The sequence below is a fragment of the Manacus vitellinus genome, unplaced genomic scaffold, assembly GCF_001715985.3.
Source record: "Manacus vitellinus isolate BGI_N305 unplaced genomic scaffold, ASM171598v3 scaffold_5_pilon, whole genome shotgun sequence".
Taxonomy (NCBI): Eukaryota; Metazoa; Chordata; class Aves; order Passeriformes; family Pipridae; genus Manacus; species Manacus vitellinus.
Window position 1 is genome coordinate 28,014,209 of NW_021940682.1, and position 423,402 is coordinate 28,437,610.

At 37.2% G+C, this 423,402-nt stretch overlaps 2 protein-coding genes across 3 annotated transcripts in view; one reads left to right on the plus strand and one right to left on the minus strand.

The window, feature by feature from the left end:
• PAWR (pro-apoptotic WT1 regulator) overlaps window positions 1-44,165 on the plus strand; it is an 85,456-nt gene extending 41,291 nt beyond the window's left edge. Inside the window, exons 2-6 of the mRNA XM_029963504.1 lie at window positions 10,156-10,284; window positions 29,540-29,574; window positions 37,793-37,940; window positions 39,332-39,436; window positions 43,933-44,165. Coding sequence (XP_029819364.1) covers window positions 10,156-10,284; window positions 29,540-29,574; window positions 37,793-37,940; window positions 39,332-39,436; window positions 43,933-44,019 — 504 coding nt within the window. The 3' untranslated portion in view covers window positions 44,020-44,165. The remainder of the gene's footprint in view (window positions 1-10,155; window positions 10,285-29,539; window positions 29,575-37,792; window positions 37,941-39,331; window positions 39,437-43,932) is intronic.
• Window positions 44,166-72,829: 28,664 nt separating this feature from the next.
• On the minus strand, window positions 72,830-343,030 carry SYT1 (synaptotagmin 1). 2 transcript variants are annotated; one of them, XM_008925494.3, is made up of 10 exons: window positions 342,949-343,030; window positions 295,978-296,039; window positions 200,473-200,661; window positions 166,638-166,822; window positions 154,011-154,133; window positions 150,586-150,753; window positions 146,621-146,788; window positions 124,956-125,073; window positions 80,147-80,280; window positions 72,830-75,935 (listed from the first exon to the last, which is right to left on the minus strand). In XM_008925494.3, the coding sequence occupies exons 3-10, from the start codon at window positions 200,642-200,644 to the stop codon at window positions 75,729-75,731; spliced, it is 1,275 nt and encodes a 424-aa protein (XP_008923742.1). In that variant the 5' UTR covers window positions 200,645-200,661; window positions 295,978-296,039; window positions 342,949-343,030; the 3' UTR covers window positions 72,830-75,728. The 2 variants fall into 2 exon arrangements, with proteins under 2 accessions (XP_008923742.1, XP_008923743.1); XM_008925495.3 differs by having other exon boundaries at window positions 154,011-154,124; window positions 342,949-343,029.
• Window positions 343,031-423,402: the final 80,372 nt, after the last annotated feature.

The window sequence follows — 423,402 nt, forward strand, 5'->3', positions numbered from 1 at the left end:
AATTCCTCCCATTACGATACAATACTACATTTCCTCACACCTGGATTGATTTGGTTTTGTGTCTGTGCATGTTCTGTGTTCTGAGGTCACCATATTCAAATGCTAGTTTTGTAGTAAGTTACTTGAACTTGCTGGTACTGTTTTATGGACTTAAAGTGTGCTCATGAAATACTCCTTAGCAGCAAAGTCTTGTCTGTCTGCATGTTCCCATCCTGAAGTCCTAGTTTTTCTTACCTACTGGAAGTGGAGTATGTCCAGCTCTGTCTTAGACCTGGTAATCAAAATGTCAAAGTTTTTGGATGCGTGCTGTGGGGGAAGTTAGGCAGCTCGCTCCAACAGTGACAGAAAGACCACAGAAAGGTACAATGTGTAGTTTTACTTCTCAGACCGATTGAAACAGATGTCCCCTTTGCTTCCTTGCTTATTTTTGCTGCTGTAGTCTCTGTTTACTTGAGTAGCTCTCTCTCACCAGGCATCAGCTACATGTTCTTTCTGTGAGCTTTCCCACAGCTCTGTCTCCCACGCTTTCTCCTTCTCACTCCTAAGTCAATACTAGAGTTCCCTCAGTTCCTCACTGAGCCGAACACCTGCTGAGCTGGCTCAAGTCTGTGTACAGTGCTGACTGCTCAGGTATAAGGGTAACTGCCTGTTTTGTCTAGCCCTTGAATTACTGTGGCAGCTAATCTGCACATTTCACTTTTAGGAAACTTGAATTAACCCTCTCACACTTATGCAACTTTCATATTTTAAAGATACTAATATATTATTAAGTATTTATTACTGTCTGAAACACAACACTCATCCCCCCCATCACTAGTGACTTTAGAAAGATATGGATACAAAAGAGCTGTGATTTCTGAGCAGTTTCCATAAGAAGCAGGGGTACAAGTGATGGTGACGGAAGACTTTGATGCTGTTAATATGTGAGATTGCACTATGGGAATCTAGACTGGGTTTCCATCAGGAGCCTTGGACATTGATATATTTATCAAAATAAAATTGTTGGAAAAGCTCCTGAGGAAGAGGACTTCCCTCCAAATACAGCACTAAAGAGTGATTTCAGAAGTCTAGGTTGGGAAACAGCTTCTCAGAATTGTCACTAGGATTAATTTGTAGTTACAAAATGTTTTCCCAAGAAATAGTTACAATATTGACTGCTGCAACAACTTTAAACTTTTTTGATCTTACCTCGTTGTTGCTGTCCTATCAGGCTTTAGTACCACATCTGTGCTTTGCCTGCCTGCACAGCTTTGATCAATGCTGTCTATTCCTGAGATCAGTGCTGAGCACTTCAAAAGTGCTTATTTATTGCCTTGGAAGTCAAATTCAACTTTTTTTTTTTAATCCAAATATGAGTCTATCCTGTTTAAAGTGCTTTTTCAGTACTGCTTCTCCCTTTCTGACCCTCAGCGGAAGGTAGTCTATGTCTGTCTGGTTAGAACACTTACTAATGTTAGAAATCTAATGAAGCATCTGTGGAGCCGAAAATCTGGTTGATATTTTTATCAGCTTTTCTATGGATTCAGAAGATCCCACTCCGAAATGAGAAGTGTTGTACAACTCTCAAGAAAGTATTGTGCCAAAGATTTCTTTTTCCCTTGGAATTGGTTCTGAGTATATTGTCTTGGCTTGTCTGTGCTTGGTTGTCATCAACCTCTTTGGCTTTGTTTAGTTTGACCAGTCCCACACCCACTGTGTGTAAACAGTGAATGAGATTCAATGAGTAGAAGAAAAATGACAATTAGCCTATTAAGCAAGAGAGCAGAAACCTATGAAGGCACTGCATTTTAAAAGAAATTAAATTCGACTTGATATTCAGACAATATAAATGGCTACAAACTGCATGCTTCAGAGGATAGGACAGTTGAAATACAGTTCCACTAATTAACCTGTTTGATCTCCTTTTAGAACATTCTTCAAGTACTGATCTCATCTTTATTTCCTTTTAGAAGCACCACAGATGTACTAGGGAAGAAAACATATATTAAATGGTCACATTAAAAGAGATAATTCTGTTTTGAAAATAGTGTGCTAATCTCCAAGATTTGTTTCTCTCCCTGTTTTCTGGCTTTAAAGAGAAGGGTGCTTAGTTTGTATGTCTATTTCTGCATGACAATACATCTTTTTCTCTTTGGGAATATTGTTTGTATTTGTTAATTTTGGCAGAAATACATGGCAGTGAAAGTCAAAATAATGGTGGCTATTAGCTCCCAGGATGAAGATATCGACTGGGAAAAGTTTCGAGTGTATCCTTGATGATAAGGAAGTCAGGACGCAGCCCTAATGGAGAAAACAAAGGCAGGCTGTAAAGTTGGTAGGCCTGGGATGTGGGAACTGCAATAAGGCCTTGAACTTTGCCAGATTTATTGCCCATAGATCCTAGCCAATGAAAACACTGTTGCTTGCTTACCTAAAATAAGGATACTGCTTGCTGCTAACAAGGGGTATAATAAAGCAGATGAGAAAATAAAGAAAGACATCTTTCCTGCACATAACTGACTCCTTGTATCTTTATCGGCCGTCACGACTCTACACTGACAGATGGAGACATTTTAACTCCATTGTCTAACTGTTGTTTGAGTGGCTTTTGTTCAGCCATTGTTTACGTGCCCTCTAATACCAGTATGTCCCAGAATCTTACCTAACACAGGAGCAAGTTCAATAGGAAAACAGTGTAGGTGGGCATTAAGTGTATAAACTATCGCTTGTTTTACGCTAAACAAACCATCGCTTGTTTTCTATACACGAATGCTCTTCTCTTGCAGTCTGTGGTGGTTGTTTCCTAATGTCTGTGGCATGATGCAAACTGAGAAATATTTCTTCTGTGAACAGTGCAAATATCTTCAACAATTCTCTCTTTTTCCTCCTGGCTGAAACAGGCAAACTTGGTTTTACCAGCTTTCTTCTGCTTGACCACTGTTTTGCAATATTTGTTTCAGATAGGATGCATCATTTCAGAATGTTGATTTGGAGGCTGTAGAGACTGACTCCACTTTTGTATGTATGCGTGATGTTTGGGAACATTTCTGTTACTTTTAGATTCAGGTGTTAAACGCTATTAGTGATTTCTGTGTACAGAATATAGCCTTTATTAACTCTATACCAGAAGTAAACCATTAGCAGAGGAGGGAAAAGACATGTTGTTACTAGCAAAATAGAAGTAAGAAGAGCAGTATGCAAAATTTGAATGAGGATGGGGATGGGGTGTCTAATTTCTAATACATAGAGATGTGCTGTATCAGGGCCCTATAATTCTGGAAGTCAAGTGGCCTGGAACTGCCTGTGGGTCATACTCAGCATAAAGAGGATTTGGCTGCTTTTATCTTGGCCCCTTTATTTGATGTTGATTTATATTTTCTTTTTAAGAGCAAGGAATTGGGACTTCCTTTGAATGAATCATTGTTACATTCATGTAAGAATTTCCCCATGGAACAGGTATCAGCAGTGTGATGTCTTTGTAAAGGATCTTCAGTCAGTTGTGCTGTTTGGTACTTCTGTTCTTAGATGGTGATCAGTAAGAAACTTTAAAATGCTAACCTTGAGTTTGGTATTGAATAGTTTGGTGCTTAATTCTGATAGCTTGCCAATCCATATATTTTAATCCACCTTTCTCTTTCTGAAAAGGTTATTAATAATGCTAGATAGCTTGTGTTTTGCAAGCTTCTTGTATCCCTGGAATTTTATTCTGTGACGTTAATATTGTGTAGTAAGTAGTTAAATTAAGCATTTCCACCAATCATTCTTGACAAGCCTTGTGATAAAGGATTTTTTGGTGATTAACGTAAGTTAAACATTTGACTTTTGAACTCATTCTTATGGTATGTTTGAAGAGAGTGGTGACCAAACAGTTTATTTTGCTGAAAAACAAACTGCAAACACTGCTGCTTTTTGTTATTATAATGAGGGATAATTGACATTCTGGTGTTGATCTAGTTGATGTTTTACTTAAAGCTTTAAAAGAATTTGAAATACTTTGTTATTTTGCTCTAATACAGACAAATATGTTGGGTTTTTTTCCAAAAGCATTTCTAAGAGGATTTTAAGACGGCAAATTGCATTTACTCTGGAATATAATTGAATGTACAAAGTAGGTACTTGTAAATTCTCATTATGGGTGAGAAAAGGGTAGAGTTCAAACAAAATATACATATGACTTATAATCAGGAATGCTGTGAATTTCGTAGAGCAAGAGATGTGCACTTCACTGATCTCTAAGTGATGCTCGTCTTTTTGGGTTGCTTTGTGGGAGTACTGGTCAAGGATGGGCACATCCTATGGCTGCAGTCAGCTGTGTGCTGGCCCACCTGCTGGTCACTGACCCATTACTGTCTTCTGGTCTCTTTTGATCTTGGATACCAAAGATTCCTGCCTTTCCTCTTCTGGGTTAAAAATCCATGCTTGTGATCATACTAATTGTTGATATTGGACTGCTCCATTTAGATACATAGACTTTTAGAAGTGCACAAAGATCATGCAGATAAGATGTTGGAGTTCAGTATCCTTTTTTGGGCACTCTTAATGTGAGAATTGAAGTCAAGTGTTCTTAAATAAAATACTTTACTGGGTAATCCATAAAACTGTTTGTAGGTTTTAGATAGTTCCTAGGAATAGCATTAGCTCTTTTCACCTTTATTAGGATGTTTTTCATCTTGTGAAGGAAAGCACCAAGGCAAGTTAAATGTGATGAAAGGCTTACTTAGTGAAAAAGATGCAAATTTTCCAATTATACTGTTGTTCTAATAAAAGGTTTTATTACTCTAAATCTGTTTTAATTAAATATCTAGGGTGCTATCTGGACATTGTAATAGAAGTGTGTTAAAGTATGATTAAAATCAATATTCCCAAGGGGGAAAGGTTATATAATCCCAAATCACTGAAGTTTGGGATTTTTGGTTGGTTTTGCTGGGTATTTTTGGAAGTGATGACAGAAGGGTTTGATATGGTGCAAAGAGGTAGGAAGATCATATTTAGGCGATAAGAGAGCTGTGCATGATAAAGTGAGGAAGCATTTGGTTTTCAGTGTTGCAGTAAGAAGAGTGATGATAGAGAAATGTGTAAAATAGTTGTCTTTTATTTGCTGTTAATTTTCTAGGCTTTTCTGAGTGATCAGCCAAGGGAAAGATATTGTTGAATCCCAAAATCTATATTGCCATAGTTAATTGCCTAGGTACATTTTTTTCAGAGTTAAAAGCAATTCTTGTCTTGTATTTCTACTGTGGAAGCTTTTAGGAAATGTTTACATTTAATAGAAACGTTTGCAGTTTTACAGCATCTTGAGATGAAGTTGTGATACTGCACTTTGAACTTTTTCTAAACATGGGAAGTGTCTTGTAAAATTGATTTTTTTTTTCCCCTTAATTTTTCAGAGTAATTTTGTGGAAGTGAGAAGAAGCCTTGATTTTGTTTCATCTCCTAGATTATTAACATGGTTAAGTTAAAAAAAAAAAAGTCAAGATAACTGACGGTGCTTGTGATGTACAGTTTCCGTTTATTGCCCAATGTGAAGTTGAGCACAGGGTTTTGCTGAGAGTGTGTATCTGCTTGCACATCTTGCTGTACTGGTTAAATATGTTCTTATCTCAAGTGCTCATCATTTTCAAAAAGCTGACTTAGCACAACCATTCCTGGAGTTCTGCAAAATAAAGAGTTTGAATGGGCTCGTCTCTGGTCCAGGCATAATCAATTGAGCTAATTAAAACTGCTGAAACAAACCTGATTGACTTTTCATGAAACAAACTGGGAAGCTCTTAGTTATGTGCTCGGCCAGCAGAACTGCAAGGCAGAAGCAGGTTGTGCAGGAAGGGGGGGTTGGAATAGTGACATTTTGACTCAGCACCATTTCTTGTGGTGAGAGCAGCTTGTGTGTGCTCAGGAACTGACCGTCTGCACGTAGGAATACCCTGTATTTTCAGGGAGAAGACAGTCCCTCCCCAGTTTTTGCTTGTTCTTAGCAATGCACAAATGTTTATAGAAAGCAAACCAGTGAATCATTAGAAGTGTTCTTCATACAATGTCTCCTTTAACTGCAGGCTGGTGGTGTGCTGGAATGTGGATATCTTTGTGGCTGTTTCTTTCATCAGTCTGATTCTTTTGAAATCATTTTATTCTGTATTTTCCGTACTAGAGGTTTACAGAAAAATGTTTATACTACAGCTTCAAACATATACTGAAACACTAGAAAACCTAAAGAATTTTTGTGGATTCCTTATATTGAGATCAGATGTGGGAATGTCATATTGAATATCTGCTGCACAAAACTCAGATGATTTTAATGGAAAATAAGGATCTGAAATGGTATGTGCCTAGCAGCAAAATAAAGAGGCAAGGAAGGGGAACGGACAGAGAGAATTATGTAATGGCTCAGAATTACACCTTGGTGGTTGTAAGTCCATTTCTCTGCTGTGCTGACAGAGAAAGTAATAGCTGCATTTGTGTCTTTTTCAATAATGTGAAAGTAGTTTCTAAAGGGAAGTGTAGTATGTGAGAGAGCCTGCAACGTAAGCAACACATTAATCCATCTGATTGAAATGTCCTATGGGCTGAGGCAGTTTCAGCTGCAGGGCAGTTTGAAAAAAAAAATACAGCAGTTTTTGAAGTGTGTGACAAAACTTTGGACATTTTTAATTTTTTCAATAATAATGTGTCAACTGAAACTTGGGCTTATTGATTTTTATTACTCTAAAAGTTAGCTTAGAATGTAAATGGCAATAATACTGATGATCAATAACTGAAGATGAAGTGCATAAACAGGATATTTTCAATAGGAAAGCTTATTTGATCATGAGTCAAATGGATTTCCTTGTTAAGGTTAATTGTTATTGAAGCAAAACTTAATAACTTCAGTAAAAAGCAGTAAAGTGTTTATATTATGTGGTTGTTATCATGTTCACTTGTGCTCTGCCTGCATTTCATAGACATGGTTTAAATTGTGTGGGTATATGCATATCTGCATGTTTGGGAGGGGAATGTAACCTTTGTGTTAGGGAAATCACGGTAGGTCTTTGACTTGTAATCTGCTTTAGGGCAGGAAGGCTTTGGCAACCCCAAGCAAAATGTGCCACATTGGCTGCAAATGATGAGAATCAACCTGTACCTTGACTCTTCCACCTCATCTGTTACAAGTAATATAAACCTGCTGCTTCTGTGTTTCTTGCCACTCACACTTGTGCTGGCCTTGACTGGTGGAGGTGCCTGCTCCGGTGAAGGGAACTAGAGTCGGGAGCAAGCCCCAGTAACGTTTAAAACAGAGGTTTATAGGCTCCGAATTAGATTTATATAAACTGTAACTGTTCTATGCTTAGGAAGAAGACCTTTAACTATGGAAGTACAAATTATTTGGGGGGATTGAATACTGGCACTGATCAGCAGACTTTGGGCTCTTGGACCTTCCTGAGAAGAAGGGAAAGGATGGCAATGGACATTGCTGGCAAATCCTAGCTGAAAGTGTTTAGTTTAAAATTTTGGGCTAGAACTTTTATATCAGATGACGACATTTTGTTCCTGTCCAACATTGCTAAGAGAACATTTAGTGACAGGTGATCTTATTTTAAAACAGAACATTTTTCATCACAGATGCAATTGTATTCAGAGAAAAATATTTCTGTGGAATTCTGCTGGTCTCTGGAGAGCTTATGAGAAGCATGTATCTGAAGAAGGAGAGAATTTGTGAAGAAAGGAGCACTTAATCACTACTAAGACTTTATTTTTTTACCTAGAGTATTGATATTTTAACTTCATTCTTCTTAAAGGATGTCGTTCCTTGAAAATGCAAAGATTTTTTGAGGTGTGTGAAGATTACTAGTGTTTTCTGTCTTGAGTTGGATTTATCCTATGTTTTTTAGAGGCTGCTCTTCCAAACTCATTTCAAAGGATCTCTTTCCTTTGAGTTTATCTGGGGTCTCTGTTCTCTGACATGAACAACTTGGAGACTGGAAAAAGAATATGAAAGTTTTCCTGTTTCTCATCATCATGGCTGGGCGTCACGAACGAAGATTTGGGGAGGACTCTACCCACGTTTGTTACAAGTGCACTGGTGACTAAAAAGGCCAATATGAGAAAGACACGTCCGGTTGCAAAAGGCACAGCAGAAGGACTCCCTAGGTGGTCTATTCTGCAAGGCACGAATCTTTCTGCATTTCCTGTTTTCTAACACAGTGTCATTCTTCATCTGCATGACATTAGTCATAATTTATATGATATCTTCTAGTATCATATAAATGATATGAGCCTTATAGTTCTTTCTGAACAAGAAAGAACTTCTTTTTGGCTTCGTAAGAGCTGAAGATCACTCCATTTCTTGTTGAGGTAGGGGATCATTATTTCTTATTGTGTCACTTTATACTGGATTAGTAAGATAATGGGATAAATTAGGATACAGACTTAAGTTTATGTTACCAAAATTTTTAAGCTTTACAGTTTATAAAAGGTAGAGGATGTTGATTTAAAGATCATTTCCTAGAATGTACCATGACAGTGTTTTTAAATGCTCTGTTAAAAATGGATCCAGGAGAACTAAATTAAATATTTATAATTATTTTATTAGAAAAGACTTATTAAAAGATTATCATAGCTGAATCATTATACCTTCAAAAATCTTTTAAGTGTGTCTTTTCTTAGTGATAGAAGTAGACAGGTCTGCATCAGTTGCATTGACAGGTTAGTTAGAAGTAGACTGGTGAAATTGCATTAGTATTGCTGTCATGAGCACTCTGTAGAGAGTTTAAATGGCTTTTATTCAGGTTCACTTTTGTTCACTTTATTATGTTCACTTTCTGAAACATATACCTTTCTGGTTGGTCAGTTTTCCAGCACTTGTATCACCATAGTGTTTGCTTTGGAGGAGCTGAAATTAGTTTTTGATATACTAGCACTCTTTTCAGCTAGTAAATAAAACTGGTTTTACTTTTCAAGTTACTGTATTCCAGCATTCTCATTATATGCTTTTGACTAGTTTTGTGCCCTTTGGGTGAGTTGATGCCAGAGACTGTCAGTATGTAAACCTCAGAATAGTGATTTTGTTTTTTGTGCATTAGAAATGTCAACTGAAATAATTTAAAATTCATAATTCATCTTTGTTCTCTGGTAGTCCTGTTCTCTTTTTCTTAAGGTGTTTTACATTAATCTAGAAGCATTTTCTGATGTCTTAGGCTGGTTAGTTCCTTGTGTTTCTGTAACAATATTTCACACATCTCTTGTTTTAATGTAGAGTGTCGGCAAACAGCTTCTGATGTCATGGTCAGACTTTTTTTGGTTTTTTTAATTAGCTTTGTCTGCTTCAAGTTGGTCTCTTAAACATAAGATAGTGGGAGTGTTTTGTTCCGTAAATTTGCATATGTTAAATTAATAGGCTGATCTAGACATAGTTGATTTAGTCCAAACCTAACTGAGTCCTTACATTTCTGCCATGGCCTTAATATCACTTTGAGCTAGACAGAGGCAGTTATACCAATTACTTCTTTTTTTAATTTATTTACCTACTTACTTTTCCTGTCTCTTGCCTGTCAGCAGTCAGTGCTTTAGAAACTTAATGATTTCAAACCAAGTATTTCAGCAAATCAAATATGAAACATTTGTGTTCAAGAGTCAAAATGTTATATAGGTGTTAATTGTTAGTAATTAATGACTAATTAAATAATAAAAATGATTTTCAATGGTAAATTTTCAAAGACAAAACTAAAAACGAGGGCAAAATTACGATTGGTGATTGAGATTCAATTTCAGCAGATGCTGCTGTGTCAAAAAAGATTAGCGGTTGAGTGAAGAATACGATTAATTCTTGTTTTTTCCTTGTCTGTACTGCCTCAAAACCTCTTACTTGTAAAGGTAATACTATTGTATGTGACAGACAGGATTGTAGAATCATTTAAAGGAAGGAACCTTAGGTGTAGCCCAAGCTCCTACTCACAGAAGGATTAGCACTGAACTCACACAGCATTGTCTGAAGCTCTTGTCAAGTTGGATCTTGTTTTGATTATTTCTTAGTTTTGTGATGAAGAAAAAGCAGTTGGAAAGAAGAGCGGTTAAACAATTAAACTTCTCTGAAATATGAAATTAATCTTTGAAAATATTCACTGATGCATGAATTTTTGTGAAATATGGGAAGTATGCGAAGCAACATAGGAAGACTTTTTGATAAGTGAATGTTTTTCATTTTAGAGCCTTGATGAGTACGAAGATGACGAAGCAGGGCAGAAGGAACGAAAGAAGGAGGATGCTATTACCCAACAGAATACGATACAAAATGAGAGTTCCATTGGAGATACCTCTAGCTCATACTTACTCCAGGTGAGATCTTAACACTTGTTCATTTTGATATTTTTCTCAGTTTTAAAACTCATACCGCCTTCTTTTTTGTACTTCTTAACAGTAGATTATACCCAACATGAAAAAAGGTTAGGAGTTGACACATTACTAAAAATGGAGCATTGGGTTCCATTCCTCAAACTCAGTACTGCTGAGACCCAGTTCTGACAACAGAATCCTATTCTTCTGTAGGGACATTGAAGGTAATGGTGTTGATGTTCACTGTAGAACTTACTATGTAATGAGAGGAAGAAAAACAGGGAGATTCAAGTGAAAAATACTGACAGGTTTAGAATATTCAATTAGTTGGAGGTAGACTTTTAAATCAGGACAGACTTTCCTAATTTATTTTGCCAATTAATAAACTTTTAATTATAGATTCTGGGATTTAAGCAACACAGAACCTCCTAGGGAAAACACCTTGCCTCTGCGAAACCTTTTCTCCCTTTTTTTTACTCTCCAGTCCCCTGATCAGACTCATTCTTGCAGCCCCCCTCCTCCGACATCAAAACATTGCCAACTGTGCCCAGTACACCCCTCCATACTATGCTACCTGTGGCAAATATTCTGTCTCTTCCGCATAGTGCCCTAAGTCTCTTAAGCGAGTCTTTTTTTACTCATCTTCTGATACCTAACAGCATGTCCAAACCCAGCTGTACAAACTGAGGCCATCCAGCTCTGCCCTGTGACTCCAACAGAGTCAATAGCACGTGCACAGGGAATAAAATACACAGACAGACCAAGCACATGGTTTCACACCACCCATAACTGGAGGGGGCATTGCTGGATTTGCTGGATCTGGATGAACCTTCTTTCTAAAATTTTGCCCAGTCTTTTGTATGCTCATGAGTGCTTTTAACATTTAGAATAGCCTAAGAAAAGAAGTCTACAGCTTAATTGCCTGCAATGTGGAGATCAGTCTCCTTTTGTTTAAGTTAAATCTGTCATTTGCACTCTTTTTCCTTGTGATTTCAGCAAGTTGTCCCAGTGAAAGATACAGGGAACAACTACTCCCTCTTTATATGACTGAGTGCTGCAGAGAGAGTGCGGCTCCTCTCAGCTGCTGGTTCCTTAGGCTGAAGAATTCTGTTTATTTAGTTGTTCCGTGTACAGGAGATACTCAGTAATGTTCTATACTTTCCCGGTTTGACTATATTTTGTTTGGTACCTGGAAACAGAACCGATGAAGTGTTCAGTACAGCATGCAGTTGTAGAGTGGTTTAGTGTTGGGTTTGGTTTTGTTCTGTTTCTTTTCTGATAATTTCTGATATCTGCCTGTTTGTCTCCTGGGTACTGCATTTACTGCTTATGTTATGTATGCCTAATCTAACTTAACATTTTGGAGTTATCTGTGAGTGATAATAACAAGCTTAGAGGCTGATGCATATGTAAATTCAGAAACATATTTGCCTTTTGTCTCACTTGTGTACACTATGCTTATGTACACTAAATTTAATCTCCTGTTTCACCTCAGTGCCACTCCCAGTAAAGAAATCCTGCATGTTTTCACAGTTGACCCATATCTTTTCTGTTCAGAATAGCATCTCTGGACAGCTCCTCCCTAAATATATTGAAAAGCAGGTCCCAGCAGGGGTTCCTATGACACTCTTGTGGGTGCTCCATCCACTGTGAAAGCTGACCATCAGAGTCCACCATTATTTTCTGTCTTTTCTCCAGTGATTTATTCACAAAAGGACATTAGCTCTTATTCCAACTGTAGTTTAAGTTCTTTAAGAGGCTTTGGGGAATGTTTCTGAAGTGCACTAGGCTGTCAGTTGAATTTCTCTCCTTGACACTTTTTTATAACTTAAAAAAGCTGTATTAGCTTTGTGAAGTATAACTATTCTACAAATGCTCTGGTGACTCTTCTACATGATATTGTATTTATTCACTCATTCCATACTTGTTCTAGGCTTCCTAGCACCACTTTATCCAGTATAAGTATCAAGTTTACTCATCTGTAGTTGTCTGATCTGTTTTAGAATCTTCTTAAAGATGGCGATTATGTTACCCATTGGTACTAGGACAGTTTTAAATGAGGTTATATATGATCTCTAGTAGTTTAGCTGTTACATTTTTCAGTAACATCAGTTTCTTCAAAGCTAAAGGAGTAAATTAATGCCTCATTCTGGCAAGTAACTTTTAAAAAATTTATTTTATTAATTGGTTTTCATGTTCTACACATGCTTCTGTTGGAAGTAGACCCTTTGAGTCCTCCATGAGGGAGTGCTCTGATGTGAGACTCTTACCATGCTTTTTCAGTGAAGACCAACAAAAATATTTCTGCAGAGAAACTGTCTCCTTTGAGTATGCCTCACAGAACTGGATCTGTTTGTCTTTGTAGATTTGTCAGGATTCCTCATTCTGAAATGTTTTTGTGCTTTTTCCAAGTTGTTTGTTAGACTCTGTCTTACAGTGTTCACCCTGTTTTCACTTCTTCAGCAAATATTCCAGAAGTTGTCATTTTTAGTTTCCCCTAGTGGTATTATTACGTAATGCTTTGGCTATAGTCCCATGCCCCTTTCTTTTCATCCATATTTTCTGTTCTTCTTGACCAGCAATCTCAGTTTTTATTTACCAAACTGTCTGTATTAATTGTATCCTACATGTTTCCAAGTTTGTCACCTCTGTATTCCAACAGGCACTACTTTATTGACAGAGCACAGCAGGAGTGTCCTGTCACAGACAATACATAAGAGACTCAGGCCTCAAATCTGGCAAAGACCCAGGGTGGCACATGTACAGAACAGATGGAACCTTAGAAAGTTGTAGCTGCTAAGACTTAATCAGTTTATTACTGTCTCTGTCAATTTGCTTTTTATTATAAGACTTAGAAGTTGCCCAGTTTGAAGAGAATTTGACAGCAGTGTTATTTCAACTTTGATGGCTTAGCTGCCTTTTGATTCTACTGTGCTAGTTAAGAATAATACTGTTTTTAAAAGTAGAGTTTCTGTTATAGATGTACGAATTTGAGTTGCCATTGACCAGTATGCATTTTATGTGTGTGTACTAAGCAGAATAAATACATTTATGTAGTTACAGACATTTCACTGATTTATTCATTCTTATTATCATTTCAGGAAATTTGTAAATCTATAATTCCTGTGACTGTAGTAAACAAGACAGTATTGATTTCATGTTTGATGGGCAAATATGTTGCTGAATAACATTTTATTTCCAATCCCTAATCTGATTTTTCATTTCTGTTTTAACATCATCATAAGTTGCTGTTCTCCTCTTTGTGGGCAAAACACACATTTTTTTAAAAACTCTGGCTGAACTTGAAGTTCTTGATCCAAAGCACAAAGATACCAGATTTGTTTAAGAATAGATGTAAAAATATAGCAGACTTCGGAGTGTTTTCCGTGAAGCAGACTTGTTTGACTGAAATTGTCTTCAGAATTGTTTTATATTGGAAATATGAAAGACGTAGGTCTGGCAATGTTATAAGCATTGAAAAACAATTCCAATCAGAACTGTTAAGTTTAGCAAAAGATAGTGTGGAAAGCCACACCTCATGAGGTGAATCAACATTAAATCCACTCCCAGATGTAAGTACTGTATCTGGCTCTGACTTTCTTGCTTGATCTTCCTCCTATTTTTAGTGCTGCAATTCAGTTGTTTTCATCTTGTGAGTTACAGTGCTGTGGACTACTCCACCGGGATTGCAGACTGAGTGTGATAAGTCATATGTAAGGAAACTTCAGTAGTGAATAGGTTAGGTGGCTGGTGAAGTCATCTGAACTGGGTTTATTAACATGACCCTTTAGTTATACCTTGTGCATTTAGTCATAAGTCATCTCTTGAAATTGAAGGAAAACCATATCTGTCATTTTTTTATCCTTTTGTTCTAAAAAAGCTTAATGTTTTACCAGAACATTGCAGACACTGTCTGAAAGGAATGCAGTCCAAAGATACTTCCATAGAAGTGCAGTTCTGATTGCTTCAATGCCATTCCTTTTCTTAAGTGAGACCTAACACATTGAAATTTTTGGAAGCAGTGTTATATGTCAGTGTTATGAAGCTGTAAATGTTTAATAGAGTCTTATGAAGCTATGCTGAAAGCAGTAAATAAAGTTAGGCAATGAAATTCCCTAGTGACTTCTTAGCTGTGTGGCAGACTGCGAGAAATGCAGGGATCTGAACTGTTGCGTGCATCTCTGTTAGGAAACACAGCTGAAAAACTGCTTGACACAAGCTTCTCCAGAGTTTTATACTTGAATATCATGCACTGCAGTTTTTGCCTGTCTAGTTTGCCTTTTTTGGCTTTTCACTTTATGTAGCAGTGTTATATCATACAACATCATTTTACAATTACTCTCATTATCCAAAGTATGTGATAATAATATTCGTATCCATTCATACCTGACCACAGTGTTTTAAAGGTATCTGGCATCTAGGTTTCAGGTAGTTCTTGCAAAGAAGAACTGTGTGCATGCATTCAAGAGTAATTATTCATCTTTTATAAGTATATTGCCATGATGTTGCTTTATGTTAATTTCTGCCTGTAGAGAAGATGCAGTTGTGCTACATACAAGGCACGCCCGAATGTGTTAAACATGTGCTTTCTTTTCTGCGCTACATTTCTTTAGATGTTAGTCCAGGAATTATTGTACATAGTAACATGATTATAATATTGGTATTGTTTTAAAAAGTGAATAAGAATGTGATTAAAATATAGAAATATGTAAATTAGAAGGAGGTGTGTTTGCGTGTGTGAAGTCCTAAATAATTCTGCCAAATCAGGTTGTGGGACTCTAAAATTTGACTTAACTACCAGATAATATTCATCTTGGGTTTTCTGTTTGCAGATTTGGAATGTGATGCAATTCACAGAGATGATGCGAAAGCAGTCACTAGTATCCACAAAGCACTTAAGTAATAATAGTGAGTGCAATAGAAGGACTCATGAGGAAATCTTATTGTATGTCTAAAAATGTTCCCATAAAAATGCATTAAAAAGTATTCAAGTTCAGTGTTAAGTATTAAAAGATTGCTATTTTTTAATAAATATATTTACACCTTAAGTCAGTCTTGTGTTTTAAAGGTTTTAATGGTTTTAAAGGAAGTGACACTAGTTCCAGGGGATTTGCTGCCCTGCACAGTTCATGAAATGAACCAGGGCTTCAGATAAACATCTGCCGTGGTTGCTGTGGCTTGGGAGACCCAGATCATTTCTGTGGTATGTGTAAGGGAAACAGCAACACAGGAATTCCATCTTTTCGTGATCATATATGATCAGGCAATCGCTCAAGTAATTTCTAGTAATATGGGCCTGTATTCAGAACAGTTTGAGTATGTTAATAGCAGTAATTAAGGCACTGGTTGCCACTTTGTGAAGAACAAGCAAATGCAAAATACTGAATGTTACTCACGGAGTACTGTTCCTTGTGTTCCACCTAAGAGATCTTGTGGAAAAATACATTTTGAGGTGATGTCAGGAAGGGCAGTATCATGAGTTTTAATGCAAGTTGCATAAGCCAACAACATTCTGTTCTGAATTGGTTGACTTTGAAGTCTTAATTTTCCTTAAATGCTTTTTGTATATATTATTGAAGATTGGGAAAAAAACTCACTCCATGTAGTAACTTTTTAATTAATCTGCAAGGTAAGTTGAGTTCTGTTGCATGGTGGTCTTGTCTGGTATAACTGGGGGCTTTAAGTGGAGGGAATTATGTGTTTTGAAAAATCGAGGTTGCTAGTTTTTAGCTACATGGTATGTATGTATGTGTGTTTTTAATCGAAGGTAAGTTTTAAAACAGTGGAGTCTGGATTTCTCATCAGAATGGGCTATGTAATGAGACAATGTAGCAGCATAGGTTTCTCTGCCAAAATCATCCTCCTCTTCTCTTATGTGAGCAAATTTAGTAAATGTATGCCCATGGTGTAGTGCTGCTGATCCGTGCATTTTCAGTGGGTTTTACTTTCCCAAAGGATCTGCACATGCTCAGCAAATCCAATTCATCTATATTGTGTGTGCACTATCCAACACTGCTGCTTTTGGAAAGTGCTTACAAGTGAAATCTCAGTCCCTTTGCCCCTAAGAAATCAGGAAGCTGAGGGCTAGCAGTTACCAATGTGAGAGCAAAGGGAAGGCAGGGGGCTGCAAATTGCCTACAAGCCACATACGGTTGCTTGGCCAGCGATGTGTAGCCTTGAGGATGCGGCTTCAGTGTCCCTACTTTGCTTTGCCTGACTTCTGCTCTTGGAGGAAAATACTGATACATGATTATCAAGATCTGTCTTCATAACAATTGATCAAAAAAAAAATCGTTCCATTTGTTTGTGGAAGACATTATTTGTGTTCAGTGCTTGATCATTGTCAGCATAAATTTTCAAGCAAACTTTTCTTTTCTTAGAAAGAAATGCAAAATTACTAGCATTTTTAACTTTTGTATTCAGTAAAGTTTAATTTAGTGGACAAGTGGTTTAAGCTTAAAATTTTGTTTCAAGAATGCATTTACTTCCAGTAAATATAGTTGTGTATTCATGAAGTCTCTTAAAATTGAATATTTGGTTTTGTGTGCCTATTCATGTGCACAACTATTCATCACAGGACCTGCATGAAAACTAAAACTGAATCAAGCCTCTCTCTGTGAAGGCAAGGCAATGTAAAGGCGTCTTGTTCCTATTTTAAATTCACAGTTGTGCCTAGGAACTGCAGGGTTTTCAGCACAGCCTGCTCTTCAGGTACTTTCTAAATCCTTGTGCAGAGCAAGTGTGAAGCAAAGAGTGGAAGTTATGATTTCTTCCTTGTAGTTTCTCTCAAGTTTGGTTGTGATCCTTCAACTAAGATTTAATTTCTAGGGGGCTTTGTTTACTTTTATTATAATTTTTTCTTGTCTAGATATCTTGCTGCTATCCACTCAGCCTGTATGAACGTAAGTTTGTTTTCTTGTTACCTTGTTTGTTTCTTTCACTGTGGAGTTCATGAACCTGTGCTCCAGAATTGCATAAGCTGGTGCATTAGCTGTTGTTACACTGGTTTGGAGCCTTTATACAGCTGTAAGGAATAGGAAGCAGTTTCCCAAATTCCGAGCTAATGTTTTGAGCAGTCTAAAGGAGCCTCATGTTAAGAAATTTATTTTATTTCCCACATGTTTTCTGTTTTTGGACTGGCATCACTTAACTCAGCTGGGTTACAGTGGGTATCTCCTCTCAGTCTTAAATTTATCTGTGTGTGGAAAAAGCAATCCTGGAAGGAGAATGGTACGCTATAGTTGAGATTTCTTTGAGAGGAAGAGTAGTTGTGCCTAGGGCACGTACAAATGTATTGAAAAAGGAAGGTCTTCCTGACATATGTACTTGAACAAATAGATGATCCAGCCTGACTGATACCAAAAGCTTCTGCAAGGTATGGTAGTACTGCTGAGTCCTGCACTTTTCTGGTATTCTACTGCTTTCATGCCAGGAACAAGTCTGAAGCCTGTATAAAAGTTATGAGTACCTGCTCGATGTGTACGGAGAGGGAGGACACTTCAACGTGGACCAAGGGGATTCCTGCTGCTGAGTGTCATTGTGCAAGGTGGAGAGGGGAGGCAACTTACTCAGTAATGTATACAGCTCTGCACAAATACATGTAGTGATTTTATAACATGGATCATACATTCATATTATTAATACCAAGTTAGAGAATGTCATAGCAGTAGTTGCTCAGATGTGCTTGTGCATTTGGAAGCTGCATACTCCAGTTCCATAATGGTATGAGGATGGCAGGGGTGGGGGAATCTGTCTCTACATCCTTGTAGTCTGGTGTAATTATTCTGATAGCTCAGGAGGGAGGAGGAATCTGTAATTCAGAGTTGTTTGGTGGAGACAGTCTGACTATGTTTATACTGTTAAAAAGTGCAAGACCTGGGTGTGAGCTCAACTGCTGCACTGCTGATAGAGCCTGTGGTTTAATTATTAGCAACGTTTTTTGGCATGCTTTTGTTCATGCTACCTAGTGCTCTCCTATATCGTACCCTGGGGACTGTCTGAGGAATAGTGTGCTAGGAACCAGTCCTCACATGTAGTATGAACATCACAACACCAGTTTTGGCTGCCTGGTTAGTGCTACAAGGACATTATTAGGCTTTGCTAGCTCAAAAACAACCGCATACCCTCAATTAGCACACCGGGGCGTGCAACGCAAACCTAGGTTTCACGCTTTGAAAACACTGCTTTGGTTCAGCCTTTGTGTTATTTCAGATACTTCTGACTGAGGGGAACCTACAGATTATTATTTCTTAGGTACGCCACATGGGACATGGATGAGACCCATCATCAAGGGCTTTGGAGTATGGATGTGGCGACTCTGTGTCACTTGGCTTCGGAGCCATGGGGTAGCCTATGACTTCTCTGCCTCCATTTACTGTTTTGTTAGTAGGAGCTGTCAAGTCCATTTTGCTGGTAAACTCACTGTCAAGAATCTCTCTTTTCTTTTCTGAGAACCAGCACCTAGTAGCCGTAGGCAGGATGGTTGGTTGTTTTAAACTGGTTCCACTGAAGAAGCTGGTTTTAATCACTGGTTGTGTTTCCAGTACATGGCGTGCAAAGCACTGTATCGACAAGTCAACAAGCAGGTTGGCACTCTAAAATGAGATTGAAAAAGTTATAATGCTCTATAAAATGTTAGACAAATGTCATTTAAAAGAATTTTGGGAAATTGTATTTGGCTTGTATGCCTGGAAACAGAGTAGTGTTTTGTGAAGAAGCTATGCATATAGCTCCATGCAGGATTTTATATTTACAGTGTAAATTACTTCTGCAAATTCTATTGTGTTTTCACTGTCATCATCTCTGCTGTGGGTTTCATATTGGGACTTAACTCTTCTGTGACTTGAGATCCTAGAATCATAGAATCATTTAGGTTGGAAAAGACCCTTAAGAACTGACACAACTCAATTTCTCTGAGCCATAAAGGTTTAGGTCCACCTGATTTCTCTCTTCTTTTAAAATACCTTCGTTTCAGCATCAAGTGGTGTGTTTTAGATCCTGTGCTGTTTGCTTATGTATTGGAGGTGTCCCATAGGTTTCTGGTAACATATTGATTCTCTATTTTTTTATGACCGACTGACATATTGGGACCTTTGTACTAGAATTTCCAAGTTGTGTTTCTTTGTGAGTTTTAGGAAGCCTACATTTTCGGTTTATGAAGGTCATATGTTGGTTATAATCATTGTCTTTCTGATAATTTTTCCAGCTCTGCTTTTTCTGTGAGTCATCTAAGTCAGGTTTTGTCAGCCTGATCTAATCAGTTCCTTCACAGCTTTTGTTCTGAGTGCCTAATTGTTTGTCCTGAACTGTTTTTCTGACTCTTTGGTATTAAATATTGCTTGGATATAGAAATGGAAAATAACAAGTAAAGGAAAAGCTCTGTTCATATATTTTAGTGAATGTTTTTGTTTTCCTTATTTTTGGGAGTTGCTTTCTTCTGGATGATGCTTGACTTGCCTGGGAGTTGCTTGTGCTACCTGCAGGTGTTTCTTTAATTATTTTCTCTCACCTTATGTCCTTAATAGATTTCTTCATAGGTAGGAATTGAGGATACTTACCTTCCTCTTAGAAGTCTGATTTGATTCCCTAGGTGTTCCTGCAGTGTTTCTCAGTGGCCTCCTGGCTCTATCTAAACAGGCAGATGAATCGTAACTCCCTTGGCTTCGCAGGAATGATATGTATCACTTGCACCCAGGCATTTTAGCACTTCTGTTAGTTCTTGTTTGAAGTCCTATTAATTACATATGAATTGAAGGTAATAGATGAGGCTGTAAAAAATAAGGTTCACTTAAATAAGTGGACTGAATCAAGGACACTGAACTTTTTCCTGACTGAAATACATTTATCCAATCTGGTTTTCTTTAATTTTTTTTGTTGTTTCCTCTCCCCCCTCCCCCTTTGGGATTTAGCTCACTATGCAGGCTGATAACTATCTGGAAATAATATTTTCACCATTTCTTTTATTTTCTCCCATGTTCTTGTTTCCTTTTTTTTCATCTGTAAGTAATAATGTGGTTTATATTTCTTTACAAGTTATAGGTAATAATTTTGAAATCTCTGGGACATTTTAAACATACTATAGTCTTACTTAAATCGTATGTCTATCAATCAAAATAACATGCTACAATTTAACAGGAGAAGATATTATATAAAAATACTTATACGAAAGTACGTAAGTCTGTAATACATGTAATGTAAATATAATGTCCCTTCCAGCCTTATAATAGTTCTGTGATTCTGTGTTATTGACATCTATTTTAAAGCTGATTAAAAGATACTGGTAAACTATAAAAACTAATAAACTTTAAAGTCTTCCATTTGTTTGTGTCAACATATAGATAGGTCTGTAAACCATATTGACCAAGAAGTAACCCAAAATGTAAGACATATTAGATTTAGCTCATAGTAGTTTTTAGGCAAAGAACCACCATGAACTTACGTAGTCTGATTTTTTTCTTTATAGAAAACATTCATACCTTTGCAACTATGGAATTATGTAAGAGCAGATAAAAACCCTTATGTTAAGATTTTTAAATTATACTGCCATTATATTAAATAAGTCTGACCTTAATTTGTACCACAGTTTAATAATTGATGTACCAATATATTTGACATTTTTCTTCACAACATGACAGGTAATAAATAGTTGGTATAGCTGGATTTCATCCTGTGAAGTAATTAGAGACAGATAATGTGTGCACTACAGAATACTTTTGGAAACATGGTGCAAATATATTTCAGGAGGTCAGGATAGAATGTAAACTTTGCATCAGACTTGATGTTGCTGCCCATGCCGCAGCCTGGCTGGCTCTTCTCTGTGGCACTCAAGTGCCTTCACACTGTGCTTCCTGCCCGGCTGGGCTCAGATGGGGTGTGCCAGTGCCTGCTTGGTGTGGTGCCCAGGCAGGCTCTGAGTAAGAACATTTAAATCATTCTGCAGCAACTGGATGAGGTTGTTGCTGAGCCAGACCTTATAGGTACCCTTGGATCCAGGCGGATTTTGGGAAGAGGCATTCTTTACATGGTTGTCTTCATTGCTCTGATTTCTAGAAAAGCAAAACCAACCTATGAGGAGACTGTGCACGTTGGATTTGCAGTGCTTCATTGAGGCTCTGCTCTGTCAGATAAAGAGAACTGCAGTGTTTTCACCTAGGATGTCATTCATCCACAGTCCAGAAGCACACACAAATCCCAGAGAATTACATGTTTTTAGCTTTCCTGTTTGAAAAAAGAAATTAACTTTTCTTCCCAAACGGCTGCATAGTCATGAGCTAGAAGAGACTGACTGGAACCTGTTTGAGATGCATGGATTTCGTATGGGCTGCAGTGGAAGGGCCTGGGAAATAGGGAACTGGTCACTTGTGGCACTGTCCTAATTTATTTTTAAGTTACTCTATGTGTGGAGGGAGAGATTTCTCCTCTTTAAAAACGGCTCTTTCATTTGGTGTCTCTTTTGTTGTCTCTGTCGTGTCGGATGCTCTAACAGATTAATTTAGTTACTGAGTTTATATTTTTTGCTGACAACTTCCTTTCTAAAGAAACCTTCATCCTTGTATAGATTGTAATGCCATTGCCCTTACATTGTTACAAATGCCTACCTGATTCAATCACCCCGTATTTCAGAAATATGGGAACAGAAGTTATATTAACCTTAAATTTCCTTGTTTTAGTATGGGTAAAGAAACCGTATCTTCCTTTTTTCCAGTAGCTCTTTTTTTTTAGGTCTTGCTTGTGTACACTTTCACATGAAAGATGTTGTTCTGTATCGCTGATCTGAAATTACGTATCTGAGTTCCAGAATGTGAAAGTAGTTCTGGCGATTGAATTTTAATATCCAGAATACAGGAATGCCTCTTCCCTGCTTAAAGTTCTCTTCTGTTACGTCTTACTTGTTATGGCATATTTAAAAAAGATCCGGTGGATGTAAATTAAACAAGGCTCTTTTAATATGTGGTTGTTCCAGCTTGCCAAGAGTACAAGTCAAAGGAAGATCAAAATATGAAAAATGTTGCAAAGCTATTTAAAAGCTTCTGTTTTTGTTTAATCTTACCAGGTTCCTGTTTCAGTTTATTTTGTAACTGATTAATAGGTGGTGATAACTTCATGCTTTCTTAACAGTTTTAGAAATAAAAGCTCATTTTTAGAATGTCTGCTTATAAAAGAGATTTATTGGGTGAGTAAAGAGTGTTTAAGGTCATCCCTAGGAAATCCGCACCAGGAAAAAACCAAAATATAATGAACCTTTGAAATAGATGTAAAACCTTGGCAGCTAGGAGAATAAGAGGAGGGGAAGGAGCCTGGGGTGGTTTTGTATGTACAAGTATTCTATTCAAGAAGAGATCTAGAAAGTGCATAGCTACAAGAGGTGCAAGTAGTTGAGTGACAGAATTGCTGCTTGAAACTTATTGAAAGCACTTTTGAGGGCTTCTGGAAAGAATGGTTTCTGTGGAAATAACAAGTGGAGATTTTTTTTCCCCTCCCCTGTGGTGAAAGCATTTTTGTTCAAAGTTGAATTTGTGTTACATTCCATGAAAAACATCTCTAGAAATTTTCAAAGGGACAACACTAAATTGGGAGGACCTATCAACTCCCTCAAGGGCAGAGAGGCCCTGCAGAGACACCTCGACCAAATTAGAGCACTGGGCAATCACCAACCATGTGAAGTTCAACAAGGGAAAGTGCCGGATTTTTCTCCTGGGATGGGGCAACCCTGCATGTTCATACAGACTGGAGAATGAATGCCATGGTAGGGGACCTGGGAGTCTTGGCTAACAGCAAGTTGAATCTGAGTCAGCAGTACCCTGGCAGCCAGGAGGACCAACCGTGTCCTGGGGGGCATCAGGCAAAGCATCGCCAGCGGTCAAGGGAGGGGATTGTCCCACTCTGCTCTGCATTGGGGTGGCCTCACCTTGAATATTGTGGCAGTTTTGGGCACCACAATATAAGAAAGATATTAAGCTATTGGAGAGTGTCCAAAGGAGGGCAATGAAGATGGTGAAGGGCCTTGAAGGGAAACCGTATGAGGAGTGGCTGAGGTCACTTGGTCTGTTCAACCTGGAGGAGAGAAGACTAAAGGGAGACCTAATGACAGTCTACAGCATCCTCACTGGGGGAAATGGAGGGACAGGTACTGATCTCTTCATTCTTGTGACCAGTGACATGACCTGAGGAGACAGCATGAAGCTGAGTCAGGGGAGGTTTAGGTCTCATATTAGGAGAACATTTTTCACCCAGAGGGTGGTTGGGCACTGGAACAGGCTCCCCAGGGCAGTGGTCCCAGCACCAAGCCTGATAGAATTCAAGAAGCATTTCGACAACACTCTCAGGCACATGATGTGATTCTTGGGGTGTCCTGTGCAGGGCCAGGATCCTCTTGGGTCCCTTCCAACTCAGCATATTCTGTGATTCAGGAATGGAAGATAAACTGACTCCCAAGAGACATTTGCTTTTGGGGAATTTTGATGAGAAATTTTTGATGGGGAATTTTGGGGAATCTCTGCTGATTTTCACACCTACAGTTAGTTCAGTTGTTAAGCGTTCAGATGTTATCTCACTTTTATATCTGAATGAAATTTTGTCTGCGTTGCAGAAGATGTGCAATTGCCATTTCCAAACAAATCTCAAAACAAAGGTGCACTGAATGTGAGAAGTAGCTGTAGTTAATCAAGATGTGACTTATGAAGGAATTGGAATTAACTTGATTTGCTAGATGGGAATAGAATCTACATGTTCCTTGATATGTAAAAAGGCAAGAAACCCTAGTAACCAGACCTCCTTCCTCCATGTAGTGAAGTTGTATTTGCTCACATTTTGAAGAACATATAGGAAACTTTGTAGGAAGCCTATATTTGAGTTACATGTGAAAAAAAATTGTTTTGATGGCCTAATTTCAGTAAAAATTTAACCTTGCATGTTGCAGGAATATCATTATGTAGTCATAATTTGCACTGATGTATGGTCAAATTGCAAAACAGTGCACGTATTCTACATGTCAGTATATGTACCAGTGTGCCGTACCAGCCTTTAATCCAAGGTGTTTACTTTAATTGTTTACAAAACTTTCTAAGTGTTTCAGGGGATTCCACTGAACCATTTTCATAGTCCAACTGACTCCAGAGCTTGTAGTTGTTTAAAAACAATGTTTGTTAGTGCGTTTTAACTAGCAAATTAGTAATGGTAGGGTGGTTTAACATCTGAAAATCTTTGTCAGACACTTGTAAACACAGACAACTATTTATTTAAAGCCCAATGACCAGCTTGTTTATTTAATTTCTCTGTTAACCAGATGAAATACCAAGATGAGCCAGGGCCAAAGAGGGGAATTAGCCAAGTTCTTTGCATCCTAGTTTGACATAAATTTAATTGGCGGTAAACGGTTGCATTAGTTGAAATGGTCTCATCTGTATTTCCTGCCCTTACACATTCTCTTGTGCAACAGGTACGTGTGTCTTTGTGTTGGTCTTTTCAGTGAATCACATGAAGGAGCTCATGCAGAATGAGACAAATCTTTGCTTTTTCCTTGGTTATTTTCACACAGATCACACCTGTGTTAATACTGGTCCGCACAATCACTTTTGTACACTAGACAGAAAGGTAGCATGACCGTTTTTCTGGCACACTGCTGATGTATGTCAGTCTGCAGTGGTTTTTAACATAAAAATTAGATGACTAGCAAAATATATACTGTTAAAAGGTAATGCAAGCTGCCTGAGATATGTGCAAGAAGTAAAAATAGTTTTAAAGCTGTGTTCAGAATACTGCATTGAAATGAGTGTTTGGTTTCAACCTTAGACGAAGAACTAATGTTAGTAGATGTCTTTGGCAGCAATATTTTTTCACCAGTATGAAAGGAACCATTAGCATAATTGTTGTGGATTACTTCTTATTGATTGATTTTTCATTCAGGATTTCCACAGACAGTAAAAAGAATTCTGTTTTACAGGGAAGTCAAATAAACTGATCTCGTCATTTCTCATGACAAATCATTCATTTCTGTAGTAATGACTAGGTATTTTAAACATGGGTTAAAAGACAAAGTTAAAAAATACTAAAGAATATAAACAAGATTTGTAAATTAATATTTATATACAAGACTAATCATCTGCTTTTAGATTAATTCATTGCGGAACAAGGATGTCCTTCCTTTCTCCTTCCCATTCTTCACTTTTTGCCAACCTTCACTTCTGCAAAAGTGGTGATGAAGGCAAGAGCTTAAATTATAGATGTTTGCCTCATTTTAAGATCTTTTGCGTAGTTTGAAAGCTTAGATTATTTTTGATTAATAGACACATAATGCTGTTTACAGTGTAACTACATATATTCGTGTTACCAGCAGCTTTCAGACAAAGAAGGCACACAAAGTAAATTTCATAAGGTGAGAACAGAGATAAATAACATATTTTCCTCGTGCTTACATCATCACCTGAAAGAATGATTAGTTTGCATTTACGATTTCAAAGTGATAAAAGTAATAATTTACCAAATCTGCAGTATTAATTTGTTGGTCAGAAGAGTTTATTTTTTATACATTGGATGTGCATTGTTAACTGTTGCTGTAGTTAGTTTTAGATACAAAAATAAAACCCATTAATACTTGCTGTAGAAACATCTGTTACAAAGGGCTAGTTAATTGGTTAAAGGTTTGAGGTTTTTTGTTTTAACAGCTGTAATTTGTAGCAAATGAGTGTATTTGCCATGCACTTTGTCTCTAAGCATTTGTTTGCTTTACCAGCTTTTTCTGAAGAACTGGCTTTTTTGAATAGTACTGCCAAACTTTTAAGTGTCCCATTGAGTTAAATGTACAAGTCTATGTGTATAAATTTCTTTACAGCTTATATTTGCAAATTTGTATGAAAAAGTCTTAGCAAATTTGGGGTTAGATGGTGCATTCGTTGCATCCCTTTAGCGTCTAGAGTACAAAGCAAGCATCCGAGATCCAAAGATTTCTTCGTACAAGGGCATGTGTGCTTCATTGGACTCCAATGTCACATGCAATTTCTGCCTTTCACTGTAAACAGAGGCTTATGTTCACTAAGAAGCATAGCCATAATGTCTGTGGCTTCAGCATTTTCTTGGAAAAGTTGTGAAAAAAATAAGAACCAAGGAAGCTTAGAGCCCAGAGTTCCTACTTTATTGTTTCTGCAGACAGGCAAAATTTTGACCCAGTAATCTATGTAACTCCCTCCATCCAAGCTTAGAAAGGGAATTGAACCATTTGTCTATGGCTAATGGGACAACCGAGATGTTTCTGAGACCATCATCACCAAGACCTGTGTCTGATATTACTGATGTGGCTTTTCAGTTTCATATACAGTGAATATATTAGATTAATGTATTAGATGGAACAATTTGAATCTCTTCACATACATCAGTCAAATCACCTTGACAGTCATTGCTGACTGTCATAAAGCTAAAAATCATTAACGCTGTAAGGGATCTTGGGAAGTCTCTAGTCCAAGCCCTGCATACAAAACAGGATCAATTATAGGGAATGGGTTTTTATATTATATAATGTAGATGGGTTTTTATATTATCTCCAAGGATAGAAATGTCTTGATATCTTACCCAATGAGGTGTTTATACAAATTGGCAAGATACCTCTTGAGCATTCTCTTCTCCAGGCTGGACATTTCCAGCACTTTCAGCTTTTCCGCGTGTGTCAGATGCTCCAAACCTTTAATCGTGTGTGTGACCCTTTGCTGGAGTCTCTCCAGTATATCTTTCTCATACTGAGAAGCCCAGAACTGGCCAAAGCACACCAGCTATGGTCTCACTTGGGCAGAGAAGAGGGTAATGATAGAATATCCTGAGTTGGAAGGGATCCACAAGAATCATCAAGTCCAAATTCTGTTCCTGCACAGGACACCCCAAGGATCACAGCATGAGCCTGAGAGCATCGTCCAAACACCTGTTGAACTCTGTCAGGCTTGGTGTTATGACTGCTGCTCTGGGGAGCCTCTTCCAGTACCCAGCCATCCTCTGGGTGAAAACCTCTTTCTAATATCCAACCTAAACCTCCCCTGACACAACTCCAGGCCATTCCCTTGGGTCCTGTCACTGGTCACCACAGAGAAGAGATCAGTGTTTATCCCTCTTCTTCCCCTCATGGGGATGTTTAAGACTGCAGAGAGGTCTCCCGTCAGTCTCCTGCAGGCTGAACAAGCCAAGTGACCTCACTTGCTCCTCGTGTGGCTTCCCTGTAGACCCTTCCGTATCTTCGTTGCTCTCCTTTGGATGCTGTTCCTCAACATGCTGGCAGTGCATCCTGAGGGTGCCATTGGCCTTCTTTCCTGCAAGGACACAGTGATGGCTTGTGTTCAACTTGATGTCCACCAGGATCTTTTTCTGCACAGCAGCTTTCCAACCAGTCCACAGCAGGTACTCATGCTTGGGATTATTCCTCCCCAGCCCCTGGACTTCGCATTTTTGGTTTTTTTGAACTTCATAGAATCTCTGTAAGGCCATTGTCTAGCCTATCAGTGTCTCTCTCCGTGGTGACAGAGCCACCTGACATATTGTCAACCTCTCATCCAAGTTCTTTGTAGTGTGCAAACTTGCTGGGAATGTACTTTGTCCCATCATTCAGGTCATTAATGAAGTTGTTAAACAGTATTGGCCCCTTCAAAGACTGTCATCCAGCTGGAATTAATGCTGCTGTATATAATACTTTAGGCCCAGTAGTCAAGTCACTTTTCATTGCATCTCACAGTCTACTTACCTGGTCCTTATTCCAGCAGTTTGCCTATACGTATGTTATGTGGGAAGGTGTTGAAAGTTTTGCTAAAATCAAGATAAACATTATGTGCTTTTCTTTCATTCACTAAGCCGTCTCGTCATAGAAGGCTGTTAAGTCAGTCAAGCATGATTTCCCTCCATATATCCATGCTGATTTCACCTTCTTGTCCTTGAGGATTTGATCCATTACCTACTCAGGGACTGAGCTAAGGCCTGTGCTGTAGTTCCCTGGATGATCCTTCTTGAAGAAAGGAGCGACATTTACTTCCTTCCAGTCCTCAGAAACCTCTACCTGATGCCATGACCTTTCAAAGATAACATACCCTTAATAAACTTGAAAAATAGTGGTAGACCATTTCAATTTATATATCCTTGCCCTTTTAAAGGTGAATTTAGGTTGCTGTTTTACAACTGTGAATTGCTACTTTTCAGATGCTGTCAACAATGATAAAATGGTTATCAGTGTTAAAATAGCAATTTTGCTCCACTTTGTGGGTTTCTTTAAATAGTTCCCCTGACTTCCCTTTGTTGAATTTTGTTCTTCTGTTTATATTAGGGAATGTGTAACATATATGGCAGAAGTTGAAAATGCTATATAAAATAAAATGCACTTTCAGGTCAAGTTTTTTTTCAGTAATACAAATATTTTTGTCAATTTCATTTTCTGTAGTAAAATAATAAACGTTCTTTGTATCCTAATTTTTAACTTGTTTATTTACTTACAGACTCACTGATGTGCTGATCAATGAAGGCAGTGTAATGTCTTCTAGAATTTTCAGAATGGATGGAATTTCTCTTGCATCCGGTTTTGAGAACTCATTTATTTCTTTGCCTGCAGTTAGTATCCTAGATAGACAGAATTTCATATTTTGCCTTTATTTTTTTCTGGTAAAGGCAGTTGTTCAGTTCATTAACTCCTTAAATATTCTTTCCAGACTTTTTACGTATTATTTGCTGGAGGGCGTTTGGTTTATGAGTAATAAAATAATTGGTTCCTCTTCTTCTTACAACATCCTAAAATATATTTGTGGACTCTACTCTGTCAAATCTGAGCAGTTGAAACATGTTTAAATTTTTCCACTTGCCAGCTTCAGTTTTTGTTCCCATCCAGAAAGACAGCAGTGGTGCTGAGAAATTGGAACAATTTTGCTCTCTTAGACAAGTAGATGAAGAGCTATCAAAGTGCACAAGTGTTTCCATACTGTTAGTGGTAGTGAAGGCATGCTGGTGGCAGGTTGTGTGCCGTTGTGCCTGCTGGGGGATGGAGTAAATGTATCCAGTTTTCAGGTGTAACTAACCAGAGGCAGACATTTAAGGCTTCTGAGGTGGTGTTCAGAAGCAGTAACATGGTGACAATAATCCTGGTATTGTCTACGCTTTGACAGCAAAATAGTGCAAAACTGAGTTGTACGGCAGCATGGGACTGCTCTTAACTGTAGATTTAGTTTTCTACAGAGTGGTAAAGTATTTTGGCGGTATAATATAAGAAAAATATTAATTAGTTTTTCCTTTTTGTTTCTTTTAGGACTCCTCCAGGATGGTTTCAAGCAGGTATAAAAGGTATGAGATCATTGTACACAGTAAATTTCTTTACATGTATAGTTCTGCCAGAAATAAAGCTGATTAAATGGATATTTGTAGTAGAGATCATCGTACTGCTACTGTAGATACATAGCTTGATTTTGGGGTAAGGACCTGAAAGGTGCAGCAAACTTAACCAAACCCCTCTATTATGCTACTATTTTCAAATAAATTCAGCTAGTATTCTGCTGGGACCTACTAGTGCAGAATACTTTCCCAAGCAAATGTCTAACTTGGCACATTGCCTAGGGGCCAGTATTTTCACAGTTAGTTCATGAACCACTCTATTCTGAAGTTTAATAAAAGAAAATAATGTTGTTGTTCTCCACGGTTATACTGAAAGAAATTTCTATGGTTTTGTCATACTACTGTCCATACAACTGTCTCAGTTGTAGCAGATGCTGCCCACATGTAGCATGTCCTGTTTGTTATTTGTTTGTGTTTGAGTCAAGAAAGTAATGACTCTGGTCATTACTCCAGTTCTTTAGCCAGAAAAATATTTCAGAAGCCTTTGATGCACCTGACCAGTGTGTGAAGTATTTTCCCATGTGGAGTTAATACCAACACAGCTATCACAACTATTAGGAAAATGTTATGGTAACATGGGGTCTAAAACACGTCAACTGAAGCAAGACATTTTTGTAAACATATTTTTATTTGATACATGGATGCATTCTCTTTTAGATATCTATCTATCTATCTATCTATCTATCTTTTAGATGTGTATATATATATCTATCTATCTCATGGCTGTAGAAGAAAGTGCAAAGAGCACCTACCAATTATCTAGTCATCACTGGTGTATTTTCCACCCTCAAACTTGTTCACCTATAGAATCGTAGAAGGGGTTGGGTTGGAATGGACCTTGAAGAACATATAGTCCAGCCTCCCTGCCATGGGCAGGAATACTTTCCACTAAATTAGATTGCTCACAGCCCCATCCATCATGGCCTTGAACAATTAGAGGGAGGGAGCATCCACAGCTTCTCTGGGTAACCTGTTCTCTAGTCTTACTTCTCTCACTGTAAAAAATAATTACCAATCCTGTTATGCTTTAACTTTCCTAGCATGGTGCTACTGTTTTTTATATTTATATTACTGGGTTCTTATAAACTTAGTTGAGTGATGCTTTTTATTGTTGTAGGGTTTTTTTTTTAAATCACTTTGTCACTGCAGAATGGGTGGACTTATTGTCACAACCTTAATAACTGTATAATTTCATGATTCATTTCTTATTAATCAAGCACGTTTTAGTTCAGTCTTCACTTCCTTTTTGGTTCCCATGCAGACTTTTATTGCTTCTTGTATCTGCTGAATACTTAGTGATGTGTGTCATACTTTTGTGGCTTTTCATAAACCTTATCTCTGTTCACATGCTCTCTATACTGACTCACTTGCAAAAATTTGGTTGTGCGTGGGGGAGTAATAAATAGAAGTTTGCACAACCACATTCATAGCTTATTTGAAAATAAACTAATTCATCTGATTGGCATTGCAAAAATAGGAAGCACCAATGCTAGAAGATGCTAAATAAGACTTGGTTGTGTAGTATTCCCTCAGTCAGCTTTAGTTATATGTGGGATGTAAGGTCACTGTCAACTTTCCCCATCAGGACTGGCGTCACATTCAGGAGGAATCTGACTTGCTGCAAGCTGCTGTTCAATATTTTATGTATGTTGCCATCTATCTTACTCGTTGCACAGTCTCGAAACTTCATGTTGAAAGCAAAGGATTATTTTCTACTGTCAGCACAGTGCCTAGTGCTCACAAATACTCAGTGGGTTTTATTCTAATTGTACTTCCTGAGGCATACAATGCCCGCTGTGATTAGAGTCTATAGTATCTATTTAATTTTCCTCTATATTTGAAAATATTTACCTCCCCTGAAGTAATTTTCACTTAAGGGTACTTAAAGTGTGTTTCCCAGTGGCTTCACTTTCTGGTGTGAATGCTAAAGGAGTCAGGACCAGAGTCGTTCTGGGCTTGTTTGCCACTTCCAACATCTGCAGTAAGTGAAGGTCTTACAGAAAGCAACCTTCTCTCCAGTAATTCTTATCCAAATCACTCAGACCCCACTGAAGTCCCAAATACAGTTAGAAGTCCTTTGGAAACAGAAAATGCTGTTCTGTGATTACACCTACAACTGGACTATTGGTGTGTGAAGACTGAATGGAGATCAGAAGCTGCTTCAAGGCTCAAATGAGCTTAATGTACTTTTAACAGTTTTGGGTGTACTTCCTTAGGTTTTCAAAGCAAACTGTGAGAGCAAAGCACGTTCTCACATAGGGACAACCCTTTCAGATCCCATTTGAAACTGTTACTTGCATTACTCTGACAGCAGGTGGTCAGTACTTTGTGGGAGAGTTTGTTGGTAGACTTTATAGACATCTGATAGCAAGAATAGAAATATGTTTTCCTAAAATTTTGTGTTCTGTTGTAGACTCTCTTTCCCGTTGAAAGAATGAAATATTTGTCAGAAATTTTCAGGTTGTTTTTTTCCATCTTTACTACTCCTGCTTCTTCATTTTTTGCCTTCTCCCTCTTCCCCTATTGTTCCTCATCAAACATGACATTTCTTCATCTCAGCATTTTTCTTCACTTTACTGGTTTCTATTTTCTAGGCTAGTTACATACCCTTTCCCTTCTCTCCCCCTTTCTCTTACAACCTTATATTTAATCACTGAGGTCCTAGTCTTCTGTTTGTTATTTTTCTAATTACTTGGGGTTTTTTTTTCTGTTTCTTCTCTGTCCTCTTCTGACTTCCAGTCCTGGGTTACTGATACCATTCCTGGCTTCCAGTGCCTTTCTTTTGCCTTTCCATATAGCTGTTCTCATTTTTTACAGTTGGGCTTGATGATCCTAGAGGTTTTTTTTCAACCTCAACAGTTCTATGATTGTGTCTACATTGAGATACCCAACCTCCTGTACCTAACAACAGAAGAGAGACTTAAGAGCAGAGAAGTTTCTGTGATGTGTGTTCTCATAGAATCATTGTTTTCTCAATATGTCGTAGGACTCAAGGAATTGCACAGATTTTACACTACCTATTTAATCAGACACACTAGCTACTTTGCCTTATATGGATGCAACAATCCATGGTTGAACATTTATATGACATTGCTGGGAAACCCTTTTCACTGAGTGTCCATTGACTGGAAGAGGTGTTTACATATGAATTCTGCTGGCTGCTGTGTGTTATTCTTCTGTTCTGGCTGACGTGGACAAACTGAACTTGTCTCCTCATGCACTTTAAAAGTTTGTGATGAGGATCTTACTCTATAATTGTAGTCTGTCTTTTGAATTTACTTCAGAAATTTTCACACACCCTAAAAGTTTGTGGAGGGGTTCCTTTGTAGTTGCATGATTAACCATGTAAAATATTTTCAAAAGAAAGTGATGGTTTTGTTGTGATCTGGAGTGATACTGTGAGATCTATTAAAAGGATGACCAGAATCTGCAAGGTTATGCTGACACGAAGGCCACAGGATGTGCATGAGAGTATTTGGGACCTGTGATGAGCTGTGTGTCCTAACTGTGAGCTTCATGTGTTAAAATGTATAGTTATACTTCAGTTGTAATGGCCCATATCAACTTCCTTTTCTTTAATTTTTCTCTAAGCTTTTCTTAGTGAGATGTGCATCATTTTGGCCATTCCAAACTACTGTTCCTGAAACTGGGTCTACCAGTTTTTGCCTTGCTTTGTGAGTTATTTTAAAGCACCAAGCACATTGCCATTAGTAAGAATGGTTTTCTGATTTAGATCTGATGCTGTCAGTATAGTTGGTGTTATCACTGATTTCTCAAACAGGAGAATGACAAAATGTATTCTGTTTATTGAAATATTTGAGTGTAATCTACTTGTAAACATGAATTGTGTTTCTGTTGCATTCTGTGAACCAAAAAGCTTGTTTACAAGTAGCAGTAAATCAAGATATGTATGTGGACAGAGGAATATTTTTATAAGGACTGAGAATTTGTTTTAGCAGCTTACTTTTAAGATTGTCTACTAGCTTTTGAACCAGTTTAGTTTCTTTTTAAAAAATTGTAAAAAAACCCTTGCAGATCAGGATTTAAAATAACTTAGAAGATTTTTGCATGGTTCATGGATCAGACAGATCAGCTGGATCAGTTTACAGAAAGAGATTAAAATCTCTTAGTGGTTCAGGGATGTATTCCCTCTGTAAGTTTGTTTATTAGCAGAAATGAATACAATATAGTATGCTTTTATGGCTTCCAGTCAAAATGTCAGAGAGGATTTTTTCCCCTTCTTCTTAGACAGTACAGCATGTTAACCTGGATCCGTAGAACTAGAACCATTTAACACTAATTTCAGAAGATACATTGTATTCAAGTTTAGCATTCATGCAAGAGTTGAAAAATAAATGGGGAAGTAGAGACCATAAGAAGAGAAGAACTCAGTGCTTTAGAGCATTAATCGAAGCGGCTCTGAAGGAAATATTTGAGCACTGCTGAAATTATCTCGCTCAGTGTTTTTTAGGTAACTATAAGACTTAAACTATAACAATTTACATTCCATCACACTAACCTTGGTCTCACTAACTCAGAAAAAACACAGCTGCAAAATACTGTTTCATAAAGCTGTGCCCAGACTTGCCTGCTTCCTGTGTTTGGGAATTTTGCTGTGGAAGCATTGTCTCATCTAGCTTGTTACATTAGAATCACTACTGTGCAGATATGAACAGTGTATTTTAGACAGGGGTCACTCAAGATGCTTTTCTTGACTTTTCTAACCCCTCTTGAATCAATGCTAAAGACTTAGGTTTTATTTCTGCAGAAGATTTTCATGGTCTAAGTTGTACTAGCTGAACTTCTCACTGCCTGTTGTGCCAGTGCTCATGCAGCTGGACAAGGTACCAATGTGGCTGAAAGTTGATGGCTTCCTTTTACTTGTCTGTTGGATTGCTGCATCAGTTCCTTGAGTGGTTTCACACTCACCTGAAGGCCAGAGTAAGGGAAAAATGGAACAGACTAGGAACATGCAGCTTTAGAGAAGACAAGACTTCTTTTCCTTAGCTCAACTCTGAAAGCCACAAATTTGGCTTAAGCAGTAACAAAAGTCCAAGATGGCCTATTTAGAAAAAATTGTCCTTTGCTGTTTCTTCCGAAGAATCTGTTAGCAACTGACTTGATTGCAGAGAAATAAGTAATTAGGCGTTTTCAAATCAAGTATAGTTACAAGATTCTGGCAATAAAAATAAACCTGTAGTAATTGAACATGTTGTGGTTGAAATACAGTTTTGACAGGGTGATTTTAATTGGATGAAATGGTAAATTGGACAGTGCTTTAGGAAGACATTGAGAGAATCAAAGAGGCATTGGAAGGAGCAAGATTTATTTCATCGTTTTGTAATAATGCTTTAAAACCTGCCTCTGTGAATAACTGATTTTACTGTAAAGGAAATAACTAGAAACATTTTCTAAAACAGAATTTCTGTTTCTCTGTAAGAGTAGTCAAACTGCAATGAGAGTTGATTTTGCTATATGGTTTTTATTTTAAGTACAACCAGGAGAAACCCTTTAGAAATATATTTATATATCTGTATCTAATCTACAGGTATAATTCCATAGACTCATCTTTGGTGGTGGTGGTTAACAGGTATTTTCTCTTAGTAGAGAGACACCAAGTTCAGTGATACTGTTATTCTAGTCAGCAGTGCCCTGGCAGCCAGGAGGGCCAACCGTGTCCTGGGGGGCATCAGGCAAAGCATCACCAGCCAGTCAAGGAGGGGGATTGTCCTACTCTGCTCTGACCTAGTGTGGCCTCACCTTTGAATGTTGTGGCAGTTTGGGGTGCCAGAATATAAAACAGACATTAAACTATAAGACAGTGTCCAAAGGAGGGCAATGAGGATGGTGAAGGGCCTTGAGGGGAAACCGTATGAGGAGTGGCTGAGGTCACTTGGTCTGTTCAACCTGGAGAAGAGGAGACTGAGGGGAGATCTCATTGCGGTCTTCAACATCCCCACGAGGGGAAGAGCAGGGACAGGCACTGATCTCTTCTCTATGGTGACCAGTGACAGGACCCAAGGGAATGGCCTGAAGCTGAGTCAGGGGAGGTTTAGATTGGATATTAGAAAGAGGTTTTTCACCCCAAGGGTGTTTGGGCACTGGAACAGGTTCCCCAGGGCAGTGGTCACAGCACCAAGCGTGACAGAGTTCAAGAAGCATTTTGACAACACTCTAAGGCACATGGTGTGATCCTTGGGGTGTCCTATCCAGGGCCAGAAGTTGGAGTCAGTGGTCCTGATGGGTCTCTTCCAACGCAGCATATTCTATGATTTTATGACTGTTTCACATTTAATGCTCATAAAGTGACATATCTGAAGACTAAAATTCCATTCTTTTTGAAAGATATGCCTGTTGTGTCCTGGATGGTACATTTTTTCCATTACTGTGTACTAGACATTGGTTATAACAGCACAAATAATGAAATTTTTATCTGTCACATTCCATATATTAGATTATGGGCTGATGCCTCCTTAAATGTTTTTTTAAATCCCATTTCCTAGAATTCTTCCTGATATGTCATTTGTACATGTTAATAGTGAAAAAGAATGTGTTCAGTAGGGTCTGCTGCCCAGTGGAATAGGCGAGGAAATTTCTGGGTGTGAATTTCAGGGAAAATACTGAAAAATTAAGGCATTTTCTGTATTAATGAAACCCTTCCTGTCTAGTTATTCTTTCTTCTCATCTTCATGTAGGAGCTTCTGCCAATATCACTTGCTAGAGCTGAGTTGAGGTACTCCAATATGTTGACAATAGGGTCAATTTTTGAGTGATGAAAAATTGAGCCTTTTTTTTGTGTGGTCTATCCTTTAGACATTAGCAGAATACAACTACACATCTTCTAGAAAGCTAAATAATCTAGAATTTATAGAGTTAAGCTAAAATATTTCTCTTATGTTGTGTTGTAACATGCATATCCGGTCCTAGAAACGTTTTTTGAAAAATCTCCTGAATGAAGAATAAACAGTGCTAAATATGGTAATAACATTAAGCTACAAAATTCCTTACAATTGTGTCAGTGTGCCTTGGAAACTTCACACGTACTAGAGCAAAAGAATATTTATATCCATGAAAAGACATACCTTTGCCAGATACTCTTGCTTTTGATTTGCACTATATCCATCTAAATCTGCATGTGGTCAGCAGGGGTTTTCTAAAGTTATGAAATGCAAAACTGTTAAATGAACGCATTAATCATATACTCTTCTCTGTTTTAAAGGAAATGTTATAGGGATGCTTGTAGTTCTTTTCATTCTTTTCCTAAGTGCTCTTGAAAACCATTGTATACATACTTCAGCTGTGTGATTTTGCAGAATCACAGGCTGAGTGAAGTTGGAAGGGACCTCTGAGGGGAATCTTGTCCATGTCCAGTCTCTGCTCAAGCAGGGACACCTAGAGCTGGTTTTTGAGGACAATCTCTATGTGACTTTTGAGTTCCCTGGTGAAGATAGAAGAGGGGATTGTTTGGTTTTGGTTTTGGTTTTTTTTTTTTTTTTTGGTCTTTGGCAGTTTGGCTGTTTATTTTCAAAGTCTAAGAAGTATAGTTTTAGTGAATTGGAGAGGGAAAGATCAGTATCTCTACCTGTTCCCAGGGCACTCTGTTCTGTTATTCTTCATTTTTCATTAGGTTCTGCGTTGAAGGTAAGTAATATTACTATTAGGAAGAAAATAGCTATGGGAAGAGCACTGTTAGTTTTGTGAGTGAAAATGGTTGACTTCTTATACATATTTTTAAATTAGCACTGGTTTTGTATGTAGCAACCATAGTGGAGTACAGGCCAAATCCATAGTTCCTGAAAAGTCAGTTGATATTCTTCTTGCGTTTTGGACATGTACTTGTTTTTCATCCTTTATGGATGCTTGGTTTAAAACTTTACTCCTTGAAATAAAATTATTTAGCTTGGTTTTTAATGTGCTCAGTTCATGAAATTTTAAAAGTAAGATAGGATAAGCATAAGTATTTGTTTAAAGTCGATTACCCATGTGGATGAGAGTTGCATTATCCAGGTATTTGAATCTTTGAGGCAGCAAATTTAGTGAGTTCTCAGCCACACGTTTTCTGCAGTTTATTAGACTGACCTGTTGAGCGCTTTGGAAAGCGGTTTTGTTACTGCTATCATTTCCATTTAGTTAATTGTATAAATAAGTGTCTGCTCTTTGACTTTCATAGCACAGCTAATGCACCAGAAGATGACGCTCCAAATAGATATTCCCGAACAGAGAGGACAAGTTACAGCAGATACAGCAGGGATGCAAATTCTTCTGGCAGTTCTCTACCGAGTAACACTTTGGAAAAGAGGATTGAGGAACTTGAAAGGGTAAGTCCAACTAACCTCTCCATGGCATATGTCTGAAATAAAGTACTTTCAAAAGTCTGTGGGGAAATTTACAAGTAAAATACATAGATAAATGCTATGAATGCTTGAAGTAGCATTGATAAATGCTAAATGCTTGAAGTACAGATAGTTATGTCTATAAAAATGTATAAAGAGTCAGACTGACTGAGAAGAATGTGAACTTTCAAATCATGGATGTTTAGTTTTCATTTGGTATGTGAGTGAGAAGTAGTTGAGGTAAAGATAACAGAGCCAGCAGTGCTCTGCGTATTTCTCTTTCGTACCTCATGACACACCGACAAAGAACAAATATCTTGGGGGAGGGAAGAAGGGGCTCACTGGCTGTTCAGAAAATTAGCAAACCTGTTTCTGATCTACTTATGGTTTTGGATTTTTTTAATGTATCAAAATATTATAAAATTTATTGCTATCCAGTTGTTAAAGTTTTAAACATTTAAAATACATATTTAAAGCAGTTTCCATTATTTCAGATTAACTTCATACAAACAGTTTTGGGAAAATGTAATAATGTTAAAGCTGAGTTTTTCATGTAAGCCAGTATTTTGCTAAACAATGTCATCTGTGTAATTTATTACTAATTATTTTCTGTCTTCCTCTGAAGTAGTTTTTTTGTGGGTATCTTGCCAAATATTCTTGAATTGTATGGATCAAAGTTACTAAGTAAGCACAATTTGAATAGGTGTTGGAACGGGTGAAAATAAACTGTATTTTGTAGAAATTACTGGTTTTTTAAGACTTGAGGAACCTGGATTTGAGTGAAGTACACCATAACCCTCCCTTCTAAATCAGCTTCTTTCTGAAATACTTAAATTGCCATTAACATGAAAAATAGAGGAAGATTTGAGGGCTGTCTTTCAGTATCCTGAATCCTGACTTACTGAATTCCTAATGAACGTTTTCATTTTTTCTCACATTCAGGCCCATAGATCTAACATTTAGTCTTCCTTCCTTGCTAATGGTAGTTAAAAAAAAACAAACAAAAAACCAAAAAACAACCATAAGTAAGACTAAGCCTCCCAGTATAAGAAATTTGGAAGCTCATACTTCACATTTACTTCTTCTATTCTGGGCCCCTATCCAATTTTGGGTTCATGCTTAAGTTAAATATTAATTAAAACATTATCATTTGAATCAGATATCACACAGATTTGCTGTGGGTAAAATATTATCTTGAACGTTTCTTTAGCTACTTAAAATGTAAAAGGACTTGAAGATGTGGGTTTGACTTGCTGTAGGAAAGGAATTATAACTAAGTGTGTGTGGGTTCTTCTTTCTTTGTTTTAAATGGTATTAAACTTTAAACTGTCTCTTAAAAATAACATTTCCAACTTCATTGAATATTCTGGTTTTAGGAACTTGCAAAGGAAAGACAGGAAAATGCAAGATTAATGAAGATGACGCAGGACAAAGAGGAACTAATTGGAAAGCTGAAGGAAGAAATTGATTTATTAAACAGAGTAAGCAAATACTTTCTTATGAGGTTCTTTAGAAAGAGGGGATAAAAGTCTCTGCATTCTCTGTTCTGTTCTTCAGGCACCTGCATCCACTGAGTGGAGTGTGAGGGGTCTTTTGTATTGCATAGATCTCAAGAGGCATGTCATAAGTTATATTTTTTTCCAGGTAACTTGTGTTTGTCATGATTAACTTCTCTGAGTTCTGCGTTATTGGAGTGCCTGATTTTGTTGTTGCTCTACGTGTTCATAGAGCAAGGTTATAAAAGCAAAAGCACTTGACTGTCTCGTCTTTTCAGATTCAGTATGTAGAACACCAAGAAACAATTAAGTTGGGGTTTTGACAATTTTCTCAATAACTTGTTATGCAGGACTTTTTCAAAGTAATTAGAAATTTAATTTCATTTTAGTCAGCTTTTAATTACTAATAGTAATTTAGATTCTCTTAAAAAAGACTTGGGAGCAAGTTTTTTATATTCTGACACATATTCTCATACTCTTTATAGTTGATCCCATGTAAAAGCAGAACAAGTCAGAAGGCAGGACACCTGAGGTAGCATCACTCAGGCAAGGTATGAAGGCAGGAAAAGAAGGGGTTAGAAGAGTGAGCCGTGCTTGGAAATGGAACAGGATGAGAAATTTAAAAGTTAATAGAAAAAAGTTACCCCAATTTTAAGGGCAAACAGAATTTCTTTTGTGGAGTGGATTAGTGACCTCATCTTGCATTTCCTGGCTGAGGTGTGGAGCCTGGATGTACGAGGGATATATGCGTCTTCTAGTCCAGTGCAGATATGGCTTTGGTCAATGCAGCAGTGAAGGGAGGCAATAACTCTGCATGGACAATGTCAGAATTGCATTTTGCATCTCTTCATCTATGGCAAAGAAGGACAGCATTCACAAGTTTGCAAACTAATCTAAGAATGAAAGGAGATTATTCTGAAACATATATTTTGATTTTTTTATGAAGAAAGTTGCAGGTTAGTCTGTAGGATAAATGAGCTATTGCCTGTTTTGAAGAGACTTCTATTTTAAGTGAGGCATTGGTCTTCATGCTGTTTTTTCATTCTGCAAAGAATCTGTCACATCTAAGATTATGACATTATTACAGTCAAGGCAGGTGTTCATTCCTTCTACATAATGGATGGCAAAACTATTTAATATGGTTAGTCATGTCCTACTTCCTGCCTCAAAGGTCAGAAAGAATAAATCAAAATAACCTAAATCACTGAAATCTTGTGGTTTAGGACTATGACAGAGGTTTGCTGTTCCAGAAACAATGTTATTTTTTTCTGCTATATTTGAAGTATGTCCTAAATTAAATCCATGAAGTGTCTAGCTAGAAACCATCTTTGAACATTTGTAGTAAAGTCAGGCAGTGTCTGTGCCTTGCCTGTGTTAAGGACAGTGATAATTTCTGCTTGTTACATAAAAGTAAACATTAAACAGAATATAGTCCTTTCAAAAACCACTGTATTATACCATGACTAAAACTGTACCTTTCCATGAGATCTACAAAGCCATCTCATTGATGCTTTCTTGGTAGATACTTTTAAACGCAGAAGAGGATGGAATTTTTTTTTCTCCCCGAGATCAGCATTCTTCATAGCTTTAACACTGTCTGTTTGCTTCATTGAGTGCAAGTTATTTATGTCCATGTCTCTTGGGCTTTTCTTAATGATCAAAAAGCTACCTTTTGACTTTGTGACCAGCATAATTTGTCTTTTCTAAAAAGTTTGAACCCGTGTCTCAAGTGATGCTTCCATGAAAACAGATTCAGCTTTACTTTCTTGTTTATTAACTCTTGGATTTATGTTTTCTTCTATATTGGCTGTCCATGTGGATTTAGAAAGAGAAAAGCTGTAGAAATACTACATCATTCTGATGATAGAAAGTTATGGAAGTTAATAGGACAGTTATATTTGCTTCAGGTTTATTACCATAACTGAGAACACAAGAGCCAGTACTTGGACATCCATATGTTCTTTGTGGAGTGTAGGTCTGTAGACCTAGCACTAGGTTTGGATGCTTTGCATGGAAGAACAGTTGTGATCTTCAGCCTTCTGTTCAGATAGAAGGATGTTCTGAGGACTAAACTTACCTTAGGGAGCTTATGCAGAGATCTTTTTAAAACATTTTGCTCGTAGGCAACCTAAATAGAGGTGTCTAAATTTGAACATCTACATGTTCATGGTATTTCTCCAGCTTTTCTGCTCATCAAAATATATGGTTATTGCATGTTGAGATGCATGGGTATGGAAAGAATTTCATGTCAAAGACTCTAAATAACTTCTTAAAAAGCCATTTTACTGCATAGCTTTCTGACTGCTCAGTCCATATTAAAGAAATGCTCTTTCTACAAGTTTCAGTCAGTTGATGACCATGGATGAATCCTTGATTGTCTAAGACCTTGTGTTGCAACTGAAAAACTGTTTTTCCAAGAATCCTGAGCTGCATTTATATTGAGGAACAGAAAAGGCCATAAATGGCATTCCCTCATTCCATTCCATTAGACATTAGACATTAAAAGTATGTCTGCCATGTTCTTTGTAAGAAAGGGGTAATTGCTTCATTAAAACTTTAAATGTCTGAAGGGAAAGGCATCTCAAACTATTTAAATATTTGTAGGCAAAGTTCAACTGTTGACTAGTTTACACTTAGTCATCTCTGACCTCAGTAAGATGTCATTGTAGTTAAAAGTGCGTTTGGAGAGGGCCTGTCAATGAGGATTTACAGTGCAGTTAGTGTCAGTTGTATAGTTATTGGTTCTTTTGGTATGTGAAGTCCAAACTTTCCTGCTATTGCATCTTTTTTTGCTAATAAGCATAAATTAGTGGTGTGATTTTGAATAAGAAACTTTAAACTTCAAAGTGGCAAAATCCCCTACATCTCTCAGCCCATTGTTTCTGTAGATATTTAAACTGCAACAGTTATTTTTCCTGGCTCATATTCAAGAGTCTCTTACTTGTAGTAATCTTTGGAATGTTATTTTTGCAGCATAAGCATTTCACAAACTTGTAATATTTTTTTTTTTGAGTTAGTTGCGGTATTTTAAACAGAGGGTCTTTAGGTAAGCTTTAATTGAGGTATCCAATGGCTGGGTTAACAAGTTCAAATAAAGTATTCTGTATATTAAACTAAAAAACCAAACCGAAACAAAACACACATTTTATTGAAAATATAAAGTGTGTTTCTTTATATTAAACTGTATTTATAGCATCAAAACTTTGCATATTTTGTTGTTTAAGCCACTTGTATCTGTTATGTTGGAGTGGTCAAATGCTTTTCCTGGAAGTCATTCCTACTGTGACGCAGCATTACTTCTGTGAAGCAAAGAGGAATTTCTGCTAGTGATTTCTTGATTCTGCATTAGAAAAACAGTAAAGTCATTGCAGAGGTATTGTGGTATGGATTTTGGCTTCACAAACTGAAGAGGCTTTTAAAAATGATTATACCAATTAAACACATCATCTCTAGCGTACACTTCTGGAGTGACCTCACTAAAAAGAAATAAGAAACTGGGCTTCATATGTCAAATGCTACTTAACAACTTAAAGACATGAGAAAGAAAATCTTTTACTACTTAAAGGAACAGGAGAGTTTTGCAGACTTGAATCAAGAGACATTAAGATTTCCAATGAGAATTCTGGTTCTTTTTCCTTTGCCTATCATTAATTTTTCTCCTTAGAGTGCTGTTCTTGATACCACTTTTCTGTTTTTCTTTCTTTGTTTTGTTCATGTTGTGTTTCTTCCATGTGTTTTTTTTATAGAGTAAAACTACTTTTGCTCAAGTAATACTTGCATTAAGCAGCCATTTTCACTGGTTTTCAGTTTAAAGGCTTGAAAAGACTTGGTAGGAAGTGAAGAAGTAAAATGGGAACTGGATAAAAATGGTAATTTGTGGAAAAGAGGCAAACATTTGGGGTGAAAGTAATCTGTTTAGAGCGCTCATTATTATTGTGTGTGCTGTTGGGTCTTTCAGCAGTTTAGACAGAAGTTACAGAATCCATTTTAATTTTTTTCACAGAAAACAAAAAATGGACAGGCAGATCTGTTTCTGAAAATATTGTTAGTTAATTTAAAACACAAAGCAGATCTTGCAGTAATAACCAGTGATGTGTATATGTGAGTGGGATAATTGCAGACAAGCACAGTCTGGGAGAGCAGAGGCAATATCTGAGTAATGCTCTCTCTGTATATGCCAGAAAAATAATCACACCCATCCTATTTTGGTTTCTTTATTCATTATTTCCTGCTGTAACTTTAGTCTGAATGTATTTCTATTTAAAGGTGCTTGTATGTGGGAATATAATATTAATATTTGTAATTACAGTAACACTTGGAAACTGGCCGGTTTTAACAGTTGTAAGGGTACCTACTGTGACACTAATTCTTCCCTACCCCATCTTCTTCATGTCAGAGCTAGGATGCTAAATTCCTACTGCTACTAATTGAGAGTTTGTTTATGTTCTGGGAAATGTTTATTCTTCTTTTTTTTTGCACAGGACCTAGATGATATAGAAGATGAAAATGAACAGTTGAAACAAGAAAATAAAACCCTCTTAAAAGTTGTTGGACAGCTGACAAGGTAGAAGATTCAGACCTCAATGAGGAAAGATTTAAAAACTACTGAGTGAACATTAAGGTCAATGTAGTAATACTTCCTGTGTGTTGCAGTATGTTATAACTGTTTGTATATTTATTGTTAGGAAACCAGATGAATGTTTATTTTCATAGTACTTGTTCAATGAAATGACATAAAATTTGGGGTATATTTTTAGCTTTCTTTTCACATAAGCATAATTAAACTTTTTGATGTATTTCAAAATATTAAGTTCAAAAATATTTGGGTTTTGTATCTTCAGATTACATCTGCATAAATTGCAATAATTTAAGATTCATAGCACCAAGATCACTTTCAATCCATGTGGGTGTATATTTTTTAAATGAATGGAAGCAATACATATAAACTTTGTTTACAGAGATCCAAAATATATATTTTGGGAAAAGCTTCCTTTTTTGTTTAAACAACTGTAAAGTGGATGCCTTATTACTGATGTATAACATTTTGCAGTTTGATGACTTGCTCTAGAACTCTTGTATGTTCAAGTTTTTTTTACTGTATCTGAAAGATTGACAGTAGTAGAGAGTAGCAATTTTTTTTCTGTGTTTAACAGTATTCTGTCAGGAGGGGAAGGTTTTATTGAAAAAAAAAAAAGCAAACACAGAACACCAAAAAGCCAAATAAATCACCTCTGGTATCAGCATTAATAAGTTCTTAGAATCATATTGAAGTTGTGCACTGCAGTTTATTTTATAGCTTTTGCTTTAGCAATGAAATGCAAGTTTGCAGTCAGACAGTTTGTTTGCTGTGTTGAGAATTTAGACAAAGCCTGGAGCTTTCATTTTAGCAGGCACTTTTGCAATACTCTCCTGCTTAAAGCTGACATCTTAAAATTTGTAGTGATCATAACCAATATGAGTTTTTTGATTTTTTTTTTTAAGCTGAGTGAAAATTTTTGTACATAACAAAAGTAGAGGGGCATACTAGTGATTCATGCCTTTCTGAAACATCAAATGGTATAAAGACCCCCTTTTTATCCTTGATTTTAAATGAACAAGGTGTTTAAAAAGTACCTGGTTAGATGTTACAATCCGGTTATGACTGTACTTATTCTTCTATAACATGATAACAGACAAAATTTTCATTAGACTTTAACCACAGACCTCAATTAACAACTCTCTTCTTAAAATTTTTGTTAGACTGAAATTTTTTTTGTACTTTGTCATCTTAATACAGCGTATTTTTCATTCTGGATCAGATTAAATGTACATGTCCTTCGAGTCAGGACACTAGAAATAAAAATATTTCAGAGTCCAGTCTTTTTCTTACAGTACTGAAGTTTGGTGTCAGAAAGTTGCATGAATATAGTTTTTGTCACCTTAAAACTTAAAGGCAATGTTAAAATATAACAATATAGCAATATTGTTATATTTTTATATATATAATATATATAACAATCACCTTTTCAGATTTGCCAGTTGTTTTCATATTGTGTATTTAATGACTGTTTCTTAAATTTAAAATCCAGCTATTACACCTTGGATTGTTTTGGATATAGGATAGGTTATTTTGCATTTGTGCATTCTGATGAGAAAGAACTTTTCAAAGCTTTAAAATATTTTTCAAGACACGTATAGTCCAGGATGCCTCGATGTTTTCCTTCACAATAGATGAGATCCCATGGGACATCATTTGAAACCTTTACTCAGGCAGTTAAATGGTGTGAGGGTTTGTATAGGCCCTAGAATATACACTAATGAGTATTGTTTGTAATATTACTGAAACAGTAAGAAGTCCCTCAATTTAAGTTTCATGACATTGAAAATTTCAAGTAATAAAAAAGTCAGTTGAGATGTATGCCTTTTGAATAAATATGAAACTTTCTCTGGAAGAACATCTGATTTCCTTCTCTGTTTACTAGGTAGGAAATACACACACTGATGTACAGCATAGGGTGTCAAACATATTGAAGCAACATTTAGGTTTTACTGCAGAACACACAGATAGCAATATGAAGTTGTAAATGAGATATTTCCTGAACTGTGTTTCATATACATTTTAAAGCAAAGAAAAATAACAACAAAACATAAACAAGAGTTACTTGTCTTCATATTATCTTGGTTTGCATGTGTGTTGACTAAAAATTAGCAACAGTAATGCCAAAATTAGAATTATTTATTTTACGTTGCACATACAACTGACAGAAGTATTTGGCAGAAATGCTTCTGATACCCTGCCTTGAAGAGACACTAGCAAGAGAAGTCTGCAAATATTTGAAACCAGTATAATTCTCTGGCAGGACATGTGAACAAAACCATTGTGAACTCACACATCAAGTGCCTCGGGACCTTATTATTGCTGTGTGTTATTATACAAGTCTAAAACTCTTCATTGTTTTAAAAGTTCCCACAAATTGCATTGTGAAGCATAACACTTCTGCTGACAGTTTGGAAGATTTAGAGGGCTTTTTTTGGAAGAAAGTGTGTCAATAACAATTCATTATCACTCTTGTGAGAAATTTAGTAGATTCTAGGAAAAACTATGTATTATATAGAATGTTAGTGATTGTCTAGTTGCTACTTGCCATTGTCCTTTTATTTCAGTAGGGTACCTTTAGAGTCAAGCTCAAACATAGGATATGTTTTTATCCCAGGTGATTTAAAGGTGTTAAGTTAGTACCTTACTAGCAATTCACTAACCCATGGCCAGTCCAACATCTCCATTGTTCTCAATTCTGTGATTTAAAAGCAGAGAGACTGATGGAAGTGGGAACCCGTGTCTCTTGGGAAGGTTATATGATTCCTGAATGACTCTGGTATTAACATACCTAGGCCAAGTTAATTTACTAGGGGTCTTCTTTTGGTGGGTGAGGGGAGGAGGATGTTACTATGCAATGTTAAGTGAATGGGTAAGTCCTCTGGAGATTTCTGAACTTTCATGCCTTAAAATTCATGCCAAACTGCTTAGGTCAACCATGTGTGTTTCTGGGTAACCAGAGTCATCTAGGAAATCTAAACAGGAAAGTACTCTCATTGACTAAAGCAAATAAGAGAAAATTATTTTCATGATACTTTACTATGAACATCACATAATTCCTATTTTGATAATGCACAATGGTGGTTCTGTTATGGTCATATACTGTAGTACAGAAAAACAGAACTACATGCAGCACTGAAGGTTAAAATTGTCCAGAAATATTTTTATCATTGATAATGTGCACTAATGGTTGAGGGATTTATTCCCTAAAACAGCATTTCAACCATATTTAGAAACTGGTGAATTTTATAATGAAATTAAAATGTCTCTCTCTTCATTTTTCAAATAATATCAAGTGTTTCTTGATATGTATATTAACTGAAAGTTAATATACAGTCTATATTTACAATTGAGTGTTTTTTCTGTCTTTAAAGCAAAACTTTGCATGGTTAATTGCCAGATTTGCATTGACACAATTGGAGATTAATTCTGTTGTATATTGGCTCTGACTTTAAACAGTAGAATGAGAAAAGAGGATAACAAGAAATAAATCAGTGACTTCCAAAGTGGGAAGTACAACCTAATTAAGGAATTTTTTTTTTATTATCCAGCTGTACTGAGAATTAGCTGTGGAAAAATTTGTGACTGGCATAAGCACTACAAAAGATATAGCAGGTTTTGTATGTCAAAAACAACTGATAAACCTACATCAAAACTCTTCAACTTGTATCATATCATTACACCTTGGAAACCTGCAGCCTTAAAGGACACCAAAAGTAGTATTGGAGATCAAATTACTTATTAACATTTTACTAGGAGAGCAGAGTTACATGCCTCCAGACATTTTATGGTTTTCTGTATGTTCTGTATGGCTATTTTCAGCTTGAATTGCAACAAATCAATATTAGTAGCCAAAATAAAGGTAATTAATTACTGGAAAACAAATACCCAATTAATAAATAAGGATACCATTACTGAGTGTTAGTATTTCTCGGACTGCAGACCTCTTATGAAGATGTCGGTTGAGTCTCTTCATGTGCGTCAGTATTAACAATCATAAACATCTGATGTTTTTAATAAGAAACAACTGTTTTAGTTGGAGAAATTGCCACTGCAATCCATGACTTCGTTTTTAAGTACTTGTAGCTGCTGAGACTAGGGAGGTGAGGATTATACTTAAAAATTTTGTTTAAAGGGAAACAAATTAGTTCTGGATCCTGTAATTTAACTTGACCTAGAAGTTCACTACGGATCTGTTCCATGACAGTCTGTCTGGCGTAAGTACCTGTAAGAGGTATTGACACCAGCAATTTTAGAAGCATTTCTACTTCTGTTATTAAGCATTTCTTTAGGACTACTTAAATATATCCAGGAAAAAATGAGCATTGGTGTGTATATAACTGATGATCTTCCAAGTATGTTGACTTATTGCAGCAAATCTCTGTCAACTGTTTCTCCTTGAACTGTAGCAGATGTTTATTACCTTGTTAATTTAATCTTTTTGCTTTTATTTCTGTATTTCTAATGTAACTGTTCTTGTTCAGGGCTAGTTGTGATTTTTTCTATTCTGGAAGACTTGTGATAGTTGAGTTTTCCTCTGATAATAGTCTCGCAGTGCGGAGTAATTTAAAAAAAAATCTTCGTTTTGTGCATTTAGAAAGTTTAAGCATAATTAAACTATAAATAACTGAATATCCATTTAAGTTTTGAGCATTGACTAGCTGTGGTGATACTTGTGGTATCAAATTAAAAATGATGTTGAGATTCTTAGTACTGCAGGTAAAAGATACATGTTTAATAATAAAGCGTGTGTGCCTTTTTCCAAATAAAACAAAATCCTTTTTAATCCAGTCTGACTACTTATTGTCTTTCAAGGAGAATTAATACTGTCTGTCTAAAATTCTGACTGGATTTGTCACCCATACTGGGAAGCTCCCAACCTGAACTGCTAGAATTAGTTTACGTTCACATTTGAGTTTTCAAGTGCGAATGTGTTTGCAGACACATGAGAGTAATCTGTATATTTGCACTGTACTAATTGTCTGCTTCAGGAATGTAGTGAGTATCCTTCCATCTGTTAGATGGAAATGATCCTTTCCCCTACTTCGTAGTAGAAGTATAACCCTTCCCAGGAAAAGGAAGGATGCTACAGTGCAATTTCTGCACAAATGAAGTGAATTGATTTAACTTGATTTAACTTCTGAAAGTTCTGTATAAATACATGTTCTCTTCTCCTGCACAAGCAGAATCATTAAAGACAACATCCTTTTCATTCGTATCTGCAGACTGCACATAAAGAGGACAAGTGAATAATCGGTAAACATCAGAGATAACTACTATATATATCACAGTTCATCCTGAAGTTTATAATGTTGTTGTTTTAGAACAACTTGAAACATGAATACCACAAGCAACCATGCGTTCAACACCATGGTTACTTTATGGATAAGACATTATGAGCATTTTCACTTAGTAAATTTAAAATATTAGGTGAATTTCATTTAAATTCAGTTGACTTCCTTTATGAAATCACAGTGGCTTTTAGATTTCGCTTTAAAATACAAAAGTATGTCCTTTCTCAGTTTTTGGCTTTGGCATTTTAGATTTCTCAGTCTTGCTGGGAAATTTTAGCTCCAAGTGCACGTGTCTGTTCTGTGCTCTTCCTTTAGTCATTGGATTTGCCATACAGTAGCTACCTGATCTTAGCACTTGCTATGTTTTCCTGTGGATGTTCTAATTTTTCTCTTGCAACTCATCTCTTTCTTTTTTTGTGATTTTGGTGTCTTCTTCTTTCCCTTATTCTTCTAGAAACCTAAAGTGGTATCTGTAAAGTGTAACAATGTCCATAAATCTACTTGCTAGATACTTCTCCTTTCTTAAACAGACCCCAAATATTTATGTGAAAAAATTTTCTCATGCGGTGAAGAATTACACTGAGAAACATTCTGCTGCTGGAAGTTGCTTTGGGACACCAAGAGCTTACCAGGGGTTTGAGAGGGATTGAATATTGACAGGATATTGAGACAATCCGATGCACTTGTTGTACCATAAAAAACTCTGTTAGTCTCCAACTGTTAAAAGTGAAACCTTGTAGGAATATCACGTGTAAGAGTAATGCTGATGTATGGAAAGCATTCGGACAGGAGCCAGCAACAGGATACACATCCTTCTGATGTGTATCTAATAGTCCCAAAATAGCACAATTCTCTATGGAGGTCTAGTAGATTTGCACCTAAATCTCCAGGTTTATAGCTGGGAGCTTCCTGTCTGGCAGCTGGCACCCCTTCACTTGTGCAAACTGATGCCTACATTTCTCTTGGCATTCCTTGAGCAGGAAGGTCTAATTCAATAGCCATAGTCTCATACTGGTATCTCAGGAGGGATTTCTGTTTAAGCAAAATTGACCTGCAATTTCTGGATCCACGCAAGACATTTGAAGTAGTATTGTGCATTTGACATATTTTATAATTGATTAGGAAATGGGTGACATCTTTTATACCGCATAAAAAGAGAATGTTTTATTTTCTTAAGCAATGTCAAGTCCCCCAGGCCTTTTCTTAAAGTGAAAGTTGCTGCCTCCAGAAGACTTTTTTCAACACCTTTAAATTGGTTTCATTTTATAGTCTGACAAGGGTCCTCACCTCAGCAAACCCAAAACGTCCAGGCCGTCTTTTTACAAGCACTGGAAGTTAAAATGTCTTTGGAAGAGTTCTAGGAGCAGATTGGAACGTTAAGCACTTAAAAAGAAGACTGTAAGTCCTTGTTTTCTTTTGGACTTTGAGAAGCCTGGTCTAGTGGAAGGCATCCCTTTGCATGACAAGGGAGAGTGGAACTAGATAACCTTTAAGGTTCCTTCTAACTCAAACCATTCTGTTATTCTTCATTGAAGAAAATCTGGCTAAAAAGACAACACCCAGGAGTGTTTCGGAGTGACTGCCTTGGTAGTCATTGATGGGCTTCTTAGGGAACACAATTGTCACTGCAGGCTGAAGTACTGCAAGTATAGCCAAGAATAGCAGCAAAGTTGTAGAAATGTCTTACTTGCATTTTCTAGTAGTTTGGGCCAAATGGTGTAAAACATGGTTAGTAATTAGTGATGGGATTATAGTGGATGTTGCTAATGAAGGAGTAGGAAAAGTTTTACTTTTTTTATCTGTGTTTTAGACTTCTGTTAAGAAGTGATTATAATTGTTGAGAGGTTGAACAGTGAACTTTGGCAATAATTGTGTGTAAGTTTTAGAAAGAAACTTTGAGGTAAGAAGTGCCATCTTTGGTATCTTTGATGCCTTTGAGTCTTCGGTATTGTTTTGTGGTAAAGCTCTGTTACAGATAACAAAAGATAAAAGCCTTATCTGTACTGCAGAGATAATCCAAGTCTACAGTGATTTTTAATCAATATACTATAAATGTTAAAGAATATTAAATAACATAGGAATCAAACTTTGTTTTCAGATCTAGAATTTCTTTAATAAGGGAGGCAATGAAAACGTATACATATTTTCTGGTAAACAGAAATGCTGTTGAAAATGAAGAGGTTTTATGATTGATTGTCTCATTTTGACCTCTTTAGGTGTTACGGCTAATAAAACCCGTGCTTTCTGAAATAGCAAAAGGACGCACTTAAAATGTGGCAGCAGCAAAAATGAGAACTTAATCTCCTCTTCGTATTTTAGAATGGGAACTCAAGCAATTTTTATAGGTTTACCTGAAGATATTTAGGTATTACAGGCTCATTCAACAAGCTATTGCATAATCTCATACAACAAAGTAAATTAACTATTGCCCTTCTTTTGTATCAAAGTATTTTCTAAGAACCCTATAGCAAAGTTTAAAAGTAAAGCAATGTTTTTCTCTTACACCAGATTATATTTTAGAAATCTGGAACTTGATAATTGGCATCTTGACACTTTCTCCATTAGTATTTATCTCTGGAAATCAAATTTTGTAGACCGATAGTCTGTGGAATGAAATCTTTGTTTTTCTCTCAGAATTATTATTCTCTGCTTTTGCCTGAAGGCTCGTTATAACAATGATGTATTTTAGAAAGTTTAAAATTTTGATTGCAACAGTGTATGTGTGTTTACAGCCAGCTACCAAATATATTTAATGGGTGGGGATAATAAAACTACTGAAGCTTTGCAAGTTGAAACTCTCTAGAAATAACTCTCATATTTTTCTCTGAAGCAATTATAGAGGAAATGCTAATTGTTCCCAGATGAATCTCTCAGGATTTAGCTGCTTCTGCTCACTATGGTTTGTAATAAAATATCACTTAAACTCCCCTGTAATTGTGTTGCTTTGGATTTGTATGATAAGCAATGTTGAAAAATGACCAGTCACTTTCAATTTTCACTCTCAAGATTCTAGGATTCATAAAGATGCTTTAAAGCAGAGAGAAAATAAGGAGAAAACATTGAGACTGTGCAGTACTGAATACTAGGGAGAGGAAATTGGTGTGTAAAGATGAAGAAAATCTAGGTTTTCTCCAGCATTTTTTTCACATAGTTTTCAACAAGGAAAGGATGACAAACTGGGTATTTTATAAGGATCTGAAAGTGATTCCAGTTATCATTGCAGTGTTTTTAGGAGAAAAACATAATCTCCAGCTTTTCATTTGCTCACCTTTGCACAAATACTTAAAAAGGAGATGAATATGACTTTCTAGCCTTGAAAAAAATGCAAATAACTATCTAAACCCAGACTTTTGATCATATCTTTCCTAGACTATGCTAGGCTGTAGATGAGTGGGCAGAAATGTTGGACATTGCTTTTCAAATATTTCATAATTTGTAAACTGTTCCTGCCAATAACTTATTCCAGCGGTAGAAGAAAGTAGATTGCTCTTTGGGGTTTGTAGTAAGAAGTGGAAATGTTCACTGATTCAAAGGGAGCAGTGACTGGCAGGTGTTCACAGGGCTGCCTCTGTAACACCGAGCAACACACCCTTCTGAAGCTTGTTAAGGGATCCACCTTTAAGGTGGTAAATTGACCCCAGATGAGTGGTCAAAGTATTCAAAGTAGAAACTAACTCCTGCATCCAAAAGTATATTATTGAAATGGATGAATAAAGCTGGATGTCTTTGGTCTGTCTATTTTATAGGTAAGCAAAGGTGTTTTACTTTGGTGCGTCTAATGTATAGGTAAATAAAGACTCTAGCTTTTCAATTCTGTCATTTAACTATCTTTTTTTTCTTCAACACAACTGAATTATTGTTTGTGATACTTTAAACAAAGACAAGTATATCTCATTTGTCTACTTGAGGATTCTACAGTAGAAGACTGCAATTGTCCTTTTTCTTGGTTTAATTTTCTTCTGTTATCTTTTGCCTTATTGATACCTCTTGAGATTTTCAGCTGAAATGTAGTTCAGTTTACATTCTAAATCTAAGGAAGGTTATCCTAGCAGATTACTATTTACCTCTGCAGTTGGAGTGTTCTATGTATTTTATTCATTTTTTAATACCGTGGAGGCAAACCCACTTAACTGAAGGGTTCAGGAAATGACTGTAATGATGGTGCCAATACCCATTATTTAACAATGGGTTAATACTCTTTTTCTGGCACTGTGCTGCAGTCAGAGCTGTGTGATTACGGAAAGTAAACAACTGAAGTACCTATGCAAGGAGCAAGAGGTATAGGTAAGCACTTTCTGTTTGGTTTTTTCCTCTCTCAGGCCATGCTGTCCACTAAGCTGCTGCAGCTAGGCAGCTGAACCAGCATATTTCAGGGTAGTATCATTAACTGAGTGCTGATATGAAAACCCACTGGACAGAATGAATCAGCTTCCATTTATTTGCAAATTGGCAAAATGTCATGTTCTTCTTCTGCTCTTCCTCTATGAAACTTATACCTGTCTTTCTCACTGCTCTTTTGCAAATAATGGTGTGTTCTGATATTCAGAAATAGGAAGGTTTTAAAGCAAGTCACCGATGGATTTGTCAGCCGCCTTCTTCGGCAGCAAGACAGTGAAACACAGGATGCAGTTTACTAGGCATTGGGAGAATTTTCCTCCTTGTAATCTGGCAAAGTGCCATATCTTCTCACCAAAGAGATTGAAACAAAACGTATTTTTTTCTCATCATTATGCAAGAATTAGTAACCTGTTTTGGGATCTTGGCAAGTGTTTCTGTGGATTTTAATGGACTTCAGTAATCTCTTAAGTAAAGAAATAATTAAATCACTTTGAATAAAACATCCAAATCTGAAATCATAGGAGGAACTTTTCCCCCCAGCGTTATGTTACATTATTTAGTTTGTTATGCATTCTTGGCACTTGTAAGAAGAGATGACATGGCATAATAAAGAATATTTCTTTTGGTACTTAAGAAATGAGATCTCTATAGAATACTGTCCCTATGAGCATAGAATTTAACTAAATATTTGGCCTTTTTCCAAAATAGAAAAGGGAAACACTTTTATTTAGCACAAGTTCTGAAAGAGTTGTGTTCTGCCTGGTGGGTTGCAAAGACTGAACACGTGTGATGCTACACTTCTTACTAACACAGCTCTAGGATCCGAGGCCCAGATGGAAAGCTGCAAGGCCAAGGAAGGCAAGGCTCTGCTTCAAATTTGGTGTCATGGGGGAAATGGCTGACTCTGTTAGTCTTTTCTCCTTCCTCCAACTACGTGTTTTATGAAGCTTGACTTCACTGGAGGTTTGCTGCAGTATTTTTTGTTTGTGCGTCACAGCGAGAATTTAGGGTGTGTCAGAATGCAAGCAAAGGTCAGGCTGGATGGCAGGTGGTGCTGGTAAGTATGCCTGCAAGGCGTATGTTTGTGTGAGATCATGATATGTGGCTTGGGAGGGGAAAAGACAATGTTCTTTTGTTGATATGTTGACATGAAATAGTTACCACAGTAGCTAGGCTGTGCTGAACCTGTGGAAAATGGTATTATTCAAAGGTAAGTCCTCATGCATATTGATTCTGTTTTACCTTTTTGGTTTTTTTAGTGCAATAGAGAACAATAACTATGGGGTGCAGAGGAAGTAGAAAGGGACAGAAGAGAGGTCAGAGTGTAAAAGAGCAGGACACTGCAAAAAGGCTTTAAAACAAAATGGGCACAGTAAGTCAAATGCGAGAGGAAGGTGGCTGGAATCCTCTTGCCAGCAGACAGCCTGTCCCAGCACTCAGCAAAATAATAGCAGTCAACCAGAAAGGCATCCAGTCAACTCGGAAAGGCATCCAGACTGTGGGCTGTGAAAGGTGAGAGCTGTGAGGTTCTTCCTTTTTAGGCAGATAAGTTTTAAAAGCTACTGCTTTTGTCAGTTTTCAGCTGATAAAAAAATATATATACTGTTATTAAGCCTATATGATCTTTGGGAAACATCACAGGAAAAGGCTTAAAACTTGCTATGTATTTTCAGATACATTTTGAAGGTGTATTTGACATATATAGTTTTTACAGCTGTCTCAGTGATATGCAAGAAAAAGAAAGTATGCGTAGGCAATGAAGGTGGCTCAGAAGAAGCAGTAGCAACTTCAGAGCAAGAGCTGTCTGCGTGTCTGTGTGCATTGTGTGCTCTGAAAGGCCTTTTCTTGAGTAGCCATGTGGGTGAGTCTCTGATACTTAAGAGACAGCAAGGTTGGTTCAGTGAAGCGTCAAAAATTCTGGGAGTTTGCAAACTCTGCAAGAACCAGACAGAATTTAGAAGTTCATGAAGAGATACCAGAGTGGCTGTGATGGGACTTCCTTCATGAGGAAAGGAGGAATTTGGCAACGAGCAGCAGTAGTAAGGACAGAGCACTGTGAACCCTACATACCAGTGTCGCTGGCAGTAATAACCTGTTCCTTTGAATCATAGCAAAATAAGAAACTAATGAATGGCACAGAATGATCTTAGCATGGAGTGGTTTCTGTGCTCAGTGTAAAAAAACAAACAAACAAACAAAACCTGAACACCTGGGCAATATCCTTTGAAAAGATCCTTTAAAAGGAAAGAGAAATGCCATTGTGACACTCATAGCACCAGGTGTGTTTGAAGGAAGTGGAGCTTACCTTTCTCATCTCTGGTCTGATGAAGGATTTTATTTAATAGAGACTTTTTTTTCATATAAAGGGGATAGACCTGCTAGTGTAAGTTTTTCCACAAGAACTCCTCAACTCAGGAATTTTCTGTGGTTTTTAACTCATGTTTAGTATTCAAGAGAACTAATGTTTTAGCTATCTAGATATGACAAACACTTCTCATTCCTTCCCCTTTCAATTAGTGTAAGATGGTAGAGAAAGGATTTGAACTAGTTCTTAGAAGGGGAGAGGTGGATTTGGTGGTCATTACTAAGATTGTAGTTTAATGGGATTTGGTATTATTGGAGAGCTGGATATTTTGGAAAACATGCCCATACTTTGGATGGCCATTCTGGAACCTGTTTTTAATATATTCAAAAATTAGGAATTAAAACCAGATGCAGCACAAGATTAATTAGTCTTTATGTACTTTCTCTTGTCATCATGTAGTCTTCCTATGAGAGCTGTATGCCAGAAAGCCAGGAAGAGGGCAGTCTCACCACAAGCAATTTCATTTTACAAGAACAAAACCTAATTCCCAAGTTTCTTCACAGATACAATCATGTTAAATAGAGGATCTTTTCAGGATTGCATAACTCATTCTGCAACAATTACTGAAAAACATGGAAAAGCAACAGTAGGAAAGCATTTGTGTTTCTAACTTGTCTCTCTGTAAGGTTTCATTTCCTTTTCTGTTAATCTAATACAGATACAACTATACAATTAATTTTTCTCTTCAGTACAGCTTTTTCTCATTTTCTCATTTGTTGTTTCTCTTCCTGAGTGGAATGAGTGGAGTCGACAGAGCTAGCCAGATTTCTGTAGATCAAGGGCATGTGATTTGTGGCCCATAGTTGGGAAACCACTAGTATTAAGTTGTTCATGAAATATTTTTCAGCAGCATGATGACTATAGAAGGATGTCAGCCTTCAGGAGGGACTAGGCTGGATGCAGTGCTAAGGAGCAGGGGAGAGAAGTCCTATAGCTCGCTTGACTACAGGCTGCTTAAATCTCTCAAACTCTAGTTGAAACATTGATCTCCCTGGACATTTAATTATAGATGCTTTCTGATAACTCTTTGCCCTGTTCTCTAACTTACTGTGACAAAAACAGGATCTCTGTCCAGTTTATTGTTAGATTATATACCTGCTGGAACAGGTGATATGAACTTCATTTTGAACCAACATTTCTGTTTTCAGTAGCCTGGTAACTTGTTAGATTGAGATATTTAGATCTCTCAGTCAAGATGTTTCAGTCAGCTGTTTTCTTAGAGGCAACTGCTCCTTGCAGACCTTGCCTGTACCTTCTTTAAGGTGCAGGATGGGGCTGGGGCTGCTAGGACTCTCTGAGCCTCGCTGAAGGCAGAAATAGTGCTGGGCAGCACATAATGATAAATTCATGGAAAGGCTAGGATCAAAGAATTGTAGTGTGGGAAGCAGCCAGCTGGGGAATGAAATCAGAAGCCAGTTCAGCAATCCACTTTTTCAAAAGAAAGCAAATGAGCCAGCTGAGAGCTTTCTGAGGGAGCCAAAGCAGAGGCCAAGAAAAGGAAAGGGAGGAAAAGTCGCTGGCAAACTGCTTCCTGCACGTAAGGTCCCAAGCTTTCTTCCCGCTGAGGCTGAAGGGGACACACCTAAATGGAGTTGGTGGTGTGAAAAGCCCTGTCCCTACATGAGGAAAAAGGGATCTAATAGAATACCCTTGTCACTGCTCGTGGTACAAGGTGAGATAACGGGAGCTGTGTAGTGAATGTAAAGGGCCTCTGTACATTGATAAGGGTAAGAGACTAAGGCACCTGATGAGGTCCAAGTGTCCAGCTCTATTTGTAGTGGAAGTTTTCCTTTTGTGTTCTCATTCTGAAAGGGAAAAGAAAGAGTTATTTGGCTGGAGGCCAGGCCATTTCACAAGGCCCGAAGAGACCAAAACATCTTGAATGAAAACTTGTATGTGTTGGCACTAGGTGTTGGAAAGTTACTTGCACACACATTACATATATTGCAGTGTCTCTTGGAATTGCTGTTCAAGATAATTTGTTGTATCTCTCATCTTTATTTTTGCAGTCATAACAGCTACTCTAATTTTTACATCATATATATAGAGCATCTAGAGCAATGTCAAAAGAAAAGATACCAAAACAATAACAATGACCAAAAATTACCCAAACCTAAAGAAGTTAGCAGACTGCTTTTTAATTGAGGAACTTGCAAGTTTTTCTGAGAAGGAAGAGGTGGGACTCGCCTTGTTTTGCCCAGATGATGACTCACATGCCAGTTCAAAGGGGAATAAAAATTAATTGTCTGTCTTTCCTCCTATACAGAACATTTTAATGTAACTTGATTTCACAGAATATATTTTATAAAATAGAAGTTGGACAGTTCTTCCGAGTCCTTAGAGGCAGAGTCCTGAAGATGTGCAAGGACACCGTGCTGCTCTCCCAGCCTCCGAATTCCTTAGGAGCCAGAGTTCAGTTGAAGTCACGTCTCTTGACCAATCTGTTTACTGTCTCCCATTTTCAGCATTCTTCTCTTGACCTTCAGTGGTAGTTTGTGAACTCCATTACAAATTCCAGTGCTGCAGGTCAGTAGGTGGCGTAAAGGTTTTAAGTAATTCCAGGCTGGTTTGTTGTGGGAGCAGATAGGGGTGTGTGATTGAATCATACTCAAGTTAGGTGTGGTTTATCTTGATTTTACTCAATTGAAGTAAAACAAATGATGGGGAAATATCCTAATATAATTGTAATTGTGAGGTATGGACAGTCAGTGCCAAAATTATGGTTACAGGAAGCTAAAACATTAATGAAATTGGTGTTGTAGCTGGATCAGTTTTCAACCTTTAAGTGAACAGTGATTTCCAAGATAGTTAGCATACATTTGTAAATAATTTTCATAACTCAGTGGTAAACAGTACCTGTGGCTTATTTCTAAGGCTGTGAACATTTTAAAGACAATCCCTTTTTACTGCACACTTTGTGTTTTTAATGCTGCAGGTAGAGGTCTTCAGATCTACATTCATAAAGAACAGTTGAACCAAAAATCAATTCCACCCCATCCTGCCTTTTGCTGAAGACTGAGACAGCAAAACTTTTCTGTGCTGAGGAACTGAAAAAGGGCAGTGGCTCTTCATTTGAAATCCAGACTGTTCTGTTTCTTGATTCTGTGTGAACTTGAACCATTTGTGGATTGCCAGCTAGAAGGCAAGAGGGTCCTTCCCATCACATGTTCTCAAATCTGTAGGGGAGTAAACCTGTTTCTGCAGCGCCAATTATGATGTAAAATTAAATAAAAAGTGTGACTTGCCATCTGGTATTTGAAAATGGACAGATTATATTTCTTCAGAATGTCTTCACACGACTGGCTGCTGCCTGCCTAGTGCTAGCCACTGGGCAGAAAAGAATCCACACCAGTGTGTTGTTATTGCTCCATTTATGATCCTAGTTCTCAGTAAAGATTATGGATGGGTATAAGAAAATAGAAGTCATAAAAATCTACTAGAGTTATAACGTATTGTAGCAAGAACAAAAGGCAAAGAGTAGATAAGCACTATAATCATAAATTTTAGGTCTACAATATACTGAACTTGGTTCTCTTCTTAGTAATCAATATTTTTTCTTGAGCACCTTGAATGGAATCTGCTGACGTAAAAGCTGCAACAGAAACAGAGTTTGCTCCATGTTTCTTGCATTCTAATGTATTGCATTAAAACCTTTTCAGTCGTTATGGAGTTTGTAATATCTAGTACACGAGTTTTAGCTTCAGGACATTGTTGTAGCACATACCAAAAAGATGCCATGCTTCATCCCAGAGTTGTGGGTGGGTTTGTGTGTGCGTGCCTGGGTATACACAGGCCTGTGTGCAGGTAAGTTGGTTTGAATCTACATTCAGGTCTCAGTGGAGTTGCTCTTCTGAAGTATTAAAAGAACTAGTAAGAGTAAATGAGAAACTTATTTTTACTTTTAATTTTGAGATACAATAACATCAGAAATTTTGGGTTCTACTTCTCCCAAATTTGCATTTCCCCTAAATATGAAGTAATGACACAGTAGTAGCAATGACATCTGTACCTGGCCAGTGCTTTTCAGATGAGTGTTATTTCTGTGGATTTGGCTTCCTCAGACATCTCCCCTGCTGGCCCCCACCCTGCTCATGGTCCATGCCTGACATCTTGTGGTTGCATTTCTGTACTGCACAGTAGCCTGTACGGCAATTATTGAGGAACATTATAGGGCCCCAGAGCTTAACCCCCCCCCCATAACTACTTCTGTGAAATTGTCATACTAAGGTTTTTTTCATAACCATCAGAATCACTGTCATTGCGTTCTGCTTCATCCCCTTATTTATGTGTGCAAAGTCTCACACAAATTCTGTATTTGCAGTTATTCCTCGAGGTTTCCTATGCAGAATTCTTGAGATTGATGACATTAAAAGAAAGGGGGGGAAGGGGCATATTTTTAAAAATAAGTATGAAATAGATAAGATGCTGTATTGTGAAATCCAGTGAACTTCTAAAATGCATTCAGCATCTAACTTGCAGCTTTGGGACTTCTGTCATGTAACAGCAGAGCCTCATAACAGCACAAGCTTTAGACTCTCAAAGATTTAATTTCCTTAAGTAAAGCTTAAAGCTTTTTTGATGCTAGACCACTGCATCTGATATTTCGCAGGAATTTACTGGGCTTCTATGCATATATGCACAAAGTAGTGGGAAGATAGGTATGTGTTTAATTTAAAAGAAGCTGATGGTTTTGTTTATAGAAATTACATTCTAGTCCTTCATCTCCATTCCTCTCTGCATTCCTTTCATTCAGGAACTCAGACTGTTTACATGGTCCGCTTCCCTGGCATTATGCTAAACCCTGGAAAGAAAGATGATTTCTCTAGAGAGGTCTGCATGGGAAACCCCCCTCCCAGATGAATAGTCTGTGTGGAGAGCTGGTGGGAATTTAAAACTTGAGACTGCCAGCATTAACGTGGGGTGTTTGGAAGCAGTCCTGAAAGAAGGGTTGTTGCTCAGGCTCCAGATAACTGTTTACTTCTTAATGTGGTTGAGGATATGGTGTCCTTGGGCCTGGGACACACCATAGCCACTCACTAGCTGTATTCATTCCTTGAATTTCTTTAAAGTAAACAAAATATTTTAGAACACTTTCTCCTCCCAACTCAGACTTTTTGAGCAGGCAGTCCCAACCAGTAAGTAAGTAAGTGAGGTATTCAACCTCATGTTCTTCCTTTGAGCCACCATTAATTTTTGATTGTTCTCCCTGCATGTGTTAGCCCAAGCAGAGGGAGCTGCCTGTTGCACTGCTGCAAAGTGTCCTTCCCTTGATGTTATGTGTAGAGTAGTCTTCAGAGCTCCATACATGAAGTTGAAGTGCCCTTTTCAGTACTTTCCATGTCATATAAAAAAATCTTGTTACTTTCCTCCCTTACTGTTTGCCTTCTTGAAAGTCCTCAAATGCCTTGTGAAGACTGTTCAGAACAAGCCTATCTTCTGCTCCTCACAGAAACCTGAGGCTTTCTTCTCAGACAAGGTCTTCCCTGCGATGAAATTAATTACTGAGGCAACAGAGTCATGGGTGAGCATTAAGAATAATTTTGGCTGCTTTCACTTTTTTTGTGCTGGGTCTGGTTTGAGTACAACCTGAAAAGCATTAAAAGCATTGGCCCTAAAATCCAAAGCTAATACTCTCACCTACTAAAAGGATAATCCATCTCCTCTCTCTTTGTGTTATTCTGATGTGGTTTTGATCAGATTAATGTGACCAGTACTTAGTGAGACTTTACAGCTCTTTCCACAGTCTGACATCACATGAACCTGAAATTGAGAGCATGCTGTGCTGAAGTGCAGAACACGGCAGCAGTGAGAGGGGTTCCTAAACCCATTCGCAGTCACTTCCCAGCTAAGTGCCAAAGTAATGCTTTGTCCTGTGCAGGGCCAACTTGTTGGAGGGCAGGTCTGAATGATTTGGGAGAGATTAATTTCAAAACTGGCATTAAACTGAGGTGCCCACTTAAAATTTGTCTCTTATGCCTGAAGTCCAGTGTAGTCACTGGAGCTCATTTAGAGAGTGGTGCTGCTCCCTAATGCACACACCTTGTGCATGGAATTGTCGTTTCATTGACCAAAATTCTACTTGGAATTAAGCAGCAGCTACATTTGCAGATATGTGGATATCTATAGTCAGATGTCTTAAGCCAAATCCCCATCTTCATTACAAAGTGATCTTCATTTTGCAGCATCCAGAAGTACCAGCATTTTCTAAAGAAATTCCGTTCCAAATCGCCTTCCTTGAAAATCATTTTAGTTCTGTGCAGTCAGTAGGTAGCCCTGTCGGAAATCCAGCCCCCTTCCATTGTATGAAAAACAAATTTAAAAAAGAATTTGTAAATGTAATTGAAATATTTTTAATAATTATTTAGTACCTTTGAAACATTCATAACTGTAGCTTCTGGACACTCAAAGCCATGTCAGTTCAGCTCCAAAGTGAACTGTAGGACTGGAGAATTTCCTGAGAGTTGTAGTACATTAATTTCTCTCAAAATACTTAACATCATCATGAACAGGTTGAAAAATTTTCCACCTTCTTTAGGAAAAATGAATCCGTGGTCAGGTAGTTTCCATGGCTGCGTATGTAGATATACAGGAAATACATTTCCCTTCAGTTTTTTGCATGCTGTATTTTACAGTTGTTTTTTGTATGTTTACTATTAGGTAGGAGGAAGTAATACAGTAAGATGTTGATTTGAGTGACTTTTGAACTGAATGAGAAATGCTATTAGTCCTCACTAATTGTTATTGGCTGATCCTGAACACCCATGTGTTTTATACACCTGCTAGGTTCAAAAAGTCTGCACCATTCTGCAGTTAACACAACTGGGTTGTTCTCTGCTTTCCTCATCTTCCACAAAGTGGAGCTACAGCTGCACTAAGAGAAGGGAATGTGGAAAAACAATTTAAGCATCAGGAAATAATATTGTGCAGTGAAAAAAAGTTGAAGCATGACAGCTGAAAGTGAAGGAGAGATAATTCATCAGTCTAGGTTTGTAGTGCTCTAGATCCAGAAATCATAAAGGCTTTTCATCTTAATCCATCTTGAGTGAGCAATGAAGTGCCCGTACAGCTTGCACATGGCATACCCTTTCTTTGCTTTGGCACAAACCTTACTGGGGAGTGGTAGGATGTGTTTCTTGTGGAAAACAATGGTTAATTTTCAAAACTTTCATTTCATTTGCAGGTAGAAAGGTGTGGTGGCACGTACTGCAACACTGAGTAGTGGTGACTAGTTTCTACTGTAACTACCCTCAAGATACTGTGCAAGCAGCCGTGTGAAATCTCTGAGAACTCCTCAGTGATGCTTTACAGCTGAGTGAGAGTGTCCAGATATTCCTGAGGTTTGAGCTGTGTCAGGACCAAAACTCTAATCACTGCTGCAGCCTTGTGTGGCCCTGATGACCTGAGGTCAGATAAATGGCATTTGGTTTCTGCCTACAGAAGAAGTGTAATAATGCTTACCAACTCATTACTGAAATAACGCTTTAGATGTGATGGGCAAGGTTTATACAGCAAATTGAAAATGAGTTCCTAATTAGGGAATTAATGGCATTGTTAATATACAACTCCGTTACATAGTATCTACAAAACTCTCTTCCTCAACTTTTCAAAGAGTGAAAGATTTTAGTTTCCTGATTGCATACATGGGATCAGAGGGAGCAGACATGCAAAGTAAAATACATAAGATTCCTTGAAAAAAAGCCAGTCAGAAGTAAAACCTGATCATCACAATGTAGCATTCTGCCAGTCAGGCCATCAAGTACGTAATTATCTCCCAGGCACACAAGAACTTCAATTAACCAGGATGGTAAACCTGACCAAAACCCAGCTGCAGCTGTAACTGGAATCAGAGAAGGTTTGGGAAATGCAGCCACGGACTGTAAAGCAAAAGAGACAATATGGGCACATCCAAATGTGGGGCACAGGCAAAGGCAGTGTTTCCCCCACTTTTTATTGGCAGAAATAAGACAGAAGATGGGTTGGCTATCTTGGTATGAACTGATGCTCATTGATTTGAAGGGAAGAAGCTTGGGGGGTGAAAGATGGTGGGTGGTGTGATCATGAGACCGATGGGACTAATCACAGAATCCTAGAATAGATTGGGTTGGAAGAGAGCTTTAAAAGTCATCTAACCTAACTGCCCCACAATGACCAGGAACATCTTCAACTAGATCAAGTTGCTTAGAGCTCCATCCAACCTGACCCTGAATGTTCACAGGGATGGGATATCTACCATCTCCCTGAACAACCAGTTCCAGTTTTTCACCACCCTCATAGTAAAAAATTTCTTCCTTATGTCTAGTCTGAATCTGCCTTCTTTAAGTGTAAAACCACTGCCCTGTCCTATCACAACAGGCCCTGCTAAGAAGTCTGTCCTCATCTTTCTTACAACCCCCTTAAATGTTGAAAAGTCGCAACTAGGTCACCCTGTAGTGTTCTCTTTTCCAGGCAGAACAATCCCAATTTTCTCAGCCTTTCCTCATAGAAGAGGTGCTGCATCCCTCTAATCATCTTCATGGCCATCCCCTAGACTCACTCCAACAGGTTGATGTCCTTTCTGTGCTGAGGACCTCAGAGCTGGATGCAGTACTGCAAGGGGGGTCTCTCACAACAGTAAAGTGGAGGAGCAGAATCCTCTCCCTTGACCTGCTGGCCATGCTGCTTGCAATGCAGCCCATGATGTGTTTGGCTTTCTGGGCTGTGAGCACACATTGCCAGCTAATGTCCAGCCTCTCATCCACCAGTATCCACCAGTATCCACCTTCTCAGCAGCGCTGCTGTCATCCCTCAGCCTGTATTAATACTTGGAGTTGGTTACCCCAATCCAGGTGCAGGACCTTTTACTTGGCCTTGTTGAACCTCATGAGGTGCCCATGGGCCCACTCTTCAAGCTTGTCCAGATCCCTCTGGATAGCATCCCATCCCTTGGTTGTGTCAAGTGCATTGCTCAGCGTGTTGTCATCTGAACACTTGCTGAAGGTGCACTAAATCCCACTGTCTGTCTGATATTAACCAGTACTTGTCCCAGTATGGAACCCTGAGAGACACCATTCGTCACTGATCTCCTGCTGGAGCACTACCCTCTGGATGCAACCATCCAACCAGTTCCTCATCCTCCTACCAGACCATCTGTCAAATCTGTATCTCTTCAATGTAGAGAGAAGGATGCTGGACATCTCTACACTACAAATACCCTGGCTTCTTGCTGTTACGTTTACCAGTAAACTTCTGATCTCACTCTCTGGTATGCCTTTTAGCCCAAGTAGGGAGGAATGGGATGCAAAGGGGGCTGGTGCAAAATCCAGTTCTGCACCAGCTGAAGTCAGCTGCTCCTCATCAGGACCTTCCTGGTTTCGTTCTGCACTTCTGGTGAAGAGGAAGACCTGACCTTATGTCTTTGCTAAGCACTGGACTTTTTAAACATGGGAAATCTTCTTGCCTGTATCTGCAAACTGAGAAGATAGCTCACTGCTCCTTACAAAGTCCTTGGTTTCTGATATTACACCTTGAGCTAAGTCTGGACAGTATTCTCCAGGCACTTTCTGGGAGCCATGTGTTAGGAATCAGTTATTTCATGGTATTATCCAGATCAGTAATTTCCAGTGCAGGGATTTCCCCCCCCCCCTTGATGAGTAGCCTGTGGCTGTGTTACCAGACGTGTTGAATCATATTGCACGACAAGGAAGAGACTGTGTTTCTACTAATAAGACCAAATTCACTCTATGGATAACTGTTTTAGATAATTAACAGGATCAAATGTTTTCATTATGTTCCAAATACTTCAGATGAAAAGGATATAATTCTTACAGGATTTTAAAAATTATCTAGTTCTACAAAACACGTCACAGTAAGTGGCTGTTCTATATGGGAAACATATTGTTAATGAGATGATCAGGAAATGACATTAATCTTTTCTTTTTAAAAAAAAAAATTAAGGAAGAGTACAGCAATCTCTAAGGATATGCAAATCCAGACACTTTTGAGTAAGATGATTTGGTTGATGATAATATGATTGTTTATCAAATTACATCAATGGTAATTTCAGATTTGCAATGTTAAAAGCTATGGATCTTGAAGCCCTTTGCTGTGGCTTTGGAATTTAAATAGCTGGTATTTGCAATGCAGTAGTGCCCAGATGCCCAAATTGTGAACCAGAAGTCTGTGTGCTACAAACCGTAGGAAAAGCGAACATAGCAACAACGTGAATGTAAATGAAGTAGGAATGTGGTATATATGCCATGTAATATACTCATCAAGGAATAGTGTGTTACTACTTGCATGTGGAGACCTGCCCTATTTGAGATGCTGAGGAATACAGTGCCAGTGCATACTTGTGTTTAACAGCCGCTAGTCAAGCAACATGCTCTGTAATCGTGTGGGGATGTGAAATATTTTGTCGTGAAGAAGCTCCTCATCTATCCTTGAACATATCAAGAGTCCGAGAGGATTTATAGAGCTGTCACCTGGGAGATAATGAATGCACACACATACAAAAGAGTGAAGATGCTATAAAACCCTTAGCCTGGCTGGCAGGAAAATGAAGGACTTTCTCAATAGTGCTTTTAACTATTGATCTTTTCAATGTATTTTAAAACCTAGATTCACTTCCATGAAGCTCACTTCCATGTCACCTGTATTGACATTGTTTAATGTTTGCTGTCTACTCTGCATCATGTAAATTTTTCTTTAAGATAGGTGAGAGTGGATACAGGATAGTGGCCTGACCAAGTTTGCTCCTCATGAGATGCCTTAAAAAGAGAATGTAAGTCAAACCAGCCTAAGTCAGGTCAAGAGCAGAGACAATCCTCTTAGCATGTGATTAGAGAAGTATTTGTGCTGCCAACCTCAAAAAAGGCTGGGAGGAGACTGGTGAGGCTCATGTGCAGTCCATATTGATTGTTCAGCTGCCATAATGCAGTGGGCTTGCATTATGGTGCTGGGCAGGGAGAGTATTCTCTCTCTCAGGAGGTTTGATGAAGACACTTGAGATGATGAAAATCATGGTGGGAACTGATTTAGAATTTCTGATGAAGGGGGAAAAAATAGCCCTTGGTTTTCCTAGTCCATCACATTTCTTCTCCATTAAACGTGCTACTACACTTCTTTCAAGTGCTGGTGGTGTGACTCATCCTTGCTAATAAGTTATAGAATAAGATCATGAAAGAAGTATACTTTACAAGGAACATGTACAGAGTGGTATTATGCTGTGGGAACTGATTAAACACTGTAGCATCTTCGTAGTTTATGTTCTGAAACAAGTATTAACTGCTTGCAAAGGCTTCTGCAACTTGGTGTTTTTCCCTGAACCCATGTTCCTAAGAGATTATTAGGCACCAATTGTTGTAGAGTGGTTGAATAAAACTTTACAAAGTTGGCTAGGCAGAAGTGGAGCAAGGGAAGCATGAGAAGAATCAACAAGGGAACAGCTGGTACTTAGCTGTATTAGGGAACACAGTAAATATGAACAATAGCAAATATGGGATCAGAAGAGACCTTTAGGCTCTATTGACAGAACAGTGACATGGGGAAAGACAAAAACAGGTAATGACCATGAGCTGGGGCTATATGGCAAGAGATAGAGATTTGGTCCTCTGGTCTGCAAGCAACTTCTTTTTCTTCATGCATTTTTGCCACTTTGTTCCTCTCTGTTATCTGTTCTTCAAAAAATGTCAGTTGAAGTTTGCTTGCTTTTCTTGCTTGCTGTTGTTGCATTACTAATTACTGCAGATTTAATTATGGTCATGGTGCTCAAACCTTTCAGGCAGCTATTTGTGTTAAATCCAAGGAACAAGAGCATTAACCAGTTCTCCTCATCACTGGGTTGGAGTGGGAGAAGTGATTTTTTGTGTTGGGAAAAAGGCTCTTTTTGGAAGCATGCAGCAAAGCAACAATAATTACCTGAACCTTCTCAGATTTTTATTCTGGAGACTTGGAAGGCTCAAACACAAGGTAGGACTCATCTTTGCTCTGGTACAAATCTCTAGGTGCATACTTTTTCTGTAGTATATTAGAAGTCTGTATAGCTGAGATACATATTTACTTTACCCTACATTTTTCTTGTTACTGTTCATTTATATAGTCTCCATAAATGTCTTTGTTTCCCTCAAGATTGGCTTTTCTTAGATTTACTTTTCAGAACTTCCTGCTAAGGACTCCCTTAAATGCTTTTTATATACCCTGTGTTTCAACTACAAAGACTTACCTGATTCAGCTGCTATGGAAGCTTTTTACTCTATACCAGACCACATGACAACTCTTAATGGGGCAGTATTTTTCAACTTTTCCAATATGTATTTTCCAAGGTTTAGTTTCATCTTTGAAAAGTACTTTGAGACATTTGCATGGAAGGTGTTATGCCTCAGTGGCAGCAGGAACTGTAATGGACAAATGCCCATACTGAAGTCAGGAAACATCCTGGCATCTGTACATGTGCTGCACTGAGACACAGAGCATGTTCTCTGGATGTGTGAAGTGTGTCTACAAATAAACATATTCTAAATAACATATATGAAGTGTATATATATATATATATATATATATATGAGGATTGTAATTTGAACATCCTTTGTGTACTACCAGTTCATCATAAGCTTTCATTATGTCCTTAGAGACTACTGAGAAGACAAATCTATTTTTCTGTAAGCAATTCTTGTACAAAAAAGAGGTTCTGCCTTCATTTCCCATAGCGGCTTGACTAGCTCTCTTACCTTGTCTTCTCATTTGAGATGACATTTTTTGTACTGCTGTTCACAGATCTCTTCACAATATTTGGTATCATTTGAATTGAAGTGCCTATCTGGGTACTGGATTCTCAATTTATGAAATTAAAGATGGCCTCATAATTTAGATCTGTTCCAACTAAAACAATTTTACGGCCCAGGTAAATTTTGTCACCTCATTCATCTGTTTTCTAGATCATTAATAAATGTTCATCTGCAACAATGAACATCTTTAGCACCTCACCCTTAATAATACACTGTGTTGAAATTTGACCATTTAATCTTCATTTAATCTATGAAAAGGGTTCTTTAAGTCACTCTGATTACTAAATTTCCTTGATAGGCTTCCATCAGAGCTTTTTTCTATTAATCAGTGTCAGATCATGGTGTATTGGCTGGAGAGGAGTGAGTGAAACTGAGGTTTGATAAAGCCGGGAGTTAAAGCCAATTAAACAATTCAGCCACTTACTTTCTTTGGTGAGTTGGCTTTAAAATTCTTAAAACTGAGTTAAACAATAGAAACAACCTTGTATTTGAAAGAAGAAAATATATGTCTGAATGTCACAGACTTATCTTAAAAAAAAAGGTTTAATAATATTGCCAGTTTCATGAAGGAAAAAACCATCTTGAGCAGGATGCAAGTTACTGAGCTTCAGTCTGTCTTTCACCAGGACAAGTGGATGAGAATGTTTCTGACTAAGCGCAAAATAATTGACTTCAGCATTCCATTTTGGGTTCCAACCTGTCAGGCTTTCAGTCAGGATGTTCAGCCAGGAATCCTCATCCTTGTGATGAATGGTCCAAGGGAGAAGATAAATATAACCTAAGCTCTTCAATGACAGATCCATGTTAGGGTTTTGGAACAATTTCTTGATGCCAGTGGGCACTGATCCTTCTTAGGAGAAATCTTCTAGGCTAAGGTACGTGTTTGTGAACACAATAGATAAAAGAACTGTCCCTGGGCTCAGGGAGAATGCAAGCAAAATTAGGTCTGTGCAGGACTGTGGGATAATCTTGATTAGTGGAGCAGAGAATATTTTGCCACTTTTGTGCATTGGTCTTTTGTTTATGAGGAAAACTGATGTCAGCTCCATTTGGTGTATAACATCAGTGCATTATCGCCCACGGTGTGCTCTCCTTGTTGTAAGTAATAAGACAGAGTACGAAGATATGAAATGGTTGACTGAAATTAAATGTGAGCTGTCAAACTGATGAGATTGATTCTGTCAGAAGATGAAACTCTTTGTTTGGTATGGTTGGGGATTTTTTTGTCTAAATGGCTGTTCAAAATCTCAGCATGTTATCACACAGTGCATGCATAGACCAAAAATACTGTACTAGCTGTACCCTCCACTTTTAGCCCAGAAGCCTTGAAGAACTGTCTTCACTTCCCCAAGCTATTTGGCCTCTATAGGCTCCATTAAGGACATCTGTATCATCCCCTGCTTTGTAGAACTTTCTTTTTTATTTTGAATACAGCATAATCTTGATGTAGATCTCGTTGTGTGGCCTTTTTGTCTTAAAATGTTGCTGGAGGTATCAGTCACAAAGTACCACATAAAGTGTTCTCTGTACCAGTTTGTCACATGCTTTTGGAACTACTTTTTGATGCAGTATTAAAAGTATTCTCTGTATTGAATATAAAGATTTAATATGTATAAGGTAAATGTCATGAAGGCTGCATAAAACCTTTTGTGGTATGTCAAGAAAAATCCTTTTCCATGCTTTAATGCCTGGATGAACAGCAGCACTTGAGCTGACACTGAAACTAGGGGCTGGACATGAATTTGGTGGGTTTATGTTCTGAAAACAAGTCAGTATGCGTACAACAAACTGAACTGGCAGCCTGGAGTGAAAATGTTAAAGCGTAAATAAATAAATAAGGGAACTGACTGTTAGAGTAATCAAAAATATAATGTTTTAATTCTTGCTTTGCATAACTAACAGGCAATTAACTTTCATTGACTCATGATGTGAAAAGTGATGGAGAGACAGATACTTTGCTTGGGTAACAGTCTGACAGTTGGGAAGAATGTTTTTTTTGACAACTGATTAGGGGTTAAATGAGCTGAATAAAATTGGTAATTTTTGCTGCTTTCCCCACTTAGCAACAGCTATTATATGCACCATTTTTAGCATTTTTCCTTACATTAGTTGTAATGACTGACTTCAACTGATTACTCTGTTGAAAGAACTGTTTTTGATTGACAAAGGTGTCTCTTTGGTATTCTCAAGATCTGCAAAAAATGTTGGTGCATACAGAACCTGTCTCAATGTATTTTTATTGATTGTCTTTGATAGATTTGTGTCTGCTCTTAAGCAAATTGCTCCTCTTATGGAAGTGTGTGCTTGGTCTGATCATGCAACAGCTTAGATGGTGAAGAAGGGAGCAGAAGCATCTCATACCTCCATAATATGGTACCTGCCTGTATCTATGGGGAATTACTGTGCACCACAGGAGTGTTACCTCAGCTCCTGCAGAGCAAGCAGGCATCACGGTGAGACCCTGGATTCTTATATTAATTATTGGCTTGGACCAACTCAAGTGCGTGGTGGGGGGGGAAGGGACAGGTCAAATTTCACGAAGGTGAGGTGGTGCCCTGCCCTACTCCATCCCCTTGGAGCCTCCTTAGGCAGCCCTGGCACAGCCATCAGTCACTGGACACTGGGAGCACTGCCCACACCCCACCCCTTGGAGCCCCAACCCAGCCCCAGATCAGCTGGAACACCGAGGTACCACCTGGGGGGGCAGTGGCCACAGGGGGCCGGAGCAGATAAAAACAGCACCGTGTGGCCATTCTGTGGCTCTGCCATCTCCTGGACTCCTGGTAGCTGGATCTATGCTGGATCTGGGATGGTAGCTATAATTATCTCCTTTTCTCTCTCTCTCTTTACTTCTTCTCCTAATCTCCTCTCTTAATATTCTGAGTAACTTAAAGCTGGATGGGTTGGATTTTGCCAAGTTGTATGTGTTAGCATGTGCTAAGTCAATACTTTGTGGAATGCTTTATTTTGGTTGAATGTTGCCCTTTAAACTTTTGCCAAGTTCTCTTATTTTCCAAAGTTTGCCATAAAAGTGTCTTATTTGACCTCCTGAGAAACGTGTGCAGTGTCTTCTCCTGTGTACTCTTTCATGGTATTAAAGGTACTGAAGGCTCTTTTACTAGATCTGGTGAGTGGACTTTTGGAGCCTTGTGCATTTTAAAAGTAAAACCTCTTCGATGAGCTTGTAGCTCAAACCTGGGGTCTTACAATCAACCCCTAGCAGTTCTGTAAAGCCACAGAACATCAGGCATTCATGATTTTGGAGGAGTAACTGCTCTTCACATCACCAGGCCCACTGTGGGCAGAGACATCTTCCACTAGATCAGGTTGCCCAGAGCCCATCCAACCTGGCCTTGAACACTTTCAGGGATGAGGCATCCACGACTTCTCTGGGCAACCTGTTCCAGTGCCTCACCACCCTCACAGTAAAGAATTTCTTCCTAATATCTAATCTAAACCTACCCTCCTTCAGTGTAAATACAATGCCCCCTTGTCCTATCACTACATGCTGTTGTAGGAAGTCCCTCTCTATTCACTTCCTCCAATACCTTCTCCCCACTGCCCCTCCTCCCCAGTTAAAGGTTTTATTTAATGATCTTTAGTCTGTAAGAGGCTTGATTTTATGGTCAGCTTAGAAGTAGTGCTTGGATGTAGGTTAAAATATACCATCTCTCTCCAAATGAAAACTTCAACCACGGCTCTAACACAACTGTCTGGAAGAAAAGTGATGTGTAGGTAACTAGGCAGTTTTTGTTGTGGTATAGAAACTAGTCCACGTTTGGATAGAGAGTACTGGGTTTGGAGGCAAATAATCAGGCTCTTGGGTAAACAAGGTAATAGTCCTTCATCTGCAATAGAGGTGAAGAATTCATCTACTGGAGTGCTGCTGGCTGTGACCATCTTACTGATGAAAGCAGCTTTTCACAGCCCCTCAAAAAGTGCTGTGCTATTTCACTTGCAATACTTCAAAGTGTATGATATTATGTGAAAGTCCTGGAGTGAAATGTCTTCAAAGTTTTAGATCAAAAGAGAAATGCCAGAACATCAACAGGAAATAAAACATTTTTATTGAATATCTGTGTAATATGTATGTTATTTTAACGACAATTGGAAAACTCTACTGTGGGAAGTCACTACACAAAGTGAAACAAAATATAAACCACCTCATCAAAAATGAAGGTAAAATACGGCTAAAGTTGTCAGCTCGCGGGCCACGAGCGATATGGCAGGATAAAACACCCCAAACATTTCTACAAGATACAGAGAAAACCCACACAGAGAAACACTCAAGCAGGCAGTAAATATACACAAAGGCAACTAGGATCTTTCTACAGCATCAGATTCTAATACTTCACACAGCTTTGTCAGAAAGGTACATGTGGCTTCTTTGAGGATGAAAATGTCATCTTGGTCACATGGCAGGTTCAGTCTCTGAGAATCATTGTACCTTACAAACCAGTTCTAGGGTGACGTTCAGTCTGGCAGTGTAGGAAGAGAAAGCATTAAGAATACCTTAACACAATGAGTCAGTCCTGGCATGTTGAACTTGCAGCTATCCTGAATGAACAACTGAAAGCTGGAGACCATGAAGCTCGCAGGCTGGAAAGCTGACTGTCTACTTCTTCTCTTTGGTGGGGTTTGGTCCTTAAGGATAAGATTTTAAAATATTCCAGCTTGATGCTTTGCATGTATGTGCCTGTTTCTATCAGAAAATGTCTCGCTTGTGTTTTTTCTGTGTTTCATGTAAAAAAAGAAAGAAAATGCATCTTGCTATTCTCACTTTTGGAGGTGGGGAGAGATCCAGGCTTTTATTCTCTTCCCACATCTTTGCTGTTGCTGCTTTTACCCTCAAAGTACTGAAAAACAGTGGTGCTTGGCCATCGCTGCACTGACCCCTCAGGCTGTCACACCTCTCCCAGAAGCAGAGCCTTGAGGGAGGCTGTGAATTTAGTTTTCAGTGCACAGTTCTCTGATTACATTCATCTTTGTTATTTCAGTAGTTTCTGTTAGATGCAGCAGATTGATAAGAACATTAATGGTTAATCCTCCTGCCTCCCTCCAAAAGCAATAGCATTTCCACATTTCTGGGGTAGTTTGCATTGCTGAAAATAATGAACTCTTCAAAGAATTATAAATATATTCACAGCTTGGAAAGATAAGCGAGGGGCCTCAAAGGACGGTACATGAGATAGAAGTGATGTCCTAAATGACTTGATGAGATGGTACAAGCAGAGATGACATGCTGGGTAGCTATAAGATGACTGTCTACATAAAACAGCAGGGGTTGAGGGCAGTTGAAATGTAGAGTATTGCACAGGGCTTGACAAAATGCTGCGTGGTCAACCCATTCACTATAGCATCCTTGTCCCCCGCATAGCTCTCCAGTTCTAAATTGGTCCATAATAACTAGAACTGCTTGTGCTACGCGTTCCTTCGGCAGTGCAGTAGAAGGGAATGGCAGTATTATTACAATATCACTACGGAATAAATTGATTGCTATCCACTGAGAAAACTACATTTCTAAGCACACACGGCAGTCACAGTGATACACAGAGCAGTCTTTCAAGACTCTTATGGAATGACTAATAGCTTCATAATAGTGCCATTTACTACATAATAACATTTAAAACATTTAAAAACTCCTCCTGAAACGAGCATCTAGTATACAGAAGAGGTTACTTCAGTTTTCTAGAACTTGTTCTTTGTTTTCACTTTTTTTTTAAAGGACAAATTAAAACTTAAGTATAAATAGTATATAAAAGGTCACTAGCTGTTCTCTTTTGGCTTACTTTGAAGTGCATTTAGAACTATGGCTAAATTTTGTCATCTTCTGATGGGATTACAATACTGTCTGTTTACCATGAAACTATTTTGTATAATAAACTCACACGACTGTGTCTAAAAAATATTCTGCATTCCTTCTAATCTGAGTTAGTATAATAAAATATTTTGTTACAAATTCTAATGTGCAAACTCATTATAATGTGAAATCGTGGATGGAATTCACAGTATGCAAATTTTGTATAAAGGTGATAATGGAGAGCTACTCTTCTTTTCATGGCAGAATTTTGCTACTGCTGCATCTCCCTCCTCCCCCTCCCTGCACAACCTCTGCAATTGTCTTTATATGTTAGATGAAATTGTTGCCTCCGATGGAACTGCTTCCTCAACTTTCTATCTAAAGCCATTGCAGTCTGTGTTTGCTTTGGAATATATACAAAAAAATTGTATCCTGGCTTCTGGCTACATCTCCTTGAGGTCAGCCACGGAACTGCTCAGATCATGCTAAGTTGCCTGTGAAAGATGTCTACCCAGTTGGATTTGCCCCTCCAAGATTCACTGTGGATGTGAAGTGTGTTATTAGGATGGTCCAGTTGAAAGCTCAGATTTAAGTTGTCCTTTAAGATGTCAGTGTAACACTACTAGTGCCTTACAAGTTGGATTTTTTTTTTTCTGGAATGCAGACGATACAATAGTTACCCTATAATATATTATCAGCTCTCCTATATCTCAGTCAATTTACATAATTTAAAATAGAACATCTTATTAAAAACATCTAGATATACACAGATTAGGAAACGCTTACAACATACAAATACACAAACTAGAAATAAATTCTCAGCATACTGGTGTATATATACAACTGTGTCATACAATAAATAATTTCTGTCATGCTCTATCTACACATCATATTGCTTAAAAGAAGAGTAGATCGGGGGACAGTGGTGAAATGAAGCGCCTTTAAAAGGCTCTCTACTTTTAAATTTGTGCAAATTAAAATGGGAATTTAAAAGTACAACTGATCTGTGTCAGGAACACATGGCTGAAATTAAAGGACCCATATTACTGAGGTATTTACAGATACTGGCTAAAGAGCACTATGTGGGCAAATGCAGAAAGGCTTCTTCTTCTTTTTCTTCTTCATAATTTAATTTAATTTAATTTACTTCTTGACTGCCAGCATGGCATCTACCTCCTCCTCGGGCTGTAAGGTGTGCCACTGTGCGATGGGCCGCCGGGGGTTGGCCAACATGTCTGACCAATGCCGCAGCTCCGCTCCAGTGCTGTTGTAGCCCACAAAGACTTTTCCGATGGCATCGTTCTTGCCAATCTTGTCATAGTCCAAAACAGTCACAACAATTTGCACTTTCTACAATGAGACAGAGAAAGAGCAGTGAGCATGACCTTAAAGGGAAGGTGGGCGGGCATGAATGTGGGAAGAGACAACTGCAGTGGAGAAGCCATGAAGGGGGTGTGTGACAGCCTGAGCAGATTCCCCTAGTGAGAAGCAAATTCAAACTTTTGTCTTTGTAAGCCTTTCAAATCAAATTAACTTTACAACCTCCCTGTTAACTTGTAATTCGCCCCCTTCATATGGACGTTGGGGTTGATTGTTTTTCCTTTAACAGATTAACAACTTACAGGTAAGGTAATTCAAAAGTTGTGCAATTTAACACATCATTATTGTTTAATATAATACTTACAGAGAAGTAAATAAGTTAACAGCTAAAGCTCAGAAATGGCTCTACCCCAAATTAATGTTTGCAATGTTGTGCTCCATTTTGTTAGTTGCCTTTCTGCTTCTAAACAACTCTTACCCATCCATCCAGCATGCTAGTCAGGTATTTGCAGATAAATTCAGAAGACAGCCCTTATGCTTACTAAACACATAGACACACACGCACGCACACACCCCCCTTTGTGTGTGTGTGCATGTGCACACGTGTAAGTATGTGTGTATACCATGTATATTCTGTGTATTTATAAAGAAGTCTAGAAAACAGGCTGCATGCTCATGAAAGTTGGAAAAGATGTAAAAACTCCACTGTCTTGGGGCTCTGACACAGTGACAGTGCCTATGACTGAGCTGATGTTGGGAGTGTTACTTCTGCAGGAATGGTGACCTCTGGCAAAGAGAGTTAAACTAGTCACACAAAGTTTGTGCGAGCCCATCTGTCACAGCTCACAGACAATTTTCCATTCATTTAGACTGGGGCACAATGGGAGATGTTCAAGCCAAGCTTTGGGTATGCATTTGTGTGCAAATGCAAACATTCCTCTCCTTCAGGTCTTTAATATTTGTCAAAAGAGCATATACAGCTATTCCTTCAGTGGAGTGGTGTTCTTCCCCAACAGCACCTATGTTCATAGCCTTGGGCTGATTTTACTAAATTGTGAACACTTCTCCTTACAGAGCTTTATTTTTAAAGATGAACATACAGTTCTTTTCCTGATTTCTTATCAGGAGCTTCCTGTGTGAGCTTCCTGAATAAGAGCAAGAAAAGCCCTGAAAAACATTTCTTCTAGAAAAATCTTTTATTCTCAAGAATCAGTTTTTTAAACTTAAGGCTTTAAATATATCTACAATCTGGACTTCTTACTAGAATGATTAATTTCAGTGCTTGTAAAAGGATTATCTTTTAAAAGTAGCAAGAGCAGGCTCATGAGGTTTATATTACAAAGTCCATTCCCTTACAGGATTGTACAAATCACTGAGCCAGAGAAAGAGATGAGTCCAACAGGCACTAAAGTATTTATATAGTTGCTGGTGACAAAAATGTACATCAAACTCAAGACTCTCTCTCCCCAGAGCACTCAGGATAAAAGGCAATATCCTGAAGCATGTATTTCTAGATTCCAAAATTATGTTTCAGTGTTGCTGTTTGCAATACACGCTCCCCAAATGAACACTTATGTTTTAGATGCATGGTACAATCACAGATATAAAACGTAAGCATGAGACTATTTATTTACAGTACAAAAAAATGCTTGCCTGCTGTGCCTAGAGGCTTGAGGGCTAGTTACTGTTGGATTTTTTAGTGTTAATTGTAAGACAAAAATGAGCACTGTAAATGAAAGCCCCTTTTCCTTGCTCTGTAAAATGTAAGAACAGCTAGCTCAGATGATTAACTCCGAGATGATTCTCACCTCGTGGTGTCTGGCCTAAACCTACAGAGAAATGTGAGCATCTCTTTGCCTTTGTACCATATATTAAAGGAGCAGCTGTACTGCAAAACCCAAAAGGCGCTGGTAACCTCAGAAAAGCACCACCTCTCCTAATAAACACTTGGATTAGCAGTTTCCCAGTGTGATTAAGCCCTTTGGACTGAAAGGGCCTGGAGACATTGCTGCCTACAGAGGCAGTCTGTTTTGCTGTGGCAAAACACATGCCTGATCTGCCTGTAGCAACAGGATTTGACTTCCCAGTAGTGTTCTCCCATTACCCTTAAAGACATCATTACCCTTAAAGACATCACTTTCTTTCCCTTAAGAGCCAGAATCCATAGTCACTATTATATTGTTGAAAATGTTAATGTTTGGCTCATTTAAAATTATATATATGTACTGCTACTGAGCTGCTTTCTCTTCATAACCTCCCTTCCCTTTGTTCTCCAACAATCAAGAAATTTGTATAAGTTTGCTTAATGACTTTTATTTGAATTTCCTGAAAGTCCCAGTAATCCTTACCATATTAAGTCTAAATATAATTTAAAAAGTGTTTTTCTAATGATGAAATCACTTCAGTATCCATAATGAAATAACTTCTAAATACAGTCTTTTATAACTAACTCCAAAATACATTGGCATATGACCAAAGTCTATAATTGCAGATTTAAAATTGGGGCTATATACTCAAGTAGGAGCTATAAAGTAGTTCTAATAAAATTATATATATATAAAAAAAGACAAAAATTTAAACATCTAAACCACAATACTTTTTAAAGGACCTATATCCACCTTACAAAAATGACTTAGGATTAGAAGGCAAAATGGTCAAGTACCTACAGAATGCCTCTAACCATGCCAAAGCTCTTATCTGGTTATTTGGAGTTGCCCATTCCAGTTCCTCAATCCTGTCCCTATTTAGAAATCAAAATATTCGTTGCCTAAATTGCTAAAGAGACTTGATTTGATTCCTCTTTTTTTTTGCCTCTGGGTCTCTGACGCTTGTTATGAGGTCTTTCACAAGGACATAGACCAGCTTTCATTAAAATCAAGGGAAATTAGGCCCCACTGGGTTTCTCACTTTTTGATTCCTAGAGTCCATAGACACCTGTATATGCTGAAGGGCATGAAGAAACTGTAAACGGACTAGTCATGTATCCAAGTCACTGTTCCTACTGCCTCACCTTGTCTAATTTTATTATGTTTGTCAGTACCAAGTCAATAAAATGCAAGCACACAGTTTTACTTGAAATATAGGCCTTGGCTCCCAGGCTTCTCTCCAGTACAGTTACTATCAAAATGCAAGATACAGAGTGTGAAAACCCATACCATGCTCTCATCTAATCCAGAGGGGGCTCCCAATTTTGTCCAAGCCATTTAAACCCATTTAAACTTTTGGCACCTGACTCATACCTAACCCTCTCTTACAAGCCACAAAAGGATGTATTACCAGACTATTTTAATTATGGTCATTCAAACTAGGAGACCCCTGAAAGGACATTTTCCCCACTCAGCTCCACCCAGAAAAGCTGTTGTATTGCTTAACATTTCCATGGCTCTGGGGCTCCATGGGTGGGTGGCAAGCCACCATGAAGTTCTTTTCTCACATGCCTCCTGAGATGGTTAAGAAGAGCTTCTCTCTTGTGATAAAAGATCAGTTAACATCAAAAGAAGTTAAACCTCCCTTCTGAGAGATTACTTGCCTCCCAGTAGCCGCAAGGCAGGTCACAGTCCCTGAAAAGATTTACACAATGCCTTGTCCTGGTATTTCCCATGGCTAATGTAGGTGACTTCCAGCTCACTGTGCTGATTTCCGAGACCCTTAAGTCTGGGCTCTGGACAACTGCTGGAGCTCTCCTGAAGTGCCAAGAGAGCAGTACTGACCCCTGAGATTCTCAAATGCCTTTTTCCAAGGGACGTAGGAATCACTGAAAAAGTTGTCCTAGTGTAGTGAATGACTGAAAAAAAAGTTGTGGATGAATTAGGTTTTTTACTTTTTACTGCAGTGCTTTCAAAGAACAGGGCCAATAAATGAGTAAGGAACACGATTTAACAGATGATGCCAATTTATTATTTCCAATAATTTGGGGAAAAAATGCTATATATGCCTTTTCTTTTATCCCTATACCGTTTTGCTGGCACATTCCTTCACTATCTCCCTGTGGATTTTTTTTTCCAAAATCCATTTCTGTTGACAGAAAATGTCAGTTATCCATTTCTCACTAATGAATCAAAACTTCATAAGTACTTTGCATTTTATCATTTCCCTCTTGAAGCAGTCACACTCAGCACAGGACTGGCACCTAGGTGCTAATGAAGGCATGCACACATGATAATTAACAAGATTCCTGCTAAATATTTATAAGGGCTGAGAAATGGAATGGAGAGGGAAGACAAAACACTGTTTGACATTACCTGAATTTGCTCGAAGGGTACTTCAAAGCTGAAAGACTCATTGTAGTAGGGATTCAGAGTGTTCTTTTTAATTGTAGTCTTTTTCTTCTTCAGCCTCTTACCGTTCTGCATCAGATGGATCTTCACATAGGGATCTAAGCATTCAAGAGAAGAAGTAGAGCTAAGAAGGATAGTTCTGTGTCTTTTCTACAAATTTTAATCGCACACAAGTAAAAGTAGATTAAAAAAAAAGAAAACCCTTACAGCTTGTATTTAAACAAAGTCTTCATTTCTACTATAGAAAAAGTCCTGTATGATTGTGATACATTCCTGACAGAAAAAGGTACAAAATATTTATTGCATTATCTCCTTAACATGGCAAAGGAGAGGTAAATTCCATCTAACTTTGTTCCATACCTCATTAACCATCATGGAAATGTTTTTACTTTAACATTATTTATGTACTGCAAGCATTTCTTAGCAATGGGTTGTGGGGTGGTTTTCCCAAGACTGGTGAGTGCTGCCAAATGCACATACAATGGGTACAGGGCTGGGGTGTCTGGATGCTCTGCAACCTCCTGGCAGCTATTCCCATTGTTCCTTGGGCAGGTGCTGCACCATGGTTTTCCCATCCTGTGACCTCCCGGTGGTGAGCTGTGACACAGCACAGGGTCCATGGGTCTGGGCATGGCCAGACTGCTGTGCAGGAAAGGTCTCTGCCCCTTAAATACCAGCTCTCTACCTTAGTGCTGCATGCAGCCAGAGTAAGGCGGAGGCCATGGTATCAGTATAATTTACAAATGTGGTTTGCCACTCGCTATTGAATTCCTATTGTTATTTTGAACAACTTCTGGTGGCGAAGTAACAAGAATTCATTTGGTACCTAGTCAGGTATTTCTTGTGCAAGCAAAACTTTCACGGTGGTGTTAATTAGCAGTACCTTCACTGAGCTCAGTTATTTTTCTGTTTAGGAGTACTACAAAGCACCATTTGAAACATCTCAAGCTCATCCTTTTTAACAACTTGTATGGTACTGTCAGAAAAATTTGGGTAGGCATCTCTTTGGCTTTAGACAGCTGAACTGTGCTGCAGATCAAGGCAAGCCTTCCCTCAAGTGAGATGGTAAAGGCTGTGTTAAGTGCCTGCCAGCTACAAGTCACCTGCAGCATAAAGAGCCTGAATGCAAACTGTCAAAGGAGAGGGCTTCTCCTTTCCCTCCTGAGAAAAGGCTAGGGCTACAGAAGAAGGACAAATGAACACTGTACTTATACTATGAGCAAACCATGCTTTGTGACTCTGAAATTTTGTGCAATGAAATTAATGTTTAGAAGAGTAATTGCACTCTTCTACAGTCAAAATATGCCTTTCCATGGAAGACCCAGATGTTTGGGATAGTTAAGTTACTGGAATGACTTCATCCTCTGAAAGGAGTATAATTTTGGTACTGGACTCTTCAGTGAAGGTAGCAGACAAAGGTAAAATAAGATCCAATGGCTGTGAAAAGAAACTAGACAAATTCTAACTTAGAAATAGGCATATATTTTAGCAGTAAGATTGAAACAGCTGGAATAGCTTCTCAGTGTCTGTGGTGAACTCTCTGTAACAGAGGGTTAAGACTCCTTCCCCCTCAAAAGACTCAAGTTCAAACAGAAATTAAATCTGGGTAGGTTTATGCTTGAGGCAAGACAGGGGATTGTAAGGGTTCCGTATGGCTGCACAATGAATTAAGGAGTATCATGTGAAGAGCAAAATGCTAGCAAAAAGCCAACAGAGGTCTACTTTTTTTTAATACTGAGTTCAACATCACTACACACACGGTTTTGAAGATCGAAAAACGGGCAAATCTGGACTCCTTCAACATTACTTGATACTTGAGAAAAACTTATTACTTTTGCTGAGGCTCCATGCAGAATGCAAAATTGTGTTAACGTGAAAATGATGGTTTAGGTGTAGGTAATACATATTAAGAAAGTTCAGTAGTCAAGGAGTAAGTGGTAGAATGTTAAGATATGAAAATGAGATAAGATGCTGTCAAAATATAATTTAAGTAACTAGAATGAGCTGGAAGGCTAAACACTACAGTAAGACATTATTATGAAGGGGATTAGAATGGAATAATTCTATTAAAATAAATATTGGCAATATAAGCCAATCCTTTACTGATCTGTGCCTGTGCACAGACAATATACACAGATTTGATGATTATTCATATGTCCATTAGGAACTGTACAATAATGATATATAAAGTGATGCAGAAATATTCCTATCTTGATAAAAAAATCCATATTTTGGAGAAAAATATTCTTAACCTAGAAATCAGTATATGTGAGTGCTTGTACATCTACGTGTATGTTTACTTTAAATGATATGCTTCTATTGACTTTCTACAGTTTCTGTCTTCATGCTGGTATTAGAGCAAAACCTGACCCCAGAGAACTCATGGCCATGGGACAAGACCCAGAAGATAGGTTTCTGTGGTTTCTTTTTCATGTCCTGATCAGTTTCTTCTGTTTGTCACTCTGGGGATTTGAGTTAGGCTCAGTCAAATGCCAGTTGTTTAGTAGGAAAGACTCAAATGGTACCACCGTAGTGCAGAACTGTAAGTGGCAGAGGTACCAAATGGAGCACAGAAGGGGGGCATATGATAAAATATTCTAATATTTTTTCATCTGAGTGTAAAATTGTCATGCTAATCCAAATAAGAATTGGATGTCACTTAACTGAAACCATGTTTCTTCTTTTCTTGTTTCAGAAGAAAGTATTAAATAAGTTTACTCATCACAAACTTTTAAAATCATAAGAGGGTGTCCAGCTCAAGTAAATAGATGGGCTATTAGAGATTTTGGTTGAGTTTATCCTCAGACTGTATATCCACGTCCCATTTTTTTGAAGTGTCCTAGTCTTGGCTAATTCTCCCCTCTCCTCATTCTCTGTGTTCCACATGTAAGCCCCTCTACCACTGCATTATCTTCAGTTACAGTCTCCCATATTCCATGGCATTAACTCCCTCAACTCCCCAGTAATCTATGTGCTTGCACTCCATACAGAAAACCTAATACCTAAGCACAGACTTTCTTGTGACTACATGAATAAATCTCTGAATAATTCTCTTCCACCAAATAACAGAAGCAGAACTGCTTGGAGTCAATTATTGGAAGAAGGGATGCTAATCAAAAGAAAGCAGAACCTTTGGGAAGTGTCAGTCTACAGTGATTTTTGTGAGATGAGGTTTAGTGCAAATGGAAACATCTCTCCTCTCTACCTGCAACATAACCTCTGTGCTGACGCCATTACTCATGCTGAGTGATACTTTAATATGTAAATAGTGTCACTGAATAACTGAGACTAGTAAGGATGACAGAACTGATAGTACAGCCCTGCAATGAAAAATTGTCTGTTAAGTGCCTAGCCTGGGCATAAAGGGCAGAACTCTTCTGACCACGTAGAAATGTCTACATCTGATGCCAATGAAAATAAATAAGCATCTCTTTATGTACTCTGGATTGTTATCTTATTCCAGAGTAAATATCTATCTTTACTCAAATAAATTGTACCCCAAAATACTAATTTCTCTCCATGAGAGAACATCACTGGTTTTTCAAACAGTTTTATTCTTTTCAAGTAAACAGGGATTTAGAACCACATTACATCCACAAGTATCTGTGGTTGGACCTCACCCATCTATCTGAAAGAAAGGATGTTGCATCCAGATGTCCCTGTGCCAAAGGGGACAGAATAGCTGTGTGTCTTTTGCTTAATAATTCACTTTAACGAGTGTGTGGGATTAAATAAAATTGTGCTATTTATTCCCTCATTAACGGTCTACCCATGAATGCTAAAAAGATGTAAAATTCGTAACTAATTGTGCATTGTAGACTTTACAGTAATGTCTCAATGGAGGCTAGCTGAACAGCTATTAAAGCACTGGGGAACCAGTTGACACATTTTGTTTTCCTGAAATTTGTAATCAGATGCCAATACATTATTTAAAAGGTAATTGAAATGGTATGTTGTATCAAGACTTCTGGAGTCATTTGGACCATGGGGCATATATATATATATACACACAGTTGAAACCCTCTTATAATAATGACTAATTGCAGACACAGTGTAAATGAGATGGACTTCACTGTTAGAGATTTTACAAAAGCAAACTTTACGGTGAGAAAAAAATACTACAACTCAAGAAAAGAAAATTGTGGCAAATGACAATATGTGAGGAAAAGGTGGAACTTAAGAATAATTGATTCTCAGTGGGTTTTAAGACAAAAAATTTGGTATAGGGATCAGTAATCAATGAAAAATCATTTTTTACATAGGTAGGAGAGAATTCAGCACAAAAATTTCCATTTATATGGATCTTCAGCAAAAAAGCACCAGCAACATACTTGGTTTGGGATGGTTTTAATACAACGGTTTATTCTGAATGGAAACAGAAGGACAGTGTCCATCTTTTTTTAAATAATTTTAAGGCTTCTATAATCTAATCAAAATATGAAAAGAAAGCACCTAGAAGTTGATAATTTTGAAAAATGATATAGGAATAACACTGGAATTGATTTGGTGTGCAAATACAGTCCCGAGACTGTGTGTGTGTGGAGCTTAATGGTTTAAAGAAAAAAATGCCATGCAGCTCTGTGCAGTGGGATCATAGAAAACCCTCTACAAGCTTTGAGTAAGCCCAACATGATTACCAGGAAAAAAAACTGAGCCAGAACAAACTAGTCATAGATACAGCTGAATAGTTTCATATGACAAAACACTGTAATGAGATGTTCTCAACTAAAATGTAGAAACAGAGAAGAAATATGATGCCAGAATTGCCTCCAGCTGTATTTTTGTCTTCAAAATGTTCGAGATAACTGGGTGCTCATTAGCATGGTTTTTTTCCTCCGTCAGAAGAAAATTTAGGCCCAACCCATGCCAAAGCACACATCACTGACATTTAGAGCAAAGGTGTCAGTGGACAGTAGAGTTTCCATTCCAGGAAGCAGAATGAATTCCCAAAGAGCTTGGAAATTGATCCAAGAAGTAAAGAAAATCAGGTTTGGAAATGCAGCTTTACAAATAGCTGTGAAAATGCAGTTAGGACAGGCGTGACTTGCAGGATGGATCATTAGTTCCATGCTAAAGAGCCATAATCAGCTGAGGAAAGACCAAGCCAAGGCCTTAGACCAGAGCTGGAGCAGGGCTGGATTCAATACTGCACCCTTCACCTATTCCTATTTGGTACAAATAGGCTTCAGATAAAGCCTTCTTGGTGAGCAGCAGGGAGAACAGCCATTTAATACAGCAAAAGATTTAATTTTCTATAGAGACTGTGCCCGGGATGAAGGCTGACAGCATCAGCAATATCTGCATGCTTCTGCCTTTGTAACAGCAGCATATGCCAGAGCTGTGCTATGGAAAGCAGCAGGCCTCTAAGAGCAAAGCAAAACAGGAAGCAGTTTCCTGGGAGTTCCCATAGATTTGCTGATTTTTCCCAGGAATCATGGGACATGCTTCCTCTGTGGGCATATAAACCCTTCCTCCTGAGAGAGAGGGATGATTCACACGATGCCTGTGGCATCCAGGCCATGGATAATTTCCCCTGACTTTTTTTTTTTTTTTTATTCATGCTTGGATGAGAGGGGTTAATTAAAGTCTCTGAAATAATGAGTTTAGAGTGATATTGTGCCTGGATTGTCTGAACTAGTATTTTTCAGATGAATGGAAAGCTTCGAACAGGAAGAAAAGCCAGAGGGGGAAAGAAACAATCTGGGGAAGAAACAATATATGGTACAATGACTAAGAAGTAGTACAGGTGCTATGGTACCTTCTAGCCTGCATAGAAGTTGTAGTTTATATTCATTGACACTAGCTCTTAGGCCTTCTACCTTCCTCCACAAATGAGCAAATTAAAGTTGGGACATTATTTTTATGGAGCAGCTGATGTCTCAAGGGAAATACTGGAAAACACTCTCATTAGAAACAATTCTTGTGGCATAAAATGTATGGTTTGTGAGGTTTTTTTCTTAACAGATTTCCTTAAAAACAGGACTGTTGTGATTATTTTTTTTTAAAGCTTACTTGCTACATAATGTCTACTTCTCAGCTAATGTTGGTATTTAGCTTCTCTCATCATAGTTTCCATAACCCCACCAGGCTGCAGATTACTTTATGCTATGGGCCAAGTCTTTAGATGGAGCCAGTATTTGATCAATACAAGGGAGAGGTAGGTAGCAAGAAGTATTTGCTGTAGGTTTCTGTGCAGAATCTATGCCAGTCCTGACTCCAGCAAAACACATTTTAAAATCACTTTCACTACGGGGCTGAGGATTGAGTGGTGTGCCTGGGAGATTCTCCCAACACCACCCAGTAGGGTACTGGCCATGAATGGAGTCGATAAACTGCAAGCAGTCCAAATGGGCTGTCCCAATGGCCATGATAGCTGTGAACAGTTTAGCTTAAAAAGACTCATACCACACTTGCTAATGCCTGTCTGTGCCCCATGGATGGACTGCTCCAGATGCAGTGCACACACATAAAGCACACTCCCATCAGGCCCTTTTATGCTCATATTATATGTCATAGTGTAACAAGTTAGATGACTTTGGATTATTTATTTCCATCAGCATCTTCAAAAGAAGATGCTGTAAGACTGGGTAATTTATAAAGGAAAATATTTGTGATTTCACATTCAATAACATTAGACATATTCTCATAGGAATAATGGAGTTTAGGAATCCTTTTATGATGGGGAATGCCTATAATGGAAAGAGTTAAATGGAGAGTGTGGCAAAGTAGTCTCAAAGTAACAACTCTGCACTGGTGTACAGTTAGATGACTGTCAAGTTGCTATTGAAATGCTGAATTCAGAGAACCAGGGAGCTTTGGGAAGAAGGAGGTGCTATAAAACAGACAGACAGCTGATGATTCCCTCACTCAGAAATCCCAAACTGAGGTTGCTGAACACGTAGAGCTGACAGTGGAAACAGAAACATTCACAGTGGCCTAAGGGCTATTCAGCCAGCTCTCAAGTTTGAAATTCCACCCACAGTGCTTCCAACTGGAACATAACAAATGTTATAGTGCCAGATGGGGAAAGTAGCAGAAAATTGGGAAAAAAAAAAGGAAGCCAAAACTCTTATTTAAAAACAGCACAAATTAGTGCTTATGAGCTTATGATTACGTTTACTGCCAGAGCAAGGGCAGCTGATCTGTCTCTTGCATCCAAAGGGTTCATTTCAGCACAGCTACACACAGGCAATACAAATAGTTTTATAAGGCGCAACAAATGGGGTTGCACCCACAGGAAACTGCACCTTGAGTTTTGGCTGTGGGTAAACACAGAAAACTCTTGGAAAAGCAAAGCAACTCAACCAAGCACCTCGTGTGATTACACTGAAACTACATGCATCAAAGCAGTAAACCTTGTTCCCTTGCATTTATTTGCACCAAACAGGAAGAAACTGACTGCTCACGAAGCTTGAATGTAGTTAGGAGGGGGGAGAGACAGCATGACATTTTAAAACTTTAACATACTGGAGAAGGACACCTGCAATCTTAGATAATGAATAAAGAAATAAAAAAAGCATATTGTAATGTAATGCTTGTATAAAAATAGAAATAATACAATAGCAACTAAGATGAAGGAGGCATTTATATCAAATGGTGGGGAGGTATTAATTTGGGCTGCTGATATAGGCAGACTCTCCAGTATAGGAATCCAGACTGAAATCAAAGCAAACTGGCAATACCTCAGGCAGCAAATTCCAGCAGACTGCTGAGTTAGAATTTAGGTAATGCCTTTTGATGATATAGAGTTAAAAAAAAAAAGAAATTTTTATTTATTAAATTGGTGGCACTGAAAATACCAGAAGATAATACATAGAGGCTTAGAGAGATTCAAAAGACTGTCCTCAAGTGAACTTGGGAGGAGGGAAGGGGGAATACATATGGACTGCAGAATAACAACAGGCAGGAGAATGAAGAGAGAAGCAGAAGCACAGAATACAGAACACCCCAAACAACCCAAGGTTAAAGAGCAGACCTTGTGGGATGTTTTAGCAGAAGACAACAGCAGCTGGGTACATAATGATGTACTGCACTGGACTGTTAGTAAGTATCTTGAAGTCCCCCAGTCCTGAGCTGGTTTGGGGGCAGAACTGCCCTGCGTCACTGAGGCACATGCTGCCAAGTGGAGGCTGCAATCCAAAAATCAGGCTGAAAAAGTGAGCACATGGGGAGCATCAGATGACAAAGGCTGGGGTTTGGAAGGGCAGACACCTGGGTGGAGAGCTGCCTCAATACACCTGAGTAAAGTATGATGTAGAGGAATTACACTTAATGTTTTCGTCTCCACTGTTTCCCTACAGCTATGCCAGCTTAGGTTTTTTTTTGTTTATCTATTTTCTTTTAGAAAATTAAGCAGTTAAACACAGGTTTTTGCCTTCCACCCCTCTTTTGCTGATAGCCAAGAGGTTAAACTGCTTATTGCTGATTTAGGAAATGTTCTCCAGAGCTCTCTGTTGGCTGATGGAATCCAAATCTACATTTCCCACCTCTTGAGAGAGCAAGACGAGGTTATAAGATAGGTGAAATGGGTTCTCAGTCTGCTCTGCTGAGAATAACGTATTTTTTGTGCTCCTTTCAGCTACCCAGTGGAGTGAAGGCTGGTGCCAGGCCCAGGTTCATTAAGTGCCCTCATTCACCTTGCCTGTGTGAGCAGCATCTTTGACCCTCTGCTCCTGAGGATATTTACTGCATATAACTATTTGTCTACATCCTGGATGATGGTGGAAAGGCATCAACTTTAGGAATCCCAGTAGGTGATGCTGCTAAGTGGTGATGTGAACATCAAGATTTTAGGGGACATGAATGAAAGAAACTCAGGGGGATTTAAAAGGTTTGGTTAGTCAAGAATTTCTATTTGTATGACAATATTTTTCTGTGCTTCCAGGCTTATATAGCTAGGAATGAAAATTACTGTGCCAGACAGAGACAAGGGTAAGGAAAGACGCCCAAAAATAACTGGAAGAAAGCAAAAAACCAAACCAAAACAGGGATTTCTTTCATGTCATGAAAGGCTGTGCCAATCGAAAGAACTGACTGAAAGGAAGTAATGCCAGTCAGAAAGAAGCGTAGATGACACCTATTCAAGAAGAGTATTTTGCCATGGCTGAGCACTGAGACACCTTTACTTAGGACAAATGTTATGGAGAATTAGTGCCGTAGGGAGTAACCTTCCATGTTCATTTCTTTCCTCTGAACACAACTGACACATTTTTTCCCTTTCATAAAGTTCTGACTGGTAACAAACATACTCCTCTTTTGGTTACTTCCCTGATCCCGAAAACCCACCCACCACAAAGGTCCCAAACCCCAAATCCAGCATCTGTGAGGCAAAACAAGTCCTAATCTCAAACTGCATTGAGGACAGAGAGGCGTTCCAGTATTACTGGGTAATAAAGAAAACCACATGGGAGTGAGTGGCAGTTTTCACTCAAAGGAATTACTCAAACTTGAAACACAGAGAAAGTCTATTAAGCTGGTCTAACTAGTGTATTAGCAATTGACTCTAGCAAGAACATACATTTTGTGCTACTGACTCTTCATGTCAACATTGCCACAGTAAGATTTTATAGCTTGACTGCACGTCAGCATGGCACTGTTGTGATTGTCTCTACATGGACAAAAGCGAATACACCCAGTTTAAGGGTAATCCGTATATTCTTCCACAGAGGCTTAGAAGGAACACACTCAAAAATGAGCAAACTGAGTTATAAGGGCTGCATCAGATCAAAATCACCAAACTATCATATTTTTTACACATGAGATTTTGCTTCAAATGCAGCGAACTCAGTCATGACCTTGTATCCCATACCCTCACATCCAACATAATGTTAGGTGAGCTGGGAGGAGAAGCAGAGGATAGCAAAAAAAGAAAAGCAAAGCATGCAGGGTGTTTTATCTACATATGATAGAAAGGGTAGGAAACACCCAATTACCTTAGCTCATAGAAATGAGTCACCAGAAAAATGCAAACCAATATACCACAAAGTAATTCTGTTGTTTTTAATAAAAACCTAGTGCTTCTACTTTATAAACTGTTCTTCTCATTCAGGTAAGTTTTCAGTCTCAGACAACCTAAAGGAGACATGTTTTTTTAATTCAGACTATTTAACTAGAAATAGCACTGAGAACTAATACTGTAGGAATGCTACAGTATAGAAGGAATAGAAAAAATAGTCTTACAACATCAGTGACTACCAGTAAAGCAGCCTGATCTGAACTCTTCACTGCTGAGAAACCAATGCTAGTTATGCTTTATCAAGGTTGATATTTATTTTAAGAACATATCAAGACTTTCAAACTACATTTCATTTATCAGTAGCTGCATGTATAAAGGGAGTCCATCAGCATCCAGTTCTCAGTTTCAATTTGAAATAATACTCAGCACTTTTTCTACCTGAGAAGTTTATATAAATCTTAGTTCTCATTCTGTTTTCATTATTTTCATCTAATGTTAGATTTAAGCTTTAAGGAAAAAATGTAAATGGAAGGAGGAAGATACATGTCTGTAGTCTTGCTTTTAGCCTACAAAAACATGCATTCAGAATTAGAGAAAATACTTAACAGCTCTCTTTCTCTCCCTTTCTCCTGCCTTCCAATTCATCTAATGTCTGTTAAGCAGGATTTTGGAAAGTAGTTTGGGAATTCATATAGGCTATTTGTGGCACCTAATTTTAGTACAACTTGGAGGACCAAACTCTTTACTGTCTCAACACACACCCCACCAATCCCATATATGAAACCTAAAGCAACCCATGATACAGTTGTTTTTTTTGTGCCTGTTTAACCACAGAGACCACATTAAACTTTTCCCTATTCCCTGCTCAGAGCCAAGGCTAAGGACAAGCCTGGCTGATGTGCTTCCTGATGGTGAGAAGATTCTTGAAACACTGCAAGACAAGAACTGCATCTGCTCAAGGAGTGGAAGGGGCCATTCCAGACGGCCCAATTTTGTTAGGAAGACTGGTTTTGGTTTGGATTAAATTTAACCACAGTAAGAAAAAGAAGATCAAAAGTAGATTTTATTGGGATGGACATCATCTTCATCTCAATCTTGGAATGAGAAGTTACAAAGTAGGCTAAATTTACCAGCAGTTTCAACTAAGTTCGGCTATGTTACATCTGTTTTTCAAAAATGACAGCTGAGTGAAAACCTATTTTTTACTTTCACCAAAAACCCCAAGGTTTTAAAAGCCTGAAGGTCAGATTTTTAACTCGGGTACTTGCAGAGGAAGGGCTGGGAGGCTGAATGCCTGCTCGCATTCCTGTTGATTACACATAATGAGAAGCAGTGACCTGAAACTTAAGGCAAATTTTTACTTAGACAAGAGTAACATTGAGATTATGCCCACTGGAGAGTCATGGAAGTACTGAAGTCCTTGGGAGATCAAATGATTGACCTTGTTTTTTTACTCCAGACAAGTTACAAAAAACAAGACTAGGAGTTATTTAAGAGCTAAGATTCAAGGAAAAGAACAAGCATTCAAGGCCAACAGCATCTGCATTAAGAACGCTCTGCTGCAGAGAACATTAGTCCTGCTCTAAAACAAGAGGACAGATAATTTGAAAAATGGTGCCATTAGGTGAAAGATGGAAGTATTCCTGTTTACACAACCAACAGCTCATGCCTCAAGGTAGCCAAATTGTTCTTCAAATTGCCCCAGTCAGTTAATGGCACAAATGGACATTTGACTGACAGATTCAACACTGACTGTACACCACTTTAAGTTAAAAGGCAGTCAAACATGACACAACCTGTCAGAAATCCAAAGGTACATGATAGTTTTCAGCTTGGATACCTGCTACAAATTTATACAGCGGATAGCCAATTTGGTACAAAAGTGGTGAAGCAATCTGATCTTGTGCTTCACTGACAAACCAGATCGAATCTGGGCAGCTCAGCATATTTCTGCGTGCTACTCTATTGAAACAAGATCTTCATTGTAGTTTAGTCAAGGGATCATGATCTGTAATAAAATCAAACAACCCAGGAATCCATAAAGCACATATGAATTTCTGAAACCCTCTGGCTCTTCAGAACTGAAAGGAGGAATATTTGAAAAGACAAGCCAGAGTGTGGTTATCAGATGAGGAGAGAAGAAAGAGGATGACAAAGGAGTGAAACTGATAAGTGTTTTTATTTGGAATCAATAGATTGAAACCACAGTAAAGGAAAGGTGGATGACACTGCTTCCAAACCAAGGTAGTATTTGTTGTGTATAACAGAGAATATAAATATTTTCAGTGAAACTAAGCTCACAGAACAATACTCTTTCAAGCAATGTTCACCAAAATTAGAAAAGATTTTCAAAGGTATTAAGTATCTGGAGTTAGAGATGGGTTAATTTCCCTAACATCTGTTAAAAAGCACTGGCATGAAGGTGAAGTAAACAATTTCCCTGGAGTCCCATGCTTCAGCTTTCCTCTGGAAACTCCTATTGAACATTTTTCTGCATTAGTCAGTACCTAGGTGACAACAGACCTTTTTTTTTTTCTTTGTCTGTAAACAATCAAAGTCAAGACAATCACTCAGCAGTAAGAAAGAATTTAAATTCTGTTTACTGTACAAGTCAGCAATGGCAATCAGCAAGCAATGATATTAAATTTGTGGGTTTCAGAAAGACAAAATATTCCCCTGTTAAAAATGAAGATCACAAATGTTAAAAAGAATGTGGTAAAGAGAACTGAGGTTTCAAGTAAAAAAAAGAAAGACTTAGCAAACAATAAACTTGCTGTTCTGATACCCTCAGGAGAGAAAAAGAGAGAGGGAGAGTCTCTGGGTAGCTTGCCATTAGCACAGAGGAAAACAATTGCAGGGCTTAGGGAGGATTTAGCTTTAACAAATGCTTATCACAAAGTCATGTCACTGCACACTATTGTTCTGTATTTGGAATGAAATTAATTTCCAACTCCACATTAACCTTTTAGAAACCCTGTTTGGTAGAGGAATTTAATCCTTTGGATTTTCATATGTCACCAAGCAAAGGCCATTTCAAGATTTGGTGAGTTTGATAAGACCTAAAGAAGATTTTATTAAAAGGAAAAAAAAGAATAAAATAAAAATCAGTTTACTGACAGCAGATATTTAAGAACACTAAAAAGTTGAGTGTTGAATCAAATAGGTAAGAAAAACAAAATAAAAGTGGAAATACTAAGTTTTTTTCAATTCCCATATTGTTCCTCTGTTCTATAATTAATCCACTGATACTGCGACAGCATGCTCTCAAGCCATACACTAATATAAAAACATTTATTGTGATGACGTAGATATTTTCTGAACTTTATGAAAAACAGGCCTTCTGATGTGACCCAGAAAGACCAGTGAGCTGGATAATGGGAAACAATTCATAGCCTTCCCATAAAGTAAGAGAAAAGCGGTGATTTAGATAGTAGTGAAAGCAGGAATTTCAGCACATGGGGGGAAGCCCATTTTCTGGTCCTTATTAGTCTTAATTCTACAACTGTCTTTGTTGGCCTCTGCAGGACTCTTTCCCTGCTGCATTCCAGGAGCTGAGAGGAGCCCTCTGGAAGGCAGACAAAATCTGCTGTCGCTACCATATTAGGAATCAAACCGAAAAGCAAAAGCCCCTGGCTGAGCTGAGATAAATCAACAGGGAACGCGTTTGCCTTCCAGCCAAATGACTAAAGCTAAGAGATTGAGGAAACAAATAATACTTAAATAACAAATCCTTAGCAATAGGAATGACTGCTTCTTTTTTACTTTTATCATGCTTTTTACTGAAGTGTAGCTCAAAAGCAGATTGGCAGATATGAGCACACCCTGTTCCTTACATATCTTTATTGCTGCGAGTGAAATAATCCCAAGATACACATCAATAATCAGCTTCAAATGTTTTTAACACATTCTTTTTGCCTGGAAAGGCATCATTATACTGCAGTGGAGCCAGTTTAAATTACTCTCTATTGACATAAATTTCAGTTTACAGTCACTCTGGTCCTTTCACCAAGATTTCCCCTAATCATAGATGTAGTTGCTCTTTCACTAGTGATCAGCCTTGTAGACCATAGAAAATCTCACCTGAAATATGTTCACTAATGATTCAGCTCTTTGTGGAGGCAGAACACAGGACTTGCTATTATACGTCCGTATATGTGCACAAATGTGGATAGAGCCTTCCCAAATCTTCGTTCACGAAGCCTAGCCATGATGGTGATAATGATGTGCACAGATCTATTATGAGCAGTCCTTATTAGAGAGGGTCTATAAGGTAACTAATCTATTATGGCATTGGCAGAAGCATTCAATTCCATGTAGATGTGATTAAAATCTATAGATTTTGTATCTTCCACGTGTGAATGAGGGCCAGATCTGCAAGATATGCTGATCCAAACTCAGTATAATGAACTGTCCTGTGAAAGATCTCTGGCTCTACTCCGTGCACTGCAGAAGCTGTGAGATGATGGTTGCTCACAAGATGCAGACACTCCAGATGCCATCCCAAAAGAGAGGAAGGACTGCCGGTGGACTCACACACCAGCCCCACATATCTGGCGATGTGCCATATCCCCTCCTGCTCCTCAGTAGTCACAGCACAACTATCCCACTTCCTCTCACTTGTTGCACAAGTACACACCCCACTGCATGGTAGCATGCTTAACAAAAGCATGGTATAGGTAAGGTTTGGGTTTCTATTCTCAAATTCAGAGAAGTTTTGGGTTTACTATGTTATTTCACAGAAAGAAAACAGTCTGGAAAGTAAGAAAAAATGATGAGATGGATATATTGTTAAGCCATTGTTAACTGGTGTTAAGCAACACCAGTATTTCAGCCTTAGTAACCTTGCATGTCACTTCTGATTGTTGTCTTTGTTTGCAATGGGTAGGGAACTGTCATATATACACATTTTTCTAATTCTCAGCCATCAGGCTCCCAAGTTATCCCTTGTCTCACACAACCAAAATGAATGGGGTGGTCTCCCCACAGAATTTAGTGCAAAGTATTGTAAAAATAGTTGCAGAAATAATTTTTTGCCCATGAAAATATTACCACCTCTTCTGAGAGGAGAGGTGGTTTGTGGAAGGTGGTAGTCTAACAATAAAAAAAGAAGATTGCATGTATGTCTTGTATTTGTTCAGGGGAAGAAAATCAGTAAGATTCTGTCAACCAGCATGTTGTCTCGGAATGAAAATAAGCAACAGCTGAGGGAATGCAGAAATAGGATGGTAGTCATGGCTTTCTACAGCTTTTGAGACGAGAATAAAGCTGCAGATTCCTAATTATATAGTGCTCACCCTCTAGCATATTGATTTCATTTTTATATTTTCTCCTTTCTTGATAAGGCGTTGTTGCATGCTGTTGTCAGCTCCAACCGCGTTGCTTTTCTGAAAGCCTGTCTTAACTATTCGAATCCACAAACTATATGAACATTAGCAAATAAAATACAGCTGAGGCTGTACCAAGATACCCTTATCCACCCTTCAAAAGCAAAGGAAGGTAAAGCAGAAGCTCACAGGTCATGACACCAACCAGTGGTGGAAGACCAGAAACATTCATAGGGCATCACACCTTCAAGTACTTATCACCAGTGGGAGCCTGGAAACTGGACTCTACTCTGGGTGTGGGTGAGCCTTCTGGCTGTAGCTAAATTCAGACTGATTCACTTTGAAAGGCAATGAGGATGCCCAGAGGAACTGGGTAACTCAGCCTACAACCACCTTTCTGCTAATTTGAGTTAATTTTTGTTTTTTTTTAAGCTGGAATCAACAAGGAGGTTGTATCCCATTTTCTCAGTTATGTTCGTGGCTGATTAGAAATGCTGGTGTACTGGATGGAAATTTAAGGGGAATAGAGCATAGTGGGGTTTGAAGCCCTGTTTGCTTCCATTTCAGGTTATAGGACTTGTATCTATACTATCGACTGAAAAGAGACCAGCAGAGCAGATTATTTAACGAGGACCCAACTTTGCATTAAGTCCACTAGATTTTCCTTTGCAAGACAGTTACTACATATTTTGTCATAGATATTGCTCACCTTCACTGGATAAGCATTGTTAAATTAAGAATTGGTGTCTAAGGAGTAACACAATAGTTACAGAAAAAATTGCAGATTGCAAGAAGAACAGTAAAAAATGTGAAAAATAGATTTTTCATACTGCTACAATTTTCTGTCAATTAACTTTTCCTTGAATCAGGTAGAATATAAACTCTGAGTCACACATTTGGTATCTCAATTAGATTTTCACAAAAGAAAGGCTTAGAGTGCCTTTAAAGCTTTAAAGTGAGCTCTGTTATATAAATTTGCCTACAACATGTTATGCAGTGCACTGCAGCATTTCAGACTTATTTTTCATACCATCCCTCTCACTCTAACCATAGCAAATTCCAGACATGGATCTAAGCAAAACCCACAGAAGCTTTTCAAAGGCTCTGTATTTTCCAGCTTCTCCTGGAATTATCAGCGCCTTTGTTTCATAAACTTTTGAACTTGCCATAAACATGTCTCAGTATGTTAAAGTATTGTCCTTCACCCAACCCCTAACTGTGAAAATACAGTAGACTACAAAAAGAATTGACACTTATTAAAAAAAAAAACAAACCCATATACTCCAACTTTATATGTTTTACTTTTTGTAAGTAAAGAGGTGACTTTGCCGACCATTTCTAAAGGATTAAAAAGCCTGCTGTGCCATCTCATATATCTTCATTCAGTTTCTCATGCAGCCAGAGAACACAAAGGCTGAGAGAAAACCTTTCATCATTTGCAGTTATCGACTAGGCCAGAATACTGTATTAGGAACCTCAGAAACTTTTAGCTAAAACTTCTTTGCTTTGAAAAATGGCTAATCTCCTAAGTGAAGGAAAGCAGTCTAACCTCAAAAAGGTTGTTATTATTATCCAGAAACATAACACATTTTAGGGAAAAATTGATGGGGGCACTTTAAATGACAACCTATTTTCTACTGAACTGCTACAACAGACCAAAAGTTTTTGGATTTCTAAATCACTTTATACACCAGCATAAAAGTTGCTTTAGGAGAGTTTTAGCTGCCCTCAGGTCTTCTTTAAAAAGAAAATTATATCAGAAGGCAAGGGCAATTTAAAAAAATTGTTGCTTCAGTGAGAGCAAAAGTTAGTATTTTGTCCTGAGGCTCTTTATCCAAGATGCAGTTGATCTTAATGTTACAGACTTCCAGCAAAATGTAGGCAGAATCCTTTTCTTCTGACAACCTCTTGCTCATGCACCATGGCATGAGCAAACTAGAAGATCAGAGAAAAAGGCTGATATTAAACACAAGAGTATTGCCCCAAATTAGGTGCCAAGTACTCAGCAAAGTAATCATATGAAATTTTATACTTTTAGCTTCGGAGCTTTTATATATACGCATATATATATATATATAAATGTATTTCTAAAATCTTTCTACTTGCTTATGATTCCTGGGATTAGGTTTGGTTTTGCACCCATCTTCCCTTTTAGTATGGATCAGAATTTTGACCTTGTTCTAAGGCATACTGATTAGGTATAGCCCACTGAAGAATTCTGATATTTGAAGTCAAGCCAGCAACCAGCTCCTGTAGGTACTGTATCAATTGAGAAGTGAGACTGAAAAATCACCTGTATGCAAACCTCTGCCAACTCTTGTGATTTTATCACAATCCCTGAGATATTGAGTATATTTCTTGAAGCCTTAGTTTCTCCGCATTATGCTATCATCAGAGATTTGCAGCTTGTATTTCGAATAAAAAAATAACTTCTCTAACCCTCATGGCTAGAAATAAAAGTCTGAAAGCATAGAATCCAAAGCTTCAAATCAAGAGTATTATTACTTCAAGTATATTTAATTCTAACTCAAGAGCAAAAATTTGGGAACCTGGGTTTAGCAACATCACTACTCTCCTCTCTTTACCAATGGTATGCTTTAAAACAGAGTTGCTGGTGACTCTTTTCTTTATGTATTATTTCCCATTTCAACCAGTCACCTTGCAGTGATTAAAAGCATCATCGAGAAGGTCTTTTACTTGCAGTTTTGCAAGGATAGGATAGTGGCATCACTAACATACTGAACTGAGTAAAACATCAAAACAGAAATGGAAACCCAACCAGAACTGTACCAGTTGACTGACTATCAGATCAGTGTGAACTCATTTACACAGGTATAGTCACCATTTTGGTAAATATTTTTCTAGGTACTGCAATCTGTGTTACACCGTTTTTACTGTTGGGAGAAGATTTATCACTAAATTTTCTGTAGCCCTCTTCCTGATTTAAGTGTGATAGAAAGCTCTTTTCTCCATTATTATTTAGGTTTCCTCCTGGGGAGAAAATAAAGCAATTTAGAAGACTAATCAGATGAAAGAAGAGTTTTGAAGTGCTCGACACAAAAATCCCTCTCTGTAGTTTCCACAGGAAAATAGCTGTGCCACATAATTCTTTTACAGTGCTTGTTTATTTTGCTTTGGTTTTGTTGAAAATCAAACTTTGGGCTCAGGCAAGTGTGAAAGAAGGGTGGAAAGCAAGAGGAACAGATACCAGACAGCACTGACTCATAGAGAATGATTCCTCAGACAGCTGGTCTCACACCATCATGAGGTGAGCAGCACCTGGGTTATGCTCTTCTTTTGGATCACTCAGAACGAATCTGTCCTTCTCTGCTGTTTAAAAAGGGAGTAGGGAAGGAGCAGGGGAAAGGCTCTGTCTATAGTTTAATTATTATCCCAAAGATTCCTGACTAGTCTATACCCCTCATCCAGATGTGCAGCACCTGTGGGACCTCTGTATTTTATCATACTCAACTACAAACACCAGGTTTCTTACCCTGGTTTGTTAACATGGATTAAAGACTTGGATCCCCTTAACATTTCTTCTGCGTTCTCTTTATGTCCTAAATACTGAAGGTAACTATCTCATGTCCGTTTATATTGTGCTCTATAAAATTGGATCAATCTCTTTAAGAGAGACTTTGAGGGAGCAGTAAATACCCAGATCATCATTTTATTGCCTTGATTCATAGCACAGGACATTTGAATTCCATGGATGGTTGCCCATGGCTGCAACTTGAATGAAGAAATTTCCTTCCAGATTTCAGTGGACAAGCTCCCTTGTTTTTTACTTCTCACTGAATATTAATTGTACATATAAAAGAAAAGGGGGAACACTGATCAGTCAGTCTGTTCTTTAGCATACATGTACTCTTTTACACCAAATGATTACTTCATCAAGATAGTATCTTCTGGACAAGCTGAAGATGATCTTTTAGAAAGACAACAAACCAGATTTACAGACTTCAGCCTGCTCTATTAGCTCATATGCTCTGTCTTTGTTTTCATATTAAGTCTTGTGGGATGACTCTCTTATTACTTACATTATCAACCATCCTCACTGCTACGAGGGACTCTGATAGAATTTAAAGAAATCCAGCAAACTCAAAAACTTCTTAATAGTGATGAGCGTCTCTGAAAATAATGCAGTCTTTCTTCACGTAATGATTCTGGAAGTTTCAGCTTATGTGGCAGCATTCACTAATGACAGTTTTTGCCATTCAATGTAAAGAACTGAAAATAGCACAGTAATACAGCTATTGCGGAACACAAAAATTTGATTTAGTAATTGGGAAAAATTTTATAGTTGAGCTACATTACATGAAGTAATACTTCACACAAGTGTTCACAGCTATTACAAGCTACTCATGTCACCACAGATTCAGTTTGGTACAATGACAATACAGAATATACTCAGCTTTGTATAAAGAAGGTAACCTTTCTTACCTGTTGATTGCAGTAACTTTTTCAAAATAATAATCAGGAGAAGCACTGCAAAGATTCTCTCTATGTGTTACTCTGTAGGTTTTCCAAAGGATTAGATGAAAACATAATTTAAGTCCTAGCAGAATTAATCAAATGCAATTAGAAGAACAGCAACCCATTCCTATCCAGGCCCAGGGTCAATAAAACCAGTTGATTGGTTTCAAATGTGATGTTTCTTAAGAATTGCAAGAGGCCAGCCACCTAGTCTTTGCATCATATTTCTGTTTCATAATTTAAAGAGACTGTGGAGTTGGGTGCCACAACTTGTTTGGCCTTTTCTTAGCATAAAAAAAAAAAACATCCAAAACCCCTCACCAAACCAAACTAGAGTGAGAAACAGAAAGGTGAGTAAGGACCATTGAACCTAATGGCTAAGAAGTTTACCTGAAAGGAGGGTGAAAGGGGTTGAAATTCCTCTTCCAACCAATATTTTGTTATGGTTATGCTCTAGTAGCTAATAACCTAGTGTAGAGAGGACTCCCCTGGGAAGGAAGAGATGCGGTTCCCTGCTCCAAATGGAGTTTACCCTCTTGAAACACAAAATTTGAAAATCCTTCTGTCTGTGCTTATTCTCAGGAGTAGAAACCTTAGGAGTGTGAAGTTTTGAGGAAGTCAAAGAGTTCTGAGGAACTCAGAGGAGCCTAAAATTAGCCCTTTTTCTAAACTGTTATCTTGATTCTTAAACACTTCTGTAAACATTATTTTCATGCCATTCTCTCCTATAACAGAAATAAAAATTTCTTTTCCACAGTCAGTGTTAGACAGTCCTCCTTTGGCATGATAAAATAACTCTTATGTTTTGCACAAACAAGGCATCCCAGATTGGATTTACTGCCAATTAAAAATGTTGCATACAAAACTTAGATAAACTGAGAAGTACGTATTGTCTGAATCTGTCGCAGGCTGTGTTGCGGCAGAACAGGCACACAGGCAGTGCGCACGAGGTGAGTCAGTGGGACTTTTGTTTGAGTAACAGCTCTGTGTGACACACATAAAGCAAAGGCAGGCACAGTTATAACGTTTATGGTCATGGAAACACAATTCCCCAGCTAGTGCTCAAGAGACAAAGACCGCTGATCAGTGAAAATTATGTGGCACTCTCTTGCAAAAGAAGAATAAGGACCACGCTGTGTTACATATTTAGATGCTAGCCAGCACCCTACTAGGTCCTGATCCCAGGCTCAGTCCCCATGCCACAAAAAACTAATTGTGCTGCCCAAAGCTGTCTTTGAAGCAAACCCGGTGAGAAAATGGTGAGAAACTGATTCTAACAAGGCAAAGACAAGGAGGCACTTCAGACAGCATCAGATAATTTAAAGCTGTGCACAGCTCCCCACTAGAATAAATGGGCACATCATCGTCATCGCTGGTGAAATTTTATCTGTTCAGATAAGTAGAGAATTAGGCCAATAATTGCCTACCAGACTAAATTATGTAACTACTTATCTGTAAAGGTTACTTTTGTTATCTTTATAATGGAATTATCTCCATAAAACCAGTTATTTAGCCACTTAGTTATAAAATCATGTAGGAACACCTATTTCTCTCATCAGTTTAAGATTGTCTTTTGTTATTATTAATTCCAATCGTGTTCTATAGTGATAATGAATCACAACAGGGGCACTGCTTCAGATATTGTAGCAGAGTATATCCACCAGACCAGAACGACTACCTGCTGCATTAGGATAATTCTGATACTCTTAGTCTTTTTTCCTACTTTTTTTTTTTGTTCCCTGTTTATTTTATCTGCTCTCAGCTTCCTAATCTAAGAAAAAACAATGATAATATTTTCCTCTTTGATAAAAGCCCTGGTGATATCTCAATTTATTTTTGAATCAGTCTACTTGTTTCAATTCAGATCAATAATCACGTTCACTAGACATGCCAAGAGTAGCAAGTAGAAAGGCATACTTGCTTAAATTTAAAAGTCAACCCTAAACATACTACCCAACATCTAAAATATTAGGAACACTCCTTGAACAAGTGATATGACATACTTGGTTGTTCAAAATAATGGAATTACTTTTGTTTTAGACCTGGTCACACTGCTTTGCATTTGGCTAAATTATTTACATCTGTGCTGAATTTATATAGAGCCATGCATTTACAGTCTGGTAGCACTCTTTCACACACAGCTATATGATGAACAAGTCTTCCGTTGAACTAGAAAATCAGGTTCATGTTCATCCCTAGACCAATTCCCTAATAATGATTTTTCCATCTTGCAATCTGAAGTTCAATTTAAGGACTGAGGAGAGATGAAAACTGTATTTTTCCTCATGAGAATTTGTCTCGTTCAGATCTAAGCAACAAAATACATGTTATGAATGTACTGTCTTAATTTATTTGTGAGTAACTTTTTACTTATTCCTTCTTCCTCTCTTGAGGAAGTTAGTCCGTGTCCCCTTCCAGCATCTAAAATCCCTACCTTATCTTGCACCAGGTAAGTCCTTTACTGTTGAGATTGTAACCTCTTTTTTGCAATCTACTTCTTATGCATATTAAGCATGACAGATGCTGCATACGCTTTTCAGACCCTTACAGCATCAGCTTCAAGTCCGTAAGAAGGCTGCTTAGGTCTAAAGTCAGCAGTGCTTTCTAAAACTATAGAACCTATGGATACATATCTCCTTCAATATGTAAAATATACTGCAAATGCTACTCTATCCATTGAAAAAGGATACTGTTTCAATGTACCTGTTGAATACTGTTGCAGGCATTTAAAAAAAATTATGGCACCGTTTTTGTAAAGGAATCTGCTAATATATTACTGACTGGATTTTATACTGATGTAATTTTCTTGGCATGTCATCTGCCAGAATCAATGATCATACAATCATGATCATAAAATGTTAAATTAATAAAATATGTTCTTTGAACATGGTTTCATTTCTCTTTGAGTACTTAAGTAAGTACTTAAGAATGCTAAAACTGAATTTTATCAAAATATCCAGAAGAGCCCTTGTCTTCAGCAGAAACAAAAAAACATATTAGTGGTTGTTTCCTATACTTCCACAATACACTTGTTACAGCAAAATGAGCATTTTTATAGCCATTTAAAGTGCTTAAGTGTGACAGAGTATGGTAGTATTTTTGGAACGGTTAAAATACTCCTTAGTTCATGAGCACTCTCAGCACCAGAGCATATTAGTCCAAAGACTGTTGTTATCTCAGTTGTTCTGGTGCTCTATGACCCTGCTCCTAGCTTCAGCTATCTGCCATACATAAGCTCAGGTTGTTGCCTTGCATTTTCTAACATATTTTGCCCTCCCAGGCAGGCAGTCTAGGATCTGCTTCGCACAACAAGCAGAGCAGCCTGAACTAAAAGAATCTTCTGCTATTTCCTAATCTCATTTCTCTTAGTTACACAGTAATATGCAATTTTTATTCTCTGTACTCGGAGGTTAAGTAAAGATTGTAATTCTTAACGAGGAAGTCTTTCTGTTCTGTTGGAAATCTTACCCATTTATAGAAATAATGAGAAGAGTCCATTTTAGCTGTTGGCCATTTTTTTGATACATTTTAGACCTAAAGACCTGTGAATTTTACCTTTTTCTGTTTTGCTGTTGTTTGTTTGTTTCTTTATTTTTCATTTCAAATCACAGGCATCAAGCTCTCAAGTTTTCCTTATACTGGAAAAAATGTTTTTCCCTAACTTTCAGGATTGTTCTTTTGTAGCATATGATTATCTGGAACAATGGTCTGTTCATACTGATGTTCAGATATTTGCTTGGAGGCTCATTTTGAGGCTGATACAATTTCAGAAAGAGATTGCATATACTTTAGCACTGGACAAAAGCAAACACAAAAACTCATACCGCCTTTTTTATCTGATTGATATCTGTACTTGTACAGGAATATTTACATGACATAGAAGCCAGAATTTACTCACAGCTGGAGGCTAGTATTTACAACACTGCTAGTTTACCATCATAAACTGTCTCTTTACACAGACTAACTGAGTTGGAGCCTGATCCATGACAAAGACTACTGTGCACAAATAAACAATAACATGATTGCTGTATGAAGAATCATAGGCTAAACTGTTAGGATAATGTCAACTACTACTGCATTGCAGAATTTGGTTTTTTTGTATAAAGAAGACAAGATGTTTTTATTTTGCACTTGAATAAAAGCATTCATTAGCAGCTCTCAGTTATGCTTAGTTTAATCCAAGTTGGGCATTCAATATCCATATTCCAGTCTGTCCATGAATCACTGTTTGAGGCTAAGAATCAGTTGGAAAAGGAGAACAGCCAAACAGTATTTCAGAATTTTGGTATTAAACACCCTTTATCCAAATAAAATTATAAAAATATTGTCTGCATAAGCCAGGAGAATGTCCTGTAAGTGTACCAGATAAAGTGACACACTTCTTTCACATATACCATAAAAACAGAACAAACGTGATAGACTGTTTTTTACTGTTCCAATTCTGTGATGGTATTGTAAATATGGTATATTAAACTAGCATGATAAAAGGTGGACATAGAGTTCTTCAAAATAAAGGTATTTTTATGTAAAAAAATTGTTTTACTTCATTCACAAGGTAATTCATAAAGTGATAAAAGAAGGATTCAGCCAAAATAATTGAATTGCATATAAACTGGCATCATTACTGGAGAAGCCATAAAAATGAGAAAAGGAGGAAAACATGGAAAAAGCATTACAAAAATGGTTTGCACGAATTTCCATAAAGCATGCACCTTGCCAAAATAGATGGGAAAGCATTTTCTGTTCCTGGTAATAGGCAGCAGTTTTCTTACTATGCTTAAAAATACCTGGAAATCAGCCACAGTGCAAGCTTCTACCAGATGCAAGTTACTGTTGCTCAGAGAAGTGCAAGTTTCCACTATAAACTTAATAATATCCTGAGTCATGAAGCAGTTTAATTTTCCCTACCTCCACTCCAATCCTGCTGTTGATCACACAAGAGACAACCATGTGGAACTATTTTTTAATGTTGGATAACAGTACTGTATGATACCAAGTACAGGGGTAGAGATGTGATTTTTGGTACTGTCTGCCTCCAACTCAAAAGCCCCAAGCAACCACAAACACGTAACATAATTTGGATTTCTGAACGTTACTATAAAGCATGATATATAAATCTCATATAAACCTTATTTTGCTCTGGTAATATAGTCACAGTCTTGGTTTTTTAATCCCAAGTCAGAAATTTCCAGTTGTTCAGTTTAAATACCATCAGTACTTCATAAACTAGAAGATTGTCACTTAGCAAAAAACTCGGCATCCATGTTTAATAATTTGATGTATACATATACCGATACCATACCATACCATGCAAATGTCTTGTAGGACTAGTCATATATGATGCAGAATGCTAATTTAATATTGTGCAGAGGGTACGTTTATTATTTTTTCCAGAATGTCTCGGTTATAAGAACTACGAATTATTCTGATTTAGGAGCAGCGTGGGAGTGAGGGAGGATGACACCTGTTCAGTTCCACTCCTGCAGGAGCATTACTCCCACACAAGGGATTTGCATTGTAATAGAAAAGCAGTATTTTCAGGGTTTTATTTACTACAGAAATAGCTGTATACTATAGATTATTGACCAAAGCACTGAGCATAATAAACTGGAACCCACATCTCTGCTCATGCTTTCATTTGTCATAGCTATCAATCTTTTATGTTCACTTCCATATTGCTACAACAGGTATGCTACTATATACATATTCCAAAAAGTCTTACACATTGCATGATTAGTCATATAAATCATGAAACACTAGCTTCACAATACTGTACCTATTACCTTTGTGATGTATGTAATCTCAGGTACCCATGGCAGACCAAAACACTGTCCTGGCAGTGCAAATTTCCTTAGATATAGCTGGTGTGATTCAGTGACATTTAGCCAACTGAAAAGTTTTTGAGAAATATTTTCTAATCATTTGACAAAGTGCATGTTTGGCTGATGCCCTTCACCACTACTGGATGATTCATAGCCGCCTACCTCTGAGAAGCATTCACAGAAATTGCTGTTGCTTTTCTGTATCAAAGAGAAAGGGCTGAAACTGATTTCTCTGGAAAATGCAAACCAAATGCACACAATTTGAAAAAGTAGATGGCACTACCTACTCCTAAAAGGATATAGTTATTTTAAACCTACGCTTACCCTAACGCAAAGCACTCCCTCCTCCAAATACATGGCCATCTTGCATACTCAGATCAATAGCAGCTTCAACACTTCCAGCTCAACCAGCCAAGTCTTTAGTCAGGACTGTGGCTTTGCAGAATAAAAATCAACCTGAAAGCTAGGAAGCCATTCTGCACTTTGGGGAGTGTGTGAATTGAACTCTCTAGGAAATCCACAGTTCAGCAGCTTGGACTGTAAGGTCTTCTCCACATCTCCTCTGGGAGGGAAGGGAGCGTGGCAAGGGCTGCAGGAAGAGCATGCTGTCCTTCTTGCTATTCACTTTCCTGCAGGCTTACAGAGCTCCTCTTATTGCCAGACAACAAGCACATTCATTGTATGACTGCAACATTTTCTGTCCACTGCATGTGAACAGACAGGCAGGGGACAACAGCTCTTTGGTTGTGTGGTGAGCATATTGTCAGTTCCGTGATGGGAGAAAGGTTGGAGAATTTAAGCCCTGGTGTGCTCCCATATCAGGTGAATAGTTCCTCACTGCTGCTCTAAATTATAGACTTCAAGCTTTTTGGGAGAGCTGTGAACATGCGAAAGCTGCAATGCAGTTATTTTTCAGTTTCCCATCTATTTTTGCATTTCACTTTTTAAATTATCTTGTTACATAAAGTGAGTTTATCCCCACCCACTATTCAGCATCCTTAATTTCATATCTGTTCCCCCCCCCTCCCTTATTACTAAATCTTCTCCCAACATAATTCTGTCTTTTTTTAAACTTTGAGATATTTTATTTAGGGGGTCTTCAAATACATCATTAATCTCGTGACTGATCTCAGTTCTCTCTAAAGTTTTCTTATATTATTAATTTTACTCAGCTTAAATATTTTCTCTGATTTTAAAGAGTTAACAACTAACACCTCATACTGCTGTACAAAGTATTCTCTTCCACACATGCACATCAGTTGACTCCATGTTCTGCATAACTAATAATACATATCTAAAAATATACGGATTTGAGATTAATCTGATATATTTCTGTAATAGAATCAATCTATTCGCCTTTAAATATGTTTGTATGTGGTTATGGCATTTGGGTACCTCCTATGACTAAAATCTAACACTAAATTAATGATAGCCATAGAGAATTGTCAGGCCCCAATTACTTGTATGCTGCTGCTGTCACTAAACTGAGTAAATAGTCTGTGTTGCAATACAGAGAATGGAGACAATGTATTGTACTGCAGAGCCCAGTCCTGTGCATTAGCATAGCAGCCAAGAGTATGAAGAGTTTATACTGTGCTAACTTAAAAGAATAGGCTGCATTCCCATGTAATACACAACTAATAATTACATTGAAAAGGCTGCAATTAAAGCACTATCTGAAAGCTTTCCAGACCTATGGAATCCCAAAGAAGGAATGGTCAATGTCAAGTAAAAATAAAATTAAAAAGAATTTGATGAAAACCTTAATTAAAAGTGTGTCAGAACAAATACATCTCACTTTATGTCCTGAAGGCTATTAAATTTCAATATGACAAAGTGCCACTGGGTGTGAACTTCAGAGATTCAGTGCTGCTACAGACTCAGTGCTGGTTTCCCCAAAGCCCTTTTTGGACCTGTAAACTTCCCGTTTTGCATCTGATTGCAGACAACCTCTGGGATGTGGCAGTGAAGAGACTGGTATTACTGGTTCCCAGCCCCTGACATGCAGAATTTGTTACCAGTACTATTTGCAGGAGCTGTGTGGGAGCTTCTGGGCAGCTGGCAAACAGCAATACTATTCCAGCCTTTGGTCTTCTCTGCACTGAGATTCAACATGCACACGAGTGACCAACCAGAGCTGGCTAACCACTGAAATGGACCCTGGTTCTGCTCCTGTTTGGCAGGACAGCAATATTAAATTGAACCAGCAGCAACCAGGACAAGTCCAAATTGTCTTGAGAAGAGTAGGCACTAACTCTCTCCTCCCAAAAGGAAAATAGAATAAATGCCTGAAAATTTCCCTAAAAACTTCCCCTACCAATAAGCTTCTTACCTCATCCTACTCTCAGATGGGACATGCTTTTTCAGACCTATGTTTTGACCACTGAGGAGGAAAACAGGGGGATCATAGACCCTAAGTGGAAAATATATGCTGCAAAAATCTCAAGCACTGTTTGCCAGAAAGTACAAAAAAGCCCAATCCAACCAACCAAGATGTCAAAGAAAAGTAGAGCAGATAGGTTTTATTCAGTTGTTGTTTAAAATTAATAGACTAACACAATTGAAAATCACTGTCATTTTCATACCTTGGTTTTTTTTTGCAAACATAAGGTGTATCTTGAAATTTTTCTGATAACAAAATGTTGAATAATTCATTTCCCTATTATAAAAATCTACCAGAACTGGAATCTCCAAACCAGTGGCAAAACCCACAGAGAAGAAACTCAAAAAGCCGTTACAGCACTATATAATTACTTGATGATTTTACCACTGTGTGTGTCAGCAGGAGCAAGAAAGAGACTGCTCTTCACAGAGACAATTCTATCACAACAAGGCTTACAAAGATATTAATGTAAAAGTTTCTCATTGTCTGAAAATCCTTTGCCATGGCAACTTAAAATCAGCTGCTTCCAAGTGATTTTAGAGCTTAACTACCCCTCCTAACCCTTGAGCTTCAGACCCAGTATTTCAACCACAACTAATAAATCTTCCAAAGAGGTGTATACATTATCTCTACCAAGACCTGCATGATGAGCAGGTCCATTTACCCTACAGGGACAAGTAATCATTTTGGGTCTCATGTGTGGCAGAAATTATTGTATTAGGAATCCTGTACTCAAGTCACTCAAACTCTGCACATGCACTCCCAGAATGGCTGGGGTGCTGAGATGTTTTTTGCATTACAATGAAGCTGTGTTTCATCAAACTGTATTTTTGTGCTACTTTGCACTTGCTGACAGTATTGATTCTCTTATCATCTTCAAGGATATCTGATAAGAATGATCTGATTCAATAGAAGCTTAAGACAGTTTCAGCTACAGATGTACCAAAATTTGCTTTGAAATCCACAGACACTCCTCTGTTCAGCTGGTGAGACTGATTACGAAGATAAGCTGAAAAAAACCTGCTACAAATTCAAACGGGAGAATTGTGTACCTCAATTTCTGTGAACATAAAAACCTGAAGAGTACATTTTCAGCTGTGAGTTTTAAACTGTTGGCTAATGTTTTTCAGGCTTGCATCATACCACTAGCAGTGACTGTAAACAAGTTAACCCCTCTGAGAAAATACTTGACTCCACACATTTGATAAGGAGTGCTTACCATTTCCTGTTCATCCACTATATTCCTGATTCATGCTCAGGTGACAGCGCAGAAGAAAGAATATTTAAAGTTCTGCTATATGGCTTTTGTGAGAACATGTTTAAGGGCATGAGCATGATCAAACTGACTGGAGATCTTAATTAAGTACAGCCATGATATAAATAATATACAATAGTTTCAGGGAAGAAAGGGATCTGAGCACAGATGAAAGAAGGAGGGAAAAATAAGGAAATTCAAGACTTACTGTTGTTATTCCTGCTACAGGAGCACTCAAGAAGCTCCTTCTAGTTGAACATTGGCTCTATATGATAAGGGGCAGTCCTGTCACACACTGGAGATGATATGAGTGCAAACAAAGGCACAAAGAAATACTCTCCAAGGTCAGACTTAGCCAAATACCTTTACATACAGCCAAAACCCAAGTTATTAGTATATCTGGGAAGAGTTAACTTTAAGGCTCAAAGTAGCATTTAGGTGCATACAGAACAACATTGGCACATCTTGGGTACTGCAATGAGTAACTGTAAAAAGAGCTTACACATACACGTGAGAGGACATAGCCATCAGTGTTTTCTGGAGAAATATCTTTTTCTAAGTGTCCAACAACACACCACTGCATCTCCCACAGAATACGTTCATTTAGTCAGCCAATGTGTAAACATTAAGGGATATGGAAAAGTGCACACTTTAGATCCCCCTGGGATGAACTCTGGTTGGCTTAGCTCATCCTTAGCACAGAGAAACTGAGCGGTTGTGACAGAGCTTTGCACAGAGCACAGCCTTTGCAACCTCGTTAAAAAAAGCTGGCTGTCCCTGGAAACAGAGAAGGTGGTTCTGAGGACTAGGTTTTCATGAGCAGAACATGCACCAGGAAAGCAGGAACCCCAGTCCTGTTTCTATTCAATACGAGGTAATTTAATCCTCCACCTTCTCCAAGCATTTCCTGTCTTACCAGGGTATAGTCTTAGCTGGTGACTAGGAAATTAAACCCTCTTCTCAAATCTAGACACAAGGAAAGGAGAAGGCAGCTGGGACAAGGACACTTGGTAGGAAATGTCTTGACTTTGCAAAGCACTGGTTAGGACACTTAAGTGGATGAGGACAGATGAAGGTCTTTATGAGATTTTACTTCCCTGGGATCATGCAAGCATTTTATGTTAGAAAGTTATGAGTTAAAGCCCACCTACAATATATACACTAAAGTGGGAACCAGAAAGTAAGATTTCTCCAAAGGTTCAGAGCAGAAGCTCAGAAGCTAAATTAGTCAAATTCCCAAGTCACTATATTCCCACTGCCTTGTGCAACTGCATTTGCAGAGCCATTTGGAATACTAACATTTAGAGACTCCCTGAAAAATGCTAGAGGTACCGCTCAGACAAATACAGTTGAATTTTTTCTCTTTTGGTTTTGTTATGGTGCCTTAGAAAGTAAAGTGTACTTATCAGTCTAAACTCTCCTTAAAACATTTTTAACATATGGTTCATTGACATCCTGGAGTCAGCTCCTGGACAAAAGAGCTCAAGGGAATGCACATTTTTCTTCTGAGTGCTCCCTTTAAAATTTGGCTATTCAGGTCACCTGATAGCCTAAATTCACATGCCCACTGTCATCTTCCTGTTGACTGCACGTCTAAGAGACCCGGGTAAGCATTAGCTTAAGACCTAAAGTATCTATTAAGCTTACAGTATTAGAAAATATTTTTTGAATTTAAGTCCCTTAATTCACTGAAAAAAACATTAACAGCTTCTCTGTGCTGCCCGAGCTGTGTACAAGAGTTTTGATATAATTGAGACAACAACCTTCTGCTTTTCACTTTATCAGGGTTTGGTTCTGAATTGCTGATTCAGTGAAAATTTGGTCTCTCTGACTGATAGAACCAGGAAAAGTTGATAAAAGTACAGTTTAAAATGTATTGAAAAGCCTAAGTATGGATGGGATTTTCAGAAGTACATAGCTAAGCGTCTTTCAGAGAACTACTGAAAATCCCGTCTGACTTCTAATTCTGTTTCTCAAGACAGATAAACAACTTCTAAAATGCTAGCCAAATTTCTACACTCCTGATTGTAAAAATCACAGTCAAATTCACTATTTTACTTCGTAATTTTCTTCCACATTTAAGTGCAAAATTGTTTGTATATGGTTATTCATTCTATTAAAAATCATCACCCTAATAAGAATGCCACTTTTTGGGTATGTGAGAGGACAAATAAAGATGTACCAATGGTCTGTTTATGCTTGGAAGAGAAAAATATCCAGAGCTCCTGTCACCCACTGGAGTTTAAATTCATGAATTGTCCTTATTTGAAATAAAAATGATAGCAAAGTTCCTGCTCATTTTAGTAAGGCTTGTCTTACCCTTCATTGCCTTTATTATTACATTATCTATTGAGCTTCATGGCTATAACAGAACTGGAGGTCTGATGTCAGCATATGCTGTCAAATCTGTTTATGTAAAATTTGAAAATATGCAGTTGAACCACTTTTAATGCTTCGGCTTACCAGGACTTTGGAGCTGAAAAGGCAAGATGTACGTGGATTTAGTGTGGTTACTGAAAATCTAGTGCTGTTCTACAGTGGTTTGTGTTCTATGTGACATTATCAAAACTGTGATATGACCGTGTTAGCTTGCCCAGTCTTCAGTAATGCATAGATGGCAACTCTCTGCATCTTTTATGACCCAAAATTTTTGCCTTTCTGGCAGCTCGCATGCAATTTCTCTCAAAAACTTTTCACTGTAGTTATTCAGGGTTTTTCCCAACTTGCCAAGAATCTTTATCATCCTAACCTGATTAAGTCATTAAGTGATATAATGTTTTTTATATGCCTTATTTCTTCCATTCCGATTAGTTTGTGAGACACTAATTGCTGCATTTTTTCTCTTTACAATGGCTTTCAGATCATTTAGGAATATGTGCTATTCAGACTAGTTTATTACTCCCATAAAAAATTCACATAGAAGTTGTTGACAAGACATAAAACCAACAGACAGTGATAGTTGTTGTTTCCTAGGGGCAAAAAGGTGGCATTCATTTATGCACAAGCAGACCAAACATCTAGCAGTAGACAAAGCCTTTACTAATTCTGTGGCCATGTAGATGCTTAAACAAAACAGCATTAGAACATCCAAAATCTGAGTTCTATCACCCTTTACATAATAAAACAGACACTTCACCTAACAGAAATCAGTTGGACAATCTGAAAATAAACCTTATTGGTATGTTGTGAAATGGCAAAATCTGTGCGTTACAGCTGATTTTCAGTTCTCCAGATATGTGTGCAATCTGAGAGACAAGGAGGAAAATAAGCAGTCAGTATATGTGGAAAGATAAAACTAGCAGATGGAGAAGCTGGCTTTTATGCTTCTGAGAATAAATAAAAATCAACAGAGAAAAACAAAGGTAAAAATAAAAAACTGAGCATGAACGTTTTGCATCTGACCAGAACACCATCTTTCAATGAAACAACACTGGAATTAATACAGAACAGTATCGTACCATATGGATGCTTGGATCTTTGCCAGAAAAATTGCACCATCTGTCCGTTTACCAAAAAATGGACTGAAATGCTATGAGTTTCAGCAATGTCATCATTCTTTTCAATGTGCCAGACATGATCTTGACTAGTGAAATACACTTGTCAGCCCAGTAAGACCAGCAATGGTCCCAAAATAGTGCTTGTAACCAAGTCTGACCCAAAGATACTGTAATTAATTACATGTCACACTTCAGAAACCCAGGTCAGTAACATAAAATTTGATCACTATTAATGAGGAATTGTCATGTATCGTATTCAGAAGCAACTTAGAGCTCTTCTCTCTGGTTACAATATAACTTTATTAATATTTTAGACAAGAAGTCCAAGCTCCTCCACCTTCATCATCAAGCTGAGCACAAGAACACTGTTTTGTCTATAGATGGCAGTGCTATCAATTTACTTAACACTCTGTTATCAAACACAACATAAACAGCCATAAACCACATACAGAACATGCACTTATACAATGCATCTATCTCGTTTAGTATGCCTGATTGCTATAAGTCAAATGAACAAAAAAAATCACAACATTCCCACAGGGTTCTTCACTTTTGAAGCCTACTTCATGGAAATTTAACTCAATTTCAGGAATATAATTGAATTAACAGTCTGTTGTCTCAGACAGGATGTCCCTGGCTTCATAATATGCAGGCTGGACAGATGCCAAAGCAGATTTGATTGTAACTCAAAGTATTGGTGAAAAATGACTGGGCTGTTCTGAAAGCAAGATGCATGTGCTGGATGGGTCAGGCACTAACTGGTTGATGCCTGTCTTCCCTTCCATTTAACCTATCAGGATTCAAATACGCTGGAATTGTAAACAAAGAGAAAATACAGCAAACAGCAAGTAAACGAGAAAAGCCAAAGTGCTTATCCTCTGAATGCTCTGCATAAAGCAAACCTGTATACAAAGGCACAGCAACAGAATGCTTGGGGGACCATGCTCTTTGTTAAAGAAAGATGCCAGCAGCCAACAGAGACAAAACTTCATTTCTAAAATCAGGGTATAGCTTAGGTTATTCAGACTCAGGAGAGGAAGTAATGGAATGATTTGGATTATTGGAATTATTGGAGTAGCTATCTAGATTAAAAAAAAAATTAATTTCCTTTATCCAGAGATCAGAAAGAAAGAAAAAAACCAGCACGTAGCAAGAAAATGAGAACAGATTTAAATACAAATCATCAAAGCATGTTTGTCACGCTTTTTTTTTGCTTGAGTTCCCAAGGAAGCACAGTGTAGGTTACTCTTCTGTCTTCTTTGTGTGCAAGTACCAGCCTGGTGACTGACTAGCCCCTTTCCATGCCTTTTTAGTATATTGGCCAGAATCACAGGCATCTTAAGGACATTAAATTCCTAAAAGTTTTGTGAAAGTAGGCAGCCAGATGGAATACAGGAATACTACTAAGTATCCCTATATAAGCTGAAAGCTCCAACATGGTCTCACCTCTTATTACACACCAGAATATACATTTGTGAAAGAAATACTATGGATGTTCAAACCGTGGAAAAAAGCTTCAAATGAAGCATGTATTTTATTAGATATAAATAGTCACACTCCAAAATTTAAGGGAAATCATGCCTTATAATCCACTGCTCACAAAACTGTATTTTAAATTACCAGAGGACTACTGTTGGCCTTGGGTTTTTGCCAGCTCTTAATGCAATGGAACATTTAATCAGTGCAAAACCTACCTCAAGGCTGAAAAGCGATCAAGTCATATTCTCTGCTACCTCATGGAACCTGAAGATGAAGACCATAATACCTAGACTCCATAGCAATTGGTATTTTATAATATCACTGACATATTTATTACACAAAGGAAAGTATGCACTGGTTTATGTGAAAGATGTGATTGTATGAATAATTTAATTTATAAGCAAACGATTGTCTGTGCTTTGTTGTGGATTCTCTCACACTACTCTATATTGTTGTGAGAAGAACTCAAACCTTGATCAAAGACATCAAAACAATCAATGTTCAGATTAGACAAAAGCAACATCTATCTCATACTTGAGTCTATTTCTTGACTAATTCATGTCAAAGAACTCAATCAGTAGGAATCACTCACTTGCTTTCCCACAGGGACTACCAGACAGAAAAACTGAGCAGAGCAGCAGATGTAAAGATTATTTTTGTCAAGTGCTAGTTTCCTGACCAGAATCCAGACAGTAACTTCCTGAAGTAGATGTTCCTTAGCAATGGGGTGCTACATATAGTCTCCAGGAATGACTGAGCCAGTCCCTGACTTCCACCCTCCAGGAACCAGTTTGGTCCAATACCCTTTAAGCTTGCTTAGCCCCAGTCAAAGTGACTTTGAATAACAACAGCAGAAATCTGCCCCAGAAACATCTTTGCTCGCACAGCTTTCCAGATCCAGATCCCAAATACTTTATTTCTAAAGTAACATGCACTTGTTTTAAATTAAACATTTCCCCCCCTTCTACTTTTTATCCATGAGGGAGCAGCCTGAATTAACTTAGCTTCCAACCAGCTGAAACAATTTGCAGCAGAAGACTTGCTTATGCTGTCATATCCTTACATAAGCATTTCTTCACATCCCACATAGTCAGGGCTCCTGAACTTAAAAAACCTGTTATGTTGCATGCTCTCATAATCACTACTTTTAGCACCCCTCAAATGTTGACAAGCATGTGATGGTTTGCTGACGGGAATCAACCGATACAGCCGAGTATTTCAACTCAGCTTCCTGGAACTTACTGCAGGAATGCATTCCCTCACAACAGTGTTGTGATGAGACTGGCCCTGGAGCCAGCTGTACTGCAAAGATTTCTGGAGAGGCTCAAAGAGAATTTAAGATGCTTTTTTCTCACTAGGGTTCAATCAGGACATTATCATATTCTCTCCACTGCAAAGGTGGATTTAACCTGCAGACCTGTATATGTAAAGTGTTCTGTGATACCACTGGGAATCTGAAGAAAAAGAGATCCTAAGAATTGGCCTTGATAGCTGAGATTAAACAGAACCCGTTACTTCTCTGACCTGAAACAGTTCATACAAAGATGCTGCTGAGCTGCAGAGATTATATTTGGATCCTGAAATCCTCATGTGACACTACTTACTGGACAGGAATTAAAATTTGTATTTGCCTACTATTAGATAATGCATAGCTTTTATTAGATCATGCATAGCTCTATAATGTCTATCTCTATCATTAATTGATTTTTGACAAACTGAAATCTGACAGAGATTATATTGTGACATAGTTCACAAAACCAGATCCTAGAAATCCTCCTTTCTGCCTTCAAAAAAAGAGGTAGAAAACAATGGAGCTTTGCAGTGGGTGGAATTCTTTATGACAGATTTCTTTTTAGGCCTGTTTGGTAAGAAAATCTCTAAATGTTACCCATTTCACATTGGTCAATTGCATTACATAACATTTGATCTTTGTAGTCAAATAAAGAAGTTTATGTCTGTCATTGCACAGACTAGACAGATGCTATGTGATCTGAGCTTTATTAGTGGCTTTCCCTAACTAGAGTTTTACTGTTCAGTAATTATTTCATTAATATCTAATGTGATGGGATGCAGCAAGAAGCCCCTGCACAGAAATTACTTTGATTTAAACAGAGTAAAAAATGTTGCTATTTGTAAACTCGAAGACAGCTCAGCAGAAATGAATTCATGTGGGGAATGAGCAATAGCATATTCATCAAGAAGACAGAAAAAAGACAGTTTAATAAACACAAGAGGACTAGAGTTACTGCACTAACAATTATAAACCATTAGGAGTTGTTCCCTCCATACTACCAGTTTTACTATTGTCTTATGTTGGTGATAGATGTATCAGTTGAGAGGAACACAGCTGGCTCCATCTTATCAACAAGACTGGTATAATGGAGGAAAAAAACACACAGTTTTTAGTTTAAAATCAATCATATTGTTAAAGGAATTAAAAAAAATTACCAGATTCATCTTTAGCTTTCTAAAACAACTGTTTAGCACTTTAGCTATCTTAAAGAAATTAGATATCTAAATAAAGGTGTTCCTTGTGTAGATCCTTCACTCATACCCATACTTATCTTCCCCTTCAACACATCTGAAAGTTTTACAGAAGTGACACAAACACGTTAGTGATGATAAAGAAGACCCTTATTAAGGCAGGACTGTGTTGACTTTCACAGCTAATAAATAGAAGCACAAAAATGATAGCCAGGAAGGAAACAGAGATAATTCTCACCTCTACCACACATGAATTTCTTTACAGAGGAAAAGTGGCATTTCTGGGCTTTGCTTTTCTACCCTGTTGGTAGCTAATCTCCAACTAATCAACCTTGCCCCCTGTCCCATTACTGACTCAAACAGAACAAGGTGGGACTAAGGTAGCGTGGCCTGTGCTGAAAGGGAAAGAACAGGGTTCAAATGCTGGCTTTTCTATCTCATCAATAGCATCATGGAAGTAAAGTGAAAGTGAGGGATAAAATATTTGGAAAGAGAATCCCACTGAGATTCATATCACTCTACTAAGACAAACAAAAGGCACAATGAGAAAAACTGAATGTTGGCATCTCACAACTGAATGTTGGAATCTCAGTCAGCAACAAGATTATATTTCTCTTCTGTTACCTCAAGGCGGGTAATGGGACTTTTATGGGGAAATGCATCAACAGAAGAGAGGGCAGGACTTGAGTTTCACCTTTAGTTAGAATGGTTTTGGAAAATAAATTTTGGAATTGGCAAGGGGAAAACTTCCTTTTCATTTTTACTGAATAGCATCTTGCAGCTGCCAGTGGAAAGCTTCACTTGCCAAATGTGTGAACAGATTTGAACAACTGTCACCCATAAAGAATATATGTAAAGTAATGATACCAAGAAAGAACTAGAAACAACTGTTTTCTTATCTGTCTCCTTACGCTGAAGTATGTGCTTTTTTTGTTGTCACAGACATTTTCAGCACAGTGTACTAGAGGAAATGTGCAGTTCCCTTCTTAGCATACAACCCTTGTTCCTTTTAGGAATAATTCAGGATCAAGAGTCTAATTTCTGAAATGTTTCTTTCCACTGAGACGTGCACAAAAGGAGTTACACATTGGAAACAGAGTCAGAAGGTCTATAACAAGTAACCACATAAAGATTTAGCCAAAACTAATTATCTTTCTACCCAGATGGGATTAAGCAAACAAAAGATGCATGTGGGATTTAAAGTAATGTAAAAACTTGATTTTAAAATTGTTTCTATTTCTTCAGACAGTTCCACGAATTTCATCAAACCTCAACTGCACTAACAGTGTAATAAAATGCTCATCATGCTGTCTTAAAAACTGCATGATTTTACAGTCGTGAAAAGGAAATAGCCTCATTTATACTTTCCTTACTTTCTGTGCACATTTAAGCACTTATCTAAACTGTATTTATAGAGATGAAAAAAGTACATTTTCTTTTTGAATTCACTTTTTTTTTTCTTCAAGGTCATTAAAAAAATGATATAGGCTGCAATTTTCAGAGAGTAAAAAAATAAATTAAACTTACTTGTAAGAGAACTGACTAATTTCCCTAAGGACTCCAGACTATCTACAGTATTTCTACATCCATTTTACAGCCACTAACATTGCTATGGAATTCTTGAGGAACTTGAAAACCTAAAGCATTAATTACTTATAAGAAAATGAGATGGTTAACACATACATTTTCACATTTGCTTTGGGACTGCATGATCTAATAAAAACTTACTATAATTTAATCAGGGAGAAACATACATAAAAACACATGCAAAATTCATTATTTAGATGTGGCTATTCAAATAAAAGGATAAGAATTCTTTCTGCTCTTTGTTTTGGGAAAGGGAAGGTGGGGAGATATCAATAGAAATGACAGAAAATGGTGACTTGGCAGGCAGAGTCCAACCAGCTGGGTGCTGACCACCTGGACCTTTGGTCAGTGTCTACCATTAAGGAGATGTACACATGAAATAACCTTTCCTTTCTCAAATCAAGAAGCTGTTCATATAGCTCTTGAGCCAAGGTACTTTTTCAGCACAGTGATTGTCCTAAGGTTTCTCAGAGCAATGCCTACAGGTTTTGTACAACTTAACTGGCAATCAGCAGGCATGGTCTCTTTTTCCTCATTTTAAGCACAGGAGAACAAAACCAGCAATTTGACTCTCTTTCCTTGTACGAATCACCAAATTTGATGGTTCATCTAATACAAAACATTGTTGTGTGCAATAGCCTGTAGTATATGATTCAGTGGAAATTGTGTACTCACTACAAAATGGACAATTACCTGACAATTTCCTCATAAGTCTTTCCAAAATGTCCTGGAATATGAGAGTCTGTGTATCCTTTAACATGGCTTCTACGATGAATACACTGTTGTCTGGAATATATTCCGTAATACCTTATTTATCTATTGAAAGAGGACCATTTCAGACGACCCCCCACTTACTGCCCAGTCTTAAGGAAATGTCACCAATAAGGATGTTCTTTCAGGCAGGAGAGAAAGATTTTTAAGTGATGGAGATTTAGTGACTGATGCCCTCACCACTGTAGGAGCCCGCAGTGAATTTACTGCAATGGTGTGAGACCACTTTGCAAGCATTAGAGAGATGTATTGCTGCAGCCACCTACTGTTGGAAGTTCTGCCAGTGCAGAAGTAAAGAGATTGAGATATTACATGATGTAGAAATTCTCACAATAAGTAGAGATTTTAAAATATTTCTTGGTACTGATTTCTGTTGGATTCCTTAGGATTAGGCTAATTGCAAATGCAGCTATTGTGGAGGTGGTGTTTGTTTGGATTTTTTTACTTTTGTCTTTTAATATGGCTGTTTTCTTTTCCCTTAATACTCACTGAGTTATGCTTACAATATGGCTTACAGCAAGACCATGGCACTAACGGTGTATTTCTCTTCCCGTAATATTGCATTTGTGTTAGCCAGTTTTTAAGGTTTCTTATGTTTTAATGAAGTTATTAAAGTGAATGCTCTGACTGCATAATTCATGAGCATTCACTCTGTCTTCAAAGAGCTGGTCTCTAAATAATTTTTATTTTTTCAATTCTTTTCTAAGACATCCAACCAAGCCTTTTGAATTTGAATGCAATATTTAAAATTGTAGAAAACTAGCTGTATTTCTGCTAGAGTACCATTTGGTCCCCAGAGATGGTTCTGAGTTACAGTATTTGCTCAGCAGATACAAAGAGGTGCTGTGTGTTTTCTATTTATAACTCATAAATATTGAGATTAGCTTTCACACATAATGGGCCTGATTATGGCTGCTTTCTCTCCACAACTGTATCTGCAGCTTTCTGTAAAAGGAAAAGCACATGGATCCAATGACAATCCTCTTCTTGCAGTTCTTCCTAAGCATTAATTTGAAATAAATAGTACAATTTAGGGTCTGCTGTAATATCTGTTACCTGGCAACAGTTCCTAAGGCAATACCTTAGCCTATGCCAGCTAGGGCATCTCCTCCCCATTGAAACTCTAGGTCTGATTGGGAGGAGTGATGAGAGGCAGCAGTGGGGAGGAAATAAGAGGGAGGTATATTGCTTGCTTCTAGGAGACATTCCTGGTAAACAGATTCACTGAAAGTAAAGCATACTAAAACAATACAAAGAGAGCAAATTACCTTTCAAATATTTTTAAAAGAATAAGCCATACTGAAATTAATCCTGAAAAGACGATGTGTTAAGGCTTACACTTATTGTCAGCTACTAAAAGATGACTTGATACAAACCAGGTTTTCACCAGAAATACACAGAGCCACTGAAGTTCTTAAAAAAAACAAACCAAAACCAAAAAAGGCACTTAAGCTGAATGGCCTGAGTGGCTAAACACCCATAATAACAGTCTGTTCAAGAGCCAGCCTCAGCCTCTTCTGAAGGTTCAGAGGGAAAATGCTTTTCAATTTATTCAGGTAGTTTATTTCAAAGATTGGTTTAATCAAAGCAGGGAAAGTTGATGGAAGTTGAAATGAAAGTTTTTCTTTATGTTAGGAACAAAACTGAATGGCTATGACTAAACACATGGAAACCTACAGAACTGCCTGCACAAATGTATACATATATATTTGGAATTTTCCTGTGTAATAAAAAGAAGCACCATATTTATCACACAGGCCACATTTAGGTAACAGTGAGATGTGCTGAGGGTTGAACAATCAATTTTTCTTTGAAAAATAAGTTAATACAAAATAGGATTAAAATGAATTTAGATAGAAGTTTTATATTCATTTAAATCTGTATCTGAAATCAGTATCACTTTGATTTAAATTTATATCTCATAGGGGAGCTGCAGATAGGTTGTGCTGTCTTTCTGGAGCAGAAGGGATTGTAAACCTGAATAAAGCACATAACTAACAGACAACCTTTGCACACTGAACTGTATTGGTAAGCTGCATTGTGCCCTCATTAAGGAATTAGCTGGATTATGTCTCTATGGCCTGTTTGGAGAGATTAAACTGCAAACTGGTTTTGAAATATTCCAATTCTGCAAATGAAATAAATGAAATAAAAAACAAAATAAAACTAAGAGAGTAACTTAGGAGTCTAAGCTCCCTGTAAGACCTAAATTTCTAGGTCTAGTAGACATTTTGGGTGAACAATGCTTATAAAGCCACCCAAGATCACCAAATTCAGATAAATAAAAATAATCTCTTTATAGCTTAAATTCCTACCTATCACCTGCCAGATGTCAGATTCATTAAAAATGCATTCAAATATAATTCAAATAATTAAAATGCCATTCTAGAATGTGCAAAATTGCTTCCCAGAGGCCCATGCTCACCAGAAGTAATAATTTTCACTTGTCATGGTGACTTGATGAGCTCAGGCTAAATAGTTCCAGTGTTTGAGCCAAGGCTTGCTCTAGTCACAGCCTGATGTTGCAATTAAGTTTAAGACCTGGGAGTATTTTGCTCAGATGGGTGGTATGGTTTTGTTACAAGAAGTGTAATGAATTTGATGATTAGTTTGTTGTCTTTTATTGTCTGTTTCCACAGCAATTTATGCTTGGCTTTTGACTGATAATAAAAATTATGGAAAAGTTTGAAATGATGGTGATAAAAGTTTTTATAGAGGTGTCTTTTTTTTTTTCCCCAGCTCCAGTAACCATTAAATATCATATAGATGCTGACTAGGAAGAAACCCTGTAGAAATGCTAGGAAAGGTACTCTGATCTTTCTCTTGCTCTGGATAATGTAATGCTTTTGTAATGGGGCTCTCTATCTGTACAACATAAACATATATGTTAAAAAAATCAAGCATGTATTTAAACCCGATTGACCACAATTACAGACATAATAAATTTCTAAATAGAGGTTCAGACGACTATGGAGCCTCAGTGACTGGTTCTTTCTGTTGGGACTAAAGATAACATAAATGCTAAAACTTCCCACATCATTGAGGTGCAAAGGTATAGCAGATATTTACTAGCAACAGTAATTTTCAAGATGCAGAGAGAAGCAGCCAGAAGAAAACCACAAAGTTGTCCACCACTGTGCTGTGAATGCTTGGCAGCAGTATGTCAGACCTCCTGCAGGAGCCTGGGCTTTGTTCCTTCTCTCTGTGAGGCAGGGAAACTCCCCAGAGAGGCATAAAGGCTGGGAGCAAGAGAAAGCAGAGCCCTTACCTGCCTTCTGCTTTTCCAGCATCTTCTCAAAAGTAGGAGAAAATAATAAAAACACATATTCCAAACTCAAAAAGATATTTTTTGCCTATTTTTGACAAACTTCTAAGATTTTTTTCCCCCATCTCTGTCAACTACATGATTTCCACCTCTTGCTAATGGCTTTCCCTTGGTGACAGTTAAGTGCTGTGGAATATATAGGTAACATTCAGTTTGAGATAACATTTGATTGTTAACATTTTCCCACCTCCACCGCCGTGCAAAACTTTCAGTTTTGCAAAATGAAAAGCCATTTTATTATCTAGAGAAAATAACAAAACTAGTGGGAAAGCATTTGCTAATTGAGATGAAATCCTGTCACCTTCATTACTACTTAGAAAGTACGTTCAGTGTGAATAATGGCAACAGAATCTCAGCTTGATTTCCAAAGTTGTTTCTGCATAATTTATTCAAAAGATAAATTCCCTAATGAAATATACTGGATCTACTTTAAACCAACATCATTTTGTCTATAATTACTGCCTCAGGAATACTGCACTAACTGCCATTTATCACTGTCAGTGACTTCTGAATTCCTGCTACAACCAAGGTATCCCATTGGGTTTGTTTGTCTCCAAGAGAACACAATGTTTCTAGTTTGGCATGGCCCTAAAAAGGAGAAAAAAACCTGTCACTCCCTAGAAATATATTTAAATGTCCTCTCTGTGCATTCAGTAAAATGTATATAATGCATTGTATTGGAAATAACTATGAGGAAATGAATGGGGTTGAACCACGTAGAGAAGAGTAAGCCCCATTCATTTCCTCATAGTTATTTTCAACACAATGCATTATATTTTTTATCTGAAGTTTGTAGAAACTCTTCAGTTCATCAGTGCTTCCCCAGCCCCTCTCTTTGGTTTCTTGAAAGCTGAGTACCCATTATCTATCACATTTCTTGCAAAGTTTGGAAAAGAATATAGATGCTCTGGTTCTCAGAGCTATACTTCAGTCAAAACCCCCCACACTTCGTCATTATGAGACTCTAATCTTTCATTAGGAAACCATTAGGAAGTAAATGTGCTTAAGAACATTAATTTGCAATTTGTTCAGAATGAGTGTTAAGGAAACTATTAGTGGTGAGTCCTAATCCAGTGTCCATTTTGGACAAGAGCTAGACTTTACTGAGGTAATGACTACAACAGCATTTGGATGTCTTTTACTTTACATCTGTTGCTCTGCAGTGGATGAATTTAGAAACAAATAACACAAGAAGATAACTGGTTACTGATAAAACACTTTGTTTTCCCTCACTTTGTGAAGGTCCTCCAGTTATGGGTCATCAAAAATGGCAAATAAAACCTTCAGGCTTGCTTTTAGTAAGTTCCCATTTCTCCATTTATTTTGCATATAACTCTTACCTTGGTCTAAGATTATAAGAAAAAAAAAAGCAAACCACTTTTTTTCTTGTCACTTGATAAATCGAAATCAGCAATTACATCATCTGTGTACTAGTGGCAGCTGTAAAAATTTTCAGTTCTAGAACTGTACTGGAAATAGCATCATTCTCAATAGTGGGCAGAAACTGTTTCTTCTAAACAGAGGGTACACAAAGTAAGATTTTCTGGGAAAGACCTCACATTATAAAGCATTTTGTTATTGAATTCGGTCTCAATTAATTGGCAATTTAGACAGTAATTTGTGTCCAAATTCCAGATGTACCAGAGAAGAGAAACCTGCACGGAGGTCCACCAGGTCCCTGGGACACAGCCCTGATGCCACCTGTGCTGACTGCACCCTGTTCCTTATAGATGGCAAACATCCTGTCGCTCACGGTGTGTACAGCCTTACCACACGGAAAGAATACGAGGACTATTTGTAGGTACTGAGCGTGTTGGATATTTCAGCCTCACTGACTACCCCATGCAAGACTGTCATTTTGATTTCTGATGTGCATGCAGATACAGTGCACTCCTAACTCAGTGCATGGAAACAATTGCAACAGAGCCCTTCAAATGTAGAAACAATTTTCCTAGCACCTAAAACAGCAGTCAGCATGGTGACCTGTGGTGAGTTCCTCCATTATGTATTATCAGTAACATTGCAGGGAAATGCTCACATTTTGTGAGATTAAACAGACAATAGGAATTGTAGTCAGACTTTTTTCTCTTGCCTGAATAGTCCATATTTATCTCCAAGCAACGGGAGAGAAGAAAAGTACAGAGAGCTTGCACTGTCATCTGATCATTTAACTCTTCAGACCTTGTCTTGGAATGGAATGCAATGTATTCTGATATTCTTTTTCTTTTTAAGCTAGAATGAGTTCTGATATACTCAACCATGCCCTAACTTTCAAGGAAACACAAACCACATTTTTCAGACAGAGAAAAAGAGTCCTTACCTTCTTAACCAATAGATAGATCTCCAATAGAAAATTAGTTCATTTTCTGCCTTTACAAGCCTGCAGAATCTACAAGCGGATTTTCACACACATACCTGATAGTCCACCGACATCCATCTTCTTCAGGTTCTTTGCCTCCAGAATGACAACAGTCAGTTTGCCAGCAGTAGGCACATAACGGAGGGAGAAGCAGATATCACCCAGCTTTTCTTGCTGTGAAAGCAAACAAGACACGATGTAATATTTTATTCATTTTTTGTACCTTTTAAAAATGCAATTTCGAAAGCCCCATAGAGAATTAACAGGATTACATCTCCAACTCATACTGTTAAAGAAAACAATCAAATGAACAATATTGAGATGTCTACCACAGATTGTCCAGATTAAATCCTTGATAACCTCAAGTCTGTTGTAGCAACTATTCTTGTATGGAAACAAAGGAAGTTAGGTGCTGGCTGCAAAGTAAGTAATACTGCTCAGCATTTCACCTCTGACAATCAGGGTTTCACAAATACTGTTGTTCTTTAAATCAAGTTTTGTTTTCCCCAGGTTGTTTTTCAATGGAAATCAACTAACACAACTACTAGGCTGTTTCCCATGAAACAGTAACATGGGTCTCTCATCCCACTTTGTCAAAAAAGCAAAAAATATGAAAAACCACAAAGCACAAAATATTCAGTATAAAAAAATACTTGTCTCCTATCTGCTATAAAAGAAAAAAAGGCAGATATAGACAACAAAAGGACACAGTACATCCCTCCTTTCATAAGGAATGGCTGGAAGGATTTGGTTTTGCTTTGCAGCCTATCCTCTGGGATCCTGCCAAATCCAGCCTTTTACTATTTTATGTATTTTCATTGCTTAGTACCTTCCTAGCAGTCCTGGCAAAGAGAGAAAGGTTGAAGTATATTCAGAATTACAGGAACTTTGTTTCAAAAGGAAGAATAAGAGATATGAACTTGCAGATACGAGAAAGGGGGGGGGGGGGGAGGGAGGAGAGGAGGGGAATTCTGCTTAGAAATTATCACTACCATGATCCAAGATGCTTTCCTCCTTCCCTTCAAGCCCAACTGTATCTCTACGAGGCTAACAAGGCTGCTTTTGAGACAAGAAGGATTAGATTACACTGAACAGTCCAGTAAAGAATTTCAGACAGCAATGTTTCTCTTTCAAAGGCAGTAGTTCTTATGGCATGTCTACTTTCACAATTTATTCTGACATTGGAGTATAAAATACATTTCTGTGACTACATCTCTTTGGTTCCAGTATTTCCTTAGAATAAATTTGAAGGTTGTTTGTTGAAATTTCAGGGGGTGTATTAAAGCTTTTTGTTTAGACACCAGGTAATTTTTTGCAGGAATTACGCACCATTTCCCTGTACGACAAATGCAAGAATAATATGGCAATTTACCTGGTTCAAAGAGCCAAGGGGAAAGAGGCAAAGTCAGAACCTTACCTAAAAAGCTGGAGGACACTACGGAAAGCAAATGGCTCACAATGGATGTAGTGGGTATTTCCTAGGGAATAGCCAGTCCGTGTGCAAAGAACTTTACTTAAAAAAAGTGACAGACTCTTAACTGATTATTACAAGTTGGAACCGAAACTCAGGGATTGCAATAGATAGTTCCCTGCCAGACATCAGCTCAGTGATCACCAGGGGTGAGGAAACATACAGAAAAAACATAGTTATGTGTAGTTAAAAAATGCTCAGACAGGACACAACAAAATGGCTCATGATGTTAAACATGTCTATTGTATAAAAACGCTGTCAGAATGGATGTGTGCCAGTATTTTGAAAACTTACAGTGCCCTTCCCACCTCAAAAAGGATACATTAGAATTGGGAAAGATTACAAAAAAACCCAGCAGGAATGATCAAAGATATGACACAGTTTCTGCAAAAGGAATAGGTAAGTAGATTAGGACTCTTTAGGTTGTAAAGTGGGTAGCTGGGGAGCACTATTTAGCCCAGAAGGGCTGGAATGACATTACTGCCTTGCTCAAAAGAACTGATACAAATATCATAAAATTTACATTTTTAGCTCATATCTAGAATAACCTGTCTTTCACAACATGGACTGCGCTGCTACGAAATAATTTAGTATTCCTCCCTGACTTCATATACTGTTATAAATCCCAGCACAGATTCAGATTATGAAAATACAGACTTCAGCTATGCAATCTGCATAGCTCATGCCTGGCTTGAACTCACCCTGCAGTGGCACGGTGACAGCAAAACACACTCCTGTTCACCTGACATTTGGTGAAGTTGATTTATCACTTGCAGGTTGCTCAGAATGGAAGAAATCAATTGCTTATTGATCTGTGTTATCATGATCACAGCTCACCAGCTGCCCTGTGTTTTCTGTGGTCGCTGCTTTATTACATGGTAGTCTTGGTTTAAATTCACCTGGTTGATTCATGGGGCTCTGAGTGAGACTGAAACACAGTATATATGAAAGTCATTTTAGTCGCCCCATCTTGGAGACCTTTGTACTCTCATACCACCCAATATTCAAGGGTTCTGTCCTTACTGGTAGATTCTCTAGGTGGAGCTTTAGTTGTATCAGCATGGGAACTTGTATTCCCTTTTAAATCGATACCATGCTTCTAATTGTTCCTTTGAGTGGATATTTTAAAATTTTTCTTTTTGGTTTTTGTTTGTTTGATTGTGTTTAGTAGCATAAAATGATGTTAGGATTATTTTTTCTGATGTGAGGGCTTCAGCAGAGGCTGGAGAAGGTACTTTACACACAGTTATTGCCACGGAGACCATCACCTCTCACCAGCCTTTCTCCATCTGTAATCATGTTATGCTTCTCTGCAAATACTGCAATTGTCTACACAGAAGAGTAATTTTAAGAGAGAGTTTAATGCCTTTTTAGTATCTTCTAATGGAATTTTAGCTGCAGGAAGCGCAGAGAAAAAGCCAGCCTCATGTAAACAGCCAGTTTTCCATAGATCACCAGCAAACCATGGGAAATGGCAGCAGATGATAGCCTCATTCCAGTGAATAATCTGAAGACAAAGCACAGGCACCTAATTAAGTGCCTCCAGAATCAATTCTAGTACCTTTCTTGTTGGTATTAAAATCTGTATTAACTGAAGTTCTCAATACTTCTTTTACTTGTAACCTTTTCTCTTTGCATGACTGCCACATTTATTTTTTTTTATTTTTTTTAATTTAAAAAGTATTTGTCAGGCGAAATACTGCAAGTGGCAGCACTGCAATGAAGCAACAAATAGCAATCACTAGAGGTGTGGTTTGCAGGAGATAATTACAAACCCCTGCAGGGCTACACGCTACAGATGAGTGCTGCTGGTATGGTGATTATCCCATGGAGGTGCCTTATTGTTATTATTAATTTCTTTCAGCCCTATATATAAATAATTTATATTAGTAAATTACTTTGATCTCTGATGGAAACTGTAAGTTAATGTTAGAAACTTCCAACTGGGAGGTTCATAGACATTAACCTATTCATGTATAATGCCTAAACACCAATCAAAAGATTCTCTCCAGCTAAGCACTTCATAACTTCATTACATTTAAAGAGGATCCAATGGAGCAGAACATAAATGACACAGACAGTGCTGTTAACACTTCTTCAGCTTAGGAAAGGCTATTTGAAGTCCTGTTGAGAACCTGGACTTTTTAGAGATGATTCTTAAGTGGTTCCTACCTGCTCAGTGTTTCTTCTATTTGTCAGCAGTCATTTTTGCCTTGACAGTATACTCTCCTAATGAGCTACAGAGAAAAATGCTGTTATGTAGATTACTCTCGTTTGTACTGCAGAATGTCTAACAGAGATATCTATCTTATTAATATAAACATTCTCCACATTTTTGTGGAAGATATTATGAGAAAGTTGATGCTTGCAGCTCTCTTGGTAAAACAATACCAAAAAACCAAGCCACAGCACCATATGCTTTTCCTAATTGGATCTATGACTCCAAAACAATCAGTATAGGAAGGACACAAACAGAGTGAAGGGGATTTCCAACTTTAGTACCTGATTTTGATTGTGAATATTTGCATAAGCCTGAGAGAAAAACAATATGATGTGGTTTATGGACAAAGACTCAAAATAATACCATTTTACGCTAATAAATATTTACAATGGAAGCTGATAATGTTCACTGTATAGTTTTCACAGCAACTAAAATGCTTTAAAACCCTGTAGAGAAAACAGGGACAGCATAAAGGTGGGTTATAAGTTAAATTCAGGAAGCCCACGTAAACTGTAATGACAGAATCTCTAATCCCAGTTCCCACACTGACGGGCTTCAGACAGTTTTGAGGCCATCGCATTCTGTCTACACAGGGAGATCTCAAATCCAATAAATTCCTTTTCTTGGCATGTAAGGTATGAACACACTAAGCCTCAAAAAGGGCCAAAATAATACTAATTACAGAATCACATGGATGCAGTAATTGTGACATAAAATTGTGACATAGACTGGTCACAACTTCAATTAAGCCATGATAGCAAGTGGGCAGAATTAGAAACTCATACACATAGCTGGGATCTACAATTAGGAAAGTATTGCTCCCCCGTACCCCATAGAATAAATAGGGGACACACTGGGAAAAGGAAATACTGATTTGTTGGGCTCCCTTTTTTTTTTCTTTAAAACTGATATTTTATTTATACCACAGCTGTTCAACAGTACCAGCTTCAAAGGTATTGCATTTTTGATACATACATGGTTAAAGAAGAAAGCAGAAAATTTCAAACTTGCAATAGGTATAATCAGTAAAGAAAGAATCTTTTTCTTCTATGCTGGCAAATCAGGGCACAGATGAGCCCACAATATGAAGATGATTCTGCCACAATTAGGCAAAGGAGTGGGAAGGGACTAAGAGGCTCTTAAAACTCAGTTTGCAGAAGCAGGCTAGAAATAGCAGGGAAAGATAAGGAAGAACTGGAAAGAGAAAAAAGCTGAAGCTAACATGTCAGCCCATTATTACAGCACTTTTGGAGACTATCACATGAATACGTATACACGCCAAGTATCACTGTACCCCAAAGTCTTGGCACTACTTTTGGGATAAAGTATTGACACCAAAGAGGAGAGGCAGAGACCTCCTGACCTTTTCAGTCAAAAGGCTGATTGCAGAAGTAGCTATTTCAGACTCACAAAATGTTATCTAGAAGTCCAGTCAATATAAACTTAAGGCCTTTAACAACTAAACCATTAATCTGACAATCCTTTGCTGTCTAAAATGAATACAGAAGCCATATTGGCGGTAAATAGGTGCTAAAAGCCTCTGGAGAGAAGGTAGAACCATCTTTCTGATTGTACCTACTGCACTTTTGAAGAAAATATTTTAAAACCATATGAAAATGTGAACAATCAAGTGTCCTACTGCATGGTTCCTTATTCAAGGATCAGTCTTTATTTTGGGAATAATCCATTTGTCTTACAAAACAGAAGTACGGAATGTCTGTGATCAAAAGTCTCTCCTGTTTGCTTTTACTTTTTCTTTCAGTAGTGTCTTCACAGATGATACCCTCTTCAAATATACAAAATTGGCCATAAAAGGAAGCTCCTGATAATGTAAACTGTTCGGTTGCAAGCCATGTAACAAGTAAATTAAGCAGCAAAGTGAAATAGGTTACAGTAGGAGACCTTGGAAGAAACAGAGAGTTCTTGAGGCAGGGTCTAGGGAGCTCATTTTGGATCCTGTAAAAAAGGGACTAACAGGGAAAACAGACTAAAGAAGAGATGTAAAGGAGACTGACACTAGTGGAACAGAGAACAGAAATAGAAGCAAAAGTCCATGAGGCAAGTTTTAAAGGGAGAAGTTCTAGGGCAGACAGGGAATAAATAATCTTTTGAATGAAATGAATTTCTTAAAGGCATTGGGAGGTGATATCTGTAGACATACAGTCATGCTTTAAAGTAGGAGTGAGGAAGAGCCCAAAAAAATGGTTTAATTGCATATTTCTTTTGACAGATTTCCCTACTACAGTCCTACTCTCTGACTCTTTTGTGATACAACTGTATGCTAGCACTACTGTTTACCCTTTCTTATAGGGAACACACCTAGCAAGATCTTTCTTTGGAACAACAACAACAAAAAAATCTACTTTTTTTTCTTCTCCCCCAGTCCTCCTCCAAACAGCACAACTTGACACAGAAATTCATGATAAATCTCTGTCCTTTTATTGCAATATATATATATAAGTAATAGATTGCATTTCTTTAAACTGCCATAACTATATAATATTCTCCAACAAAATGGTAAATTGGACTTGAAAGCAAGTGGGCAATAATCTGAACCAGCCAATGTTATTAAAAAAATTAACGAGCTAGATTTTGTCAGCTTCCTCCTTTTAGTCCTCTCATAACATTTTTACCTGTTTAGAGAAAGCACTTCAATTACTGCTTTCTACAAAGCAGAGGAAATGAAAAGAGAAAACACTGTTATTAGTAGTAGAAAATGACACTTCACGGTCATCAGTTTAAAAGCATTACAATCAGCTGCTTCTTGAAAAATGAGAAATGCTGTGGCCAAAGGCAGTTGAAATCAAAGATTAGCAGAAACACACTCTTTGATTTCCAGACAAAAGACCATGCTACCAAACATATCAAGTTCTTAAGTAAACAAGAAGAAAATTAATTTCTTAAATAAATGAGAAAGGGAGGAATGAATTAAAATAACCATACATGGCTGAACATCACAGTCTGGTTTCCTGTAACTCTTTGCCTACTCCCAAATGCTTGCAGCTGGCTGCTCTGCTTTAGTGATTGCATCTCCCTCTATATTGCCACTTGGCTTCTCCTGAGCTCCTGTCTGATCATATTTCTAAATGTCACTCACATCTACACAGGCCAGTGCACAAAACAAAATTAATTTAACTGAATGGCACATTAATATTATTACTTTTGACAGCATGGAAAACTTATTAAATACAGGATGTCATAAGGCTAGTCTTCTAGTGAGTAGTCTAAGTACAACATTGAAAGGAAATGTAATACATCTGAAAGATTTTTTTTTTGGCTTATCAGACATTGTGAGAAGTCAAATCATGACGTTTTTCCATAATTATTAGAATATTATATATACACTGCTGTCACTCTACAGAAAGTTGCTGTCCTCCTGCGATAGGGTATAGGAAGCCACAATACAGTACCCTTGTTTGACTTGAAAACACCTCCGGTAGTAAGTATGAGCATCTTAATGCTCAGTTAATGTAGTATCTACTATCAAGAGTGTTTTAGTTTCCAGAAGTGATTGAACTCAGAGCTTTAGATTATGGATTGGAATTACAGCATACAGGATCAGTACACAGCAGAGAACTGTAATTAAGAATCAAATCAATTAGCAATTTCTTACTTTTAAGATGTAGGGCTGGATGTGATACTGTGCTAAAAAACTGGCATGAACAGAGTCCTTGCTACGATGACCATAAATTATTGACTAATGAAATACAGAACAAACAGATTTAAACAAGTAGGCGGGAATGATCGGTATGATGGAACAAGTAATCACCTATGGCTGCTGGTAAATACTGCTGAAATTCAACAGCCCCAAGGAAAGACCAGTGCCTCCATTACTGAAGCCATACAATATATTTCTATTTGTTCTGCAAGAACTACAAAGAATTCAGTGGAATTTATGGATTATCTTCACAGCCAGCCATCTTCTTCCCTTTCCTGAAACTGTAACAAACTACTAAGACATAAAGACCTTGCACCTCATACTAATTCCAGCTGTATTATAAATAAATGGTTCTTTTTTGCAGTGTTCCTACAGCTTGGTTCACTCAGCTCCTGTTGATTTATGTCCTGTTTTTTCTCATCTCCTGCTTGCTGTAACTCCAGTTCAGCTTTCAAGTTCTTCCATAATAACCCCTAGTAGTACCTTCAGCTTCCTTCCATGACCTCAATCGCAAATCCACAAAATACATCAGCCTCCTGCAAAATCTCCTAAAATTGCACACCAGCCAAGAGGCAGTATGTAAAGTCATTGTTTTAAAACTGGAAACTTTCAACCTAGTTAGAGGCAGGCCAAACAGACCATGTGATGACCTGCCATGTGCTCAAGGGTTTCCCTGAACAAGGCAAGAATCTGAGTATCTATCCTCTTTAAGGCATTGCATTCCTTTACATTTACAGGAACCTTCTTATCATGCTCTCCAGCTTCCAGGGTAGCATGCAACACAATTTTGTGCCAAAAAAAGCCTGTGCCTTTATTTTCACACAAAAACAACTCAGCCACACAGACAAACAAGGATCTTCACTGTACAGCAGCCACAGCATTGACCCGAAAGGGCTGCAAACCAGGGGACTGCACAGCAAGAAGGAACTGTGTTTGCTAATGGGAAAACAACACACTAAAACAGCTGGTCTAAGTTAACAGCTGATAGGTGAAAACTTATAATAAGACAGTTCTCTGCCTGTAATTTATCAAGGTGAAGAAGATTTTCCTTCATGTATAATTTCACTCAAGTCAATGTCATCTTTTTTTTTTTTTTTTCCATTCATTGCTTCTGTGCTACAAGCACAGGCAGGATTTAAAGTCCTTTTATGTATCATTGATTTTCATTGCTCATGTTGTCCTATTCTACTAATTTTTGTACTGGAGATTTTTCCAGAGCATCAAAACTGCCTAAAAATATGAGATGGGGTAAATGATATGCAGCTGGAAAAGAGGCAAGCTGAAAACCTCAGAAAAGCTCAGAGAAAATCCTGTTCTAGTGCTCCCTAGTTTGAGGGAAATCAGAAATATGTAAAATACTCTCTCAGATAATTTCAGCATTTTTGTCTTGGGTTGAGATCAAGAAACTAATATATTCCTCCTTGTACAATGCCTTGTGTTATATGTCTTAAGTTCAGCACATTAAATATTTGTGCTCAGTTCAAGAATGAGGTCCTTTGAACTAGTGCTATATATTCAAATCTATTGACTCACCAGGCTCATATCCACTTCTTAAACTAAGCATTCACATTTTTCTGAAACTACTGAAATATATTCAAGTTTTTGGGTAAATACATAGTGGCAAACCCCTCTTTAATTACTCCACTTCTTCTGACTATTTCACTTCGACAAACTTTCTTAGCACATTCTTTAGGAGGACAAGGCAGCTCATCAAAGGTCATCATAGCAATCAGTACCACACAATTTCATTAATCTCTTCAGTAAAAAGAGGTCACTGCAGTCATCTATAAAATCTAGGAAAGAAGACTGCACTTATCATAAAATCTCTGGCTCAACGATGTTCATTTTTAATAAATCTTAGACCACAAGGGAAATTTCAGAAGACTGAAACAGTGGTAAAGTTATGCCTCTCTGACTCAGAAAAAGGCCAAATGGGATGAAGGTGGTATCTATCAGCCATTTGCCTTTTATCAAACCCAGACGAAAATAAAGAAGAACTCATAAAAGTTTGTATTAATGCTGATTTAAAGGATATAAAATATAATGAATGTGAAGTCACATTGTTTTATGGAAAAAAGGTCTTTTCAACTAAAACCAGATTCATCTTTGATAACACTGTAAATTTAGTTGATGAAGGGAACATGCACATTTTTTTCCTTTTTTCTCTTCAAGGTCTACTGCTGTTTTTATAGATGGGGAAGAATTTTTGCTGATAAAGTAAGCAGGTGATATAAGTACTGTCATAACAGTAAATAATAATGCAACAGGTTGGTCAGAGAGAAAGTGCTTAATCACTTAGCTGTAACCAGTCACACGGAGGACATTTTCATACAGCCAAAAGCAAAAATTCTACATTCTAAAATAAAGAACCCAAGACTCTTTCTAAGTATCTCCTGAATCAGGAAATGTATCTTACAAGATGATGTCTCCTGCTGAGGTTATAGGGTAATAAGCTACAGATCACAAACTGCTAGTGTAATCCTGTGCAAAACATTCAATAGTAGACATGATCAGAAGCAGATGGTGACTTTGCCTGCCTGGCAAAGAAATAAAGTATATTGCACACAGTTCTTGCGTACTTTTTTTTTTTTTAAGATGCAGAAAACTACAAAGAAGTTAAAAAGTCACAACTCTTATTGGAAAAAAGTAGAAAAAGCCTGAGCAAAAAACATAAAAGATTAATTTCTGCAGCTTTCTGAAAAGAGGATTGGAGGTGACTTGATTACAATGCGTAAGTACCATAGAGAAGAGGAAGCATCATGTATTAAATGGCTTCAACCTACTAAAGAAGGGTGCAACAAGAATCAACGACTTGGAGTAGAATCCAGTAACATCCAATAACAAATAAAGTACACATTTTTAAAAAAGTTGGAGTACTTGCTGAAGCTATAAGGGACATGTTATTTTCTTCATCTATTTATGTCTTAAAATTAGAAACTTTCAAACTCTTTGGGTTTGAAGACCTTCTAAGAGTTTTCCAGTGCTGGTGCAAAGCTGCCTGTAAACAAACATGGGTCTCCTATCAGCAACCTTCTCTTTGTACCCTTTGCCAGTAAGGTCTCACTCAGAATTTTTGAATTCTTTTGGAAGTCAGCATGCCATGAGGAGATCTGAGCTTTCAGAATTTGCAGTCTATGGCCAGGCAGTCAGGACAAAATGCCAAGGGCTAAGAATCAGACACTTTCTAGATTTTTGCTCCAAAGCCAAGCAAGGTCTAACTTTCAAGCTTGTAAGGGGGTTTCCTTGTGCCCACTTCCTCCCAACTTGGCACTGGGAGAACATTACTATCTCCAGGATGCTGCCTGTTTCCTAGACTGAGCTTGATTATAGGAAATTCTTTAAAATGTTCCTTAAAGATCTAGCAGTCCTTCAGATTTAGGGAAGACAACATCACCTAATTTAGACAAATGCCTGATTTGATAAGAAATAGCACTATTTCTAAGCAAAAGGTTTTTTTGAAATGGGACTTTTTTTTCAGAAATGAAATTTAATGTTAGCTAGTCTAGGCTCAGTGCAAATAAAACAGATCATATTTAAAGATATGTCATCCTCAGTGACTCATAAAAGCTCATATAGTGGTGCCTTTTGGCAACAAACCCAAGGAATCAATGAACAGGTGGGCTAAAAAGTCTAAGGAGCATGTCCCAATGTTTATACACAAGATAGTCACAGCTTTACATGCAGTGATTATGCTTGAAGGGCTGACTAACAGCTATTTTTCATGACCGGGAACATATAAACAGAAAGAGCTTTAAATTCTTATATAATGTGACTGGTATTGGTGCTTGCAGGAACTTATGCCAATTCTGGAACTCTACAGCTGAAATCCAAGCAGGAAACCAATACTCTCAAGTCATTCTGGAACATATGATTGCTGCAGAAAATCTAGTAGATATTAATTAAAATCTGTTCTCATTTACAATTGTAATGTATCAGAAGATACTAATTTTTGGATTTTATGCTTTTAATAATAAAAGCTGCAACTTTCAATACACTATAAATGTGTATATTTTCCTTCAGGCTGATGAATTAAACTAAAAGCAGAGAGTTCTTCATTAAGAAATCAACTAATGGTTTAGTATCACTAACAGTCATTCTGGAGAAATAATCATGTCTTTTAAGAAATTTTAAATGATTTAATAATTTAAAGCTTATATAGAAAATTATGATTTTATATCTACAGAAACATTTGCTATATCAAATTGTAATGACACAAATTGGTTCTCATTGTAAAAAAAAAAGAGGATGAGAAAACATGCACAAATTCAGATGTCTCATGAAGTTACAAGTACAATTGTACTATGACAAGAAAGAAATCACAGGTTACAGATATGTGCTGTGGAAGAACTGCAGATCTTAGTTTGTGTCACAGACTTGTAATAGCTGTATCTATTTTCTGTACAACAAGTATAAGCAAAAAAAAATCAGAGTAATCAAAATTAATACAAATGACCCACATATCATTGAAAACTTGCCTGCTCTAAAACATCACAGAAAATTAATGTTAGGCCTGACTGATTAAGTGAAAGTCCAAATGAGTAAAAACATTTTCAGCATAATCCACTGCTATCTAATTCTAGCCTGGGCATTTATAGACAGGAGATGTCAGCTACAGACCTTGGGGCACTCCCACAAAAATGAGCTGCTGCCAGTTTTGAAGCCCAGGCTCTACTCATCAACAAGAGATCCTCTGGTTAATTTTTGCAGTTAATGAAGAAGATATGGAAAAACAAAGCTAAAATAACTCGATTCCAGACAACCAGAAGTAATTTCAGTAGCACCCAATATTAAGCACCTAATGGGAAGATCAGATGCTGTCTGCCCATTGCCAGCCATACCACTGTGAAGTGGCAGTGGCATGTTCTATGCTGGTGGTATCAACAGCAAGTTATAAACCCCACGTGATGGTAATTGTACAGGGAATTGCTTCAGTTAGAATTTTATGACAAGGTCTTTAGCTAAGAGAAAGAGATTTGAACTCAAGGTCAACCACAAGTGGAGAAAGGCACAGTGAAGGGTTCCCAGATTTAGTTGCCTTTATCAGTGTCAGTGGAAATTGCAATACCTGCTAATTCTGTTCTGTCGTAGGCAAATGCATGCAGCCAATCAAGCAGCAATAACATACCACTTTCAACTCCCTCACTGCTAGTTAGGAAACTCCCATCTCTGGCATTATTTCTGTAATTGTAATCGTAGACATAATGCTCAAGGAAAAAGCCGTGGCCTCCATCTCTGTGGATTCAGTTTCAGGTACATCTTTTCATCTTGCTTTTGGCCAGCAAGAAGCACATACAGAATTTACCTGGGTCCAAAAGGAGATTGGAAATGGATTTCATCTACGCACTGATGATTGTAGCTCAAAGTGAGTTGTGTTCTGCTCTAATGACACCGTAGTAATTCTGTTGCAGTGACCATACTCAAGCCTTCCACAGAAAAAAATCATACTCTGGAAAGTCTGCTAGTGGAAGGGACCAAACAACTACAGTACTCCTCCATTCATCTAGTGAGTAAGCTAGCCAGGCAACCAGGTGAAACAAAAAGCCCCAGTGAATGCAACTTAAGATTGCTCACGAAACTTTCATCACCAAAGATGCATCCTAAAAGAAAGATGTATTTCTGCTTTACGCTCAGGTCTACATCTCATAAGCACAGATACACCAAAAGTGAGAGAATATATGCTCAGAAGTGAGGAGTGGAGTGATTCACAAAAGTTTCATCTCTGGTCAACATAAATGCTAAAAAGCAACTGCAACTTTTAACTGGAGGCTACAAAATGCAAGTTAATTATTCACTGAATCACTCAGGTGTATAAAATGATGGTAGAAGTTAAAAAAAAAAAGAAAACTGAAAAGAATAAGAAACTGAGAGAAGAATTAGCATTTTATGAATTTCTCCCTAAATGTGGCCAGAAATATGGAAGTCTGGGGAGGTGTATGTGGGGGGCTAAGGGCAGACAGGGGGAAATGGAGGGGGAGAGAGAGAGGAGAAATGGTTTGATCTTTCAACAATGGTATCGTTCTTGGAGTAAAATTCCTTGCTATTGGAATTTTAGATGACAGAGAGGTTAAAAACTTTGAACTGTAGAGCACCAATATTATAAATCATGCTCAGATAAGGTACAGAAAAGTATTTTTGTCAAACTTGTTAATCTCTTAAATATTATGTATGATGTAGAGTTACTGATGAGCATGCAAGAATAATAATATTTGCCATGATCTGTGAGATAGAAAATGAAAGACTGGCCATACTCCTTCAAAAAGAACTGTATGCAAGTGGTAGATTGCAAGATATTAAAACTGGAAATGTCAGTTCTCCATTAATCTACAAGGGGAGAATGAATCAAATGCAGCAATGGAGATGTTCTATGGAAATGATTTTTTTTTTCAGCAACTGATTATTTTGTATAACAGCATCCTGCCCAGAAAGAATTAGACATGAACAAATGAAAAAGACTATGCTATTCCAAAGGTTTTTAGAATCTAATTTAAATCATCAAGTTCTGAGTGTTTCTCTAGTTATGATGGTAACTATCACAAAGTAAGCTGCAGAAGGCCATGGAAAAGAAAGAGTAGAGAAGTACAGGGTTGACTGCACTAAAACCACCCAGCTGCATCAACACACTAACAACACATCTGCCACTGTAAGAGATTTCTTTGGCCTTTGGTTTCTAGAAGGCTGAGCTATATGATACAATTGAACAGGTAACCGTAGGACTGAGGTATTGCTGTCTGTCATCCATTTAGCCTAGAAATAAGACCTGGTAATACTTCCTAAATTCATGTACTCTACCTCTTAAAACATGAGCATAAACTAAATAAAAGCCCAACACCACTGAACTTAAAATACAGTATTATGTTCTGGATTCTAACTGATTAGGGCATTTGGTGCTAATTCCTGTCACAGGTATAATGCAAAGTGCTTCAAATACCAGTTAAGCTCATTGTTGAACTAAATGGAAACACAACAGGCTCTGAAAGGAGGTTAAATGGTTACTATGGTAATCTCTGACATGGTCTAAATCAGTGTTTAAAAGCTGACAGAGGAAAAAAAATGAAGAAAATGGCTAACAGCTTTCTTTCCTGGACCACTATTCCTAAATCTTTGACTTTTTCCTCTTCAAAAATACATTTTTCTCTGATGCTTCTGGAAGCAAAATCTTTTAGTTCTACATGAAGTGGACTCAACAAAATGAGCAGATTATAGTGTCATATTACTCCTCAATCTTCTAATGAATGTGCTGTCATTGTCTTTTTGAGACTTGCTTTTCCCTCATGATTTCTATTAAAGTCTTGGTCTCTTTCTGAAGGTCCTTCTAATGACACTTATGATGGAGTATTTTGATAGTGTTGTTTTGCAGCTTCCCTTAGCTCTTGATCTTGGTTTGTAACAGCAATCAGAGAACCATTTTTGTCACTGTTGGTTTGGAAATGTAAGAGAGAAAGGGAAGTAAATTATTATCCCAGACTACTGCAAAGCTTCTGCCTAGAACCTAGTGAGGCAATTTCTGCCTCTGCATTATGCATTCACTTGATGCCGGTAGTCAGAAAAATAAGTAAGTACATGAAAGTCGAGCTGGAGACCAATGCTGGAAAATGTCAGATATAGCATGTTCTGTGACCCTTTCATTGGTTGATTCTGCAGGTCCATTTGCCATCGCTCCCAGATTACAGACCTTTATACCTGGGAGTACTCCACAATTACTTTTGGATTTCCTGGAATTCCTACTGCAGTTTCCATCCAAAACATCTCTTCATACTCTAGCTTCAGTACTTTCCACTTGGAATATACTTCAACCCATGCAAATGACTGATACATCAGCTATCTGAATAAAAATTCTGTTTAAGTCTTTCTAAAAAGAACTCAAAGATGATTTTGATCCCGCTCAGTATCTTTCTCAAAACCCTGTAAAAACACTTTTCAGAACACTGCTTTCCAACTGCCATTGTATGAAGCAGTGTTTTAGAACTTTAAAAGATCCTATACTTGAGCAATAGACTCCCAAACATTAAGAAGCAGAGGCTGGGAATTGTCCACTGTTCCTTCCTTTGGCCTTGTAATTTTCTACGAAGTTTTTAGGAATATACCTGGTCTAAAATGAATGAATGAATGAATAAATAAATAAAATAATTATGATAATTATAAATAATAAAATTAACTAGTATTTGTTTAATAGACATATTATTAAATTTTGTATATTTATTATTAATTTGTGTGTGTTTGTGTATTATTAAAATCTTGTGTATTTTGTATATGTGTATTATTATTTTGTGTGTTATATTATTTTCTATAATGTGTATATATTACAGATATATGTAATATATGATGCATAACACATAAAATATATGTATTTATGTACTATATTAGATGCTCAGCACTAAGTGTAGGATCTATTTTGTTTGCACAGTTTTAACCTCAAGATGCCTTTCTGCACTTGGAAGGAAAATGGTAATCATTACGTTTTTGACAAATAAGCAATAGAAGATTTTCTGATCTCAGAATGAATACTGTCCAGAAATAAAAAGGGCCCAGAAGAGCCTGAATTTAACACTATCACTGAACTTCTCCTTCTTTCTACTGTTCTGTGTATTTGAATTTAATACCTGTAAAGCCAGACAGCCCGAGATGAATCAAGACAAGTTCCTTTTTGATTTCAAGTATGCCAATTACATTCTTTTTATTATAACACAAGAATGCCTCTGACCTCCTATGGTGTCTCTTCTAGACAGGGAGTTAAGAAAGAGAATACTCAATAAAGGTATATAGTGGGATTGTCAGCAGTTTGAGTATATAAGGCAAGAAAAGAAATGCATAATTTTAATAGCCTGAAACAGTATTCTAACTGCTCTACTCAAATAATATTGTTTTCCCTTTAAAATCACAACATTTTAACATCTTCAATTTCAAGATGAAAACCAACTAACTAACTGCAAAAGAATTTTAAACCAGGCTTGCTTATTCTCAAACTTGAGAACCTGTTTTGTCCCCTGTCTTACTATGAAAATCAGCTCATTGGCAGGACAGATCCTGTACTTACAGGGTTGAACAGGCATTCAACACTGTGAGTTTACTCTATGGAACTTTCCACAAAACCTGAAAATTAAAACCCCCTTAGATTTTTAATTTTTAATTGGGTGTGATAAGAACTGAACTTGAGGAAATGCGAACACTATGAAGAAAACATCATGATCCAATAGGCAGCTAAATAAAGGAGACCTCACATTTTAAAATTTGTCTGACACTCTGACAGCATCTCCCTAGGGATAATGATACTTTCGTTTGCAAAGCACTGTGCTATCTGCAAAGCTGTAAAAGAACTAAGTGTTATTATCAGAGATGGGAGAGGCCTATTAGATCATCTGTCCATCTATCATACAACCATAACAGAAAGTAACAGTGAATTGCTGCTGTACTTTGACAGTGACTTTTGTAAAAAATGTCCTTTAACTCTTAACTCTCTGCAAGTTTCAGTGCTAGAGTCAATAAGCTTGGTGGCTCACTAACTTCTATGAAGTATATGAAGGTATTAAATATACCCGTTTCAGGCCCACTTTCCACCTCATTCCTTTAACTTTTATTTTTTCATGAGGAAGGAAAGAACAATCCTCAGGTATTGCCCACATGAAGCTTCACAGAACTGGTCTTCCACTCTCCAGCTGCAGAATGCTTGCATCTCACCCATTTCCAAGGCAGTAGTGTAGCATTTCTCCTGCTTGGGATTGTGCATCATGTAGGAGAGTGAAGCTGGTGTTTTCCAGCAGACTTCCAACTCAGAAGTCATGCATAAAATATACCCATCACAATGCACTGTGACATGAGCATGCATCCATCATGTAACCTATCCATGGTGAATGCCTGATCAGATAATGCATAGAGTCTCATGTGAAGGTGTTATGATCAGGTTCTTAAAATTATTAGAGATGCCTCTGCCTGAATTAAGGTGCAAATGAGACCATATGCCAAAGTCAATAGTTTTTATTTAACAATAAATACGACGTAGAGAGACATAGAAAGAAATAGGAAAAAGAGAGAAATGGGCAGAGAAGGGGAGTGACAGAGACAGATTAAATAGAAAAAAAAATCACCATTCTGTGGATTCTGACAGCATCTCAAGTTCCTGCCACAGTCCTAATTAGTAGGCACATTTGAGGTGGACTTCAGTGAGCAGTTGCTTCTTTGCACAGTTTGCTGCATTGGACAAAAGTCTTTCAAAGATTTTAACAATATTTAAGCCATTAACCAATATCGGTCTTTCATAGATGGCAGTCATAAAAGGTTTGCAGAATTCTTGGTGGCCGATATTGTCAGGTCAAGGATCCTTCTCCTTATGCTTCTCCACTGCTTCCAAGGCAAAGAATTGTTTCTGCTTCTCCTTATATTCCGTAAAATTTCTTGGTATGTTTGCTACAACAGGTTTTCAATTTAAGTGCCAATATAAGAAAATGTCTGGAGGGAAATCAGCTGAAGTATTCAGAAGATGACTCTCAGTATGATTCACACCACTGTGAGCAAAGAAGAGGTCTGTCTCGCCTTCTGTACTGCAGTGATAACAGATATTGGATGCAGTGTGTACTCAGATAAAGTTAATGGCAGTGACATCTGGTACATGACAGAGACGAGCAAACTCCTGTGATCTGCTTTTTAACACTCTGTGCCCAAACCATTATATGTCAGACTTGGTAAAAGTGAATAACCTTTCAGTATTTACCACTTGTCCCTCCATGCTCTCAGTCAAATGAGACTGAAGGACTACTGGTTGAGCCAACTCCATATATTCACAAGGAGACCACAGGTAAAAGCAGACAAGAAAAGAAAGATTCAAGGTATGAAGCTCATTAGTAGTGGTCTCTGCAATATTTAGCAATCGTTGCACAGACTTTTACATTCCCAAAGCCCTCTCCCAGTCGTAACAAAAGCTCACACAAAGGCTTGTACCTTCAAAGTGCTTCACCAACATAAATATATTAATAAGACCTTTCCCAGAAGAGAAGGCAGTGTCAGAGAAATGCCATTCAAATGGCTGGGCTGTGAGAGGTAGCGCTTCAAATTAGTTCATTAAACCTTCATCCTCTGCCATCAATTTCAAGCCCATTTAGAAAAAATGACAGAAAGTACAGTGGAGCTCTATGAGCAAAAGAAAGAGTAACTGCTCATAAAATTATTTTGCCCCCTATGATTGAAATGTTAATTAAATTGTAATTCTATGATGTGCATCAACTGAATTTGACATAAAGGAAACTAAAAAAAAAGATTTTTATACTCTGTTTGACTGAGGCCACCTAGATGGTTCTTTTAACGTGACTGGTGACAATTGCCACTGATGTGCTCTAGTAAACATCTTGTTTAGGTGCCAAAATTAAAACATTAAGGATAGTCTGACATCTGATACTTTATTTCAAAAATATTTAGAATTTGGATTAGCACTAGGTTTCTAAGAACTGCCAAACTTACCTAACCTCTGCAAAGGCAAAAAAGGAAATAAAACCTATCTTTCTTCAAATATTGCAGGCCACATACAGAAGTGCTTTTCAAGAACAAATTCATTACACAATTATACCATGTAGAATAGTCTGCAAAAGACTTTTTGGTAGCAATAAAATTACATTTGTCATAAATTTTTGCATGAAATCCAGTTGCTTAGGTTTTAATTTGCTTTTTTAGTAAGCTAGGCCACCATATCATGTTCATGATCACTACCAAGAGACAAGAATGTGTCTGTTGCTACATATCTGACATAGGTAAATCATATTAACCTTCATATGTGCAGTGATGTATTTACTAATACTGAAACCAAGGTACTTCTTGATCACAGCTATATCTGCTGTGAATTCTGCAACATCTGCTGTGTCAGCTGATAACCCCTTTATGGAGATACGATTTCTGTCCCCTATTTATTATCCCTTAAAATATACTAGAATTTGCTTAGCATCTATGCTGTAGAGCAGGGACTGGAACATCAAAGATGGTGAGGTAATTGAGTCAAATATGGAATATGAATGACATTTTGTGTGAACATAACTCTCAAACCATTGACAAATGCAACTCTCTTGGTTCTTGGTAGAGATTTCTTTTCCAAATTGGGCTAAGCAATTCTTTGAATCAGGCTCAACATACATATGACAGAAGTAGAGGTCCCATAATGGAGCAGAAATAAGTGAAGACCTTGTGGATTAAATATACTTGGCTGGTGAGTAACTGGCTTCTGTGGGGTCACTTTTTATTTGTACAGTGAGTTAATGAGCTGGTGCAGAAAAGCTACACATAGTATATAGAAAACTAAGATTAAAAAGTCTCCATACAACCTAAGTTATGATATTTTTCCATATTGATTGGATACCTTGTATGCTTATGAACACTGAGATGTAAGAATAAAACAGAAGTTCTCCTGTAGTATGAAATAATATTTAGGATGTTGGTGTAAGCACAGTTTTTCATGATGTTTCATAAGATCATATTACCTAGCTCCTTACAAATAAAATAGCCATGCTTGGTAGCAACTTCAAAAAGGCCCTATCCAAAAGGTATAAAAATTACAATGGCTTTCCTGCATACATTGTACCCGACATATGAAGGAAGGTGAGAGCAACCTAGATTTCGTCTCTACTGCAAACTATTCAAAGCTCTTGTAATACTCTTCTAATATCCAAATACTTCCAGAATTATTAATTTTAATTACCTTCTTTCTTAATAAAAGATGTTTTCCAAATCAGAAAGCATTTATGTAAGTAGCTCACACTGCTCAATATCTGCTTCAAGTAACATTTTCACCACATTGCATTAGCAGAGTATGAACTTTCTGAAGCTGTCGTAGAAAAGTGACTGAGATTTAACTGTGGGTGTTAGCTAGAAAACTTAAGAGGCAATGTTCTATGCCACAAGACAGGTGAAATCCCACACTAATCTATAACATGTTATCTGTCAGCTGCATATGGGGATATAATTGTTTATTTTCTTAAAACTTGAAGTTATACTACAAGGGTAAAGTTTCAATTCCTCTTTGTGTAGTATTTGGCTTATTATATGTGTTTTGATACAGAAAAACACGAAACACTTTGAAATCATACATAATATTGCAATAGAAGACCAATTTGCTGCTTAATAAAATTTCATATTTCCAGCTTTCAGGTGGGCAGAGGCTTTAAAGGAACAGGGCCCTCGAACTACAAACTTCCTTTTTCTCTTTTTTTTTTCATTTTCATATTTGGCTCTAAGAGTGAAAGAAAAATGTCCCATATAGCAAGGGTACCTGTAAGTGCTGTCATTATGAAAAAATGCCGTCACTATGAAAAAATGTCATACAGAAAAGTCTCAATGTAGCAGTGCCTTTCAAATCAATAAGCAGTTGAAAAAAGCCATCTCAAAATACAGTCTTGAAAAACAAACACTCAAAAAGGCAACACTGAAATCTACCATTTTTGGAAATCTGAGAAGCCTGCATGGTTGTATTTTTAGGAGCTTTTAATCTAAATCCAATATTCAGGTTTTTTCACTTGTAAGAAGGAAAGATTTCATTCAGATTGTCCCTTTAATTACAGAAATTAGGGTTTGAATCCAAAGCAGCTTATTATCTAAATTAGACGATGAGAAACTCAGACTCACGATTCCCTCTCCTTAAACAAGAGCACTGAAGCACACCATGCACTCTGACTATTATGAGTAGGCGAAGTACTATCTATCGATCAAAAGGAAAAATAACGTAAAAATGAATACAAAATGGTCTTATAATAAGCAGAAAGTTGGATGTATTAGTATGAACAATCTCCTAGAATGCACAATTTGGTGATAAAATATTTCCAAGAAGTGTCTTGTGTACATGTAGCACTATATCTCCTAAATAACGAATCCATAGGATGTTGACATAGAGACAAAAATAAAAAAGATGATAAATATTTAAGTGAGATGCCATTCCAAGGTTTTTGTAAAATTCATTACTCTAATCAATGGATATTTTTGCATATCAGCTCAATAAAACTATAAGATATTTCAATGAAAACCGACCATTATCATCATGCACAATAACATGTCTTGAGATGCAAACACTGAGAACCACAATTAAATCTAAATGCACAGCACTCTTACAAAGCAAATACAAATTCTACATACCCAAACTGCACCAATTCAAGAAGAAGTAAAATTCATGAAAACTTTTTTAATATGTTGCACAAAGTATCATTGATCGGATTAGCAAAGGAGAATGTCCCACTCAATGAGTACTGGAAAAGATGCTTATCAAAAATGTATCAGGTGAAGCAAGTCTGAGAAATGCTGATAACAGATGGGAGCTGTCTCGGCAAAAAACAAATGTTGCTAGTTTGTCTGTTTCTCTAGCTGAGGATAAAAGTGTCCTGGGGGAAAAAAGTCCGATTTTTCTTACCTCTTCTTTCTCTGCACTTTGCAAGTCCCTCCACTCCTCAGTGACATGACCGAAGTCCACTGTGTTCATTGCAACTTTATATTCCCCAATGATATCGTGTTTGGAGAAACGATCAAAGTCATAAACTGCCATCACTAAAGTTTTTCCACCCAGCTCAGAGTATGGCACCTGCAAAGATGAGAAAATGACAAACTCCACATCTGAGACAATAAAGATTGGTCCACTACAATGCAAATCTATTTCTTTGGTTTGTCAGCTGTCATCTCAGGTAAATTGAACTGCAGAGAAAATTATGAGGTGTATTTGTTTCAGAGTCACCAGACGCGGTATTTCTTGAGACAAGGCTCTGGCACTCGATAGAACAATGTGGCAGCTCACTCATCACTCCTGGGTTTTTCTCATTCTACTTCAAATCATTTTGTGGGTGATGAAACTGAAACAAGAAGCTCAATTATTTGCACTGAAGAGACGTGAACTTTTGACACAATGGTGTCTTTTCCTCAATAATTCACCCATCATCACTCAGAGATGGGTAGCTCCCAGATTGATGTAAAAAACAGAACTGGTTTACTGTATCTGACACAAAGTAATTAGACGCTAAACAGTTATCTTACAGTACCACTACCTATTACTTACCAAGGCATATTTTTCATTATTACACCTTTCACATGGTAGACACTAAGGTGCTTTCTAAGTCACAGTGTATAGCTAGAAACTGTGGTGGCAGAAGGCCAAGTTCTGACTAATTCTGCAGCTGTTCTGATGTGGTTCAGACAGATGCTGTGGGTTAGGATGTTTATAAGTCACATTTTTAATATTCAGATGGAGACAAGCAGTTCAGGTAAGCTACACTTGAGTGGCTGTCTGAAAAGGTCTGACTTAGGAACTGTTTGGATATATGTGAACACTTGGTCAATCTGAATATATTCTGCAAGCATAAACAGTTTCCACGGGCTTCATTAAACATTTATCTATTAATTGTCTATATATAAAGAGAAATGGAAGCATAGCACTATCATTGTCCTTGTTAACCTCTGCATGTTCTGGTCTGTTTAAACCCTAGGACTGTTGTCTTCTGTTACTGTTTGGCTTCCACTTGCTTCTTAAAATAACTTACTAATAACGTGAGTAGTTTTCCTTTTACATAACATGTTATATAATGTTTAAAATAAGCTTATCAAACTGAGAGCCAGGTCTAGCTTCCATTATCAAGTAGAATAGTTTCAGTAGTACATGGTTGTATATTTTAGTAAATACTACAGCAAAATCTATTTTCATTCTGTATATATTTGTAGCTTCTAAAAAGCTACAGAGGGCAATTATATGTGGAAGGAAAAATTCTAAATAATGTTAGTTTTATTTTTACACAACCTCAAAAACAGGAGAAGAAAAATGTTCTAAAGTTTATTTTTCTGTTAGTTTACAGTGGATCCTGGTCATTTGGAATGCATGCAAAGGCTACATTCATCATTATTTACTTTTTGGTAATCATTAACTTGACCTCAGTAAAGCTCATTTAAGCTATCTGCCTTTTAAAATCCTTCCTTCATTCATTACCTCTAAAGTAGTTTCAGTCTTTGTTCTGGACTACCAAGGACGGCCTCAGTTTTTGTGAAGGATTGCTCCCTCTCCCTGCTTTCTGCTCAGACATAGCCAGTCTTTTGACTTAAAGCAGATGAGACCATAGTAAAAGAATATGTTCTGACACAGACAATGTCATTCCTCTAGACATGAACCCTCTTCCCACTTGGGACCTGAGGAGGAATACCTCCTGGTGTAGTCCAGCTAGGATTTCTTGGTTTCCTTTTGGCAGTGCAGTGTGGGGATACAATTCAGACAGCTGAAGCCTGGTAAACACTTGCACCCTGGAACAGCACCATAGATGTCTGGGAAAAAGAAATGAAAAAGGGACTACCGCAGGGAACCACCCAAAGAAGGGAAGAAATAAAGTTCAGGGCTCAAGATACAATACAGCAGAAACATAAGTCATCTCATTCCCATTAGCCCTACATTGGGAGGAAGGCAGGCAGCTCACAGCTGTGCCCTGGGAGAAGGCAGCAAAATGGGCCTGGGCTGCCTGGTGGGCAGTGCTGCCAGAGAGATGGGAAGGATGCCAACAGAAGATGTACACCACCTGAAGTGGGTCACAGGAATAAAACTCTGCCCAAGTAAACACGATATTGTCAATAGTTCCCATGGAAGTTATTATTACAGTTGCAGCACTACTTAAATGGTCATTTGTGGTTTTCACAGTAGCCCTTAGAACAATGACAGTACTTGGCATCCTCTGTTGGTTTTCTCTCAAGTACAGACCACAGTATGCAGGGGATAATCAGTACCATATTGGGATGTGCTTAAACACTCTATCAGGTCCTGTGTGGAAAGCAAACTATTCTCTGGAGCACAGAATTTGAATATTAAAGATGAGACTTACAACAAGTAGACACTATAGCTCAGGAGTGGCTGATCTGATTTATAATTTGTGTTTTCATCTTAGATGACAGCATTATTGGTTCTTTCTTTGCTTTTGTGAGCTGCATGGGAATATGCAATTTAGAACTCTGTTTTCTTTTAAATACTCTCCTAGGAAAGCTCGAGAAAAAAATAACTCCCCACAAAAGATTACTTTTATGAACATCTTCAAGGAAAGAATAAGCTTATATATGCAGTAGTAGTTGTGTCCTCCAGGGATACCTTTCTCATTGAATGATTTCATAGCCTGAGTCTTTCACTGTTCCTGTTTTCAATCTGTAGCTGTCATTATAAGATTGGGCACAGAGAGAAAGGCCTAAAGTAACAGCAGAGGAACTAGGAGAAGCCCTGTGAAACATGCTGTATAGTATTCCTTTATTGTATTTAAGTGGAGCTTAAATTTGGCTACAGTTTTAGAAAAACACTAATAATAGATATTATTGGAAAGACGTAAATACTGCTATCTGAGCCCTAGCTAGATTTATTTAGTTCATATGTTATTAAACCTGACACAGGATTTCTTTTCATATGTAAAGTAGCATGGCAAAAAACTGCTATGACAAGGTCTAGCAAGATTAATATGCCATATTGTCCTCATCCATTTACCTTCCTCGAGTTTTAACTTATTTTTGAGGAAAAGAAATTATACTGAATGCCATTAAACTGGACTACAAAGTTATTTAAAGAGTGTTTGTCTAGTGTAAGAATTGATATGCCCGCAGCTAAATCCAGATACCAAACCACAGGTAAGGTATTAAGGAAAAATTTATTCCAAAGTCAGAAACCTAAATACACTGATAAAATCATAGCAGGTGAAAGAGCAGCCCAGGAAACCCATTTTGGTGCTTTTATAACAATACCTTTTGCATCTGCATAACTTCAGGGCTATATTCTCCCCTGTGCTTTTATGGTCTCAATCTCCCCCAGCAGGGGCCTCAGGCATGTCTGTGAGTACTTTTAGCTCTTCTTGCAACAGGGGAGATAACTTCTCAAAACAGGCAGGCAGAGAAATAGATAGAACTATTCATGGGAAAGAATATTCTCCCACACCGGGTTTTTCCCAGGCCTAGTTCTCCTAGTAGTGAAAGCCTCCTCGAGTGAAAACTGTTTTTCCTCCTCAAATAAATTTTCTGTCTATGACTTTCTGTCCCTACGTGTAGTAAAACTGACACGACATTTGTCAAAGTGTCACTGTTTTCTGAATTTCTTGTACATTTTATTTATTCACTACATTTATTTATCATTTTGCACATAAAATATGGATCAGATTGTCATACATCGGGTTAATAACCAAAGTGCCTAAAATCAAACTGTGCCTTTTAAACCTACTGAAGGCTGAGCCTACATTATAAGAAGATTGAGTATCACAGGTTTCTACAACATAAAAAATCACTACACTGCGGTTACCAGTTAACTAAGACAACTAAATCCATAGCCAAGCATGAGACACATAGTGGTTAAATATGAAAGTTTCAATAATTATCAAGAACTACCTTGAAAGTAAATTGCTCATTGAAAACAGGGTTAAGGGTCTTTCTGTGGACTTTTGTTTCATATTTCTTCTTCTTATCAGGCAGCAGGAAGACTTTTACATAGGGATCAGATGTACCACCCATATCTAATGCAGGCAGCTCAGCTGCTTGAATAATCCCAACAAGAAGCTGAAAAGAGAGACAAACAGCACAATGAAATTTCAAATAGATATTTATAAAAAACCCGTAACAGAGATATACACATGCAGACTCTATTTTTGGTCTATGAGAAACTACTGCCCTGTCCCCTGTCCCGCCTTCCCCCCCCTCCATTTTTCAAGGAAGGCAAATGAAGCAACACTACTGACTTTAGAAAACCAATTATGGCAGATTCAGACTGTACAAAAGCTGCTTTATAGCAGAAAAGAGGTTTTCAAAGGGCAGCTGATTACAGCTAAATACAGACTTCATCTTTTTAAAGACTGCAATCAAATAACTTTCAATTGCTCTCTCTGCTTGTGCATTATTTTTCTGTGTTGAGCACCATGAATAGAAATCACATTATTAAACAATCAACAATGTCTAAATTTGACTACAAAATTTGTATTCTAAACCCCCAACACATAACCTTCCCCCCAAACCAAACGCAAAAAGGTGATGAAATCAAATGCAAATCCTCTGGAGGAGCTTTATTGAAAACAAATGGATCTTTCAGTCTTCCTTATATTTAAGTTCTCTTGCTATGTATACAGATGGGATCAGTCAGTAATTTAAAGACAGCGTTTTCAAAAAATACTCCATGAAAACTAACCTTTGGTAATCTAATCCTAGTAACAATTTGTAATCTCATTGCAAAACAGAAAAATTAGTTTTTAAATCGCTTATACACTTATAAAAATAAAACTGAAGCACAGATGAAACTTGTAAATGCCTTGGCCATTTTTTAAGTGTTATAAATGAAGGCTCATGTTACATTATGTTATGTCATGTAATGTCATGTAATCTAGACATCCCAGCCTGTATTAGGCCTCATCAGCATAATGGAGCTGAGAAAAAGAAAATACTTTTAATCTTGTTCCACAGATACAGAACTAAGGTAAACACTGAAATGAGTCTTCAAGGTCATTCTGAAGGCAACATATTAAGAACTGGGAATGAAATCTGAGAATATTTTCTTCTAAATCAGTGCTTCCGTCACAATATATTTGTTTCTCTCATGGATGAATTGTTTAAAATTGGAAACAGAGGCTCTAACAATTGGAATACAGAACAATATAGTCAATCTAGGAAAGAAGCTTCTGGCTTATGAGAGATTCCTGAAAGTTAGACTTATTTTTACCAGTTTTAAATTCATAGTATGGCCTGCATGCTTTCCCTCCTATAGGACTCTTAAGCTCAATGAAACATTTTCCTTTAGCTGTATGAAACATTTCTCCTTTTCTGTCTCATTCTTATTCTAGATGCGTAACACTTCATAAATACACAGATAGGCTCAGGATCTACATCAAGTTTTTCACACCAAAGAGTGAAAAACAAGGCTATGATTTTTAGTTAACAGAGTGGAAAAGCAGTTCAATTCCCCTTTACAATTTCTCTCCCTAAAACTGAGGCTCTGGAGAGTACATCAGTCATCTTGTCTCCATTTTTAACCCTGTGCAATACATTAGCCAAATTTTAGGACTGTAGTTTCATGCCACTGCACTATACTAACCTAAGTGAGCCCCCTCTCCTACTCTTTTATATCATCTATCCTTCAACAAATTCTAAGCTGCAACATAGTTTAGAGCAGCAAAATAAAATAAGAATACATAACTCAAATAATTTATTATGTTAATTAAATACAACACATGTTTACAGATTTGTGGTTCTTCCATCCTATTTCCCTTTGTAAAATATGGTTCACAAAATCAACACTTCCTTTAATAAAATTCACACAGAAAATTTGTTTTCATATTCTAAGGAAACTGAAATCCATTTGTCAGAACTCATTTGCTGCTTTTCCTTTACCCCTTTAAATCTTCTGCTTCTGAAGGGTCTAACATTTCATACTGATTTCATACTGATTTCAAGTAGGATCAGTGTGACTCATCACACGGTCAGGGAATTTGCTCTGGGAGTTGAGGAAAAGCTCCTTTAACCACAGTTTCTTGAAAGGTTTCAAAACTCTTTTTAGCTCTTGCATGGAAAACCAAGTACTGACAGTCAGAAGACAGTTGAAAATACAGGCAAATACCATTTATTATGCCAGGTCATAGCTGTGTGTAAATACCCTCCTACTGACAGAGAAATTTTTCTTAATTTTTCTCTTATTTTGTCTTGCAACAATTAAAAGTGCCAGATTCCATGAACAGCATCAAATAAAGTTTATGAATGTGGAAATAAATCAAAACTACATGTGGAAGTCAGTTCAGGTGATTAATAAAAATTAACTGGGATTTAAGTTCAAAAGTAATTTCTTTCCATAAACAGGAAAGAATTATGTGGTTGTGACTGAAATTGTCAAAAAATGAAATGCAGGATAATGTGTTCTCAAGTTTACTGAAAGATATGCAGCAGAAGTGAAGAACTTAGAAGTGTTGGTGTACTTTGTGCCAAAGTTAAGCACTGTGAAGTTTAATGTAAGGCTGTGAATTGGTATAACTGACGAAAGTCATCCCTAGCAAAGAGGCCAGGGAGGGGAATTAAATATAAGCTAGTTCAGGATGTGGCCAGACCAGTTAAGTAGGTCGATTTTAGGTCTACATCACATTACAGTGTCTATTTATTCTGAAAACTTGGGTAAGTACGCCAAAGTTTGGTCTTACCAGCTTCAGAGTAGGGTACTGAATAATTATCAGTCCTTAACTTCTTGTTCAACTTTCCTGGGGTTTTTTTGGGGTGCTGACCTGTTTATTTGAACTTTTATTCCAAACTAGAATTTTCTTGGCTATTAAGTGTACTTTCATGGAGAGCAACAGAACCTGATGCAGCTAGTTATTACAGCAAAGTGCACACTTGATGAAGCGAGAGAAAGGAACTTCTGGCAATCTTACCAACTTGCTAAAAGACACACAGTGAACCAACTTACCTTTACGTCCCTCTTTTTCCTTCCATATATGTTTGCTTACATTTTAAATACCTGAAGGCTGAAGCTACATTTTAGTTTCTGCATGCACACTCCATAATGTAATGTGGGTGGACGTTGATTGGTGATGTCTTAATATAAGTTATTAATAACCATGAGATAAAACTGTGTCTTCAGTTTTTGATTAAAGGTGTAATATATACTCCAAGTATATTCAATACCAATTTAGTAGTACCTCTGTAATGAATATTCTGTCTTGCTTTCTCCCTTTACTCTGTGCAAGCAGCAAGGACTTCAGAAATATCTACTGTAACTAAAGGTATGACTTCATTCTCCTCTTGCACACACAGAAATGAAATGTTACAAGTTGGTTATTTCAAACCTGATTGTTCTGGAAGTCATAATCCAAAGAATATTGGATTTTCCCTAGCTTCTCAACTTCTTTGGGTTCCTCCTTCTCTTCCCCATCAGTCAGCCCAGTCTCAGCATCATCATCCTTAAGAGCCTAGAAAGAAGGAATGTAATATTCATAAATGAGGCAAGCTGTTAAGTACAGTTTAAAAAAGATACTGTGCTCAAATCTATTTTAAAGCCATTAAAAGCAAGCATGACAGCGGAAATTCAAATATGCAGTTTACATATATATTCATACTTTTTGGGTTGCTCAAGAAGATGTTATAAATCAGCAAGCAAGCAATGGAAGTAGGAAGAATGCTCCTTGGGCTATAACAAGCAACGATTGTTATAAAACCTGAAAGTAGAAACAAAATATCATCTCGATGTAAAAAAAAAAGTTCTTCTGGGCTCAAACGGGCTCTTAAAGAGGCACAAGGAGGCAAACATGCTATTAAATAAGCAAAGTCACGCATTCATTCAACTTGAGAATATCTTGACAACGTCAACCCTGTTTGTGCATGCTGTGAATTGTTTGCATTTCGCAACATGTTTCCATAAGACTACTATGATCAAGAGCATGTGCTGTGGATGAGCTCTTCCTACAATCATATGCCAAACATTTTTCATGTTTATTTAGAATGAATATGGAAGCAAAGTTTCTACCATGCCATTAGCAAATGCATGTTCCTCCTTTTCCCTCCCTCCCAAGACCAATTTCCTTTTTATTCATTCTCGCTATAAAGCTTGGCTGAACCAAATTGATTGCAAGCTGGTTTTAGTCTGCTTAGAAACAAACACAGAGAAATACAGAACTGCTTACATCTTTGCCTATGGAATAAAACCTGTTTTTTTAAAGGATACCTCAGTTATCTTAGATTTTATATATAATTCAAATACTAAATGATATTTTTTCTGTACCAGAAAGCAGAAGTATTTGCACTGTGGAAAAGGTAATTCATACAATTATTAAACCATATGAACCGTACCTAACTATGTAGATCTTATTCCAGCACATTCTTATCTGAATAAGAACTGAAAATGGGCAAAAGTGATGAGGCAAATAGTGAAAAAATGTGGAAAATGTGAAAGTAAAGTTGAGAGTGTGAAAACACAGAATCAATACTGAGCATTCATCCAGAATTGCAGAATTGTTGTTTGCATGTAATAGTAAACAGTATGCTTGTCTCTAAGTCCCCTATCTGGATGAAGGTTCTTTCTACATGGAGCTTCTGCTTGCACAAACAAGACTACTGAGTGCCAGAACAAGATTTATTCTCTCTTTTTCACAATGTGACGTAGTCTTAAGAAACATACAGCATTTCTAAACAACAGGTTGCAGCTGGGACTCTTTATCTGAAGAGATAGCAAGGTCAGAAAGTAGCTATATACACGCTAATAGTGGCTGAAGAAAGAATGAATGTGAAAGCACTAATATCCTCACTCAGCCCTGAACACAGTAGAGGCCATGCAACAGTTGTGTGGGTTGGTAAGAAGAAAGATTGATCTCTGAAGTAGAAAATGATACTTTTCAGAAGCCAGATCTAAATTCAAAAAGTCAGACTCAAAACTGTATGGTATTAAGCAATTATTTCTCTACTTTTTGAAACAAGTGAGAAATTCTGCTGGCATAGCTCAACTGAAATCAATGCAACAGCATTGATTTATGCAAGTTGAGGAGCTGGGTCTCAGGTAAATATCTGAATGTTAGTGAGTGATGGACATTTTACCAGGAACATAAATTACAGTGTACCTGGATGAGATTGGTGGGAAGGGTCGGTAGTGGATGAGAATCACCTGTGAGACTAGAAGAGTAATACTTTTCCAACTAAACCATTTCTATCTGGAAGGGCTGAACTGCCTGAAATGAAATTTGGTTTGAGACATTTTAATCTCTGAGCTGCTAGCAAGTTCCCTGACTGTAGCGCAACATTTTTGTTAGTGCAACAAGAAGTGTTCAAGAGACACTTGAAAACTGACAGGCTTTTTGACAGACCATATGTGGGACTGTCAGGATACCGAGTGATGTGATTATGCCAAACACCCTTGCTTTCACTGGTAATAAAAATAAGCTTAAGGTTTTGTGATCAAACAAAAAGAAGATGTGACTCAATCCCACTGAAGCAACAAGATTTATCTAAGCCTGGAGACAACAGGAAGCTGTAAGTCAGGGTGCGATGTTAACTCTAAGATCCACTGCTCTGAATGATCGCAGGAATGTCCTAAAAGAAGACTCCATGATAAAAGACTGATATACAGCTTCAGCATATTATTGTTTCTGGGATAAGTACTGGATTTGCTGCTGTTCCATCTAATTTTGACCTGGATTTTGTTTAAGAGGAACTATCCTAGGGCCATTCTTGAGGGATAAAAGTGAGAAGGCAAAAGGAACCTTATATGTTAATTTCTAGGTATGTGGAATTTGTAACTGCTGCATCATATCCACACTCTTCTCTAGGAGAGCTATATACTCTTCTACAAAGCCGATCAGTCCAGGAGGTAATGGACCTGTGGGTAAATCAAAGTGAAAAAAGTCCTTACTGTGACTAAGGAACGCATAATGGAAAGCTAACATCCCTCTTGCAAAGGAGTTTTGAAGTGCAGGCAGAAAACACTGTATGGCTGAGAAACTCTTCTCCACAGGTTATGAGAAGCCTATTGGAAGGTGAAAGCTATTTCCAGAGAAGATGGAAAACATTGCACGTTACTGACATCAGCTGAGGAGCTACATAATCCTTCTTGACCTTGACTGAGAAACACTGAACTGCTAAGAAAAACACTAAGAAAGAAATAGTGTTTGGATATGGACGAGGTTGTGGCATGGGGGAAGATGTGACAAATTATTATCTTTACAGCAGTATGTAAATAATAGTTTTTACTGTGAAGAGAGAAATTTGCTTTCAGAATACAGGCCAATGCTTTAAGAAGTTGAGTCAAAGGAAGCACATGTTTGATTCGGCTGCTGAGTTTCAAAGAGGAAGAAGAACTGGATTGCTTCAAAGTACTTGAAACACCCCAGAGGGATTTTAATTTTGTATTGAGATTCTCTGAAAGATCAATATTTAATGGAATAGTACTGCAACCCTCAATTTATAGCACACTGTAACACACTATATTGTGTCTTACTGATGTATTGCTACAATCAAAATAAGCAGCTATATTTTATTTGTTTCAGAAACAATAAAATATTTCTAATTATAAACCAGCTTTTTCCTCAAGCCCTCTTCAACTGATAAATGGTAATTGGAAAGCCTGGATTTAGATGCAGAGAAATATAAGCCTTGCCTTTCCTAGTATTTCCTTTAACTCTCACATTCATGACATTTTAAATGCTTTATCTGTGAAATGTGCAACATGGAAATGCATTATTGCATTGTGCTGAAGACCAGGTTTATCTCTTCTAATTTAGGATGACTGCTGAACTTCACTCAAGTGTTTTCTTTGTTTCCGCATAACATATGCAGAAACACACAACAGTGAAACATCTATATCCTTCCACATGTGTATAAGTATCTGAAAAATGTAGGCTTATATGTAAGCAGGTGTAGGAATGTACAAAAGAAAGTGTTAATCCAGTACAACCATTACAAGGTGATATGTCTGCATCTAATGAAATCAGCAAGTGGGAAAAGTTACTTTGTGCCAGGAATCATAACAGAGCCACACAATATACAATAAATGCTTTCTTAGACCTGGAAGACAAAATTAATTTCTGAGCCACCTCTCAATCTATATTTGAATGAACTATGCGAACTAGTTCTAACAAGGCTGCAGACATAAATCTACATATGGCATTAGGATTCTCTTTTCTGCACCATGTTTAGTTAATTGTTTTCAAGCTCATCTACTCTGCAGTGATTCTTATAACAAAAAGGGCTAAATTACAGCAACCTGGGGATCCACTGTTCGGTCTGCTGGTTGTTTCTTCTGCAACATAATTAAGAGTGGTTTTGCAGCCTCCTCTTTTCTTCTGAGTTGTTAAAGGAAATGCTTAGTTTTAATTTTTTTTTTGTAGATGCATCTTTTGCATTAAAAAAGGAACAAAACCCCAAAGCTCCTTGTAATTGCAGCTCTGCAAACTCCACACCTTTCAGTGGGTTTTTACATTCCTGAGTTTTGTCCCTCTCTTATTCCCCTTGCTGACAAAAGCCTCTCCAGTGATACTGCCTCCTGACACTGCAAACATTCCTTGCTTCCAGCTGAGTTCCATCAAAACCCCTGCACCTTGCCACTGAGTTTACCACATTACTATCCACCACAAAGCAGAGAAGAGATTCTGGATCTTAAATCAACTTTATGTACACTTTCACTTAATCCCTTCCCAAATTATGTGTAGAAAATGGGAGGGTCTGCAAGGGTTTTTGCACAGTTGCTCTCTGGTTGCCTCCAGATTCCACATGTGCCCAAGCTTCAGGAAAGCAAGTGGGAGGAGATTCATGTAACAAAACTGCTGGGGGAGCAAGTGTACTTCCTTGCCTGATGAAGAGAGAGGCAAAGGCCACAAGCATGTCTGAGTCTCCAAGAGGATGCAAAGACCCACAGAGGTGTACTTTAGACTTTGATTCTGGTCTCAGTTATCATATTCATGTCACAAATTATTTAAAATTCAAAGTGTCTTTCACTGTTATATGTAAAGAAATGCTTTCATTAACAGAGTTTTTAGTGTTCCTTCCATGCTTTTAAGGAAATAAGTTATCAGTAAGCAAGAAAGAGAGACACTGGGAAGGAAAACAAAACACTGACTGCAGCCTGTAAGTTTGTTTGTTGCATGGTGCACGTTGCTGTCCTGAGTTCTACCTCACCTGCCCCATTCATCACTCCTTTTGTTCACATGGTGAAGGGGATATTTTTTTTTTTACATGAATGATGCCCAGTCCTCAGGCTTGTGCAATGACTGCTGAGCTGAATGGAAGAAAACAATATCATTTTGTAGCAAGAATGTTCTGTGCCATGTCCAACAATTAATTTATCAGAAAGACAATTTTCCCCCCACACCTAGGAATGACTGCATTTCCACTAATGGTGGTGCACCTCATCAATTTCTTTCACATGCAAGAACACCATAATTCTCATCTGGCCAATTTTTATCCCAAGGGAAAATAAAAGCCTTTAAAAATTCCTGTCTGATGCCCTATCACAAAGCAGAAAAGCCTGCAATTTTAACATGTTTTCTATCAGAGTCCCCCAGAAGGAAAGGCAACATTTCATTCATTCAGCATCTGCTTTCTCTCCATGAATTAATTCAAGGAACATGTTGTGCCTGGGTTTCCAGTGTCTGAGCCAGGCTTTGGTCATTGTGAAATCTACTTTGCCATTACTGCTGTAAGAATGTTGGCTTCACACACCAGCAGTGGGCCACACTGATGCGCAGAATGAGCAAAACCCTGCTAGGTTCAGCATGCAATGCCTTGACATTACTTCCTTGCTTGTTATACAGTTTTCAAATGGTCTGTTGGATTATTCAAAAGACTTTATTTCTTTAGGAGCCCTGTGACATAAGGTCATCATGTTCAGCTTAAAAGCTTACTGAATTGTTGGGTACTAAAATACTAACTTATTCTGGTGCAATAGAAGGATACAGAAAATGCTAGAGGTGTTCGATGTAAAATATGAATACACACATTTAAGTCAGAGATGTTAAACTCACAAATCAACCTGTTTTTCTTATAGCCAGTGTTGTTTGAAAAAAGATGAACCTTATCTCAGTCTGGGAGCCTATTTTGGAAGTCAACCCTGTGGGTCAGGGGTCTGCTTTGAATGCAGGGCCCATGTGTATGAACTAAAAGCAGTAAGCCTTTCTGCAAGCATGCTGCCATGCTCTGCCCCCACTTTCCATATGGCAGGCAGTGCTTGGTTGCTCTGAGCAGCAGGCTGTGAGTAGGAGGCAGCTTTAGGCTGCTTGGCCAGTGCATGCTGCTCCGTCAATTGTTCTTCATCCTCCTCAAATGAATGGCAGCAGGCCAGATGGAAGCATGCTTTGGGACAGAGCTGGCTCCTTGACGGTGGAGGACCACTCAGAATACTACATTTATTTCTGTTTGAGAAATCTGTCATACTACATAACTAGGACTACATCTATTTAACAGTGAAAATTAACCTAAATACAGCCAGACATGATTTACTGAGTGCCACATTGACCTATGGAGAAAAAGTTGGCACAGACCTGTTCTTTTGGCTTACTTCCTTAAAAAGAGATAAGATAATCCTCTGACCATCCTCTAAATAGGGTTTTATTGAGTATCTGATATTCTCATGCTTGAAAGTTATTTTGCTATTCATATTTATTATTCATTTATTATTAAATATTCCCAAGTAGTTAACTTTGAATTTTATTTTTTTAAATGTATACGTCATTAAAATGTGTACATAAACATTTGAAATGCATTCCTCATTGATATGAACTGCTGTTCCTGTTGTAGGTTATGCATACCCTCTTACTTTGGACACTTAGTGTAGGAGTTCTCCATGCGGTCTGTGGATATAGGAAAATGTCTCAAGAGCGGGATTCAAATCACTTAATTTAGGGACTAATTACATATTTTCTCGACACTACTCATTAGGACCCTGAAGACTCTGGTCTTGAATAAGGAACTCAAAATTTGGGCTGTTAGTCAAGAGAACACAAGAAATGTCCTTGACAATGGAAGCTTCCTTCAGACCTTCAGTACAGAAACAAGACACGTAAGAAAATAAGCAGGATCTGTTTCTTCATAATCCTAACAGTGCAATAGGTTACAACAGAAGTAATAAATTAATTACTTTACAGAAAAAAAAAGTTAAATAAAGGAGGAAAAACAAACTCAGGAAGCACGCAAAGCAAGCTCCTGTGTTTTCTTGGGAGTGACTGAGAGGACGAGACAGGAATGCAAATAAGCCCAGCCTTGCGTCTCACAGTTATTGCTTCCATATTTTCAGGTTTCTGAAGTCTAATATAAATCTAAGTTTCAAAAGAGTTTTACAGAAAACTTGTTTACAGTACACAAATACTCATCTATAATATTTTATATTAATAAACATGTTATTTTCACATTTTTCAGGAAGTTTTATGCATACTGCACAGTTGTCTTCTGAGTCAGGTGAAAAAGCAGGACAGTTGGTCAAGTCTGAGATTGAATTAATGTAAAATGGGACTCAGTCAATTAATTTTGACTGCCACAGTATATATACTGGGCTTGTTTTCTAAGCAAGATTTGTCCCTATTGTTTCTAACTAACTTTCTACACTGTAGTGGCTCTGCAGCACACATTGTCTTTCTGAGTGTGAATTAGGATGTGACATTGCATTGTGGACAAGCCACAGCGAGCATTAATGTCAGCATGGGCTGAAGATGCCAACAAATGGGAACTGGCATGCTGATACCAAGACAGGTGGCACTGTGGAATAAATACAGTCACTATTCTCTAGGCATTCAACCGGGAAAACAAACAAGCAGACAAGTAAACATTGCAGAAGAAAAGACCACTGCCAGCAACAGAGCTCCTGATCCTTAGAAAGATCCTCTTGGATTATTTCTGGCAATAAAGGCTTGAGTTCATTCAAGAGAAATCCAGGCTCTCTAGATGTCAGTTTTACCGGATTTTACCGAGTTAAGTTTGGCTATCATCTTCATGCTGGTGGGTAAATGCACACTACTTTGAAATATTTCAGGTACCTAACATTAACAAGTTTGTTCCTTCAGTGTTTTGTCTCCATGAGGGCAAGGGTGTTTGCGGATCAACAGCTAGAATCATAAGGTGAATTAGTCTTAGAAAATATGTTGAAGTTAGGTTAGGTACAATTGCAGTTCTCATGGTCATATCACTTTATAACACCTGCTATTAATAGAGGAACATTAATCAGAATATTCTGATTAAGTTAGTACATAACCTCGATGTAAAAAAAAGGCCTATGTAAAGGAAAAACAAACATACAGAGAAGTCACGTGGCTGACTGAAGGCCACAGTAAGTCAGTAGCAGAGCCAACAATACACTCGTACTCCAGGCTGTAGTACATACACCTAATCCCAAATCTCCTATTTCACCTAACAGACACACTCATTGTAAGCCAAAAATCTTTCACTAGTGACAGTGTTTTAGCCTGATGCAATGAGAAAGGGTTTGAGCTATTAAATCTCCTTTTCCACAAATGCTTTGTGACCTAATAAAATGTTCAGAGAACAACAACTATTCTTCAAGTAATGGGGCTAAATTTTAGTAAGTTCTCAGTTCTAAAGATGAAAACTGTGATGGGAAGATCTCACAAAAACATTAGTGCCAGTTTTCATTAGGCTGCACCAACAGAAATCTGTACTAAGACTACTCAAAAGAGATTGGTATGGAACACTAAGAACTTACTGCGTGGGCACTAAGATGAGATGATGTGAGAACCCAGAGAAAGTTTTGTGAGGTAGCAATTATTTTAGCAACACTTAGAAACTAAGACATTAAAAATACACACTGCTTTTGTCTACTTTTGATATGGTGACATTTATACAAAAAGGAAATAAAATTAGAAAGTTATTTTTATGGGCCAATCAATTTTAAACTTGAGCTTTCTAGTACAGTTTGCCTTAATATTTTAACCAGAGAAAGAATGATAACCTCTTCTCTTTCACCCTCCTCCAGCCCTCCCCCAAATACATACCCCACCAAAAAATGCCCAATCAATTTAGTTCAGCCTTTTGATGTTTGTATCAAAGCTACTACATACACATCTCTGCTAAGGAGACAGAGCTGTCAGAAGACTATGAGAGCTTTAGACTAGGTGCGTCCAAATATCAAAATAAACCTACCGCAAGTGACAATCCAGAACAGTCATGAGACACAAAACACAGACAAGGAGGACATAGGAGGAAGAAATAAAAATTAAAACATCCACACACAAACATTAGTAAAAAACATGGAGAAATGACCTTTCTATAGCAGTACATTAACTAACAATTTGCCTCCCCTAGAAGGAGTCTAATCCTCCCATTGGCCCTTGGTGTATTTATATACTCTACTTGAAAAAACTAGCCTTGCTTGGAATGGAAATGTGTCTCAAGATTGAAAACCTAACCTTATTTTAAACTCATCTCCCACTCTATGTCAGCTATATTTGTTCATAATCTTCACATGAAAACAGTTTCTCATTTGAAGTTGTGTTCAGGGCAGTGGATGTTTCAAAGCGCAAATATTCTAACAGAGACCAAATTTTTTCCCCCCTTTCTGTAATATCTATCATGTGTGACTTTTGAGCTGACTGAACCTGTATGTCAGAAAGATCTTTAATTATATCAAACTACATGGCTCTATAATGATTTGGCACAGATGTGCAGGTCAGCATGAGTAAATTTAGGTCAGAAGTTCTCTCTGACAAACAAGTCCAGATTAAGATAAAAATTATAATTTCAGGATCTGAAGCTTTCAATTTACCAAAGAGCACTCCCTTTCAACTTTGTGTTTCAGGGGAACTAGGATCCTGCAAGATGCCAAGGGCTTATCAACTGTTATTATGAACTCTTAGCTGAAGGCAGAAGGTAATCAGCACTTGCAGGTTCAGGCCTAACAATGACTGAAGTAAGTTTTCTGTTTTTTGACAACATTTCAGATAGTTGGTACTGTACACTGCCTTTTATAATGGCATTAGATTTACATCCTGGTCTTCAATTACTTTTTTTAACAATTTGCTGTTTTGAATAGCTAAAAGATATTCTTAATATTCCACTTTCTATTTTATACCAGAACCTTTAAAGTGCTTCAATTCTCTTAATTGAAATATGCTACATTTAGCATTGCATTGAGTTCAGCCAGATATATTAAAACTTGCACTAAGTTAACTTAGACTAAAAAATCCATCATACAGACAAAAAATGACAGCCAAAATGTTGCTTTAAGAATTAAGTTGGTAAAAGTTACTGAACACCAAGGACTCAAAATATGTATACTGTCAGACTGCTAGGAATGAATTTGAGGTGTTAATTTAAGAAGTCTGGTTTTGAAATCTCAGACAATGAAGAGTTGGCTGGAAAGTTGGTGAACTACTTATTAAAGGTCTGGCATTTACATCAACTGAGAATCTAACCTCCTTAGGTTTGACTGCTCAAAACAAATCATATTAGTTAAATCCCAAAATGTCTCAGCAAAAGTAGGTTTGAATAACTATACAGAGTATTTTGAATGGAATCATCTTAAAATACCTATCTGTGCAACACTGTAAACTTTGAGCTCTCTTTGTAGACAAGAGACACAGAATTCAGCTTTTTATCAAATTTTCCCATGAAAAAAAAGCAAATGGAATTCGGTATTAATTACATCATGTAATTTTCCATGTAAAATACTTATTTTCCAAGAGTCCATGGTCATTTATCCAGGTGCTAATGAATATAATTAAAAACACTTAATATATTATAACTACAACAATGACCTCACGATATGGAACAAATTCCACATAAATATCAATCAACAAATTACATATTATTTCTCCTATAAAAAAGTAGGTTTGTTATCATTAGCAGAACATAATGAAGTTCCCAAGGGATTTTTTCACAAGCATAATCAAAGCATTTCTTCCAAATTATTCTTGGTTCAGTTGGAGGAGTTGGCTAACAGTAGAACCAACAAGTGATGATCTGATTTTCCATGTATTGTTGAGGGGTAAATATCTCACAATTACTAAATATCTCAGAACAAAGTCTATAAATCAAATACAGGGAATCTATGAATGCTAAATTAAAGGGCTTTAAGACAAGGAATTCATTTCACGTTCATAATATGGAGAAAAGAACTCCAGCATATACCTTCTTCAAGGGAGAACTCAAAATTTCTGCTCTGATGGTTTTTAGCTCGGCCTTGCTAATCTTTCTAACTGTGGAATAGCTCCATCTACATTAGTGATTTTGTGTACTGAGGAGATTGTTTTCAGGTGTGAATTTGTCTTGTGCTGATGTCACGCACTCAGGTATACCAGTGTAGCACATGAGGCATCTTCTCTCCAGGAGGAACCAAGGTTGAAACTGCACACCAGGGCACTACCTGAAATACTCTACTTGCAATGAGGATGCAAGGGTCTCCATGTCCACTCTTTGTCCTCCTGTGTCATAACTGAACCTGGAAATAGCTCTGATAGCTCTATACACCTTTGAAACTTATCCATTATTTTCCTCCCCTTACCTGAGATCCTTTCTGACTCTACTCATGTGATTCAGCTGCAGCCAGTCATCAGGCTTGTAAGGCTTCCTCATCTACTCTCCTGATTTTGCTCTTCTCCTACTACATACTACATGCCTGGAGAATGCTAACCTGTTCCAGGACTCTTAAGACTGGCTGATGAGCCACACTGGTGGCTGTTCCATCACTGAACATGGCATTTCACCAGTTGTTGACTGCTCCATGTGCCTCTTTAGGTACTGTGCTCTAAGCTTCTCTTCTTGGATCTCGTCCTTGATCAGCTGGCCCTAATCCTCAAGTTCCCAGCTTTGACTTGTACTTCTAATCAACCTGCCTTCAGCCCAGCTTTCTTCTACACTAGATCCCAACTTGTGGATGGAACTGCTTATCTTATTCCTGACCATGCTTTTATCCACTCTTTTTGGCTGGGTAATCGCTCCAGCACTGCTTTAGCTCAACTTCACCAGAAGTCTTGGGAGCACAGATTTGACCATGCAATATCTTTACAGTTATTGGCTCCTACTTACAAGGGTTTGCAAAACAGTTCTCTAAATTTCTTCAGTATTTCTTGTTTGAAAAATATAGCCCTTTGTCTTCTTAGCTTAGGAAATCTGTAAGCTGTGAGGACAAATGTATACTTCACATTTATTTCCTTATTCTGCTGCTTATTTCCAACAGTTTGCTCCAGGAAGGGCAATACTAAAACCCTGTCAAGAGAAAGCTTTATTTTCTTTCAGGAACATATTAGTCAAGTCTGCAGCCCTGAGTATTAGGTCCTGCAACCTTCTGCTTCTCTTGAACGAAGCAGATCTGAAGGACAAGTTTTTCTGTCCTTATGAAAATGATGCTGCTCTCAAAAGGCATTATACTAATCTTCTCCTCCATGTTAGTCAGTTGACTCACAGATCTAAGTATGGCCTGTTTCTTTTACCTTACTCCTCTGTTTACTCCTCTCTAGTAAAAAATAAATTCTCCAAAAATCACTCTGTTGAATGTCCCTGTGCTTTTCCTTCTTAGTTGTTTTCCCTTGTTTCTGTGACTGTCATTTTTTTTTCTATGGTATTGTTTCCTTCTCAGATGAACTTTTGTGTAAAAAGAGACTTAGAGTTCAAAGCTACTCATGTAAGCTCAGAAATGCTCTTAGTAAGATACACAAGCACTGTACTAGGTCCTGGTCAAAGTCACTGTAGTGAAAATGGCACACATTTGCTTCATTTTGCAGGATACCCTTGATAAACTTGCCCATTCCAGGCGAGTCATTATATGCCTGCTCATGTTTTTTTTTAGCAGAGCAGGGAAATTTGCTCACTGCTTCATCAGAGATGCCACACCCTGGTTCATCTGTTGTGATACCACCAGGAAGACGCTGTCAATTGGTCCTCTCTTCACAAAGCCACTACTTAGACAACAAGCACAACTTTTTCTAGACACATAAAACAGAAACTTTCAAATGCAACCCAAAAGTTTGAGAAAAGGAGAGGTACTTTACCTGGTCTTTCATGGTTTTCCCTAAATCTTTAACATCTTTCATGTTAATAGCATTCTTCCCTCCCTTCTCCTTTCCCTTCTTCTTGTTCTTCTTTTTGAACAAGCATTTCTTACAGAGACAAAAGCAGCAGGTGAGGATTAATAGGACTGCAACTATGGCTATGGCTATTAAGGCCCAAGGTGGCACTAGAAGAGAAGAAGACACACACACAAAAAGAAGGTGGAAAACTGTTAGTAGGGTTAAATTTAGAAAAAAACACATTTCTCTCACAGATAAGCCTTCTTCCAGGAAAATGCCTTGCAGAAATACCTGAAATCCTTTTGAAAACATCCTGTCATCATTTATATATTTCTCCCAACTGAGCATTTGCACATAAAATGTCAATTTAACACATCTATTTACATGTCTGATGACACATATCAAACTCGCAGCTATTTTGATTCATCAACCATCTGAAAACAGTATATCCAAAATATTTACACTGTGCAATCCGTAAAATGTTAGGCAATTACTTATTTCTTTCTTTAATCATCTCCCCAACCCACCTGGCATTGTGTCTGAATTGGGTGGAGCTCACTGGAAATCTCCCTTTTCTGGAATGAAATGGCATCTGATCCAAGTAGTCAGCTCTAATGAACAGTCTCTGCCCACTGCTGCACTTGACAGACTCGCAGACTCTTTCAAACAGCTGCAGGTCAAGGTCACTAGTGAAGACTGATCAAGGACAAAGGACTGTCCAATACAAGGGCATTTGCTGTATTTGTCATCATGCCCTTAATGCTAGCAAAGTTTCAGCACATAGGTATGTTCTCACCTACACTTTCCTATAAACAAAAGCCTGTGTTGTGTTTTTTCACTCAGTCCAGGATGCAGGCCATGGCTGAAGCATGAATAAATAACAGAGAACACTTACCAGGATAAAATGGTCTTGTTAAAGATCAGAATTTTTGGAAAAAAAGGAATTAAGATGACACTTAAACATAAGTACTCCAGAAGGCAATTATCTTAATACAAATCAGTTTTAATGACCACTGATACCCACATTTAACCAGAATACCTGACAAAACTTTAAATCTAGTAAATTGTCATTTCCTAAAAATCTTGAAATGCACTCAGTCTATCAGGTCTGCAAGATATTCACTCAGTGCATTACCTAAAGGTCTCTAATATGATGCAGAGCAAAGCCGAAGAGTGAATCGAATTTGACATGTTGACGTCAGTGAATCACAAAAGGGAATGGACATTATAAATAGAGAAAATTAACTGCCTAAAGGAGCTAAGCAGAGTGCGAAGCACTGTCACTGGAATTTCCACTACAAATTACCAGTTCAGGAAGACAACAGAGCACCTACACCTTCCTTACTCTATATTTAAGGACTTTTTTCTTTTATTGAAATGTCCTCAGTGACAGATACAAAAATAATGCAAGAGAACAGTTAAACAATAATTTCTGTAATACTTCTGTGCCTCCAACTGTTCATTAAATGCAGCTGCTATAAAAGAGAAGCTGTACCATATGTAGAAAAAATGAGAACTGATTACTAAACAAATGAATGTTAAGAGACAAACAGTGAACAGATTAACAGCTGTTTATGGGATGTATTTTATGAACTCAGCAGCAGCAATTCTGCAGTTAAAGTTGCATCACGTCTGCCCTTATCACAACTTAAAATCTGTATTTCATGCATTAGTATTTCATTTTGTCTTCAAATCTGGTGTAGTAACACTTTTTAGCACAACTGACTCTTCTAATTTTTTTTTCATCCAGCATGTACAAATGTAAAATCATCACCTTTCACAGGCACTGTGTGCTCTACTCAAATTCTAAACTTCACGTGTGTACTTAGCCTGTCAGACACCCAGCATCTGAAACAGTATTTACGTAACACTGTACCTAAGCTAATCCACAGGAGTTATGCCAATACAAAATGAACAGTGTGCCCAAATTTATCAGCTTTTTGTTTCACTGACTTGTCAGCAATGCCTTAGGCATGAATATGGGAAGCAATAAGAATATGGGATGGTGTTGTGTCAGCAGGATGGTACAGTGTGAGGAAAGAGAAGAGGGACACATCAAGTGTGGGTAAACTGTGAGAACCAATGGGTTGAGGAGACAGGGAATGTGGGTGTTAATAGGATATATACATATGCATCAAACAGATGAAAAAGCCTGTGTAGGCAGTGAAGTTAGGTGCCTTTATGCTGAAAGTCTTGTGTCAAGTTGTGTTCTGGCACCTCTGCCTCCATTTTCTGGAGCATGAACAATGTAGGGTGCCTTGGGGAGCATTTGAAATACTTGCAGATACATCAGCTTCTTTTTTTATAATGCATTGTCTGCTTTCATCTGTTTGTAATTTAATTTCACCCAATAGCTCTTGTGATGCAATTAAATGATCATCAAATTAATATCTGAAACACCAAGAATTATGCAGAAATCCTTATTTATCTCTTCAGAGGAAATATGCTTTCTTTTTTTATTAAAATAAGCATAAGCACTGAAGGAAATAGAATGGGGTAACGCAAAACATCAACATTTATGAAACCACTTCAAAATTCAAGTTCGAAAAAGCAAAAAGGAATGCATTATTCTTCTCAATAAAAGTGTACTATTTGTGTCAGAAAATGGTTCATCTGAACATTGCCACTGACAGGGATTGCCCAATCAGTGGATGGAAATGTTAGATTTAAGACAAGTGAAACACAGTTATCACTGGCTTTCAAGTGATGTTTGTTTTCTTTTGAAAGCATGATATAAATGTTTTTAAATGTTAATCATTTTGCATAATGTGGATGAGATTTTCCAAAATTACTAAAGACTTTGAGAGTTTTCATATCTGTGCTCCGCAATTTATGACACTGCCAGATGAACTTGAACTCCAGAAAAAACCAAGGTTTTAAAAGATATTTTTCTATGAAGTCAACTCAAGGTGGACAGACCAGAATGAATTGACTGAAATCACTAGCCACTTCGGAAGACTCATTTGCAGACTTTAATTTTTAACCCTCTTTCTCAACTGTGACTAGTATCTGCAAAAATCTTATCAACAATATGTGAACTTTCTTGTGTTATGCACAGTCACTCACTTTGAAGATTCATATTGGTTAATTCCAGTTGGACTTTACCTATGCTTATACAAGATTTTCAAAGAATTTAACTTTTCCAGTGTTTAAATGAACAACAATGGGAACCTACAGTTTGAAGACTATCTCCAACTGTATTATACCAGTTCGATCAGGTTCAGTAGTGCAGTTTGAAACCTCAGGAGGTCTTTGGACATGAGCTGTTGAAGAAAAGGCCTCTGTGGCAGACAAAGCAGGGTGGGTGACATGGAAAATGCAGATCATGTCCCAGGGACCAAGGTGTCAGGGAGCCAGAGAAGCTTCTTGTACAACTTGTCTTACCTGGTGTTTGCACAAGGGGGTGCTTTGAAACAAGCAATACTTACCTATATAACCAAGGAAAAGCTATTGGTTTAAGGATAATTAATATGTGTGTAAACTTTCTGGTGTTCCAGTGCTATTTTCTTTGTTCTAATCCTGTGGGGAAATACAGAATGCTTATTTTGAAGAAGCCGTCATGAATTGCTACATGATTTGGAGATTCTACAAAGCTCTTAAAGATAAATCCATAGGAGGGGATCTGCTCAGTAGCAGTTAGTAAATAAGGTCTTGAATTAGTCTTATTGATCCAATCCAGAGTATGCTCCAGGACTTTACTCTGAAATGCAGGAATGAAGCCTATTTGTAAAAGGAGTGTGTAGAAAAAACGAAACACATGGCTTGCTCCTGAGCAATAGCAGGGCACTGAAGAGAGTAAGCTTTAGATTGTGTTGATAACTGAGACATTTTGGGTACCAACTTTGCATAATTCAATCATGATGAACAACAGTCAAACATGGATGCAGCTAACGGAGATGTGAGCTATCTCATCCCTCTCTGTTGCTTCCTTCCACTAATGCCAGCCAGAGTTGTGTGCATAATGTGGGTTATTTGATGCATTTGATACAGTTCACAAATACAGCAGCTGTGACGCACTTGGATTATAATTTTAGTTTGGGTGTGCATTTACAAGGCATATCTCCAGACCATACCCATGCACCATGCTTGTACTCATGTTCTGCAGCAATCTGGGAGGGCACAACGAGTGAGTGGAAATATACGCCCCCAGAGCTCAGCTAACAGCGCTCCAACTGCAAAAGGCAACTGGCCCATTGCCGAAGCACTGCCCCACAAACTTTGCAGTGTGGGGCTGGGTCCTCAGGACCAACTGCTTCATTTCACTGACTTGCTTCTACTGAGCTGTACTGTTTGGCTTGTGTCCCAAGCTGTCATTAAATCTTGTTCCACTGAACATGCTAGATTCAAAGGAAACGATGTATTATTGAGTTATTCAATTTAAAAGCCACAAATTTTGCCTTGGGTCTAAAACTGGCATTCCCATTAGACGACCTAAAATTATCAAATGCCTTGGAGGCCATTTGACTGCAGAGGAAAGACTGCAAGGGGGAAGTCACAAAATAGTGTAACAGCATCAAAGTGCTACAGTTTGTGAAACAGAACAGAGTCCTTAAGCCTAATGATTTTCTTCCTTTTCTGTGTGCAATGCCAGAGGAAAGTTTACTAACTTAGAACTCAAATAGAGGGAAGGTCAGTGAAGAACTGAAAACCTGAATGAAAAAGTGAAGACTTCCGTACCAAAAATACTGTTCACTGACAACTCCCAATTAAGCAATTAAGCATTCCCATTTAAACCCTGACAGTAAAGGACTATCAGATGATGGCAGCTTCCATATTATTCTGCAAAGGAGTCACATGGCACGCAGGAATTGATAAATATTAATAATCTATGTTTCAGAGAGAGGGTATGATGTTTAACAGAAAACTGCAACTGCCAAATAGCTGTATGTGAGGCACATTGCCATAATCTAAAGTTTTGGTAGCCTGAACATAGGAGCACTGGCAGTTTTAATTTATTAAACCATAGTTTGATCTTAGCTTTTCTGCACTTTCAGCTTCTAATCAGGAAGCAAACTCCATATACAGCCATGTTCAAACTTTCTATACAGAAATTCCCCAGGGACCAAGTTCTGGGAATCAATTTGACATTCATTAGAAATTACTTAAAGAAAATGTATTGAGAGTAAGGACCCAGGTAATGGATACCACTATCAGAGCAGAAGGTATACAAAGATTATCAATGTAAAGAAAAGAAAAAGCTGATACATGGTAAAATAACTTGTGAAAGCGGAAAAGAGAAACTGAAAATATATACTTACATATACTGATGATTTAAATACTAGCCTTCAGGCTTATACAGCTACATTTCCACCCCATACACTCTTATGTGTGACCTCTTGTTTCAATAGCATGTTTGCAAAATATTATTTTTACTTTCTTATATTTACTGCAAATTTTTTATGTGCTTAATGATGCTACCTTTGACCCATCACTAGAAAGAGCCATTACTAAATAACTTAATGAATGCTCTCATGCTGACATCTCTTCCCCTTTATTTTTTTGAGCATCTGCAGTTGCATAAGGCTATCTCTATGAATAGTTTATGGAAGTTACTGAAGCCTTAACTGAGCTAAGAGATGTGTGTTCTGGCAGTGAAAGTTCCCCATATGCAAAACAGTCCGTGAAAGTGCACTGATCAGATGGGCTCACTTTACTGAATATACTCCTGCCTATAGCTCCTTTCTTAGACATTATTATGCAAAATCATCCAAACTTCATATGCCTGAACATTCCAGTCTTTGCAAGTCAACTGACACTGAACTTAGCAGTAATCCTCAATATGGCTACAAATTTAGTTGAGGTGCTTGGGCTGTTTGAGAATATGATGTGCCTATTGTATCTCATAAAGCTGGAAGTCAAAATGCATAAAATGACTAAGATATTCACCTGAAGGCAAAACCACACCTACTATTGTAATTTGCAGGTCATTTATGTTTATTACTGCTGGTATTAATTCATCTTTTAGGGCATATGATATGTTCTCTGTTATGGTAAAACACAGCTACCCAACAATTTGTCTTGTTGGTCTCTCTCTCTCCTTCTTCCCAATGTGTTTCGTTTCCCCTCTCCTCCAGCTCCTCACTGCTCAGTCTCATCAGCTCCTCTGCCCATTATCTCTTGAGACACATGGGGGAGAAAGGAAGAGAAAGCAAGACAGGGGAGTTTCCAGATGAGAAAGGATGGTGAGGCAGCCCAAGAGAGGAAGTGAAGCTGCTGAGATGTCTCTTTGAAGGAATTACCTCAGAGAGATCGCAAAAGCCTTCAAGCTTAAATGTCAGGTTTCATTTGTATAAATACTAAAATGAAAATAGCTCCTCTGTTAACTTGCACATGCCCTCCCACTAATCAAAATGAAACAGAATATGAGCAAAGGAGTGTTAACACACTCAGAGGGTAGTGCTAATCCTACCCTCTGATGGCTGTGTCACTGTTGATCTGGGCTACTCTCTTGGGCTCGTTATCAGCTCAACCACCAATGCACAACTTCCTTGGTGGCCACAGGCTCCTCAGGAAGGTCCCTCCGGTGGTCTCTGGCACCTGGTTGTCCTTCCCAGCAGTGCCATGCTTCTGTGGGGATGCCAGCTCTCCTCTTATCCTCTCACAGCTCTCAGCCCTCCTGCCTGCTCCTGCCTCACACTTCCTCCAGCAAATATACCCATGGGGTATATCATCTTTCACAGAGGGCAAAGGAAGAAAGCCTTTCCTTCCATTTTGCTTTGTGAAAGACAATATATCCCACTTGGCATGCAACTGCCCAGAGGAGGAACCAGAAGCCTAACATCCTGCTGCACAGCATGTCCCTTGGGAATGACTGTAATGCTGGCCAGTATGACAAATAAAACAGCTTTTCCTTTCCAGCAAAACCTCTAAGTCACTTAAGACAGAAAACAGTGTAGGGAAAGGACTGGCTTTGGTGAAAGATGATTTTTAATCCAGTAGATAATAATTTTACACTAATGATTCTTATCAGTTCATATATCTGCTGCCATAAAGCTTTTAAAATAAAATAAGTGAATTCAGGATCTAGATAATTGCCAGAGACAGCGCTGGGCACACTGAGCATCTGGGAAAGATGAAGAAAGCTGGAGCCTCCAACCAGACCTGGAAGCCAGACAGGTTTGCTGAAGACTTTCCAAAAACTCTATGTACCAACACCAGCTGAGGCCAAATACTTTCTAGAGAAGGGACAAAATAATCCATAAGACTAATATTCAACTCTGACAAACAAATCTGTAGAAGTCTGAAATGACTGCTTTCTATCATGTGGAATTCTATTTTGTGGTTAAAACACCTTTCACTTTTCTTTTGGCATACACAATATATTGCATTTCAAACTTCAATTGATAGACTGTAGAAAAACAAACAGTAAAAAATTGTCTGACATGGGACTGGAATTTTCAAAGGGACAAAATACTCAAGTCATATCAATTCCAAATCAAGAGAATAAGCCTCAAAAGTAATGAAATTGATGGGAAAAATCAATTATGCCTATCTATGTTTGATTTTCTTGTATATTCTTTCTTGCCTATATATCTTTGATTTCACTGTATGCAATGAACACTGGTCTTAAATTCTTTTTCAGTTTCTGAACATTTGGAGATGCTATTTGTGTCAGATTTTCAAGGTTCACCCTGCAATTATGAGAGTCAGGGTTGTATTTCAATTTTCAAAAGTGGAATCACATTTCTTGCATACTAGAATTAGTCATGCACAGTACATGTGAATGTTATAAATTCCCACACGAGGTACAAACTCCACTGCCTAGGAAGTAAGAGCTAATTTGACACATCTTTATGCAGGAATAAAATCCTTTAAAAAAGGAACCAGTTTGTGAATTCTGACAAGCTGATCTTATAGAAACTCTGTCTGTTTGCCAATGTTCTGTTAACGTACACAATCTTAACACAGGATGCTATGACATGATGACTTAGGAATTAAAGGAGAACAGCTACTATTAAAAGATAACAACCATCGGAGTAATACATTAAGTTCCCACTGAAAGTAAGAACCAGTTTTATTTCTGTCTAAGATTTATTATTCATTTAAAAGGTCTCAAATAAAAATGGCTCATACATAGTAATTTTCATAGTAGATCACGAAGTGTCTTAGAAAGGAGGTAGGTAGTAATAGCTGAACAGCACAGATGCAGATGTTCACATATACAGAATAAAATTACTTTGGTTAGAACTCAGAAAACACTCTGGGAGCATTGGAGCAACAAAGTTTATGTCAACTGCAGCTCCTAGGCATGCACCCACAAGTACAGGGAGCTAAGAGCTGGAGGATGCCATGTGCACAGTGCAAGCTAGGGCACCAGTGAGAAGCTTGGGTGCAGTGGCAACCTTGGAACTCACCAGAGGAAGCATCTCAAGCACCACCTTGGTGCATGCACAGTGTGTGGGCCCTCATAGCACAGAGGCAATACAAACTCACATCCAGAAGGAACCCCTCCAGCACATTAGTTTTGTGTGCTGTGAGTGGCACCAGAACCACACATTCATCAGAGGTGCCTTATATCCTTTCATCAAGTCCCTCAAGGCTGTAATCTTTCTGACACATCTCACTGGCACCTCACCTGCTGCAGTGCCAGGAGCCTTGCTCAGCCCTTAGGGTACCTGCTTCACTCTGCTTCTTCCCAAGCAGCAAGGTCAGAGGACTACTTTCAGATTTTCTTCATGGATGTTTCATACAAAAGAGTGATGCTGTTGAAAAGGGTTGAAATGTGGCACTTCCTACCCTGGTGTGGAATAGTTACTGTCTGCAGGGTAACTACTGTTCCACAGAGAGTGTAATGACATGCCACACCCTGAAAATACTCCAGCCTTGCAGAGTGTTTGGGAATTTAAAACCTAATTTTATCTCTACAGATCTGTAGCATAAACAGAGACTTCAGTTTCATTTGCCATGCTGTGCTGCTGTGGTGCATTGACCCTGGCTAGATCCTAGGTGCCCACCAAAGCCACTCTATCCCTCCTCTTCTCAGCTGGGCAGGGGAGAAAAAATAAAACCAAAGGCTCCTGGCTGAAGAAGGACATGGAGACATCACTCACCCATTACCATCATAAACCAGATTCAATTTGGGGAAATTAGCTTAATTTATTACCAGTCAAGCAGCTGCCCATATGAGAAGCCATATTTCTTTTTGTGATGGTAATGCATCTGTAAAAGTGTATTGCTTTTGCTGGGCAACAGTGTATGCTCAGTGAAACCAAACAAATATCTGCATATCTTGATCTCTTATTTTAAATGTACAGCTAAAACTTTGAACAAGATTATTTCATTAAATATTATCATTATTAATAGGCATTCATTTGTGAGTGGGTAGTGCCTACAGGCACTGGCTCAGAAGAAATGCCTCACCAGATCACACGTTGTGCACAGATGAAATAAAATGACAGTCTTGCCTGAGAGGCTTTTCAGCGAAAGGTCCCAAGCCCGTGTGGTGGGCATGTGCCCATTTCGGTCTAACTGACTGCCCACAAGAACTCTTCCCTTGTCTAACCATCAGCCTACCAGAATGTACCAGGTCCAGCCTATTCAAGCATATTGCCTAACATTCCCCTGTGCATGGCCCTTGCTAAATAGCCCTCCTATCATTTCAACAGGATCCTCCTAGGATCCTTTCCACCTAGGACATGAATACCCTCTTTCTAGACAAAACACAGACACAGACTGACAGCTCCATATCTCACCAGTGGCCAAGATTATGGCTAAGACAAGGCCCTGAAGCAAAGGACACAGAAAACCAAGTGACCTTCTTTGCCAGGACCCTCCAAAAGAAGTGCCTAAGCTGACTTTGTTATTGAGGCACTAGCAGTTTATCCCACACAAACCAGATCTCAACCATGGCTCACTCTGGTGTTTCAGGTGACAGCTTTTAGAAGGAATGCCCCAAATAAAAATGTGGTATATTCAATAATTCTTCGGGTTACATAGTCATGCCTATTTTTTTTGCATACATTTTTGTATTGCAAGCACTTTCATGTTGAACCTTTCAGTGTGAGAATTAACTCCCTATCCCTAGTCACAATGACTGGAAGATCTCACATGGTTCATCATTTTTGTTTGTAGGGTGTCTGTAACACCAAGAATGGTCCTAAAATACTTGCCACTGATGTAGGTACAATTAGCATGAGCCATGCACATGTTGATGGAGACCGAAAATAGGATATACTTCGTTGGTCCAGTGTTCTCTCAAATCTGAATGCAACTGGATGCTAAGATTGTCAGGTAATCCTGGTCTTGGTGCACGGCCAGCAATGCCGACCAGGTGCACCATACACAGGCAAGGGTTCATACCATATATCAGTTATTCCAGCAGAGTAGGGTGCTGGAATTGTGACTGTGTTATTCCACCTCTGGTTGGCTCTGCTCACCACAGTGGGACTAAGCAAGGCTGGTTGTGATTGTATGTATGCATTTTTCCAAGGGACCTCAAATTGTATATCAGTAATGTTGTGCAGCGGTATGAGGAAGAGAATTCCTGGCAGGCACCACTATCCTTGATATGGCACTCTGTTCAGCTCAGGAAAGGGCATGACACCGGTTCGTGAGACTGGGGGCATGCTGGTGTGGGCTCTGCTGCACCTTTATATGATGCATGCCTGGTCGGCCAGGGCAGCAAGGTGATCTGTTCTGCAGAGTGCAGTGTGCCAGACTGCCTGGGGGGTGCCCGCTGAAGGACTGAATGGTCCCGGGCCTACCCCAGGCATTCAAACTAAAATCTTTTCATGACCTCCATCTATTAAGCAGATATGCTGGTCAGGATATTCATAGCAGATGTGCAAATTCTGAGAGAGCAGGTACTGACAGCCCAGCTATACTAAGCCTCATCCCAGTGGTGGGATGAAAAGACAGACCCGTTCCTATGGCAAGCCTCACCTCTGCCTCAAAAAGCACCATAAAAGACAGATCCCTTTGTTCCCTCCCTGCCAAGACAAACTTGCCAACAAAGCACCCCTGGTATAAATGTGCACAACAGCTTTTGCAGATACCTCTTCTGTTCCATCAGTACACAGCTGTCACCATGACGTGTATTAGAAGATACTATCAATCTGTATGTTATGAGACACACTGCTAATAAAGAAAAATGAAATTTGATTATTCACAGACTGTATACAACTCAGACAGAATGTTGTTTTCACCTGCTGTTTAATACAATAGCAGGCTTTGACCTTTCTCTTTTTAAGCGTTCAGTTTTATTTTAAAAGACTCAAGAAAAGAATCTAAATATGGGTTGGGCCCTTGCCTAGTATTTTGAACCTTTTTTATTCTGCAAGAAGCTACCAAGGCTGCAAGCCCATATCAGTAGTGGCCTTTGTAGTAAAAAATCTATATTCAAGGTACAATTAAGTTTAATAGCCATGTTGCTCTTCTTTTTCAGAAGCTCATTTAGCAGCACAATTATGATGAGGATGATGATGATTGATTACTAACTTCTGCCATTTTGCACAAAAAGCACCATTCCTGACTGGCTAACTATAAATGCTGTAATGATCATTAACGTTGTTGCAGGAACCACTGCCAAAGTGATAAATAGATTTGGTTTACATTATCTACCAGTCTAAAAGCATCATTTGACCTCATTAATAGATATAATCAAATCTGGAGTCATGCTTCCTAAGAAGGAAGATATCCTTTTCAGAACAAGAACTCCATAGCTTTTTTCTGGTCTCCATAAATACAAAAGCTGAAATTTTGTTCCATTGAGGTAAGGTCACAATTCTATCCAAAATCCTTTGTGCAAATACTAGGCATAAGTTTGTCTTATTTTTTGTTCAGTCTGGAAGAAGTTAAAAGTGCTCCTCAAGCTAAAACTGCTGCTAGGAGGCATTAAAAGCTACCTGCACAAGACCAGTGAAGCTGTGTTTCTTGGAAAAGTGGTCAGTTTCCTGAAAGAACCAAGAACACAACACTTATGTATTCATGTTACTGTGTTGAAATTAGTGTTATATGGTTGATGTACAGATACAGCTCTTTAGGTCTGTGGAAAGACAAAGCTGCAGACTGCATTTGAAGCCTTAGTCCACATTTCCTACATACTACAATTTCTCGCTTCCTTCATCTTTACTCCTGTAAGGTACATAAATGGCACACTCCTCACTGTTGCTGTCCTTCTCAATTTGCCTACCTAGCAATGTTGTAAGTTAATAATTCAGCATGCCTGGAATATGTTTTCTTTTGTGTTGTGCTTCAGCCTCCTGCTAATTAGCCTGAATAATTAGTTTACATGAGCTCTAGTCAGGCCTTATATCCAGCTAGGCCATGAGTGTGTTACAGCTGTAACTATAAGTTGATACTTTTAGTTTAGGGGATGACGTGATGTGAAAAAACAGCCTGGAAAAGAGTGTTTTGTAGTTCACATATCATCCTGAAGGACAGCACAAAATGTTCTTGCATGGTCTGTATTAATACAAGTAGTTTGTATCAACGCTTTTTTTGTTGACTTATCAAGCAAAAGCAACTACCATCAGTCTGTCTCTCAACACAGAAACTCTCCCTAAAAATTTTATGTAGTACTTTGATCACCCTTTAAAAAAAATGACATAGAGGGTAAAGTATGACTCTGCAAGGGACAAAGGAAGAACCATGACTAAGAAGACTTTTCATCGGCTTCTATATTCTATTTGGTGATAGCCGCTGATTCTAAAATGTATCAGTACTGATAATGGGAACCAGAAATCTGTTCTCCCCTCTCATTTTGTCCTATAGTTTGAATCATTTCCTACACAATGCCATGACTTCAGCATGAGTTAGAAGTGCTGTCATACATTAAAGCTTTTGGTTGAATGAAGGAATTTATTCTGTCTCCATTTCCTGCAAGAGCAGTCTAACTATCAGATTAATATATAAAGATTATATACATTACGAGTGGTGAGCTGTGCTACCAGCTTAGTATCAGAAGACACCAGCCTTGTTCTACCCCCCATTCATCAAAAAGAAGGGCTGTAGGCATCTAGCCTTTGATAGGGAATTTTCATTCCCCCATGTTAAGTGGACCAGTGAACCAGTATGCTGCTCTGAGACATGTGCTAAGTGTTTCAGATGAAAAACCTCCATTTTAAATCCTTGTGTCTGGCTTGCTGCTGGACAGCCAGCCTAGAAGGTTTTTCATTGTTCTGAGACCCCTTGCCTCCCACCTGTGCTAAGTCTGAAAGCCAGCCATGTAATACTAAATGCAGGGTGTAAGGTTTTCTCAAATGATGTCAGTCATTTTTCCTGGATATGACAGAAGGAAATAAATCCCCTCTCTCAGTACCAGACTCCATCTTTGATTATCTGCAGTAGGTGTCAATTGTGCCTTACGCTGTACAAATGAAAACCAGACACATTCTAGGCACTTGCATCCCTTATGAGATCTAGTTGTACAGGCTCAATTCACAGAAAGAGCATCCTTTCCTCCATCCTATTGACACTGACTGTGCTCAGCACAGGTTGATCCTACAGGTACATCCAGGTTGGACTTTTTGTACTAAGTGAAGCATTCCTGTAAGGGCACAATGAAAACTCAGTGTAGAAATGTCACAGCTGCTTCTGCTCACTGGGAAGAGGACAGGAAACAGAACCTTATCACAGCTCTGAAAATCAATTATTAGACAATCTTGCTTGACTTTACTGCAGTGAACAGTCATCAGGGTCTGACTCTAAAGCTCTAGGTTTCGACCTACAGTCCTCTGGTTGACACCACCCCATGTTCTGTGCTTCTTATATTTGAATTGCTTTCTGAAGGATGATTTGTTAATTGCATAGCCAGAGAAAAGTATTATTTTCCTTTTAAAATTGGGCAGCCAGCAGACTTAAGGATCACAAAGAACGCCACTAAAACTTGAGAGCAATCAACCTAACCTCACACCCTGTGTATGTTCCTCTCCTGAGACTGGCATACATTTTATTACCAAATAAATTTTTCACTTAGTAATATTTTGCTCCAGGATTTACAGCAGCCTTAGCAGCTGCTCTTAATGAGCACATTTTCTTACTGCTATTTAACAACCACTGCATCCCCTCATTGTCAAAAGTGCATTGTCAAGAGTTATTAAAATCATTTAATTAAACTCTATTTCTTCTTATTGGATTAATTTCATTGCTGCTGATCAAAGAGGCTGAAAAAAATAATCAAATCTTAAAATTAGAAGTACATAGTCGAGTTCTTGCTGTGTCTCTATATAAATACAATTGGATTTGAAGTGATTAACCTCAAGTTTGGCAAGAAAGAGAAATTAAAATTAAAAGGGAATGCTATAACTAAGCCTAAGAAAAATAACCACTTCTGGAATTACAAGTCAGTCTGCTGAAATCAATGGTCATGGTCCTGATGAATTCTGTCCAGTGAGGTTTCTGTCCCAGCTTTCCAATTGCTCTTGCAAGTACTCTGCCATTAACTAAAGAAGCAGCTCTGCTCTCCCTTAATAAGAACTTTTCAACAGCTGACAAACAATTCTTTCAAACCTGTATCATCACCAGTACTGAACAATTAATCCTCCACCTCCTCAGAACTGAGTTAAGCTTGGAACAGAAAGAGAGAGGCAACAAAAGAAAATGGGCTCTGTGAAGCATGAAGAAATAAAAATAAAAATATCATGAAGAAAATAAACATTAATGGTAGATGAGCAATCAATAACGTCCAAAGCTTGCAAAGATTGCCTTGGAAAGTAAGAGCTCTAAAGGAATTTAAATAAATATAAATGGAACCTCAGAAAGATTTGTTTAAGAGTGAATTAATTCTCCAGAGCACTTTCCTTTTTTCTTTCCTTGCATGATTGTCTCTTAGGCTACTTCACTTTCTGCATATGGTGCCACAGGACAATAACACATTAATCTCTAAGTTATACATGTTCTTCCATAGTGATTATTCCAGCAAGTAAAATGTTAACCCATTTAAATTAATGCAAATGAGATGGTGGTTTGTTATTGGCTGAAAGTGCTTCGAAAAAGACTAATAGTGATTCACAGATGCAACTTTGCATCTGCAGTCTAATTAAAACTAATCTAATTAAATATGATGCATCTGTAAAGCTGCTTGAGCACTGCAGAGAACACACAGAATTCCTTTTATAGCTGGACAGAGCTTCCAAGAGCAAGTGTGTCTGCCATTTCACTTCATTTGGAACCACTTTAATAACAGGTGAATAATCAGCAAATAAATTATCTGTAGCTGCTTTGGAATTGTTCATTCACAAGGTATCCACAGATACAATACAAAAGCAATGGAAGCCACATTGACTGGGGGAGGTAATGTCCTTTCATTACACAAAATGATACCGTTGGAAAAAAGAAAAGAGCTTAAAGCTATGTCATCCTTTAGCCTCACTTATTAAGGCACAACTCTACAAAAAACACTTTTGCAAATGTGTTATGTTACTGACAGCACACAGCAAAATCAAGCATCATCAAAACCTTGTTTTATCGAGTGATTTCTTCTAAAATATTCTTATTTCAGATTTTTTTCCTGGCAAATAAATAAACATTCCACAGACATTTTATTCAGTATGAAAACATACTGCTCTCAATTGAAATTCTTCCATAACTGATTCTAGCACTGAGAACTAAAATGGCCACAAGGTAATAAAATAATGTCTTTTTTTTCCCTCTCAGAAATTCAGGTATGAAACCCCATGCTAAAAAACTGTCTTAAAATGTGTAAACCAGCTATACTCAGACGAAGGAAGGTAAAAGAAGGACAAATCTTGATAAAAAGAAAATATGATCACAACATACTTCCATGAGGTACTCCAGTAGACAAAAATACTCTGTGCATTCCCACCTTAGAGAAGTAGTCTGAACTGTCTTGATTCTATTACAACCTAAAATAACTATGTTTACTGAAAGCCAAAGATAGAAATGTATGGTGCTTGGCAGGAATGTGAATCCATGCAGAGTAAAGAGGCTCTCCAGATCTCATTGTTTTTCTTCTTTTGCCCTTTCTCAGGGCTCACCAGATTGTCAAAATGTTGAATTTGTAATATCCAGATTGATAAAATGTTGAATTCCAATATGTCCTAGACACTCTGGGACAGGCATGGCTCTGTATTCCCGGGCAATTCTCCACATTCAATACAAGACTTTGTATTGAAACAGATTCATGGAGTGAAAGTATGCCAGAACTGTAGTGTAGATATGACACTCTCCTAGAAGGCCAGCAAATTGACTTTTCCTAGTATTTTAGATGAAATAGTCACTGTATGAAAAATTAAAATAGTCTTGAGAGCAGAGCGCTGATGACTTCTCATTCCTTGGTTGGAACCCTAACCAGTGAGCTGTTTACCCCACACAAGCCAGAAACTAAGCCACTTCTCCCACAGAACAATGTTTTAAAGTCCCTGGGTGTCCCATGCAGGATTTCTGCATCAGCCTCAGTGAGACAGAATGCATTCTCCATCCAGTTTAACCTTTAGGCCATAGGCTCTTTCTCTTCTCTGTGGAGTGAGATACATGGGTTTAAACTTGTTAAGGGTGACTAAGATGCAAGCCATGTTCTTCCTCATCTCATGACAGTGCCTTAGCAACTATCCTTACTACAAAATAAAATCAGGGACAACACTAATAGCATTTCTTTTTCCTCGTTTAGCCCTGCTGGTAGCCCCACTAGCTCTAAGGATGAAAATACAGTCTCCAAGTAAAAGAGCAGTAGACATGTGCCAGGTTCTCCACTTTGGCCATGACATCCCGATGCAGCGCTACAGGCTGGGGACAGAGTGGCTGGAGAGCAGCCAGGCAGAAAGGGACCTGGGAGTTTGGATTGACAGGAAGTTGAACAGGAGCCAGCAGTGTGCCCAGGTGGCCAAGAAGGCCAATGGCATCCTGGCCTGGATCAGGAACAGTGTGGCCAGCAGGACCAGGGAAGTGATTCTGCCCCTGTACTCAGCGCTGGTGAGACCACACCTCGAGTACTGTGTCCAGTTCTGGGACCCTCAGTTCAGGAAGGATATTGAGGTGCTGGAGCAGGTACAGAAAGAAGCAACGAGGCTGGTGAAGGGATTGGAGCACAGGCCCAATGAGGAGAGGCTGAGGAAGCTGGGCTTGTTTAGCCTGGAGAAGAGGAGGTTCAGGGGAGACCTCATCACTCTCTACAACTCCCTGAAAGGAGGTTGTACCCAGGTGGGGTTGGTCTCTTCTCCCAGGCAACCAGCAGTAGGACAAGAGGGCATGGTCTTAAGCTCTGCCAGGGGAGGTTTAGGTTAAATATTAGGAAAAAATTTTTTACGGAGAGAGTAATCAGACATTGGAATGGGCCGCCCAGGAAGGTGGTAGATTCACTGTCCATGGAAGTTTTTAAGAGACTGGATGTGGCACTTAGTGCCATGGTCTACTAACCACAGCATGGATGAAGGGTCAGACTTGATGATCTCAGAGGTCTTTTCCAATGTGGTTGATTCTATGATTCTGTGACAGATAAATCCCACAGGGAAAATTGGGTCTGCTGTTCAAAAAAATGTAGGTAAAGGGCTCCGTTATGAAAAAGAAATCATAAATGATGAAAAATCTCAAAGTTGTCCCATTAAAGTAATTTTCTTTGCTGCTGATAAGTAGAGCTCCAGTTTGACTCCTTTCAGTTATAAATAGCTACATTAGTTTCAGCAAAACTATGCTGGACAATGTTTGTAGGATTAAGTCTTGAGGTGAACTTAGTAATACACAGGAAAAAAAAGGACTGCATGTTAGTGACTGCATTCCTTTAACCTAGGAAAGATAAGCATGGTGATACATATAAAAGGGATATTTTGCTAAGTCATAACTAATTTTCAGACTGAAATTGCAAAAATAGTATTTTTCATGGTATTTTTCTATACTTTGGTGTGAAATTTACTCCATTGTTGAAGACTGAAAAAGGCATTTTTCACAATACTTGTATTAAGGTGGGGTTTATCTGTTCAACAGGGTGTCAGAGGCCCATGCAGCAGAATGAATATGTGAATATGTGCATCAGTGGTTAACAGGACTATGCACTACCCTGAAAAGCCTCAGGGTAACAGAGACTTCTAAAAGAAGGTGTTTTCTTTCTCCTAAATATGTAACATGAAGGTCACAATTTTTAACTTTATACAAGGGAAATTTTATTCAGACATAGATTTTCTTGATGTATTTATTGATGTATCTTGATATTGCACTAGTGAGGCCACACCTTGAGTACTGTGTCCAGTTTTGGGCCCCTCTCTTCAAGAAAGACACTGAGGTGCTGGAGCGTGCCAGAGAAGAACAACAAAGCTGGTGAAGGTTCTGAAGAGTAAATCATAAGAGGAATGGCTGACAGAGCTGGAGTCGTTTAGCCTGGAGAAAAGGAGGTTCAGGGAAGACTTTATCACTCTCTACAACTGCCTGAAAGGAGGTTGTAGCCGGGTGGGGATTGGCCTCTTCTCCCAGGCAACAAGCAACAGGAGAAGAAGAAATGGCCTCAAGCTGAACCAAGGGAGGTTCAGGTTGGACATCAGGAAGAATTTCTTCACTGAAAGGGTGGTTAAGCATTGGAACAGGCTGCCCAGAAAGACTGTGGAGTCACCATTGCTGGAAGTGTTGAAGAAACGACTGGATGTGGTACTTGGTGCTATGGTTTAGTTGACATGGTGGTGTACAGTCAAAGGTTGGACTTCATGATCTTGGAGGTTATTTCCAACCTAAATGATTCTGTGATTCTGTGATTTCATCATGGTATCAAACATTTCCAAAGGAATGGAAAGGAGACTGTCAAATATATTATTATCATTAAATACATTATTATTTTTACATCATAATTTCATTTCAGTGCAATTTGGAGCTTTTAGAGTGTGAGACAAATCTGTAGTACAAACATCACATTAAGGACATTATATTTATTTTCTTTAATCTTTTTATGTATTATTAAATTTACTAATTAGTCATTATTTATTGTTAATTTTTATTTATTATCTTTACTTTTACTCTTGCATTACTTTGATCTCACATTTCTCCTGTGTTCACTCAGTGTATAGTATTGATAGGACAACCTGCATTTATAACATATGAAGGCTTTACTATGGCTCAGCCACCTGTTTATTGTCTTTAAATCAGCACAGAGATTTAAGCCACCACAAATACAGAATGGTAATATATGTTAATATGGTAAAAATCAGATAAGATACAAGATACATTAAGATAGAAATTATTTTTAGAAACAACATGCAAAATTTCTAACTTCTTGAGTTCAAAGTCAACTATATTAGTGAGCAAAATGCTCAATAAAATTTGAATCTTAACCTTCTGCTGCCTTTTTAATAATTTCAATAACCAAGGAATGCAGAAAAATTATATTGGTTTGCCCAAATTATTTCAGAAAAAAATCTACAAATATTTGCCTCACTTTCTGATTTTTGACATTAGCATATTACTCTGCAGTACAGCAACATTAAGGTTTGTTTGGTGAAATCTCAAAGACTGTTTCCAGAAATCAGAAGAAAACTGCTGCTTATTTTGAGATGACAGTTTCTAATCTGACTTGTCACAAACTCCTGGATCGGCTAGGCAGTGAGGAGCTGTCCTTGAGCTAAGGAAAAGGAAGACCTCATTAGTATTCCTTTTCAATGGAGCTTCAGAGCCAAAGTTGTGGCTACATAAACAATCACTATAGTGTACAAGAAAGGAAACTGGCAGGTAAAAATGGGCCAATAAATTTTATTGTTATGGTGAAATAGCCCTTTAATAAGGATAAAGTTTTTGTCTCTGCTACCTGCAATATGTGGTAAGCTTGGAAGGTAATATTTTTTTGTGCTGTGACTAGTATTAAATCCATCCTAAATCATAAGTAATTTATGTTGGTAGTGCTGTCCCAGGATACTCCACTAATGTAAGTGATGCTAGTTATATTTATTTGGCACATCATGGTAGAGGTGACACTTAATGAAAGAAGAAATCCTTTCCTGGAGCAAAACTAAATGCCATTTACCACTGCTAATGGCTTAGAGATCCAATATCTCTGCAGTGGATTCTACAGATTCAACCACTGAGGAGTTAAAAATACCAACCCAAAATAAACCTTATTAAATGACTCTCTAGTCATAGTATTTTAACTATGGCAAACGTGAAGGTTATATCTTTTGATCAATAGCCCTTCTATCCCTTCATGAAAGCAGTTTCTGAGATACATATCCCCTGCAAGTGGCTCAGAGTCATTTAATTGGCCTCACATGCCTTCAAGTTGAGCCAGCTCATGCCAGGGAACAACCTCCTGGAAGCCAGCACTGCAACCAATTTTCCTTTGGCTTCTCTCTAAACTTGGCAATGCTGCAATTTATCCTGGCTTGTCTCAATTGTTGATCCTTATCTGAGGTCACACACAATTTTGCTGACTGCCACTGACATCGCAGGGTCATACGCAACACACTTTTCTATTCTCCTTCCAAAAATGTTTCTTGTCCAACTAGCAGTAATTAGCAGCAGTTAGAAAACACTTGAGCAGGGTTACGAGATTTCTTGTTCATAGTTCAGTGCAGGAACATTCAACATATTTGTGGGATAAAGAACAACCATTAACAGGAGCCACGTTAGTCTTGAGCAAAAAAACAGCTACCCTCATGACTTCTGCCACTGTGACAAGAAAAAAATGTGCATTTTACAGTACATCAGTCTTGAACCTACTAAAAAAATACACATCAGTATTCAGTTTGCTTTACTAAAATGTTAGCTGAAGGTTTTTCAGTCCTTCTTAGCAAGCTTTGTGTGAAGTAGAGGGAAAAGTAGACAAATATTGGTTTATATTTATTCATCAGAAGTATCCTGTGGTGGACAGACAGCCTGGAAAACAGAGCAGAGACTAGCACTGTCGGGGAGCCTTAAGCCTCTCAGCCATATGTCAAAAACATTTCAAAGGCTTTAACTTTCCTCCTTCCGCCTGTAATGGTATTCTCCATGCAAGTCTTATATGGCAAAATTGTGTTTTTTTTCTAGAGAGGCAGGAGGTGTAAATGAGAGAAAGAAGGTGCTGTATGATGAGGGAACCAGGAAGAATTAAGGATAAGAGAAAGTAGATGAAAGAGAGTGAAAAGAACTGGAGATATAAGTCACAAATTGGTTATCATTTACTTTCAGTTCACAGATATGACCTCTAATGTTTACAAGTCATATATCCTGTCAACATGCTCTGTAATAGTAATTCTCAGAATATCAGACCTATTAACATGATGATTGTGAAGACATATACTGACTGTCATTAATGGTCATCTATCTGCTGGAAGCAAATGCTGCATCTTCTAGAAGAATCACTGCTAAATTTTTTTAGAAAAGAGAATTTTATGTGCACCCAGTATCAGGACAAGAACAGAGATATTTTACAGCTTTCAGTTCTCTACTTCCAAAATGTTGTTACAGACCCTTTATTTTCCTTGCCTCAAAAAATTTTGGGAAAGCAGGGAATATCAGCATTGTTTTGCTACATCAGGAATCCTCACTGATACTTCAGTCTGCTAATGGCTCCCAGCTCTCATGATGACAATGCTGCATGAATAACAAACTTCTGTAATAAAACATTCCCACAATACAGATGTTAATGAGGACTTACTAGAACTGGGTCTAGTAAGTTAAGTTTGTAAACTGGATGGTAAGTGCACACCCCAACAACATTTATTTATTTAAGTCCTATGTTGATATATTACAGCTTGTCTTTATCTCTTACAAAAAACAAAGTAAAATCAACTTTGAAACAAGAGAGACATAGCATTTGTTAATCTAGTAAATGTGATCCATTTTAGCATACAGAACTGATACAATGTATGCTCCTAACACTTTACAATTCCCCTGATAGCAGGGGAAAGATCAAAGAAGTCTGCCCAAACAGAGGTACTATCAGTAGCACTGGAAGCAATCCTATAATTTTGTCCATAAGGATTAAAGCACTGCTGAGGTCCAGCCAATGAACTCTGTGACAGTCTGACACAGACCTCGAGATGCTTTTCAGTGCCAATCAATGCTGAAAGGAGGGAGGAATTAGTGGGGCATCACATCTACTCCCTGCTCTTTGCTACAGCACTCCAGTACATCCATAGAAGAGCTGAACAACTCACTAAAGCTCATGGATGACCTAAGCCCAGAAGAAAGCTAAACAACATCATCTGCCAGTATCCTAGATTCCTCTCAGGTACAGAAAGCAGCAGCAGGGGGTCCTGCTTCCCCCTGAGCCAGTAATGCTAGGGAACAGCAGTGAAGGCATGCTGATGCAAGGGCTGCTGTACTTTGGGGGAAGCATAAAACCAACATCCTCAGTTTTTCTGGTGATGAAAGATCCCCCGAGACTTTCCCTAAAGGATTGTAATGCCTTACAGCCCCATCCAACTCTCATTAAACTAAATGGAAAGAACTTCAATCACATCTGTGGAAATTGGATGTTTGCAGGATTGGCTAATGTCCAAAGTGAGGTAATTATATTCTTCCAATGGCTTCCATTGGAAAATTTCCGTGTGTGTCCCCCCATCCCAAGTGATCTCAAAGTAGCATTCTACTGATCATTTAAACTCAACAACTGCCCTAAATGCTCTTTTTTTGAAAACAATCATGAAAATGTGTGTTGTTACACATTTTTTTGCTGCGACAAAAGCAGGTACAAGTCTCAGAAAGCAGCCTACTAAAATTAAATGGAAGGTAAAATAATTACATTGGTATTTATGAAGGTCTGAAAAGAAATTGGTTACTAGCACTACATGTGTGTGTGATACATGTCTCTAAACTATATCACTTGTAGAGCTACAAATTTTTAAAATAACCATAGCAAAAGTAAAATTAATTTACATTAAAACACGAATTAATGTAGCAGTTCATCAGTAAATTATAGGACATATTTGAAAAGTAAGTGTTTACAGTTCTGATCATCCAAACCACTTGTATGTAACAAATTTAATTTGATGCACTATTCAGGAGTTTAGAGTATTTAAATACTTTACCAGATTAAATCTTTTGAGATTCTAAAAATCTGCTGTGTATCATTTCAGTACCTGGACTCAGCCTGCCTACTCATGTCACTCCTGCATTGCTCTATCAAGTTAAGAATGTAATTCTGTTGCCTTTTGAGTTATTTACAGGAGAGGTGTTGGTCAGATAAGAAAAGGGATTTGAAAACAAGAAAAAACTTGTTCACCAATTTGCAGTCATCCAGCACTGCAAGGTTCAGCTAGTATTGCTATGTCTTTAGGGATTTGGTATCACAAACTATTTTATGTAATGGGGACATAATTTAGGGGTTTGGTTGTTTGTTTTTAAAGCAGATATATTTTCTGTTCCTTTTCTAACAGGAATTTTTGGGATAAACATTTGGTTCAACAGAATAAAAATGCTTCATCATTATTGTTATAAAATTTTAGCAGTTTTCTGAGATGTAGTAGTGATATTGGACAGATCCGTGCATTCTGCAGAATCAAAGCCAGCCTAGCTGTCAGCAGGTTCTAACAAAAATGAGCTGATGCAAATCAAGAAAGAATGTTGCACAGTTTAAACACTTCAGTTAATACATTAACTGAACAGAAAAAATATTGTTGTAAATAATTTTCCTTTTCCTGCAGTGTGCAGGAGTATTTTTGTACCATACAATCATTGTTAAATAAATTCATGGCTGTTTCAGAGTTGTCCAGTCAACACTGACATTTCCTTATGCTATGTTATCATTGTTAATGCTATGCCCTGAGTTCAGGTAACATTTTTTTGTCCACTGGTCCTCTCCACCCAAAATACTACTTGCTGTCATCCTGGCTACCTCACTGTCCTAGGACTTAAAACTCATCAATAAATATTTCATGAGGCAAGAGAATTTAGAAATCAGTGTTCTGGAACGGTTTCCTATAAAGTGATTGCTATCACCGAGTTGTAATCTAAAATGCTATGCTAGGCTGAAATTTATGAATAGTAAGTTTGCCTTATCTTTGTCTGTTCTCCTTCCCTTGCCCATGCTGCAAGTAAATCTGCACCCACAGCATATTACAAATAACTGACTCCAGCGTTGAGACATGAAATGCTATATTGCAGCTGCTAATAGAGCATGTGTTTGCTGAAAATGGGGTACTGAGGTCTTAGGAAATACGATAAAATAGCTGGTTTGGGAGGAGACATGAGATCGAAGCCTAAAGAATAACAAGTCTGCTTGATGGGTTAGCAAGTATATTGCTTGTGCCAATTTTTTCGTGTGAGTTCTGGCTAAAAGAAAAGTGTTAATAAATACATAAATGAAACAACACAGAAGGAAAATAGAAAATTCAATGCAATCTGGTAAGGAAGGAAGGACCATAAAAGTATCTGTAAGAAAGGTGTAAAAGTTATTGTCAACACTGTTGACTATATGAAGACTCTATTGCCTCTCTGTAAACTGTTTCCAGTAAAGAAAAAATCTGATGCCTGTCCTAGTCCTGGAGGTTTCTTTCTCACTGGGGTACAGCCATATAGGTGATGACACAGGTCTAGGGGAAAGAAAGCTTCCCATGTGAAAATGGCTTTCAAACCAACTGGCAGCTCACCAGCTTTTGTATACTCCTTCTCCCTTCCTCTTCAAGGAACTGCCACCCCTATTCCACCCCTATGTCAAATGAATGGTTTGTGTGGCTGCTTCAAACTCACAATACAGGAGCTGCCAGCAAGGACTGCAGACTGAAATATCTGAGTCTCAGGTCTTCTTGAGACTGAAGGAAATCAAGAGATCAAGCTGGAAAATGAACTTGGATCTGCCTTTCCTGCAGGAACAGGTAGGAAAGAAACAAAGGATTCATGTGGTCGTATTCTGTAGCCTAGTGTGAGACAGAGACATTTGTTTAAGAGCAAGAAACCCTAAATACCCAGCCTTATTTACTCATTTTGTCCAATGGCATTTCACAGCAAAATGCATATGCTGTCCCTTCAGCCAGGTCTCTGGTTCTGTGAGTTCCCTTGCTCTTCATCAGATTGTACATCGACAGAAAACAGAGAAACAATCATTCTCAAAGTGAGAGAAATCAGGTCTCTAAGCGCAGGGAAAAGTGTGTTCAGGCTGTGAATCTGCCTATTAAACGGCCTTAACCTAGAGGTCTTCCTAGATATCAAAGTCTGTGAGACCAGTGCCATTGAAGACATCAGTTTTTTCCTTCTGGATAAACCTGGGCCTCCTGTTTCTGTGTCATTCTGAAGAGGACCAATGCATTTAACTTAGATTCATAAATTCAACTTCTAGAGCCTGATTCCTTAAAGGTAAGTGTAGAAAGCCTGGTAATTTCTGGAGGTCCTTTTTAAGATGTGGGTTGACATGCCTTTCCCATTTAGAATGATAAACTTTATCTTTCATTTGGGTGGCTCTCACTGCAATGGGAAAACAGTGCCAACTACATTACTGAAACATGCCCCCAGATGATATAGGCTCTGTGAGCAAATTAGGGAGCTCTTGCTGAAGTTGATAATTAAGATTAGATTCAGAAATCTGCACAGGAGTAGGCAGATGGCTTGTTCAGCTACCAGCTGGAACTCAGCCTTCATGAGGCAGTTATTCAAGTTCAGCAGCACAGCTTCTTTCTATGGAGTCAGAGCAAAGTCTATGCATACCAAGTTCTTCTGAAGATTTGAGGCCACCTCCACAGCTCTTGCAAAGTGGCTGCATGTTCTGGAAGCAGCACCAATGTTCAGATCCAGACCCATTCAAGATCTTGCTTGAAATACAAGCTAAGACTAAAAAGATAAAAGGAATATATGAAAGGATGCTATGGACCTACAGCATTCCTGAAAGCTCCTGTTGGTGGTCAGTGGCTTAGTATTTCACTCACCTTGGCAATGTGGTATTGATGACCAGACATTTTAAACAATTCATTTATCAGTAAAGGCATTCTTTTCTCTTTCAAAAAAAAGTTTAAATACATTAAAAAACATATGTCAACCAAAATAAGGAAGGAATTATATATTTATAATCCCTCAGGGAAGGCTTTAGTTTGGATAATTCTCAGCAGTAAACTCATGCAGTTCTAAGCAGAATAGTTAACAATAACAACAAAGAATGATATTCTGTTCTTCAGCTGTGCCAACTGACAAAAGTCGCTCAGAATAACAGAGCAATCTACTCTTGGTTCTCACAAAAATATGAGAGAATATTTTCTAGCTTGCCACAGTGCCTAGGCACAAGTAGCTGAGGTAAGGATGGAATATCAATCTTAACAGTAATTCCTATATTTTCACTGCCCGTTTAAACCATACTTTTAAAATGCAAATCTACTAACCATAGTCATAAGTGCTTTTAATCTTTTATGCAGTACACTGCTGAGAACCAATCTTTAAATTTATTCTCAGTTTACAGTTCAGAACAATCATTTCATGAACTCTCATTTTTCAAGCAAGATTACAAACAACTATAACAGATAATGTGTAATTCCATAGACACTTCATATGCAGGTAAGTCTGGAAAAGGTTAATAAAGATTGTGTTTCTTTTATGCATTTAAACACAATTTTAGTGCACTTTCCCTCACAAGAAGTAATGAAATTTTAAGATACATTCCCAAAACTCAGAGGAAGAGAGCAACTATGTTCAGTTTTCTGCTTGTAAATTGAATTCTCTACTCAATTTATAAGGCACTGGCACAACTTGACATATCTATAGTGCAATAAAATACCTGCCAGAGTTGTAACATATAAAATAATAATCACAGGGATGTGGTAGAGGAGACCCTTGGGGGTACTCTGACATCCCTTGTTAAAATACCATCACCAAACAAAGGTAGATGCTCACCCTTGTTTCTGCTACAAATGAATTTAATTCCCTTGGCTTTAAAAGTTAATATGAACACAGTTTTTTGTTTTATATTTTGCTGAAATGTTTTCAGCATCATGTATTTTACAGGAGAACTTGCTTCTCCTTCCCTTCCTTTCAGATTATACAGCTCAAACCCAACCGCTGTTTCTGAAAACGGTGCTTCAGACACATACAATCAATAATGCATAATTCTGTTTGACACTGAGGTTACCTTCCCAGTGTGCTTCTGGCTCAGAGACAGTATTTCCTTTCAGACAGGACAGTGCATTCACAAGGGGATGCAGAAGAGGACATGAGTTTAGCCTGTGACAGGCTCTCCCTGTGCTGGGAATGGAGGGTGCTGCAGCTGGTGTTTCAGCTCAAGTTGTAGGAGTCTGCTTTTCTGATTTCTCTTTTCTTCCTCAGCTTGTCCAAGGACCAAGATACCAGCCAGTGTAGGAACAGGGTCCTCCCTCAGACCAAAGTGTGTCAGATGCATGAGTTTGCTTTGATTGAAGGAGATTATGGCCCTGCCCACACCTGGGGTGCTGGAACTAGATGATCTTTAAGGTCCCTTCCAACCCAAACCATTTTGATTTATGTAACCTCCTGGCAAGCATGTCTGTTTGCCAGTGCTTGATCCAGCTACAGTCTGCAGCAGCACTTCTAGGTCATGCTAGAGCATCTTGTACTTCTAACAGCCTGAGGTTCCTCGCTCAGTCCTATATGAGGATCAAACTGGCAGCTGTCATGGATCCAAAAGTTTAAGCACAGGACATGTTAAGGGGAGCCTATCAGAAGGCATACAAAAATAACTCATGGATTGTAAAAATGTAATAACATAAAAAAAATAAAATCTTCATGACAGAATCAATCATTAAAATATCGATGGTGTATAATTTGGTGGGATCTGAGACTACATGATATTCCTTCCAGACAAGGATTTTCATCCGCTTCATGAGCTTTTCACTTCCATTCTTCCACCCCTCAGTATCTATTTAGACACTTGAGAATTAAAAGCTGTATTTTCAGGATTCCTAATTTAAAGCAATCAAAATATTCTGAATCCCTAAAAATAATGACAGCATTTTCATATTATGAGTTTCTAAAATAACGGGGTTGAATTGTTTTTGTCTCACGATATTTTTGGCTCACGATATGGATGTGTATGGGCAGTATTTTGAAGCTTTTTCCTACCAACAGGAGACACAGCTACTTCTATTTAATGAAAAAAATGATGATGTTCTCATGTAATCACTGCACTCTGGGACTGGGGCATTCAGGGAGAAAAAAAAGTAGTCTGAGATTTGCATTTAAATAGCTATATTTAGAAATAATGGTTTTCCCTCCCTCTAATATTGTACTGCAATAGCTCTGTCTTGTACTTGTTCTGTGTTCCAAAATAAATCCTTATTTGTAATTTTCCCTGTTTCTTCCCCAGTGTAAAGCTGCATGTATTTGCTTGGCATGAGTAACTGCCAATGATTTGATGATAGGAAGGGCGACAAGAAGACTTGAATTTATGATGTCCCACTTCCTCTAGCACTGTTCTTTAGACCTTCCTGAAGAACAAGAAACTTCTTTATTTTCCCCTAAATCTCTCCTTACAAATGTTCTTTGCCTTAATAGAGTTTGCCAATGTCAGAATGTTCCTAAGCTGAGAACTCTACTTATTGTTTTCACGAATTTATGTGTGTACATACATATATATATATATTTGAACATATGTATATGTAGTCCTCATTTCTGCAGGCAGTTAGCTACTAATCAAGATGACATCTGAAGCAGAGACTCAATTTTTTTCCAGCTAACCTAAGATTTTAGACAATGACTAAAACTAGTATGTTCTGTGGAAATATAAATTATAGCTATTGCTGCAAACTTTATTCTGACTTTATGGTATGTCTACTCTATTAATCCAATTTTTAAATCTGAAATGATCCTATTATCAGCATTTTTTTTCTTTTTTATGAACTTAGAAAAGAATGTCCCCTCTCCTTCATGTTCCAGTGACACCTGTACTCCAGGAACCATTAGGAGAAGCCTAATGAATTCATTTTCTGCAAATGAACAAGCTTCATAAAAATTCAGTTTCACAAAGACCCCATGCACAAATCCCTCAGTTTCTAATAACAGACATAATTTGGTATTATCTTGATGCTACATAGGAATGAAAAATTAAGGAATTAACTTTATTGTCATTTATAGAGGGTAGTAACCACTCTTAATACAACCTCAGCTGATCGATCAAGAAAGGCAGAAGGGCAAAACAGCAGACGCCTGTAGGGAGGAAAAAATGATGAGGTGTGTCTAGGATGACTGCTGAATGCTGAAATTTTAACTTAAATGGCTAAATATATAAATCTAGAATTATTTTATTTGATAAATTACCCAAATATACCTACAACTCTGTACATCAGCTTACTAAGCTATTATTATTTAGTATTAAACCAGACCTGAGTCTTACAGTTATTTTTACATTTTTTATTACAGTTCTTCCTACAGCCTTCAGTTCCATTTTGTTTGAACAGTTATTCACGAAGCCAAGGAGAGCAAAAAAACCCCTTTCTCTGTAAAAGAATGTGAAACAAGTCTGCATAGAGCATCTGGTTTTAGCCTGAATTATCACAGAGTTTTGAGCTCCTGGTTTGAGGGATTATTAGTCAGTTGTACATGATGAATCAAATTTAGGGCTTTTGAGCACCAGCTACTGAGGCCAAATGGAGTTGCAAGCCAGCCATACATTTCAGAATATGGTTCGTACCAAAATTTAGGATTTTATCGAGTTACAATATAAGGCATCAAAGAGCATTGGAAATATGCAATATCTTCCTATTATACAGGTAATGATAGTATCCTGGATCCAATGCATTCAGCTATTACAGCTATTCCAGTACCCAATGCATTAATAGCATATCACTATTTAGTCAGATATATCCTGGAATTTTATTGCATTTTTGCCGTCTTATTTACCTTGCTGGCAGAACGAGGTCTCCTGTTCATACAGTAATGTGTTCTTAGAAAACACACCCGGATCCCTTTGCTTTTACAAAGATGCTTATTAAGTAATCTAACGTTGATTACCGTCAAGTTTTATTTGTGTATGTTTAGTATCAGTATCTTGACATTTAAAGTCTCCACCCAAAAGCTACTGTTGCCATTCCCACAGTCTTGCTGCAACACGCTTACTGTAAATGTATGGCAGATATTTTCCTAGTCTGTAGACAAAGACCCAGAGCAGTGAGAGGGAGGAAGGAAAGAATTGATATATCTTATAAAGTGTTTTCATGCAATTTTGTTTTCAGATGAGTAAGTGATGTTTTACCTGCTTTATTTTCCCCCTCTTTTCAAGTATTGGATTTACTACATTTAAGATGCAAAGCATAAAAGCAGTGATGGTACCTTTTTTCGCCTTCTGGTAAAAAGCTTAAAAATTCTGCAGATTAAAGATAAAGAGGTGTAGAAAGTATAAGAACCAGTTAAGTTAGAGTGACTTTTATACACAGTGCAGTTATGGAAAAACAACTGTACTGTGATTATGCAAATAAGACACAAGCAAAATGCAGAAATTCACACAGTAGAGAAAAAAATTCCTCACAGTTATGCCTCAGTAACTTACAGGATTCTTGCACTTTAATTGTACGACTCATTGTAATAAAAGTATCCCACTTGCTTTATCTAGAGTGAAATGTATGTTAGGACATCACTATTCTGAATGATTGGTGTGTTTTTGGAAGCCTACACTCTCCTGCCACAAAATGTGGTGTATGTTCTATTTTAAAGAGACACAAATCAATGAAAAAAACCAGATTTTCTGCTTGTATCATTGAAAATTTTAACCTGGTTTACATACTGCATCACCATTCTTGAAACATATGTATACTAATACAAATAGGCCCCTTCTTTTTCTTGGAACTTTTATGTCTGCATTCTATTCAATTCATCCTTTTTTTGTTGACAAAATAAGACTTCTCTTATGCATACACTACAGAAGGAAACATCAGTATAATTTAGACTGCACTGACCCTATCTTGTAGGTTTGCAAAGTGAACTCTTAATGGGACTCCTGATATTTTTAGTTAGTTAGTATGTCTAGACTATTCAACTTTTGACTTTGGTGTGTACTACAAAACATATTATTTTAGAAAAATGAATGTTCTATTATAAGCCACTTGGAAGGAATAGTATTTATTCAGCCCTACAGTGGGGCTGGCCTTTTTTGCACTAAACCAAGTCGAATTGCAGGTGAGCTTTTTCGCAACAAGGGTACATTCTATCCTATTATACATCCATTAAATTATTATGGCTTATTTTCCATCTGCAGACATCTTAGGCAGAGGTAAGTAAAACATTTAATTATTTATCTCTTGCACATAAACAACAGGGCACTGAAAAAAAAATCCTCTCACAGTAAGTACTGAGATTCAAAGCCTTCCTTCTCATGTGGAGATGAACATGAAACCTTTGGAAATTTTAAATGATAAAAAGCACTTGAACTAGAAAACAGGCTTGACACTGATCTGCAAAGATCAGAGAATCTGCTGACTATGGCATTCCTCTGCCATGCATAAGATTCAAGTCTTACAGTTTGAATCTACCAGAGGAAAAACCTGGTCCATGGTCTTGGAAGTGTTCTAAGACCCAAGCATCTGTGCTGTCCCAATGGGGCCCGTGCACCATATTTCTTCTCTCTCACACAGCAAGAAATTCCCAGAAAGGCACTATCAAAATTATTTAGTTGGAACTAATTTACATTTTGCTGTTTTAAGAGAGATTCTCGAAAAATTTGCAGCCAGCTGTAAGAGGTAAGGTCTGACAACTTTTCTACCACAGTTAAATCCTCAGCTTTGTAACAGGCTGAAGACACCTTGCTGAGAACTCCCCACTGAAATAAATGGAACATAAGGAAATGCCATAATCTTCCAAAAGGGAAATGAAGTCTCCTGTCCCGTCCTACCCCCAATATTTTGTAGACAGCCTATTTAAACTTACTTGGTTTATCTTTATGCTAGCTTATAAATGAAAAACACATACAGACCTGTATGTAATACAGTACATTCATGTAGGATTTATTACTGAGGAAAATGGGGAAAAGAAAAGTTATTTGGAATATAAAATGCTCCAACATGCCAATGGCACTAATTCATATTTAATTAAAAAAAAAAACAAAACCACACAAGTCCTTTGCCCTTTGTAGTACAATGAATATTCAACTTTCTTCTTGAAATGGCAAAAACCCCTCAATACAGTCATGTTAGATAGTCCCAGTATTTGATGGAGATGCTGGGAAGATCCAATCACATCTGCAGCCTTTAGAACAAGAACAGACGACTGGCATGGGATTTTTGACTACTCAGGTTCATAACTCCACTGCAACATTACTGTATGATCTTGGATAAGAGACCAGATTTCTGACATAGAGGTAATATGTTTTAGTCTCACTATCAGCACAAGGTACCACATTTTAGAGATAAAACATTATATTTCTTAAGAAATAAGACTTGTCTTATGGTCTAGTATACTTTTCTAAGTAATTATTGTCATTATGTAACAGTTTCGGGTTTTTTAATTTCATGAACAGAAAATAAAAGTTTGAGTCAGTCTGACTTGAAAAGATTATTCAGATTGAACTTTCTACTTGTTTTCATTGTTTTAAAAAATTATGCAGCATTGTATTCGAAGTTCCTCTCTATCTACAGACCTTTTCCTAGACCTATGAATTACAGAGTTCCTCTGGAACATACTGAAAACCTTTAAACTTTTTTTTTTTTTTATTCTTAAAGTTTTGTTTTCCCGTGATATTATCGGGCAATTTCATTTCATTATGATCTGCACCGGACTGTGCAGATCACCAAAATAATGACATATGGACTTCTTACCACTGTAACACCTCTATTCTTGCAAGTGAGAATTTCAAGTGACAGAGCTAAGCTGTTTGCTATCAATTTTGCAAAAACTGCATCTGCCATATTGCTAAGATCCCTTTCAAAGATTAAAAAATCGATTAATATTCTAACTTATCTGTCTTTATCAGTCACAGAACAATCTTTACAGAAATGATAACCTTCTAAAAATGCAAATTCTTACATATGTTAAAATACTTCCCTGAAAATATTTTACATTTACTTATTCTTCTGAAGCAAAAAAATTATTAAAGATTGAATGACTCTCTCATGCCTACTATTAAAACAGACATGCACACACAGCCTTCACCTTCATGTCTACAAAAGTGCCAAAATTATCTACTTGTGGTATTAGGTAATTTTTCAGTCAGTAATTAAAAGGATTATTTCCATATTATGTGAAATGCCATTAACAATGTTGAACAAGTTCCATATTTGATACCCGTGTATAGCATCGAATACATACCAGACAGGTTCAAGAACCCTAGTCTTATCATAAACAACAGCTCAAAGCTAATGCTTGTATTTTTTTCACAAATGTGAACAAATTGAGGCCTGAACTTTGAATCAACACTTTCTAGCACAGACCAAAAGAACCCTGCTGACTTTAGTTCTATTTCACAGAAATACACATTAGTACTTTGAAAGTATTCTGCATAGGTACATGGACTCGTCCAAACAGTGTTCAGTGGCTGATCTAGAATTCCTGAGTGGGAAAAGCATGGCTATCTCCATACATTACTGATGTATTAACTATTTTCTTGTTAAAAAGCCAGTTTTCCATTTTTTTCTGCATCTTCTAATCCCCAAAGATACAAAGCACCCTTGTTTTCTCGACAGTTATGAGTCCTGGCTAAATATTGCTTTAAGGTAGCATATCCACACACATTTGTCATAAACATGAAACCTTAAGAATTACTTTTAGGAAATATTTTGCTTATTGGTCCCAGAGCCACTGTGAAGTTCTGCAGTTTCAGTTTTAATGATTCAGTAGTAATTAATCAGTAAAATTTACCAAGATAATCTGACATATCAAGAATAGACACAAATTTCATATGAGTTGGACTCTACTTTTTCTACTCCAATCAATTTTGAGGAGCTTACAATACCAGGATTATCTTTTGATTTTTCTAGCTTTGACCAGAAAACATTCAGTATGCTGTCTAAATAAATGTCAAAGAAGAAAAATGTCAAGTTAAATGTAGTCTGCCAACAGAAGCTTTTTTAATCAATCAAGTTTTACTTACGTGGAATTTTGTTCAATTCATTCATGAACTTCTCTTTTAGCTTAGAAAATGCATCTTCTTTTCCTCCCCCTCCTCCAGGACTGGCTGGCTCGGTGACATTACTTGGAGGGGCTGCTGCTACTGTGGTCGCTGGCGGTGCTGCCAGGGCCTCATGATGACTTTCGCTCACCATTTTAAGCCCTGGAAAAGCTGTTGGAATAAAAAAAACACAACAGAAAACCAAAAGATAATATAATTGAAATGTATATATCTCATCAATAAATGACTAAATACGTGCTCATGCTTACTGGGTAAATATGATTGCATTTGCATATAGTTTCGTGTTCTTCATAAAATATTTACTAGACAAGAGAGAAAAGACTTTTGCAGGGTTAACTTCAGCCAGAATAATTTTATTGCTCAGAGCACTTCTCCAGCAGCGTCGCATTTTGGAACCGCTAAATTTGAAACCTCATAATTCCTGTAAAACTCTCATGTAGATTTACCTTTTGGTCTTCAATTTGAAAGTATAAGGAAATTGGGTAATAAGCGCTCCCTGTGCACAAATTTCAATGTATTTACAGAATTATTTTTCTATGAGAGTTACAGAGGTGTGGATCATGGTCCAAGTTTCTATACAAAAAATAAATGAAGGGATAAAGACATAATAAAAACAGTTTGAGATTTCCTGTCAAAAGTAATAACCTACTGTTTCCTATTTAAGAATTGCATATTAAATAAAAATTGATTTGCATCCATTTTAGTCTTCACTTAGTGAAGACTATTTTCCTTCCAATTATTTCACGTGGCACGTGCTACTGACAATGTTCTCTTAAATTATTCACGTCTCAGTGTATTCATGAAAATACATCTGCAGAGTGTCTAAATGCAGCCATTTTGAAGTATATATGAGGCTGTCAGAAGCATAATCCCACATCAGCATATTTTTAATTTCATGTTGTTTAATGGGCATTTGGAAAACATTTATTCGAGCATACATTACTATATTGGTTTTCCATTGGTGGGTTTTTACTGTGACAGTAATGGTGAGTGATCTCTTCCTGTCTTTATCTTGATCCAGGAGCCTTTGTTTGTATTTTCTCTCCCCTGCCCAGCTGAGAAAAGGAGGGATAGAGCAGTTTTGATTGGCACTCTCTGTCCAGTAAGGGTCAACCCACCACAGTTACAAAGCAAAGAATTTTGGGCCAATGGGATGAAGGTGAGAAGACACGCACAAAGAAATTTCAGCATCACAGGAAGGGTAGCTGAAATATTTATATAGGTTTTGAAAACATTGTTCTGATTTTCTGCTGCATCCTAAATATCACTGATCTGAATAAACCTTTCATTTTTCTTCAGAAAAGCAGAGGGAGAAAGGACTTGAGAGATAACAAACATTCATTATTGCTCTGAGTGTACAATTGCTCTCAGCCCTGAAAGACATTTGGTCTTTGACCTTTTCCTGAGAAATTTAAACATCAACATAGGAATAAAAGGCAACACATCAAAATCAAAGGGCATAAGAGCATCTGACTGCCTACAATATGATGAATCATGAGCTTTCTTGCCTTATGTGACTGTTTTCATGGATGTTGCTGAGAGTGCTCAAATTCCTAAATCAAGATGAGAATTGGCTTTTTGTCCTTTCACTTTAATTCTACAAGTCCGCAGTCACGAAGACATGCAGGTACAGACCTGACTGCAGGCAGAATGAACCTTCTGAAATCATCCTCACCATTCTTGTCATTAAGCAGGGGTTTGCACACAAGTATAGGCTGGAATACAAAGCCATTCTCCAATATTGCCATATGATGAAAAAGATTTTAACAAAATAAGAGGTCGGCCTTGTTCCGAAGAAGCAATTTGGTGGCTATTTTACAGCAATTTTATTGATGCAGCATCGAATGAAGTGGTTTTCCTAGCCTGCCCATCACTTCTGCCTTTGCCCTCACAGTCTCTAGCCTAATATAAAATCATGTTGATGTTGACACAGAATATGTATATGATCCAGCTCCATAAATATTTTATAAGCATGTGGTCTTAACTGTTTCCCTGTAACAACATGGGAGCAGTTCTCTGTCAAAAGCAGACAGAAGTTGATGGAAAGATTCCAGTTAATATCCATGAACTTTGGCTCAAGCCCAATGTCTGCAATGATTTCCCCCCTTGCCTCACAAAATGACAATTGGGAAAAACATGTAGTACATAATATGGGTAGTATGAAATAATGTGCCAGCTATTCCAGACTAGAAGACTTTTTCCATATGCTCTGATGAATGCCAAATACTATGAAGCAAAATACACAGCATCATCAGCTGTAAACACTAGTGCTGTTTTATATTATAGCATTTTGTCAATGAACGTCACTTAAACCAGAAGAAAAGTTGTATGATATATCATAATTAAATCAAAATTAAATTGCTTAATTATAATATATTGCTTAATTATTTCAGGCCTGGCAGTTCACTATTTTATTTTGTAATGGAAGACACAATTTGCAGTGATGACTTTCAACTAATTAAATATTAAGGCAAATGTAATTTATTTGCTTCCAGTTTTGGAACTATATTTTGAAAATATATTCGGAGAACAAGTTTGAAGAATTATACTTTCATTTACCCAAAAGAAGGAAACACCAAGAAAACAGAGTATTCCTGTGATTTTCAGGAACAATCCTCAGTAGAGTCGTAGTGCAGTTAGAGGTCACTACATCTAATGCACAAACGGGTTTGACACTTGCTACAGAACCTTTGACTTTTACATACCAATGACACTATCCTGATATTTCAAATAGGTGTGAGGGGTTGAAAAAGAATCTTGATTCAGAAAAAGCTTTCTGCAGAAAAGAATTTATTTTAAAGAGTACATGCCTACTTGCTTATAATATCTGATGGTTTCTGTTATTGTAATGCTGCAGCTTTCCACAATAATGGTAAAAGACTGTGGTGTTATTAGAGTCTGCAGAATACAGAATAATTAGATTAAAATTGGCCTTTTACAATAAAAAAAAAGAAAAAAAGGGCTTACTTGAATGCTGCAATGCATCTGTGAAGGTAAAGATCTACAAATCACTAGCAGATTATCTGCCATTTATGCAATGGTAGTTGCAAGCAAAAATTTCTTATAGGTTAAAAAATGAAATGTCATAGAATTCAACTATGATTTCCAGTTCAATGTTCATTACAATGCTTTAGTGCTATGTATGAAACATGGTATGTTTCATGTGCAACTTCCAGTCATAAATAAAAGTAGATTTGTAATCATAAATAAGAGTGCAATTTAATTTAAATGCTTTTATAAAACACACCATAGACTATATTTCCTGAGCATGCCAATTCTTTGGTATACCACTGCCCATATATAGTGCCATATAATCATTATAAGACATGTAAGACAAAACAATCAACAAATACATCGAATACTTCAAGGTAATGCTTGTCTCTATGCAGAAGTAGGTTCACTAAAAATGCAGAGCTGAACCCTTAAGGAGATCAGGCATTTAGAGGTTCACTGTTTCCTATGCAAGAACAATTCTGACAAACATGAATTATCAGCTCAAATTTCTACATAACTTCCTCTGAAAATGAAGGATTTGAGTAATATACATATGCATTCTGGAGATTTGTAAGAAGCAAGAGATTTTGTTAATGGAGGTACAAAGTATGTACCTCAGTATGCTGGTATGGATCCTGATGGTGAGAGTCCCATTAGAAAGCACCTCTTAAGAGCATAGTAAAGTAGCAACTACTCTTAAGAGAGAAATAAAGATGAATAAGACTTCAGACATGGATGATTACAGAGCATGGAGTGGACTTGGGAAATCAGAGTTGAAAGAATGTGTTCAAAGGGCAACAGTCTCTGCAAACATTCTGGCATGTGCAAAGTAAGATGTGGGCAACTTGGAAAGACTAATCCCATGGAAAATTTTTACTTGTTTTAATTTAAAAAAAACCCAAACTGAATAGTCAGAAAGTTAATGAGAACCCTGTGGGATGGTTCACAGTGATTCACACGAAAGTGGGATTTTTTTGGAACGAGTAAAACTCAAGAGTAGTGTATCACCTTCTGGAAAATCGTGAGGAGATTTATGATAGACTTAACAAAACCAGAAAAACAATAAAACCCCAAAGGGCAGCAAAGTTAATGTGTGTGTTTCTACGTGGTTAAATTACATCAGGTTTACCATAGCAGCTGCTAAAGGACTTGGTGAATGCATAATCTCATAGATACACCAGTCTTTCTTCGTGGTGGATTTCAGACAATTTATTTTTGCTCATTTCTTCTCTTATCTGCTGAATACAAACTGAGTGGAGTGAGACACCAAATAGGTCAGACATCCCATGCTGACCAAATAATTTCCTCCCGATGAGGAATTTTCCTGAAAGTGTCCTTTTACCTTGCTGTCTGTCTTTTTTGCCATACTAAAAATTAAAATTAATGAAATTATTAAAAACATAGAAATATAGTGTTGCTATAGTAACTGTTTAGGTTTTCAGAAGTAATTGCCACCATTCTTTCAACATTTAATGCTGGAACTATAGTAGAGCTAGTGACTGTACCTCAAGATGCGTGTAAATGGGATCTATACTGTTAAATGGTATTTCCTGGACAGCTTATCTTTCAAGCATCCAAAACATGTTCACCCCAGCAGTTACATCCAATGTAATAGAAGTAATGTAATCACAAAACTTATCCAAGAAAGAAGAAACTACTACCTTTCAGTGCTGGTATATCCAGGGTAAGTATGCAGTATTACCAGAGAAAGGTTTGCATCACACAGAAAATTTACCCTGTCTCATTTGAGTGTTTTTGATGAAATTAATTCATCATTAGGAAGATGGAAACATTAGCAGAATGTCTAAAGATATCTTCAATAAATGATCTCTTCCTAAATGTAAGTATTCTGGGATGTTAATAATATATTTTTTACTCATTCATCTTCCTATTAATGAAATATGCTATCTTTCTAGTGTCAGTAATGGACAGTTATTTTAAAAAGACAAGCTCAGAAAAAAGATTTTCTTGGCTTTTTATAAAGATGGGTCTGTAACTACATTTTCAGAAGAACAGAGGGTCATAGTAAAAGATTATATCAAAAAAGTCTTTTCACAACTTCCACAAAGGCTTACAGTGCAATCCAGATTTAGTAATGCTTTAGAGAAGGTACATAAAAGGCCAAACAGTTCATGGGGAAAAAGGTTCTGATGAAGAACACTGGTGGGGAAATTCAGGTGTCCTCTCTGCTTCTACCAATGCACAAGAAATGCACAGTCATCCCTGCACCTCTTTCAGTGGAGGAAAGACATTTCTTCTGTTGCCATATGTGAAACACGAACTGACACTTTCCAGACACCACCTGTACATCAGCTCTTTAAAACTTCTTTCCAATGTTTGCTACTAACACCATACCAATAGTTACATTGGCTTGACTGAACGAACAAGATAAAGCAGCTAAATCTCTCCCCAAAAGCTAATGGCTACTTTACTATTGCTCAGTTTTAGAAATGTCCATGCCTGTGTGTCCTGCCAAAGGAGTATCATTTGTCCTGGAGCAGGCTGTAGGAGCATGATGTCGCAGACAGGAAGAGCATCATGAGATGGCGAGTCAGGAGGGATGAGGGGGACACGTCTGAGCTCAAATTTAAGCAAATGTGGGGGAAAACCAACATCACATACCAAGTCAGGCAGAAGTACTGCAATCCCAAGGCAGTAGAAAGGAGAGCTTGGCAGAAATATTTTGTGACAGTAAAAACTTTTAGTTTTGAGGGTTAACAGCAAGTTAGACTGAGTTATCTACAGCACAGTCCTGGACCAGGCAACAAATCTTCCCATTATTAGACATGAGCTCTGTATCAGTCTCCAGAATTTACTTAAAATAGGAACAAATATTTTTAGAAAAACAACTGAAAGACAATAACTTGATGGCCAAATATAAGTTAATTCTCATGAGAAAATGAAATGTAAGATTTCCAGTCTAACATGCACACTGAAAATGTATTACTTGAGTATGAGTTATATCCAAATAATAGCCAAGTCTCTTTGTACTCTTCTTAACCTAATTCACTTTTTTAGCATATCTGATAAACCTAGAAAATATGCAGAATTAGCACAGAATAGTTGACAGTTCTCTGTCACTATAAAAACATTTTATTTAATTGGAATCATTACAATGTATCATTTCACGACTAAGCATGTTTCAAAGCTAAGCACAGAACGTCACAGAAAACAATCTGCCCAGGGGACAGCAAAATATCTGACTATTTTGGGAGGGATATGGACACTGTGAACACTGAAGACAGACAAATTCTTCAGTCCATGGCACAATCTGCATGCTTGTCTCTCAGCTTCCTGCTTGCTTATTTATTAAATATGGCACAACTGTTCAACACATAGGGCTCTGAAATATCTCACATTGAAAGAGAAACTTTGCCTCGAATTTCCAGAAAGAATCAGAGTCTGATATATAATTTATGAACAGTTAATCACCCTATCTTTTGCAGCACCAACCTATGCAAAATTATATTTTCAGACTCAGTCCTTAAGATATTGATAAGACTGCTGTTAATTTAAATGAGAACAGTGAAGCCAATACTATTTTCTTTCCATCTAAAAGCCATAATTTTTTAACCACACTTCAAACTTCTGCTCCTGTAATGCAGAAGAGCACACAGGAGCCAGAGAAGTCACAGCAGCTTACAAACATCTCTGTTTAGGTCACATTGCAAATAGTAGTGCTGTAAGTCAAGAGTGGTGAGTTCCTTGCACAGTTTCATTATAAAAATGCTTGTTCTCCTGACCATGTTCTGAAACTTTTATTTCCCATAAGTATATGATATTTCTTAGTCATGTATTTCTTTTGATATTTAGAGGTAATGGGGCTAGAGACAGCCCTGTGTCTCTGAATGTTGATGTTGTCATGTTTCAGCAGCAGTGAGGTTACCTGTCAAAGCATCCCAACATGTATAATTTAAACCCTCTGTCTTCCTCTACTACTGCAAGTGCGGCTTCGAAGTGTCTGAGGTCTTTGATACTAGCTTCTTATTAATAGAAATAAGGGAAAGAAAGAAAGAAACTACAATAATTTCCTCCCACATGAGCATTCTGTCATCTTTCACACTTGCATCTTGTTTCCTAAAGCTGCAATCTGCATTTCCACTCCCCTGGTACTTACTTTCAGATTTCCTTTATACAGCAGTGAAAGACAAAAGAATTCATATAAAAAATAGTGTTCAACTGACTTTAAGCACGTAATTCTATTACAGTCCACAGAGAGTTCTTGCTGTTCCAAAATAAATGTAGAGTAATCCTACAAATAATGAAGCCCTTTATATCAATAAATTTCTTGTTGTGTACATTGCAAAAAAATCAATTTATATTCACATATTTGGCTCTTGTCCAATCAATGGTTCTAATAAAGTCTATAAACTAGTAAAGTGCCACAGAGATTAACTACTATGATGTAAAATTCATACAGAACAACATAACAGAAATTGTAAAATAATACAGAAAAATGCCATTAATATTCTTGCTTTGGCATAGCCCTAAATTCACTATTTGCCCTTTGGTATTTCTTCTATGTCTCAATTTCTGCAGTTAGTAACCATGGGGTTAGTAAAATTAATTAGGAACGAGCAGGATGGTACATGCACTAAGGAACCAAATACGGAGAGCTGAGATGTGCTACCTCACAGATTAGTTCAGTCTTGGACTTAGGTTGTGAAATAATTGACACCTCAGAGTGTAATTCTACTCTGACAAGTGATTATATAAAAATGACACCTTCTTTCAGAACAGGATCTAGTCTCTAGATGTATTCAGTCGTATATGCTGAATTTAATGAGGACCACATTTAACTTCATCACTGAGTGTTTTTACCCCATTACATTTGCAGTATTAAAAAGTTAAGAAATCAAGAACACAGTACAATTCTATTCCTCATCTGCATCATGAATGTAATTACAAACTAAACTTCAAAGACCAACTGGTTATATGTTTGAAAACCTACTGCAGATTACAGAGTAAATACAGGAAATTTGGGCTGCATTACTTGGTGGTAGGTGGGAGAAGGAAACAGCTCAGCTAGTTTTTCAGATCCTGTGATAAAATGACATGGATGGCATTTAGAAAAATGTAAACAGTTGGTATTTGGCATTAAAGCTTTCAGATGCATCACCAAAGTGTGCTAATCGGAAAAATACTCACAAGTAATTGAATTTTGTACATCAAGTTTTGCAAATTCTATGCAATCAAGATTCAGACTTTTCAGGTACATTCATTCTAGTTTTAAAAAATCTCAGTAGTCATCACCAGATATCAATCAGATACATGTAAAGTACACATGTGTACACAAATATATCTTTCTCTCTATATATATCATAGGTATATTCCTCCGAGGTGAGCATATGCTACTATACATGCTATAAGGTGAATACTCAATTGTTATGACTTCACTGTCAATAAAGCAAACATTGACAGTTTGAGTCCAAGAATTTTCTTGTAAACAGATGGTGAGTTTGTGGGGAAATACGGTTTTCATAAATTGTGATGCTGTAAAAAGGAATTTTCAGGGTTTTCTTCAGCCACATCATATCAGTACTGAAATCGGGAACAATGACACAAAATTACGAACATAAGCTGATTGATTGTGACAGGTTCTCTTAATTGCAGGTACATGAAAATTACTGTTTCATGACTGTTACTAGGGCAGGAAAGAAGAACATGGGGCACAGGAAGCATCCACATTTAGATTATTTTTTTAAGTTAAAAATAATTTTTTTTAAAGTTAAATTTTTTAAAAATTATTTGATATTTATGGCTAACTACTATACTTAGATTTTTAAGGAAATCTTATCATCTTATGGAAGAAAAATAGTGGAAACTGGAACTAATTGTCCCATAATGACTGCTACTTTTTCCTCCTGTTGAGAATGATATGCCATCATCCAATAGCCTTCTGCACACAGCAGGAGGGAAAATTACCAATCAATTACATGGCAATTAATTCCCAACTTGGAACATTTTTCTACTGAAAAGAAAAAATCCTAATTTGAGATTAAGAACCATGCATTCCCTACAGTGTTTTGGAAAGACATCTTTTAAAAAAATGCCCTTTCACATATCTGATTTTTTTAACAACTGATAACCTTAAACTGAGGCAGTTTATAAAATATTAGTATAAGCACTTATTTCTGCTGTTAGTACAACTGTTGCTTGTTCTGCAATTATTTCTGTAGATGATCAATTTAGCAAGGATCCTATCCACAAGAATGTTGTATTCAGCTCACACATGAGTAATACTGGAAAACACAACTTCATCATAAAGATGAGGAAGTAACAAAACAAAACAAAAAAAGAAAACTACTTGGACTGAATGGTAATTTAGGGATTTTTTTAAGTTTAAAAATGTCAGGGTTTTTTGCACATGGAAGTGCTTGGTGTGGCAACATTCCCATCTCTTGTGTAGACCAGAAAAAGCTCACATGATGTAGCTTTGAATTCCTTTGGACGCATGGCAGACCTTAGCCTAAGGTATCTTCATTGAGTGAGTTCTCCCATCACTTGAGTTTTGCATACATCAGTGTTGCTACCTCCAAGGGAAGAGTCATCACTGTTCAGCTTTTGCAAGGACTTGCATGCCTGCCTTCAGGAGAGGACAGAAACATCACTGGGTTGAAGGTGCTGGAGACAGTTCAGAGGACGAGAAAGACTTATGAGTGACTTCTGTTTTTAGTATACCCTGCTGACTAAGCGGCTTCTCACTCAGCATGCTAGCTGCTGAGCAACTAATTTTGAGGTACTCACATCTTCCAGATATTATACAGGAAGCTTGATCTAAAGCTGTGATAGAGTCCAAGGCCGTAGGGAGTAGGGGTATGTATAAGCACAGCATCAGGGATCCTCTAATCAAATCTACAACCTCAATTTGCTCTGCTTATATAAACAAGATGACAAAAGCAGTCTACTGTCTCTGATGGCAGGACCCTTCTGGGTCATGCATATTCCCAACTTCCCTCTGGAAGTTCAGCATACCTTTGAAAGAAACTTGGTGGACTGAGGCCACCTGAGATGCTTGGGCTGAATTCTGAAAGCAGTCCTCCTGAGTGCCTCTTCCAGGATGGCAGATAAATTCCCAGAGCATCATGCCCTCTTAGACTGAGGGATGAATCTACCCCAGATTTGGACAACAGTGTTCAGTAGCATTCTGACTGAGGCAGTGATTGATAGATCATTCTGCCTCATTAGCCACTTACTGCTGCAGGAGGGCAACTAAGGTTAGCGCTATTGCCAAAACAACCTGAGGGAAACAGAAATCCTACTTAATAGGCAAGGCTGATTTATTGCTATTGTTGGCTTTCCCAGTTTTGTTCTGAGCACTTCTTTCTTCTGCCCAGCACAGTGCTCCTTGTTTTAAACCATTGATTCAGTGCTTGTTGAGGGGAAAGTGCTGTTCATCAAAAGCCTGTAAGCAGGATAATTTGGTTTTTCAAGTTTGTGGATGGAAACTTGAGCAAATTTTACTTAACCTACTGGTAATACACTTGGAATGCTCTGAACACCTCATTGGTTACAGGATGCTTACAGGAATGTTGTTTTTAACCCAGTGCAGTAGGTACTGCTACTGCAGTTAAATATCTGGTAGCTTAGAGCATGTTGTCACACATCCTAAGTCTTTCTGTAGATTTAGCTGATTGAACTAACTGTACAACTGGGACAACAGAAGAAGAGCTGAGTGTACCGTAAGTGTTATACAATTAACATTCATACAGAAAAACAAGTTTCAAGAGAGCAAATGAACATGAGTGAACCTAAGAGTTCTAGTCTTATTGATAAAAGTTCTAGTCTTATTGATAAAACTTAAAAAAAAAAATCTATTCTGTTTCAGATCTTACTTGTTTTGATGATCATGTTGTTTAACTGAATGCTTCAATTCCTCTGATAATGCTTTGTTTGTTTGTTCAGTTTCGTTTTTTCTCCCCTATTTTGTTTATTGTAAAGCTCTACATTCTGATACGGCATTACAACCATTTACTGGATACCTATAGCCATGATACATTTAAAAAAGCAAACAAATAAACTTACTGATCATATTTGCATAGGAAATAGGACAAAGACAATTAGTTATTTGTTCAGTTCCCACACTTTTTAGGTCACCATAGCTAGTGTACAGCTAGGGATCTTTATCAAACTTTTAACTGAAAACTGTAACTTTTGCTATTATGTGATCTCTGGCCTGCTGGGCACTGTGTGATATAGCAGACTTGCAGCTGGGGAGTTTCAATACTAAGGATACAAATCTTCTGAGGTCATGTGCTATCCACTGTCTGGCTGGTAAACTGGGCCAATAAAAGGTTCATGCTTTCTGTTGCTCACGAGGAAGGAGTGGCCAGGACAGACAAGTGATAATTTTAACTTAATTTAGAGCTTCTGGTAGCTGGTTTTTTGTCCTCTGCAATCTCTAAATCAAAGTGTATTGGTCTGGAAAAGAATGAGGATACTGAGCCAAACAGAAGTAGGACGTAGGGAGGCTAGAGTGACCTTTAAGCCCCTTTAAGTACATGTGTTTCTGCTTCGTGACATGGGCATTTTGTCTTCATGAAAGCATGTAAACATAGGACTGGAATCCAATGATAATGCCAGCACTACTTGCAAGAGCCTGGTCCTCTATAATGAATGCAGCACTAATTAAAGCAAGCCTTGGTTTTCTCTAAACAAATTGAAGCTAAGAGTTTTCCAGAGATTATACCTACATTATAAAAAGGGAGCACAAAAGGATTCAACATGATTGATGAAATTGTTTGCTTTATCTTTAGAAGAGAGTAATAAATAAGTTAGCATTTCAAAGTTCTGTGAAGAGAAAAGCTATTTGAGAGAAAGCACACGGATGCATTGTACTGCAGCATGGGCATTTGATGAGCTCCCAAAATCTCTTTGGAAGAGAAAAGATGTATTATAGTGAGAGAAAAGAAGAAATCTTCAGTATCACACTGTTATCTGGTTGCTAAGGGCTGGTTCTCAATGAAAACAGAGCAGAATAGAACAGATAGTTTAAGTACTGTGAGGTAAAAGCAGAAAATTGGACTTAGAGCACAAGGGACTTTCACAAAGGAAGGAAAGTGGATGCAGTAACATGTTAAGAATGTGACAAGAAAAAGATTATCATGAATATGAAGAGGCGAAAAATCAAAGTTTTGCCTTCACTTCAACAAAGCCCTAGGAGAATGCTGGAATGTACATTAGCAAAGAGAAAAGAAAGATGAAAAGCAGAATACCACTTCAAGGTCATTTTAAACCAAGTAGCAAATACTAAACCACTAATTATAATCCTGCAATTCTTGTTTATTTATTAGCAATTGCTAGCAAAAAAAGAGATAAAAGCTTGAAACAACATAGTTTTGAAGTTCATTCTGTTCATATTTTTGCTGCCAAAAAAACAAATAGGGTAATTTAAAATTGTTTAAACCTAGAAAAAAAAGACATGTTTGTAAATGTGTATTATCTAATTCTTTTAAAACACTAAGTAGCACATTTTTCTTGTCTGCCACATCTGCCCTTTACAAAAATAACAGCTTTAACTTCACTGAATACCTAAAGAACAAAAAGCCAAGGCATCTCCTTGGAACTTACTAACAAGTGCAGCTTCCTTGTTGTACACACATGCAGTCTGTTTTCCCTTGAAGAATTCAGCAAATGCGGAGCCAGGTTGAGAAATCCCCACTGAAAGTCCCTTCCTACTGAGACCCCAGCTAATGTAGCAACTGTGTTTCAGCCATTATCAGCTGTCACAGTAGGAAAGAGAAGCAGCATTTATGGCAAGGAGTGATATTTGTTTTTATAATCCACAGGCACAAGCAATAACTGGAATTTTCATCACCTTTCCAACCATTTGAAAACAATAATTGTTAGCTCTGTTAAATACCTTCTCTTTCTAAACCAATACTCTCAAAATGCAAATTGCAGTCACAGCTGCAAAGGAAATCTACTGCCAAAATACACCACTGTGAAAGAAGAAAATATAGTGGCAGCTGGCTGTCTCCAAAGTGGAGAGTGCCATCTCCCTGGCTTTTGTAGAAGAAATGCTAAAGAGCAAAGAACTACAATATCATCTAGGTACTGTCTGACAGTGGATGTTGCTAATGGGAACAAATTGGAGGCTGTACCTTTAGTAGAAAAAGAAGGAAGTTTCTTCTACTTATTTGGTGGTTTTAGCCTCTTCCCCTCGCTCACAGCTGTTGTTTCACACTCCTTTTCCTCATCCTGGTGTGTGACTCACGCTGTCCCAACAATCGCATTTCTCTGCTTCATTAATCGACTTTATTCTGTCTCCTTAAACCCCTTCTCCAGATGTTTTCCTGTTCTCTATACTTCCCCTCTATCTATATCTCTATCCCTATCCCCTCAGTCACTGTGCAATCTTATTAAGAGATTTTCAGAAACAAAGGTGAAATTTAGATACTTAGCTATCATTCATGCCTTTGAAAAATCTCTTCCTATACCTTCATAATTCTGCTATGCAGCAAAACCCTTTCTTACTTTTAACTCCCCTTCCTCTCATCAACTGTCCCTTCCTCTGTTCTGTTTATTCAGTTTTGCTTTAACTAACTGAGGCTCTAGTTATGTCTGCAGATCTTTGCAGAGCAGACGTGTCAGCAGAACTTCTAAGGTATGTTGTTATTCTAACAGAACCAGCTTTTGTCAACCCGCATTACCCAATTTCAGAAGACTATAACTCCACCAGCAAACATGCCTCCTCTTTAGCACTTGTTCTACCTACACATGTGGGAATGGGTCAGCATTTTACAGAACAGTCAGACTGTACAGCCACACTTATCAGACAGTCCTTGATGCAAAGACTTTACTTTTAGAACAACAACAACAAAAAAAGCAACAAAGAATCGTACTTACAGTGCAGAAGAAATACTTGTTAGGATGGGTGTATAGATCCTCATACTCTGTCTATCTAATGGGCTAAGGAGGGGGTTCAGTTTGCAGAATATAACCTCAACTGGCTCAACACTTCAGCAGAAGCAAATAAATATATTCGTTTAGTACAGTTGGAGTGAATAATAACCAGTTATTTTCAGGTCTTTTTTCATAAGTTGCAACTGCTTAAGAGTGATGGATATTTTAATTTTCAATGGCTCTCATTAGAACACAGGACTGTAAAAAGATTTGTGTAAGAAAATACATTACAATAGCACAGAAAATAAAGGACTGGATTTAGCAAACCTGTTCATCTCATTGTGTACTGAAGCCTAATGATGCTGCACAAAAGCTAATTGACTATATTTTGAGGCCACTAGTTCCACTTCTAATGGAAACTAGTACTGAGAAGGTAAAAGGAAACTATATCTTGAGTACCTATCAGGAATGATTTTTAAATTTTGTTAATATACATCTCTATAAACTCTTCAGACTTATATTTCAAAAAGTTTCTTAGATTATGTTCTAGGCATACACAACCAAGAACCTCTCTGTCCTGAGACATGTGAGCTAAACAGTCTTCTCCCACTCTCTTTTGAAACTACCTTCACAACACTCATTCTCAAAGTCTCATTCCTTGGTCCACTTATCAAACTGCCAACAGTAAAGGCTTGGAAGTAACTTCCCATATGACAGATCACTACACAACAAGCTAGTTTAGGATTTCTTGCATGCCTGTTTGAAGCATCTCTTTCTAAATACTGCAAGCCATTCTATACTCCAATGGATGGGTACTAACCTATATTAAGCTAGATGGAATATAGGTTTAATCTACTATGGCATATCTCTATATTTCTGTATAAACAGCACTTGGCCATATTCCAAGATCTACTACATTTCTATTGCATACTTTATACACAAACCAGGAATCATGGTTAGGCCTTGTAAATACAGGAAAGTAATAGTCATCCAACTCATCTTCATTTAATTATACTAAAATGGCTATAATGTTCAAGAAGCCGGGAAGTTAAACAACCCAATTCACTTCTGATGTTAGAATAACTGCTTGTTCCATCCTATAGTAATGTATTACATATTTCTTTGAAGTAATTTTAAGCATCACCACCTAGTGACTGGTATATTCAAAGCTAATGACATGAGGTTTTTTGTCTGTTTCTGCCTATCATCCCTTCCGTTAAATGAAACTTCCAAATTTTATTGCCTGGTGGGGATTTTTTTGCCTTTTTTGTTTTGCTTTATTTGTATTGAGTAAGACAGATATAAAGCAGAAGAAAAAGGAAGCGTTAATGCTTGAAAATAATCTCTTCACATTAGCCACTAGATAATAACCACAAGTCCTTGCTTGCAATGCCCAAAGACAGTATTTTCTGAGTAAATCTCAAACTGCAGATTGTAGCAAACTTGTCATGCTTTGGGTAGACCTGATTAAAATGCTTAGCTGTTTAAAGAGAATAAACTATAAATAGTTAAAAATGGGACGCTTATTCTATGCAGTAATAGAACATTCCTTGTCTTGGGAGAACCTATGAGAACTGTGAGTAAGAACCAAGTAAATACTATAGTTAATATGTATATTTTGTAACTGAGCAGAGCTCTGGGCAGGCAAATATTATCTGTCCAATACAGAGAAGAACAGTTTTGAACAAGGAAAAACCTACTTTTAGTAAAAAAGGAAGCAAAATCTTTTTTGACATCTTTGTTCTGCTGCATGGCTTGTAAATTGCACAGCAGTGGTTTTTTTCTTGGTTCAGTTTCCCAGCACAGAAAAGAAAGACTTGCTCTGGCATACTACATAATCACTGAAAGAGCAAACTGGTGAAAATGAATTCCACAAGCTGTAAACATTGGATATAGTTCAAAGATGTTACAACCTTCACAAATTTAACAACCTTGAATTTTTCCCTTGAAAATAGGAAAATAAAATACAAGACTTAAAGGTACCAAGAGTAGGACTAAAACTGTTTGCAAATTTTACCTTTGGCTATGCAGTTCTGAAATTTTTGTCTGTTCATATTACAATGCTTATGTTTCAAAATTTAAAATAATTTCTACTCAGTAATTTCTGGTTTTATACTAGCTCTAAGTAGCCCATTATTTCATTTCAATAAACATATAAACGTAATAGGTTTCACAATAGAATCAGTTGGTGTTTTGTTTTTCTTTTTGAGAAGTCAGACAAAATATTTGTAATACAAAATACTGCAAAATTTAGTAAGTATAGATTAGTAATGAGCTGTGGTATTTAATTTACATTTAAAATTTCTAATTAATTTAATTTGTAAAGACTTTAGATTTGTACATCTGTGAGAACTGAAAGTTAATAGAAAATTTCCAAATTTATAAAAACTCTTAATGTATTTTTACCTGCTAACAAAACAAGTATTTCCAGTAGACTGTGTATAATAATGTAATATTATATATGTATTAATAAAGCACTTCAATGCAAAAATTTATTTATGTCAACATATAAAGCTTATAGAATTTTTAAATCATGACACTACCTCAATTTTCTTTGTGTTTTAGTTAATTCTGATATATAGAGTGCAGATTATTCCAAGACACTTCACATCTTTAGTGATGTAGCACGAAAGAAAAAATATTAAAGCTATCTCAATCTACAAACTGTAGGCAGTACAATTGTCATTTTAGCTTAAGTTTTGTATTTTTTGTCTCCCAAATACTAAGAAGACTGATTGGGATTTAGACAAGGTACTTTCTCTCTCTAAACAGACATTAATAGCTTTTTTTTTATTGTCTACATTCTAGAGGTCTCATATGATTTGAATCCCAAAATATCTTATCAGAAATCTTGATTTCTAATTCATCTTTGAAGTTTGGATGCATTTTTCATAAGTTCTAAAAATAAGGAGTTCTGTCTTTTGCAGAGGCATGCCATGCATATGTATGAAGGCACTGTGACAAAATTCCAAAGCATTTTAAGAAATGTAAATGGAAGGGAAAACATGTAGCAAATTATGATGCAGCATTTTAGTCTTTGAGTATATCAATACAATTATAGGCAGCCCAGTGACAACGGCAGACAAAATAGGGTCATGCACTGGCATTACAGACTGTAGACTGTTAGAGGTACAGTCTAAAAGTGAATTACTCGTTTTCTGGAACATAATATCTTATTAGAGTGTGTGGATAAGCTTAAACAATGCTAATCCCAATTACACAAAAAAAAGTAAAGGGGAAAAAATACAGCTTCTGAAAACTGCTATTATTGAAAATGACTGATCCATAGAGTTGTGCAAGCTTAGTTCACTGTTTCTGTGTTAAAAGAACTCAGCCTGTGTCAGATGGGCAAGATCCTGTGAGGGAGCAAATATACATATACTTTATTTTTAGAAAACAGGTCTGGGCTGATTTCAGATGCAGATTTCCTTCTCCTCTTTGCAGGTGATGGAATCTCAGGACAGAATCAGCATCTGCCCACTCCCATTCCTCCTACTGCAGAGGGAATTCAGTACTACTGCTGATGGGGAACAGACAAATCTGAAGGGAAAATGCTAATCTAGAACTGCCTATGATGGGAAGGAAAGGAAATTCTGAAAGAGGCAAGTGTCAAGGGATAAACTGCCAGATAAAGAACTTAAAAAGTGCTAGAGGTAGTCTAGGAATAGTCTTGAAAAATAGTCTTGGAAAATGGTGACAGACATAGAGGTGTGATTGTTGACTGTAATTCAGGAGAGAGAACAGAAAAACAAAAGGAGAAGAACAAAGTGAGAGAACATTCTCAAAAAAAAAGTTGAAATATGGAAGAAGGGAAAATGCAACAAAAGAACAAGTCAAAGTCCTACAAAAGGTCACAAGAAAGAACGTAAAAATTGCAAGGAATGAATAAATGAAAGTTTCACAATGCTGAGGGTCTTTCATGTGGTCTAGGTATTTTAATCACCATCCTTAGAACACAGTCTACACATCTTTCAGCTTAAAAAGTGAGAAGTCTTGTTTTGATCCCTCCTATTGCACAATACTGTTGAATATGCTGGCTTACATATTTAAAGAGTGAATGAAGGAGAGAGAAATAATAATTGATTTTTATTTTTTGCCATCTTCTGGCAAAGGTAAGAACCTTAGAACTGGGCACTTAAACACTTTGTGAAGTCACCGCACACACCACATCATGGATCTGGGGTGCCGGGTGGCTGATTTCCTACTGGAAAAGAAACATAGCCAGAGATGAGAGAGAAGTGAGGAGAAAGCAGGCTCCTGGCTGTCTAATGCCATGTACAAGGTATCTACGTGAGGCATTCAAAGGACAGCAACAGATTCCTCCAGGGGCTTCTCTGAATCTTTGTGAGATAGAACATCTCTCAGTTTCCATTGACAGACTATTTGGCAGGGTGAACAGCCTTCCATAAGCCTGTATGAGAAGCCTTGCATCCCTCTGACTCCTTTTTCTTGCATGCAGCTATACAGACTTAAGAATGTGGTGGTCACAGGCACCTCAGCAGTGAACTGGCTTCAAGGAATTTCATTTTCAGCACGAACACCTGGTCCTTAGGGAGCAATATTCATTAGAAAGACAAACAAGGATAACAAGGCCCGTGCACAAGCAAGTTAGGTACAGAAACCACACAGGTGCTGGTTTGCAAGCAGGAGAAGCAGTAGAAGCAGTGAGAGTAAGACAGCTGTGAGGGATGGGTAGCTTTTTCATCCCCATTCAAGGCTTCTGCTCTGTCACAGCCACTGGGGGATTTTTGCTGGATTCTGCTCATTAGCTGGTATGATCCCTGGTGACCCACTTCTGGTCTGTGCCTCCTACCTACTAAGTAATCCTGCTCTAATCCAGGCCTCTAGAAAACAAGAAGATTGGCTTGTTTGGCACAAAGGTTCGTTTAAAGTCATCAAGTTTTATGAAGCAGTTTTAAATGCGCTTTCATGTTCTATTTATAAATACGACTTCTTTATGGATTCTCTTTCCATAATCTTCATTCATCCTTCACAGTCAGCCATTATCACATAATTCTAAGCAGTTTTTTTCTGAAACCAGTACCCCAATTTATAACAGCTAATAAAATATTCATGTTTGTAAATGCTACCCAGTTTGTAAGGGAGCTGTTTAAAAACTCCTAGATACAGCAAACAACAGTGAGTTGTCTATCACATACATTGCTACTGTGAGACCTTAAGTATTTTCTCCTCCATGTCCTCTGTGAGTACAAGAAAATCTTCTGAATATAAATAATTTGACTAGAGAACATACATGATTTTATAAAACAAAGAAAACAACAATATAATCAGTTAAACAAATAAAATCTTCCCCCATCTTCATTCTATTGTTTTTAAGTACTAAACCAATGCAGAAAAAAAAAATCTCACTTGTGCCAGAAACCCAAAACCTCACGTAAACTATAGTAAACAGCAGACAATGTTTTAGCTTCACACAACAGCAATAAAAGTACTGTACATTTGTATAAAAAAATGCTTTCTGCTTAGGAAAACTTCAGTATAGTAGAGTATCTTGGTAAAAATATATATAATTAAGATTTATATATGTAGATAGATAAGTTCTTTGTCAAACCTCAAAATAAATGCATCCTCGATCTCTAAAAGAAAAGGTTCAATCAAACACAAAAAGAATGAAATGAGCAGTAAAGTCTACAGAAATTATCTTTGGGTCCACGGAATATAACTGAAAAGAAGAAATCACATCCTAGAGATTGTAAATACAGAGTTTCGGAACCACAACAGATATCACATAATATCAAATTACATGAACATTTGAATCCTTTAATAATTATACAGAAAAATAGTATATTCTAGGCAAATTGCAATCACATTGTAATTGTTGTAGTCAGCCTTATGCAAACTTGACTTATTCACAGGCGCAGGAGACCTTAATCCAAGACCGATAACTGAAGTTGACAGCTCCTACAAAGTGAAACCGAATGCAAGACTATCTGTGTTGCTATTTTGTACACACCTCTGAAACAGTACAATCCATGACATTTTTAAAACAATATGTATCTTCCTTGTATAGAGGTGGATTGAAAGCTATAAAAAAAAAAGTTGAAATGATTGCTTTTATTCCACTATTCAACATGCTTACTGCTGAGATGCACTGTCCACAAGATGCATTTTAAATTTTAAAAGTAATTAGAAGTCAATACTCAAGGGGTGAAAAACAAAAATTTATACAAAACGTTTCAATACAAATTTACATGTCTTTTTTACTTGTTCTCATCTATTACTGACTACAATAAAAACAAACTAGATAAAAAAATCTGTAATAAAATTGAGAATTGTAAGGAGATTATATGAGTTTTTAACTATCTACTACATAACACACTTAAGGGAAAGAATCACATGGAAGTAGTGGAAGATATCTTTTAAAATGCTAAATATTATATAATGACTTCAGGTTTGGATTTTTATTATAGATATTGGAATAAATTTAAAGGAGAAGTAATTAGGCCACAGAAAGACTTTGATCAAACTAAGAATTATTCTGATCTGATGTAGTTTGGCAAATGTTACTTCAAGTCAGGAATGAAGACTGCTTGGTAGAATGTCATACACATTTCATATAGTGGAATGAAAACAAATCTGGCACAGGAAGGTGAAATTATGTGAAAGTGGAACTTGTGAATGAATTCTATTAATTGAACTTACTCTTTAGTAGTAGCTGTAGAAGATGACCTGAACAACATCAACTGGATTCCATATAATAGTTCATATCCTATCACATTATGACACCTTCTTTATGATATTCCTATTCCTTGTTTCCTCAAAATGACTGAGGTCCTTTTGTCTGAAAAAGTGGATAAATTGTGAAAAGTTCCATAAAATTTTAAACTGTCTCTGTATTAAAGCTACAGAATGAAGCAGTGGTCCAGAGGCCATGAATGAAGGATGCAGGACCATTCTGGAATATGAGGAAATGTACAAAGTTGCTGCAAAGTTGCTGTTGCAGATGTGAGCTCTGGATATTTGATGTACAAAAAACCAATAGAGAATTGTAAATAGTGATCCAGTGCTTTAATCCAGTCAGGATTTTCCTGGGTGCAAGGCACCATCTCTTTCTATGAAGCTATCAAGCTCCACATGATCAGCAGGATGTTACCTCAGAAGTGGTAATATTTTAGCACACACAAAAGTGACAGTACCCTACTTAAAAACATACTGAAGTAAATTGTCTACTTTAATGAGACTTTCATTTATAATTTGTCTAAAAAGAGCTGAGCACACTGATTTGCTTTACTGTGCAGAGGTGGATATTCATTACTAGACAGAATGTTCTCTGTTATTAACCTGACGAATGCTGATATCTTACAAGTAATCCACCTTGCTCAGTGAATGACGTCTGGCAGGAAATGTGGTACTTATTTCAAATGCAAATTTCTCTGCTTATTGCATCAAATTAATATATTTGTTAATATAGACATAGAAAAAGATATTTTAAATTAAGTGGTTATTAGTAGATATCGTAAAGCCGAGACATACCGAACACTGATCATGTTTTTAGATTGAGGTATCAAAAATAAAAAGCCCAGCCTTACCTCTGAGATGAAAACAATCATCTTTATAACTCACTTGGGTATAACTCATTGCAACAATGAATGGACATGGGGAAGGGTAATTTTTTTTTCTGTTTTAAATGCCATACAGCAAATAAACTATCTTTAGCAAACCAGTATCAGCAAGGATTTTCAGAGATTCTGAGAAGATACAAATCACCCTGAAGACAAGGGAAGAGAAGGTACTCAGCAACTGAAGAGAAGGTACTTAGCAATTTTAGTCAGGTTATCTAAAGGCTTTCTAATAACAGATTGTTATAGCTTTCTTGCTGCAGAACAAGCTTAAGACAAATGAATCCTGATTTCTGAAGAATCTGGTTTAACTTCTCAAGCTCATATTTAATCAAAGAGATGTACATAATGTTCTGATTATTTTTAATGCTACCAGCCCTACAAGCTTCTTTAGAGGCCGACAATCCTCGTGGTGGTGTTATTTTAGTCAGTAGATGGCATTAGCTGCCTCAGTGTTAGTTATGCCATGTGATTTATCAAGAAGTGGGTCAGATACAGCCTGTGGCTGTGTATATGTTCCCAGCAGGCTGAGAAAAAAAAAAAAATAAATTTTGTTTTCTTTTGCTAATTACCCTTGCCATATTTTAGTTGTTTCACTGGAAAATATAATTAGACAATAAAGAGCAGATACAACAGCAGGTACACATCTTCAGAAAACAATGTAAGAAGTAGATAGGATAGCACCAGCGTTTGTATTCAGACAGCAAATCCTTCTGCTGTAGATATTGCTCAGGATTACAGTGGGTTGGCTTTGAGGACAGCAAAACTGTTCAAAGCCATGAGAGGAAAGACAGCTGACACAGCTCTAATGCTCTTTCCACCTCTGTGCTCTATCAGACTCCTCCTAGCTCCTTCTACTAATGAAGAAAGGGACATGTTAAATGTCAGAGCTAGATGTAAATTGATCAGCATGATTTATATTTTGCAGATATTTTAGATCTAGCAGTTCTTAGACAGGCTGTATTTCAGTTATTTCAATGATAAAACTTACGCTGTAAAATACGACATATATATATTATAGAAGCAATCTTAATCCTGTATTATTCAAATATCCAATGGGAATGTTCAAATATTCCTCTGAAGTGATTCCAACCCAAACCCTGCAATTAAACACCATGAAAGTGTGATTGTACATGTTTGAGACCCACAATATGAAATTGCCTAGTGCTGAGTAGGAAGCAATTCTCCCCTCATGTAAAAATAATTCAAATTGATTTTTTTTCCCTTCCATACCAAGGTGAATTTGACAAACCTCAAAGTCTTTTTTTGCAAATTTTTAAATACTTCACTCCCCATTTCCACAGCCAGTGATTAGAACATGCACTGGGAATGGACGAGAAGCCAAAAAACGTGTCAGTGGGTTTCCCACCCCCCTGTGTAATGCTCCGGCAACCCTGCTGGGGCTGCAGCTATTTTGCAGCCTGGAAATCTCTGTTTCTTCCTCAGTCCTCTCAAAACAATGCACGCATTCCCACTGGCTGTTTTCAATCTGCAGATGCCAGTTGCAGAACTGAAAAAATACTTGCATTTTGTGGGAAGTGGCTGGGTTTTGGGAGGGCACGAGGAAGGTAAAATGGGTAGATGACATAACTGGCTTTCACCGCGTTGCAGAACTGTCTGAATACAGTATTTTCTAGCATATTTCTCAATTTTTTATTTGATATCTGATTTTCTTACACAAATTTTGTGGTTTTTCTCACTTGTATTTTAAAGGTATCAACTTAGAAAAAGTATTTCTCATTTGCAGTTATTGTTTCCTCTTGAAATTCCAAGTGTTTATTTTGGTGGTATATCAGAACTAGAGAAAACTTTCAGCAACAAATGTAATCATTTTTCTAATGAATATATTTTTTTAATTCACGATTAATTTGCATATTATATATTTTACATTTTATGGTAAAAATAGTTTTCTCTCAGAAGTATAGCTCCAGTCTCTTATCTTACTTGCCAACTCTGATTACTGCTATATATGTCAGGTGAATTCTTATATAGTCAAATGGTTATATGCTCTGGCAAATCAAGAAGTGACTGCACCAGTACCTTTAGTCCAGCTATGCACAATCAGAGTCTCACCTAAATTTGCCCTTGTAATATATCCACCCAAATGCCAAGCCAAACTAAGCTAGTGTTTTTCTCAAACTGGCGCTGCACCTAAGTGCAATGAATAAGTTATAAATGAGTAACAAGTGTTCCCTTTTCTTAAAACTGTAGATTAGCAGGATTACCCTCTTCCAACCCTCTAAATAAAAATGTTTGGTATTCCCTAACCTAACTATTCAAAGTATCCTCTTGCTGTAGGGGGAGTGGAAGAATAGCATAGCTGGAAGCAGGGAAATATTATCTCAGGTTTGTATGTGGGCAACTGAAACACAGAAAAATTAAAGAACTTTATCAGACTTGTACACAATATTATCGAAAAGCCTATTCCCAAATTCCCCATTCCAGTATCTTTACAAAAAAATACTGCAAATATGCTGCCATCCATAGCTCTCCAAGTGCCAGTATAAAACAGAAATGTTATACTGAAGATAAAGTCAGAACATAAAAACAAATAAGCAAAATCAGCATTACTGTCAAACAGACAAACCTTAAAATGCTGCCTGATGCATTTTCCTTGCAAGCACATTTCCTCTACTTCACATTTCAGCATCTCTGATATTTCTGCGTTCTATAATAACTAGCAGTGTACCACAGCATCTTCATAACTTGGGAGGTAAAAATGGGTTTAATGTTTAAATGAGACATTAATATATAATTAATATGAGAACTCAGGGATGTGATGCTACTTTTATTACTGTCAGTGCTCCAGACAGTAATGTGAAATGGTGAAAAATGACTATAAAAAGTTCTTATATATACAGAAACGCGGGACACCATTTCATCAAGGATAAAAGATTTTGCTTCCAGCCATTAAAAGAGTCAACACTGGAAGCATGAGTCCTGTTGCCACTCTAAATATGGCATCAGCCTACAGAGTTCATAATACACAAAGCTTGTTTCCCACAAGGAATTCTCAGTAAAAGACCAGAAAAAAATGATTGCTAAAATAAACTAAGAAAACAGAACTGGGATTCTTTAGGACTGTAACCCATCTTGCTCTGTTCTCACAAAATTTATGTCACATGTAAAAATGGCAAACTATGTCAGCAGAATTATTTATTCTCAAAAAAAAAGGACTTTGGCTTCAACTTTTGAACATCACATTTTTGTCAACAACAAACAATGACAATTTTGGTCCCAAAACACTGACTTGGCAGAAGAGTTGATGTTTGTAAATTCAATGACATTGAAAGCTCAGTAAAGTAACTTCACCTTGGAACTAACAAGACAGAGAGAACAAACGAAGAGACGCAGTTCTGAAGGGAAAAGAAGAATTTATAAAGATTCACAACAGTAACTGTTCTAGAAATATTTTTCAGGGTTGAAACTTATATTTGATATTTGATCTGATATTTTAGATAGAAAATTGGAAGAAATGAAATTTCAAGACAAGCAGAAAAATATCAAGCCATTTCAGATACAAAGGTATGTCTAGATAAAGGCAGATAATCATCCATACATACTTCATTCACTTGAAAAATGTGATTACGATAAAACTTCCACATACATTAGGCCAAGATAAAACCAGTATCCCGAGCCTTTTCAGAACAGGAAAAATCCTCCAGCAACTTTCCAAACATGAAATGGCAGTCATTATAAAAGATTAATTTTTTTTTTTAATTGGCAGTAATTTCAAAATTTGCAATTTTCAATTACTTCAACATCTCCTAAAAACTAAGTGCTCTATCTGAATACCTTATTTCACATGATACGCACGTTAACATTACTAGGCTATTAGATATGAATTTGTAGGCCTATCTTAAACACGCTTAAGCATTTCAGAAAGTGTAGTCTCTTTCCTATAGAGAAGCAGGGCAATAAGGTCAATTACCTGGGTGAAATTATTTATTTTTCTAGGTTTCCTTTGTCACTCATCCAGCTGCATCTCCCCAGCAAGACCAGTGGTTCAGTCTGATACAACCTTTTTATACTGGCTTCTCTCAGAAGTACTTGCCGTTCTGGAAGACCTGGCTTGAGTTGTACAGATAAACATCACAAATATTGACTCATATCTGGCATTTCCAGAGTTTCATAATGTGATTCATACAGAGCCTGTAGTCCTGGAGCAATCTTGAACAACAAATAATATGTAGGAGGCCCACTTCAATGTAAATATCAAAATAAATAAATTACTGGACTACATCTTCAAAATACGGCCCCAAATGTAGCAGTAGCCCAATGTTATTCTGAAATCTAATTATTCAGTAGAGAGGGTATTTTCCCAACAAGTTGTAATGTAGCTTTTCTCTTTTATCATTTAGCTAAGTGCTGTACTGGCCAGTCCCTTAAAAAATACTGAAATAATACTACTAGGCAATACAGTACTTAGAAAGGATATAATTGAACTCACAGGGATTTTCTACTGCTATCTTTTACTAATGAAGTTGCATAAATGTAATAAGGAAACAAATCATTCAGCAGTGAAAGTGCCAATCTTGTATTTTGGATTCAGTTCTGTCATAGAAAACTCATATGAACTTGATGACTTGATGGGTCAATACTTTTAAGCATGTTTTAGCAGATGCTGAATATCTTGGTGTATCACACTGATGCCCATTCCTTGTTGCAAGCTACTAAAATATCAAACCATGAAGATACTGCTTAATGACACACACCTACACAAAGTTTAATGCAGGGTTTATAAAAAATTGTCAGAAACCTAAGATTAAGAAATTGCCAAAGTTGGCACCATATAACTTCTTATATGGAATACTAAGTAACATAGAAAACATAGGACAGGGATTTGAAAACTACATGAAAGTTATGTTTTCCATTTGAGATCCACTGGAATTATTTTTCCAGCCTGTTCTGACCTCCAGGATCCCTGTTCAAATCCTGGCTATCGGGACAACTGTGACAGACATCTGATCATTAACTGATTTTGCTTATGCAATGAGTTTCCCTCTTCCCTAATCATTTTATTAACCCTTCTCTTTGTCTGCTCCAATATGGCTCTATGTCCCTGAAATAGCGATGGCAAGTACTTCATATAGCATTCCAAGTGGAATTTCACCTGTGTCTTTATAAATTAACACATTTCTAGAATATTTTGTCGAGTAACTCCTAGAAATCTCTCAGTTTTCCATGATGATATCTCTATTCACACACAAACTGACTCTTTTCCCCTTTTTTTGTTGTTTTCAAGGGATGAGAACCAGATACAGTAGAAATTTTTTATCACTGGTTACCTTTCGTTCTGTACTTATATACTTTATTTCTATTTATCTTCTCAATCTCTAGACATATCATTCCTTCTACAAGCTGCCGAAACCCTCCAATAGGTATTAGAAGCAAATTTTCTAAGTTTTTTGAGTTTTAGAGGCCAGTTGTTAAATGAATAATATTGATTCAAGACCAATGTTCCTTGAGGAATCTCACTAATAACCTCCTTCCTAACCAGTAACTTTAAATACAGAGCATCATCATGTTTACCCCTTCTGAGGTTTTTAATCACCTTCTGTACACATTTACAACAAAACTAAGACCCTATTTTAAAATGTGCTTCCACATCAAATGCTAGAAAGACCACATAAATAAAATTTACTGAGTTTTGTTTCTTATCAAAGAACATGGTCATTTTAGTCTGGTATGCTCTATATTTGGCAATTCCACGTGGGCTTCCGTTACTTCCATCCTCTAATTACTGTTTTGTTACAATATATTCTAAATCCTTGTATTTTACTGAGGCAATGGTCTACTATTGCCTGCATCATCTTTTAACATGAAAATAAGAAAACAATTTTTGTGCATTACATAGTGCCTTTTCTAGGCACAATTTAAATCATAGATTCTTAAAACACCATTTTCTAAATCTGAGACATCTCTAAATTATTTACAGTTTTTGAAAAAACACTATGAAACCAATATGAAATGAAAATAGGCATGATAAATCAAAAAACAAGTATGTTACAATTTCTGAAACTTATCAATGCTCATTATTGAGATAATTTTAAAACAAATATGTATTTTAATTATTTTACTTTGTTTATTAAAATGGTTTTAAAGTAACAAACAATCAGGAAATAAAAAATAGCTTATCTTTAATGTTGCTTTTCTGGAGAATCAATATTTTTTCAAATATAACTCTTCTCTCAGGCAAAAATCCTCAGATGTGGAATTTCTAGACTATAGTGTTTTACAACTCAGCTGAACTTTACGATTCAGCTGAGCTGAATCAGTTTATAATTTCATGAAGTTTACTAAGAAGACTTCATTATGAAACAAAGGTAACTGGGATCTTAAACTGGTAATCTGATATTTTAAATTGGTATCTTAAAACTGGTAAACTGGTATTTTAAAAATCATTTAATTTTCAAATTAATTTCCAAAGAACAATGGCGTAAGCGAACAATGTAATATTCAGAGTTGCTGCATACACAGAGCTCTATTTGGATGAACAGATGCTTTGGGTTCACCATTGCCGCAAAGAAGGTCTCTCACTTAGGCAGCTTCTGTATCCTTCGCTTTAAGAATTCAGAAAAGTTGTCTTTAAATAGCACGTGATAAGTATAGAGAGTACAAATCAGCAATTCCTAATGCAGACATAATTTCCATAAAGTAAACAGTAACACACTACTTGTAAAATGCTTTAGATGTGGTTTGAAGTGAAAATTGTATATACATATAAATAATACAGAATAATACATCCTTGGCTATTAGTTGTATATAATCATGTCCACTCATAAAACACCTTATAAAAATAATTTATACTTTTCTTTAGTGGCAAGCAGTGCTATTTTACACTTCTGTATGAAGGTTTGAAAGATGTTAGTTAAGAATTCTGTGAAGAGGTGGTAATGTCATATTAAAAACTGCCTATGGCTTTGTTTTCAGTAAATCTTTACAGGAGAACAACAAGAATATTACTTATATCTGTAGTTAAAGTACAAGTATATGGGTTATTTAAATGGAAAGCACAATAAATATACATGTGCTGTTCGTAATGACAAGCTGCAAAATAGAGTGTTATTGACCCTCCCTATGACAAACACTGAAACAAGCTCACTCATGCCTCTAAAGGCAAGAAATCTGTGCCTCAAAAATAGCTGGCATGGAACTACAGAATCTTTATTTAGAGCCATTGTGGAGTACTCAGATGCCATCTCTTGTGCTTGTAATAGTACAAAGAAAGTATCTGCAAAAAAAGGGGAGCTATAGGATAAGGATGGTACAGACTGAGGTAAAAGCAAAGTTCTTTAGTTCTTTAAAGCTAGATGCCGCCTTCTGAGACTCACTTGTATCATAAACTTCCTTATCTTTTCATTATAAAATTGTTTTACAAATCACTATTAGCACTTTTATGTCCAGCTCAAGAACCTTTCTTCCATCATAATTTATATGCAAAAATAATGTGCCTGATTCAATATGCTTATCGGTCCTTGTACTAATTAATGCACAAATATTTCCATCAGCAGTTGAGTTTTTTAACAGTAATTTATAAAAATATACCAACTGTATTTCAAAGTAATCACTAAGTCATCATGAACTCTTTTTTTATGAATGACAACATTCATACCCTTGCAAGCGTGCTTAGGATAGAATTCAGTAATTTTTAGCACAGTAATTTAAATCACAATGCTTTTGACAGGGAAATGGAAATCTAATTACTACATATATTGGTCATCTCTGGAATCACATCAGCTAAAGTACAACAGATGCATACTTCTTCAGAATCCTTTGCCATAATAAATACAACAGAACAGACATTTACAGAAGAAGACTGCATCAGTTGTGAATAAAAGGATCTGAAATGTCAAGGATTTAAATTACCACCTTTGTCTGCCAGTAGGTTGCTGCACAAAGACAATTTCATGAGTTGTAAGGACCCCCAGTTAAATGGACCAATTTTGTCCAAATTCTTCATGTTATTTTATCTGTTTCTCTACAGCAGAACCTAATGTGTTGAAGATAGCAGCTACAGCAGCTACAGCACTGCACTAAGACATAGACTTCCACTTGCCTACACAAATAATGTACTTGAAAGTTACTCTGGGGGGAATAATTTCTTTGAATGCCCTTCAGGTACAGAATCCCACCACAAGCAGTATTTATTTTCATTGTTGGTGGTGGTGGCATGCATGTTAAAAGCTGTACTTCTAAGATAAGGTGTACTTCTTGTCCCCTAAGCTGTGCTCAAGAATTGTTATTTAAAATGTTGCTCAGGCACCTTACAATGTTTTTCCAAAACACACTTCATTTTACTTGGAAATATTTTATAAAATACTATGAACTTTTGCAATATATTTCATATACATGATAATGACATCATTAGTAATTAGCACTGTGTGTTGCCTCCTGATTTCACATAGTTTCAATAGTCCTTAGATAAATTAGTATCTTAAGAAGACCTCTTGGGGTACTAAGGACTTTAAGAATGGGATTTGTTTCACTTGACTTCAGATACTGAGTCTGAGCTAAAAGCAGACTAGGAGTAAAAGACACCTACAGAGGAAAATTTATAAAATTGTAGCTGTTTTATTAATATATTTATATGATGTCTGACTTCTATAGATCTAAAATGAGGTAAGATGAATCCAACTATAGCAAGTTTATGAGGTGCCATACACTGAAGTAACAATTGCCCAAAAAGAAGAGGGTGGATGAGTTTTACGAGAATATTAAGTGAGGAAAGGGGAAAAGCATAGCACAGGTCAATTTTAGTCTGTGAGAAGTTATTTTACAAACATATAAACAGAAAAAGTAAATTTCACTTCGGCTTAAATTATTTTATGTATAGCTTTAGTATCAACTTTAGAAAAGTGGACCTGAAAAATATGAAGCAGTTTAAAGTTTTTTTTATTTTATATATTGCATTTAGACTATGCCATATATATATATATGCATGCATATATATGTATATGTATACATAAAAGATTTAAAGAATTTATTTTATTTGTTTAGAAGGATAATGAAAAGGATGGCTTTTTCCATACATTTGGCTTTTGGAAGCATTCACTGTAATTGAATCCATGTCAAAAGGTGGGTTGCTATTTACAAGTTTCATTTATATGAAAATGACCACCTGCTAAGGTAATGAAAAAATCTGTAAGTTAAAACATGAAAAATATCTTTTTATGAACTATTCCTTCACCATCCTTACAAACATCACAGAATGGTAATAAAAGCTATTTTTCATGTTTTCTTCTTGAAGTTTGAAGATAAGATAAGAACCCTTAACATAAAACAATACTCTAGTAAGAATGGGAAAGAACGATTGCACCCCAGTATTCCATCACCTCCTCAAAACAAAACAAATAAAATACAATGAGTTTTTGGCTACTACTAAAGCAATTTCCCATTTTGTATTCAAGAGCTGTAATGCTTTCATATAGCTCCAGATAGGAGAAACTGAGAAATGGTCAAGAAATCTGCCTCATTCCCTACTGCCACATAATCCTATGCAAGTGTATGAAACCCTTGGTTGAACAGTATTGCCTTTGTTATCAGTCTGTCATCTCTGAATTCTTTTCCACTTACCTATTACTTGCTATCAGAAGATAGATATGTTAATACCTATTACAGCTAATATAGTTCTGTTCTGGCAAAAAGTATTTTACACTGGAGGTACTGTAGATGTCTGCACTTACAGGATTGCAATTATGGTTCAGTAGAAATAGTATAACAACAGTCTTGACTTGAAGGAAAGAAAGCCAAGGGAATACTGGTAAGTATTTTACTTGCCTTTGGAATTCATTCTTCTCTCCTCTCTAGTTTACAGGGGACCTGACTTGCTGGTTGTTCAGACACATTCTACAAACTCATAGGTAGACTAGAGCATGTGGTACTTAAAAACTTTGAATTTTGAAGATTTTTCCTTTTTTTTTTAAATTTTTAAATTTTTTTTAATTTTTTTTTTTAAGTTGAATGTGCTTTTCACAATTTGGAAACCAAAAATTATGCAGAGGTTGGCAAATTCTATTAATTAAACAAAATAGGTATTTATCACAGCATTTCTAAAAAGACCAAACACAGACATACTAGCATTGGATATTTTATTAAGTTATTAATTTGCTACCTGGAGATGGTCATAGCAGTAATACCCCTTAACAAGGAGATTTCAATACAGAATCTAAACACATTTTGGAGATTTAGGGTTGAAGAAGCTTACAGCAGCAGAACTAAATCACTGGCATGTGTTTTACACATTAGCACTGAATCACAGTAATAAAAAAGTAACAAAAAAGAGGTATAGAAATGCTTAAAAAATAAAACTAAACAAATAATCCCCCAGAAAGCAAGGATAAAGGGTAGCCCTACCAGAATCTAGGGCTCACAGATATACAAAATATGTGATGCTGTTCTTATACAATAAATCTGCTCAGATCTCATGCTGCTCTTATTAGAACCATTTAAGTTTCTCAACAGTTCAGTGGCTTATTATAAAAATGTGCATAATTTCAGCATTAAATCAAAGTTTGGCTTCTATTTTCCCTATGAGGACATGGAAATTTTAAATATCCTTTTGGCCCTGTCGTCATTTTGTAGAGCTTTTCTGTCTTCTGAAGAGTCATAGTTATATTCTCACTCTTTGGAGCACCTGCGTGCTCTTCAGGCAGAAGATTATTCCACTAAAAGAACTACCTTTGGAAATTTGAACATCTTTCTGAAAGAGCTATCATTAGACTCAGTCCCTCTTCCAAGCACATCCCACTGAGGCACCAAAGCAATCATCAGCCACCAATCCAAGAAAGAAGGTTCAAAGCCCCAGAGGCACTTGTTACAGCTGAACTTTAGGAAATCTGAAGTCTAGACAGGGTGTATCATATTTTTAACAACCTGCCACTTCTACAACCTGTTCCCTAACCAGAATTTGCTGAAATAAACATAAAAGATTCCCATTGCCTTCAATTAACTTTTTATCAAGCTTTAGCTACTTCCTCTTATCCTCACCCTCCCACTCACCTTCCCAATATATGTATCTCATCCTTCTGCTCTATTTTGCTGCTTCCAATTAGCTGTGGTTTCTACCCCACTGACTTTCCTCTGTTGACTCTTCAGACTGATTTTTTTCATTCCTTTTTCTTTCTGGCAAACTTTACTTCTCTTACCCTTATGAGTCACACGCTAATCACAATCTCCTCTTACCACATCTCTTACTTAAACCCCTCGCTGTGATCATCCGAAAAAAAAGCACCAGTGAGATCGCATCTGGAGTGCTGTGTCCAGTTCTGTGTTCCCCAGTTCAGGAGAGACATGGACATACTGCAATGTGCCCAAAGAACAGACACAAAGATCATTAAAGGACTGAAGCATCTGTTATATGAGGAGAGCCTGTGAGAGCTGGGACTGTTCTCTGCAAGAGCTGCAGCTGCTCCATCCCAATGAGTGGGAAACCAGACAAAAATGCCAGGAGGCTTGCATGGATGAAAAAGGAGCTTCCAGCTCAAACACAAAAAATGAAGCATGCAGAAGTCGAAACAGAGAGGGCCATCATGAGAGAAGTACAGAGATACTAGCTGAGCATGCAGAGATGCAGCTAGGAAGGTGAAAGCCTACCAGGAATTCAACATGGTAAGGGATGTTAAAGACAACAAGAAGAGCTTCTGTAAGTATGCAGGTGACATAAGGAAGACTAGGGAAAATGTGAGCCTACTGCTGAATGTGGCAGGAGATCTAGTGAAACGGGACATAGGAAAAGCTGAGGTACTGAATACTTTCTTCATTTCAGTCTCTACTAGCAAGACTGACCTTTAGGTCTCCCAGGCCCCGAAGACCAAAGGGAAAGTCTGAAATAAGAAAATGTACCCTTGGTGGAAGAAGAACGGGCCAGGAAATACTCAAGCAAACTGGACATATGTAAGACCATGGACTCTGATGGTATGAACCCACAGGTGCTGAGGAAGCTGCCTGTTGCCATTTCTAGGCTACTCTTGATAATCTTTGAAGGACTGTGGCAAGTGGGAGAAGTGTCCAAAGACTGGAGGAAAGGAAATGTCACTTCAAACTTTAACAAGGGCAGGAGGGAGGACTCAGGGAACTACAGGATTGTCAGTCTCACCTCCATCCCTTGGAAGGTCATGGACTATGTAATCCTGGAAATGATATTCAGGCATATGAAAGACGACAAGAAGATGGCTGGGAGTAGTCAGTATGGGGAAATCTTGCTTAACCAACCTGACAACCTCCCATGATGAAATGCCTGGCTATGTAGATGAGGAGACAGCAGTGGCTATTGTCACCTTTGATTTCAATAATGCTTTTAACGTTTCTCCTGTAAATGGCAGTGAGGTGGACTGAAACACTGTCCAAACAGCCAGGGACAGAAGTGGTGATCAGTGGTACACAGTCTAGTAACTAGCAGTTGTATCCCAGGGGTCAAACCTGGGTCCAGTCATGTTTAACATCTCCATTAATGGTCTGGATGATGGGGCAGAGTGTACCCTCAGCATATCTGCCGTCAGTTGAAAGCAAGTATTTCAAACAGAAAAGTGGTAAAAGGACAGCAGGTAAACAATAACATATTCTTCCAAAACTCCCACTCCTAGAGCCAACTGCTATCATCTGCTACCTCTTTTGTTGCTCTTTTGTCTAATTTTAGATTGCAGACACTTCAGGGCACGGATGACATTTTTTATTTGCCTAAGATGTGAACAACAGATACATGTTAACTATATAAATGATTAATAACGATAACAGCAGCACCACAACAGAAAATACAGCACTGTCTGTACCTCCCATTTAATAATCAAATAATCCAAAATGGAAAATCAAATAGTCTACAAAGAAGTAAACATTTTTATTAATTTTACATTAGTTTTTCAATAATCTTTGTTTGGATATAATGGAGAGTATTTTCTACCTTAATAATGCTACAGAAAGTTAAAAAAAATAAAAGCAGACCCTACATTTCGCAAATCCAAAGAAAATTTGACTTTTTCTGCTGAATAAAAAGGTTCTCTAATTCAAAAGTTCAGATAGAAAATGTTAATGAAAACAGAACCCAGTCAAGTCAAATAGAATACGAAAATAAATAGGGATTTTGCTTCAGGCAGCTTGAATCTGATTGAAGCAGCACTCTTGGAAGAATCCAGCTGTTGTTTACTGAAATGTAAAATAGTGTACTTATTCTTTTATGTGACAGCAGTCATGATCCTTCTAATCACGATGTAACATACTTCTTCTCATCAACAATAAACATTTTATGTACAGTTACTAATCTGACCAATTACCTGAAAGCTAATTACTCAGGCTTTACAGAATGGGATAGCTAACCCAATGTATTTTGATTTTAATTACTGATATTTAATAGGGATCACTGCCAAATACATCCATAACATTAATGTTTTACAACAGAATTACAGATATTTTGATAGCGATTGAACTAGTCTATGATCATCTTCGTTTTATAGCCTCAGAGTTTAATCTAATTTTAGCTAGTGCAGAGCTGGACCATGCTTTGGCAATTACAATGTATTATTCATATTAGCAATTTACCTTTTTTCTCTGTATGTACACTGAATTTTCACACTGAGACATTATAATTCTCAAGACAGCAGAACAATCCAGAAGGTTCAAAATGATGCATTATTAAGATGAAGAAGACACAGCATTCCCCAGGAATATAACTTGTGTCAAGTTTAGACAGGGACTTACTCAGTCCAGCATAAGTCAGCCCTCACAATCACAAGCTGCAAAACCCATCTGTGCTTCTACCTAACAAATCTTTAAAAACAACATGTAGTCCCCATTTACAGTTCCTGAGTTTTATAGAGAATTAATGAAAGACTAGTGCTACTACAGAAAAGAGTTTCCTTTCTATATCCCTGTGCTAAGCAATGTTCTATATAATTGCCTATATTATATATTCTATATTAACACTCTAAACATTCAGTGCAATTTTGTGCTGTTTATAAAAGCTAAAAAAGGTCAGCAGAGAGAGACACATTCCCACAATCCATGCTAAAACATTTATTTCAGTCTCATGGTCTCCAAGCTTTCACAAGTACTTTAAGAGGAGATTGGAAAGAATTTGCTGCCCACTCACGATGATGTCTCATAAAAGGTTCTTCAAAAACGGATCAAAGGCTGTAATTTCCATGCCATTTCTGTCCAATTTCCTTTTCTCTTATGTTTTCATTTTTGAAATGGCTATGATTGCGATTCTCTTTTGCCCACACAGCAGTGCAGGTCTAAATGAACCATTTATCACAAACTTTTTGTCTTTTGGTTGTTTGGGATTTTATTTCCTTTGCAATTTTTTAATTTCATTTTGGTACTACTTATACTGCATTGTAATTACCTTCTTAATTACACCTGCAGTGATTTATGTTTTCTTGCACCCAGATGCATCGTCAAGACTTCTGATCCAAACCAACTGCACTTTAATATTGATGTCAATTCCACACCCCTCCCCCATCACCAAAAAGAATTTCATATGGATCTTTCCACAGGAAGAACTTTTCTTTTTGCCCTTCCCACAGCACACACAGAATGTTGATATCTTGTATTGCTTTTGCTGAGTGAGACTGCCTTACTTTGTGAACTTCACATCTTTTTTCTCCCCCCAAAATTTTCATGTATGAGAAAAAAATCTGAGATGATAAAGTTTAGATATTGATTCTCATTATTTCACAGAATGTCATATTTTGAATAACAATTCTGTTGCTCTTCTTTAACATAGAATAGTCCCAGTCCTCAGCAGACAGGTTCTCCATCTTTTATCTAAATGTGTTCCATTTCCTTGCCTCCGATTTACAAAAAAATGTTAGATGTAAGCTCTTATGACTCAGTTTAGACAAAAATGGCCTTTCAAAAGAAATTTTAAAACCCTTTCATCTGTTGCCTTTTCAAAGTTAGGAAAGAAATTTCAGAATTCACATTCATCTAGCCATTTATAAAAAGGTCAAAGACCAATATATATTATTTCAATATTTACTCTTTTTCTTCAATTTTCCTCTCTGTTCCAACACTTAACCTTTCATAATAATGTATTTATTATAGCTTATCAATATCAAAAGATTAAATATTATTTCAAGGATAAATTTTATTGCTATACTTTTCTTCAAATTTATCTTTCAATATAAAACAATACAGTGTAATACAAAATGCAAAATAAATCTGTTTCAGATTTAATGGTCTTCGAAGTGAGAAAAATAAACTATATCTAATCATTAGAGAGACGATTAAATGATTAAATGAGACAGAAAATAAACCAATAAATGCAGCAATACTAAGAAGTTCCTGCAGACCAGTGATACGTCTGCAGGACGTATTCAGGTACTACAGTACCTGAATTTTTTGTTGTCACTCACATCACTGAGTCTCATACCTCACAATATTTCAGCTACATAAGGATGTCTGGGAAGGCTAAATGAAACTGTGTCTGGAATTTTCATATTTGAAGGCAAAGGAATAAATAGATAAATAACTATATATAAAAATAAAATAAAATCATACATATGTACCTATGTGCATATATGTATGTATATTTATTTTACACAGAATATATCTAACAAAATATATATCTAACAAAATCTCAGAACACATTTAAAAAAATCAGTGTTTACTACTGATATTGTAAACAAAACAAAAGTTCCCCATAAACTTTCATGGATGGATCTGTTTTACAGTTGGCCAGACTGACACAGCTCAAAACCTGTACCATTTGGTGAGGTGGTGGAAATCACTGGATGCCATGCTAAACTTCTGTAAAGATACACCCACTTCACACATAACTTATAACCAAAGTTATAAGCAAACAACAGTATACAACCAAAGTAAACTAGAATTCAGATGGAAGTGAACGGGAAAGAACAGATATCAGCTAAAAAAAAAATTATTGTTGTTTTAATACAGACTTTTACCATAAACAAGAATTCTTGTTGTTTCATAACAGAATGAACAAAAGTGATGGAAATTAATTGAGATACTTTGATTTGGAGATAGAAGTAGGAGATGTATGGCCCACAAGACATTAGGTGAAAGACTTCTTCAAGTTATTTATCCTGGAGAAAAGGAGGCTCGGGGGGGACCTCATCGCTGTCTACAACTACCTGAAAGGAAGCTGTAGCCAGGTAGAGGTAAGTCTCTTCTCCCAGGTAACAAGTGGTAGGACAAGAGGAAGTTTCCTCAAGTTGTGCCAAGGGAGGTTTAGATTGCATATTAGAAAAAAAATTCTTCACTGAAAGGATGGTCTGGTATTGGAACAGGTTGTTCAGGGAAGAGGTGGAATCACCATCCCCGGAAGTGTTGAAAAAAATCTGGATGTGGCACTTGGGAGCATGATTTAGTGGTGAATGTGGTGATGCTATATTAATGGTGGGACTCAGTCTTTTCAAACCTATGATTCAGCAACAATGAACAGGCAAACAAAATGATTAGAATGAAATAAACTTTCAAATGAGAGAAACATTCTGTAGGACAAAAAAAGAAAGACCTTCTGGAGAATTCCATACAATACAGAAAGAAATAAACAAGCACTTTTACTGCATCTCAGTGCTTGCAAAATCAGCTTAACAGCAATGAAAGTAAATATGTAAAGGAAACAACCTTTTCACTGTTTCTTTACTTAATTTAACCAAGTGAGCTTATGAGGGTGTAAATATTAGATGTTGTTTCTAGAGTTTCCTTTTATATTTTTCATCTAAAAACATGCATGCCACTTTCTATTATCAGAAATACCACTAAAACACATAAACTGAAATAAGACATTGATTTCAACAGTGCAAATCTAGATTTATACTTACATAACTAAAAGAAAAATCTATCACAGTATATTATGCACTGTTTGATGGAGAATGAGAAATTCATCTATACATGAATTACTTTCCATAACACTGCATTCTTTTTAAAGAGTAATTAAAATAAGCAATCAATGCAATAACACTTAACTAGACCAACATGAGAAGATGTCCCTCTTCACCTTAAGAAAAAAACCTAAGGAAACAACAATTAATTCAAGATTGCGGTTTTGGATTCTTCTGGTGTCATGGAGACCAGCATTTGTTCCACAGCAATTGTCAGAACGTCTATTACTAGACATGTGATTTTTTTTGCTCTTAGATAATTATGACCCATACTGACATAGGTCATTCAGAATTACTAAAATCTACTGAATCTAGATTAGTATCAGTTTTCCCAGCTCTTACAATTCTTGTTCTCACCTTGTCGTGGACAAAGATAAGGCTACACGATGTTTTGCCCTCTTGACTTAAAAGACAAAAAGGCCAAAATGGTGGCTGCAGTTTCAGCAATGACAACTGCTTTGATTTCTGTCCAAGCCTACTAATCACAAGCAGATTATAATGGTAGAGATGTTTTCTTCATTAAGAAAAAGAAACTTATAATCAATAAACAGTTACTGCAATACAGTAAGAAGAAAAAAGGAATAAAATAAGATATTATTATTTGTTTTCAAGTTTTATCTAGTTTCAGCTCTTTCCCTGCCAGGTGTGATGCCAACTTTTAAACAGGAAAATATAATAAAACATGGCATACAGGACAGTGTAATATATAACAAATGTAACAAAAGACGGCCAATTAATTTAACACACAGAAAAGCATATGTGCACATACTGCTGCTGTTTCTTACATGGGAAATATAAAGCTCCTGGCAACATTACTTACTACAAAATTCATGGAGCCAAACTTGCTAAGGATGTCATACATATGTAGATATAGCAACACATATTTCAAATAACTTGTTCAACAATAATAGATCCCATCAATTGAGAAGTAAGTTTATAAACAAATTGTATGACTGGCTTTTTGTTTTGTGTCTGTTGTACCCACATCTGTTGTCTTAGGCTGTGTTTACCTTAGGTGTAAAATGGCATACGTTGATACGGACCAGTGTTCCTTGCAACCTTGCAGCATGTCATCTTTTATTACCAAGGTCAAAGAAAAATTTTATACTTATTTCTATGTCTATCGTGACTACCATAAGTAAATATATTAAAATATGTTAAACTGTATGCAGATGCAGACATTCTTAAATTTAAATGATAGAAAAAACCACTGAAGAAAAAAAAAGGATATTTCAATGGAATTCTAATTCTAACAATAGTCTTGATTAAAAGTGTGATGAGAATAAAACTTTAACCTCACAATGGGATTGCACAAGAGCTGAATGATCAATAATGGGAGATTGTTACACAGTCATGTTCCTAGGTTTCTATGAGATTTTTCACCCAAGTTTCACTAATGTTACTGTATTTGACTGATTGCAATTTTCTCCATTTCTAAGTTTTGTTCCTGAAAGCAACATTTTGCTCCGTTCATCTTAGCAAGTGACACTATGTTCCTTGGCATATTAAAAAGTCATGTTGCCTGTCTCTCTTGGTTGATCACATCAAGGTTGATTTTTGGTAGGATTTAATATTCAATTAGATTGGCAGTTACATCCATATTTAAATTTGAAATAAACTTCTGAAAAATAAATACCACTATGGAAAAAAAGCCAAATTACATTTCACGTCTTCCCTCAGCACATCACATCCTGCCCTCACCCTCTGTACAGAAGTAATAGAAAGGCCTACAGTTTGCTTTTCATCCCTTACTGGTATCTACCTGGTCTCCTAAATGGACTATGTTTGAAATTCTACCAAAATGCTTTGTGAAGTAACCCAGCACTGACTTCCCAGATGACAAACCTGCCCATCACTGTTGCTTGCTATTCATCCTGACAGTCTGAAGAGCTTTCCTGTGGTTTTAAAATAAGCAGAGCAACACAGGATTACTTCATACTGCTTGAAACAGATTTTCACCCTTTCTGCAAGCAGTGCTGCTCACGTCTCACACAAGACAGCTACTCAAGCACATTCAAGGGCATTCCCCAAGAAACAATATGCTAATAACCTATCTCCAGCTAAGCTGGGTCCTGGTGCACATCCAAATGCAACTAAAAAGGAAACTAAAACTGATGATACAGACTGTATAATGAACATATAATGAACTATAGTGGCAACGTAAAATATTATTACCATATAATAATATAACACATATACATATGCAAAACTATATTCACTGATGACTAAGTAAAATTCTGTTGAAGAACACAAACCTTTACTACAATATTGGATTAACTACAATATTAGTCCAGATCTGATTTCAGTCCACTCATTTCTTATGCACAACTTCTGTTTAACTTATAGAACTTAGAGTTTTACCATTTTAGTATAAAAAAGACATAAAAACTACACATTACTAATTTTATTATAGACTTGCAGCAAATTCGCAATTGCCCAGTATTTATACTAGGGTAAAGCATCAGCCTACTTTTGGCTGGTTTTATTCTCTTCTGAAGCTTGTCTCTATGTGCCATATTTAAGCTCACCTGTATTTTATATTAACACTTATTGAACACTCTTGCAGTAGTATGAATATGCACAAACACAAGGAAGAGTAAAATAAGGTACTTTATAACGGAAAAAAGTCAACCAATTATTTTCTTCAGGAAGCTACACATTCCTGTGTGCAGGGATAAAAAAATCTAAGCTCTAGGACTAGCAAATCACAAAAGACAAGGGTAGAAAAGTACACTGCACTGTAATGATGCAGTAGAGAATTTCTGGAAACTGAGCCTGTTCCTTCACTGATGCAGCACAGATCATTTGCACACAAAGCACTTACCCTGTGGTCAAACCTAAAAAATTTACTCTCTAACTAGCAATCCCACAGCTGACACTGGAACAAGGAGCAATTATTTTCCTCTAGTAAAAACTACAGCTGTGTCTTTTACTGACTTTATAATTTTCAAGACATCTGGTTACAAATGCCAAAAGAAAATTAATTATTGCTAGAAGGAAATATGTTGAATCTACTGGGGTGCCTGTCTTGACCTCTACTGTTTAAGCGCGTAGTACGAAAACTGTGGCTCTGTGGTTTAAGAAAATGGAAGGGGAGGCAAACACTGCATTGAGAGGATATATATTTCAGAAGGTAAGATGTGGTTTCAGAGAAAAGGGCATGGTTTTGGATATACAAGATCAAAATTGGGGAAGGAGGGCATGTAAGGAACTGACCTGATTTAAGGGCTTACTGATATAGAAAAGAGAATGGTTTGCCTTCATTCTTCCTTATTCTTTCCCAATTCCTGGCTTTGTCATTTCACAAACTCTTTCCAGTCTTCTCTGTGTTCAGGGACTCCTGCTGTGAAATAATTCTACTTATTAGTAGAATTATTAGCTGTACTTATTAGTACAGCTCTAAACTATCCACCTTCTTCTGCTATGTTATCTTTTTGCTAGATTAGTAAAATATATTGGCTCACAGGAAGTCCTAGAGTTTTGAGAACTGGTGAGCACATAGATAGGGAAACTAGATTCTCCTGACTTTGGTGGCAGGGAACTGTTGGACTAAAGACAGAAACAATGAGGGACAAATAAATAGGCAAAAAACACTAAGTATCAACTAACATTAATAACTTTTGTATCTACTGGCAAACATTTGGCAGAGGGAGGGATGGGGAGATGCTTCTTTTTTGTTCTGGTAACATTACACAGTGATGTAAAAGATGTCTTAGGATTTTGTGTACTTTTGATTCATGCCCTGGAAACCCCCATGCCCATTACACCATGGATACCTGTGCGGAGTTAACCTGAGCTCTCTATATGCATGTAATTCTTAGCAATTCCACATCACTTCTTTAGGAAAACTGATACTGGCTTGGACCACCCTGTCAGACTACAAACATGAGGTACAAACACAATGAAGTCTCTTTCCCCCCTTTTTATTCATACAGGAAGGAGAGTGAAATGCTAGGAGAACCCAGATACAAAGTGGCACAGAGCCATGTATTCCCAGGGCTGGGCTGACACTTGGGTTACAGTGAGCTAAGATGTCATGACACTGCATTGGGACTTGTCACATGGTGATGAAATGTAGAAGGCAAACATGGCCATTTTACACAAGAGCAGCATGCTGCAGGTTGCTGTCTGCCACTGCATTTGAAAGGAGAACTCTGTGTTTATTCTCACCGCTACTTTCACACCACAGCTGAAATTTTGTACCAATCAACACTGCCACGATACTTTCTTATCACTCAAGCAAAACATCTACCACTGTGAATCAAAGATGTAACTCAGATTGTAGTTTCCAGTGTTCAGTGTTTTCTGTTCTCTTTTTTGCCTTTACTACTCACTCTCTTTTATTATTTTCAGTTAGCCTTTTCCCACAAATTCTCTCATTTTCAATAAAACTTAAAATTAGCAGCTACTTACTACAGTAATTACTTTTTACAATTAATTAATACAATGAAGCAATATGATAAAGAACTTCTTAATTATTTGAATAGGACAGATACCACAAAAGTTGGGGGCTCTTTTCTGAAGTATACTGCAGTTCAAGTGAACAAAGCAGTCTCTGTACCACGTATTTATAGATAAAACATGCATTGTGGGGAGTCAGGAAGTCATTCAGTATCTCCTACAGATAGAAAAGCAGAGAAGAGTGGAGATGAGGTCACTTGACCACATTTGCCCCATAACAAGAATAGACGCAATTGAACTTGGCCCTCCATAACTTTGTGATTCAGAGAGCTTCAGAAAAGGGATTTTTTTTTTTTTTAGTTAGGGTGGTGATACAAGTAAGTTTGTTGTTAACCAAAACACTGTTTTGGCTTCATATTTGCTGTATAATAGATGGCTCAACCATTCCAGTAGCTTCAAATTATAGTCTATGGCAAAGATTTCGGTGTTTTAGCAACAGTTATCACAAGACCATGAAAACTTATTGTTTTCTTCCATAGGGTTTTATATACCTAAGATATCCATTATATCCTCTTAAATGCTTTGTCATAGGCTATATGCTCAGACAGAGCTTTTGTGAGCATCAATGAAAAAAACTACAGTACCTGAAAAGAAAATGCAACAGATTCACAGCTCCATGGGCTCTATTACAATTCATCATGGGTTTTTGTAGTTCCTGTGCCAGACCAGCAGTTCTGACTGGTGATGCTAAAAGTAAACCCCTACCCTTTTCTCTCTCAGCTAGCAAACACTAGGAAATGGAATCAGGACAAAACCATCAAAAGTACTGTTACTTTACACTTTATCTGACTCCTTCACAAAAGAAGCACCAATAAGAGCTAAAGAACCTGGAGGAAGTCTTGCATGCTGAGGCAATAAGTATCAAATTCTGATTGCCACTCATATCATGCTATTTTGGCCCACAGAGAATCTGTTAGCTACTCAGAGGCTAGGTTAGGTGAAATTTTTACCATGCTACAAACATTTGTATATTGATTTGCATCCTTTTTTTTTTTAAACAGTCAGAGATCACTGTTTGAAATGTTCAACTATACATATGTCTTCTGAACCTGAAATCAAGGAGAGAATATTCAGTAATAATAATGACAATAAAAAACTTCAGAGTTTGCAGAAATATCTCTTCTTAGACATTATCTTGTTGTTTACTGTTATTTTCAGGTTCTTCTTTACTTTAGTGCTCCTTCCTCATTAAGTTCCTGTTCAGTAAACAGAATACACAGGGTAGAAAAAGATACCAGTGTTCTCACACATCTACATAAGCAATTTTTATAACTGATGCAGAAACTGCCCAAGCATAAGGTCCACCTTCTGGAGTAGTCTAAGAGAGCTGAAAACCAACCAGATGTGGACAAGTGTGAATTCCCTTCACATTCCTCATTCTCATATTGCTCCCACCTGTTGGTATCAGCAGAGCAGCCAAGCAAACTTCACACCAGCTTGCACATTTGTGATGGTGTTATGGCCAGGTGGCATGAATTTGTACAGTTCCCCTGATGTTTGGACCTAATCTTTGCTTCAGCATAGCTTTGGTCTGCCACCAGAGCCAGAATGCTGTCATTACATCAGTGACATGAGTACAGCAAAGTCCTAACTGTGGCATGTTTTTACACAAAAAAAAGTTAACTCAGATAATAAAAAGTAAAATTCTATTAATGATAATAAAGTGTGCTCACCTGATGGATTTTATTGCCTCAAGGCCAACACTAATCTAATTAGTATGACACATTAATACTAACAGTCATTTAACTACTCTTTCTTACTTTAGAGCCAAGAAAGTGAGTAGAAAAATAAAATACATACAAATTTGACAAATTCTTGAATCTTTTCTTACTTCAGCGCATTTACTCACCACAATCTTTTTGAGATCATGCTCGCTTAACCACTTGAATAATTCTTACTAAGATTTAAAATGGGACAGGGGAAAAGAAAATCCCTAAAAAAATACTAACTCATACCTTGTAATATATTCTGATTCATTTAGAAGGTACTGCAATATAAACACACAGACACAATCAAGTATTACATTGTAAATATCTGTTTTTCTCACAGGGTAAATTAAACAAAATAAATATTTGAGTAAAAGATTATTTTTTAAACAGAGGAGATATATGTACTCTGTAGTTGAAGTCTCTAGCTTAAAGCAAATGGTTGCAAATCTCTGTACCATGAACAATAAAATGTAATTTGTTCTTAAGGCTGCTGTGAGTTCTCTATCTTTCTGTGTTTATGCATGTGTTTTCAGAGATCTATGCAGATACTTGCAATGGTACTATTTAAAACTCATTTGCAGAGAAAAAGTATACTATTAGCCTAAAAAGGAAAAACCATTAAAATATTTCATTTCAACTAAAATATGCTTATTCTGAGAATCTAAAATATTTCTGTGAGAGATATAAAATGTGTTCAGTTTTGCTTTTCATAACACTTTTAACTTTATTTTTACACTGTAAGAACTCATAAAAACTTTTAACAGTAACACTGGAAGTGATGTAAGTAGCAATGACTGCAAATATCATACTATAGTGCTGCAAGCTGGTAACTGTACAGAGAAGTTAATATCAACTGGGTCTTGCAAAATGACCAAGTATTCCCTACATAGTACATGGAAAGGTTTGATGGGAGGTCACCTGCAAAGTTGGAGAGATATTCACTGATAGTAAACTAAACTTAACTAAACTAAACTTAATGGAACAAGCATTCTGTGAGGTGGTACTGATATTCGTAAAACCTTCTTCAAGAGTAAGCAGACCTTTTCACATTGTTACTTAGATTTAAATTTCTTACTTGTCTTATTCTTGGCTCTGAAAGTAAATTGTTGAAATTAAAATACTGTGTTTATTGTCAGTGCCAAAACATCATGATTTTTCAGTATTATTCTTGTGATCAAGAGTCAGTTGGAAGGTATCACCACCCTGTGGGTCAGTGAGTATGTATAGAAGCCTATTCTAGCTCAACACCATGTGTTCTGAGACCCGATTACAGCCACACATTACTGTCAGTGCAACTCAAAGCCATACCTGCTTTGCTGACACACAGGTATTAGAAGGCCAGAAGGGATGACTGTTATCATGCAGTCTGTCCTGCTGTATAACAAAGAGCTTGGGAAATCCCTGAAAAAATTCCTATTTGTTGCAGAGATTCTGTCTTCAAAAATTATGACTGATTTATGAACTGTTTCAAAGAATTCACCATTTCTGTGTTCAGGTGCCACCACGGTTCTTTATTTATTATATGAATTCATCCACTTCCAATTGCTAATGTGTTAACATCTTTGTCTGCTAGGTTTTAAGGCTCGTTTTCAGTTTTCTGTTCTCCATGTATACAATTATAGACTAATATCAAGACTTTCTGTAACGATTTTGGTTTCAAAGTGAATTGAATAAAACTCATCAAGATAATATATCACTATTCAGAACATTTTCTAAGAAGTCTTGTAGCACTTCAAGGCTTCAGGTTTCCAACCTCTTTCCTGAACGGTGGGAAATAGGATTAGGTTTTGTATTCTCTAACTGCTCAGAGCAGGGAAATAAAATGATCTCCTTAGTTTTATTCTATATTGCCCTGTTTACACGTTCCACTATTACATTAACTTTTGTTGGCTGCTGTTCTGGATGAAAAACTTCAGTTATATCCATTATTATTACCCATTAGGGCACCTAAATGCTTTTCCTGGGTAGCATCCCTCCTTCTGTAACTTGAGCTGCCTTTCCTGTTATATCTTAACAGCTGTGCTTATAAAACATATTGTTTGCCTCAGCAGAGTTCAATCCTTTATTATTCAAGTCCCACACCTGCATTTCCATTACTTTGCCTCAGACTGATGTCAGACTGACAGGCTTATAATTACCCAGGTTATCTCAGCCATTTAAAAAAAAAAATGTTAGTATGACCTTAATTCCCACAAGCTTTTGGAACATCATCCCCAGTGTTCCAGGCTATAATGAAAATCGATATTAAAAATCCAGAGAGTTCTTCTGACAATCCTTTGAAAATATTTAGATATCTGTTACCTCAGTGTACTGACTTAAGATTTCCGGCATTAGTAGCCTTAGTGACTGTTGGAGTAGAAAGAATTTCATAATCACAATACACTATGAGTATGGCAACCTGCTTATCCTCACATATAGAACAGAAGTATTTATGAACACTCCTGGCTTCAGCTCCAATTTAACTGCTATAGATTCATTATTCACTCAATCAGAGCCATCAATTCTACAAAGCTTAGTGTCCTTTAGAAATGGGGCCAAAGCAGATCAAACTTAGAAAACTCTAAACATGTATGTGGACATGTATGTGTAAGTGATAACATGTAAGTGGCAGGGGTTAGCCACAGAAAAACATAATTAAAGATACTTTTAAGAGAGAAGGAAGTCTATAATAAGAAGACTCATTGTGACAAAAATCAGTAACCAAGAAACTTTTCCTCAAAAACTCTGAAGTTCAGAGTGCTCATTCTTTATGTCTGCAAAATATTACACTCTTCTTTCCCAAGAGCTAAACTCCTGCCTAATTATGTACAAAAGCAAAAAGAGCAAATACTTTGAGATTCTACCTAGTAGAATGGCAGTAAATTTATTGCAAAGTTACAAGTGAGTGAATTTCATAGAAGGTTCAAAATATCTTATACTGGGCCTTTAACACTGAGAAATGGTAAGTAAAGGGGTCCCAGAGGTACTTCTAAACTCAACAAACTCTTTGCAATACACAGCTGGAGAGACTTTCTTAAAAATACAACTCTTTACATAAAAATCCATTCATCTTTCCTGTTTATAAATTCAAAATGCATGAACAGTCAGGTTAAAGCTTTTATAACAGAGATGCAGTACCACTAACTACAAAGGAATTAACTACCTTTGTAAGGAATTGGTGATATTCACAAGTGGTAGGGATGTTTAACAGGAAGATCTTTCGACTAATACCAGGCCCAAGATGTACAGCAAGAATGGAAAAGTTATCAACTATATATTTTAATTTTTTTAATACAAATGGTAAATAATTCATTTAAACTGGGGGGCAAATAAACAATCATTCCACAGAAAAAGTAGTTGTAATAGGCTGATTCTATAGTGTTCAAAAATATTTGTAATGGAGCCTGAGATCCCTCAATTTTCACTGAAAGTGTCAGCAAAAGAGATTCCTATCCTGGTTGCACCATTAGACCCACGCATGCAAGTGCAAAGCTGTATCTTTAAGAACAAAGTACTATTCTGCTACAGGTATTTTCAAGCACCTGACCTCAGTATTCCCTGAAAATCAAACACAGAGCATCTACAACCTCTATATATCAACTCAGTCATTTTCACTGACATTATTTTCTAACCTTTTGCTTGATACTATTCCATTTGAATACAAAAATATTTAAACTGCTTGAATTAACTATTTTTTTACTACTTGCAGTTCTGATAATATCGAAAAATGATACTGCCTGCCTGCCTTTAAATTTTGTCCTCTCAGTTATTATGTAGTAACAGACCACTAACAACAGCAAACTTGCTAATAGAATCACCAGCAACAAACAAAAAGAATATAAGATTTAGAGAACTATTCCAGTTCCCAGTCTATTCATCTGATGATGCGTTCTTTTTGAACTTTAAGTTGCTAACCTTTTAATGTCACAGCGAGAGTGAGTGTCAACCGTGACTGATGAGGTAGACACATCAGTAAACGCCTTTTCTAGGTGCACCTGCATGCACCTGGCTTTGACTGACACAATGTTCCTTTGAAGGGATGTTCCACAGAAAGATGTTCCCAAATAAAAGCACTCAGAAGATGCCACAGCTAGCAGTAGTTGAAACCAAACCAGGACAGATGTGGGGAGTATTTTACATTGACTAAGAATATCATGCAGAAAAAAAAAGTAAAAAAAAGTGTTAACACCAGGAGACTAACACTCAAAAAAGTGACAGTTTGCTCTTTTCACATTTTAGCTAGATTTGTCTTATACTAATATCCAAAACTTATTTTTCTTTTTGCATAGGAAAAAACAGGAATTTATGAAAAATTAACTGTGTGTTACAAAGTCTTCAAGGAAATTATGTCCTTCAAGGAAAAAAGTAGAGAAACCCCAAATATTTTTTTTTAATGAAAGAACTTAAACTTTGAATTAGATTCCATCAAATTTTCTTAAACCCAAATACTTTTATGTGAATATTTACACTTGAATTATCAAACTAAAAAGCCATTTAGTTAATGTATCCATAGGAATGCACTAAGAGAATGGGTGAGTGAGTAGTGCAGTAAAACACTAGGAGAGAGCTGGCCCATGTTGACTACAGTAAGATTATGGTAAGAACTGCTGGAGAAGAGAAATACCAGGGTAAGACACAACCTAAAGAGGCAGGCAGGAGTGTGTACGTCAGTAAATAACTTGTGTGAACACACAGCTGCAAGTGAATACATGTTGGGAAGACAGTGAAGACCGTGCTGCGGTAGAAACATGGATGTGAGATCTAGCTCTTCAATTAGAACGAAAGTGCTGATATATACAATGTCGTTTTCTATTGTCCTGAAAAATTAAAAGTATATTTTCATTTTTAGTTTTCACTAACAGCAACATTTATGCATATATTTCCTCTGAATAATTACCCCAACTTCGTATAGGTTACACTGAGACTTAAGTTTGCAATGAGAAATTCATCAATATTCAACATATAACACATGCACCCTGAATCTGTTTTTTAATCAGTTGACATTAGTTTTCATTCTGTGCTAGATCAGCAGATTATATATTTTCTAGTCACACTTGACTCTTTGATAGGATTATTTTTGTATGTAGATTAAATCTTAAAACATATCCTTTGTAGTATTTGAGCTAAATTTCCTTGCTAGGTATTGGAAGCATAACTAAGTACATAAAAATAAAACAGTAAGTAAAGGAGGACAAGACATGGGCAGGGAAAATCAAATCTATTTCTTAAATTTTGCTGCACATGTCACACGAAGTCTATCTATATACTTTACTCCAAATATATACTGTTTGAGAAATATTGATCCTGCTGACGTCACTGTCAAATGTCCTGATGAATTCAAGGCCATAATATGCAATACGTTGATGAATTTACAGAGAAAATTTAATAGTATCTGCAATGCTATTCTTTAGAAGATGATGCTTCCTGTGACAGCCTCATGACAAAGGACTAAACATAGGTCAGACTCCCTGTTTAGCATTTCATGTTTTAAAAAGTATTCTCTAATCATTAAGATCATTTAATCTCTTCAAAGCCAAACACCGCTCAAAAGAGGGGTGTGTTTCCTCTCATGATCTGGAAAGAAAAGTAATTGCTTGCTATTAGATGTTAGCTAGAGACACAGGAAGCAACAACAGTTAATGAAAGGTTTTTCACATTGGACAACCACCTAAAAATGATGAATAAGTGTATAAAACAAAAACAGGACTTAGACGAAAAGAGAAGAGTTCATTACTGGATATTTTAGCATGTCTACTATCTTTGTAAATTCTCTCTCTTCTCAAGTGCCAAGAGTTCTTTAATAATCAAAAATATTTAAATAACTTTTCACACAAAAAAGACTTGTTTATCCATCACTTCAAAATTTCCTGTCTTACACAGAAGATAAAGCCTTCTGCAAAGGTTTTGGATGAGTATGCCCTAGTTATTTATACACAACCACATGTACCCAAGGAAGAACATAAATGTATTTTGCAAGTTACAATGTGATAAATGGTAGATTTATAGGAACTGGTGCACTGCAAACTGGCTGAGTGCTCTGAACATAAAGTGAGAGACATAATTATTATTGCTATAAATACTTTGCACCGTAAAATCATACTGTACTTTATGTGGCAATACAGAACAAATAATACAAAAATTGTCTCTGTTTCTGGCCCAACTTAAAATGTAATAACTTCTGAATGATCCCGACAGAAGCTGAACTGCACAAGCATCACTTTCAGTTTTTACAGGACCCAAAATCCATTGCCTTATCACAGTTGCAATAGAGAAAACAGCATTATCTAATTTCCTAATTAAATCATCCAGATCTCTTTCTTGAAAAGTGAAATGTTTAAGGCTCAGTTATAAGCTATATTCTTTCTTTCATCCATCAAACTCTACAAGATGCTTTGTACTTCATGCCTTTAAAGAAAAGTAGAGATGCAGCTCCTGTGTGCCTGACTTCTCTGGGACTTGAGAAAAACTACTTTGGTGAAGGCTAAAAAGTAAGTGTCTGAAATATTCCAGCGTCATAGTTAAGCATCTGAGGGTACCAGTACCCTCAGAAAAATTAGCTGGTAAGACAAATGTATACACCAGGGAGATAAAGACTTCCGGTGTATTAAGTTCATCTGTTCATTCCATAAATGTATGATTGTTCTCTACTTATCCTTTTTTACTGTTTCTTAGGCATACTGAGTTCACACAGCTCTCAGCAGGTTCAGAGGGAGCTTCAAGGTAGTTACGTTGGTAAAGCTCAACTTAGAATTTGAGTGTCTAAAGGGCTCAAAATTCTACTTCAAAGGTATCTTTCAAAAACCATAGTTAAATGTATCTGTTCCACTTTTTCTATTATTTGTGTAACAATAATACTGACTCACATTTACAAATGCCTTTGGGATCTCCACATGAAAGACACTATTCAATTACTCTCATGAAATCATTGTTAAAAATGAGATTCTCTATTATGCCCATTTTCTAATCAGCTGAAGAACAACAAGTTCAAAAGTTCACCTTGATTAATAATCTGCTTAGGAAATTTAAAACAGAAGGCAGAAAAGAGGCAGGAGAAAGATGTCCTGAAAAAAATCCAGTGATAACTAAACAAAGGGAGAAGAGCAAGTAAAATTAAAGAGACTGTAAAATGACTCTGAGAAGGCAAGAGAAAAAAATCAAATTGATTGATTTCACAGAGTACTAGCAACACTGGCTTTGTCTTTATTCCTACTATCATACATCATACACAATTCCTAATTTTTTTAAATTATTTAATGAACTTCCCTTATCAAAATTCCACAGAGAAGAAAAGGCTGAGAAACCAAATGATTTGTGAACCCTGGCTGCCCACAAAATACTTTGAAAGGTTAATTTAAGAAATGCCAGATTGTAGAAGGTTTTTTCTCTAATTATTATATTGATCTAATATAGATATAAAGCCATCCCTTCCGGCTCACAGCTTTGCAGTAACCAGTACAATCACTTCCCATGAAAAACAAGAGTAAGGTCATCTTGCACATACCATAGAGCTGGACTTCTTGTTGATACCAAAATCCATATAGTTATGTTTTAAAGTTACTTTTAATTGTCTTTATTTGAAATTTCCACTACAAAACACATTAAATGGATATGATTTAAAGAAATTCTTATGCACTAGTTTTTAGGAAATAGATTTCTGTGATCCAAGTACTAATCTTCATCAAACATCTAATGAAATTTTTAAGAACGTTTCCTTATAAGATCTATTTTCTTTAAGTAACAACTTCACTTGGTTTGGCAAAAAACCCAAGGAGTTAATGTTTACACCAGATGAGGGAGTCATATGTCAGGATTTATACTTTTCAGATAGTTTCACATATTCTTTTTTCAAAACAACATACAACCACGGGGCAAAAGTGTGTCTGACCCATTCATTGAACCATCTGCTTAAGTGAAGACAAATATCTTCTTTTCCTCTTGACGAAAACCCTATACACTGCTTAATGGGGAAAACCAGATAACTATAAAAATAAAATCTTAAAAAAATATATAAATCTTTAACTATAAATACAAATATAAACAGTTTCAATTCATTACCAATGCACATACAACTCCACCAAATTATTTCATGTTTCCACTCCTGTGAACTATTTGTGCATTTTCCTTAAGCATTTTGAGTTTCAGATATGACTTATATTTCCAAGAGATGTACACAGCAAGCTGCATTGTAGGCTCATCTGCCCTAATTTAATTGACAGACACTATGTTCCTTTATAGTCAACAGCAAGAAATAGCTCCCTTAGAAGATGAGTCATCCTATCCTATAATAGAGGTTGAATTAAAATAAGATTAATTGCCTATGCACTGGCTGCAAAAACAGCTCAGGTCTGTATGGTAAACTTACACACCCAACTAATAGGTATCTACAACTGGACAAAGTGAATCCCAGTCCTTAGTTCTCAAATCATTAAATTAAGAGGAGAGAGTTCAATAACTAAAAAAAGTATACTGCAAATGATCAGCTTATCCTGCCCTAGTAATTTTTTTCCAGTTTCAGCAACAGTATTAATCCATTTCACTGGCACTGCTGACTACAGTTTTCACCTTCACACTTCACATATTAAAATATGTCAAGCCAGCACTGCTGTCTGATCTCTTCCATATTTCAGAAGTGTTGTGCGGTGCAAGAGAAGCTAACCTATGGAAACACAAAGGCTGAAAACACATTGCAAAAGCATTGTACAGGTGCATGAATGTTCTAGAAAGTGATGCTTTTGGAGAAGGGGCAGAATATATTGCACTGACAATGTAAGTTTCAGATCTCTCAGAAATATACAGCAGTAATACTACTTGTAAAAGAACTCATTCATATTGGGTAAGAATTTCTGAGGTGAGCTGACAGTACATCCAGGCAAGGTAAATAGAGAACACATAATACAAAGTCACACATCAACACGGGATGCTCACACTTGGCTATTTTACACATAACACATATTTGGGGAATTGACAACCACGTGCAGTCAAAGATGCAGATTTGGCAGACAAAGCATAATTATCTGTTCTATTAATCTGGTCCTGTGTGTGCTTTAAATCAGGAAGTGAAAAGTGAAAACTGCAGCAAAACATGTAGGAATTTTGTCTAAGGAAAGTGAAACAAAAACTTTAGAATTTGACCTTTACATGTTAGCCTTTAGCTTCAAGCCTTTGCAATTATTGTTAATTGCTTTCATCGTGCATTATTGCTTGCATTGTGCAATTGCACTTGCAGTGCAATTCAACAGGAAAGGAATTATGGTTCTTTTTTAAAATAAAAGAGGTAAAAATATTTGGTATATAAACAGCCAACCTACCACTATACTGCAAGTATCTGGCAGAAAAAAAAGTGGCTTATTTCAGTGCAAGTTTAAAAGTTCTTCAGCTAAACTGATGCAATTGCCAATTCTTTTTATTTCATTCTTCTTAGAAAGTAGTAGTTGCTTAGAAGTGTGATAATATTTAATCTTATTAGGCTGTTTTGCATTTGTTCAGATGAAACAGCAGGTGAGAATACAAGGAGTATAATGTGATAATACAAATATGGAGTTAAATGGATTGATGGAATTTTTTTTTTCAACAAATTGTATTAATAGAAAAAGTCAGAACAAGACTTAACTATCATGTTGATTCCAAGTTTTTCACAGAAACTTTGGCTGATTTTTCTTTGAGGCTGTACTAACTTTTGAATTTCCAAGATACAAGTTTAAGGCTAAAAATTGACTGAGGGATTGAAATTTGTCCAGTAAAGTTAATTGGTGAGACCTCTTCCACTGTCATCAGGCTGTGAAGTGGCAACAAACACACTTTTGAACCATTTCATCCACATTCTCAACTGGCAAAGGCAGTAATACTGTATGTTCAAGAAATACATTCCTTATTTCACTCTCAATGCCCTATCTGCATAATCCCCTATAACCTTGGGCATGGGCACCCCCTGACAAGCTCATCCAGAGCTGTGTGGGGAGGGATCTGCTCAGAGGCAAGTGCGTGCACCTTAGACGTGCTGAGCTGTAAAAAGGCAGAACTAAGCCTACCCTGCTGTGCAGCTGGTGGAAAGAAATAACTTTTTTGCTTCAAGTCTGATGGTAGCAGAGACCAAAAAGTAAAATGTGCCTGGAGACCACTACTCAGAATTAACGTAAGGAAGAAACTGGCAGCAGGAGATTAAAGTGATAATTATTGGATATTTGATTCAGCAAACCATGATGTGCTTAGACCATGAGGTTGGTGACAGAAACACAGCATATGAAAGGAAATAGTACATGCATGGGATCACGCGATATGTTAAAAATATAATCTGAAGATCTCAAAAGTAACAGCCTTCCAACAAGTGTGACAACTGTTTGGAGGAACAGCCTCACAAGAGAAAACATGGAGACTCACTCATTCATGAGATTAGGTCCATGACTTCCCTGATATGGCCATGGTGTGGACTACAGATAGCACCCAACTGTAGCACACTCTGACTTAGAGATGTCTGTTTGTGCGTTATATGTGTCATTATTTGTAATTCTTGTTGTTCAGGTAGAGTTTCTTTCAGCATTATTGCTTTACATTCTTTGCATCAGTCTTCACTGACAAGACCAATCCTCAGGAGTCTTTGATCCAGTACACCAGGGTAAAGGAATGTTGGAAAGAATCCTTTCTCTTGGTCAAGGAGGACTGGGTTAAAGAAAATCTAGGCAAACTGGACATTCACAAGTCCATGGGCCTTGATGGGATGTATCCATGATTATTGAGAGAGCTGGCGGACACCATAGCTAGGTTGCTCACAATCATCTTTGAAAGATCGTGGCAATTAGGCTGAGGACTAGAAGAAAGCAAATGTCACTTCAGTCATCAAAAAGGACAAGACAGAAGACCCAGGGAACTACTGGGCAGTCAGCCTCACCTCAATCCCTGGAAAAGTGATGGTGTACCTCATTCTATGAAAAGAAGGTGATCAGGATTAGTCAGCATGAATTCACTAAAGGTAAACCATGCTTCACCAACCTGATCATCTTCTGTGATGAATCAACTACCTGGATGGATGAAGGGACAGCAGTGGGTATTGTTTACGTCGACATCAGCAAAGTTCTCTGTCTCTCACAACCACTTTAGAAAGTTGGACTGTATGAGTGGACAGTGAGGTGGATTGAGAACTGGTTGAACATCATATCCCAGAGGGTTGCAATCAGTCTAGTTGGAGGCCTGTCACTAGTGGTGTCCCCCAAGATTCAATAGTGGGCTCAGTATCGTTTAACTTATTCACCAATGACTTGGATGAAGGGGTAGAAGCCTCCTCAGCAAGTTCACCGATGACACAAAGCTGGGAAGAGTGGCTGATACCCCAGAGTGCTGTGCAGCCCTTCAGAAGGACCTCAACAAGTTGGAGAGATGGGCAGAGAAGAACCTTCTGAAAATCAACAAAGGAAAGTGCAGGGTCCTGCACCTGGGAAGGAACAACCCCAAGCACCAGTACAGGTTGGGGCCTGACCTGATGGAAAGCAGCTCTGCAGAGAAGGACCTGGGGGTCCTGGTGGACAACAAGCTGTCCCTGAGCCAGCAGTGTGTCCTCATGGCCAAGAAGGCCAATGGTATCCTGGGTTGCATTAGAAAAAGCATTTCCAGCAGGTCAAGGAAGATGATCCTGCCCCTCTGCTCAGCCCTAGTGAGGACAAATCTGGAGCACTCTGTCCAGTTCAGGGCTCCTCAGAGACATGGAGTTTCTGGAACAGGCCCAGTAGAGTGTAACAAAGATAAATAAGGGACTGAAGCATCTCTCTTGTAAGGAAAGGCTTGGAGAACTGGGCCTGTTCAGCCTCTACAACTGAGAGGGGACCTCATCAATATCTATAAGTATCTGAAGGGAGGGTGTCAAGAGGATGGATCCAGGCTCTTCTCAGGGCTGCCAAGCAATGGAGCAAGAGGCAACAGGCAGAAACTGATGCACAGGAAGTTCCAGCTGAATATGAGAAGAACTTTACTGTGCAGGTGACTGCACACTGGAACAGATTGCCCAGAGAGGTTGTGGAGTCTCCCTCATTGGAGATATTTAAAAATCATCTGGGCACAAACCTGTGCCATGTGCTCTGGGATGACCCCGCCTGAGCAGGGAGGTTGGATGACCCACTGTAGTTCCTTCCAACCTTACCCATTCTGTGATTCAGTACTTTGGGATATCATTCTCTTATTAATATTAGTTAATAAAACAAATATTTCAATTAAGAGTGGCATGGCCTCACCCACACAGTTCACTATGACAATATAAGGTGTATCATGCGTGGGTGGTAGACACTGAAGAAGGTCGAGAGCTGCAAAACTGTGCCTGTGTGCCTCATGTAGCCTGACCCCCACAGTGCCCCAGGGCAGCTACAGTCTGCTAGCCATCACTGTCACTGCCTCACGGGGCACTCGTGAACCTGGCACACAGGTTACAATCCAAACTATCATTTTTAAGTACAACCACAATAGGTAAACAAAAAAAAAACATTTCCCCTTTTGTTTGGAAAAATACTTGCATTTGAGAAAAGGAGGAAAGGACAATACTGCAGAAAGGAAGAAAGTGGCTTCAACCTGTGATAAAATATCTCCTGTTTCACACTTGCAATGGAGACACTTTCCTGCTTTCTCGGAACAATTTCTTTCTTGTCTAGGTCTGATACATTGAAAAGTAAAACCTTTTCAGAAACTAGCAGTGGGCTAACTAGTGAGGTGAGGGAGATTGCCTACATATACACTAAGAATAGGGTAAAAAACATAACTGTATATGATAGATTCCTTTATAACCTCTTGCAGGATGCAGAAGAGTCAATCAGAACAGAAGGGTCTTTGAAAATGTGACTACTGTACCAGCTCAGTACATGAAGATTGTGTGCCTCACCTAATACAAGTTAACAACAAGGTGAGGAAAAATCCTTCATTACAATGATGAAAATGAATGACTAAGCCATTGATTAGTTTGTACAAACCTATTTGTGCTCTAATGACACATTTGTATCAAAAGGTGTTTGTGCTACAGAAGCCTCATTTCAGTTATAACTAGGCAGTTCAAATAAAGTGGAAAACAGCACTGATGGTATGTAAATTAACCACTTACTAAGAGTCCTCTACTGCAGCAGTCAAACACCCCTAAAGGTGCCAAGTGAATCTATCATGCAATGACAAAAAGTAGTTCTTATTATCCAACGAATTTCTAACCTAATATTACTGAAAATTAAGGTGGCAGGAAATTTAAAGTTTTTTAGAATACCCCTAGAACTGAAAGATCCAGCCCACTAGGAAAAATGTTTTCCTCGAATTGGTTGTTAGTAGTCTCATTCTTTTCAAAATGAGAAATGACTGTAATATGCACATGATATTAGGAGCTACAGCAAGTTTGTACAGATTTTCCTTGAATGTCATATTTGCTTTTGGACTTACTGCAGAACAAAGGTGCAAACCCACTTTTGTCTCCAGTACATTTTTTTTTCTTTTGGTATTGAAATATAGCTAGATAAAGATGATGATGATGTTTGTTCACAATCCCACTGAAGTTCATTCCTCTTTTTACTTCTGTTGATGCTTTTGAAAAAGTCTGAAGAAATTCTTTTTGTCTAATTTATATGCCCTTCCTATGCCTGCATACTGCCAGTTTAGATACGTCACCTGTAATAACAATGAAAAATTGCTGTGTGCCTCATGCTCTGTTTTCTTCATCTTGCTTCAGCTACTGCAAGGGAGTTCACTTGTGAATAGTAACAAATCTAATGTAGCCTTACTAAGTCACAGTTTTTTCATCTTAATAGCTATTCCACACAGCCCAGAAAACTCATTAATGGAAAGGCTCTCAAGTCTAGTTCATGTCTTTTATAGGAATGAACTAGATTACCAAAGCGAACACATTTCTTAAAAAGATAGACAGCTTAAAGACATCCTCAACTACAATTGTCAGTACTACACAATTATTGACACAAGCAGTACCTTTGTGCTGCTTCTTGTAGTATCCTGAAGAATCCAATGTGCTTAACAATGACACACAGAGAAATTTAAACCAAAGACAAGTAGTAATGTTCGGTTTGAAGGGCATCTCGGATACTCATATTCAAGAGGCAGCAGTATATTCTTTCATTTATCATTCTGACAAGTGACACTAGTTAGACTGACATCCAGAAGGCATGAGCAACTTAACATGTCATCATTTAAATTCTAAGTTAACTAAGGAAGCAGCAGCTCCTGCTTCCTTCCATCCTGAGACAAAAATTGTGTTTCACTAATGCAAACCTCAGGATACTAACAGCAAAAGCTAGGTCTAGCCTCTGAGGTCAAAGTTACCTGTGTATGTCAAAAGTAACAACGGAATATCTGAAGCCCTTTAATTGTAGATTCTTCAGAGAAACGAAAAAGAAAAAATGAGAAGAGTATAGCCAGATACTGGAGGAAAGGAGGTGATTACCATAAGAAACATGTTTTCTGGGGGTGACTACAGAGAATCAATGCTTTATGCTTTTTTTTCCTCATCTTTGCTGAAGATGAAAAGTAGAAATATGCTCTGAATACACTAAGGAACGAGACAATTTATTTCACTATAATCTTCTGACACTTGTCCACTTCCAAAGCATATCCACTTCTGGTATTGTAGAAGCAAGTCTTTAAAAGCAAGCCAGTGCTGGACATAGCAGGACAGCTTATGTTACTGAAGCAGCACCAAGACAAACCAAAGCCAAAGTAGGTTTGGATAGAAAAGAGTGAGGACTATGGACATACAGAAATATACATAAACAGAAAAACTATACCCCACATTATGAACTATCGGTGGCTAAAATAACCACAGAATTTTGTCATGGATGACGACAAATAAGCCAAATCCTATTCTTACAAAGCCTTACAGTAAATAAATTATTATTTTCAAAGAAGCCAAAACGACTTAAATATACAATAGAAGAGTCTTTCTTAATCTTTCTAAACTTTGGATGCCTAGTCATCTCAAGGGATCTTTACAGTCAGTGGACTACAAAGTTGGTATTGACTGTATTGGGTGAACCTGTTGAGTTCTACAGCATAGCCTTCTCAAAGTAGATATCAATTGCAGACATGCTACTGAAGTGCCCGCTTCTCTCCACTGACGATGAAGAAACTATGGGTGACTAAATCATATATGTATACCATGTATCGAAAAATGCCTGCCTTACAGTCCACAACTGTGAACCCTCATGAAGTCGTACCCTGTTGCTTCTGTACACACAGTGAGTTTTAGGATGGAGTAAAACCCTGTTTTCCACTCAATCCAAACTGAACAATGATAAGCCTGAACTTTTTAAAGAGTTTAGATGCCTTAAGTTTTCATTTTCATATCTTCCTGCATTCCAATCAAAAGAAAAAAAAAGGAAAAGTAATAAGAGAATGATAATTCTGACTTTGTTTCAGGATTTTAAATGAAATTTGCCTTTCTGGTCAGAAATTGAGGCTCTACCTAGGGAAAAGAGTTTATAGTTTTAGTTTGTGACAGAAACATTTATTAAAGAGATCCCTCACAGCTGTAAAGGGCGAAGTATCATCTGTCAACCACAACTTTCAGTAGCGTAGTGTGGAAAAGCTTCCTAATGAGAGCTTTAAATCCTATCACCACATACTAACCAGTATTTTCATACCAGCACTGGTAATAATTCACTAAGTTAACAATCAAGTAAACCAAAAAATATTTCAGGTGCTTAATCCCTCCTTATAGATAGCCATAATCCTCCACAAGTAGCAATGGCTTACTGACTGTAATAAAAGTACAGTATTTAATTGCTATTCCATAGACAGAAGCACTACAATGATGAATACAGATCATGGTCATAATTACTTTGAGTAGCCAGCTTAACTATTAAAATACACAACACATAATAAGAAACCCTTTTACTGAAGAAGTTTCTTATGAGGATATGCTTAACAAGTAGTTTTAGTACTCTCCTGATTTCTGCTTAAACTGAGAATGATGAAATAATCATTCAGAATAGAAAAACTACTCTGTACTGTTATCCTCATGTATTCAGAAGCTACAAATCCCAAAATCACGAGACTGGCTTAATGACCTTTTTTTTTTAAGGGTAACTATGTGATCATTTTCTACATATTAGGATTTTGACCTGTAAAAAAACCAGACCTAAATTTTTGTTTCCTTTTTTTCCCAGAGAGAACCAGAAAATTATATTAAAGAGAGAATTGATTCTCATGTAAGCAATTTAATTCCAGACAGGAAGGCTTTAAAAACCTTCTCACCCAAATATTGAGAGGTTTATACAAACGACATATGCTTGGTTTCTGCAAACAATGACCATTTTAAATTGCTCTGCATTTGATGAGAAATAGTATCTTCTCTATTTACTTGTGATTAAGAATTAGTTTCATTTTTTTTCTCTTGTGTTAACTAAACTCCTAACTGCAAAAGTAACCATAATTCAATACAACATCTGGAGAAATGGGTTGGGATTTTTTTAGTATGTTTAGTTAAGTAAAGGAAAAAATCTTCAAATTCTGCAGACAGAGGAAACTTCATTAGCTTTTTTTAAAAAAAAAAAAAACAAAAACATGTTTTGGTAATGAAACAAACAAAATCTCCCACAAATTTAATTTTAATATTGCAATTTTTTACTTGATCCACATGCAAGTATGGTGTTTTTTTGTAAGCCTCCCAAACATTAGTCTATCAACAAAGAAATATCATCTTCTTTGCTTGCCAGAATTAACCTTGAACTCTCTGCAGATTTAATTTTGAATATATCCCTTCCTTGTATACCCAGATGTGCCATTTTGACTTTGACATAGCAGCAACACTTTTCATCACAAATGGCTGCCTAAGTAAGTGCTAATGTTAAGAAGTATCCATTTTAACTGAATTTCTCTTTCCCACAGTTCTAGGTATATGCACTTTTCCATGATTTTGTAGTCATTACTAACTATTTTCCACCAGAAGATTTGATTTCCATCAGAACGGTGGTAAGAGTAGCCTTTACTACTTTGAATGCTTAAGCTCTGATATTCAGGGCTGATGTTTAGATAGAACAAGTCTTATATAAACAACTAAGATGCTGTATTATGTTACAATGAATGTACAATGAAATAAATACATGTAGCACACACAATTAAAAAACACTTCTGCATTCATGTATGATAATACATATAACAGTAAACCATAAGGTTGTTTCACAGGAATTATCTTGTATCGATAGCATGTCTGTATCAAGCTAAGGGGAACAAACAACCACAGATTAAGACCTACGCTTCTCTTGATAGCCTGTTCCAGGAATCCTCAACAACTCAATTAAATCTAGCTCTGATGTCTTTATACTACACTGCATCTATCAGCATGAACTAACTATGCGTGTTGATCCTGACTGAGGCTTTTAGGAGGTACAGTGAATAAAACAATAGTAGGAACATTCAATAGTATTACATGGCTAGTGGAGAGAGAGGCAAAAAATGTGGTCCACAGTGTGTACCTTGGATCTGTCATTGGACAGCAAGAGTATTCATAATGGAAAGAAGAGGTTTTTCAATCTCCATGAGAGAACTCTGGTATTTCATTTTCATTATCAGAAATCATTTAGGCAGTATATTTCTGTTCTGATTGCAATGCTATTTCCTTATTTGCCACACAGTTGAGAAATTTAACAAAATCTAATGAGAAACACAACCTAGAAAAGCTTAGAAAGAAAAATCAGAAAAAAAAGGTGTAAAAAGCAAAGCACTCTCAAAAATTATCAGGGTAATATATGCTGACAAATTTTGTATCACAGCTCTGTCTCAAGTTATACTGGTACCTACTTTGGTTTAAAGAATGCACTCAATATGCAAGGATGCAGGCTTGTGTGTTCAGTTTTAATCGAAAGAAATTCCAGTAATTACTTATTAATCCAGTGCAGTGATTTTTCATATGCTTTGTTCATACAGAATAAAACCTGTGCCTTTAAAATTTTAATAGACAGAAGCTAGACTGAGAAGATTGGAGAATATAAACAGATCCTTTCACACTCATATCAGCAGTTCACATCCATATTATGTTTCTGGGGACCAAGAGAAACCATCTGTTTAGAAGCCTACATGAAATGAGTTGCTGATCTTAACTGTAACCCTTAACAGGCGCATGTTCACCACCTGCTTGATTGACATAAACACTAATAGATAGCAGAGAAAAAAATGATGTATTTTCACATCAAGAACTGAATTTAGAGTGCAAAGATGAAGTATATTGCTATGACAATCAGCAGAAGCTTTTATTAATACTGTTAATAGTGAAACTGTTCTAGAGATGAGATAATTTCAGTTGTCATCAGCTGTGGTTATGTACTAAATGATGTAACAGAATAGGAATAAGGGACAGTCTGTTATTCTAAATGTCTGTGTGCAGTTTTTCACAAATGTTTTTCAGTCCATGTAACCAAAAATGTTTGTCTAGTTCAGAACAGTCAACTTCAAAATTTTATTACAGCGAGTGAAAGCTGGTTGAATTTTGACACAAGGTTTAAGTTAAAGCAGGCTGACCTAAATGCAAAGCATGCATTTTTCACATTGTATATGTTTCTTGTAGTCCAAGTCTTTTGCCTCCCCATTTACATTTTTCCCAACTCTATTTCCCTTCTTTATAAGCAAATTTACTCTCTGAACAAACCAGATTTTACTTTTGCCAGAAAACTAATTTGAAGTTAGTGCTTATATTTAATTTTCATTAATCCAGGCAGACAAAACCCCATTATGCAAATAGTTCTGAAAGTAATATAATAGCCAGAGAAAAACAGCTAACCTGGAAAAAAAGTTTCTGGATTCCACTGCATAAACATATTCTTCCTCTCTCACATTCTAACAGTATGTGTACTGTAGAGTTTGTGCACTCAAAAATGCTTTGCTACCACCACAACCCTTTGATGAGAAGTCACGCAGTCATAGAGAATGCTTTATAGATTTTTCCACTTCATCTATCTTCTCACCAAGGAAAGAAACTGTCTTTAGCAGCAAACAGGCATTGGAACAGTGATAAAGTCTAAGACATTCCACTTCACACCTTCACCTTTAAGCTGCCATAATCTGCAAAAGTGACTACGAAGTCTCCAGGCAATTTTTTGCCTGGACAGTCAAATAATTGCTAAAGGCAATGGCAGCCTGTGGCTTTCTTGTACTTGCTTCTCTTTTAATACAAAAAGGGAAATTTCAGTAATCTTACTAACTTTCCCACGAGGCAATAGTCCTGCAGAAAAAAACTGTAACTAAGGTTTGATTGATTACCTGTATCCTAAAGTAACAATAAAATAACAAAGATCCTAAAGACAGACTGGCAACAAAGCAACCAAATTCTGTTACCTGTTAATTAAGTGTCTAGATCATGACATTACAAATCCACACTGGCACTGTAGTCCCAGTTGCCAAAAGTGCCAGTGAAACAGAGCAAGAGTTAACTCAGAATGCACTCTCTGAGTAGAGAAATAAAGAACTAAAACTCAAGGACTAACAGAGATAATAATTCACCAAAGAATGCTGAAACTGACACAAAGAGAACATAAAGTAAGTACAGAGAGAAATAGAAAGCACCAGAAATGTAAAAACACACTCATAAATAGACATATGGAAGGAAAACAGGAAGATAAGGGGAAAGAGAAGCGCCAGAGACCAAAACTCCTGCAAAGTATTAGAAACTCCTGCCAAATACATGTTGGAGTCAGCCAAAGTAAGGAAAGTTCAAAAGTTTACCTGAGGCAGAATAGCAGACCAATGACCACCTGAGGCCAAAGTAACAGGATGTATCCCTGAAATTCTCCCCAAAATGATAACCACGTCCCTGACTTCGCCTTAACTCTGCCTGCTATGAATATTATAACTAGATGTTGTAATAATATGAATATACATGAGATGATGATGTAACCTCTCACAAAAATTGTATAAATAGTCCAGCTGTTCACTAATTGCGTCAGAGTTCTTTTGTCCAGCGCGAGCTGGGAGCTCCCCAACGTTGCCTTAAATAAGCACCTTGCTGCTTAAAGACTGAAAAATTGTCTCTGAGCAGTTCCTTGTGCCTTTTGGGGCACAAAACTGGCATCACCAGCAAGCCAGGTTTGATCCATACGATGTCCAGTTTTCTGTCCATGACTTTATAAAGCGTTGCAGCAATGTGGCAGAACTGAATTTATCCTCCCTTTCATGGTACTACCTGCTATCTGGGAACCATCATGGAGGATTCCGTTCACTGTCTCCCTACACCGTCCTGGAAAGACTTAATACAGCACTTGTCTGGAACATGTGTAGTTCACCACAAGATTATTTCAGAACGGCAGCATTTCTTGTTTCAAGTTTCTAGAATGTTTGAAAACGTTGATTCTTGATCTATCTTTGCTTCCTATTACAATAATAAGCAAACTCCATTAGGCAGTAGCTGAGCTAAAATTCAGCTCAACTACTGAATTTATCCTGAAAGCAGAATGTTGTTTTTACAACAGGCTCAGAACAAAAAGAAAGCGCAGCATTATCAGAAGAAACCCAATTCACTGTTACTTTAAATTTCAATAAGGAATGAAGAGTACAGACAAATACTTTTCCTTCAGGAGAAAACTCACCTATTCATAGGTAACAAAGAAAAGAATTCTGTATTCCTGTGACCTTGGAGCAATAAATGTATGAAATGTGAGGCCTCCAACTTAAAGCTCCAAAATGCAAATGATCTCCACTCAAAGGTGGCCTTGGTTTTCAACACTGATTGAAGAAAACTGCCAGCAGTGACTTCCTTCTACGTTCACTTTGTCCATGACTTTTTGCTTTGCTTACAATGAAGATGAGATGCTTACTTCCTTCTTCTGATCATTCCTTAAAATATCACCATTATCTTATTGGTAAACATGATATAAAAATGCATTTTTTTGCCCTGCCATCAACTGAGTTAAGATCAAGAATAAGATGAAGTCCACCTTTATCCTCTGAGTAAGGCAGTGTCAGAATGGTAGATGAGTCATAGCAAAAACACTCTCTTCATGCTGTTAACAAGTACAGTACCCTGCTTGGAGGCTGTTTTCATCTCAGAGGGTCTTTCTGATTACTTGACCATATCTACACTAGGAATACTCTGCTGGAATAAGTGTTTTCTCTGCCAGTGACTCCTGATTGGCCTTGACAGACAATCAAAGTCTCCCACTAGGTGATCTGTTATTTAGTTATCAACACACCAAAGCACAAACCTCAAAATATAGCTTGATACGTGTGACTTCTACCTTTTTGTACTGCAGGTTCCAAGTAAATAAAGGAGCATCATTTTAATGAGAGCTCAGTATCACACTCACCTGTAGCTCACTTCAAAAGGAAAGCACAAGAACAAACTGAGAGAGATCCCTGCTCCAAACGGATTTTACAATGTGAAAGATATACACAGAGCACTCTCAACATCAGTTAGGGGAAGACTGCCACAGTATTGCAGATTACAGCAATGTATTAGAAAGTACCTTTTCCATGATACCTAGTATCTTGTTTAAATGTAACAGGAGGAACTCACTAGCAGTCCAACTATTGCCCTTGAATAATACAGAGACAGAGAAGCAGCTCTTTCAGGCTCCGACAAACTCAATTCTCTTCAGAATTGTAATTTTGGTATAGGACAATTTCATCTGAACTTCCCGAAAAGATACCTACCTCTTATTGTGAAATGAAATATAATTTACAGAAGTAATAATGGTGAATATCATCACATGGCTTAAAATGGCTAGAGATTCTTCTAGACGTTGTTTGCCAACTTCGCATTTGCTTCATATTAAATGTTAGATTGTTTTCTTCCATCAGAAATGTTTCAAACTCCTTTAATCACTATCTTATAATTACAGTTTAATTTAAGTGGTATTTTATGGTATGCAATACCATCAGAAAATAACAGCATAAAAAAAAATCTATGTGGAGTAATTTATATCAAAGCAGTTTCCTGTAGTTCAATTCAACTAAAGAGTGTCTTAATCTTTAATATACACCCCCCAAGTCCTTTATTAGTGACTATCTAGTGTTTCTATAATACCCTTATGAACAGTTCCATTAGCACTTGGTTAAAACACTTGGTTAAGTTTTGTCCGGAAAACAAAAATTATTTTAAATTTGAATGGGATGCCTGAGCAATACACCTATAAATATATGTACTGGAATATTAAATCAGTTCATGAAAACTAGGTTTAACCTAAGCAAAGTTGCTAAATTAATGATCTGGATAAGATGTTGCAATTTAATGTTTATACATGTTTCAGGATTTAAATATCTTTAAATGATTAATTGATAGAGGATTTTATGAGTCAACTTGCTCTTAGTCTCTTTACAAATCCACCTACTGTCCAAACAGTGAAATTTCAATATTCTGTGGAGCTATTTTCTCTTCAGGCTGCTCATTTTTTTCTCCAAGAAACTTCTAAGTCTAATCCTCACACAATGAGTACAAGGTACACTATAAAAGATTTCCAAATTAAAAAGAATTAGCCCTATAAAATCTGACTGCCTTTAACCCATTCTCTTGTCATCCATTCTTACTGTTGTTGATCCCGCTTCCACTTTTTAGTCCATTATAGGATGCAGTGCTGATTATAAGACAGGTAACAAACTAGATAATTTCCAGAAGAACATAACATTCTGAATCCACTTACTCCAGAACAATTTACTGTCACAAAGGTATTTCCTTGGTGCTTCCAGACACCCAACACAATCCCAAAACCATGAAGAGGATTAGGAACTGAAAAATGTGAGTGACAGAATCATCTGTTAATCACTAGAGAAGATAAATAGAATTATTTGAAAGGACATCACTAGTCACTCTGTCTTGTCTCAGAGTACTTCTGAGTTGTGGTCAAACAATAAGCTTCACAAAAGTGAAGGTCTTACAAGCCAGCTAATCTTCTTAATTAGAGTGGTTTTTTTCTTTCTAAGGTTTACAAATTTTAATACAATTTTCAAACTGTATACATGCATACTCAGATCTTTAACACTAATCAATGTTCAGTTCTCTGATGCACCCTTTTTAGGGATAAAAAAATTTTAAGGAATATGAAGTTCCCCAATGAACATGTGAGATGCTTCTGAAGTCCTCTAAGTCCTCCACCTGCCCAAGTTCATAGACCCTGAAGCAATGCAACTGCAGGAAACTCAGTGGCCTTTCCAGCACCCAAGTCCTCAATAGAAAGAATAAACAAGGTATATTAACTATTTCTTTTACAAAAAGAATTGCATGCCTTCATTGCCTGATTTCCACACTCTTTCCATACTTATATACGTATTTCAATAGCAGCAAATACTAAATAAGTCTATTTCAGGTAGTTACATTGTACTTTTTACCTTTTATTTCAGAGTAATGTATAAAAAGGGAAGTATAAACTTGGACAATCCATGAAGAGATGTAAAAGTTTTGCAATATTCAGACATAATGGAGATGACTTATGCATTTAAAAATTCACAAATACTAAAATTAATTCAGTAGTGAATCAATAATGATCTTTACCCCATTTTGTTTGGTCTGAATTATTATAGTGGATCTCAAATTTAATTAGAAAAGTTCATTTTTTTCTAAAGTATTTCTACATTTATTATGTATTTCTCTAAGAACTAGAATCATAGCAAATTTGATGAATGAAATTAAAGTGGAAAAAAAAAGTCACTCCCAACTATTGTTCAGAAACAAGAAATTATTTTCTATAATAAATATATCATCTATATTCCAAAAAAGTGCAGTATTTGGAGAATGATTACTTAAGATTTCCAGGCACTTACAAGGGCAACACTACAAGGAGTTTCCAGACCTGAAAATCACACACTTAAGTTTTTTTCCTAAAAAAAGGAAAAAAAAAATCATTACCTATGTATATTTTTTTAAGTCTCAAAATAGTACATTTGCAATGCTATTGGGGTTTTTGGCAAATTTTCGATTTTCAGTTAATGCACATGTGAGGATTTGGATGTGAGGCAATATTTGAATGAGGCTGTAAAAAACTTCCCATTACATGTTGTCTAAGGTAAACTCTTTTCATGAGATAAAAAATGTTTACAATGTGAAAGCAGGCAATTTTCAAAAATATGGTCATATCTGACAGCCTGAAATCAATGGAATTTGCTGAAGACTCTGCTTTGTGCCGGACTGAATACTTACCCTGATTTAATCTTATTGCTGTCTGGATATCGAACTACTAAACATAAGTAGACCACTGCTAAGTAGTACACTTGCACTGACAGTGGCTGCTGGTTTGTGCTTCATAAGTTATTTCCACATTTATTCAGGGAATCTTGAAAGGACAAAAACAATCAATACTAATATAGCAAACCAATTCAAAGTGTTCTCCAGAATATCTTGTTTAGTGTGCTGCTCACATCTCTGAAATGGTATGTGGAAAGCCATCAGTTTTGAGATCATGAAAAGTCTTGTTTTTCTTAAATCAGATCGATCTAAGGAAAGTGTATATTAGCTCAGAAAAGAACAGAACTTAACAGAATTACAAAATCTTTAAGAAGCCACCAGTGAAAAGTTGTAGTTCTCCACATGGATGACAACAAATGTCCTAAATCCGCAACATTCTGAGGACTGTTAGCACCATTTAGCTCATGTAAAAGAATTGCTATTTATCATAGAACAATCTTCAGTGTGCACTGACAATCAAGCTCCTTTAGACCCTCAGAAGTAAGATACTCAGACATCACTATATTTTCTGAACATGTTGGTAAGCATACCTGACCCTGAAGTGATTAGAAACTAAGAAAATGAAATCATCTCTTGGTAGAGACACAGCCATAATGGTTTGATGGCAAGTAGCTAAAGGGAAAAATGGAGTAGGGAGAGAAACTTTAAATTAAGAAAATAATGCCATATTTTTTTAAAAGTACAGTTTCATAGAGTAATAGAAACAGTGGTAGTTTATAAAAATTATGTCAATTTTCTTGCATAAGTGGACACTTACAAGCCCAGTAACAGAGTATGTCCAATGGAAGCATGTTCACTATTTTGGAAGCCCAAAGAAAAGAAGTAGAATTTTGAAGCTTGAATTTAATGTGAAACAATCAATTTTAGAAGTCAAAAAGGTTAAATTATGAAAATAAAGCATGTATCACCTGGAAAAGGAAAAGTAACTTCTAGTAAGAGGATGTATTTAAAAAGCATGATTTTCTGTTAAAATAAGAGTTGAAAAGAGCCATCATCCTTAGAATAAAGACTGGCCTGGAAATCATGATATCTTCTGGAAGGGATAATGCACTGCCTCTTTAGAAAAACACTGTATGTAAAACGTGAGCAGTGTGGTTTGTATGTGCTCCCTTTAAACAACATTGAACCACAGTAAGTTCAAACTACAGAATAATTATTTCTATTTCAATACTTACCAGGACATAAAATGTTCTCAAGAGAATACTAAGCTCGTGTCTGAAATATTTTTAACTCTAGAACTTATGTTCCAATATTGCTGGAAAAGATTGAAGGTTTCTTCTCTGGCTTCTGATCCAGCTGGATTATTTGGTGCAGTGGACAACAGCTGATGAATAGTTTCTCTGCCATATACTATTCTCCCTCTTCTACTCTTCCCTCCTCTCCTGCCCTTTTGCCTTTTTCATTCTTCATGGGAAGATAAGGTACACTGAAATAATGCTACTCAAGTATCAGTGATATTCTTGAAACTACTTTAAAATAAAAATCATTATATTGGCAACATATTATATACTGATGGGGCACTTACAATTACCAACTTGTAATTCAGTTGAACTAACAGGTGACAAGATGATTAATCCTAAATAGTCTGACAAGATGTCCTCACTAAACCTAATTTCTAGCTTGTAAAAAAAATTTACTACAATATTTCTTTCCTTGGCATTTGATTTGGGAAGAATTAACACAAATAGTCCAAGTTATATGAGTTAAAAGTTAAAGCAGAGGGTTTTTTTACCATCTTAACAACATAATTCAGAGGCTTTCATAAAACCACAATTTCATAAACCAGGGTTAAACCTCCCCCCCCCTCCCCGGGGTTTGCTGCTAGCAGCAAGCAGGAGGTATGGTGAACAAAATCTTACTAAAAAGACAAGTCTAGAGCAAAATAGCTGTGAGGTTTTGACCATTTTATCCTCCTCTGTAGGGAGTTATCCCACACAAGACTAGACAGAGAGATCATTTTCACCCCCAAGTTGTTACTCAGTCATTACTGGGATAGTCCCTCCAGGTAGCAATCAATGAAACAGAAACGTTTCAATATGGATTGGCAGGTGTTCTTCGTCTCCATCTAAAGTGAACAGAAAAATAAAACCAGCATGCAGAAGAGATGCCACTATTATTTAGTCCAGGCTGGTTGAAATTCAGCTACAATAGAAATACATGGCGAATTTGTCACACCTTTACCAGATGTCTGTTCTCATTGTCGACATCTGTTCTTTACATCAGTCACTGGGATAGGAGACTTGTACAAAAAGTAAAATATGAGAAGCAAATATCTATTCCATTTAAAATTTGCGCATCTAAGGCATCTAAGTTACTATGCCTCTGAAATACCATTTTGATTTCCCAAAGGAATATTCAAAAGAAGAATCCTAACAAGAAACGAAAGTAAAATAAAAAAATGCTGTTAAAGCATCAGCTTGTTCAAAAACAGTGCTACTTAGCTACACTGTAGCATTTTCCTATGATTTCTGTGTACATTTTGTTACATAATGGAGCTGGATTTCTATTTGCATTGAGGGCAGAGACAGCAAATGCCGTTTGTCTTTCCTCATAATGATAGTTAAGAGAAAGAGTTCGTTGCTTCATAAAAAAACCCAAAAACTTACAGGTCAGAAAGTATTTATGCAAGAAATAATTGAGGGGGGGGGGAGGAAATAACAAATCAAAAACCAAACCAAAACACACTTGTATAATTTAAAAGCTGCTCAATCACTAGTTTTAGGCCTTTTTTACTACTTCAGAAAACATATTTGTGATTGCTGTTAGTCACATAGTTATTGAAAGTTATTTAACTCAAGAACACTATTTTGGGAATGATTTTTTCCCAGTGGCGTATTAATATAAAATGAAAAAATTAAGTAAGGTAGGTGGAGGAATATTTTACAAATTCATGCAAATCACCCCGATGGATTATAAACGCAATGCATGTATGGGTGTGTGTAAATATAAAAATATAAAAATTATTTAACTGAGAGTCTGCTGTATGCAGCAAGTTATGGCCTAGGGAAAGAACCACATCAAATGCCATTTGATGCTGCTCAGCCAGGCACAAATAAAGGCACATTGCACCAATAATATTTGACAACACTGGCTGTGCTTTTTCTGCTTCAGTGGCTAGCTTGTCTAAATTCCAGGCAAAGCAACACACAAATAGTTTATAAGCAGTTACACTGTCAGCATCATCCTTTCAAAGCAATGACTATACTAGCTTCCTAATAAAAACTTAATATTTCAGGTTTGAACTGATAAAATAGCAAGAAGGGGTAAAAGAGAAATTTACTAGCCCCAGGTCATCAAAAAGATGTCATTTGAAAACAAAGTTACCAGCAGTTAGCTTGACATTCAACTTTAACTTTCAGTAAGCACTTTTTTTTTTTCAGTGGTGCTTCCAATACACATTTTTATTCCTCCAGCAACTACTGAGCACAGTTCCTGTATCTGGACAGCAGGCTGAATTAAAATGTCTTACACTGGACAATCAAAAGTAGATATATCTCAAAGCACTGAGTTTAGTAGCTCCATTTTCCTAACTATCGGTAGGAATGAATATGCATTATGTATGTGGAAGTCAAGAAGGGCCAGGTTTCTTCCACAGCTTCCATAGCCAAAACCAAATAATTTTGTTTTCTTTTCAACAAAAATACTTCTTTTCTCAGGCTACAGCATCAGTTACAGTTTGGTTTCCACACCTTATTTCACATTTTCTTTCTTCTGGAGTCAGTGGAGGAGCATGGAGACAGCCGATGTTTGACCACAATTTCAGCCCAGAGGCACTGTCTCTCCCCATTACAAACTGTTTGTCCTGAGCCATTAAACATTGTTTGGCCCAACCAGGAAAGGCAAATCATCAGGAGAGCACAATAATACTGCTCTTGGCAAAGACTGAGCTCCTTCTAAACCAGCAGATCACAGAAGCTGCAGTAGCTTCTGTGGTCCTCTGAGAAATAATGGTTGAAGTTCTAAAAAGGTATCATGCCTTTGTCATTGTGTGGGGTTGTGATGATGTATATGACTTCTGAGCAAATCAAAGAGAGCCCTAAACTGCTCTCAGTTCAGATATTTCTTTCAAGAATATTTATCCATCTTCAGTCTCGCGTCCACTCTCATAAGCTGGGAAAGCCCCCACACTCACAAGCCTTTCTTCAACTGTGCAGGAGCACTGACATGCAGCTCCAGGTGTGGCATGGGAAGCCTCTGGTTTGAATTTTAGTTAGCTCCAAGAATTCACATGCAGCTCACGTAGCTTTTCATGTCCCTGACAACCAAAACCAATGGCAATGCGATGTGATCAACCATTCAGCTGAAGAAGTAAAGGATTCAAAAGCCTGTATCTGGTATAAGCCATTCCACAACACAGTCCATTGTGACCCACAATGTTCATGCAGTGCTCAAGGCTCTTCCTGTTCAGAAAGCACAGTTTATTCCTAAATGTCCTACAAATCAATCCTTTCTTACCTCTGTTCTCTGTTCCCCTTTCTACCCTTAGCAGTAACCATTATCCTCCTGAAGGGTGAGGGGAGAGAGAAGAAAGAATAAGCCTTTTTTCTGACACATCATGATACAGTCTCCCCAACCTTTCTGCTCCAACCTCCTGGGAATCCTACTCTGTTGCTTGCAACCTTCAACTCCACAGTAACAGTGGCTCCCAAATGCAACCAGTCTGAAGGAAACCACCCCGCTTATGCTAGATATGGTTAATACATGTCAAGTGGAAGAGGACTCAGCTATATTTTACATCAAATTTCAAATTTGATCTCACTCTTCCTTCCTGCTCATCTTCACTCCTTCACACATGGACACAAAATAGCACTGTACTATGTGCAGTCCCTTCAAACCTGTGTGCTCATAACTAATAATCAATATTAAGCTACCACACTGAATACTTTCAAATTACCCCTGAGAAATTAAAATAAAAAATTATATTTACTTATAATCAAAATCGTATCATGTAGTTATTACTATAACAAAATCACAAAAATTTAACAGTCACTCAGATTACATTATTTTTATTCAAGTGGAGTTCTTATTCATTCTAGGAAGGCTGAATCCTGCATGAGAAGCAGGACTACAGAAATTTGATTCTAAAGTTTTCCTCCAAGAGCTATCCAACTTAACCACGATCAGAAGTAGTCCAAAAGAATTACCTTTAGATTTTTGCTACCTACATCCGTTGATGACAGAGACCAAAGGCTCACGGTACTTGTGAAGACAGATCTTTTGGTAAAATTCATCCAGCTATAGTGATGTATAGATTGACTAGGTGTGATTCCACAATTGTTTAAGTTTATGGCAGGATAAGTTTCTTTCTTTTGCACAGCTTCCCCTATTGAAATGGCATGAGAGGCTATATGGGAGAAGGGAGAGAGAAGGAGAGCGATGAGACCACAAAGTGTACTTGGAAACTGAAAATGTATTATTTGTGGTGGACACATCTGACCTGTGTCCAGGTGATTTTGCTCTCCATTTTGTTTGAAATTATCCTGTCTCTAACTCAAAACTGTATCCTGACTGACAGCCCAGCCTCATTCAGTCTGCTGGTTGGGGACAGTCCGTACTTTCAGACCCTCATTATGAGGACACTTTCACACAGTTTCCAGCTTCACTGTCACATATGGCAAATAGGATGTAGGGTTTAAATGAAAAGATAATGTGCAAATGAAAGCAATGCACTGATAAACTGTTTGGATTTTCCTTAGTTTCAGAGCTCACAATCAATGACAACCTAAGACCACCACAGCAAATTGCTAAATCAGAGTTGTAGGTTTTCATTTGTTACGATTCTTTTGACAAGTCAAACAGCTCACAACATTTAATTTCTTTTCCCTCAGGAATTCAAGTACAAAAGAGAGCAGGAGGCGCCAATGAAAGGTGGAAAATGTTGTCAGCTTTGTTCAAACTCTGATATCAAGTCTCTTAACTTCTAACCTCTCACTGTTCTGTAATACATGGATCAGCAGTTTTTTCCCTTCCCACTATCCTACGTCAAGCCTTTGTATTACTAGGATTTGAGTCAGTACATTACAAAAAGAATTTTTGCTAAATCAATCCCAAGTTCATTTCTGTTAACATTTACTCACACATCTCCTTTGATATTATATAGTCCAAGTCTTCAAAACAATTACCACTGTAGGATAACATATTGCACAAAACTTTCTAACCAGTATTGTGGGTTTATGTTTAAAAATTAACAAAGGAAAATATCTTCCTACCGCAATAGATTCATAATTTATAATTTTTATACATAAAAGGACCATAATAATATTTTCTTGAGACACCAAATAATTAACTACATATTTTATTTAACTTGTATTTTCAAAGGATTAAAAAAAAAAATCACACACATGGACCCAAACACTTTTACTTCAACTGAACAGACATTCTTAACCAAACATGAGGGAGGTGGGGAGTGAAGAGAGACAAAGTCTTCTACAACACAATTCTACAGAATGGTCAATTTTCAAGAGGAGATTTGGAGAACAAAGTGGAAAAAAAAATGATTTTTCTTAGAGAAAGTTGTTAGACCTGGTATCCAACCTTAAAAGTTTTTTTCTAATTTCAGCTTTATCAAAATACCCATTAGTCAGTGTTATAACCAGTATTAAATTACTATTCATTTGCTCTCATAATTTCCTAAAATATTCCTGTGATGTTCAGTGAATGGTACCATCTGTTGAGTCAATACTGGACTACAAGTGTTACATATTAGTTTGGTTGGTAATTTTTTTTCCAGTTCTGGACTGAATTACATTGGCAGAGTTCTGTGAGAAAGCCTGCATGTCACCCAAGTAAAGTGTGTTCCAACTCCAACTAATAACACTAAGCTATCATATTCAACTCATTAAATTCACTCCTCTCTTTTACAATTAAAAAATTATAAGTGTAAAAATAGGAACATTTGAGTAGATCATCTATCAGTATATTAAACACATTTTTGCATTAATTTGCAATTCTATGTTTGACCTTGATATTTTCCAAGGTTCTGACAATCAAAAAAGCAAAACAGCTTGCTGTAAACACATACTAACTAGATTTCTGGAGAAAGAAAGATGGCACAATATTAAATGAGTTTATTCAAATAAGCTTAAGCTCTCAATAGAAGTAAACTGTGACTTATTGACAGTCTAAAAAATACTTCATTTATCCTTTCATGGCAGTCAGTTAAATCTCAACGCAATGCTCTATTAGACCCGGTAATTGAATTTTTTTCTTGCTTTGTCCTCCAGCTTAATAAGTATGATTTATATAACAATTCTAAGAAGTAAATTCAGCAGTTTACTGTAAAAGATGTCTAACTTCAATACACTTATGAATTTTGTCATATGGAGTAATATATAAGAAACTATTTTAAACACTATGTGATAGGCAAAAACCTCAGGCCTATTCCTTATGAGCTGCCAGTAGTTCTAACAATTTTCTAAGTCTTTTTACTGTCCCAAATCTGTTGGCCATTGAAATTCACACACTATGTATCTTCCTCAAATTGACTAAAAATATAACACTAGGGCAAAAAAGACATTTTGAGAAAAAAAATCTCACAAATATTCCAGGAAGAAGTTTTACTTCCCCACCTGTTTCCAGTATGACAGAAGGTTCACCCTGGCATCAAAAAAGTGTTGATTTCTGTGAAGTATCTAAATCTGTCTAGTCAACAGGCCTTCCGAAAAAAAATCCTCAGTTCATCTATTTGCTGTAGCGACTAAGTATCAGAAGTTAGTATCACCAAATTTCCATCTGCAATCAACTTTTTCCAGTTAAGAACTATAAGGGACAAGAATTTATACTAGCGGGTGGAAATGTAGGAATATTGCTATAGTGCTACATATAGAAATTCAGAATAAAAAAAGCACCTTTTCTTATGAAGCCTTACAGGCAATCAGATAGTATGAAAAAGCATGAAAGACAAAGACTTGACTGGCTTTCAATCACACAGAAAAGAACAGAGGAAGATAAGAACCATCTTCTAAGGGGATGGCTGATCAGGAGGTACAGGTTTGTATGCCCTGGGATGAACACTGGACAAGGAGATGGGATAGGGAGAGAGATGGAAAGTAGAGGCCAGCCCAACAGCCCAGGTAGGAATGTGAGCCAGAGAAGGGAGCAAAGAGACAGGAAGGGACTTGGGACAGAAGCACAAAGGAGCAGATAGATGGACACAGTACACAAGCATGTGGCAAGTTAGCATGAAGAGCTCAGAGAAGACTCCATGCGTGAAGACAAGAACCATTATAGGTGGAAGAAATCCAGAGAAAAGCAGCTGTGGAAATAGAAGCAAAGAGCAATGCCATAGAGAAGCGCTTCCCCACCAGTATCTGGCTTTGAACTCAGTTTCTCAGCACTTTTCTGCTCTCCACAAATAACTACGAAATCTCCTAACAGTGTGTCTTGCCTCCTTTCAACTTTAAGTCCCTCCAAGGGAGGCTTTTAATGCATTATGTGCTACAAAAATGTAGCATTCTGAAAGAATCAAGACGTTAAAGGTCTTGGGCTAATTGGACACACAAAATGAATGGATGTTCCTTGTGTATTATGTCCTTATTGGCCCATCTGTAAAATGGAACTAAAACCTCTTCTTTTCACATCAATGCTGCAAGTGTCTTACTATTAAAGTACCATACCATTACCCTTACTAGATAATAATTTTAAATGTCACAGGAAAGCCCAGAGAAAAACAATAATAGAGAAATATGTGAACAGCACAAGCGAATATCCCACTAAACAATGAAGATGAAGCAAAAGTATGAGCATCTGCTGTTTCCCTGAGCATTCTGCATTTTGCTTATATTCTGGAACCTTCTGCCTCAGTTACTTTAGGATATGATCATGCAACTAAAATTGCATATGCTGAAGCAATTCATATTTTTCAATGTTTGATTTAAACCCTGTAGTTTTAGTCTACCAAAATGTGGGGCTATCTACAGTGCATTTACAATTATACTACTGTCATGCTTTAGGAATGGTATTCTCCAGTTTAGTAGTTCCCTTAAAACATGTCACTGCTTGCTCCTCCTCCTCCCTCCAACTGAAAGCACAAAAGGCGAAGATCACAAGTTGAGATAAGAACAATTTACTGGAAACAGCAATGAGATAAGAAAACCTAACAGTAACAGCAACAGTATTAATAACAAAAGGTATAAGACAAAGAAAGGATTTACATGGAAAGCCCAGGACAATAAAGAAATACTGACTGGCTCTTCCTCACCACATTTTCTCCCCAGTGAAAGAAACACCCCTCACCTCCTAATCCAGAGTCCCTTACTCTGGTCCCTGGCAATCATGTCAGTGTATAAAATAACCTCCCAACCACACTCCCTCAGCCATGCTCCCTCCCAGCTACTGCCAAAAAATTAGCTCTGTCCTGGCAAAACCAGGACTACTACATTATGATGAGATTGAACTAATTGTATGAAAATTACATGAAAACTTTGTTGGAGCCTTTTTCATGATAGATTATTTCCATTTTAGACTTTGATTTGTGGCCATTAAAAATAAAAAAACTATTACTTTCAGCATTGTCACCATTGCCTAACTACAGCTTATTAATGTAGACCTATAATGTCAAAATGGGAGAAAGTTTTCATTCTTTCGGGTATGAACCTACATGTATCAATATCCACAGATTTAAAGATACAGATGCATAATTTCATAAATATTTTCATAACAGAAGAAAAAATGTACAATGTACAATGACTTTTCCCTCTGTATCTCCACTCCCCCCACTTCTGTCACAAGTTTACATAAATATATATATAAATATATCTCAATGGGAAACAGTTCATACATGGATATCTGAAACTTTGAATTTGGTCCCAATATGATGGAAAAGGGAAAGGGAAGGGGGAAGGGAAAAAAGAACACAAACAAAAAAATTATACATGATCAACAGTCCAAGATCTAGCAACTAAAAGAATTAGCAAAAGAATATCTTACTACTCTCCTTGGGACAACAGAAAGTCGCGCTGGAACGATCGCCGGCAACCTCCGTCTCCCAAGGTCGGCAAGGCCCTACCAGGTCTCACTCCCCAACCCGACAGACTCAACAGCAGGGAACCTGCACCTCAAAGACGCCGGAAGGAAAGAGGGGATGAGGCCTCTCCTCCTTTCTTCTTATAGCCCAGCTTACATAAAAATTGTAGGGAATACCAGGTAAATCTGGGCACTTCCTTGGTTACAAACTGGTCACCAAGGAAGGCCTAGACTAAACTACCACATAAGAAAATTTCTGGATTTTGCCCTACAATCTGGTTTTAATTTTACACATCATACACTTCAATTTAAACCTTTTCAGGTCAAAACGTGACATGACAAAAGGTTTTGTTATTCTAACTGCACGTAATACTAACTTAAGTAAGCTGTATTTATGGAGAACAATGATTTTTATTTGTACATGAAGTGTTCTGTGGGAGAAAAAGAGATAACAATAAATTGAAGCTTGGAAGTTCTAACCGAAGTTTGGAAGTTCTAACCGAATGCGAGGAAAAACATTTCCACAAAATGACAATTAAGCATTGGTGCAGGTTGCCCAAAAGGGTTGCAGAAACTTCATCCTTGGAGGCTTTCAAGACTTGCCTGGAGAAAGCACCAAGCAATCTGGTCTGAACTCAAATGCTGATCCTGCTTTGAGCAGGAAGCCAGACAGGAAGACCTCTCAAGACCCCTTCCAAAATGAATGATTATGGGATTCTAAGGCTTCAGAGCCAATCAGATTGTTCTCTTGTTTCCTTCACCAGATACCTTCTGATACCAGCCTCCCTCTAAGAGTGCAAAATGAGGAACAAGTATTGTGACCAAGTAGTATTTCCTCATCCTCATTGTTTTATGGTTTATAATCATCTTAAAAATATGATCACAACTCATACTAATGAAAAAGTGTGATACTAAGATTCTGAATCAGAAAATAAAATAATCAAAGTGCTATGCAATCAATTAGTGTGTTCCAGATCTCTGTGTTATGCTGAAAAAGAGCAGTTAATCTAATTAGAAACTGCTTATCATATTTTAAAAATAAAACTACATAAAAAGGTTAAATAGAATATGTTATCACAGATATTAATTACAAAAATTGTGATTTATTGCCCAACTACCAAAATGCCTTGATGACAAAATAACAAGAAAGACAAAACAGGAAAAGTAGAGATGATATGAAATGACATATCTTGTTATGCCTATTTCTGATAAATCATAAAAATAATGCTGCAAACATGAAAAAATTTCACACATATCTAAACAGGAAGAATTATCTGAATATTCTTTATACACAAGTGTCAAAATCTTTTCATGGTAGAAGTTCAGAATTGTGATCACTGTAAGTTTTAAGCTATCTGTTGTGCTTTCCTAATTCTGCAATGACACATACTGGGCAGTTCCAAGGCAGGCAATGTAGGGCAGCTACATAAACAAAACAGTAGCAGAGTGTTTGTTAATTTAGAAAAATCTGGACAGTTGAGCCTGTTCTGTTTATTTTTCACATCATAGTAATATGGTATTACAAATATAATAATCATATTACTGCTATTATTAATAAGATAAAGTTAAGATAAACTTATATTTTTTATTAATGAAGTGCAAAAGAACAGCAGTCTCTTATAACCAACCTTCGTGGAAAGATGCATTTTCATCATTGTGGTTTCCCTGGTAGGACTGGTTTAATAAAATTAGGTGCACAGTAAAAAAAGGCCCTAAGAGAAAAGAGCAAAACTCTTTAGAACAAAATAAATGTTGTTTTAGAAAACAATATTTTTTCTCTAAAGACTTTCATAGCCTATTGCAAGACATGTGGAGATAAAAAAAAACTATGACATTGACCTGATAAGATTATTCAAGCCAGACAGAATTGCCTACCAATAGAAAAACAGTGTGCACAGGTGCAACATGTGTAGGTGAAGATTAATTTTGAAGATCAAGGCTGACAATTTACTTCTTATATAGCTAATTATAAGTAGCTGCTGGACACTTACCTGCCTGGAAGTAAGACTGCAAGAAGTTTTGTGTTTTTAAAACTGCATAATTATTTGCACGTAACCATGGGAACCAGCATTAAGCAAAATGTCTTTTTAAGTGCAGCTTTCCATTATACATACAAACTTCATCTTTTCCCCCCCAGAGACCTTTCTTTGTTCCTCAAGCTTTGACATAAAATATTAATTTAGTTTTAAAGAGTGAATTTAACTTTTACTGTCAAACTGAAAATAACAGCGTAGGCAATAAGAATTGATCGTTTTCACAGCTGCCTGTTACCCTCACTGAAACTGGGATAATTATACACAGTCTTGGAAACAACTGCACTAGTGACTTTATATAGGGCTATTACATATCATTCCCAATCCTGTTAAAGACCATCATTCACTCCCTTTTTTGTACTGAAGTTTCAAGAGAACCTGAACATGCCCTATAGAAAACAGACTTTTAAAAACAGACTCATAAATTAAAAAGTAAACCTACAATTTTTCAAGTGTCACTTGCAGAAGACTACAAAATTACAGAATTTAATTTGCACAGAAAAAAATGGTAACTTTTTTGATTCTCATAGTCAGTAGCTAAAACATCATATTGGGACAAAATTCAAAGTTTCAGATATCCATGTATGAACTGTTCTATCTACATCATTCATATACAGAAATAAGGCTTAAAGAAACCAAGTATTTACTAAATGCCAGCAACTGACAGAATGGTGAACTATGGGGAGTTAATTAGGCAAACACCTTTTGCTAGGTTACCTCATATATGCATCTTTAATTAAAAAGCTAAAAAACTTACCTGTGTAGGGCTCTACTGGAATAAATGGGTAGCATTTTAGTAATTATATTTCAAAGGAATCACACAGTGTTTTGAACTGAATAGGCTCAGTCTCTGGGGAAGGGCCATCTAAGGAGCTTTCTTTAAATAAGACTCAGCTGCTAGTTTAAAAAGTAGCATTGTGGTAACCAGAGGGTGAAATGATTGCTTGTCCTGATAGCAAGTGCTCTCTATAAGCATGAGAGAAAACACTGAGTTTCCACATCCAGGCATAAAGACAGATTGCCGAAGTGGGTAAGAGTGCACAGCTACATGCAAATAGACTACGCCGCTATCTGCCATTCTCCTCTGTATATGACAGCTTTGGCAACTGCCAATCTTACAGTGGTGACTGACAAACGGAAAGACAACTTTCTTGAAGCACAGGGTCTCCTGTTTCTGTAGCTATTTTCAAGATATCAAGTTTCAAGGCTCATAAGGTTAGACAATGCTTACTGTAACTTACTTACCAACAAATACTTACTAGCCAGCTGCGCATCCAAATGCAATAAACAAATACTAAATATAAAGACATAAATGGAAAGATGCATAACACCAAGAAATAGCAAAAAGAAAAAAGGACCAAAACAACCACAGAAGAAAAAACCAACATATCAAAATAGAAGAGTGTAAGATCCTTTAGAACTGACTCATCTTTATTATCAAGGTTTACCTAGCTAGAAGTCACATCCTACCTAGCACCAACAATTAACTACAGCAGAAACGTGCTTTATTCTCCACTGAAGGAGAGAAACAACTTATTTTGGAAAATTAAATGAGGGTTTTGTAAAAATTGAATAGAATTTTGTTTCCTCACAAAACTTATCCTTACCAGCCTGAATTTTTTCCAGTGCACTCTAAGCTACACCAGCAGGTATGTCCTGTGTAGGATCTCTCTCTCGCCACAGATACCACCATTTTAATGGCAGGGCATCTGCTAGACACTCCTCCATACATGAGAAGTATAGCTGAGCACCACTCAAAGCATTTGTCATTTCTGTATGATATTGTACTTGATTAACTTTAAGAAACTGTAATGTGAAGACTACATTATTCTTATGGCTTAGTAAGGCTTAGATCTATGGCCTAGATCCCATTAGGGATACATGACCATGGAAAGTGAGTGAATCAAAAGCAGAGGATATCTTAAGTTTACAGTAACTATGTAAATTCTTGTAAATTTTATAAGGACTGCACAGTATTTCATTGCTGATCCTATCAAAAGGTGATAAGACAATTAGCAGTATTGACATACAAAACTTCATCCAAAAGCAGAGCAACAAAACTCACTTCAAGTTCCTTCCGAGGAAAGTCTTGTATTGCAACTCATTGTTCCAGGGGGAAAAAAAGTGATGTCAGTAAATTTCACACAGCAGAGAAGCATCACTCCCCAACAGCATCAGAAAATGACAAGACAACTAAGCCATGGATAAGCTCTTATCAAAAAAACTTTAAAAGGGATAGAAGATTGTGCTTACCAAGGAAGAGATGTTTGTCTAAAATAAATAGACAGCCAAGTCTTAACCCACAGAAATATATACACTCTCTTACGTAGTCAAGCTACTTCAGCATGCTCTCCAGAAATCACTGAAATTGAGTGATGTGCATGTACCATTATTAGTTTCCCTAAAACACAACTGAATTAAAATTGTTCATTAAGAGTGTACAAAACCTGCACCTTCAAAACACACTTGACACCATTTTAGTCCATGAACAAGCATCAATATAAACCACAGATGCCTAACTGTGAAAACATCTGAGAACAGCATTCAATGTCATTTCAGAGTACGGTAACTGTTGCCTACAGATCAAGACACCATTTGCCACAGAAAAATATCTCCACTTTATTTAACCAGGCACAATCTAGAAGAAAAATGTAAATGTTCTGAATGGCTACTCATATTTTGGGTGAAAATGACATAAGTTCTACAGAAAATATACTGAAGGTCAAGGCAACAACAAGAGAACCAACTAGTAGCAATTTTTCATCAGGGTATCTAGAGGAGCTTAATAGTACATTGAGAAAATCTGTACCTTCTCTTCTAGCTCTGAGTTGTCATTTCTCACTTACCAATATATCTAAAGTACCAGTAAAAAATATCTTTTTCATTACATCTTTTAATTGTAAATAAATAAATATTCAGCCTTCAGAATGCAATTCTTGGGCTTCTTCTTTTCTTACATATACTATTACCTCTTAACTTACCAAAGAACATCATCCTGCTCACCCTTATTTTTTTAATTTCAATCTATTGCCCTTTCTGAGATAAATCAATGGTAAGAGTCAAATTCTAGGCAACCAAATAAATTTCACACAAGCAGAGAAGTAAGAGAAGTATGAGTTAATACATAATACATGTATTAAGTATCTTAAATGAATGCCTATGTGGAATCCTTTTAAATCTAAATAATGTGATTTCATCCTTCCTCTTCTGTATTATCACTACAAGTACACAATTCATTTTTTTTTTCTGTTCAGTACAGCCTAGTAAATTTTCTAACTATTTCTACATGTGGCCTAAGAAATATTCTGATGCCTTAAAAATAAATGAGCAAATCCTTTTTACTGGCACCACACCAAGTTCAAACATGATAACTGAACTTAAAAAGTCGTAACTGTGACAGCTGATGAGTGCTTCTATTTAGAAACATTCTGACATCTCCTGATGTCTAATTTTGGTGTTTTTTTTCTTGGACTAGTCGAGTGTTTGATTGTTTGTGACATCTAAAATTGTAACTGAAAGCCAGTGTTCATCTGCTTCTCCTTCTTATTCCCATGAGAAGTGCTAACTATACTTCAATTACTTTAAGGAAGCTTATATATAAATATTATCTCCTTAAAAGTGTTTCTAAATCCCCAGAATGAGATAAGTTTCATAAGGCGGGTTGCACCATAGTAGAAAATCAACTGACACATCTCTGGTCATTCTAAATCAATGAGTTCCAAGCAGTTCCATGAACTGTCCAAAATTACCCTGCCATAACTTCCTGCTAAAGAAGATGTGACAGCACTTATATTGTACTTCTAAGCTAAAAAAACCTGATGAAGCAACATTCTGGGAGCCAGAATATACATCCAGGAACAGGCAAGGCTAAACAGTCATGTATTGGTCTATGATGACTCATCTCCTGAAAGCCACACATTAAGTGTGGCAACTCAGTGGGGTTGAGTGTTATGGAAATGCCTTTACTCATATCTCAATCATTAACTATTTAGAGAATCCTTAAAGAAGGCTTCAATGCATCTTCATAGCCACGGTGTTTTTAAGAAGCAGTGATTCACAGCTGTCATACAGTTCTAGTGTTAACTGCTTTCCCTCTACCATGCAATTCATGATAATCTATAGCTCATAACCTGTCTCTTTCTCTTTTACTGACCAAAAGATTAACTCACAAAACCAGTTCATCCATCAGTAAATAGATTGTTCAACAGTTTATTGAACCCCGTACACAATTTTTAAAGTCTCCTATTGATACTACACAGAAGTGGATGTGCTGTTTCTGAAAAATAACACCTTGCTTAATCATTCAAATTTATTTTCAGATTGTATCTGTAGCACAAGCTGACTGATACTTAGAGATTCCTTTTCACAAGCCTAATACTGTATTTTTTTAAATAATACACTTTTTTCCATTTATGATTCATAAAATTCAGTTTCACTGCATAAATCAATAATTTTCCAGAGTTTCTGGTTTGATTTCTTTCAATTCAGCTTTGGAATTTCAGTTGAGAGAAAGCAATTTGACAACCAAGGACATAATGTTCCAGCAAAGCAGAGGAAAAAACTGAGAGATAGACATAGTGGAAGCAAGAGAGCACGCACACATGCATCCAAGGGGAAAAGAAACATAAACATGAGGTTTTTTTGGTGCTCTTAGTAAAATATCTAATCAGCAGAAAACAGAAACTCTTCAAACAGATCAGACATAGCGTGCTATACGCAGATAATTTGGAGAAAGCACTTCATGCTAAAGCTAAGAGTTTAACAACCAAAAAAAGGCACGGAGATAATGTATTCATATATCACTTATAAGCTAATTTACTGTGTCCAATCTGAAGTAATGTAGCATTATAATCCCATACCCACAGTAGACAGAAAAGGAAATAAAAATAGAAGCAAAGCTACAATGACAACTTGCTGACTGGGATAAAGAGATACCCAAAGAGCTCTGAGCTTATGTTAAAGAAACAAACACAGAGGGAAAAGGTACAAACCTCAGGTTCACTCACTGTTCTATAATACAACAATAAGATATCTGAGCATGGGGAGGAGGGAATGTACATATAAAAACAAGTACTTTATGTCTAGACACATTGCTGATCCCAGAAACAGGTACCAACCCCTCTTGAGCCCCTCTTTGCAAAGTCAGTCACAACCTAGTTACAGCACTTTAGGAGATATGGAAGGTGTATTTTATCTCTATTGTTATCTTTTTGAAAGCCCTGTTATGAAGAAGATCAAGAAGTATAGGAACTACAAGAAAACAAATTAAGTGACACTGTGTAATGAGGAGTCTTTTTCAGAAGAGTATGATCAAGGTAGCTCTAGAAGAGAAACTAAGATTTAATATGCAAATCCAGAGGAGGGCCACAAAGATGAGCAGAGGGCTGGAGCACCTCTCCTGTGAGTACAGGCTGATACAATTGGGATTGGTCAGCCTGGAGAAGAGAAGGCTCTGGGGAGACCTTATAGCACCTTCCAGAACCTAAAGGGAGCCTACAGGAATGCTGGAGAGGGACTTTTTACAAGGGCATGTTGTGATAGGATGAAGGGGAATGGCCTTAAGCTGAAAGAGTAGAGTTTTGGATTATGTATCAGGAAGAAATTCTTCAATGTGAGGGTGGTGAGACACTGGAACAGGTTGCCCAGAGAAGCTGTGGACTCCTCATCTAGAGTTCATCCTTGAAGAGTTCAAGGTCAGGTTGGATAGGGCTTTGGAGCAACCTGATCTAGTGAAAGGTGTCCTTGCCCATGATAGGGAGATTCAAACTAGATGATTTCAAGGTCCTTTCCAACCCAAATGATTCTATGATAGTATGACTTAGGTACAGCTGCCAATAAGACAACAGTAAGGGGAGAAACATGGGTATATGAATAAAAAATGAAAGGAGAAAGAAGAGTCAGAAACAGAAACAATATGGGGCTATATGTCATTACAGTATGCAGCAGAGTAGTATAATCATTCCAGAGCTTTCCTCTTCCCTAGCCCCATCTCATTATTCAGGTTTGTAAAGGCTGATGTTTTTTCCCAGGAGAATGAATAGGGGAGGCAAGGAAAATTTATATTGGTAAAAAAGGCAGCAAGAAAATCTGTTTGATGCTTGTCGGATTTATTCACAGTATTATATAGGTATTTTCAAGATTAGGAAAGACAGAGTAAGCCAATTTTTTTTTAATACAGTTCTTTAATAACAGATATAATTTCAGTTTAATTTCACATTTATCAAAAATAATTAGGTACTGATGAACACATTTCTCAAACACACTGGCACCATCTAAGAAGTATGAACTGCGGGAGGAATCAATATTTAGAATAATCTCAGAGTCTGAAAAATAACGAGTAACAGCAGTAGACAGTTCTGCAGTTCTTCAAGGTCTTTGCAATACTGAGATGGTATGAGTTTATTCTTTTCATGCCAGTAACAATACTATCAATTTCACCACAGGAGCGAATTTCAACCCCCCTGCAAAGTTACTATGTTCCACCATATCGATTTTTAAAAGGAAAGCTACTCAAGAGGGTTTAAGCAAGTTGCTTATGTCAACTAACAAATCTTTGGAAAATTTCAGTATCAAAGCTACTGATTCTATTCTCTTTGAGAAAAGTTTAAGCACAGAATTATAAATTCCCATTTTAAAACCTACCTAAGTGCATTTTTGCCCAATAGACCATAACTCTTCAAAAGGAGTCACTGCTACCTACAGGATAAACAATTAACAGTTCAATAGCTAGGGGTTTATTAACCAATTGTTTAATGCAGTTTAGAGTTTTTAAAGTTATTCCCCCTGAAGTAAAATTAGAACTTTAAATAAACCCTGTCAGTGTTAATAATTTCATTTAAACTAAAGATTCAAACACTAAGACATGTTTTTAAGAGCAAAATCCGATCAAAAATGGTTAAAAGGTTGCACAGTCTAAATGACATTTATTTCTTTTTTCTCATCCTTCTTCCTAAAACCAATGTTCTCACTTGGCATCACAACTTATAAGGATGAGTGAAATAGGCTTATAGTATAAGAGCAGCCTGGGCACTATTTCTGTTAGAAATGAAAAGGTATTGGAAGACCTATTACGTGAAAGATCAAAGTGTACTGCTGTACAGTACTAGCAGAGACCTCCAGGCTAAAATGTATTTTACACACTACAACCAGACTTTGCAATAAATGTTTGGAAGTTATTCTTCGAAGCCCCAGCTCCTGGATCCATGTGACTGAATGAAAAATCTCACCTTTTAATAAAAAATACACTTCTAAACCGTGAGATTTTGGAGGCACTGAAGCAGGTATGAAAATTGGGCAGTAATGAGAAAAACTCCCAAATACAAGGCTCATGGAACAAATAGAATCTTGGTATCTTTAATGGCTTAACTAAAGCATTTTAACTGGCGAGACTGGAAACCTGGTCTAATGTTATGCACTTTATGAACTCTGTGTTCAAAACTTATGCCTTCGGCTCAAAGCATTGTTGTTCCATTAATTAGCATAGCTACAAGAATCACAAGTATGAAATATGTCAATCAATATTGTTCTAAGAGCACTTGTTCAGAGGCTCCTCTCACAGCAAAACCACATCTCTGCCTCTTCAGCTTGGAGTATAAACTGAAGGTAAAGCAGCAGCACACTGCAGATACTTGATATATACCAGAGCACTCCTAATTACTCCTACTTTCTAGCTGTTCCAATGTATATACTCCTTGGCCAAAAATGCAAAAAAATCATGCTTTTATAAATATACTTAATTTGGAATTTTGTATTTTCAAAATTGTTTCCTACAAGAAAAATTCTACAGTGCCTGTTTTCATGTACTTTAGATATTAATATAAACACAGAAGATTAACATCAGAAAACATATTTTTATGAGCTACCTTTGATAATGGCTTCACAAAACCTTTTTGTACACATGGGAAAATTACTAAATTTCCTGTTACTTTGCATTTTCAGAGGTAAATGTCAATATAGTTGTAACTTATAACTGCAAACAGGTCTAAGATGCATCTTTTCTCATTTTTGAATAAACTCTCTTCAAAGAATTTCATTCGCATAAGGAAAGTTGTCAAAATGTGATGTTTACGATGGCTGTATGTCTTCGAAATAAGATTTACAGTATGAAACTTTGAAAGAAGGAAACAAAAAATCATTGAAGTGCAAAGTCATACTCAGAGAGGATCCAAAACTGCCAAATAATGTCACTTAGCAATTGCCAGCTCCATACTGTGGAGTTATCTAAACCTGTATGTACATAATCACTTGTATCATATTAGTTATTTTTTGAGTTAACCTTCATGTACCATAAATGCAAAACAGTGGAGTTGATAAGAAAGTCTATCCTCTTAGTTCCCAATCAATGCATAAGTCACTACAAAAACAGTGACAGAACAGGTTGTCTCCAGTTCTGTACGTAAATGTGCGCTGGAAGTGATCCCTAACAGGGATTACTAAAATACATATCTGAAGCAAACCTGGTAGTCTTCAAAAGCAGATTGTACAAAAAGATTAAGAATTACAAAAAAAAGAACACCAATTTACTCCCCAAAAGCCTGCAACACTGCAGATGTCTACTAATTTGTTTGATTGTATTTAGACACAGGAGTACAACAGCAGATATCAACATCAGCAAAGCTGCATTATGATGATACTATAATTCTTCTTACTGAGAGATTTTAATCACAAATATTAAAGACAGTAACTAAAAAAAAAACAACAAAACAAATTATCAACATACCCATTCAAAAATATGCAGAGCCATAATAAAAACTGCAGTAGCAAAGAAAATGTGACATTAAAAGTTCCTTGATATGTGGATCATAGAAGTAGTTCATTCATTATAGTACCTTCTTGAGAGTTGCCCCAGTAACAGCATAAAACTGCTGCAATGTGTACACACAGTAATTCTTAATGACAAAAAATCAACCCTTTTTGAATGGAAACAATGTTACTCTGAAAGAGTCTGATTTAAAATACACCAAGTTGATATTCAATGTTATGTTTCAATATAGCAAATGACAGTACAGGAACACAGTACATGACACAAAAGAATAAGCACATTAACCATACTGACTGAAGCTGGTTTATGAAATTCCTGCAAGCAAATAACACTAATAAATATTTTGCTTTTAAAACCTCATGTGCAAAGGTGGTTAAAAGCTACTGCAGCAGCAGCTCATGCATTTGGCTCCTACACTTAAGAAAGGTGCTCATTTCTTTCACTGTTTTTTGTTGGGCAAATAAGAAGTTGGTAAATACACTTGTATTTAAGAATAAATTTATATAATAACATTGAAAAATGAAAAATATAACACATATTTCCAGTTCAAAATTTCCAAGTAATAGAGAAAATATTACCCAATAATTTATGGAAACCATTAAATGGCTCAAATGGTTAAATTCCTGAGAAAAAAATGATTACATGACTTCTGGAGTACCTGGAAGTACCTCATTTAAAAATGTGTCTAGAAAAACATGTGTTTACCAACTGAATAAAAAGCTTAGAAGCTGCAGCAGATAAATTAAATAGTAGAGAGTAATCAATCACAGTGCTAAAATGATAGATGACAACTAAACCGAAGCCCCGGGGAACTACCACCACTGAGCTACTTTGCAAAATCAGGTTGCATAACTAGCATACCTCAAAGCAGTACAGAATCTAAATCCATGTCAGAGATCTCACATTAAAAGCCACAAAGCTGTGTCTGTAATACAGGAATGATTAAAAAAAAAAAGACAAAATGAAGTTTTGAGGCACAGAGTTTTGTAAGCATATGAGCCACAGAGAATATCTCCTCTCAATAATCTTAACATGATAACCAAAACAGAGCCAGTATAAACAACCTTGATTTTTAATAAGGGTAAGAAGAGGACCCTGGAAACTACAGGCCTGTCAGTCTCACTTCAGTGCCTGGTAAAATTATGGACAAGATTATTCTGGGAAGTATTGGAAAACACCAGTAAGACAACGCTGTCATCTGTCACAGTCAGCATGGCTTCAGGAGAGGAAAGCCCTGCCTATCAAACCCGATTTTCTTTTATGATAAGGTAACCCACCTAAATTGATCAAGGGAAGCCAGCTGATGTAATCTTTTGGATTTCAGTATAGCTTTTGATACTGTCTCTCACAGGATCCTTCTGGTCAAAATGTCCAGCACACAGCTGGATAAACACATCACGCAGTGCCTCATGGGTCAAGTACAGAGGGTAATAGTGAATGGGGTAACATCAGACTGGTGATGTATCTGTCACTAGTGGGGTTCCACAGGGCTCCATCTCAGGCCCTGTGCTCTTCAACATCTTCATAAGTGACTTGGACACAGGACTGAAAGGGATACTAAACAAGTTTCCAGATGACACAAAACTGGGAGGAGCTGTTGGCTCCCTTCAAGGTAGGGAGGCCCTGCAGAGGGACCTCAGTAAATTAGAGGACTGGGCAATCACCAACCCTATGAAGTTCAACAAGGGACAGTGCTGGATTCTGCACCTGGGATGGAACAACCCTAGTTATGTGTATGACTATGGAATGAGATGCTGGAAAGCAGTGCCATGGAAAGGGACCTGGGGGTCCTGTCAATGACAAGTTGAATATGAGTCAGCAGTGCCCTGGCAGCCAGGAGAGCCAACTGTGTCCTGGGGGCATCAGGCAAAGCATCGTCAGTCAGTTGAGAGAGGGGATTGTCCTGCTCTGCTCTGCTCTGCACTGGTGTTGTCTCACCTTGAATATTGTGTGCAGTTTTGGGTACCACAATATAAGAAAGATATTCAGTTTTTAGAGAGTGTCTGAAGGAGGGCAACAAAGATGGGGAGGGGCCTTGAGAGGAAGCCATATGAGGAGTGGCTGAAGTCATTTAGTCTGTTCAGCCTGAAGGAGACTGAGGGGAGTCCTCATTGCAGCCTACAACTTCCTTGTGAGAGGAAGGTGGGGAGGCAGACACGGATCTCTTCACTCTCGTGACCAGTAACAGGACTCAAGGGAATGGCCTGGAGTTGTGTCAGGGAAGGTTTAGGTTGGATGTTAGAAAAAGGTTCTTCACCCAGAGCATGGCTGCATATTGGAACAGGCTCCCCAGGGCAGTGGTCACAGTACCAAGCCTGACAGAGTTCAAGAAGCATTTGAACAATACTCTCAGGCATCTGGTGTGACTCTTGGAGATGGTCCTGTGCAGGGCTAAGGGTTGGACTTGATGATCCTTGTGGGTCCCTTTCAACTCAGTATATTCTGTGAACCTTTACATTAGGACATGGTACTATATAATTTACCAGAAGTTCATACTTCTACTCTGGGAAAAAAAAAAAATAAAATTGAAACTAATTTGGGGGAAACCTCATTAAAGAATTAAGGTAGTGGGAACACTCCAATGAACAATTTTATTCAAGCCTGCAGTATATTGATATGAATTTTAATTTTCAATGACAAAACCTTGGAGGGAATGGCAAAAACAAAGAAAGAGGGCACTTCCATGCTGCATCTAGATTACTATATTGCAGGAAAGACTGAAATCATAATGTAAGGGAAGTTTATTGTATTAGTATAGAACACTGGGGAACAACAGGCTCATTTCTTTTTGAATGCTCATAAATTCAACTTTTACAAAGTTTTTGTAGAAAAAAAAAATTGACACTTCCAAAATCAGCAAATCCTTCATTTAGTGACTTTATCTCTGGTACATTACATACCTGTAGATATAATATGGTAAATGGCAAAATATAAAACATGGCAGCTTTTGAAACAGATATTAGAGCAAACAATGTAATACTGCATGCTCAGGAGCTAATGGTAAGTCTAATATAAATTTACTTATTCTACACAAAATGGGAGTCAAACTGCCCATACAATAACTTTCAGCAGGCCAAGTCTCCTCTCATCTGCTCACAGTAGAGCGTGGTTTTGGGCCATGCTTCTCCTGTATTAGCACTTTGCTTATGCAGTCTCCTAATTTATGTCACATTACCTGAACTTGCCTTTATTAAACAAGAATAATTAAAAACCTATTAATAACCAGTCACCAAAGATATCAATTATTTGATAAAGTTTGTGGCACATGAAATGTAGTTGCTGCTGACTATCTGAGGACAATGGACACCTTTTTGGGAACACGTTGCAATGTTTCTTCCCTGCTCCACAAAGGATAACTGCAATCTTTTGCAATATCAAAGACAAATGACAAAGGCCTTTGCATTTAAAACAAAGCTGAGAACAAATAAAACCCACAAATCATAGTATAAATTACGATTTTTATATTTTTAAAAATAGAAACAATATTTTATTTTTTCCCTATATGTGGAATCCATATTTTTTTCACCTCACATCATTGGATATTTTAAATTTTAGATTTTAATTCAGGTTGAGGGGGAAAAAGGTGTTTTAAAACAAATCCACAATGCCAATTTATCAATATCAGTGTCAGAAGAGTGACTGGTTGCTTAGTGTACGAATAGCATACAGTTCTCAAGAGTGTGATAAGAAGACTCAAAGGTAGCATACATGAATTTCCATACATGGCTGAATATATAGCCTGATCAAGCTGGTAAAAGTGCTCCTCACTGATGATGGATGAGAGGTAAGTGTAATTTTGTTTCTGTTTTATTATTCTAATTTCCCATGTATATTCCAAAGAGAGTGTTAAATAAATTACACATTACAAATGTTAAATAACTACTGTAGAGTTTCATTTTTTAAATTATATATTCATTGTTAGATTATTTGTAGTTTATAATTATAATACCATGACTGATAAAATTAACTGATAGATTCAATGAAAAGGTTCTGTCAACCTATTCTGCCAGTGGGAGAGAAAGAATTTGTATGTGAAGGAGCACCAATAATATTTGATTAATTTTTTCTCACTATACACAAATAAATCCATGCTATTCTGAAACAGCTGCCTTTGAATTCTGGCCACTTGACACAGGAATAAAAGAGGGAAGAAGATTTTCAAGTGTCTGCAGTAGTGAAATTTACTTTTCACAAGCAGGTCTATACATACATCAGTTGAATTATACACATTGCTTGGAGCTGCTAATTTTTATGCATGTAACATGCTGCCAAAACTTAAGATCCAGGGGGAGCAAAGCATAATTGATTAGGTTGAAGGTATCTCGTGTTAAATAACAACTCCCAAAGTTCTACCATATCTTTCCACATGTCAAATAAAAATTGCAAGAGCTGACCCATATTACACTATGTTGCAACCCTTTGCGAATTTCTCAGATATAGGTATATGGTATTATTCTGTGCATTATGACCTGATAATACCAATGACACTCTTAGTCTGCAGAGAATCTATTTGGTCCTACAAATAGCAAACTCAAAATCTACCCAAGATCAGAAACACTCTGCAATGCAGCTCTGCCAACAGGAAGAAGAGATAACCCTGTGTGGGAGATGTGAGCCGAAAATATGAAATTTGAGAAGACAGACTATGTGGCAAAAAAATGGAAAGATAAAGGGTGACAAAAGGTGTGATAGCATGTAGGGAACATAAACAATGGGAATCACAGGGGAAAGAAGAGAAAATGAAAGGGAAGTATGACTGATAGAAAAAGCAATGGAAAATTAAAAAGGACAGATAAGCAGGAGTTTTGAGAATTTTTTTAAAACTGTTTTTTTTTTAATGATTCTCTGGAACATAGGTACCATTTGCCATATACCCAGAAGATGCCTACTGCTAGCACAGTTTAGTACACTGTACAAATAACCATACAGATTTTCAAATATGTTGTCCTTGGCTTCAGTGAAATGTAACACATTTCCTTTCATGCTAAAACCCATCATCAAACTTGGTTGCCCAGAGAGGTAATGGGCATTTTTTTGCTATTGAGGTTTACACGCATTCTTTTCCAACAAAGAGTGTTATTTTTACGACTTGTCAAAAATTAGTCAAGATTTATTTCTATCTAAAACTACTCTGTTCCATATGCCAGTTTGGCTAAATGAACAGAGGTTTTGTACATGACAATAAAATTTGTTAAACTGTATTGCATGATATGCTGTCAAATGTATATTCTATAAGTAGAATAGTGCTAATGAACACATATTCTCTGCACGTTACTTACCATCCACAATCTTCTACCACAAAAAAGTCAGGTTCTATTGGCACCTAGCACAGAGGAACTGTTTTGTTGGAACCATTAACAGAAATGCCTGAACGCCTTAACACATATCCATCTGCTCTGGTTCTCAAAAGATACCTTTTAATACCCACCCATACATACACCTGTATAACCAGCTACATTTTCCAGGGCATATTACTTTGGATTGGCAATGAAAGCAATGTCTCCTCTCTACTTTGTCATGACTGGTACTTCACCAGCAGCCTAAGATTTTTTTCTAGGACAATGCTAATAATATCATCCAACACAAACAAGGTTCATTTTCTTGTCTCAGCAGGTAGTCTTAATTTCTTGATGTTTTAAAAAGCTGCAGTTGTCAAATGCCAGTGCACTGAGATTGGCTGTACTGTGAAAAGAGCAGCACAGCTATGACCAGGGCAGTTCAGAACAATTAGTCAGTGATTATGTGGTTACACAAACCCATAAAACTCTGTTGCTCCTGCACCGATCCAAACAGGATCAGACTACAGGGATACATCCATTCTTCTCCAAAATTTCAAGTGTGAGCAAATATTAGTGTAATGCTATTTTTAGCTTCGTACTATCTATCACAATGTCTATTACAATGCACTTTTACTGAGAAAAAAAAGGCAATAATCTCAGTATGGACAGAGATGACATATCCTGTGGATTATCTGGGCCTCTTACCTAAAATGATTACAGGAGTAATAAAAGTCCACTCCTGTGAAATGAAACCACATTGGATAAAATGAAGAAATGGTCACTGCACTAATTTCTTATACTTGTTAAAAGAACTGCGATAAGAAACAATGAAAAATTTTAAAAAAGGAAGTGCAAGTAGTGTTTAGCTTCGTAGTATGTAACTTGGTCACTTACTGTTCACAGTAGAGAATGTGTGCTTAAGTCTCTTCTCTTTGTTTATTCAGGGCTCCAAGCTTCTGTAAGAAAAACAAATACATGTATTTATCATCTATATAAAATTAATTACCTAGTTTCATTTGTGTCATAGAAGTTTGCCATTTTCATATTTAAGTTTGGCTTACTCTAAGATTTAAAGCCCTGGGCTTTTGTGAAAGCATCCAGCAGAGAAAATTCACATTGCTTCTTTTCCTTAAAGGACAGTTTCCAGTGTAAGGTACTACAACAGCAGCACGGAAGGGAAACCCACAGGTTAAGGGAACAAATCTCTCTTGAAACCTCAGACCAAATTCAACTGCAGGTGCTGAATTTCATCTGGGCAGCCGCAGCTCTCCCCAGTTCCAGGAAGGTGACAGGCTTTCACATCTCTGAGGTTGGCAATCCTCTGGTCAAAATTAAATTCTCATGCTGTATTAGATCTTGGCTGGATTACCCCATTACACTGAGGAGTTAAGGAAGAAAGAACATGTATGTCCAATGACAGCCATAGCCTCCCCCATGGCTTTTGGAGAAGAGTGGGACATGATGCAGAGGGGTGTCTGATGCCTCACTCCCACTGCTTCACACAGGCAATTAGCATAATAAGCACTGAACACAGAACACCAGCTGTTTCAGGCTTTCTTGGGCAGTTTACCAGCATCACAACAGAGGCAGTTTTAAGGCACGATTTGAAGGAACACAGCACACTGGCTTTGTAGATTCTTACTTTTAACAGTTTTCATGAATAAAGGCTGCATGAGAGAAGGGAGAAAATTGGGACTGATGGGCAATAAGGGTTGCAATAAGGGCATCACTGATGTGAAAGAGCAAGTAGGATCAAGCTGTGAAGGTATTAAGTGAGAAGATGACCAATTTTGGTGTAGTTAAACAAGGAAGCCAAATACATAGTTACCAAGATAGACAAACACATCTTTAATTTCACATCAATTTTGTCAGAGGAAAATGAAATTGCTGTTATCTAAAACTGTCAAACTATAGCACGCCAGTCCTTACTTTTGTCTTTAAAAAAGGCAAATCATGATTCCATCCACCATCTCACTCTAGCCAGGCTACCATCTTTCATGACTCAAATAATAAAGAATTCACACCATAACTGATTAAAAAACCTAATTTTACCTTCTTTTTTAGCAAAAAAAAAAAAAAATATTGCTTTCTGTGTAGTTCTGCCAATATCTATGACATCCCAGAAATCCCTCATCTGAATGTTAGCTTTCCGAAAAAACCTGTTAAGCCACAATTATAAGCTGTTTGGAGCTGAGGGCTATATAATCTGTGAGTTGGAAGGATACAATATTATATATTAACTTTTAAACTTCTTTGAGCCCTAGGGATTAGCTCTTCTAACAGCCCATTTTGTTACATCCTAGACATCAGTGAGGAGCTGAGCACTTGAATGACGCAAGGTTAGCTGGACGACAATTTGAAATCTTATTCCAAAGGGTTTAGAATAACTTCCATGGTGGTGTGAAACATAGCTTATTTCATTCCCACAGTTTGTAATTAATCTGTCAATAGCCTTAGCAGGCCTTACCTAGCTTGGTGTTCCATATTAGCTGTATAAAATGTCATGGTACAGGCCAAGACAGACCTAATCTGAACTACTGTACTCAAATATCTCTTGAATGGAATCAATCAAAACTTTTCCTCTTGTTGTCATGTCAAGTCTTCCCACACTGAGGGCTTTGGAATTCAGACACACTCAGAAAGAGGGTTCAGTAAAAAAACTCTAATCCCCACCTTCTCCTGGGGTTCAGAGCCAGGGTTTTAGTTCAGGTCCCTGTGTACAACTTGCATTTGAGCAGAGATAGCTGCAAGTGCCTCAGAGAAATTAACACCCAGAGTAACACCTCCTCTGTGGTACACTGTCTTAATCTTCCCCTGTTTCTCTAAGCTGTCTGTGTCAAGCTGTGCCATATTATTATTGAGCCTTTCAGAAGATTTGCTATTTCCTTCTGCTGCAAAGACAGAAAATGGAAATGAAGGATAAATGTTTACTTCAGCATTAATTGTAAATAACTGAATAAAAATACAGGTTATTGCTAAAGAAGCAAATTTAAGCAAAACCATGAGTAAGTGTGGTGCTTCATTAGGTACAAAAAGAGACAGCCCACATGCTCCTTTGAAGCTGACAGTCTGAGTTCCAAAGGATACGAAAAATGTAATGCAGATCTGGAATAAATAAACAAAACCCCATCAATAAAAATCAACGTTTATCAAGGCGTCTAAATAGCATCACTCCTTGCAAGGATTTGCAGAGTTGAAATATATAGAGAGAAATAAACTGGAAAGACTTGCATTTCTAGAGAAAGATTAAAAAAAATTACCAAAGAAATTCAAATGTGTTTCTATTGCTTACTATTAAACATATGCTATTTTTGATTAGATGTTTTGAAAGATTAATTCATTCACCCTTGGTTATGGATTCTTGTGAGTCTTCAGGGCAGGAGATCCCTGCAGTGACAATTATATTTCCAGAGCTAGAAATAGCATCTGTCATACCACCAGTGTCTTGCAAGGCTCCGTTTTCATTTCACAATATTTGCAATGGAAGATGTTTCCTAATGAAACCATTGGAAATATCAACAAAAACACATTTTGATATATGTGAATACATCTTGTAATATACTTTTAAAGCATAATCTATATTTAACAAATGGTATCTACAGAAGATACTTTAAGGTGTTTAATTTTAGAGTAAGTACTCATTTACTAATTTTTACTTCAGTTAGCATACAGATATGCAAAAGTAAACAAAAAAAGCCTATTTTTGTTAATTCTAAACTCTCTATTCCCAGCTACCTTTATGGTAATCAATTATAGAAACAGTCCCAATAAACCGGGGCAGAACTGGACCTCTAAAACAAAAGCAGTTCAGTCAGCAACACTGAATTTAAGACTATAAATGCATATCTGCTCACAAAATGAAACCCTACTCCACTGCAAGGAAAGGATTTTTTGCAGTTTTTCTCAGGAAACACTTGTTTAACTCGTAGAGAAAGAGAGTGGATTTACATTTATTACAGGTGACAAAGAACATTTTTAGCATCACAGAATCATGGTGAAAATAAGCTCCTTTTATTAGATGCTTCACTATTCATTGTGAACTGCGATACAAAAAATGAAAGGGAAGTTGCAGGGTAATTTAAAGATTTTTCAAGCTATCTTGGGCCATCTGCAGTTTCTTTATTCCATTACTATTTTTAAATCCATGAAGAACTATGTGAACATTTACAAACTTCATAAAGAAACACTTTTTGTGTATTTAGGATTATGGGCTAAACACTCATTAGTAGAACATATGGTTGTTATTTGAGTATTCTTCTCCCCTTTCAAACATTGAGGAATAATTTTGCAAACTGAAACTCTGGACTCTGGAGTAATAAAAAGCTGCTAATACATCATCATTATGGTTTAGTGACAGTTCTAGAGCACAACTGGACAACATTTTTGTTATGAAGGAATATGACGGAAATGAGGAGAGTTTTGGCTTTCACAGAGCTGAAATTTAGCCTAGGTTTGCTCAGTTTATTGACCATCTATCAAACCTAAGGACATCCACTTATTTGGTATATCTGGGAGGTTTTGAATAAACCGTTTTGAAATTCAGAGTGGCAAAATAAGAAAATATAAACTAAAGCTCAAACAAAAAGCAGCTGGTGTTTAGCATACTGAATTTAGCAGCACAGCCTAAAAATCCAAGCCCAGCAGTATTAGAAGTGAAAATGGGAATTTCAAATTTTATTCTCTGCTTTAGAACTATTTATAAGAGAAAAAAACAGATTAATTGAAAGTGGAAGTTATACAGCGTTATGAACAAACTGACATCCTGCAAAACATAGAACTGACAACTGGGAAAATGAGGCTAGCATTTGATTATGAAGTTTAAATTAGCTAATAACCAGTACAGAGTCTGAATAATTTCTAGTTGCATTATGTGCAACAAATTAAATGTATTTTGAAAAAAAATGGAGTTGTGGGTATTTATTAATCGTTTCACATATTGAAATAGAAATTGTTACACATTATGAACTTTATGGTCCTTAATCATATGTATATTCCAATATTTTATGGGCTTAATTTGCTCAGCATCAACTTTTACTGTGAGTAACATTGATTTTGTTGAAACCTCAAATAAGTCACAGAACAGATCTGAGGATTAGTTTAGAAGGGATTTAAAGCGCACACTGTGAATCTCTATACAACCATCACTTAAAACACCATCCGTTCAGGCCCAGATGGATTGCTATGGCAACAGAATCCCAAATACCAGGTTTGTAACTAAAAAAAATGTAAATTATTGATGAATTCAGAGTTCTCTCTATTGGACACCCTCCTATTCAAATACAAAGCCGTATGGTTAGAGTACAGAGAAAAGGTTGATATGCAATTTCCCCAGCCCAGTGAGCACTAATCCCAAAGGATTTCATTAAATCTTTTGGCTTAAATTTTTATTCTTGGAACAGCAGTCAGCAAGCAGGGATTACATTAAAACAGGCACTATTGAGGTCATTACTCACTGAATTCAGGTTTGTAATATAACAGAAACTAATTGTAAATACATCTTCACATACCAGAAACACCTCACAAAATATCACTATTCTACGTTACTGCATATTTGATGACAGCATTCTTCCTCTCACACCATCAGCCTGCCTCCTTGCCTGTATGAAATGATGGAGAATAGTAAAAAACAGTAAAAACAATAGACATATTATTTGATAAAGAGGTACACATCCCATGGTAGAGGTGACTGTGCATAAACAATTGAGTTGCAGAACAATGAATGAAAGGAGGTTCAGTAGTCTTTGCTATTTTGTAAATCAAAACCCAGAATAAAAACTTCTCTAGCAAGTAAGCAAACTAGAAAAAAAAAAGAGAAATACTTACTGACATTTTTATTGCCAATTTCATGAACGATCTGATAAAGGAGCAAATAGCGGTAGGAAAGCCAAGCACTTCTATGGACCTCTTTTCTGGAAAGCCTCTCAAACTTTACATGGGACATGATTAACACAGTAAATGTCACACAAACATAGACCCACCAGTTCTCACATTTTGGCTTGCAACAGTCCAGCTGGTTTTAAAACAAACTACAGCTTTAAAAAAAGATGTGTGCCTGCCATTAGGTGTCAGTGTTCAGAGAAGAGAGACGGCAAACTTCTGGCTGTAAGAACTTGTTAGATTCAATGTCCACTCAAAACTGGAAGGAAAAACCAGGACAGGGAGTAAGTTTGTGAAGATGGGTAAATATGGACGGATGCTTTTGCTAATAGAAAGGAAACAACTATTGGAACAGGACATGAAAGAGATAAACCAAGACATGGAGCCATTTTCTAAGACAAGGAAAAAGTATGGAGCAACAGATGAAAAGGAAGATAGTGGTTGTACCACACATTTCCTGGTTGGGACAGGAGAAATTCTCCCACTCTCATTCATATAGATTGAGCATTTATTCAGCACAGTATGTAAAGACAGAGCATCTATAGAGGGGAGCTGCCATTTGGATAGCTATTTAAGTTTACAGATATTAACTAGATGGCAAGCTTTTTTTAGGTCTTGACATGCAATATTTATATATTTCAGACTACAGTTTAGCAGAATACACATACAGAGTCACTGTGGTCAGTAGAGACAAAACTAGTAATTAGGCCCTGCCTTCTCTGCCCATTCAGTCTGTGTCTTGGCCATTCCTACCCTGTGACCCATGTATTTCAAAGCTGAACACAGTTTTCAGCTCTAGGGATTTCTCTGCCTAGCAAAGAACTCTGTTCATTGCAGAATTTGTCTCTGGGATACTTTTTACAACACTAGCAATGAAGCTGCTTTTTTGGCCTGTTTTCACTTATATTGAGTTACCTTCTACTGAATGTTCAAAGATGCTGCTCACCTACAGTTTCCTCAAAATTTCAGTTCTTAGCATGAAGGGTCTCAACTCCATGAAGGCTCTATGGTCCTTTTTCCATAGGAATCTGACTAGTTCTACATTTGATATACTGTGTTTCTGTTACACACAACTCATACACAGGCAAGGGCATCTACTAACCCTCAGTAAGTGCTACCTGCTCTTCAAATGTCCCTTCTCTCTCCCAGTTGCATGATGCTTCTCACATTTACAGATTCTGTTTCTCCTACTAGCACTGCCCAGAACATATCTTGCTTATTTTGCTGCCCTTTCTGGTTCTTTTTGATCCTGGTGGATTCAAATCTCCTGTTGCCCAGTAATAGCCTTTTCCAGCTTCTGCTTTATCCTCATGCTTGGCTTGATGTTAAAAGAGCCATCCACTCTAATATTTCCATCAACCACACTTAGGTCAGCATCACAACTTCATGATCAATAACTAATCATATGAATCAGCAGACACTAAAAGGTTCTCTTTTCAAGAAAGTAAACCTATTAATGGTGATGATATGGCCAGTCACAAATGGGTATCTGAATCATCTTGAGGTGTCATAAGAATCTTATGTTTTTATGACAACTCTTGGCAATATACAGAAATGCCAAAGGCTTATGAGAATTTGAGGCAGCAAGAGCATCCCCCCCCTCCAGTATCTATCCAAGACAATATGTGTTTCTTCCTCCACTTATCTCACAGTGAAACTACCGTAGTCCTGTTGTATAAATGGGCTGGCAGATGTACCAGAAATACAGATGTATACCAAATGTGGCACTGACTCCTAGGAAATCTTTGCATATGACAGACCATTCAAGTAGATAAGTTGGATGTGTTCACACTATGTAGGGACACTTCAACCACTTTGCTACATCTGCCATGTAGTAACTGTGGAACTGCTCTTCACCGTTCAAGCTTGCCATTCTTGCTTGTGACTGCTGGGTTTTTAGCCATTTTTTTTTGAAAACAACAGAATTTTCAAACTTTACATGAAGCTTACATTTTTCCATTTGTAAATATGAACATGTGAGACTACTACTAACATTTATTAGTAATAAAAAGCCCTAAAAACTTTATACATCAGAGTGAAACTTCATTTTTTTTAAGCAAAAGTTTTCAAAACTTCAGCTGAAACAATGAGCACTCCTGACACGGCATTTCATCAAATTTAATTCCAAATGTTTTCCGGTTTTCCTAGACAATAAGGTATAGAGCTACCATTATTTTCTGAGTCAATATAGAAAAAAAGAAATCCAGTTCTCCATGAGTTGCTTCATAACACTACTTAGACTAGACACCTTGTATCACATGAAATGATAAGAAAATAGTTCCTAACAAAATTGGCTTCAGATGTCATATTTAGGTTGCTTGTTACAGCTACAGACCAAGACTTATTTAGAAGCATAATGAAGGTTTTTAGTCAGTCTCCTAAATACTTCCTAGAAAGATAACAAAGATATTTACATTAGTAGATACACACTCAGTTGCATTTCAGTGTTTGGAGATTCAAAATCTAATTGTTTTTATCAAAGGATGAAAGAACCTGCTGCAATATCCACTGCAGGAAGTGATTATATGTTACATAACGCTGCTGATATTTTTGTTCTGGAAGTCTGGTGTGAGGGGTTTTATTTATTTGTTTGTTTGTTTGTTTATCAATTCTGCTTTACAAAAACGTACTAATGTAGGAAAGCAGTTCACCCATAAAACCTGATAGTGAGTATCGGCACCTCAGCAGACTAAGTAGTGTAATCTATGGGTGAATTGTTCCAATAACCTTTCTACATTACCCTAGAGAGATCTACAGTGGCAAAAACTTTAATATTTGGTGGCCATTTAAATGCATTCCTTCAGAGTAAGAGAAAATTCTAAGCAGACTTATTCAAGTAACTGCCTACCCCCTCCTTTACTAATCCAAGAAATAACGGCCTGCATGCTGCCCAGATTTCTGGTAAGTAGCAAAACAAATCATATAAAAACAGGCACATCCCTTTCCGAAGCTGGTACCCATGATCTCTCACATTCATTTCAACATTTCTTGCTCTGCACCCACCATGCAACCCACTTTGTTCTACAGCAGCTGCTGTCTACTCCCTTTCACCTTTCTGTAAGTATATGGGGGCTTCATGCCCCAAGACTACTATTTCAAACCTTCATGTGCAATTTCACTACTCTCATTGTCACAGCTGACATTTCTTTTTTGTTGAACAACACTTAAATAAGAGAATGAAAAAACATCAACTGAAATGAAGATTTATTTTATGCAAGAATAAATGATATTTTGTACCTTTTGCAGTCAGCAGAAGCAAAGTGTTATACCATCATTGTTGGAAATACTTTACAACCTTATGGTTAGACAATTAGGATGACAAAATAATGAGCAATTAGTTAAAAATAAAAAAATGTTTTCAACCTTCAAATTATTTATGTTAAAAAATTAACTGTGGTATTTCTGTCCTTGATACATTTATCACAAGAATGGATTACTATTATGAGCCTGTTGTACAAACATCACAAAGTCTGTTGGAAAAAAACAAATTCTTCTTGTACCATGTTCTCTGTCTTCCTCAGCATTTAAGAATATTAGCCTTCTTTACAGTTAGTTAAAAAAAAAATTAAGCAATTGTTAAAAATTAAATTTTGATAAGTTACAATCCTATAGTACAACAACGGGATTTGTGGAGATGTCACTGAAATTAGAGACCTGAACAGATCAGTTTGCAAAACTGTCTGTTATATTCACATTTGTCACAGTCTACTCCTGACACTGTCAAATGTATTTCTTATTTAGTACTGTCCAGAACATTATGTTTTCAGTGACTGTCATTGTAGCAGACAGAGGTGTCTCCTGGAAAAGGCAGTATATAGCACCACTACAGAACCCAAAAGACACATGCTGATAAGTATCACTGCTCCTCAAAGACAAGTTGAGCAGTCAGTAGATCTTTCTGGTTCTTCTGCATTTTAACTTTTGCCTACACACAGAGGCCAACTAATTAATAAACTAAACCACACAAAAAAATAGTTGACAGATGTGCTGTATGGGTATAAAACGTGAATGCCAAGAGCAATGCAAACTGGAGTTTATTGTCAGGCTACAACTTGATGAAGAAACATATAACCCAAATGACAAGAGTGAACCTTGAGTGACATATCTCAAGAACCTGTGAGAAGTACTAGGTGGGTATGTAAGCGGCCACAGTTGCAAATGCCACCTTGATTCCCAGAAGCTGCAAAGCCAACTCAGCAGTAACTGCCCAGTTCAGTAAGAATGTCTCATACCCCTGAAATAAATGGTTGTCAGCCTGCTGGGATAGAATTTAGTAATCAGAGCTCTTATACAAGTGCAGGTGATGTTTCAGTGTAGTGTGTCTAAGTCATGCTACTTTCCATAGTTAGTGGTACATAGCAATATCCTACCTGGTTACCTTGGCTTTTTGTCCCAGTCAACTAACTGCATAGAACTGGTATTTACAGTAAATTTCATCTCCATGTATTTATGGAAGCACACAGAAGCTTTAACTAGCCTATAGCCGCCAGGATTTGGGTCTAAATTCATCATTATATAACATCATCAACAGATAATAACTTCAGTATCTTAAACCATTTCTTTACACAGTGTGTGCACATGCCTGAGAAATGCATTTGATTTTGCAATACTAGAGATGAAACTTTGAAGCACCATGACTCTTTTCATTCTGAAACTACAAGAAGAAACCTTGAGACTGGGGAATTCAGGCAGACCTTTTAATTACAGGTGTCACTCTGGGCTGCGACAGAAGAGCTTAACTGCCAATCCTTGCAGATTACATGCAAAGATATTACAAAAAGCAGGATAAAAGACAAGTGGTGGTTTTTCAAGTCTACATGAAAGGAAAGAAAGGAAACATGGAGTCCACATTCAGCAAATCTGATAGCCCAATCAAAAAGTAGCACATCAGACATTGCAGAGCATTGAGGTACAGATGGCTAGGAACACTAAAAGAGATAGTTATCATTATTGTTCCTTACATATTTGAGCAAAGAAAAGACATCATGATATTGTATTTTGCTATAAAATCAACTTCCTCAGCAAGATATTGCCATAAGGAATCTAATGGAAATGTCTATTTAGTGAAAATCAAATAATTACCTTGTAATTACCATCTCATGTGTCACATTTAATGTTAGCATCTCTGAATCAAGGAAAATTCAAGAAAGTCTATTTGAAATACTTAAAACAAAACATATGGTAAACATTTTAATTGGGCTACTTTTGCCAATGAAGCTAAGTATTCCACACAGCAATATTTCTCCTCTTTGTAGAGCCAAATGTTAACATAAATCACCCTCTAATTTAATCTTCCTATCCATCTTGAGGAAACCTGCTTAATTTTTGATTATTAGATTCTCTGAAATATAACTTAGTCAGACCAAACTTTAGCCACTTCATAAAAACTACTGATTTGCACTCAAATAGCAAACTGGAGCAGTCGGAACGGAAAAACCATTTGTTCTGTCTCTGCTGATGTATAGCGTAATTTTCTGAAATTCTTTCATTGCAATTTGCAAACGCATTAGCTAAGACTATAAAACAAAAGCAATCTGTACTAACCATGGCCCAGAAGAGGCAGAAGCAGAAAGAAAACATAACAAATGTCTGAATCATCTTGAGGCAGGGACACAGTCTACCTCAACACAGAACATCATTATCCAAAATGTGCCTCATCTATTTTCCTGACAAAGCAAGCCTGGCCACTGAACATCTAATACTGAAATACAGTCTTAAAACAGGCTATATTAGAGATTTAAGGAGGGACCTAGAGAAGGCAAACTTAACCTAAAATAATTCAGGGGAGCAACACTGCAGTTAGGTTATGAGACTTTTAGTTCCTTTGTCCCTTTCCTGCAGTTCCATCCTCAATTCTGTAGTCACTCTAGCTCTGGAGGGGTTTTTATCTCCCTTTCTTCTTTCTTTATCAAACTGCTTTAACACAACGTAACTCATAGCAATCCCAAAAGAAGGAAGCTGCTTAACACTGAAATGCTTAAGTTCTCTGCTGAATTATCCAATGCAGAATTCAGCAGATGTCACTAAACATGTTTCAAGATTATTATTTTTTAAACAAAGCAGATGTAAGAGAATACATTGTGAGAAGAAAGGTGCATATAAATGCAGCTTTGATAAAGAGCCAGATGAGAGTATAACTGCATTCATGGATAGGAAGGGACAGTGTAACAGACATAGCTACACAGAATGATTGTTTCAGCATCTCCCAGCATGGATTTTAAATATATCAAGAAAACACCAAATGATGTATCTAAAATTTCATTTTAGCATCTGGCAAAAAGAAAATATCTGTTAAAGATCACCTTGTTCACAGAAGCCCTTAATATGAGTTTCTGTAAAAAGAGAACTTGAAATTGCCTGTCAACAAATCAGCAGATGCCCTTTCTGAAGCTGACAGGTGCTTTTTGGCATTAATGTAATGACCATAAATACTTTATTGCACAGGGCAGAATCAATCCCTTTAATCAATTTCTACTATCACCTGTGAAGTATGCAGACAATTTTCTAATCTATGCTTTACAATGACATTAAATATGCAAGTTCAACATACTTAGGCAAAGCTGACGGTCAGTATATTTTCCTTCCGACAAAAATCAGCATTTTGCCTATAAGATTACAATCCCATCTCAAGAATAACTGAAGCATGGGCTATTACACAAAATTAATTCCCCTAAAATGCAGTAACACAATCCACAGCAGTGTCAGTCTTCAGCAAAACTGCGATACATGGAGATGCAATGTGAAATGTTGCTTTATGAACAGAACAACCTTACAGCTTAAAATAGGAACATTAGGGGTACATTCAGGTACATGGATATATCACAAGAAATCAAATGCCTCTGTGAACTATTTTCTTGAAGCTCGCTGTCCATATATCAGAAAATTCAAGAGATTAGAAAACAGTAAGAGTCAGAGAGAGGATAAATACCAAAGAAATCAAGTATGTCCTTCCCTGGCCCTGGTTTCATTGGTTCCTTCATGATATGCCTTCTCTCCTTCTTCTCCACCTTCTCCTTAAACTAAAATGGGCATCAAAGAGTTGATAGTTGCCATTCTTTGCACCTAAACAGTTCCTTTAAGCACACAGTAAGAAATTGTCTTGAAGTACTTTTAAGAACAGGTAAAAAAAGGAAGCAGAGAGATCAAATTACTCTAACTGCAAAGCAATTCTGCTTGACATGAAATCCAGATCTTCTCTCGTAATTTATCCAGTGCTCTGTCATAAATATGAGTTTGCAATGAGATATAACAACAGAAACAGACCAATGTGATTTTTGGTCTTCCAATTGACATCTTCCATACCTATTAAAAATAATACCCTTATCTTGGTCTGTTTCATTTTTAGTTTTGCAAATAAAAAATCATTGGAAGAGATCACTGAAAATTTTAAGAAAAGAGGATCCTTAAAAGGTAGATTTGAAGAAGTTAGGCATGTAGACATATTAAAAAAAAAAACAGCTGAAGAGAGAGGGAAGTATATAAAAGATCAAAGATTGGACAGTATTTGGCACATGACTAGCACTGTAAGCAAGTCTAACGGGATAGAACAGGGAAAGAAAGCACTGGCTGGATATGAAAAAAACGTTGTTTTGCTTTAAAATATTGTAAGGGAAAGAGTAAAGTTCAGCTATGCGTGAAATTCAAAGCTGAACCAGAAAAAGGACACTAAAGTAGGAGCTGAATTCTTCTTACATTAGTTAAACTGAGGACTAGCTGAACTAAATATTTATTTTCTTGTTTCCACCTTTCCCCTCAGTGAATACCAAGCTATTATTATGGAGGTGAGTGGAATTACCAGAGCTAATACAGGGTTAGAAGCCAACAAGCTGTAATCCGAAATTGGTCTCCGTCTTGCTCTGCAATGATGTTTACGTCACTGTTCAGTTTCCCTACTAATAAAGCAGAGACAGTAATATCATGAAGGACCTTGCAGGATTAAAGTATGCAGTCTTTTGCAAGAATGCTGCCAATTTTAAGTTTCCTGAAGTACTTATAATGTTCAGACTATAGGACTGGGCCTTAGCTTATAAAATGCTGACTGCACTAGGTAATAATCAAGGTAACCCTGACTGTTTTTAAAAATTTCACCTTTGCATTACTAAACTTTGCCAGGGGGACTGAATGTTTGCACCTCTGGGACTGTGCTGGATTTCCAGATTTAAATTACTGGACAGTCTAAGTTCTTATTTGGCCCTAACACCTTAAGATTTTTTTTTCCAAGGCATTATAAACAGAAAAAAATATCACTCTCTTCATTTCCTTCACCATTTTGTTTTAAAAAATTCTTTGAAGGTACAAGTGCTCTCACTATTCATCTGTAGAGGGCTCATCACATTTAACTCTCTGGGCAAGACGGTATTACAAAGAAACAACATATCTCCTAATACATTTAATGTGGTTCAGTTACCACTGCTAATAACACTGTTTATCCTACTAAACCCCAAAGTATCATCTTTTCACCAGCACAGGAATTATTCAGCCAAAACTGAAATGTACTCTTAAATGGAGTCATTTAAACAAAGATGAAGGGCCAAAGGACTGCAAAGGACTGGGTTGCTTAAAAGTAATAAAGTGAATTCAGTAATAATTCTAAATTCTTTAATGTTCTATGTTTCACTCTCATAATGAATCTCTTTTTGCTGTTTTTTTCCTGTTGCGCTACTAGTTTTACATATTTAAAATACTAAGATAAGGAATTTTTACGTTGTGTAGCCCTATATGAAATCACACTACCTTATGTATAGACACGCATCTGCATTTGCAGCCAAGCATGCTGTTGTCAAGCCGTATCCACTCACATACACAACCCCCTTTACTTACTCAGATCTCGCAAAAATCAAGCTCCAACTCTGCTGTATATAGGTGTTCTGCATGTATTTGAGAATTTTTGGTTACAAACTACAGCACATCAACCAATAACTGGATAAAGTCCATACACATGCTTATGTCAGACATAAATTATATTCTTTATATGATTAAAAGACTGAGATAGAAATATTTACTTTGAATAACAGAGTGCAGTCATACCAATATGGGCATAAAACTTAATGTGTGAATAAACAACATATTATAAAAGTAATTGTTTTGGTTTCTGAATATATACAAAAGTATAGCTTTTACAATACAATGTCATGTGATGTTACATCACAAAAATACGTATTATCTTATATTGGATCACCCATATCTAAGATACTCCGCTAGAGAGTCTTGAATTACGCAAGGGGAGACAGAAGATCATCCCAATTTAGATGCCTCCTCAGTAGCAGTTAAGAGATAGCATTTTGCAAAAGCAGTGAGGCCTTTGACACCTTGGCTGTGTAAAAACCTTCAGTTAGATCAGTACACCACTCTGAAAGAACAACAAACACTATATAATTTATGCAGAAGAATAACGAAGGAAGAGGGTGTGTTCCATCCTGGATATAACATGGAGACTGAATGAGAGACATTCTTAAACAAAATAATGAAAATAGATACTGAAAGATACTGTAACTGATAGTGATGATTACCTTGATAGGAAGCAAAAGGCTGTGCTGCAGCTGTACAGGAACACCTCTTTTGGAAATCTGCTAAGCATATTAATTTGGCATATTTGGCATATACTGTACTACAAGCCTGTTTATTAAAACCAGCACTTTACTTACACTAGTCTTCCAAAGATCAATAGAAAACTTTATGTCTGAGTCTTCTGACTTTACAGAATAAATAAAAAAAATATCTTCCTATCTTTTTCTATCCAGAATGAAATGGCTACCTCATTTCATATAATGAGGGAGACAGAAACAAATTAAATTATCAGCTGTCAGTTATTGACTAGGCATCAAAAGTATATCCAGGAGGCAATACTATGCAGAGAAACATGAGTTAGATCTACTCAAACTTGGGACCACACAGCACGGTTTTCTGCCTGAAGGTAACTGGAAGCCCTGCACTGGAGATGACAGTCCCACATTACAGGTATTGGGACTTCCCTTGGAAGCAGGGTGACCAAGGGCATGTACCATCTTAAGACTGAAAAGGTAAGACAAAATAGAGTCAAGTTCAGCTAGGTCAAGAACCTTGCAGGAAGGATTTCAACCTCTGTGGGCTCCAGGGGTTGGCCTGATTGCTGGCCTTAGCAGGTCCTCAGTACTGAAGACTGACCTGGCCTGAAATTTTTGGTAAAGTATGGAAAACACTTCTCCCTGAGAACTAAAATAGTAGGATTACTACAAAAAAAATAGAGGATTTGACTTTTTTTTTGGCTGGGACAGTCTAATTCATCTTCCTGCTTAGTACAAGCTCCCTTCTTTAAAGCAAAGCTAAAATTCTGTGTAATTTTACAATTTCCTACATAACCAACCCTAAGACATCAATACTGTTTTGAAATGACAAAGAATGAAATGAAGAAACTCCCAGGACTTCCAATACTTATCAAGGAACTGTATCAGAAAAAGGAAATTAATTCCCCCAGACAATGGAAGGGATTGCCCTAGACACCAAGTGCAGTCCTCTGCAATCACAGACAATCCTGAAAAAACCCTTAGGTTGGAGTGGTCTTTAATATTCTGCACATTGCCAAGACAAGAAATTGCAGAACACACCCTACTACCCTGAAACATTCTGGCACTTTTCATGCAAGGAGCCAAAAGCTACATAAATCTCAAAGTCACTGAAAGTACATAGGAGAGAGCTCAAGAACACCCAAATGTCATAAGGCTTCACAATAACAAAAGAATTAGCTAGTTGAAAATACCCAGAAGCTAGACGAGCAGGGCAGGATTTTCCTATTTTTTTCTAGTATTTGTGGGATGGAAAAGAGAATGGACCTGTTTGTATTAGCTTTGCCCTTCTACAGTGGTTGTGTGGCTTTTGTGAGTTTTTATACAGCTAAGTGGAAATCAGAGGGACCGGATCGCTTCACCAGATTCTACCGTGGGTTAGTAAAATTAAACTGTGCAGCTTCATACAGCGAATCTTCCTTCAAGCCTCACAATGGCTCTCTTTTTAACTTTCCCTAGTAATATTGCTCCTCATTTTTAAGGAGTTAGTACACTAAAGGTTTGGCTTGTTAGATTTACATTTGGCAGGTTAACTTCAATCACTACTCAGTTCTAAAAAATTATGCTTCTCCCCAGATCAAGAAACAGCTATTTACTTTACATTTAGCCAGTTTAACATGATTAGAAGGCTTTTTCCTTTGAGATGCCGAATTTCCTAAACAATAGGTATAGTTTGTGGAGAGGTAAAGATGCTCAGCAAGATGCTTAAGCACATACACAACTACTTTCAGTAGTCTGGAAACCTTTGAGACTACTTCAGTACTTAAACATATGTTTGTGTAACTCAATCAACGAACAGTACTCAGGCTAGAAGAGAGCCCTAATGGTAAAATTTTGTGGAAAAGGCCCAGATGGTTTCTGACAATAAATCTAACATAAAAATACAGAATTTTAATTGAGCTTTGTTGTTCTACTTGGGGATGCTCACAGTTTTGATTTTTGATGGCTGCATGCTAATTTAAGTCTGTTCATGGACCAAGCATACCCTGAGACAGGTGATCTATCTCAAGTATTATTATCTTACACCATCAGACATAGATTTCACACAAGCAAAACACATTAGTTTTGGCATGGTTTTGTCTCATCATCTTGAAATTATTTCCACTCCTGGTATGTTAGTAGAAGGTAAACAAACAGTGCTAAAATTCCCATAATACTAGCATGCAATAGAGGCTGGATCACCTCCTGGATCTTCTCTACAGACTCTGAGCACTTTTTTGTTCACTTGTTCAGTACTAGTTGTGTACCTCTTAAGACTTATCACGTGGTTTTGTTGTTAACTTTTGGCTACATCTCTTGACATCTCAAAATGAACAGAATGTTTTGCCATTGGTTCCTAAATATTATATAAAGAAGTACTTTTAGATTACTTTAGATATTTGCTTTCTCTCTCTTCAAAATTTTAAAATTGTAAGAAGACATGCATCTCAACTATCATCTAACTCCAAAACTAAAAACGATCCCATGTTGTCAGAAGTTCAATTTTAAAATGTTCTGGAACAATTAGTCTCGCTATTTCAAAGAAAAAATAGCATCTTTTGACAGAAAAAAAACAATTGGGTTTTTCTTAGAAAGTCTTTTTCTTCCATTTTCTCAAGCTGATTATAACTAAATTCGGGTATATTTTAAAAAAATAAAATAAATATTACAGAGCAGATTTCAATACCCTTAAATTACTTTGTGTTGTCCCTCACCTCTAAAATATCTCTATCCATTAGATATTACCTTATTCTTTGTCACTGAAATTCACACCAGCACAAGAAAAATATCTCATGTATTAATAGGAAAGTATCTGACTTATAGAAGGCCAATAAATAATACTTGATGTATATACTTATTTAATCTTCTTATACGAGATATATCTTAAATCTTCTTTGACTTAAATTTGAATCTTCAAGAGAATGAACCTACCTGGTAATCCCTTCTTCATGTAGTGATGAACTCTAGCTCTAGACTAGTAGCCAAATTTAAAGAAACCCTATAAAACTGCATTGCTAGTAAATACCTTTTATCTCCCAAATGCTACTGCTTCACGTCTGTCTTGGTGATTTGTGAAAGAAATGAAAAGAAGCTAAAATGGTTCCTTTACTGTAAAATTAAAGAAGGAAGCAGATATTCCAAATGTGAAAGAAGCTCACCTTATACCAGGGAAGCCAATCAGAATACCAAAATTCATTAAAACTCATTTCAAGCTTAGCAGGATCAGATTTGGAAAATCAGTTATTTTAGGAAAAAAAAGGTTAGGCTGGCTTTGCTATCAGGTCATTTCTCATTACCTTCAAAGTGCTCTATGGCAAACTTGCCATTGGCTGCCACAAGAGAGGAGCCTCGAAGAGGAGATACAAGGACTCCCTGAAACAATATCTCAGCTTTGGCCATATTGATCATCATCATTGGTCTACTCTGGTCTCCAATCAGGAGACATGGAGACACACCATCTATAACGCTGCTGCTTCTTTTCAGAACGCACTCAGGATCACTCTTGAAGAGAAAAGACAACGTAGAAAGAATTGTGTCTTGCCGATACCACCTAAGGAGTCTTTCTGCTGTGCTTTTGCAACTGGACTTGTCTATCTCACATTGGCCTTTTTAGCCACCAGCGTGCTTGTAGCAAGCGTGGGTAGAATCCTTCTCAAATCTTCGTTTGCAAGGCCTAGCCATTCTGTAATAGGTCTAGTACATTCTGTAATAAAAACTGTAAATATTCAAACACATGAAAAGCATTTCAAGTAACTGATTTTGATAACTGATGGGGTCTTCTGGTGAGCTGTTCAAAATGGAAAAATAGCAATCTTTGATGATTTAAAAATTACTGCACTGACAACTAGAACATCTATCAAGAAAAAAAATTATGTATTTAACATAAAATGGCTCCTTCATGCCATTCTGTCAGCATGCCTTTTCCTAAACCACAAAAGTACATTTGCAATGCTGACACTGATACCACAGGAATTTTTTTAAATGGAAATTTTATAAAATTTATTGCGATTTGAAAGTAGACATTGTTTTAGACAAACTTGCATGCTTTCATTGTTTAGCTACCCGCTGTATTAGAAGCACTATAACTCTTAAAAGCCTGAGGAATGCCTTGCATTTAACCTATTACCTGAAAAGTTACTGAAAGTAAGGATTGTTTTTTTGGTTTTGGTTTGTACATTCCCCTTGTACAAACAAGGTTGGTTCATAATGCTGACTCTTAGTCACTCTTATAGCAGGAATACATTCTATGAGATAATAATCATCCTCCTCATGGCTATCAATTGCCCAAAGACCTTCCATTTTCCCTAAATACTTAGCCTTTCACATTTTACAGTTTCACGACAGAAAAAAATTGAAATATTTATGCTCTCTTTAGCTGTCAATTTTTAAGAAAATTGATTTTTAAGAAATAGGAGTTTGTAACATTGTCATAATAAAAAATTATTGTTTGTTTTTTGTTTAGGTAATTTTGTTGATTTTTTTGCCAAATGATTTCTATTTTGATTTTATTATTTGAAAATAAATGCTTTTAAATAGATGTGTTAATAACACTGACAACACTGCTCAGGGACTGAAGGGACACCTTGTACTCTGCAAAAAGTAAATTGTCTGCTAGTTCTCTGCTAGGTCTGTTTTTACAAGAGATTTATGTTTTGAGGTCAGGACAAAGCTGATGAATTTCATGAAATATGAGACTCCTTTTAAAACAATATAGACCTATTTTCAGCTCAATGAACATATATTTTGCAATTCTTCCTCCTCCTCCATTCATCTTCTGACCTATAACCTCCAAATTCCATTTCCTATTTTTGTTCAATCCAAATGCCCTTGGGTGAAAAGTTGGGACCAAATCAATTTCTTTCACTACAAATCTGTTCTGTTCTCTTCCAGTTCAGTTCCTGTCCTGGCTAAGAAGCAATTCTTTCTTGGGCCTAATGAATTTCACACCTTCTACTTATATACGGTGTTCACCTCCACCTCTTCTGCTGTCATGTTATATATCAACTTCTATCAGGTCAACAGCTGTCATCCTTTCCTTTGGGTCTTTTCTATCTCCTCCCTATCTTTTCACTCTTCTTCTTCTATTTGCCTTCCTCCTTCTGCTCCCAAGTCAGTTCTTAAACTCTCATTCCTTTATCTATTCGATAACACTTTGTCTCTAACTTTCATCCCCTGACAATGCTGCAAATGCTTTTTGACTCTTCTGTCCAGTTTCCAACCCCTCCCTCAATTATTTCCCTTAGCTTAATTCTCCTGTTGTTTTCCCTCTTGTTCTTTGACCTCCTGCTCTCTTCTGGTTTTCTGACTCATTGTTTTCAAATACTAAGCAAGAATAAGGCAATTTCTAGTTCCAGTACCTTTTTCCTATGATTATACTACTTAAAATATGTCTCAGCTACTGCACTGCAGAAATGTGGATGCTTCAACATCCTAGTTCATAACTGAAAGACTTCTGGTCAGTGGTGTCAATCTACAAAACCAGAAGTGTTTTTAGTTCACACTTACTGTTATCCTTGCAAGTGGTTCAATTCTCCATGCAGTAACCACAAGGGAAGACAACTGATTTTGAATTTCTCACAGTTTGGTAGAAATAGTTTTAAAATTACTGATTTCAGAATATTAAGCCCCCTTCTGCAGCAGAAAAAAAATTGCTGGTTTGTATTTGGACATGGAAAAGAACATAATTCTGAACCACTAGAAATTTTGAAAATCACAGTGGGTATATATTAATACATGAGGTTTTTTGTTTTCGTTTTTGTTTTTTTTAAATCAAGCAATAGAATTTAGTATGGATAACAAGTTTTTATCATCCTGATGGCACAACTATCTGAAAGTATAAAATTTCTTTAGCAGACATGGCATTTTGAGACTGACGTTGTTAGTTTCATGGAACTATTTTCTATTTGGAAGCAAAGTTTATAACCAACTTGCAATTTTGCAGAGCAGGCCACTAAGCTGTAGAGGTATACTACAAGGGAATGTAGGAGGCAGAACTAATATGATGGAGTCTTTTCTTAGTGTGTGAACATACCTAGTTAGAGGTCATGGTCTCATTAATCTGATCCTCTGTAACAGTGACAATAAAAACATTTCTCTCTCTTTTTTGGCCATACACAGTATGTGGTAAGAAACTGAGTCAAACCCACCAAGATATATACCTGTTTTTTCTGGACCTTCAAAATGCAAAGTGAACATCCCAAACCAGGCTACACATTAAGTAGTCGTTCACTGAGGGCCATGACAGGATCTTAATATTACATCTTAAAATCAAGGACAGTTCATATTAATTAGTCTCAAGCCATCCTGAAGCATCACTCAATTTTCTTTGCTTGAGTTCAAGAGCACTTGCATTTATATTCTTTTTTCTTCCCATCTAGGAGCCTTACAGTATTCTTTCTCAAGAATTTGCTTAATAAAAGGATATGAATCAAAAATGTATCCAAAACACATAAGTAAGAGTTTAGCCTATTTTTCAGATATTGATTTCCATTTATAAGCTTGTTAAAAATGATGCACGTTTTATTGAAAAATTAGTGGACTTAAGAAGAAACTGTTCACTTCAGCATACAATTAAGAATGCAGACCTTGCAATACATAACTTCCAATTTTGGTAACAATGGATTACAAAAAAACAAAAGCAATTTTTTGCTAGGTATTTTTGTACCAGCTTAATATTTTGCTGTTATTTACATACTGTAGTGTACATAAGGAAAGCTTGACTTACAATGCCAAACGCAGAAATTGTAATGTTTTTTTGGGGCCAGAATTCCGGCTCACTGCCATGAAAGATGGAACAGAACAAGGTAAAGACAAGAATAATTTTCCTAATTGAAAGCCTGAAAGCTCTTTAGAAGAAGTGCTGACTGCATTCCATCTCAGAATTACTGAATTCCTTTCAACTTGCTCTCTGTAGAGACAAGCAGCGAGAACAGATGTCATAATTTGACTCTGTACTAGCTTCATGTAATTACGTTTCTTATTCTGTTGCCAATCAAAGAACAGTTCTTTATCTTGCCAAGTTTCATTTCTACAGTTGCCTACATTTCATAATTTGGGTTACTCTTATTACAAAGTAGCACTATAGCAGAAGTAAAGAATCTTTTGAGATTAAAGAATTATTGGAAGGAATTGTCCCAGTAGTTTTCAGTATGAAAAATGTCTACATCTCCCTAAAATGAGATCTTTTTCATACACTGAATCCTGCACCTGGACATTGACTGCTGCGGAAACTTTGTCAGTTGGAAACACCAGCACGCAAATCTATCAGAATGTCTTCCTTTAGTAATGCTACCCACTAGCATAAAGCAAATGAGCCACGTCCCAGCCCTGTCCCTGGTAAAACTGATTTAGGTAGATTGAAATTACACATTCAAAAATAAGCAGCATTCATAAATAGGTAAATTAAAAAGCTGTTAATTTATTTATGCAAAGTACGCTCGGGCCCGGCCCCGGGTGCGGAAAGGAGCGAAAGAGTGGGAGCTTTGCCTGTGCGGACAGTGCCATCCTGAGAGATGAGAGGGGGAGCCCCGGAACACACAGAAGAGAAGGACAACTCTAAACCCGGGCAGATGGAGCTCGTTCAGCCCTGTAAGGCCATCCATCTAAGAGAAGGTCACTAATTAAACCTACATCCTGAGGACCTCGCTGCCACTGTCCAAGCTCGCTCAGCCCCGGCAGATGAACCTCAGGATTAAAGGGTGGGTTCAGTTCAGTGCACACTGTGTCTCACCTAAAAAATCCATTGCGCAGGCTTGAAGGCCCTACCTGCATTTGTAAAGCCCTGTATCACCAGCGTGTTTGTAGCAAACGTGGGTAGAGACCTTTCCCAAATCTTTGTTCGCGAAGACTGGCCATGACCATGACCATGAATTTATTTTGATGGAGAAGGACCTTGGAAACGTGCTTCATTTATATTCCAGGGCACAAAGACTAATATCAAGGTCAATAAAGAAGAAGTTGACCTTCGAACTAATCTGTTCTAGTTTTGAACTGTCCGATTCCATATGAGCTATGAATGTAGTATCCACTCTCTTGCCATGTACAGTGACATGAGGTTTGTTTCACAAAATGAGGTTTTGCAGCAGCTCAGAGTGCAAGTGTCACTATGTAGTGAAATGTGGCATTCTAAAGCAATTTGTAAGTTATGGGTAAAAAATATTATTCTATTTATGCCAATGTGGAATGGTTGCTAGTAAAATGAGGCATAGAAAAGGAAAATATTTATACAAATAAAGAGAGTCAAATAATCTTTCTGTATTCTTTAATACACTCTGTATTGTTGCTGCAAACCAAGGAAAATATTTATACAAATAAACAGAGTCAAATAACCTTTTTGTATTCTTTAATACACTCTGTATTATTGCTGCAATCCAAGGAAAAAGTTGCTCTAAGGAAAGTTGTTTGAGGCAGACTTGGAGACAGCACTACAGCATTCTGTAAGTATTCATCAAGTTATTTATGCAGATGCAGTGCTTCTGTCAGACACTGGTAACATGCTTTGATTTGTAATGTTTGTGCTGATAAACTATGTTACTGCAGGCTCCACTAAGTCTTTTGCCTATCCATCTAATGAACAATCTAATGGACTTGAGTTAGCTACTTGTTCAACTAAAGTAACTTATCAGTTACCTTAAGGAGATTATATTTTGTAGATCAGTAAGAGCAATAGGAATCTCTTAGTCTAATATGTAGGTTACTCAATCAACATGTAAAATTGTTTACAGAATCACATGTACAGGTTAAACAAATATTCAGCAATAGCTCTGACAAAGAGGCAAAGTCAAGTAGCTAAAAGTTTAGAAATGTTGTACCCCTAGTTAATGCCCTAGAAGTGTTCTGCCCCCTATTTAATGCATGTGTCACACTAAATTATTAATATGGTAAATTTCATAGTCACAATCAAGAACATGAATGTTTTGGAGAATATGTTTGCATGGTAAAAGCAAGTTCATAGTCATTCTCATTTTTTTTAAAGCAGGTAGATAAATATGTATCACAAGCAGAGTTTGAAGTCTGAACTGATCAAACCCTGCAGGGGAGATTTTTTTTTCCTGTACATTTGAACTGTTGCTGTGAGCTGTAGTTACCCAGCTGAGAGATAAAAGCTAGTATTTAAGCTGAGATGAGTATGGGAAGAATTCTGTGTCCATCTGAAGATCCACTAGAAGATAGGAGAGAGGAGAACAAAAGCACATTTTTACAGAAGTCATGCAGCAGACACTTAAGCAGAAAGGTAAAAAGAAACCACAGAGAATCCACTTGACTGGATTGCTTCAGCAGCTCCTGGGCAGTCTCAATGTACTCTCGCTATATCCTTATCCGGCTCTTCTGTTTCAGAGCAGATGTTTCACAAAAGCTCTAAGAAAGGAATCTAACACCATGGAAATTTCATTGAAATGGAAGGGATGGAAATTCAAATTAGTTTGAGTTACAAAACCCCCCACTTCTATTACAGATACTCAAAACTTTTTTAAAAAAGCTAAAATATATATTGTAAAACTTTAGGCAAACAGAAAATTTAAAATTTTGCTTCCTAGATGTCTACAAGTTCTACATGAAATCTTACTTTTAGGGTAAATTTGAAGGTATTATTTTAATGAATTCCAAGAATGTGTTGAATATCAAAATACCTCAATGAAAATGAATGAAGTTCAATGAAAACTACTACTTAAAAATACTTAGACTTTCACTTCAACCATAGCATTCTGCCTGTGCTAAGTCTTTTTTGGGTCTACAGCAGAATACCAGTACTTAAAAAAGAGAACACTGGGACAAATTGTGTGTTTGACATTAAATCTATACATAAATTTATACAGAACTGGCATTCATCAAAGTCTTGAAACTGCTTTATATATTAAGGCACTTGACTGCAACCACAGTGCAGTCAGTCTTTGGCTGGGAATACTGAGCGAGTCTGGTGAACTTCCAATTCTTTCACCAGAAGAAAATAGCAAAAAGGTAATTTTAATAGACTGCATTTCAATCAAACTCGAGGAGCATTTCAAAGGACAAATGAAGAAGTTCTTTTTTTAATATTAGTTTATGAAGAGAAGTAATAAAAGTCAAAATGCAAGAGAACAAGTGAAAGCTATTTGGGGAGCAGGAAGAAGTAGCTCAGCTTAGAAATTTAGTAGCTCACGAAAACATGACACTAAACTGTAGAAGAGAGAAAAGTGAAAAGGTAGAGATGTATTACAAAGGGGAAGGAAATTTTCTAAAAAGAGTAAGGGAGAGGTTGCATAGGAACTTTTTTACATTTTGTATTTCTGAGAAAGGAAAGTCATTCAGTGGTTTTAGTTTTCCTCAGTGGAATTAGTAAAAAAGAAAGTTATTAGCCAAGTTTGGCATCTTCTCAAATACTCAATTATTTTAGAAATGTATTTTTTACTTTAAATGTATGAGTTAGTCACAGGTCCATGTTTCTGTTACTGCTATTGTTGGCTAATATTTAATTGATTCTGATTTTGAAAAACTTATTTACTTTAAAAATTAGCCTCATATATCACAAATTACAGTAAATAGAATTGCCATTTTGTACAGCATTGTGATTATGGACGGCACAAAAAATACTCAGCTGAAGATCACATCTGTTTAAATATTAAAGGTCAAATGGATGTTCTGTGGAAAAGCACAACAAAACAAACTAATCTAAAACCCTAAACCAAAGCCTAATACCACACTTTCAATCCCAGTTACAAGCCTACCTTAGTATCAGTAATATATAGGTTATCACCACAGATATTAGTACAGAGCTTACACAGAGGTGCTTGATGAAATGCACTATGTTTTTGACACTGCTGTCAGTCAAACTTGTGCAGTAACAACAACACTTAAAGACTAGTTGACATGTTGAAGGAAGAATTTCACATTTTCTGATTTTATTTATGTGTTTTAAATAAAACATCCTAAGTATTAAAAAATAGGAAAAAAGATATCAAAAATGCTGCTATTCCTCCTGTTCAAATTGGTTTCCCATTGATGCCTCAGAGCTTTTGATTTTTAAATTTTTGTAGATTTTAGAAGCAGATGTGTAGTGAATGTAGATTTTAATGTAGCTGTATTATATTCCTTACCCTGTAGCATAATGTTTACACATACCCAACCCTACTACCCCATTTCACATCAATCCCTCTAAAATTCCATTAGCATGTTTAGTCTTCTTTTTAAGGTAGAATTGTAGAAAAACACCTTAAGGCCTGGACCAGAAGATATCACACAGACACAGCGACCTTCAAGCCCAGAACTTTGGAGGAACTCCAAGGACTGAATGTGCTGTGAAGAAGATGAAGATGAGGAAGAAGGAGTACCAAACACTCCCAGACCCAATTCCCGAAGAGGCGTGTCGGGGGCAGAACCAGTGGGTGGACAAATCTGGGATTGGATGGACCTTATTATAAAATCACAGAACCACTGTCTGAGAGGGCATGCGTGGTATGTATTCCTCTAGGCCTTAGGCCTGAGATTAAAGGATCTGCTCTCTTTATCTTATCTTATACACTAAATTGGCCTGGAGTCTTTTTCTCCACAGTCTTTTAGGCAACAACATAAAGTTATTAGCTGATAAAACCCCTTCTTTAGCATAGCCTTGGGTTTATAATACTCTAATGTAATATAATCATTTTACTTATCATTCGTATTAATATATTAAAAATTGGTAAAAATGTATTAAATAAACTTTGTGAACATGATCTCTAAATCAAAATAATTTAATAAAGAAAATATTTCCAGAATGAGGAAGACTGAGTAGAATAGAAAAATGTAGAGATGATAGTAGTCTGAAATTTAAGATAGGAAATATTTTCTGAAAGTAAACCAAGACCAATACAGACCTGTATATCACATTTTAGGTGACAAGGTAAAGAGTACTAGTGGTAAACTGTACAGAGTCATGTGCAACAGCTATTTGAAAAGGCCACTATGTTCTAAAGGTGCATAAGCAAGGGGATTATTTATAAATCAAAAGAAACAAATCCTCATGTGAGAGGCTGTATGTAACTTCTCTGGGTTTTAATCATTGCAATATATGATTTTAAAGGCTTAGCCTCTGGGCTTCAGCTTTCCTTAATGCAAAGCAGAAAAAAATGACTTAGCCATTTATCCTTTCAACAGACAAAAATGTGACAAAGGCCACCTTCTAATAGACAGGACTCTAGAAAAGATCAAATTTAATAGACAAAACTTGCTTATTCTGCAAGGTGGAGAAATGTGTAAGCTGAAGGAACTGCAGAATAGAAAAGTATAGCAGATTTTCATAAACAGAAATCTGATGAAGTCAACCAAAATTTCTCTCAGTAAGTTATGGGCCAACGTCTTTTCAAAAATTAAATATGCTTATTGCAAAGAAAATATCTTTTGACAGACTGAACTGTTCAACATTTGAAATACAGACTATTTTTCTCCATGCTCAAAACATTTCTTTTTCTGAAGACAAACTTTTCCAAAAGGTATATTCATTTAGCAGTTATAATGAATTCATGTATTACAATTTTCAGAAACTGATGTTTAATCTCATGCTGTAAACATAAGCTAATTAGGTTTTTTTAGTTAGTTTTTGCTAGTTTTTGTCCTGTCAGCTGTCAGAATGTTGCAGCCATTTGTAAAAACAGATGACTTTGACTAGCAGTTGATTTTGGTACTTGAGTTAGTCAGAAAACACTGCTGTTGTGGTAAAGAAAACAGAAATAGCTGGTTACCAAAACCAAAAACAAGATGGTTGAACTTGTGTTTCTAAAAATAAAGATTAAACAGATCCAAAATGCAAGCTATAGACATATCTCAGACACCAGTCTTTAAATGTCACTAACAGTTAAGGATGCTAAAGTCAAGGATATTCAAAATCTTTAGCAGGGAGGACCCGGAGAGCTTATCTGGAGATTAAAAGGTTATTTTATGATGAAAGGCTGCAAGACTTCTGAATCTGTTCACTATTTAAAAGAAGAATAAAGTGATCATAGCAGGTACCAGTGAACATGAGATAGTACTGTACAGATTATAAATGCAGTGGAATTAAAACAGGAAGATGGATAAGGAAGTAATACACCAGAGGAAAAAAGATACTTCTCTATGTTGCATAAGAAGCAATGGAACTTAGGAAAGCAGTGAAAAGACTGTTAAGGGGATTCACAGCTGCTTGAATACTCAGTATCACTACTGGACAGCTTCTGTCCAAAGGCACCTGTATTGTTTTTTAACTTCCGCATTACTGCACCACCTCTTCTTGTAGAATGTTTCAGATCTCAGGCTTGTAAATGAAAGAAAATCAACAGGTTTACTACTTCTTTCCTTTGCTTTTTCTCTCATTTCTCTTTATGCTTGCTTACTACAGCATTTTCATCTTGCTCTTCTATTTCTTGGTAATGACACTACCATATTTATGCTATCTGCTCCTATTCTATTCAGTTTATCAATAACCTGTGATTCTGCTTATTGGTCCATATAACATTCTAAACTAAAGGATCTTCAACTCCATCTGCCATTTTACTGTTAATCTCACAGTGCTATCTTCATCCCTTATCTTTCAGAAGCATTTTTAAACAGTTTTACAGCCTCCTTGTAAAATGCACATCCTGTTCTTTCCTTACCAGTGTTTTCTACTACACTGATCAATTCTTACCCAAGTCTTAAATCCTGCCACCCTAACACCTCTACAGACTTCCACATTACTCCTTTTCTTAACATCTATTTCAGACTCTGTGGTCCTGTAGCTTAGTTTTCACTCATCCTGTTTTTGTCTTACAGTTTATTTTCTCTATTGTACTGGACTCTCCTACCTTTTAATCTTATCTCTGGTGAATATTACCTGGATTTAGGTACAATCTGTGAGTCAATGACTCATCTCTTTCACACAACCAGACAGTTCCCTGTTATGCATGTTTGACTTCCTTGCCAATGCATTATTCTAAATGGCCTGTTAGCAGCTCAGACTTAGTATGGATAGTCCAGAACAACTTTGACTTCTCTAAATCCTTATCCATCTTCTGGTTCTTCAGTGTTCAGCCTTATTAGTAAAAAAATTTCTGCAGTGGCTCAGGATATTTATTAACTCTTGCTCTTCACTTAAATTCTTCCTTCTTTACAGAAATCAAACAAAGACCACTTTATCTCTTCAAAGTGAAAAATATTATCCAGTCCTAATTCTTTCTTTCTTGGTAATCATAACCTTCTTGTCTTCTCCTCAACTCTTGCTCAGTTGTTGTTTCTCCTAATCTACTCCTCAGATCTTTTTCTTCATTATACATCCAGCAGTCTTATCAAAATCATAATTTCACTTTCTCTGCTTCATTTTGTAACTTCTTTGAAGCTGCTTCCAAACACTGTGATCTTTATTAGTCCCAGCATAACCACACTAATATAATTTCTAAACAAAAAATAAATTCATGGAATCACAGACACTTACATTAGCTAAACTAATCTTCCCATCTCAACATCATATAGTAATGAAACAAATCAGATAATTTTGTAATAAAAGCATTTCCCACAGACTTCTAAGCATCTTGTTTGGATGCAAAACCTGAAAACAGAGACCAGTTTAAACTGTAACCCATGTGAATCTATATCTGGAAGGCTGATGCCACTGAAGCCCAGTCTACAGGTAATAAGAAATGGTATTTGTAAGTTAAGGACACTCCAACATAAGAAACCTTCTAACACTGGCCTGAAGTAATCTGTGGACATTTTTGCATCTGCTTGTTCAGGAGTTTATTTGGTACTGCTCAAATACTCAGAGGTAAGGAAGGTGAGTGTTTACCATACAAAGGGAGTTTTGTCTTTATAGGAAAAAAGCATGTAAAGGTTTTGAAATGCTTTCTCTTCAGACACAGGCTAGTCTTTAATAACACTCACAATAAAAGCTGCCAGATAGTAACAAAGACAGAGGTGTTGGTACCTCAAATTAAAAATTAAATGCCATCAATTAAACTGGAATAAAAAGAATACACAAAAGATAGAGTGAAGAAAAACAAACTCTGTTTTAAGTTCAGATCATCAAGTAAGATTATTAATATAAATGAGAAGAAAAACTAAAGCAGAGAAGCACTGCTAGTAAGAAATATAATCTGCTAGAGGAAGAAATGAGAAAAAAATGCTTCTAAAAGTGAGTGATGTTCAACTGTGACAGTCAATATCACCAGGGATATGTTGTTATCTGTGCATTAGTTAACACTTTCTTGCACCAACCCTATTCACAATCTTTTTCAGCATGATGTTCCAAAGGGCCACAGCAGACCTTGATGATGAAGATGGTATCTACATTCGATACCGTACTGATGGAAGCCTATTCAACTAAAGGTGACTGAAGGCCCACACTAAGACCTTAAACCATCTTGTCCAGGAGCTGCTCTGTGCTGATGACCCTGCCCTTGTCGCCCACACAGAAGCAGCTCTGCAGCGTTTAACTTCTTACTTTGCAGATGCTGCTGAGCTCTTTGGGCTGGAAGTCAGTTTAAAGAAGACAGAAGTTCTCTATCAACCTGCACCTCAGGAAGTCTTCCATCATCCCCATATCACCATCAGAGCTCAAATAAGTCCAGCAGTTTAATTACCTGATTAGCCTCATCTTCTCGGACAGTAAGATTGAGGGAGAGATAGACAACAGGTTAGCAAAGGTATATAGTGCTTTTGGAAAACTCCATAAAAGAGTTTGGCAAAATAAACACTTGAAGAAAAGTACAAAGATCAGTGTTTACAGAGCCACTGTACTGTCTACTCTTTTATATGGATCCAAATCCTGGGTCATCTACCGCCACCACCTGTGACTCGTAGAACACTTCCATCAACGCTGTCTCCATACAATCCTAAACATCCACTGGTCAGATTATGTGACCAATACATCTGTTCTAGAACAAGCAGCAGTCACAAGCATTGAGGTCATGTTGCTGAGAACACAGCTATGCTGGGCAGGGCACGTCTCCAGGATGAAGGACCACCGCCTCCCTAAGATCTTGCTTTATGGTGAACTTGCCACCGGCTGCCGCAAGAGAGGAGCCTCGAAGAGAAGATACAAGGACTCCCTGAAACAACATCTCAGCCTTGGCCATATTGATCAACATAACTGGTCTACTCTGGCCTCCAATTGGGAGGTCTGGAGACACACCATCTATAACGCTGCTGCTTCTTTTCAGAACGCACGCAGGATCACTCTTGAGGAGAAAAGACAATGCAGAAAGAATCGTGCCTTGCAGAATATACCATCTAAGGAGTCTTTCTGCTGTGTTTTTGCAACCAGACGTGTCTATCTCGTATTGGCCTTTTTAGCCACCAGCACGTTTGTAACAAATGTGGGTAGAGCCCTTCCCAAATCTTCGTTCACGACTCCTAGCCATGAGTTAACACTTTCTAATACTTCTGTATCCACAAACCTTGTCATATATTTTGTCTTCTTTTTTAATTGCATACTATGTGGTAGTCTTCTGCCAAAACATTATGAATGGCCCTATGCAGTAGATAAAAAATTACCTCTACCCGTAAAATATTTGTAGAGGCTGGAACTCTCAGTAGATGCAAGACAATGGTGGCTCTTTCTTGCTCCCCACTCACTGAAAATATTACTGAACTTTTTGTTCACAAACACGTGAACGATTCTCATTCTACTGTAAACAAAATGATCATGTTAAAAAAGAAAAAAAATGCAATTTTTTTTTCCTTTATAGACATTTTAAGTAGCTGCACATTACTGGATTTGTGTATCACATTCACTTCCTTATGAAATGAAAATTGAAGGGCTGTTTGATAGCTAGACTGGATGCAGGCACCTCTTCACTTGAAACTTTTAAAAGGTAAGTATACTGTTTACACAGTCCAAAATTCAATGTCCATTGAACATTAGTGATAGCATACCACTATTTATTTAATGCTGTGAAGCCTATCCAAGAGAAAAATGAGGTCCTATAAAATGACATATTTTTATTTCACACTTATTTGAAGGGGATACTTACAATGCTGAACTAGTTTTGAAATCTACCACAAAGATTAAGAACTACCTGTTTTCTGTATTATTTACTCTATAAATATGGCATGAGATACATTACAGCAGTGGTTCCAATATAGAAAACTTCTAATAGGATCTCAGGAATGATTTCTGCAATCCACATTTATTCCTATATAATCAACAGATTTCTAAAGACTGCCACATGACTATGCGTACATACATAAATATGGAGAAAAAATGCAACTACAGAAGTATTCAATATATGCACACACAAATACAAACATGATTTTAATTAACAAATTAATGATTTAAAACAAACTTTAAATAATGTTACTCCTTTCCTCAGGTTTTGAAGGATGAGCAAAGAACAAGACATGCTTCTGAGTCTTCTATAAGAATTTAGGAACAAAGAAAATGTAATCATCAAATGAACACAGTGATTAGCAAGGCACTACTACATGGCACTGCTAATGCTGACACGGAATATAAATTGAATCAGCTGGAGGCAAGAGTTTAGGGTAAGTGAATAAATACAGAATCAGATTGTTTACAGTATAATCACTTGAATTTTGAAGCTGATGCTCAAGAGCCACATAGTTTAATGATCAGCAAACAAAGACATTACTGAGAACAAAATTTAAAGCATAGTTTCAAAAACAGGCATAGACAGAAATCAATCTTTGAGGGTTAGATGCAGCATTCTCAATCTTTCATTTTGAAGTCAGAAATATATTGCTACTCTGTCTCCAAAACTATACCTACGAGTCAAAGCTAGTCATAAAAGTAAATTATGAATAATGAGTAGAAAGCATATGGCATGATGAGTTTTAATTTACTACTTCAACTAACCTACTGGCACACTGCTCTGGTATGTTTTATTCCCCTATGAAATAGACTTTTTGCATATAACTTTTGGTTTTAATTAAGCATTTTTGTAGCATAACAGATACTACATATAGTAGATTTAGAAAATAATAATTTGGAAATTTTCTGTTATGCCCTGCATGCTAAAAATATAAATTATTTTATTATGCAGATCATTCAAGGAGAATTTATATAAGAAAAATTACAAAATGTCGAAATTTTCTAATGCCAACCTATTGGTTAACTCTATCATTCATCTTAATTTACACAAATAACCATTCTCATGTTCTGAAAATGGAATAAAAGTCTCCCCCTCCAAAAAAAAAAAAATCAAGAAAAAAACCAAGCCAACCACGTTTGGTTAAAAAAAAACAAACCAAAATTAAACACCAAAACAACAACAACAAAAGAAATATAGTGATAAGGTAAGTTTCACTTAATGAGAGAAAAAAAATATACTAGCATCTTAAAATGGTTAAATTGTTTTTCATTTTTAATCTTAAAAAACACTTCCACAGCAATTCACAGTTATGTATATTTTTTCATTAGTATCTGTAAGTGAAGTAGACTAGAAATTGTCAGAAAGCAGTGTCAACATGTAGAGGCACTGTCTAGAACCCATCTATATCTATCACATATATATAAGTAAAAGCCTCAGGTAAGAATAATGATCTATTATTTATCTACTATAATTACCTACTTTTTCTTACCCCGCATTCATATCCCATTATGCCAAACTCTTTTGGCTGTTTTTCTCTAAATTACTACGTTGGGTAGGGGCAAGATACCATCAAGTCAAGACAGGAATGTTCACAGACATAAGCAACCATTTGTGCTTAAAAATTAAGGAAGTCTCATCCAGTTTCATACACTCATGATAGCTGGGTAGAAAAACTGAAGGGCTGAAAGTATAATCACCTCCAGCCCTCCACCCTGCTCTTCAGATAGTTTTTCCTACCCTCAAGGCAAGGACAACTGATGTGCCCATCAGCCAGCTCCTGAAACATTGAACAGTTTTCAACACTAATGTATTGCGGTAAATCAAAAACAGGCCAAGTCAAATGAACGAGATGGACGTAACGTGCTCAGGGAAGATACCATCTAATCAAAGGCTGAAGACAGAACCCATCCCTCCTCAAATCATCTCACTGCAGTTCATTGTTACATTACATATTAGCCAAAGTACAACTTCAGGAACTGCTAAATTATACTTAAGATACATAACAAAAAAAATACAGCATGGAAAACTTGAAACAACTGAATTGAAAATATTGGGAAAACAACTCTCAACATTGACGCTTCTGCTTTAAATCTGAAATAGGCCACGATGTGGCTAAATGAAAAGTAAAGATAATGGATTTTTTCTCAAATTGTTTAAAATATTTTATACAACATTTAATCAAAAAGGCTGAGGAACATCTCCATATCTGCATCCTTAACCATTGCACCTTATTCCCACAAAATCCTATGGAAGGATATACCTTCATATACCTAAGCATATGAAGATGTCAATCTTCTATATACTTAATATCATATATAAGGGTGGTATTTTGGAATAGTACAGTTTTGCTGTAATATTGGGAAACATTCATCATATAAATAAGTTAGTGGCAAACTTCAGTGTAAAGCTGAGACCAATTCGTATGCAGTGTCAAGCACAATGAAGCCCTGAGGTATACCAGAATAAATAAGGTCACTCTTCAAAATATCTGTAATGTTTTGTGCCTCTTCATGTTTTCTAGAGTGCACACACTTGATCACGAGATTTCTTAGAACTATAAACCAGCATAAGAAATTTGATACGTGACCCCTTTTGGGAATGTGAGTAATTTCCTACTGAGAAATTACCTATTGTTTAATGGAAAGCCATTGATCTCTGCCCACCATCTGCTTAGTCCAACTGCTTATTTAACATATTGGGTGATAGCAACACTTTATCTCAGAAATTACCCTTGCTGAAGCTAATGAACATCATGTTGTAATTTTAACTAGATTCAGATTTATCTCCAGTCCTAGTCAAGCACTGAGTTCATTACTTGCTGACAGTGACTAGTGTGTTTGGCTAGCATATTAAATCACAAATTGTTCCACCAAAATCAACATAACCAAACATGCAAAAGTTAGCTTAACAATTCTCAGGTGGGATACAATGGGTATTTCAAGATGTCATCCTTTGACAACATCTGTATACAACACCTAATTTTGATTAAGAAAATTTATTTTGAATGCTTTTATGCTACTGATTTGTAGACCAATATCCTTCTCTGTAGACCTCAGGGTATATCAAAAGGGCTGGCTGTGATGTCTATGTGAAACACCATTCAATCACTGCTAACTCGTATTTGAAAAGAGAAGGGAACTCCTGGGTTTCATTGGAAATTACTTAAATACAAGTAATACATCCCCCTGAGCTTGCGATCCAAAAATACAGCATCAGGGAATTTACAGATTCAAACAAATACTCCCAGCATGAGTTATGTAGAAGATCCTCCACCAGGCACCTGTACCTCTCAAAATGTGGTATGAAAGGCCAGGAAGGGCTGCTGGGTTCTGCTGCCACAACCCAACTGGGAGGAAGTCATCCTCTAAGTGGCAGAACGTGGCCTTAATGGTTATATATCTTTATGCTTGAGCTTTTTCAAATTTTACATGGACAAAGTGTTTGAAGCAGCTTTCATTTTATTGAAGTCAGTTTATTCACAGGGTCACTGCTACCATGCCTCTATTAACTTTGCTCTCAAAAAAATTATCTTTTTACAAAAGCTGGATTAATAGCATATCCTATGTCGTTGACAAAACAACATGAAAAGGTTTCCAAATGGTGTAAAATTGCGTATTGCAATTCGGTTGGGAACTGGTTGGATGGCTGGGCCCAGAGAGTGGTGGGGAACGGTGCTGCATCCAGTTGGCGACCAGTCACTAGTGGTGTCCTCTAGGGATCAGTGTTGGGCCCAGTCCTGTTTAATATCTTTACTGATTTTCTGGATGAGGGGATTTTGCAGATGACACCAAGTGGGGGGGGAATGTTGATCTGCTGGAAGGCAGGAGGGCTCTGCAGAGGGACCTGGACAGGCTGGAGAGTTGGGCTGATTCCAATGGGATGAGGTTCAACAAGGCCAAGTGCCGGGTCCTGCACTTTGGCCACAACAACCCCATGCAGCACTACAGGCTGGGAGCAGAGTGGCTGGAGAGCAGCCAGGCAGAGAGGGACCTGGGAGTTTGGATTGACAGGAAGCTGAACAGGAGCCAGCAGTGTGCCCAGGTGGCCAAGAAGGCCAATGGCATCCTGGCCTAGATCAGGAACAGTGTGGCCAGCAGGACCAGGGAAGTGATTCTGCCCCTGTACTCAGCACTGGTGAGGCCACACGTTGAATACTGTGTCCAGTTCTGGGCCCCTCAGTTCAGGAAGGACATTGAGGTGCTGGAGCAGGTCCAGAAAGAAGCAACGAGGCTGATGAAGGGACTCGAGCCCAAGTCCTGTGAGGAGAGGCTGAGGGAGCTGAGGTTGTTTAGCCTGGAAAAGAGGAGGCTCAGGGGAGACCTCATCACTCTCTACAACTCCCTGAAAGGAGGTTGTAGCCAGGTGGGGTTGGTCTCTTCTCCCAGGCAACCAGACAAGAGGGCACAATCTTAAGCTGTGCCAGGGGAGGTTTAGGTTAGATATTAGGAAGAAATCTTTTACAGAAAGAATAATAAGACATTGGAATGGGAGGCCCAGGGAGGTAGTGGATTCACTATCCCTGGAGATTTTTAAGATGGGACTGGATGTGGCACTTAGTGTCATGGTCTAGTAACCACAGCAGTATTGGAACAAGGGTGGGACTTGATGATCTCGGAGGTCTTTTCCAACCCAGCTGATTCTATGATTCTGTGAATAGAGTAGGATGGGAAAGTTAATGTAAAAATTACCCAACTCAAAATGTTTCTCATGTCCTTCTTATTTATGAACAATGTATCAGAAGAAGCTGAGTCACAGACACCAAACTGACTGAATAACTGGCAGGTTACCATTAGCTTCTAACTTCCTTGTGCTGCTGAAGAACAAACACACCTGAGCAGTTACAAGCATCGTACAGCTGCATGCATGAATATGTTTCTCATATTTCTTATGTAATATTCTCCACATAAAGACACAGGATGAGACTTGCAAGGTTGGTTGTTTTCATGTCGTTTACAAAAAACCAATAAAATGTACATTTCAAAACACTGTTCACTATAGCATGGTCTGAATCTATCCATCTTTTAGCAGCACCTATGGGGAATGCATTAATCTGGAAATAACCATGTGGTTGCTAGTGGAAAAAGAAGCAGCAGAACACATAGCAGTAGAGAGAAATTGAAAAGATTTTTTATAAAACGTGTACATTACTGTGTTGTAAACAACCATTTATTTACAGAATTAGTTTGAGCTTAGAAGTACATCTGGCCTACCCTTGTTTATGCATTACGTACAGTTTTGCAGCAGTGCAACGAAATTTTGCAGCCAACACTCTTCACATATAACCAGTTTGTGCTGAAACAATTTGTCAATCTTATTTAACTGTCGTTACTTGCTGCAGTACAAGGAAATTCTAACTGATGCAGGTTAGACTTCTGCTGTCAAATAAAAGTAGCAATAGCTGTCTTTCACAAAATTCACTACAGCTAGCTTGCATCTTCCCTGCCAAAACGAATCACATATTCTAAGGATGTCCATGTGCTGTCATCCATCCTCTGTCCCTGAAAAGTAGGGCTGCTTTCTCTACTTTTATGTGGCTCATTTCTTCACAAAAATGACATTTATTTTTCAAATGGCATTCAGGGTTACAAAATGGAAAGAGATCCCATTTCACTGTAGCCATTTGTTCCTAACACAGAGATGGAACCGCATGACAAGATGGAAGCTCTCTCTCCTGTCTCCACCTGCTCCCTCTAACTTTTTTACTACTATTCCAGTAGACTTTAAATTTTACTTACAAAAGCCAACATACCAGATGTCTTTAACTGTCCCACCTGCTGGCAGTGCTGACACTCTCCATAACTGATCCTCCTGTCCATCCTCATGTATGCATACATAAAAAAGGCACCAGGCAGTGTGCAAGACATGTTCTTTCTTGGATGTGTCTGGAGTATGTGAGGAGTGATAGTTATTTGTTTCAGAGCTTTTTATTTTACTTCTAGCTGCACAGCCTCGTGTGCTTTGCTCAGGAGATTCCATGTTGACAATACCATAACAGTGCCCTTGGAAGCCATCATATAAGCAGGATCTGGTCTGGGAACTGAAATACAACAGCCTTAGCTACACAAAATCAGCTTCCTCTGCCTAGGGCAAATATATAAGCCCTTATCAATTGGTATATATGTTCTTCACCTACGTTCTGATCATCAGGGGTATGGTTTTCACATGGCTGTACTCACCTTGCTTTTTCTTTCATACAAGCTTCTAGAGAATTATATGACTAGCTCAGGAAATCTTGTCTTCTGTCTGTGCTTCTCCTAAGAAGCAGGCCACACCATGCAGACTCTTCCATGGCACACAGCATAGCTAAAACTTGTTTACTGCTATCAAAGCCTACTGACAGCCTTTCAGAAAGCCAAAATCACTTTTAATCACTTTTCATTTTCCCACAATATAAAGCAGACTGCCACTGTTCTTCTCATCAAATCAGATACCCTGCCAATGAAATACACAGGGTCCTCCATGCAATCTTCAGTCAGCAGTGAATCTGGCTGCTCAGACTATGAGTTACAAAATCAAAGCCTCATTACAGAATCATTGTGTACATACAGCAATGTACAATCAAGAAATATATGTTAAAAAAAAAGGTGTCTTGTGGACAAACATTGTACAAATAAACATCTACGTATGTTGAAACACAAAAACCATCACGATTTCCTATTTTTCTACAATATACCCCAAATACTCCCAATATGTACATCTAAGTAGACCAGACTGTACTTGTCCATTTCATTATCCACAAGTAGGTACCAAAGTCATGTATATAAACATGTTTGCATATAAATATCCATTATTTTCACTCATAAATTGGAAACTAAAAAGTAAGATTTATGTCTACAGTTGTACGTACTTATATTCCTAGTTCTTTAACGACAGATCTCTTTTACAGATGAAATGAAGTTCTATGTGTTTGCAATGCTATACTATTTTCTAAATGACTACTCCTATCTGTATACAATAGATTATTAAGACTATTTTTCCACTTTTCAGTGCCTTCCTATCCCACTCACATTCCCCAGAATTTGGGGTTCGGACCCAAGATTCACATATGCTGAAGAGTCCAATTGTAGTAGCTATGAAGAGACTATGGCAATTAGCAATTAACAATTTGTTCAGAAAACTACCTGGAAAAGGGAACAAAACCTCATGAATGAACAAGAAAGATCTGTCTTCATTCATTCCTTGTTTGGCAATGATTTATTTGGTTTTGTGGGCATGTTTGCCATTCTACCACTACTTTTAGTCTCTGTTTCTTGAGATATCTGAAAAGCTAAGTCTGATACAAAGATTTGATGGATGTCTGCCTAACTAATGTATGTAGCTATTACTTTGTATTTTTCTTCTTTATTACTTTTCAGAATCAAAAGGAGATAAGCATTACCACGAGCCACTGTTATCAATATCAAGGAGACATACGCACAAAAGATGTTTGCACAAAATCAAATTCTACATGTCAGTAGGAGACAAGTTGTTGTTGGAAAGTGCCAGAAAATCAAATTTTACAGAGAATCACAAATTTTGAACCTCTCACGGTGATGAGATCTGTCAGACACAGATAAGAATGTGTATTTTTAAAATATACAAGGTTTCATATCGCATCTTCTTCTAATGTGAGAACAAAACAAACCAGTTGTTTGTGCCAACAATTCCAACCAGTTTGTCAAGTTGTAAAGGACAAAGTATGACTCTGGTCGGGTCACCAACCATTCTGACACTAACAGACAGAAGTTATAGATAATAAAGTGGGAACCAGTATTCACGCAATTTACAAAGGAAACACTAGGAAAACAGCAAAGGATGTATTTATCTCAGGACCATGTCCTAACTAATTGTGCAGAAAACAGGCAACCCCAAAGCAGAGGTGGGCACTAGAAGGGATACAGCAGGTCTGCCTAACTGCAACTGGAGACCTGAATGCCCACTGGGAGTCTGCCCCGGCCTGGGTCAGACCTGTTTTCTGGCACCCATTTCTCTCTTTTCCACATTTTGCACATCCAGGATGTACAAATTTTGGATTCACAGTGATTCAGAAGGCAAATATTTTTTAATATTTTAATGGAAGGAATATAATTGTGGGGTTTTTTCAGTGCCATATATGAAAGGTTACAGGCAAAACTCACTCAAAACCTGATCAGCGCAATGAACCTGCTGCACTGCATAATGGGCTACAAACCGCAGCGTGGGGAAAAAAACCACTACTATTTGTGTTTCTAGCAGAAATTTTCAGCTATACTTAACATCAGTAATGGATAAATACAAAGGAACATAGCAAACAACTTGGTATCTATCATAAGCACAGCCTTGATGAAAAGAAAAAATACAGTTTCCCTAAACTACATGATGGGATTTATTCTGTTCATACTCACAGAAGCATGCATAAAGAAGAGCTCCTGTGCAACAACTGTTGGTCTGCTACTGGAAAAACAGGTGTCTGTGAGATGAGGTTAGGAAAAAAGTTTTTCAGACTATCCTGAGAAAATTACCTTTGCTTTCACTGGTTGCTCTAACTGTTTGAGAGGTACTTTGGTATCTGGGGCACCAGTGCCCCAGCACTAGCAGCTGGGGCTGCCCTGGGCTGGTCACAGCGGGTTCCAGCTGGCTCCAAATGCACCCACCACAGAGTACAGCTGAGCTCACAGCTGAGGTGGGGGCACCTCTGAGAAATGTATTTAAGACAGGGCAAGAACACTGCCCAGCAGTGAGAAGTGAGGGGGAAAAGTGTGAGAAACAGCCCTGTGTGCACCATGGCGAGAGAAGGAAGAGGGGAAGGAGGTGTCCTAGGGGCTGGAGCAAAGATTCCCCTACAGCCCCTGCAGTCTTTGGAGAACCCCATGTTGGAGAAGGGGAAAAGCATGAGGAGTGAGGAGTGACAGGGACCAGCTGTTGTGAACTCGCTACAACCTTCATCCCTCACCTCCCTGTACTCTCCCTGGGGGCAGGCAAAAGAGTTGGGAATAAAGGAGTGAAGTTGAGTCTCGGAACAAGGGAAGTACATGCTTTATGTTTTGTCCTTGTTTTTCACTGTACAAACCTATTTTAATTGGCAATAAATTAAATCGGTCTTCCTCAAGTCAAGTCTGTTTTGCCTGTGAACGGTAACTGGTAAGTGACCTACCTGTCCTTTTCTCAAGCCATGGGGAGTGCGATACGAAACCTTGTATATTTTAAAAATACAAATTCTTATCTGTGTCTGACAGATCTCATCACTGTGGGAGCCTGGAAGCCAGCTGAGGTCAACCCACCACACTTGGGGATCAAATTTGGAACTGACTTTTACTAATTTAGGTAGTTCGATTATACAAAGTGGTCAAAGTTCATTCTTCATTACAATGCTAAGCACACTTGCTAATAGTGAGGTGAGCAATACTTGTACATAGAAAGTATATGGTGGCGTCAGCACCCGCTGCCCCCAGCCACCTTCTGTGAAGACTCAAAGTTCTGGAGTGGTTTCAGAAGCTCCTTAAACTGATTTAAGGCTTTGGTGCTGCCAAAAGAGAAGAAATCCTGCCCTACTTTCCACATGCACATCACTGCACTATTTTCTTGTGTGGCAGCAATAAGGCTTATCTGGCTGAAAACTACTCTCTTCACTTTTAGTGCTGGAACAAAAAGGGAGCATAAGATCATCACTTCCAGCAAAAATGCTATCATGAAACTATATCCTTGGACTGTTTCAGGCTCACAATTTCAATGTACCTTGGAAAATAACTGCATATGAGACTGGGATCACAGCTGTTCCCCTAACTTCACACTGCGGTTTCTTTAAATGTCCATCCAGATTTATTCAGATGTAAAGACGGTCAGAAATACCCTGCTGGGGTTTTTTTGAGCCAATTTGTCACAAAGTTTTTATTTCGTTACCTGAGCAAATCTGTGACATAACCAGAGAAGTTCTGAACCAATCTAAATCTATGGTCTGCCAAATCCTGTATCCTCTGTGACAAATAACAAGATCAATTATTTAAAAAATACACATGACCTCCTGCAATAGTTATCTGGAACATAATTCATTTCATGAAAGAATATCCTACCCACTTATCCATTTATTTTGCCCTACATGTGGGGGTTTTTTTCTACCCCCTAAAATCTTGCAATAATTTACTTAGAGAATCATAGACTCTGCTGAGTTGGAAGGTTATCATAATAATCATTAAGTCCAACTCCTGGCCCTATGCAGGACATCCAAAGAATCATGCTATGTACCTGAGAACATGGTCTAAATGCTTCTTCAACTCTGTCAGGCTTGGTGCTGTGACCACTGCCCTGGGGAGCCTGTTCCACTGCCAAATCACCCTCTGGGTGAAAAATCTCCTGATATCCTACCTTAACATTCCCTGACTCAGCTTCATGCCATTTCCTCAGGTCCTGTCAGTGGTCATGAGAATGAAGAGATGGGTACCTGCCTCTCCATTTCCCTCAGTCAGGATGTTCAAGACCACAATGAGGTCTCCCCTCTTCTCCAGGCTGAACAGGCCAAGGGACTTCAGCTGCTTCCCCTCAAGGCCCTTCATCACCTTTGTTGCCCTCCTTTAGATGCTCTCAATAGCTTTATACCTTTCTTCTACTGTGGCACTCAAAACTGCACACAATATTCAAGATGAGGCTGCATCAGTGCAGAGCAGAGTGAGACAGTTGCCTCCCTCAACTGGCTGGCTTTCCTTGATGCCCCCCAGGACATGGCTGCCCCTCCTGGCTGCCAGGGCACTGCTGACTCATATTCAACTTGCCAGGACCCCCAGGTCCCTTTCTGCAGTGCTGATCTCTGGCCTCTCATTCCTCAGTGTGTACACAAAACCAGGTTTGCCCAGTCCCAGGTGCAGAATCCAGCGCTTGCCCTTTCTTAAACTTCATATGGTTGGTGATTCTCCATCTCTCTAATTTGTCAAGGTCTCTCTGCAAGGCCTCTCTGCCTTTGAAGGAGTTGACAGTTCCTCCCAATTTAGTACCATCAGCAAACTTATTATTCCTTCGAGTCCTGCACCCAAGTCATTAGTGAGGATGTTGAAGAAAACTGGGCTGAGGAAGGAGCCCTGCAGAACCCCACTGTTACAATTCTCACTTCCATATAAATCAAAAAATGTTTTGAATTTTGCCAGCTTCTTGGCTTCATCCTATAGAATCTAGTGGGGCTTTTATCCAGCCACTTAAAAACCACAGTTCCCTTCCCAGGTATGGTGTGCACTTGTAAGTGCATACTTTCCCCATAAACCTATTATTTTCCCAAGCAATTTTAGTTTCTTTTTTGCCTGCCAAAAAGGAAAGAAAAGGCATGTTCCCCCTGCCACATAAACATATGCAGGAGAATGAGCATCTATTTTCTGACCATTACTGATGCTGAGATTGACTGGGAGAAACAGCAAGGGCTCCAAGTACCACCTCTGGCTCAGTGAGCCAACTGTTTGATTGTTCTCATGTTGTTTAACAGCTTATGTATAATTGCTGCTGGTTTAGACCGTAACACAATAAATGCAGCACTGTGGGAAGAAAGAGACCTTTTTTACACCAGCAATTTTAGTCTCTTTCTTACATGGAGAGTAATATCTGCACTTGACTGTATTACTTGGTGAAATTTTATTTTCCCCCAAAAAGCCTTCAGTATATCTGATTCATCCTGAATTGTCAAACTCCATAAATCTCATTGCAGCCTATGTTGCCAGTATAAGATAGTTGAATTTACTTTCAGCTAAGGAGGTTATACAGAGTTTAAAAAATTTCAACACATTAATTAATTTTGCATTTATTGTTCTTGTTATTTTTAATGGATGCATGCATCAGAGATCTATGCAACATTTCATTTTCACTGTTGCTTAATGGTTTACCTTTAAGATGGCAATGATAAAGCAGGCAAGATGTATCTATCTACAGCCTAGGGATGTTAATTTATCAGTGGATTGTAGGCTTCGAGAAGAGAAATTAGGGAAGGGTTAGTTCAGAAAAAAAGGAGGTAAAAACACAGGAAAAAGAATTTTTGCAAATATTTTTATTTCTAGAGACAGGTTTACATTCTATCAACCTTTGTTCACCTATAATTTTGGTATTCATTGCAACAGTCCCAGGATTCCACGATTCCTTGTTTTTCATAAATGGGCTACGAACAAAATACTTCTAAGGCAAGAAAAGGGGAAAGAACTCAAGTAAGTTTTGCTATCAGCTGGCACAGTATCTTGAATTAAAAGAGTTCACACCATTAGACTGGTTTATCTAGGGCCTCCTGATTCTGGACCTGTACTATTTACACTGAGCTTTCCTCAGTGCTCTGTGGAGATTTCCTCAGTGCTGACCTGAGCACCACTCTGCCTTTCTAGAATGTTCAAAGCAACTACAGTGGAAGTAATAGGTCCTGTAAGAGGAGAACTGCTTTCATCCTTGCTACAATCATCAAATACAAGCAAAATATACCACCAAAATACATGCCATAGGTATTTCTAAGTGAAAAGTAGTATTAAAGAGAAATTGCATCTAAAACACTTAAAGGAATATTTTTGCCAATATGATGGCATTTTTAAATAGGAAGACTCCTTGCAACACTTAACCATCTGCAATAATTTTGTATTTCAATAAGAACTTCCTCATACTCAAGAAGTCTCAGAAGGTATTTCTTACTGACTGTTTATTACAGAGTATCCCCTTTAACCCCATTTGTAATGTATTATAAAGACATCAGCACACTGAGGGACCTACCAAACAAATTCAGTGACTCAGGTGACATATTAAGAAGCATTTCTAGTTCAGATTTGTGCATCAGATCCTCAGGTTTTATTGCATCCTTAAGTTACTGGAGTAGATTCTTTACATTCTCCTGGATTTATTCCTATTTAATTTTTGCTTTAGTTTGCTTTTCCATTTCATATTTACCTTACAGACAACTTTATTCTATTTCACATTCCTGTGAACCTTATTGTAGCTCATGGGTCTTTGTGGATAATCTCTTTAGCAATCCACTTCAGGACACAAGACAGTCAAATGTGCATGCAAGTCCTTGAAGCTACTGTTCAAATGGAAATTCAACTTTCAAATCCCAAAACATTTGCTTTCATTTAAATTAGTTTGAGTTATAACATTGGTGACTTACTCTCAGACACATTCACACATAGTATTTCATATTCTCAGAAGAAACTGCCGGTAACTGAGATACGCACGATAGTGAACAGAGATGGAAATTAATTTTATCAATGTGATGAACACACTACTACTTCAATCAAAATTAATTTGCAAGTTTCGGTGGAATAGGAACAGATACAGGGGAATTAGAAAACAAAATATTTTTCTTAGAACCATAGAGTCTACTGAGTTGGAAGGGAACCATAACAATCATTGAGTCCAATTCCTGGCCCTATGCAAGATGCCCCAAGAATCACACCGTGTGCCTGAGAGCATTATACAAACACTTCTTCAACTCAGTCAGGTTTGGTGCTTTGACCACTTTCCTGGATAGCCTGTTCCAGTGCTCAACCACCCTCTGGGTGAAAAACCTCCTTATATCCAACCTTAAAGTCCCTAACTCAGTTTCATGCCATTTCCTGTCACTGGTCACAAGAGTGAAGAGATCAGCGTCTGACCCTCCATTTCCCCTCGCGAGGGGTAATCTCCCTCTCACTCCCCCCTTTTTCCACATTCAGCACAGAACTGTACCAGTTTTTATTACTGAAAATAAAAGGCACGCTCAGGGTAAAATAACAGCCACTGCTGAACTCACTCATTCAGAGTTAAGTCTCACAACAATCTGCTCTACAACACAAATGAAAAGCAGTATTCTTTCCAAGTGAGTTCCTTATTTGGGGACAATTTACTTTGACGACATATTGTTTTACATTTTCATGTGGCTTTTCACTTATTTTGTGAACTTTCACTGAGCAGTGTCCTGACATTTCATTTTCTTTATATGTTGCTGCTTTTCATTTGAACTGCGGATGATCTCTACTTCCACAAGTACTCTGTGAAACATCTGCAAAATTAGGAAGAGCTTAAAAAGCTCTAACCCAAATGAAGCCTTGAAACCCTTGCAAGTATGAACAATTAATTGCATGGGAACGGTGACATGCAAACAGAAGTCCTGTAAATATCTTCAGATTATTCAGAAACACCTTTCCTCTATTAGGAGTGAGTTTAGCACAATGTTTCACTGAAATTGCATCAAGCCTGGAAATTATAAGGAATCTTAACAGAATAAGATCGTTTGTCTTACTCTCCTCATCCCTGGAGAAAATGTCAAAGTGACTGGATGAAGACAGTCTACTCAGGCTATAGCAAGCAATGCTAGGTATATTTAACATATTCAAAAAAGTATCCATGCAATTTCCTAAGAGCAGTTTAATTGATTAATTTAAAATAGTTATCGAGTCAAGAAGTACTAAAGCAAAACCAAAATGGGTAGTAATAAATTTTCACTGCTGATTGCTGAAAAAATATTTTTAGATGAAGCAGTAACAATAGCACTGTAAAAAAACAATTTCCAAATATTGTCTGAACAAAACAGTATAGTAACTACCTTAGAACATCCTTAAAAATACACATTCATTTTCCCCTTACAACTGTAGCTAAACAGAGATGGAAATTAGAGGAATGAAGGGGACTTTAATTTTCTAATATCCATGAGTACTGTGCATTTTTACTAATTGTCTTTCAAAAAAAGAATAGTCTTATTAATGTAACAACCTTACAGGAAATAAAGACTTCCACAGTAAATATATTTATTACTGGACATTATTACTCTATTAATACAATTGTGACATAAATTTCATTTTTGGCTCCTAAAATCAGAAAATGGTCTAGAATACCAGCCTGATACTATAATCACAGCTCCTAGTTTCACTGTGCTATCTATATCACTGATACAGGATTTTATGAAATGACTACAGAAGCAATGGGACTGCTTAGTGGACTGCTATGGACATTGAGGTATACAAGCATTAACTCAAATAGAACTTGTTAGCTAAAAAGGCACAGCTGACATTTTATCTGCAACCCCAAAAATGACAGTACTGTACTATATGCAGCTAACATCATCTAAGATACAAGTAAAAATATAAGGACACATGCTACTGAATGTATTAATCAAAGACAAACCTTACTCAGAAACGATCTGTTTAGTGGTGCACAATGGCAGATGCCAGAGCATATTTTTTTGTGATGCAAGGCTGCTCAAGATCATCTATGGATAACGAATCATAACAGCTTGGGATTTGATAAAATGCAAGCTGATGGTGAGAGAAGGCAAAGAATACAACTATTATCTGAACAACAAATACATATAAACTGGATATTTTTCATCTTTAGTATCAGAACGAAATTATCATGTATTGCTATAAAATTGTGTGTTCATTAATCTAATAGACTTTGCATCAGAAAAAGCTATTTCTTTAATTTATTTACTACTTCCATTTTATTTCTTGGAAACAGCTATGCATTAAGGCATTTAATAGGGCATGGAAGGTAACAAAATCTGTGTTTGTTTAAGATACCTTATATGATTGGCATCAACACAGTTTTCACAGGGAAATCTTGAATGAAGGCTCTATCAGTCACTTTCTAGTTTCTTCACGGTTCAGAAAAAAATCCTTTTTCTCCCTTTAAAAGAAAGACATTTCATGTAAACACTTGCCAGTTCCCGTACTGCTGTATTTTCCATCTTAGCCTGCACACAACTGCTGCTTAAAAACTCCTTTAAATATACTTAGTTTGTTCAGTGCCCCTCAGCTGATTGCCAATAGCTGATTATCATGAGAGTTAATCAGATCGTTAAGAGACCTAGAAAAAAAAGACATGAACAAGTTTTCTTCATCATCGACTGATTTGGACTGTTTTCTTAGTGTGCTCTAATATTATACATTTCTGCAGATTTCATCAGTGAGCCAAGTACAGTGAATTGTAGTGATCTCACATCATATTTTTCTACCGCGGTAACCCACAAGGTTCCTTAACTTAGCATGCTCAGTGAACTTTTTTGATACCAAAAGGACATGGACTTATACTTGGACATTTATTAATTTCTGTACACAAACAGACAATTTCAAAACAGTTTGGATTAAGGGGTAAAAGTGACATGAGTCAATTCAATCTTAGACACAAACAATTTCCTAGAACTATTCAGATTATACTAGAGATTTTAATGTTTTTTCCTTCTCAGCTCTTCTATTTTTCTTCTGTAGAGTCTCCTATTCTGGTAAATTAAAGGAATTCGCATTGCTTTTCTGCCACATCTGTGACTAGAAGCTCCAGTTAAGACTGAATGCTCATTGAGCTGGATGTTGTTTGAACAAGACTGTTAGAAATCTTTGAGATTTTTATAAATCAAATCACTGAAACGGGAAAGGACAGGAGTAAAGCTATATCAACATATTTGTTCTACAGATGAAAGCTGAGGTACACAAAAATTAAACAATATGCTGAATGTCCCACAAGTCTGGTTTAAGGAACCTTCTCAGTCTTAAATGCCTTGAATCCTTGCCCACTATCTTAATCACACCCCAAAAAAGCTGTTCTCAGTCCCCATATCTTGTATGTAGCAGTTTTCATATTTTCCTTAGGAGGAAATACCACCAGTATTTCATTTTGTCAGTCTTGACAATATATAAAACGGCAAATCTTGTTAGAAATAAAGATTTTTTTTTAAGCAACAAAAGTACTGCATAATTCAAAAGTTCATTTAAATTATTTTAAATACTTTGGAATCTCTCTTTTTTCAGTACTTAAGTACTAAGAAATCAGTATTGCAAAAATGATGGAATTTTCTATAAATGTAAATACTTTTTATTTGCCATCTAATTTTTACAGAATAAAGCCCATATCAGCATGGTGTATTGCACTGAATTTACAGTCACCAAAGTCGGGGGCACAAGAATTTACAACACCACAGAAATGTGTCTTTTCCATCAGAAAAGAAAGACTAAATCTTTTCAATTACTCCAGGACCTAGGGTTTTAATGAAATAACTATCAGGAAAAGCTGGTTAAAAATGTTCCAGCCTTCAGAGTCAACAATTATTTTGTAGCTTGTGGCTGTCTAGATAGAATGTATTTATTTATCAAAACAACAAAGTAAAATTAAACTCATTAGATGCAAACCACAACATTAATAAAAAAGCATTGCTGCAATGTCAAGCACTCAAAGTTCCATTCAGCCTTTTTCTGAGGCTTTATGACAGTCTCTGAGTCACGTATTTTTTGTGGGTAGCTATGCTTGTCCAGTACCTATGTTATTTTTAAAGGAATTTGAAGGGTTTATCCCTCCTACTCTGTGAATGCTCTAGAATTTATATACCTTACAGAGTAGAATCTTAAAATTAAATTATTATTTTCATGATGGATTTTTTTCAAGATAATAAAATCCACTGATTTTATACACCAAATAATGGATCCTCATTTCTCCACCCCAATTTCTTTTATTTAGAGCATGTAGTATATATTTTAAGTTCCTGTATACCCAAACACAACTCCCACTGTATTCCATTTTCCTGCCTTCCTGGCTCATTTCTCAATCATTCCTAGCTCTTTCTAGCTAGGATTACTGGATGATGCTACTGGTAGTTATGCTGGCAGCTCTACATCTGCTATCCAGTTATCCAATTCCTTATAAAATCTTCCCTAGAGCTCCCTGCCAATTCTTACTCTTTTTGTCTAGTCAGTCCCAGTTTCCACTCTGTGCCCAATTTTTATCCAGGTTGATATTATCCAGGTTGACTATTAATCCACTGCCTTTGCCCATCAAGCCTCGGTCATTGCCTCCTCAGCTCAATGGTGACCAATCTTCTCTCATACTGGTACTGTTGTCCACTGGGGTCCCAGAAGACTTCCAACTGGGATAACACATAGAGGAGTTATTAAAAGCCATCATGGGAAACTCTTTTTCTATCTTATTCATCTTGCAACACAAAGTCTGTTGAGTCACTTCATGGGAATACTATGAGTTTATCACAGTCAGCCTCAGGAGTTTTGAGAAGCCAAAGCACACTCAGCAATGAACACAAATGGATTTTTTTTTATCTTTATTATTAACAAATCCCTCTTTCCTCTGTGAATTCTGCTCGTTTTCAAAAGGCTTAGGATTTTGCTAATTCTAGTGCATAGTCACAGGGATGACCACAAACACATTCTGTTCAGAACTGGCAATCTCACTGCTAGGCAGAAAACTTAACTCCACCAGAAAGGAAACTTTCAAATATGATGTGTAGTTTTCTGCTGAGATCATAACTGTGTTGAAAAATCCTAGTTCAATGCAAATATTTCTAAAGAGACATGAATTAACCTTTGGGAGTCAGGAGAAGACAGATAAATCAGTAAATTAAGTTTCAGTATGTTTTAATATAGGTAACTGAAACATGATCCATGTTTCAACAAGAATTTTCAGGTTTTCTTGGAGATTTAAAAATTCTTTTTACAAGTCCCTTGGGGAGCAGAATGAACTTCTCTCATTCATTGGATGAACAGTCCATAATACTTTGCATAACGAAATTAAGCAGCCTGAAGTACATGTGAACATGACTAATGAGACCAAATGCAGCAGGAAAAGCAAGCAGATGGCTTGAGTGAGCTGGAACAGAGTAGCAAGGAGAAATCTGAATGTTTTGGGGTTTTGCAGGTTACGTATAGACACAAAAATATAATCTTTGCATTTCTGTGTAACAGTGCATCTCTCAGCACTTTGATGGCCTACGGACCACAAGTGAGAGCTTGCCAGAATACTAATAGTCTCTGGAAAACCTTTATATGTTGTCTATGGGAGATACAAAATGCAAACAAAATGGAGGTGAGAGGGCAGGGGGTGTTTCACTTTGTGTCTTGCTTTTTTAATTTCATAAAAAAGATACTTAAGCTAGTGATATATTTTTATTGAACTAGTCTTTCTCCAACAGAAGTCTGGTTCTCAGATACCTCCCCAGTAGTACAAACATCTGGGGGAAAATGCAGAAAGAGAGAGAGAGAAAGAAGGTAGTAGGTATTAAAAGATGATGGGAAAAGGCTTTCTTATCAAGAAAGTTCAATGACCAACTTATGAAGGATGCTACAAGAAACACCAGAAGATGCAGATAAATTCAGTTTGCTCTCCTTGCTTTCTGTGAAAAAAAAAAAAAAAAATCTGTCCATAGAAAAGATTAACTGTTCATTTCTATAATTTGAGCTAAATTGAGGGTTACCAGACAGCCTCTCCTTGGGAGGTATTTCTTGGGAGGTATAGCTCTACTCTGCATGAACTGGCTATTTACATCTGCAAACTTAAGGGATTGCTGGCAGTTATGTTGTAAAAAACGAGCACATTCAGGGAGAAAAAGTATAAAACTGAGCAAATTTACAATGTCATCCTGCCATCATATCTATTACAAAGGACTAGGATAAAACACCTTTGGATCTGTATTTTCTGACATCTGAGATTTATTTTTTTTTAACTAGAAAACTTTATTTGATGTTTTGAAAGAAAGCTGGGACACTACCTGGGATTGCAATATAAGGATATCATGTCGACGAAGTAATTTAAACTAATGTTCAGAAGAAAACGATTTAATTAATTTTTCTGCACCTGTCAATAAGTATAGTATTCTGTTTCACTGTTAATAATGCTACAGCTTTAGCCTACCTACCACATATTTGACTATTACATGCTCCTAGTATTCAGTGCTCACAGTGCAACCCAGTAGCGTAGAATATTTTTATTACCAATAAAAACTGCAGAGGTACAAGATTCAGACATTCTTTAATCCCTCCAGCTAGTTTTCAAAATGTATCTCTTCACTGTGTATACTGGTCTCGGTTTTTTAAAAGTTTAGAATATTCAGAAAAATAGAAAGAGACAGAATAATTTCATGGAGCATCACTGTTCAGCTAAAAAAAAAAGAACCAAAAACCACAAAACCCCAAGCTTCTTTTAGTTCTGGAAGACAGCAGTGATATTTCTTTACTATTTTTTCAGGACTTCTGACTGCATTTTTTATCTCCTGTACTAAACAAAAAACGTTTTTTTCAGGTTTAAGTATATTGAAGTTATCTCCACTCTGAAACAATCACAGGAGTCTCTAATAACCTGGCATCTGTAGACCAGCAAGACCTTTCAGTCAGCCTTGACCTACATTTATCAGGTGATATATGTAGAGATTTGGATGATCTTTTTATTTTACTGCAAATGATTCTTAATTACACTGAAGCACAATATTTAAGCTTCACCCCAAGAAACACTATGAACTGTTTGTTACATGATAAATGACCTTAAATAAGAACTGCAATACCCAGACATCATTCCAGCCTGTATTACTTTTATCAGATCTACCTCTGATCTTCTATTTTAAATACACACTGTTATTCAAACTATCAGCAAAATCCAGCTTATATCACTATCCTTGTAGCTTTCTAACATAACTTGCATTATTTTAGGAGTACCTATCACACTACTAATTAAAACATGGGGTTATTGATCTCAGTGCCTTTTATCATCCCCCCAGACCAGGTATGCAATAGTTTTGTGAGAAAAAGTATCAACTGACAATTTCTATATTGTCAATAGTTTAAAAATTATAATCTCCTTATGCAAAGCTGTTTGTCAATAACTTCAGTTGCAAAACTGAGTTTCTGTGATCTTCTGCAATAATTTGTATCAAAACAGAGGGCTCAAATGCACAGGCAACACGGCTTCATGGGAGGAAAGTCCTGCTTCTCCAACTTGATTTCCTTCTATGACAAGGTAACCCACCTAGTTGAGCAAGGGAAGCCAGTTGATGTAAGCTTTTTGGATTTCAGTATAGCTTTCAATACTGTCTCTCACAGGATCCTTCTGGACAAAAAGTCCAGCACACAGCTGGATAAACACATCATGTGGTGGGTGAGCAATTGGCTCATGGGTTGAGCACAGAGGGTGAAAGTGAATGAGGTAACATCAAACTGGTGACCTGTCACTAGTGGGGTTCCACAGGGCGCCATCTTGGGCCCTGTGCTCTTCAACATCTTCATGAATGATTTGGATGCTAAAGCATGATTACTTGGTGGGCTAAAGCTGTAGCATTATTAACAGTGAAACAGTATACTTATTGACAGGTGCAGAAAAATTAATTAAATTGTTTTCTTCTGAACATTAGTTTAAATTACTTCGTTGACATGATATCCTTATATTGCAATCCCAGGTAATGTCCCTAGAAGGGATGGATACTAAGCAAGTTTGCCAATGACACAAAATGGGGAGACTCCCTCAAAGGCAGAGGCCCTGAAGAGAAATCTCGACAAATGAGAGAGACTGGGCAATCACCAACCATATGAAGTTCAACAAAGGGAAGTGCCAGATTCTGCACCCGGGATGGAGCAACCCTGGATGTTCATACAGACTGGGGAATGAGATGCTGGAAAGAAGTGCCATGGAAAGGGACCTGGTGGTCCTAGTCAACGGCAAGTTGAATATGAGTCAGCAGTGCCCTGGCAGCCAGGAGGGCCAACTGTGTCCTGGGGGCATCGGGCAAAGCATCGCCAGCCGGGCGAGGCGGGGGATTGTCCTGCTCTGCTCTGCTCTGCACTGGTGTGGCCTCACCTTGAATATTGTGTGCAGTTGTGGGTACCACAATATAAGAAAGATATTCAGCTATTAGATAGAGAGTGTCCAAAGGAAGGCAATGAAGATGGTGAAGGACCTTCAGGGGAAGCCGTATGAGGAGCGACTGAGGTCACTTGGTCTGTTCAGCCCGGAGAAGAGGAGACTGAGGGGAGATCTCACTGCACTACAACTTCCTTGTGAGAAGAATGTGGTGGGGGCAGACACTGATCTCTTCTCTGTGGTGACCAGTAACAGGACCCAAGGGAATGGCCTGAAGCTGTGTCAGAGGAGGCTTAGGTTGGATATTAGGAAAAAGTTCTTCACGCAGTGCATGGTTGCATATTAGAACAGGCTCTCCAGGGCAGTGGTCACAGCACTAACCCTGACAGAGTTGAAGAAGCATTTGTGTGATGCTCTAAGGCACATGGCGTGATTTCTGGGGATGACTCTGTGCAGGGCCAGGGGTTGGACCTTGTGGGTCCTTTCCAACTCAGCATATTCTGTGATTCTGCAATTTTAGGTTTGCTATATTGTTGTATATAGGAAGCTGGTAGGAGCAACCCCAAAGGAAGCTGGTAGGAGCAAAGTGCAAAACAAACAAAAGAAGGTGGTTCTTTGTGCAACAGGTGAAATATTTACGAAAATCTCAGAAACATATTAGGAGTTACAAGAAAGTTTTAAAACGTACTATAGGGAAACTTAACAAGAACTTAGAAAAGAGATTCATTGTTAGCGGGAGATATCACACCAGGTTCAGGAAATCCCTTGCGCTGAAAACAGTTAGAGGCTGGGAATTTTTCAAGAGATGTGTGATGTGTTCTCATTCTATTCCTCTTTCCCCTGGAAATCTTCTATGGCTTGTTGGAGATAGGATGCTTAACACTGTAGGTCCAAGTCTATAAAAATCCCTCGTCTGAATTCTTGGAATCATTCTTCCATTTCACTGAGATGCTCTGCATCTGCCTATACTTTTGCCTAAGCACTTATGTAAAGATGTTACTTTCTAACATGCTTTTTGCTTTTGCTACATCTCAGATCATTAACATTAACTTTTCTCCTACTGCAAAACCAGATTGTGACAGACATCTTGGTTTGCTATAAACATTTTTCCTCCACATATATGCTGAAGCATGCAATTAAAAGTAAGAATCGATAGTTCACTACTCAAAATCTCATTCTGACCTCTTGTATCAACCCAATTCCATACTGATCAATTCATTTACTTGGTCCTAAAGAACAATTTCCAGCTTCAACTATGAGCATGACCTTCAGCTTAGGAAAGACATCAAACACAAGATCAATCTGATGGTATAGAACTCTCTGCAGAAGGAAACTAAACAGTTGGTTTATTTCATGCCACAAGGGAAAATAACCCAAATACATAAAACTAAGAAGTTTTATGTATTTGACAAAAATGTATATGACAAATAAAGGGCAAGTTTTTGAGGTTCTGTCTTCCAGATCTTGTTCAATTAGCAATTAGTAAAGTCAACTGAATTGGCCAGCTGACAACTTGTAATGCCAAAATAAGAGTTTAATGTTCTTTGCCAACATCAAGCTGATGTACAGTGTGTCACTCTGTACCTAGAAAACTCAGCATGTCCTTTCCAAGATGACAAAACAATTTTCACAAAGCTCTGGTACTTGGCGCTCACAGTTCATCAAGATTCTGTACATTATCTCAAGTTTGACTCTCTTCAAAACAATAGTTTATTAACCAATTATGTTGGAAAGAAGCATTTTCCCTTACAAACAGCTTTGATGAGTTGAGTTACCATTCTCCTCACATACATAAGGGAAAAAAAAAATCAAAATCCACTTGCCAAGCATTGTTTCCCAACCGCAAAATTTTAAAGGGAAGGTTGCCATTTCCTCTGGCAAAGACTTATGAACGTAAAAAAAATGCCGTACCCATAAAATCAGGAAATAAATATACAATCAAATTAGAAATCTTAAACAGCATGAACTTATCACATGCACTCAGGCAGAGCTCCCTTGCTATTAGGGATCAGATAAAGATTTTAATTAGCTCCCTTGAAAATTGGTGTTTGCATTTAGAACGTACAACAAGTTCATCACTGCTTCTTTGTCATCCATTTTCCAGGAAGCTTCTTAGTCAGAATATATCCTCTAACTCTACACCCAAACCATGAGTAAGTACATACATGAAGTAGTCAAATCATGGTAAATTACAACAAAGCATCATTTAAGAGTGGGAACGCTTTGCATTCAAACTTGGTGTTCCTACTGTCCAGTCAGGCAACACAGCTTAGGTAATGAGTTTTTACAGTTGCACTTCTTTGGAAACAGGAAAACATCCCAGCCAACCCACAACAGTGAAACCAAGTTTTCAAGCAGAATGATATAAATTACAATACACATGAGATTTTAAAATTAGTTCAGACACACAAATGCACAGCACAGTTATTTCTGCCTTGGCAGAGGAAACAGTGCAAGGCCCACATATTTTTTCAATCTGCATCTTCTATTATTAACTTTTACATGTATACATATATATATAAAATATATATATAATATATATACTATTATATGCATACAGGTTAATGAACATAAATGTATTAATAATCAATCTGTAATTCCAGACTAACCAGGATGTTATAAAGATACATTTTAAATAATTTTTATTTGTCTTCGAAGTACTACTTTCTTAACTATAAGGAAATGCCTGTCAGTAGGAGAGGAAACTACTCTATATTGCATCTGTGCAGGTGTAGATGACATGTAGTTTTACAGTCTTTTACTTTTCACCTTAACAAGACATTCTGAAAAACATGACCTTATTGTAGATATTTTTATTTCTCTCAAGACTCAAAATAGAAAATAACCAGATACAAATTTTTGACTGCTTGATTTACTTGAGTATCAAAAGTAAGTTCCTATTCATTGATATAGTCCCCATATGATGAGCAAAATGTCATGCCCAACAGCCTTTAAGCCACTACTTCAAAAATACCACTGAAAAAAACCCCCAGAAGACTGTTAAAGCACATGGAAAGTCTACTTAGTTTTCTATGGATATCATGAAGTTTGTCAATATTAGCTATCAGGCCTAAAATGCGCGAAGTAATGTATCATAAAAACAAGTGCTTTCTGAGAACCTCCAACAGAATAGTGATACAAATAATATTACTTATCAGAGAAGTAATAACACAATGCCACAAAAACTTCCAAAAACCTCATATGGCCATTGACATAATCAGTTCAAAATTATACAACATTTATATTAACACTGCTCTTTTTCCTTCTTTTGTTTTCAGTTTTTCAACCAAGTATTTTTATTTTAACTACAGATAAACCAACACTACCACTTCATTTCTAGTTGGCAGCTTTTTGGTTATCTCTAAACTGTGGAATCTCAGAAGGATGCTGATGTTTCAGATGTGGTGAGTTGACCGTGGCCATAAACTAAGCACCCAACAGCCACTCATTCACACCACTTCCAAGCATGGAAGGGAGAAGATGAAGCACAGAAGCAAGAAAAAACTCGAGACAAAGCCAATTAAAAAAGTGAAGGAAAAAGAGAGGGAGAAAATATACAAGCGAAGTAAAGGCAATCTCTCCCTTCCACCAGCAGCCCAGTGTTTACATAGCCTCCACGCAACAAGTACTTCAGAAAGACCACCCCCAGTTTCTCTTGCTGAGTATGACATTGTAAGAATGCACAGAATACCCTTTTGGTCGATTTGGGTCAGCTGTCCTCGCTGTGTTCCCTCTCAAGCTCTTGCACACCCCCAGCCTACTTGCTATGAGCAGAGTTAGAGAAAGCCGCCTCGCTGTGCAAGCACCGCTCAGCAATAGATAAAACACTGGTGCGTTACCACCACTGTTTCAGTCACTGACCTAAAACAGCTGCATATGGGCTGCGATGAAGAAAGTTAGTTCCATCTGATCCAGTCTCAATACAGATACATACCACAGTTAATGTCTCAAGTTTGCCAGGATGATAACTGCACACAGTGACCTTTTCCCCATTTTCTTTCTCCTATCATTTCCAACCTGGTTTCCAGGCCCTCTGAGGAACAAGCAACCAGGATGCCAAAAAGCACTGGTCATGCAGTCTAGATCGAACTATTGAGGTCACAGTCCTTAACCTAGATGTCACCTCTGCTGCTACCAGTCTCATTTCCATCCATTTGGTGTTCCACTTTCCAAACTGCAGCACAAGAAAAATTACTTGACTGTCTCTGCTCCAGGTAGTATGTTATAAACTTTATAAACACCTAATGTAGATAACTGCATCACCCCACTTCTTCTCCTTTTTTTGGGGGAGAGGGGGGGTTTTCTACTTTCCCCAATTTCTTCCCCTTAATTTAAAGCCTGTCAAAACCTGTCCAGTTCTTGACAATCTCATTCCTGGTGTATCTCTCAGCTTCCTTCTCTCAATACATTTCTTCAATTTCTCTAAAAAAATCCAACTACCATCCAGTCCACCAAGGAACTACTCCATCATATTCTCTGCTGCCATTTCCAAGTTGGTGCTTTGTGCTTAAATGGGAGTTATGCAGGTAAGAACTTAATAGTGATCCTTACTGATATAAATACAACTTTTGAAGTTTGTGATAATACATATGCAAAAAGAAGTGGAAAGATGATTAAATAAATAATTCTGATTCTCACACGACTCAAAGTTTACTTCAGGGTTATTATAACATGGACAAAACAATACTTGAGGCAAAACCTGATTTCCAGTATAAATGGTATATTGCATTGTGTTCAAGAAAACAGAAGGTTGACTCACTGCCATGTTGTCAGCCTATATTGAACTGAAACAAATTGAAGAAGTAATTCATAATACAATAGCATTCTCAGCAGCTGCACATACTGCCCAGGCTATTTAAATATTCTATATATAGTTGCTCAGAAAGGCACAACTGACAGAGTGCACAGAGTGGATGATGAATCATCAGGTGGTTTAAGTAAAATTTTGCTTGATTAACTGTTTTGTTTTTAAACCACCTGCACCATATTGTCTGATGTACCAGGACAGGTCAAATTGTTCTCAGTCTTTTTCTGATAACCAGACAAGCTTACAAATGATAAGTTTTATTGTGTTATGGAACTGATGCCAAACTGAAGAGTTGTGTATTGTGTGATTCCAGCTACCTATTTTTTGGCCAAGAATTTAATATCAGCCATTGTTATACATGAAACTAGCCCAGATATATCAGCCACTAATAGCATTGTGTCATATGGAAGTAATTTTAGTTTTTGTCTCCCCATCTTCAAAGTAGATTTATTAGTCCTCTTGAAATGTAGTTTCTCACTTGAATTTTATTTTGGTAAGCTGGCAAACAAAGAGATTACAGCTAGAGGATTTTCAGATGGAGGCATTAATGGACAAAGCTCACTGATTTGAGTCAAAGCATACCTGACTTCCATCATTGTAAATGTTGCCAGTGCATGCACTTCTTTGTTTAGACCAGTAGATGAGGTATTTACATGTCTAAAGATGCACAAAAGCACCTAATACAGTTTATAAAAGCATTTAAACGAATAAGCACCTTCTTTCCATGGACTTTCATGGGAGTCATATCCTTAATAACGTCAATCAGAAATCTCTTTTTCCAAAAGGAAAACATCAAAATTTAACACTCCAAGCAATAAAGCGAAATTTAAACTAGGGTATGAAAAATTTATTAGCTCTATCTCTTGAAAAAAATAATCTTACATAACAGAATAAGCTTTATCTCCAGGTTCTGCAAGGTTATTCCTTCTGGTGTACATACAGTTTTAGATTACTATCTTTATACAATATATTAGTATAGAATGTTTATGGTATTGCAAGGTTTTCCCTCACCTTCACGTGACTGAAGTTTTTGACTCACTCCTAAGGAAGAGTTACAAATTAATAGTATAGAAGTTCATTTTTTGTAAACACAGTATTGTGTCACTGCTGACATAAAAACAACACTAATAAAATTGCTAACCACTTGGTCTCACATGTGCACTTAAAGGACTTAAGTTAATCTTTCTTAACTGTTCCACTAATTGTTGGTGGGTTGATTTTTGGGTGGAGAAGAGTGAGGAGGGAATTGCTTACTTCATCTTACATGTGTTTACTGGATCCCAAAACCTTCTCTGCCACATTTTCCCCAGATAATTAATACTCATTCCTTTTTCAGCTGAGTCTCGAGATTCAGTTAAGATAGAATCTTAGTGTGCTGGGAACTGTGCAAATAAGCAGTCAAAAGAAAGAAAAACATTATAGCAATAAATCAAAGAGTTTAAACATCTACTGTCATTGGAGAATCAGGACACAGTACTTGGTTACTTTCAGTAAATTCCCACATATAAGTAGAAGTCCCATTTCTGTTGGAAAATCTACTCTAACTCCTATCAAGCAGAGACGGAGTAGTAAAAATGTTACAACAGAGAATGTAAGCTATAAATTCTCATCCTAATGAAGGTACAAAGACAAAATATAAAGAACAGTTGAGAAAAAAAATGCACTTGTTCTGAACTCTAGGAGACATTTAAGATTGTATTTTACACAGGCAACAAAACATGAGTCTTTCAATAAGCACATACAGCTTTTTCTTTATTAAGTCCTCAAAATGGTATTTCAAGAAATAATACTCATTGACAATGACAATTAAAATTCTGTTTCTGGAAGACTAGCAGAAAAGAATAATATTACATATTTTGCTGCATGCTATTTAGAATTCCTTTTGGTATTCTATTCCTTTATATGCTACAGGAGCATGCAAAGCTATATTCAGTTTAAATGACACATCCGAACAACTCATATCAGAGGCTATTTAAGGCATGCATGCTAGCACATCAAAGGGGATGAGCCTAGAACAAAGAGATGCAAGGCCAAGCTCCACTACTATTTCAGGCTGTCTCTTGTGTAGAATTTAGGTGTCAGTTATGAAGATCATATAAATGTTTTATGTTTTGCACAATCACTATTAATTATGACCTACATTAGCATTCAAAAAAACATCAGCAGTAAGACCCTGCAAGACTGTAGACAGTCATTTCAGGTGAATTACTGGTGTGATCCTACGTGACGTCAGTAAATAAGATCATCTCACCACAATAATTATTGAGGCAGTAGAAAAACAAACAGTCAAAATGCACAGCGCTATCATGTTATCTAATCAAAATATTGTGTTTGTGTAGAGCTTACTTTGAAATCTATCCATTTGAAAATACTAAACTCTTCTGACATGGCTATTCTAATATATATTATTCAACTTGTGAAAATAAGGATTTATAATATTAAGGATTTATAATATACATCTGCTTTTTTGGATATACTAATAACCATCACTATTTTGGCATGGTTTTGTGTATTCTTTGAATACTCATGCTAAGAACAAAATTAATACTATGAGCATTTAAAATCTCAGGGCAGGATATTCCACATTCATTTAAGTAGAATAGGATATGGATGTCCAGTGAGCTGTGCTGGAGAAGAAGGTAGTGTGCTGCCACAAAAGCTTTTTGCAGGAGTAAATACTGGAAGCTTTCATAAACTCGTGACTGAAATTAGAGTAAGCTTTACTCTGACTAACAAATTGCAGACAGTAACTAAAAATGACCCAATTATTTCTGGAAAAAACAGCTCTTTTAAAATTTAAAGTTGAAATATATAAATGGATGGAGAAAAAGAGTAAAATGATCGTGTATGACAATTCAATAGCAGGAAAACTGAATACCAGGTTTTATTGTTTTTCAATGAAAGAACATAATAATATGAGCTATTGTAATTGGTTTTTTTACAGGTTTTTCCATAAATAGCATTTATGTTTTAATTACACTGTTAAAGCTGTGTGAAAATAATTTATTTTGTAGATACTGTTTCTTTACAACCATTCTCAGTATTACTCATTAAACTAGCATGCCACTGAGATAAATGAGCATTCTTATCCTATTCCTTTAAATCACTGAAACATCTGTATAATTCCTTAGCACTGATTTAACTATTGATGTAGCTGAAAATATAATCAGCTGAGCATCTTCCTCCCTTTCACCGTAATCTAATATCTCTGTTGAATTATGAGATCACAGACTTGTATAAGAGTCTCATATAGCTATAAACCTTTCTATTGTCATAACAGGGTTTCTTAGTTGCTGTTATTGTTCCTCTGGGAACTTATTTGTTAGTGAAAGGTTTTCCCCCCATATAACTTAACTAACCCTTAAAAGGATTCTTCAAATATACTTAGAAACATGAAAACAACAAATCGCTTAGAGAGGATACATTCTCTTGATAAAAATAATACTAAATTTTTTCTAATAACAGATGCTGTGACACGGCCTTCATTAGTTATTTTTTGTTATGAATGAAACTTCCAAGGAAGAAATAGTCAAGAAAGAAACCAAAGTTTGCCAGGAATGGAGCTACGTTTCTTAAGTCCTCTCAGTGATGCAGAGGCCACTAAAATTAAAAAATAAATTCAAATAGTGGCTCCTGACTCTGTTTAGAGTCTCGACACATAGTGTCTGCAAAGAACAGTATGTATTAAAGCAGTCAGTAGTACTGTTAACCTGGCTAAACCCTATTCAGCACAAAGACTGCAGAAATGAGCTGTGTAACTTTGGCTATGATCAAAACTGACCTTATAGTTATTATTTAAAATCTATTTTCTGGGACTTGTACCCCCGTTCACTGTTATGTCCATCTGCTGCCTCTTGTCTTAAACTGGACTCCTATGACACTGACATCTTTGGTCATTACATACACTGAACATCCCAATGACTATGTGTCATAGCCAAAGTGCTGGGAGCTCCATGAGATGCTCCAACAAGGACAAATATTAAGCTTCTGTTTTAAAGCCTTCATCCACTTACTTCTCAAAATGTAGAACGTTTGGCATTGTCTGTAAGATTAGACAATCAGTTTCATTAAAACTTACTGAACTGTAAAGAAGACAGTGAAGTGTCTCACCTTAGTAATTGCCTATAAGCTATATTTCTAGCACAGCTCGAACACTTTTTCTTGGAGTAATGAGCTGGTACTTCAAATGGGATGAAGAGTCACCATGATGGATTCCTTATAGTATGCAGTCCTGAGCAAGTTAAGGACTATTCTAAGTTACATCAGATTTTCAGCCACAACAAGGAGACAGTGAAGCTTTGTGAAAGCCTGGCCACCTCTGTTCTAAAACATATGCCAATATCCTGCTCTCTAGTAATAGGTGTTATTCAATAGAAATGTGGCAAACGCGTGCACACACACACACTCATGCATAAAAGGTCTCAGCAACCTAAATGACCCATGATACTTTCACAATCCTTTTCTTGGCCATGAAGATGTAATTAAACACCACTGATCCCCAAAATAATAGAAAATAAGTAATTAAAAAAAAAAAAGGAAAAGGAAGGAAACCTCAAAAGAAACCCTATGATCTTTCAAGATAAGCAGTTCTGGACTTTGCACTGTCCTACTAAATGAATATATTGAAGAATTTTACACTATGACTACAGCGTCTACTATCAAAATCCATGAAAAGAGGCTGGGATTTTTCTTAGTACTGAATTATCAGAATTAAAACAGTTCCTTTTGAAACACCAAGCTGAATCACATTAGTGGCCCAGCATCTGGCGAGTAATACAACCCATTATGGAGTACCTGAATTATTCATTAGCTTGAAAGACACTGTACTCATTCCAAAAGGCAAAAAATATCCCTACTAATAATTATATCATACAGACAAAGGAGGTCAATAAAGTTAGAAGTAGTTTCCTAATGTTTGTATTGGGTAAACAAATAAAAAGTAAATAATAATTAAACTTTGACCTCTCACTTTTCTTTTCCTTTCAACCTTTTTCACTTAACCCAAAGTTGGCTAGAAGCATTCACTGTCGCTTTGTGGTCTCAGCTGAACAAATTATTAAAGCGCATTAGTACCCTTTATTACTTTTTATCAGTCTTCTATTTCACTGTATCACTGAAGCCGTGGTTGCCTCCAACGAACATCTTTCTCCTCAAGGCTCAAAATCTTTTTCCTCTTCCTTTTCTCCCCTTATCTTTCACATTGCTTTAGGTGTGAAATTTCAGTCACTCTTCTTCTCATAGCAAGGAACTCAGTTCTACCCCACTAAAATACCTACACCCTGTTACCTGCCTGGCTCTTGCTTCCTCTATATTGTCTGTGACTACCCAGCAATGGTCAGCCTTATTTTTTTTTCCTCTTTCTCTCCTCTTGCATTGATCTCCGCTCTTTGTGTTCAACTTCTAAGTTTTCACTCCTTCCTGATCGATCTCACACACTGAACTTGTCTTTGGAGAACAGTCTCCCAACAACCAATGAACTGCTATTTTCCATTTCCTCCTTTTAGCCTTCCAAAACCCTGCTTAATCTGAACACTAGCTTACTTATCGCACAAAAGACAAGTTAATGTGTTCTTTCAACAAAGACTGTTTAAAATGTATTCTTTCATTTTATTTGCACAGGATAGGCTAGACTAAAACCTGAGCAAATAAATTATGCTTCTCCTTTGAATATCTGCCTAACCCTATGTATTATAAGTAAAATGTTACTTCAAAGTTTTGTGTATGGATTTAAGATCTAGAGGGTCCTGCTATTTGATTCAAATATGTTTTATTACTACAAAATATTTGTTCTTTGTAAACACCTATATATATACACAGGGTGGGATTAGCAATAAATACGCTAGTCTTGTTTCTGTGGTGGTTGGAGTAGATGATGACAAAATGTGAAGATAAAAACTGTACGTAACTACAAATAATAAAAGATTCTTCACCAATATGAATAAAATACAAACAAGAAAAATGAGAAAGGGATCACAATGGAGTGAAGATGGTACAGAATTTAGGATTATGATGAAAATATTGAATGCAGGGATGAAGATGGGTAACAGGAGTAAAAATTAAAAATTATCAGTTAATTACAAAACTCAGAGAGAAGAGAGGCTCAAGAAGATTAAGCTGAAGGTGACAAGACAGTCTCCAGCCCAAAGTCTGAAAGAACAGGAAGAGGATATATGAAGTAACAAGATCATTATCTTGTCCGATACGCATAGAAGAGTAGAATAGCATAGAGCAGCAAAGTAGAAGAAAGGAGAAAGCAATCAGAGCAACAGATGGTTGGAAAGCTTTTTAATAATGTATTTTTTTTTTAGAGAAAGTTTTCAGAGAAAGTTTATTTAATTTAAAGACAACCTGGTCAAGGGAGGATGAGCAGGTAGATCATACAACATCAACTCAGTAACTTTCTTTAAGGTTCTGGGGTTTATTAGACATTGGAAATGTGTGAGACCTCACATATCTGAAGTTTAGAAAAGCCTTTTTCATATCAGGCCACATGGGAAATCATTACTCAGCTGACGTAAAATTAGGATTAACAGCAGAAATATTAGGTCAATAGGCAACTAAAGGGAAAATGTTTCACAGAATATTCTGAGTTGGAAGGGACCCACAAGGATCATTGAGTCCAGCTTTAAAGTGAACGGCCCATACAGGGATCAAACCCATAAACTTGGTGTTAACCTCACTGAAAATGAACACACTTAGTGATGGAAAATTTCAGGCTAGAGGGAAGCTATTAAGAGAGTTCCTCAGTGATCAGTCTTGGGAGAAATCTTGTTATTTTCATAATTATTTTGGCCAAAGTATTCGTACTATACTAGTGAACTATCATGATAATTTATTTTTGGGGAGATAATCAATACCAAGGGGCATTGGGACATCTTATGCAAAGAAATGCATGACCTTGAGAACATGAATAATACAAATGAAATAAAAATCCATCATATAAATGGCAAGGCCATCCCCCCTAAGGACTAATAAAAACATTTCTTCCATAAGTCAGAATTTCATCAGTTAAAAATGACTGAGGTGGAAAAGGATCGGTCATAGGATTTAAGTATGAGTTGTTAGTGTTATATGGACAATGCAACTCTAAGCTGCATCAAACAAGACTTTTCAGGAGAGAAGGAAATACTGATATGGGGGAAATCTAATCATCGGTATCTCTAAATTGCCATAGAATCCTGTTCACTCATGTTAAAGAATGATAAGTTTAAATTGGAAGAGGTGCAGAAAGAGGTGCCAACATGATCAGAGAAATGGAAAACCTATCTGACAAAAAGAGATTAAAAATGCTTAAGCATATCTGGTCTGGTGAAATAAAAGTCAAGAGAAAATATGCCAGGGAACTGAATAGTGAAAGAGAAGGAAAAATTATTCGGTCTAGGGGCCACAGCTGGCATAAGAACAAATAAATATAAGGTGGCCATGAATAAAGTTAGGTTGTAAATGAAAAAAATAGAAGTCTAAACATTAAAACAATGAGAATCTGTAACAGCCTCATAATAGAAGAAACAGATGCAGCTCCCATCCTCTCCCCAGAATTACACCTAGTTTCAGTGTGCTTTACAAGCCCATAAGGTGGATCAATATGAAGTGCTACTTGAAACAGTAAGGAGCTGGAGTTGGCAGCCAAGGAGATCCCTACCCATCTTGTGTTTTTAAAATTCTTTAAATAGCAACTATCATTTTTCAGGAGCAGCTATGTACGAAAAGAATAAATAGAAGACAACAGAAGATAAGTGTTCTGTTTACAGAATCATACACTTTTTCTATAGACTAAATATGCTAATTAAAACAATCTATTTAACTTTTTTCCTGGAATTCACTATTTAATGCCCCTGAGATATTTGTGATCTTTCCACTTCAACTACATTTTATTACTGAACTGCTAAATGACATTTTCATATACTTGAATATCAACTCTGCCTTAAATAAATACAGCAAAATACATAGGAAGATTACCCAGCACCAGCCATGAAGAATTCAATTTCTGAGATAACAAATCTATAACTTATCCTCTTCTCAATATATCTACATTCCTAATTGTTTAAAGACAATAACTTTGCAGGCATAGTCATTTTTCTCTGTTTTTACATAACTATTTAGAAGTAGTATAAAAGATGCAGTTAGTTGATGCAATCTGAATGAATAGAGGTGAAAAAAGAACTTCACAACACCACTGTATATGTGTGTCACTCTTTCATTATCAGCCACTTTCCAGAACAGGCTCACACATGAGATTTATTCTTGAGGAGGTAAGAACTCACAAAAGTTGAGTATTTATTTTTTGTAGAGAAAGTGCCTAATCTAACTCTATACATGAATTTTGACAGGTCAATTATCATAGACCCTTGTGAAGGGATACTTAAAGAGCAGTAACCTTTTCATTTGTCTGAACAGAAATGACTGAGGAGTAAGGAGGAATAAGTGTCACTGAGACCCTGGCAGTCCTTTCTTTTATGATAAGGTCAGGACTTCTTATTGGATCAAAAGAAGAGTCAAGAACTGTCTGGAAAAGCCATGTAGGAGATATTTGATAAGGAATTTTCAAAGCTAAGTTAGTGATATAGCTGTTGATTGAACAGCATCCTGGTTAATTGTCCCCAGCTCAGCCTCTGGGCCGTGAGTTTCCCATCCCTTAAATTTGTTATTGCCATATTGATGGAGCATTTACCAGCTTACACCGCTCACAGCTCCAGGCACCTGACTGAAAGGGTTGTAAACTTCTCCCAAAGCTAGTTTGCAAATTCATATACTATCATTAAACAGCTTTCTTTTAAATCAACTCTGCACTTCCCAGAACAAGCTCATGCCTTAGATTCAGTTGCCTATTGCAATAGTTGCTTATTTTATTTAAACTTTATTTTAAGTCAATTCATAAATAACACATATATCAAAAAACAAACAGAAGCTGAGAAAATATACCGCTACCAGTAGTGAAAATTAGAACCTGTTTTGACCCTAACATAACATAAATAAGGAAAGGTAACAGTAATAGCAACATCAGAGATCCATTATTTGTACACAAATACAAAAGAAAGAGTAAACAACCATGTAGAAACAACTTCATTCAGAAACCAATTATCTGTTTGACTACACACAAGTATACTGTCTCCAACGCTGCCTTACAACAAATAGGTATTCACACTTGTGCCACTACTATTAGCATGACAGTTATTTCCCAATGCTTCCTGACTGCAGTGAAGGTACAGAGCATTTTTATGTGCTAGGGGACAAAAGAATACAGCGCAGTGCCTTCAACTCAGCCTGCTCTAAATAAAATGTTGCTTGCCCTCCTCTAACACAGAACTTGCAGAAAAACTCTTTAGACTTGCCTTACAGAGCCATCCATCCTAGACAGCTTTCTGTGGGTCTAGGATCGGTGCGTAGAGTTCAACAAAAGACATTCTGCTCTAGCAGGGTTCAAGGATATGCATTAGCAGCTACACCAGTCACCACGGTGCCTGTGAAGGGAGAGCTATAAATACTCCTATTTACACTTAGCTGGCTTCATTTCTCCTACCCAAGATATGATCTGCCCTGCACCCACAGACATAAGTGGTGTCATGGGACGTGTGGCTGTACTTCTGTACACTCTAAGTGCAAAACCTATCATCATTCCCAATTTCTCTGCTGCCCTTGGGCTTTTCTGCACCAGTCTAGACAGAATCTGACAAATTATCATTTTTCTGAGCTCATTTGAGAGCTGAAAAGTACAGACTGTATTTTTAAAACACGAAGCCCTCCAGAACCCATCTTCTGTTAATTTATGCTTTTAGTATTTGCTCTGAATGCTACCTTCCAGGTAATCCACATCTCATCACTGGCCATCTTGAATAGCTGACTTCCAAGTGCAATAGAGGACTTTGATCCGAGATCCCTAGAAATGTAGAATGATTTAAAAAAATCACTTTGATAACTGAACCTCAAATTTACATTTAAATGAGGTATTACTTGAAAAAAACAACTATCTCATGTAATTGTGAAACTATTAAAATGTTCAGTTTAAGAGCTTGACTACTTTTATGTAGCTCTTAAGTACCGACTTTGATCAAAGCTCAGCTGTTCCATTTATTAAAATCTGCCATTTCATCTGCAGGATTTATATGTGTTTAGTATTGCAGATTCATCAAGATCTCTTAAATAAAGTTATAAAAAAAAGGTGTTGGATAAATATAATCTTAGGCACAATACACTGCTCAGTGCTTTCTCTATAAATCCCTAGATCAGTATTGCTGAGCAAAATGACTGGAGAACTGTGTTTATTTCTGCTGTCACTTAAATGTTCAATCTTATTTCTGGCACTTTCTAATCAGTTAATTGGTTTCGACCTTGTTGGGCTCTGCAAATGCAGTCCACGCAGCAAACTATACAAAGAGGGCAGCTGGTCCCATAATGTCATTGTACATTACTTCACCTCCTGAGTGAGATTTATCTCCCTGATCCAGTCTGTTGCATGATCTGAGGAAAAAAAATAATTTCTGGAGGGTTTTTTACTAAAAAGAACGTGTGTAAATCATAAACACAGAACAATTTCCACTAAGTGTGAAAACACTGTGAATGTGCTGAGTATTCACATTTTTCTTAGGACAGTAAGAAACTAAATTGTTTCTTTCCTGGGTCTTTTAAATAGATGATGTTGTTATCTCAGGTGACATGTCTAGCAAAAAGCTAACATGCACTAGAGGCAGTACACAATACCAATGAAACACTCCAGAGGCAAATCTGGTACACATTGTCACTAATTCAAAGTTTATGGTAGGTTTTCTTATCAGTAAAGCCACCTTTTCCATTTTCTCTTTCTCTACTGGTTCTATCCATACTAAGCTCAAAGGAACAAGAAAGCTCTCGGACATGGCTTGCTGAATATTGGCATGATTAATACCTGCTCCCTGACAGCTGTTTGAATTAAGGTGTGCTCTCATTGTAAACAGCCTGGACTGTGTTCGTACTGAGGACTGGCTTTTGAGAAAGGTCTTCTCGTACGCACAAGAGGGTGGCAGGAGAGAGGGGCTGCAAAACCATTCTCCATGCTTGCCCTACTTTCTACAATACCTGGTATCCCACAAAATAAGCCTGAGCAGTCATGGTCAGGATAACAACACTAGGGATTTTAAAGTAATGCCAATTCTGAACTAGTAACGAGTGCCAACAATTTATTCCATATCAAAAAAAGTGCTGTTTACTCAGCATCACAAGGCAGCTCCAGCTGAAACACAAATGGGGCCCCACTGATTATGTTCGACAGCACAAGGGCCAGTAATGTAAAGTTTTCAAAGAAAAAAATCTCTTCAACTAATTGCAGGCCTGTGGCCCAAGGGTCACCAAAGATTTCTTAGCAAATCTAAATTGTCTTTTTAATGTAGTCATCACAGTATCGCCATGATGAAGGCAAGTATTGTTGCCATTTCCAGGAAAAATTGACAGGAAAAGATGATGACATGAAGTGATCCAATAATGTACCATAGCAATGCCTACTACTTATAAGCAAGGGTGTTTTTCTTCACACACCTCTCTGTTCAACCAGGATGTATCTTCTGCTAGTTCTGATGCCTAAAGGCATATCAATTACCTGGGTGGATTCATGGAAAGCAGCCCTATGCCAAAAGCCATTGCTTTATCAGCCCTGTCCTCTCCTATTCCCTGTAAATGCAAAGGGGCTGCTGCTCACAACCAACTGGAAGCATCTACCACCATGGTTTCCCTGAAATTTAGCTGGAACCAATGAGTAGGCCAGATAATGTTTGGGAAAAAAAACACAAGATCAAGGATAGCCTGTCTAGTAATCAATTTGATGTACACTGTTTACACCCAAACTTGCAACAAACCTCCAAGTTGAAATACTGGTGTTCCCCTCAAAGAGTATCTTCACATAACTGAAGGAATCAAACATTTTTAAGGAACACTTGTATTCATTATAGCAATTCACAGCAGAGGGCCCTAAAACATTGTCTCAGCCATGCAATTACACACTTGATTTCATTTTTTTCCTTTTTTTTTTTTTCTCCCAAAAAGCTGCTGATGGGCTGCAGTGCCTGACTTTCCATGATACAAAGCAAGACTGATTTTCCATGGCTCTGAAAAGCCAAATCTCTCTAGGGAGAAAATGTTTCTTCCTATTGCATCTCCATTTCCTCTCACGATGTCATGTGCACACTTCAGAAGCACAAGACACCTTCCTGTTTTGTGCTGAGTATCATTTTTTGCTCAATTTCTAATCAGCCATTTGTTAAGGGAGCTGCAAAAGCACACAAAGGCAGCAGCTGTTCCCTTGCTGCTGCGAACGTGCAGCTCTATGAGCAAATGCTGTTTGAGGCGCTGCCGAGAAGCAGCTGCTGATACTCACTGAAGCCTCCCCCAACACCCCAAACTAAACACTTCTCCTCTGGAATAACCCTCACACCATGGCATGAACAACTGAATTACTATGAGCACTTTTTTTTATATACCTCATGAAAACTCAAAACATTTTCCCAAGGTGTTACTTTATAAAAAGTATAATCTAAAGACACAGAGGTTGCTTTAAAATTATGTAATAAATTTATTTTTTAAAATAAAGCAGAGGTTACTTTACTATTTGGTAATTATCATAATAATAAAAGCACCAAACAAAATGTAATTACAAAATTACATGTAATACCTAATTTAGATATATCCACCAAGGTAAGTAAAAATAGGGTGCATTCTAAACCACGAGTTAAAGGTACAGAAACATATTAAATAATGGATAAAAAACCCAGGACAATTCAAAACTAAAATGAAACATCTTCAACAGCTTTTAATTAAGCAATACCCATTAAATCTGATTTCCTCAGCATTCTAAATTTAGTTTAAAAAAGGAGTGGGGAGGAAAATCAGGTTTTGATGAAAGTGCTCAAACTTACATGGATATAAATAAAAGTTCTAAATAGAAGTTGTTGGAGTGCTGCTTCTTGAAATTAGCAACAGCTGAATGTGCTAAAATAAAAGATCCTACAAGACCTCAACAGAACTTTCAATACTTTAAATAAAACAATTTATTCCTTCCCAAGAAAGAACCTACATTTTTGTGCTTTGTTCCAGTGAAGACCCCTAGTGTCAGCAGAGTTCTCTGACAGACCAAGACATATGACCATACAGATTAATTTAAGGTATCTTGGTCCAATCCTCTACTACTCAGGAAATGAAACATTGATACAGCTATTCAGCTCCCAAAAAAGATATATGATCCTCCATTTAAAAAAAAATAAATGTGGGAGATGAGATCAGTGTTCACATGAACAACATTTTTTACTAGAGGGATACTATTTACCTGCATACATTCATTTTTTTGGCTTAGTACTTCAACTAGGCTTAAAATTAATACCACCGGTTTTGTTAATTTAAAAAAAAATTTTTATAGAGTATAGATAAAAAATAAATAATCATGTTACCACAGTGAAAACTGCCCAAGAAATTACCTAATAATGGGCTTTAGTTTGTACTAACATGCAAAACAACAAGTAAAACAGACAGCTTTTAATGAGAATTTAAGTATTTCCACTGTAGGTTTTAACCAAGTCATCAAGTAAAATTATTTGAACACTGTGTTGCTTTTTTCTAATTTACCTTATTTGATAGCAGTAGAACAAAATTATATATATTAAATATACATACGTAGAAAGCAAGATATTGAATAGTGAAATGTCTGAAATGCCAAATTAAATCACAATAAAAATTTGCTGTAGGACATGAATCCACGTGCATTTTGAATTTAATGAAGTAAACTTACATAAAAATGTACGTAATTGCTATGTAATCTTCAAAAAATGTACATTATCTACGTTATTGGTGCTATTGACACTTACAGTGAAATGTAAGTTAAAATAATCCATTTCACTGAGACAAGAGAGACTTGAGATTGTTAAAAGGATATTTTGTATGTAGGAAAAAAAAAATCAGTCATCTGTACAATTCTGTATCCCCAGACATCACAAAGAGAAAGCAGTTATGTTAATTGCTAGTATTTAGTGTTATGTTATGTATAGCAAACCTGTATTTAAATATCTATTTCTAGAGTATTTACATGCAAGAAGGCTGTAATTGCACATGTCTAGCACAGCCAGATGACAGTCTTCTCTACCATCCTCAGGTGGTGCCAGGACGGCAGACAGAAGAGTGTGGCCCAGCTCCTTGAACTGGTAGGGCCCCCTTTACAGGAACCCACCACATCAATGCTCTGAGAGGCCCTGGGCAACACAACAAGAGCTGACCCCACTCAGAAATTGCCTTCCATACCCGGAAAGCTGTCCTGCCTCCCCTGGAAGGCCTCAGGTGATGCACTGGGAAGGAGTGTGGGGCAGCGGGAGCAGCTGGTAGGACACTCTTTTCTGCCACCTCCCCAGCAGAGAGGACTCTCACCCAATGTTTGCACCTCCGCTCCTTCCATTGCACCCTCCTGATCAGCATGAGGTCACAAGCTCTTCATCTTGAGGCAGGAAATATCATTTTTATCTATGTACTAGAAAGCCTCAAGTGGCTCTGTATGAGACTAAAATCGCATTTTTTGCCATTTACACTAGCTGATATAATGAAGAAAAGAATCAGCCCCCTAAAGCAAATGATACTATGCCACCTTCAGCATGAGGAATATACAAAAAATCTAAAATACATTCTATTTGAGTGAGAATATAAATAAAATTATGCAAAGGATGTGCTCGTGACACAAAGTAATTTTTGGTGGTAATTTCTGAGTGGGAATGTTGCCTAGGCAATAGCCTGTAGGGTAAGGTTACATTAGAACTAAAAAGCCTCCCCTTAAAAGGCAAAAGAAGTATGATAAATTACAGAGTTACACAAAGTTTACTGAGTTTCTGGCACTGTTCCCATCAAGCTATAATCTGCTCTGGCTGTCATTCTTGCTCTAATACCCATTTTTGTATAGAAACTGAAAAATCAGCACCGTGTTCTCCACATCTTGTGTAACCTGTGTGCATAAATCTCACCCAGATATCTCTGAAATCCACAGTTCTTCGCAATGCAAAACTCATGATTGCTATCTGGAGTTTATTAACGAAAGATGCAAAAATAACCAAACATCAGTTGAAAGAGTCTCCTCAGTCCTCATATACAATTCCCATCCCAAACCTGGTTACCTTGAATCTGTCTCTGAGGAGACTCACACCCATTTCTTGTATAACTCACCAGGCAAACAGCTCATCTGACACAGCATGAGCCAGGAGCATCCACACACACTAACAAGATATAATGTCTTAAACAAATATCACACATTTGTTAGAGAAACCATGCATTGGGTCAAGTGATTCACCTTTTAGGGAAGTTGCAAAAGAGTTACTCTGCTTTGACATCTACCTCTGTAATGCCTCTGAAATAACCACTCAAGTTTAATGAAATATTTACACTGTTTAAAACATTTATGCCATTTCACTATTTCTGAAGATGGAAAATTACGGTTAAGAGAGCAGCTTTAAATCTGAGGAATATTATATACTGTATATAATGCATTATATACATTGTATATACTGTTACCAAATTTTCCTTACGAGCCTTAACAGACACACAAAGATATGATGAATTAAAATACTAATTTGTACTTGCATTGTATTTAAACAAAGTACATTATGAATTAAAACTAAATTCTTGACAGTCCAGTGATTCATGTTGAAAAGGTCAGCTTTTGCTGCTCCTGCTATTTATGCGATGAGTATTACATAAATTAAAAGACCAACATAAAATATTACTCATTTAATGAAACTATTTAACAAAAAAAAAGAGCTAAAATACTCCTTGAAAGTTTCATAAATAGGACTGAAGGATGTTAGAGCAGGAAATAAAAAACGAACAGTGTCGACATCTGCACTTCAGGTTCTCTTTACAGAAGAAGAATCAACAAATTCAGAAGATGGTTCTTTTGCCTTAGTTCAGATATCTGCTTTAGGCTAATTGACTTTAGAAGTGAATGTTTCTCTTCTCTAAAAACAGATGTTAAATCACAATCTGATGGTCGTAATTGCAGATATCCAAAAGTTAAGATGAATTCCATTCACAGTTTCAAGGTGATAGCAAAAATCCCACCCCAAACACAACACTCCTTCTCTCCCCAAGAAATTGCAAAAAATATTATGGATAAGGAGGATTTACTTAGTTTAAAGAGCAAGACTTGGGTGCAAAAAGATTACACCATTACCTGCAAAAAGGAGAGAGATAAAAGGTCTTCTCCCTTCACCCAGGACAGCAGATCCAGAAGTGGGCTTAAACTGCAGCCATGCAGATTTAGACCTCCCATTAGGACTAACTTTCTAATGGTCAACTAATCGCTGTCTAAGCCTCAACAGATTTCATAAGAAAACTGTGAAATCCCACCCCTCTGAATTTTGCTAAAAGAGCTGATAGCCCTTGGAAACAATTTCTGTTTAAAAGGTAGGGGACAGACAAGAGAATGCCCTTATAATTCCTCAGCCCTAAGAGAGATTCTTGGCCGATGGGTTCAGTGTCCATCTTACACAACTGTCTATCGCCAGTCACCTTCCAAAGTCCATCACGAATCACTGCTACTCCAGCTTAGCAGCACCATTCCAGCTTTCAAATTCAGCAGGGAAGTTGAGGGCCCACAAATGCAGAACACATACAACTTTTTTTTAATGCTGTTCAGTGTCAGAAACAAAGGCAGCATGCCTAATTTCATTACAGTGTTGCAAATTAGCCTCCTTTAACCCAGCAACAGTCATTTGGCACAGTGGCTTCGTTTTCCATTAACTTTCTCTAATCATATTCCAAGTCCCAGTAATGATTTAATACCTTGTGTTCATTGCCAGTTTTGCTGCTGCAAGCGTTTTACCTGCCTTTTCCTCCTCCCTCCCATCTGAATCATCAGCAAAGCCCTGGCAAGGCACACTTAGGAGAGTGCTTATCCACCATTAGTACTTGCTCCATGTCTCTCAGTCTTAAGGAAGCCATCAAGCCTCCTTGCGTCAGTGAGCTTACACTCAATTAATTCCAAGAGCACTGAAATGCCTTATGGCCACAAGAGGCACTATTTTGTCTTTATTTCCTCTGTGCCAATAAATTTTCATAACCTAAATAAATTCACTTTTCTTACCCTCTACCAAAACATCATGTCTAACGAGAAAAATCCAAGTAGAAAAGTTCCATAAGCTAAAAAATACCTTTAATTTTATATGAGAAATTTTTGAAAAGCAATGTTCTACCACAATAAAAAGTGCTTTGCTGTCTGCTTATTAGTGCTTTCAGGGCAATTTTGCATTCCATTTTTGTAGAATCTAGAAGAAACTAAGTGCTCTCTTTTGATTTTAAGAGTCTTTTGATCCTCAACAGTATCTCACTCATCCTCCTTAACAATCCTTGTTTTCTCCCTCTTTTCTTTTTCCATCCTTTTACCACACAAGGATATTTTTTGCTGCTTTACTTTTACACCCCTCTTTTTCCAGCATTCATGTTTGACATCATGTATACATGTATTTCTTACACTACTACCAGTATTAGAGCTGACTGAAGCTCTTGGTAAACAATTACAACAACAACAAAATTGAAGTATTTTGGAACTAACTGCACTTTTTGGGGAATTTGATTGAACACAACAGTATGACTACACCCTTTGAGTACAGAGATTATACACAAATCACATGCTTTTTGTGACTGAGACTGGACACTGAAACCATGTAAAAAAAAACATGTTTTTTTTTAACTGAATTACTAACCTATACTGGTATTATGACTTGCAAGGGAGAGAGATACTGCCAAGATAATCTTTTATTTTTTTGTAGTCTATACTTCTACGATTCAGTCTGCCTCCTCAAACTCTTACTTTCTACAGTAGCTTGAGTGTCTTTGAAACAGAAGTAAAAAATGAACTTATTAGCTACCTCAGATTTCTTTTTAACACTTGTATTAATCGAATTTTTTAGCTGTTGTGTTTCTTGACTGTATCTTTCTATTTTTATCACTATAGGAATGAGGCATTCATTTCCTCCTGCCCACTTAATATTAGCTGTGGTTGGTTTTCTGTAGGTCCCTGATGGTGGTGGAATGAACACTTAATAGTCCTTCTGGCATTTGCACTGTTACATCCAAAATGGGATCAGTGTGCAATGAACTGACAGCAGAAATTTTCCTGTATTATGGTTAAAATTAGTCCCAGATGAAACTGAGTGACTTAAAATAAACTCTAACAACTAGTCTGGACCCATTTGAAGCAAACACTGGTAGTTATAATACTAATTTAGAGAAATTAAGTATTACTTGTCACTCCATTAGTAGACTAAAACAAGCACAAAAAGAAATTCTATTAGAAACTTTCTGCATCTACAGAGAATAACATAAACTGCAAATATGTCAGAGTAAGTGTGAACACTGCACATTTTATTAAATCTTGATAGGTCGAATCTGAAAGGGGAACATGGTGAAGTCTGAAGTCTTTGCACCAACATTTGAAATCTTGTGAATAGGTATTTTCATCTTGCATTTAAGTTCTTAATAAATCCCTACAGGAAAACAAAAACCCACACATTTTATTGTTTTTTAAAAAAATACAACAGAGCAAGACATGCTCTTGTTAAGTATTATTTTTGTACACATACACTGCAGGGAAACCAAAGAGAATGGGACTACTTCTCTGTTGTTACTGGGTGGAAAAGAATATGGTTGCATCTTATTGACCATGCTCAAATATATAGCAGGGATATAACAGATCTCAAACCTGTTCTCACAAAGGTGAACATCAATAGTTCAACACACATTTAAGATGCACAGGAAAGAGGAAGCAAATGAATGTATGCATACGTATAGAGTAGAGTGTTCCTGTGTTAAAGAATGAGAGTCTAGCCCAGATAGACTGTTGTGTGAAAAATAATACAATCTGACAAAAATAAACACACATTTTGGTACATTTCACCTAAAAACTAGGAAAGCTTTTATATTTAATACTTCTTACTACACATAGCTGCCTGAGCTCAAGATGCAGCCAGCTCCAACACAAAGTGATTCAAATTTCCCTTTTTGAGGTATCTAACTTTAAGACTTTAAGCAATTCTGCATCATTATATACCTGTCTCCCTGAAAGACTAAAGATCAGGGAAGCTAGATCTGTTTTGCACAGTTGGGTGAATTTGTTTTCTCAGTCCCTTCAAAATGGAGACGTGGTAAGTGATCTTTACGGAGCACTGTGAAAAACCAGTGGGAATTGACCAGTCAGGTTCTCATTTCCTTGTGGCACCTTTTGTGTTGACTCCAAGGTTGGAATAATAGGAAGTTAAGGTCACAGTCTCACACCTGTGAGATAAATTGCAGGGCTTTTTCTTCCTAGTGATACTCGTAAGGACTGTAATGTTTACAAGCCAGTCATTGGCTTCCAAAAGCAGAAAGGAGGGTTGCTCCATAGGGGAGTTTTCCCTGGAGGACAAGAAGAAAAACATGAGAGAGAGCTGTTCTAGCAGCATATGCTTAACAAGGGACCTTCAATAGATAGCTGATACAAAGAATGCTGCTGCAGTCTTTTTACAGGTGATCTTTTACAGCTGATTTTACAGTGCATACTTCTATACTCCTTGTCAAGGAAAGATAATAGGAGAAGCTGGTGCTAGTAAAAAAATATTGACTTAGACATATATGCAAGTCATAGTGAAGTCACACTTAAGAAATTTACATAAAAGCACAAGGCGACTGCTAAGTGGAAAGATTCATGCAACTGATATTTCTAGAGAAATGAACCATTTTAAAGAAGCAATTAAAACCCTCAGTTTGAAAGAATATTATCAAACAAACATATTCATGGAAGTAATTAAAAGCATTTGATTGCTTCATAATGGGCAGAGCTAATCAAGCTTGTTCCTAATCAAACTGTGTTCCGCTCATTTTAAATGTGAAAAATAGTGAAATTAATCAAGAACAGGCTACACTGCAGTGTAGTAGCTACAACCCAGGTAAAATCTGCCCAGGTACACCATATACTTTGCAAGGAACCAATGTGCATGTTCACTGTTACCAGAAGGATGAAAAAGCATCTGCTCATTAACAGCCCAGCTACCTACATTCCAGGGAGACTGCTTAAGTAGGTCAGGGATGAGGAGGAATGTGTGAATCCATATTTCTGTAATATTTGTACATCTACCTATGGCAGCTGGCATTCCTGCCCATAAGCAATACCACAGACAGCACCCAACAAGGCAGGGGAGGGAAACTTCTGTGTTTCCCTATCTAACTGGCTAGGAATTATTTCAGTCCTCATCAAAGGAAAATTGTTATTAACATGAATGAAAGCTAATCTGAGCCTTTTTGCTCTCTCTGTCTTACTAATGCAAAATAAAAACTCTTTTAATGATGGTAGGCAAGAAAGGAAACTACCTAGATGATGCATAACAGAGCAATGCACCACTTTGATCAAAATTTAGATGAGTACAGGCTTAACCCACCAGACTTTGTCTATCTTAATGCCAGTGCTATGTCACTGATTCTGTAATTTTACCTCAATAAAATTAGCATCAAAATAGAAGAAAAAAACAAACAGGTATCTTTTTGAGGTAAGCCATTTGCTACACTACCTATTAATCCTAAAAGGCAGGAACACACCTGTTGACTCATAACTAGCAGCAATTCACCCTCTAGTGACACTGATCAGTCAATCCCAAAGCATTTTACCAGGGTGAGCAGCATCACCTTCTTGGCAGCTCAGATGGAGATGATGAATAATTTGCCCAGGGTCAGCACAGGCCACTGGTAGAGCTCAGACTGTAACTCAATTCAGTACCACCCGGGTACACCAACAGATCATAAAACTTGATCGAAACAAGCACCAAGTGTTTTCTCTTATCAAATAACATCTGAAAGTTATATACACATTGAATATACATGATGAATCATGTTACAATGTCTAAAGATGTAACAGAATAGCAATCATTTATTATTGACTTGATACTGTTGTTATAATCTGAATTTGAAACAATTAAATATGTCTTCTTACTTAAAACTATTCACAGAAGGGTCTCGGAAGAAGAATTCTAGTTTATTGCGATTTCTGATTATAAGTTCTCAGAGCAGCTAAGACATCTCACTTCCACTTAAACTAAAAATACTAGACTGCCATCATCTTCCAAAAAAAGCCCTTTCAACAGACTTTGGAAAATAAAACAAGGCTAGGTCAATGTCTATTTTCAGCTACAACAGTATGAATGTTAATGCTTGCAAGTTGTTTTGCTGCCATGAAGCAATATACTCTTCTTGTAAAACTTATCAACCATCCTTTTTTCCTTTTCTCATAGTCCCCTTCTCACAATACAACTGAAGTATAGTACAGACAGCAGGCAGTCTCCCATGACGAATACAAGTCAGATTAAGTAATATATGTAAATACCATGTTGCCACCCATATTCTGGGAAATTGGAAGTATACTTAAAACTTATTTCATGAAGATGAATGAAAATATAGCCAGGTTTAGTAAATTAAATAATCAGAGTTACTTGAAAAAAAATTCTTACCTTACAAGCAGAGTAAGTGCAATGTTTATTACAGCCTTCCTCCTTACTGGCTGTTGCTCATCTGGGATTGTTATGGAAATTAAAAGCACATCAGCCATGGACAAAATGACACTTTTCACTGATAGACAAGTAGGTATTTGTTCCACTCTAGACTTTTAAGCAGCAAGTTATGGGCCTGCTTAGCAAAGAACATTGCAGCTAATACAGGGAAGAACACGAGATATTTCACTTGCTCCTTTCTTTGCCTTTAACCCAGAGCCATGGTATCCTGTGAATGAAGGTCTAGGGTGCATTGTAAATGCAGTGTAAGCACTGCAAAAAGCAGTTAATTATTGTCACACCTTCTCTCAATAAGAAACTATATGTATTTATTACTGCATTAAGTAAACTCACTAATTAAGCAGGCTGAACCCATTCTTGGTCAGTACCATTCCCATCTCAAGTTAAGCACTGAGAGCAGGAAAGAAAGAGAAAGCACAGACAATGAACAGAAACGTTTCCTATTGCTTGCAATGAATTGTGTATAATCCTGCCCTAAGTCTCCAAGAGGAGATATGGAGAGACTATTACCTCTCATCAAGTTGACGAACTGTTAACTGTTTAATCAATACAGAAAGCAATGCTGTGTCTTAACAAACAGACATTTATGTCTTTGAAAGAAGAGAAGGATCTTTATTGCAGTTAAGAAATACGCTGATTAAAGAAAAGGACAAATTTTAGGAGAAAATATCAATCTGCATTGATCTCCTGAAGGATTTCAAGAAGGAAATTAATCAGGAAGATGGATGTAATCAAGGGTTACAGAAATACAGAATTCCTGGCCAGCCAAGAACCTCAGAAGTACACAGCAAGTCTGATGGATGAAGGGGGAAGAGGGAGAAGGTGGGGAGAGAAGAAGAGGAAGCCTTCCAATGTAATTTTAGTAACACAATTAGCATAACCTACCTTTAATTTCTTCTTTCATATCTTTCACAAATATTTTATAGACATCTTATAAGCATTTCACACCCATATATCCAGCTCACATTCTCCAGGTAGCCAAAGGATAATGGGCATACCCACATACATGCTGCAAAGAATACGTGAAGAATTGGTATCCAACTGGTCCAGAAGAACTGTTGTGCTGTAACAGTGATAGACTGCAAGGTTCCCTGGCATGCAGAATGCCAAACCTGTGAAGATCCCAAGGGAGATTTCCACACACTGTCTAGTTTCTCTGTGTTCTACAGGGTTCTCCCAAATACCTTTTATGGCTTTGAAAGTGACTGGATAGTACAGTAAAGGGATGCAGCTTGCAGAGTCTCATAGCCTACACAGGATCAGTAGAAGGAGTACAGACCAAGACTTAGTGAACTGTTACACCTCCAACCATGTCAGTTGTAACAGCCTTCTACATCATTCCTCTGATGGCATAAGAAGCTACTCAGCAGCTGCATTGTTAGGAGATGAAACAGCAAAGCGAATAATAGCATAATATGTGCAAAAAAATTAAATGCTATAACATCAGAATATAATTCTTGTATGTACTTGCTTCCTATTTGTAAGCTATCCATGGTACTGGTTGAGTATAACAAAAAAAAAAAAGTAACTGGATGATGCTAATGCAGTCTGTTAAAGAAGTACGAACTGTCCTGAGGACCCTAAATATAGTAAATTGCCATTTAAACAAGACTAAAGGCAGTAAGGCAGTCACATCAACTAAACATCAGGGAATCCACCTTAATACAGCTTGTCTTTGCACAGGATAAACTGTATGCAGCATTATAGAACAAATTAGTACCCGTTTCTACTGTAATCCCACAAGCGTGAAAAAGAGATGACTAACTATGGATTTGTCAAGAGCACTAAAATAATTATTTTACATAAATAACATCCTCAAAAGTTCAGGCACTGGAAATTTTAGTTTCACCTGGACTTTGAAAAATTTAAATAACTGGACTTCTTAAAACCATCACTCTCTGGAATGACAAACAGTTTATGTTATACTGAGTTCAGTCTGAATTCTAGATGAAAACTCAACAGCCTCCTACATAATATAACTGCCTGGAATAAAAGGAGTTTTTTTCTTTCTTTCAGGCATAAAATGCAGGAACGCTAGAAGCAGGCAACATGTCTCTAGTGCAGCATTTGGGCTCTATTAGTCAAAGTGTTGTATTCCTTAAGTATACATCAGAGGATAGATGTGCACATAAAATACCATATGTCAGTTTCAAAGCTATAATTTACACAGTTATTTAAACTTATGCAAATGAGGACATTAAAGATGAGACACACACCAATAAAAGGAAATTATAAGTTAGAGCTGCCACATTGTCCTTAACTTCCTGCTGGTGACTAGGTATAGAAGAACATATGGCACCTACGCTCTCCCACTGTTCCCACAGCTCCTGAGAGAAGGCCATATGGGCTGCAGTACCTAGACACAACAGGGCGCGTCGTGAACACATGGTAGCTTTACCTACCCATTTAACTCTTACAAAGCTCATGCCAGCTACCTGGAAACAATCCTTAGGCCACGGCCATTTCTGTCCTATTACTGCTCCTCACAAAGCAATATGGACTAAAAGGAGGAGCTCACATCTCTTCCCTGACTTGAAGAATTCAAGATTTCCAAGCAAGATTCAAAGGATTTTCTATTCTGCAACATTCTCATGAAACAGCTTGGTCTAAGTCACCAAGATATCTCACCTGCAAATCATGACACCTTTGCCTGTTCCAGCTGGATGTAAGGGTCACAGAAGAGTTTATCTCCTAAAGCCTGGACTCAATTTCCTACAGTTTTCCCAAGAACAAAATACTGGATATGAAGTCTGAACAAAAGTCATGTGTGACAACTTCAGCAAAGTTTTAAAATCATAGTAAAATCATGATACTGAGAACCAAAGATGAGATAATATATTAGTAATAAAGAAGGTTTGTTTCGCAAAAGTGGCAGAGACTCAATTTTGCCCAATTTTCCATAAAATGTTTTTCATTAGGAAATTATTATAGTTATCTTTCCAGCTTAGAGTAAAAAAAAAAATGGTTTGGCTTTCTTTTCACACAAAGCTCTTACCATTTCAGGTTTTATTTTGCTAATTGAAAAAAAGGACATTTTCAAATTCAGCATTTCCCCTGAAGGTGGTCCTGGAAAACCATGCACATCCCTTCATGAACCTTTCCCTTTCCTATATGATGATGTGAGATTCCACCAAAAGGCTCACCTTTCTCAGGGGAGGAAGCCGTCTGAGTGTACGTAGGATATCTGCATCATGTGACATGTCTGCTACTGACACACGCCAGAAGCCACGGCTTACAGATGCTCATGCTGTAAAATGCTCTTCTAGGCTTAGAAAAATCTCTGCCATTCAGCTGGGAATGTGCAAAACTGTAGCTTTGCTGCAGTGAGGGGAGACAGGTCTGGATTAAATGAAGCTCTTCCTGACAGATTGAGATTTGTGTCCCAGTACTTTATATTAAACGGCACATGCACAATAAAAGAATGCAGAATAAAAAAATCTCCAGTTATTTACTCTGCATGTTTGAAAACACAGTTGTTGACGGTTCTCCAGAAAGTGTAGCCATGATGTAAATTACATCAGGGTCACTGACAACTCTGTGCAAGTTAATTAGACCATGGCCGTATCAGTTTCTTTTATTAACAACAGTATGAAGTTCAACAAATGGAAGTGCCAGATTCTGCACCTAGAATGGGGCAACCCTAATTATGTGTATAGACTATGGAATAAGAGGCTGGAAAGCAGTGCCATGGAAAGGGACGTAAGGGTCCTGTTTGATGGCAAGTTGAAGATGAGTCAGCAGTGCCCTGGCAGCCAGGAGGGCCAACCGTGTCCTGGGGGCATCAGGCAGCCGGTCGAGGGAGGGGATTGTCCCGCTCTGCTCTGGGGTAGCCTCACCCAGAACACTGGAACAGTTTTGGGCACCAAAACAGAAGAAAGACATTAAACTATTAGAGAGTGTCCAAAGGAAGGCAATGAGGACGGAGTAGGGCCTTGAGGGGAAGCCGTATGAGGAATGGCTGAAATCACTTGGTCTGTTCAGCCTGGAGAAGAGGAGACTGAGGGGAGATCTCACTGTGGTCTTCAACATCCTCACAAGGAGAAGTGAAGGGGCAGGTACCAATCTCTTCACTCTCATGATCAGTGACAGTACTTGAGAAAATGGCCTGAAGCTGTGTCAGGGGAGGTTTAGGCTGGATATTAGGAAAAAGTTCTTCACCCAGAGGGTGGTTGCATACTGGAACAGGCTCCCCAGGGCAGTGGTCACAGCACCAAGCCTGACAGAGTTGAAGAAGCATTTGGACAATGCTCTAAGGGACATGGTGTGAATCTTAGGGTGTCCTGCACAGGGCCAGGAATTGGACTCGATGATCCTGAGGGGTCCCCTCCAACCTAGCATATTCTGTAATCCTATGATTCTATTGACTTATGTGAAGCTTTTGTCACAAGAAGGAGACAAAATCCTTCTGGCTACAAGTCAAGAGGGACTAAAAAGTATTCCTTATCTTTCCTGTTTGCTATAGGCTTGAAAAACATCCTCTCAGTTTAAAAGTAAATAAATAAAATTATGACATTTTACTAATAACTCAAAAACACACATTGCCTTGGGGATGTTCCCACAACACTACAAACTGCTAGCTTGCAGGGAAAAAAAACCAGCTCGAGTTCAATGTACATAACAGAATGATGCTACAGGTTAATATCTAAAGATTTCATATAACTGCACTGGGGAAATCAAGTGGCATTACCAATACCACTGTGAGCTTCTCAACTTTAAAAAGGGCTTATAAATGCAGTAACTCACAGTAAAAATCAGTCCATGTAACTCATTCTGAGAAGCAAGAGAAATGACGCAAAGTCTTTTTGCTACTGGTTTTTTCTTGAGAAGTAGTTCAGAGAGGCAGCACCCTTCCAGTGTATACAGCATACTGATCATATCTGATGTCAGCCTAAAATGCCCCAGCTAATATGTAAGGTTGTTTTAATGTTGTATTCTCTGAGTCAAGTATATTTTGCCCAGGTTAAAAAGGTCTTTATCAAAGGACATAAAAGCACTATGCTTCGTTGGATAGGTTAAGGGAATCAGGTCTTTGCAAACCCTATCAATTATGGAGTCAAAATATTGACCATAAACAAAAGAGACAAGGGCCAAAAAAATCTAACATATTTTCTTGACGAGTACTTCTGAATGAAGCACCTCTGTGAGGTCACAAGAGTGCAGAAAGGTCATGAGCCACTGTTTGGGCCTTCCAAAACACCTTCTGGAGTCTGGAGACATGCTAGAGCACTGTTCCAGACAGAGATGGCCAGCAGTGCTGTGGTGAGCAGTTTTACTGGGGTCTTACACCATTTTCTCTTCTTGTCTGGAGTCACCAGCCTCTCTTGGCAATGCCAGTCAGTATTTGAATAAAGTGCTCTGACTGCTGGTGCCAGCATTTCAAATGATGATGTGTGATGGTGGGAAAAGTTATCATAGGGATGGATCCTGATGGGACAACTAGGGCCAATTAGTAAGAAAGTAAGAACAGAGCAGCCGCAGAACTCAAACAGAAAATGGAACACAAGGAGGAAGGCTATGCCAGAACAGTCATCCTCCAGTGACCCCTCTGCTGCTGCTCAGTCCTTTCCTCCTCCCTGTTGTTGAAGTTAGCCACTCAGAAAAAAAAGAATCATGATGTACGGAGGAAAATTTTCTTCTCCTTCAAGCTGTGAAACATCTTAACTGAGCAATACTTAAATGTCAACACCAATGTGTTATGGTCTATAGAAAAAAAGCACTATTATTAGAAATCACAGCTGCTGTTGCATTTCATAGTCAGGTGAATTATGTTGTCTAGAATTAGTTTTTGAGAACAGCTCTTTGAAGCCCCAGCTACGTACTGTAACCAATTTCATCTGCTCTACACATAACTGAAATATACTAAGGTTTGAATTTCTAACCTGAAGACCAACTTTCCCGAAGTTCAGATACCTTGTGATTAGAGGTTATGGTCTGAGATCAATTAATTTAGCTTAATTTTGCCTAGTTGGCCATAATAATTTAAAGGCTGGTCCAAGCTTCTTGGACTGCAGGGGTTTGTCACCACAGTAGGACTGTCTGTGTTGCCCCCCCTTCAGTGTTTTTTGAGTAGTTTAGGTTTGCTGTTTAGAGTTTGTTTTTTTCAGATAAACTTAAAAGGTTTGGACTCACGTTTTAGTAGGAAGTTTCACAACTTTCCAAATTTAGAAATAATCTAGGAAAAGTGACCTATGTGTTTCCACCACTGTAAGAGGGAGCATAAGATTCAGCTAGTCTCTTTTCGAGAGCCTGGCTCTGAAATCATCACCAACAGCATTCCTCTGGAGAAGCAGAAAAATTCATTTATAAACAAAGGCAAACCTGTAGAGAAGTTTTGTTAATGTTGTTGTTTTGTTTTGTTTTTTAAATAGTGCATTTCTGTATTTTTGTTCAACTGCGTAATCTCTGTCCCATTAAGATGCCTGAGTAAGGCCTGGTTTCTTCTCTCTTTTCTTCCTTTTTCTCTCCTGCACGCTTTTTATACCTGGCAGGACTGCTCTGGACCTTTGAGCTTTGTAGTCTATGCCTTTCTTTGTCAGGTTAGATTTACAGATTGTGCAGAAACAAGACAACACTTGTCAGTGTCTGGTGCTGTAAAGTTCAACTACATTTTGCATCTAATTAAGAACCAGCTATCTAAAACTATTCTTCACCTTGCAACTGAAAAATGTATGTACTGGAGTTAAATTAATATATTCCTTTAAGAAATAACACCGCAATGGCTACACCCAAATTAAGTATTCCTCAAGTATTACAGATAGTTCCATATGTGTTATTGAAAAGTTTCCACTCTAGTGCACCATGAATCAGACCCTAAACACGGTGTGTTGAAACTAAATTACTATCTTTGGATCAATAAACACATTTACTGTTCTCTAGTCTCCTTGATTATTAAATGGCTTGTAAGGTCACATAAACAATTTTCCATGACTTCCAAAATAATCATACCTGGCATTTAATTTCCTTTTTCTCCTTAAGCAATATATTTTAGGATTGGCTTAAATGGATGTATGGTGTTCTCCTCCTTTTAACATTCATTCTTAGAAGAAACAGGTTCTTCAATGGGTATCCAGTTTTGCTGGTATCTAGCTGATTAATCATACTAAAGTATGGTTAATCTTATCACAGAGCTCCTAACACCCACGTTACACTTAGCTAATGTTTTTTAATTAGACAGTTATTGTTTAGTTGCTTAGTCTGGCAGACTGAACAATGCGGCTAAAATAATCTATGCTTCATCTCCTACTGTCAGTCTTCAGAGGAGGAGGTGGGAGAGACACGACAAGCTTGTAGATTGAAATACTGCTTTTCAAAAACTAAGCTGAGGCATAAATATGTAATTTTCTACGTGCTAGCACTCTCTCACCTCCCTCCTCCACTTCCCTCACACTCTTTCTAGTCCACTTGTTTTGTTTAAAATATGAGGGGATATAAGAAAGGAGTCAAAAGCGCTGATCCATGAAAATACATGCAAATTTGGTCAGGCTGAAGCTATTAAAAGTTACTAGCTGTGGCTGATCCTAAGTCTGACCTGTTATTCTTGCTAGAGAAAGCTGGCACAAAACTAATAACACCATGAACTCCACATCCATTTCCTCCAACATGCGTATCAGTAATGTTTTGCATTTTACTGGTACCATATAGAGCAAGATACAACCTTAATTTAGCTTTCTCATGGGTCTTAATTATATATTACGCTTTCAGTCCTCCATCTCAGTTGGATAATGAAATGGGCAGTAAACAACACTGAGGACTGCGAGAAGACTGAGAATAATCTTTGGAGACTAGAGACATTGATCAAGAAACAAAAATTTATTTCTATTCCTGTATGATCATAGGGAAAGAACCCTGTCCTAATGTATGAAGACAATGGAAAGAAAGTTGCCTGGGTAACATAACAGTCAGCACTGCCTAGGTTTTACTGCTTGACTTCACAGCTTTTATATTAATCTTCTCTGTAATTTTATCCTGTATACGCATCCTAAATTGTGAGAAGAACTGAGTTAACATAGGCTTGTACCTTAGTTCTGCACAATGGTCCTTAGCTTACCCACCGTAGTAAAAACAGGAGCCCAGCTATTTGAAGAATATATTTTCACTTGTACTCAAATAAAGTGGTATGCTGCTCCATATTCTCTCTTTCTGCTAAAAACAAATTTTACTTGCAAAGGAATAGTACTTTCCCATTTTAATAAGAGACAAAGTTTAGCTTACAGAAACAACATATAAAAAGGTTTTCAAAACTGCTTGTCACCATTTACCTGCAGAAATTAAGCTTAAACTTGTGTATTGCATGTTCAAAAAAAGAAATCAGTGTCCTGTAAAAATTGGTACGTTGAAGGAAAAGGTTATAAAACAAGGCACTGAAAAAGCTGTCTCTCCCTTTCCCTATGCAACTAAAACCTTACAATATAAGCTATAGTTCTACCAGGCAGGGCTATATGAAATGGTAAACTCTCTAAAGTCATCAGTAGTGTAACTATCATTCAGTAGTCCCACAGGCTGTCATTCCGGCAGCAGGTATGACTTCATCCATAATTCACACCAAATTAAGGTTTTACATAGGAAAATTGAAGAGTAATACTTGATAGACTACTTATGCTTATTTATTAGAGCTCTTCAAGTAATTGGACTGTTCCTTGCAACGCCAATTTCCTTCACAGAATCACAGAATATGCTGAGTTGGAAGGGACCCATCAGGATCATCAAGTCCAGCCCTTAGCCTGAGACCATGCCCAAGAGCCACACCACGTCCTTGGGAGCATTGTCCAAATGCTTCAACTCTGTCAGGCTTGGTGCTGTGACCACTGCCCTGGGGAGCCTGTTCCAGTATCCAACCACCCTCTGGGTAAAGAACCTTTTTCTAATATCCAATCTAAACCCCCCCTGACACAACTTCAGGCTATTCCCAAGGGTCCTCTCACTGGTCACCACAGAGAAGAGATCAGTGTCTGCCCCTCCGCTTCCCCTCACAAGGAAGTTGTAGACTGCAATGAGGAGACTCCCCTCAGTCTCCTCTTCTCCAGGCTGAACAGACCAAGTGACCTCAGCCAATCCTCATACAGTTTCCCCTCAAGGCCCTTCCCCATCTTTGTTGCCCTCCTTCGGACACTCTCTAATAGCTTATTATCTTTCTTATATTGTGGTGTCCAAAACTGCCACAATATTCAAGGTGAGTAATCATCATGAGAGGTTTTGCAAGGACACCAGAAACCTCCCCGAGGATTCTGGGATGAATCCCATCAGGCCACATAGATTTGTAGGGATCCAGCTGGAGCAGTAGATCCCACACAAATATCAGGGTCAGCTGGGAGCTGGTCATTCTCACAGTCATGGTCCTCCAGCTCAGAGCACTGAGACCCCCTTGGTCCATCATCCGCATTGAAGACGGAGGCAAAGAAAGCATTAAACATGCGTGTCTTGTCTCTGTCCCTGTTTGACAATGCTACTTTTATACTGCCATTAATGTATTTGAAAAAACTTTTTATTGTCCTCCACATTTCTGGCCAGCTTCAACTCCAGCTGAGCTTTGACTGCACAAATTTTCTCCCTAAAATGGCAAGTAGTATCTCTGAATTCTTCCCATGTCACTTGATCTTGCTTCCACTGGGCATACACCTTCTTTTTTTTGCCTTATTTCCAACAGAAGATTCCTGTTCAGCCAAGCCGGCCTCCTGCTTAGCCTGCTTGACTTCTGACATTTGGGAATTGACAAAGCTAGTAATCATAACACCCATTTTTGTTGTTACATGATTCATTTTTGTAAGTTTAGTATATATTATATAATATCTGACTATTTTTCAGTTGTTAAGTTTTTCTATCAGAATGATTCATTTGAAGTTTGATCCATCTCTCTTTAAAAGCCAGGGAAAGATTCAAATCATCTCGTATGAATACTTGCATTGGTCGTTAAAGTCTAAGAAGTGACTGCCTGGTCCATCGTGCCCGTATATACAAATAAATAAGAGGGTTTGGATATTTTTAGCTCTGAAGTAAGGCGATAAAGGATTGTGTATTTCTGCACTTAATGTGAGATAACAGTTAATAATCACACTAAAAACAAGCAACCTTGACAAAAAGGAAGATGATTCCAGTAAGTGCCCAGGCAGGTTAGTTTGCTTTGCCTTTTATTCATGTATTACAATCCAAGAAAACATTACCTGAAAGGATGCAATCGTTTACCTTGCCAAGAGTATCTAGACACTAAAAACTGATTAAAATTACTCCTTATGTAGCGTACAATCTATTAAACCTCCAAGCCACATTGTTGCTGTTACTCAAGCCAGTATTACAAAGCAGCACCGCAGATTTCACAAAGAAAAAGGACTTCCTGAGAAGTGTTTAAACTTTAGCGTTGGACATGATAGGAATGTAATTCTTTGGTGAGAAGTGAATATAGCATTTAAAATGTCAACACTATGGTTCACCACTTTGTCCTGTTACTCTCCCTGTATATTTGTCCTAAGATAACGTTTGGTTGAGAAAGAACAACAGCTGAAAACAGTTTTTGTTTCCAAACATTTGTTCAAAATTTTGCACAGCAGCCCAAAAGTGGTTTTGGCATGGAAATTGTTGTCTTCTGCAATGCCGCAATAATTTCTTCTGACGCCATGACTTTTAAAAACCCTATCACATATGGACAATGACTCATTGTCTGCCTGGAGGTGAATCAGGTATCATAGCTGCTGCTACTTCTGAAAGAAGTGGACCTACCCCAAGGAGTCAACAGGCAGCCACACAGAAAACCTCTGAGCAGCAGGATGAGTTCATTGCCTTATTCACTCCTTTCATTCCAGTGTTTGCTCCTGTTGCAGGTATCTGACTTCTGATCTTAGCTTATCGTTTGCTCTGATTTAACCTATGGATCCATTATCAAGGACTCTTGATCTTGATATAATCAGTACTGGGGATTTTTTGCTTTGGTTCCCTGGCTTCTCTTTCTGATTCTGATGGTGAATTTGGCAGAGTGATGTTCACTTTTCTAATCAACAGGCCTTCCTATGTCTGCAAGAAGCTCACAACAGAGAGAAAACAGGAATGTGTAGCTTCTTTTTAAAATTCTCTTTTCTGTTTAAAAAAGAAGATAGTCTACACTAGATTAAAAGTTTCAAAAATGTTCAACATTTATCTAAACAATCTTTGCATTTATCACTTTCATATTTTAGCTTCTCCTTTGCCTTTTCAGTAGCCCTGTATTAGTATCTGTCCTTCTGCTGCATACTGTTATAGAAAAAAATCTGTGAAGCTGATTTTTTTTTAATTTTGAAACTTTGTATCTGGCCACCTGTGTTACTCCCATATTTTTTGTAGTTGAGATATAACTGCAGGGGGCATGAGGTTGACAATGCTGGTTCTGCTGTCAGTGATGACACAGAACCAGAAAAGAGAGTCATAAGCCAGACAACATGAATTCACACTAACCTCTTCATTACTAACACATAAATCTTCAGGTTTTTTCTGAAGCATATTCATCACCTAAAAAATGCCAGAGAGTTTGTAAAAGAAAAAAAATACAGTTAATCAAAGTCTTGAACTACTTGCAGTGATCTCATATAACAAGTCATCTCATATGACAGCCACTACAGCAAAGCAAAGTGAAGAATACCCTCAGCTCATACTAACAGAGAATAATCATATATCACTGAAGTTTTACTAGCAAGAGTTACAGATGATGTTTCAAAAGCAACCAAACCTTGGTGACTTCAGTGTAGGGAAATGGGGAAATTTAACTTACTAATATGTATAGTTAATTCCTTTAATTGGTAAAATCCAAAGACAGAAAGAGTATTTACTTTTGGCTCACACAAATACTTAATGATAATCCTGTCTCATCAATTATATTCATGCTGCAAAAAAATAAAAAGGATCAACGTTTTCAGCATAGCTAACAGAATAAAACCCTTGCAAATCATATTGAAATAAATGCATGCATTTTAAAATCAAAGAATAGGATGCCGTTTGGAAGAACATGCTTTTGGTAATACATATTACAGTTACACGTGATCTGATTCATCATGGACATGTTTTGTTTGAATATACAGATAAAATAATCCATAGCTCAATATAAAAGGGAGCATGTGTGTCTGGAAGGAAGGTGGGATAGTTAGCCAGTGGCAATTTAATTTTTCAAGCTTTACATACTAACTCTCTGTGAATACTCTGGTTAGTTTAATCAGTAGGATGAAAAATTACCTAACACTTTCACCCATGACTGATTTTCCCACCTTGTTGGTAACTGATCAAATCTCTCTTGCTGCACATATGTTGAGCACATAGCTTCCAGAATGTCTGGCAAAACACTCAGTATTTTTCCCTTCACTTAGATTCACAAAGTGTGTTATGTCACCCTCTTGCTTGGGTTCCTTCCTCTTTTTTCATCTTTCCATTCTAGTATAAATGTCTGTGCAAGGTAATTGAGAAAGAGGTTTATAACCTGTTAAGTGTCTTAAAAGACTCAGGACACAACATCAGAGAGGGCCCAACAAGGCATGTGGTGCTGTCAAACATACCCTCGAGTCCACCAAGCATCTCCCGGAAGCAGGGTGCAGGTCTCTGATGGCTCTTGTGTAGCACCCACCAGCCCCACAGAGAAATACCACACCATCTATGAAACATCAGAAAAAAGCAAGTGCCTCTGTCTGTGTGGGTAAATCAATAAAGATCAACATCTCTCCCTTTGACACTAGGAAAAGACGACAAAAAAATCTCACAATAATTCAAGCTCAAGTTAGCAAAGGAAAGGTCTGACTCTGAACAAAAGAGGGCATGAGCTCCATCCTGAGTTCTCATCCTAATCATTACAACTACTGCTCAGAGAAGCTTCCTTAGAAGACTTCCCCCTTCCCATTTGTCCTTCATCACTTCTTGTCTGACTGGACACCTGGAAGTGTTCAGCCATTTATCCACTTATTGGTAACTTGAGCCTCACAGCATCCTGCACTGTACCACTGTGCAAATGTTAGCACAGTCTAACAGCAAGTGTATCTCTGTGGAAAGTAAGAAACACTAGTTGTACTAACATTATATATATACAATATATATCTTGGTTACATTTCCATATTTCATGGTATAGCTGTTAGAGACATGCAATATATTTCCAAAGTATCAATATTCCTTCCTATTCTTTTCCCTCCATTATGCTTTTAAAATGCAATATTGACTAGTCTTCTGAATCCCTCCAACTCTTTACATTCTCAAAATTCAAGAAACAGAAAATTCAAACAGCAAACTCAATTCCTTAAACATCCTGTACCTGGGGGTGAGACCAAGCCATAGAACTCTTTTTTAGACAGGCAATACAACAGCCTGCAAAACACAACTACAAAAGCTGTGTAGTATTTTGAATTTTTTAAATACCAACCCACAGATCTCTGCTTCTGTATCTTCTTTATGTAAGAAAAAGAGTTCTCTGCAGAAGCACACACAGTCAGTATTTGTATTTTTCTGAGGTTCAACATACATAGCTTGGAAAAATCTCCATAGGTAACACTTTCTGCATCTCCAATAAAGCAGAGCTACAGGCATAACATGACTTGAACTAATAAAGTAACAGGCAGCATCCTGCGGAAAAACTGTGATGGGCAATATCTACTACCTTTTCTACTTAATTATAGGCATACCAAGAAAGTAGCCTGGTATTTCTGTTGAAAGAGTCTGTGTTGGTATGCTAAAAATCTAAGTACAGAAAATCCAATTTATTCCTTGCTTAAATTATTGCTAAGACACATGGAGTAAAAACACAATGTATTTCTATAATGCAGGAATAACCATCAACAACTTGAGCTGCCATCTAGCAAATGAAGTAATGGACTGAGGATATAACAGCTCTAGAGTTTCCAGAACCAGCTATGACAATATTCCCCCTTGTGGCCTTGGGCAAGTTACTTAACCTCTCCAGATGAGAGTCCCCATCTGTAAAAATGAGGATAATGATATTTACTTACCTCTCCCAGAGGAGATGTGAAAACTAATTACAATAATTTGTGTAAAGGGCTTTGAACCTGAAAAGCACTAGGTAAAGTGCTAAGGAAACTGTTTATATAAAAGACTGAAGGGAAAAGAAGATTCATGTTACACAGTAACACATCAGTTTAAGAAAGAAACATAACTTGTTTTTCCCTTCTTCCATTTTTATGTCTAATCAAAACTATACATCTCATTTTCCTACTGTGAAATAGGTTTAGTTATAAAGCACATGGGTATCGAGTTATTTTCATAGTACTGACCATTCACATTCCTCTTTTGCCTAAACTTTATATCAAGGGGATGATTCAAGGATGTAGTTGCCAAAATTGCCCTTCAATATTCTATAACATGCCATACAGATAGACTGTGATCAAATTTGTCAGGAATATTGATGTTTTCTTACCCCAAGCACTCTGACACTTGTTTTGGTCAAGGCTACTGTTTACCTACTTGTGGTGACTTTGGTGAATGTCACTGTGTTCATAAAGGTCTCGCTATGCTATTCTACAACTGCAGAAAACTGGTGCAAATGCACATGGGGAAGTTGTAAGGAAGAGAGACACATTCTTCTTTACCCACACAACCTTGGGGCTGGATCTCAAGAGCAACTCACCATTTCATTCAGACTGCTTGCAAATACTGCAGTGCTGTTTGAGAACAGCACATTATCTAGTGAGAGCGATGTGATGCTAAACCATACCACCACAATAACACAGCATCTGAAAACTCCTGGGAATGAGATATTTATCAAACAAAGCAATGCTTATAGGAAAAAATATGACAGTTTCTTATGAGAAAAACAAGATTTCTTTTTATCATCACCCAAACACCAAGTCAAATTAACTGATAATCTCTGGGCTGTGATAAAGGAAAACTTAGAACTGTAAAGAGAAAAATAATATACCAAAGGTAGCAAAGACTCATCCTGGGCAAAAGTACTTCTTCATAATTAATGCCATGGCTAGATGTTCACTCCACTTAACTTCTAGAACCGTATTTAGTTATAGCTAAATAAATAGATCTTTATTGTCAGCTCAGAAAGCAGCACAAAATTCATTAAAACACAGAGAAATAAATACAACTTCATTAGAAATATGAATTCTAATGGATGTTTTTGATCACTGTTTATTAATGTGATGACAGTACCAACTGAGAAAACAAAGAAGAGTAGTTATTTTAACCAGAAGTAAATAAATTTATTCTCTATATATACTTTTTGCCAAGTCCAGCAACATATCAAAAAAGACTTGTTTCAGCCTGCCCCCAGGTCAGAGAAGGCAGTCTTACTAAGAAGGGGAGAAACCAGCTGCAGAAAAGACCAAGGTGACCCAAACTGTGCATGTAAATGAGAGAAGACAAGGTTTAGGTTTTGGTTTGGTTTGTGGTGTACTTCAGGTAGTTTTAGCTTTTATTAGACAAAAACAATAAATGCAAAAAACCAAGAAACATGCTCACAAGACACCACTGTAGGACACTATTTCAGTGCTGATCATACAAGATGGAAGACTGGACAATAACGAAGCAGCACAGAGAGACACCCTTATATGCCTAGATCATTTGAAACCTGGGCAAATCGATGTGCTCTTACATTTCTAATCAACCAGCCTAAGCCATACCAACTTCTTCTTGGCGCACTTTTTAACACAAGCCAGGTTACGGAGTTCAATTACTTTTATTTACAATACAACTATGTTTTCTTCTTTGCTTATGATTAAAAATTACTAATCAGACAGATCACAACTGTTGATTACAGCTCTTCATAATTACAAACAATTCTGTAGGTGGCATAACTGCTTTAAAATCCACTTCTTGATTACTATAAATACACGAATAAAACTTTCTAACAAGGAAAAAAAAATGTGACCGTACATGTAAGCAGCTAAACAGTTGCCTCAACATCACTATACCTGCTCTTGCATCCTATAACAAACCACAGCATTAGCATTCTAAACTCTACTGAAAAACTAGAAGTATCTCTAATTCGATGTCTTTCTCACTGGATAATTCTATTATGATTTTCAAGGGGTATACTACATCTTCAGAATTGTTAGATAGTATTTCAGGTTACTGATGTTGAAATTGGAACTACTGGAACTAATCTAGAATCCTGCATTGCTTCATCTTTTATACTGTAAGTTTTAATTAGTCTGTTACTTTGTTATGTTTTCCAAATGAAAATTAGCCTTGGGTAGAAAGATTAGAAAATATGTTTATATCTTATAACATATTTTGGGTAGCATTGTAGGGTGTGGATATCAAGTGTTTTGTTGGAGGGTTTCCTTCCCTGCCATAAAAGAGCTCTGTGATGCATTTGTTGCTTCTCCAGGTTGATTGCTAATCATCCACAGACATTAATATCCTGCTGGTGGCTGTACTTTTGAATAGTTTTCTTTGTTAGGCTTTTTTGGTTGGTTTTTTGTTTGGTTTTGGGGTTTGGGGGTTTTTGTTGTTGTTTTGGTTTTGTGGGTTGTTTTTCTGTTTAAACAAGTTGACTGTCATTTTCAAACACCTATCTTGAAGAAAAAGCAAGATGAATCAATATCTTCAAAAGGCTATTCTGATCAGTAACTTTCTTAAAAATGCAACGTTTCAAAAAGAAAGTTAAAATTATAAAAGCAGATGAGTCCTAAAGCAGGTCACCCATCCTAGGTAAAGTGAAGGCGCTGACAAATAAAGTAACGTGTTACTTTTCATAAAGAAACAAGCATATACTTTTGATCATTTTACACATGGCATAAAGTAATTCCCATTTTGGTCATTTTAATTACTTCAGCAAAACCTAGCAGTAGCAACATAAGTTTTGTATCAAAACTCCCATTGTGCTTCCTAAATGTTGATATAATACTTAAACTGTAAGTTGCACAATTATTTTGACACTGTAAATTATGTCAAGGAACTTAAGAAAAGCCAATATAAGTTGCTACAAAAGCCTTCCCTTTCCGCAAATAAATCAGTCTTGCATTAAAATAAAAGTAATTAAAAATACTGTTTTTTGAATTTAATCTTTGTTAGAGTGATCATCAACAAGACCTTCTTGATAAACAATTTTAACTAAACAGTGCTTGATCATAAAGTTTCACTAGCTCTCTCCCATCTTAACACTCACACTACAATCTCAGAGATTACCTGTGAGGAGACTGTGTCAAAACATATCCTCCTCTTTCCTTTTATGGGAAGGATATGCAAGGGGCTTCAAGCATAGCCCATAACTGTTATGACTCATATGACTTCAAGATGGAGTTAAACTCTATGTCAGTCTGAGGATTTATGAACTAGTAGACCATAACCATTCCTTTGTTCTTCACGGCTGCACTGTAAACCTGAATGAAACTACAGTCCTATAATCATATACATATATAAACATATACATTTTATATTTCAAACAGCAGCCAGTTGCATTTTAATGACTTTCACATTGAAGGGCGTAGCAGTTTTGGAAAGAAGAGCAGCCACACTGAGCCTAGTATCTGCTGTCTAAACAGTAGATTTTCCTTCAGTTAAGAGGGCTGATTTCATGGTCTCTGGTACCTGCTCTGGCGCTCAGCCAGTCATTATTTGTACGGAAATGACAATACGAAATCCTTCATTCAAAGAGAAGTTGGCTTTTGATGAAAGCTGTTTGTCTTTTAACCTTGAACAATGCAGAACCTGCTTCTATTTGATCCAAAGGTGATCTCATTTACAAAAAGCCCCAAAAGTTTCCAGTGGAGCTACAGACCTCCACAGCTACAGTGCTGATTCTTTGTAATTCAAATCACAGATACACACACACACTTAAACAACACTTGGCATCAAATGTTATAGTCACCATGAGTACATGTCACCAACAGGCTAAATGGTATTCCTTGAGCTAAATGACCTAACTCCTTGAACTTAAAAGCCACTCTCTGAAACCAACTATCAGTGTCCATAAATTACCTTTCAGTCAAGTTTAACATGTTGTAATAGCTAATAATTGACACCAGGTATAACATCACCCATCCTTTCACTGGAACCTTGCAAACAGACCTCCTAGGACTTAAGAGGTAGCAAAGATATTATTATGTTTTGGCTTTCCATCTTCCTTGTGAAGGAAGACATAAGTATGGAGGGCGATTAGATGTTTCGAGTTACTATCTCTTCCTACAACCTGTTTTGGCCCAGTGTCAGTGGAACAAAATGTTTTAACAAGCAGCATTAAAAACATCATTATTAACGATGCTTTAACAACTCCCTTTCACCAATGAACAAGATAGAAATGACATCATGAAAAGAAAAAAGGAAATGGAAGATATAAAAGAATTATGCTGCATTCAAATCCCATGTATACTTCCAAATTTTAAAGTGTAGTCTCTCAGCCCAGTACTGCTGCAAAAATGAATAAAAGGAATAATAGGTTACAGACAGTGAGGGAGATTTTAGTTTAAGTAATTTCTGCATACGAAAGCATTCTTAAAAACATATCATAAATTTTAAAACATTAATGAAATAAAAAGTATTTTAAATAAATCACTAAGCTCGAGGCCTAAGTTCTTGGAATAGCATTCATCCAGTACGTGGATGCCAAGTCTTCTGCTGGCTCTACATATTTCACTCTCAAGGTGAAGATGAATCAGCTTCCTGTGAAGGCATTCACAGACAGGTCAGTTGGTCTAATGAGGAGGTCCCTCTCCTGACCTGCAACTCACCACTATTTCATCACTGGATGAAAAACTGAGTTCTTGCACAAGAGCAACCCAAGCTCAGCTTGATTTACAGCACCTGTTTCCTCCCATATCTCAAGCAGGGAAACTTTGACAATGTCAATACTTTTTGTTTACCAAAATATGAAATAAAGAGGGATCCTAAATCTTAAATCAATCACTGCCACCAGCCCACAGTTCTCATCAGTTTTCTGAGATTTGCTGTCCAAACAGTGCAAGATAAACATTCACTGTCTCCCATTAAGAGCCACTCTCAATGTGGACACTCAGTCAAATGTTCTGTGAGATAAAAGACACTATAATAGCAGCCAAACATTACAAGCTATACAGACAAAGCAAAACCACAAACAGTTTTCAATTCTTTCCCATGCCTTGGCCGCCATGACATCACACAGTTGCTTTTTAGTTTTGCAAAGACCAATTATCTTTTTTTTTTACCCCTCCAGGTTGAAGAAAAACAAACCCCAAAAATAACTCCACACCACACACGCTCAAGACACATTCCTTCTTTCTCCTCTATCAGACTCCTAATATAAATCAGCACCTACTGCTTTAGTAAAACAAAAAAAAAAAAACTATGTAAAAAATAAGTAAGACTATGGCATACCTCAGATAGCTCTCCCTCAAAACGTGATCCTATTCCTATTTTTTGTTAGAAAAATTTTATTTAACATAGTTCTTTCCCTGTCAGGCAGTCAGTAGCTCTGTCACAGCTTTTAGTGGGTAACATTATCAAAGTTTATTTTAGGGAGGACAAGGTGTTTGTCTAGATGAAAATAGCTACAGCTTAGTTTAATAAGTTTCTAGGAAATGTTTTTTTTTAAGATGGAGAAGTCTTCTTTGGGTTTGTCTAGGTTTTAAGTTTCAAGAAGGCCCAAAAAATAATTATAATAATAACATATAAATCACTGCAGAAAAACCTTAACAGTTTTTATTCAGTAATTTGGGACTCTTTTTTTATTTTATTGAATAGTAAAGCACCTCACTTTAATTTTAGTATGAATGTTGGACAACTGAACATCAGGGAGAAGATCAACAGTTAAACTATGGCTTCAGATGAACAGTTTTAGCAGATAGGAGTTACTCAAGCTGCCTGTGGTGCTAGTAAAGAGGAAACAAGCACATATTCTAAGATTAGCCACCTGTTAAACCAGGGTTAATAGCACGTGCTTGCTCCAATCAGTATTTGCATGGTTTATTTCAGTGTATTTGTTAAATTGTCAACACTCAGATAAGTCTAAGCAGAAAAGATTTTGAAATGCAAAGTCTGTTTCCAACCCTGCAAGGAATTCAGCGGATGACCTTCAAAAAGCCAGTTAAATGAGGATTAAATAAGTAGCAATAGATCTTGAGTGCCTCACTCGAGCGCAAAACCAAATGCACCAGTGGATCTGACTCCCACAGGAGATGACATCTCATGATATGGATGAAGTGAAGAGATCACACCTTGAAGTTGGAGTGTTAACACTTTAGTGTTTATGAGGTTCTCAGACATCATCTAAGACTTAGGAAAAAAAACACAGTGCAAAGCATTATTATAAAGAACGCACATTTATTCTGAGACATCTGTGAGATCTATAAATTACAGCTTTCCCTAGGTGAAGCAACGGCAGGTATGACGATCCAGTTCAGTAGTTTCAAAGCAATGACTTTTAGTGTCACCATATTAAAGAAAATTTCTGTATTTTCTCTCTCCAAAGGAAAAAAAAAAGAAGCAATATTACAGAGTAGTTTAGAATTACTTGCTCCCATGTATCGCTGCTCAGGTCCACCTTCTGTGTCTTCTGTTTCTCAGTTATCTTGTTCCTTCTCTATAATGGCAAGTCCCACAAAGATGGGGTCATTCACTAATATCATGGGAAATGCAACTTTTCCAACATCCCGTTTAATAAAAAAAGACCAGAACACAGAGATCCAACTGCAAAGGAAGTCCTGCTCACTCTGGTAAGGGGCATGTGCAATATGAATGTAATGATAAGAAAATGTTAACTGCTAAATTCTGAGGCTCTGATGCAAAAGTCCTTTAGTAACATGACTTCCATTGATTTTAGGTGTGTTCACTAACAATTACTCATGAGCTATATTTCAAGTCCAACTAAAACATGGATAAGTAGAGCTGCTGCTAAGAAGGTCACTAGAAGTTGTCGATATTCCTAGAGGAGTAAACATTTAATATTTGCAGAACAAGGTAAAATAAAGGAATGTCCTACTCAAGGCTTTTTTCCTGAGAAAAAAGACTGGAAACTGAAAATTTGTTGGTAACAAGCTATTTATCCATTCTACTTCTTCTTGGTGCTTTGGACCAAAGCCAAGAGTCCTAGTTCTCAGCTGCTAACTACTGAAGAAAATTAATGACCAGCAGACAGAAGTGATTTTGGCCTTTTATGCTGTGTGAACACATTCATTATCAGTCATCTGAAATCAAAACTTTTATGAAGTGACATTTGACACTAAAAAGGCTAGAACTTCCTCTTTTCCTCCTTACTGATTATATAGTTGGGTTTACAAGGAACTGTGTCAAGGCATAACAACTGAAACTCTCTTTGAAATTAGCATTTTGCACCATCAAGTGCTGAGTTGCCTTTCCCCTATACTAATGCTTGAATCAATAACAGTCAGGATAGATTACAGAATGGAATACTAGATTTGCTTTACTTCTATGAACAAAGGTACTGATGTAATAATTTATTTGTCTCTCCATATATTGCACCAGGAAGAATGACTAGCTTTAAAAAAAAAAAAAAAAAAAAAAAAGTCAAGATTCTTTACTGATGCAGTAATGCAGGGGATGACATTTGTGAATGCCAAACTGGGAAAACTTGACACCCCAAATGTAACGCAAGGTACTTCCTTCAAGACAGGTGCCAAATCAACCTTTTTAACAGACAAGATTTAGCAATAAAAGAATAAGTGTACTCTGCTCTATGAGAAACAGTTAAATATAGACTGGCAACAAGGAGAACCAATCAATTCCCTTCCCTCCCCAACTACCTAACATGGAAAATCATCCTGACTCCTATTAGTCCTTCAACTCATCTAGAAAGTTTCTACTTACTATACAACTCCCTAGCAGCATCTAAATGAAGACTTCTAGCCTTCTGCTCCTCTCCTTGCCCTTGGGCATGAAGTCACGCTTCTTCCTTTGCACTGGCACTCACGCTCAAACGAGCAGGCTATGAGCAAGTCCAGTGATCTGAGCCAGCCAAAATAATTACTATTTTTCCTCTCCTAGATCCACTTTCTGCTGGCTCAGTTCCCTGAACTGACTTACCATCTGGTCATACAAGAGCAGGAAATGGCATAAGAGGGGGCAGAACCACTAAGACAGGGGAAAAAGGGAGGAGGGATAGTTCAATAGCAGCCCAAGCTGAGACACTTATGTTGGCATTCCCTCTATTTTGGTGGAGGACATCTCCTAGATATCAAATCACAGAAAAACCATAGTATACTACACAGCTTATTACATTTAGGGAGACAAATTCTGCCACTGGACAAATACATACCAATCCTGGTATAGGTGGGGAAAGTCACTTCTAAAACATACATATTTCAAAGATTTGGTGTGACACCTATTAACAATCAGACCATATGATATCCGCCTGCTGTAATTATTTACAGTTGACTAAAGTCACACCAGAAAAAGACCATTCATTATTAGCATCTGGATAAAACAATCAATTCTTATAGATTTGTACCATTTGGTAAAGTATTCCCAACAACACCAAGTCAGAATTAACCTATGAAAAGCTTATTTTAAATATATGTCTGATTTCTTAGGTATAGCCAGTTATTCTAAATAGTAATCCAGGAAACAATACAGTATATTTCTTCTTCTGTATTGTAAGTTCTTTCTGAAACACTTAGAAAACAGGAATTTTCTAGTACTAATATTTTAAACAGTAAGTCTTATCTATGTAACAGCAATCAGTGTTGCTCAGGTTTTAGCAGATTGATAATAAATTTCCTTCTCCCTAGTGCTGTTTTTGTGTTCATTGCTGTCTTGTTTGCCCTCACCTTTCTTGAGGAAAGAGTTAACCCAGTCTCTAATTGTGAGCTTTCTTTAGCTAAAGAAAGATAAAGCAGGATTTAAAGACCATTTTCAACTAGCTTCATAATACACTGAGAGGTCATGTGCTTGTTCAACTAATTCTGACTAAGTTCGATGGCTATTTTAAAGACGTTGATCTTCAGACTACTTTTATTTATAGGATAAAGAAATTAGTCTCAGATTTCAAAACAAATCCGAACAAATGCCCCGTAAATTTCTAATTTACTATGTTCTTCAGTTAATGGTAGTAGTTCTGGTTCCCTAAAAATATATCAAGATATTTTAATTTTACGATTACAAAAATAAGACTTTTCTAATCAACATAGAGATGGGTTATTCACATGGTAAGAAAATAAGGGAACAAAAAATAAACAGCTAGATCTGATCTGAACATCATTTCTTTCTCAGTTCACGTCAGTATTTTCTTTTTTCTTTTACTATCATTAGAGAGGGGAGCCAACCATAATATTTCTACATATTTCCAGAAGAACTAAATAAAAACTTCAAATTGTAAGCTCTCCATGTTGCCTCTGTAAATTAGCAGATTAATTTAACATTTCTTCAGTATGAAAAAATGCACAATAAAATTTGAGAGTTAAGAGTTACATTCAACTACTGTTTAGGAAGTTCTGCCTACTTTGTGTTTTTAATCTGGGAATACTATTAAGGCTTGTTTCAGAAGAAATTAATTTTGAAAGAATGAACTTCATTTTTCTTTTGGTTGCACTCCAGGCCTTTTAAGACCAACAAATTTATTTTCTCAATTTATATAAGTTACCTACTGATATTTTATTGTCAGAGTTGTAGAAGAGAAAAAAGAAAACAATATGAAGTCTGCATCAATGCAGGAACCTGACATGCTGGCTTATGTAGTTTCACATTCTATAAAAGAGTCAGATTGCAGTGTCTCATGTTAATTATACACATTTAGGGGAGTTAATAATAGATAAATAAACACGGATATCAAAATCTTATACAAAATTATTATGACTATGCAGAGACTTCACATTCAAAACAGTATGTAAATGTGTCTAGTCAATATTTCTGACCTATTTTGTTGAGTATATTTTTACATATATAATTGGGTCATGTTCCACTAATATCATGCTTTCCTCTTCAACTCATTTTTATTCATTTATTTTATCACATTTGAACAGCTTTTGCTAATCCTATTCTCTGTCATATTTGGATTAGATCTGTGTAGAACTTTAACATCATTTTAGCTGACAGATAGGATTTCTGGCAACCCTAAAGATGTGGGCGGAAAAGGCTGCAGAATGAAATGTTTTTCTTCACACGCATCTATTAGTTACAGTTCCAGGCTGCATTAAGAGACCTGCAAATAAAGCTTCATATTTAAAAAATGTTCTAAGAAAATGCTTCAGTCCTCGTTATGATTAATATTTGTAATCCAACTACTAAATAATTCACAAGGAGCCCTCACTTTCAGTCTGCTAGGTGGGTCAGCACATCTGGAAGCAACAGCTATTTACATAACACAGATGAGACCGTTGAAGAGATGTGCTACGATTTATAAATCATTTTTCTGGCAACTCTCAGCTATTTTGCAGGTAAGTCCCTTCTACAGCATCTTCTTTAAGAAACCTCTTCCTATATTTCTGTCTGTGAGTCTTCTCTTTCCATAGGATTTTGAAAATAAAAATGATTAAGTAGTAGGCAAATTGTCTCCTTAAATCAATGACACAATGAGGTCAGGAAGACTTGTACTTCCACGGAAATACAGCAGATTGAATGTTTCCTGCATACTCTGCAGTTGTGCATATAATTTGACTATATTTATCACAACCCTCTTCTTCTCCCAAACTCAGATGAAAATAATGCTATGGTTGCTAAGATAAGCACTCTGAAGTTAAGAGAAGCCAGAAGTGAGATTGCCGGTTGGTGCAAAATTAACTCATCCCCCTAGTGCAACACAGTCTTTAAGGCTCCACTATTTTTCTCTGCAGGATCCTGCTTGATTTAGTGCAGAGGATGCTCTGGGGATTAATTTAGGTTATGTAGTGAAGGAGACTGTCAGTAGAATTCCAGCTTCATTTACTGCAGTAATTGGAAACTGTATAGTAAATGAAGCAGGAGTGCCTCAGTTCCTTCCTTTTCCATTGCTTGCTCCCAGATCTTTTTCCTTCCTATTTCCCTAACTCACATTTGCTCTCTCCAAGTTGTAACACTTTTGACCAGGCATTTCACCTCTTCCCTCCAATCTCTCATCTCCAGTAATGGCATCTGCCTCCAGGTTGGTGCCATCATCTGAAGAAGGAGGACAGGCTCCCTCTACACACTGTCTAGGCAGCTGCAGGGAAAGCACAAGTTCAGGAGATACAGGCTTTGCAGTTTCCATACCCAGGGTTCACTGTTGTGCCAAGTTACCATCAGATCCTGAGATAACCAATACATGAAAAGACAGAGTGGCTATTACCTCTTTTGGTAGGACATAGCTTCCAAACTCTGGGCATGGTTCTGTTGCTTTACCATTGAGTGGATGGAGAGAAGTAACTGAATTCAGCCTTGTTGGACACATTTATAAGAAATACTTCCAAGTTATTACCAACACTATACTAATTATTTTATTGAACTTATTCATATTAAAATACCTACTTTAACTTTTATTCATTTACAGATCACAGCAAAGACTTCTGAATCCATAAATGCTGAGTAGCTAGAGCCCAGTGTCAGTTTTATACACAACCCCATCAGAACAATTGGATACAGTTTTTACTTAAATAGGTAGTTATTATATAAGTCATATATAAAGTTTTTAGGAGTTGTTATTCAATTAGAATCAGATAGAATCCTTTTTTATGTGCCCAGATGCAACAGTGAGTTTGTCAGGGTGTATGTGACAAAAAAGACATTACTGAGCAATAGAATCACAAACAGATTGATATGTAGTTGTGGGAGCAAACAGTGACTCCTGTTAATTGAACACTCTTTAGCTGGAATTCTCATGTCATGCGTTTCAGTCATATAGCTCGGAGTTGTAAGCTAATGGCGCCATGAGCAGAAACAGCAGCCAGCTAGTCTGAAAACCCAATCTGTTCTTACTACTTGTACTTACGTTTTCAATTAGCAAAAGCATGAATTGTAACTCTACTCCTACATTTTAAAATGATCCTATTCTATATATGCTTCACGTTCAAACTACAGCATGGCTATTGTAGTACTTAGTTGGGGTCTTATTCCCTTAAATACTTAAAACTCCATGAATCATGACTTATGTACATGACTTTTCACTACGTAATTGAATTTCTAGTTCCCAAATCAAAAACCAGACAAATACTTGAAGTAATCTGTAAAACAAAGTGTCCTGCCAGTTTCATATTTCAGGTCTAATTTATGATTGTTGAATACATAAGAAAAATATTCTTAAAGTAGCTAAGGAAATTGTGAAAAATCAGCTCAGCTTTCTTCATGATGTTAACTTGTAGAAACAATGAGGAATACAACAATAATGACCAATGAATCAATAATTAAAATTTAAGAAAACAATGTCACGAACATAAGTATATTTCTATGCTTGTTATACAAGAATGTTATAAATTTTCTAAAATTGTTTAAACCAGCCATCAAAGTCCCAGCAAAATTACAAGTGCTGTTTGGGTTAGTCAGTTCAGGCTGTTCTTCCAAAAGATAAAACCAGAAAATGTAAAAGTTTCAAATCACCTTACAAATCTGTTCAGATCACAAAACTCGTAATTTAAGGCTACATCAGGATTTTTTATATTGAATATAGATATTCATGCTGAAAAAAAAGCCTGTTTCAGTAGTACCTTTATCACTTCCCTATGTTTCTGCTGTGCCTTTTGCAATTGGACATGTCTATCTCGCATTGGCCTTATTAGCCACCAGTGTGCTTGTAACAAATGTGGATAGAGCCTTTCCCAAATCTTCGTTCGCGAAGCCTAGCCATGATGATATTTCTGCATAATAAGGCTTACAGCATTGTAGCTTTTACCCCTCTGCTGATTGGTATCCTTAGGGAATGATGCGCTCCTAATTGCCACATCACGTGCAGATTTCCTCACTCATTGTATCCTCTTATCTAGACCTACATGTTCCCACAGTTGTGAGAAGCTCCAGTGCTGGTTTAGATGCCACTCCAGAATACCTACATCCTAAACTTGTGTACCTCAGGTTTGCTGGTCCTTTATTTATCTGCATATGTGTAATACTGGTTTTTACTCAGCTCAAAACCTACAACACACTTTTAATCAATACGATCAACTAACAACATACTTAGTTAACATTTTCATTCCTCCTTCTTGCAATGTTTCAGGTTTGTCTCCAATAGCCATTTTTAGTTTTCATTTCTACTACAGCATTTAAATAACATTTTTTCATTACCATAAAACACATATAGAATAAAACTTGGGAAAACTACATTTGCCTTGTTAGATGTTGTTATAGAAATATCATTTTCTGGTAATACATTACTTCAAATCTTCTCAACTAGTTCTTAGAGAAATGGAGATTGACTTGTATGCCTCATGTAAGTAGTTCACAAAGCCAAATGAAAATGCTATTCTTTTTTTGACCAAATGCATACCAACAACATTAGTTTGTAAATTCCTGAAATATTCACACTAATTCTATTCCCTATAGTAATTTGTTTTTATGAAGTTTTTCTAGAAAGAAACAGCACAGAAAAAATTCTCAATAGCAAGAATCTGAGGTAGGAAGTTAAAATAGTTTATTTGTTAAATTGAACCTTTTAGAAAGCAATAGTCTTCTAGCAGCAATATATTATGCCTTTATAATGTTAAATTTGTGAACTTGCATTCTAATAAGAGTATTCTAAACCACTTTTTTACTTCTTTTATATAATGCAAGTCTTGGACACATTAAAAAGGCTTCTTTCTAGTGCATGGTCTAGAGAGATTCATTAAATATGTAACACTTGAGTGGCTCATAAAAACTAGACAGCAAAGCTAGATATCGAACATCTGAAATTACGAGCAATATGAGAAGAAACAACGTCACCTAACCCACTGACTGCTAAATTATGATACTCCACAGTTTTAACCACTTTTTTTTTCCTCATACTACTTGGTAGAGTTACATTGGCTAAAGCTTTCAAGCTTTATCAAAATAAATGTAGACCTGTAATGTATTTTTTTCCTGAAGAGAAGACAGGAAATATATTTAACTCAACCATTTCTTATTCACATTGCCATTCCAAAAGTTAAATTTAAATCACATTTCAGTTTACTTCAGCCTTCTTCAATAAGTTTCTGACAGCTGTCCTTTGATCTACATGCTGAAACTGTCAAGTCTTAGAGATGCTTCTACTGAGATTTATTCTTTACAAGAACAAACATGCAAACGAGATTGGTTTTTTGCTTGTTTGCTCTTCTAGACTAATGTCTTTTGGTTTCTTCATTAAAAGTGCTTCTATTTGCACTTTTGGGACACCTACACAAAGATTCATTCACCTGTCTCCTGAGGGTATGCTAGGGGTAGGTTTTCAGCATCTACAGTGCTCACCTGTAAGCAATATATCTAATCTAAAAACATGGTCAGACGAGGAAGTAAGAAGAATCTATTTCCCACTGTAATTAATAAATAAATAAATAATTTTAAACCCCCCTGACCATTTATGTAATGTATTCAGTGCCTCAAAAACAGAAAAAAATAAAGAAATAATCCTTTAACAACAAGACTGGAAAGCCAAGTATCTTCATTCTGAACCCCTTCTGAGAGAGGACAGATTTGAAGGAATATGAAGTATGAGGAATATTCATCACTATATTTTCCCTCCTAAGGAAAGGAAAGCAGACAAAGGCATCTTTATGGAAATGATACATACACACTTATTTTCAGAAGAGGGCTTGGGGCTGCTGATACCCAAGTCCTTAAGAATGCTTGGAGGCTGCTCAAAGATAAGACCTAGATGGTAGCACCAAGCAAAAAATGTCTTTACAGCATCTTGCAGCATTGAAAATTACCATTCCAGCTCTTGAAAAATCTGCTGATGCCCACCTTGTACATGGAGTTAAGGCTAATTTTCTAAATTATTATAAATTAATTTGAATAATGGCAACCTAATTATGATTTTTCAGCATCACAGTATTTAAGATTCTTTGAGCACACTGGACTAAGTGTCCTAACCTGAGCGCAAGGTTAAACAAACAACAACTCCCTCAGCCATTAACTGTCCAAATATTTTACTATTTGACTGCTTAAAATCAATGTCCTTTAGTAGCCATTGCTATGTACTTAGGGACCAGTGCCCTGTTACGGGAAATTAAAAAAAAAAAAAAAAAGTTGGCTCTCTGCTTGATTGGGGTTTTTTAATGTTTTCTTCAACTACCACGAGTTATTACTTTAAAGTCTTTCACCATTACTGGAGGTTGTCCCTTAAATCTTTGGAACTGTTTTCTAAAATGTAATTGCTAGCACTAGTAACAAAAGCCTAAGTACCTACCTTTGTTTCAGGAACATGTGGGGAACAAGAGTTTGTTGATCAGCTATTCCTCAAATTCTATAGTACCTTCGCCTCTGAAATCTGACCCTTCGCCCTCAAAGCTCCACTCACAGAATTGTCAAAAAAAAGATTTCAGCACGTGCTGCTGTCAAGAGCTTGGAAATCTGTGTTTGGGAAAAAAATAGCAGGTGATGGGATAACTCTTCATAGGCTTATTTGCCCTACTGGTTGGTGATTTATACTGGCATTACAATCATCAATTTATAGGCTTTGTGGTCGCTTCTTTATATGTCATTTTTTTGTGTTTTATCAAAAGAACATCTTATTGGTAAAAAAAAAAATAAAATTAAATTAGGAGTTCTAAAGCCTTTGTTATTCCAGCCTTTTTATTCTGACTTACCTGACACACAGCTAACATAAGTAACTTTAACAGAACAATTGCACATGTTCACACTATTCTTAAGGATACAAAATATCCAGTATTTGCACACATATTTGCATGCACATATTTCCATACTCACCCTCGAATCTGTACATCCACAAAAACTTTATAATCAAAGGCTTGACTCTGCATAACTGGAGAGATTGCTTGCCATGCATAATGCTTAGATGATTAGTGTAGCTACCCAAGACAATACTTCAAGGACACTCCTGAAGTAAGCTAGCTAAATGACACTTAGCATCCCCAAGTTTTCTTCCACAAATACAGAATGACAGAATATGAAGGAAGATATGGGCTCCTAAGAGTAGCAAAGACATGCTCAGGGCCAGAAAAAACACAGCCATGCCAAGCTAGAAACACCATAATTGGCAGATGAGTGCAAGCTGTGCAATACAAATGTATACTGTACATAGACCTATATAGTATGCATATTCAACTAAAGTAGTAACACCATTACTTAAACATGTGGGACTCACAGTACCATATATGCAGCTGGAGTAAGAAAAGAAGCATAAGCAAGAGTTTCTGCTGAGATTTTATACAATTTTCAGAAATCTGTTTTGATGCACCAGCAGGTATCCTGCTTCCGAGACCTTAAGAAATAATGCTTAATGATTGGTCTCTCTGGATCCCATTATCTGGATCATGTAAACAGAAGGGCACTGAAGGGTACTCAACAGAAACCCCTTAGTAACATTTTAAGCCACCATGCAGTTTGCATTTTATTTGTTCCTAAGGAGAATTCAAAATTCATTCAGGTTTGCAGACTCAAAGTATCATATATGAGACTCTGTATTGAATACTAATTGGAGTACATGTCAGCTACAAGTATGAAAAAAGAGAAAATTACATGGACACAAGAAATAGGCATTCTAATCACAAAGCATGTATCATGAACACGTTCTTCACCTTTATTCAACAGTGTTCTGTTACAGTGAATAAGTAAGAACCTACTACTCAAAAAACCTGCTAAAAGCCATTGTACTGTGTGTTTTACCTAGTAATCACACTATACAGTACAGCTATGCTCATCTCAAAGATCTTACATGGGATGCACTGACCAGTACCCAGAATATCCTGGATGAGGAAGACAGGCCTACAACACAGGATCAGGCTTTCCATCAGGCAGCTTTCTCTACAGGCTTATCAGTCATGTGGTCAAAGTGCCTCTATCTCATAGTTTCTCTAACAGATGAATAAAATTTGCCTTTGGGCCAAGCGAAGCCTGATTTTAGCAGCATGCATGCCCAGCACCTGCTGAAAACAAGGCACTTCCAAATGTGCTTCAAGCTGGGCACTGCTGGTAGAACTGGTCATTTACAAATCCTGACCTGCTTAAACAGTGACAATTTTGCCCTTCACCCCACAAACTATGAGAGATCTTCTGTCAAGTATTGCCTCTCCTATATGCTTAAGACAGACACTGGGTTTGGCTGTGATTTTCTTCGTATAAAATGCAGTTGGTATAGTGCTGCATTTTGGATTTAGGATAATAATGTTGATAACACACTGATGTTTTAGTTGTAGCTGAGCAGGGCTTACACTAAGTGAAGGACCTTTTCTGCTTCTCACACCACCTCACCAGCTACGAGACTGGGGGGCACAGAAAGCTGGGAGGAGACACAGTCAGGACAGATGACCCCAGCTGAGCACTGGGATATGCCACACCATAGGATGGTACATTCAAAATATAAACTGGGGGAAAGCTGGCCCCATTGCTTGGCCACTTGGACTGGGCATCAGTTGGTGGGTGGTCAGCAATTGCATTATGCATCATTTGCTTTGCATATTCTAACTCTTTCATCATTATTATGATTTTCCCTTCTGTTTTTGTACTACTGAACTGTCTTCATCTCAATCCATGAATTTTAGTTATTACACCCCCTTCTTACCCCCCAATTCTGTCCCCATGCCACGGGGGAAGGGAGTAAACAGGCATCTGATTGGTGTTTCCCTACCTGCCAGCTTAAGTCAGGTAATTGTTAACCATTTATAATCTTGACACTGTTACATTCTTACCATATTAATCTTTTCAGCATCTATTGTAGTGAGTTTCAAGCTGTTTGTCACAGTAGCATCTGTCTTAGATAATTCTTTTTCTGGCAAAGAAAGCTTTTCAACAAGGAAATAATTATGGTAGCACATTGACCACATCTTGAGTTTGGGCATATGTCCCAAGCAGATCTATTTCAAAAGCAATGAAGCAACAACCTAAAATTGAATGGAATAATATGTCACTATCTTCTACCATGGAAGGGAACTCCTGGCCAGTTTTTCTTCTATTCTTGGTGGGAAAGTAACCTTTGAACTCCTTACATGTAGTGTGATTATTGCTATTGTCAGCATAATTGATTTTTTTCCTTACAAAAAACATAATCTACTGAAAACTAAAACAGTATTGAAAACTTTCCAAGTAAAATTGGAGATACTATTTTCTGTCAGGTTTTTATATTGCCCCAAATTTCTCTTGCAGCTTGAAACCTTCTCCTCATCTCAACTCTAGCAATCGCCTATTTCTATGAATGTTAAAATGAAATCTGCTCAGAAAATCAAAAATATAAAAAAAGGCAGGAAAAAAACCAGCAAAAAACACAAACCTGTCTTGACATTCTTAAAATATGAACTACTTATACTTTTAGTACACCCAGTTTTTGTAAACTGTCAACAGAAATTATTAAGACATTCTGTTCCACAATACAGATAGTATCTTAAGGTTCTATTACTTGCATAAATGGAATTTGGAAGTTCTAATGAACTCTAGTTTGTACAACACTGTTCATCAAAAGTATGGACAAGAACAATTTATAGAGTTATATGCTTTTTTACATTATGCAGAATTAAAAATGACTTCATTTTGACAAAGACTGATACATCTAAAGCGTTCATTGTCAAAAACTCTTTGAGTAATTACTGGTTTTCTGCTGTTGAACAAAAACTAAAGCTACTTATGCAATAGAAATTTATTTCTAGAGGCTTTATTTTTTTAGTATTCAGCATTAAGGGGTCTGAAAAAAAATTACATTCTCTGAAGTGTTTAGATCATGTGCTCACATTTTAGATGTGGGATTTCTACTTCTTTTTGCAAACCCCTGATGTGATAGCCATCTGAAGTTACACACTTAGTTATTTTTAAACGCTGCTATAATACAGCAGAGGTAAAAACAACTTTGATTTCCAAGTGATAGTTTCAGAAGAAACTTCAGAAAATTTGAACCACACAACAGTCTCAAGACAAAATCTTGTTGGAATAATGACCAGGTCATTAAGGTTTCAGAAGACCACACATTTGCTGAAAAACTATAATAAGAATGGGCAGAGTTCAATAACATTGAACTTCATATAAAGCAGTGTCTCTGCAACTGTAATTGTTTATATGTTCAGAAGAGCCGTGGGGAAGAATAAGAAAAACAAACAAATAAACAAAAATACCAACAAAAAAACCTAGAAAATTATGCCCTTTTCATAAGCTATTTGAAATATTTCATAAAATTCTCTTTATCTCCCTAGTACATCTTCCCAACCTTTAATGGTTGGGATCAAAGATCTTAGAGGCCTTTTCCAACCTAAATGATTCTGCAATTCTGTTCTCAGCAGACATATCAATAAAGTGTTGTCTGAAGAGATTCTCAGCTCAGATATAAAGCTATGTTTCTCTTACAAAAATAATTTGGTATGGTGAAAGGTTTTTCCAAGATCCAAGATCTCCTCCCATCAAAATTAAATCTATACACAGTAGCCATTTTATATCAGTATCTCATGCTTTTATTTCAGAAGTTTCTATTTTAACTAGAAGTACACTTCACCTGAACAGATCACTTTAATGTCAGAGGGATTTCCAGATGCTCAGCAATTCACATGTACAGAACCCTGCATAGAACAAGTGCCTTACTATGGGGACTTCAGGGCTTACCCAACCACCACCATGGTTTCTGAAACCAGACTCTAATCACTGACAACTAATTAACCCATTGAATCACTGATAGGGTGATACCTAATCACCTTGTCTATTGTATTAATGACAGTTACTTTTTGATTATATACAGGACACCTCTTGAGCCTTTACAGTTCATTAAGTTCATTTGCCTCCTAACCAGAGCTTATTGCAGTACCTGTGTTTAATTACATTTCCCATCCTTCTTCCCTCATAGTTCTTTTTAAAGAAGTATGGAAGAGAAAAGCACATGTAAGGGAAGAAAAGTGTGGGCAAACTGTCTGGTCAATTTAAATCCTAACACAGCCATAGGCAAAACTAATCCAAGAAATGTATTTGGATGTATCTTTCCAAAAAAAGAGCAAGTGTTGTTCAAGGCCTCAGCAAGACTGACATTATACCCTTAAACACATGGTGCTGACTTCGTATTTTCACACACCATCTCTTGTCTCTGATGAATACTTTTGTCAAAAATGAAAAAAAAAAAATAATTGTTTACATACTTCACTTGACATACCCGATACTACAATAAGAACTCTGTTACAGCAGAATGGAAAAAAGAAAGAAATAGCTTAATGAAACCAACACCTGGAATAAAAAAGTTCAAAGTGCTTTGGTACAGCAGACACATTTAGAAATGCTGATAAATTCAATTTCATCTGAAAGGTGATAGGTGGCTGCAGTTTTGCATTTCAGTTTCTGAACCTTGAAATCTCTTCTTCCCACAAAAGGATGCTGCTTCAAAGCCTTTCTGTCTGGAAATTAAAGCACCAGAATAACTGCTACAGGAGGGGCTGCCAAACTGCTCCAAATGAGCCAGCGTGCCCAGCACCTTGGGCTGTTTGATGCGAGGCCGGCAGCTGAACAGATTGGGCCATGTGTGTCCCTATCCCCGCATGCACAGGAGCCATCTGGAAACAAACAGCTCAATCATGAAAGAGTAAAGATAACAAGGAAAATTGCAGCTTCCTGATTAAAAAAAAAAAAAAGAGATACTTGCTTACCTCATTATTACTGTTTTAAGACTCACAAAATATGCAGGCTTTCCCTTATCTCCTTCTGTAAGTATCCTTTTTAACAATCACATTAAGAGCATTACCATGGAAAACAAGGAGTCATTTATGAAAGGCAAGGGCTAGCACATCATTCATCTGCTGTTGATGCATCAGTCAGAGGTATTGCAGACCCAGCAGCCATGCAGACGAGCAAGTTTCACTGAACGCTGCTGTCAGGTCAGTGAGACCTTCCAAGTGGATGCCTAAATACAACTATATTTAAGGCCACACCAGCCTCTGTAATACTCAAGAGAAACAGCAGTTGGAGGAAAGAGACAATAAATTAAACAAACTCAGCACATCATCTGAGATCACATTCTGACCATCTTCCAGAAGAGCAAGCCAACGACAAGCCACACTAACAATGTGCTATTTAGCTTGGCCAACTTCACGGCAACTCCAAGCCAGCCTGTGCCCCAGCACGCACCTCGGGTCCAGCTCTACCAGCAACAGCTATTAAGAATCAGCCCCAGCTGCTCTAAAGTTTGGGACTCCACCTTTAATGAGCCTAATTAATTTACTTTCAACGCAGCCTGACTCCAGATTGCACTGTGTTTTCCAAATGTTTACCATAAAGCCAAGGGGAAGAGATGTCCTCTCCCTATGAGCCTTGACATGGTCCTGGGGTATTCCTCCAGTTCAGCTGCTGCTCAGCACCAATCCCTGAGAAGGGGAAAGATAGTGCCTGCTCCCAGGAGGGCTTGGGGAAAAGTCAAAAGGGAAAATACTGCAGAACAAAATATTCTGATTGAAAATTGAACCAGGATTTTATTACTAAAACCAGTCCTTAGATGAAGAACTAAAAGATGGGGTTTCTTTAAATACCTTTTTTAACTTGAAGTGATAGAGAAGTAGAGATCATTACCCTCATTAAAAGGTGCTTTTATTTTTTTATTCAATCCCTCAGTCTTCTAACATAAATTTTCCTCTGCCACTGACAACTTCTGCATTATTTATACAATGGCCAAACTATAATTGGCCTCTTTCACATGGATGAATATCAACATATGGAGGGGAAACAGGGCAAGGAGAGAATGCAGATAAGTGACAATTCCCATATTTGTAGAGAAAACAGTTGTATTCTGACAGCATGACAGATTTTAGATATACTGTTCTGCATTTATACATAGTCGATGTCTAGCTTATAAAGGTTCATTTAGCTATAAAAACATCATGTTTAGATATTGAAACTCTTCAGACTCAGAAATTCTTATGATCTGTGTCAACAAGACAACTGTTTTGCTGTGATATAATATTTCAGAGTACTAGATTTTTCTTTCTATACCATTCTAATTTAACTTTACTTTAGTTCTAACATGAAGATACAGTTTCTACTGTACTGTGAAACCAATAGCCAATTCCCAATGTCTAGAGGCAGAAATTACATAAGCTTAAAATATACATCCTATTTTACTCTTCACATTGCCAGCTTCTGTTTTAGCTTAGCATAGCACACTTTATTCCCTTACCACAGCAATTCATGGAAAAACCCCCAAACATTTACACCTTGAAGCTTTAAAATCACAGTATATTCCCGTGTAGAGATGTGATGCCATGAATTAAGAAGGTCATACTTCTAGGATGTTCTGGTTCACAGGTGGAACAGGATCATCGGAACAGATTTTTACATATAAATGACACAAAGCCATTTGAACAGATTTGCACTACAGCTCAGAAAACATGATTTCATCTCACTCACAAACTACACCAAACTATAGCTTTGAAGAAGGCTAAGGAGGAAGGGAAGTGTCGGGTGTGTGCAGGGAGGCAAGCAAAGAACCAAACTAACCCCTAAAAGCACTGTGCTCGTTCAGGTGCAAAACCAACTGCCCTTCAGAGGGGGAAAACACACTCTAGCAACATCTGAGCTGCTACTATTCTTGTCTCCTCCCAGAGCTTTGCTGACCAGAAGACAGGCAATTCCTCCACTTTGCCAAGAGCCATACCACTTCTGCAGACCTGCTTGGTTCACTGCACGCTTCGGGCAAGATCCAAAGCTGGAGCCAGTAGCACTCTCCATATCAGCTTTCATATTCCGTTTTCAGAAAACATCGTATCTTTTAACTGTTGTAATATAAGCTGTCTCCCCTCACAGAAGCCCACTTTCATCAGCACAGAGTGGACAAGTCTGACTTCAAACTGCCCATAACTACATATAAAATATTGTCACTCCTGCGCAATGGACCTTTATTTACAATTTTACTGACTAGACGTCCATCTTTCTGCAGATCTGATAGTAAAGTTTTCATTATTTTCAAGATCTCTACTTTTAGATATAAAGTTTATTCTTTCCTGACAGCACTGCACAGATTCTGCAGAAAGATATATTTGCTCTTCTATTAAGCAAAAACATTTATCTCCAAATATTCTTTTTAAACTTAGACTCTTAGACAAAGTTACTGTACTACTGAGGTTGATACATGGCAGTACAAGTTTACTGACTGGACTCAATGATTTTACAGGTCATTTCCAACCTAACTGATTCTGTGATTCTCTATTCCCCTGAATCAAATACAGTAACACTAACTGCAGTAAAATAAATAATTTAAGCCCATTTTTAATTAGGTATTTCCAAATACACCACCACCCTCCTTTTGATCAATTATTTTTTTTATTTTTATTTTAAAGCAATTTTAAGCAGTCATCACACACTAGTTTTACACATAATGCTCCTCTTCATAGAAAAGATGGTATTGTGATAGCTTGGCTTCAGAAAACTGGGGTTCACTTCTCAGCCTTGCCACAAACTCTCCATGAGGCCTTAGGCTCATCACTTAGGATTCAAGTGTCCCATGTCAGGCGTCTAAAAATTGGCTGATTAAGTCTCATCTAGTGATCTCAGACTTTTTACAGTCACTGGAAAGAGCAGTCCATCTCACGTCCAGAGAGTAGTCCATCTCACACAAAGACAGATGCCTAAGGTAGGTCAAATGAATCACCTTCTGGAGGTATTTAAACTTAAATGACATGAATCCTATCCTTAATCTCCCTCTGCCATTGATCCCCATCTGTCATATGGGATTTATGTTTCAACATATCAACAGGGCACTAGTTTGACTGGCTTCTACTTAACATAAATGACTCTCCGTTATGTACAGATTTGCATGCTTCACAAAAAGCTAATCCTAAAATCTTTACCTGAAATCTTCATGTCTATGTTCAAGACAGCCTACCTGGGCAGCTGTGGTTTTGGCTTTGTATTTGTTTCACCCATTTATGCTGTCACATACCAGAGCAGGACTAGATGTTCTCCTGTATCAGCCTCTCATTGAGAGGGGGAGCAGAAATCTCCAATAATTACATCAACCTCCAGATAGATGACCTGGTTTCTGTATTGGGGAAACTGCTGTAGCAGAACTTTGCTAATTCTCTTATCATAAAAACTGCTTTCTGGTATGAAACAGCTAGTCTCTTAAGTATTACTGAAGCTGGAATTAGTTTATCTCCTTTATGCCAGATAAATTCCCTCCTGGCCATGGAAGGCTAAAAGCCAGTCCCTTTGTACCATCCCACCTGTAAATAATTCAAATCCCAGTTGTGAGCAGGGTATTATACAAGAAATAGCTTTTTTCAGTAGCAAGCCAAACAGTTTACCCAGTTTTCAACTAGAAAATGGCAAATCAGATTACTGGAAAACAGGAAACTTTTTTGTATTTAAAACTGAAAAATTCCTAAGTTATACCACATTGAAGGTAAAGAGGTTGTAAAGAGTAACTCAGCATAGTTTCTATTTAGAGATCTAAACTGGATGTCCAAGTCCCCTAGTATGAACAGTACAGCCTCAATGACCAGCAAAATATATCTAGCAGAATGCCTAACAAACAAGTGTTCACCTTTTCAAGTATGAAGTTTCCATGATACAATTAAAATCCCTTTGAAGAAGGATGATATGGTTACAGCAATGAGTTGTTTATTGATCTCTGGAGGCCTTATATAATGGCACTTTTTCCAACATTTGGGCTAAATTTTATTTTTATCTTTTGCACAACTGTTCATGTCCCCAGTCAAAGATCTGGATCCTATTATGTTAGGCACACTGTTAACACATTACAAGATTTGTCAGGCCCTGTTCTAAAGAGACTGCAGAGCAAACACTGCTTCTCACAAATACGAAGCAGCTCTTTATGAAACAGCTGTCACCGGTTACAACCTACATTTGGAATTCACTGTGTTAACAGAGGATGTGGAGAGCTAAGTCATCACACCTAGATCTTTTCCCATGTGTCCAGGCAAGCAAGCAACTTATAAAACCAAAATAGGTTTAAAAGTCTGTTCTAAGTGATGGTGACAATAAATAACTTCCAGTATTCCAACTAAACCATAAGTGCTTTGAAGGGTAAAAAAAGTAATTCTGTATTTCTGGGACCTAATTCAGCTCATCTAAAAAAATACGATTCACTAGAAATACACTAACAAGAATTCTGGTCTAAGAATTGGAATTATGAGCCAGAATTGGAAGCACAATATTAGACCAAGTCCAATGGAAAAAAGTAACATGGCCTGAAGCAGTTGCTTTGTAACAGGAAACAAAATTTCAGCACACATTTGTTTCAGGCTCACTCTGTGTGCCTTATCTAGGGAAAAACCCATGTGTATTACTACTGTTAAAACTGAGAGCAACTGTATATGCTGTGACTGTATTCATACTCACAAGGATGCTGGCCCATATGGTGAATACGCTTATTGCATATTAGTCTTAGACACTAACTTGCTGCAACGAATCAGCTAAGGTTTAGTTCCTTCTCTGATAGGCTGTGTTTGTGTAGGTCATCATCTTTATCTCTGCAACAACAGGTGTAGAACTTTTGATCGTCACTGACCAACATACAGCCCCTCCACTAACACATTTTGCTGCTAAGCCTACTACTTTTAGTTCCTCCCAATCTGGTTACTCATGGGTACAGAAAACTCGTATGCCCAATAATAATGAGGCAAGAGCTTCAAACTACAACAAACTAACCACAATCAACAAATATGCTGATGGTCTTTAAGAGAGGGAAAGTTTCAGTACGTTCCCTTACTCTTTTTTTTATAAGTACTACAGCATAAGATAAACATTAAGCACAGTTCTACACTCTATACGATACACCTCTTAAAACTTTTTAAAACTTAGAATTTATTCAATACAATTACATCTAAATTTGACTGGAGTAACTACCTTTAAGTATCTGAACAGCACTACAGCTGTAAGCAGGACAGGCTGAGCTAATATTTTTCAAGGTTTGAGGATAAATTCTTATATTACCTCATCAGCATAACCTCTATGGTATTAAGAATTATCAATATATTTATCCCAAAAGGACACACAAAATAGCCAATATTTGGCCCAATGCAGGACAAAACCTTGAACAATTTGTTAACTTAGAAAAATCTTCACGAATATGTCTTCAACTAGGCTCCATACTCACTACCTCCACCTATGACTTTTTGTCTGCACTTGAGGTCATCCTTTCAAATTCACACATTCATCTACTTTAAACACCTACAGCCAACATCGTGAACTATGCAAAGAGGTTAGGATTTTACCTACCCAGTAAAGATTCTTTTTCTTCATCACAAAAAAAGTCACAGAACTAAGTGGAAGAGGGCAGCAACACCACAGAGTAAGGCATGCCAGGTGATAATCCCTTTCAGCAAATAATTTAGCTTTATTCTATGAAATCAGCTAACACCACTGAATTCATACATTGTTTTAAAAGTAGCTGAAGTGAACAGACATTCTAAGAGCCAAATTTCAACACAAAGCAAATGAAATGCTCCCAGTATCATGTTAGTACCAGAAGGAAATTCAAAAAAGCTATAACTAGAGTAATATTGACACGCTCCATTAAAATTATGCCAATTGTTTTTCCTTTCACTTATCTGGATCACATACAATTTGGAATCCCATCGATGAGTACATATATAAATGAGTTATCTGGAAAGGCAGAAAAAGGTTTTGGCTTTTGGGATTCATTTGAATCCTTTAATAACAGTGTAGACAGTCTCTACTATGCCTGCAAAGGACTGGTTCATCACCTTTAACGGACATTTGGCTGGTTGTTGCTTTAGAATTTAATCAACACTACATAGATAAGCAGTGCTCAATTCAAAAATCTGAGCAATAGCTGCTTGATATCAAGATAAAATATTTATTACTATTATTCTTCTTCTAAAATGCTGATTTCCATAGTGAGTTTTATGCCTTGCTCACTATAACACAGAACTTTCATATCAATATTTATAAAGAATAATTGATTCTGAGTAAACAACTCACAATTATTAGCCAGTGTATGATTTATAAAGCCAATATTTGCATATCGAATATTAACATAGGTCCAAGTCATTACTAAAAATGGACACATGTTTTGAAGATGACAAGTGCAAGAAAGCACTATAACATGTGACTTCAGGTGTTTTTTTTCCCAGACAATTTTACTTTAAGTTTTCACTTTCAACATTTTCTCAACAAGCTAGAAGAGCTGTAAATACATATTAATTTTTAAAAAAGCAATATTTCAATCCTTCTATGTAGAATTTACAAAAATAAAGCAAATATACAAGATAAGAGCAGCAAAGGCCTTATGCAGCTACAGGACATCATAAAGAAGAAAGTGACCTCTGTCAAGGTCACATGGATATTGCCTGGTGTTTCTCTGCTCTAACTAGCAGCTGAGCAAGTTAAAAAAGCATGAAGTAAGAAAGCCAAAACTGAGGAGTAAGTGCAAGGTAGCAGCTTGTTGTTAGCATATGAAAAGAACTATAAAAAAATGAAAACTGTGGGAAAAAAAAATCCACTGACAGACTCTTCATAAGGAAATATTAGCATGATACAGTTATCAAATGCAACAGCGTAACAAACACATCTTTAAACATTTGGGTTGTTAGAAAAAAAATAAACTTTAATTTCAGGATCCAGAAACCCTGAAATTCAACCATCACTACACTAGCAGTCAAAAATGTGTTTGTCTTCCACCCTTACCTGGACTACTCAAGGACATCTCTTTGCAATTCAGTGGGAAGACACTCTCAAAGCTAACTCTTACTTGCCTTTTCAGTAGAGTTGTATCCCTCTCCTAACAGACACCTGTTTTCTTACCAATGCCACCAATTAACCATCCATAGCCACGTAGTACACATGGAAAGAGGACATGCGAGATGCTCACCAAGACAAGTTTATCCTGGTGCAAAGCAGAATCATGACAGGGTTCCCTGGCTCAGATGCCAGCCACAAGGATTTGCACCTCCACAGCCAGCTCCAAAACAGGTTTAGCAGAAAACTGTCCTTTGGGTAGCATCTCACTGATGGCATCTAGAAACTAAGGCCTATTTATGCAAGTCCACACTAGAATGATGGGACACAGGACACTGGTTCTCTCACATCTCAAAGAGTAACAGGCATACTCTTTTAAATCAAAGTTCCTACTAATAAGCTCAATTTATAGTTTTAGGACGTATCAGAGGAACAAAATAAATGGAAGGAAGTGTCATCGACTTCAATCGGCTTTAAATCGGGTCTCAAAGATTAACACCAGTTAGATAAATAAACAAAAATTTCTTGTCAGTAACATGGGACAAAATAGGATTATAACATACAAGGGCAGCTTAAGGGAAGTTCAGACAGAACCTCTTCACACTACACAAGTAACATGTCGCAACATCTTTTACAACAAATACTATTTAACCCAAGAGACACAGTAGGAGTCAATAGCAGCAAGTTCAATGGGTTGGTGATTTTAAGGTCAGAAGGACAGGTGATTACCTACTCCATTCTCATGGATTAACACAAATCAGAAATCCAGCAATTTCAGCATCAAATCTAGAACTTGTACCTAGTCTAGTTAAAAGGAAAGAAAATACTGATCTACAGACTTCAAGTAAAGGTATCATCTCCTCACTAAGGTGGCTCATACACTTGCTACTCTGATAGAAAAACATCGATACCTCATTTCTTGTTTGGGGTCTTGTGGTTTGTGTGCCCAGCCAGGCTGCTGCACGACCTTATACATACCAGAGCATAATTTAATACCAGTATGTTCACTGTGTGGGCATCAAGGAAGCTCTCGGCACATACAGCTTTCCAAAGAGAATGGTAAGCTTTTAGGAGTTCCACTAAGAAACAGATTGGGCACATCTCAAATCACACAACTCAAGTCCCTCCTCTAAACTAATTCTAGTTGTGTGGCATCCTCTCTGAGATGGGCACCTTTCCTACTCTGAGCAGTGTTTACAGATGCATATGGCTTCTTTGCTCTTCAAAATTGGGCCAGATGACGATGTCCAGATGTAATCCCCAATTCTTTTCTCAAGCTAGTATTTAGGGAGATTCACGATTTTTTTTACTGGAAGTAGGCAAAAGTATTACTGTTTTTCACTTTGTTAAAACACATATTCAGATATTATAGGATGAGAAACCAAATTAAATCAGTTTATAAAAGCACTTTTCCCAATTTTATTAAAATCGGCACAAAAAACCCAGAATTATATTCATGAATACGGATTTTGTATTTTATTCCAGATCATTGTCAAAGGTAATGAAAAGAGTTGGAATAATAGAGATGGCAATTCCTCATATACTATCTCTTCTGCAATCTAGTACATGAAAAAAAGAAATCCGTTCACAGGGACAATGATGCTGTTTGACACCATTATTTTTATAATTAGAACATTACCCTAAACTAAATCAAATGCCTGACTAAATTCAAAACAAGCTTACAATTTCAACAATAAAGACAGTCCTTTTTTAATCAGAAAAAAAAAGTTTCAAAACTATTTTGATTGGAGTGTATGTATATCACACTATCCTTCTTTAACCCTCAACAATTCACCAATATATTGTGTCTTCTATCAACACATCACACCATTAAGTTTTTCTTAAGTTATCACTTTTAGCCTTTGGAAAAAAAACAACAAAACAAAACAACACACTCTAACTGCATTGTCAGATATTCTTCTAAGAATTCCTCCCAATTCTAATACTTGCTTATAGAAATCCAATAGAAATAAATTATTATAAATTATTAAATACTGGGAAAAAGGGAAAAAGGATTAAAATTACACGCTACAAGTAATCTTAAGTGTTCCAAATAAGAGTTAGGTCTAGTGTTCACCTGTCAATGTACAAATGTACAATTTTTCTAGGAAAAGCATGACTGAGACAACATCCTGAACCAAATAAACTATTTGTCATGGAATCTTTATTTCCAGACCTGAGGGAACGGCCTGTAGTTGTGTCAGGGGAGGTTTATGCTGAACATCAGAAAAAGGTTCTTCACCCAGGGGGTGGTTGGGCACTGGAACAGGCTCCCCAGGGAAGCAGCCACAGCACCAAGCCAGAGTTCAAGAAGCATTTGGATGACACTCTCAGGCACGTGGTGTGACTCTTGGGGATGGTCCTGTGCAGGGCCTAAGGGCTGGACTTGATGATCCTTGTGAGCCCCTTGCCTCGTGCAAAAGCACTCCAATTATTTTCAACTGCACTATCCACATGGTTATTCAAACGCATACAGATGAGTGAATTCACACGTAAACTCCTGTCTCTGAGCCAAACCAGGCAATTGGTTACCAGCTTTCCCACTTTGTAACTGTTACACCAATTTTTCAGCCACATATAGAAAAATAATACCCTTAAGATAAAGGTACAAAACAGAACTTGTAAGCAGACTTTTAACCAATTCATTAAAACATTACTGGGCAACTTTGAGGCACATATTCTCATGTCTTTGTGGCACTCATGTCCGTAGTCACTGCAGACATGGCTAGAGTATTAAAGCTACTTCAATACATTTGGCTACTGTTATAAATCCTGAATAGTGTCCAGGAAACTTACAGACAGCAGCACTAAAATAACCAAATTGGTTTTAGCCACTCCTAAATAAAATTTTGTTTTCCTGAAAAATGGCTTATTACTATAATAATTCAGAGTCAATGAATACTAAGTCACTTGGATAAGTTTTTGTGACATTTTTTAAAATTTGTAAATTTTCTCTGTTTAGAAGAACCTTTTAAATATTAGTAGTTTATCAGATAACTACACTGCATAGGAGAAATTCCAGATTTATTTTGTGTTCCAATACATTTCTCCGAGCATCTTTAGGGATGACTAGAAAAGAGAAATGGCATCCTGTGTTTGCAATTCTCCGAGAATTTAAAAGATGGCAACACCACTCCCTCTAGTATGGAGAAGGAGAAGTGTTCAGTGCCTGCTGTTCTGGGGAAAGACCTCTAGACTAGTAATGACAAGAAAACAGATTAAGAAAAATGCTCAGCTCTCTCATAACACATTCATGTGCTACTCCTTTAGTCACTTAGGAAAAGTCAGCCTCTAAAACATACTGATTAACATTTGTCAAAAGTAGTACTTAAGACATTCTTATTATGGCTCCCATCCAGTTTTCAGTCACTGCAGTCCTCAAGGGAAAAAAATATTTTCAATAAGTATTTTTAAATTTATTTTTTTTTTTTATTCAAACAGAAAACTTTTTCCACACACTGCTTGCACAAATCGCTCAGCTGGTCTGTGTAGTCCCTGAAAGAAGTTGCCTGTAGCCTGCTCTTAGCATCTCACCAGAAGAAATCATGAAAAACCCTTGTCAGTTGTCCTCCTCCTATGCATTCTACTTTGGTATCCAGTATTTCTGTAAAAGATCTAACAGTATAAGCACCATTTCCTAATCCCCCTTTTTACCGACGTATATTAGGGAGGAATAAAGCCCACTGTAGCAAAGATGATATTTGTACATAACAATCCCGAAAATATGTTAACCTAACGCTTTGTTTATTTAGTCTGGCAAATGCTTTGATTTAACCACAAGTATCTTTAGTAAATATCAGCAGTAAACACAAATTGATAGTTGGCTAATGAGCCTCCCTTATCTGTATTTCTAATTAAGGTTCTTCCTAAATACCAAGTTATGTTTAAAACAAACATTCTACAAAGAATCAAAGCAAAATCAAACGATGAAGTATTTCTCTTTGTGGAACTGCACATTTATACGGGCATCCTCAGCAAAGGGAAGGAGATCATGGAATCCATGCGTAATAATTCCTCCATGCTTTTCCTCCAGATATGCAGAAATATTTTCTTGTCCTTTTTATTTGTATTGCAAACTTTAATGTCTCTTCCACAGCAGGTAAAAGAGGTTGTAGGCACTCTTTATTCAGAACACAATTCCCAGTAAAGAGTTTATCTGTGTGTTTAAATGTGCATATAAATATAAACTCCCACACAAGTATTTTTAAAATTGTAATCAGATTGTTGAACTGAGAGGAAAAGATCATGATATGCTAAATAAGAGCTTCATTTTCATGTGAGGAAGCATCAATTAACTGAGTTCTGTACAGCTGAGTGGCTTAAAAACTTCAGCCAAACACTGAACTGCTCCTTTTTACTTATTACAGCCAACCCTGCCAAAAGACCATAAAAATTGATTTTATGTTTCCGGTGTCTCTATGCTAGCTGGAAAAATATAGATTTTTTTTTTTTCCTTTAGGTTTCTGACAAACAGAACCTTCCCTTATCTCACACCTTCTCAACTACTACACTAATCAACACTGAGCATCTTCTCAGTCAGCTCTTATATCTGATTTAAGTTATGATTAAGGTAAGAGAACATTTCAGATTGTTAAATCAAACACTGTTTTGTATCTATGGTTTTAAAGGGCTTCTTGCCCACCCATGGTACAGAAAAGGCTATATCCCACTTGTGCTGCTATGGTATACATGGTAACAGATTATTTGTTTTGGAGAAGTGTTAGATTTGCTCTGTTAGTCTGTGAGCTACCTCTTTAAATTCCAGTATAAATCCTTAAAATGGATTTAGCATCTTTTGCATCAAACATTAATAAGGCTCACTTAGGCGCTCTTAATGTGAAGGAAAATTGGGCTTGTATGAAATGGCTACACTGGAACATTTCATGCTTTTGCAAGTGCAGGAGTATGATTATTTCCTACAGCATGTCATTATCTTATGCCCTGTGGTTCTTTTTTAAATTATCTCTTCTCACTCAAGCTGCCTACACTACATTTTTAAGCTATATAGTTTCAATTTATGAATTGCATGGATGCAAATTTTGAGCAACTATACCACATTAAAGTATATTCCCATCAGACACTACTAATAAAACAACAAATACAAAAAGCTTGGAAGAAAAAAAGATACGTATTTGACTCAAGACATAAAACCAGGTCATTTGTTTCCAAGACAGACAAGAAAATACTATTCTAGACATATGTGCAATCTCCTTACACTTCTGAGCAGGTTTATTTAAGCTTGGCAGGAGATGTCATTTCACATCCTCACAAAGCAAATTAGTTCACTGCTTACTTGTCCTTGTACCCAAAAGCTCCCCCTCCCTTTTTCAGGGACACTCCTATAACAACTGCTCATCTGTAACTCTAGATGCCAACTCACCAGGGAAAGGAGACTCCCCTTGGGTCTACAACTACCATCTTCCGCTTCTTAGGATGAAGTAACTCTCACAGACAATAAAGCAGTTTAAACAGCACATAACAGATTAACATGCAACATGGATGGCACACTGCACAGCAGCTCTGAGGATGAGTATCACCATTGCAGATTAGTAGTCTATTTGTCTATAACATGTATGTGTATCTAAAATTACTCGACTGACCTTTGTACTGAAAATATTATTTCAGAGCCATTGAAATATTATTGCACTACAACATTTTGCATTGAGTTTACAAGGCAATAAAGACAGAACTCCTTCTTCACCCACAAATGGCTATTAAAAAAGGAAAATAAAACTTGACATCCCCAGACAACCAAAAGAAATGATTTATTTGGATGCCAACATCTGTCTCGAGATTGTGGCCAAGTGCTTTTCTGTGCTCATTTACGACTCAACTTGGAAAGCTTTTCAGTTACATTTACCTAGAGATTTCTCTCTACCCCTTCCCATCTGACAGAAATCACTCAGCTGGGTCTGATGAATAATAGCAAAAGGCAGCTTGCATCAGAGATGATTGAATTACAGATTGTTGAAAGTACCACAAAGGCTCATTCCAATGACTACATTTAATTTATTTACTACACTGACTACCAGAAGCTAGTAGTCGTTTGATATCTTTATTTCAGAAGACTGGAAACAAAAGAAAAATTAATATTCTTTGCCACTTTCTTACTACTGTCCCTAGTAGAGTTTGATAGCCAAAATTAACTTTTAAATGTACCGTGTGCGTCTGGGAACCAGACTAAAACGTACCCCAAATCAAAGCAGGGCAAGCAGTATTCCGTAAAATGAAGGAAATAATGTCAAAGAAAATGAAATTGCACGGAAGGAAAACGCGTTAGCCTGGCAGCCTTTCTAAGTAATGTGGGAAACGGTTTTGTGAATTGATACACAAACGATGATTAGATATCCTGCGGTCCAGAGGGAAGACCAGCGCCGGCGGGGGCACACCGCAGTGCCCCACCGCTCTCGGCAGGGGCGGCCGTCGGGACAGACCACCCTGCCGAGGGCGAGGGCACAGCGGCGGTAGCAGCCAGGTAACACCCGGAGAAACAAGTTGGCTCGGCG

Bases quoted from the DNA above. Each gene is read 5' to 3' on its own strand.
- SYT1 (XM_008925494.3), bottom strand. From the start codon at position 200,644: ATGGTGAGCGAAAGTCATCATGAGGCCCTGGCAGCACCGCCAGCGACC. The intron at 166,823-200,472 runs GTAAGTAAAACT...CTTCTCTTCTAG, and splicing joins TGAATTGAACAAAATTCCAC to TGCCACCTTGGGCCTTAATA. The intron at 146,789-150,585 runs GTAGTTCTTGAT...TCATCTTTGCAG, and splicing joins ATGAGCAATTTACTTTCAAG to GTGCCATACTCTGAGCTGGG.